Genomic DNA, 483,376 nt, shown 5'->3' with positions numbered 1-483,376 from the left:
TTCTAATCACCATTTATTTCGTTCATTCTACAAAATTACAGCTAAAATCTGATTGGTTGCTATAGGCAACACCTCCACTTTTTCAAACCCACAGTTTAGTAAATATACCCCCTGATGTTCATTAGCTTAGAAGATCAATATTTTGCTCAAGGTACCAAAGTACAAGACATGATATAACTCACCTATTCACAATTGGCTTATGTAAGGTTAATATGGCTTTTATCAATGTCTGCTAAGTATAGTGCCTGAAAAATCATAAATTTAAAATATATATCCTTGCCCTAATAGTTATGGTAATAATGAAGAATAATGGGCAATGGGAAGAAACTGTCTTCATCCAGAGGGCGTCTTTCAGCAAGGGATGACAAATGTACTTGATGTGTACGAACAAATTTTACTATGACAAGTTGAGTCTACTTATTTCTATCTCCCATAGCAAGCAGAGGCACACATCTTTTTTGTTATTGCACCAGCTTTTGATCAAAGATAAAACATACTAGGGGAAACAGTTTGTTACATTAGTCTGCTACAGCAGCTTCAAATGAAGAAGCATTAGAGATCATGCAGATTACCTTCTGGTAAAAATGTGTAAGTGGCTCCACAAGGAAAAATAATTGGCACAGAGTAGAATGTCCCTCCTGCTTTTTAGCAGTTGACCCTGCCAGTCGACTTGACTCCACTGCAGGAAGAGCACAGTTTGCAGACCTCAAAGGAGTCTTACCAGATGGCTGCTGGCAAACTAATCATAAGTTCACAAGTCTAAGTCAAAATACAAAGACCAAGGAAAGTCAAGCCGACAGCAGTGAAACAAAACAGAGGTCAGGGCAGGCAGATATCAAAGTCAGGAACCAAACAAGACAGTGTTAAACTTCTTACTTGCCAGTTAAGGGTTTAATCAGGCAGCCGATTACAGAGATTCTTCTAGAGCAGAGTTTCTTCTTTTTTTTTTTTTTATTTAGTTTATAAGAAAAGACAAAACATACAAAACAATATATACGGGATATAATCAATGATAGTAAAAAGTTGTATAATCAACATTGCTAACATATAGAAAAAAAATACTATAGAGAAACATAAGACAAAAAACAGAAACAGATGGGGTGGGTGGGTGGGGCAGTAAGGGATGGAAGGAGACATATTTAGAGACAAGTAGCATTGCAAAGTAGCACATTCAGGAACAATCATACAGTGAGGCTCACAGGGACTAGATTAGACACTAAGGTTCCTGGGGGGGCTGATGTTCCATGTAATATTCATATCATGGCAACCACTTGATGAACGTGGAGGACACGGCCGTGGAATATTTAAAGCCAATAGCTTCCAACTCATAACTACGTTGGCTTTTGCCAATAATTTTAGAAACGGATGGAGGTAGTGGAGTCTTCCAATGCTGGGATATTGTCGTCCTAGTGGTGATGAGTATGGACCCAGTGGCATAATGACTGTGATGCTGAAAATGAGGTGTATAGAGATGTAAAAGTACCACTGTGGGTTAAGGAAGGATACTGGATTTAGTAGCCTGAGATATCAGATGGAAAACCGCATCCCACAATGGCCTGATTCTGGAACACGTCCAAAAAAAATGTACGAGCATACCATTTTCACCATATTTTCTCTAACAGTATTTAGATACTGAGGGCCATATTCTGTGGATCTTATCTGGAGTGAAATACAGCCTGTGTACAACCTTAATCATCATGTCCAAGTGGTTGATACACTTAAGAGATTTTATAAATGTTCTGAAAGATTTTCTCCCAATCCTCTGCAGAGATAGTGATCCCCAAGTCAGATTCCCAGGTAGCCTGAACTTGCAAATCGCTAGCGTCAACAGGGGACAGTATGGTCCGATATCATATTGAGATGCCACCCGCTTAGGAAGAGGAGAATGATCAAACACAGGGGAGAGCAGGCTTCAATGCCGAGGGATGAGATGGGTAAGATTGTATCCAGTGTCTGATCTGAAGATACTTACAAAAATCTGGAGCTGAAATATCAATATGTAATTGGGAGAAGGGATCTACTTTCCAGAAGATCCTTCATTCACCCAGCTCCCTTTCTATGTCCAAAGTCAAGGCGGAGATCTGGGATCAGTTGTGACAAGGCAATGGTAAAGAAACTGGAGGAGGGGAGAGGAGAGTCGGGTGACGAGCATCATCTTATGACAAATAAGAGAGTCTTTGATACTATGGAGGGTAGTTATAGCAACTGGTCTACTAGGTTTATCCAGCCACAGGAGGTCTGCCAAGGGAATGGAGAGGAGTTGTTGAATTCAGTGGTAACCCAAGTGGGAAAGGGGCCTGCCAATTCCTGAGTTGAGCTTCTAATTTATGTGTGGCCAGACCGCCTCTCACTTTAGAACGAAACATTCACTCTCTGAAAAGTCTAGGGTGTTTATTACACCAGATAAAACAAAATGTGATAACATAATATTTATTGAGGAGAGGACCGGGACAAGGTAGGCGATAGAGTGGAATACAGGATCTTCTGAAGCAGCATCATTTTCAGGAAAGCCATTCAGCCCACCCAAGAGACCTCATAATTTCCCAAGATTTAGTGAGCATCTTAATCTGTCTCAGAAGCGGTTGATAATTACACTCAATAACTGATACAGGATGTGGAGGAATACGTATACCCTGGTATGTCATAGCTGTAGGACACCATTGGAATTTGAATAGTGATTTGAGGGACCGGAGGGAGTTCTGTGTAAGGGCCACCTCCAATTCCTTGGATTTGGAGGTGTCAAGTTTGTAATAAGAGCCCGCTGAATAATATTTCAGCATTTGGGATAATGTAGGCAAGGAGGACTCAGGTTCCACGATAAATAGAACATCATCCGCAAAGATGCTTTTTCTTTGGCGAGTGGTATCAATATGGATTCCTCTGATGTCATCAGCCATTCTAATCTTGGTGGCCAAGGGTTCCATTGTCAGTGCAAAAATTAATGGGGAGAGGGGACAGCCCTGTCTGGTGCCATTGGTGATCAGAAAGGGAGAGGAGAGAAACCCATTGCTGAAGACCCTGGCCGGAAGAGTAGTATACAAAGTGGAGATGGCTTGGAGAAAAAAATCTGACTATTCCAAACTTGGATAGAACTGCAGACATATATTCCCAGTTGATCCTATCAACTGCCTTTTCAGCGTCTAGTGATGGTAGCAGCAGAGGCACAGAGCTAGCGGTATGTGTCTCAATGATGTTTAATACCCTCCTTGTGTTATCTGGTGCCTGTCTTTCAGACGCACAACCCACCTAATCTAAATGAATCAGTTGTGACAGGATGGGGTTTAGCCGGTTGGCAATTAGCCTGGCAAAAATTTTGAGATCGACGTTAAGGAGTGCAATGAGATGGATCATTGCCTGGCTTAAGGATGGCAATTAATTGTGCTTCAAGCATTTCTGTGTGAAGAAACGTATCTTAGGTGTATGTTTCTTCCCAGTAGTGAGGACTGGGGTCAGCTCTGGTTGGAAGGACGAGTAGAAGCTATGTGGGCAGCAGTCAGGACCAGTGGCGTTGCTGCATTTCATGGCATTTATAGTGCATCTGACCTCATCCTCCATCCAGTCCGAGCATAGGACGAAGCCTCATCGAGAGACAGGGATGGGAGAAAGATTGAAGCGATGAACATGTTAATAGAATTGGTGGAGGGCTGGGTCAGTAATGAATCAGTCTTCAGATTATAAAGACACTCGTAATAGGAATCAAACTGGTTCGCTATACTTAAGAGGGTTGGAGATATCATACCTTGCGCATTACACAGAACCTCGATCCGGTTCATAGCGTACTTGTCACGCAGTTTACGGGACAACAATTTGCTGGAGAGCTTACCAAAGAAAAAAAATAAATAAATTAGTATGTAGTGCTTCACTCTGCCCACTGGGGGGCACACAACCTGTAGAGCATATTGCATGACTCAAATGGACTCAATGCTGTTGAACTGCTAAAATATTAATAGCACACAGGCACTAGATGTCAGGTAGGCTGTAACTGTTAGAGAGGAATGTGACGGACTCAACTCCTTTGTATATCGTTTTTTACAGGTCCCTTGCATAATGTGTGAATGTGCCATAGGTAAATATCATCCACAAATGCTTAGTCACACCATACAATATTACTATATGGCCGCAGGGTAGGCGCTTAAAGTGAACCACAGCTGAAGGAGACTCCTAATGTGGTGGAGCTGCAGGTGATACTACAGGCAAGGAGACCCTGTATATAGAGGGCAATGTGTGGTAATACCTCCTAGTGTTTTTGTCTGCCAACAGGGAGAGTGGTTGCAAGCAGCTGTAGTCTAAGGGTGATGTTTAATCACCCGGCCCAACAGTGCAGGATAGAGGAGCCAAATGAACTATTATGGCACAAAGCTGATTGCAGCAGTGCACCTTGGGTCCCGATACACGGCTTCAAGCTCCCTCCTTCAATATAGCCCCCAGCCGACGGCAGTAGATGGAGAGGGAGAATCTGGGCGCAGAACAGTTGGCTAGGTCATCGGGGGGAGGCTCGCAGATAAGTCCCAAGGGTCCAGTGCAAGGTGATAATGTCAGGCCCAGTTCACGCTGCTTGCTGTGAATCTGTGTCGACAGACAGAGGGCAGTATAGATGCGATCGCCAGCTGCCCGCAGGTTCTACAGTGCAAGTCCATACTGCCAATGACAGGTTTGGAGACACAGTAATCCCCAAAACAGGTCACTTTCAGCCGGCCATGGAGGAGTTCTTGTAAAGCATGTCCGCCATCGAAATTAGCCAGGCCATGCCCTAGAGCAGATTCTTAACTCCAGTACTCGCACACCCCCAACAGCTCAGGTCTTCAGGATTTCTTTAATCATGCACAGATGACTTGGTCTACTTGGCTAGGTCAATAATTATCCCACCTGTTCCAGACAGAAATCTTCAAAACATGACCTGTTGGTGAGTGTAAGGACTGGAGTTAACAAACACTGGTCTTTAAAGAGGGAGAGAGCACAGCACCTTTTCACTGACCTATCCACATTACGTTTATAAAAAAAATAGGGGTTTAGTGAAGGAAACAATCTACCCTCGGGAATGCATGCATGAATCTATTCTTTGCTTTATAACCATGTGTAGGGATATAGAACATCTAAAGAAATAAGGTGGGGACTTTAAGTGGCTTGAAAACTGTAGGTTGTCAATGCTAAAAATACATCCATAACTATTAGAAAAACCACTCATGAGAACCTGCCCTACAGAGTAAGACATCCAGCAGAAAGAAATTGTCAGTTACTGCCTGGTATAGAAGTGCTTTGTGACGATTCATAGCAATTCATGTGCTGGATTTTAATGACGAAGGTAAAGTGTAAGTGTAAGTGTGTGTGAATATATATATATATATATATATATATATATATATATGAAAATTCAAGAATTTTCAAAACTTTTGCAAGAATAGTTGAAGTTGCCAATGTGCAAGTAAATACAGTACTAGTCAATTAGAAAAACATGGACTCCACCCATCCATCATTCTAGGGATTAAAATTAAACATTTCATTTTTTGGCTTAACATTTTGAATGAAAGCTTTCCATGGTGTGTAAAATTAAAATATTTTGCACATTTAACTGATGTAACAGTCTGGGTATGTCCACACATTGATTAAATATCTTGATACTTTACATGTTAAAAGCAACAAAAAATAAAAAAAATAGGAAATAGTAAACATTCCAGGTGATCAGGGAATACATTTCCCACATTTTCACTAATAAAACTATAATGATTAAAACATATGATGGAGTCACAGAATGCATCACTTAATACAAACCATCTCTCTGAATAAAGTACACCATTACAGTTTAATTTAATCCAGTTCTAACCAAACACTACTTGCAGCAAGCACAAACTCGCTAGTTTGAATATACAATAAAGTGGGCATATTTGATCACTTTTGCTGATATGTTTAAAAAGTAATGCAACACACTAAACAGGGACTACATGCAGTAGCTACTTTTCCTCTGCCAAAAGAAAAAAGTTAACTTCTGTATGTAGTCACACACTAAAACAGAACGTGAACTAAAATTGTTCTATTTTAATAATCGATAATTATTGAACCATCAATGGAAAGTTGAATTCTATTGTATATTCTTATTTAAGAATAAACATTGTACCTGCCCAATTGTGTTGCCATTAATCCTCCCACTGGGAAGCCCAGGCTGTAGGTTTGAGTCAAAACAAATAACTACTCAGCTTTGTGGAAAGCTGGAACCCTTAGTTGTAAGCCTTGTATACATGTTTTATAGTGGTCCAATATTTGTGGGTGTGGGAACGGTAATTTTATATACTTCCTAGAGATCACGGAAGACGTCTTTAAGGTTCCCAGGTCTTTCTGCAAAATCCTGTACCTTCCTCACTTTTTGTGGGGGGCGGGGTAGGGGAGGGAAGAAAAAAAAAAAAAAAAAAAAAAAAAAACGACACTTACACCCACGCTCTTCTGCTCTTATTTTATGGATAACTTTTGTAGAAGTCCGTGAGCAACTAAAAACCCATGAAGCCCATAGTCAAACTTGTTTTGGCATATGCAAGTTTAGAAAACACCAGGTAGATACTAAACTAGTTGAACCCAAAGCAACACCGTAGAGAGCTTTGGATTCCTCGTTTAACAGGATAGATTTTCTAGCCTAAAACAAAGGGATTTGTAGAGGGATCTTTTCCCATTTAGCAAGCACTATATCATCTATGCACACCATCAGAAAAACTGTCAGGGAAACAATTTAATAACCCCAGGAAAGAGAAACTCTAGTACATACTTTCAGAAACCTTTTATTTGCGGGCATTTCCAAACTCTGTAGTCTTATCTCTAAATCCTATTGCATTTCATTCACTTGCTGTATATTACCCAAATCAGACTGTTACTGGCCATTCTGAAAAGTAGGTTAACACATTGCCTAATTTATTACAATTATAGACTACTGTATCCAGGGGTTTTTTTTTGGTCCCTTCATGACAAAGACCATTTTACATTTTTTTACGATGTGTCCATTGTGCCTGAAATGTTTTTTTGCATCACCAAGGCAAAAGTAGCGATATATATGTTGTTCTTGTCACCTCACTCTTCCAAAAATTGTGCTCCTTGTAATGTTTACATGACTGCTTCCCCATTACTTGCCTACAAACTTAATAGCCCTGTAGGGGGAATAGTTGGGGGTTTAAATATTTCATACATTACTTTGAAGAAATGTAAGCTATATTAACACATTCAAGCTTATACTATACTACTTTTTTTTAAAAAATATAAATCAGAACACACATTTTAACCAAAGAATTCACCTAAAATGATTGATCTTCTCTTTTGCCAGCAGTAATAGATTCAATGTAAACTGGACCTAAATATCTTAACAGAGGCTTTTATGGTGAGAATGGTAAAGAAAACAAATTAATTTCCACATTGTGTCCCAAAAGCACATTTAATACAGTGACTTTATTCCCCTCTGATATCACAAAATCATAGACAATAAAGTTCATATTGTAGTTTATGTTATTAAATGTAGACGTTATATTCTCTCCATCTCTACAGTGTGCTCTAGGTACTGGATATACTGGTGGGGCATGCACGACCCAGTGCATTATTACATGTATTGGATTACATTTTCAGGACTCCTATAAAAATGCCTAAGTGCTCCAATATTTAATATGTGCAGTTTGAATGCTGTGTGCCACAAAAGAGGTAACAGAAATCAAATTAAATTATTCCCAGCACCCTCTGTTTGATAGAACGGTGGGAACACTTACTGTCCCCATTTTCTGATAATAATAAATAAATAAGCATGGTGCCATAGTGGTTAGTATTACTGCCTCACAGTGCCGGGGCCATGGGTTCACTTCCAGGAACTTTATCTGTGATGAGTTTGTATGTTCTCATTTGTGTGGGTTTCTTCCTGGTGCTCTAGTTTACTCCCCCACACCAAAAACAAACTGTAAGGTTGAACTTCTGACAAATGAACCCTAGTGTAGGTGTACATAAGGATTATCCTTTTTAGGTCCTGGGTGCCCTTTCAGGTAGGAGTACCGCTTATGACGACGCTAGATTTATCACTGACTAATTATGATCAGGAAACAAACTAAATTGTTCCAGGCTCCCTTACTGTTCAGCCAGGATGTCAAACTACACAGGAAGGAAACAAAACAGCACTAAAATTAAAATGTCAAATTTACTTTACAATATAATTTAACCAATTATGTAAGGCCAAATAAACAATCATACTTAAGGATATTAAATTATATAGTACACAAGGCATTTCATTACCAGAGAGTATATAACCCGCCATTTGGCACCTGTGTCTGTGATTAATCTTGGGTTTATAGGTTAGAATATCCATATTTTAGCTGTTATTTATTTTCTACGGAATTGTGCAGAAAGATATAATTTTAAAATTAAAATATACAGTACAGGGCTAAGTTATGCAAGATAATGTTTAAATAACCAATTTAATTTGTTACATCATGAAGTGATCACTTATTGAAAAACACTTACAGTATAAAACCATAACAGAAAGGTCTCATTGTACGTCCACACAAACACTTTTCCACGCATCAGCTCTCCAACTGACATAGGGAAAACTCCAACAACTGTAAACTTCAGCGACTGTAAAGGAAAACCATACCAGTATCCCAAGAATCACTTTAGCAAGAAGAGGGCACCTTGCAGGAATAATTGTAGTAATGTTATATTTGCATAGTACACAGTTAATTGTCCTGGAGGAGTTCCTCAATCTCTTTGTCCCAGTTTTCATCCTTTATTTTGTCAGCGCCAGAGACCACTTCATATTCTTGGACCACCTCTTGCAATTCCTTTATCCAGTCTTCGGATTCCTCTGAAATGAAGAACAACGGAATCACGATGAAAGCATCTATTACCCTTACAACACAACTACCGCACAGAACAGGAAGGAGGTTTTGCTAAAGTCACTGGAGACAGATGGTCATGATTTGAAGCAGCCAATGTGCTTAAGACTTAGACAGTGACTCCACCTTCCATAATGCCTCCTTGTTCCAACGATACCACACCACTATACTGGCACAAACACATACCTCCAACATTTATAATCCTAAAACTGGGACAAAATGCCCCATCCCATTTCCACCCACAAATGGGCAAATTTGGGTACAACTCCACCCACTTTTCTGTTAAGCCCCATCTCTTTTGCAGACCATGAATCGGGATGTTCTGCCAAAATCGGGACAGTTAGAAGGTATGCAAAAATGCTAGTTACCAATGGATCTTTTAAAATGGGTGGCTGATAATGCTGCTGCACCAAACATCTTCCCCAGCCACCATTACAATTATTATTACACTACCTTATGTATTCATTGTTCCCTACTTGGAATGTAAGCTCATTTGGGCAGGGACATCTTTACCTTCTGTATCATGTAATTGTACATAATTTGTTTGTATTATGATCCCCTCAATGTGCAATGCGGAGTAATATGTTGGCAATTGAGAAAAAAACAAAACAAAAACAAAAACAAAACTGTACACTGAAAAAATATTTTAACAAAACAACACATAGCATGTTTATACAACTATCACATAGTAAAGCAGTTTATTCAATATGCACAAGAGTTATTACCTTCTGCAGTGTCAACTTCATCTTTTTTGTCAAGGACAAGCTGCTCCATTTCTTTCCTTAGGTCTTCTTGGTTCAGGTTGCAGGAGTCAAATGCTTCACTTACAAACTCAGATACTTCAGGACTGGTAGATATCTCCTCTTCCTCCTGTGTAATTAAGACATAGCACTCTAGTATTTATTTTAGAATATTGTTTTTCATTAATTTGCAATATTGTGCTACACAGAATTGTATACAACCATACAACATACATTTATGTAAGCAAAACAGTTTATGAATACACCATCATACACAAGATAGAGAGTTACAGAAAAATTGCACATTACAGATTAACCGGTTAGGCTTTCCCTCTGCTTGTTAGTGCACACTGGTGTCTGCATTTAATAAATTGCCTAATGTGACTCTGTATCCAAGGACCCCATATTTGTATACACTTTGCAGGACAGTCCCTGTGAAGATGAGAGACAAGATTTTTCAGTGGGCCGAGGTTCACATTCCGGCACTCATGGCCATCTTTATTCCCGGAATAGAAAATTGGGAAGCAGATTTCCTAAGCAGAAAGTGGGGTATAGAGGGGGAGGAGCTAGGACTTTGTTAACAGAAGTTAAAGTGCCAGATCGCCCTGTCCCTACTCTATACCCCAATGTCCTCCAAACAATGCAAGAGAAAGAAAAATTTTCCAAAACTGATGTTTTTACCCCTCAAGAGATTTAACGTGCACATCTTTTATATTGCACTAATTCCACAGCACTGTACAGATGATATTTGTTATTTACATCATACACACATAAGGGTTTATTTTGTCAGCAGTCCACTAACCTACTAGTATGTTTTTGGAGCATGGGAGGAATACGGAGCACCCGGAGGAAACCCACAGAACATACAAACTCCACACAGATAAGGCCCTGGTCAGGAACCAAACTCATGCCCCAGTGCTGTGAGGCAGAAATGCTATACAATCATCTATATATTAATAAACTTGAACCAGAGCAAGTAAGAGACTGCTGTGTGAAGTCCAAAAGGGAGCTACAACCAATCAAGAGCCAAGTCTATGTAGGGAATGACAATTGTATTAACATAAGGGTACAACTGCTTCAGTTTTTCCAGCCAATTAGTGTCTACGCTGCAAGGAAATTGCCTCCTATTCTTTAACAGATAACTGTACTTGTGATGCACCCATTCACCAACACATAATTACATACAGAAATACATACACAACATTCCCAATACAAAAATAATATATGACAATTTGTTATACACCGTAGGGCTCTCCAGTTTACACTTTCCTCTTTTGCACTCCTGTTTCCACCTTCTCCAATACTCAATGCAATCACAGTAAACAGTGTCACTCTCTCTCTTTCTCTCTACACTTACAAACATTACACTAAATCCCCCACTGTTTATTACACCTCAAACACTTTATTTCTTGCAAACCCCCCCTTTCCCTCCACTAAAGGGATACACATCTACAGCCATCTGACTGCCAAACAGTTATGCCTATGCCAATTTATATAATCTCCATGTATCAAATTGTCCTCAATTAATTATGCCAAGAACTGAAAATTAAAGTATATATTTTATCGTTACCTCCTGTGGTTTCAGTTGTGTCTTCATGGCTACTGGTGGAGTCTTTGGTCTTACCGTTTCTATAATAGATTGAAGAGCAATCATTGGAAATCCTCATAAGAAAAAGAATAGTGAATACAATATTTTTTAGACAAAGATATGCTTTCAAATATGGTACCAGTAATAAACGCAGTACAATGAAGCACCAGTCTCTTATCAACAGAGAGGCTTCCTGCTATGGCCTGCCTAACCTTGAAGGCAACCGATTTCTCTTGCTGCAAGCATGGTAAGAAAAGCTAGGTATTTACTTATTTGGAGCGATTAAATATAGTAGGTACTCGAAGCTAGGAAGTCCGTTCTTCATATGTGGGTTCAGAATTCTCCTCCGACACTCGATTTGTTTAAGGAGAAAATGAATTTGCTCCTACAGATGGATTGGCTGGAGGCATTCCTCCTTCAGAAGGGTACATTAACTTGTAAGTTTTTTTAAACCTGGGAAAAAGTTATATTAATATCCTACCCACCCTGCTGCGAGTACAGCTCCATGATTGTTTCCACCGGGTTTGAAACTAGAGTATTTCTCCAAGACCCTCCAATCTCCACATAGGAGATTAATGTCAGCCTATATGCCAGCCTAGTTATTTAATATGGGACGGAGAAAAATGGAGGGGTTTATGTCTGCCTTCGCTCCTGGGCGATACTACAATTACAATGTCCTGCAAGTTAATTTTGCTAAAAATTCATAATTTATTTATGCTGGGAAAATTTGTATTTGAGAAAGTTAAAATGTTATCTATGTAGACAAGAACAAGACCCAACATCGACGAGTCTCTCTGACCATACTCACAAAGTTATGTAATACTATATATGTACATGTCTGTTGATGTACCTGAAATGATTGTCAATACATAACATAACTATGCTTTATGTATCTGAACTTTATATTTATTTATTTTGTTAACATTTTTTTTATTATAGTAGGTACTAAAGCTATTAATTACTGTGGTCCAGCAAGCAAAAATATACATTATTGGACACTACTAGATATGAACCCATTAAGTGCAATATATCTTGAAGTGAAAATAGGTTATGGATTAAAGGTCACTTGTTTGTTTGAAAAATGGAACCAACTCTATTAAACAGCTGTCTCAGTCTTACTGCACAATCAACAGGCAACTTGCACCTTACTAGCTGCTGTGGAACCAAGTCACACCAAAGGCTGGCATGGCAAGGCATGCTAGGAATTATATATTCTGTGGCTCCCTGGCTGTTCCACAGTAAAAGCAACTACAGTTGGTCAATTTTTAATAGTGATGAAGCACTGTGGTAGAATACAGCTACAGGACACGTTCTTTACTTTTTTTTAAAAAAAAAAAAAAAATTGGAAAAAGCCAGCTAAAGATTGTATATTATAGTCACTTAGCTATGCTCTGTTAAGAACCAATGCAATATTTAGAAAGCAAAAAAAGCAGTAGTTACAAAAAATAAATAAAAAAATAAATATGTAGCACGTGTTTTAACAACAATATTAATAGTCTGGTTCAAATACGAACACATATCTGTGTACACATATTTTTTGATTTTACAACATGTACTGTTGCATCGCTTCATGGTTAAAGCATTTACCACCCAGGAAATAGTTTTTTGCTGTACCTTCTAAGTCGCCATCATCTTGCTTGCCATTTGTCTTATCAGATTTTGCAGTAGCCTGTTGGGCTGCCAGCGCAGTCAGCTGTGCAGACTGTTTTATCAGAGACACTCTATAGAAATAATTCCTCCAAAATACGTCTTCTTTCACACTGAGAAGAACAACATATATAGCATCTATTCAATATATTATTTTTTTTAAATAAGGCAATTTTTATGTGATGTAAGTTGTTTTAAAGCTATTCAAACACTCCAATAACACTTCTACAGTTACAGAATTGCATTGTCTAACAAATATTGATTAAAACGTAATCTCCCTTGGTGACAACCAGTCAGATCAGAATGTTCCACTCTAGGTGAGTAGACCTTATCTTGCCATAACTTAATATTCATCCAAGACAAAATATTACATTTTGGCTGGTGTTCTTTTTTAAGAAAGATCGTCTAGACCAGGCGTCGACAACCCCTGGCATGCGTGCCAGACGTGGCACGCCAACCACTTCTGTCTGGCACACCAGGGATGCAGCTGTCAGACTAAAGAAGCCGAAGATACCTAAAATGGAGCTGCTGCTTATGAGTAGCAGCTCTGTTTTTGTTATCTTCAGCTCCTTTAGTGAAGCATGTCCTGTGGATGGAGATGCGGACTCCAAAGCCAAGAATGAGGCACAGGAGGAACTTGGGACACTATTGTGTGGTATAACATGAATGTTTTTTTGTAGGTTCTATTACTACTAGTATTATAATTATATTAGCATGATAAAATAAGAAATAATTACACACACACACACTCATATATATATATATATATATATATATATATATATATATATATATAGAGCTCGCAGCGTGCTCGTGTGCGGTGGTATGGCCTATATCACTTCTTTTACTGTTTGGATCATAAAAAAGACTGAATTTTCTATTTGAGTATGTATGTATATATTATTTTATCCACACACACCAATGAAAACCTAGTATAAAAGAACGTTGTCTAGTACAGTCATGATTCATCTTGTGCGGTGGTAGTCAGTTTCACGGTACTGACTGCCCTGGCAGAAAACAATGACCTGAGGAGTCTGACTGAATAATACACAGACCTGCAACAGAAACTAGTTACCGGAGTACAGATTACTTCAGATCACGACTCGCTGTGTTGTCGGCTGCAGAAAATGACGTCATCACCAACTGCGACTTGGCTGAAAGCGGCGATGGACGGACACGCCTGTCATTTATGTCATGTAAGTACTATTTTAGGGGTGTGTACTATTCAGTCGGACTCCTCCTGTCATTGTCCTCTGTGTCAGGGTAGTCAGTACCGTTAATAGGTACTACACCCATCTTGTGTACCACCACCTTTTATATGTCAATAGGTGATTTCTCATAAATATATAGGTAAACCAAGTAAATGTGCCACAGAAAAATGCTTATGGGTCCTGCAGTTGAGACAGTAAACGTTTGGTTTGAACCATAAACTTGTCTGCGTCGTGGGACAATATTTGATGAAAACAATTATGGTGGTGGTCACACTGCAGTGGGTGAGTAATTAAAAAGTCTCAAAGTATTTTTTTTACTATTTGAAAAACAAAAATCAGGTCACTCACAGTTTTGGAACAAGGTCAAATCGCATACGATTAAGCAATTCATCTTCCTGAAGCATTACAAGAGCAACGGGGTACATCTGTTCAAAGTCAAAATGAAAATGGACACCAGCAGGAGGGTCTCTAAGGAAGTTTCTCCTGTCCTTAAAATTAAAACATAAAAATTCATAAAGAAATAACTTTCTACAAGGCATTTCCATAGAAAGTATAAAGAACGTCTTTTCTATTTTCACTATACCTCTTTCCAATTTAGTAATTATTAAAACTATAGTAGATATGTTATTTCATTTGTGTTAAAAGATATGGTAAAACTGTACATTAACCTTTATTAGGAATAAAAATAACATATGGGATAAAGCACTCTACTGTAAACTATATGTATATTAGAAGACAGAGGAGCTCCGAGACCATATGAAAGTACAAGTCTGTAGGCCAATTGATTTTGTTACAGACATTTGTGGAGAATTCTAATATCCGTAATTTGCGGATTAGTCTTAATACAAGTTGTTCTACTGAACACTGAAGTGAAGGAAGGCACGGTTCACATAAATATTATGTACGTAATACATATATTAAGATCACTTGTGTATTATAAACACACAATTCCCACAACATGCAAATCTTTTGTCATGCAAGACAGTTCTGATTTTTTTGCATGCAGCTTTACTTCCGAGGAAGAGACAAACGTTGGACATTTTGGGAGGCCTTGAACCTGAACAGGTGGAAGCAGTAAGTAGTTTTCTTTTGTTCCTCTATATCTACCATATGTCTACCTTTTCAAACACTCAGTTTACAGGTTTATAATACTGGTCTCTATAGGTGCAAACAACAAACGCAAAAACAATGAAACCTGGAAGCAAGTCAAATTTAACTGGATCTTATTTATTAGACTTTACTGCATCTGAAATTTGTTCTTACACAGATTTCATCATTAAAGGTAGATAATTTCTTCAGTTTGTTGTTAATCTGGAACTAGCACCTTGTAGTTGCTCTTTATATAATCTTCCTGCAGCTAAGAATTATACATTATGTTACAAAACGGACAATTCTTGATAGGTCTTTCCCCCTAACATTCTTTTTTCATATAGTTCAGTAACTATTATAGAAGATTGATGATTGGCTGGTTGGTTTTGACATGTGTATTTCCCACATCTTTTTAATACAGACAATAGAATTATATATTTTGGATTACTTTGTTTGTTTGTAGAAGTGTCTTTTGGGGAATTTTGTGATCCAAGTATTCCAGATGTTATTTACAATAAATCCTTTATTTGCATACAGCCCTTCATATTATGCCATGAGGTTTCAGCTCCCCCCCAACTCACGGTATAATTGAAACCAATATTTGGCTAACAAATGTATCTGTTTCCGTTTTATAATTGTGACCCCAGTAATAATAATTTTTAAAAGGAGCTTATGTGAATCAAATTAGCAGTTTCCTGGCTTTGTAAGTTTTTTTTTTGGTTTTTTTAAATGAAGTAGTTTTGTGGTGGGGTGGAGGGAGCAGGGCAGCATTCATTGACACAGCGTTATGTGCAATGATTGTAGCAGTTAAGGCTGAACATTATCACCTCTTCTCATTAAGACATTGTTGTAGTTTGTACCATGGTTGCATCAGCCAGTGTTCAAAAACATGAGAGCCAACAGCTGCAGAGAAGGTAATACAAAGTGTGAGGGGGTGGGCCATACAGTTCCAAAGCTACATAGCAGTATCTAATTAGCCAACTAAACAATGTTACACCACAAGAAGCCAGGCAACCCCAGTGTCCTAAAATGAAGCTCACAGGTACCATTGTTGTACCATGCTGTTTATGTCAAATATATTTAATGGAAGCCACTTATTTCAAAGTGGAATTAACCTTTAACCCATTCCCCACTGAGCCTACATTGGCACTTTTGGGTTGGTCGCATTTCATCACCAATAAGTTATTTGTTTGTGCAGAATCCTCACAAATTATACCTGTTTTTTCAGAAGACATTAAATTATCAGAAAATATCATTAGTTTGCTTATACCTCCTGTTACCACAAAGTGGCCAAAATAAGTATTTGGTCTTTTTTACTTTTTAAGTTGCAAGAAAGTAAATTAATAGCAAATTTATATATATTTTTCCTTCTAAATATCACCAAGAAATTACTTTGTAGTTCTTGCTTTGGCATCAATCTACCTTTCTAAAAATAGCAAAAGGCAGGATACAAACACCTAGTTTTTCATAATAAAATCTACACTTGAAATGGATCACACTTTTTTTTGTTGTTCGTTTGCACAGTCTTGAAGAAAAGCATAAAATATGTAGGAACAACATGGGTATCCCAACTAGGCATACCATTTTGAAAACTATCCAACCTACCACATCAAATGGAGGTAACTATAGTTTATTGAAGCCTGGATGGGGGAGATGTGAGCATTATAATGCCCCTTCTCCACACACACAATTCTGTAGTGTAGGGTATTTTTGTATGGTAATCACCAGACAATAAGTACTAAGGGGGCACCTTATTTGAAAGAGGGAACTATATTATTACAAACAAGGATGCCCCAGAGTTTCTAGGTGCTAGGATAGGGTAGATCTTTGCATTACAATCATTACCTCATCCTGGGCTCCTTGATGTTTTCTGTAGTTTATGGTGTTCTTGTTTGGTGATCACCAGACAATAACTACCAATTGGCCCTAACATTTGAAAGAGGAAACACCCTTCTTTCAAGTAAGGGTGCCCCTGATTTTATTGAAGCTAGGATGCGGGAGATATGCGCACTCCTCCCCCATCCTTGAACTTAATTATATCTGTAGTGTAGAATGTTATTGTCTGCCAATAATCAGATTATATATATTAAAAGGAACGCCCCTCTTTCAAATGAGGCTGCCCCTGAGATTCTAGGTTCCAGGTCGGGGGAGATATATCAACTCTAGTGCCCTCTCCTTTCCCTGGCTATTCATTATTTTCCTGTAGGCAGTGTGAGGAGGTTGTGCTTAGTGGCATCACAGTGATGATAAAATTAAACCTTCACCCCTCTCTCATCGACCACCAATAGGGAACTGCCCTGTGTTGGAGGGCTGGGGGGGGGAGCACTAGAAGATCCTTTTGTGGACACCTTTATGTAGCATTCATACCACTACTTTTCCAGTTTCTTCAGCTTCAAAGTCGGCATCATATTATTGGTGACGCTTAAATCGTTACTATGTGTGTTCTTTCCTTATCTACATTGGAATGACTCAAGAACTATGTACTTTAGGGCTAAATGTTATGTCAATTCAGCAAAGTCAAAAGACTATAAAAAACAAAAAAACAAACAAAAAAAAAAACCCAACAGACATCAAGAAAAACAGAAAGACCTTAAAACCAGTTCTCAGACACCGCATTGAAACACACATGTAAGCCTGAAGTACTGACAGTCTGATTCATTAACTACATTAGATTAGAATCAAGAGGAGATGTACTACAAGCTTAGCTCCAGCAGAAATGTAAGTGGAAGTAATTCTGTAGACTGTTTGCCTAAAGGGTCTTATTAAGCCTTGCATTTTTCTATGTAAACCTTAATTAAGAGTGAGACTGTATGTAATATTTGGAATTTATGTCTCCTGTCCTTTGCAAATTATTTGTATGAAGATTGTAGGGTTAAGCTATGCGACTGTAATTTTGAATATATATTAGGTTTAGAAGTGTGTTCTCCTTCCTGTTAACTGAATTTACTGAAACCACTTTTACTAGTATTTTCTTTCCTTTTAGATCTTTTATAAACTTTGCAGTAGTGCTATGTGTTTACTGTCAATGAATTTCACTTCTTCACTGGTTTTGACAGTCATCCATTTTTTAAATAATTTTTTTTTTTTTTTTAAATAATTTTCAGCCTATAATTTTTATATAGACATACATACACAAAGGATCCTGATGCCAATTAGACCAAGACAGTCCGTTGTAATATTTTCTCTTATTTATATTGATGCTCTGTTTCCCCCTTTCTCAGTGACCTATTTAGGGAAGTCTGAGGAAGTGTTGATACAGATGTATCAGGGATAAAAGTAATTGGATTTCCTTTATAATCTGTCTTATTGTGTATTATTTTTCCTTTAGGTTTTTGAATATTTGACTTTACATTTGGCATTTGTGTGTATAAATTGGAGACAAGATGTTTAAGATTATAAATTGTATTATCTTGCATTAATATAACCTTACACTATTATCTTGATTATTTTACACTATAATATTCATTATTTTCTCAGCATTAGGCCCTGCGACCATGTTATGAAATACATGTTTCTTAATTTATTGAGGTGGTTCACTGATTAATTATCTAAATTCACCACTTTTCTTTCACGATTATACTTTTTCTATATATTGTTTTTATTTATGACATGAATTTGTATTATCTCATCATGCACATTCGTAATAAAGAGCAATGCAATTATTGACTATATATGTAATGGATATTCTTCTTACAGAGCTGCTCCTAGTGAAAATTTGTGCCGATGAAGATGGTGTCATTGAAACAAAGTGAAAAATACATGATGAACATTAGACATTTGAGCTTTCTATTCATTAACAGAAAGCTCTAAAATGCCACATCAAATATTCTTACCGCTGACAGGGCTAGGATTTGTTGTTGAATGGTTTCCTCTTCATTATAGCCAACCCAAGGAGGAACTGCAGCTTCTGTTAAAAACAAATAAACAAATTCACAATGATGCTGTTACCAGTCCTAAAGCAAAGGAGGGACAAATTCACTAAAACTGTGTTTAATGAAAGGTGGTGTTAAAAAGACCAAGTTTCAATGGCAATCCCTTAAAACAGGGCAAGTGTTTAACAACCACAAGAACAGCATCCTGCACCAAAGTCTAAAGGAAAGGAAATTGCTTTTGTTAAAACTCTTATAATTGAAAACCCCTTCAAATTCCGTATTAAGTCATCTTTATCATAAATCAAAATTACAGTAATAGAGAGAGTGGCTAATAGTAAAGACCGATTTAATTAAGACTTGAAAACACTGTATAAAAAGTGTAAGAAATTCCATGTGATTTGTGCAGAATGTAAACAGGAACACTATTAGCACAAGCGGTACAAATATGAAGGCAATCAGTCAGAAACACAAACAATATTAAGGTACAGAGCCAACAGGATTAGAAGACCAAAAAAAAAAAAAAAAAGAGCCAATACAGGTAGAACACGCTAGACAGGGCAGCTGCTGGATATTACAAGACAGAATTGCATACAAGGTAAACAGTAGTGTTTATGTGTACCAAGTGTGCTTGTATGGCAGCTATCCTTTGTTTCTCACTTTCTCATTTCAGTTTTGTTTATGAACTCCACTAGGAAGTTTGGGAGTAAATTTCAGGTACATGAAATAAAAATTCTATTTTTGCCTACTTATTGTTTTCCCACATCTTCCATTACAGTTTTAATATAAATCCCATTGAGCATAAATCCCTGAATAAAGCACAGATAATGTGATCTTTCTATGAGGCGGTGTGTGTATTAACAGGATACTTGAGAGGTGTAAAATTTAGGTTATCTATAATCCAGCAAAATATTGCTTTAGCAGTAAATTAAAGAATGACAGTAAGTGAAAATTAAACATGCACGCAAGACGGATGTTAAAAATAAAGATTAATTTGCACAAACAATTGGAAGTCATTACTGCACTAATTGGGCAAAGGGTAAGCTACTTTAGCTCCCAAAGTCAAACATGAAGAATGCAGTTACATCAGCCATGAATGGAAACATGAATTATCACACGTGTCTTTACAAGTTAACTCTGAAGAATGCAGAAACTCAAATACAGGAGAGGCAGTATAGAGATGGCAGAATTGGAACATTTTTGGATAAAAACAGTGAGGTAACTGTTTTCTAACTTGTAAATAAAGTAATGCATTAGGATATGGTAATGCATACCTGTCTTTTTTACATTCTTTTCCTGTACAAACTTTTCCTGTTCCTTCTGGAAATCACCAATGATAGTCTGTAAAATGAGGTTTCAGAAATTGTAACAAGTGGGTCATGGATTCTTGATAAAAATCAGTTTTGAAGAAAAACAATAGGTAAATGTGGAGCCGTTTAGGTATTTGAAAGTTTGTTTTCACATAAAAAAAAATAGTAGCAGTCAATGCTCAAGGTGCATGGACATAAGTACATATGAGGAAATCAACTGTACAACAAAGACCAAGTAGAGGGAAGCAAATAGCAAACTTGTACAATCCCCATTTTTCTAATTGTCAGAGCCATAGAGGAGGTTTTTCAGCCAATCGGACCAATCCGCCAATATACGACAGTTTGGTCAGATATCGTGTTAGTGTGTATAATTACACAATGAATGACAATCGTCCCAAAGTACAGTTTGTCGGCATGTTTGATAATCTCATTCTAATCACCTTCCGATCCTACAGTGTGAATGCACTCACTATCTCCACAGAGTTTAGAGTCATGGTCTTTTCAGCCTATGTCGGTAACGAACATGTACCTTTGGCTAAATGTAGAGTGCTGAAGATGGAATAATTTGTTTGCTCAGACACTGAATATTTTGTTTCAGAGTCACAGGAGCTAACGAAATTCATTATGACATGTGGATAGCTATAACAATCAGTGTGACAAGAATGAATGCATACGGTGCTGTCATTCTCTAAACGAATATAGGACCAGATTAAGAGCACAGATCTGAATGTAAATCATGTGTAGAGTGTATGCATGAATTGCCCGATCGGTCGGACCTTCAGTCGTAGGTACAATTGTTGTAGATAACAGATTGGTCGGAAAATTCTCCAGTGTGTACCTAGCCTTACTGAGATGCTAGAGCCACTGAAACTAAATACCTCCCAGTGTTTCCACCACGCACTTGAATACCACTGGCAAAGGAGTTTTAAGACTATTTGATCGCGGTTTTAAATTTATTTTTATTTTTTTTATAACTGCCGACAGGATCTGTTGTCTCGGGAATAGAAATGGTTTCCCTAATGGTTATGCTACAGTGCAAAACCAACCCTCCAGGAGGAGAAAGAGCAATTAACAGTTATGTTTACAATTCTTGCTGTAGCTTATTTTATGGATATTATAAATAAACCTAACAACGTCTTTGCTAATCGTGTATTCCCTTGTCATTAGAAGAAAGCATTCGTTCCATCTACTCGCTGCATCATTTACTCTACACCACTGGATTTAAATCTAGAAGTACTAGTTTAACATCAGGTGATATTTAAAATATGCATTTTAGCAAATCTAACTGAAACAATCATACATTATCAACAATTTAATATATGTAAAAAAATATGATTTCCAGATTTTCAGCCACTGACTGTTCATATTAGATGTGCTAATTTTTCAAGAAATCTTTAGGTTTAGTGATGAAAATGGGGATTGTTGCGCAGACCATGAACAACACAAAACACTCTCCAGTAGACAGTCTTGTACATGCCAGATACAGGCCGATTTATGTGGTTGCAAGCAAGCATATGCACTACATATGGCATGTTCGACAAAAGCAACTCATTTGACACAGGTTATTTTTGTTTAAATAGGCTAATGTACCCAAAATCCAGAAACATCAACCACAAAATTACAATTATTTAACTTTGTTAAATATGCTGAAAATGCATGCAAACCTTATCAATGATACCATCAATTTTGCCTTCCTCGACCGACTTCTTGATGGTGTGGGCAGTTTCAGACACTGATTCAGATATCTTTTTTGTAGCAACTGATGCAAAGTTTAAGAGATAACCTGCAACACAGAAAAAATGAATAAATTACAAGACCAAGATGATACATTTTTCTCCATTAATAGCACTTTTATACAACTCCTACTTGCTAGTTAGGCCCACCTAGCCCTAAAACATGCTTCCTTTGGAGTGCAGTACACCGACGTCTGAACCCACCAATCGGCAGAAAAAGAAACGTGACAACCTTTAATTGCAGTGTATAATTTATTTGCAAACGTTTAAGACTGCTCGGGTTTTTTCTTTTCATCAAGTTCATTGTAATAAAAAAACTGAAATGTCTTACTTTTAAACACAGTAATTGCTTAATAGATAGTCACAGCGTTATACCACATCATTGATTAAGATAGACCCATCCTGGCTGCTAGGCCTTGCCTCCAAGCTGTTATACTGCGAGAGGATTAACACACTTGAACAAGATTAGAAGAGACTGCTTAAAGAGAAGATATTCAACATAGGATGTTTTGTCACAGGCAATTTACACCTGCGCACATTAAAATGGCAACACTCACTTGAAACAATACTCATTTTGAAAATGTTCTACAATGGAAATCCACAGTTTATTATATCACAAAATGCAGTGCTGTCTAACTAGCAGTCTGCAGCATGACTTATTACAATCGCCAGTCTCAACATCAAACTCAATATTGCATCTGAAAGACAACAAAAATAGGAGTTTTACTAAAAATATTCTGGCTTGATGCAATCACACCATGGCATAATTAGTTAAATGTGGCTCAATTACAAAAATTCTGAAGCGGAATGAAGTCACAGTGGTTTAATTGGCTGAAACCAGTTACATATTCATCAGACAGAAGCTCTGTGCTTTCATTGGATGAAATCCCAGTATTTTCTTTCTGCTGCCTCTGCAGACCAAAATGTCAGCAAAGGAGCAAGTTCGTTTTATTAAGGATATGGGGGGGGGGGGGGTATATAGTGGAACATGGTAGATAACTGTCTGAGGTTGTTGCAACTGGGAGAGTTACAATGACAAGAATCAGGAATGTGGACAGCACAATGGCAGGGACATAATACAGCAAATAAACCTCATTTAAAAAAGCATTAGGAAACATTACCGATTATAAGGACCACCCCTGGATTCTCATCCAAATGTCAGCATATGACATCAGCAATTGTACATGCTGTACTGGAGGAACTACGGATCGCAGCCCCTCTCCCTCTGAAGCCAACCCACTGTTAAAAACTGACAGCCACTATGGGCCTTTAAACTGGATTACCAAAAGATGGGTACAACACTGGAAACTTTTTTTGTGCACAACACACTATAAGACAGTATATTTTATAAAGGTTAATTTACAAAATTTCTTGATCACTGGGTCCAGAATTTCTTCCTCCAACTTCTTCACTTTCAACTGTTGGCAACACTTATGGATTTTACAATTTACATTGATGGTTCTTAGAAGCCAAAATAAAATACCAGTGTTATCCTATGCCTCATGTATGTCTCCCTCGTGCAAACTTATCAGTTCTTAACCTCTACTACCTCATGTTATTTTTGCTAGCTCATGACCATCTATTGAGGCTTTATTTTAAATGCATTCATATCACTTATTTTCTGTCAATATATTTATTTTTACATCTGTAAGATGATTGTCCAGCACTACAGAAACTCTGGTACCTCATAAATAATGATGAAAATATCAGAAATTCTAAATGCAGGACTGCTGATTGAATAAAGTATTCCCTGAAGAAAGGGGCTGGCTGGCAAATGTTAGCCTAGGGGAAAAGACTATGCTCAGCAGTCTATTACTAACATTTTAAAGGAGAAAAAAAATTGTAGGTATCCAATGTGACCCAGCCCAAATTAGCCCACTATGTGACCGGCACTGGGGAGCATGTGTCTGCCTAAAGATAAGAATATTTAAAATAAACATCTATTATTGTGAATCAGCTCAGGGACTGCTTGTCAGAAAGTTGCCAGCTCGTCCCAAAGAGGACATTATATAACTGTAAACAAGTGTTCCCAGCACAAGTTACTTACTGCCGAAGCCCTTGGCCTGTGCGAGCAATACATCCTCTGCCTCTTCCACCTCATCTGCATTCTCAGACTTCTCCACGGGCTCCGCAGGCCGCTTGCCTTCTCCCTGCTCCGCAGTCACGGCTTCATCTTGGACCGTGGCCTGCGTATGCCGCTCTTTATCCTCGGTAGCCTGTGTGTCTGACCCTGGGTCAAGTCCCAGCCAGCTGCCCAGACCACGAAACATGTCAGCTGCACACCCCGGTCACCGTCCCCGAGTGCGCCGGTTCTGTGCTCTTACTGAGGGCTGTGTTGTTGTCTTCTCGCTCGAACGGTCAAAACTTCCTCGTCTTCACTAGTTACGTCACTAAAAGACAGTCCAGCCAATGGCAGATGCCGCAGACGTCACGTGACACTGTCAGTACATTGGCAGACCAGCTCTTGTCTTCGAACCACCTGTCACAAACGTTAGCCACGCCCATTCTCTCGCTAGATGGCACGTGACTTGCGCGCATACCCTGCACAGGGTGCGCGCCTGCCAAGGAGTCATGTGATAAGCTGCGCTGTCATGTGATAGGATTAAAGTTGTCCCTATTTATATCATGGACTGACTGAGAATGCCGCTGTTTGTTATTTTCTAAAATGATAACCATGTTTTTTTTTTTTTTTTTTTTTTTTTTTTTTTTTTCTTCTCTCTCTCTCTCTCTCTCTCTCTCTCTCATAAACTCAGTAAAAAATAAACCTGCCGAGGAGACAGAAAGTGAGCAGCTGAAAACAAGTATGAAAATATGGAGAATGATGAGAGGAATTGGGAAGACAAAATGAGCAATTTATAAAGGGTATATTATAAAAATACAAATATTTTGGGAAAGCTGTTACAATGATAGTGAGGAACTGTTGGAGAAGCAGAAGCTAAGAAATCAACAAGGGAAGTGCTACTGTGCGGATATCGTATCATAGATTTGTAAGGCAGCACAATGCTCCACAGTACTGGGCAGTGGGGAAAAAAGGACATACAAGGGAGACGAATGCAGAGAGGAAAAGAAAAGGTCTGGAGAGCCCTGCACATGAGAAGTTGGAAGAGGGCACAGTTGAAACAAAGGCACAAGTGTGCCTCAAAGTGGAGATTGGGACAGTTGATTTTACTGTATTCAGAATGAACCAGCAATATTATACTTTTGTGCTCCACACATACAGAAAATTGACAAGTTGCATACAAAACAAGAGGTGATACTATTCCATATATACAGATAACACGATGCAATCTGCATCTAACATGTAAAACAAGAATCGGGGATAGTGTGCCATTATCCCGTAGATACACTAAAATAATGACAGAACAAAACAGAAGGGATTTGTGCATATATATATAGAAAACTAACATGTCTTAATAATGTCACTCACCACACAGAACTAGATAGTATGTATTTTATGATTGTCAATGCCTACATAGTAATTAAACATAATGAGAATTAAATTCAGCATACCAGAGTAGTAGTACAGTACTATGTGAAAAAGTTAACTGGATTCAGGTTGTTCAAACAAATATTGTTGACCTACAACTTTGGAAGTCACAATATGCTTTAGTGTTGTCAAGTTTCAGGGACATGGAAGAACTGCAACTATGATTTGTAACAATTATGTCCTGTTCTAAACAGTATCTGCAAGATATTTATAATGTTTTTGTTTAATATTTGCTGATGTCTACGTGATGTAAAACACTATATATAGATGTTGATTTGTTTTGCTAAATCAGAGCACACAGTACACCCCACCTGAGTGTGTTTATTTGTCTCTCCGGCCATTTGATACACCTTATCTGATCACTGACCACATAACAAATATCGCTCATATATGTAATCATCAATTCATGCAGAAAATGTGCACAATATAATTCTAATAAATTATAGCTTGATATGCACCAAAAAATCATATTAAAATATAGTACCTCTTAAAGTTAGAAAAAAAGCTTATGAACATACAAGCTACATAAATATAATCAATAACCTTTTATGTAAAATATCAAAGTACACTAAATTAACAACAACAAAAAAGCAGTCCAATAAGCGATAAACACTGGCTCTGAATTTGTTATGTAAACAATCATTCTATAAAACACTCTTATCAGTGTTTTGTTTCATGTAGCTGTGGAATGTATATCAATCATGTCACTACAAGAAAGGGGGCCAAATTTAAATAGGGAGTATGCCAACATATGTAATTATTATGCTAACATATAGACCACAAAGTCTCAATATGCATTAAAGTGCATTATTTATGTAATTTACAACTTCAGACAGGGAAAGTAATAGTACCTAGAAGACATTATTTCATAAACTGCAACTGTGACACCTGTATGGTATAAGAGCATACTATATAATATCCCTACAAAATTTATGTTGCCAATATTCTACAACATTCAGTTATGTGTATTCATACACGTTTTAAATGTTGAATTAATTCAGATTATATTCAATTATATACGTGTGTGTGTTATGATGTAACATGGTTATCATTTTAGAAAATACCTAAACAAAACTCTGTGCACTACTGTTTGGTGCACACAGCTCTGCCTTCACAAGCTGTACAGTGTGATGCAGGACCTACCTCATAGTTGGCACACTGTCCTGCTCTCTCCTACCTGTTTTTGTCACTTTCACTACATGTGGCCAGGGCTGCCAAGAGGAATTCAGGGCCCCGGTACAACAAATTCATGGGCCCCCCCCTTATAGTTGAGCATGCTCAAAAATTTTGCGCCGCCAAACGGTGCAAAATTGTTCGGAGGTGTGGTCATGCATTTGGGGGCGTGGAAAATGCACCATTGGGGCGTGGCTAACACATCAAAATCACTAGGCTCTCAATTCGCCCAAGCGTCACATATGTCCAAGCACTCCTGACTTTCAGGACATCTAGCACCACAGTGTAGTATAGAAAAAATACAGTGTGTACACAAAGAGTTCAGTCTTGGCCTGCACCTTACATTGGGCACAACACTCACCAAAAATTGACATTGTCCCTACTAGAATCACAACATTTCACATACTGTCCTGCTCTCTCCTACCTGTTCTTCTCACTTTCACCACCTGTGGCTGCATGTTTCTTTAGTTGCGGCTTGTCTGGATCCTGGAATGCTGGGGGCCCTATTTGGAAAAAAATAGCTACATTTAGATAATTCCAAACAAACCTGGCGTTAAATCAATACCATCCACGATTAATAATTAGGCCTTCCTCCAGCTCCAATACTACAATAATGTGCCCCTTCATCATCGCCATGCCTTATGATCACACTGCGCCCTCCATGCTGCTTTTGCCCCCTTCACCTGGCTCCCCTTCATCACACTATACTATGCTGCTCCCTCCCCCCTTTTTAACCCCTCTGTCATGCTGCCCCCACTAATTTTTTAACCCCTTGGTGCCCCCCCTCGTTTTCCTCCCTTCACTTACCTTTTCTCCTCTCTGCTTTCTTGGTCTTCTCTGTGCTCCATTGCTCCAGACTGACTGAATGCTGGGCATGACATGATGACGTCACACCCGGCTTTCAGACAGTCTGAATGGAGCACAGAGCAGCAGAGAGGAGGGATGCCGGCTCCGCGATCACGTATGTTTTGTTTTTTGTTTTTAACTACCCTGCCCCCCCCCCCACCAACGGCCATTGGGTTAACTTTAGACTCAAACAGAACACTAACCTTTTCCATATTCTATAGTACATTATGGAAGATTTTTTTATTTTTTTTTATTTCTGGCTTATACGTGTTTTGATCACATATTCTTAAACTCCTCTATCTAAGAGTAACTCCCTTTCAAATCTCCAAGCCATTAAAACTAGATTAGACATTTTAAATTTTGATGTAAAACTGGACCTTGCTATAGTAAATCCGCCTGAAGGAGTAGAGTCCATGAACTTTCCCTGAGCATTTCCCAGGCTACTGGGAACCAGGGACGTCTTGGATAAAGTGAGAAAAGCTATTACTTCTGCTTTCTCCATTATGATTTTCCTTAGAACATGAAGAATGAGTGGATATGGGGGGGGAAGACGTACCATTACTGGAACATCCATGTGACCACTAGAGCATATTATCCATCTGTTCCTGGAATTTTGTGCAGAGAAAGAAATCTGGGTACTTAGGCATTTGTTGCAATTATGTCTACGTGTGAAAGCCCAGAATTTGTCTGTTAGTAACTGAAATACTTCTTGGTTTAGACTCCACTCCCCTGGATGGATTTGTGTGCAACTGCCATAGTCGCTTAGTATGTTCTGCTTGCTTGCTACATGTAATGCTAACAGTACGTTTACATTGTTTTCTGCTCAAGACATCATTTTTATTAATTTTACCATCACTGTTCTACTTTTGGTTCCTCTCTGATTATTTATGAAGGCCTCCACCGTCCTGTTGTCTGGGTATATTCTTATTTCCCTGGAATTGATAATGGAAATGCTGAATTTCTTTCCAAACTGCTCTTATTTCCAAGCTGTTTACTGTTTACGTGAAACTTATTTTCTTTCTGTAATCATACACCTATATTTTCGTGGAGATGTGGTCCCCATCCTGCAACACTGGAGTCTGTTGTATTTAGCTCTGAAAGAAATATCCCTCTTGTCACTAATTTTGGGCTTCGCCAACACTTATTGGAGATTTATTGGTTGTTCCTTAAAGTTTTATGGTTTGACCCAATGAAAACTTTTTTGTAATTTTATTTCTTCAAGAGCTGCAGCTGGAGATAGCTTGTGTGCCAACTCGCTATGGGACTACTCCTATTGCCTAAGATAACTTAATATATAGGATTTTGGCACATCTTTATTCTGACAAAGATATTTTCATATGGTGTTTATTTAGACACTCAAACATTTTAGGTTGTGTTGGAACAAGATGGCTCTTTTTCTTGTTCATAACTTATCCATGTTGGTGTGGGGCATTTATAACTTGGACTGTTCAGTGGGTGACTATTCTGATTTGCTCATTACAAACATATTGCCCAGATATGGGCATATCTTGTTTCCCTAGCTCTGCTACCAATGTGACTAATACTTTGGTAAAAGTTATCAGGGATGTCGCCAGCCAGAAATGGCAGGCAGATAAACTAAAAACGTAATTAGAGATATTTCTTTTGCTGGATTGCTGTAAGAACAAGAAAATAGGCATCTATGGATGTCATAAAATCTCCTTCGCAGATGGCCATTACAATGTAATTCACAGTTTCCATTAAAACATGCTTGGCATGTACAAACATGTTAAGTCTTCTCAAATGCAAAACTATGCAAAAGGCCCTAGAATCTTTCCTGGCAAGGAACAGTCTTGGAATAAAAGTCATTGCCTTCTTGCTCTGGGAAAACTTGAGAAATTGCCTTGATTCCCATTAGACCTAGCAGACATGTAACATTTCTATCTCTATCTTGCTTAATGGCTTTTTGACTGGACAAAGGAAGTCCCTTTAGGATAATGTCGGAAATCTAGTCTGTATATCCTCTTTAAAATGTCCAACATCCACTGATCTGAAATAGAGTGGGTCCAAACTTCTGAAAAATGTGAGATTATGCCCCCTATAGATGTTATTGGGGACTGCTCCTGACACTAGCCATTGTTGTGAACTTTGCTTTGCCATTCTTTGGTCCGAATGGTTGAATGGACTGCCTTGATGCAGTATAGTCATTTTGTCTGGTATATTGCCTTCCTGGCCAATAGTTCCTTGCCCCCTTTAACTGATGAAATTTGTAGCTCACAGTTTTGTGGCAATCTGTTTGATTTTCCACCAGATAACTTGTGTATCATGGTGTCTAATGTTTCTCCAGCAAGAAGAACTCCTTCAAATGTAAGGTTATCCAGACTATTCTTTCAGTGGGTGTCCACTACTCAAGGGACTCTCCTTTCTACTGTTGTTGCTAAGGCTCTTGCAGAAAAAAAACAATAGTGTCCAATGGTGCCTCAGAGTATTTCTATACCTTTTTTCATATTGACATTTTTTACATTGTCTGTTCACCTTTACCTGAATGTCAGTATTGAGGTTTTCACCCAGTAAACTTAAAGCCCTGACTACCGATGCTATAGCCACTCCTCACTTTAATGTGGTCCCGGATGAAGGATTGATCTTTTTTTCAAAGAACTTTCTGCTTTCCTGTCCATGGGATCTCTTAAAGGACCATCATATTCCAGTGGAATGGCTGTTCTAGTAGCCATAATAGCTATAGCTGCATTTATCCTTGGAATTAAGCTCCACTTTGAAGCTTCCTCATTCACTAATGGATATGCCCGCTCTAGTCTATTAGAATTATACAGAGACATGGAGGAAGGAGAGGAGCTGGTTCATATACTCTCTGAGGGGGCATTTTTATTTGACCTGTCTCTAGTTAAACAAAACAGAAGCAAACCCATAGTAAATGCTGAAATGGAGGAATGAAGAGGGAACTCTCTCTCCCCCACTCTTTCCAAATTAAAATACTCACATTTAAATTAACTTGCCTCACAAACCTCATTTCATTTTCTGATGTACCTTTCACCTATCCTACTTTTGTTCTAAGTTTTAACATGAGATTAGTGGCAATAGAGGAACGAGATGAAAATGGATACACAGAGAACTGCCCCAAACCTCTCTGGTTGCCAGGCAGATGGTGTGTCATGTGGAACCCTCCTTTCCACCACCAGGATGGCTGCTTGTTGTTTAAAAGCTAGAGGTGAGGTCCACTGCGGTAGTGTATGTTACAGAGTACTACTATTTGTTTTTGTAAACATTTTTATTGAGGTCACAAGTGCAATACAACATATGAGATTAAGAAGTTTTTATACAAGGTGGACAACAATACTACATATATTAATAACTTATTACCTACCTAATGGGACATGCATAGTAAAATAAAAGTCACATGCCGTTGACGTTTCCCAGTTACAGGTGCAGATACACTGCTGGTAACCGCTGCCTCCCCTCATGTTGGCGCAGTTTCAATTTAATTTGTTTTCACTGCTCCACAGCATCGCTGGTTGATGAATCATTCCAGTACTCCATTAATAGGCCAAACATTGTCCCAATGGAACAATGTGCTGTGATTAATCTGATAATTTAGCAGGTTGCTCTATCCCCAGCTACATCAACACAGAGGATACATGGTTTCCTCCCACACGCCAAAATCATACTGGTAGGTAATTGGCTGTTAATAAATCGCCCTTAGTCTCTCTTGGTCTTTGTGTGTGTATGTTAGGTGATTTAGATTGTAAGCTCCAATGGGGCAGGGACTGATGTGAATGAGTTCTCTGTGCAGCTCTGCGGAATTAGTGGCGCTATATAAATAAAATAGATGATGATGATTAAGGGGTAAATTTACCAAGCTGCGGATTTGAAAAAGTGAAACTGTTGCCTATAGCAACCAGATTCTAGATATTTATTTAATACATTCTACAAAATTGCAGCCTGAATCTGATTGATTTCTTTATGCAACATAGATCAATTCTCGCTGTCTCAACTTCTTCAATGTATTCCTTCTCCTCCTATCATTAGGTTTTAATTGCTGTCATCTGTAATATAATATCTGTAATTTGTTTTATCACAGGCTTGACAGATCACGTTGTAAATATACTCCCTATATTACACCTATAATCAAGAAATCTAATGTACAGTGGTCTTTGTTTTTCCTATGTATTCTTTCCTACACAAGCAAGTAATACCACAAATTCAGGTCTACAGTTGATAAACTGCTCAATTGGTATGATCTCTTTATGGATAAGATGCATCAGTTTATCAACTTTACCTTCCATACATTTACAAGTTATACAGTGTGCCTTTTTACATTTATAGCATTCCTTTGCGTCAAGAGCCAACTAATCAGCCGTTAGTCCCTTTTTCTTTATGTGAAAGGTGGATGGTGGTGGTAAGTTCTTAAGATAATTTCCTATAAGTAGTGTGTGGTCTGTTAGATAAAGATTCAGGGCCAAGCCTTCCAAAATGTGTTTCTAATATTTATCCATGATAGAATTTGTTTTGGATGCTATGCTTGATCTTTAAAGCCTACCTCTCTTAAATGTGTTCTCCCAATACGTTTAAAGCTGTACAACCAGATAGAAAAATCATCATCATCAACATTTATTTATATAGCGCCAGCAAATTCCATAGCGCTTTACAATTGGGAACAAACACCGATAAGACAATACTGGGTAATACATACAGAGAGGTAAGAGAACCCTGCTCGCAAGCTTACAATCTATAGGACAATGGGAGTTAGAAACACAAGGGCATGTGCTACATCCTATTGCACAATGGACCAGCTAGAATGCAAAGGTAAAAGTATTGAGTGGGCTGTGTGTGTTGCAATGTTGGTCAGAGGGTTGTTGTCTTGTGATAGCAGTGTAGAGGATGGTAATAGGGTAATCTAGGGAAATTAAGATGGTGCTTGAGGAATATCATAACCTTGTCTGAAGAGGTGGGTTTTTAGTGAACGCTTGAAGGTTTGAAGATTAGAGGAAAGTCTTATTGTGCATGGGAGGGAATTCCACAAATTGGGTGCAGCCCGGAAAAAATCCTGTAACCAAGAATGGGAGAATGTGATGAGAGTGGAGGAGAGACGTAGATCTTGTGCAGGACGGAGATGTCGAGTAGGGAGATATTTTGAGACAAGTGAGGAGATGTATGTCGGTGCAATTTTGTTGATGGCCTTGAATGTTAGTAGAAGAATTTTATATTGGATTCGTTGATATACAGGCAGCCAATGTAGAGACTGACAGAGTGGCTCAACAGAGGAATAAAGAGTCTGTTTGGGGGAAGACCAGTAAGGAGGGAAATGCAATAGTCGATGCGGGAGATGAGTGTATGAATTAATGTTTTTGTGGTGTCGTGTCAGATATGTGCGTATTCTGGAAATGTTCTTTAGGTGTATGTAACATGATTTAGATAGAGTTGATGTGTGGAATAAATGACAGTTGTGAATCAAGGATTACACCTAGGCAACGAGCTTGCGGGGTGGGATTTATGGTCATGTTATCAACAGAAATAGAAATGTCAGACAGGAAGCTTCTGTTTTTGGGTGGGAATATTATCAATTCAGTTTTTGAAAGATTGAGTTTGAGTTGGCGGGAAGACATCCAAGATGAAATGGCAGAAAGACAGTCAGTAACGCGAGACAACACAGATGGTGAAAGATCAGGAGAGGATAGATAAATTTGTGTATCATTCGCATAGAGATGATACTGAAATCCAAAGGAGCTTATTAGTTTTCCAAGAGAAGTGGTGTAGATATAGAATAGCAGAGGACCTAGGACTGAGCCTTGTGGTACTCCAACTGATAAAGGAAGTGGAGCAGAGGTGGATCCAGAGAAATGAACACTGAAAGAGCGATTAGATAGGCAAGATGAGAACCAGGATAGGACAGTGCCTTCAAGACCTAGAGATTGTAGCATTTGTATGAGGAGAGAGTGGTCAACAGTGTCAAATGCAGCAGAGAGATCCAGGAGAATTAGAAGAGAGTAATGGTTGTTATTTTTTTCTGTGATCAAATCATTGACAACCTTGGTCAGCGCAGTCTCTGTGGAGTGTTGAGAGTGAAAGCCTGACTGAAGAGGATCCAATAGGTTGTTTGCTGTAAGAAAGTGTGTGAGGCGAGTGTAGGCAATTCTCTCAAGAAGCTTGGAGGGGCATGGGAGCTGGGAGATGGGGCGGTAATTTACGAGAGAGTTAGGGTCAGAATTCTGTTTTTTTAAAATGTAGTCACTGCATGCTTGAATAGTGATGGAAAAATACCAGTAGAAAGAGAGATTACAGATTTTAGTTAGAGGGGGAATGAGCACAGGAGACAGGGACATACCAATTTGTGAGGGAATGGGATCAAGAGGACAGGAGGTAGAGTAGGAAAATGAGAAGATAGTAGAAACTTCCTCTTCATTTGTGGGATCAAATGAAGAGAGAGTGTCAGAGGGTGCTACAAAGGAATTGAGCCAATTGCTTGTCAAGGGAGATGATACCATTTCAAGCCTGTTCTTATCAATTTCGTCCTTGAAATAGGAAGCAAGATCCTGTGCACTGATGTTAGTTGGAGGATTTGGGGCAGGAGGATTCAGAAGAGAGTTAAATGTGTTAAAGAGGCGTTTGTGGTCCTTACTCTAACTAGAGCTACAAGTCAAATTCATAAATAGTTTGTTTTTTTAAATTCCTGCAGTATCGCTGTCTCTCCATTCCCAAAAAATATTATGTTGAGGCAAAATGTGATATGTGCCGATAGTCATGCCAGGGATTTGTCTGGATATGGATTCCTACAATAGTTATGTCTTAACTTTAAATCTATATAAAATTTAGAATACATTCCCCTCTGATCACCAGGCACCTGGTCACGTCTATGAAGAAACTACTGCTTCCATCTCTGCTGGTATACCTGGAGTTGGCATCACTTGGCACCCACATGTACTGTGGCTGACAATCTATACCTTAATTGTAAGAAACTGTTTACTTCTCCAAGGTGGGAATATAATGTCCAAGCATGAGGGGAGGGTAAAGGCTTAGCGAGGTTATATGGTGACTGGAGGCAATGCAATTTATTTGGGTCAGGTCCAAATTATCTGTGTGGCATGCATTGGGGACATGCGTATGCTGCTGTGTATCAGTGGCGCACCAATAGTGTGAGCAGGGGTTAGTATATAAGGGAGTGGCTAGCTTTTTAGACAGCACTAGTTCAACCTCCAAGTCATCCCCCCTCCCTACACAGATAAACTTTGTTTCCCTTTCATGAGCAGAGCAAGGTGAACAGGGACATACCTTGAAATTATCCTTGCAGTTGGGACAAAGTCCTGACTGAGTTGGACAGTCCAACAAAATCAGTAGTGTCCAACTGGACTCTAGTCCTTTAAGCCCACACAGCTTACTGTGAATTATAGCATAATTATTTTATAGGGTTCAAGACCTATCACTAACAGACATTTTATATAGGTTTCATGTTAACAATGACCATGAAATAATGTATATACACATATTGGATATCACGATGGCTTAGTGATTAGCACTTCTGCCTCACAGCACTGGGGTCACGAGTTAGATTCCCTACTCAGTGTTTGCGTGGGTTTCTTCTGGGTGCTCCAGTTTCCTCCCATACTCCAAAATCATACTAAGTGGGTTGTGTGTGTGTGTGTGTGTTATAAATAGCTGATGATACAGACATACAGTTGTAAAAAATATCAAGTCGATAATAAATAAAGCAATGTAAAGAATTGAGATTAAAATTAATTTATTATGTTATAAAAACAAACAAAACACACCCAAACACAGGACAGTGACATATAATTCCCCACAGAAAAGGGAAATCTTACAACGGCAGTAATTACTGCCCATGAAAACTTCTGCATATACTTTTCATTCAATTCCTTCTTGTTTGTCTTTAATAGCAACCTACAATCAAAGAAAAAAAAAATACAAAAAATGCCTTTTACTTAGATGTTTTAATACACTGTATCCAGTCAAAAGTATAAATGTTCCAAATAATTCTAGTATCCACACCATCCTCCTCAGACATCCAGTAAAAGAGGGTTTTCACTTTATTTTAGTACTGTACTTAATCCCCTCCCTTCCCAATACGTGTGCCTCCTCTGGGATCTCTACTATTCACTGTATTTAGCCATGTCCAAGCCCTCCATATAGCTGAGCCCTTACCCACCTCTCTATAGCAGGAGAAATCGAATACACAGCCACTAAGATTTTCAATTCCAGTTGTTGTGTAGATTTTTCCAGCTAGAGAGACCTGAGCAGTGCCAAAAGGTGTTTGACAGATGTACCAGCTATGTGTGTGGCAGAACCCTACCAAATAGAATGAATCATGGGGAAAGAACTCTTGCTAAGTATTATAATTGGAAAGGGAGGGAATTCAGTAAAGTTGTTAAATATAAACCCATTTAAAAGGACGCGCTCACTTTTGGACAGGTTCTATCTTCTATTGAGCTTTATAGAAGCTGAACTGCGCCTCATGTATAGTATGGGAGCGGGAGCTAATGCTAGTAAGTGGGCAGAGCCAGGAGCCGTTCAGGTGCCCACACAGAAACAAGACAAGGAGGATATCAGATTCAATGTTATAGTTCCACCAAATATTGCAAGGACTATGTATTGGAATGTTATAATGTTCACAAATTTTACTACTAAACTATTGTACATGTTCTTAATTATGAGTGGAGCTGCCGTTTCATATCATGGAAGTCAGACAAAAGGAATTAAAATCAATTTTTTAATGAAGGATGAGACACTCATTCACCATACTCATTGATTTGAATTTTATTAACTGGAGGATCAAGATACTTCTATGGGTTAAGGAGGACATTAGGAATATAGTAATTTGTGATTTTTACTTGTATTACTATTTACCATTATCTTTCTAGATGTGTGCATTTAAACATTGGATTCTTTAATTCAAAGGGGGGGGGGGGGGGTGTATTCAATTGTCGGCGGAAACGCCGAAAATCTCGCGGTCCGCGCACTATTACGGTAATTTTCTCGCTGGATTTCAGCTCGCAGCTCCCTGAGCCGCGAGCTGAAATCCAGCTAATTACTACCGTAATAAACGGTAGTAGTTTTTACGCAGCGGGATTTCCGAAAAATTGAATACCCCCCCAAAGTGCTGCTATTCGGCTGCATCTATTTTTTTTTTAAATTCATGTTCTTACAACGAACCGATGTTGTCATAGTGATACAATAAGTATATAATCATTTCTTGGCTTGCATATTGATGAAGTATTCCTTTCACACTCACTGTTTTTTTATTTATTTATTTTTAAAAACGGCTTTAGGGATATTTAATGGAGATGATTTTTTGTGATGACTATAGACCAGACTTGGCTAACCTGTGGCACTTCAGGTGTTGTGAAACTAAAAGTCCCAGCATACCCTTCCAGCAATAAGCTGCTATATATTGGCAAGGCATGCTGGGGCTTGTAGTTTCACAACACCTGGAAATGCCACAGGTTAGCCAAGCCTGATATAGAATGAATTTCAATCCCTCAATTGGAGAATAATATGGAGGCAATTTTAGAATTATTGCATTGGCTGATATCAATTAAGCTTCTATTGTACTTTTTTACTATCCTTGTCCAGAGGTTTTTTGGTTTTTTTTAGTTTACCACTTGGATTATACTTTTGGTACATTTCATTTATATATCAGTTGAATAGATTTGTCATTGCAAACTTAAATACAACTCAACAAACAATATTTAGCTGAAATTAAAACAAAACAAATAATTATTACAAGCAATTCATGTGCTTACCCTAAATCTTTCCTCCAAAAGGGACAGTTCACTTATTAAGTCTGTGATAGCATTGGTGAACGCCTCTTGGGGACTGTATTCAGGTGTTGTCTGAACTCTTATTATAATTTTATGCTCTAAAGGATGTGGTACTTTGTATCCTGCAAACAGGACTTGAGGATCTTTCAACAATTGCCTGCAGGGAAAAAAACCCAAAAACAAAAAGACCAAAAAACTAAAATTATATACACTAGCAGGCAGTAATTTAATTCAATAGCTTTGTAAGAGTAAACACGAAAAATAAAAATAAACACATAAGAGGTGGGGAATTGTAAATTATTAACAAAGTACTTATTATGCAGCAGTACACATCACAAACTTTACTAAGTCAATATCCAAAAGTAAATAAAGAAGTAAGGAGGTAAAGGAAGCAACTAAAGAGGACCAGTTTTAGCCTGAAAAAATAAAAAATTAAAAAGGGATGATTTTCTTTTTAAATAATTTCCCCCTTCCTCAGTATTATGTAAAACTGGCAAGTACTCTGCCTCCAGAGTAGTATACCCTGAAAGTTACAGCTGGCATTCTGGAGCAGGAAAGAAAGCGGAGATCAGGAATAAAGGAGTGAGACAGCATTATAGGGATCACAGTTCTGCCCAGTAGTAACTTACTACTAATCATTTATAGTTGCTGCTGAGCAGAATTGCATCTGTCTAGTGATGCTTCTTTTCTGCATGTCATTACTCTCAGTGCTCCTTACTGGGGCATGGTCTCTTTACAATACTATTGGGTAGATTTAGCAAACCTTCTAAAAAGGCCAATGGCAAACAATCAGATTCTAGCATTTTTCTAGTATATGCTACCAAATAACAACTAGAATCGGACTGGTTGCTGTGGGCAAAACCTCCATGTTTTCCTTTTAGAAAGTTTAAAAAAAATCTACCCCTATGTCTTCACTTCAATATTGTCGGTGTTGATGTTTCTATGTTACATAATTAGGGAGGTTGGGTAATAAAAAACAAAAACAAAACATACGTGTTGTACTTCAAGGCCACATGTGCAGCCCTCCAACCTTCAATAGGGTCACACATTGCCCTTCATTTCAAAATTGAAACAAGAAAAAACAATAGAACAAACAACAAAAAAAAAAAAACAGTCCAAAAAAGTCCTTGGCATGGCCACATCACTCATTACAATGCCCTCACATGTTCCCATTGCAGGCGATATCAGCGGTGGACAGGGGTCAGCATGGGCACTCTAAATATAAAAACTTTCAGCAATGACACATTTGATCAAGTTATGAATCTTTTGAGAACGACATTTGTGGGAATTAAGAAGATTCATCTTTCAAGATATCCAGAAGGGATTGATTTCGCCAGATAAGCTGTTAATGTTTTATCGCTTGGTATGAGGCTACACTATTTGAGATAAAAAATTTGATGGTTTTATTTTTGGTACACTATGTGGCGCTTCTTTTCTCTGTATGTATGTATACACACACACACACCTCTGTACAGTGGCTATGAAAATAGTCACCTCTTTCACATTATATTTCCTAAAATCATGGAATCAAAATTGATTTATTTAGGAATTCTTGAGATCGATCACCACAAAATATTCTGTCCTGTGAAATTAAAAAAGCAAAAAAACAACTCAACTGCTTCATAGACTGCAAGAAAATAAAAGGCAAAATTATTGAAGATATAGATAAATCTTGGAGGAAACCCAGCTGCAGATTGCAAGAGACTTAGGAGAAGATTTATATTTTAGCAAGAAAATTACCCAAAGCACACAGAAAAAAAACAACTATACTGGATTGGCTTAAATATATTAATCTGTGTCTTGGAGTGTACAAAATCTCATCTAAAATCTATAGAATTGTTTGAAAACTGAACTTAATGGAACTTGAGCAATATTGCAAAGTATATAGATGTGCAAGGTTGGCAAAGACATGCCCAAATAGATTTGCAGCAGAAATTTCAGCTAAAGGTGCTTCTAACAAGTACTAAAACTAGGATGTGGATATGTATGTAATCCCCCCCCCCTTGAATGGTTTACAGCCACAGTACATACCACCAGTTTTACAAAATGTTAAGTGATATTGACAGACTCTGCTCTGATGGTACGTTATAACAGCAGTTATGGTGGCAGCCTCCAGCAAGTACATGTTAATATGATAGGTACTGCCAACAATTATTCTCTTTTTATCACTTGTAAATGATTTAATACAAGTCTGGAGTATTTTCATTTTGAAGCTATACATTTATACATAGTCAAACTGCATGAGCAAGATAAGAAATGTGGAGTCATAGTGAACATTGACCCCGATGGGAACTACTTCTGTTCATATCTCAACACATTGCAATCTGTAGAACACACCCAGATTTAGGAGTTATACTATGATTAGGAGTAGTATTTTTACTTACGATTTAATAATATTTCCAATTGTATGGTCTTCCTTGTTTATTGTAAACAAACAGGCATTGGGTACTTTTGTGTCCTTAGTGATTGTTATCCTAAGTAAAGAAAATAAATGTTACAGTTGAACAAGATTGTGCTGGGCCCTGGAAATTTAACATACAACATTTTTAACCCGTTTAATAAAATATACAAGAACTGGGACAGTTTGGGGTCAAAAATGTATTCCATATGGTAACTAGTACCATCTGCCTTCTCATGTTTCATCATTGTTTGTAGATAGACTAATATGACATATTGCTTAACTAGAGGGCAAAGTTGCAGAACAACAACAAAAACAAATTAGAAAATTAATAGGCAAGATTAATTTGGCAGACAAATGCAACATAATTTAAAAAGACATCTACACCTTTACCAATCTTCTCCAATATAAATTTAACATGAATTTAAATTTTCTGTTCAAGATCCTGCATCTCTCCATTAACTTTAATAACTCTGGTAGCTGGTACAGTACCTAAAATTACTTGGCATATCCTTTGCTATAAACAACCTTCGCCCTTAACTATGGAGCAAAAAGACCACCCGATCCCTCAACTGATGCTTACTTACAGGTTAAAAGGCCAAATATCAAAAAATATAAAAGTCTTTTACACAAAGGTGTTTGCCGTATATCTGATGTATGTTGTTTCTCCTGAGCTAGTATTTCCACAGCCTAAAGAACTATTAAAATAGCATTTGGTGAACTCTATAGTAAAACACACTATCGGTACATACTAACATTTTTTCTTGACGAATCATGGACTTTAGGACATGCTGTTATGGACGGATAAGTATCAATGTGTACCAACAATGTGTTCATTAAGAGGTATGATTAACCTTATTGTAACTCCTATATATTGGCCCATCTTGACCTTGTGTTTCATATATTTGTGCGTAATTTGTTTGTGTTATGATCCCCTCAATGTACACCTCTGCGTAATATATCAGTGCTCTATAAATAAAAGATAACAATAGCCTTTCAAGCAGCATAGTTGAAATGTAAATCAGTTTAATAGCAACTGTATGGTTGACCCATATAGAAATGGAAAATGCAAAAGAAATAGTCATGCAAAAGACATAAAAGAATACTACATTGCTACAGATGTGTCTTATTAGCGTTGGTCTTCATGTCAATGTCTTGTAACCTACAGTTATCAGACTTGGAGCCGCACACAAATTTTGCTGCGACACATGGGGGTCTACCTCTGAGCGACACATTGCTGAGTGGTACGGGATAAAGTCCTCTGTACACATTAACACAGATGTGGTCAAAAGGGCAACTGTGCTCTACAGACATATTGCATAACCCCAGATTTTTATATAATTATATATATATATATATATATATATATATATTACATTACACACACATACACACACAGTGCATGCTGAAAGTTTTCACGGCACTTCACTTTTGTCACATTTTGTTATGTTACAGCCTTATTCCAAAATGGAATAAATTCATTTTACCCCTCAAAATTCTACACACAATGCCCTATATTCCCCATATTCATAATAAAGCAGACTGCTCTGTTTTTTTTTTTTGGTGTTGCTTTTTTAAGGTTGACGTGGTTTGGCACACCTCACACTTCACCAAAATAAGGCTGGGTACACAATGGAGCATTTTCGTCCAATAATTGGGCAAATCAGCCGAGAATCGACCGTGTGGTCGGGAGTCGGGTTCGTGCGTATAGTGAAACGATGGTCGAAAGTTTTTCCAAAGTGTCGACTGTCGACTTATTTGGTTGATCGTACTGTTTAATATTTTCCGACCAATCACCTAAAGATCATGTAGTGTGTATGCACTCATGCTCACGATCTCCAGAGTTTACAGAGTCAGGCTCCTTTCAGCCGATGCTAGCAATGAATGTCCCAGTGAATAAATGTAGAAAGTGATGTAGAAGGAATAATTCATTTGTTCGTTCTGAGACAGAAGGTTTTGTTTCAGAGTCACAGAAGCTAACGAAATTCATTAGGACATGTGGGCGACAGGAATGAACGAATGACTATTGTGCTGTCATTCTCTGAAGACTAGAGTACAAGATGAGGACCAGATGAATAGCACAGATCTGAGGGTAAGTCAGAGTGTATGCATGAATTGCCAGACTGATCAGACCTTCAGTTGTAGGTACAATCATTTGCGATAACAGGACGGTCGGAAAATTATTCAGTGTGTACCTAGCCTAAGAGTGTCCTAAATCACAGTAAACAAGTAAAAGCACTAAAATGTGTCCACTCTTTCATTAGAGAATAAAGCCTCATATTTCTTGCCTGGAATATAAGATAGCAATTTACTGACCGATTTGATAAATTACCAAATCTATTAAAGAGAAATTGGCCTATAAATTGACAGATTTCAAAACGTCCCAAAAATATAAAATCAAGAAAATTTGCCTCACAGTGAATCTAGAACACGTGAATTTATGAAAGATTGATTAAACTAAGCTTGGAAATATGCAAATATGTAGTTTCTAGTTTCACCCTATATACATAAAAACAAAGAAAAAAAAACCCACAGAAAAACAGTTGGATAAAAAGAATACATCTGCAAGCACTAAACAAAAAAAATGCCTACTTTTTAATTTGATCATGTGTACTCCAACTCCAGGAGGGTGTACAAATGGTAAGACTATTCAATAACTTGGTTGACTAGTAATGCAAAACTCCATACACAGAGCTTTTCTCATTCATTTCATTGTTCCCTTTCATTTGAAGGTCTTAGATTATTAAACATTACAGGGAAATTTACCTTTGTTAATTAAACAAAAAGCACTAAAACCCACTGCTTCATATATTAGAGATGAGACCAGGGCCGGATTAAGGGAATGGAGGCCCCTGGGCACTTACCTCCTCCTTCCCCGGGGCGCTGTACGCTCTTTACTGAGGAGATCTCGTGAGAGTGAGACTCAAGAGATCTCCTCAGTAAGGAGACTACAGCGCGCCAGGGAAGGATCGCAGTGAAAGTGCTCAGCAGCACTGATCGCGCCGACCGATCAATACTGCTGCTGAGCACTTTCAAGGGCCCCCTGGATGCCCTAGGGCCCTGGGCTGTAGCCCAGTTAGCCCTAGGGTTAATCCAGCCCTGGATGAGACAAAGAAACCATGTTTTTTTGACAAGACTTAAGTTAGCTTCTTATTCGGCCTGCTTCTTATTCATGCTGCAGCTTCCTATTCAGAAAAGCTTATTTTTTAAAGGATTCAATCAAGTTGAATCCCTGATTTCACATCAGATTAACACTAAAGGGTGTCCCTTATTTAACTACAATAGTACTTAGCCTGACCCAACAAGGTTTTGGGCATGAATGCAGGGGGCAAAGTCGCCATTTATCATTTTGAATAATTAGCTGTAGTTTTGCAAGGGTTAAATGCCATTGGGCCAGTAATTTGATAGTGGGAATCAACACAGGGTGCTCAGTTACATATAAAACACCTGTCTTTTGCCTGGTCCAACACTGTTTTGGGCATGAAATCAGGTGAAAAAGTGGGCACAAATAGCATTTTGATCATTTTGAATAAGTAGCTGTGCAAGGTTTGATTTTTTAAATTAAAAATTTCAACAAAAATAAATCCCAAATTACTTTGTCCTAACAAAATAGACTATATTCAACATCAAGGGGTAAAATGGACCAATAGGAACGAAACTTGACATTATCAGAACAGCCAACTGTCCTACAATCCCTCCACAAAAACTACTGTATCACTCACAAATGAGAATTATATACATCAAAGAAACATGACTAACAAAACACTCTGCATTTCAACAACCCCGTCACCAATCTATAATACCCCCCACACACCCTTTATAGTCAGGAAATGAAAACAAACTTTAAATGTATGTAAACCTTTAAAAAAAAAAAAAAGGATTTCCACAAAATCTAATACTGAAAGATCAGGATACATAGCGAAGAATCGAGAGACTGACAGATGTTAGCTACCACCTGGGGATGTCTCACCCTCTGCCAGAGTCTACCCCAGCTCGCAGCATCCATCCAGCCCCTCTCCATTTCACTTATATTTTGGAACAAATAACAAAACCTCACACTCTTATACAACGGTTAGAGGTATTCTACTACAATTTTTTGCACATTTTCTGGTATTATAGATTGGTGAGGGGCTTGTTGAAATGCAGAGTATGTCATGTTTCTTTGATGTATATAATTATTCTCATTTGTGAAGTGATGCAGTTTTTGTGGATGGATTGTAGGAGAATTGGGTGTTATGATAATATGAAGTTTTGTTTCTATTGGTCAATCTTACCCCTTGATGTTGTATATTGTCTATTTTATTTTGGACAAAATCAGCCCTTGCAAAACTACAGCTACTTATTCAAAATGATCGAAATGCTATCTGTGCCCACTTTGCCACATGATTTCATGCCCAAAACAGTGTTAGGCCAGGCAAAAGTGTTTTATATGTAACTGACCACCCTGTGTTGATTCCCACTATCACATTGTTGGCCCAACACCATTTAACCCTTGCAAGACTACTGCTAATTATTCAAAACGTTAAACTAGGGTGACTTTGCCTCCTGATTTCATGACCAAAACCTTGGGTCAGGATAAATACTATTACAGCTTGAGTAAGGGACACTCTTTAGTGTTAATCTGATGTGAAAACAGTGATCCAACTTGATTTAATCCTTTGAAAATAAGCTTTTCTGAATGAGAAGCTGGAGCGTGAATAAGAAGCTGGCCGAATAAGAAGATAACTTCAGCCTCGTGTTTTTTTTGGAGTGATTTTAGAAGGTTCTACTGGATTACTACCTCTCCTATTTAAGTGTAATATTTGAGGCACTTTCTCTACTGAATATTGTAATAACCCACAGTCGTATTTTATTATGCACTATTTCCCAACCTAGAGGAGACATAAGGATAACTAATCTATTATGCTGATAATCTGTGTGCTGGTATGATGAAACTAACTGTTGTGATGAACGTAACTGTATAAATGAGATAATAAATGACACAAAACGGTGAGTGACAATCATGAGAAATCGTAAATCAATAAGTATTTCATCATTCAGTTTTGCAAAATATATGAAACTCGACATAGAAGGGAATATAATAAATGGATGCTGCATAAATAGCAAAGATGCGCTTACAATATATACGGGTTCTTTAGTTTTATGTGTCCCCGATCGCCCCTAATAACACTTACTTCTTCTCTCCCTCAAACAGTAAGAACGACTCAAAAGCCGGGGGCGCATTCATATTGCAGCCTAGTGTTTTCCCTCTTCTCCGGTCTATTCACCAGCAACTTACACAGCACTGTGGCTTCACTGTATATAGACGTCACATGTGCGCCGCAGCATCAATTCCTGCTCATTACACAAGCGATGTATCCAATACCTTCATTATTATAACCGTCTGTCCGCCATTTTTAAGAAGCATAAGCATTGTGGTGAAACATGAGAGCGACTCTAATAAAATGGATACTGTTACGGAGACGGAAATAATGCAGAACTTCTGTGTGTTTTATAAACTAGTTAATTTCGAAGCGCATGTTTTTACACTGTGAATGGCATGTTCAAATGCTTGATAGTTATGTGTCGGTATTGATGTCGTACCAGGACGAACGAATGAATTATAGTTAGTTTGTATTGAACGGGAAGAATTGTAAAAGCTGGGCAATTTATATTGACATATCGTGCTGTGCCCGTCTTAAAGATGGTAACACGGGCACTTCCGCCTCCCGCCACGGGTTGTCACGTGGTTGTAGGCTGGAGTTCTCTGTTGTGTTGCCCTTCGTCTGATTGGCTGACAGCCTGCTGGGTTCTTCTGTGTCTAAACGCTGCGTTAGGGACATCGCTGGTGCCGATAGCGCGGCACTTACAAGACTGCGTCACATTATGTCGTGTCAGGTGGAGGCTGAGGGCACCGAGGACTCGGGGAAGCTGGACGGCTCCAGACAGGTAATGACAGGAAGAGTCTGGAGTGATCAGTGCTGTGTGCTATCCCCACTCTTCCCCGGGGCTGCGGGCACACGAGGGAGAGCGCAGTCACACCTGTCACCTCTTACACACGCAGCGCTCAGATCTGCCCTTGCCCCACATGATCACCGGATACTTTGGGCTCCAGCTCAGTCTAATCCTAGAGAAGCCAAAATAAATATGTACTTTGTAACAAGATGAGTGCGTGTGAGGGAGAAGACATGGGGTTTACGATTTCTTATTTGCACTGATGTTGTGCTTATAGAAAGTAATGCATGCGGATCAGGCGATTTAGAGACTAGTGCTATTATATCATGTTCTAGATTTGCAATAATTCAGAATTGATTTCAAGGTTTTGGGTGGCAAACCATATGCTTAATACTCTGAATTATTCCAAAAAGTTACTCTATTCAGTTTGAGTATGTAACAATTATAGAGGAAAATGGTCTTCGTGAAATGAAGGTGTTCTTTGACTAATAGTAATGAAAACTAATTGTAAACCAATATTGCTTTTAGCAGGAATGTAAATTGACCATAGTGATTTTTTAATGTTAGTTTTAAATTAATGGAGATTTTAAACCCTGTAAAATGTTGCAATGACTGTTGGTGTAAGGTGGGGGAGAAAATGTTAGTCAAACTTTATCGGTGGTACTAAAGGAAAATCTGTTGGGATGCGTAGAATAACATAAATCATGGCATGTGGACAGATGGTGCAACTTTGGTGCTATTGGAGTCTGGGAATATCAATTCTCCAATGGTTGCAACTAATGCCACATCCAGGATCCATACCATCTTGAAGGGTGATAAGGGTAGATGTACATTGGGCAAGAAGTCCTCTGTCAGGTGTGCCTTAATTGAGAAGCGGGGGGGGGGGGATATTGTAACGCACTAAGGAGTATGCTGGTACTATATACATTTTATCTAAATTAACCTGTTTTATATACTCTTGTTTAGTTTGAATTTCACATTAATGGTTCTTTAACTAGTGACCTTGTATGCAAAAAATAAATAAAAATGTTTCCATGCTTTTATTTTTTTTACATAATCCTATTCAGTACTGAGTGCTTTGTAAGGTAGGCCTATGTTTGACTAGATTCTGAGCCCTTTGTATTAAGTCTCTATCTACTTTTTGTAAGTGTGTAACATGTTTATTAGCCAATCGGATCATCTGAATGTTCACAGCTGGAAGGAGTTTGTAATAGTGATATTAGGCTCCTGTCACTAATGCAGGAGGCTTGTGGTGTCACATGTACTTCCTATATGGAATGAGTTTCATACAGCCAACCTGTTTGTTTTGTTGTGGGGTTTTTTATTTCTCTTTAATTTTCTCTCCTGAATTGATTTATATGATCTAAAAAATGAATGCACTATTCTATCTAAGAATTGTGCACACAAACCATAGTCTGTAGCAAACTTTACTTTTTATTCTTTTCCCCAATTTGCATTATAAGACTGAAGAGATGACCTTTACGCACAGAGATCTGCAGTACTTGGATTAGCTCAAATAATCCTAATTTGTTGTGCCATCTGGCCCTTGCAGATTATACATATTCAATGGTCATTCAGATGTGTTGTTGCTTTAATGACAAAACCATGCTGTTTTGTAGCATTAACAAAAATGGTATGCCAACCCAACTGTAAATGTTCCTAAGAATGGTCAATTGTATACTACATGCACACTAGCCAGTTCACTGTGCATTACCTGTCATTATCAAGAGAGTAATGTAAAATATACCTCTGTCCATGTTAACAGAGAAACTTGCATGTAGATGTCCTATATACTTCCTTCTCTGTATGATGCTTGCGGTCACAGGTGGATAAGGGGGATGACATTCTCAATGTATTCTAGAAGAGAAAAGATTTAGGGGCACATTTATCAATCATCGGCAAAAATGAAAAATAGTTATCAATCCTTATCGCATGGATAAGGATTGAACTATTTCTCAAATTTATTAAAAACGGATCACAGAAACAACAGTTCCGATAAACTGCTGTTTCTGTGATAAAAAAAAATCACACTTACCCCCCTCTTCGGGATGCGCTGTCTCAGGATCTCCTCCAGGTGTTCTTCGTTCCTCTTCATCCTTCAATTGCGCATGTGCATTTCGGAGAACTGCACATGCGCACAAAGATCCCTGCTGTGTCTCTGCAGCTATCCTTGCAGAGAGAGAGCTGTGAGTGACAGGGAGGGATCATGTGATCCCTCCAGACATGCGCTGTCCAGCTCTGCTCTTCGGAGCATAGCTGACAGCATTAGATTTTTTCAATTATGATACATTAACATGACAAGTTTCCGAAAAAAATGTTTTTTCGGAACTTGATAGTGGCCGGGACCAGTCACCATACAGTTGAATGGTGACAGGTCCCGAAAACGAAGAGGAGTGCAAAGCAGCAGATATCTGCTGCGATGCACCTTTATTAAACATGTGGAGGACACATCAGCACCTGATTTCCACGGTAAGTGCACGATAGTGCACTATCATTACTTGTTAAATATGCCCCTTAACCATTGGTTTTATCATTTATTTAATGATAATGTGGACATTACTATAATCCAGCGCTTTCTGGTTAAGGCTGTCATCTGCATTTGTCTAAAGTACAGTCGATACTGACAGAGTGCACATAAACTGGAATAAATAGAAAATTCTATTTTTTTTTTTAAGTATGTAGAGTAGTCATAACAAACAATATTTACTGTGGCTTCTATTTTTATTATGTTGTTTCTTTGATCTTTATGGCACATCATAAATTTCCAGCTTTTTTGTTTAAAAAAAAAAAGTTATTGTTCATTACCTACCTGGCTTTTGCTGACAGCTCCTCCCTAACATTTTAGCTTTCCAAAAAGCTGTGTGTGTGTTTTTTTTTTGTTTGTTTGTTTTTGTGTCTTGTTGTGTTTTTGTTTTTTTTATATAAAGGTCAAACTTATTTTGTATATTCATATTTTTACACATCGTGTTCCAAGAGGTTAGAGCATTGTCACAAAATACTACTTGCCAAGCGTCTAATGTTCTGGTTCTGCATTTTGTCTGTTAGGAGCAGTAAACAAAGATTGTGGTTTTTCTTTCATATTATGTTGACCTAGTATAAAATATGATGTAGGTTGCTAATTCAATAAGTTATTTGAAAATATACATATTTGACCACATGGCTGTACATGTACTGTATGCCTCAATAGACTCTAGTAAAATGCATCCAAAGCATGCCTCATAAATTTCTATGGTATTTAAAATAAAAATTCACCAAAGCAGCCATGTATAACTATTTAAATGCAAGATCCTGATGTGGAAAATTGTGGGCATCTTTTTTATATTGCTTGATGCTGGGAGTACAAGAGGCTTCTCTACATGAGTTTTGGTCTCTGTACTGTTCTCACATACAACAATCATATACACGGTGGTTTCCACAAGAAAACCTTTTTCACAGTAACCACCAATACGCACCCATTACTATGTGTGTGGCAGCATACACTGCATTATAGTGAGATCAATAGATCTTTCCTGTTCTACTTCCCAATTTTTAATGGTGCACTCTATTTCATATGAGGACATTTGTGTGGTTGAACCTTTAAGCTGCCAGTTACACCGTGGCATTGACCTAATTTGGACCAGGCCAAATTATAGAATCTGTGTGTGGTTATTAGTAGTTTCCAAATTACTACTACTGTTGAACCTTGTATATTCCATGTATAAAAGGGCCAATAATAACATACTCTTGTATATGCCATGTTATCTGTTTCTTAGTGAAAACCCTTTTTGTTTTTTTTTATTTTACCATTCTCCATTGCAGCCATTACAATGGGTTGGTTACTTTCTAGCATTAGGTAGGGGCAGGAAAATCAAAACGCCCCCAGGTAGTGCTTATTGCAGCTCTTCCTCTTCCATTGTCTTTTCTTTCCTGTCTGTTGTTGAGGATAGAGAGAACAGGTAGTAGTTTATTTTCTGTGTGTGGCGGTTACCTGCTTCCATGGTCCCCATTCCCTTTTCCATAGAAAGCACCACTGAGTACAGCAAACGGAGCTCAGGAGTACAAGACATTGCCAGCAGGATGGAGCCTATCCAAAACAGCTGAATAGCACCTGCCCTAGGTAAGCCTCAAAGTTTGCGGTCCTTGTTTTCTCAATTTTAGTTGGCTGTTTAGTAATACTCTTCCATCTCTGTACTCTTGCAGAACCTGTAGAGGGGAAGAAAAACCCCAGCAAATTGGGATGTGTGAAGCATGTGACAAGCATGATTTACTGATTGTGAAGAAGTCTCTTCTGCAGTATGTAATTCCCAGCCCTAGTGGTGAATCTGAGGAAATTACAGAAAAACAGACTAAGTTGGATAATGTTTAGGTCTATATCTAGATCTATACATGATAGATCGATCCATAGAGATTAATTAAACATCAACCTGCACTGCAGTTAAGAAGTCCTTCTGAAGATCAGAGTCAAATAATTTTTCCCATGCACTAGGTCATAAATGATTTCATTTATAAAGAATGGGATCAAGTGGAAAAATGTCAGTCTAACCAGAAAAGTTTAGAACGCAAGTGTCCTTTCAGTGATGAAGAGAATGGCATTCAGTTCCAAAAGTCGATGCAGCAATAGTTCAGTGGTCAACCAGGACCACTATTCGTTCGTTTAGAAGACAAGGGAGTCTTCTAAAAAATTCCATCTATAGAAAGTTAAAAGTTCTTTTAAAAATCTTTATGGTTTTTCTGGAACTACTGTGAGATTAGGGATAGGCATGGCTTCAGTGCCCAGAGCAATCAGACCATGGGGTGAGACTCTTCATATAGATGTCCAGGAAAATATTAGTAGACAATATTAGCTGAAAATCATTAAATTTATGCTTTGCGGAATATAATGCCTTTGTGAGGTATAATCATTTCAGCTAAAGCCATTGCTTCAACAGCAGTAGCTAGAATGGCTCTATGTCTGCATCCATGGCCAGTAGACGCTCAATCTAGAAATTGTATAGTAATACTCCCCTTTGAAGGATATTTGTTTGTTGGTGATAAACTAGACACCATGATTTACAATTTTTCTGGGGGTAAATCTAACCAACTGCAGCACAATCGAAGATGTAAGAATTTAAAAGTCTGGGAGACAATACACCAGACCAGGTGTTACCACTGCATCCAAACAACCATTTTGGACGTTCAGGCTCAAAGAGGAGAGATCAGATCAAAAGAGCTTGTAAAAACTATTTATTTTTCCCACTAATACCTGTGGGTGGCAGGATCACAGTGCAATTCAAGATTAATGGCTTTGGGACATTGTCAGATTAAGTTACAAGATAGAATTGCATCATGTTTCTAAGAGAAACTTCTTTGCTGATGGGGTCTGAATTTGAGTTGGAGGTTTTACACATCAGACTGCAAACATTGAAAGAAGCTTATGTGATCTCTCTTGTTCCTCTAGCCCGGATGGGCACAGACTTTAATTTTAAACTTTCTGGCCACAAATTTCTTAGGGACTTTCTATACTGTTCTAGACTTAAGAAGGCTCCATCACTTCATCCATGCAAGTCATTTTTGTATAGAAACTGTAAACTCAGTTCTCAATGCTACTTACCTTCCAGCAAGGTATTACATTGGTGGTAGAGTTATGGAAATGAGATCATTCTCCGGCCTTATCTGGATGACATCCTAGTGACTGGGAAGTTAGAGCGCATTGTCCAAACCAGGTTAGCTCAAGTAATAGCTTTCTATTGGAACACAGTTTGATTGTAAACAAAGCCCTCTTGTGCCATCACAGCATATAAAATGTGTGGTTGTTCAAATTAGACATACACTATACAAAACAAAAGATCTCTGCCAAATGAGAGATGCATTAAAATGAAGTCTTTGGCTTCCCAACTACAAATTCAACAAAGATTATAATATGAGTTTTCCCCCTTCTAAGAATTCTTTTCTCCACTGGGCAAGGTGGTACAGGCAAATACTTCAGTTAGACTTACTCAATGGGATCACAGAAAAAGATTCTCTGGTTTACACTATTTGATTAACAAGAACCACCATGGAGTCTCTGGTGACAGAAACTAAGAAATTTGGGAGTGTCTTTCAGAACCAGAGTGGATGATGCTCATAACAGACTGCAGTACCAAAGGCTGGGAAGCTCATCTGTCAAAAATTAGACGTGTGTTTACAAAATGAAATGAAATTACACATAAATGTTCTGAAAATGTGGGCTGTCTGGAATGCAATTCAGTCCATTCATCACCTCTTACAGGGAAAGTGTGTAGCGGCAGATAAAATGTCATAGCCGATTATATCTGCCAAAAGCATCAGAAAATATTCTGGTTGCTAATAAGAAAGACCCGATGTCAACAAATCCAGGTTTTTTTGCTTGTTCTCTAAGAAGTTCAGGGAACAGAATTTAGATACTCTGGCACTCTGGCATTGTCATTGACCTTTCAATTGTGTATTACCTACGTTTCCTCTCATTGCTCGCACCACTAAGAAGGTCAGAAAAGAAAATTAAAGGCATTTCAGAGATGGTGAGGCAAGGGTGAAGAAAAATTCTGTGGTGGTCTGTTATAAAAATTGGAAGTTCATCATGTGGTCTGATTCAGGTATTGTGATATTCTTTATTTTATTCAGGATAGCCTTAGTAAAGTTCTGCTCAACTTTAAAGTTAAGGTATCTGCGGTGTCTAGCAAGACACCAAGTTAGCTTCAAAAGACCTTATTACCCAGTTTCTTCAAGCAGTGAAGAAAATGTATTCTCAAGTCCTTTGTGGCATCTCAATTTAGTTTTCAACACTGATGTCTGACCCCTCTAAACCTTCACAAGAGATTTTCCTAACTTGACTTGCGCTAAAGATGGTATTCTTAATGCCAATTATTTTTGCCTGTAGAATTGGAGAAATACAACATTTGTTGTACAAAGAATCGTTTCTGAATATCTACACAGATAAAACAGTACTAATGATTAATCCAGCTATCTTACCTCCACTTTTCATATTAATCAAGAAATCGTATTGCCATCCCTTTGTTTTCAATCAGCTGCTGAAAAACAAAGCTGCGCACGTTGGATTTAGTCAGGGCAGTCATCTATTCATACTGTCACCAGACAATATCTATTTGACATGATGTTGTGATCCGCATAGTTTTGGAGACATATGATCGAAGGCTGATCTGGTGCTTGTTGCCCTCTCTTCTATTATTGTTGGGGTTCATCCCATTGTAATGGCTGCCATGTAGGATGGAAGAGTAAAGAAACAAATTATACTTACTGATCATTCCTTTTCCTTGAGATACTACATGGCAGTTCAATATTCCCACACATGTTGTATATGTTATGCTTATTTTAGGAACTGCTTGGAAAATTTCTCAAGGACATGAGAAGAGGAGGAGCAGCACTCACATGTTTCTATTTCCTGTCTCTACCTAAGACTAAAAGGGCACTAACACATTCTGAGGGCTGACATGGAGTATATTGAGGAAAAGGAATTATTAGTAAGTATTATTTGCTGCTTTAGTGAGCAGAACACTGAAGCAATTTAAAATACAGTGAGGCAATTATAGAATGACTTGTATTGTGTTCAACTGAAGGTGGAAGTATTTCAAGTGGACCTCAAAATAGTTATGCACAGATTGCTAAGACTAAGGACACTATTTATCAAGCATTTTTTTTTTCTGAAGTTTTGCTTGCGGAATTATAACTGCAATTTTATTAAAGGCAAAACTGAATGTGGGTTTGGTAAATATATTTTTCATTTACCTACTTCATGGAAGCAGAGCAGTCACTAGAAATTGTAGCGCCTGGAGCAAGTCGGAAAAATCAGTGGTAGTCATATTTTCGATGGTAGAAATGCAGAATGAAATATGACCAACATCAAAATGCCAACATGTAAATTTCCCCGACACTGATAAAATACAGACACTGAGATTGCTGACAGTCACAATGCTGGCATTAAAACGGCCGCTGCACCCTCCAGCAGTAAACTGTGATAAAAATAAATGTGTTTAAACACAAACCCCCCCCCCCCCCCCCCACCCCCCAAAAAAAAAACCTAGTGCTGTTTTTAGAAAAATTGGGACCAACAATTTATGGCATACTGCTCTCATTGGAATAGTGAAGCTCCTTCTATGGTCCTGGTGCTACTTCTCATCGCTGTGGTGAAGGACCTTTATACCCTCTAGCGCTGCCTGTTCAGGCCGAAGTCATGCCGTTAAAAAGACTAGCCTGGCACTACAGTGTGTGTGCATGCACAATGCTCAACCTGAACTACTTCAGGTGCATATTCACAGAGCGCCTCCATGGTAGTATGGGTTTGTGATCTCTCCATTGCCTGTTCAAAATGGGAGTGTGACCAGTGAATCAAACGAGACTCACAGATATAACGTTACTGTCAATGCAGTGTTAATAGAAACTGGAACGCACAGAGGTTCATGCTCAAGCAAATCTACGTGGTTTTGAGCAACAAAACTCAGGCTACAAACTAACTACTACTGCTGCTCGCAGACGGACTTGCTGCACAGATGGACCAGGAACTTACCCCCGAAACGCTGAAGGACAACTCTAGGTAAGTGTCTTGTTGGTTTTTTTTAAATAAAGCTTTAGCTGTAGTGGCAAGAAGAGCTCTTTGACTATGTCACTTGGCTGCAGACCTGCAATCAATAAAACAGTCTAGCTATGCTTCCTTTTGAAGGTGCGTTTCATTTTAGTGAGAAACTGGATGCTATGGTGCACAAGTCGGCTCTAGGTAGGTTTTATAGTTTACCTCAAGATGGAAGAGGAAGGCATTTTCCATATTTTTCCTCTAAACAGCAGTTAAAAGAAGTGCATACCTAAATACCTGGAAATCAATATTTCAGGCAGTTTGACAACACACAGTCCTTTTAGACAGTCATTTACAGCCAAAAGAGGTAGACAATGACAACAAAGAACACAACTTTCTTCAAGTCCAACTTCTGTTTGTTCCTGTAGGGGGCAGAATTGCACATTTTGCAGAGTTTTGGAAACTTGCCACTCAGGATCAGTGGGTACAAGAAGTTGTCCGCAAAGGCTACAGTATAGAATTCCATCTTCTGCCCTAAGAGAACAATTTTGTCATGTCCCTAAAAGCCATCTTCCTTCCTGGAGCTACAAGTTTTAAAAGAGAGCCTTCAGAACCTGTTGAAAGTGAAAATCCATGTTCCAGTTCCTGCAAGTTCGGAAGGAATAGGGTTTTGTTCAGAACTATTCCTATTTCAAAAACCAACAGAAGGTTTCTGGACTAACAAATACTCAATATGTGCATCGTCATCATCATCACCATTTATTTATATAGCGTCACTGATTCCGCAGCGCTGTACAGAGAACTCACTCACATCAATCCCGGCCCCATTGGGGCTTACAGTCTAAATTCCCTAACACACACACACAGACTAGGGTCAATTTGTTAGCAGCCAATTAACCTACCAGTATATTTTTTGGAGTGTGGGAGGAAATTCACGCAAACACGGGGAGAACATACAAACTCCTCACAGATAAGGCCATGGTCAGGAATTGACTGTGCTGCCCCATGCATGGCATTTACAAATTAAGTTAATAAACTCCATTCTCAATGCACTAGGATGCATATTTCCACATTTCTATTGCAATTCAGCACCATCTGGGCATAATCGAAGAAGTCTTTTACCTGCTAGTGCAGAGATTCGGTCTCCACGATATAGATTTCATGGCAACAGAATGCAAAGGTGTTCCAGTTTTATTCCTATCACAGGGACAACAGGGTACTCGGAATAGATGTACTATCCGTACCATGGAACTTCAAATTGGGCTATGTGTTTCCTCTTTTTCCCATCATTGCTCGCGTTCTGAAGAAAATCAAGAAAGAGTCAATGGAGGTAGGAGCGATCCTCTCATTCTGGCTTGGTGTACTTGGTTTGCAGTGGCTTGGAGGATGCTTCAAGAACAATCTTGGCCTCAACCATGCAGACCAGATCTCTTCTACACCAGGGACTCACTCTCTTTGATGGCATGAAGATTTAGTGGTCCCTTTTAAAACAAAAAGGTGGTGTCTGATGAAGCTATTTTATATTGGTTCAAGCAAGGAGGAGTAATTAGTCTATTTTTTTGACAGTCTGGAAAAGACTAATCCTGTGGTCTAAAGCGGATAGAGAATGCCATGCCTGCCAATATCCTAGTTATTTTTTTTTTTTATTATTTTTTTTTAAGTGCCTGGTATTCTCTGCAATGAAGGTTCAGATACCTGCACTGAATATTCTTTTTGATACCAAGCTGGCGTGTCAAAACACTAACAATTTTTTTAAGAGAATAAGGCCTAGGGTCAAGCCTTTTTCTGGCACCTTGGAATCTCAAAATTGCTTTGGATGCCTTTATTTTAGATCCATTTGAAGCACTGTAAGATATTCCTCTAAAATGACTTGCCCTTAAAACAGGTGTCCAAATTCTGTCCTCAAGGGCTACCAACAGTTCATGTTTTCAGATTTTCTTTACTGATGCACAGGTGAGTTAATCTATTTGGGTCAGTAATTATCAAACCTGTTTCTACAGACAGAAATCCATAGTGATCTTGTGGAATTATGTAGTGTCTTAACCACACATGGCGTTATGTTGGAGAGGACAAGGGCTTCATGTGACGGGGGCATTGCCATGAAGAGTATGGGAAATAAAGCTTTGGAATGCCCGACTCCTGTCAAGCTGACAGTAAAACTATGCCCTCAATCCTTCTTCCCCACTTGCAGTTTTTACTAATTTAAAGGATCTATTTAGTACACAATGAGGGATGCATTTGTACCACTGACCATATTCATGCCAGTCGACTGATTCCATTCTATTACCTACACATGCAACACCATCTACATCAATACTGTTAATGCTCTGTCACAGAGGACACCTTTGTTTCATATTTGTAGAACCATAAGACACTTAAGATATAAACGTATGGGTGTGGCTGAAGGGTACAATGGTCAATACACAGTTACACACTGTAGCAGAAGTGTACAGTCATGGCCATAAACTTTGAGAATGACACAAATATTGGTTTTCACAAAGTTTGCTGCTTCAGTGTTTTTAGACCTTTTTGTCAGATGTTGCTATGGTATACTGAAGTAAAATTACAAGCATTTCATAAGTGTCAAAGGAGTTTATTGACAATCACATTAAGCTTATCAAAGAGTCAATATTTGCAGTGTAGACCCTTCTTTTTGAAGACCTCTGCAATTCGCCCTGGCATGCTGTCAATCAACTTCTGGGCCACATACTGACAGCCGCCCATTCTTGCCAAATTAATGCTGGGAAATTTGTCAGAATTTGGGTTTTTGTTTGTCCATCTGCCTCTTGAGGATTGACGACAAGTTCTCAATGGGATTAGGCAGTTTCCTGACTGTGGGCCCAAAATGTTGATGTTTTGATCTCTGAGCCACTTAGTTATCACTTTTGCCTTATGGCACGGTGCTCCATTATGCTGGAAAAAGGCATTGTTTGTCGCCAAACTGTTCTTGGATGGTTGGGAGAAGTTGCTCTTGAAGGATGTTTTGGTACTATTTATTTATGGCTGTGATCTTAGGCAAAATTGTGAGTGAGCCCACTCCCTTGGCTGAGAAGCAACCCCACACATGAATGGTCTTAGGATGCTTTACTGTTGGCATGACACAGGACTGATGGTAGCGCTCGCCTTTCCTTCTCCAGGCAAATGTTTTTTCAGATGCTTCAAACAATCTGAAAGGGGGATTCATCAGAGAAAATTACTTTACCCCAGTCCACAGCAGTCCAATCCCTGTACCTTTTGTAGAATATCAATCTGTCCCTGATTGTTTTACCCGGAGAGAAGTGGTTTCTTTGCTGGCCTTCTTGACACCAGGCCATCCTCCAAAAGTCTTCGCCTCAATGAGCGTATAGATGCACTCACACCTGCCTGCTGCCATTCCTGAGCAAGCTCTGCACTGGTGGTGCCCCAATCCTGTAGCTAAATCACTTTAGAAGACTGTCCTGGTGCTTGCTGTATGTTCTTTGGCGCTCTGAAACCTTCTTCAAAACTATTGAACTTCTCTTTAAAGTTCTTGATGATCCGATAAATGGTTGCTTTAGGTGCAATCTTACTAGCAGCAAATATCCTTGCCTGTGAAGTCCTTTTTGTGCAAAGCAATGATGACTGCACGTGTTTCCTTGCAGATAAAAATGATTAACAGAAGAATAATTATTTCAAACACCACCCTCCTTTTAAAGCTTCTAGTCTGTTCTAACTTATTCAGCATGACAGAGTGATCTCCAGTTTTGTCTTCATCAACTCTCACCTGAGTGAACGAGAAAATCACTGACCTGATGTCAGCTGGTCCTTTTGTGGCAGGGCTGAAATGCAGTGGAAATGTTTTTGTGATAAAGTTCATTGTCATGGCAAAGCGGGACTTTGAAATTAATTGCAATTCATCTGATCCCTCTTCATGACTTTCTGAAGTATATGCAAATTGCCATCATAAAAACTGAGGCAGCAAATTTTGAAAAATATTTGTCATTCTCAAAACTTTGGGCCATGACTGTAGCTTCCACAGCTCTTGTCTACTCACCAGCCTCTCGATTTGTGCTGTGCTGTAGTCAGAAAGCGTGATGGTAACTATGCAACATCCTGAGCTTACTCATGTTTATCTGCTGTTAATGCGCTTTTCAGGTGCTGACTAACACATGAAAAGCGTATTGAAAATATGAATGGTTTCTTATGGGCTCTTTCTGATCATCATGTTCTAAATTGTCAATAGCAAGTTTAAAATGTTAGCGTGCAGCCTGTTTTATTTCTCATGCTTTTGTGCATGTTACCATTTAATTGGATTGGTAGATTGCAACGCTTGGCAAATTAGTTAAAAACATATCGCTAAAATGAGTCTAAAACACGTTTGTTTTCATCCAGTCTCTTCTGCCTCCTGAATACCTAAAACTGGTGCCAAATTGAAGTAACTCTTAGGCTCATGCAGTTCCTTTATACTCTGTATAACCTGTGGTATTTTGTTTGGTATTTACGTGCTGTCTGTTAAAAACATGGTGTATGTGGAGGGTTTTTTGGAGGGGGTGGGGGATCCTTTTTGAGACTCTTCTATATTTAGTATTTTGATTAGAGGACTGAGTTAATTATAAATCTTGTGAGAATCCAGTTAAGGCCCTATCTGTGTGCAGTTTGTATGTTCTCCCCATATTGTATGGGATTCTTCCAGGTGCTCTAGTATCCTCCCAAAGTCCCAAAAAATTACGGGAAGGGTACTTGGCTGCTGACAAAAAGTGAACACTAGGGGGTAAATGTATTATGGGCCGTTTTTTTCAACTCTCCGGAAAACGGCGAGTTCACAGCTAAAATTTAAAGCGACGCTGGCTTGTAAAGGCAAATTTGCTTTTACAAGCCAGCGCCGCTTTAAATTTTAGCTGTGAACTCGACGATTTCTGGCGAGTTGAAAAAACCGGACCATAATCCATTTACCCCCTAGTGTTTGTATGTGATACGGAGTTATGCTATAAGCTCCACTAGGAAAGGGAGTGTGAATACTTAACTGTTGTCTGTACAACAACTGTAATATGATGGGGCTCTTTAAATTAACAATAATACTAGCAAAATATGACCCATCCTTTCCCATTGTGAAATTTTTAACGTATTTTGAACAATGTTTGTGTTCAGTCATTGCCGACCACATTGTGCTAACTTTTGAAAAATATATTTACACGTAGTTTTGTTTTTGTTTTGGTTTTTTTTTTTTCCCCCTCTTTTTCTAAAAATAACATTAGTTTGCTTATACCTCCTGACACTGCAAAGAAAATCTACCCAATATGGTGCAACATTTTTTTTTAGTTTTATTAATATTGCAAAAAAGTGAATTATAAAAGTTTTTATTTTTATTTAAATACTACAAAGATATACCTTTATGGCACTTGCTTTAACATCAGTCCACCATTCCAAAATGATAAAAAGTACTTAAATTAAAAAAAATATAAATAAATCTGTTTTGGGTGGAATTATTCTTTTAAATATGTGATAAATTAGAGCAAGACAAATCCCAGGAGCATCGTAGTTTTGGAAGGCATGTCTATGTATGTCAAGCACATCTTCACTTTATCTATGGATAATAACTGTGGATCCGCTTGCAATGTATATCTGTCTTAAAAACAAGTAAAACTATTATTCGCGGACACATGTTTAGTTTCGCAATAAAGTTAAAAATTATGCTTGCAACATTCTGACACCTGTTACTGCGAATTCTTATTAAAAACTCTGCCTCATTTAAAAAAACAAACAAACATATCCTGTTTAGGTGGGTGGGTGTATTTTCTAATGGGAAATATTTTTAACAAATTTGTACATGAGCACATGGTTTTTAGGTAAGTTGAATTTCGGTATAGTTTCTTTATTTTACCATCCCTTGTGTTCACAATTTTTATGTCCTATCTGTAAATGGAATAACTTTTAAATTTATTTAAGCTCTTTCTACATACAGTGTCAATATTTTGTAATGTTTGTTTTGTATCTGGGCTATAATTAAATTCCACAGATCTTCTTTTTACACTTTATTTTATTTGTATAAAATGGGAGAAGTGAAAATTAGTTAACCACATTTTTACTTGTCACTTAAAACTTGTTTCAGCTATTTTGTGTTTATATCTGTGTAGCAATCTCCTACATGTGCATGAAAGTTAAGAACTACATTGAATGTTGCAGTCCTTATTATTCTATTTAATGTTTCTTTTCTTTGTGCAACAAAACTGACCTAAATGAGTAGTCTGTAAAGGATTCACTCTAAATTACAGAAAGGGCAAAATGTAGAATTCAGGAGTCAACATTATCTTTAATGGAGTCAGAGAAGATGTACATTGGGATGTTATGTTATGGTGGTTTTCAGGAAAATTGAGAGAGAAAAATGCATTTTGGTGTTCAGTTGTGTGTAGATGACAGGAACACTTTACAGAGACATTATGTTCTTGGGAATTCCTTTCACATGTGGTAATATTTTGAGAACATAGATGTCTCGGTGATGGGAGTGGTTACAACAAACCTAGATGTGGACATTTCACTGCATTCGAGGATGACTTAAAAGAAAACACTACAACCCAATAATGTACTGCAGCGGTTCCCAAACTGTGCGCCACGGCTCCCAGGGGTGCCGTGGCGCTTTCACTGGGGTGCCGCGGGCCAGACATAAAAAAAACTAAAACACAGTAACTTACCAATCCGTCGGGCGCCGGGACCCAGCAGCCTCCTCTCTCCTGCAGCTGTCACTGAATATCGACGTCAGTAACAAGCTGCAGGAGAGAGGAGGCTGCTGGGTCCTGGCGCCCGACGGATTGGTAAGTTACTGTGTTTTTTTTGGTTTTTTTTTATGGCTGGCGCGGGGCAGAGTGAGAGGGATCGTGGCAGAGGAGGGGGACAGAGGATGGTGACAGCGGGACAGAGGAGGAGAGCAGAGGATGGTGACAGCGGGACAGAGGAGGAGAGCAGAGGATGGTGACAGCGGGACAGAGAATGGTGACAGCGGGACAGAGGAGGGGGACAGAGGATGGTGACAGCGGGACAGAGGATGGTGACAGCGGGACAGAGGATGGTGACAGCGGGACGGAGGAGAGCAGAGGAGGGGGACAGAGGATGGTGACAGCGGGACAGAGGATGGTGACAGCGGGACAGAGGAGGAGAGCAGAGGAGGGGGACAGAGGATGGTGACAGCGGGACAGAGGAGGAGAGCAGAGGAGGGGGACAGAGGATGGTGACAGCGGGACAGAGGAGGAGAGCAGAGGAGGGGGACAGAGGATGGTGACAGCGGGACAGAGGAGGAGAGCAGAGGATGGTGACAGCGGGACAGAGGAGGAGAGCAGAGGATGGTGACAGCGGGACAGAGGAGGAGAGCAGAGGATGGTGACAGCGGGACAGAGGAGGAGAGCAGTGGATGGTGACAGCGGGACAGCGGTGGAGAGCAGAGGATGGTGACAGAGGGGCAGAGGATGGTGACAGAGGGGCAGAGGATGGGGGCAGAGGATGGTGACAGCGGGGCAGAGGATGGTGACAGCGGGGCAGTGGAGGGGGGGACAGCGTGAGAGGGGCAGTGGAGGGCTGACAGCGTGGCAGAGGGGGCAGTGTGTCTGGATGCAGAGGGGGCATTTTTGCATACAACTAAATAAGTATTTCTGTCCTGACCTAAATACTTTTTACAATTTTTTGACCCAACTACTTCTAAAACAGGACTGCTCAATAATTATTTTGGAGGGGTGCCTTGAAAAAATTTGGAGACTCTAAGGGTGCAGCGAACTGCAAAAGTTTGGGAACCACTGATGTACTGAAATAATCCCAACATCTTGGGTTTCAATGCATAAATGTACATTACCATGTTTGAGAACCATCCCCTTCCTTAAAAAATACACTCATGGTTAGATCATCATCAGCTATTTATATAGCGCTACTAATTCTGCAGCATTGTAAAGAGAACTTGCTCACATCAGTCCTTCCCCATGGGAGCTTGCACTCTAAATTTCCTAACATACACATGGAGACAGAGAGATAGACTAGGGTTAATTTAACAGCAGCCAATTAACCTACTAGTATGTTTTACACTTCAAATACTAGTAGGTTAATTGGCTGCTATTAAGTTGGCCCTAGTCTCTCTCGGTCTGTGTGTGTGTTAGAAAATTTAGACTGTAAACTCTATTGGAGCAGGGACTGATGTGAGGAAGTTCTCTGTATAGCGCTGCGGCATTAGTGGCACTATATAAATAGTTGAATAATAAGATTATGGTTTTAGTTCTGTCTTCTAAAAATTATAACTTTATGGTTTGAAATTTCTACATGAATATTATCATAGATTTGTAAGGCGTCACAGTGCTCAGCAGCGCCGTACAGTGGGGAAAACAGTATATAAACCTACATAAAGCAGGCACATACAAGGTAAAATGCAGACATGAAAACAAAGGGTATGGAGGATCCTGCTCATTAGAGAGCTTACATTCTAAATGGAAGAGGGCACAGCTGAAATGAGGAGCTAGTGTGGCTTAGAGTGGAGGTTGGGATAGTTGTGAGGGTGCGTTAGTGTGAATAGTGTTATCGAGGATAAGGTCACCTCTAAAACACAGTAAGCTTTGAAGGCTGTGGGAAAATCTGAGCGTGGTAGGGAATTCCATAAGTGGGGAGCAGCACGGGAGAAATCTTGAAACTGGGAGTGAGAGATGGTTACCAGAGACAAGACAAGACGAAGGTCAGAGGTAGATCTAAAGGAGGGAGAGTATTTTGATATGAGATTGGAGATGTATGCAGGGGTAGGGTTGAGGGCTTTGCAGGTAAGGGTGAGTAATTTGATTCTACAAGACACAAGGTGCCAGTGTAGGGATTTGCAAAGTGATACAACAAATGTGGAGCGGTGAGAGGGGAAGATCAGTCTTGCAGCAGCATTTAGGATGGATTTTAGTGTGGATATATGGGTGTCGGGAATACTAGATAGCAGGAAGTTGCAATAGTCAAGATGGGAGATGATGAGAGAATGGATAAGAGTTTTGGCAAAATGTTGAGTAAGAAAAGGGCCTATTCTGCCAATGTTTTTAAGGTGGAGTTGACAGGACTGGGAGAGCGTCTGGATGTGAGAAATAAAGCAGAGGGTGGAGTCAAGTGTGACACCAAGGCAGCGGGCTTGGGAGACCCAGGAAATTGTGGTGTTCTTGACAGTGAGGGAGATCTGAGGACAGGTGGGAAAGATGAGCTCAGTTTTGGACATGTTGAGCTTTTAGGTAGTGTATTGACATCCATGTGGAGATAGTACAGAAGGAGAGAGGTCATGGGAAGAAATATATATTTGGGTGTCATCAGCGTAGAGGTGGTATTGGAGGGCAAATGAGCGAATTAGGGCCAATAACAGATACTTGTGGGACCCCAACAGATAGTGAGAGTGGAGGGGAGCATGTGTCAGAGGTACAAACACTAAAGTAGCGTTTTGACAGGTAGGAAGTGAACCAGGAAAGAACGGTCTCTGACGAAGGCCTATGGAGTGAAGGGTGTGCAGGAGAAGAGGGTGATCAACAGTATCAAAAGCAGCAGAGAGGTCCAGGAGAATGAGTATAGAGAAATTATCATTAGATTTTGCAGTAAGTAAATCATTGGTCACTTTTGCGAGAGCAGTTTCAGTGGAATGTTAGGGGCGGAAGACTGATTGCAGAGAGTCAAGAATGGAATGAGAGGAGAGAAAGTGAGACGGGCGTTTGCCTCCAAACTACTTGAGCGATTAGTGTACAAAGGGGAGGAGAGAAATAGGGCGGTAGCTTGAGAGAGAGGCTGGATTGAGAGCTGGTTTGTTTAGAATAGGTGAGATGAGAGCATGTTTAAAGGAGGATGGAAATGTGCTAGTGGAGAGAGACAGGTTAAAGAGGTGAATTGGAGGTGGGCATGCAGTGGAGGAGAGGGAGCGGAGAAGTTGGGAGGGAATAGGATCGAGTGGACAGGTTGTACGAGATGATAAAATGAGTGCGTGACTGCATCTACAGTTACTGGAGATAATGAATTAAGGGTGAATTGGGAAGTGTAGGTAAAGGTGGGTGGAGAGTGAACGGAGTGGAATTTGGCATGTGGAAATATCATGTTGAATGGTGTCAATTTTGTCTATCGAATAGGTGACAAAATAATGGGCAGTGTGGAAGGGGGAGGTGGTGCAAGTGGGCAGAGAAGTGAGTTGAAGGTGGCAGAGGCGATGTGGGTTAGACTGGGTGGATATTAGAGATTTGAAGAATGTTTGTTTGGCAATTGAAAGGGCAGTTCTGTATGATGAAAGGATGAATTTATAGTGAAGGAAATCGGGATAGGAACGAGATTTCCTTCAGTGACACTCTGCAGTGCAGGAGCACTTTTGCAGGTAGCGGGTCTGTTTGTAGTGCTTTGACTGGGGTTTGGATCGTCAGACTATATGTAGTAGCTGGAGCTGCATTGTCTAGTGCTGAAGTAAGTGTTTTGTTATAGAAAGAGGCAGCCTGATTAGGACAGGACAATGCAGTCATTGGAGAAAATAGTTGTTTTAGTGAAAATGAGAAGTGGATTAAGTTAAGAGTACTTAGGTTTCGTTGTGTATTATATGAAATACTAAAACATACTTTTGCACTGCCATGTAGTTCTGTATGTCTAGATAATGCAGAAACTAGTGTAGTAATGTATTGTCATGTACCTTTCTGACCTTACTGCAGATGCTTATTAGCAACCCATTTGTTAACCAAAATATCTTGTGTAGTTTCTACAGAGTCTATGAACAATAAATATAAAGTGAAAGTTCTGAGCATGACACCACAGCTCCTGGAAATGAATAGGCAACCTTTTCAAGTTTGTTTTGTATACTGAACTTGTGCATAATTGAATCGCCCTTGCATGCTTTCTGACATTCGCTTTTGTTTCGTTTGATAGATTGTGATGGGTGAAAGTGATTCAAAGAAGATTGACGAGAATAACTCTGACCTGACTACCAGGCTGTCTTTAACTGTGGCAAATGCCAAAGAGCTGCCCAATTTAGAGCGCCAGGAGGAAGTAAAAAGCACAAATATTGACGTCAATATGGTATCAAAATTCTTGGTGAAAGAGTCCCGTGAGGAAACCCCAGGAAGAGAAGACACCAGACTGGGCCCACCTGATGGTCAGCAAGACCCAGGAAGTGAGAATAATAAAGAGAAGACATTGGGTATAAAATACTACAGGTTTTGTAAAGCAATCTAACTTTGAATGCATTGTTATTCTTCAATATTTTTTCAATATTTTACTAATTATTACACTTTTTTTTTACATTTTTTTTTATTATTTATTATTTTAAATAGTCATTCTGACATAATTTCAGTACATTAGCTGACTCCAAATGGAAAAAAGTTAAATGAAATGCATTACTAGCATGACTATGTAATTAATAACCAATCCACCCAGAATTTAGAAACCCTTATCAAACTAAACTTGGTACAGAATAGTATATGGCAATACTGCAGTGATATGTGCGCAAGCATATAAATAAGTTATCTGTTACACAGACAGCTCGATGCCACCGCCTACTCAGCGTAACATCCCAGTCTACAAAGTGGGGGATATTCTGCTGCTTATGCGAGTGAAGAGTAGGCTTCATAACGGAGTCCTTTTCAACTTCAATATAAAAATTAGGGTTTAGATTCTGGTTGACATTTGGCAGAATCTTTTTGTATTTCATTGAGTACTGCTTTATCACTTAGTAAAACAGGCATGGACACATTTCCACTAAATTTGTCTCAAATGTTTATGGGTGTGGTAAATTGTTAGTGATTGTTATGTTGACAAGTCTTGAAGCTTTATTTATTTGATGTCTTTTACTTCCACTTCAAGTGTGGAGGGGGGAAGGGGCCTGCTCTGATCACCAAGGTGCGTTTTTAGTCATGTGACTTATTGTCCAGCCCATTGTCTTAAAATAGTGATCATTCTGGTCAAATCTTTTAAAAGTCATCTAGTAAATTCTAGAGCTTTATCTTTGGTTTGTAAAATAATTTTATCAGTGATTTATTTATCAATGCTTTTACAAGTGGTCCTGGACCTCCTATATACACTGATAATTAATAATATTAATATTGAAGAGTAACACACCTCTAGCAAGTGTGTTACCCATGGGTATGTATCCTTATACTCTTTACCGTTGGTTGCATATTTTACTTGGAGTAGCCTCTTGTCAGTTATTACAAGGATGTCTTGCTAATTTGCTATTACTGTATAATACTGGTTAATGTGTAACATTTACTTCAAAGTATATGGTCACTGGTTTAAAATTTGGTATACTAGGAGCATGTGGCAAGGATGCTCAAGTTAGCTTTTTATTCCCCCCACATACTGTTACAGAATTGACTTATTGCTGGTCATTTGACCCACAGGTAAAGAAGTACTCCTTTTGATGCAAGCTTTGAACACCCTGAGGACTCCAGAAGAGAAGCTGGCAGCACTTTGCAAAAAATATGCGGATCTTGTACGTATGCTATTTTATAGGTGTTTTATCTTTCATACTGAATAAATGCTACTGCTGTTCATACAATTAAAGTCCAAACTTGAAACCTGTTAGGAATGAAAGTGATGGAATCTTCCATTTAATCAGTTCTATAAATCTGGTGGTTGTTCACCTTGTCGTGTGGGAGTCATTGGCTAACCAAGCTAATGAAGGTTATATAATTTTATAAAAATCAAAGTTGCTCCTGTTATTTAAAAACCTGTATTTCGTTGGATTCATCATCGAACATTAACTTGGTGTTCTGGCTATCTTCCCCAAATTTGCTACTGGAATTAATGTACTAATGGACTAAGCCAGCTGCTTGGCCAATAACATCATGGAAGATGGACCATATCAGAATATGTAGTTTAGGTCATTGTCACAAGTATAATGTATGGAAACCATTGACAACTTTTCATTTGTCCTTTCTGGTGACTATGTAATAAAAAAAGGGGTCCAATAAATTGGACCACAACATAAGTGCTGTGATTGGGGGAAAAATATAATATATCATTATAAAATGAAACCAGATTAAGAGTTTGAGAACCAGTCTTATTATTGGTAATTAGTGGTTTATTGTGCCCAGTGTACTAAAAGTACAAACAAAACAATTTCTCTATTCTAACTTCGCTCTGGGGAGAGCATATAAAGAGTGTGCTCTGTATACAGATGCAAGCACTGATTGATTAAAAGTCATCCTACTTCCTACAGTATACTTTCTCCCAAGTGGCTGTCTTCCTATGTCACAGTCAAGCCTAACTAAAGCTCCAGGGAGTGAGTGATTTAATTATTAGTATTAGTAGTAGTAGTAGTATTAGTAGTAGTATTAGTATTATTTTATTATGTTTTATTATTATTGTTTTATTATGTTTTATTATTACTTTGTTTTTACCCATGCGAAAGTACTATGTACAGCATGTATTGCCTACAACAGGAAAGGTTTACTTTAAACCTTATTTATATTAGCCTCCCTTTTTCAAACCTTTGAAACTTCCTTGTTTGAGATATATGAATCTAATTCCACAATAAGATCTGACACTTAAACAGGAGTGAATAATAGTTTGTCAATCATTTTAACTTAAAATATATACAAAGGCCTGTGGTACTTAATTCCTCTGTGCTTTACTTATTATTTTAAACTTTCAAATTATTCTATATTACAAACAAGTACTTACACCCCCAGTCTCTAAAATATACTGTAGGATGGCAACATTGATTGTGTTTAGTCAGTACAGTGGTCACTTCAAAGCTCAGGTTTGAATAATGGCAAACTATCTGATAGGCACAATTCACCTTCTTAATTTGAAGGGACTTCATACAAAAAATAAACTGCATATTTTTACCAATGACATGTTATTGGAACATTTTTGTTACTAAAAAATGAGTTCTTTATGTTAGAATTCTTGGAGAAGACTAGATTGGGTATTGCTTTGATTAATTATCAACTATTCTTGGATCTCTATTCTTGCAGTCTTGTATATAATCTGTCGGTAAAAAGTTCTTAATCTTCCTCTTGTGATAACCTTTGATTTAGTTGGAAGAGAGCCGTAACTTCCAGAAACAGATGAAGGTTTTGCAGAAGAAGCAGACACAAGTGGTAAAAGAGAAGGTTCACTTACAGAGTGAGCACAGCAAAGCTATCCTAGCACGAAGCAAGCTTGAGTCGCTCTGCCGAGAGCTCCAGAGGCACAACAAAACATTAAAGGTCAGCTGCAACCTGAGTAACCTTTCATCATGTACACTGCACACTCCATCAGAAATGGTATCTGCTTTAAGTATTTTATGGACGTATACATTTTTATCCTATTGACTGTAAAAGCACTTTTATACACTCGCATTCAAAATGGTGGCTTTGGCTTTCTTTAAAAAAAAAAAAAAAGTGCTTGTACTAAATATATCCCCAAAGTTTCATTTTTGTATGGAAACAATACCCTGACAATTGTCATTGTAACACAGGAAGACAATCTGCACCAGGCACGTGAATATGAGGAAGAGCGTAAAGAAGCCACTGCACATTTCCAGATGACGCTGAATGAAATCCAAGCACAGATGGAGCAGCATGATGTCTACAATGCGAAGCTCCGTCAGGAAAACATAGAACTGGGGGACAAGTTAAAGAAACTTATTGAGCAGTATGCACTGCGAGAAGAGGTTAGCCATCTGTTGCTCTGTTTTTTGATTTCCAGCAGAAAAGATAGTGAGCAAGCAATGTTGTTAAACTCAAAGTATTAACAAAAGTACCTATATCATTAACATAATTTGCATAGGGCAAGATCGCTCCCTAATCTTCCAACAGTGTTATGAGAGAAACTTGTAATTCATTTCTGTGGGCATTTTTACATACTTGTATAGCTTTATGTTCATGCTAAATTGTGTGCGGTGCAGTATGTGGTAAGTAACATCATGAAGCTTGTCCACTTACAAACACAAGGTGCTGATATAAGGCGTGTGCTGCAAAAGAATGATTGGGTATTTTCAAATAATTTAATCAATTTGATCTAAGTACTTAACAGGCTCTAGATTTTTTTCTTTCTATTTCTGGCATCCCCTTTCCTCAGGCATGGGACTAAAGCCCCAAGCATAGTGCTACTAGCCACTGCATCAGCAATGCCAGATGTACTGCGTTCTGACTGCTGCAGCACTAGTACTCTCCAGCTTCTCTCTCCTCAGAAACCTACACAGGATGACCTCTTTGTACTTCCTAACGAAGATTGCTATACTGGGCCAGCCTTTTCTGAGGATCGGCCAGTAGGGAAACACTGTTCCTCTTCATTAGCTATAATCTATATTGGACTGCCAGAGACCCCGTTGAGCTCTACCTCTCAGTTGCCAACATAGACAGAAGATGTTTGCAAAAGTATAAATTTAGCTAGGCCTCTAACAGGCCCACCAAAAACATATTAAAACAAGCCAGCACACGTGCTCAGTCAGTTTTATCTTGTTTATTTAATATATTGTGCTTGTTTAATATTATGCTAAGGTAATGTTCCATTTTTTTTTTTATTTTTATTTTTTTAAAAAAATAAATTTCTAGCACATTGATAAAGTCTTCAAGCATAAGGAGCTACAACAGCAACTAATTGATGCAAAACTTCAGCAAACCACTGAGCTTATGAAGGAAGCTGAGGAACGACACCAGCGGGAAAGAGAGTTTGTAAGTATCGGAGGTTTTATTATTAGTTGGCTCCATTCTGCTCAGCCTGTGAGATTCACATTTCTTGTTTTAATTTTTATTTGTGGTACCACCTCACTACTCATATTGCATACAGAACACAGTGCTCTGTATGACCATAATCAGGTTAAATTGTGGTCTTAAAAGTGGTTTTAATTTTTTTTTTTTTTTTTTTTTACTAAATTAATGCTTGAGTTGACCACATAAGTGACATTAAAAATACTATTCTTGTCCTCTTAAAGTTGCCATTTGTCTTTCTTTAAAAATGTCTTGTGACATGTTATGGTCCTAAAAAATGTATAACTTTCTTTCATCATAATACCATAATCCATACCTGCACCTATTTGTGGTGTATGTAACATGACAATTTGTAGTTTATCAATAGCATCATGGTTTCTTTGAGCTGTAGCTACGTCTCCACTGGCTCCCGAATGCAAGCTTAGTAATTGCTATATCTGTGGATCCCATTTAGAACACCTGTCTACAATTCCTTTTATGCAAATACTTTCTGAGACAAGTTGTTTTTTCTATTATGTGCTGTATACATGTAGTACATAGTTTATTTATATGATGCCAGATAAGGTAGACAGAGCCTTATGGTGTATATATAACAGATAAATTGCAGGTTCTCAAACTACTACTATTTTTATTTGTTCTTGTTGTCCTCTATGTTCTGTTATCATTCATTTATTTATATAGCGCCACTAATTCTGCAGCGCTGTACAGAGACCTCTCTTACATCAATCTCGACCCCAATAGAGCTTACAGTCTAAATTCCGAAAACACAAACAGGGACAACATACAAACGCCACACAGATAAGGCCATGGATGGGCGTCGAACTGATGACCCCAGTGCTGTAAAGCATAAGTGCTACCCACTAAGCCACTGCTGCCACATTATAAGTTAGCATCACACATGCTTGTATGTAACTAGTTCTGATGCCATTGTCATTTGCTTTTAATTAAGTGTAATCCAATTTACAAAGTGATCCTATTGATGGCAAGCAGGTAGTAATATAAATGATTGTACTTGTTACAGAAAAGATTGAAATTAAACTCCCAAAATATTAAATACCTGTCAGTCAATGTGACCTGCAATTCAGTGCCATGGGAAACATATGAGATATAGGTTGTTTGATTTCTGTTCAGTTCACTGTTTTTATAAGCAAACTTTATTACCACCTTTTTGTTTTCACATTAGAATATAATTTGTTTACTGTACAAGCTATAACAATATAGTTGATGGAAAGCAGCGTTAATAGTCTTCGTTTTCTGGCCACTAGCTGCATTAAATAGCCTTGTATTACTTTTTAGTTGTTGAATGAAGCTACAGAAACCAGACAAAAATTTGAGGAACTAAAGCAACAAGAAAGTCAGCTGAAGCAGCAGGTGAGGAAACATACATGCTGTTATTTATTTTCATATCTGCAAAGTTAACTCTGTAGTAAGCAATGCTTGTGTTGGAAAATTAAAACATTTGTTGCATGGACCAGTCAGCACTTCTTAAATATGAAGCCAGCAGTTGCTCATATTAATCTTAGATGTTATTGTCCCACTTAGTTCTCAGCTTGATGGTGGCTCAAGTTTGCATAAAAAGCACATGATTGCTGTGAAAAGATGAAATGTAAAATGTCCAAATGATTAAAATGAGTTGAAATACAACCCTGGAGCTGTAGGTTACATGTGACTTGTGCTCCCTCTTGTCCTACAAGAAGAGTAAGGGTTGGCTAGAAGGAGGGCTATGATTATTACATGGTTATTGCCTTTTAAGAGTCATTTATACATGTCCTTAAATGTTAGGAAAGGTGTCAACCATGCTGTGCCTGGCTAGTTAAAACACAAATCGTGTTATAACTAACTCTGTGGCAAAGAACATGGCCCCTATAAGATACAACTGTTATTTTTTTTTGTATAAAATAGGATTGTTTTTATTTCAAGCATTTACTAAACCACTGTTACATTTCAGCTGTCTCTTTACATGGATAAGTTTGAGGAATTTCAGACCACAATGGCAAAAAGCAACGAACTTTTTACAACTTTTCGTCAAGAAATGGAAAAGGTTAGTGTGGTGTTAGTTTTTCTTTTGTTTTTTTTTAAACAAAAAATAAATAAATTTCATAGGTTCTATATTATTCCAGCATAGTAATTACCAGGGGTCCAGCCTTCCATCTGATTCAGTGGGACCATTGATATCTGCTGAGGTTTAGCAATGCTCTCCTTGCTTCTGCCAGCAGAGTCCTCTCAATCAGCAAGGTATTTCTTGTATGGAAAAGCCAGCCTTGGCAGGAGCAAGGAGCGCATAAAAAGACTTTGGAAGATTAAAGGGGTCCCCACTCTATCAGGAGGAACACCAGTCCCTCCAGGCAAGTAATATTTTGGGTTAATGTTTCATTTAATTTATGAATTTTTCAGTTTTGGGTGGAATTGGTTGTTAATAATGCAATAGGATAGGTAGTAAATATTGTACCAGAGCTCAGTTGTTATAAAGTTTAAAAAATAGTTCACTTACATATTGATCACATTGATTTATTCTTACTCTTGATATGAAAGTGCTACAGTGCACATGGAAGAGTGGTTAATGTCAGTAGAACTGCTTAGTCATTGAGTTATTTTTACCCTAGATGACAAAGAAAATAAAGAAGCTAGAAAAAGAAACGGTTGTCTGGCGCACTAAGTGGGAAAACAATAACAAAGCCCTTCTGCAGATGGCTGAAGAGGTGAGTTCATAAGAGTACAGAAAACCAAGGAGTGGCCTGGCAAGCATGCGTAATCTCATGAATGTGCAGCTCCATTTCAGTAAATTGTCCAAACGCCTTCATCTGGGCCCTATATAGCTATTCATTATTAATGGCAGCAGAACCAGAAAACATGGGAGTATACTATTTTCGGGGTTATAAGCAGACAGAGTTTTAAGTTCTCTTTATCATAACAAAGTACCAGATATCCGTTTCAGGGTCATGTCAGCACATTTATACGTGCTGAAATGTACAAGTAAGACTTAGTACAGCTTCACGAGGAAGCATTACTGTGGATTCAGCCTAACCTAGAGAGATGGACCCAGAGTCCACCCCAAAGATGCCAAAGAGCGTCAAATCTAGGTTAGCCCCTTACTTAGGGTTGTATTTTTATATCTGTTGTACAATAGTTTGGGGGGGGGGGGGGGGGGTTTAGGACCCTTGTAGAAGCAGAGAGTAAGGACACCAGCATAACCCACCACAGAGTCTGTTGAGCATGAGAACTGCCAGTAGAATATAAAGAGCCCTTATTTGTGGACTGTAGTCCCCGAGTAAGGAAGGAACCAAATCTGCCGCCTCAGTAATTTAAAGAATTATTTAACTTTTGTTACAAAAGATTTGTATTCTTGCCAAAGTGTTAAAAGAACCAGCTCATAGATGAGTTTGACATGAATGACCTACCAGGGCCCTCTGCATAAGGATCAGAAGAATCCTTTGAGGAGCAGGATTGGTCCTCTGATAGTGAAGAGGGAGAAATGAGAGAAGATCCCAGATCATTTAATACGAGGCAGTGGAGGTGCTTCGGTAGCTTATTGGTAAATCTTGCCTTTGAAGCTAATTAATGTAAATGCAGAGTTTTCTTTGTACATGTCATTGTTAAAGTTCTTAGCAGCATGTGAGCAATCAGAAAAATATCAATCCAATCCCAAGAGACGTGACTGCATGTTTTCCTGGCTGATTAAAGCAGTGAAGTGGGATGCAATCCTAAAAGTGTATGCATGAGTTGCCAATCTTTCACAGCTAAAACTTCCGTTCTTCTGGAAGGTTGGGGTCTGTTAAAGATCCAGTGGATAGAACGATGGAAAACTTTTAATAGGCTGCATGTTTTTGCAGGGACTGTAATCGAATCTGGCAATACCATCAATGTCTGTGGCACTTAAGATTTAGCTGGAGCATTTTACATGGATACATAAGAAAATTGTAATAATAAATAGGTAAGAGTACCTAAATAGTCAGAGAATAGCTTCAATAGCAGTGGCTAGAATAGCTTTTTGGCTGTGTCCTTGAGTGACAAATCCAGAGTCTAAGAAGTTTTCACACTTCCTTTTGAGGGTTCTTTACTCTTTCACAAGTTGTGACTTCAGAAAATCACAGGAGGTAAATTAAATTTTTTCCACAAGATCTTAAAGGTCCACCTTCTTGTTTATTAGTATTCTAAGCAGTTAAGGGTTAATACATCTAAACAGCCTTTTGCCGTAAGAAAGGAAAATGAAAGGACGACTTGGGCGCAAAGGAATTCTCAATTACTCTTGGTCAACACAATTCCCAGAGTCCACTATTTGTGGCAACATTACAAATTATTTAAAGATTTGGACAATAACTACCTGGGTTCATTGTGTTCTAGCCATTGTATACAAAGGTGTTACAAGATACCCAGGGTGGGACTCTCTTTTGGCTTTTACAACAAACATAAAAGTCCAGCCTACTCAGTGCAAATGGAAGCGTTACACAGGTGATTCCATTAGTTCCTGTTTGTACTCCAAACTTTCTGGTAGAGAAGCAATCGGGAGGCTTCCAAACAGTCCTGGCCTTGTGAAGACTCAATTAGTTTGGATAGACAAAGTATTTTCGGATGGAATCCATAAGTTCCATTATCAAAGCTATAGAGAAAGGGAACTTTCTGACGTCTGTGGACTTACAGGTCTATCTACTCATCCTAGTGGCAGCAAAATATCATCGTTTTATCAAGTTTTGAGTTCCTTATTGCCACTTCCAATTTACTTGCCTACCATTTGGCCTGTCCACTTCCCTGAGAATCTTTCATAAACGTACTTGTAGTTCCAGTGTTGGCTCTCATGTCGCCAGGTATCAAGGTTTGACTCTACCTGAACGATATCCTAGTGGTAGGAAAATCGGAAGAGCGAGCCCAAGCAAGGCGATTTTCTTTTCAGCAAAGATGGTGTTGAATTATAAACATGGGAAAAGAGTCATATTTTCGACGTCTGGTGTTCTTGGGAGTGCACAGACACAGAAGAAGATAAAGTGTCAGTTTCACAAAGATTTAAATTAAAAAGGCCCATAAGAAGAGAAATATTCAAGGTGATCTCCAGGAATCGCATTTATATAAGCGATTTACTGAATTATAGATATTCACAATTGTACTAATGAGTCTTAAATTAGCAGTAAGGACTATAAAGCTAGGTACACATCTATGTAATTATTGTGCACATCACATGATTTACAACCATTTGTTCAGATATTGCAAGAGTGTGTACGCTCCCACAATCTTGTTTTACCGTACCAAAAGACATCGCATCTGTCGATTGGGTTTTGTAAACCTCGAAATTACGATCAACGATGGAACAATGTCGGACAAATGTGTAAGTGTATGCGCCAACTACCAGCAGTGTAGGCAGAGTCACTATCTTTTCAGCAGATGGTTATGAGAGATGAAGATCACAGATCTAAAGGTAAATTGTGTAGGTGTGTACACATGAATTGGCATTCTCATCAGGACTTTCAATCGTTGATGAAAGCGTTATACAAATTGCATCTGAAGTAAGATTGCATAGGTGTGTACCAAGTTTAATACTGTGGGTTTTTTTTTTTTTATATATACATCTTTGGGCACACAGAAAAGCTTAAATCTAATCGCTTTAAATATTATTTACAAATACTGAAATCACTCAGTGTGAAATCCACTTTCCGATATTTTGAAACATGAATTTTACAGGCTACTGTGTCATTAAGTTACAATATCAAACGCCTAATACAAATTGGAATCTGATTTTGACACACACAGCAAGTGTATTATTGTAAACGGTATAAATAAATCAAATATAAGTTTTCTTAATGAACTGAATGTTCACCCTAATTACTGAATGATTTATAAATTCAGTAAAAAAAATGCACAATTGTGAGACCTATAAATGGTTCATATATACACCAGGTATAGAGATGCTAAGAATCATTTTATTGTATTTTCACAATTTTCAATTATTCAAGAACCCTTTCAGTGAGTCTAGCAACATTTAGTTCAGTGTGCCAACAGGTGAAAATATGTCACAATTATGAATCTACAATAGATAATGTTCATACAACTGAATACAAGTACCTACCCACTGAAAACTCAATTAATTGAGCTGTTTAACATATATTTAATGGGTATGTAGTAAAGGTTACATTTTAAATTTTGCCCATGGCCGTTGCATATATATTTTTCTAATCTTAACTAATTTGTGAATGCCCATTATGTACCTAATGGTACCGCTCCTAAACAGTAGTTTGTTTTTTATCTTTCCTACTGTATTCTGTCTATACTACTGAAGGAGCACAAAGGGTCTATAAGTACTAATGGTGTCTAGTGTGGAGGGTCTCTACCATACAAAGAGGAATAGGAGTACTACATGTATATGATTGTAAGGAACCATTCTTGAACATTTTTAAGGATAATGTAGTACTGCAGATGAATCTGGCTTTCTTACCTAAAGTAGTATCTACTTTTTCATATCAATAATGAGTTTATATTACAGTCTTCTGCTTTCAGCCAAGTAATGAGTACAAAACGTAATTACATACGCTATCTGGAGTGAACAAAACAAAAAGTTTAGGATGACCTATCTGCTCTTTGTCCTGCCTGGAACATGACTAGAGCATGCTCCATTTAAAGATACACTTGCAAAATGGATCTGTGAAGTCACTGCACAGTCCTATAAGGAGAAGAGTCTTAAGATGCCTGGGATTCTGAGGGCGCATTCAACCAGGGTGATGCTTCAACAAGCACAGTCTGCAAAGCAGCAGGGTGGTCATCGCTTCACACTTTTTCAAGGCCTTATACCGTTTGGATTTGATATCCACAAGGCAGCTCAATTAGGAGTAATCATTTTCACAATAGATCAATAAAATTCTTGCATTTAATTACTGGTGTTACTACTTTAGCTCAGCCAAGGAGTCAGAGGACGAAATAAACAAATTATAGTTACTACTAATTTCATTTCCTCATAGGACTCCATGGCAGGGTGATATTCTCCCCTTTAGGTCTATTTTACATTTTGCAGAAGCAGGTTGGAAAGTTACTCAGACACCTAGAGGTAGGAGGCACACTATATACTCTCAGAGGTGTTTCCTTTTCCTGTCTACTCTGCTGGCTAGGGAGTTAGCCCATTCATTAGACCTGCCGTGTAGTTTAGAGGAAACAAAATAATGGTAAATATTATTTTAGCAGTCTGCCTATGTATGTGTCTGGAAACAACTGTAGGGCTTTTCGGTCCAAAAAGTTACCTTGACTTAGTCTTTTGAGGAAAGAACTGCTTCTAACCTATTTTTTTTTACACTATTTAGATTTTTAACTTGCACATCTAATATGCATAAAAAATAAACCAAAGTAGTATTGGAAATGTTTAATAAATTGTATTGTTCTTGAAATGTAATATAAATTGTTTGCTTCATTGTGTGATGCTTATTATTCCTTCTCAGAAAACTGTGAGGGATAAGGAGCACAAAGGCATGCATGTCAAGCTGGAGCGCCTGGAGAAGCTTTGCAGGGCCCTCCAGAGTGAGCGGAATGAACTCAACAAAAAGGTTGAGGTTCTTCAAGATCAGGTTTCTGTTCTAGATGATGGTGATGCAGCAAATGGAGACTCTGTAGAGACAAATACTGTTGAATCTACGGAAGAGATGAATGTAATCAGAAATAGAAAAGAAGCTGGAATCCAACCCATTACTGAACCACCGTTATCAGAGGAACAGATTCATACGCAAAAGACTCTGTCAACAGGGCCACCTTCTAGCATCGACTCAGTTGACTAAAACAAGGCATTTAAAAAAATAGATACACAAACATATGTATATACAAAAATATACATATATATTTTGTGTATAATTTTGTTGGTGGTAATTTGTTTTGTGGTGAAAAATTTCTTACTTTTTCTACCATATCTGTATTTTCTTAGGACTACTGGAGTACATAAATCTTCCTAGCAACTTCACACAGTCTAATAGATATTGTCACATTCCAGTTTGGCAGCTGTCTCTGTTTCATTGTCTATGGTGTAATAAGAGGGGAAATGCATGTTCCAACTTTAAGAATAAAGTTTCTCTCTAGGTGACATCAATAAACACATTTTGAAGCAGGATGGCAGTGCCAGTGGGGCATGTTGCCTGGCTTTCCATTTATCTCTTGTAAAACACACACTGCACTCAACAAAAACATCACTAATGCTATTAGTGCAAAAACAGAGTATATTTCACAAATTGCAGTACATGTTAAGCTGACCCAGTCACGCCAAAGTTTTCTTCTGACCAATCTTACCATAGCTAAGGTAAGACTCAATCCAGTAAAAAAAGCATAGCAATGATCATGTTGAAATTCAGATTGAATTAATGTTTATATTTAGTGTAGGACAGGCCAGAAGGGAAAGACTTTGGCACGAGTTGGTCAGCTTCACATATGCTTTAGTATGTGGAAATAACATTCCCTGATTTTAATAGAGTACAGCTTGAACAATAGCATTAGCAATGTAAACCCCAGTTTTCAGTCCTTTGCATTTATGTATACATTAATGGAAATGGTAACAAAAATTATTTATTACAATTGAGTTAGAAACTCTTTGTAGTCTTGGGCACTTGACATTCTGAATTTGGAAAATACAACATTTACAAAATGGTTTTTTTCTGTGCAGCCTCAACAAATGTGATCAGGCCATTTTCTCTACTAGCATGTATGTATTGGAATCTGTCTGACTATCTCCAGTTAGTCTTGGAAATGATTATCTTGCGTACATTTAAGACTTGGTTTTTAGAGCACTACTGTGTAAATTTTCATAGATTGTGCCATGTTTTATTAATGTAGGAGTCAGACCAGTGGTCAAGGTGGAAGTTTAGCAGTTTAGTTATGGAAAATGTAAGTGGATATCATTTGATATGTTTAGAATTAGGGCAGTAGAAGAAGTGGACATACCACTGTATATTTGCCCACTTCCACCACAGAGTCAGACCCCATAAAAATATTCTACAATAGTCTGTAGAGTTGTTTTCCAGGGGAAATGTTGGTTCAAGGGCTGTGTTTGGAGCAGGGAGCTATAAATGCCAGGTCTGGGACAAGAGTTTTTGTTGAATGTGCAAGCATCCTCTTGCCATATAACTAAGAATAATGTCAACCATGGCTTTGTAATGTAACTTTTATTATTTCAGGGTCTTGTGCATATACAACTGCTCTTAGATGTATTTTATTTGGCCCTTTTTAGTGATTTTAAGTCCAAGTAACATCTAGTACTCTTGAAATATAAATTAATGAAATGCAGCCTTCCATGCAAATATAAAATGCAAAGCATTTAATACTCTCCATTCAATAACCATACAAATGTATTATTTCATGACATAGATTGGGTTTAATTTGTTTCAAATATTTAAGTTGATCTCATAAGATGCCACTAGTTTGTGATAACAATGTATAATCTGGCACAAAGACCTGCTTCTCTTATTGTTGGTAATTATGCAGCTTACAGTTCCAACAGCTACATTCTCATTGTCACTTTATTCTTCTTGAATTTATATGTGGATTCACAAGTTTTAAATAGTTCAATGAAGTTTAACAGGGTACAACGAAAACTTGTGTGAGGGGGGGGGGGGGGGGAAATCGATTACACACATGCACTCTTTCCTTATAAATGTTAAGGAAAAACAACACATGAAAAAGTATCTTCAAAAGAACTTATGGAATACTTTTATTGGCTTTATTTATTAGTATGATTTTGAATTAAACCTCGTCAGCAGCATTCAGAAAGGGGAGATATGATCAAAGCACAGTACAAGTTTCTGTGTACTGACAGGCTTATAAGAAAGAAGAAACTATGTGCAATGACCACACTTCTTTTCTACTGCAGCCTCCAGTAAATCAGTGCATTTAATTTTGGAAGGACTCAAGATGCCCACTGTAGTATTCCCATATAGCCAAGTAAAGTTCCACTATAGAAGATATTTTACAGGAATATTTCTATGTTTAACATCACTCTGTTATTGAACGCATTATAATATGCATGTTCCTAATTATCGATTAAGGACAGATGTAAAAACATGGCCCTGGAGTATCGCTAATGTGTTTCTGAATATCATTTGTTATATTCCTGAGGCCACCAGATCTGTTCTTTATCCTTTTGGTTGCTTTGGTTAACAGACACTGCTGTACACCCTTAAGACTCTGCCCTGTCCCCACTGCTTCAATTTGTGCAGGCTTCTAATACTAGTAGCAGAGGGTGGAGACAGATTGTGTTCAGTGCTGCTATTGACTGCACACATATTCGGTGATTAATGGAGTTTGTAGTTTACTGTCACAATCATTGTGCACACACTCGGTGCTGTAACATCAGGGCAAGCTGCTCTTCCCTGACAGACTTACATTTTAAAAATATAGAAAGCCAGATACTGGGGTTCACAGAAACTACTATAAAATGTATTTCTGGGGTCTTGATAAAATCAAAAAATGTACACATTTCTGGGAAAGATATCACCTGTATGTCAATATTATTTAAAGAAGAAATTATCATTTAAAGTTCAACACACACTCCACTTGTTCACCATGACTCCCAAATAACCAGATCAAATTGGCCATTACTGTTCATTTAGTGAGTAGGCTGAAACCAGATTACTCGGCTATTGATCAGCCAATGAATGCATACAGGCTAGTGTCAGAAGACCTTTTATCTTTCACAAAATCAAAATTGTCCAGATCGTTTACCAATTCAATCCACTTTTCTTTCATGGTATGGGAATTCTTATTTTTTGTCTAAATAAAAATACAAGTAAAAATATATGTATTAGTGGAAACAGTAATTATAAGCAATTGTTCCTCCAACTTGTCAACATGCTTTGAATGAGTTTTGTGTAAGGATATCGGGCATTTTTATTTTCATATTGAAGGAGATATTTTTGCTTTTCAAAAAAAAGAACTAAGATTTTTAAATTATACTTATGCCCTTGGGTACGAGCAATTTGTATTATTCTTCTGAAATTTGTGTGCTGTTTTATGCACTCCCAATAAATTAACTGTATTGTGCAGCTTCCATTTACAGTTCAATCATCAAAAGTTGCTGTTACTTAATATTAATTTGCATATTATCAGTCTCCTTTTTTCCAGATTTAAAAAAAATGAAAGAAAAACACATTTCACATCCCTTATGTATTTATCGTAAACGGATCTAAGTTTTAGGCTAAAGCTTAATTGGAAAAAAACACATAAATGTGTATATAATATATATACACCGTAATAATTAGATCGTATGTTGCTCTTTTAGTTTTTTTGGCGTGCGTGGAAGCAAAAAAAAAAGAGATGCCTAAAGTGTATCTGTGCTTGCTGCGCTTTGCTTACCACTCAAAACTTTCCTTGGGTCCAGCATTTTCTCCAATACAGTTGTTTTCACGTATCTGATGATAAAAATTTGTACTGTGGTCAGAGTTGTTTTTTCTATTTAGATCTTGTGCAAAACATCTAGAGAGAACCAAGATTTCACGTGCATCATGAGAAAAAAAACACATTGGGCCTGATTCATCAAGGCACATATTTGAGCATATTGTATGCAAAATGATTCTGCACATGCCCAGAACTGGGACATACACCGGTAAATAGCCCTGTCTGCTCCATCTTCGAAAGGACAATTATTACAGTCTACAATTTTGGGGATGGGGCGGGTAAGGGGCCTTTGGCCATAGTCAATGTACAGTAAGGGTGTGCCAAACTCAAGCGCACGCAGCCACTTCCGAATCGAGCTCTGCCCCTCGCAAATTTACTTGTTTTTCTGCTGTATATCTTGCCCCAGCTGCAGAGCTAGTCTAAGTCCTGATCACTAATGACGACTGTCTCATATGCATGTAACATGTGTTTGCCATCAGGATCAACTTTAAAAATGTATTTTATGTTCAGTAGACCTTAACAGCATCCTAATGTATTTCATAGCAAAAACATTTTTTTTTTTAAAGGTTTGATCATTAATGCCTTTATTAATGGATGGCATTATATATATATATATATATATATATATATATATATATATTATTTTTTTTTATTTCCTGCGCGATCTTCTGTGAATTTATAATCCAAATAGGTATTGGGACGTATCGTGCAGTGTCTTGTGTAATAGAGTACAGCAGAGCTACACCCGACTTCATAAAGCACGGATCTCAAGATACGAGCACTGTTGAATTCAAAGCAAAAATACGTGCGTTTTAAACCAAACACAGGTTACACCCCGTATACGTGCCTTGATGAATCGGGCCCTTTGTGTATAGGTATCTTAAGGATAGAATTGTGTAAAAGAATGCGTGCTTCAGTGTAAACCGAGTTGCAGAGGACAATAATTAATAAATCACAGGAGATCCATTTACTGAATTTGGGATCCTCATAATTCTTGTATTTAAACTTGGCATTTAATACCAAAATAATAGAAGTGACCTATTACTATGATGTAACCCATTTGAGTATACTTACTCGGCACCAGTGATGACACCACCTACCCTTACAGCCATGTTGTCAGTAAGCCCTCGGACACAGTGGTCTGAAAAGAAAACTAATTGATTTTGCATCACAGTGATCCTAGTGACATCATTAGAGAGGTTTTCTTGTTGGAGGAAGAGCGGTCTAATAAGACAAAGATCCGCTCTTGCTGTACAAAAATAAATTCTGGCTCCTCTAAGGTATTGTTCACATACAGACTTTTCATACCTTGTAACTTCGTGAAAATCAGAACCCAATATTCCATTAAGGCTCATTCTCACCAAAGTTTTCTGAAACACTGGCGCTAAAGCTTCGTGTTTTGGATTTTTTAGAAAAATGCACAATTTTGCTCTTTTTTGTTCCTACATTATTATTAACCTCAATAACACTAATTTCAAGTAATTTGCAGTAAATTTAGACCACCTCACAGGTCACGATATTATTTTCATACACTGTCGGACAAAGACTGCAGCTAGATGGTAAGCGACAGAGCAATGACACAAACACACGGCAGTTCCTAGCACATCTAGGACACATTGGCACACAGCAGTGGCAGATAAGAAAAATGGTGCAAGATGGAATTGTCCTTGGGCCCCTCCCTCCCACACACCGTTATGTTGGATCTTAAAAAGGAATCCAAAAATTGCGAGATCCAATGATGTAACAACGACATTTTGCCTTGTTTGATGTTTTTAAGATTTATTTTTTTTGGGGGATTTTTTTTTCCCATTTCCGGCACTTGTAAAGCACTGTTTGTAAATAAGGCTCACTATCAAATTATATTTGTTATTATTGGATTTTTAACTCCCAGTTAACTGTGGTATAAAACAGATGGCTTGTGCAGTATCTTTTATAGAGCCTCAACTCTTCATTCTTTACACCAGCTATTGTTGATACATTGCTCAAAATTTCATATTTGGAAAGGAAAATACATGTTATTCATTCTCATTACAGATACTCAGGGTAGTGAGTCTTCTAGAAAGAGGTTATAGAGCTATCCAAAATATGGTTCTGTAACATAAATAGGTAACCAGAACACTGCTACACTTTCATGTAGGTGATCAGACAGACAACCAAAGGTTGCCCAAAGCTGTTTAATAATAACAAAAATGGCAGCAAAATTTTCATTGTTTATGCCACTTTAAACTGCTTGCTTGGCAGTGTTTGTTCTGTAGAGAAGAATACATTTTTGTATGTAGTATTTTTTCCACTTTAACATATGTCAACTATTGGGAATTTCTACCATTAGTACTGAACAATTTAGTCATTATACAGCTGTGTATGGCTCTTCTGGAAAAGCTGGCAAAATGAAAATAACTTAAAAATCTCAAAAGCAAAAGGACTATCTAATCAGATCAGATCATTAAATTACAGCCGATGAATCCTGATGCGTCTTATTTAAAAAGAAAGTTTTGAATAAACAAGGGACATACTGAAGTTGTAAAATCTAGTGTCTATCATACATCTAATCATGCATTCTTAATATCCTTTTTTTTCTACAACACTTCCTCTGTCCTATTCCTTCCACGTGTTGCATCTGGTTGGTACATTCCATTTGCTCAGGTGTTCTTAAGAAAATCTACCTCTTCAGTCTGTGTTGCAAAATAACTGTGAAAAAAATGCAAAACTATTTTGTTTCTGAGAATGCACTGCTTTATTTTTATTTTTTTCAAACCATGTTCTGTTTCTTGGTTTTAAAAAGGAAAAAGGGCATTTGGTCAATTTTGCTTATTGAAAAATTAATTATTTTAGAAATTTCTCAAATGTAAATCTGGCATTTTTTCATTCATGTATAGATTAAGTAAATATGTATGCTAATTGAGTAGTCTGTGTCATCTTTCTTACAAAGCTCTCCATTACTATTTTAAAGTAGCTTATTGACAGTAATAAAAGGTCTTAAAGGACCACTAATCCTAGCAATGTGTTAAAGGTTTTGCCTTGCAGTTTTGTTTGGCCAACCGTGTCCCTGTAAATTAAATGGCTGTGGAGTTCTATTACAGACTAAACCCATTTAAAACCTAGACTTATTGCTATAATTTGAGGTTATTTTAAATTCAGTTCACTCATTTCTATGACTATCATTCTGAGGCTAACAGGGTGGGGAAACCATGACTCGTATTTGCAGCCCAAGGTGTAAGTGCTTCTCCCTTGATCTTGTCACGGGAGCTGGGTGTTCCCTGATTCTTTTGTCCTTGGTAAGGCTACCTACAAACCGGGGGTTGGTTTTCCTTTTCATTCAAACAGTCAGTGAAAATTTAGGTATTTTGTAGGCTTGTACTGTGTTCAGACACACCCTACTATGGTAAGCATAGCTGGCTACAGCAAACATCCATGGTCTCTGCTACTAACATATGCTATATGGAAGAAGCTCACCAAAACAAGGAGGCATTTGATTAAAATGATTTTTCTTTCTCGTGTGCATTTCAAAATGCCTGTCTGAAAGCTAATTTAAGTACACTGTATGAAGCTTAACTTATTGATACAGGGAAATATGTTGCCATGAAGTTGATCAGGTTATATTGCAGTATCTTTAAAACCATAATAGCTAGAATCCAATTGGTTGCTATGGGCAACGCCTCCACTTTTTAGAAGGTTTAATAAATCTACCCCTTTAGTCTCAATTCCTATATACATGGGGGTAATGTGACATAAGTTTTGTATAAATGTGACTATATGTTAAATGGAGAAAATAAGCAAGACACTTAGGACATATTCAATTAAGGCTGCATATCGCCACTACGCATTTTTTTTTGTTAATACGGTACAGCTACATTTTGTATTTTCCTTCACAACCCTATTGAGTGAAGGGTCGGCAAAGGGACATCCGCAATGTTACGGTAACACAAAGTGCCGTTCTGGAGGCACTTCACGCTTAATTGAATTTGTCCCTTAGAGCTAGTTATGTACTCTGATCATCAGGAGCAAAAGCACAAAGTGTATAGATACATTATAACAGCCTCCATTCTAAAATAAATATTAAATGTTAAAATATTTCTTATAAATGTGATCAATGTAAAGGTTTATAACACATTACTGGTAAATCTGTGCTGCAAGGAAGGAAATAAATTGGTAAGTGTCGAAGTCAGCAAATTGGATAAAGTCATTTCAATTAATATCGAGCAAACTTGATTGTCTTTGTCTGAAATTATGCGTAGAGCACGCTACGGCGTGGAAGGGCGTATCCAGCCGCAACACGTGGCAATAACAGTTTTTACACTTTTGTATACATTCGCACAAACATACATTTGTAAATAGTACACATTAATCGTAGTTGCAACACATAGTTATTTATGTCGAAACATAGTAGTGTATATGTGTAATATTATAAGTTATATGCATATTAGTGATACATATGGTTCAGGTTAAAGGAAATGTGTCATGTCTGATATCATATTAATCCTCTTTACATCAGCAGCTGTCCGGTGCATTCGGCGAAGAGATCGCACATTGCATACTCTAGTTATTGATGTTAGGGAATAAACCTTTAATATGATGTTGACTATAAAATGCTAATAAACTAGTTGTAATTGGAGTCTTGGCGGGAAGAAAGGAGCACATCCCCTGGAGAGATGACCCCCCCCCACCTGTGGATTCTTTAGTTTGAACTAGCCTATGATCTGCAACCCCCTGGACCTTCCTGAAGCCCGGACCAATAAAAGCAAGCCATACCATCTGCATTGTTTTACTGTATTTCTGTTTGCATACAAGCAGTAGCTTTCATCTAGTGTTCAGTCATCTTGACCACGGACTTTAGACCTGAATGACTGTTCACTGGATCCAGAGCGCCTGCAATAAGTAACGGCTGTACTTATTATTTCGCTTGAATTATTCTGCTACTATTTGAGAATAAATATTTGTGCGTTGGAAACACAAATCAAGATTCGACAATCGTTATTGGATAGCGACAAAACATGCATAACAATTTGGGGGCTCGTGGCGGAGGTTATGTTGCCGAACGATACGCACGACCAACGGATTTTGGTTCCGCAACAAAGGGTGGAGACGCGTCATATACGGGTAAGAACGCAATGTGTTCAAAACATGATTTTTACTCTGTGTTGTGAAACCGAATGTTTGTTTTGCATAATCTGAAGGTGCACTTACTGGAATCTAGGGACAAAAGAGAAAACTTTATTTTTATTGTCATATTGCGTTTTAATATATTGTATTGCTTAGCGTATGTGTACTTTCTCCCTAGCGTATGTGAACTTCCGGTAAATTTGCCACATGGGTAAACAATCGTTTTGATAGTTGTTATACATGCATAGTATAATCACTTGTTAAAACCTCTGGAACATTATTACTATTGTTGGGAACTTTTATTTTCTGCGCAGAAAAGGTGTATGTCGTGTGATTTGGTGACTTTAATATACACTGAGGTTGTGATCTATTGTTGAATAGAGTGTCAGTTGCTGTCTGACGAGGCAGGTGCCCAACTGGTCTACGGTATACAAGGCAGGTATACCGGTGGCGGAAACAAAGCAAGTTTTCGCGACGCGCGCCCAAGAGTAATCGCATTGTTTACTGATAACTAGTATCTTTAAGCGTTGCGATCGGACCGCGCAGCAAGGAAAGCCGTATTCGCGACTTGGGAGCACGGGGAGGAATTAAGTTGGTAAGGCTGGTAATTGACTTTACCATATGCTGCCAGTTGTAATAAACTCAGCAGATTTTGTTGGAGAGTCAGGGGTAATCGAGGAGCTGATAACCCTTTAGTCCGCATTGATATTTCTGTATTATGGGTCCTTGTTTAAGACGAGAGGAAGCGAGTGGAGGCGGCTTGTAGCAAATACGTCCACAGGCCGGTAAAATATCTCTAGCGGTAGATTGCGGGTGGCAGGGTGTTGAAAGTAGTGGCAGGATGTTGTGATATTTCTGGAACCCTATTGTTCAACATGGGTGCTAAGCAGATGCTAGAGATGGCCGAGGTACTGCCTAAGGAAGTGCCTATTGGTTCAGCGAGGTTTCTCATGTGTAAGAAGTATGGTGCATACGCAACTGCGTATTATGACATGTGGGTCAAGATGACCAAGGATTGTGTTAGGCCTTTCCCAACAATAGGGAGTTTTAATGCAGAGGTACTAAATAACGTAAAAGATAAAGTCTGGTTGATTAAGGCAACGAAAGTGAGAAATAAACATAATGATTGTTTGAAATTGTGGCAAATGGAAGGCAACACATGGCAGGGAAGCGAGTGCACAGCAGAAGTAGTCGTGGCGAAAAGCGCACGCACATTGGAAGTAGCCATTGAGAAGCATGGAGAACTCAGCACAAGCGCGCCCCCGCCACCCTATGTGGCGGGAGGTGTAAGTGTTTCTGAAGAAGAGGATGTAATTTCAGCCATTGCCCATGCTGTTAATATGCTAGAGGTTCAGCGTAAGTATGGAAAGGGGCAATGGCTGAGATAGGTGAGAGTAGTGTGACCACTAGGAGGGAAAACCTCCAAAATACTGAAGTAGTTAATCCTGAAGATAGTGAACCGGTGGGTGCGTATCCTGTCTGCACAATATCAGTTCCCAATGGGAAAGCGGATAAGGATGGTCTAGTTTCTTTAAGAAATGTTACAATGCATTGTCCTTGGACTAGATCAGAATTACGTTCCATTATGACTGAATTCCCAGATCCTAGAAAAGAGTTGGCTAAGTTTTAGAAGTTTGTTAAAGACTTAGGAAATGCACACGAACCAACCAATAAGGATTGGTGTGTGGTGTTGAGGGCATGTCTTCCTCCCAATACTAACATACAAAAATTTATTAAAGATTGTTTGTTGGAGGAAGACGACACCTTGACAGATGAGGTTAATCAAGAGAAAATAGAAAAAATTGTCTCACATTTAGCCATCTATTTTCCAGTAGTAGTAAATTGGAGTAAAATTTTCACCATTAAGCAGAAAGATAGTGAAACTGCAGCGGACTATTTCGCTAGAGCTCTTGCATCAATGGCTCAGTTTACTGGGATATCAGATATAAAGGAGAATTCACATCATAGGGAAGTAGCTGTAACGGTACTGATGGATGGTTTAAAGGAAAACCTAAAGACAAGGGTACAGACCTCAACACCTGGTTGGAGGGGTAGCGTGGTAGATTCTCTTAGAGGGATTGCCGTGGAACACGACAAAAATATTTTTAGGAAGAGAAGAGTGACAGGTTGATGACGGTGAGTATACAAGTGTTAGAGGGACTACATACACGACCACCAGCCTATAACCCACATGAAAGGAAACCTAGAATGTTGAGATGTTATAATTGCAAAGAAGGACATATGAGGAAAGATTGTAGAAAGGGAAGATACAATTCTAATGGAGGGTCACATAGATATCCTCCTTGGAGGATTTCACATAGACTAGAAGACTCACATCTACCCGCGCATATAATAGCAGCAAATGCTGCGCGGAAAAGACATAGCGCTAGGGGTCAGGTCATACCTGTAGTCTACAGTCAGTGAGGTTAACTGAGTCTGAGAGAAGAACCAACAATGATAGTTGACATAGCTGGTAGGAAACAAACTTTTATTGTAGATATAGGGGCGGCCAGATCTGTGATAACTTCTCCTTTCAATCTACAGATGACCAGTAAAACTATTCCAGCTATGGAGGTAACGGGAAGAGTGTTACATTATCCTTTAACTAAACCCACAGAAGTTACTATCGGGCCCCTGCATACCAAGTATTTGTTTCTCTTGGCTGCAGCAGCTCCTACTAACTTGCTGGGAAGAGACTTGTTATGTAAAATGGGATGTGTCATATACTGTACCCCAGATGGTGTATTCCTAGATATACCAGAGAAGGTCGTGCATGAGGTACAGGATATTTTGGACACCCCTCAAAGGTTAATGTTGCACTCTACTGTTATAGAACAAAGTACATCTCAAGTAAAGGGGATGTTGCTGGAAATACCGGGTTCCCTATGGACCAGTGATGGACAGGGCACTGGATTGATGGCAAATGTAGCTCCTGTAATGGGAAATCTAAAAAGTGGTAGGATAGCTCCAAAAATCCCACAGTATCCATTAAAACCGGAGGTGGAACTAGGGGTATATCCTGTCAGGGCCGGACTGGCCATCGGGCACTTCTGGCAAATGCCAGAAGGGCCGATGGCACCATGGGCCGGTCCGGCTACCTGCAATCACCATTGTGCTAATTAAATAAAAAAAAAAAAAAAACCTACTTGCGGTGGAGCCGTCATGACGTCACACGTCATGACAGCTCTGTGGGCGGGGCCGCGCTTCAGGTTTGCGGCCGCGCGATGTAACGTCAGAACGTTATGCGCGGCCGCGTAGGACTGTACCAGAGGGCGCACAGGTTCCCGGAGGCTGCAGAGGTGAGTACATTTTTTTTTTCCACAGCCAAAAGGGGGGGGAAAGAGGACCCGATAATCTCTGAAGGGGGGGGGGGGAAGAGGACCCGATAATCTCTGAAGGGGGGGGGAAGAGGACCCAATAATCTCTGAAGGGGGGGGGGGAAGAGGACCCAATAATCTCTGAAGGGGGGGGGAAGAGGACCCGATAATCTCTGAAGGGGGGGGGGAAAGAGAACCCGATAATCTCTGAAGGGGGGGGGAGGAAGAGGACCCGATAAACTCTGAAGGGGGGGGAGAGAGGACAGGGCCCAATAATACGTGAAGGGAGGGGGAAGAGGACCTGATAATGTTTGAAGGGGAGGGAGAGGACAGAATCCGATTATCTCTGCCAGGGGGGGGGGGGGTAGGACAGGACCCGATAATATGTGATGGGGGGGGAAGAGGACCCGATAATGTTTGAAGGGGGGGAGGAGTGGGGCTGAAAATGTCTACAGGGTTAATGAAATGTCTTGGGTTAGGGTGGGGCTGAAAATGTCTGAAGGGGGGGGGAGAGAGGGGCTGAAAATGTCTACAGGGTTAATGAAATGTCTGCAGGGGTGGGGCTGAAAATGCCTGGAGGGTTAATGAAATGTCTTGGGTTAGGGTGGGGCTGAAAATGTCTGAAGGGGGGAGAGAGGGGCTGAAAATGTCTACAGGGTTAATGAAATGTCTGCAGGGGTGGGGGGGGGAGAGGGGATGAAAATGTCTGCAGGGTTAATGCAATGTCTTGGGTGGTATTTAAAAAATATGGCAGTTTTGGGGGGACATGATATTTTTTTTTTTGTGGCAGTTACATGGCTGTTCAACTATCACTATTATATTAAATACCAGTGAGATGGGGCAGGTAGAGGTTAATATTTTATTGACCACAAATGTTCTGATATTGCTTGTATATGCCTGTACAATGGGGTAGTGTTTTTTTTAATTAAAGAACCTAATCATTCTGGATTTGTTAACATTTTGTAATTTAATACATTTTTTGCATTTTCAGTACAGGACTCCAAATTTCCAGAAGTCAGCGAGAAGACAACAAAGCAGCAAGAGAGAAGAGCAAGAACAGGTAAGAGACAACTGTCTAATCAATCTAAATTGAATGCTGGAGAATATTTTAGAATATTTATATTTAGGAATATTCCTATACATTGGGGGGGGGGGGGGGGTGCTGTTGGTGTATTTCCCTACGGTGACTAAAACCCTTAATCAGGCCCTGGGTTTACTGCAGTCATTTTATGTTGTCTCACGCAGTCAGAACAATACGCTTTTGTAAATGTAGCAAACTGCTTGGTACTTGTTAATCTGTGACTGTGCTCAAACATTTTCAGAATAGGTTTGGTTAGTTTGTGTCCAACTACATGTATCTGACAGTTCTTTCGATTGTTTTTCAAATGTGTTACCCATTTATGCTGAGGATGGTTGTTTTAATTTTTTTACTTTTCTTGTGTCCTATTGATATGTCCGTATTAATCTCTGCAATGAAATGTCTTTTTATTATCCGTTATTTTATGATTTTGTTGTGACTGTGTATTCATTTATAATATTAAATGAATTTAATGTTTTATACGTATCCCTGAATGTCTAATTGGCCATCTGTATGTATATGTTGGTTTTTTTTTATAATCTATTATATGTTTTTTATTAATCATCTTCAGCGCAGTTTGCTTAACCTTTTTTGTTCTATGTGTTGCAAATTCAGATGCTCTGGATTATTTGGATAAATATTATTTTAGCTATTGTCTTCACTTATCAGCCAGTTTTATTTGGTAAACTTGATTTCTAAATATTTTGTGTACATTTTTTTGGTTGAATCTGTTTCAATTCTGGTTTCTCTGGTGGATGGCTAAATTGAACAGATGCAATTTTTTAGTGGATGGGCTGACCGAATGGATTAGAGTGTTAAAATGTATTCTAAAAAAATAGTCAATTTAAATTACTAATATGTTGACAAATCTCATTTAGTCTTGTATTAGTAGTTAATTTATGTAATGTTTGTTACATTTTAGGCTTATTGGTCAGGACAAGTTAAAGTGGTGTATTCTCTTCTTTGTTGAGGTTTTGTAAGCTTTGATTGGATTTTTACTCTTTCTGGTATCTTTGGATAAGTTCAAGGAATTAGTGTTGCAAGGAAAGTCTCTTAGTATTTTATAATATTTTCTGCCATCTACTCACAGTTAAGGTCAGGGCCTTGGAATGAGCTGCAGCATTGTAAATCCTTAGTCTCAGCCCCATGAAAGCGGGGGACCCAGGGCACGTACCCTTGTGACCCCCCTTAATCTGACTCTGTATATCCCACACAAAGGAATAAAATTTTAGCATGTTGGTACAAAAGTAGACTCGCTGATGCACTTAACTTGTTTTCATGAAGGAATCTCCCATCAGTGAAGAGGAGGGACACCATTATCCCAGAGACAGACAGCAGTCAATATACCTTTCATAAGGCACAGCATAGCATTGAGTGGAGGCATTGGACTGAAAGTTGAGCAAAAATAGAAGAGCATCTAACAAAATTAGTGGCCTTTGCTCCTTTGTCAGGTGAGATATATATATATACTGAAATCTCACAATTTACACAATTCATTGGTTAATTTATCAACAATATTAAAAATAAACCCAAAATTGTCTCCCTTGAAGAGTTTTTGTACCCTGTTGGAAGAAAGTATGGACTCCAAACCAAAACGAAAAGGTGGAGCTGAAAAAATCAGGGAGAAGAAAAAGAAGACTCTTGAAGCTGATGCCGAAAAATGCGTTAAAATAACTGATATGTTCAGTCGTCATCAACAAGGTCACACTATTCCTGGGAAAACATCCACGGAAGAAAATGTTTCAGAAATGCAAATTGATCAAGAAAGTGAAACTCAGTTATGTATTCCAGAATCCCCAAGCACCAGTCAACAGAAGGAACAGTCAGTTATATCTGTGCATGAGCACCAAATTGCCGCACTAGCGTATGGTCTAGTACCCGAACAAGATGTCAGCATTGTCATGAAGGAATCCTTGCCAGAACAAGAGGGTGAAGAAAGGCAATTTTTTTTGGAAACCAGTAGCTTGCCATGTACACAAGTTTTAGAGTCACAGTCTCCATTCAATTACTTTTTTCAGCCGAAAACAAATCAGCTAGCTTTATTTTTTAGTTATCACCCAAAACAAAACATAAGTGATCATATCATAAAGAAAGCTGTCCTTCGCAAAGATGGATCAATCCGCAAGTGGCTGACATACTGTGAGGTCCAAAACGCTGTATTTTGCTCTGTCTGTCTGGCATTTTCAAAGACTTCTGTAACAAATCCATTCATTGAAGGAATGACAGACAGGAGACATATTCATCAAAGAATTGAAGAACACGAAAAAAGTGTACTGCACAGATCATGCGCTGAAGCTTACTTTTTGAATGCCAGCAGTGCAGATATCAATAACTTACTGCTTTGCAATCAAATGTCTGTACACAGAGAACAAGTCAAAAAAAGACGTCAGATATTGGAGCGTGTGATAGACATTATAAAAGTGATTGGTAAACGTGGACTTAGCTATAGGGGAAACAAATTTGAGGCTGCATACACTTTAGAGGACATTTCTGTCGATCACGGCAATTTTTTAGAGTTTGTTTTACTGCTCAGCAAGTACGATGCTTGTCTACGAGAACACATCAGCGATTGCATAGCAAAAAGCAAGAAGTTGCATTCAAGAGGAAAGGGCAGAGGGTCGTTTATAACTTTTCTCTCCAAAACAACTCTTAACAAAGTTATAGAAACGATACGACAGCTTATTCAAGAGACTGTGGCAAGTGATGTTAGAAAAGCTGGGATGTTCTCAGTACAAATTGACACCACTCAGGATATCACATCAAAAGAACAGTGTTCAGTAATTGTTCGTTATGTAACAGATCAAATTCATGAGAAGCTCCTTGCAGTGGTAGATTGTGAATCTTCAACTGGAGAATACTTTCTTAACTTGGTAAAGCAAGTTCTACAGAAATGCAAAATAAACATAAATAATTGCACTGGCAGTTCTACTGATGGCGCAGCAAACATGCAAGGACAATATAAAGGCTTCTCTACATGGTTGTCAACTGAATCACCACACCAAGTTCATGTCTGGTGTTATGCGCATGTACTGAATTTAGTACTGGCACATACCACAATAGGTGTTGTTGAAAGTGCCTCGTTATTTGCTTTAATTAATGATGTTGCAGTATTTATTCGGGACTCTTTTCAACGCATTAATACATGGCTAAGTGTCAGTCAGGACCCTCACCAACGAAGACTCTCTGTGATTGGTGAAACTCGCTGGTGGTCTAAAGATGCAGCACTTAGAAAAGTATTTGGCTCATTTTCACAACCTGATTCTGCTTTGTACATTGACCTTGTTGTCACATTGGCAAAGATTAAAGAGCACCCAAAATCTAAAGCTGAAGTGCGCCTAAAAGCAAGAACATTTGTGGAATCTCTTCTTAAATACGAGACCATTCTCACAGCTCAAATTTTTCTTCGTATATTTGAATTGACAACACCATTGTCAAAATATCTTCAAACAAGTGGTTTGGACATATTAAAAGCTCATCACATGGTGTCTGGGACACAGGAAAATCTTAGAAAACTTGTAAGAGATTTTGATGGGGTTAAGAACACTGCAGATAATTTTGTAATGTGGGCAAATCACAAGCTGCAAAATCTTGAAGACTGTGACCTTGAAGTACAGACCTCTCTACCTCAAAAAAGGTTAAGGAAGAAAAAAACCATGCCTGGTGAGTCTGCTCAAGACGAAGTTATATGTGATGCTATTACAGCATATAAAATCCAAGTACACAATGTGATCCTTGACATAATCACTGAGAGCATAAATCGACGTTTTCTCGCCAGTGGATCACTGTACGCTGATTATGCTTGTCTGGACCCTAGGAACTTTTTCATCATAAGAGAACAAGGACTTCAGAACACAGCAATGGAAGACTTAAGTAAAGTCTTGATCAAATTTGATGAAAACGCCACAGCAGAAAATTTGCGCTGTGAATTAACTAATCTAGCTTTGCACTGGGAAAAATTAAAGACATCAGCGCTAGAAGAATATACTGTTCGAGTGGCAACAGAAATCCCTGCAGAAGACCAGAGTGAAGAAGGTGGTGACATAGAAATGGAGCTGGTGAATAAGCCATGTGCGACATGTAAGAACTGTGCCATTTGTTGCTATCAAATTCTACGGCGATACAATTTATTAGCAGATGCCTATAATGTGATTGGCCTGGCCTACAAATACATACTGACTCTATCATTCACACAAGTTGCTTGTGAGAGAAGCTTCTCCACCTTGAGGTTTATCAAGAATAGACTGAGGAATACTGTATCCCAGGACCATTTGGATTCTTTCATGCTGATGGCTACAGAAAAAGACATTCTCATGAGTCTTGATGTGGAAGACATAATCGACAGAGTTGCAGAAAGGAGTGAAGTCCTGCGAAGTCAACTCATTCCTTAAAAGCTCGCCATGCAGTGAGTTTTTGCAGTGATTTTAGGGGTTAGCTTTTATATGGGGGGAAATCACAAGGTTAAAAATAAGCTTCAGTTATATGTAAAGGATACAACATTTATATCACTCTTTGCCCACACTGGAGAGATCAGAAGAAATAACTATACTGCTATATAATTCAATACAATGTTGTATCCTTTAGATATTGCATAAGCTTAGTCTTAACATGTGATTTCCCCAAAAAGCTCTTTGAAATTACCTTCAAGTCTTAAAATAATTCAGTCTGTTAAATATACCGAATAAAAGTTACAGAAAAGGTGACAGCAGCCATAAAGGATGTGGAAAGTTAAGTAGCAGAGCCTCTTGTACCTGGTGGAAGGGGTCATGATGGAGGATATGCTGACTTTTGGTTTGTTTACATTGTAGTAAATAGGTAGTTTCATGCAGTTCTGTGCAATATTTATGTTTTACATGTTTTACTTGTTATTTAAAATACTTATTTTATTTACAATTCTTACGTTATTTAAAATAGTTATGTTATTTAAAATTCTTATGTTATTTATAATTCTTACGTTATTTAAAATACTTATGTTATTTAAAAGACTTACGTTTTATGCTGTGGCTTATAGTATGTTATGATTCAATAAATTACTATTGCCATTACGTCTCAAAACAATTACTGTCTTATATGGTTCAGGGGGAAGTAGCATGGAAACATTATACATTGTATTTTAACTATATATTTTAAAAGATTAGGGTTTGGTGCATTTTCATGGTGCTCCAGGTGATTTGCACAACAAGGGAATTGATCAGGGTGGGCAGAAGACAAAGTGTGATACACAAGTTTGTGCTGATGCTTCATGTTGGACTGCATCAGCAACGCCACTTCAGTGTGCAACAATATTGTACATGGAGCCCACAGCAGGTGGGCCTGTGTGCTTTAAATGCCAGGGCTGATTTTTAGTCCCAGTCCGGCCCTGTATCCTGTTATTGAGAGGCTGTTACAACAAGGGATTTTAATTCGTACATCCAGCACAGCAAATAGTCCTATTTTCCCTGTGAAGAAGAGTGGGGGAAGGGGCTATAGACTAGTCCAGGACTTAAGGGGAATTAATAAAGTTGTTGAGAGCCAATTCCCCGTAGTGCCCAATCCAGCTGTCATCCTCATGCAGATTCCACCGTCTGCTAGTCATTTCACTGTCATTGATCTATGTTCTGCTTTCTTCTCAGTCCCTCTTCACCCTGACTGCCAATACCTTTTTGCATTCTCCTACCGGGGGGGTGCAATATACATGAACCAAACTGCCCCAGGGGTTCATTGACAGCCCCAGTATTTTCTCTCAAACCTTACATGACTGTTTACAAACTTTCCAGCCTAGCAATGGGTCTGTTCAAATTCAATATGTGGACGATTTGTTGTTGTGCTCTGATTCTTTTTTGTTGTTGCTCCATCTCTCGCAAACAGGGCCCAAAGTGGCAAAGGACAAGTTACAGCCATGTCAGACTAAGGTCAAATACTTAGGACACTACCTCAACCAGGGGCTAAGACACTTGACGACCGACAGAATTGAGGCCATACAACACATGACTCTGCCGCAGAGCCAGCAGCAAAGTCGTACCTTCTTTGGGAGGTGTGGATACTGTAGATCCTGGATCCCAGGTTTTTCTATTCTGGCATTACCATTGCAGGAGCTAGTCTCTTCCTCGAAACCGGAACGTGTCGTACACACAGAGGAGTCAGAGCAAGCGTTCTTTAATCTCAAAGATAGTCTGACTAGAGCACCTGCATTGGGAATACCTAATTATGAAAAGCCTTTTGAGCTATACTGTACGGAAGCTGATGGTTGTGCAGCAGGTGTCCTCACACAGAAACACGGTGACGCTAGCAGACCGGTAGCATACTACAGTGCACAATTGGACACTGTGGCAAGATCACTCCCAACATGTCTCAGAAGTGTAGCAGCAACTGCTCTTCTGGTAAGAGCGAGGACGTAGTATTAGGACATAATTAAACTGTCTATACACCCCATGCTGTATCAGCTCTGTTAAATTCAGCTCAAACCAGACATGTTTTTTCAGCTAGATTCACAAAGTGGGAACTAGCTCTGATGGCACCCTCAAACATCACCATCAAACGATGCAGCACCTTAAATCCAGCTACATACCTTCTATAAGTGTCTCTAGAGACACAAAGGGTGGGAGGTGAGGAGACACTGGGTGATGAGTTTGGCAAGAGTACTGATACGCATGACTGTATGGAACACCTGAATCAGACCTTTACTGCAAGGCCCGACATACGTGACACCCCCTTATAAAATGTAGATTTTATGTTTGTTTTATACAGACGGGAGTTGTCATAGACAGACGGGAGAACTATGTACTGGTTACGCTGTTGTAGACAATCAGGATGTTGTAGAAGCTGAACCCCTTGGCCCACCTCACTCAGGCCAGGTGGTGGAACTAGTAGCATTAAGGAGAGCTTGTGAGTTGGCAAAAGGTAAATCAGCTAATATATATACTGACTCTAAGTACGCCTTTGGGGTAGTGCACGATTTTGGGGCCCTTTGGCGTCTTAGAAACTTTACAACAGCAGCAGGCACGCCAGTGGCACACTCGCAACACATAAAAGGACTTTTGATAGCGATACAGTTACCCAGGACAGTAGCCTTCATAAAATGTAAAGCCCATACCTCTGAAGAAGACCCGGTGTCATTGGGCAACAACAGGGCAGACAAAGCTGCTAAATGGGCAGCAGGGCAACCTATGACTGTATCGACCGAGACTATGATGGTTTTTCAGACATTAGACATGCAGAGATTAATTGAAATGCAAGACTTGTGTTCCCTGCAGGAAAAGGCGGTCTGAAAGGAGAAGGGATGTGGCCAAGAGTCCTCAGGACTCTGGAGAGATGGACAAGGTAAGCCTGTAGCTCCCAGAACATAATATCCAAGCCTGGCTGAAGCAGCACACGGTCTGATTCACCTGGGTAAAGAAGGTATGTGCAAACTGGTGAGAGCATACTGGTGTGCTCCCGGATTTTCCTCTCAGGCTGGTAAGAAGGCAATGTCATGTCTTACTTGTTTCAGGAAAAATGTTGGAAAAACTATTCCAACTGAGCCATCCCATATCCCTACTACAGACGGACCTTTTCAGGTAATACAATTTGACTATATCCAACTACCACCGTGCAGGAATCTAAAGTATGTGTTAGTATGTATTGATGTGTTTTCCGGTTGGGTAGAAGCATCCACTAATACTGCTGTGTTCACTGCAAAGAAAATTGTACAAGAGTTTGTGTGTAGGTTCGGTATCCCTAGAATCATTGAAAGTGATAGGGGTACCCACTTTACTGGTGATATCTTCCAAAATATGTGTAAGCTCATGGGAATCAGTAGCAGACTTCACACCCCTTACTGACCACAAGCCAGTGCTAAGGTGCAAAGAGTAAATGGTACTATTAAGAACAAGCTTGGTAAGATAATGGCTGAAACTGGGTTGCTGTGGCCTGAAGCTTTGCCACTAGTCCTCCATAGCATCTGAACAACTCATAGACCTTCTCTTAATCTGTCCCCCTTTGAGATACTGTTCGGCTGACAACCACATTTGATTGTGAGTCCGCAAGATGACTTGAAGTGTAATAATGAAGTGACTGTACAATATCTTATAAAAATGAGCAGACAGCTAAAGCAACAACAAAAACTAAAAATGCTCCCCAAGAAAACAAGCAAATAGTTTTGTTAAATATTATAACTAAAAAAAGGATTGCAGAATATAAATTAAGGGGGGAGGGGGGAGGAGAAGGAATTATTTTGCGTTAGGGCCTAAGTTCATCGAATAATTGTTCACCGCAATATACTACGCTGTTTTATGCTCTTTCCCCTCTTGGATATCGTCGTTATATCTGCAATACTGTCATAAATAAAGAGTTTAAAAAAAAACTAAAGATGCTGTCACCTGGTATGTCAGAAACGAACTGTCATGATGTTGAACGTGGGGACTATGTTATGATCCGCAATTTCTTACGTTCAGGTTGTTTAACAGACCGTTGGGAAGGCCCGTACCAAGTGCTGCTGACCAGTACCACATCACTGAAGGTTGCAGAGAGAGACACTTGGGTCCATTCCACCCACTGCAGGAAAGTCAGTAACCCGGAGAAAGTGCGAGATAAAACTGAGACCGACGACGCCGATAAATCTGTTATCTCGTAAATCTGTTCCGGGAGACCTAAAGCCTGCAGTCAAGACACCTGAACCAGAGACGTTGCCTCAGAACTATCTTTCCAGCCATGGAGTGGCGGTTTTTGTTTTTCTTTTGTTCCAGGATTTTCCTTGTTTTAACTTTTTCTAGGACACTCTATTTTTGTGAAGGAGGATGGCGGACAGAGGCAGGTTCTGGTAGTGATACAGATGAGATGGAGTTATTAGAATACCCAGAGCAGCCCATTATCAAGCTTGGTCCAGGGGTTATGAAAAGGTCTGCTAGCTCGAGAACTCGGAGACAGTGTGAGGGGCTATTGTCTGATGAGTATTGCATCTGCAAGTTCTGTGACTCCCTAGTTGAAGAGAAGTGCATGCAGCGATGCCAGTCCACCAGTAACCTGGACATGGGTGGCCATCCTCTGGAGGATTATCACTCCTTAGTGGGTAAGGTTCTAAATCAAACCGAGTGCTGGGTGTGCTCACATGTGCCTCAGGGACAGCATAACATAGGACTAGTGCCATTCCCTCTAAACATCTCTGAGGTACTAGAATTGAGGGGAGAGGCCCATAGAAGGGAGGTACAATAACAGAGAATTGGGAAGCTGACCTATGAGATCAGACAATGGCTCGCCACACTCATTTCGGAGGGAGACTTGCAAGGTCATTAATAGGCAGGACTGTTGATGGACACCACAAATTAGGGCATGTAACAACCATAAGAAAGTATCCATTGGAAAAGTCTCTATAGGTAATTGTAAGAATGTCATCCATGCTGACACGTCTTGAACAAATGGAGGCACTAGGCATAGGTAGTTTTGTCAAAACCTTATGTGATATAATTAATGGGCATACTGTTCCTTATGTTCTCCCTGATGACGTGTACTTTGTTTGTGAGAGAAAAGCTTATTCCTGGGTGACGCCGAGTTCCAAGGGTTTGTGTTTCTTAGGTAAACTGGTTCCTGAAATCATGACTGTTACTCATGAAGAAATGGTTGGTATTCACAAGACTACATCACCACCATACATACACACACAATATGAACACCGTGGCAAGAGAAATATGATTCCTGGTGAGGAACCCATAGCTACAAAATTGATTAGTGAAACTGCTGGTTTTCAAGTTACGGTTTCTCTAGACCTCACCAGACCGCTCGGCGAACTTTAAATTTTAAATATATTCAAGACCTAGCTAAATTGATAGTGTCATCATACATCTTGGTGATATTGTCTTTCAGGTATACTGGAAGGGAGCTACAAGCGTACAAGGAGTTGGTGCAACATAGGTTGGTACTAAATTATCTCACCTCTATTACTGGTGGATACTGTGTGACTTTGGCCACCCAGTTTGGTGTCAAGTGTTGCACGTACCTCACCAATAATACAGATGACCCCAAAGAGGTTATGGCCTGGAAGATGGACAAAATTCTGCAACTAAAATGGGAATTTTGAAGGAACCATAATTCTTCGTTATACGAGGTCGGGGAAAAGGTGGCAGGTTGGCTCTCATGGTTGAACCCTGTGAAATGGTTCTCTGGTCTAGGGGAGTGGGTACAGGAAATGGTTGCTAGCGCTAGGTAAGCTCCTTCTCCTTATACTGGGTGTCATCTTAGCAATTGGTTTAAGTGTCAAATGTGTTCCTACTGTGTTGAAGTGTGGAAAACAGTCCTCTGGGAAAACCACTGAGAACAAGACTGAAAGGGTGGTGAGAGATACCGAGCTCATAGTCTGTGAAGAAGTGTTGTATAATCCTGAACTTGAGACAGTGATTATGTGATAGTTTAGAACACTATCAAAGGGTGGAGCTGTCGAAGTCCACAAATTGGATAAAGTCATTTAAATTAATATCGAGCAAACTTGATTGTCTATGTCTGAAATTATCCGTAGAGCACGCTACAGCGTGGAAGGGCATATCCAGCCACAACACGTGGCAATAAGTTTTTACACTTTTGTATACATTCGCACAAACACACACATTTGTAAATAGTACACATTAATCGCAGTTGCAACAGTTATTTATGTCAAAATATAGTAGTGTTTATGTGTAATATTATAAGTTATATGCATATTAGTGATACATATGGTTCAGGTTAAAGGAAATGTGTCATGTCTGATATATTAATGCGCTTTAAATCAGCAGCTGACTGGTGCATTCCGCGAAGAGCTCGCACATTGCTTACTCTAGTTATTGATGTTAGCATCATATTAAAGGTTTATTCCCTGACTGTAAAATGCTAATAAACTAGTTGTAATTGGAGTCTTGGTGGGAAGAAAGGAGCACATCCCCTGGAGAGATGACCCCCACCTTTGGATTCTTTAGTTTGCACTAGCCTATGATCTGCAACCCCCTGGACCTTCCTAAAGCCTGGACCAATAGAAGCAAGCCACACCATCTGCATTGTTTTACTGTATTTCTGTTTGCATACAAGCAGTAGCTTTCAGCTAGTGTTCTGTCACATTGACCACAGACTTCAGACATGAATGAGTGTTCATTGGAACCAGAGCGCCTGCAATAAGTAACGGCTGTACTTATTATTTCGCTTGAATTATTCTGCTACTTAATAAATATTTGTGTGTTGGAAACACAAATCGAGATTCGACAATAGTTATTGGATAGCGACAAAACGTGCATAACGGTAAGAATAGAGATGTGCATGTGGTGGTAATAGGATATACCAGTGGTTCTACATGTGGAATAAATATAGCTACTTGTAATGAAACACAGGGTGCTTACAACAACAAATTGGTTAGGTCAACTGTAGTACATAAAACAAATGTTTTAATAGTAACAGTATATGCTAAGCAGATGAGAGGGTGACTATATATAGCTAGCAGATGACGTGCAGTTGAAATAAAATTGATAGAGTAGTTTGCTTTGATGTTCCTAATTAAAGAATTTATAGAAAATACAGATGATCCAGACAACATACACTGAAAAGCTAAAAATATATAGTACATGTCAGCTGAAACATGTTACCTGGCCAGGTTGAACAAAACTACAAGCATTAATTGTGGTGCTGAAAACACACTTTCTTCAAACATATTGTATATGGTTGATTGGAAATCCTAATCCACCGCTTTTTCTAAATAAGAGGTACTTCTACAGTGTGGCCACAAACTGCTGTAACCAGATGACAGCTCCAAATTCCTAATATAACAATAACTGATGGGTTTCATGAGAACTTCCCTTTTTCAAAGCGGCAAAGGTGCTTGTAATGTGTCCAACATGTATTACCAGTAAGCGCATACAGTTTAACATTAGGCAACTCCACTACCATTGCATAATCCACCAGGCTAATCCAGAATTTCTAATTGAGGAAGAATCTGTTCTGCATGAGTCAAGACGTTATACTGCCATATTTCTGTCCATATCTAAAAGCCAAGAATGAAATAAAACTGCATTCATTAGATTAGCGAGTGTAATCTCCAAGCATCTGTCCAGGATCAAAGGACTCAAACACAGAGCAGTGCTTTGTGTTGCCTGTTGAGCCTAGAAGTTATGCTCCTTCTAATCAGACATATGACAGTAAAATGCATAAGTTTCCAGAGATCCTCAGTGTCAACATCTTAGGCTGTCCCTAGTGTATTTGCTTTGGTACATGCAATTGTAATGTCTGCCATCGAGTCCAAAGTAGAAAAGAATGTATTCTAGCAGCCCAGTTTCCCATCCGTTCTTATGTTATTGTTTATGTATTCTTCAGGGGGGGGGGGAAAAAAAACCAAAAAAAACTCAGACACACAGGAACAGGGGCTACCTTGTATACCATCTGGGGTATGGCTTTGCTAGGGGGATTTAAAAAAACAAACAAAAAAAAACAAACCTCAGCACAGTTGTGAACCAGTAAAAGAGCTGCTATTTATAAAATGCAGAAACCTCTGTTATGTACATTTGCAAATGTATAAGAAGCCACCTGCCCAGTCAAGCTGCTTCTGCTAGTAGGGTAGTCCTGACCTGAAACATTCACAGTCCCTATATTGGGTCATAAATTTGTGCGTTAATAATTTGAGAGCCAACTTACCAAGAGGTACCCCCAGAAGCCTCCAATTTGCAAGAGGCCCAGCATCAGCTACCGATACCAAACATGCCTCTCAAACAGAGGTGCCTTTTTGTAACTGATCTCTACTTAAGCTGGAAAGGGAAGTTACCCATTGCAATGGCAGCCATGGAGAAAATGAATTAACATTATAATACATTTGTTGTTTGTAGTGACTCTTCATACCAGCCCAGTGCTGATTTTGGTGTAGTGGAAACCAGAACCAATCCTCTCAAACTGGGTTTGCACTTTAAGACCACATCTGCTGCACTAGGTAATAATGAAGGTTAACTACCAGATGCTTACAGTCCTCTATTCACCCATGCACATTGTTTTCTGCAAGTGCCTGACAGTTACATGTGCTTGGACCACAGATTCAATAATTTAAGCCAGGCTGTGACCATAGCAAGTTGATTCATAACACATGTTAGAGATGCACTGCATACTTCGCATTTATCTGACATGTAGTATGATTTTGTTATTGAGCCACCAGGTGGCAGGTTACTGTCTTTCAAGGAAGACATCTCCTTGCCTGGTCCTCTGTTTTGATGCTGTGACCTATGACATGTTGCACAAGCACAGACCATCAATGTAAGAGACCTGGCACAAAATGTTAATTATACACCAGGGGGTAAATTTATCAAACTGCGGGTTTGAAAGAGTGGAGATGTCTATAGCTACCAATCAGATTCTAGTTATTTAATACATACTACAAAATGATATCTAGAATATGGTTGCTATAGGAAACATCTCCACCTTTTCAAACACACAGCTTGATAAATTTACCCCTAGATCTGCTCCTGGAGGTGAAAGACTTGTGTTCCCTGGGTAACCAGCCCAGTCCCTGGCTTACACCATAGATGGTGCATCACCAGGACCACAAAAGGTGGTAAGCAGTGCACTACAGAAAGTAAACAGTACCCGACCTACCTAACTAGAGACAGGAAATAACATAGGAAGACTAGCTGCATTGCCGTCTATTTAGAAACAGGTTTAGTAAAAACTCCCCTAAACTATAAGGGAATTTACCATTTGTAATGGCTGCTGTTGAAGATTAAAATTAGGCTTTGTTGAAACCAGGAGTTTTTAGTACTGTGTCCAAGTCTGGTCCTTAGGGACCATTTGGCAATGCATGTTCCTTATGTCCTTGCTGGAGCACAAGAGTACTTGTTATTGACTTGACACATTGTAAAGACCCATAGGTGGTACTAACCACCACAGTTTAGCTGCAGACTGCCCAACTAGTGACTATACATAGACAACTGGAAGATCAACACTCAAGGGCAGAACAACAACTTGCGGGTGAGATGCCCCCACAATCTATGGCATCAGCAAGGCTCAATAGTTATAACCACCATATTTAGATATCATTGATAGAGTCCCAGATACAAAGTTAACTGCACAAGGCCTAGAAGCTTACTAAATTACATCCCCCACCTAAAATGTAGAGCAAATACATCTTCAGGAAGAAAATCTCTAAAGCAAAGTCAAAGTCTGGTTGATTAAGGCAACGAAAGTGAGAAATAAACATAATGATTGTTTGAAATTGTGGCAAATGGAAGGCAACACATGGCAGGGATGCATTCTCCTGCATAGTCTATGGAAAGATAGAGCTCCAGAATTTTTTTATTTTACATTTTTGACCTGTATGGTACACCCTGCAGCACCATAAAAGCACTAGCCCTACTGCAGCTTTTCCACAGATGAGGCTTTCTATTAAGCCTTGACTCCAAGGATGTATGCACGGCAAGCCTTTTCTCCGGGAGAGCTTAAAGAATGTGGGCCAAATTCAATCTGGATCCTCTGCAATTACCCGACTGGTCCAAAGATCTTCAACTCAGGTCACTACATGACTGCAAGATGGCAGCAAATGCAGGGAAAGACAAGACTTAATGGAGGCCCTCAGCCCTCTCATTAAACCACACAACACAGAGGATATCTGAAAGTAACCCTGGCACTAACAATTCACTTGGGACTCCCTGTCATAGTATATGTTCCTATTCCCTGTACATAACTTTTAACCTAAAGAAAAAAACAACAACATTTTCAACACTATCTACTGAAGTTTAATTTAAGGGACAGTGGTGTCAGGCACATAGCCAGCGCAAAAAACAAAACAAAACAAGACATTCATGGCAACCATGGTGGCACATTAAAACAAAGGGTGAACATTTACCTTGGCACACAAGAATGATTAAAGATGCTGCAGTGTTCCCATTTATCAGTAATTTCAAGGTCACCCTGGTATCAATTAAGTACACCCATCTGACACCACCTATGTCCAAGATCTCTGGTGCAGAGAATCAATTGTTTGATTGGTTCTTCTTGTGAGAGTGCTTAGTGTTCACTTCAGTTAAAGACTAACATGTGGTGAATTCTTTTGCACATGCCTTTTTATGAGTGCATGGTCTGTCCCATGCTAATGCTGTAACCTTGAGCCTGTATTTAATATTCAATTGATTTGGAAGGACTTATCACAAAGTGTAATGCAGCTGTAAGACAGTTCGCCTTGTCAAAAAGTATGTCCATATTGATACACGCTCCACCTAGTGCAGGACACTAAAGAAATTGACTCTTGTGCATTTTTGGTTACCCTGTACACCTATTTCATATTGTGATTCCCTTCTTACCTTTATCCTCCCCCCTGCAAATTCCCTCCTATCCCCATTACTCCCTCTGTACACCCGCAGAGGGACATAGCCTCAACTTAAAATACTATATATAGCTCCATTTTCATAAAAAAATGGTGAAACTCCTCTATATTTCTATAAATGCAAAAGGCTTGAATGTATAAAAAACAGCTACATGTTACTTAAATATATAGGATTTTAGGACCATGGATTTTCATAAAGAAAAAAGTTGCTCATCTAAAACAGCCTAAGCTGAAAACACATTTTTTCCAACTGCTTACGGCAGGACCGTAGTAATATCAAAGTTGTAAAACGCGGCTTTGCTCTTCGCAAAAATGCTTTTATTTCTAGAAGCACCCACCACATTTGATCATGCCCATTTCCTTGATGTGTGTTTTAGAAAAGATGCCTGACCCATATGAACTAATTTGCAAGAATTCAAGAAATGTATTCTAATTGTAACTGGGAACTGTGATTTTGCTAAATGGACCATCTTCAAAACATCCCTTCAACCTGGTGATACCTAAAATAAGGGGCTTGCTCTACTCCCATAAAAATATATATATATATATATATATATATATATATATATATATACACACACACACATATATATATATATATATACATACATATACACATATACACACCTACACACACACTGTCCAGAAATGATTGTCTGTATTTGGGCAACTTGAATTTAAGTTATTGTAGCCCCTTTAACATTAACACAGTGTTTTCAGTTATTCCAGTTACAGAAAAAGCTGATTCTGCAGAACCGAAACGATTTTTTTGTATTTATTTTTTTCTAAATTCCACCAACCATTTCACAAGCCCTGTGTCAAGTACAAACATGATCAATACAATACAATACGATACGATATGGAAACTGTCAGTGTGTTGTATTCAATATAATCAAAAAAGATAATTTAAATGAATATCAACCAGCTCATAACATGTGGTAACATCTACCATTTTAAACAAAAAAAAATTAAAATAAAAAAACAAAAAAAAAAAAAGGAAAATCCCCAACCCACTAGATCTATGATCCTTGTGCTTCCAACTCAGATGGCTGTATGTCTGGCTCTTCGTCGTTGTAAATATTTTCAGCCTGAAATGCACAAGATAAGGAATTTTATATAACAAAGAACTATGATATGTCTTATGAAGCAGAGAAAATCCACACCATTATCAGCAGCACATAGTTGCTAAGGTGAAGTTAAAAATAATCATAATTTCAAAGAGCATGATCTAATATAGCCTTTAATAATTAAGTAGCCATGTACTGCCCATTTTAAAAATTCTCATTTATATATTCCGCAAGATACAGAAGTCTAAAAGTAGAGAACTTATATAGTTTGTAAAAGCATCTATGTTAGCACTAATTTTATTGAACTCACCATCTGCCAAATCTGCATAATGTTATCTTCAGACACTGAACAGATAACCCAAGGCTCATTTGGGTTCCAGCTGAAATCGGAGATCTTCGCAGTGTGCCCACCATGAATAAACTATGTACAGAAACTAAAAGTCAGGTCTTTCAATTTAACCTGCCACAAACGACAATATACAATGAAGGCAAAATAAACTAGTTTTATGGTGTATGGTAAAATAACTTCAGAGGTCAAGTTATCAACAAGATGAAATAATAAAGCAAAATATTTTCCAGGTAAGGAGAGGAGTACCAAGCGTTAATGTTTAACAGGTAACAATATGATGAGATCATACCAAAAGTTCAGGGGGTCCATCCTCAGCATCTTCTGCTGACTGTTCCTCACCAATTTTACTTTAAATAGAAAAAAAAACACCAAAATTAAAACAAAAAAAAACAACTCACATTTTCAGTTTGTCTAATTATTGATTAATATTTAGCAAGTGTTTCATACATTTAAAGTATATAAAATACATAGAGCGCACAGAATTGGGGATGGGAGGAGGCACATACTTAACACCTACCTCAAATCCCAAACATTAAGTCTGCGATCAGTACCACTGGAAGCAAGAATGGTTTCATTATGTGGAGACCAGTGAACCTTGCAAAAAATAAAATATAAAGTTAAAAGTCAGTCTTATGCAACACTTGCCTCCCTAGCACCAACTTGCAGGGCATATTTTTTTTTTTTTTTTTTTAAAAAAAGTCTGTCATACAGAGCTGAACTTAGCATCAGTAATGACCTTTTGTGTTTACTTGTTCAGATGTCCAGGCAAACAGAAGAGAGTTGATATTACTGCTACACTCACCTGAAAAATTTCATCTTTATGAGATTCAAAAGAATGGAGCTTAAGCTTTAGATTACGGAGGTCCCATAGAGCAACAGTCTGTAAAAAGGAACACATGATTAGCATTGATAAACAAGACATCCAGAATAGATCCTCGACAGTCTCCAAGTTTCATAAATAATCTAGTTTAATTGAATATAGTACTAACCATGTACTCTGCAAATGAGTACAACTTCAGAAACGTCATTACTGTGTTAACTGTTTAATCTTGAAATTAGGGCTTACCTTTGTGTGTGTCCCAAATTACTATAAGAGGGCTGAATTAAACAAAGACTGAACAGCTAGTGTTTTCTAACCATTTTGAAGCTTGGGCATTTAATGACAAACATGCCACACCAATGTTAAAGTGTGTAAAATACACTAAAAAGGGCTAATTTTGCAACTATAACACCCATCCACAACTGCTCACAATATACACTCTTAATATAATACTTGGCAGTTACCAGACTTTCCTTATTTTTGAAATGGGTCAACTTTGCAAATATTATTACATTCTTTAATATCGTTAATCTACACACACACACAGCTATATTATAGACGCTATTATATATCAAAACTGGTTAGGAATCCCAGCATTAATCTCTAATCCACTGAACCACACAAGAGTGAGAAGAAACCATAAAGAAAATTAAACACAAAATAAAGTTAGAGCTTTCTCACAACAAAAGGAGTGAAGGCTCACACTCCTTATGTATTATGAGAACACCAAAAGGTAATTGCAAGAAAACCCTGTACTCTTCATCCTGAAAGACATTACTAATATGTTCCAAAAATAGCCCTGAAAATAGGGCTATCCAGTCTAAGTTGGACAATAGTTTCATGAATCTTGTTAACTTTTGTAAAGACCATTAACTTTAAGGCTGTTGGGTCAGGAAGGGTCACTTTAATTGTGTCCATCCTTTTAACAAGAGGGGTTTACTCCTAGATTGCATGGGTCTCCCTAAAAAGGTAGGCAAGATAAAAAAGGTTGTTTCTGCAGAACAGAAAAAAGCATGCTCAATTTGGCACTGCCTGGTCTTGGAAAGTCTTCAGCTTTGCAACACATTTTAATCATGTTTTAATGGAGCAAAGTACACTGGCATGCAATGGCAATTCCAAGACAAATCCAGCTAAGCTTGCAGATTGGGAAAGCTAATCAAACAGATAGTCACTTAGATTTAGCTATCCAGAAAACTAAAGGAATCTGGCTTAAAAAAATATATGAAAAACTCAAACCTTATCAGCAGAACCAGTGGCCAGGATAAACTCGCTATATGGGTTAAAGGACAAGCAGTTAACCTCCGCTGTGTGCGCATCCACAGAATGACTTGGTTTAGATGTGGTATTAGACCGTGTGTCCCATCTGGCAAAGAGAATGCATTGCTGTTATTTAGCATGGAGATAATTAAGACGTAAAAACTGAGGTTATGCAATTTAGAACCACCGAGCAAATCTGTAGTTTGTACCATGTAGTCTGATAAATGATGGAAAGAGAAAAAAAAACAAACAAAAAAAACCCCAATGCAAAATATTTACATTTTAGAAGACCCAAAACAATACATGAACTACAACCAATATATATAAATTTATATACCAAATACACAATATAAAACATATCCTGACAAACACTATGTTAAGCATAAGTAGTAACTAGAGAGGGTATTTAAAAACATTACAAAGAAAATCTAGAACTTACATCATGAGCTTCTGATCATCTGCAACAGAGCCAAATAAAGATTCATGCAAAAGGTGCCATGCTACATCCTCGACCACTGCCGAGTGCCCAGTAAAGATGGCTTTAGCATCAACCACCTTGCCTTCTTTTGGTCCTGCACTTATATCCCATAAGCAGACAGTCTGCAAAAGGTAAAACAAAAAAATTATAGTACAAGAACTAAACACAAGAATGCATAAACAAATGCAAAAGAGGATTTTTACTTACCGTAAAATCTATTTCTCTTTCTCCACTGGGGGACACTGTCAGACATTGGGGTATAGTAGTGGGATTGGGAGTTTAGGCACTAAACACTGATTTTTTTTACTCCCCTCCTCTGCTATGCCCCTCCTCTCCTAGATACCTCAGTTTTGACTAACCAAGTGTACTATAAGGAGCTGCCCAAAGGGCAGAAGAATGTAAATCAAAAACATTCATAATCAGATCGTCTACATAGCAAGGGAGGGAGCGCAGTTTCCCCCAGTGGAGAAAGAGAAATAGATTTTACGGTAAGTAAAAATCCTCTTCTCTCTCCTACCACTGGGGGATACTGCCAGACATTGGGGACATACCAAAGCAGCCTCATGGGAGGGAATGCTCTGGAGCGGCTGCATGTAATACTTTCCTGCCAAAGCTCGCATCAGAAGATGCGAAAGCCTGCAATCTGTAAAACTTTACAAAAGTATGAACAGACGTCCAAGTGGCCGCTTTGCACAGTTCAGCCGAAGCCCCATGACGTGCCGCCCAGGATGCACCAACAGCCCTGGTCGAGTGAGCCCTAAGCGTCTGAGGAACTGGCCGAGAAGCTCGGACATAAGCCAGACTAATAGTGGAAGTAATCCACCGAGCAATAGTCTGTTTAGACGTCGGACAACCACGCTTCTTGACGTTGTATAATACAAACAGATCCTTTGTTTTACGAGTAGAGGCTGTGCGGTCCACATAGCACCGGAGAGCCCTAACCACATCCAGTAGATGAAGATCGTAATCAACAGAGTCAGTTGAAGACGACAAATCTGGACGAAATGCCGGAACCACAATCTCTTGGTTGAGATGGAACCTAGACACTACCTTTGGAACAAAGGAAGGTTTAGTATGTAACACCACTCTATCTTCATGAAACACCAAAAATGGAGAACTACAACTGAGTGCTGCCAATTCCGACACCCTCCTAGCTGAAGATATAGCTAGAAGAAAAACCGTCTTCCAAGACAGATGGTGCAATTCTGCGGTATGAAGGGGCTCGAATGGAGGAAGACAAAGAGCCCTCAACACTAAATTCAAGTCCCAAGGTTCTACCGGATGAGAAAATGGGGGTTGAATATGAAGGACTCCTTGTAAAAAGGTCTGAACCTCACTCAGAAGTGCCAATTTTCGCTGAAAATAAATTGACAGTGCAGACACCTGAACTTTAAGGGAACCTAGTCTGAGTCCCTTATCCAGGCCCTCCTGTAAAAAAGCCAACAGTCTAGACAGGCTAAACCTGGAAGTATGGAAACCCTTGGACTCACACCAAAGGATATAAACCTTCCAGATCCTATGATAAATAGCCGCAGAAGATGACTTTCTTGCCCTAATCATGGTGGCAATAACTCGTGACAAAAAACCCTTAGCCTTAACTAAGGATTCAGCAGCCACGCCGTCAAAGCCAGCCGATCTAAATCGAGATGATGAAGAGGGCTCTGAACTAGCAGGTCTGCGCGCATGGGCAGACGAAACGGCTGATCTGCTGACATTCCCAGAATGTCTGAGAACCACGCCCTGCGAGGCCAATGAGGGGCTACCAAGATTGCCTGAACGCGTTCTCTTTTTAGCTTTTTCAGAACACGAGACAGCATCGGAAAAGGTGGGAACAGATACACCAGCCTGAAGCGCCATGGCGTCTGCTCGAGGGTCCCAGGACTTTGCACAATACCGAGGGATCTGACAATTCAGTCTGGAAGCCATGAGGTCTATTTCTGGTAGACCCCATCTCTGAACTAGAAGAGCTTATACCTCTTTGCACAGGGACCACTCCCCTGGATGAACTTTCTCCCTGCTTAGGAAATCGGCTTCCCAGTTGTCCACTCCCGGGATATATACCGCCGATATCTGGGGAACGTGATGTTCCGCCCAGATTAGAATCTTGGCAGCCTCTTGCATGACTGCCTTGCTGCGAGTTCCTCCTTGATGATTCAAGTAAGCCACAGCCGTGGCATTGTCTGACTGTATCTGCAGGTGTTTCCCTTCCAGAAACCACTGAGCTTTTAACAGAGTCTTGAGCACAGCTCTCAACTCCAATATGTTTATGGGAAGAGCTGACTCCTGGGGAGACCAGAGTCCCTGAAACCTTAACGGTCCCGTGACTCCTCCCCAACCCGAAAGACTTGCGTCCGCGGTCACTAAGGTCCAGGGGCCCGATTTGAAGGTCTGACCTTTGCTTAGCTTGCTCGTGGAGAGCCACCATGTTAATGACAGTCGAGTTATAGGAGACAGTCGAATAACCTGTCTGTTCCTGTGACCCCGACCCTTTCCGGAGAATTTCCAACTGAAGAGACTGGGAATGAAATTGGGCAAACGGAACTGCCTCGTACACGGACACCATAGTTCCTAGAAGTTTCATGCAGGAGAGCATGGACACTCGAGGACGATCCAGTAATACTCTGGTTCTCCGCTGGAGGGCGATGATCTTTTCCTGAGGAAGGAACACCCTCTGAACCATTGTGTCGAACACCAATCCCAGAAAGCGCATGCGCTGAGCTAGGATGAGAGACTATTTTGGCACATTCAGAATCCACTCATGGTCCTCCAAGAACTCCATTGTGGTCTGAACCTGGCGAGATAAAATCTCTGCAGACCTCGCCTTTAAAAGAAGGTCGGTCTAGATATGGAATTATCGTGACTCCCCTTCGTCTCAGGGCACTTGCCATAACTGAGATTCAGTATAGGGCGAAATGTTCTGTCCGGCTTCGGAACAAAGAAGAGAGATTGGAGTAGAACCCCTGACCCCTTTCTGGCCCCGGCACCGGAACCACCACTACCGCACCCTGAAGTTCGCCACTGCCTCCAGCAGGGCCTGACTTCTGAGGGGACAAGCGGGCACCGGTGAGGAAAGGAACCTTATTGGTGGAAACTGGATTAAGTCTATAACATATCCTTTCGACACCACTCCTCGAATCCAAGCGTCCGACGTGACTGACCACCACTGGTGCTTGAAGAGAAGAAGCCGTGCCCCCACCACAGGTACCCCCGTGGGGGGCAAAGAGTCATGCCGCAGGTTTTTCACTGGGACGCGACGTTCCCCGTCTGGGCGCGCCCCTACCTCTGCCGCCGCCTCCTCTGGAAACCGCCGGCTGACCCCTTGGTGGGCCGCCACGGCCCTGCGAGAAGGAGCGAAAGGACCGAAACCGAGCTTGACGCGGTTTACGAGAGCCCATAGGAAGAATATTACTCTTCCCTCCTGTGGCTACCTCAATCACTTTCTCAAGCTCCGGCCCAAACACAGTGACTCCATCAAAAGGCAGGATTTCCAAGGAGCTCTTTGATTCAGCATCCGTCGTCCACGAACGTAACCACAGGGAACGTTGTGACGCCATAATAAGGCCGCCAATTCTGGCATTGACTGCTACTGCATCCATGGATGCCTGTCCCATATAATCCACCGTCTCCTGAATGTGCTCAGCGAGAACCAGGAGATAAGGTAGCGGAGCATTACTTTGGATGGCCGAGATCAACTGCTCTGCCCAAATCTGCACTGCCTTATTTGCCCATGCCATTGCCATAGTGGGCCTAAACAAGCTACCGGAAGCCACATATGCGGACCGGAGCGCATTGTCACACTTTTTGTCAGTGGAGTCTTTAAGAGATACTCTCTCCTGGGTAGGAATGGCAGAGGAAGTGGACAACCTGATAATGGGTCTGTCCACCTTAGGAGACGCCTCCCATTTAATACAATCCTCTGTTGAAAGAGGATAAAAACTCTTAAATCTACCCGGCATAACGAACTGTTTTCCTGGGTTTAACCAAGCATCCGTCACAATCTGTACCATCTCTGATGACGATGGGAAAGACATAACCTGAGATTTAGTCCTTTTGAAAATGGAGAAACCTGAGGGAGCGAGGGTGTAGGGTCAGCAAAACCAAGGCTATGCCTAATACCCAACACCAAGCTTTCAATATTACCCACCGAGGTGGTCATAATACTCAGTGAGTCTTCTTCCTGAGTATCCGAGACTATATTCCCATCCTCATCTGATGGGATATCTGAGCCCGGGCTACATCCCTGGTTTACATCCAGTGAGGCCCTTTTGGCTCTGTGGCAGACTGCAAGTGGGCGATCATCACTATGAGTCAGAGAACTCTGAGGATGTGCCTGCAAATTCTGTCTGGTCACTCGCCCCTGCTACATGTGAAGAGCGCTGCCCTGCAGTGAGAGATACCTGAGATTCTGTAACTACATTCTGACGTATCTCTGCAGCCTGTAACATCACCGTAGTAAACTTCTCCATGGTTGCAGCAAAGGATTTAACCCAAGGCGGCTCTACCATGGCTACCGGTGTTTAAGCTGGGGCGGGACGCTCCTGAGATCCGGTCTCACAAGCAGCGCAAAGGGCACCTTTGTCATGCTGTCCTTTTGAAAGTTTTACTTTACACATGGCACAAGTAAAATACAATGCAGACCCTCCAGAGGATCCCCTGTCAGAGGACTCCTTGTTAGACATGACTGGTTAAATACAGTATAAACTGATTATGACTAGACAGATAAATGATTATTGTCTAAACAGTTAATGTCAGAATACAGCAATACACAATTTGTAGCCAGATCTATATACCCGGGTACAAATTTGCCCCACAGTAACTTTTAACCTCTCCCGCTGGGTAGAACAATCAACCATGAATGTTTAAAATGTTTTTGTACACAAACAAACACAGGATTTAACGATACCAGTCACAGAAGAGGTAAATGAGAGAAGAGAAGCGACATGCAGCTGCTCGGTGTGAGCTAAAGATGGCTACTCCGCTGTGCAGAAGTGCGGGAAACGAAGGTCCTCCTCCAGCTCCGCCTTCATCAAAAAAAATGTCTGCTCCTCTCCAAGTTACCGAACAGCTCATCTATAATATGGCTGTCGGTAATCTCTCCACAACACACTTGTTACAGTGCCCAGGTAGCGTGTGCATCTCTGCCCTCCTCCTGCAGCGCCGCTCTCTATAATAGAGGGAGCGTTAACGGACCCCCGCTGCTCGTTGTCAGGGGAGGTGGGGGTATGGAGGAGGGGGCTTGCCGGCTAGTCCGTCGGCGGGGAGAGATGGATCCTGGATCTCCCCCGCGCGGCCTATCTCTGTGGCCCGCTGAAGAGGTCTACCTCCGTGGGCACCTAAAGCCCTAATGGCGCTATCAACAACAGCTCGTTTCTAGGGGATGAACTACCGGCAAGACTGGTGAAGGAAGACCTGGGCATCAGCCACTTCTTACCTTGCGCGGGGATCAGGGTGAAGGAAGCCCAGGACTATTCACCCTCTCTGGGACTTAGGATCGATCCCCGCGAAGCACCCTTAAGAAAAAAAATAAAATAAAAACGTGAAACACTATTACTAAATAAAATATAGGCAGGAGCCTATACTAAACTGGCCTAACTCCTAAGGCACTAAAAAAAACCTGAGGTATCTAAGAGAGGAGGGGAGTAAAAATCAAAGAGTTTTTAGTGCCTAAACTCCCAATCCCACTACTATACCCCAATGTCTGGCAGTGTCCCCCAGTGGTAGGAGAGAGAAAAACAGTAATTCTGTGCACTATAAGAAATTAGATAGAGAGTAACCTGCACATAATGTTAAAGCTATTACTTTATTAAGTTCCTTAGAAGTACCTGTCTTTGTCCACTGCATCAGAGTTTACCAGTGCACAATAAGGAATTAAAATATACAAACAAGAGCAGTTAAAGAATGACTATTCGCTGCATCACATTAGCTGCTAAAAAGTTATGAAAAGAGCTGCTTACTTACATGATCATCTGATGCACTTAGCAGGTGTCCACTCAAATTGGAATTCCAAGACAGGCCATAGCCCTCCTTCTGATGACCTCTCAACCTAAGATCAGGATTACACTCTCCACTGGGGTCTAAAACAAAGCCATGAATGAAAATCAATTCACTTTTACTTTTTAGAGACAGCCTCTTAATCTCAGGCACCCAATTTTGCTTTCAGTAAATTTACATAGCTCGAAAAAGCAGCAAATTTGTTACCCTCTTCAAATTATTCCTAAGTAAAATATAAAAAGTTCAGATAAAGGCATCCCAGATAATGCAGTTTTCAGATATAGCCAACACAGGAAATGTGGTATTGATCTTAAAATTAAAAAAAAGAAATACTATACAAAAGCCAAGGATTTGTGGGAGTATGGATAGTGTGGTCATTTTATTTTTTAATGTTTAGCTTTTTATGCAATAAAAAGATTTTTAAACAAACGAATATTGTTGTTTTAAAAGCTGCTATTTATAAGTGCTGCTGCTTTAAAAATATAGGGCTCAGGACATAATCCATTTATTTCTGGCCACCCGAACAAATAGGGGCCAAGCTATTTCATGCCAACACAGGCTGGTACCAGTTTCAGAATTATACTTTCCTGACTGGTCACCCAACTGAAGTCTACCTTGAGAAGCATTTGCATACTGTAGCATGATGTAAGTGTACAGTTGTCAGTCTGGTGAAGGTTAATAAAATCTCCCACACTGTATGTTGTATCATTAGAGACAGACATTGCTAAGGGTAGTATTTCTCCATATTTCATCATCCTAAGCATATGCAATTGGCTTTCTAATCTCATAGGTAAATAGATGGCTGAAAGATTTACCAATTCTGCAGACAGTAGTGTTGTAAATATAATAACCATAACGCACCAAAATATGTTACATGCGTAGGGCCTAGGGTTTAATCCCAGCCAGAGTGCTATATGCGTATGGTTAGCATATCCTATTCCCACTGTATCCTTAGTTTCCTGTTCTTAGCCAACAAGAGTGGAATGAGTGTGGTCTTCTGATGCTGTAAGCCCATCCACTTCAAGGTTTGAAGTGCTGGTGCATTCAGAGGTGCTCTTCTCCATGCCCTGGTTGTACCGTATTGTCACAAACACGCTCCTAGCTGCCGTGATTTTGGGGGTGTTTGCTATATGAAGTCACACGATTCCAGCCCAGTCTCTACCTATCACAGGTTATAGACTTACTGAATCGCCCCCAGACACTTCAGGTTTGCCACCACCTATTGAATACAGGCAATAGGACTCCAATATACTGTCCCACAAGGCTTCTAGCTATCAACAGAGGAGCAAGACCCACACCAGCAAGCACAGGGTTAACTCTTCAAACCTCCAGACTGTTACAAATGTAAATGCAAGTGCACACGGCTTATCAAATGTATCAACAAATCACACACTGGGTTAACTTGGTCAAGCTATTTCTTCTTAACAGGCTAATCATCATCATCATTTATTTGTATAGCGCCACCGATTCCGCAGCGCTGTACAGATAACTCATTCACATCAGTCCCTGCCCCATTGGAGCTTACAGTCTAAATTCCCAGACAGAGAGACAGAGAGACTAAGGTCAATTTTGATAGCAGCCAATTAACTTACTAGTATGTTTTTGGAGTGTGGGAGGAAACCGAAGCACCCGAAGGAAACCCACGCAAACACGGGGAGAACATACAAACTCCACACAGATAAGGCCATGGTTGGGAATTGAACTCATTACCCCAGTGCTGTGAGGCAGAAGTGCTAACCACTTAGCCACCATGCTGCCCATGCTAATGGATTCGTTATAATATGGACGCAACATATTAAATTATAGATTTAATATAGAAAAGTATAGGGCATACAGATATAAAAAATAATGAACAAACAATTAATAGTGACATACACAAGCAAAACAGTTTAAAATAAAAGGGGTTATCTTCAGAGTGTCACTTTCATGAATTGCATACTCTGTGCCATGGGAAATTGGCAAGGAAGATGGACAGCTTATCAATGTGAATTGATTTCCTAAAGTCTGACCCCTTGCTATACCTGGTCCCAGCCTTTTAAAGAATCTTCCACACCTATTTCTACCCCCTGGGGGTGGTGGCCTGTCACACTTTTTTCAATCACCATTTGCATGCTGCCTGATTTACTAACCAATTTGACTGTGATCTAACTTTTCAGTAGAGCGCCACATCAATCCAATTTTATCATTAATAAATCCCCTTGGACTGTCCATATTTTGAACCAAATATGATGAAGTTTTGTCAATGTGACATACCTTTTCCAGAGATATGAGGTTTTAGCTGTTCCCCGATACCACCCACAGCTGTCATTCACGACCCTGATGTGACTCCTGCTCCTCAGTATGGAGCAACACCCATATATTTCCATATACCTGTATAGGCCTGCAAAATGCTGCATTGGGCTGCAAGGATGTCCAGCCCCACAAAGTCTATTCAGGAGTCCAAAAAATAACTTGTGTCAGGACACATCTCACAGTAAGAGCTCTTTGAAGCTGCCACAGGTGACATGGTTATCTTCTCACACTGGGATGTGCAAAGCCATCAAATACATTTACATCAGACTTTCTGCTTTCACATTTTACACTTTCATAGCTGAACTTATCAATGGATTCATTTCACATAACATATTTACACTGCAGTTATGATTCATCCCTTATAAATAACCAAGTTCCCTATGTTTACGACACACATGGTTATTTGACTCATTGTCTTCTTGTCAGCATGAACTGGTATGTCCAATCTCCTCCGACATCTTACATTGACAATTCACCCACAGAACCAATGCTCACTGGATGGTTTTTGTTTTGTACACCCTTGTCTATAAACTCGGAGTTCATCGGTTTCTGAGATACTTTAACCAAGTGTTTCTTAAACCTGGTCCTCATGGAAAACATGCACTGTTAGGGGTCCAATCTCCTTGCTTTAGCACAGGTGTATTCATTTATAACACATTCTAACAGATCTACAGGTATTATAACCATTTGCCTTGTCATCTGGAAAATCTGCACTGTTAGGGGTCCCGAGGACTGGGTTTGAGAAACACTGATCTAACCACCCGGTCTTGCACCAACAATCACTTAGATCACATATCTTACCCATTCCTGTGTTTGGTCTGAACGACCACCAAATCACTTGGCCGTGTCTATTATACAATAAGCGGCTGCAACAACTGGCTGTTTAACTATTTGCATTAAGGAGCTGATGTATCTAATAAGGTGGACACTGTGTGTGTGTAGGAAACTTAGTCCTCCGTAGTGCTAAGCCACGCTAAAGTCAAACTATATTTTTTTGACATTTACAGTCAAATAACCATTAAATAGATAAGATGTTTTCATGAAGGTAACAGTTAGGGTTATTTGGTGACTTTAAAGAAGTGTCATACTCACCAGGTTTGGATGGGTGCTTTGTATAATCAAATACTAGCACATCAGAGGACGGCGTTTTGGTTGCAATGATACATGGGTTCTGAGGCATGTACCTGGCCCGATTCACTTCACCTTCGTGGTTGATTTTTATTTCAGTTTCAATTTTACCACTTACAGAACCAAAGCCACCAAACTCTGAAAACACAGAACAAATTAATGAGAAACGGAAGCTGTAATATGCCATTTCCCTTCTGCTTTTATCTCCCCAATCTTGATGTTCTATGTAAATCATGGGGAAGAAAAAGTTTGATTTGATTCTCTATGAACACTTTAAAAATAAATAACAAAAAATAAAATAAAAAAAGGTACAGAATTTAATTAGGGCTTACCTCCTTTCTCACTATCATAGTGAGAGGCATCGAACTGTGCATCATCATTGGGAATCTGTACTCGAGCCACCACTAGGTGATTCTGCTCATCTGACGTGTGAGTCCCAAGCACCAACCAATGCAAGGCATAATCTTTTCCTTCTGGTCTACACAGGAGACAGATGCAAATTTCTGTTTTTATTTATGCAAAAAAAAAAAAGTGCTCTAGAAAACTACCAATAGTGTGGAAATTTACCAAGGAGGCAAATTTTTCTATTCACAAACTCATTGTTTAAAAACAATATAAGAATTCAATTTCAGAGGCAAAAATACAGACTATTTTCAGTTTAGTAACAAACTGTCTTGCCCTATTAGATATTGATTAAAAACTATACAAATTAATGTATTAAAATGTTGAATGGATTCATAACTATTCGAACATAAAAAAACTTGCAAGATTAATAGGCGGTTTCAACTTTGACAATTTAAATTTATTGGGCTGTATTATCACATTTTAAATATTTACAAGAAAGGGTTGTTTCTCTTTTTGCTAAGCTTCTACTATCAATGCTCAACATCAAGAGTTGGCTAAATATAAACAGGTCTTTCTAAATGACAAAGCACTGGTACCCATTTCAATCTACCGCAGTGTCTCTTAACCTTTATCGTAATTTTTACCTAACTGTATATTATTTTTGCCACTGTCTGTTTTATTCCATTGTTCTACTCTGCGCCGCTGTTCTTATCTACCGATCTGCTGTTTTGACTTTCTACCTACTACTTATCTACCACTTCACCATTTACTGTTTTTCCTTATGCTATGCTTTACATATTTACTGTTTTACTTTTTTCATATTTACTGTTACATATTTCAGATCTACTATTTACATATTGACTGTTTTACACGGATTTACAGTTTTACATATTTACTATGCTGCCCCGCTCATTTCCCATACCTATCCTCACCACCTTCAAGGGCCCGCCTCCCACCGCCCTGCCTCTCTGTCCCATCTCTCACCATCCCCCTTGCTCCATCAACCCTGACAACCTCATCCACATCTCCCCACTTTCCTCCCTCCCCTTCTCGTGTGCCCTCTGGAACTCCAGGTCCGTCTGCAACAAACTCTCCTCAATCCATGACCTCTTTATCTCCAAGTCTCTTAACCATCTCGCTATCATTGAAACCTGGCTCACCTCTTCTGACACCGTCTCACCTGCAGCTCTCTCCTATGGGGGACTCTCCTTCACCCACTCCACCAGGCCAGATGGGCGCCAGGGTGGCGGAGTGGGCCTCCTCCTATCCCCTAACTGCACTTTCAAAGTCATTCCCACTGAACCTTCCCTCTCTTTCCCCTCCTTTGAAGTACACTCCATCCGTTTTTTTTCCCCCATCCACCTCCGCATCTGTCATCTACCGTCCCCCCGACCTCACCTCCCTTTTCCTGGACAATTCTCTGCCTGGCTCCCCCACTACCTTTCCTCCGACCTCCCCTCCATCATACTTGGCGACTTTAACATCCCTATTGACAACTGCTCTGACCCCTGCCACCATCAAACTTCTCGCCATTTCCAGCTCACTAGGCCTCACTCGGTGGACCTCCTCCCCCACCCACTGTCTTGGTCACTCCCTGGACCTTGTCTTCTCTCATCTCTGCGATCTCACTGACTTCTCCAACTCTCCCTTCCCACTCTCCGACCACCATCTCCTCTCCTTCACTCTGTCCTCCTCCCACCTCGCCTAAAGCTACCTTCACTAGGCGCAACCTTGAGGCTATCGACCCCATCTCCTTCTCCCTTGATACACTCCTATCACCTCCTCCCTCCCTGGTCTGCCCTGACCAGGCATCCTCGCTCTACCACCTCTCCCTCACTACTGCCCTAGACCCTGTCGTCCCGGCCTCTTCTATCCGCCAGCGCCGCCTCATTCCCCAACCCTGGCACTCCAAACTCACCCGGCTTCCTCCAAAGGTGCTCTCGCACAGCTGAACGCCTCTGGAGGAAATCTCGCTCCCTGGCCGACTTCCTTCACTTCAAATTTATACTTGCCTCATTCTGCTCTGCCATCTCCCTGGCTAAACAATCCTTCTTTAAGTCTCCGATTTCCTTTCAGTCCTCAAATCCCCGCAGCCTCTTTGCCACCTTCAACTCCCTCCTCTCTCCCCCGTCCCGCCTTCCCTCTCCGCCACTTTTTTCTCTTCTAAAATTGAGACCACCCGACTGAAGATTTCCTCATCTCATGCCTCTCCCGCCCCCCTCGTCCCTTCTCTCTCCAACAACCTACTCTGGTGCTCCTTCTGTCCCATTTTGGGTGATGAAGTTCGCTCCCTCATTCTTTCCTCTCTACCCAATCCTCTCTCACCTCCTTCGCGCTCTCTCTCCCACTGCCTGCTCTTACCTTGCACACCTTTTTAACCTATCACTCTCCTCTGGTGTAGTCCCCTCTTCATTTAAACACGCTCTTATCTCTCCCATCCTCAAAAAACCTTATCTTGAGCCCACCTCTCTTGCTAACTATCGCCCTATCTCACTTCTCCCCTTTGCCTCCAAATTACTCGAGAGGATTGTCTGTAGCCGCCTCACTAGACACCTCTCGGACAATTCCCTCTTCGACCCTCTCCAATCCGGTTACCGCCCCCACCACTCCACCGAAACGGCCCTGGCCAAAGTGACTAATGATCTACTTTTAGCCAAATCCAAGGGTCACTTCTCCCTGCTCATCCTCCTTGACCTCTCTGCGGCCTTCGACACCGTGGACCACCCCCTCCTGCTACAAACACTTCTCTCTCTTGGCCTCTCTGGGTCACCTCATACCTCGCTAACAGCTCCTTCTCAGTATCCACGTCTGGCTCTGCCTCCACCCCATTCCCTCTCCCTGTTGGTGTCCCTCAGGGCTCTGTTCTTGGCCCTCTACACATCCTCCCTGGGGGCTCTCATCTCCTCTTTCGGTCTTCAGTATCACCTTTACGCTGACGACATCCAACTCTACATCTCCTCGCTTGATCTCTCCTCCACCCTCCACTCTCGTGCATCTGACTGCCTCTCTGCCATTTCCTACTGGATGTCTTCGCGCTTTCTCAAAATTAACATCTCCAAAACTGAACTGATTGTCTTTCCTCCCCCCCCCCACCACATCCTCTCTATCACTGTTAACAATACCACCATCTCCTCTGTCACCCAACACCGCTGCCTGGGCATTACCCTCGACTCCTCTCTCTCCTTCGCTCCCCACATCCAATCCCTTGCCTGTCGCTTCCAGCTACGCAACATTGCCCGCATCCGGCCCTTCCTCTCCCAAGATGCCACCAAATCTATCATCCATGCACTCATCTCCCGCCTTGATTATTGTAACCTCCTTCTTACCGGCCTTCCCCATACCCATCTGGCCCCCCTCCGCTCTATACTTAATGCGGCTGCAAGACTCATCTTCCTTTCTCGCCACTCTTCGTCCGCCTCCCCATTCCTTATAGAATCCTTTTCAAACTCCTGACCGTCACTTACAAGGCTCTCTCCCAGTCTACTGCTCCCTATATCTCTAACCTCCTCTCCATTCACACCCCTGCCCGCTCCCTGCGCTCGACCAATGACCGTCGCCTCTCCTCCTCACTGATCACCTCTTCCCACTCCAGAATCCAAGACTTCTCCTGTGCTGCCCCCCTCCACTGGAACGACCTCCCTCGCTCCATCCATCTTTCTCCCAATCTGTCCCCCTTCAAGAGGGCACTCAAAACTTACCTGTTCCTAAAGGCTTACCAACCTTCCACCTAACCCCCTCATCTCCTCCGCCTGTTCTTCCCCTCTCTCCTCCCAGCCCCCCTGTTCTCTCCCCACTTTTTCTACTTGCTCCCTGTGTGCCTGTGTTCTGTCTACCCTCCCTTAGGATGTAAGTTCATTTGAGCAGGGCCCTCTTCCCTTTGTTCTTCTGCTCCGTCTTTACTGCATTAGCCTGCCTGGAGTATCTGAAGTTTTGGTATTTTTTGTTTACCGTTTGTAATGTTTTACCTTGTTTAGTCTACTGTTTGTGCTGTGTACGGCGCTGCGGAACTCTTGTGGCGCCTAATAAATAAAGGATAATAATAATACCCAACTTTCAGCAGTCCTAGGTGGCGAGAGGGGGAGGGGGCGTCTGGGCCAGCACTGTCCTATCTGCACTAGCGTCACATTACTTAACAACGTGATGCACTCAGGTGAAAAAAGGAGGGCCATGCTTTCACATTGACAGACAAGCGTCTGAAGAAGCAAGTGGTGGAAATAGTATTACTGTTGTACATGGCAATGGCCATTACTGAAGTTTGCATGTTCGGCATTTGTAATATTTGTGGCTTATCAAATTTTTAATTTTTTTTTTAAATAGAGAGCTACAAAAGGTCTGCAGCGCTGTATAGGGAGCGAAGTATGAAACAGTACACGGAATACAGGGCAAAACCAAAGTGCAAATAAATTATCGATCCATCTGAGAAGAGATGCACTGGGCAAAGAGGTATGAGTGAAGACCAGTATTCTTTAGAGACTAGAAAAGGGAAGGAGGGGCAGGAAGCACACCAAAGCAAGTCGATCCTGTGCATAGGAATGTGGGCTCTACTAACAGGATCAGAGCCCATCGTGGAAAGGCAGGGAGGGAAGAGAGAGGAGAAAAAAAAAAAAAAAAAAAGACCAATGGCAGGGACCTAGTGTCGAGGCACGAGAATGAGGCTGGGGCCCCAAAGACACAGGTGACATGAGAGCTCGCAGGGGCTTACAATCTTGTAAGTGGGCATTTTTGCTATTTGTGCCTTTTTACACTTATTAGGCACTACTACATCTACTAAATACTACTATTGTTCTCATAATACTTGTAGTTTATAAATGGACGGCATTTGTAATGCCGATATGTCATTAATATTGCTGGAAACAATCATCACTACTACTATTAATGCAAGCATGTTACTAGGATGCACTGTTTGCATATTACTGGGCATTACTACTACTGCTGGATGGCTTATTACTTTTGGGTGGTTTTTTTGTTTGTTTTTTTTTGCTACTTTCATTCAGACATGAAGAATATTTTATCTGCTATACTATAGAGCTTTTTTCATTTAAATCTAACAGCAAATGTGTTTCTCACTATTAAAACATATGTTAAACTACTTGTGCTAACGACATGGTTGTGTGTATAAGTGTATCTGGGTGTAAGTATGCCTGGCACATATGCTACTGATGCTGAGCTGGACAAATCTTATAACGTGTATGCTTAAGCTTATGGGTGTAAATATTTTTAAGTGCAATTTCGCATCAGCCCATGACTGCAAAGCTACCCAGTGCATGTGACCTGGATGAAGACATTTGAGCAAGTATTCTCAAACTTCAGGAGCCTGTACCTTGCATTCTTGGATAAAGCATCCATGACCATTCACAATTTTCCATAGCATCATAGATGTCAATGGCCGATTAACACTCATATTACTAACTTTTAGGATTCTTAGCATTAAGGTTATGGGGTGCTTAATTGGAATATAAATGCACTATTGTCACATTAACACCATACTTGTCTATGGTCTAATGTATTCTGCTGAATGTGGGTCAACCGATCCTTACACATATAGCAATTGTAAAGAATCTAGGTTTTAATTTTGAAAATTTAAGTCACTATCATCTCCAGTCAGTAATTGGCCACTTCAGTCATATAATCATAAATTTGTATAACAAGGATGAGCTATCCACAGCACCTATCCAGGAGGAGATGGTGTTAAAAGTGCTACTGTCCACCCACCAATTTTCTGTCAAGTGTCCAGAATAACCAAGTGTTGCCAAATGAAGGTAGGGTCTGTTGGCCATAAAATATCTTTATTGAAAGATCTTTCAGTGCTGAGCTAGACATATAGAAAACATGCAAGTCTTTAAAATAGATCTACAAAGTGCACAAGTAAAAAAAACAAAAAAACAAAGCAGTATCGCACACAGACACATGTTTATCAAATTGATATTTACCTAGTAACATCAGGGAGCCACTGCACAGTAAGACTTGGCCACTCCAAGGCATGTGTCATCACCAGGTCATAGAGGAATGGAGTATTCTTTTTCCAGATCTTATACTCCTCATTGATGACACGTTCCTCAACAGTATCTTCAAACACTAGAAACAGTGGTAATATTAGCAAAGCAACTTGACAATTAAACCATAAACATGCACATATAACAATGTTAAACATGTCATTTTAAAAAGCAAGATTGAGGAAGCACTGGTCCATTTAAATCACATATTTGCAGTTTCCCCATAAAAAAAAATGCCTACAGTGGAATCTTATCAAGATGCAAAAACGTTTTCCAACAAAATACACAAATTTGCACAGAAGGAATGTAACGTATACTAAAAGAACACAGGCACAATGCATACAAAGAACCCCAATCTGTAGATGTTGGTTTAAACACACAAAAAAAACCAAAACACAACACACCTTTTTCCTTATGGACATATTTGTTCATAACACAGCTTTTGAATGAAATGAAGCACACAAAGCAGTGCCGACATGCCCAAAGATAGAAGCATTAACAAAAATAACTCCATGCCCTACAAAACTCATGTTTATAAGATCATCAGTCAAATAAATGTACCCACACTCTTATAGTAAAGAATTAATATACATGTTAGAAAATCTGTCAACCTTTGCTACAAGTATAAACTCATTTGGGAGACACAAAGATCAACGATGGTTTAAGTTGTTGAATATCTGAAGTTAGTGATAAGCATATAGCTCAATTGGAAAGTCAGTTTTACAAAAACAAAAAACAAAAACAAGGCAAAAACAAAACCCTGAAGCAACTTTATTATGAAGATACAATGGCAAAGGAACCGTGTCAGAGAATTGCCCTAGTTGCAGCCTACATAAGACCATGACATTGATCCCAGAAACATAACATCTAGTATGTCTGTACACGCCGGCTGCATGCCAGGTACATGCCTTGCAGCCTGTATACAGGCGTTGGGCTGCAGACAGAATACCATAGTAGAGGGAATGCACTGGAAAGTAAAAGCACAATTTGCACACACTGCTAATGAAATGAATGGCGCCTGTTAACATAGGCTGGAGAACACAATAGACAGACAGAGGAGGATGGTGGGGAAGCATGCTGCACTGTGGTCTGCGCATAATGCATGGTCAGGTCTCTATAGGAGCTGCACCGTGCAGCTATACCGGCGGCGGCCCGGTCCCTGAGCTCCTAACGTCACATTACGGAAAGATTCCCTAGTAACAGTGGTCTCACAACCCGGCCAGGCCCCGCTTACTTTCTTTATTCGCCATTTTCCCGCCTCTTCCAAACGACCACCAACCGCAGGGACAAGGGCCGCTCGGACAGCTCCTCGCCGGTCACCGGAGCCGCTTCCCGCGCGAGGGAGAGGAGAGAGCCTGTGGTGACGCAGCCGGAGGATCCCCCGCCAAAGTTAGAGAGATACTTGTAACACTAGCACGCTGCCTCCTCCTCAGCCCCTGCCTCCGGCACGCAGCAGCGTGCAGCACGCGATCAGGCTGGCCAATCAGACAGCTTACAATGGGTTTCTCTAGTGAGATGGAGAACAGTCAGCGGCCATCTTTAAAACTGGCAAGAAAAAATAGATCAGTCACGAAAAGCCTACATTGTAAAAAAAAAAAAAAGTACTTTATACATCCATGTACAAATTAATACAGTATCATACTATATGTATTTAAAATAAAAATATTTTACATCTAGTAAATCAAATTATTATTAGACCATGAATGAAAAGATTGATTTGTTTTGCCAACTTTGTCACTGATATCCAAGGGAGTCCAGAATTTTGAAGACATAACTGGACATATTTTTTCTCAGACAATATCTCTGTATAATTATATTAAACACTCAATCATTTCTTCAAGGGCAAAAGCACACTAAGGGGGAGATTTAATTGCTGGAAATGTGGGGCACACACATTGAACCTTTATGGGGTGCGAGGAAAAATGAGCAGAGACTTCTGTCAAATCTCCACCACAAAGTGTCTCGCAGACATTCCGGAGACACTGGACACCAATAGAATTTCCCTCTAACTGTATAAGACGGGGATATTACACCGATAGCAAGTGGCTTCTGATTGCACAATTGCATACTCCTAATACTGCTCAGTCTGGTCATTTAGAGCATAATTTTGTACTCTTTCCTAAAATACCAGGCAAGGTACTTAATTTAAATAGTGTGCAAAAGATGTTGCTGAATTAATTGAAGCCAAAAGGAATCTGCTGCACTTGCACTTCAATATCGCTGTAATTCTGAACTGAATCTATAAGAAAAATAGATATATTTGTAGCTGTTGAAGGATTTTCTTCAACAATCATGTAGGATAATAAAACGTGAGTATGCAGGAATCTATGATCTGTAAACTGTATTTGCTCTAGGGAATAAAGGATTGCCACCTATGAACAGCTAGTGGGTAGTGATAGCCTCCCAAAAAACATGCTGACATGAAAAAATTATGTGAAACAATAGTTTTAAATGTCACATAGTTCTAAGTACAGGGTCATGTGATTAGCAGAACCAACTGACAAGATTCCTTGATAAGCCTGTCAGATTTTCTGGAAGACTTAAGTTGCCAATCGGCCATGAACAGAAATAAAATGCAGTCAGGAAACATGGAAATGTAAAAAAGGTGGTAACATACTAGCAACGTTAAGAGAACTTTCTGCAATGAGTGGTAACAGTGTAAAAGGGAACACTGTAAGGGTGTGTTAACTTTTAGAATTAGGAAGCAAACTGGTAACTGCATATAAGTTCAAAGGAGCACCTGGCAAGGGAAGTAATGAAATTACTGCAACTGGATAGAGCCAACACATTACCAGGAGCTTCAACCCGGTGTGCCATTACTAGATGAGTATAGCAGAAGGAATCATACTCATTTGTTATTCTTCTGTGAGGTCCCAATTTCCCTTTACTGATTGTTAGGTCTCTGTCCTTCATTCTGAATTAGGCCTGCAGTATCTATGTGCTAACAGAGGTGCTGCTGTTGTATCTGGACAGTTTCTCTTTGACTGCAAAGGGTTAAGCCATCATCATCTGCGCTGGATCATGGTCACCTGTGTCTGGCCTTTATTAGCCTGCCTTTTTCAACAGACTGGTGCCAGTTCATTTGTTTTTTTTTGTCTCTTCTGCTGGTCTCTGTGAAATGCCTGTTAGGATCCTGACTGCTCCCTGACTTTTGACTCCTCCTTTGTTCCATCACCCTGCACTGTTTCCAGTCACCCAGACCCTGGTTATGTTTGACCTTGCTCCTGCTTACTCCCTGGTATATTGTGGATCTTTCGGTTTCTTATCCTTGGGTTTCCTGACCTTCCTCTTGCCTGATTCTGCTGTGGATCATCTAGTACCCTGTGCCTTGTGCCTCCTGATTAATCCTGGTATCCTGCTTCATCTGTCAAGCCTGGGAATCCTGTTCATTGAGCTACCCTGTGCTGCAGTTAACCTGTTATGCTTGGTATCCAGTTCTCCTGTGCCTCTGCTAATTCTTGTACCCTGTTTCTGTTATTTCTATGGACATATGATAGCTGTTTATCCATGTAAATTGTGTTTTGGTTTAGCGATTGACTGCATCTAGTTATATCTGTGTGATCCTTGTTCAATAATAAAGCCAATATGTTTGCATTTACTATAAAATGCACAGTGTGGAAGTTCTTAGTGTTTAACAAAATACCTTAATAAACCAATAAAGACACGGACACCAGATTAACGTTGGAATAAAATATATTTATTAAATGGCTAATATTTAAACTAAAGGGCAGAAAGGCGGACGAGAGCAGGGCAGTCAGCAAAAACAAAACCAATAACGGTGGAAAGGTAAGACCATTGTACCACCAACCCAGGATCATGCCTTATCTATTGGCCGGTGCGAAATATCTGTCCAACGGCAAGACTACACCCCCTAAATCCACCAGTAAAATATCCAACATACTGGTACAGAGTCCCATTCACTGGACCCAACATACGTGATGACAACAAAATCCAAGAGGGGGAGTAGTGACCTATGACAAGATAACCCAAGCACCATATGCAAACTTACCGACTGCACTGCTCTCCCACCACGCCGCAGAACTACCTAAAACTGCGGCCCGCCACCAAAAGCCCTAAAAACAATCCTAAGCTTCCAAAATAACTGATCAATAAAAATTAAGATGCCGATATCGGACAAATGAACCCCATCTGATCTAAATAAATGTTCAAATTCCGCTTTAAGAAGTGCATGGGAAATAGAAAACCCCCCTTTTTCACGAAAAAACTTGCTGGCCACCTGATTAACCTTTCTAACCACTGATGCGATAGCCATAGGGGGCAAATCGGACCTCCAACTTCTTCGGGGAATAATATAAGACCAACAAAGTTTAATAGATGGCCATTGAACAGCAATAAAAGAAATGTCATCACGAATTTTTATAATCAACTCCAAAGATTTAACTTGACCGATGTCATTACCACCCAAGTGGACCACGAGGATATCAGGAACACCACGCACCGCAATCTCTCCAGATAAAACGGGAATGAACTCCCTCCATCTCATACCCCGCTTTCCGATCCAAATAACATCCGCGTTCAAAGGAAACCATGGACAGCTCCGAGAAAAAACGTGTCTACCAGCCCAAAAGACAAAGGAGGGACCCAAAAACCAAACCGAAATTTTTCTGGTATCCACCCCTAAAAGAAAGAACCAATAATAAATACTACCGCACACCAAAACAAAAACAAACGGTTTGAAAAGAACTCCAATCAAATGAATATGAATACTACCCAAACATATAAAACAAGAAGCAAATACTTAAAACCAAAAAGGAGAGGGGTGAATTTTGCTTCCAACATTAAAAAGACCGAGAAAAGGAAAGGTAGCGACCCAGGTGAAGGTGAAAACCCGGTGGGAAAAAGCCCTTCACACACCCGCAAATAGCGGCGAGCAGCTAACCCCTGGGTCTACGACCTGAGTAAAGAAAGATAAGAGAAGAAAGAGCTGCGTAAAAAGGAAGTAAGACAACAATGGTTAGACATCAGGCCTAATATAACGCTTATAGCTATTGGACTTCCATCTACCTAAGGCCTGTATAGCTGTACTTGATGCCCCATCTGCTGCTGCAACTGTCGCTGCGCCTATCCGAAATGAGTGAGTGCCAAATTCGTTCGAAGGTAAGCCCAAAAAATCCAAAGCTTTGCACATGATGGAATGGAACTGAAACCTAGTGTCACGGTCGTCTGAATTTCTTGATCCGATTCGGGACCCTTGGGACTAGCTGGAGCAGGAGTGAAACAGAACTTAGCAGCCTGGATGAACTTCTTGCTCATGTTCGTGCTGATTGTAGAATATAGCAGGGGAATTAGCAGTCTGGAAATGTAGACAGGAACACTGCACTTGTAATGCAGTCAGGAACACTGCACTTGTAATGCAGTCAGGCACACTGCACTTGTAATGCAGTCAGGAACACTGCACTTGTAATGCAGTCAGGAACACTGCACTTGTAATGCAGTCAGGAACACTGCACTTGTAATGCAGTCAGGAACACTGCACTTGTAATGCAGTCAGGAACACTGCACTTGTAATGCAGTCAGGAACACTGGAGCCAAGAACTATCCTCTGGAGAGAAGTGTGTTGTTCTGGCAATGAACAGATCACAGCAGCAGGTTTAAATAGGATGTCCCAAACAACTATTGGCTGATCAGTTCATGTGATCACAGCTTCTGAATCTGGTTGGTTTGGAATGATCACCTGACTGCATCCAAGATGGCCGCGCCCATGCATCAGGACAGACAGTATGTGTTTGTTTACAAATGAAGGTGTGGAGAACGGGAATGCTGCAGATGACCAGAAGGGACCCAGGTAGCCGTGATATGACAGCGGCGGATGAGGTAAGTGCGGCTAAGATCCCGATTTGTGACAGTACCCCCTCCCTTACGAGTGGCCACTGGACACTTAGATTGGGGCTTAGTTGGAAACTTGCGGTGAAATTTTTTGATGAGAGATGGAGCGTGAACATCAGAAGCTTTGATCCAGGCCCTCTCTTCTGGACCATAGCCTTTCCAGTCGACTAGATATTGTAAGGTTTTATGTCGAAACCGAGAGTCCAAGATCTCTTTAATTTCATATTCGTCACCATGTTCAGTCTGCACTTCAGGAGAAACCAGTTTGGGTGTATAAAACCGATTTAGCACCAGTGGTTTCAAGAGAGAGATATGGAAGGTGTTGGGTACCCTGAGGTAAGATGGTAGATGTAATTTGTAGGACACTGGATTGATGACTCGGGAGATGTTAAACGGTCCAATAAAGCGAGGAGCGAATTTCATAGATGGAACTCTGAGGCGTAGATTGCGAGTAGACAGCCAGACTCTGTCTCCGGGTTTCAAGCTTGGAATGGCTCGTCGCTTTTTGTCGGCCTGAATTTTGTAGCGTTGGGACGCTTTAAGTAGAGATTCCCGTACCTGGCGCCAGTGGCCTGAAAAATTCTTTAGGAAAACTTCAGAGGCAGGTACTGAGGCTGTAGGAAGTGGAGTAAACAAGGGTACCCTGGGGTGTAGGCCATAGACCGTATGAAATGGAGTGGAAGCAGAGAATTCGTGATAATGATTATTATGAGCAAATTCTGCCCAAGGAAGCAGATCTACCCAGTCGTCTTGAGAAGAGGATATGTACAAACGGAGAAATGTTTCTAGGTCTTGATTAACTCTTTCTGTTTGCCTGTTGGATTGGGGATGATAGGCCGAAGAGAAGTTTAGTTTGATCTGTAGTGCTTGGCACAAGGATCTCCAGAATTTCGCCACAAACTGAACTCCTCTATCTGAGACGATTTCTTCAGGACACCCATGCAAACGGAAGATCTCCTTTATAAATTGCTGAGCCAGGATAGGTGCTGATGGGAGTCCACGGAGAGGAACAAAATGCGCCATTTTAGAGAATCGGTCAACGATGACCCAGATGGTATTGAAATTATTAGAATTGGGCAAATCGGAAACAAAGTCCATAGAAATATGGGTCCAGGGTTTGGTGGGAATAGGCAGAGGCAAAAGTTGACCAGCTGAAGATTGTCTTGAACTTTTATGTTGGGCACAGCTGCCACATGCGGAAACAAATTGCTGAACATCCTGATGAAGCGTAGGCCACCAGTAGCTTCTCAATATGAAAGATTGAGTTTTGCGGATGCCAGCATGACCGGCAAATCTGGAACAATGTGCCCATTGGAGCAATTTTTTACGCAGATTCTCAGGAACAAAAGTTTTCCCCTGGGGAGGTGTATTGTCGGGTCTACTGACTGCGATGCTGAGTGGGCTGATAATAGGCCGTGGATCCACAATGATGGAATCTTCTTCTTTTACCATAGAACGTGACAGAGCATCGGCCTTGCGATTTTTGGAACCGGGACGGAAGGTGACATGGATATCAAATCGAGAAAAGAATAGTGCCCATCGGGCCTGACGTGGATTCATGCACTGTGCAGTTTTAAGGTAGAGCAGATTCTTGTGATCCGTGTATATTGTGACAGGATAACGAGCTCCCTCAAGTAAATGTCTCCACTCTTCAAGCGCCAATTTGATGGCAAGCAGCTCTTTGTCCCCTATGGCATAATTTCGTTCAGCAGGTAAAAATTTTCGGGAGAAGAACCCGCAGGGATGCCATTGCTCATCAGCTGGTTTTTGGGAGAGAACTGCCCCTACTCCGACAGATGAGGCATCAACTTCCAAGTAGAATGGACAGGTTAAATCTGGTTGCCTCAGTATGGGAGCAGAAATAAATGCTTGTTTCAGAAGTTGAAAAGCAGATTGGGCTTCTTCAGACCACTTGGCAGGATTAGCTCCTTTTTTGGTGAGGGCGGTGAGTGGTGCTACTACAGTAGAGTAGCCACGAATAAATTTTCGATAGTAGTTAGCAAATCACAGAAATCGCTGTACTGCCTTTAGTGTAGATGGTTGAGGCCAGTTAAGAATAGCTTGCACCTTCTCTGGGTCCATACGGAGACCGGTGCCCGAGATGATATACCCCAAGAATGGAATGGATTCAACTTCGAAGGTGCATTTTTCAAGCTTGCAATACAGTTTATTCCTTCTGAGACGGCTGAGGACCTCTTTAACATGTCTGCGATGGGACTGGATATCAGAGGAGAAAACGAGGATATCGTCCAAATATACCACAATAGTATGGTACAGTAAGTCCCGAAAGATTTCGTTTATGAAATTCTGAAAAACTGCTGGGGCATTGCTCAGACCGAATGGCATGACAAGATATTCGTAGTGCCCATCCCTGGTGTTAAAGGCGGTTTTCCATTCATCGCCACGCCTGATACGGATCAAATTGTAGGCCCCGCGGAGATCCAACTTCGTAAATATTTGCGCACCTTTGACTCTGTCAAATAACTCTGTGATGAGGGGCAGAGGATACCGGTTCTTGATGGTAATGTCGTTGAGACCTCGGTAATCGATGCAGGGACGTAATCCACCATCTTTTTTTTTTACAAAAAAGAACCCGGCTCCTGCCGGTGAAGAGGATGGGCGAATAAAGCCCCTTTCCAAGTTCTCTTTTACATATTCAGACATAGATTTTGTCTCAGGGATAGAAAGAGGGTAGACTCTGCCACGCGGTGGGGTTTTACCCGGAACAAGATCAATGGGACAGTCCCAATCCCGATGAGGTGGTAGAGTTTCAGCGGCCTGCTTACTGAAAACGTCTGTGAACTCTTGGTAGGCAGAAGGAACTGGCAAAACTTCCTTATCAGAGGTGGAGCAATGTGGAAGAACACGTTGTAAACAGGACCCGAAACAAGTTGGAGCCCACGCCAGGATTTGTGGAGTCGACCAGTCAATATGGGGGTTATGCGTTTGAAGCCATGGAAACCCGAGAACCACAGGGCTAGTGGCTTCTGGGATGACCAAAAAGGTAAGAGACTCGGAATGCAGAACTCCTATTTGGAGCGTCACTGGAGAAGTCTGATGCGTAATGGTACCCCCTGGAATACGGCTACCGTCAACCGCAGACAGAAAGATGGTCACTGGAATTTTCTCTAGTGGAATGGCTAGTTCAGCAGCTAATCTGGCAGACATGAAATTCCCAGCTGCTCCAGAATCCAGCAGGGCTGAAATGTATTGGGAGCCTTGAGCGTGTTTCAGAGTGACTGAGATAATACAGTCCTTGCCTTGTGGGGAGCGAAGAGCCACTCCTAGGCTCACTTCCTCATCGTCAGCTAGGAGGTTGTGTTTACCCGGCTTACGAGGACAATGATGTAACAGATGTCCGGAACTGGCACAGTATAAGCAAAGTTTCTCTCTAACTCGCCGTTCTCGCTCGGTGGGTAAAAGACGTGCTTTGCCTAATTGCATGGGTCCTTCAGGGAAAGGAGACGGTACACGGACCCGTTGAATAGGGTGGAACTTGGGGTGTTTCAGCTTCCTCTTTTCTAGAGCTCTTTCTCTGAACCGAAGATCAACCCGATTGCAGGTGGTAATCAATTGGTCTAGCGTTGTAGGTAAGTCCCGAGACGCTAATACATCCTTAATGTGGTCAGACAGGCCCTGCCAGAAAACCGCAACAAGAGCATCGTTATTCCAAGATAGTTCAGAGGAAAGTGTTTGAAATTGAACGGCATATTGGCCCACAGACTGCTGCCCTTGCCGAAGGCGCAGAATATCTAAAGCGGCTGACGTTGTTCTTCCAGGCTCGTCGAATATTCTGCGGAAGGTAGACAGGAAGCTATCAATGTCAAATAAAATTGGGTCAGATTTTTCCCAGAGCGGTGATGCCCATGCCAGAGCTTGCCCTGATAGTAGCGAAACAATATAAGCAGTTTTGGTACGTGCAGTGGGGAAATTTCCGGGTTGTAATTCAAAGTGTATACTACACTGGTTGAGAAACCCGCGGCAATTCTTCGGATCGCCATTGTATTTAGCTGGCGTGGGAAGATGGAGTCTGGATGAAGTAAGTAGTGAAGCAGGTATTACTGGCTCAGGCGGAGTATGGGATGGTTGACTGCGGAATAACTGCAAGGTATCCATACGTGTAGAAACATCCTGCAGCAATCTCAAAATTTGCCCCTGGTTAGTTTCTTGTCTCTCAATGCGTTCAGCTAATATTTGGACAGAGTCCTCCCTCGGGGTATGTTCCCCTAGCGGATCCATTAGGCCAGAACAAACTGTCACGGTCGTCTGAATTTCTTGATCCGATTCGGGACCCTTGGGACTAGCTGGAGCAGGAGTGAAACAGAACTTAGCAGCCTGGATGAACTTCTTGCTCATGTTCGTGCTGATTGTAGAATATAGCAGGGGAATTAGCAGTCTGGAAATGTAGACAGGAACACTGCACTTGTAATGCAGTCAGGAACACTGCACTTGTAATGCAGTCAGGCACACTGCACTTGTAATGCAGTCAGGAACACTGCACTTGTAATGCAGTCAGGAACACTGCACTTGTAATGCAGTCAGGAACACTGCACTTGTAATGCAGTCAGGAACACTGCACTTGTAATGCAGTCAGGAACACTGCACTTGTAATGCAGTCAGGAACACTGCACTTAGGAGTGCAGACAGGATTACTGCACTTGTAATGCAGTCAGGAACACTGGAGCCAAGAACTATCCTCTGGAGAGAAGTGTGTTGTTCTGGCAATGAACAGATCACAGCAGCAGGTTTAAATAGGATGTCCCAAACAACTATTGGCTGATCAGTTCATGTGATCACAGCTTCTGAATCTGGTTGGTTTGGAATGATCACCTGACTGCATCCAAGATGGCCGCGCCCATGCATCAGGACAGACAGTATGTGTTTGTTTACAAATGAAGGTGTGGAGAACGGGAATGCTGCAGATGACCAGAAGGGACCCAGGTAGCCGTGATATGACAGCGGCGGATGAGGTAAGTGCGGCTAAGATCCCGATTTGTGACACCTAGTCACCGGGGGACTGTCTTTATGAACTAACCAAGCTTCCACCTGCTGCGGGCGCCCTACCGCTAACTCATAACAAAGCCTTACTGGACAAATATTCCCATCCAACTGCCTTCCTAACGTTAACCAATGACCCACCCCCAACTGATCTGTTTTAGACCGAACAATCTTAATTTGAATAGAATCCGGATTTAAAATGATATTTTTTTCTAAAATGGCCGACCCTAACGTATTCCTGGGCTGAGCCACCAACTCCCCTATTCTCAAAGCCCCGTGAAACGCCATGGAGAATGCTGCGCTAAAAAGAGAAGCCTCAAAATCATCTACGGTTACCTCCGGCAAAACTCTAATCAACCGAGACAACAACACTTTATCTATTGGCCGTCTGTGATCTCTGGGTACCGGATGTAATCGGGACCAACCTTTCAGGGCTTTCTTAACAAGGAATGATTTTGTAGGATCCGCAAGCCCCCGGACCTTGGCCATAAACGATATACCTGCTACCGTAGATGACATGGATGCTTTACTTAATCCCTCCTGATAGCACCTTAATATAAAATCTTCCATGTCTGAGCCATCACCTTTTAATCGACTGACAGAAGCAAACAAATAATTCTCCCAGCGCTTCCACGCCAACCGGTAAGCCTTTAACGTAGAGGGAGCTAAGGCAGCTTCAGCCAAAAACATTAATCCGAACCGACCATCTGCCAAATATAAGATGGACAATCTAAACCTTCGGGATTTGCCCCAGGAGCCAAAGATCTGAACCGCCCCCAATCAAAGCGTGACAGCGAATCAGCAATGCAATTTTCTGTCCCCGGGACATGTTTGGCACGGAAATTTATGTCATAGTCCAAGCAACGAAGAACCAGAACGCACAGCAAATTCACCGCTGGTCTGGAGGACGCGCTCTGGCGATTAATTGCCTGAACTACTCCCAAATTATCGCACCAAAACAACACATTATGCCCCTTGAGCTGAGGAGCCCACAACTCCAAGGCCACAACAATGGGAAATAACTCTAAAACAAGTAAATTTCTTATAAGATCTCCTTCCACCCACTGCTGCGGCCATGGAGATGCACACCACTCACCTTGAAAGTATGCACCAAAACCTAAGGACCCTGTTGCATCAGTGAACAATTCTAAATCCCTCGTGGAAACAGGGGAGGAGGGCCAAATTCTAACACCATTAAATCTACTAAGGAACGACATCCATACCTTCAGGTCCTGTTTGATCTCCTCCTTTAATTTAATAAACACATGAGGCCTATTCCTACCCGCCGTAGCAAGCTGTAGCTTTCTACAAAAAATCCTCCCCATCGGAATAACCCTACATGCGAAATTAAAAAGCCCTAACAACGCTTGAACCTGATTCAATTTAAGGAATGGGGCAGACATAGCACTAGATATCATCCCTCCCAGCTTCACGATTTTATCTGCTGGCAATCGACAGCAGCCCGCCACCGTGTCTATCTCTATCCCTAGGAAGGATAAACATGTAGTCGGACCTTCTGTCTTGTCCCGAGCTACAGGTACCCCCATGATCGTAAATAAAGCCTGTGCAGAAAACAACGTATCCGCACATAAAGAGGATTCGGCCGGGCCCACAAACAAAAAATCGTCCAGGTAGTGAGCAATACCCTTGTGTCTTGTCCCTGTTTGAACCGCCCAGTGAAGGAAAGAACTAAATGCTTCAAAATAAGCACAGGACAGAGAACAGCCCATGGGCAGACATCTATCTATGTAATATTCTCCTTTAATTTTAAACCCCATGTATTTAAAAGAGTCAGGATGCAGGGGAAGCAATCTAAACGCCGATTCTATATCTAATTTAGCCATTAATGCGCCTGCGCCAAAATACCTAACCAACAACAGTGCCTCTTCAAATGACTGATATACTACCGAACTGATGTCTTGATCAATTGCGTCATTAACGGACCCGCCTTCTGGGTGGGAAAGGTGCTGTATTAGGCGAAATTTACCGGGGGCCTTTTTGGGAACTATACCCACTGGAGAAATAACCAAATCATTAATAGGGGGGGAGCTGAAAGGGCCAATCATGCGTCCCAGGCTAATCTCTCCCCGAATCTTTTCGTCAAGGACCTCCGGAAAAACGTAAGCCGATTTCAAATTTCTAGTAGCCCTAGCTTTAATCCTTGACCTAATCGGAAGCCGGAAGCCATTACGAAAACCCTCGCGGAGAAACGCTGCCTGTTCGGCATCTGGGTACAATTTAAGCCAACGTTCTAACACATCGTTGCAAACCGGGGAAGGGGCTTTAACCAACATTACCGTCGCTACCACGACCTCTGCCGAGACCGGGGGCACTCCTCGGACACTCTTTGGCAGAATGAGGTCCGCGGCAATATGTACAATTGTGCCTGTACCGGCACGCTTCTCCCCTCCCACACGAGGAATTGTTAAACGCGAAGCATCTGTTTTTTGTAAACTGGGGAGCTCCACGTCTCCCCCCTTGCTGAAACCGCGTCCCCTGGGCTCCTGAACCAAAAACTACGCTAGCCCGATTCAGTTGCATCCATATCTCCACGTCCTTGATTCCAAGCGGCATATCCACCTGACCTTCAACCTTTTCCCTAAATAATTCGTCATACTTAAGCCACGTACCTGGCCGATCATTCCGATACATCTCATTTATGAGATGCATGTATTTCCATACCTCCTCGCTCGCTTCCGGTCTTGTCTCGATATAGCAAGCAGCAAAAGCACAATAACCTTCAACCCAAGCTGTGAAAGTCTTATAGGCCTCTTCACCTATGCCCCCTTTTGCGCAAGCCGCTTCTAGCCCTTTCTTCCTTGCTTTCGTAATTTCGAACATATTCACTAACCACCCCTTCTTAATCCTGTCTTTAATGCAAGCGCGTACACCCGCTAAAAGGGCGGAGTATTCACACTGCACCATAGGGCCTCTAGCTGAAGCAGACTTTGCTGTAGAAGACTTCCTAACCCCTTTTGACCCAGACCTACTAAAATGAGAGTTGAGTATTTTTATCAACTTACGGGGACCCTCCCCCGATGAAGAGGGAGAATCCTCGTCGGTGGAAGACATGGGAGGACTATGTGTAAGTACGTGTGGAAGCTCAACATTCGACAACTCACCACTAGCGTTCGCCTCCGCTTGCTGTACGGCCCCTGTTGGTCCAGGAGGTCCTAGTGCTGACGTCTCCATGATGGCCGCCTGCTGTGATTCTGTACCCGACACATTGCCCTATGCCATAGCTGCCGGCAACCTCACGCTCTCCGCCACGACCAGAGCTCGCTCTTCAGCTCTATGCCTGTCACCGACCACCTGCAACTGCTGTGCGCTAGCCCCAACCATAACTTGTGAATCTGCAACAAGAGGCATGTTAGTATCTGACAAACATTTTTGGGTCCCTGATGGCAAAGTGACCACTGCCCCTGCTGTGCTGCCCCTAAAGATCCCCTGTTCTGAACCCACAAACCCAGGAGGAGGGTGTCTACTAAATGAAGCGCCTGGGCCACACCCAGGTCGCCCACCTTCCCCTCCGAAATGTCTCATGGGCACCGGGTAGTAATGGGTATATATACCAGAAGGAATGGGGTAGGGAGGGGCACCAGACACCACAGCGTTAAACAACGAAGGACCCCCCACTGGGGGGTATGGCAAATCCCACGAGACTTGGGCGGAGATAGCTGTGTCCACCGGACCCGGGGACGGGAGGGACCGGACACCGACTTGACCCGTAAGAGAGGAAACGACCCCTGTCCTGGACCCCCCCCCAAGCGGGGGCTGGTTGCCCGCACTAATAACCCCTGACCAGGGAAAGGACACCCCTTGCCCCGGGAGATAAGCCCCTAAACCTCCCCCCACAGGAGGAACAGTAACATCAGCCCTCCAAGGCTTACTGAAGGCAGCTCCTGTGCCCCCGACGCCCGGGACAGGATAGGGCAAAGAAATCTCGACCCCGCCCCCTCCCCCCCCCCCCCCCAACGGGAGAACTGCTAGCGGGCAAAGATGGAACCATCCCCGGGATCAGGGGATCCCAAATAACCGGGCCCAAACCCCTATAAGGAGAAGGGGGGCTCTGAACCCCCCACTGGCGACACCTCCCCGAGCGGAAGGTGCATGCATAGACTCCCACCCCCTGAATAAGGCCCCGGATGGGACATGTGTAGGGGACAGAAATAAAAGAAGGGAGCTGACCGGGGCCCCACCGAGACCACCCTCTTGCTGAAGCAGCACTGCTTCCCCCGATACTCTCCCCGCAGCAACAACCACGGAAGCCTCCGCTGCAGCCACGCTAACCTCTCTACCTCCCCGCGCCCGCCGCCCCCTCCCGACCCCCCCGCCCCTAGAACCAGAAGAAGGGGACAGGCTCCGTGAACCTCTAACGGGCACGCCGTTATCAACAGGGACTGGAGCTCCAGCCACACGAAGGGAAGGAGATGCAGGTAAGGACACTGACTCCAGCCCCGCCTCCTGATACCTAGCCGGTGCGCTGCGCACCCGACTAGGTCTACACATACTGAGCAAACCAAAATGCAGATAAGGGAAACAGGAAGCCACGCACGGAGCCCCGCGGCAGGCTGAAAAAACAGATAATGGCAAAGAAAGGGGTTGGGAAGAAGGGGGGGGAAGTAGAGGAGACGGAGGAGAGGGGGGGAGAGGGAGATGGAAAAAGAGAGGAAAAGTAGGGAGAAACAGGGACAGAAAAAAACAAGGGGACGAATAGAAAAAGTCAAAGAAAACAGAAAACACAATGTAATCAAGAAAAAACACAAAAGCACTGACATACGATACCAAACGGCACCAGCTCTCCCAAGCCTGACTCCTCAGCGTGAAATCCGGAAACAGAGAGGGGAAAATGGAGGAGAACCTTCACCTATATGAAATAAAACCACTCCCCTCCTCTGTCCCATTGGTTACAAAATAGCAGAAGCCCATTGGCTAAACACCTAATCACTCACCCACGTGATTTTAATTTCGTTTAGTCTAAAGGCCACACTTCCCTTGTCTGTGGTTTTCACACTGAATCCTAACACTGTTTCCTTGGAAAGCCTGAGCTTAATAGCAGAACTTTATAGGGAGGGTTGCTGTTAGGTGGAAATTCCTTGTTCCCAAGAACAAAGTTTGCAGATCAGATTCCCAAAAACTCCCGTTTTGTTATTTGAGGGCTTTCCACCTGGCAACAGCTAGTGGGTAGAATAGCCAGTACCTGTGAGTTACTCTGACCAACTCCAGCTAGTCAGTTGGTCTCTTGTATAGTCTAATGAACGTACACCAGGAAGACTAATGAGTCATTCCACATCAAATCAACGCAGGGTTTCAAACTGACCCTTTCAGATTGTAATGAAATTTGGTATAATAAATGCTGTCATGGGTGTAAAGAAAACCCCCAAATCTTAAGCTGATATGTGCGCTGGTTTTGAAATTGCACACCTTTAAAGTTGCACTTTTTAATGAGAAATTTGCTTTAAACGTTTTTTAAATTACATTTGTAGCTCACCTGTTTGAACTAGAGTTGGGCTAGGTCTCATTTTAAACATCTGTTTATGGGCTTTCATATGATATAAGAGTAGTATGTTTCAATAAAAACTAAAAATGTCAAATTTAAAAAAAAAATATTCTCAAAAAGCCATATTTTAAAATGTTTGAAAAACATCTCACAAATTCACACGGTTAATAAATCCCCAAAACTTTATTTTGGGATCATAAAAGGACCATTTGCTACAGGAGCTTTTACTTTAGATGGTTGGTTAAAATAATGAAAATGAGAACTATCTAGACCAGTGGTTCCCAAACTTTTGCAGTTCGCGGCACCCTTAGAGTCTCCAAATTTTTTCAAGGCACCCCTCCAAAATAATTATTGAGCAGTCCTGTTTTAGAAGTACAAAAGTGAAAGCTGCTCAAATCAATTTATAGGCGATAACAGGTGCTTGAAAGGGTGGGGTAATCCTGCAAGGAAATTACACACAACATTTTTTCCCCCAGCACACTGCAATAGCCAGCAACAGATCTGCCATTTCTACTGTAGATAAAAATGCAAAAGTCTTTGTTGCACACATTTGCAAATGTATGTTTAAGCCATTCGCCACGCCAAGGCGCTTTTACTAATAGGATGGTCCTACTCTAAACAATGAGAGTCCCATATATTTGGGCCATACATATGTGTTTTTAAATTGAGAGCCAACTTACCAAAGAGGTACCCCAGAAGCCTCCAAACAGCAATTCAGTGCCAGTACCCCCTCTCAGCTACTGACACCAACATGCCTCTCAGACAAATACAAAAGTGGAAGCTGCTAAAATCAATTTATAGGCCATAACAGGTGCTTGAAAGGGTGGGGTAATCCTGCAAGGAAATTACACACAACACTTTTTCCCCCAGCACACTGCAATAGCCAGCAACAGATCTGCCATTTCTACTGTAGATAAAAATGCAAAAGTCTTTGTTGCACACATTTGCAAATGTATGTTTAAGCCATCCGCCACGCCAAGGCGCTTTTGAAGTAGTTGGTTCAAAAAATTGTAATAAGTATTTAGGTCAGGACAGAAATACTTATTTAGATGTATGCAAAAATGTCCCATCTGCATCCAGACACTCTGCCCTCAGGCACTCTGCCCCCTCTGCCCACTGTCTCCCCTCCACTGCCCTCTCTCGCGCTGTGTCCCCCCCCTCCACTGCCCTCTCTCGCGCTGTGTCCCCCCCCTCCACTGCCCTCTCTCGCGCTGTGTCCCCCCCTCCACTGCCCTCTCTCGCGCTGTGTCCCCCCCTCCATTGCCCTCTCTCGCGCTGTGTCCCCCCCCTCCACTCCCCTTTCTCGCGCTGTGTCCCCCCCCTCCACTGCCCTCTCTCGCGCTGTGTCCCCCCCTCCACTGCCCTCTCTCGCGCTGTGTCCCCCCCTCCACTGCCCTCTCTCGCGCTGTGTCCCCCCCTCCACTGCCCTCTCTCGCGCTGTGTCCCCCCCTCCACTGCCCTCTCTCGCGCTGTGTCCCCCCCTCCACTGCCCTCTCTCGCGCTGTGTCCCCCCCCTCCACTGCCCTCTCTCGCGCTGTGTCCCCCCCTCCACTGCCCTCTCTCGCGCTGTGTCCCCCCTCCACTGCCCTCTCTCGCGCTGTGTCCCCCCTCCACTGCCCTCTCTCGCGCTGTGTCCCCCCCTCCACTGCCCCCTCTCGCGCTGTGTCCCCCCCTCCAATGCCCCCTCTCGCGCTGTGTCCCCCCCTCCACTGCCCCCTCTCGCGCTGTGGCACCCTCCATTGCAGTGGGAGTGACATTTGCCAAGTCGGTGTAACCAACCAAATGTGGGGGTGGGGCTAGCACTTTACTGAAAGAATTCTGTTACACATATTTGCAAATGCATGATATATATCTAATATATAAATGCTTAGTGGCGTCTGTCTGTCTGTGTGTGAAAAAAAAAAAACAAGTTGCAGCGCCACCTGCTGGGCGGAGTTATACACTGACCTACTAAATTCTTAGTGTGTGTGGGGGAAAAAAATCAGAAAGGGCTGAAATTTGGTAGGGCTCAAACTCATTTTCGTGAGGTAATTTTACCTCATGAACACACATGTGTAGAGGCGTGCATTAGTGTGTGTGTGTGTGTGTGTGTGTGTGTGTGTGTGTGTGTGTGTGGAAAAAACTATTTTCTCAGAAAGGGCTCATCCAATTGACCTGAAATTTAGTATACTGACATTATTTGACAAAAAAATTAGAATAGTCAAGTCAGTTAACTTCCATCATCCCCCCTTCCCCCCGTGGGAGGGGTAGTAAACGCTAAATCTACGAGTTGAGGTGTCAAACTCATTTTCGTGAGGTAATTTTACCTCATGAACACACATTAAAAAGGCCGCTTGCATCGGGAAGTAACGCTCTTCCACTGAGGAGGCCTGGGCTAGGCCCAAATGCATGACAAGAACCTTTTTAAGACCTTAAGTAGCTTGATTTGATTAGAATGCATGAGTATCATGCACGGGTTAACTTGTATATATACATATAGCTATCTCTCTCTCTCATATATTATATATATATATATATATATATATATATATAAATAAAAGGTTGAAAGAAACAAGATATGTCTCCGATTTCGCACACTTATATACCACATGACTTGGTCTAAACAATTCCACCAGTTCAATGACTCTTAAGAAATATTCCTTAACATCGGCTTACACCCGATTGCATGTGTTTCACCAACAGTCTTACAGCCCTATACATCAATTCCTAGCTAGTTTATAATTATGCTTGTACAACCTTGGCCTAGTGTTAGTGGCCTATACTCAAATCACCTCCCAATCCCAGTCGTGAGTTACCACATAACCCTATTCAAAGCTATATGGACAAGTCTGCAGCTGCCTCAGTAGATTATTTGGGCTTGCATATGAGGCTCCACGGTTTCAATATATGTGCCCCATTTAGCATAGAACCCCTCAACACCTTTTTCCAGGTCTGTAAATTTGGCCCGCCTGTCAAAGTATAGAGTCTCCAATAGTTCTGCCTTAACTTCCGCAACCTTTGGGGTCGTGCATTTAGCCCATTTACTTAATATCGTTTTTCTCGCTATAGTAACAATAACTGTAAGTAAGGGAATAATTCAAGGGCTTGGTAGCTGTTCCCTCCAAATATCAAAGTAAGCAAACAACAAAGCCTCAGTGTGCGGATGTAGGCATATATTGAAGGTAAAATTTAAGAAAAACACCAACTTATTCCAGAATCTCATAATTTTCTTACATTTCCAGAAAATATGTATCAAATTAGCTTCATGTATTTTACCTTTTGGGTATAGACCAGTATCCCTTTTTCTTTCCAGATTTTGTACATTTGCATATGGAGAGAAACTTTCCTCCTCCAACGTTTTATTCGTGAAGTGTTCCAGCCCTAACAGCCAGTTAGAAGTATATCTGAACATCGCTGTCCTATTAAACACCAGGATGTCCGGGAAGCTCAGTCCACCTTTTTACTTAGGTAGTATAAACCTGTGTCTCGCTATTCTGGGTTTTTTCTGTTGCCATATAAATTTGCAAAGATGCCTGTACATTTCAAAGCACCCACCCTGCTCATGGCAATAGGTAACATTTGCATGGAAGATTATGCTTTTAATGATTGCCACTCTTCCCATCAGTGATACTTTAAGATACCGCCAATTACTTAGCTGCATCTGTATCTTACCAATAACTGGCTCAAAATTACATTTATAAAGGTACTGTGGTAAAGAGATTATCTGGAGACCCAAATATTTAAGTGACAACTGCACTAGTCGAAAGGTTCATAGGACTTCTGGCACAAATTTATTTTTCCCCAATAAGAGTACCCCTGACTTTTGTAAATTAATTTTATACCCCGTAAACAAGCTAAAATTTGTTATTGTGTCAAGAATTATTGGGACAGAGATGGATGGTTTTAATATAAAAAGTATCATATCATCTGCAAATAGTGAAAGTTTTACTTCTTCTTTCCCTACCTTAATTCCTGTGAATTGATGGTTCTGTCTGAGTGCTACCGCTAAAGGTTCTAATGTTAGTGCAAATAATAAAGGTGACAGCGGACACACTTGTCAGGTCCCTCTACAGATGGAGATGGGCTACGACAGACGCCCATTTACATTGATATGGTTAGCGGGTTCAAATACACTGTTTGTATAATTTCAATAAACTGCATGGGGAAGGCAATCCTCTGAAGGGTTTCATACAGATGGTCCCATCCCACCATATCAAAAGTCTTCTCAGCATCTAGTGATAATAAAAGTGTTGGTTCTTCTTTATCAGTATTCCATTCCGACTGAAGTATATTAACCACCTTTCTAATCTTAGAAACTGCGCCATATAAATCCTGTCTGATCCCTATGAATAATATCAGGTAGAATCCCCTTTAAACTTTCGGCTAGAATTTTTATCAGTAGCTTATAGTCTGTATTTAGAAGGGATATTGGTCTGTAAGAACCAGGTACCTCTACATCCCTTCCAGGGTTGGGTAACACTTTTAGAGTTGCAGTATTGAAATGAGGGGGCAGGGTTTTATTAGAAATTATAGCATTGAAAAAATCTTGTAGGGATTTAGAAATTTGAGGAAGGAGAATCTTATAAAATCCCCCCGTCAGTCCATCGGGGCCCGGTGACTTGTTGGATTTTAAATGTTTAACAGCAGCCACAGAAATCACTATTTTTAAACTATTTACTACCTAGTTCTTGCTCTAACGCTCCTCTCCTATGTCAATTCTTCTCTGTCCCCTGTCAACGATATTGAAAAAGTGCCAAGTATTTACAGATGATCTTTAGACACAATTTTGCTTTTTAAATGAACCAATTGATATGTGCACATTAAACTAGCATGAAATTGTTGTACACTGAATCTTTATTACCTTCAGCAAATAGATTTAATTTGTCCTCCAGAGACAAGATAGAGCCAAGCGCTCTATTGCACTGAAGAGGAGGTGATGTTTATCATTCTACGATACAAGGAAGCATCTACAATACAAGGAAGCAATATTGGAACTATTGGAACGCATGTGCGTTCCACTGGCATGAAGTTCAGCATTTGGAACGCAAGTTTGCGTTCCAAATCCTGAACTTCCTGCCACTGGAACGCACATGCGTTCCAATGCTTCCGATGCCAGGAGCAAGTTGTTTCTGGTGGGGGAAGCTGGCTGAAGGTTGCCCTGAGCAATGGCACCACCCGCACCTGTTTAGTTACTGCTCTGGGAGGAAGATGCAGACAGTAAAGAGGATATTGAGCCTATAGCACTTTCTCCAGACATTTCTAATGGTGAGTGGGTAATTGTTTACTGCAGATTTCCTGACCAGTTAGTAGCCATGAAACTAAAGCCTGGACTACACTGCTCATGAATCACTCTTGACACAGGACACTGTCCCTAGCTTCTGTCTCTTTCTACTTTATCTGCCTGTCCCCTACAGAACTGACTGCATTAGCTGCTGATGTTGCTCTGTGTTTCGATATTTACAGACCTATATAGGTTCAGCATGATAGTAACATTAAGTCACAAGCAGTCAATCACATGGCATTATCACCAGTGTAGCCCATGTATCTGTAAAACTCGTATACAATATTTGCAAGCCTGCCCTGTGGGAGGTGGCTAATTTAGGGGAAGATTCAATTCAGTATGAGGTGTCTCTGGAACGTTCGTGGAGACACCTCACGCCGATGTTCTGGCTGGAATCTCCGCTCATTTTTTCTTGCGTCCCCTAGAGTTGCGAGGAAAAATGAGCAGAGATTCTTACCACTATTGCCGGCAATGTGCGCAGCGCGATATACACACACCACATCACCTGCAATTGAATCTCCCCCTTAGAGCATTCAATCATCAAGAATATGGAAAATATATCTGTCATTTTTGTTAAACAGTCTCCTAATACAAGGTGTGTAGTGTAAGGTGCAATGAACTGCATACCAATGACCTTAAGACACTTATTGTGACCCTGGTTCAAAACCTAGGAGTACATTTATCAAGCTACAGGTTTGAGAGTGGATATTTTGCTTATAGCAGCCAATCAGATTGTAGCTGTCATTTTGTAGAATTTACTAAAATAAATGATAACTAGAATCTGATTGGTTGCTATAGGCAACATCTACAATTTTTCAAATCTGCATCTTAATAAATTTACCCCCTAGAGTATGCTCTGTGAACTTGAATTAGTCACTTTGTCTCCCTTTTTGTGTAACGCCAAGAAATATATTCTAAGCTGGTCAGCTGTGTGAATGTAAAAATTGTATGTCCTACATTAACATTAGCATACATATTTTATATAAGGTATATTGTAATAATATATTTGGAATAATGTACTGCCCGCTGTAAAATCTAAGTATATTAGAACCCGCAGGGGAGTTCAGAGAAATATGGAAGATAGGGAACTTCAAAGGGATTTCTAATATCCTTTTTGGTTTACAGTAGAGGGTTTTATTCCTTACAATACACTAGTTTCATTTTGAAATAGAACAAGGTGTTTGGACAAGGTGATCCTTATATCCAGGTATGTTTTGCCTTCACTGACAGTTTTTCATCCTATTATGTAACATTTTCACAATGAATCATGTGACATCAGTGATGACCTTAGTACTTAACAACTTTAAGACTACATTATTATAGGGTATTTTACATATATTCATGTCATTTTGTGTAATATTTTTTTTATTATTTTATACTTCGAATTATCTACTGTGATGCTGAGTGTAAGAAGAGTGTACGTGCTTGGTATAAATATTACAATCTTACTGTTATTATTGTTGTTGATTTTAAAGGTGTCCAAGTGCTTGTCAAATCAAAGGCTGAGGAGTCTCCTGCTCATGAGACCTTACATTTTAGATTGAAGAAGGATAGAACCAGAGATGAGAGAGGAGATGTTAGGAAATGTGACATTGCAGAAGACTTTGTAGGTTAAAACCACAATCTAGAATTCTTATTTTAACTGGAGAACGTCTTTAGTAAGCTGACCAACTTTGCATGTATTGAGAAAGGGTCTTATTACAGTACTTTGCGGGTCGCTCACAGAGAGAGGACAAACACAGATGATATACCTGCCACTGATAACATGGTGGTAGAAATAGGAAGAGAAGAGAACAGGATAAGTTTGCAGTAGAGAGAGCCTTCCCAAAGTCTCGCTAGTCATGTTTGCAGTTGATAATATAGTGCTGCCATATTAGACAGTGCTGTACAGAGAATATTTAGGGTCCATTCTGTCAGACTCTAATAAACCTACCACTATGTTTTTTTGGAGAGTGGGAAGAAACCAAAGTACCCGGAACAAACCCATGCAAACATGTGGAAAACATACAAACTTCACACAGATATGGCCCTGGTAAGAAAATATATATATACATGCACACACGCTTTGGATCATTGTCGTGTAGAAATATTCATTTTGAACCCCATTTAAAGGTCTCTGCAGACTACAGCAAGGTTTTTGTTTTTTTTACCACTACTTCTATATCTTGCTCAATCCATTTTGCCTCCTGTATTGACAAGTTTTCCACTTCTTGAAGCAGAGAGGCATAACCATAGTATGATACTACCAGCACTATGGTTCACAGTAAGGATAGTGGTCTTGGGATGATGCTCTATGGTTTGCACAAACATGGCATATAGCCTTAAGGCCAAAAAGTGCAGTCTTGTTCTCATCGTACCATAGAATCTTCTTACATTTGGTGAGGGTCTTCCATTCTGGTAAGCTCTAGATGATCGTTCAAGTGAGTTTTCTTCAACAACAGTTTTCTCTTTGCCACCCTATCATGCAGAGCAGGTTTTTTTTTAAGTTCCTTGGCTTTATGTGACAGTTTCTCCCATTCCATCCATATAAACTTATAACTCTGTCAAAGTTGCCATAGACCTCTTAGGGCCTCTCCAACAAGTGTCCCTCTCGCAACGATGCTCAGTTTCTGAGGATGGCCTAATCTAGATAAATTCACTGTTATGCTATATTTTTTCTCTTTTTTTATGATGGATTTGGCAGTGCTCCAGTAATATATATATATATATATATATATATATATATATATATATATATATATCTATATCTTATATATTTTTTTAATTTGGTGCATTACAATAATCTTTCTGGGGTTTGCTTTGAATATTATTTGATCTTCATGATGAAGCTCTCATTTGGAAATGCACTAGCCAATTGTGGGACCTCTCACTGACAGGTGTATTTATTTTTAAATCAATTGAAACATTTTAATTCTACACATGTAGTACAATCAAGAGGTTAGGAGTTCAGTGAAAAGAAGTCTCCCATATTACCTGTACTATATCAGTGGAAAGGAACGGAAGGAGTCTGGCAGAGAACTGCTCCACCAATTGGAAGGTAGATCCAGGAGGTTGGTGTATTTCTGCAACCCGCATAGGAGAATGAATTTCAGACAAAGAAGATGAGAAGGAAGGGATCAGCAAGTTGGAAGGAACAGTGCTTGGCCACTAAGATGTCAATCTTCTATTATTTTTACCCTATTATTTAAGAGTGCAGGATAGATCAGATTTTCAATCTTAAAATGTGTTTGTTAGATTCCAAACATGTATAGAATATATACGTTATTTGGCATTGTCCATACATAAATACTATGTGAAATGTTGTGACCTACGTTTCCAGTGTATTACATTTTAAGCAGAGCACGTTCTTGTGATAACAGTGCTTTCAAATGTGTGCTCATAAATTTGAATTTTACTGTATAGGTGAGGTCAATGATAACATACTGACTGCTGACCTAGTGGAGGAGATTGATGAAGGAAGTAATTTGAAGGATGAGAAGGATGAAATCGAAGATGTCACAGGTGAGGACCTATCATGGGAACATTGCACGCTGGAGCTACTCGTGTCAGTCAAATCCTCTTAGCAATGCTCTTTGTCATGGTGTGTGTAGATATAAATTCACTGATCAAATTGTGCTACAGTAAATTTGACATGTGTATGCTTATATTCTGCAACAGATAACATACATCGCAATATTTTAAAATGGAAAATCAAAATAAGCCACAGCCCGATCCACCAAGTCAAACCCCCAGTTAGCAGTGGCCACACCACAAAGTGTACACTATTACCCCTCTTCACCTTGGACAGATGGGAGTTATTAAGGACAGTTATGGGGCATGATTCAAGCACAAACTCTGCTAATTTCGCTATGGGTATTGGCGGGCATTATAAAGTTAGACCTTGGTTCGCCTCCACTCCTGGTACTGCTGTTGACCATAGGTGGTAGTCTACATATAGACCCTGCAAAAATGTGGCAGTCCCAGGATTGATTCCTATTAGCTGCATTGAAGACTCATTGGATTCCTTTGTTAACCAGTACAAGATCCAGCCAGTACGGTTTTTGTTGAGTAGATAGGGCACAGGACAAAGATGAAAGATGTATGTGAATACTGAACATAAAAGTTTCACCCACTACTAAACAAATTAGCAATACTCTACAATTTATAGAGAAGATGGACTATTGCGCACTATAAAATGGCCTTTTACCTGCAGATTAGTTAGTGTTTCCACCAGAAGGTGATAGCACATTTTATCATAGCGCTCTTTATGATGAGCACATCCTCCATGGTCACTGAAGCACTGGAAACATCAAAAATTCTGTGTGTTTGAGCCTTTCAAATGGACATATCCAAAAAGCCACAAACCAATTTAACTGCATATTCTCCAAATTAATATAATCCTCTCCCACCCTAAAGGTAAACTCAGTCAATATTGGTTATTAAAAACATTTATATGTAGCTAAAAACTTAGACTTCACATCCCATGCTTGGTGGTGGAATGTCACTCTGCATCAAAAATCAACATTACTTACTCATTAACAGGATGAGAAGATATAATGACATAACTCTCCCTCTTTCCTCTGCTCTGCAGAATCCCCTGCTCTCTTAGCTGCAGTACAGTACCCAGAATTCCTGTAAAAATAAATATATGTGTGATGTCGGATTTGTTAGGCACTTTACGCATTTGAAAATTCATTGATGGGATGGATCTGCATGACCTGGGGGACCCTGCACAAATGCCCACCCTGGCTCCAGCAGCAGTGGATAGAATAGATAACCCTTCACTTTTACAGTATACAGGAAGGCTACTGATGAAATGAGGCTAATGTGGGAAAATTCCACAATTTCTATTGCCCCTAAAAACTCACTAATTGCATTGTTTGTGGCTTCACTCAATTTCAATGTTGCTTGCAGTTTTCTCTAGCTCATGTGCTCAGTACAATATAATTCAGGACTCTGATTTTTGTTTTTAAATAAAAAACAAGACAAAAACCCCACTAAGGTCTTTCCTTGTATAGTGAGCTAAACCGGAAATAAATGAAATCTGATTCCTCAGTGGAGCTTGAAAGTACTTGTGTGTTAAGCAGAAAAGGCCAAAAACTTCTCCCAGCTGTTACCTCCTCCAGCATAGCAGAGATTAATTTCAAGCACATTTTCAAGTGAAATCCCTCCCAGACTTTTCTGCCCCTTGTGAGCATGTACTTACACCCCGTGTAAAAAGTCACAAATCTGTGTTTTTTTACCATAACCCCAGTTGCTGATGAAGGTAATCAGATGCATTTCCCAACCTCCTCAGCTCTTTGTGGACCCTCCCAAGTTTCTAGAATTGTATCTTGATCAAGGTCTGTCTGTGTTCCCCACCAACAACTTGAAGCCCAAACAATTCAGATTAAGCAGGAAGCATTCATAAATGCAAACTCATACCGGCATTGAAATCTGGACATTTTAATGTTCCACAAACTTAACTTTTGGTAAACTATTCATGCACAACATGCAGTACCAGTCGAATCACACCATCAGCCACATCTGTAGCCTCACAAACACATCTGAAACACTCAAATGTGAACACCACCAACACAGCAATCGCAGTATTTAGTCTCCTATGTGCAACAATCACTAGGATGGACAAAAAAACTGTCTTACAGATCAATCCTCCACTTTGTCTACTTTATGTAATAGCTTAATGCAGGCCTGTCCAACCTGCGGCCCTCCAGGTGTTGTGAAACTACAAGCCCCAGCATGCTTTGCTGGTAGACAACCAGTTGATACCTGGAAGGGAATGCTGGGACTTGTAGTTTCACAACATCTGGAGGGCCGCAGGTTGGACAGGCCTGGCTTAATGTTTCTTTTTTGGATCTGCAACTCCCATGAACAACAAAGCATACAGTAATGCCGAAATCAATATACCCAAGAATCAGACTTTTCTCTTGTAAAAAGAGAATTAAATTCCATGAAGGAGAAGATGGGCAGGAATTTAGGAAAACTGTCACAAAAAACACAAGATAGATCATCAATTTTCTGAAATGTTTTCAGAAGGTGATAGAATAGCCTCAGACAGAGAATTTTCTTCTGGACCATAAGCAAACACATTTTTGTCTTTTTTGAAAAAACATTTTTTATTAGGAAAAACTTTTAAACAGCAGAAAGTGTTGATTCACAGCATAATTCAAGATATATGCAAATTATAATTTTAAAGTACATAACAAGAATCCATATCAGGGTAAAACAAGGGAACTCCAACATGTCTGCTGAGATTTTAAATAATGTAAAATAGGTAAGAAAGAAAGGCCCAAGGGGAAAGGTTGTAGGGTGAACTGGGTGCCAGAGAGCCCGTCAAGCCAGTAAATGCTGGTGGTAATAGAGGGAGGATCGCAAATGTCAATATGGGGATGGGGAACATCATGAATATCTGAAAATCAGCCGCTGAGAGTGTCCAGCCTTACTAATTACTTTCAATTAATATTGCACAATCTTGACAGATACCTTAGATCAGATAAACGTATAACCAACAATTTAAGGAACTGGCTCTGTTATAACTGATAGAGAATTTTCACATGTTAAGCGATTCATCTCTTTCTGATGAACGCTACATAAGTCTAGTATCAGATTTGTACAATTAAATATATCTATAATGATTGTATTTAATTTAATTCAATTGGCGATTTAGTACTCCCGGGGGGTAGATGTATGAAACTGTGCATTTTGCAATTCGCTGAATATCGGTGACTTTGTTGGGGGAATTTAAAGCAGCAATGGCTTTTAAAGGCAAGTTTTGCCTTTAAAAACATTGCTGCTTTGAATTTTCCCTGCAAAGTCGCCGATATTCGTCAACTTGCAAAATGTGCAGTTTCATACATTTACCCCCTGAAATCTTAATACGACTTATATATTAAGGGACTTGCATTAGAATGGAGAAAAAAGACAATTATTTTAGCTATCTCAGCACCTATGCATATAGTCTGCTTAATGAATGTGCATCAATCTATTTTACTTAGGCGATACATTTAAAGAGAAGTTACTCTGTAATACTGTATATCGATTAGAACATGCACAGAAGCACTATAAGATTTTAGTAATTGATTGCTTAATGATCTGTTTTAAAAAGAGTTACGAGCCGCGGCGGTGCCCAGCCGCCGCGACTCACTCACCTGCGTCCCGGCCGTCGCTATGGCGACCGGGACGTCACTTCCGGCCCTGACCCGGCCGTTGCCGGGGCAACGAGAAGACGCTTCAGCGCTGCGTCCCGGCAATGAGAGGAAGCCGGGCGCAGCGCTCACCATATGTCCTAGCCTGTGGGCTAATTAATGCAGCCTATTAATTATGATGGGGGCTGTGTCTAATTCAGAGCTAGGCTCTGATTGGTGGCCACTGGTATTTAAGGCAATGAGGTCTGCTGCCTCATTGCCGGTTATAGCTCCTGTGTTCCAGTCTGCTAACCTGCTAGTTCCTGTCCTGTATCCTGATATCTCTATTTGACTCCCCGTGTATGACCCTTGGCTTTGATTTGGACCTTGCTCGTGTTTCCTGTGACCCTGATCTTTGGCCTGTTTACCCGTTCTGCTATTTGCCTGTGACCCCTGACCTCAGCTTGTTCATCGATACTGTTGTCTGCTGCCGGCCCTTGACCTCTGCGTGGACCTGACTCCTCTTGCCTGGGTTCTCCCCAGCTGGTACGCACTTCACGACCCTCTGTCAGTCTGCGGCCCAGTCTGTCCCCACCATCAGGGGCTCCAGTGAACACCTGACTGGCAGAGTAGATTCCGGGTTGTGTTGTGCCGGCTGGAGGGGTTCCTAACATTATAACCGGCCCACTCACGGAGACGAGGTTGGAATGGATGCAAGGGGATCCTCACCGTCTCCGGCACAAGCCCTAGCAGCCCATGTTGAGTCCTTATATCAGATGATCCAGGGATTGGCTGAGCGTCTGTCTGTTCAAGAAGAAGCCGCAAAAGTGTCACAACCCACTCCAAGTTCCGTCTGTGAACCTAAGATGAACTTGCCGGATCGCTTCTCTGGAAATAGGTCCCTGTTTCGGAATTTCAGGGAGAGCTGCAAGCTCTATTTCCGATTGAGACCCCGCTCCTCCGGGTCAGAGCATCAAAGAGTCGGGATTATCATTTCCCTTCTACAGGGTGACCCCCAGTCCTGGGCGTTTTCCTTGCCGCAGACCAGTCCTGCCATGCAGTCAGTAGACGCTTTCTTCGAGGCGTTAGGTCTACTAAATGACGACCCGGACCGTACTGCCTCCGCTGAAACTCATCTACGGGCCTTGAAACAAGGCCGGCGCTCGGCAGAGGAATACTGCGCTGAATTCCGTAGATGGTCACCTGATAGTGGATGGAATGATCCTGCCTTGCGGAGTCAGTTCCGTCTTGGCCTGTCGGAACAGGTCAAAGACTCTTTGGTGCAGTACCCATCTCCTACCTCTCTGGAGGATCTGATGCACCTCTCCATTAAAATCGACAGAAGATTTAAAGAGCGGAAAATCGAAAAGGAGACATCATCACCTCTATCCGGCTTCATTCCTGTTCCCACGGATGGTGAGGAACCCATGCAATTGGGGGCGTATCGTCTCTCCCCTGAGGAAAGAGACAAGAGAAGATCACAGGGCCTATGTCTCTATTGCGGCACAAAAGGCCACTTCTCCCGTTCCTGCCCGAATAAGCCGGGAAAAGAGCATGCCTAGGGAACGAGGGGAAAGTTCACCTAGGTCTGCAGATTGTCTCCCCGAAAAACGCCGTATTGATCCCTGCACAGCTCATGTTTAGTGCTCGTTCAGTGGACCTGTCCGCCTCCGTTGATAGTGGAGCTGCAGGCAACTTCCTGGACATCGGGTTCGCCCACGCTGCTAAAATTCCGATGGTAAAACTCAAGTCCGCTATTACTGTCTGTGGATTAGATGGAGGTCCGTTGCCTGGTGGAAAGATTTCCTGGGAGACCTCGCCACTACAATTAAAAATCGGAGCTCTCCATTCAGAGTCAATAACCTTCCTTCTTATCGATTGTTCATCAGTTCCCTTGATCTTGGGCCACCCATGGCTTTCCCGTCATAACCCTGTCATGGACTGGGTAAAAGGAGAAATTGTCCAGTGGAGCTCTTACTGTACACAGTCCTGCTTGTCACTGCCCCTGCGGGTGATTCAGTCTATTCCGGAGCAGCTTCCCTCACAATATCATGAGTTCTGGGATGTGTTCTCCAAGAAAGCTGCTGACACCTTACCACCTCACCGTGACTTTGACTGTGCCATCGAGCTTATTCCTGGTTCCAAGTTGCCTAAGGGTCGCCTGTACTCTATCTCTGGTCCGGAGACCAAGTCCATGCAGGAATACATTGAAGAAAATCTGGAGAAGGGCTTCATCAGGCCATCTAAATCTCCCGTAGGAGCAGGATGCTTCTTTGTATCAAAAAAGGACGGAGGACTAAGACCCTGTATTGATTACCGGGGATTGAATCTTATTACAATCAAGAATACCTATCCCCTTCCGCTCATCTCCGTATTATTTGATCAGCTGAGAGGTGCTACTGTCTTCTCAAAAATCGATCTTTGTGGAGCGTATAACCTCATCCGTATCAAGGAGGGAGACGAGTGGAAGACGGCATTCAATACGCACTCTGGCCATTATGAATACTTGGTTATGCCGTTCGGTCTTAGCAATGCACCTGCAGTATTCCAGGACTTAATCAATGAGGTTCTTCAGGACTTTCTTGGTAGTTTCGTGGTCGTCTATTTAGATGATATCCTCATCTATTCCAGATCTCTGTCTGTACATCAGAATCACGTTAAACAAGTTCTACGAAGACTGCGAGAGAACCACCTTTACGCCAAACTAGAAAAGTGTGAGTTCGAGGTGCAGAAAGTATCCTTTTTAGGTTACATAATCTCTTCTGAGGGATTCTCCATGGATCCAACTAAGGTTCAGGCTATTCTAGATTGGGTGCAACCAAACAACCTTAAGGCGGTGCAGAGGTTTCTGGGCTTCTCCAATTATTATAGAAGGTTCATTCCAGGTTTTGCGGACATCGTGGCTCCCATTGTCGCCCTAACCCGTAAAGGAATGGGTCCAACTAATTGGTCGCCTCAAGCAGTAGCCTCATTCGAAAGCCTGAAAAAAGCCTTTGTCTCTGCTCAGGTCCTTAGACACCCGGATCCAGCTAAATCATTTGTTCTTGAGGTCGACGCCTCTGACGTCGGTGCTGGGGCTATACTATCACAGAAGGACCCTCATACTAATCGTCTACACCCGTGTGCCTATTTCTCCCGCCAGTTCTCTTCAGCAGAAGCCAACTATGATGTCGGGAATAGGGAACTGTTGGCAATCAAATGGGCCTTCGAGGAGTGGCGACATTGGCTGGAGGGTGCTTCACATCAGATCTCTGTCATTACCGACCACAAGAACTTGCAATATATACAATCGGCCAAACGTCTAAATCCCAGACAGGCCCGTTGGTCGTTATTCTTTACCCGGTTCAATTTCCTGATCACCTATCGACCGGTTCCAAAAATGTCCGGGCAGATGCTCTGTCCAGAAGTTTCTTGGCACACCACGTTCCAGTTTCGAACCCAGAGCCTATTATTCCTCCTTCCATAATCCATGTTGGATTAACCCAAGATCTGAGTATCACACTTCAGAGATTCCAGAAATTAGCCCCTGATACTACTCCGGAACAACGTCTTTTTGTTCCAGTCCATCTAAGGAAGGCGGTTCTTGCAGAGGCGCATAATAGTAGGTCTGCTGGACACCCTGGAGTTTATAAGACGCTGGAGATCCTTTCCCGTACGGTCTGGTGGCCATCCTTGTCCGCTGACGTCAAGAGTCATGTCCTCTCGTGTGAAATTTGTGCCAGGAACAAAGTCCCCAGGACTCGCCCGGTGGGTCAATTGCTTCCATTGCCCATTCCTGCAAAACCTTGGACACATTTGTCCATGGATTTTATTGTGGATTTTCCACCTTCTGCAGGACATAATACTATTTGGGTTGTGGTGGACCGTTTCAGTAAAATGGCACATTTCATCCCATTAACCAGGCTTCCTACAGCTCGAGATCTGGCCATTCTCTTCATACAACATGTTTTCCGGCTCCATGGACTTCCTTCCGATATTGTTTCTGATCGTGGTTCACAATTCATAGCACAATTCTGGAAATCCTTCTGCACCCTCCTCGGAATCCGGATCAGTCTGTCATCTGCATACCACCCTCAGTCTAACGGGCAAACTGAAAGGGTTAACCAAGCACTTGAACAGTTCCTCCGATGTTATTCCTCAGAATTCCATGACAACTGGTCATCTTTGCTGCCTTGGGCAGAGTTTGCCTACAATAACTCATCTCACTCATCTACTCAAACTTCCCCGTTCTACTTTAACTTCGGTTTTCATCCCAGGTCTAATTCTCTGTACTCTCTCAAATCTGCTGGTATTCCGGAGATTCATTCCACAGTTGCTGATCTGAAAGTAATTTGGGGGAAAGTTCAGTCCTCCTTGAAAAAATCCTCATTGTCGGCCAAAATTTTTTCGGATCGCCACCGTACCACCTGCCCATTCAAAGTGGGTCAGAAAGTATGGCTATCAACTAGAAATCTTAGGCTCAGACAGCCTTGTAAAAAACTAGGGCCTAAATTTATTGGGCCGTTCATGATTACCAAACAGATCAATCCGGTAGCTTTTAGATTGAAGATTTCTAGTTCACTAAAAATTCCGAACACATTTCATTGTTCATTGTTGAAGCCGGTATTGTATCCTAGCCAATCCTCAACTGTGCCTGGGGGAAGTTCGAGTAAGCCACTAAGATATGTGGTTCAAAGGATTTTAGATTCCAAAAAAGTGCAAGGACAGGTGCACTTCCTGGTGCAGTGGAGGAACCGCGGGTTAGAAGAGCGATCTTGGGTTCCGCGAAGACAACTCCATGCCCCTAAACAATTGAGGGAATTCTTCAGGAGGTTCCCAAGAAAACCTGGATGTCGGGGTCCCTCGACCCCTCCTCAAGGGGGGGGGTACTGTTACGAGCCGCGGCGGTGCCCAGCCGCCGCGACTCACTCACCTGCGTCCCGGCCGTCGCTATGGCGACCGGGACGTCACTTCCGGCCCTGACCCGGCCGTTGCCGGGGCAACGAGACGACGCTTCAGCGCTGCGTCCCGGCAATGAGAGGAAGCCGGGCGCAGCGCTCACCATATGTCCTAGCCTGTGGGCTAATTAATGCAGCCTATTAATTATGCTGGGGGCTGTGTCTAATTCAGAGCTAGGCTCTGATTGGTGGCCACTGGTATTTAAGGCAATGAGGTCTGCTGCCTCATTGCCGGTTATAGCTCCTGTGTTCCAGTCTGCTAACCTGCTAGTTCCTGTCCTGTATCCTGATATCTCTATTTGACTCCCCGTGTATGACCCTTGGCTTTGATTTGGACCTTGCTCGTGTTTCCTGTGACCCTGATCTTTGGCCTGTTTACCCGTTCTGCTATTTGCCTGTGACCCCTGACCTCAGCTTGTTCATCGATACTGTTGTCTGCTGCCGGCCCTTGACCTCTGCGTGGACCTGACTCCTCTTGCCTGGGTTCTCCCCAGCTGGTACGCACTTCACGACCCTCTGTCAGTCTGCGGCCCAGTCTGTCCCCACCATCAGGGGCTCCAGTGAACACCTGACTGGCAGAGTAGATTCCGGGTTGTGTTGTGCCGGCTGGAGGGGTTCCTAACAAAAAGTATAAACATTTTAATTGACTTTCTTATTTTAATATTGTTATGAATTGTATTTGACTTCAACATTTAAAAAGTGCAGTTCATATGAATCTGACTCAGTCATACTTTGAAAGTGCAATTACACTGGTCTACAAAATTTTACTTTTTGAATATTAAATTGATCTGTGGTTTCTTTTAGCATTTTTTGCGCCGATTTCAAATCTGTTTGCCAATTTATGGGTAGGGCTGGATTTTTGAGTAACGTACTTTTAAAAATAATCCAAATTCGAATTGTCCTATAATATTTACAATATAATACATATGCAGTTGTTAACTGAAATAAAATGAACTTTTAGTGTTTTTTTCTGCTGTATGTAGCTTGAAGAACAACCGTTTTTAGTGTCCAGTAGTAATCTACAAGCATATTTGGATTCCATTTTCCTTGGTAACGGGTTTCCATCGCTGATATATCCTCAAAGCAATTACCATGTTCATTACTTACATCTCCTGGATTTTCTGGGGAAAAGTCCAACTGCGAATCCAAAAAATGTATTTTTAAAGACATATTGTATTCCAGGGCTCTATAGTTTTTAAGAAGTTCACTAACCAGTTCTTTGTAGTTCTCAGCCTTCCTGTTTCACAGGGGTTTTTTGCAACTTTGTGGAATGATCCTCATGCAGCAGCCTGAGACTCATTCATGCTTCTCTCAAAATCTTCATCCTTCATGAGCTCTCGTGTTTGTGGTCCAACAAATATCTCCTCTTTGATTTTTACTTCACTTATTCTAGGAAACTCTGCATCACCAACATCTTCTGAATCTAAGCTTCATACTCCTGATGGCGCTGGAGTTGGTAGCTCTGCACTGTGAGGAACAGCCCTGAGGGCTGAAGGAATATCAGGATATGTAACTGAATTCTCAAACTTGCTTGTGATTCAACTGATTTTTGTGATAGAAAAATAACAGTCTGTGGAATGGTCCTTCGGTTTCTCCATACCATGGGAACTGCAAATGGCATGTGACAAGATTTACCATTCAACCAACTATTAAGCAAAGTTACACATGAAGCACAACAGATATGAGGGGCCCAACATTTCTTGTCCTGACCTCCAACTTTACACCCAAAGTAGAGCTGATACGACTTCCTTACCAAAGGAGTAATGTTTCTTATTTGTGACTTGAAAGTTAATTCACCACACACGTAACAAAAATTGTTTGGATGATTTATACAACTACAAGGCATTTTATAGAAGAATGCACACCGTATACTTATAAACTAAAACTGAAAATAGAGGAGTGACTCCTACAGTTTCATCATATTTGCCGCAGATTTATCTACTTTATTTTCTGATTATACATAACTAAATGATTCATAGGGAATGGCTAATGCATTTAACATGATTGTTTGCTCATGAAAGTAATGAAACAAATAAATCATTTAAAAAAATAAAAAGATACCTATATACCAGGTTGTTTTGAGCAAATTGTATAATTTGAAAAATAGAAATATGTTGGTTTTAATAAAAAATGGAGCCCTTAAGATAAATTCTGATCTCATTTTTGGAATTGGCACCAGAAAATACATAAAAGTCAGTCAAAATTATCGATTTAACAAAACCATTGTTGACCAGTGTTATTCACTAAGGCTGCCTAAGACTCCTTTTTAAGGAATATCCTAATTCAGGTAAAATAGGGATATATTTTGACCCCATTATTTAGGATATATATTATTCTGTTATCTATACTTACAACGAGTTGCCTTCATGCTATTTTGCATACATTAATTAACACACTTTGAGAAGATTTTTGAAATACCAATGAAATCTAACCTTAAACAATATATTTACTCCTACAACAAAGAAACACCACTTTCCCAAGAAAGTAGGCGACTTCGTCTTTCCATGGGGTCCATCTGCACCAGAGTGTTATTTTAGCAAGCTATTCTAAAAGTTTAAATGGCTTCCACCATATCCAGTCAGTGATTCATGGACATTACATTTTGTTTTTTTTTTCTGGAATATATGTATTTTGTTAGCTGCACTTTTAAATTAATGTTAAAGGTAGACTCGGACAAGGAAGGCTGAGATTAAAGCAGATGAATTATGTCCAAGTGAATATTATTCTCTCCCATGAGAGGCACAAGAAAGAGCCTGATCCGAGAGCAAGATCATTACGAAGGCCACTTTGGTATGTTCATAATACAAAGTATTCTGGTACAAGTAAATAGAACACTAATTGAAAAGCATCCTACAGGCCTGTGGATCTCCACTGTAGTGAGGAGACAGTGATTTTCAGGTTGACCGCAGTTGGCGCAGGGTTTGGTGAGATGGCAGGAAATAAATAATTTGGTCCTGGTTATTTTCCTGCATCTCCAGTTGGTCAGATCCTGCAACGTTCATGTCGGTAGTGGAATGTCAGTGTAGTCCATGACCCAAGCAACATCCAGTCCACATTTGGACCTACTATGCTTCTAGCAATTTGTGCTGGCTAATCTGGGGCAAAGAGTCTAATGTAACCCTGATATCCACATGATGTTCACCCCGCAAAGGAGTTATTGACTTTGCAGCAGGGAAACCATAGGGCTCGGCTCCCGGGCTAATGTTACTCTGTAGCTACTGACTAATAAGAGGATGGTTACAAATACGTAGAAGTCAGGGCTGATGCCACAGTGTCAAAGTCAGTAACTTAGATCAAAGTTACAGGAAGACAAACAAAATTAAAACAAGCTGGATAAGTGCCCAATAAGTCACATAAGATATACAGGAAAATGCACCAGCATCAAACAGTAATGAATGTTGTTTAGGCACTGAAGGACAGGCATAGCTGGACTAAATGAGTAACGTCATGGGCATGCCCCCAACATGTGCTCCCACATCCACAAGTGATGTGTCTAGGAAGAGGCACCTATAAATAATGTAACTATATATGTAAGTGTACCTAAGAGGTGCAAGTGGGGAGCTTGGCAAACGTGTGCTCTGCACCTTAATCGGTACAACAGAGATAGATTTGTTATAACTTGTTATATGTATCTATGTATTTTATGTATATATCTAGTATGTAGTGTATAAAGGTGTTTCTATCTTTAAAATATCTATATTGTATATGGCATTACAGAGGCTTTAATTAATCTGAAATAAGACACATTTAAAATATTTTCAGAATTCTTTCTACATGTCAATGTAAAGCAAAGACTTGATTTAACTTTTGCATATTACTACCAGAAGATTTAAGGTATTTTTTATGTTAATTGTAACAAAAGAAAATAGAATTATTGGTGTGTACTTAATTATCTAAAATAGAAGTTCAAAAACTTTATTATACATACATGCTCTTGTAGCCACACACATTTATTTGCATAGCCACAACCCCTTAACTTACCTTGGTCACTGCATGTTACAACATTCCTGTGTAAGCATTGCTTTGACTTCAGGTGTCCCTGTCATTTTTTCCAATGTTGGCAACTATGTTCTTCTACACATGCTGTAAGGAGAGTCTTAGAATCACCCAGTGGAGAACCAAACAGGAAATTATGGTGTGCAGCCTACAACAATGCATTAATTTTGCAGATAAATTCATGAAAGCCATTGATATGCAGCATATACAAAGGAGCAAAGCTTGTTCTATTAGTGACTTAGGAACTACTTAGTACCTCAACATGTACTGGCCAATAACTGTAGATTGTAGTGAAAGTTCCATTTTTCAAGTAAACCAGCAACCTACTGGACATTCCAAAAGAGTAAGCAGACATTTTCGAGCAACAACCTTGGAGGGTGGTGCTTCTCTATTCTGCCTTTCTCTGGGTCAGTGGAAGACCAAAGTTTACAGTCTCCTAGGCAGAAATGCCTGTACAGACTGTAGATTGGTAGATTAACTGACCTGTTATGGTTTGTTAGAGCTTTTTGTTCCTCAGCCTCAGCACTACTACAGACACAATCCAAGGGTTGTGGGGTGGGCCTCTACTAGTTTCTAATGGTGGAGGGAAGAAATATGTAATTACACTATGCTTTTAAACAAAGATGTAGCAGACAGTCAGTAAAACTTCCTGCAAGACAATCAAATCTGAATCATTATTCTTACATTTCTGAGCATTTTTACATGATGTAACTATGAAGAGACACTAATGCTTTGTGGCAGCCGCTTGATTTACAAACCATTGGGCCACTCTCAGCTTTTGCAACTTGTTGAACTGTCACACTTCTGGTATCACAAACGGAACCCAATAGCCAGGTAGTTCTGAATTCAACAGGATTTATTTTGGTATACAAATAAATCTCCAGTGTCCAACAAATAAAGTCCAAAGTCACAAGAGTATAAAGGTCTGGTGGAAGTATCAAGTACTTGTAGTCCAAATCACAAGGAGGCAAGGTTCTGTGGAAGCATCTGGTTCAGATACAAACACAATACTCGTGCAAAGGCTTCATAACAGGAAGTGCCTTTTCTAGGCCCAAACAGGAAATGGGATCCAAGATGGAATCTTCATGAGACAGTCCCGGCCATCTTGGATAAGGGCAAGTTCATAACAGAGATCCAAGATGAAAACTTCATGAGGCAATCACGGCCATCTTGAATTAGGGGAAAACTAAGGGCAAGTACATAACATGAACGATCGTTTCACTGACATTCAGTGTGTAGTATAGAAATGGTTTTCCTAAATAAAATATCAATACTGCTGTTATTCTCGTAATTCTGACTACTGCTACCAATAGCTTGCTGAAGCTTAAGCAGTTGTATATTATACATTTTATTGATTATAGGTTTGTTTTTCTTCCATTTTTCAAGTGTTATTAATTTACACTTGTGTTTATCGCTTTTTGTTTGACAATTCTCAACTTCAATTCCATTGTGGGCAAATTAAAGTATTAATTAATACCTGGTTTAATACATTATCCATTCCATTATAATTAATCTTAAAAAAGATTTTCAAATCTGGTCTATAGAGGTTTAACCTCCCGAGGAATAAGATCTTTTGTACTGTTTATAAATATTTCCATGATATCAGTGGTACTTTTCAAGATACTTTATGTGATATCACCTTTGGATTATATTGCTTATAATATTACCATTAGCCTCTAACATCACCTGTTACACAGCTAATAGTGGAGATTTCACCAAATGAAAAATCCTGACAACAAGATTATTTGCTTTATTTTAGATCAAAAAAACTATAATTGCTTCTCCACCAAAGTGCATATTTCTTAGAAATATCTGTATACAGAGTGCAAATTTGTCCTCCTATATCTCACGCATGCACCAGATTAGGTTACATTACATTAATTACAGGTAAGGAAAAGTGATTTTATCATGGCTTTGAAACTCTCCTTTGTGCATATAAAACTCCAACATTATTTATTTGTTTTGACCGGAAATGTGTGGCTTGTCTAGGATACGGGGTTAATGTTTTCAATACTATGCTATAAATAATTATATTAATAAAAAAATAGAACAATTTATATTTTAGAAGATATGTACAACAGCATATCATACAATGTATACTGAAGGGCAATTCTGGAATCTTTTAGTTAGAGTAGTTATTTAAAGCATAGGTGGGGTCCATGATAGAGTTCAATTTCCCATCCAGCATCAAATGTATCTGTATTAATAGATAGTTTTAAACATTTCCAGGTGTAGGCAAATATACATTGTTAAAAAAAATGGAACATTTATTAAGTATAAATTATAAGCTATATTAGTGTTCAAAATAGGGGATATTTGCTGGACTTCCTGACTACTCTTCATATCAAAAGAAAAAAAGATAAGGAAAAAATGTTTTAGTTACCCTTGCTTCTGCCTCTATAAATACAGTAGACCAAGGGATATATTTTCTAAATTGTGGCTTTGAAAAAGTGCAGATGTTGCCTATAGCATCCAATCAGATTCTAGCTGTCATTTTGTAGAATGTACTAAATAAATGGTAAACAGAATCTGATCGGTTGCTATAGGCAACATCTCCACTTTTCAGTTCCGCAGTTTAGTAAATATAACCCAAAGACCATGATATATATATATATATATATATATATATATATATATATATATATATATATATTAGAGATGAGCGCACTCGGATTTATGAAATCCGAGCCCACCCGAACGTTGCCGATCCGAGTCGGATCCGAGACAGATCCGGGTATTGGCGCCAAATTCAAATCTGAAACTGAGGCTCTGACTCATAATCCTGTTGTCGGATCTCGCGATACTCGGATCCTATAAATTCCCCGCTAGTCGCCGCCATCTTCACTCGGGCATTGATCAGGGTAGAGGGAGGGTGTGTTAAGTGGTCCTCTGTCCTGCTATATCTCGTGCTGTTCAGTTCAGTGCTGTGCTGTGCTGTGCTGTGCTCAGTCCAGTGGTGCTGTGTCCTGTGCTCTGTCCTTCTGAGGTCAGTGGTGCTGCTGGGTCCTGTGCTGTGTCCTGTTCAGTCCAGTGGTGCTGTGTCCTGTGCTCTGTGCTTCTAAGGGCATAGTTATTTCCCCAATATTCCCAAGTGTTTAAAAAAATAAAAAAAAGTTATTTAAAAAAAATACAAAAAACTAATTCAATTTTATTTTTATTACAACAAAACTTACACAACCAATCCTGCAGTATAAGTCCATTGGTACTGCAATATTACCAAGTTCACACATTCAGCAGTAAAAGTCCAGTGGTTCTGCAATATTACAAAGTTCACACATTCTGCAGTATCAGTCCAGTGGTGCTGTGTCCTGTGCTCTGTCCTGCTGAGTTCAGTAGTGCTGCTGGGTCCTGTGCTGTGTCCTGTTCAGTCCAGTGGTGCTGTGTCCTGTGCTCTGTGCTTCTAAGGGCATAGTTATTTCCCCATTATTCCAAAGTTTTTTAAAAAAAAGTTATACATTTTTTTAAAATAAAAAATAAATAAATAAATAATTATAACCAAATTTGCAAAACCAATCCAGCAGTATATAAGCCCATTGGTACTGCAATATTACCAAGTTCACACATTCAGCAGTAAAAGTCCAGTGGTACTGCTATTACAAAGTTCACTGATTCAGCAGTGTATAAGTCCAGTTGTACTGCTATTACAAAGTTCACTGATTCAGCAGTGTATAAGTCCAGTGGTACTGCTATTACAAAGTTCACTGATTCAGCAGTATAAGTCCAGTGGTACTGCTATTACAAAGTTCACTGATTCAGCAGTGTATAAGTCCAGTGGTACTGCTATTACAAAGTTCACTGATTCAGCAGTATAAGTCCAGTGGTACTGCTATTACAAAGTTCACTGATTCAGCAGTGTATAAGTCCAGTTGTACTGCTATTACAAAGTTCACTGATTCAGCAGTGTATAAGTCCAGTGGTACTGCTATTACAAAGTTCACTGATTCAGCAGTATAAGTCCAGTGCTACTCTCCTGTGCCGCATATAATTTTTAAAGGCTTTGCCGAGTGTGTGTGGCTTAGGGGTACGCTCTCTTGTGCTACATATAATGGAAAACCAAAATTTGGAGGATAAAGTAGGGAAAGATCAAGACCCACTTCCTCCTAATGCTGAAGCTGCTGCCACTAGTCATGACATAGACGATGAAATACCATCAACGTCGTCTGGCAAGCCCAAAGCCCAATCTCCTAGTACAGGGCATGTAAAATCCAAAAAGCCCAAGTTCTCCAAAAATAGCAAAAAGAGAAACTTAAAATCATCTGAGGAGAAACGTAAAGTTGGCAATATGCCATTTACGACACGTAGTGGCAAGGAACGGCTTAGGCCCTGGCCCGTGTTCAGGACTAGTGGTTCAGCTTCACCCAAGGATCTAAGCCCTCCTCCTCCCCTCCTCTCCAAAAAATTGAAGAGAGTTATGCTGTCAGCAACAACAACAAAACAGCAAACAACTCTGCCTTCTAAACAGATGACATCACAAATCCCCAAGGCGAGTCCAAGGGTGTTGGTGGTTGCGAAGCCTGACCTTCCCATCACTGTACGGGAAGAGGTGACTCCATCCACCATTTGCAGCACACCCTCTGCATATGCTGGAAGGATCACCCACAGTGTAGATCCAGATTTGGATAATCAAGGTGTCAATGTTGTACACCGGGAGGAGGCTATTGATGTAGCTGGCGCTGTGGAGGAACTTGATGATGAGGATGCTGATGTGTTATTTTAAATGAGGCACCAGGGGGGGAAACAGTCGATGTCCATTGGATGAAAAAGCCCATCATCATGCCTGGTCAGAAGACCAAAAAATGCACCTCTTCGGTCTGGAGTTATTTTTATTCCAATCCGCACAACAAATGTATGGCCATATGTAGCTTATGTAAAACTCAAATAAGCAGGGGTAAGGATCTTGGCCACCTAGGGACATCCTCCCTAATACGTCACCTGAATAACCTTCATAGTTCAGTGGTTAGTTCAGGAACTGGGGCTAGGACCGTCATCAGTCCAGGGACACCTAAATCCCTTGGTCCTGTTGGATACACACCACCAACACCCTCCTCGTCAACTTCCTCCCCGATCTCCATCAGATTTAGTCCTGCAGGCCATGTCACCAGCCAGACTGAGTCCTCTTCAATACGGGATTCATCCAAGGAATCCTGCAGCGGTACGCCTACTACTGCCACTGCTGCTGTTGCTGCTGGTAGTCGGTCATCTTCCCAGAGACGAAGTCGTAAGACCGCTTCGTCTTTCACCAAACAGTTGACCGTCCAACAGTCGTTTGCCCTGAGCACAAAGTACGACAGTAGTCACCCTATAGCAAAGAGTATAACTGTGGCTGTAACAGCTATGTTGGTGTTAGACGTGCGTCCGGTGTCGGCCATCAGTGGAGTGGGATTTAGACGGTTGATGGAGGTATTGTTTTCCTGGTACCAAATCCCGTCGAGATTCCACTTCACTAGGCAGGCGATACCAAAGATGTACAGAGAAGTACGAACAAGTGTCCTCAGTGCTCTGAAAAACGCGGTTGTACCCACTGTACACTTAACCACGGACATGTGGACAAGTGGTTCAGGGCAAACGAAGGACTATATGACTGTGACAGCCCACTGGGTAGATGCATCGCCTTCCGCAGCAACAGCAGCAGCTGCATTAGTAGCAGCATCTCCACAACGGCTGCTCGTGGCAAGGCAGGCAACGTTATGTATCACAGGTTTTAATAAGAGGCACAACGCTGACAACCTCTTAGAGAAAGTGAGGGAAATAATCTCGCAGTGGCTTACCCCACTTAGACTCTCCTGGGGATTTGTGGTGTCAGACAACGCCAGTAACATTGTGCGGGCATTACATATGGGCAATTTCCATCCAGCACTTCCCATGTTTTGCCCACACCATTAATTTGGTGGTGCAGCATTACCTCAAGAGTGACAGGGGTGTGCAGGAGATGCTTGCGGTGGCCCGCAAAATTGCTGGACACTTTCGGCATTCTGCCAGTGCCTACCGTAGACTCGAGCAACATCAAAAAAGCTTGAACCTGCCCTGCCATCACCTCAAACAAGAGGTTGTGACGCGCTGGAACTCCACCCTCTATATGCTGCAGAGGATGGAGGAGCAGCAAAAGGCCATTCAAGCCTACACAGCCAACTACGACATAGGAAAAGGAGTGGGGATGCGCCTGAGTCAAGCGCAGTGGAGACTGATTTCCGTGTTGTGCAAGGTTCTCCAGCCTTTTGAACTTGCCACACGAGAAGTCAGTTCCGACACTGCCAGCTTGAGTCAGGTGATTCCCCTGATCAGGCTGTTGCAGAAGCAGCTGGAGAAAGTGAGGGAGGAGCTGTTAAAGCATTGCGATCCAACAAAGCATGTAGCTCTTGTGGATGAAGCCCTTCGTACGCTTTGCCAGGATCGAGGGTGGTCACTCTTTTAAAGTCAGAGGACTACATTCAGGCCACCGTGCTTGATCCTCGGTTTAAAGCGTAAAGACCCGCTGGCGGGGATGCTGAGAACATCTGGTCCGGACTGAAGGACCTTCCAACCATTGCAGACATGTCTACTGTCGCTGCATTGGATGCTGTCACAATTGAAAAAATGGTGGAGGATTATTTTGCTGACACCATCCAAATAGACATGTCAGACAGTCCATATTGTTACTAGCAGGAAAAAAAGGCAGTTTAGAAGCCCCTGTACAAACTGGCTCTATTTTACCTGAGTTGTCCCTCGTCCAGTGTGTACTCCGAAAGAGTTTTTAGTGCACCGGGGAACCTGGTCAGTGAGCGGCGAAGGAGGTTGCTTCCTCAGAACGTTGAAAAAATGATGTTCATAAAAATGAATTATCAATTCCTCAATCAAGTACAGCACTGCCCTCCAGATAGTACAGAGGGACCTGTGGTTGTGGAGTCCAGCGGGGACGAATTGATAATGTGTGAGGATGAGGAAGTACACACTGAAGGGGGAGAGGAATCAGAGGATGAGGACGACATCTTGCCTCAGTAAAGCCTGTTTAGTTTGTACAGGGAGAGATAAATAGCTTTTTTGGTGTAGGGGCCCAAACAAACCAATCATTTCAGCCACAGTTGTTTGGTAGGCCCTTTCGCTGAAATGATTGGTTTGTTAAAGTGCGCATGTCCTATTTCAACAACATAAGGGTGGGTGGGAGGGCCCAAGGACAATTCCATCTTGCAACTCTTTTTTTGGCATTATGTGACCGTTCAACAGTCGTTTGCCATGAGCACAAAGTACGACAGTAGTCATCGTATGGCAAAGCGGATAACTGCGGCCTTAACAGCTATGTTGGTGTTAGACGTGCATCCGGTGTCCACCATCTGTGCAGTGGAATTCAGACCATTTTAAGGCGGAGGTATTGTGGCCCCGGTACCAAATTGGGTACCGGGGCCACTCCACTACGCAGTCAAGATAGATGCGTATTACATATTAAACTAAGTTCAATGTTGCTGCCAAATTAAAACAAAAGTAAAATGCTCTGTCATAATAGAAAAAAAGAGGTAGTGATGCGCTCGAACTACACCCTGTATATGCTGCAGAGGATGTAGGAGCAGCCATATGTGCAGTGGAATTTAGAACAGTTGAGGGAGGTATTGTGGCCCCGGTACCAAATTGGGTACCGGGGCCACTCCACTACGCAGTCCAGATAGATGTGTATCAGATATTAAAAAACGTTGACTGTTGCTGCCAAATCCAAAATTAATTAAAATGACCTGTCATCGTCAAAAACAAGAGGTATTGACGCGCTCGAACTACACCCTGTATATGCTGCAGAGGATGTAGGAGCAGCCATATGTGCAGTGGAATTGAGACCATTTGGAGGAGGTATTGTGGCCCCGTTACCAAATTGGGTACCGGGCCCACTCCACTACGCAGTCCAGAAAGCTACCTCGGTGCAACGTTTTGGACTAAAAACAATATTGTGAGGTGTGAGGTGTTCAGAATAGACTGGAAATTAGTGGAAATGATTGTTATTGAATGTTATTGAGGTTAATAATAGCGTAGGAGTGAAAAGAAACAAAAAAACAGGATTTTAGCACTTTTAATGCTTTTTCAAAAATAAATCAGAACCCAAAACCCTAAATCAGAACCAAAACCTTTTGTCAGGTGTTTTGGCAAAACAAATCAGATCCCAAAACCTCAAGCTAATCAGAACCCAAAACCCAAAACACTAAAAGTGGCCGGTGCACACCCCTAATTTTTATGCTGAACTATGGAGAACCAGTTCTCAGTGAATGATACAGATAGTCACAGATTCGGCAACAGAAAGCTGGCAGGACGCGCTGGGTCTAATAGTACCTTGTGTGGCCTATGCCTGGCCTAGAATGTGGTTTGGGTCCAAGAGGTCAACATGGAGGTGAATACTGCCTGGTGTACGAACAATTTGCAAATGATTTGGGATGGGGGCTAACAGTATCTAGATAACAAGAAAGTTTGGAGAACGACACAAAATACTTCATGATGTACAACAGTTATATCCCGTTCATTGTCCTCATTACATGTACTTTGTGCAACTTGACCTTCGTTGTTATCACACATGTTTGATAGTGCGCAGAATACCAATCTCAAACGTCCATTCTATCTTATCAGCTTCTCTACACCTTACAGCTTTAATAAAGGATGCAGATGAAGACTGTGATAGGTTTTTTTGTTTTTGTTTTTTTTTAAAGATGCTTTTCTCTAGGGTCAGATCATGATTTGTAGTCAATCTTCATCTCCTGCCTATCCAGTATATCCCCAGCTGATTAGGTATTCAGATAGCCAAAACGGTCACAGCATCAAAAAATATTCATCAAGACGAGTGTGCTGATCTTGTGGGAGACTGTATCCTGTCCATCTGTTTGTTAGTAAGGGCAGGGTTATATTTGACAGGGGCTTTGTCCTTATGTGAGAGGACAATATTTAGATAGTGGAAGGAGCAGGGTCCTCAATAGCACAAAGTAGTAATATGAGGCTCCTATCACACTGATGCGGGAAGATTGTAGTGTCAAATGCACCTCTGTGTGAACAAAGTTCATAATCCAACTTTATTTGTGTTGTCAAAGCCGTTGTTAACACAAAGTAACTATTAACACTTGGCTTCTGTTAGCAATCCTTCAACTCTGCCCCTTGCAGCCTTGCACAAAGTGGTGTGTTACTAGAACATGTTTCTTTTATCATTTATATTTTAAAATCAATGGGGTGGAATGTAGCTTTGATGTGCTTACCCAATCCAATACAACCAAAATTACACGGAATGATAAAAGTGAAGGAAAAGAGGAATACAAACACACTAGCCTTTACATTTAGTTGGTGGAGATGGTCAAGATGAAGGTTGATATAGTTTTATTCCTCTATATTTGACAAAAGAGGGGCTTCAGGAATAGCTCGATGACACAAGGACAACACGTGCCTTCTATTCACGATTATGAATAGTGTCTCTAAGGTAGACCTATCATAGTCACTCTCTTCCTGCACCATGCAGCCTTACTCCAGGTTGATTGTAAGTTGATTAAACAAGAATGATATAAGGGTTGCCTGTGCCAATGCTAGTACAAACTATGAACTGCTGGCACTGAAATTGATCCCAATAAAGGAAAACTTAGCCTAAACTATCATTAAATATTTGAAGTGTTTCCAAAAATTCAAATACTGACAAATTATTTTTGCTGATTATACGATGATTATGGAGCAATGAGTATCCCAGCTACAATGAGTATCCCACCTTTTAGAGAATACTGGTAGCAGTTGCTGGTTAATTATAGCAAATAAAATTGATAAATGAGATGATTGGCCAATAAAACCCACTTGTGGGTAAAAATCTTAAAACAATTGTTACATCTCACTGCAGACAACTACCAATCGGTATTGGCACTGGCCTTCCCAGGGCACGGAGTCTAACGGACCCCCCCGGTCTTCTCCAAGTACTGCCGCAAGGCGGGATGGTTTTAGCTGCCGGAGGCCCGAAGATCGCGGCCCCTAGGTTATCCCACCGGCGTGGTAGAGAGATAGTAGTAAGGTGAATGGTTCTGGGAACACAGTAAAAGGCCTCATCTAGCTGGATATTAAACAGCTTAATTGTAAGAAGTAGAAAGCCAGACGTACCTACTGTCTAGTTGAGAGGCACGAGGAGACAAACACGAGAGGAGTCAGGAACTGTAGCCAGTTCGGTACACAGAAGGTCAGCCAGTGCGTGTTGCCAGGGATTCAGCAGATGCAGGGTTAATCAGACAAGCCGGGTCGGCACACAGAAAGTCAGCCAGTGCATGTTGCCGGGGATTCAGCAAATGCAGGGTTAAATAGACAAGCCGGGTCGGTACACAGAAAGTCAGCCAGTGCGTGTTGCCAGGGATTCAGCAGATGCAGGGTTAATCAGACAAGCCTAGTCTGTACACAGAAAGTCAGCCAGTTTTCACAGGGAGAAGTGCACAGGGAAAGCACAGGAATCAGGAGCAGCCAGACACTAAGTACACTTGTTGCTCTGACACAGGAGAGTGTCAGAGTGAAGAATAAATAGTGGGGAAGTTTGAATTCCCCGCCTCTCAGGTCACGTGATCAGACAGACCTAACAAATAGTGGGGAAGTTTGAATTCCCTGCCTCTCAGGAAACGTGATCAGACAGACCTAACAACATTTGACTATACTTGCCGTTAAGTCGCACACATGCATTGGAATAAGCAATTTAATGAGTTTTATACTATTATTCTCTAATAAGGCATTAACCATTTTTTATTTTCCTAGATGATTATGTGGTGATGAGAATATTAGAGGAGTCGCACCAAGCAGTCATATCAGAAGAAGAAACATTGCAAAACATCTATGTGTCTCAAGATTTCCAGGGGGAGGACTTTGAAAATACCTTCCCTAATGATTCCTATGATGTTGCAGATCTCATTCTAGCTCAGTATGTAGTGAACATAAACCATTCTCTCTGGACGAGAGGTTCGTCCCTGAGAGCAATGCATCGTGGGAAAATATGCATGTTGTGAAAAGAAAAAGCCGAAAACAAGACCTGCATTCCAAAAAGGATTATATAGATTTGGAAACAATACATGAAGATGATCAACTTGATGAATTTGAGAACAACTTTACTTACAAATCCTGTCTTACTTTACACCAGGAATCGTCCACTCCTTATATATGTAGAGAATGTGGGAGATGTTTTATCTCCGAACCATCCGTGCTGAGCATATGAAGAAACATTCAGTCGAGAAGCCTCATAGATGCAACTAATGTGGGAGAGACTTTGAATACAGATCTCGTCTCATTGGGCACCAGAGAACATATAACAGGGACAAACCCCATAAATGTAATGAATGTGGGAAAGACTTTAATTACAGGTCTCGTCTTCTTGTGCATCAGAGAAAACACACAGGGGTGAAGCCCCATAAGTGTAATCAGTGTGGAAAACACTTTGACTATAAATCTCATCTACTTAGACATCAGAGAACACACACATGAATGAGAAGTGATTCCTTGCCCACCTGAAGTGTTACTGAGGGGAGGGTCTCCTCTTGTTCACATGTGGCAAACGGCTCTCTGTTGGAATATGACAAATATAAGGAGCTCAGTATGTGCTATTGCCATGCGTACCATAGCAAGTAATACCTTCTGGTGCTGTTTATGTATTTTGAATGGGATTTGAGAAGATTAGATATAGACATTTTGACAGTGGATGAAGTCCAGTAACCTTTGGTTATTCTTGTGAAAGGTCCTGTAGTGGGAACTATAACGACTGTGACGATCGTTTCAAAACCCAACAGAACAGCAAGAACGTAACCATAAAGTGGTCATAGAGATATCCATCTTATACCGCTGCCAATTCTTATTGTACTCACAGGTCCGACTTGAGAATTTGCAGTAAAAAGCAGCAATAATCAAATAACTGTGAAATCACCTTTTTTAGTAAATATGCAACAAAGCTAGTATTCCATAGACAGGAAGTAGCTGGTGTACGGCAGAGGGAGCCAAACATAGGACTCAATTCTGTCCGTTCAACTTAGAAGCCAAAAGAACAATCTTCGGAGCCAGGGATCATGTACACCTGTTGAGAGTTATAGGGATTACCCTCAAATGTTTGGTGCAGCTACATTGATCCAGGGTTTTGTCCAACCCTGACCTGTATGGTTTAATTAGACTTGTAAAGTGGAAGTTATTAATTTTTTTAAAGTATTTTAATGATTATCTATATTTACATCAGTTCTATTATCTCATCTTTGACTGACTTTGACAAGTTGAGATTGCCAAGAATCAGTAAATTTACTGACAACAGGAAAGAAGATAAAATTATCACCATTAAGAAAAAAATTGTTAAGAAAAGAATAAATCTTCCTGTTACTACAATAATACACACAGAAGTATATAGTTGTGAAGCACTTATTTGACATTTCTAAGTACCCCTGTGTTGTAAATGCTGTTACTTTTACTTTGTTTTAATGTAGTTTAGGTTTTTCAGTAAAAATGCTGAATTTCAGTAAATGTTTATAAAACTGTTATTTGGGATGAATTATAACAGAAATAGGGTAGCATTCATTAAGCATTGGTGTGTTGGTTTCATGGCTAACAGATCTGTTCTGATATTCATGACTGTTCACCCACATCGACAGCATATTAATATACAATTGGCTTTATTCCACTATACTGGGCTGATAACTGTGCCACATTTAAATATTACTTAGATTCACGCTGGTGGAAGGTGACTTCCTGGTTTACAGTGCAGCTATGTGTGATCACAGAAGCCTCTAGTACATATATCACCAAATGACTTGATCAAAAAACTATATTGAAAAAGACACCAATGTGATGTATATTTTTGCGGGATTTAACACTTAATGGTACATAATGTGCTTGCAACTGTCACTGTGGAGGATATTGCAGCACCTACAAGAAGATTAGCTAGATATTCAATGTGCAATTTATCGTTTTACCTTGTAAAATGCCGCAGTGAAAGGCTCTTGCGCATTAATCACAGTTACACCTCTCCACATTATATTTAAGAGCTCCCTTCACCACGGCTACTTTAAATTTGTGATAGACACTCTCCACTACCTGCTTTATCATCAGCTATTTATATAGTGCCACTAATTTCACAGCACTACAGAGAACTCACATCATTACCTGCCCCATTGAAGCTTACAGTCTAAATTCCCTAACACACACAGACAGAGAGAGATTAAGGTCAATTTAATAGCAGCAAATTAACCTAATACCACACAGATAAGGCCATGGTCAGAAATTCAAACTCATGACCGCTGTGATAACCACTAAGCCACCATCAGGGCCTGATTAAGGGTTCCAGCCGCCCCAGGCTAACACATCTGTTGCCGCCCCCCCCCCCCCCCCCCCGCGCGCGCGCGCGAGCGTCTCTCGCCCCAACCCATACCTATATGTCTATGTTTATACACAGTGTTCAAAGTGGAAACTTAGAATAGTTTTACAAGCAAGGCAGTAGAAGTGGATGTATGGAATACCACAGCCTATCAGCCCACTTCACCACTGTGTGTGTGCGTGTACATACATGTGTGTGTGTGTGTGTGTGTGTTTTTATATATATATATATATATATATATATATATATATATGCAAAAAATTGTAAAATATTAATTAATACATAAAAACACACAGGCCCTGATTCATTGAGGAAAGGAAATCCCCAAAAAATTGTAACTTTGCATGTCAGCAAAACCATGTTGCATTGGAGGAGGATGTAATTTAAACTGTGGGGACAGGTTTATAGTTAGGGTAGGGCATGTCCTAGATCAACTTTAAAGTGCTGTGTAAACATAAAGCTAACAAGTATCCGTGTGCTACATGAAAAAACAGCCAGTATTTAACTTATGTGCAAAATAATAAACTAATATGCATCCCTTGCATTGGAATATGGCTTTGCCCAGGAGAAAATTTACTAATTTTTTTGACTTACTTTCCTTAATGAATCTCTGCAAACACATTAAAATGTCACAACAGTAAAATTTAGGGATTTATGAAATCCGAGCCCACCCGAACGTTGCCGATCCGAGTCGGATCCGAGACAGATCCGGGTATTGGCGCCAAATTCAAATCTGAAACTGAGGCTCTGACTCATAATCCCGTTGTCGGATCTCGCGATACTCGGATCCTATAAATTCCCCGCTAGTCGCCGCCATCTTCACTCGGGCATTGATCAGGGTAGAGGGAGGGTGTGTTAGGTGGTCCTCTGTCCTGGTAGATCTCGTGCTGTGCTGTTTAGTTCTGTGCTGTGCTGTTTAGTTCTGTGCTGTGCTGTGCTGTGCTGTGCTGTGCTGTGCTGTGTTCTGCAGTATCAGTCCAGTGGTGCTGTGTCCTGTGCTCTGTGCTTCTAAGGGCATAGTTATTTCCCCAATATTCCCCTGTGTTTAAAAAAATAAAAAAAAGTTATTTAAAAAAATACCAAAAACTAATTTAATTTTTTTTAATTACCACAAAATTTGCACAACCAATCCTGCAGTATAAGCCCATTGGTACTGCAATATTACCAAGTTCACACATTCAGCAGTAAAAGTCCAGTGGTACTGCAATATTACAAAGTTTACACATTCTGCAGTATCAGTCCAGTGGTGCTGTGTCCTGTGCTCTGTCCTGCTGAGTTCCGTAGTGCTGCTGGGTCCTGTGCCGTGTCCTGTTCAGTCCAGTGGTGCTGTGTCCTGTGCTCTGTGCTTCTAAGGGCATAGTTATTTCCCCATTATTCCCAAGTTTTTAAAAAATAAAAAAAAAGTAAAAAAAAAATTACAATTAAAAATTAAAAAAAAAATATATATAATTATAACCAAATTTGCAAAACCAATCCAGCAGTATAAGTCCATTGGTACTGCAATATTACAAAGTTCACACATTCTGCAGTATCAGTCCAGTGGTGCTGTGTCCTGTGCTCTGTCCTGCTGAGTTCCGTAGTGCTGCTGGGTCCTGTGCCGTGTCCTGTTCAGTCCAGTGGTGCTGTGTCCTTTGCTCTGTGCTTCTAAGGGCATAGTTATTTCCCCACTATTCCCAAGTTTTTAAAAAATAAAAAAAAAGTAAAAAAAAAATTACAATTAAAAATTAAAAAAAAAATATATATAATTATAACCAAATTTGCAAAACCAATCCAGCAGTATAAGTCCATTGGTACTGCAATATTACAAAGTTCACACATTCTGCAGTATCAGTCCAGTGGTGCTGTGTCCTGTGCTCTGTCCTGCTGAGTTCCGTAGTGCTGCTGGGTCCTGTGCCGTGTCCTGTTCAGTCCAGTGGTGCTGTGTCCTGTGCTCTGTGCTTCTAAGGGCATAGTTATTTCCCCACTATTCCCAAGTTTTTAAAAAATAAAAAAAAAGTAAAAAAAAAATTACAATTAAAAATTAAAAAAAAAATATATATAATTATAACCAAATTTGCAAAACCAATCCAGCAGTATAAGTCCATTGGTACTGCAATATTACAAAGTTCACACATTCTGCAGTATCAGTCCAGTGGTGCTGTGTCCTGTGCTCTGTCCTGCTGAGTTCCGTAGTGCTGCTGGGTCCTGTGCCGTGTCCTGTTCAGTCCAGTGGTGCTGTGTCCTGTGCTCTGTGCTTCTAAGGGCATAGTTATTTCCCCATTATTCCCAATGTTTTTAAAAAATAAAAAAAAAGTAAAAAAAAATAAAAAATTTAAAAAAAAAAAATATATATAATAATTATAACCAAATTTGCAAAACCAATCCAGCAGTATAAGTCCATTGGTACTGCAATATTACAAAGTTCACACATTCTGCAGTATCAGTCCAGTGGTGCTGTGTCCTGTGCTCTGTCCTGCTGAGTTCCGTAGTGCTGCTGGGTCCTGTGCCGTGTCCTGTTCAGTCCAGTGGTGCTGTGTCCTGTGCTCTGTGCTTCTAAGGGCATAGTTATTTCCCCATTATTCCCAAGTTTTTAAAAAATAAAAAAAAAGTAAAAAAAAATAAAAAATTAAAAAAAAAAAAAATATATAATAATTATTATAACCAAATTTGCAAAACCAATACAGCAGTATAAGTCCATTGGTACTGCAATATTACCAAGTTCACACATTCTGCAGTATCTTGTGCTACATATAATGGAGACCAAAAATTTGGAGGATAAAGTAGGGAAAGATCAAGACCCACTTCCTCCTAATGCTGAAGCTGCTGCCACTAGTCATGACATAGACGATGAAATGCCATCAACGTCGTCTTCCAAGCCCGATGCCCAATCTCGTAGTACCGGGCATGTAAAATCCAAAAAGCCCAAGTTAAGAAAAAGTAGCAAAAAGAGAAACTTTAAATCATCTGAGGAGAAACGTAAAGTTGCCAATATGCCATTTACGACACGGAGTGGCAAGGAACGGCTTAGGCCCTGGCCCGTGTTCATGACTAGTGGTTCAGCTTCACCCACGGATCTTAGCCCTCCTCCTCCTCCCCCCCCCTACAAAAAATTGAAGAGAGTTATGCTGTCAGCAACAAAACAGCAAACAACTCTGCCTTCTAAAGAGAAATTATCACAAATCCACAAGGCGAGTCCAAGGATGTTGGTGGTTGTCAAGCCTGACCTTCCCATCACTGTACGGGAAGAGGTGGCTCGGGAGGAGGCTATTGATGATGTAGCTGGCGCTGTGGAGGAACTTGATGATGAGGATGGTGATGTGGTTATTGTAAATGAGGCACCAGGGGGGGAAACAGCTGATGTCCATGGGATGAAAAAGCCCATCGTCATGCCTGGTCAGAAGACCAAAAAATGCACCTCTTCGGTCTGGAGTTATTTTTATCCAAATCCAGACAACCAATGTATGGCCATATGTAGCTTATGTAAAGCTCAAATAAGCAGGGGTAAGGATCTTGCCCACCTAGGAACATCCTCCCTTATACGTCACCTGAATAACCTTCATAGTTCAGTGGTTAGTTCAGGAACTGGGGCTAGGACCCTCATCGGTACAGGGACACCTAAATCCCGTGGTCCAGTTGGATACACACCAGCAACACCCTCCTCGTCAACTTCCTCCACAATCTCCATCAGATTCAGTCCTGCAGCCCAAGTCAGCAGCCAGACTGAGTCCTCCTCAATACGGGATTCATCCGAGGAATCCTGCAGCGGTACGCCTACTACTGCCACTGCTGCTGTTGCTGCTGTTAGTCGGTCATCTTCCCAGAGGGGAAGTCGTAAGACCGCTAAGTCTTTCACAAAACAATTGACCGTCCAACAGTCGTTTGCCATGACCACAAAATACGATAGTAGTCACCCTATTGCAAAGCGTATAACTGCGGCTGTAACTGCAATGTTGGTGTTAGACGTGCGCCCGGTGTCCGCCATCAGTGGAGTGGGATTTAGAGGGTTGATGGAGGTATTGTGTCCCCGGTACCAAATCCCGTCGAGATTCCACTTCACTAGGCAGGCGATACCAAAAATGTACAGAGAAGTACGATCAAGTGTCCTCAGTGCTCTAAAAAATGCGGTTGTACCCACTGTCCACTTAACCACGGACATGTGGACAAGTGGTTCTGGGCAAACGAAGGACTATATGACTGTGACAGCCCACTGGGTAGATGCATCCCCTTCCGCAGCAACAGCTGCATCAGTAGCAGCAACTACAAAATGGCGGCTCGTGCAAAGGCAGGCAACATTGTGTATTACAGGCTTTAATAAGAGGCACAACGCTGACAACATATTAGAGAAAATGAGGGAAATTATCTCCCAGTGGCTTACCCCACTTAGACTCTCATGGGGATTTGTGGTGTCAGACAATGCCAGTAACATTGTGCGGGCATTAAATATGGGCAATTTCCAGCACGTCCCATGTTTTGCCCACACCATTAATTTGGTGGTGCAGCATTACCTCAAGAGTGACAGGGGTGTGCAGGAGATGCTTGCGGTGGCGCGCAAAATTGCTGGACACTTTCGGCATTCAGCCAGTGCCTACCGCAGACTAGAGGCACATCAAAAAAGCATGAACCTGCCCTGCCATCACCTCAAACAAGAGGTTGTGACGCGCTGGAACTCCACCCTCTATATGCTGCAGAGGATGGAGGAGCAGCAAAAGGCCATTCAGGCCTACACAGCCACCTACGACATAGGCAAAGGAGTGGGGATGCGCCTCAGTCAAGCGCAGTGGAGACTGATTTCCGTGTTGTGCAAGGTTCTGCAGCCATTTGAACTTGCCACACGAGAAGTCAGTTCCGACACTGCCAGCTTGAGTCAGGTCATTCCCCTGATCAGGCTGTTGCAGAAACAGCTAGAGAAAGTGAGGGAGGAGCTGGTAAGCCATTGCGATTACACCAAGCATGTAGCTCTTGTGGATGTAGCCCTTCGTACGCTTTGCCAGGATCCGAGGGTGGTCACTCTTTTAAAGTCAGAGGAATACATTCTGGCCACCGTGCTCGATCCTCGGTTTAAAGCGTATGTTGTGTCTCTGTTTCCGGCGGACACAAGTCTACAGCGGTGCAAAGACCTGCTGGTCAGGAGATTGTCCTCTGAAGAGGACCGTGACATGCCAACAGCTCCACCCTCATTTTCTTCCACATCTATGGCTGCGAGGAAAAAGCTCAGTTTTCCCAAAAGAGGCACTGGCGGGGATGCTGATAACATCTGGTCCGGACTGAAGGACCTGCCAACCATTGCAGACATGTCTACTCTCGCTGCATTGGATGCTGTCACAATAGAAAAAATTGTGGATGATTACTTTGCTGACACCATCCAAGTAGACATGTCAGACAGTCCATATTGTTACTGGCAGGAAAAAAAGGCAGTTTGGAAGCCCCTGTACAAACTGGCTCTATTTTACCTGAGTTGTCCCCCCCCCAGTGTGTACTCGGAAAGAGTTTTTAGTGCAGCGGGGAACCTGGTCAGTGAGCGGCGAAGTAGGTTGCTTCCTCACAACGTTGAAAAAATGATGTTTATAAAAATGAATAATCAATTCCTCAATGAAGTACAGCACTGCCCTCCAGATACTACAGAGGGACCTGTGGTTGTGGAGTCCAGCGGGGACGAATTGATAATGTGTGATGAGGAGGAAGTACACACTGTAGGGGGAGAGGAATCAGAGGTTGAGGATGAGGACGACATCTTGCCTCAGTAGAGCCTGTTTAGTCTGTACAGGGAGAGATGAATAGCTTTTTTGGTGTGGGGGCCCAAACAAACCAATCATTTCAGCCAAAGTTGTTTGGTAGGCCCTGTCGCTGAAATGATTGGTTTGTTAAAGTGTGCATGTCCACTCCTATTTCAACAACATAAGGGTGGGTGTGAGGGCCCAAGGACAATTCCATCTTGGACCTTTTTTTTTTGCATTATATGACCAATCAACAGTCGTTTGCCATGTTCAAAAAGTAAAACCAAATTTAAAAAAATTCAAGAAATTAAACCAAAAGTAAAATGCCGTGTCATAATTTAAAACAAGAGGTATTGACGTGCTCTAAAACTACTGTATTGTTGTTTATATTTTATAAACACTACACTTGAAAGCTTGAGTCTTTCAATAAAAAAGTAACTGTCCATTGCACGAATATTTGCAACAGGGACAATTTTAGGGTTAAGAAAGTCAACTAATAACACTTCGACGCTGTCTGTCTTTATAAACACTACACTTGGAAGTTGGAGGAGGTATTGTGGCCCCGGCACCAAATTTACTACCGGGGCCACTCCACTGTGCAGTCCATATTTAGGTGTATCAGATATTAAACAACGGTGACAGTTGATGCCCAATTTTTTAATTATATTGTGGCCTCGGTACCAAATTGTGTACCGGGGCCACCACACTACGCAGTCCATACCCTTTTTTGGTGGAATTCTGACACGTGGAGGGTTTTTTAATTATATTGTGGCCTCGGTACCAAATTGTGTACCGGGGCCACCACACTACGCAGTCCAGATACTTGTTTGGTGGAATTCAGACCAGTTGAGGGTTTTATTATTATATTGTGGGGACCACTCTATCTATACCACACTACAACTCTATACCACTCTATTTCATACTTTAATTCTATTTCATACTTTAATTCTATTTAATACTTTAATTCTATTACTAATTACCATAAAGAGGAACTGCCGCTTCTATTTAATACTTTAATTCTATTAGTAGTTACCATAAAGAGGAACAAAATAAACCAATTTTACCAAAAGTATAATATGACTTAGACTTACAAACACTACACTTGAAAGATGGTGCCTTTAAATGAAAAAGTCAGTCTTCATTGCACGACTATGTGCAACAGGGACAGTTTTTGGGTTTACAAAGTCAACCAATAACACTTCGACCCTGTCTGTCTTTAACATACTTGATGGGATCTCAATGACGAATTGTCTGTACCATGTTTGGAGGAGGTATTGTGGCCCCGGTACCAAATTGGGTACCGGGGCCACTCCACTATGCAGTCCAGATAGAGGTGTATCAGATATTAAACAACGTTGACTGTTGATGCCCAATTTTTTAATTATATTGTGGCCTCGGTACCAAATTGTGTACCGGGGCCACCACACTACGCAGTCCATACCCTTTTTTGGTGGAATTCTGACACGTGGAGGGTTTTTTAATTATATTGTGGCCTCGGTACCAAATTGTGTACCGGGGCCACCACACTACGCAGTCAAGATAGATAGATGCGTATCATAGATAAAGTACATTCAGTGGTGTGGGGCAAATTGAAAAATATTCAAAATGCACTGACATTATCAAAAACAAGAGGTTGTCACACGCTAAAACTCCAACATGTATATGATGGAGAGGATGGAGGAGCAGCCGTATGTGTAGTGTAATGCAGACCTGTTGAAGGTTTTTTATATATTTTATTGTGGTGCCCAGTGCCCACTCCTCTAGGCAGTCCAGGTACATTTATTGGTGCGAATCATAAAAGTTCAGGGTTTTTAATATATATTGTGGTGACCCACTCCTCTACGCAGTCCAGGTACATTTATTGGTGCGATTCATAAAAGTTCAGGGTTTTTAATATATATTGTTGTGACCCACTCCTCTACGCAGTCCAGGTACATTTATTGGTGCGAATCATAAAAGTTCAGGGTTTTTAATATATCTTGTGGTGACCCACTCCTCTACGCAGTCCAGGTACATTTATTGGTGCGATTCATAAAAGTACTGGGTTTTTAAGATATTGTGGTGACCCACTCCTCTACGCAGTCCAGGTACATTTATTGGTGCGAATCATAAAAGTTCAGGGTTTTTAATATATATTGTGGTGACCCACTCCTCTACGCAGTCCAGGTACATTTATTGGTGCGAATCATAAAAGTTCAGGGTTTTTAATATATATTGTGGTGACCCACTCCTCTACGCAGTCCAGGTACATTTATTGGTGCGATTCATAAAAGTTCAGGGTTTTTAAGATATTGTGGTGACCCACTCCTCTACGCAGTCCAGGTACATTTATTGGTGCGAATCATAAAAGTTCAGGGTTTTTAATATATCTTGTGGTGACCCACTCCTCTACGCAGTCCAGGTACATTTATTGGTGCGAATCATAAAAGTTCAGGGTTTTTAATATATCTTGTGGTGACCCACTCCTCTACGCAGTCCAGGTAAATTTATTGGTGCGATTCATAAAAGTTCAGGGTTTTTAAGATATTGTGGTGACCCACTCCTCTACGCAGTCCAGGTACATTTATTGGTGCGAATCATAAAAGTTCAGGGTTTTTAATATATATTGTGGTGACCCACTCCTCTACGCAGTCCAGGTACATTTATTGGTGCGATTCATAAAAGTTCAGGGTTTTTAAGATATTGTGGTGACCCACTCCTCTACGCAGTCCAGGTACATTTATTGGTGCGAATCATAAAAGTTCAGGGTTTTTAATATATCTTGTGGTGACCCACTCCTCTACGCAGTCCAGGTACATTTATTGGTGCGATTCATAAAAGTTCTGGGTTTTTAAGATATTGTGGTGACCCACTCCTCTACGCAGTCCAGGTACATTTATTGGTGCGAATCATAAAAGTTCAGGGTTTTTAATATATATTGTGGTGACCCACTCCTCTACGCAGTCCAGGTACATTTATTGGTGCGATTCATAAAAGTTCAGGGTTTTTAATATATATTGTGGTGACCCACTCCTCTACGCAGTCCAGGTACATTTATTGGTGCGATTCATAAAAGTTCAGGGTTTTTAAGATATTGTGGTGACCCACTCCTCTACGCAGTCCAGGTACATTTATTGGTGCGAATCATAAAAGTTCAGGGTTTTTAATATATCTTGTGGTGACCCACTCCTCTACGCAGTCCAGGTACATTTATTGGTGCGATTCATAAAAGTTCTGGGTTTTTAAGATATTGTGGTGACCCACTCCTCTACGCAGTCCAGGTACATTTATTGGTGCGAATCATAAAAGTTCAGGGTTTTTAATATATATTGTGGTGACCCACTCCTCTACGCAGTCCAGGTACATTTATTGGTGCGATTCATAAAAGTTCAGGGTTTTTAATATATATTGTGGTGACCCACTCCTCTACGCAGTCCAGGTACATTTATTGGTGCGATTCATAAAAGTTCAGGGTTTTTAAGATATTGTGGTGACCCACTCCTCTACGCAGTCCAGGTACATTTATTGGTGCGAATCATAAAAGTTCAGGGTTTTTAATATATATTGTGGTGACCCACTCCTCTACGCAGTCCAGGTACATTTATTGGTGCGATTCATAAAAGTTCAGGGTTTTTAATATATATTGTGGTGACCCACTCCTCTACGCAGTCCAGGTACATTTATTGGTGCGATTCATAAAAGTTCAGGGTTTTTAAGATATTGTGGTGACCCACTCCTCTACGCAGTCCAGGTACATTTATTGGTGCGAATCATAAAAGTTCAGGGTTTTTAATATATCTTGTGGTGACCCACTCCTCTACGCAGTCCAGGTACATTTATTGGTGCGATTCATAAAAGTTCTGGGTTTTTAAGATATTGTGGTGACCCACTCCTCTACGCAGTCCAGGTACATTTATTGGTGCGAATCATAAAAGTTCAGGGTTTTTAATATATATTGTGGTGACCCACTCCTCTACGCAGTCCAGGTACATTTATTGGTGCGATTCATAAAAGTTCAGGGTTTTTAATATATATTGTGGTGACCCACTCCTCTACGCAGTCCAGGTACATTTATTGGTGCGATTCATAAAAGTTCAGGGTTTTTAAGATATTGTGGTGACCCACTCCTCTACGCAGTCCAGGTACATTTATTGGTGCGAATCATAAAAGTTCAGGGTTTTTAATATATATTGTGGTGACCCACTCCTCTACGCAGTCCAGGTACATTTATTGGTGCGATTCATAAAAGTTCAGGGTTTTTAATATATATTGTGGTGACCCACTCCTCTACGCAGTCCAGGTACATTTATTGGTGCGATTCATAAAAGTTCAGGGTTTTTAATATATTGTGGTGACCCACTCCTCTACGCAGTCCAGGTACATTTATTGGTGCGAATCATAAAAGTTCAGGGTTTTTAATATATATTGTGGTGACCCACTCCTCTACGCAGTCCAGAAAGATACCTTGTTGCAACGTTTTGGACTAATAACTATATTGTGAGGTGTTCAGAATACACTGTAAATTAGTGGAAATGCTTGTTATTGAATGTTATTGAGGTTAATAATAGCCTAGGAGTGAAAATAAGCCCAAAAACTTGATTTTTAAACTTTTTATGTTTTTTTCAAAAAAAATCCGAATCCAAAACCTTAAATCCGAACCGAGACCTTTCGTCAAGTGTTTTGCGAGACAAATCCGAACCCCAAAAATAATGAAAATCCGGATCCAAAACACAAAACACGAGACCTCAAAAGTCGCCGTTGCACATCCCTAGTAAAATTACACATTCAAAGATAGACAAATTGTGCCGTTCTCTCTTACCTGATCTTGCAGAGTAGACTACCTGATGTTCGCTCTTGCTTGTTCTTGAAGCGTTGTTGTCAGTTGTCTTCTGGAACCTTGGGGTCCTGTATTGAAAATGTGCAAAAATTTTATTACAGGCACATATATGCAATAAAATATATGAAAATTATTTGCAGTCATATACTGATATCTACCAATCCCTGACAGTCAGCTAATTAATCCCCTTAGCCAATTAATAATTTTGATGTCCCCTGTAGCCTACCCCCCCCATCCCTGAGTCATGATCCCCCCACCCCTGAGTCATGATCCCCACCTCCTAGACAATTAATAATATTGTTGCCCATGTAGTCTATTTTCCACCCCAACATGAGTTATGATCTCCCCCCCTCATAGACATAAAATAATAATGATGCCCCCGTAACCTATTCCCCCTCCATGAGTCATGATTCCCCCCCTCACATAGACAATAATAATGATGCCCCTGCAGCCTATTCCCCCCTCCCTGAGTCATGATTCCCCCCCCCTCACATAGACAATAATAATAATGCCCCTGCAGCCTATTCACCCATCCCTGAGTCATGATTTCCCCCCCACATTGACAATAATAATGATGCCCCTGCAACCTATTCCCCCTCCCTGAGTCATGATCCCCCCCCCACATAGACAATAATAATGATGCCCTGCAGCCTGTCCCCCCTTCCTGAGTCATTAATCCCCCCCCATGGACAATAATAACGATGCCCTGCAGCCTATTCCCCCTCCCTGAGTCATTAATCCCCCCCCCCATGGACAATAATAACGATGACCTGCAGCCTATTCCCCCTCCCTGAGTCATTAATCCCCCCCATGGACAATAATAACAATGCCCCTGCAGCCTGCTTTTGACTTACCTTGAAGATTGCCGGACTGGTCCTCTTCTGTCCCGTGCGACGCTCCGATGCTCCTTCCTTCTAGCAGTGCGGGCGCGATCTGTCTGCTTAGTGTGATCACGTGAGATGTTAACATCTCACGTGATCACACTAATCAGTGCACCGCGGCCGCACTGACAGCTAAGCAGAAGCTGTCAGCTGCCGCCTGCTAACCTACACAGAAGCGGACATACACAGAAGCGGACCCCATAAGGTAGAAATTTCAGGGGGGGGGGGGGGCAGACGGGTTGAATCGGCCACAAAGGGGGGAAAAAAAAAGAAGGAAATTTTCTTTTACTTTTACCAGCGCTGCGCCCCCCCAGACCCAGCGTCCCAGGCTGCAGCCTGGTCAGCCTGTTGGCTAATCAGGCCCTGGCCACCATACTTTACTTCTATGAAGCTGCAACTTTGCCATGGTGACACAACTTTGCAGGAGTCTGTATTTGAAGTATGGCAAGTTTGGTGTCCTTGTTGTTATTATTATTATTTTTGCATCTGAGGCTGCTACCCATGAATTTCATGCTACTTTAAGCCCTGGACTATGCAGGCTTCATGCATTAGCTACCTGTCCCATCATGCCTTGCTCCAGAGAGAAACATTAATCAACCAAAGCAGATGGGCACAGTGATGATCTTTACTGTCTGAAGACAGGGAGACATTGTCTGAAATAAAATTCTTAGATCTTTTATAAGTCATTAATACCGCTTTCAGACTGCCGCCCCGGCAATATCCCGGGTTTTTCAAGCCGGGTTTTTGCCGGGGTTTGGAGCGTCCCAGCTCAGAAACACCATTCATACAGCACCTCGGACCCGGGAATTTCCCGGGTTGACCCCATTCATACTGCACAAATCTGTGCCCTGGCAATTTGTGGGAGTCATCACCAGAACAGTTTTCATTGGCTGAAAAATGGTGATGTCATAGAAAGGTGACTGGTTTTTTGACGCATAAAGATGATGCAAAAGTGGGTGGTGATTGTTTACCACATTACTTTTCATCATAGCCGACGACTCACTTTTGTGTAGCCCAGAGTTCATGTTTACTAGTGTGTTTTTGCTGTTTTATGCAGCAAATGAGAGTTTGCTGCAGCTGCTGACACTGTGCACTCTTGCACAGTCCCAGTTCAGGAGGAGGAAGGCGAAGTTTATGGCACAACAGAAGAAAACTCTGTGTCTGTATATGCGCAGGAGGAGAGCTTTTCTCAGGGCCAGCATTGCCTCAATTTTGAGATTCAGTGCTGCCAGTAACCGAACCATGCGTGCCAGAGAGCGTAGCCACGGAGAAACTTTCTGGTCTACTGTGGAAGCGTTTGAGGAACAGCAGTGGATGCAACACTTCAGAATGTGACGTGGGACATTTAACTATGTGCTGGACCTTATTACCCCAGCACTTTCCAGGAAGGCCACTAACTTTGGGAAACCTATTCCACCATGTAGGCGCCTTTCTATTGTGTTGTGGTGGTATGCTACCCCTGGAGAATACTGGACAATCTCCTGCTTGTTTGGAGTGGGGATATCCACGGTGTGCACTCTAGTGCATGAAGTCACCACGGCATTGCTGGAAGCCCTGTATCATCGCTTCATCTCCTTACCGCAAGGTCAGCGCCTGGATGATACAATTGCAGGATTCCTGAAGCGTGGGTTTCCACAGTGTGCTGGAGCCATAGACGGGACACACGTCCCCATCATTGCCCCCACAGACAACCATGCGGATTACTACAACCGCAAAGGCTGGCATTCCATCATTCTGCAGGCGGTGGTTGACCACAACTATTGGTAAGCATTTGTTATGGTTTTTTTTATGTTACTGTGCCATGTGTAATGCGTATTGTAAAACATTGCTATATGTATTTTTTTATGTCAGTTTCACAGATGTTTTCATCGGCTGGCCTGGACGTTCCCATGACGGCAGAGTTCTAGCAAATTCAGACCTTTACCAAATTGCTGAGGAAAGACAAGATGGCTGGCTGTTCCCTAGAGAGGTAAATATAGGTGTAATGTTGTATGATGTTTTTGTAATTGAAGCTTATATACTATTGTTTGCTATCAATATTGTATGTATTTACTGCCCCTTTTTATATATAGATGTACCACTTGCAAAATGCATAAATAGTTCACTGTGTATGCCCTCCGTTAAACACCAATACCTTAAGTAAACATAACCAAACTTATATAAAATAACGACACAGAGACTTGAGAAAAGTGGCACTAAAAAATTATTTTATTATATCCTAACTGTAACCTGGTGGCGGAGAAAGGGCACTGAGAATCAGCTCCAGCGATACCTAACCAAGCGTGGACATGGCAATATAGCATTAAGTCCACCCACTTCTCTCATAAACCCACTGCTTGGCCGGCCCAAACCTGGCGAAGAGTAAACTGCACTCACCTTACTACTCACTCCCCCTCCCTCACTGAGCCGGGCGAGGCTCCTCCCCACGGAAGGGACAAGAGTAACCGATTGCCTTGTAAGGGGACAGATACCTGCGACCAATCACGATAGAGCCGTATATATCAGCCGCTGATCGCAGTGCCTTCCTCCCCACTATTATTCCTACTTAAACTGGTTTAAAAACCCTAAAACCAAAAACTTACTAAGAAATGGGGTGGGTGGGCGGGATTTTCCAAGACGAGTGACTGATCAAAATTGAGTGCCTCCCCTCTACCAACCACAAAGGACCTCCCCTCATCCCCATTGGCCAGCAAAACCTCATGTTAACTCTTCAAGGTTAGTGCACACTACGAAGCAACCCTGTCACTATTTATTTTCGTTCGTCTAAAAGCGACTCTCTTGTACTAAATAGTTCACTGTGTATGCCCTCCGTTAAACACCAATACCTTGAGTAAACATAACCAAACTTATATAAAATAACGACACAGAGACTTGAGTAAAGTGGCACTAAAAAATTATTTTATTATATCCTAACTGTAACCTGGTGGCGGAGAAAGGGCACTGAGAATCAGCTCCAGCGATACCTAACCAAGCGTGGACATGGCAATATAGCCTTAAGTCCACCCACTTCTCTCATAAACCCACTGCTTGGCCGGCCCTAACCTGGCGAAGAGTAAACTGCACTCACCTTACTACTCACTCCCCCTCCCTCACTGAGCCGGACGAGGCCCCTCCCCACGGAAGGGACAAGAGTAACCGATTGCCTTGTAAGGGGACAGATACCTGCGACCAATCACGATAGAGCCGTATATATCAGCCGCTGATCGCAGTGCCTTCCTCCCACGCAGCTGACCCTAGGGGCCAAGCAGCCCGCCACCAACCAAACCGAGCACTCCCCTCACCTCCAAACAAATGCTCTCCATAAAAATACGCAACCCCTCCTCCGAGAGGTGCACCCCATCTCTCCTATAAAGATCCCCTTTATCTACTGTTATTTCAGGGTGATCTACCACAAAACCGCTGAGGGACTTGATAACCTTCCTAAGTGCACTATTTAGTTTCCGCACCATAACTAGTATCTTTTTTAATGGGATCTGTGATCGCCATGACAGCCTCGGGATCATAACTGACCAGCCCAAAACCATTGATGGCCACGTCTTATTAATGTAGTGCAGATCTTCTCTTATTTTAATAATCAGCTCCAGGGACTTACCCTTACCCAGGTCGTTACCCCCAAGGTGAATAACTAATATGTCGGGGACTCCCCATCGTTCTATCAGCTGTTTTAACCAGGGCAAAAAACTATCCCATAATAAGCCTAGCCTACCTAACCAATAAACTCGGCTATTTCCTATCCTGGAAAAACTCATCTGGACCTCTGTCTGCTTAGCTGCCCAGAAAATGTAGGAGTGCCCAATGATCCAGATATCTTTCGCATTAACCACAGCATCTAAAAAAGAGATAAGTGTTAGGTCCTGCAAACCTTACCGGATCATCACATACAGCACAAAGGTGCACATAGTAAATTGACACAGGCAGCCCGTCAGACAGGCATGGAGAATAGCTGCTAAAGGAAAGGAAACGGGGGTGGAATGGGTATGGGTAAGGGTAAGTTACTCACACGAAGGTGAAACCCGATCAAACCCCAGAGGCACACCACTGATCAGGCCTCTGGAGAAAAAAAACGGGAGAAAGCCCTTCGCACCCTCGCTCAACGCGACGAGCAGATAAGCCTTGAGTAACAGGATAGGGGATAGGGGACCAAACAAAAGGTAATGAAGAACCAGAACCGAACTATTTTGACACTGAACAAAACAACTATAAATGAGAGCCAGAAAGTGAAAAGTTAAGGTAAGCGAAAACAATCTTCACATTAACAAATATCAACTTTACACATTAGGCCTAATATAACTTTGGTAAGCCGCAGATTTCCATCTCCCTAGTGATTTTATAGCATCCACTGAAGCCCCTGACAAAGCCGCGGTGGTGGCTGCACCAATTCTAAATGAATGTGAGCTGAAGAGGGAAGGGTTAAAACCTAGCAACTTAATCGCTTGTTTCAAAACAGCATTGAATTGATATCTTGTCAGCTGTGATTTGTTCCTATGGATCAGGAAAATTGAATTACAGGGCCTGATTAAACTAAATTGGGTAGCTAACTCGACTGGACATAACTCTTTATCATTTTGGGCCTGCAAATTTACCCAGCAACCTCTTCCTTTTTGATCCGTTTTTGAGCTGGCAATCTTACAGCTCAGATGATCGCCACGTATGACCACGTTTTCCATAAGCAATCCTGTCAGACCCTGACCTGAAAACTGACCTACTAGCTCTGACACCCTTAAAAGCCCCAAAAAATGCTAAGCTGAATGCAGTCCGAAACAACAGGACCTCGTATTCGTCCCACGCCACCTCAACTAACCTCTGCAACAATTGTGATAAAATCTGTGTGGTAATGGGTTGACGTGTGTCAGATTTGAGAGGTCTCGCCTTTGCCCAACTTTTGAGGGCCTTAGATATTAAAAACCCCTTAGTTATGTCTACCGTGCCATTCAGCCGCAACATAAACGAAATACCCGCTAGTGAAGATGACATACTAGCCTTAGACGCTCCCTCACAATACTTCAACCACATGAACTCCATTACTGCCTCCCGCTGTGCAGACTCCGACTGGACCTTGGTGGCACTGAACTGGACCCACTGCTGCCATGCTGCCCGGTAAATTCGCAAAGTTGACTGTGCTAGACCACGTTCTGCTAGGCCTCTTATGCTGGCGTGATGATCTGCCAAACATAAGGGGGACAGGGAATGCCTATGCTATGAGCCTGAGGGGCCAGTTCCCAAAATCTCCTCCATTGAAAACGGGACAGGGCATCCGCTATTTCGTTGTTAACCCCAGGTACATGACGTGCATTAAACATAATCTAATGTTCCAGGCATCGAAGTATCAGATGGCGCAGCAAGGCTATCGCCTGCGGGGAGGATGCGCTCTGGTTATTGACACACTGTACTACCCCCAGATTATCACACCAAAAAACAACGTGCTTACCCCGAAGGGCAACAGCCCATAGCTCTATGGCCACCATAATCGGGAATAGTTCCGGCACAACCAAATTCTTAACCCATCCGCTTCTATGCCAAGACTCTGGCCAGGCCTCTGCACACCATTGACCACCCAGGTGCGCTCCAAAACCCTGTGCCCCCGAAGCATCCGTGAACAGCTCAAGGGTAGCGTTGTTTACCGGGGGGGGGGGGGGGCCAAATCCTTTTACCGTTAAAATTCCTAAGAAACATTCGCCAAACGTGGAGATCATCTTTGATTTCCTGTGACAGCCAGACTGCTGCATGGGGTTTACTCTTACCCGCTATGGCTCTTTGCAATTTACGACAAAAAACCCTACCCATTGGAATTACTCTGCAGGCAAAGTTAAAAAGACCTAGTAGTGACTGGACTTTCTTTAGTGACATAGAGGGTGATGTAAGTGTGACCCCAATTGCCTCCACCATTTTTTTTAACTTGTCCTCCGAGAGTCTACAACAACCCACTTCTGAGTCGATCTCAATGCCCAAAAAGGCTAAACAATGGGTAGGCCCTTCTGTCTTATCACTGGCGATGGGAACTCCCATCACCGTAAAAAATGCCTGTGCTTATTTAAGCACATCTAAACAACGGCTGGACTTGTCTGGGCCAATAATCAGGAAATCATCTAGGTAGTGAGCGATCCCCCTGTGACCGGTCCCAGCCTGAATGCACCAGGGAAGGAAGCTGCTAAACTTCTCAAAAAGGGCACATGAAATCGAGCAGCCCATGGGTAGGCAGCGGTCAACATAAAACCCGCCGCGGTGTCTAAAACCCATCAACTGAAACGATTCAGGATGGAGCGGCAACAGACGAAAAGCTGACTCAATGTCAATCTTGGCCATCAAGGCCCCTTCCCCATACTCCTGAACTAGGGCAAGGGCATCCTCAAATGACTGATATTGAACCGCGCTGACTGCTGGGTCTATGGCGTCATTTACTGATTCGCCTAATGGGTACGACAGGTGTTGAATGAGTCGAAACTTCCCTTCTGCTTTTTTGGGCACAACACCAACAGGGGACACAACAAATTGGGAATTGGTACGTTCAAAAAGGGGCCTAACATCCGGCCTAACCGGACTTCTTTGGCGATCTTCTCATCAAGGATTTCTGGGAATATCACAGCTGATTTCAGGTTATGGGGCCATGGTAAGTCTATTTTTTTTTGGATAGGAATACGGAAGCCAAAATGGAAACCTTCCTTAATTATGGCTGCAGCCTCCGCGTCGCTATACAGCGACAGCCACTTATCTAATTGTTCAAGCTTAATTGGGGATTTGGCCTTGAGCCTGAGCTGTTGAAGCAGCCCCTCATCCACGCCCACCCCCAGGTCTGGTTCTAATGCACTCTGATGCGGGATGGAAACCGCTACACACGGAACAGGAGTGGCAGAATCTGCACGCAGCACCCCTCTGGCACGTCCCTGAATTGAATGCAAAACACTTCCCTTTGCCAGGGAGGGTCGGTTGCGCCCTCCCCGCCCCAGGAAACGTCTTCCCTTGAGAGACCCCCTGCCGTTGACTGCTTGGCCTCATGAGGTCCATCCACGTGTCTATGTCCTTAAAGCCTAACGGCAACTTTTCTCTCCCTGTCATTTTCTTGCGGAACATTTCATCATAATTTCTCCAAATAACGGGCCCATCCTTTAAATACACATCCGTAATGAGGTGGAGGTATTTCCACACTTCTACTTGTTCCTCTGGCCTAAAGTCAGTGTACAGGGTTGCGAAAACACAAAAACCTTTCACCCATCTAGGGAAGGTTTTGTAACTCTCCTCCCCCTCGCCATTCCTGTCTAACGCCGCCTCAAGCCCTTTCTTCCCTTCGTCGGTAAGGGTAAACATGTCCACATAGTATCCTTTTTTAATTTTGTCTTTGATGCTCGGTCTAATACCGTATAGCAGCGCCTCATTCTCGACCCTTCCCGAATCCCCTGCTCGCGCAACTATGTCGGGGCCAAGAGCCTGCAATGGCTTGGAAGTTTTTTTACATCCCAATTGCGTCTGTAATAGCTTAATTAGTTTGCGGGGCTTGTGCCCAGAACCTGAGGACTCCTCTCTAGTAGTAGACTTCGGGGGGCTTACATCACGTGTTTTGTGTGTATTTGAAGAAAATTGCTCACCTTCTTCCAATGGAGCACCGACCTCCGTCCCGACTCCCGATGCCTGCTCGACCCCAGGCCTCTACCGTGTCTCTGCGGCTGCCGTTCTGCTCACCCCATCTGCCACGCCATGAGATGACATCCCTACCGCCGCTCCTGTCTCATCGTGTAGCTCTCTCTGCTCCTGCGGTGCCGGATCATGGCCCTGTGATGCTGCAGACAAAACAGTGTGAGTTGCTGACAAATTCAAATTGATGTTCCCATCAACCCCAGAGCCTGGAGGGGTCCTATGATCTGGTATAAATGTTGAGTAGGCGACAGGCCTACCCCGAGGGGCCTCACGAAACTCTGTTTCGCCGCTCCCAGACACATGATCGCACCCCCCTCCAACTAGCGGGGTATACACACCACGCGTAACGCCCTGGTGGCCACTGACATCACTATACCCAGGCCCCTGCTGAACTCTATCGGCGCCATGGTGATAGTCAAAAACCCTACCTCTTGGGTGGTCGGCTGTCGAGCCGTCCCGAAAACAATCCAAGCCATAGGTGCCTGAACTCTGGGCCAGGCTCTCCCCAGCGTACTCGCTATATGAAAGGGCAGGCAAATGGTGCCGTTGAAATCGTCCAACCCATGGCCCCCTCTGACCTCCACGTCTAAATTCCTCCTCCTCATTGACCCCTAAATCTTCACGTGCTCCCAGGTACCCCCTGGCCGGGTATGACCTCTCTGCTAAATAAGCCCTGTTCTGTTCAAAAAAGGCTCTCCTCTCTGCCATACTTTCGACCGTCACTGCCGCCCGAGGGTACAGTGACCTGCGTACCGATGCCGTCGGAGCCTGAGCACTGACACCCCCTGCTGGTCCCCTTGCGCTATTGTCCAGAAATGGGCTGGGTGGAAAATAAAGTTGGTGGGGCTGACTGACAACCTCCCTTTCCCTCCTATGTGAATGCAGCACAGGAGGGGTTAATGGCAGGACTAGCCCTGCGCTACTGAAAGAAACCTCACTGGCTCCCCCTGGTGGCCTACTCCTGTCACTTCTGTCCCTGTGTGAATTATAGAGATGGGGAGGGGTGGTTTGCGCCCCCCCCCTTCTGCTGCCTGACTTTCATTAACGCGCGCTTGCCGCTGCGCTAATGTGCTGGGTTCCCCCACAACTGAAAGGCTGACTCCAGCGCAGGGAGCACTCTCCCTTGCTGGAGCCCGGGCTCTGCGCCTGCGCAGGCTGGCCGGAGGTGCATTCTGAACCGCCGAGCCGCGCCCGTGTCCCCTCCTCACTCTGGAGGCTCTCAGGGGAGATAAATCGCCCCCCGCCCCCGACCTTAGCCCAGAACCTATGCGGGGGGGAGCACTGGAGATGCTTCCCCCGCCGCTGCCGTCCACACCAGGCCCCGCGCTCGTGTCTCCAAGATGGCGCCGGGACACGCCGGGAGATGGGGAGCGGAGGCGGGCTGGCCTGGACACTACCCTCCTTGGACGGGGCATGGTAGAGGGAAACTAGAAAATGAGAGGGGGGAAACAGAGAGGTAAAATGGATGGCTGGTGCGGAGGAGAGGAGAACACAAAGGGAGAAAAAGGGGGAATGGGAGTAGAAAAGAAAAAATGGCAAAAGAGAACAAAATAAAAACAAGAAAAAATATGGGGAAAAATGGAGAAATCAGGTATAAGAAACAAGAAAGAAATGACAGGAAAAAGTATACTGAAAATAAACTTATATTCCTATCTGGCTCGACGTGGCCTTCCCTCCAGGATTTTCCAAGACGAGTGACTGATCAAAATTGAGTGCCTCCCCTCTACCGACCACAAAGGACCTCCCCTCATCCCCATTGGCCAGCAAAACCTTAATGTTAACTCTTCAAGGTTAGTGCACACTACGAAGCAACCCTGTCACTATTTATTTTCGTTCGTCTAAAAGGGACTCTCTTGTACTTTTCACCATATAGTACCAAGTGTACTGCGTTATGTGACCAATATTTTTAACATGGTGACGTGAAACTGCATGTTTTTATTTACAGAAATCTACGTTTGTTGATGGTGTGGAGATACCGGTACACATCATTGGGGATGCTGCTTACCCTTTGAGGCGCTGGCTGATGAAGGGGTTCACTCAGCAACATCACCTGTCTCAGGAACAGATCCGGTTTACACATACCCTCAGCTCGGCTCGGATGGTGGTGGAAAATGCTTTTGGGCGCTTGAAAGGACGATGGCGCTGTCTATTGAAGCGCAATGACATTGACACCAAGCTTGTGCCCCACGTGGTTGCTGCTTGCTGTATTTTACAAAACATTTGCGAAATACAAAAAGAGCAATTTCTACCTGAGTGGAATGTGCAGGAATCTGAAATGCCAGTGCTGTCAGTGGACTCCAGTACTTTTGAAGGAGAGCGCACCAATACCTCTGCTGAACTTATTAGGACCACCCTCACTGCCAATTTGACCTCACTTGTTTGAATGTACCACACAAATGTAAAAGTAAAAAAAAAAATGTTTATTTCACATATTGTATTTTGTTTTGTACATATTTCCTCATATGTCTCTTCACAAAAATATAAAATGACACAATACAAAAGTGCTTACTTGCATGTAGAAAAAAAAATAAATATATACACAAGTAGTAAACAGAAGACACAAATGTGCCCAAACAGTAAGTGCAAATTTGCTTTTCACGTAATATGTGAAGCTAACGGCGTGTTTCCAGATCACACGTAACATACATGATAACAATTAACTGTTAAACATTTGTCCATAAAACATGATTATTACAATTGCCGATATTGTGGAGTGGTTTGGTTACCAGGTGGGTATTCTATGTTAGGGTTACCCATAGGTTGAGCATGTTGTGTATTCTGTACCGGGTTTGGAGGGTTATTGTTGCCTAACATGGGTTGCCCCCGCTGGTACATAGGATAATGTCCATCATAATAGTAAGGACTTGGAGGAGGTGCCTGCACCCGTGAGAGGAGTCTGTCCATCAATCCCATCATACAGTCACGATTTTCGCGTGACACGCGTTCCTGCATGTTCATGATTTGCATGAGGAAAGATTCCTGGAGATCCCGCTCATTGTCCATGAAACGCTGCAGTTGTGTATTCTCGTGTTCCTTCATGGTGCTGTCCATCTCCCGCAGTTGATCCATCATGACAGTTGTCATTGTTTTAGTTGCTTGCTCCATTTTGTTGGGCCTTTTGCGTTTTTTAGGAACGTTGTAAACTGTACGTAGAAAAAAACACAGTAAAACATACATTAGAATATATAATGTGGCAGAACAAAAAAGCAGTGTTGTAAGCTGATATGTGCTTGAGGCCTCCTCCCTCTTGCCCAGTAGTTTTGCACTGCAACATATGTGTGTTAATGTTTTAATACTTTGGAGTGTATTATATTTGTCTTTTGGGCTTTTTGTTGATATAGTTCTCTTTTTTAAGCTATGTAGATATATTGGTATTTGGTTTGCATTTATGTTGATATACTTCTCTTTTTTTGCCAGTTATGTTCAAACATTTTTTTTTTTCTTAAAGTTATGTAGATATATTTATTGGTATTTGGCTTGCATTTCTGTTGATATAGTTCTCTGTTTTTGGCAGTTATGTTTATACATTTATTTATTTTTTTCCAATTATGTAGATATATTGGTATGTATATATAGTTGGTTATTATGTGAGATTATTAAAGATACTTACTGTTGGAGCGTAAACTGGGACCTGGCGTAGACTCTGACACCGGCACTGGTTCTGGCTGCGTTTCTTGCGAAGTATCTGTAACGACTTACGCAGCAGGGAATGGCTGTGAATCGTTCAGTTCGTCCCAAGAAATGTTGGTGTCATCTGTTGTGGCAGAGCACTCCAGTTCTGGGGTGTCTTCTATAGAATCTTCTATTATTACCGTTGCGGCCTCGCTTGTCTGTGTGCTCTCTGGTGGTGTTGGTATAGCCGCATCCACATTGCTAGAAGGTGACAGTGCAATTGGATTTGTCAGAGGAGAATGTCCAAAGACCATAATGCACTGGTCATAAAAGGGCCAGTCCATTCTTGCAGCGCCACTTTTGCGCCTGTTGTGGTCATGGACTTTAGTGTACTGCCTCCTCAGGGACTTCAATTTGTTCAGGACTTGTTGCTGTGTCCTCTTTATGCCACGTTGTGTGAGTATTTTGGCGATGTCGTAGTACACTGTGGCATCCTTCACAGTCCCAGTCACTTGCCTTCGAATTTCTTCCTCCCCTCTGACATTCAGCAGCTCACGCACCTCTTCCTCCATCCAGTGTGTCATAATTGCTGTTAATACACACTTTTTCAGTGAAATAAAAGCAATTTTCTCCAACAACCTCCGATTCTGCTTCAGCTTGATCTGCACTCCACCATCCACCATTTCTCCTAAACTCCTTCTTGAATCTTCCACGGGCTCCCACCGATGACATCATCCTCCAGAGACAGGCAGACAGCCAATCAGCTTGTTTTCTGTGCAACCCGGGTTGAAAAACCCGGGTTGCACCATTCATAGTGCAGGCAACCCGGGGCTGACCCGGGAATTACCCCTCGATAAATCCCGGGTTGAAAACCCGGGTTTTTAGATCCGGGATTTTTGACTTGTACCATTCATACTGCACCAAGACCCAGGTCGTTTGAGCTCGCCCCGGCAAAAACCAGGGATTTTGGTGCAGTATGAATGGGGTATAACCGAGCTGCTCAGTCAAATGGAGAACTCATGTAGTCAGTGGAAAAAGGTGTGGAATGTGATCTAAAGTGATACAGTTGGAATTTCAAAAACAACAATGGTTGTGTGATAGGCATGTCTGGTTAAGCTGAAGCATTAAGATTGACCTTCACTGGAGATAAGGGGCTTAGTCCAAACCCTGTAAAACAGCCCCATACAATTATCCTTCCACCAACAAACTTCACAGTTGACATAATGCAGTCAGGCAGGTAAAGGTCTCCCGACATCTGCCATACCCAGACTTGCCCATCTGACTGCCAAACAGAGAAGCTTGATTCATTACTCCACAGAATATGTTTTCACTACTCCACAATCCAGTGTCAGTGTGCTTTACACCACTCCATCCGACAGTTGGCATTGGTCTTGGTGATGTGAGGCTTGCATGCAGCTGCTTGGCCATGGAAATCCATTCCATTAAGCTCCTGTTGCACAGTTTTTGTGCTTACAATAATGCCAGTGGTAGTTCTGAACGCTTCAGCTACGGAATCAGCAGAGCGTTGGCGACTTTTATGACCATGCGCCTTAGCAGTCAATGACCCCGCTCTTTGATTTTACGTTGTCTTCCGCTTCGTGGCTGAGTTACAGTTGACCGTGGAATATCCAGCAGGGATGAAATTTCCTGAACCATCTTATTGCAAAGGTGACTTCCTATCACAGTACCACTCGTGAAGTCACTGAGCTCTTCAGAACAACCCATTTTGTATCGCAAATGACTGCAAATGGAGACTCCATGGCTAGTTGCTTGATTTTATACACCTCTGGCAACGTGTCTGATTGAAACATCTCAATTCAATAATTAACAGGTGTGGTCACATACCTTTGTCCATATAGTGTATGTTATTCTTCATTTGTCTAAGCATTTTCTCAACTAAAAGGTGACTTTAAAGTTTGAGGCTTTACTTTAACCTACAGCATTTTCAAGTAAAATCCCTCCCAGACTTTTCTGCCCCTTGTGAGCATGTACTTACACCCCGTGTAAGTACAAATCAACACATCTTTGTTTTTTACCATAACCCCCAGTTGCTGATGAAGGTAATCAAATGCATTTCCCAACCTTCTCAGCTCTTTGTGGACCTTCCACAGTTTCTATAATTGTATCTTGATCAAGGTCTGTCTGTGTTCCCCACCAACAACTTGAAGCCCAACCAATTCAGGTTACGCAAGAAGCATTCATAAATGCAGACTCAGACCAGCATTGAAATCTGGAAATTTTAATGTTCCACAAACTTAACTTTTAGTAAACCATTCAATCACAACATGCAGTACCAGTCCAATAACATTTACCACAACATCAGCCACATCTGAAGCCTCCCAGACACATCTGAAACACTCAAATTTGAACACCATCAACACAGCAATCGCAGTATTTTGTCTCATATGTCCAACAATCACCAGGATGGACAAAAAAAACTCTTACAGGTCAATCCTCCACTTTGTCTACTTTATATAATAGCTTAATTTTCTTTTTTAAATCTACAACATGAACAACAAAGCATACATTAATGCCGAATTCAATATACCCAAGAATCAGACTTTTCTCTTGTCAAAAGAGAATAAATTCCATGAAGGAGAAGATGGGCAGAAATTTAGGAAAAACTGTCACAAAAAACACAAGACAGGTAATCAATTTTCTGAAAGGTTGCCTGAAGGTGAGAGAATAGCCTCAGACAGAGAATTTTCCTCTGACCCATAAGCAAACACATTTTTGTTCTTTTGAAAAAACATTTATTAGGACAACTTTTAAACAGCAGAAAGCATTGATTCACAACATAATTCAAGATATACGGAAATTATAATTTGAAAGTACAGAACAAGAATCCATATCAGGGTAAAACAAGTAGACTCCAACATGTCTGCTGAGATTTTAAATAATGTAAAAATAGGTAAGAAAGAAAGGCCCATGGGTTGTAGGGTGAACTGGGAGCCAGAGAGCCCGTCAAGCCAGTAAACGCTGGTGGTAATAGAGGGAGGATCGCAAATGTCAATATGGGGATGAGGAACAGCATGAATATCTGCAAATCAGCTGCTGAGAGTGCCCAGCTTTTCTAATTACTTTCAATTAATATTGCACAATCTTGACAGATACCTTAGATCAGATAAACGTATAACCAACAATTTAAGGAACTGGCTCTGTTATAACTGATAGAGAATTTTTTCATGTCAAGCGATTCATCTCTTTCTGATGAAAGCTACATAAGTCTACTATCAGATTTATGAAATTAAATATATCAATAAAGATTGTATTTAATTTAATTTGGTGATTTAGCACTCCTGGGGGTAAATATATGAAACTGCGCATTTTGCAATTCTCCGAATATCGGCGACTCTGTTGGGGTAATTTAAAGCAGCAATGGCTTCTAAAGGCAAGTTTTGCCTTTATTTGTGACTTGAATGTTAATTCATCACACACGTAACAAAAATTGTTTGGATGATTTATACACCTACGAGGCATTTTGTAGAAGTATGCACACAGTATACTTATAAACTAAAACTGAAAATGGAGGAGTGACTCGTACAGTTTCATCATATATGCAACAGATTTATCTACATTATAAAAAAAAGGCCTCAGCCGGCTCTCACACTTGAGACAAGTCATTCCACCAAATTTAGATAGCCATAGAGGAGTGAGATATACCCTATGGAGGATAAAGATCTGGATATGCCTAAATTTCAAAGATGCAGTCACCTTATAGGCACTCTTAAGTATTTTACCCCAGTCCTTATCAGTAACAGACCTAAATCAGACAATTTGCAATCTCAGGAGGCTACTGACACCAAAGCCATCTAAAAGAATCAGTATATGGATGAGGTAAGGTGTTGGGGACCAAGTCTCACCAACATTAGTCTCAGTTGGTTATCAAGGGGATGGGGAACAGTCCCATGAAACTGAATCAAGAGCATGCTTGATTTGTAAATATCTATAAAAATAACCCCTGGGAACACCATGAGACAATCTAACTTGGTCAATGGATCACAGAACACCTTCTTCATACAAATGCCCAAAGTAATGAACCCCAAAATTGTACCAGGCAGCTGCCCCATCCATATGCTGTTGCTCACCCAATCATTATTAAGCCATTATTGAGCTTCCGAATCATATCCAGAGTCAGTAATAAGCTTAACCAAAAGGTGTTAGATTTTAATTGCCTGAGATACCAGAGGCGGATCCAGCACAGTACGTCTACCAGCAATGAGAATATGTACCCGGGACTGTGGGGATTCTATGTCATTAAGAAAATATTCATAAAGATCAGTACGGTCTCTTGACATCAACCACTGCCACCATTTGTGAGGCACAGTAATACAAACGAAGGTTCAGTAGAGCAAGTCCTCTTGTTCTCATGGATCTACATTAAGTGGTAAACTTAATATGAGCCCGCTTGTCTGCCCATACAAGCAATGAAAAATAATGATCTATTTTTAAAGATTTTTTTTTTTTAAAGATATACCGTATATATACTGGTGCCTTCTGTAAAACATACAAGAACTTTGGCTGCAAGATCATTTTGACAAGATTGACTTGACCTATAACAATGAGTGGCAACAGTTTCCAAGCATGCATCCTACTTTTTAAATAGTAAATTTGAGGCTGAACATTATATTCATGTTGGTCTCACTGATTGGTGATTCTATGTGAAGGGCATTGGGTCCTCTATCCTCATGGTGTACCAGGGATTATTTAAAAGTATTACACTATTATTGCCTGTCTCTGCATTACTTCCATATATGTTTGGTGAGATCCAGAGGAACATCTTGACTAAGACGAGGACCTACCATCAAAAAAGGCAATTTGTCAAGTTATATATGGTACGCATATACTCCACCATTTGGGTTCAATATACCCAACATATTACACTATGTATAGGCGACCCATATCATTAGAGATCCAAATACCCAGGTGCTAAAATTTGGAGCTCCATTGCAGGGGTAGTTGGACAACAGGACCGATCAGGCAGGATCCCTTAAGTGGAGAGGTATTAGATTTATCCCAGTTGAGCTGTAACCCAGAATATGTCCCAAATTTGGTCACTACAGATAAAGGAATGGCAAAGAGTACTGCATGTCTGACAAAAATGTTAATAATGCAGGCGACAGAAGGCATATATTGTAATCTTTTCTATTTTTCAATACTTGTCAATTTTGCAAGGGTGATTCAGTGACATCTATATTTATAAAAGGGTGTTTGTGTGAGAGGAACAACGCAGCCACACACCACACAAAATGCTATACATTCTAGTCAAATCAAGCTACTTAAGGTGGTAAAAACTCCCCACTGTCACCCCAGGCAACCACCAACCACTCCCAGCTGTCACTTCTCCTTCAAGAAATATATAGGTCAGTGTATAACTCTGCCCAGCAGGTGGCGCTGCAGCTTGGTTTTATTTTTTCCACACACACACACACACAGACAGACAGACTAACACACGCCACTAGACATTTATATATTAGATAATAATAGTAATATATAGATTACCTATATCAAATTGTGAAAGCAATCCCTTTTCACTCTCTATTCTAATGTCTCCAGTGCAGCTTTGAAAATTGTGCATGGAGACCAGCGTAGTGTTTGATGGGGGAGAATGGTCGCAGATGAGATACAGCAACAGGGGACTTCTGGCAGAAGAGAGGATCAATGTGTTGGTGGGGCCAGTGGCAGCATGGGTTGTCTGGGAGATGGGAGGGGAGTGAAGAAGATGGGGTATCTGACAGCAGCAAGGAAGGGGGGGTTGGTACTGTCGCAAATTGGGTGCTTGGCAACAGGGACGTGGAATGTGGCTGATGAGATGTTTGACAGCAGTTGAGGGAGGAGTTGTGGTAGATGGGTTTTCTGACAGCAGGGTGTGGGGGGTGTGGCAGAGGGGGTATTTGGAAGTATGGACGGGGTGGAGGCAGTTGTGTCATATTGGGGTGTCTGGCATCAGTGAGGGGGAGTATGACAGAGAGGGTATTTGGCAACACAGCAGGGTGGGGGGGTGACAGATGGGGTGTAAGAACACATAAATATAAGAAGGAAAACCACAATGTACAGTCTGGTTGGGCGAGACATATACATATAAGGGGGAAGAACACTACAATGTAGAGCAGCCTGAGAGGGAGAACATATAGATATAAGGGAGAGCCTGTGGACTGTGTATTCCCCAAAAGTGATCACATGGGTACAGATCAGATGACCAAACTTACAACTCTATAGTACCTGTCAAACAAAGGTTAACTCTGACACAATCACTGTCTCACACACACTGACTGCTCAGCTGATGAAGAATTAAGTTAGGATGGGTGTGATGACATTTGGGGGCGACCTATACTTTGTTGCCAGTGAGTATAAGAGAACCAGCTGGGGTCCCATTGAGACAATAAATGCACCTATTGAAGAATGGAGTGTCATCTGTACCCAGTGAATAATCAATATAAAATAAAAAGGTACCCCACATGTCCCTAAAGAGATAAAGTATAATAAATCACTGCTGATTAGAAATCAATACAAGATAGTACAAAGATAAAAATCAGCTTTTGGCAAACATCAAGAATGGCAGCTAATATGTTACGAAATTAGAGCTAGGCCTATATGAATAGAGGGGGATGTGATTGCATAGACAAAGGTATGTGTGGTAGATGTTCAAGAATGCCTACAGTTTACCAAAGACATTCTGCTTGTATAAAGTATTGGCACTATGGTTTTGACACATTTACAGTAGACATTTCTCATACACCTGGGAACACAAGCACACTCCATCTCTCATATACATACACATACATTTTTCATACACTGACACATTTCTCATGCATACTGACTCACACTTTCTCTCAAACACACCGACACTCTAGCTCCCATACACTTACCTCTTCCTGCTGTGCTGCCTCCATCTTCCTCTGTTGCAGTGTAAGTAGGGGGCGTGTCTATACTCCGATTGGTTGAGTGATTGTGTGACATCAGCCAATTGCAGCACAGGAGAGGCAATAAGTAGTTTCTGCATGAGCAGCAAACGGTACTAAAGAGCAGCTCATACTTCTCCTTAAAATATTAATAGTCACATTCCCTATTTAATAAAACAATATACCAAATTTAATAACATATAAATATAATAGATTCATAAAAATAAGATTAAAAAATGAAAAATAGAAGCATAAACAAAAAAATTATCGAGAAATAATGGCAAGTGTATCTAATGATGACAGACAACTTATGCATCTATATGTTCATTAAAATATACACATAGTGATAGAAATGAACCAATCAGCTGTATATCACTTGCAATACATGACAATATTGTCAGTTTGTAAGAATAACTGTAGCTGGCTACTAGCAATAATAAAACAGTCACTGATAAATGAAACTGAAAAAGTGCTCTGTGCAACGAGTGTATTGACACTCAGTGAAGTTGTAAAGAAACAATGAGCCCATAGATGTTATAGTAGCATTCATAGGTCTCCAAATCCTGTATATCGATATGGAAAGACAAAACTTAATGAAGCACTGAGTCACCTAATGAGAATTGTAGCTGATACAGATGAGGTATTACCGATAATAACGGCCGTGTATATGACCCTTTATTAGCCTGTCATCTGAATATAAAAACCGCTGAGGGAATGGTATAGAGGAGGGGAGAGGTATAATTACCAATACCACGGATGTAGATGTAAACTCCTGATGTTGCAGATACTAATTTGCAGTGTTACATAGTCCACGATAGATGAAGCAGGAATAAAAGGAGAATATTGCCGGCTTTAAGGAAGTGCTCAGTAGCATTGAAACGCGTCAAGGATAATATCATTTAGAACTTGAACCACATCATATACAATATTTACAGCCGGCAATATTCTCCTTTCATTCCTGCTTTATCTATCGTAATCTGTAATACCTCGTCTGTATCAGCTACAATTCTCATCAGATTTCTGGGATCAATAGTATTACATCAAAACTCTCTGCGATTATCGATTATTATTTACAACCATTGGTGACTAAGAATCCGGCTACAGTTATTCATACAATCTGACATTATTGTCATGTATTGCAAGTGATAAACAGCTGATTGGTTCATTTCTATCACTATGTGTATATTTTTAATGAACATATAGATGCACATGTTTGCTGTCATTATGAGATAGACTTGGCATTATTTTTCGATAATCTTTTTGTTTATGTTTCTATTTTATATTTTTATGAATGTATTATATTTATATATCATTAAATTTGGTATATTGTTTTATTAAATAGGGAATGTGACTTTTAATATTTTACACTCTTACTGTTATTGTTTAGCGTAGACACCCCCTTCAATATCTCTTACAATGCGTCTCATGTTTACTGGGTACTGAAGTTTAAAATTTACACAGAAACAGAGGTGAAGGAAACTTAGTTTATCTTCCATGACACCAGATAAAGACCAACCAGACTAGTAATAGAAAGAGTTAAAAGTTAATTATTCTTGATTTATTCATCACCCATAATTCTTCCTTAACTCCATAACCCCTCTTAAAGTCTAAATTTGTTGCATATAATATTATAATCTAAACTGTGTCAAGGAAAACTAAAGGAATTGAAATCATGAGAACCCAGAGAAAAGGTCTACTACTGCTAGTAAATCTATACATGTTTTACCAAATTTGAATTATTCGCTAGTATAGACAAGTGAACACCCTATGGAAATAAACCAGTAACTGATGTACTGGTCCCGGCACATGCCAGTAGCTGAGGCTGTTTATTTTTGAATTGTGTTCTACAACATAATGCATCATCCCACCTGAGATATTCAAACTGCCTCATATCTGATGAGCATCGTGGAAGTGATCAGACACAGAGACACCAGCTCCTTGTCTATCATCAGATATACCATCCAAAGCTGAATCCTAGTGGCTTTAGTCACAGAATATATAACACCTGTAGCTATATATACTACTTCCTTTGTACCAGTGAAAATACAGGTAAGTCCTAATAAGAATTTTAAGATTTGTCAGTTTTAACAACCTGGTTATTATAGAAAAGTAAAGGTAGGATGCTGGATTGATTTAAAGAAATAACATGAGCGGAAATTGTATTGATAGATAGAGCATATATTGCTGGTACTATATATACAACTCTGAGTTACATACGCTATAGGGTGCTTGTTAAAGTGTTATGCAAATTATAATTAATTATTTATATTATTAATAATATTATATTTTATTATTTTTATAGTGTCCACTACCTTTTGCTCTACTGTTTCACCCATAAATAGAGTATTGGGATGTTTTTTGTTGATACCCCTTTCAGCACAATCATTCTTATTACAAGTTCTTATAAGACCAGTAAATGATGTTTAACCTTCTTTGGTTATAAATCTCACACTGCACTTGTGCTCCCCCATTGTGGCATTGCTGGTATTCACAAAGAATCCCTATACTATTTCCTTACAAATTGGCTTTCCACCTGATATTCACACTGGCTCATAGCTGTTGAGTTTTGTGGAAGTGACCAGACACAGACAGGGCCGCCAAGAGGAATTTGGGGCCCCGATACTGCAACTTTCTGGGCTCCCCTTCCCACACAGTGGAAAAAAAGCCTGGGGCCCCAAGGCAGGCCGGGCCCCATTAGTTTGTACCCACTACCCCCCCTCTCAGCGCCCCTGGACACAGACACTGTCTATATATCTAATCAGACATATGGTCCACAGCTCAATCCTACTGGGTTCATACATAAAATAGACAAGACCTATTGCACCAATGTAAACACAGATGAGTCTTAATAGGCATTTTATAATTTTTGTATTTAAACTATTGTTTCATATTATAAATACTGAAGTTCCCAAAAGCCTTTACCATAATTGAAACAAACACATTATTATTGCTTGATTTAAAGATAGAAAATGTACCACAACTTATATGAAAGATGGCGTATGTAATGATGATATTGTATGTACAATGTTTTATTCTGTTATAAGGAATATTTCTGTAAATAATAACTCACAATTATTGTTATTTTCAAGGTCACTATCAGTTAGTTTCCTCAATAAAAAGGAAATCAACTCACATCAATCCATAGTATTAAACGCCCTAATGTTACATCCACAATTATTTGGGGCAATGAGATACTAAGACCAGTGTGTGTTGTGACCTCTAATAGTGTGACTATTCTGCCAAATGACTCCAACAAGACTATCCTTGGTACTATAAATGATAGCCTGGGACGGAACAACCTCCTAACTGGTTGATATAAGAGGGTAAAAGCTTGTAGTGAGGTATTGGTTACATACAGGTGTCAGACAACTTAAACCTTGACATTAGATGGGAATGCTTTCATATACAATGGGAATGTTTTTATACACATTTGTGAAAGTTACAAATGTATTTCTATATTATGCAACTTGTATTCTATGATTATAAAGAAAAATACTGTCACTCCACGTTATTCTGCCACAAAGACATTTAAAATTACTTAAGTTCATTGTAACTAAATAGAATATTAATCTCTCAATTTATTAATGCATATTTGCTAGTATGACCTGTTCCATAAAGTATACATTTGTCTGGTACATTATATCCCTAATTAATTCATTTAAAATGTAATGTGCAAATTCTGGGCTTTAGGTAATTCGGAATTGTGCTTTGGGCATTTTTGGGAATGGTTTATTTTGTTCCTATTTTTATTTTCACAATATTGAGAGGTATGATATACAATGGATGCATCCATTGTGTGACCTGAGCTAACACTAATAAGAATACAAACTCCCTATTTACTGACTCCCAGCCATAAACTTTATCAAATTGCTTCTTCCACTGAGTGAAGGTGAGGGGCGAAGCTTTAACTTGGGCTCAGTTAGTAAGTTGATGGAACATGACAACTGATACCAGATTAATTCAGCCTAAAGTGGAGATACCAGCAAGTCACATATCTCCCAGATGTAAAGGTTATAAATAATAGGTTGTATCTATATTTTGAATATGGTGAAACATTTTCCCTTCCCGTTCATAGAATGCATATATCACTATATGTACATGTATTAATATACATCTATAAATTATCACAGAACTCATGTTATTGATCTATTATTTAGATTTAGATTTTTGATATGTATGTACCATACTGTATCTTCTATTTGACATTTGGATTTAGACCTAGAATTTATGTTATATTATTTATATCGATTTGTATTGGCATTCTATTACTTTATTAATACATTTTATTAAAGATTAATAAGTTTATTGCAATGAAAATTATGGTCATAGAGGGATAGAAAGTTGGACTTTGATGTAATGTTCACACATTTGTACAATCTTCACCTCCCTGCAAAACTAGGCACAGTGTAAAATTAGTTAGTCATTATCATTAAAGTGCACCTATTAGCTACACACAGATGAAGCTGCTATTTTGTGGCAGAACCATTATTCATGAGGCTTATCAACTAGATATGGATGAACTTACAGCTAAATTTTACACAAATTGAATTTCACATTTCAACAGGAGTTTCTGCAAAAGACCAAAGTAAAATCTGTGTGTTTTGCTTTTTTTCCCCTATTCATGGTTAAGTAATGTTACATTGTATTTACAAAGTAACATTTTGCCAAATTTATAGATAAATCAGAAAGACAGTTAATTCATTCTGCTGTTTGGTATGATTTGGGTAAAACAAAACATGCTCAAATGCATAGACAGATGTCGGAATGAGACAAATATTTCTTGAATATCAATTCAATTTAGTAGGAGCCAGTGACAGCACTCTGCACATTATCATAATGGCTGTCAAAGTCTGTAGATGATGGATGCACTTTAAAATGTTTAATTTGTGCGTGAACCTCTATACTGAGATGCTGTGTTCAAGAATACAACTGTAGACATAACAATCCATTCAAATTCAATAGGTCCAAAAACCATATGGGGCGCCAGCCTACAGGAAACATATATATATATATATATATATATATATATAAAGGTTTCCTTGATGTGGCTTCAATCAGAGGTGTATGAAACTCCAGATATTATATTTCATCAGTTCAGCAAATGGCTTGTACCTTTATGGGGAAGTTATAAAACACAGCATCCCTACCCTCCCAGAGGGTACCGGCCCCTGCTGAACAATGATGGCGCTCCTCCTGATCGCCCTAGGCTACGACCCGAAATGCCAACTATGACATCTCAGTGATCCAACAGAATGGACATGAGAGACTAAGACCCTTGTCCATTACACCAAAAAAGTTTTTAAAGAAGTAAAAAGCAGAAGTTTTTTTTTAGAGATTTTTATTGCATAAGTGTTTGTGGTCTCCCATTTATAGAGGAAATTAGCCCAAGCTGTCTAGCACAGGGGCTATTGCAAGATATTGAGAGGGTGCCTCCTTCTTTATTTTAAAGTGAATGGTCCTTTAAAGCCAGGACCAGCAATGATGCCTATTGGGGTGGGGATGGTCCCATTACCATTATCAGTATTACAGTATTATAGTTAAAAAATCTACATTTTTCAATAGAATTTAAATATTGGAAAAGTGAAATGTGCAGAGTACTGTCATTCCAAATCTCAATTATTGTACATGGATATTCACATCAGCTAGAATATGATCACCAGAATCACATACACCACATTATGTGTCAGTTAGATATTTTAAATATAATATCTACAGCCCCTATGTCCCTGCAATTACAAACTGCTAACAATAGTGAAGAACCAATGACAGTGAATCAAAAAACATTTAATTTTAAAGCCCCAAATGAAAATAGTGATGGGACAGTAAATAAATTGTTTTCTAATCATATCTCAATTCACATTACAGGTGATGTTTTTGTTCTAGTAACACATGTTTGGAAGGACAACAATGTTTGTATAAATAATATTAAACTAAACTGTAATCTAATTTTATTATTCACAGTCTTCGTCCCGATATGAAGCTAAAGGATTGTGTGCACTATACTGTAAGCGAATGGATAAAATTGAGTGAAGCTGATCGTAAGATCTACAAGATGGCTAAGAAGTAAGTTTCTCTCCCTAAACTAGCATAACAATAGGCTATCCGCTTTATTACCCCATTTCTAAACTGATTTTGTGTTGTTTAGGTTCATACAATTGGAGAAAGAGGAAGCAAAGCAGATGGAGGCATCTATCCAGCGGCAGGCAGAAGCAAGAAAACCATATGACGAGGATATGGAGACAGAAGCTGGCATACATGAAGAGATAACTGCAAGGACTGAAACTGCTGTACAAGGGGACATCTATGACGAGCAAGCTAAAAATAAAGCACAATTAGTGATGAAAATGAAGATCAATGCAAACTCTGAGAGTCCAGTACAGGCTAGTATCAACAAAAAGAGCACTGTGCACACTAATAGACGTGTGCGAGCAGGTATGTAGAAAGAAGAATTCTCTTATCAAGTGTTTGACCTGGGCCCTACGATGAGTTTATGTAGACGTAGCTTTTACATCCTGTGTACTGTGACTGTATAGAATTTTATTGACAGGTCTTCACTAATCTGTTTCTAGACTCTCTTCTTCTCCCAACAGATAACTGGAAAATAAAACATAAAAGACGTCATCTATGCTATGAAAGACAGAAGAAATTGCTGAAGAGACATCTCTATAGACAACACCGGAAGATTGCCCCAGGCTATATGGAGACACTAATTTGGCCACGTGGTGTAAAGCTCCCAAAGAGAGTAGAATTACGTCCATCGGAGGACTCACCTGAAACACCAATGGAGGTGAGTAACTGACACTTAAATGTTTTTAACTTTTAACAATTTATTCCCTAATGTGGGCTTGGGAAAGTCATGGTTATCTGATTGTTGTAGAACTATAAGTGCCAGCATTCAGATACATGAAATTCTCTATGACTTGTATCACATTTGTATATTTTCATTTTTATTAATCTTGTTATTTGTGGCTATAAAAATGCTCTGTTCTTCATAAAATATACCCAGTTTCACCAAAAGTCTTTTCATTGAAAGTACAGGCTGACATCTGTTCCCCACCTCTGCCTATATGTAAATATTATGTCATTTTGAGTGGGCAAAGGGACTCTTTAGCCATCTAATAAAAGTGAAATTTATACTATTAATCTATACTATCCAGTCTCTGATAGGCTGGTATGTTTCCAGCCTATCAGAGACTAGGATCTGTCGCAAAGCTGGGATATTTTTTTTATTTCTTTTAAAGTTTAATTCAAAGGGGTGGGCAGGCAGGTCACAGTGGGCTACCTTGGCAGTCTTGGCCCCTTGTCAGTGCCCCCCATCCATCAGATTCCCTGATGGTGACCCTGTCCTGACCAAACATACAATAAGCACAGTCGTAACATTGAATTTCTGGATCACTCCTGTATTTAATAACAACTTTTACAATGTTTATCTCCTTGAAAACTCATTTCCATCTTAGTAAGATGAGATAATAGTAAGAGGACATTGGCTCTTTATTACTACTCATTTAAATATAGTATTCTGTGATATATATCTGGTTTTACATGTGAGGAGATTGAAGTGCTGTTTTGTGCCCAGTCCATTTTGAAAATGGAACTTCCCAATCCCCCAGCTCCTGGTATCATAAGGAGCACAGTATTACACCCCTGTAGTCACCACCATCTAGTAGCACCAATTACTGGAAGAACCTGTATAAACAGGCGCAATCATAGGTGTATGACATCATAACGGTATTTTCTCTGCAGGGCCGCAGCTTTGCACATTTCCAAATAATCCTTAATTACTACGTCCAAGATACATTTATGTGTACTCGCACCAGTTAAATCCTGACATTTACACAGTGATTACAAATCTGTTCCTAGGTTGAAGAAATCATCCATCCGGCATTATTAGACACAGATCTGTCCACAGACATAAATATGGATTTCCAGACCCTCATTGATGAACTGGAGGAAGAAGAGGACGTGTTACCGATGGAGGTGAGGAAATGACACTTAAAATGTTTTTAACTTATAACAATTTATTCCCTAATGTGGGCTTGAGAAAGTCATGGTTATCTGATTGTTGTAGAACTATAAGTGCCAGCATTCAGATACATGTAATTCTCTATGACTTGTATCACATTTCTATATTTTCATTTTTATTAATCTTGTTATTTGTGGCTATAAAAATGTTCTATTCTTCATAAAATATACCCAGTTTCACCAAAAGTCTTTTCATTGAAAGTACAGGCTGACATCTGTTCCCCACCTCTGCCTATATGTAAATATAATGTCATTTTGAGTGGGCAAAGGGACTCTCCAGCCATCTACTAAAAGTGAAATATACTAGAAGCTCATTTATACTATTAATCTATACTACCCAGTCTCTGATAGGCTGGTATGTTTCCAGCCTATCAGAGACTGGGATCTATCGCAAAGCTGTAATATTTTTTAATTTTTTTTTAAGTTTAATTCAAAGGGGTGAGCAGGCAGGTCACAGTGGGCTCCCTTGGCAGTCTTGGCTCCTTGTCAGTGCCCCCATCTAAAGCACCCCCGGTTTTCACCAGGGACCCCCGCAAGGAGGTTTGGTCTTGGCTGCGTAAGGTGCGCAGGTCGCAGTTCTCTAAGTTAGTTATCAGAACAGCGGATAGAAAACAGGAATGGTCGTGCAATCTGGTTCAGATACCAAAGGATAGTGCAGTACACAGTGAAAATCCAAAGAGTAGGTCAGAGGAGAGCCAAAGGTCAAGATCCAGATAGCAGATAGTATCAAATCATAGGACAAGAGGGTAGTCAGGAACAAGCCAGGAGTCAGGACCAAAGTAGTAAACAACAGGAACAAGGAAACTGGAGTCAGGAGCGCTGGAGCTGTTGAAACCAATACTCTGGCACCAGAATGGTGAAAAGTGGTACCTTATATACTATTATGTGGCCCCTGATTAGAAGGACATGATTTCAGCAGATAGCAGATAGAAGGACCTACTGTGCATGCGCACACAGCGAAAGCCGGAAGTACGTCCCGTTGACTTACGCGGCTCGGCACAGGAGACATCCCGGGCATGTATGGACAGTGTGGGTACAGCGCCTGACACCTTCTTGACTATTTGACAGAAAGGTGGCTTAGTGGTTAGCACTTCTGTCTCACAGAACTGGGGTCATGAGTTTGATTCCCAGCCATGGCCTTATCTATGTGGAGTTTGTATGTTCTCCCTGTGTTTGCGTGGGTTTCCTCCAGGTGCTCCGGTTTCCTCCCACACTCCAAACAACATGCAGGTAGGTTAACTGGCTGCTAATAAATTTCCCTTAGTCTCTCTCGGTCTCTGTGTGTATGTTAGGGGATTTATATTGTAAGTTCCAATGGGGCAGGGACTGATGTGAGTGAGCTCTCTGTACAGCGCTGCGGAATTAGTGGTGCTATATAAATAAATTGATGATGATGATGATGACTATGTCCTAGATACATTCATATCTACCCGAACCAATCAAGTCTTGACATTTTCACAGTGATTATTAATCTGTTCCTAGGTTGAAGAAAACATCAAACCAGCATTCTTAGACAGAAATCTGTTCCTAGATAGATATGAAGATTTCCATACCCTTAATAATGAACCGAAGGGAGTAGACAAATTGTTACCATTGGAGGTGAGGAAAAGACACTTATATTCTTTTAACAGTTTATTCCTTAAAGCAGGCTTGGGTAACCTGCGATTCTCCAATTGTTGTAGAATTGTAAAAGTGCCAGCATTATGATACATGTAATTCTGCAACAGCTGGAGAACCACAGATTGCCTGTTTATGCCTTAAAAATGATTTACAACTTTGAGATGATCAACTTAATTCAATATCAATGATGGTTTTCTACTGTTTATATATCCGCAGTTCATGGAAATAAGAGAAAACCATTCTAAAGCAAACAAACCAATTGTGTTTCCAGAGGAGAAAGATGCACCTTCTTCAACGCTTACGTCTAATTCTCATAAGACCAAACAAACGATTCCTGACATGAAAATACTGGAGATGCCCAACTACACCGCTGGCACCAGGAAAACGAAGGAACTTCCTAAATCAACACAATCCAAAGGCTATACAATCATTAATGATGTCATAGTAATAGATGATGACTGACCAATATAAAAGATAATATAAAAGATATAAATATAATATAAAAGATATTACCAATCAGTCCTAATATAATATTATTTCATAAAACTACCAGTTAAAATATTTGAATAAATAACGTTTTCAGACTTTTACCGCAGCATTGATAGTAGTTTTTTTATTTGTATTTTTATTCCACAGAAAAAACATAAGCAATGAACAGAAATGGTAAAGATAGTTGCCATTGTAACAAGATAATCAACGTTATTCACTTCACTTACAAGTTATTTTAATGTTATGGCTGAATGGTGTATATATACATTCTATTAATTTGCAATAGTATTTAGTTCTTCAGTAAATATAACCAATTCCATAATAATGATCTCCATTAAATTTGGCCTGTATATAGATAGAAAATGAGCAGTTAGGAGCCAGCTGTTGATAATACCATGGTTTGTGTATTTAATGCACCAAGAAAACAGTGTGTTCTGGCAGTATGGAGGCAGTGTAGTACAATACCAGTGTCAGTGATGTCAGGCCGTTCTACACAAACAAGAGACTTCAGAACCATAAGTGGATCCAGATACTACCTGGCTATGTCCCTTTTTTTGCTCCTCATGTAAAGGAGTAGATACCCCTCAATTCACTTACCTTGATGTTTCTTTGCCTACACTCTTCCTCTACAGCTCTCTCCCTCTTTGATGTGATGCAGCAGCAACCATTCACTGATAGACTGGTAGCGCACCGCATGCTAATGAGGTCACTGAGCGGTATGTTTACAGCCTATAAGAGACTGGGATCTGTCGCTAAGTTGGGATTATTTTTTTTTTAAGTTTAATTCAAAGGGGTGGGCAGGCAAGTCAAAGTGGGCTCCCTTGGCAGTCTTGGCCCCTTGTCAGTGGCTCCCGCCCATCAGACTCCCTGATGGTGACCCTGCACTGACCAAACATACAAACACCACAGACATAACATTGAATACACACACATAAATCATATATGGCTCCCAGCTATTCTGTCCTACAAAGCTTGTCTTTTCCAAAGTGTCACAATGCTCTTGTCACCCCTGCCCCTTATATTACGAATGGCAATACTAAACCCATGTCATTAAAATCTGCTACTCCCTTGTCTTATGTTCACCCCCAACCTCCATTTATCTGTCCTTCCTTCATTATTTCCTCATGTCTTGTGTCTATCTAGTGCCCCTACCTCCTTACCACCTCCTGTCATCTGCTCTCCATGACCACCCATTATTTATTTATTTTACTTCAGTTAACATTATTTTGTGGAGTGTTAGAGGGGGGAGCACTCCCACGTCTACCCATATCTTATTCTCCCACCTCCTCTATTTGCCAAAGTGCCACCTCTATGCCTGGCCTGTTCACATTCCTGAGCTGTTGGGACTGTGGGAGATAGGTGATTGTCATTCTCCCACTTGTGCTGGCATCATTTTCATCACTATCTCTCACAAAGTCTTCATCCCAGGAAACAAACAGGCCAAGGATGGATAAGTGAGGCAAGTACTAGGCATCAGTACTAAAGCCTGAGGCTGGATCCCACTAAAACAGGGGGACAACCCACTTCACTAGGATGCACCTCTAAAGGGGGTATGCTTGACCTGCCTCTCCAGGTGCAAGGCACTGTAAGTGTAAATAAAGTGTAAATCTAATTTTGGTATGCCGGCGCACTCAAGTAAAGTCCATCTTTAATTAGAAGATATGGGAAAGCTATATATAAATAAGGTAAGGAGTAAGCAGTATGTAAGGAGTTCTGTACAAATATGGTGGCATTGTGTCATCACTGCTTACTCTCTACTCTCTAGTAATAGAGTTTTAATACTTGTGAAACCCATCTCATTATTTTATCTGACCATCCAGGAAGTATTTGTTACATTGTTCCTCTCCCCCTCCTAGTGGCGGAAATACCATTGGTGCGGCAGGTGCTGTGCATCGGGGCCCATAGAGATAATGGGGCCCGCTGCATGGGAGATGCAGATGGTCGGGTCCGCTGTTCCCTCTTCCCCGGCCATCTGCCCCCTGCACCAGGGCCCACAGCTCGCTAGTTCCGCCTCTACCCCATCCCCTAAGTATAAGTAGAGAGCTATCTGACATATTATAATACTGCAAAAGCAGAGATCCTAAAATACTGGAATTTTAAAACTAGTCCACCTATAACAGAGTGGATTTCCAAAATAAACTTTACTATGCAAATAGCAGAAATCACATATAGGGGGCAGAGATGTGTACATCAAATGCGTCTGGCTACCCTGGTGGGAGTTTAAATACTCTGAGGCAGACAAAGACCTCCTGGTACCCCCAATATACTGTGAATAGCTACACAAGTGAATAGCCAGAAAATGTTTGTATTAGAGAACAGTATTAGGAGGTCCTGATTGCTTGGAATGTTGGGAGTTTTGTCCCACTCAACAGCATAAAAATACCAAATGCATACATCAACATATAATCAATAAACTAAAAATCAATTATCAATTAAAAGACAGAGGATGTTACAGCAGATCTTGCTGGGCAGAAAAACAATATGGCAACTGAACCCTATATAACTTCCTGATTAGTACACAAGTTAAAGTAAGGTAGCTACTAAAGGACAATGTTATCATATAATGCTGGTTTATGGTGAATACCCAGCAGCAAGAGACAAAAATTAATCAATGCAAACAAAGCAATAGGAAATATTCACTAAAGTCATAACAGTTCTTTTCACGCATTTCCCTCTTTCTTATGTACTTTGTGCTATATGTTTATTACATAATGTGGGGCCAACGCACAATATTTTACAATCCTACTTATAGCTGTGATCTTCTGTCAGGGGTCTGGAACATAAAAACACTGAGGACTGTTATAGAAAGATGGCTGCATGCGCCTGCTAATGTGTTTTACACTGATCAGTTCCCATTACAAGTAATGGCCTTTTCATTTATTTTTACTTTAAACAATACTGGCTCTGTGATATTAGCTCTGTAGACGGAAAGGGAGGTATTTTGCTATAATTTTGAAATTCGACCAGCACCTCTATTTATCTAAGAGGTAATCCGACCTCTCCCTCTGGGAAGACAACCATCGAAGATTATCAGTTTTAAAAATGGGAGGTAATATATACTTCCTCCAAGTGTTGGTTCTCCCGTTCATATTCCTCACCTTTCAGTCTGGACCCTCATGTAGAGGAGTTGACACTAGAGATTAGGGATCCCCTCAGGAACACTTTAAAAGCATCCCAAAGAATAGGGGTATCCACTGTATCATAGCCGGATTAAGGGGGGGGGGCACAGGGGGCACGTGCCCCGGGCCCCCCTCTCTCCAAGGGCCCCCCGCTGCCGCATGAACTTTCCTGCTGTCAGTTTATAACTGACAGCAACCGCTCCGGGCCCCCCTCTCTCCGCGGCTTCCCCCCGTCGCCCGTATGACCTAACCTGCCCCTGCTGTCAGTTGCTGTCTGACAGCTCTGAGCATGATTTTTTTTTTTTTTGCGGCAGCGGCGGCGGCGGCGGGGGGGGTTTGGGGGTTTTGCGGTCAGGTTCTGGGCTTCTCATCGTTGGTGGGGGGAGCGGGGTAGCAAAAAAAAAAAAAGATTTACTCACCTGATCTCAGCGCCGGCGTCCCTCCTTCCTCTCTGCTCTGTTAATGCTGAATGACAGGCGTGACGTCATCAAGTCACGCCTGTCATTCAGTGAGGAGCAGCGCGGAGAGGAAGCAAGAAGAGAGAAGACAGAAGAGAGGAGAAGAAAAGAAAAGCTAATAGAAAGGTAAGTGAAGAAAGGGAATTAAGCAGAAAGGCACACTATGAGGAAAAAGGAGATGAGAGAGGCACTATGAGGAAAAAGGAGATGAGAGAGGCACTATGAGGAAAAAGGAGATGAGAGAGGCACTATGAGGAAAAAGGAGATGAGAGAGGCACTATGACGAAAAAGGAGATGAGAGAGGCACTATGAGGAAAAAGGAGATGAGAGAGGCACTATGAGGAAAAAGGAGATGAGAGAGGCACAGTAAGGAATAAGGGGAGAGAGGCACAGTAAGGGAAAAGGGGAGAGAGGCGCAGCAAGGAAAAAGGGGAGAGAGGCGCAGCAAGGAAAAAGGGGAGAGAGGCGCAGCAAGGAAAAAGGGGAGAGAGGCGCAGTAAGGAAAAAGGGGAGAGAGGCGCAGTAAGGAAAAAGGGGAGAGAGGCGCAGTAAGGAAAAGGGGAGAGAGGCACAGTAAGGAAAGGGGGAGAGAGGCACAGTAAGGAAAAGGGGGAGAGAGGCACAGTAAGGAAAAGGGGGAGAGAGGCACAGTAAGGAAAAGGGGGAGAGAGGCACAGTAAAGAAAAGAGGAGAGAGGCACATTAAGGAAAAGGGGGGGAGAGGCACATTAAGGAAAAGGGGGGAGGCACAGTAAGGAAAAAGGGGGGGCACAGCATGAGAAAAAAGGGGGGAGGGGCACAGATTGAGGAAAAATGGGGAAACAGGTACAGTATGAGGAAAAAGTGTGGGAGAGAGGCACAGTATATAGAAAAAGGGGGGAGAGAGTCACAATAGTGGGGACTATTAATTTAAGATGGGGTAGTTTGGGGGTGAGTTTGGGGAGAATGAGGTCTCTATTAAATGTGCCTATGAGTTATTTAATGGCAGTGACAGGTTCGAGAAATAGGTATATTTCTGAAATGCAAATACTATTAATTTATTGTTGGGGCTGTTTGTAGGGAGGGAAATAGGTTTATTTATTAAATATGAATACTATTATTTTAATGTTGGGGCTGGAGGAAGGCTTAATTATTAATCATGGGTGGTATTGATTTAACGCCAGGGCTGGCTGTAATTTTCTAAATGTCCCCATTTTTTTCCAAATAGGTCCTCCAACATTCCAGGATCCAGACAAGCCGCAACTAAGGAAACCTGCAGCACAGGTGGTGAAAGTGAGAAGAACAGGTAGGAGAGAGCAGCAGAGTCTGTGAAACGTTGTTATTCTAGTGGGACAATCCTAATTTTTGGTGACCGTTCAATGGTGTACACAACAATGCAGGTCTTTTTGTCTGTAGGAGGGTGCATCAACACATCCATTAGCAATTTTGAATAAATATTGAATAAAATTGTAGTACTATATATATATATATATATATATATATATATATATATATATATATATATAATTAGTCAAAATTGGCGTTATGTTATCAATGTTTATTTTTTGTGTTAGTTTTAATGTGCGGTATCATTGCTAGTTTTAATGTGCATTATCAACGGAATTTTTAATATGCGGTATCATTGCTAGTTTTATTGTGTGGTGTCAATAGCAATTTTAATGTGGTGTTTTGATGATTGTTTTAATGTACAGTATTTTAGTTTGTGGAAACAATGATTTTTCTTATGCAGACAACCTAGGCGAGCCCTCTGGGAGAGCTGTAAGTGTCATACTGTGGGCTGTAGGTGATGTAATGCAGGATGTGTCACTATGCCCTTAATTTTAGATCTTAGGGGCCCCCCTGTCTTAAGTGCCCCGGGCCCCCCAAAGCCTTAATCCAGCTCTGCACTGTATGTACATTAGTAGCAAAATATTCCTTCCAATGGGACACCAGATCAGATCCATGACCCAGCAGAGTTAGCCAGAAGGGATTACATTTCCAAAATGTCTGTCCCTTGGAGCTGTGGATATTAATAGTAAGGGCCAGTGGGGAGTGGTCAGGAATCCCCCGAGGTAAATAAATCACATCAATAACGGCCAGTACCAGCCTTGTGGACAAGAGGCCCTTATTAATGCTGGAGAAGGCATTGTCATGACTTGCACTCTGCAGCTGCTGTCTGCAGTGACTCTATTGGATTTGTTATGCTTCTACTTGTAGTACCACTGCCCACCAAAGGGGCCACTGTGCTACTTGATTATTCTCCTTGATCACTGGGAGTGGTTTCAGCTGCATGAGGCCTATTTATACCTGCCTGCTTTAAACAGTCTGGGCCAGATCAGCAGGTCATTCCTAGGAGCATTCCCTGTGCTCAGCTTCTGTCTGCTATCTGGACTCCTGCAAATTACTTCATAGTATACTCTACAGCTGTTATCTGCTATCTGGACTCCTGCATATTTCTTCATTGAATTCACTACTGCTGTTACCTGCTACTGGACTCCTGCATCTTCAACCATTATACCTGGTACTTGTAGTTCTACGCTGACTGTTGAAATCTACTATTGCTGTTACCTGTGTCCTGGACTCCTGCATCTTCAACCATTATACCTGGTACTTGTAGTTCTACGCTGCCTGTTGAAATCTACTATTTGTTGTTACCTGTGTCCTGGACTCCTGCATCTTTAACCATTATACCTGGTACTTGTAGTTCTACGCTGCCTGTTGAAATCTACTATTGCAGTTACCTGTTGTTTCTCGTCTGCACTTTGAACTGTCTCGTGAGTTACCTTGTCATCTGTGTTTGTTAATAAACTCATTATAACCACTTATCCCCTCTCCGTGGTCATACCTGGGATATCCTGACAGTATGATCTGGCCATAAAACCAAGCCTGCTGCTGCACGGCTTTCATCTCTTTTGAAAAGGATTTCCAGGGAAGTGACCTACTCCGTTTTCAACATTAAGACCATGGCTGCTATTTCCTCCGAAAATTCCCTGTTCCAGTTGCTCCAAGTGGACATTCTTCAACTTCTATCTCTAGCTCTGAGTTGTAAGCTTCTGTCTCCATTCCAGACACGTTATCTGCTCCCATGAGAACCCGGGTTCCCCAGTTCAACCCAGAGGGGGCGCTGCCCTTAAAGTTTGCTCCAGAGGGGGCGCTGCCCTTAAAGTTTGCTCCAAAGGGGGCGCTGCCCTTAAAGTCTACTTCAGAGGGGGCGCTGCCCTTAAAGACTCCTCCAGAGGGGGCGCTGCCCTTAAAGACTCCTCCAGAGGGGGCGCTGCCCTTACAGTCTTCTCCAGAGGGGGCGCTGCCCTTACAGTCTGCTCCAGAGGGGGCGCTGCCCTTACAGTCTGCTCCAGAGGGGGCGCTGCCCTTACAGTCCGCTCCAGAGGGGGCGCTGCCATTACAGTCCGCTCCAGAGGGGGCGTTACCCTTACATTCAGCTCCAGAGAGGGCGCTGCCCTTACAGTCCGCTCCAGAGGGGGCGCTGCCCTTACAGTCCGCTCCAGAGGGGGCGCTGCCCTTACAGTCCGCTCCAGAGCGGGCCCTGTCCCTCCAGCCTGCTCCAGAGGGGGTCCTGTCCCTCCAGCCCTCTCCAGATTTGCCACTCTATGCGGTTCAGCCCGAGTTGCCACTCTATGCAGTTCAGCCCGAGTTGCCACTCTATGCGGTTCAGCCCGAGTTGCCACTCTATGCGGTTCAGCCCGAGTTGCCACTCTATGCGGTTCAGCCCGAGTTGCCTGTCCATGCGGTTCAGCCTGAGTTGCCACTCTATGCGGTTCAGCCCGAGTTGCCACTCTATGCGGTGCAGCCCGAGTTGCCTGTCCATGCGGTTCAGCCCGAGTTGCCACTCTATGCGGTTCAGCCCGAGTTACCACTTGGTGCTGTCTGCTCTGAGGCTTCTCACAGCGCTGTCTGTTCTGAGGCTTCTCACAGCGCTGTCTGTTCTGAGGCTTCTCACAGCGCTGTCTGCTCTGAGGCTTCTCACAGCGCTGTCTGCTCTGAGGCTTCTCACAGCGCTGTCCCCTCCGAGGCTTCTCTCAGTACTGTCCCTGTCAAGTCTGCCACCCAATCCGGGCGCCCTGCCAAGTCATCTGCCCAGTATGGATTGTCTTCTGCCAAGGGGGTCCTACCCAAGTCCCCAGGGATGTATGTTCAACCCGAGCTGGCCGAGTCTCATGCTAATTCGAATTCATCTTCTGTTCAAGTCTTCCAACCACCTACCTTCAATGGGGATATTCAACAATTTCGTGCTCTTATTAAATTCTGTATATCTTATTTTCCCTCTGTATCCAACCTCCTTGATACTCAACGAAAGCAAGTGTTTTACATGTTGGCCAACTTTACAGGGGAAGCTCTGGAATGGGCAGAGCCCTTAATTGAAACCCAAGATCCCATTCTGTCTGATTTACAGCTTTTTACTGAGGCCGTGATCAAAGAATTTACACCAGCACCTGCTATTCTCACTCCCAGTGCTTCATCTATGCCACATGTTCTATCTCCAGCTACTCCCACTTTGAGATTATCGTTTTCTTCACTCCATTTCCAGCAACACTCTAAAAACCATAAAAAGAGAGTGAAGAAGAAGAAAGATTCTCCTGGATCTCAACTCCCTTGTGGCGTGGTTTCTATACCCTTTCCGTCCTTGCATGAAGACTTCTCAAATACATGCCCAATTCTGGGCTATGACTCTGACTTTTCTAAACATTCTAGTATTTGGGCGTCTGGAATCCGCCCTTTAAGGAGGGGGTACTGTCACGACTTGCACTCTGCAGCTGCTGTCTGCAGTGACTCTATTGGATTTGTTATGCTTCAACTTGTAGTACCACTGCCCACCAAAGGGGCCACTGTGCTACTTGATTATTCTCCTTGATCACTGGGAGTGGTTTCAGCTGCATGAGGCCTATTTATACCTGCCTGCTTCAAACAGTCTGGGCCAGATCAGCAGGTCATTCCTAGGAGCATTCCCTGTGCTCAGCTTCTGTCTGCTATCTGGATTCCTGCAAATTACTTCATAGTATACTCTACTACTGTTATCTGCTATCTGGACTCCTGCATATTTCTTCATTGAATTCACTACTGCTGTTACCTGCTACTGGACTCCTGCATCTTCAACCATTATACCCGGTACTTGTAGTTCTACGCTGCCTGTTGAAATCTACTATTGCTGTTACCTGTGTCCTGGACTCTTGCATCTTCAACCATTATACCTGGTACTTGTAGTTCTACGCTGCCTGTTGAAATCTACTATTGCAGTTACCTGTTGTTTCTCATCTGCACTTTGAACTGTCTCGTGAGTTACCTTGTCATCTGTGTTTGTTAATAAACTCATTATAACCACTTATCCCCTCTCCGTGGTCATACCTGGGAAATCCTGACAGGCATGATAGGAGGCTGTGAAACAGGAGAACTGGTCATCCCCCGGATGTCTTAGATGCCATACATCTTCCAACCCCATCTTACACACTAATTGGACATATTTTGTTTTCCCCCCGAGTGACAGACCACAGCCACTACTGCCATCTAATAGTAATGGTCATCAAAGCAGAGTAATGGAGTTTCAGGGCTTAAGGACATAAAGTCACTACGTTTGTAAAACAAATCACGATTGTAAGGAGGTGGAAAATATATCACCAGGAGAGGCAGCAGGGCAGAGTTAAACATACCCCTTATGTATACAAATTGGCCCAGTGGGTCTGATTGGACTGTATCAAGAATAAAATGCACTTGTTTCCAAATGAACAGTGACATTCCCCTAGAGCTAAAGGCATGGATTGCTTGATCTGACCACCCAAACCACTGCTTTTTAAGTGCGCACAATTTACCACCAAGCAATTAAGTTTCAGTAAGACAAATTACATCTGCATCATTCTTTTTTAGTTGAGTATAAGCAACAATCTCTTAACCTTGTAATTGAGATCCTGACATTCCAAGTTGAAAAGCGGATGGGCCTGCACCCAGGTGGCCTAACCGCCATAGTAGAAAATAAGATATGGGAACACATCAAAGGTCGTGCTACAAGCACTGCTAACCCAAGCCAAAACAGACAACTTGTCTTCTTGTGCATCAGAGAAAACACACAGGGGTGAAGCCCCATAAGTGTAATCAGTGTGGAAAACAATTTGACTATAAATCTCATCTACTTAGACATCAGAGAACACACACATGAATGAGAAGTGTTTCCTTGCCCACCTGAGGAGTTACTGAGGGGGGAGGGTCTCCTCTTGTTCACATGTGTAGCAAACGGCTCTCTGTTGGAATATGACAAATATAAGGAGCTCAGTATGTGCTATTGCCATGCGCAACAAAGCAACTAATACCTTCTGGTGCTGTTTATGTATTTTGAATGGGATTTGAGAAGAATAGACATAGACATTTTGACAGTGGATGAAGGCCTGTAACCTTTGGTTATTCTTGTGAAAGGTCCTACAGTGGTAACTATAACGACTGTGCCGATCGTTTCAAAATCCAACAGAACTACAAGAATGTAACCATAAAGCAGTCGTATAGATTTCCATCTTATACCGCTGCCGATTCTTAATGTACTCTCAGGTCGGACTTGAAAATTTGCAGTAAAAAGCAGCAATAATCAAATAAATGAGAACTCACTTTTTTTTAGTAAATATGCAACAAAGCTAGTATTCCATAGACGGGAAGTAGCTGGTGTATGGCAAAGGGAGCCAAACATATTGGACTCAATCCTGTCGGTTCAACTTAGAAGCCAAAGGAACAATCTTCGGAGCCAGGGATCATGTACACCTGTTGAGATTTATAGGGATTACCCTCAAATGTTCGGTGCAGCTACATCGATCCAGGGTTTTGTCCAACCCTGACCTGTATGGTTTAATTAGACTTGTAAAGTGAAAGTAATTACATTTCTTTAAGTATTTTAAGTTTGGGTGAGCAAAGAAAATTCTGCAAACACATGTGGATGATGTGTATCCAGGTAAAGACATGGAACAAGTTGAGATTGCCAAGAATCAGTAAATTTACTGACAACAAGAAAGAAGATAAAATTATCACCATTATGACAACAAGTGTTAAGAAAAGAATATATCTTCCTGTTACTACAATAATACACACAGAAGGATATAGCTGCAAACCACTTATTTGACATTCCTAAGTACCCCTGTGTTGTAAATGCTGTTTTTATGTTTACATTGTTTTAATATAGTATAAGTTTTTTCTATTCGGATTCCAAAACGAGATAAAAAGTCAGTGTGACGTTGTCGGATTTCGCGAGTTTTAGAATAAATAAATAGCCGCCTCCACAGCGATCTAGCGCTATTTGAGAGAGGGACAGAGAAGGGGTAAGTCGCAGGAAGAGAGGAGTATAGAGGAGATATTTTTACTAATTTACACTACAAAGTGTTTGGGGTGTCATATCCCCCCGTCTAATAAAAGTGCATTTGCTGACTGCTGAAATTCTAATATACCAGCACTAAATATTTCTGAAATTGCACTACAAAGTGTTTGGGGTGTCATTAAAATGGATTCACAGCAGTACACATATGAGCAGGAGCAACCAGCAGCTGCTGCCACCAGTCCTGATGGTAGTCTTCCCTGTACGTCATCTGGTAAAGTCTATGTAAAAGTACATAGTATTTTGAAGTCAGGGAAAAAATTCACACAAAAAAACACCTTTTACCGTATTGAAGAGAAAAAGAGCTGTAATAGAGGAAAAGTTAATTGCCGATAAAAAAAAATGCCAACATGCCATTCTACACACGCAGTGGCAAAGAAAGAATGAGGCCTTCGCCTTTATTAGTGCGAGATCTAAAAATGTAACTGAGGCTTCTTGTAAGGTCACCAAGTAATTCAGAATCCAAAAGTGGTGCACCGCTACTGTTACGCGTGAAAGCCGAGCTACAAGAAAACAGTAAGGCATTAGAGGAAAATGTATGCTCAGAATCAGAAATGACACCAATCCCTGAGGAGAGTCCATCCATGATTGGTATGTGTAACCGTGACCATTCTGATAGTGTACCCATAAAGAAGGGCCCTTTCAACATTCCTGCTGATGTGTGCCTGAACAGCCCGAGTGTAGTCGGTGATACACCAATTGAGGATGCCACTTTGGAATTGGAAGAGGATGAGGGAATATTTGTGTAGCCGACGAGGGCGCTAATGAGGATGTTGGTGAGGATGAGGTTGTTTGTGTAAGTCCTGCAGCAGTGGAAGCAGTTCTGGCACGTGACAAGAAGAAGGCCATTGTCATGCCCGGGCATAAGACCAAAAAAGCAACTTATGTGTGGAATTATTTCTACCCAACTCCTGACAACAGTTGAATAGCCACTTGTAGTGTATGTAAAGCCACAGTCAGTCAAGGGAGGGACCTTAACCATCTTGGAACCACATCCATGTAACGCCATTTGACGAGAGCTGAAAGTTATGGGAAAAAATAACAACAAGCACTCCATCATCAGCTAGGACCCTTCTCTTACCTACATCCCGACGCCTGCAATCTACACCCACAATCTACACCCACAACACCGTCCTCATCAATATCCTCAGTAGCGATTGGAGTTAGCCCTGCATCCAACTTGGAAAGGCTCGATGATTCCTGTACTATAATTGATTCCTCTGAAGAATGTTTGAGCGTTAGTCCCATTGTTGCTGTTGCTGGGGATGAATCTTCCTCCCATTAGAAGCCCAAGAAGAAGAGCACTAGTACTTTACAAAAATTAACTGTGAAACAATCTTTTGCTAGAGGAAGCAAATATGACAGCAGTCACCCTGTCGCAAAGCAGATCACAGACGCCATGGCGACTATGTTAGTGTTTGATCTGCGTCCAATTTCCACTATAAACGCAGATGGTTTTTTACAGTTAATTGATGTTTTGTGTCCCCGTTACAAAATTCCATCGCCACACTATTTTTAATGAAAAGCTATTCCGCAACTGTACCATAACGTTCGTAGAAATGTACTAATTGGACTCAAAAATGCCATTCCACCCACTGTACACTTAACCACAGATATTTGGACAAGTGGAAGTGGCCAAACCAAAGATTATATGACTGTGACAGCCCACTGGGTTGGTCATTCGCCATCACAAGCAGGAACAGATTGCAGCTGCTTCAAGAACAATTTAACTTGCCCTGTCACCACCTTAAGCAAAATATGTTAACAAGATGGAATTCCACCCTGTATATGGTTCAGATGATGGAGGAACAGCGCAAAACGATACAAGTGTATTGCACAAGCCATGACATTGGGAAAGGAGGGAGAATGTATTTCAGTCTTGCACAGTGGAGAATCCTTTCTGCTGTACTGAAACCCTTTGAAGTTGTGACATGTGGAGTTCAGACTCTGCCAAGTCATTCCATTACTTCAACTTTTGGAAAAGCAGTTTGAGAAACTGAAGGAGGAGATGAAAGAAAGCAATTCTGCAAAGTATGTTGGCCTTGTAGATGAAGTACTTAATTTGCTTCGCAATGATCCAAGAGTTATTAAAATCTTGAATTCGGATCACTATGTTTTGGCAACTGTGCTTGATCCAAGGTTTAAGACCTACATTGATTCTATGCTTTCAAATAACCGAGATCTGAACAGTTGCAAGGAGCTATTGGTCAGCAAGTTGTCCACTGAACTGGGCCTTGGCTTGACGACGTCTCCTTCAGTTTCTCAGGCAGCTGCTGCTCGGAAAAAATTGTACTTTCCAAAGACAAGCAGGGATGACGCAGGTGGCAGACCACAACAGTTTGACATCTGCCTTTTACCAAAAAAGTGTGACCTCTGCCATAACTCCATTCAATCTTACTATTAACATGCAAATGATGGTGGAGGATTATTTTTAAGAGTTAATTGATATGAAAATGTCAGACAGTCCCTTTCCATGCTGGGAGGAAAAACAAGCCATTTGGAAACCCATGTACAAACTTGCTTTGTGATACCTAAGCTGCCCACCCTCCAGTGTGTACTCAGAAAGAGTATTCAGCACATCCGGGAACCTTGTCAGTGATCGATGTAGGAGGTTACTTCCTAAAAATGTGGAAAAGATGATGTTCATCAAAATGAACAACATCTTCCATGAGGAAGGCCTTTACCGGCAAATACATCCAAGTACTGAAACTTCTCTAATGGCGGATTCCAGCGGATATGAATTAATAGTCTGTGATGAGGATGTACTCACTGAGGGTGAGGATGATGCTGAAGATGATGACGACATCATCTTGACAGTGTAGAATTCACTTCACATCACTGTTGGTCTAAGATGCCTTTAGGCCATTGATAGCTTGTTTAGGGAGGGCCTAGCAGGGATTAAACTGTATTTTTCAGAATTTGCACTAATAAGTGTAGGGTGTAATATACACCCAAATAGAAAAGGTGTTTTGGGCATTTTGATTTATCGTACAGTCTTTGCAGGCTGCTTTTTTGTAACTTACACTATAAGGGTAGGATTTAATATACACCAAAAGAGAAAATGTGCTTTGGTCATTTTGATTTATCGTACAGTCTTTGCAGGCTGCTTTTTTTTTAACTTTCACTAAAAGTGTAGGGTGTAATATACACCCAACTGGCTTTTTACTTTGGATTTCAATAGCTCTTTTTAGTGCATTGTCTGGCACCCTGGATTGGTGTGTGATAAAAGCACACATCCCGGGGGGTCAGCGCTCGTTGACATTCATTAGCTGTAGAATTACCTCACTTATCCAAGAAACAGGTGGAGTGATTAGTGTTAATGAGGTTAATAATGATGTAGGTACAAAATAATGCCTAAATTATGTTATTTTAGCCCAAAAAATGGAATTTTGAAAAAAATTGCAAAACAAAACCAAAACACGCAAGGGCAGTTTTGGCAAAACCAAAACAGGAAGGTAATCCAGATCCAAAACCAAAACACGGGGGTCAGTGAGCATCTCTAATATTAATATACTATTGGCTTTATTCCACTATACTGGGCTGATAACTGTGCCACATTTAAATATTACTTAGGTTCACGCTGGTGGAAGGTGACTTCCTGGTTTACAGTGCAGCTATGTGTGATCACAGAAGCCTCTAGTAAATATATCACCAAATGACTTGATCAAAAAACTATATTGAAAAAGACACCAATGTGATGTATATTTTTGCGGGATTTAACACTTAATGGTACATAATGTGCTTGCAACCGTCACTGTGGAGGATATTGCAGCACCTACAAGAAGATTAGCTAGATATTCAATGTGCAATTTATCATATATCTTGTAAAATGCCGCAGTGAAAGGCTCTTGCACATTAATTACAGTTACACCTCTCCACATTATATTTAAGAGCTCCCTTCACCACGCCTTTGTAATAGACACCCTCCACTATCTAGATAATATTAAAAAGTAGAGGAACAATTTAGCGCTTCCCTTTCAAAGCCATATAAATGTAAACCAATACATAGAATCTGAAAATCGGACTTATCTAATCCATATATAACGGAAGTCCTTTCCAAAGTCAAATTCCTACAGAAAGCAGTATTGGATCAGTCAGTTCCTCCGTTTCTTATATACACATCGCGATGTAACCCTCCCTCCTATCGCCTCTGTATATGGGGTCTATGAGAAATATTTTCAAAACATCTTCCATTGTGAAGCAGTTGAATAGAAAACTCTCATATACATCCAGGGCGATGATCATATTCAAAACAGGAAGAGAGGACAGACATAGTGTAATTCCGTATGAATGAATGGAACAACTTGTGAGTAAAAGGATATAAACTCACATTTAATATATAACATCATACTAATAAAAGCAACTTTAAATCCACACACTGTAAGAGTAAACTCGTTCAAGGGGGTAAATGTATGAACCTCCGGATTCTTCATCTCCGGCGAGTTCAGCGTCTTCAGCGCTTAAATTTAAAGTGGCGCCGCTTTAAAATTAAGCGCTGAAGACGCTGAACTCGCCGGAGATGAAGAATCCGGAGGTTCATACATTTACCCCCAGATCGAAAATGATAATAGACATCCAAACAAGAGGCTAACACACCCGGATTGCTGCTGTCCTGATGCGTTGTTCCTAGAGTAAAACTCCACAGGTGAGCCTGCTATACACCAACGCGTTTAAACTCTGGATAGTCTTTTTCAAGGTGGTTTAAGACCATTAAACAATAACAGTAAGAGTGTAAAATATTAAAAGTCACATTCCCTATTTAAGAAATTAATATACCAAATTTAATAATATATAAATATAATACATTCATAAAAATGAAAAATAGAAACATAAACAAAAAAATTATCGGTAAATAATGCCAAGTGTATCTAATAATGACAGAAAACTTATGCATCTATATGTTCATTAAAAATATACACATAGTGATATAAATGAACCAATCAGCTGTATATCACTTGCAATACATGACAATAATGTCAGTTTGTAAGAATAACTGTAGCCGGCTACTACCAATAAAAAAACAGTCACTGATGAATGAAATTGAAAAAGTACTCTGTGCAATGAGTGTATTGACACTCAGTGAAGTTGTAAAGAAATAATGAGCCCATAGATGTTATAGTAGCATTCGTAGGTCTCCAAATCCTGTATATCGATATGGAAAGACAAAACTTAATGAAGCACTGAGTCACCTGATGAGAATTGTAGCTGATAAAAACGAGGTATTACCGATAATAACGGCCGTGTGTATGACCCTTTATTAGCCTGTCATCTGAATATCCAAACCGCTGAGGGAATGGGATGGAGGAGGGGAGAGGTATAATTACCGATACCATGGATGTAGATATAAACTCCCGATGTTGCAGGTACTAATTTGCAGTGTTAAATAGTCCATGATAGATGAAGCAGGAATGAAAGAATATTGTCGGCTGTAAGAAAGTGCTCAGTAGCACTGAAACGCGTCAAGGATCATACCATTTAGAACTTGAACCACATCATATACAATATTTACAGCCGGCAATATTCTCCTTTCATTCCTGCTTCATCTATCGTAATTGGTAATACCTCGTCTGCATCAGCTACAATTCTCATCAGATTTCTGGGATCAATAGTATTACGTCAAATCTCTTTGCGATTATTGATTAATATTTACAACCATTGGTGACTAAGAATCCGGCTACAGTTATTCATACAAACTGACATTATTGTCATGTATTGCAAGTGATAAACAGCTGATTGGTTCATTTCTATCTCTATGTGTATATTTTTAATAAACATATAGATACACATGTTTTCTGTCATTATTAGATACACTTGGCATTATTTATCGATAATTGTTTTGTTTATGTTTCTATTGTTATTTGTTATTTTTTATTTTTATGATTGTATTATATTTATATATTATTAAATTTGGTATATTGTTTTATTGAATAGGGAATGTGACTTTTAATATTTTACACTCCTACTGTTATTGTTTAGCGCAGACACCCCCTCCAATATCTCTTACAATGCGTCTCATGTTTACTGGGTACTGAAGTTTACAATTTACACAGAAACAGAGGTGGAGGAAACTTAGTTTAGCTTCCATGACACCAGATAAAGACCAACCAGACTAGTAATAGAAAGAGTTAAAAGTTAATTATTCTTGATTTATTCATCACCCATAATTCTTCCTTAACTCCATAACACCTCTTATAGTCTAATATTGTTGCATATAATATTATAATCTAAACTGTGTCGTGGAAAACTAAAGGAATTGAAATCATGAGAACCCAGAGAAAAGGTCTACTACTACTGCTAGTAAATCTATACAAGTTTTACCAAATTTGAATTAATCACTAGTATAGTCAAGTGAACACCCTATGGAAATAAACCAGTAACTGATGTACTGGTCTCGGCACATGCCAGTAGCTGAGGCTGTTTATTTTTGAATTGTGTTCTACAACATAACGCATCATCCCACCTGAGATATTCAAACTGCCTCATATCTGATGAGCATCGTGGAAGTGATCAGACACAGAGACACCAGCTCCTTGTCTATCATCAGATATACCATCCAAAGCTGAATCCTAGTGGCTTTAGTCACAGAATATATAACACCTGTAGCTATATATACTACTTCCTTTGTACCAGTGATAATACAGGTAAGTCCTATCAAGCATTTTAAGATTTGTCAGTTTAAACATTATTATAGAAAAGTAAAGGTAGGATGCTGGATTGATTTAAAGAAATAACATGAGCGGAAATTGTATTGATAGATAGAGCATATATTGCTGGTACTATATATACAACTCTGAGTTACTTACGCTATAGGGTGCTTGTTAAAGTGTTATGCAAATTATAATTAATTATTAATATTATTAATAATATTATTTTTTATTATTTTTATAGTGTCCACTACCTTTTGCTCTACTGTTTCAACCATAAATAGAGTATTTAGATGTTTTTTGTTGATACCCCTTTCAGCACAATCATTCTTATTATAAGTTCTTATAAGACCAGTAAATGATGTTTAACCTTCTTTGGTTATAAATCTCCCTCTGCACTTGTGCTCCCCCATTGTGGCATTGCTGGTATTCACAAAGAATCCCTATACTATTTCCTTACAAATTGGCTTTCCACCTGATATTCACACTGGCTCATAGCTGTTGAGTTTTGTGGAAGTGACCAGACACAGACAGGGCCGCCAAGAGGAATTTGGGACCCCGATACTGCAACTTTCTGGGCTCCCCTCCACACACAGTGGGAGAAGAAAAAATACCGGACTGCGAGCCTGGGACCCCAAGGCAGGCCGGGCCCCTGTAATTTGTACCCGCTACCCCCCCTATCAGCGCCCCTGGACACAGACACTGTCTATATATCTAATCAGACACAGAGGAAGCTGCTATTTTGTGGCAGAACCATTAATCATGAGGCTTATCAATTAGATATGGATGAACTTACAGCTAAATTTTACACAAATTGAATTTCACGTTTCAACAGGAGTTTCTGCAAAAGACCAAATTAACAATGATAAAATCTGTGAGTTTTGCATTTTTCCCTATTCATGGTAAAGTAATGTTACATTGTATTTACAAAGTAACATTTTGCCAAATTTATAGATATATCAGAAAGACAGTTAATTCATTCTGCTGTTTGGTATGATAGGGGTAAAACAAAACATGCTCAAATGCATAGACAGATGTCGGAATGAGACAAATATTTCCTGAATATCAATTTAGTTTATAGGAGCCAGTGACAGCATTCTGCACATTATCATAATGGCCTTCAAAGTCTGTAGATGATGGATGCACTTTAAAATGTTTAAAATGTTTAATTTGTGCGTGAACCTCTATACTGAGATGCTGTGTTCAAGAATACAACTGTAGGCATAACAATCCATTCAAATTCAATAGGTCCAAAAACCATTTGGGGCGCCAGCTTACAGGAAATGTATATATAAAGGTTTCCTTGATGTGGCTTCAATCAGAGGTGTATGAAACTCCAGATATTATATTTCACCTGTTCAGCAAACGGCTTGTACCTTTATGGGGAAGTTATAAAACACAGCATCCCTACCCTCCCAGAGGGTACCAGCCCCCTGCTGAACAATGATGGCGCTCCTCCTGATCGCCCTAGGCTACGACCCAAAATGCCAACTATGACATCTCAGTGATCCAACAGAATGGACATGAGAGACTAAGACCCTTGTCCATTACAGCAAAAAAGTTTTAAAAGAAATAAAAAGCGGAAGTTTTTTTTAGAGGTTTTTATTTGCATAAGCGTTTGTGGTCTCCCATTTATAGAGGAAATTAGCCCAAGCTGTCTAGCACAGGGGCTAATCCAGTATATTGAGAGGATGCCCCCTACTTATTTTAAAGTAAATGGTCCTTTGAAGCCTGGACTAGCAATGATGACTACTGGGGTGGGGATGGTCCCATTACCATTATCAGTATTACAGTATTATAGTTAAAAAATCTACATTTTTCAATAGAATTTAAATATTGGAAAAGTAAAATGCGCATAGTACTGTCATTCCAAATCTCAATTATTGTACATGGATATTCACATCAGCTAGAATATGATTACCAGAATCACATGTACAACACTATGTGTCAGTTAGATATTTTAAATATAATATCTACAGCCTAGTGAAGAACCAATGACAGTGAATCAAAAAACATTTAATTTTAAAGCCCCAAGTGAAAACAGTGATGGGACAGTAAATAAATTGTTTTCTAATCAAATGTCAATTCACCTTACAGGTGATGTTTTTGTTCTAGTACTACTACAATGTTTGTATAAATAATATTAAACTAAACTGTAATCTAATTTTATTATTCACAGTCCAGTACTTCGTTCTCTAACGCATCTTCGGCCTGATATGAAGCTAAAGGATTGTGTGCGCTATACTGTAAGAGAATGGATAAAATCGAGTGAAGCTGATCGTAAGATCTACAAGATGGCTAAGAAGTAAGTTTTTCTCCCTAAACTAGCATAACAATAGGCTATCCACTTTATTACCCCATTTCTGAACTGATTTTGTGTGGTTTAGGTTCAAACAATTGGAGAAAGAGGAAGCAATGCAGATAGAGGCATCTATCCAGCGGCAGGCAGAAGCAAGAAATCCATATGACGAGGATATGGAGACAGAAGGGTCATCAGAAGCTGGCATACATGAAGAGATAACTGCAAGGACTAAAACTGCTGTACAAGGGGACATCTATGACGAGCAAACTAAAAATAAAGCACAATTAGTGATGAAAATGAAGATCAATGCAAACTCTGAGAGTCCAGTACAGGCTAGTATCAACAAAAAGAGCACTGTGCACACTAATACAAGTGTGCGAGCAGGTATGTAGAAAGAAGAATTCTCTCATCAAGTGTTTTACCTGGGCCCTACAATGAGTTTATATAGACGTAGCTTTTACATCCTGTGTACTGTGACTGTATAGAATTTTATTGACCGGCCTTCACTAATCTGTTTCTAGACCCTCTTCTTCTCCCAACAGGTAACTGGAAAATACAACATAAAAGACATCATCTATGCTATGAAAGACAGAAGAAATTGCTGAAGAGACATCTCTATAGACAACACCGGAAGATCGCCCCAGGCTACATGGAGACACTAATTTGGCCACGTGGTGTAAAGCTCCCAAAGAAAGTAGAAGGACGTCCATTGGAGGACTCACCTGAAACACCAATGGAGGTGAGTAACTGACACTTAAATGTTTTTAACTTATAACAATTTATTCCCTGATGTGGGCTTGGGTAAGTCATGGTTATCTGATTGTTGTGGAACTATAAGTGCCAGCATTCTGATACATGTAATTCTCTATGACTTGTATCACATTTGTATATTTTAATTTTTATTAATCTTGTTATTTTTGGCTATAAAAATGCTCTGTTCTTCATAAAATGTACCCAGTTTCACCAAAAGTCTTTTCGTTGAAAGTACAGGCTGACATCTGTTCCCCACCTCTGCCTATATGTAAATATAATGTCATTTTGAGTGGGCAAAGGGACTCTTCAGCCATCTACTAAAAGTGAAAAACCCCCAGAAGCTAATTTTTACTATTAATCTATACTATCCAGTCTGTTAGGCTGGTATGTTTCCAGCCTATCAGAGACTGGGATCTGTCGCAAAGCTGGGATATTTTTTTTTTTTTTTAAGTTTAATTCAAAGGGGTGGGCAGGCAGGTCACAGTGGGCTCCCTTGGCAGTCTTGGCCCCTTGTCAGTGCCCCCGTCCATCAGATCCCCTGATGGTGACCCTGTCCTGACCAAACATACAAAAAGCACAGACGTAACATTGAATTTCTTGATCACTCCCGTATTTAATAACAACTTTTACAATGTTTATCTCCTTGAAAACTCATTTCTATCTTAGTAAGATGAGATAATAGTAAGAGGACATTGGTTCTTTATTACTATCCATTTAAAGATAGTATTCTTTGATATATATCTGGTTTCACATGTGAGGAGATTGAAGTGCTGTTTTGTACTCAGTCCATGTTCAAAATGGAGCACCCCAATCCCCCAGCTCCTCGTATTAGAAGGAGCACAGTATTACACCCCTGCAGTCACCACCATCTAGTAGCACCAATCACTAGAAGAACCTGTATAAACAGGCGCAGTCATAGGTGTATGACATCATAACGGTATTTTCTCTGCAGGGCCGCAGCTTTGCACATACACAAATAATCCTTAATTACTATGTCCAAGATACATTTATGTGTACTCGCACCAGTTAAATCCTGACATTTACACAGTGATTATGAATCTGTTCCTAGGTTGAAGAAATCATCCACCCGGCATTATTAGATCTGTCCCCAGACATAGATATGGATTTCCAGACCCTCATTGATGAACTGCAACAAGAAGAGGACGTGTTACCGATGGAGGTGAGGAAATGACACTTAAATGATTTTAACTTATAATAATTTATTCCTTATAGTGGGCTTGGGTAAGTCATGGTTATCGGATTGTTGTAAAACTATAAGTGCCAGCATTCAGATACATGTAATTCTCAATGACTTGTATCACATTTGTATATTTTCATTTTTATTAATCTTGTTATTTGTGGCTATAAAAATGTTCTGTTCTTCATAAAATGTACCCAGTTTCACCAAAAGTCTTTTCACTGAAAGTACAGGCTGACATCTGTTCCCCACCTCTGCCTATATGTAAATATAATGTCATTTTGAGTGGGCAAAGGGACTCTTCAGCCATCTACTAAAAGTGAAATAACCTAGAAGCTCATTTATACTATTAATCTATACTACCAAGTCTCTGATAGGCTGGTATGTTTCCAGCCTATCAGAGACTGGGATCTATCGCAAAGCTGGGATATTTTTTTTAAAAAATTTTTTGTAAGTTTATTTCAATGGGGTGGGCAGGCAGGTCACAGTGGGCTCCCTTGGCAGTCTTGGCCCCTTGTCAGTGCCCCCATCTAAAGCACCCCCGGTTTTCACCAGGTACCCCCACAAGGAGGTTTGGTCTTTGCTGCGTGAGGTGCGCAGGTCACAGTTCTCCAAGCTAGTTATCAGAACAGCGGATAGAAAACAGGAATGGTCATGCAATCTGGTTCAGATACCAAAGGATAGCGTAGTACACAGGGAAAATCCAAAGAGTAGGTCAGAGACCAGCCAAAGGTCAAGATCCAGACAGCAGATAGTATCAAATCGTAGGACAAGAGGGTAGTCAGGAACAAGCCAGGAGTCAGAACCAAAGTAGCAAACAACAGGAACAAGGAAACTAGAGTCAGGAACGCTGGAGCTGGTGAAACCAATACTCTGGCACCAGAATGGTGAAAAGTGGTACCTTATATACCAATATGTGGCCCCTGATTGGAAGGACGTGGTTTCGGCGGTCAGATGCACCTGACCGCCAACATACAGGAGATAGAAGGACCTACTGCGCATGCGCACACAGCGAAAGCCGGAAGTACGTCCCGTTGACTTACGCGGCTCGGCACAGGAGACATTCCCGGCATGTATGGACAGTGTGGGGACAGTGCCTGACACCTTCTTGAACTGGCAGCACGGTGGCTTAGTGGTTAGCACTTCTGTCTCACAGAACTGGGGTCATGAGTTTGATTCCCGGCCATGGCCTTATCTATGTGGAGTTTGTATATTCTCCCCGTGTTTGCATGGGTTTCCTCCAGGTGCTGCGGTTTCCTCCCACACTCCAAAAAACATGCAGGTAGGTTAACTGGCTGCTATTAAATTGCCCATAGTCTCTCTCTGTCTCTGTGTGTATGTTAGGGGATTTATATTGTAAGTTCAATTGGGCAGGGACTAAAGTGAGTGAGCTCTTTGCACAGCGCTGCGGAATTAGTGGCGCTATATAAATAAATAGATGATGATGATGATGATGACTATGTCCTAGATACATTCATATCTACCCAAACCAATCAAGTCTTGACATTTACACAGTCATGATTAATCTGTTCCTAGGTTGAAGAAAACATCAAACCAGCATTCTTAGACAGAGATCTGTTCGTAGATACATATGAAGATTTCCATACCCTTAATAATGAACCGAAGCGAGTAGACAAATTGTTACCATTGGAGGTGAGGAAAAGACACTTATATTCTTTTAACAGTTTATTCCTTAAAGCAGGCTTGGGTAACCTGCGATTCTCCAATTGTTGTAGAATTGTAAAAGTGTCAGCATTATGATACATGTAATTCTGCAACAGCTGGAGAACCACAGATTGCCTGTTTATGCCTTAAAAATGATTTACAACTTTGAGATGATCAACTTAATTCAATATCAATGATGGTTTTCTACTGTTTATATATCCGCAGTTCATGGAAATAAGAGAAAACCATTCTAAAGCAAACAAACCAGTTGTGTTGCCAGAGGAGAAAGATGCACCTTCTTCAACGTTAGCGTCTAATTCTCATAAGACCAAACAAACGATTCCTGACATGAAAATACTGGAGATGCCCAACTACACCGCTGGCACCAGGAAAACGAAAGAACTTCCTAAATCAACACAATCCAAAGGCTATACAATCATTAATGATGTCATAGTAATAGATGATGACTGACCAATATAAAAGATAATATAAAAGATATAAATATAATATAAAAGATATTACCAATCAGTCCTAATATAATATTATTTCATAAAACTACCAGTTAAAATATTTGAATAAATAACGTTTTTAGACTTTTACCGCAGCATTGATAGTAGTTTTTTTATTTGTATTTTTATTCCACAGAAAAAACATAAGCAATGAACAGAAATGGTAAAGATAGTTGCCATTGTAACAAGATAATCAACGTTATTCACTTCACTTACAAGTTATTTTAATGTTATGGCTGAATGGTGTATATATACATTCTATTAATTTGCAATAGTATTTAGTTCTTCAGTAAATATAACCAATTCCATAATAATGATCTCCATTAAATTTGGCCTGTATATAGATAGAAAATGAGCAGTTAGGAGCCAGCTGTTGATAATACCATGGTTTGTGTATTTAATGCACCAAGAAAACAGTGTGTTCTGGCAGTATGGAGGCAGTGTAGTACAATACCAGTGTCAGTGATGTCAGGCCGTTCTACACAAACAAGAGACTTCAGAACCATAAGTGGATCCAGATACTACCTGGCTATGTCCCTTTTTTTGCTCCTCATGTAAAGGAGTAGATACCCCTCAATTCACTTACCTTGATGTTTCTTTGCCTACACTCTTCCTCTACAGCTCTCTCCCTCTTTGATGTGATGCAGCAGCAACCATTCACTGATAGACTGGTAGCGCACCGCATGCTAATGAGGTCACTGAGCGGTATGTTTACAGCCTATCAGAGACTGGGATCTGTCGCTAAGTTGGGATTATTTTTTTTTTAAGTTTAATTCAAAGGGGTGGGCAGGCAAGTCAAAGTGGGCTCCCTTGGCAGTCTTGGCCCCTTGTCAGTGGCTCCCGCCCATCAGACTCCCTGATGGTGACCCTGCCCTGACCAAACATACAAACACCACAGACATAACATTGAATACACACACATAAATCATATATGGCTCCCAGCTATTCTGTCCTACAAAGCTTGTCTTTTCCAAAGTGTCACAATGCTCTTGTCACCCCTGCCCCTTATATTACGAATGGCAATACTAAACCCATGTCATTAAAATCTGCTACTCCCTTGTCTTATGTTCACCCCCAACCTCCATTTATCTGTCCTTCCTTCATTATTTCCTCATGTCTTGTGTCTATCTAGTGCCCCTACCTCCTTACCACCTCCTGTCATCTGCTCTCCATGACCACCCATTATTTATTTATTTTACTTCAGTTAACATTATTTTGTGGAGTGTTAGAGGGGGGGAGCACTCCCACATCTACCCATATCTTATTCTCCCACCTCCTCTATTTGCCAAAGTGCCACCTCTATGCCTGGCCTGTTCACATTCCTAAGCTGTTGGGGCTGTGGGAGATAGGTGATTGTCATTCTCCCACTTGTGCTGGCATCATTTTCATCACTATCTCTCACACAGTCTTCATCCCAGGAAACAAACAGGCCAAGGATTGATAAGTGAGGCAAGTACTAGGCATCAGTACTAAAGCCTGAGGCTGGATCCCACTAAAACAGGGGGACAACCCACTTCACTAGGATGCATCTCTAAAGGGGGTATGCTTGACCTGCCTCTCCAGGTGCAAGGCACTGTAAGTGTAAATAAAGTGTAAATCTAATTTTGGTATGCCGGCGCACTCAAGTAAAGTCCATCTTTAATTAGAAGATATGGGAAAGCTATATATAAATAAGGTAAGGAGTAAGCAGTATGTAAGGAGTTCTGTACAAATATGGTGGCATTGTGTCATCACTGCTTACTCTCTACTCTCTAGTAATAGAGTTTTAATACTTGTGAAACCCATCTCATTATTTTATCTGACCATCCAGGAAGTATTTGTTACATTGTTCCTCTCCCCCTCCTAGTGGCGGAAATACCATTGGTGCGGCAGGTGCTGTGCATCGGGGCCCATAGAGATAATGGGGCCCGCTGCATGGGAGATGCAGATGGTCGGGTCCGCTGTTCCCTCTTCCCCGGCCATCTGCCCCCTGCACCAGGGCCCACAGCTCGCTAGTTCCGCCTCTACCCCATCCCCTAAGTATAAGTAGAGAGCTATCTGACATATTATAATACTGCAAAAGCAGAGATCCTAAAATACTGGAATTTTAAAACTAGTCCACCTATAACAGAGTGGATTTCCAAAATAAACTTTACTATGCAAATAGCAGAAATCACATATAGGGGGCAGAGATGTGTACATCAAATGCATCTGGCTACCCTGGTGGGAGTTTAAATACTCTGAGGCAGACAAAGACCTCCTGGTACCCCCAATATACTGTGAATAGCTACACAAGTGAATAGCCAGAAAATGTTTGTATTAGAGAACAGTATTAGGAGGTCCTGATTGCTTGGAATGTTGGGAGTTTTGTCCCACTCAACAGCATAAAAATACCAAATGCATACATCAACATATAATCAATAAACTAAAAATCAATTATCAATTAAAAGACAGAGGATGTTACAGCAGATCTTGCTGGGCAGAAAAACAATATGGTAACTGAACCCTATATAACTTCCTGATTAGTACACAAGTTAAAGTAAGGTAGCTACTAAAGGACAATGTTATCATGAAATGCTGGTTTATGGTGAATACCCAGCAGCAAGAGACAAAAATTAATCAATGCAAACAAAGCAATAGGAAATATTCACTAAAGTCATAACAGTTCTTTTCACGCATTTCCCTCTTTCTTATGTACTTTGTGCTATATGTTTATTACATAATGTGGGGCCAACGCACAATATTTTACAATCCTACTTATAGCTGTGATCTTCTGTCAGGGGTCTGGAACATAAAAACACTGAGAACTGTTATAGAAAGAGGGCTGCATGCGCCTGCTAATGTGTTTTACACTGATCAGTTCCCATTACAAGTAATGGCCTTTTCATTTATTTTTACTTTAAACAATACTGGCTCTGTGATATTAGCTCTGTAGACGGAAAGGGAGGTATTTTGCTATAATTTTGAAATTCGACCAGCACCTCTATTTATCTAAGAGGTAATCCGACCTCTCCCTCTGGGAAGACAACCATCGAAGATTATCAGTTTTAAAAATGGGATGTTATATATACTTCCTCCAAGTGTTGGTCCTCCCGTTCATATTCCTCACCTTTCAGTCTGGACCCTCATGTAGAGGAGTTGACACTAGAGATTAGGGATCCGCTCAGGAACACTTTAAAAGCATCCCAAAGAATAGGGGTATCCACTGTATGTACATTAGTAGCAAAATATTCCTTCCAATGGGACACCAGATCAGATCCATGACCCAGCAGAGTTAGCCAGAATGAATTACATTTCCAAAATGTCTGTCCCTTGTAGCTGTGGATATTAATAGTAAGGGCCAGTGGGGAGTGGTCAGGAATCCCCCGAGGTAAATAAATCACATCAATAACGGCCGGTACCAGCCTTGTGGACAAGAGGCCCTTATTAATGCTGGAGAAGGCATTGTCACGACTTGCACTCTGCAGCTGCTGTCTGCAGTGACTCTATTGGATTTGTTATGCTTCCACTTGTAGTACCACTGCCCACCAAAGGGGCCACTGTGCTACTTGATTATTCTACTTGATCACTGGGAGTGGTTTCAGCTGCATGAGGCCTATTTATACCTGCCTGCTTTAAACAGTCTGGGCCAGATCAGCAGGTCATTCCTAGGAGCATTCCCTGTGCTCAGCTTCTGTCTGCTATCTGGACTCCTGCAAATTACTTCATAGTATACTCTACAGCTGTTATCTGCTATCTGGACTCCTGCATATTTCTTCATTGAATTCACTACTGCTGTTACCTGCTACTGGACTCCTGCATCTTCAACCATTATACCTGGTACTTGTAGTTCTACGCTGCCTGTTGAAATCTACTATTGCTGTTACCTGTGTCCTGGACTCCTGCATCTTCAACCATTATACCTGGTACTTGTAGTTCTACGCTGCCTGTTGAAATCTACTATTGCAGTTACCTGTTGTTTCTCGTCTGCACTTTGAACTGTCTCGTGAGTTACCTTGTCATCTGTGTTTGTTAATAAACTCATTATAACCACTTATCCCCTCTCTGTGGTCATACCTGGGAAATCCTGACAGTATGATCTGGCCATAAAACCAAGCCTGCTGCTGCACGGCTTTCATCTCTTTTGAAAAGGATTTCCAGGGAAGTGACCTACTCCGTTTTCAACATTAAGACCATGGCTGCTATTTCCTCCGAAAATTCCCTGTTCCAGTTGCTCCAAGTGGACATTCTTCAACTTCTATCTCTAGCTCTGAGTTGCAAGCTTCTGTCTCCATTCCAGACACGTTATCTGCTCCCATGAGAACCCGGGTTCCCAAGTTCAACCCAGAGGGGGCGCTGCCCTTAAAGTTTGCTCCAGAGGGGGCGCTGCCCTTAAAGTTTGCTCCAGAGGGGGCGCTGCCCTTAAAGTTTGCTCCAGAGGGGGCACTGCCCTTAAAGTTTGCTCCAGAGGGGGCGCTGCCCTTAAAGTCTACTTCAGAGGGGGCGCTGCCCTTAAAGACTCCTCCAGAGGGGGCGCTGCCCTTACAGTCCTCTCCAGAGGGGGCGCTGCCCTTACAGTCTGCTCCAGAGGGGGCGCTGCCCTTACAGTCCGCTCCAGAGGGGGCGCTGCCCTTACATTCCGCTCCAGAGGGGGCGTTACCCTTACATTCCGCTCCAGAGGGGGCGCTGCCCTTACAGTCCGCTTCAGAGGGGGCGCTGCCCTTACAGTCCGCTTCAGAGGGGGCGCTGCCCTTACAGTCGGCTCCAGAGGGGGCGCTGCCCTTACAGTCGGCTCCAGAGGGGGCGCTGCCCTTACAGTCCGCTCCAGAGGGGGCGCTGCCCTTACAGTCCGCTCCAGAGGGGGCGCTGCCCTTACAGTCCGCTCCAGAGCGGGCCCTGTCCCTCCAGCCTGCTCCAGAGGGGGTCCTGTTCCTCCAGCCCTCTCCAGATTTGCCACTCTATGCGGTTCAGCCCGAGTTGCCACTCTATGCGGTTCAGCCCAAGTTGCCACTCTATGCGGTTCAGCCCGAGTTGCCACTCTATGCGGTTCAGCCCAAGTTGCCACTCTATGCGGTTCAGCCCGAGTTGCCACTCTATGCGGTTCAGCCCGAGTTGCCACTCTATGCGGTTCAGCCCGAGTTGCCTGTCCATGTGGTTCAGCCCGAGTTGCCACTCTATGCGGTTCAGCCCGAGTTGCCACTCTATGCGGTGCAGCCCGAGTTGCCTGTCCATGCGGTTCAGCCCGAGTTGCCACTCTATGCGGTTCAGCCCGAGTTACCACTTGGTGCTGTCTGCTCTGAGGCTTCTCACAGCGCTGTCTGTTCTGAGGCTTCTCACAGCGCTGTCTGCTCTGAGGCTTCTCACAGCGCTGTCTGCTCTGAGGCTTCTCACAGCGCTGTCTGCTCTGAGGCTTCTCACAGCGCTGTCTGCTCTGAGGCTTCTCACAGCGCTGTCTGCTCTGAGGCTTCTCACAGCGCTGTCCCCTCCGAGGCTTCTCTCAGTACTGTCCCTGTCAAGTCTGCTGCCCAATCCGGGCGCCCTGCCAAGTCATCTGCCCAGTATGGATTGTCTTCTGCCAAGGGGGTCCTACCCAAGTCCCCAGGGATGTATGTTCAACCCGAGCTGGCCGAGTCTCATGCTAATTCGAATTCATCTTCTGTTCAAGTCTTCCAACCACATACCTTCAATGGGGATATTCAGCAATTTCGTGCTCTTATTAAATTCTGTATATCCTATTTTCCCTCTGTATCCAACCTCCTTGATACTCAACGAAAGCAAGTGTTTTACATGTTGGCCAACTTTACAGGGGAAGCTCTGGAATGGGCAGAGCCCTTAATTGAAACCCAAGATCCCATTCTGTCTGATTTACAGCTTTTTACTGAGGCCGTGATCAAAGAATTTACACCAGCACCTGCTATTCTCACTCCCAGTGCTTCATCTATGCCACATGTTCTATCTCCAGCTACTCCCACTTTGAGATTATCGTTTTCTTCACTCCATTTCCAGCAACACTCTAAAAACCATAAAAAGAGAGTGAAGAAGAAGAAAGATTCTCCTGGATCTCAACTCCCTTGTGGCGTGGTTTCTATACCCTTTCCGTCCTTGCATGAAGACTTCTCAAATACATGCCCAATTCTGGGCTATGACTCTGACTTTTCTAAACATTCTAGTATTTGGGCGTCTGGAATCCGCCCTTTAAGGAGGGGGTACTGTCACGACTTGCACTCTGCAGCTGCTGTCTGCAGTGACTCTATTGGATTTGTTATGCTTCAACTTGTAGTACCACTGCCCACCAAAGGGGCCACTGTGCTACTTGATTATTCTCCTTGATCACTGGGAGTGGTTTCAGCTGCATGAGGCCTATTTATACCTGCCTGCTTCAAACAGTCTGGGCCAGATCAGCAGGTCATTCCTAGGAGCATTCCCTGTGCTCAGCTTCTGTCTGCTATCTGGATTCCTGCAAATTACTTCATAGTATACTCTACTGCTGTTATCTGCTATCTGGACTCCTGCATATTTTTTCATTGAATTCACTACTGCTGTTACCTGCTACTGGACTCCTGCATCTTCAACCATTATACCCGGTACTTGTAGTTCTATGCTGCCTGTTGAAATCTACTATTGCTGTTACCTGTGTCCTGGACTCTTGCATCTTCAACCATTATACATGGTACTTGTAGTTCTACGCTGCCTGTTGAAATCTACTATTGCAGTTACCTGTTGTTTCTCATCTGCACTTTGAACTGTCTCGTAAGTTACCTTGTCATCTGTGTTTGTTAATAAACTCATTATAACCACTTATCCCCTCTCCGTGGTCATACCTGGGAAATCCTGACAGGCATGATAGGAGGCTGTGAAACAGGAGAACTGGTCATCCCTCAGATGTCTTAGATGCCATACATCTTCCAACCCCATCTTACACACTAATTGGACATATTTTGTTTTCCCCCCGAGTGACAGACCACAGCCACTACTGCCATCTAATAGTAACGGTCATCAAAGCAGAGTAATGGAGTTTCAGGGCTTAAGGACATAAAGTCACTACGTTTGTAAAACAAATCACGATTGTAAGGAGGTGGAAAATATATCACCAGGAGAGGCAGCAGGGCAGCGTTAAACATACCCCTTATGTATACAAATTGGCCCAGTGGGTCTGATTGGACTGTATCAAGAATAAAATGCACTTGTTTCCAAATGAACAGTGACATTCCCCTAGAGCTAAAGGCATGGATTGCTTGATCTGACCACCCAAACCACTGCTTTTTAAGTGCGCACAATTTACCACCAAGCAATTGAGTTTCAGTAAGACAAATTACATCTGCATCATTCTTTTTTAGTTGAGTATAAGCAACAATCTCTTAACCTTGTAATTGAGATCCTGACATTCCAAGTTGAAAAGCGGATGGGCCTGCACCCAGGTGGCCTAACCGCCATAGTAGAAAATAAGATATGGGAACACATCAAAGGTCGTGCTACAAGCACTGCTAACCCAAGCCAAAACAGACAACTTGTCTTCTTGTGCATCAGAGAAAACACACAGGGGTGAAGCCCCATAAGTGTAATCAGTGTGGAAAACAATTTGACTATAAATCTCATCTACTTAGACATCAGAGAACACACACATGAATGAGAAGTGTTTCCTTGCCCACCTGAGGAGTTACTGAGGGGGGAGGGTCTCCTCTTGTTCACATGTGTAGCAAACGGCTCTCTGTTGGAATATGACAAATATAAGGAGCTCAGTATGTGCTATTGCCATGCGTACCAAAGCAACTAATACCTTCTGGTGCTGTTTATGTATTTTGAATGGGATTTGAGAAGAATAGACATAGACATTTTGACAGTGGATGAAGGCCTGTAACCTTTGGTTATTCTTGTGAAAGGTCCTACAGTGGTAACTATAACGACTGTGCCGATCGTTTCAAAATCCAACAGAACTACAAGAATGTAACCATAAAGTAGTCGTATAGATTTCCATCTTATACCGCTGCCGATTCTTAATGTACTCTCAGGTCGGACTTGAAAATTTGCAGTAAAAAGCCGCAATAATCAAATAAATGAGAACTCACTTTTTTTTAGTAAATATGCAACAAAGCTAGTATTCCATAGACGGGAAGTAGCTGGTGTATGGCAAAGGGAGCCAAACATATTGGACTCAATCCTGTCGGTTCAACTTAGAAGCCAAAGGAACAATCTTCGGAGCCAGGGATCATGTACACCTGTTGAGATTTATAGGGATTACCCTCAAATGTTTGGTGCAGCTACATCGATCCAGGGTTTTGTCCAACCCTGACCTGTATGGTTTAATTAGACTTGTAAAGTGAAAGTAATTACATTTCTTTAAGTATTTTAAGTTTGGGTGAGCAAAGAAAATTCTGCAAACACATGTGGATGATGTGTATCCAGGTAAAGACATGGAACAAGTTGAGATTGCCAAGAATCAGTAAATTTACTGACAACAAGAAAGAAGATAAAATTATCACCATTATGACAACAAGTGTTAAGAAAAGAATATATCTTCCTGTTACTACAATAATACACACAGAAGGATATAGCTGCAAACCACTTATTTGACATTCCTAAGTACCCCTGTGTTGTAAATGCTGTTTTTATGTTTACATTGTTTTAATATAGTATAAGTTTTTTCTATTCGGATTCCAAAACGAGATAAAAAAGTCAGTGTGACGTTGTCGGATTTCGCGAGTTTTAGAATAAATAAATAGCCGCCTCCACAGCGATCTAGCGCTATTTGAGAGAGGGACAGAGAAGGGGTAAGTCGCAGGAAGAGAGGGGTATAGAGGAGGCATTTTTACTAATTTACACTACAAAGTGTTTGGGGTGTCATATCCCCCCGTCTAATAAAAGTGCATTTGCTGACTGCTGAAATTCTAATATACCAGCACTAAATATTTCTGAAATTGCACTACAAAGTGTTTGGGGTGTCATTAAAATGGATTCACAGCAGTACACATATGAGCAGGAGCAACCAGCAGCTGCTGCCACCAGTCCTGATGGTAGTCTTCCCTGTACGTCATCTGGTAAAGTCTATGTAAAAGTACATAGTATTTTGAAGTCAGGGAAAAAATTCACACAAAAAAACACCTTTTACCGTATTGAAGAGAAAAAGAGCTGTAATAGAGGAAAAGTTAACTGCCGATAAAAAAAAAATGCCAACATGCCATTCTACACACGCAGTGGCAAAGAAAGAATGAGGCCTTCGCCTTTATTAGTGCGAGATCTAAAAATGTAACTGAGGCTTCTTGTAAGGTCACCAAGTAATTCAGAATCCAAAAGTGGTGCACTGCTACTGTTACGCGTGAAAGCCGAGCTACAAGAAAACAGTAAGGCATTAGAGGAAAATGTATGCTCAGAATCAGAAATGACACCAATCCCTGAGGAGAGTCCATCCATGATTGGTATGTGTAATCGTGACCATTCTGATAGTGTACCCATAAAGAAGGGCCCTTTCAACATTCCTGCTGATGTGTGCCTGAACAGCCCGAGTGTAGTCGGTGATACACCAATTGAGGATGCCACTTTGGAATTGGAAGAGGATGAGGGAATATTTGTGTAGCCGACGAGGGCGCTAATGAGGATGTTGGTGAGGATGAGGTTGTTTCTGTAAGTCCTGCAGCAGTGGAAGCAGTTCTGGCACGTGACAAGAAGAAGGCCATTGTCATGCCCGGGCATAAGACCAAAAAAGCAACTTATGTGTGGAATTATTTCTACCCAACTCCTGACAACAGTTGAATAGCCACTTGTAGTGTATGTAAAGCCACAGTCAGTCGAGGGAGGGACCTTAACCATCTTGGAACCACATCCATGTAACGCCATTTGACGAGAGCTGAAAGTTATGGGAAAAAATAACAACAAGCACTCCATCATCAGCTAGGACCCTTCTCTTACCTACATCCCGACGCCTGCAATCTACACCCACAATCTACACCCACAACACCGTCCTCATCAATATCCTCAGTAGCGATTGGAGTTAGCCCTGCATCCAACTTGGAAAGGCTCGATGATTCCTGTACTATAATTGATTCCTCTGAAGAATGTTTGAGCGTTAGTCCCATTGTTGCTGTTGCTGGGGATGAATCTTCCTCCCATTAGAAGCCCAAGAAGAAGAGCACTAGTACTTTACAAAAATTAACTGTGAAACAATCTTTTGCTAGAGGAAGCAAATATGACAGCAGTCACCCTGTCGCAAAGCAGATCACAGACGCCATGGCGACTATGTTAGTGTTTGATCTGCGTCCAATTTCCACTATAAACGCAGATGGTTCTTTACAGTTAATTGATGTTTTGTGTCCCCGTTACAAAATTCCATCACCACACTATTTTTAATGAAAAGCTATTCCGCAACTGTACCAAAACGTTCGTAGAAATGTACTAATTGGACTCAAAAATGCCATTCCACCCACTATACACTTAACCACATATATTTGGACAAGTGGAAGTGGCCAAACCAAAGATTATATGACTGTGACAGCCCACTGGGTTGGTCATTCGCCATCACAAGCAGGAACAGATTGCAGCTGCTTCAAGAACAATTTAACTTGCCCTGTCACCACTTTAAGCAAAATATGTTAACAAGATGGAATTCCACCCTGTATATGCTTCAGATGATGGAGGAACAGCGCAAAACGATACAAGTGTATTGCACAAGCCATGACATTGGGAAAGGAGGGAGAATGTATTTCAGTCTTGCACAGTGGAGAATCCTTTCTGCTGTACTGAAACCCTTTGAAGTTGTGACATGTGGAGTTCAGACTCTGCCAAGTCATTCCATTACTTCAACTTTTGGAAAAGCAGTTTGAGAAACTGAAGGAGGAGATGAAAGAAAGCAATTCTGCAAAGTATGTTGGCCTTGTAGATGAAGTACTTAATTTGATTCGCAATGATCCAAGAGTTATTAAAATCTTGAATTCGGATCACTATGTTTTGGCAACTGTGCTTGATCCAAGGTTTAAGACCTACATTGATTCTATGCTTTCAAATAACCGAGATCTGAACAGTTGCAAGGAGCTATTGGTCAGCAAGTTGTTCACTGAACTGGGCCTTGGCTTGACGACGTCTCCTTCAGTTTCTCAGGCAGCTGCTGCTCGGAAAAAATTGTACTTTCCAAAGACAAGCAGGGATGACGCAGGTGGCAGACCACAACAGTTTGACATCTGGGCTTTTACCAAAAAAGTGTGACCTCTGCCATAACTCCATTCAATCTTACTATTAACATGCAAATGATGGTGGAGGATTATTTTTAAGAGTTAATTGATATGAAAATGTCAGACAGTCCCTTTCCATGCTGGGCGGAAAAACAAGCCATTTGGAAACCCATGTACAAACTTGCTTTGTGATACCTAAGCTGCCCACCCTCCAGTGTGTACTCAGAAAGAGTATTCAGCACATCCGGGAACCTTGTCAGTGATCGATGTAGGAGGTTACTTCCTAAAAATGTGGAAAAGATGATGTTCATCAAAATGAACAACATCTTCCATGAGGAAGGCCTTTACCGGCAAATACATCCAAGTACTGAAACTTCTCTAATGGCGGATTCCAGCGGATATGAATTAATAGTCTGTGATGATTATGTACTCACTGAGGGTGAGGATGATGCTGAAGATGATGACGACATCATCTTGACAGTGTAGAATTCACTTCACATCACTGTTGGTCTAAAATAACAGGGACAGGGAGCGCAAATGACAGACATACACACAAATGTTTACACTCTTTTCCGCAGTGATAGTTTCAAGATTGCCTCACTTTCCCTGTGTCTTACCCTATTCCTTGGTAATCTCGTGGGTCCGGAGGTGAAGGAACCAGGTGAATCCTCCCGGGATACTGTCCACACACGTCCCCTGCTTGTTCAGTTACTTCATAGGTTCTTCAAAAACACAGGTTACAAACATCCAGGGCACTACAAAACCTCCCAGGTATAGGAGTTTACATCTAGTAAGGGCTTACCTCCGGACCCACGAGATTACCAAGGAATAGGGTAAGACACAGGGAAAGTGAGGCAATCTTGAAACTATCACTGCGGAAAAGAGTGTAAACATTTGTGTGTATGTCTGTCATTTGCGCTCCCTGTCCCTGTTATTTTACAATTCTAATATAGGAGCTGCAATACCCCACAAAAAGAGAGCGCTAACTTGTAATTTTTACTGTTGGTCTAAGATGCCTTTAGGCCATTGATAGCTTGTTTAGGGAGGGCCTAGCAGGGATTAAACTGTATTTTTCAGAATTTGCACTAATAAGTGTAGGGTGTAATATACACCCAAATAGAAAAGGTGTTTTGGGCATTTTGATTTATCGTACAGTCTTTGCAGGCTGCTTTTTTTGTAACTTACACTATAAGGGTAGGGTTTAATATACACCAAAATAGAAAATGTGCTTTGGTCATTTTGATTTATCGTACAGTCTTTGCAGGCTGCTTTTTTTTAACTTTCACTAAAAGTGTAGGGTGTAATATACACCCAACTGGCTTTTTACTTTGGATTTCAATAGCTCTTTTTAGTGCATTGTCTGGCACCCTGGATTGGTGTGTGATAAAAGCACACATCCCGGGGGGTCAGCGCTCGTTGACATTCATTAGCTGTAGAATTACCTCACTTATCCAAGAAACAGGTGGAGTGATTAGTGTTAATGAGGTTAATAATGATGTAGGTACAAAATAATGCCTAAATTATGTTATTTTAGCCCAAAAAATGGAATTTTGAAAAAAATTGCAAAACAAAACCAAAACACGCAAGGGCAGTTTTGGCAAAACCAAAACACGAAGGTAATCCAGATCCAAAACCAAAACACGGGGGTCAGTGAGCATCTCTAATATTAATATACTATTGGCTTTATTCCACTATACTGGGCTGATAACTGTGCCACATTTAAATATTACTTAGGTTCACGCTGGTGGAAGGTGACTTCCTGGTTTACAGTGCAGCTATGTGTGATCACAGAAGCCTCTAGTAAATATATCACCAAATGACTTGATCAAAAAACTATATTGAAAAAGACACCAATGTGATGTATATTTTTGCGGGATTTAACACTTAATGGTACATAATGTGCTTGCAACCGTCACTGTGGAGGATATTGCAGCGCCTACAAGAAGATTAGCTAGATATTCAATGTGCAATTTATCATATATCTTGTAAAATGCCGCAGTGAAAGGCTCTTGCACATTAATTACAGTTACACCTCTCCACATTATATTTAAGAGCTCCCTTCACCACGCCTTTGTATAATATTAAAAAGTAGAGGAACAATTTAGCGCTTCCCTTTCAAAGCCATATAAATGTAAACCAATACATAGAATCTGAAAATCGGACTTATCTAATCCATATATAACGGAAGTCCTTTCCAAAGTCAAATTCCTACAGAAAGCAGTATTGGATCAGTCAGTTCCTCCATTTCTTATATATACACATTGCGATGTAACCCTCCCTCCTATCGCCTCTGTATATGGGGTCTATGAGAAATATTTTCAAAACATCTTCCATTGTGAAGCAGTTGAATAGAAAACTCTCATATACATCCAGGGCGATGATCATATTCAAAACAGGAAGAGAGGACAGACATAGTGTAATTCCGTATGAATGAATGGAACAACTTGTGAGTAAAAGGATATAAACTCACATTTAATATATAACATCATACTAATAAAAGCAACTTTAAATCCACACACTGTAAGAGTAAACTCGTTCAAGGGGGTAAATGTATGAACCTCCGGATTCTTCATCTCCGGCGAGTTCAGCGTCTTCAGCGCTTAAATTTAAAGTGGCGCCGCTTTAAAATTAAGCGCTGAAGACGCTGAACTCGCCGGAGATGAAGAATCCGGAGGTTCATACATTTACCCCCAGATCGAAAATGATAATAGACATCCAAACAAGAGGCTAACACACCCGGATTGCTGCTGTCCTGATGCGTTGTTCCTAGAGTAAAACTCCACAGGTGAGCCTGCTATACACCAACGCGTTTAAACTCTGGATAGTCTTTTTCAAGGTGGTTTAAGACCATTAAACAATAACAGTAAGAGTGTAAAATATTAAAAGTCACATTCCCTATTTAAGAAATTAATATACCAAATTTAATAATATATAAATATAATACATTCATAAAAATGAAAAATAGAAACATAAACAAAAAAATTATCGGTAAATAATGCCAAGTGTATCTAATAATGACAGAAAACTTATGCATCTTTATGTTCATTAAAAATATACACATAGTGATATAAATGAACCAATCGGCTGTATATCACTTGCAATACATGACAATAATGTCAGTTTGTAAGAATAACTGTAGCCGGCTACTACCAATAAAAAAACAGTCACTGATGAATGAAATTGAAAAAGTACTCTGTGCAATGAGTGTATTGACACTCAGTGAAGTTGTAAAGAAATAATGAGCCCATAGATGTTATAGTAGCATTCGTAGGTCTCCAAATCCTGGATATCGATATGGAAAGACAAATCTTAATGAAGCACTGAGTCACCTGATGAGAATTGTAGCTGATAAAAACGAGGTATTACCGATAATAACGGCCGTGTGTATGACCCTTTATTAGCCTGTCATCTGAATATCCAAACCGCTGAGGGAATGGGATGGAGGAGGGGAGAGGTATAATTACCGATACCATGGATGTAGATATAAACTCCCGATGTTGCAGGTACTAATTTGCAGTGTTACATAGTCCACGATAGATGAAGCAGGAATGAAAGAATATTGTCGGCTGTAAGAAAGTGCTCAGTAGCACTGAAACGCGTCAAGGATTATACCATTTAGAACTTGAACCACATCATATACAATATTTACAGCCGGCAATATTCTCCTTTCATTCCTGCTTCATCTATCGTAATTGGTAATACCTCGTCTTTATCAGCTACAATTCTCATCAGATTTCTGGGATCAATAGTATTACGTCAAATCTCTCTGCGATTATTGATTAATATTTACAACCATTGGTGACTAAGAATCCGGCTACAGTTATTCATACAAACTGACATTATTGTCATGTATTGCAAGTGATATACAGCTGATTGGTTCATTTCTATCTCTATGTGTATATTTTTAATAAACATATAGATACACATGTTTTCTGTCATAATTAGATACACTTGGCATTATTTATCGATAATTGTTTTGTTTATGTTTCTATTGTCATTTGTTATTTTTTATTTTTATGATTGTATTATATTTATATATCATTAAATTTGGTATATTGTTTTATTAAATAAGGAATGTGACTTTTAATATTTTACACTCCTACTGTTATTGTTTAGCGCAGATACCCCCTCCAATATCTCTTACAATGCGTCTCATGTTTACTGGGTACTGAAGTTTACAATTTACACAGAAACAGAGGTGGAGGAAACTTGGTTTAGCTTCCATGACACCAGATAAAGACCAACCAGACTAGTAATAGAAAGAGTTAAAAGTTAATTATTCTTGATTTATTCATCACCCATAATTCTTCCTTAACTCCATAACACCTCCTATAGTCTAATATTGTTGCATATAATATTATAATCTAAACTGTGTCGTGGAAAACTAAAGAAACTGAAATCATGAGAACCCAGAGAAAAGGTTTACTATAGCTAGTAAATCTATACATGTTTTACCAAATTTAAATTAATCACTAGTATAGACAAGTGAACACCCTATGGAAATAAACCAGTAACTGATGTACCGGTCTCGGCACATGCCAGTAGCTGAGGCTGTTTATTTTTGAATTGTGTTCTAGAACATAACGCATCATCCCACCTGAGATATTCAAACTGCCTCATATCTGATGAGCATCGTGGAAGTGATCGGACACAGAGACACCAGCTCCTTGTCTATCATCAGATATACCATCCAAAGCTGAATCCTAGTGGCTTTAGTCACAGAATATACAACACCTGTAGCTATATATACTACTTCCTTTGTACCAGCGATAATACAGGTAAGTCCTAATAAGCATTTTAAGATTTGTCAGTTTTAACAACCTGGTTATTATAGAAAAGTAAAGGTAAGATGCAGGATTGATTTAAAGAAATAACATAAGCGGAAATTGTATTGATAGATAGAGCATATATTGCTGGTACTATATATACAATTCTGAGTTACTTACGCTATAGGGTGCTTGTTAAAGTGTTATGCAAATTATAATTAATTATTAATAATATTATTTTTTATTATTTTTATAGTGTCCACTACCTTTTGCTCTACTGTTTCAACCATAAATAGAGTATTTAGATGTTTTTTGTTGATACCCCTTTCAGCACAATCATTCTTATTATAAGTTCTTATAAGACCAGTAAATGATGTTTAACCTTCTTTGGTTATAAATCTCACTCTGCACTTGTGCTCCCCCATTGTGGCATTGCTGGTATTCACAAAGAATCCCTATACTATTTCCTTACAAATTGGCTTTCCACCTGATATTCACACTGGCTCATAGCTGTTGAGTTTTGTGGAAGTGACCAGACACAGACAGGGCCGCCAAGAGGAATTTGGGACCCCGATACTGCAACTTTCTGGGCTCCCCTTCCCACACAGTGGGAGAAGAAAAAATACCGGACTGCGAGCCTGGGACCCCAAGGCAGGCCAGGCCCCTGTTATTTGTACCCGCTACCCCCCCTATCAGCGCCCCTGGACACAGACACTGTCTATATATCTAATCAGACATATGGTCCACAGCTCAATCCTACTGGGTTCATACATAGAATAGACAAGACCTATTGTACCAATGTAAACACAGATGAGTCTTAATAGGCATTTTATAATTTTTGTATTTAAACTGTTGTTTTATATTATAAATACTGAAGTTCCTAAAAGCCTGTATGGTGAATGTACTGATGATATTGTATGAACGTTTTATTATGTTATAAGGAATATCTCTGTAAATAATAACTCACAATTATTGTTATTTTCAAGATCACTATGAGTTAGTTTCCTCACTAAACAGGAAATCAACTCACATCAATCCACAATATCGAGCCCTAATGTTCCACCCACAATTATTTGGGGCAATGAGATAGACCAGTGTGTGTTGTGACCTCTATTAGTGTGACTATTCTGCCAAATGACTCCAACAAGACTACCCTTGGTACTACAAGTGATAGCCTGGGACGAAACAACCTCCTAACTGGTTGATATAAGAGGGTAAAAGCTTGTAGTGAGGTATTGGTTACATACAGGTGTCAGACAACTTAAACCTTGACATTAAATGGGAATGTTTTCATACACAATGGGAATGTTTTCATACACATTTGTGAAAGTTACAAAATGTATTTCTATATTATGCAACTTGTATTCCTTGATTATAAACAAAAATACTGTCACTCCACGTTATTCTGCCACAAAGACATTTAAAATTACTTAAGTTCATCAAGAAATAGAATATTAATTTCTCAATTTATTAATGCATATTTGCTAATATGACCTGTTTCATAAAGTATACATTTGTCTGGTACATTATATCCCTAATTAATTAATTTAAAATGTAATGTGCAAATTCTGGGCTTTAGGTAACTCGGAATTGTGTTTGGGGCATTTTTGGGGAATGGTTTATTTTGTTCCTATTTTTATTTTCACAATAGTGAGAGGTATGATATACAATGGATGCATCCATTGTGTGACCTGAGCTAACACTAATAAGAATACAAACTCCCTATTTACTGACTCCCAGCCATAAACTTTATCATATGGCTTCTTCCACTGAGTGAAGGTGAGGGCTGAGGCTTTAACTTGGGCTCAGTTAGTTAGTTGATGGAACATGACAACTGATACCAGATTAATTCAGCCTAAAGTGGAGATACCAGCAAGTCACAAATCTCCCAGATGTAAAGGTTATAAATAATAGGTTGTATCTATATTTTGAATATGGTGAAACATTTTCCCTTCCCGTTCATAGAATGCATATATCACTATATGTACATGTATTAATATACATCTATAAATTATTGCAGATTTCATATTATTGATCTATTATTTAGATTTAGATTTTTGATATGCATGTACCATACTGTATCTTCTATTTGACAATTGGATTAAGACCTAGAATTTATGTTATATTATTTATATTGATTTGTATTGGCATTATATTACTTTATTAATACATTTTATTAAAGCTTAATAAGTTCATTGCAATGAAAATTATGGTCATAAAGGGATAGAAATTTGGACTTTGATGTAATGTTCACACTTTTGTACAATCTTCACCTCCCTGCAAAACTAGGCACAGTGTAAACGAGTTAGTCATTATCATTAAAGTGCATCTATTAGCTACACACAGAGGAAGCTGCTATTTTGTGGCAGAACCATTATTCATGAGGCTTATCAACTAGATATGGATGAACTTACAGCTAAATTTTACACAAATTAAATTTCACGTTTCAACAGAAGTTTCTGCAAAAGACCAAATTAACAATGATAAAATCTGTGAGTTTTGCTTTTTTCCCTATTCATGGTAAAGTAATGTTACATTGTATTTACAAAGTAACATTTTGCCAAATTTATAGATATATCAGAAAGACAGTTAATTCATTCTGCTGTTTGGTATGATTGGGGTAAAACAAAACATGCTCAAATGCATAAACAGATGTGGAATGAGACAAATATTTCCTGAATATCAATTGAGTTTATAAGAGCCAGTGACAGCACTCTGCACATTATCATAATGGCCTTCAAAGTCTGTAGATGATGGATGCACTTTAAAATGTTTAATTTGTGCGTGAACCTCTATACTGAGATGCTGTGTTCAAGAATACAACTGTAGGCATAACAATCCATTCAAATTCAATAGGTCCAAAAACCATATGGGGCGCCAGCTTACAGGAAACGGATATATAAAGGTTTCCTTGATGTGGCTTCAATCAGAGGTGTATGAAACTCCAGATATTATATTTCATCTGTTCAGCAAATGGCTTGTACCTTTATGGGGAAGTTATAAAACACAGCATCCCTACCCTCCCAGAGGGTACCAGCTCCCTGCTGAACAATGATGGCACTTCTCCTGATCGCCCTAGTTTATGACCCAAAATGCCAACTATGACATCTCAGTGATCCAACAGAATGGACATGAGAGACTAAGACCCTTGTCCATTACACCAAAAAAGTTTTAAAAGAAATAAAAAGCAGAAGTTTTTTTTAGAGATTTTTATTTGCATAAGTGTTTGTGGTCCCCCATTTATAGAGGAAATTAGCCCAAGCTGTCTAGCACAGGGGCTAATCCAGGATATTGAGAGGGTGCCCCCTTCTTTATTGTAAAGTGAATGGTCCTTTGAAGCCTGGATTAGCAATGATGACTACTGGGGTGGGGATGGTCCCATTACCATTATCAGTATTACAGTATTATAGTTAAAAAAATCTACATTTTTCAATAGAATTTAAATATTGGAAAAGTAAAATGCGCACAGTACTGTCATTCCAAATCTCAATTATTGTACATGGATAGTCACATCAGCTAGAATATGATAACCAGAATCACATGTACAACACTATGTGTCAGTTAGATATTTTAAATATAATATCTACAGCCTAGTGAAGAACCAATGACAGTGAATCAAAAAACATTTAATTTTAAAGCCCCAAGTGAAAACAGTGATGGGACAGTAAATAAATTGTTTTCTAATCAAATGTCAATTCACGTTACAGGTGATGTTTTTGTTCTAGTACTACTACAATGTTTGTATAAATAATATTAAACTAAACTGTAATCTAATTTTATTATTCACAGTCCAGTACTTCGTTCTCTAACGCATCTTCGGCCTGATATGAAGCTAAAGGATTGTGTGCGCTATACTGTAGGAGAATGGTTAAAAACGAGTGAAGCTGATCGTAAGATCTACAAGATGGCTAAGAGGTAAGTTTTTCTCCCTAAACTAGCATAACAATAGGCTATCCACTTTATTTCCCCATTTCTGAACTGATTTTGTGTGGTTTAGGTTCATACAATTGGAGAAAGAGGAAGCAATACAGATAGAGGCATCTATCCAGCGGCAGGCAGAAGCAAGAAATCCATATGACGAGGACATGGAGACAGAAGGGTCATCAGAAGCTGGCATACATGAAGAGAAAACTGCAAGGACTGAAACTGCAGTACAAGTGGACATCTATGACGAGCAAACTAAAAATAAAGCACAATTAGTGATGAAAATGAAGATCAATGCAAACTCTGAGAGTCCAGTACAGGCTAGTATCAACAAAAAGAGCACTGTGCACACTAATAGACGTGTGCGAGCAGGTATGTAGAAAGAAGAATTCTCTCATCAAGTGTTTTACCTGGGCCCTACAATGAGTTTATATAGACGTAGCTTTTACATCCTGTGAACTGTGACTGTATAGAATTTTATTGACCGGCCTTCACTAATCTGTTTCTAGACTCTCTTCTTCTCCCAACAGGTAACTGGAAAATACAACATAAAAGACATCATCTTAGCTATGAAAGACAGAAGAAATTGCTGAAGAGACATCTCTATAGACAACACCGGAAGATCGCCCCAGGCTACATGGAGACACTAATTTGGCCACGTGGTGTAAAGCTCCCAAAGAAAGTAGAAGGACGTCCATCGGAGGACTCACCTGAAACACCAATGGAGGTGAGTAACTGACACTTAAATGTTTTTAACTTATAACAATTTATTCCCTAATGTGGGCTTGGGTAAGTCATGGTTATCTGATTGTTGTGGAACTATAAGTGCCAGCATTCTGATACATGTAATTCTCTATGACTTGTATCACATTTGTATATTTTAATTTTTATTAATCTTGTTATTTGTGGCTATAAAAATGCTCTGTTCTTCATAAAATGTACCCAGTTTCACCAAAAGTCTTTTCGTTGAAAGTACAGGCTGACATCTGTTCCCCACCTCTGCCTCTATGTAAATATAATGTCATTTTGAATGGGCAAAGGGACTCTTCAGCCATCTACTAAAAGTGAAAAACCCCCAGAAGCTAATTTATACTATTAATCTATACTATCCAGTCTGTTAGGCTGGTATGTTTCCAGCCTATCAGAGACTGGGATCTGTCGCAAAGCTGGGATTTTTTTTTATTTTTTTTTAAATTTAATTCAAAGGGGTGGGCAGGCAGGTCACAGTGGGCTCCCTTGGCAGTCTTGGCCCCTTGTCAGTGCCCCCGTCCATCAGATCCCCTGATGGTGACCCTGTCCTGACCAAACATACAAAAAGCACAGACGTAACATTGAATTTCTGGATCACTCCCATATTTAATAACAACTTTTACAATGTTTATCTCCTTGAAAACTTCTTTCTATCTTAGTAAGATGAGATAATAGTAAGAGGACATTGGTTCTTTATTACTATCCATTTAAAGATAGTATTCTGTGATATATATCTGGTTTCACATGTGAGGAGATTGAAGTGCTGTTTTGTACGCAGTCCATGTTGAAAATGGAACACCCCAATCCCCCAGCTCCTGGTATCAGAAGGAGCACAGTATTACACCCCTGCAGTCACCACCATCTAGTAGCACCAATCACTAGGAGAACCTGTATAAACAGGCGCAGTCATAGGTGTATGACATCATAACGGTATTATCTCTGCAGGGCTGCACCTTCGCAAATAATCCTTAATTACTACGTCCAAGATACATTTATGTGTACTCGCACCAGTTAAATCCTGACATTTACACAGTGATTATGAATCTGTTCCTAGGTTGAAGAAATCATCCATCCGGCATTATTAGATCTGTCCCCAGACATAGATATGGATTTCCAGACCCTCATTGATGAACTGCAACAAGAAGAGGATGTGTTACCGATGGAGGTGAGGAAATGACACATAAATGATTTTAACTTATAACAATTTATTCCTTATAGTGGGCTTGGGTAAGTCATGGTTATCGGATTGTTGTAAAACTATAAGTGCCAGCATTCAGATACATGTAATTCTCAATGACTTGTATCACATTTGTATATTTTCATTTTTATTAATCTTGTTATTTGTGGCTATAAAAATGTTCTGTTCTTCATAAAATATACCCAGTTTCACCAAAAGTCTTTTCACTGAAAGTACAGGCTGACATCTGTTCCCCACCTCTGCCTATATGTAAATATAATGTCATTTTGAGTGGGCAAAGGGACTCTTCAGCCATCTACTAAAAGTGAAATAACCTAGAAGCTCATTTATACTATTAATCTATACTACCAAGTCTCTGATAGGCTGGTATGTTTCCAGCCTATCAGAGACTGGGATCTATTGCAAAGCTGGGATTTTTTTATTTTATTTTTTTTTAAGTTTATTTCAATGGGGTGGGCAGGCAGGTCACAGTGGGCTCCCTTGGCAGTCTTGGCCCCTTGTCAGTGCCCCCATCTAAAGCACCCCCGGTTTTCACCAGGGACCCCCGCAAGGAGGTTTGGTCTTTGCTGCGTGAGGTGCGCAGGTCACAGTTCTCCAAGCTAGTTATCAGAACAGCGGATAGAAAACAGGAATGGTCGTGCAATCTGGTTCAGATACCAAATGATAGCGTAGTACACAGGGAAAATCCAAAGAGTAGGTCAGAGACTAGCCAAAGGTCAAGATCCAGACAGCAGATAGTATCAAATCGTAGGACAAGAGGGTAGTCAGGAACAAGCCAGGAGTCAGGACCAAAGTAGCTAACAACAGGAACAAGGAAACTAGAGTCAGGAACGCTGGAGCTGGTGAAACCAATACTCTGGCACCAGAATGGTGAAAAGCAATACCTTATATACCAATATGTGGCCCCTGATTGGAAGGACGTGATTTCGGCGGTCAGATGCACCTGACCGCCGACATACAGGAGATAGAAGGACCTACTGCGCATGCGCACACAGCGAAAGCCGGAAATACGTCCCGTTGACTTACGCGGCTCGGCACAGGAGACATCCCCGGCATGTATGGACAGTGTGGGTACAGCGCCTGACACCTTCTTGACTATTGGGCAGCACGGTGGCTTAGTGGTTAGCACTTCTGTCTCACAGAACTGGGGTCATGAGTTTGATTCCCGGCCATGGCCTTATCTATGTGGAGTTTGTATATTCTCCCCGTGTTTGCGTGGGTTTCCTCCAGGTGCTGCCGTTTCCTCCCACACTCCAAAAAACATGCAGGTAGGTTAACTGGCTGCTATTAAATTGCCCATAGTCTCTCTCTGTCTCTGTGTGTATGTTAGGGGATTTATATTGTAAGTTCAATTGGGCAGGGACTGAAGTGAGTGAGCTCTCTGTACAGCGCTGTGGAATTAGTGGCGCTATATAAATAAATAGATGATGATGATGATGACGACTATGTCCTAGATACATTCATATCTACCCAAACCAATCAAGTCTTGACATTTACACAGTCATGATTAATCTGTTCCTAGGTTGAAGAAAACATCAAACCAGCATTCTCAGACAGAGATCTGTTTGTAGATACATATGAAGATTTCCATACCCTTAATAATGAACCAAAGCGAGTAGACAAATTGTTACCATTGGAGGTGAGAAAAAGACACTTATATTCTTTTAACAGTTTATTCCTTAAAGCAGGCTTGGGTAACCCGCGGTTTTCCAATTGTTGTAGAATTGTAAAAAGTGTCAGCATTATGATACATGTAATTCTGCAACAGATGGAGAACCACAGATTGCCTGTTTATGCCTTAAAAATGATTTACAACTTTGAGATGATCAACTTAATTCAATATCAATGATGGTTTTCTACTGTTTATATATCCGCAGTTCATGGAAATAAGAGAAAACCATTCTACAGCAAACAAACCAATTGTGTTGCCAGAGGAGAAAGATGCACATTCTTCAACGTTTGCGTCTAATTCTCATAAGACCAAACAAACGATTCCTGACATGAAAATACTGGAGATGCCCAACTACACCGCTGGCACCAGGAAAACGAAAGAACTTCCTAAATCAACACAATCCAAAGGCTATACAATCATTAATGATGTCATAGTAATAGATGATGACTGACCAATATAAAAGATAATATAAAAGATATAAATATAATATAAAAGATATTACCAATCAGTCCTAATATAATATTATTTCATAAAACTACCAGTTAAAATATTTGAATAAATAACGTTTTTAGACTTTTACCGCAGCATTGATAGTAGTTTTTTTATTTGTATTTTTATTCCACAGAAAAAACATAAGCAATGAACAGAAATGGTAAAGATAGTTGTTGTTGTAACAAGATAATCAACGTTATTCACTTCACTTACAAGTTATTTTAATGTTATGGCTGAATGGTGTATATATACATTCTATTAATTTGCAAAAGTATTTAGTTCTTCAGTAAATATAACCACATTCCATAATAATGATCTCCATTAAATTTGGGCTGTATATAGATAGAAAATGAGCAGTTAGGAGCCAGCTGTTGATAATACCATGGTTTGTGTATTTAATGCGCCAAGAAAACAGTGTGTTCTGGCAGTAAGGAGGCAGTGTAGTACAATACCAGTGTAAGTGATGTCAGGCCGTTCTACACAAACAAGAGACTTCAGAACTATGAGTGGATCCAGATACTACCTGGCTATGTCCTTTTTTTGCTCCTCATGTAAAAGAGCAGATACCCCTCAATTCACTTACCTTGATGTGTCTTTGCCTGCGCTCTTCCTCTACAGCTCTCTCCCTCTTTGATGTGATGCAGCAGCAACCATGCACTGATAGACTGGTAGCGCACCGCATGCCAATGAGGTCACTGAGCGGTATGTTTACAGCGTATCGGAGACTGGGATCTGTCGCAAACCTGGGATTATTTTTTTTTAAGCTTAATTCAAAGGGCTGGGCAGGCAAGTCAAAGTGGGCTCCCTTGGCAGTCTTGGCCCCTTGTCAGTGCCTCCCGCCCATCAGACTCCCCGATGGTGACCCTGCCCTGACCAAACATACAAACACCACAGACATAACATTGAATACACACACATAAATCATATATGGCTCCCAGCTATTCTGTCCTACAAAGCTTGTCTTTTCCATAGTGTCACTATCCTCTTGTCACCCCTGCCCCTTATATTACGAATGGCAACACTAAACCCATGTCATTAAAATCTGCTACTCCCTTGTCTTATGTTCACCCCCAACCTCCATTTATCTATCTTTCCATCATTATTTACTCATGTCTTGTATCTATCTAGTGCCCCTACCTCCTTACCACCCCCTGTTATCTGCCCTCCATGACCACCCATTATTTATTTATTTTACTTCAGTTAACATTATTTTGTGGAGTGTTAGAGGGGGGAGCACTCCCACGTCTACCCATATCTTATTCTCCCACCTCCTCTATTTGCCAAAGTTCCACCTCTATGCCTGGCCTGTTCACATTCCTGAGCTGTTGGGGCTGTGGGAGATAGGTGATTGTCATTCTCCCACTTGTGCTGGCATCATCTTCATCACTGTCTCCCATACAGTCTTCATCCCAGGAAACAAACAGGACAAGGATGGATAAGTGAGGCAAGTAGGAAAAAGTGGAGAGGAAGGGACAAGGGGCAGAGCAAGTAGTACTACTCCTTACAACTCTCTGCCCCAGACTCCTATCCGGACCATCTGCCCCTTGAAACAGTTCTGGAGGTGTGAACCTATAATGTAGCAATATAAGACAGCTGCCACTGGCAACCGATTTTGGAAGGGCATACAAAGCAAAGTTTCTTTGAATGTTTAAATAAATAAGTAAATAATTTAAGAAAGAATGAATGTGCCTCCTCCAATCAATGACCAGCATCAGTACTAAAGCCTGAGGCTGGTTCCCACTAAAACAGGGGGACAACCCACTTTACTAGGATGCATCTCTAAAGGGGATATGCTTGACCTGCCTTTTATGCCTCTACAGTACTGAATGTGCACATGAATGCTCTAATCCACCTCTCCAGGTGCAAGGCGCTGTAAGTGTAAATAAAGTGTAAATCTAATTTTGGTATACGTTTTGGCTCATGTGCAGTGCATTAAAGAATATTTTAGAAGACACAGACATATTTATGTCCACCTCTAAATCACGTCCATATTGTTCATTTTGAACACTATGGTTAGAGATCATAGGGACAGAAACTTGACAGCAGGAGTAGATGCCGGTGGACTCAAGTAAAGTGCATCTTTAATTAGAAGAAATGGGAAAGCTATATATAAATGGCCGTACAGTAAGGAGTTCTGTACAAATATGGTGGCATTGTGCCATCACTGCTTACTCTCTACTCTCTAGGAAAAGAGTTTTAATACTTGTGAAACACATCTCATTATTTCATCTGACCATCCAGGAAGTGTTTGTTACATTGTTCCTTTCCCCCTCCTAGTGGCGGAACTACCATTGGTGCGGCAGGTGCTGTGCATCGGGGCCCATAGAGATAATGGGGCCCGCTGCATGGCAGATGCAAAGGGTTGGGGCCGCTGTTCCCTCTTCCCCGGCCCTCTGCCCCCTGCACCAGGGCCCACAGCTCACTAGTTCCGCATCTGCCCCATCCCCTAAGTATAAGTAGAGAGCTATCTGACATATTATAATACTGCAGAAGCAGACATCCTAAAATACTGGAATTTTAAAACTAGTCCACCTATAACGGAGTGGATTTCCAAAATAAATGTTATTATGCAGATAGCAGAAATCACATATAGGGGGCAGAGATGTGTACATCAAATGCGCGGATAGTTTTTTTCACTTTGTTAGTTGATAGTGTACATCAAATGCGTCTGACTACCCTGGTGGGAGTTTAAAAACTCTGAGGCAGACAAGGACCTCCTGATACCCCCCCAATATACTGTGTAAGAAATAGCTACACAAGTGAATGGCCAGAAAATGTTTGTATTAGAGAACAGTATTAGGAGGTCCTGATTGCTTGGAATGTTGGAAGTTTTGTCCCACTCACCTGTAGCTGTACAAGGGTGTTATCATGTAAGAGAAGGGGGTTTAGGCAGCCTATAGCTTCAGAGTGATGTCTAAATATGTGACATGTAACAGCATAAAAATACCAAATGCATACATCAACATATAATCAATAAACTAAAAATCAATTATCAATTAAAAGACAGAGGATGTTACAGCAGATCTTGCTGGGCAGACAATCAATATGGTAACTGAACCCTATATAACTTCCTGATTAGTACACAAGTTAAAGTAAGGTAGCTACAAAAGGACAATGTTATCATGCAATGCTGGTTTATGGTGAATACCCAGCAGCAAGAGACAAAAATTAATCAATGCAAACAAAGCAATAGGAACTATTCACTAAAGTCATAACAGTTCTTTTCACGCATTTCCCTCTTTCTTATGTACTTTGTGCTATATGTTTATTACATAATGTGGGGCCAACACACAATATTTTACAATCCTACTTATAACTGTGATCTTCTGTCAGAGTCTGGAACACAAATACACTGAGAACTGTTATAGATAGATGGCTGCATGCGCCTGCTAATGTGTTTTCCACTGATCGGTTCCCATTACAAGTAATGGTGTTTTCATTTATTTTTACTTTAAACAATACTGGCTCTGTGATATTAGCTCTGAAGATAGTAAGGGAGGTATTTTGCTATAATTTATCCAAGAGGTAATCCGACCTCTCCATCTGGGCAGACAACCAATGAAGTGTATCAGTTTTAAAAATGGGAGGTTATATATACTTCCTCCAAGTGTTGGTCCTCCCGTTCCAATTCCTCACCTTTCAGTCTGGATCCTCATTTAGAGGAGTTGACACTAGAGATTAGGGATCCCCTCAGGAACACTTTAAAAGCATCCCAAAGAATGGGGGTACCCACTGTATGTACATTAGTAGCAAAATATTCCTCCCACTGGGACACCAGATCAGATCCATCACCCAGCAGAGTTAATCAGAAGGGATTACATTTCCAAAATGTTTGTCCCTTGGAGCTGTGGAGATTGATAGTAAGGGCCAGTGGGGAGTGGTCAGGAATCCCCTGAGGTAAATAAATCACATCAACAACGGCCGGTACCAGCCTTGTGGACAAGAGGCCCTTATTAATGCTGGAGAAGGCATGATAGGAGGCTGTGAAACAGGAGAACTGCTCATCCCTCAGATGTCTTAGATGCCATCTTACACACTAATTGGACATATTTTGTTTTCCCCCCCGAGTGACAGACCACAGCCACTCCTGTCATCTAATAGTAACGGTCATCAAAGCAGAGTAATGGAGTTTCAGGGCTTAAGGACATAAAGTCACTACGTTTTTAAAACCAATCATGATTGTAAGGAGGTGGAAAATATATCACCAGGAGAGGCAGCAGGGCAGAGTTAAACATACCCCTTATGTATACAAATTGGCCCAGTGGGTCTGATTGGACTGTATCCAGAATAAAATGAACTTGTTTCCAAATGAACAGTGACATTCCCCTAGAGCTAAAGGCATGAATTGCTTGATCTGACCACCCAAACCACTGCTTTTTAAGTGCGCACAATTTACCACCAAGCAATTGAGTTTCAGTAAGACAAATTACATCTGCATCATACTTTTTTAGTTGAGTTATAAGGAACGATCTCTTAACCTTGTCATTGAGATCCTGACATTCCAAGATAATAAACGGAGGGGCCTGCTCCCAGGTGGCCTAGCCGCCATAGTAGAAAATAACATATGGGGGAGACACATGAAAGGCCGTGCTACAAGCACTGCTAACCCAAGCTGACACAGAGAACTTGACACCCATTTACAGCAAAAGAAACAGCACATAAAATAAAAAATGCAGTAGATGACACATTACCTAATTCTATAAACAGACATAAAAAAATTAAACATCCAAACTGTTTCCCAATCCCACTCTGTATACCCAAAACCAACTAGGGCATACATGGATCCCATAGATTCCAACTAAATATCTTCCAACAAAAACTCTTCTGGGGGGCAGAGTCAAACAAAAAAGAAGAAACCTGAAATAAAGGGGACTAGAAATAGAAAAAGGGGGTGAAGGAAGGAGGTGGTAGGCCCTGACATCATGGTATTTCCAGTAAAATGGTCAAAGTGTAATAATAGAAAATGATTCAAAATGCTTTGCCAACAGCAAATAAAACACAACAACAGATGGACATAGAGAATATCAGGCGTATATAAAACACCATTAGAGTGAATCACAGAAATTTCAACATGAGGCAGTATTATACGATACCACTAACATCCACCAGTAAAAACATAGCAGAGTGGAAACATCCAGATAGGAATCAGCAATGAACATTGAGATCCAGCCAGTCAACAACAGCCTGTGGGTATTGGAAAAAGTGAGTGGTGCCATCTAAGACCACCCTCAGCTGGGCTGGAAAGAGCAACGTTCGTGGAGACACCTTACACCGATGTTCTGGCTGGGATCTCTGCTCATTTTTTCTCAGTCCCCTTTAGGTGCGAGAGGTGAGAGGGAGCAGATCACATGATTGCAGGGGCGGAGCTATTAGTCCCCTGCGATCCTGTTTGACAGCTGCCTGGCTGTCACAGAGACAGCCAGGCTCAGAAGCAAATGACAGAGAGAGGGGGCGGATCACATGATCGCAGGGGCGGAGCTTTTAGTACCCTGCAATCCTGTTTAACAGCTGCCTGGCTATGACAGCCAGGCTCACAGAAGCAGGCATGCAGCAGCAGGGACGCAGGGGAGGACAGCCACCATCAGGTACAGTGAGCCCCCATGGTAAGCCTGGGCCACACACGCCAGTACCCCCATGTACCCCCCTTATGGCGGCCCTGCCGGCAATTGAATCTCCTCCTTAGAGCATTCAATCGTCAAGAATATGGAATATATCTGCCATTTTTGTTAAACAGTATCCTAATTACAAGGTGTGTAGTGTAAGGTGCAATGAACTGCATACCAATGACCTTAAGACACTTATTGTGACCCTGGTTCAAAACCTAGGAGTAAATTTATCAAGCTGCAGGTTTGAAAGTGGAGATTTTGCTTATAGCAACCAATCAGTTTGAAGCTGTCATTTTGTAGAATGTACTAAACAAATGATAACTAGAATCTGATTGGTTGCTATAGGAAACAGCTTCACTTTTACAAATCTGCATCTTAATAAATTTACCCCCTAGAGTCCGCTCTGTGAACTTAAAATAGTCACTTTGTCTCCCTTTTTTGTGACGTCAGGAAATATATTCTAAGCTGGTCAGCTGTGTGAATGTAAAAATTGTATGTCCTACATTAACATTAGCATACATATTTTATTTAAGGTATATTGTAATAATATATTTGGAATAATGTACTGCCCGCTGTAAAATCTAAGTATATTAGAAGCCGCAGGGGAGTTCGGGGCCATATGGAAGTTAGGGAACTTCAAAGGGATTTCTAATATTCTTTTTCGTTTGCAGTAGAGGGTTTTATTCCTTATAATACACTAGTTTTATTTTGAAATAGAACAAGGTGTTTGGACAAGGTGATCCTTATATCCAGGTATGTTTTGCCTTCACTGACAATTCTGCATCCCATTATGTAACATTTTCACAATGAATCATATGACATCAGTGATGACCTTAGTACTCGAAACTTTAAGACTACATTATTATAGGGTATTTTACATATATTCATGTCATTTGTGTAATTTTTTTTATTATTTTATACTTCGAATGCATCTACTGTGATGTTGATTGTAAGAAGAGTGTACGTGCTTGGTATAAATATTACAATCTTACTGTTATTCTGTTATTATTGTTGTTGATTTGAAAGGTGTCCAAGTGCTTGTCAAATCAAAGGCTGAGGAGTCTCCTGCTCATGAGACCTTACATTTTAGTTTGAAAAAGGATAGAACCAGAGATGAGATAGGATATGTTAGGAAATGTGACATTGCAGAAGACTTTGTAGGTTAAAACCACAATATAGAATTGTTATTTTAACTGGAGAAGGTCTTTAATAAGCTGACCATGTATTTTGCATGTATTGAGAAAAGCTCTCATTACAGTACTTTGCGGGTCGCTCGCAGAGAGAGGACAAACACGAATAATAAACCTGCCACTGATAACATGGTGGTAGAAATAGGAAGAGAGGAGAACAGGATAAGTTCGCAGTAGAGAGAGCCTCCCAAAGTCTCACTAGTCATGTTTGTAGTTGATAATATAGCGCTACCATGTTACACCATGCTGTGCAGAGAATATTTAGGGTCCGTTTTGTCAGACTCTAATAAATCACCTACCATTATGTTTTTTTGGAGAGTGGGAAGAAACCAAAGTACCCGGAACAAACCCATGCAAACATGTGGAAAACATACAAACTTCACACAGATATGGCCCTGTTAAGAATATATATATATATATATATATATATATATATATACACGCACGCTTTGGATCATTGTCATGTAGAAATATTCATTTTTGGACCCCATTTAAAGGTCTCTTGCAGACTACAGCAAGGTTTTTTGTTTTTTTTAACACTATTTCTATATCTTGCTCAATCCATTTTGCCTCCTGTATTGACAAGTTTACCACTTCTTGAAGCAGAGAGGCATAACCATAGTATGATACTACCAGCACCATGGTTCACAGTAAGGATAGTGGTCTTGAGATGATGCTCTATGGTTTGCACAAGCATGGCACATAGCCTTAAGGCCAAAAAATTCAGTCTTGGTCTTATCGTACCATAGAATCTTCTTACATTTGGTGTGGGTCTTCTGTTCTGGTAAGCTCTAAGTGATCGTTCAAGTGAGTTTTCTTCAACAATAGTTTTCTCTTTGCCACCCTACCATGAAGAGCATGTTTTTTTAAGCTCCTTGGCTTTATGTGACCATTTCTCCCATCTCATCCATATAAACTTTTAACTCTGTCAAAGTTGCCATAGACCTCTCAGGGCCTCCCCAACAAGTGTCCCTCTTGCAACGATGCTCAGTTTCTGAGGATGGCCTAATCTAGATAAATTCACTGTTATGCTATATTTTTTCTCTTTTTTATGATGGACTTGGCAGTGCTCCAGTAATTATATATATATATATATATATATATATATATATATATATATATATATATATATATATATATATATATTTTCAATTTGGTGCATTTCAATAATCTTGCTGGGGTTTGCTTTGAATATTATTTGATCTTCATGATGAAGCTCTCATTTGGAAATGCACTAGCCAATTGTGGGACCTCTCACTGACAGGTGTATTTATTTTGAAATCAATTAAAACATTTTAAACATTTAATTAAAGTAGTTAAACATTTTAATTCTACACATGTAGTACAATCAATAAGTTAGGTGTTCCCTGAACACAGATCAGACAGTGGGAGAGGGAAATTTGAAATTTAAATAGAGAGCAGAATAGAGAGCAGTAAACACACGATCAACTGTGTGATTGGCTTGATGAGTTGGATTTGTTGTGCATTGTATCAGACAAAAGTAGGAGTTCAGTGAAAAGAAGTCTCCCATATTAGCTGTACTATATCAGTGGAAAGGAACGGAAGGAGCCTGGCAGAGAACTGTCCCATCAATTGGAAGGTAGATCCAGGAGGTTGGTGTATTTCTGCAACCCACAGAGGAGAATGAATTTCAGACAAGGAAGATGAGAAGGAAGGGATCAGCAAGTTGGAACGAACAGTGCATGGCCACTAAGATGGCAATCTTTCTATTCTTTTTACCCTATTATTTAAGAGTGCGGAATACATCAGATTTTCCATCTTAAAATGTGTTTGTTAGATTCCAAACATGTATAGAATATATTCCATAGACAAAAAACCTTACGGTTTAACATGTCCAATTAATGTTCCTTATACACAATCTACAATGTAAGGAAACAATTGAAACTCTTCAACTGAAACTGCAAAAAGCAATGAAATTACGACGATTAAGGCAGAAACCTTAATGGACGTGTTGCTTGCACAATACAGACATGGTATGTCATCACATCCTGTGGTTAGCTGCAGATACAGCACTATCATGGAGTGAGATTGCTGTCACTCACAAAATGGTGGAGCTGCTAATTTTAGGCAATTCTGATGGGAGTAAATCTGAGTAAAGGAATCTAATTCGAAACTTTCGATTCTTACAAAACTGCAGCAGGTCATCTAAAATACTAGATGTAGGGAGAGACAATTTGTTATCTGTGTGTGACATGATATAATGAAGCAACTGTAAATACATAAAAAGATGACTTTAAACTTTGAGGCTTTACTTAAACCTACAGCATTTTCAAGTAAAATCCCTTCCATACTTTTCTGCCCCTTGTGAGCATGTACTTACACCCAGTGGTAAATGTATCAAATAGCGATCTTTGCAAATCGACGATATCCGACGACTTTCCATGGTAAATTTAAAGCAGCAATGGCATAAAAGGCAAAACTTGCTGTTAATTGAGGTCTTCTAATACTCATTTTGACTTTTATATATGGATGAGTTGGTTACAGCCAATTTTAAAACTGCAGATTGAGGCAGATGGGGAAAAAAAGAATAAGAATTTGGCTAGCAATAGACAAGGTTAGTTTCTGCAAATCAACACATTTGTGTTTTTTACCATAACCCCCAGTTGCTGATGAAGGTAATCAAATGCATTTCCCAACCTCCACAGCTCTTTGTGGACCCTCCCAGGTTTCTAGAATTGTATCTTGATCAAGGTCTGTCTGTGTTCCCCACCAACAACTTGAAGCCCAACCAATTCAGTTTAAGCAGGAAGCATTCATAAATACTGACTCACTCATGCAGTACCAGTCCAATCACATTTACAACAACACCAGCCACATCTGAAGCCTCACAAACACATCTAAAACACTCAAATTTGAACACCATCAGCACAGCAATCTCAGTATTTTGTCTCCTATGTGTAACAATCACCAAGATGGACAAACAAAATATCTTACTGATCAATCCTCCACTTTGTCTACTTTATGTAATATCTAAATGTTTCTTTTTTGGATCTGAACATCCATGAACAACAAAGCATACATTAATGCTGAAATCAATATACCCAAGAATCTTTTCTCTTGTCAAAAGAGAATAAATTCCATGAAGGAGAAGAAGATGGGCAGGAATTTAGGAACAACTGTCACAAAAAACACAAGACAGATATATATCATTAATCAATTTTCTGAAATGTTGTCAGAAGGTGAGAGAATAGCCTCAGCCAGAGAATTTTCCTCTGACCCATAAGCAAACACAATTTTTTTCTTTTGAAAAAACATTTCTTATTAGGACAACTTTTAAACAGCAGAAAGCGTTGATTCACAGCATAATTCAAGATATACGGAAATTATAATTTGAAAGTACAGAACAAGAATCCATATCAGGATAAAACAAGTGGACTCCAACATGCCTGCTGAGATTTGAAATCATGTAAAAATAGGTAAGAAAAAAAGGCCCAAGGGGACAGGTTGTAGGGTGAACTGGGTGCCAGAGATCCTGTCAAACCAGTAAACGCTGGTGGTAATGGAGGGAGGATCGCAAATGTCAATATGGGGATGAGGAACAGCATGAATATCTGCAAATCAGCCGCTGAGAGTGCCTAGCTTTTCTAATTACTTTCAATTAATATTACACAATCTTGACAGATACCTTAGATCAGATAAACTTATAACCAACAGTTTAAGGAACTGACTCTGTTATAACTGATAGAGAATTTTCACATGTTAAGCGATTCACCTCTTTCTGATGAAAGCTACATAGGTCTAGTATCAGATTTATAAAATGAAATATATCTATAATGATTGTATTTAATTTAATACAATTGGCGATTTAGCACTCCTGGGGGTAAATGTATGAAACTGCGCATTTTGCAATTCGCCGAATATCGGTGACTTTGTTGGGTTAATGTAAAGCAGCAATGGCTTTAAAAAGGCAAGTTTTGCCTTTAGAAGCATTGCTGCTTTAAATTTCCCCTGCAAAGTTGCCGATATTCGTCAACTTGCCAAATGCTCAGTTTCATACATTTACTCCTTGAATTCTCAATACGACTTATATATTAAGGGACTTGCATTAGAATGGAGGAAAGAGACAAGTATTTTAGCTATCTCAGCACCTAGGCATATAGTTTACTTAATGAATAATGCTTCAATATATCAATCCATATTACTGAGGCGATACATTTAAAGAGAAATTACTCTGTAATACTGTATATCGATTAGAACATGCATAGAAGCGTTATAAGATTTTAGTCATTGATTTCTCTGCTCAATGATCGGTTTTAAAACGTATAAACATTTAAATTGACTTCATTTTATTATTGTTACGAAATGTTTTTGACTTAAACATTTAAAAAGTGCAGTTCATAGGCATCTGACTTTGAAAGTGCAATTACACTTATCTACAAAATTTTCTTTTTGAATATTAAACTGATCTGATAGGTTGTTTCTTATAGTATTTTTTGCGCTGATTTCAAATCTGTTTGCCAATTTATGTGTAGGGCTGGATTTTTGAGTAACATGCTTTTAAAAATAATCCAAATTTGAATTTTCCTTTAATAAATAAAATTAACTTTTAGTGTTTTTTTCTGCTGTATTTAGCTGGAAGAACAACCGTTTTTAGTATCCAGCTATAATCTACAAGCATATCTGGATTCCATTTACCTCGGTAACGAATTTCCATCGTTGATATATCCTCGTCGAAGCATTCACCATGTTCATTACTTACATCTCCAAGATTTTCTGGGGAAAAGTTCAAATGCGAATCCAAAAAATGTATTTTAAAAGACATATTGCATCCCAGGGCTCTGTAGTTTTTAAGAAGTTCACTAACCAGTTCTTTGTAATTCTCAGCCTTTCCTGTTTCCCAGGGGTTTTCAGAACTTTGTGGAATGATCCCCACGTAGCAGCCTTAGACTCATTCAAGCTGCTCTCAAAATCTTCATCCTTCATGAGCTCTCGTATTTGTGGTCCAACAAATATCTCCTCTTTGATTTTTACTTCACTTATTCTAGGAAACTCTGCATCACCAACATCTTCTGAATCTAAGCTTCATACTCCTGATGGTGCTGCAGTTGGTAGCTCTGCACTGTGAGGAACAGGCCTGAGGGCTGAAGGAATAAGAGGATATTTAACTGAATTCTTAAACTTGCTTGTGATTCCACTGATTTTTGCAAAACAAAAATAACAGTCTGTGGGATGTATCTTTGGTTCTCTCCTTACCATGGGAACTGCAAATGGCTTGTGACAAGATTTACTGTTCAGCCAGCTATTAAACAAAGTTACACCAAATGAGCTCTACCAATGTAGAGCTCATACAATCTGCTTAACAAAGGAGTACTGTTTCTTATTTGTGACTTGAAAGTTAATTCACCACAACACACGTAACAAAAATTGTTTGGATGATTTATACACCTACGAGGCATTTTGTAGAAGTATGCACACCTATACTTATAAACTAAAACTGAAAATGGAGGAGTGACTCCTACAGTTTCATCATATGTGCCTCAGATTTATCTACTTTATTTTCTGATTATACATAAATAAATTATTCATAGGGAATGGCTAATGCATTTAATATGATTGTTTGCTCATGAATGTCATGAAACAAAATCATTTAAAAAAAATAAATAAAAAGATACCTATATACCAGTTGTTTTGAACAAAATGTATAAATTGAAAAAAACTAAAATATGTTGGTTTTGAAAAAAATGGAACCCTTAAGATAAATTCTCACCTCATTTTTGGAATTGGCACCAGAAAATACATAAAGGTCGGTCAAAATTATCCATTTAACAAAGTCATTGTTGACCAGTGTTATTCACTAAGGCTGCCTAAGCCTCCTTTTTAAGGAATATCCTAATTCAGGTAAAATAGGGATATATTTTGACCCCATTATTTAGGATATATTATTCTGTTATCTATATTTACAACGAGTTGCCTTCATGCTATTTTGCATACAACATTAATTAACACACTTTGAGAAGATTTTTGAAATACCATTGAAATCTAACCTTAAAAAATATATGGACTCCTACAACAAAGAAACACCACTTTCCCAAGAAAGTAGGTGGCTTCTTCTTTCCATGGGGTCCATCTGCACCAGAGTGTTATTTTAGCAAGCTATTCTAAACATTTAAATGCCTTCCACCATATCCAGTCAGTGATTCATGGACATTACATTTTGTTTTTATTTTCTGGAATATATGTATTTTGTTAGTTGCACTTTTAAATTAATGTTAAAGGTAGACTCGGACAAGGAAGGCTGAGATTAAAGCAGATGAATTGTGTCCAAATGAATAATATTTTCTCCCATGAGAGGCACAAGAAAGATCCTTATCCGAGAGCAAGGACATTACTAAGGCCGCGTTGGTATGTTCATAATACAAAGTATTCTGGTACAAGTAAATAGAACACTAATTGAAAGCATCATACAGATCTGTGGATCTCCACTGTAGTGAGGAGACAGTGATTATCAGGTTGTCAGCAGTTGACGCAGGGTTTGGTGAGATAGCAGGAAATTAATAATTTGGTCCTGGTTATTTTCCTGCATCTCCAGTTGGTCAGATCCTGCAACCTTCATGTTGGTAGTCTAATGTCAGTGTAGTCCATGACCCAAGCAACATCCAGCCCACATTTGGACCTACTATGCTTCTAGCAATTTGTACTGGCTAATCTGGGGCAAAGAGTCTAATGTAACCCTGATATCCACATGATGTTCACCCCACAAAGGAGTTATTGACTTTGCAGCAGGGAAACGATAGGGCTCGGCAACCCCTTAACTTACCTTGGTCATTGCATGTTGCAACATTCCTGTGTGTAAGCATTGCTTTGACTTCAGGTGTCCCTGTCATTTTTTCCAATGTTGGCAACTATGTTCTTCTACACATGCAGTAAGGAGAGTCTTAAAATCACCTGAAAGAGAACCAAACAGGAAATTATGGTGTAAAACCTACAACAATTCATTAACTTTGCAGATAAATCCACAAAAGCCATAGATATGCAGCATATACAAAGGAACAAAGCTTGTTCCATTTGTCACTCAGGAACTACTTAGTAACTCAACGTGTACTGGCCAATAACTGTAGATTGTAGTGAAAGTTCCATTTTTCAAGTAAACCAGCAACCTTCTAGACATTCCAAAAGTGTAAGTAGACATTTTCGAAGAACAACCTTGGGCGATGTTGCTTCTCTATTCTGCCTTTCTCTGGGCCAGTGGAAAGCCAAAGATTACAGTCTCCTAGGCAGAAATGCCTGTACAAACTGTAGATTTAACTGACCTGTTATGGTTTGTTTGAGCTTTTTGTTCCTCAGCACTACTACAGACACAATCCAAGGGTTGTGGGGTGGGCCTCTACTAGTTTCTAATGGTGGAGGGAAGAAATATGTAATTACACTATGCTTTTAAACAAAGATGTAGCAGACAGTCAGTAAAACTTCCTGCAAGACAATCAAATCTGAATCATTATTCATTACATTTCTGAGCATTTTTACATGATGTAACTATGAAGCAACACTAATGCTTTGTGGCAGCCGCTTGATTTACAAACCATTGGGCCACTCTCAGCTTTTGCAACTTGTTGGACGATCGTTTCACTGACATTCAGTGTGTAGTATAGAAGTGGTTTTCCTAAATAAAATATCAGTACTGCTGTTATTCTCGTAATTCTGACTACTGCTACCAATAGCTTGTTTTTCTTCCATTTTTCAAGTGTTATTAATTTACACTTCTATTTTTCACTTGTTGTTTGACAAATCTCAACTTCAATTCCTTTGTGGGCAAATTAAAAAATGAATTAATACCTGATCTTATACATTATCCATTCCATTATAATTAATCTTAAAAAAGATTTTCAAATATGGTCTGTAGAGGTTTACCCTCCCGAGGAATAAGATCTTTTGTACTGTTTATAAATATTTCCTTGATGTCAGTGGTACTTTTCAAGATACTTTATATGATATCACCTTTGGATTATATTGCTTATAATATTACCATTAGCCTCTAACATCACCTATTACACAGCTAATAGTGGGGATTTCACCAAACGAAAAATCCTGACAAGATGATTATTTTCTTTATTTTAGACCCAAAAAACTATAATTGCTTCTCCACCAAAGTGCATATTTCTTAGAAATATCTGTATACAGAGAGCATCTCTTTGTCCTCCCATATCTCACGCATGCACCAGATTAGGTTACATTACATTAATTACAGGTAAGGAAAAGTGTTTTTATCATGGTTTTGAAACTCTCCTCCGTGCATATAAAACTCCAACATTATTTATTTGTTTTGACCGGAAAGGTGTAGCATGTCCAGGATGCGGGGTTAATGTTTTCAATACTATGCTATAAATAATTAAATTAATAAAAAATAGCACAATTCATATTTTAGAAGAAGATATGGACAACATCATATCATACAATGTATACTGAAGGGCAATTCTGGGATCGTTTAGCTAGAGCAGTTATTTAAAGCATAGGTATGGTCCATGATAGAGTTCAATTTCCCATCCAGCATCAAATGTATCTGTATTAATAGATAGTTTTAAACATTTCCAGGTGTAGGCAAATATACATTGTTAAAAAAATGGAACATTTATTAAGTATAAATTATAAGCTATATTAGTGATCAAAATAGGGGATATTTGCTGGACTTCCTGACACTCTTCATAACAAAAGAAAAACAAAAATTAGAAAAAAATGTTTTAGTTACCCTTGCCTCTGCCTCTATAAATACAGTAGACCAAGGGGCAGCACAGTGGCCTAGTGGTTAGCACGTCTGCCTCACAGCACTGGGGTCATGAGTTCAATTCCCAACCATGGCCTTATCTGTGTGGAGTTTGTATGTTCTCCCTGTGCTTGTGTGGGTTTCCTCCAGGTGCTCCAGTTTCCTCCCACACTCCAAAAATATACTGGTAGGTTAATTGGCTGCAATCAAAAATTTACCCTAGTCTCTCCCTCTCTATGAGTGTGTGTCTATAGTAGGGAATTAAGACTGTAAGCTCCAATGGGGCAGGGATTGATGTGAATGATTTCTCTGTACAGCACTGCAGAATTAGTGGCACTATATAAATAAATGATGATGAAGGGATATATTTACTAATTAAATTGTGGATTTGAAAAAGTGCAGATGTTGCCTATAGCATCCAATCAGATTCTAGCTGTCACTTAGTATAATGTACTAATAAAATGGTAAACAGAATCTGATTGGTTGCAACATCTCCACTTTTCAATCCCGCAGTTTAGTAAATACAACCCAAAGACCATGATATATATATATATATTTTTGAGGTAAGAAAATAAAACTAAGTATAGGAAAAATTAAGGCAGGTTGTATTTTTTGCAATTGCCTGTTTTATCCTAACACCTATAAAATTATAAAATTAGTTATCTATTTAAATATACAACTAAAAGAAAGCCCAGCAGCCCTGCCCCCAGAAAATGATTTGCTTGGTTAAGTTAAATAATTAAAAAGCTATCCAAGGTAAAGCCAAAACATTGTTCAATAAGTCTGATCACAATCTTCCGTCATGAAGGGGTTAAAAGTATATAGTATTGTCACCACATAGGATTATTACACATGTAAGTTATATGTTTTATAGTTCTCCCCTAATTATAAGTATTATGTTCTTCTTGTTTATACATCTTGTACTGTAGTTTTGTAGATGATATCCACTAAAAAATAATGCAATTATCACCTTCAATCCTATTTTGTTTATGTCGTATAGTAAGTTAAATCAGTAAGTATTTCTCTTTCAGATTTACTACTTAAACTGAATTGATGAATGTCACAAATCAGACTATGATGATCTACTTCATTATTAAGGGGATTTCTGACGCTCCGGAGCTCCAGGCTTTGATCTTCGTCCTGGTCCTTTTCATGTATCTCTTCATTCTTGGTGGGAATATGACTATTGTTCTATTAGTCTGTCTGGACCCTCAGCTCCACACTCCCATGTACTTCTTTCTGTGTAACCTGTCCATCTTGGACATGTCCTCAAGCACAGTCACACTGCATAAGATCCTTATTAGCTTCTTAACAGGGAATAACACAGTTTCTTTATATGCGTGTATGACTCAGATGTTCATCCTTATATCTCTAGTGTGCAATGAACTGATGCCTACGGCCATGAGTTATGATCGTTTTGTTGCTGTCTGTAACCCATTGCATTATGCCACAGTCATGAGCCCTTGCTTATGTGCTTCTCTGGCCAGTGTCTGTTGGGCTTCAGGTTTCGTAGAATCTTTACCTCTATTTGTTTTAATTTCCAGGTTCTCTTGTTATAAATCACAAGAAATAAACCACTTTTTCTGTGATATTATGCCCATCATAAAACTGTCTTGCAGTGACACTACGCTCTCCAACCTCTTGATTTTTATCTGTGGACTTTTTCTTTCCATTTTCCCCTTTCTCCTCACCTTCATTCCTTACATCTTCATTATCCAGACCATACTGAGCGTTCGTTCAAGTGCTGGAAAACATAAAGCTTTCTACACGTGTTCCTCACACCTCACAGTGGTCATTCTACTCTATGTGACTCTCATCTGTCAATACATGAGACCGACCTCGATGGACACTTTGGAATCTAGCAAGCTGTTCTCTTTGTTTAACACAGCTGCTGTCCCCATGCTTAACCCACTGATCTACAGCTTGAAAAATAAAGACATAAAATCTGCATTGAAACGTCGGTGGTTTTAGATAACCACGTAATTCGACACAGATGGAAACATTTGTTAGAGCAGTCATTTTTTGTAACCTAAACTGACCAGTTAGATATTAGCTTTGTTCAATCTAGGCTAAGTTAAATTCATTAAGGGTAATATCTGACTGCTAACAGTCACAGCCATTTGTTATTAAATCATACTTGCCAAATTTTTACCTCTGCCCTCTGGGGTTCACAGAGGGGAAGTGAAGTGTGAGTACAGAGGGGAACAGGGTAAAGGGAATCGTGTCATCACTAGGAAGTTGGAAGGATGCGGGAGAAAGGCCTGCTCTCCCAGGAGAGGTGTATTAACTCGTAAGATAAACATCCTCCCTTTAGATCAGTGGGACAATAACTCTCTGGTTGTAGTCTATGAAAGTAGATATATAGTTGTTCTTGGAGGTGGTACTGTCACAAGAGTAGGTATTAAGTTGGAGACTGGTGGACAATTAAGAAGAAGCTCAGTAATACACTTGGTGTCCAGTAAAATACTCATGTAGAGTTGGGTGTAAGACTGTTTTGTTTGTGTAAAATATGCATTTTGGTATTGTGCATGACCACCAAATAAACATACACATACATCCATATGCAGATTTTCTGGCATCTTACACTTACAACTCCTTAAGACTCAAGGGATAGAATGGGGTAGTAAGGGGCGGGCGGTGTAGGCAGAGTACAATAAGGGCATGTTTACATAATAGTGACTGTGGTAGACCTGAATGCAGACGCATACACACCTATCAGGAGCCAAATCAATTGGAAGGCTGGTGCAGCAACATGCAATGATGATGACAATGAGCAGAACTAGCTAGCTACTCCTGATTGGGGGATTGTGAATTGATCCCTGCAGCTGTTGATGCTATATTATTGTATAAAAACAAATAATAATCACCATTTATTTATATAGCACCACTGATTCCGCAGTGCTGTACTCATTCACATCAGTCCCTGCCCCATTGGAGCTTACAGTCTAAATTCCCTAACATACACACACACACACAGAGAAAGAGAGACTAGGGTCAATTTTAATAGCAGTCAATTAACCTACTAGTTTGTTTTATGGAGTGTGGGTGGAAACCTGAGCACCTGGAGGAAAGCCAAGCAAACACAGGGAGAACATACAAACTCCACTCAGATAAGGCCATGGTTGGGAATTGAACTCATGAGCCCAGTGCTGTGAGGCAGAAGTGCTAACCACTAAGCCACCGTGCTGCCAAACACAAAAACTAAACCCACACAGGGGCAATTAACAAGTGTCATATATACTAACATTGTATAAACATAAAGAACTGTAGATGTAATAACGTCTCCTACATAAGAAATGTACATGCACATCGTGAGAGCATCATGAAAAATAGATAATGCAGATTACATCATGCAGGCAAGGTAATATATCACAATGAAAAATGGAAACATTTGATATACACATAGGCAGGCAGAGTGACTGGGTGTCTGCCTGGCATGGATCACAGCAAGCAATCTAATTCTTGCAGCTCCTCCAGGACAAAGGGTGATATTCTCCATTTGTATCAAATCTTTTCATGCTTTTCTAACATATTTTGACTTGTATACAATAACCTTTCATGACCAACAGTGTCATTAACTAGGCTGACCCAGTCGCAGAGATTCGGCTGCTACTGTGCCATTCTCTTCCTAGTTATAATAACTGTGGCCAACATGAACAAAGTGGACAGTAGCTGTCTTATAATCTTATCCATTCTGCCCCCCAGAGCTAGGACAAAGAGGCATACTCTTGGACTAATTGGAGGTTCACCCACTTCAAGTTTCAATATGCAGTCGATGACATCACTTTAGAAGTCAGACACCATCAAGCAATCCCATATAAGATGCTAGAAGGTGCTCAGCTGGCTCTCACGCTTGAGACAAGTCATTCCACCAAATTTAGATAGCCATAGAGGAGTGAGATATACCCTATGGAGGATAAAGACCTGGATATGCCTAAAGTTCACAGATGCAGTCACCTTATAGGCACTCATAAGTATTTCACCCCAGTCCTTATCACTAACCAGACCTAAATCATGCAAATTGAAATCCCAGGAGCCTGCTGACACCAAAGCCATCTAAAAGAATCAAGTATATGGAAGAGGTAAGGTTTTTGGGACCAAGTCTCACCAACATTAGTCTCAGTGGGTTATCAAGAGGATGGGGAACAGTCCCACCAAACTGTGAATCAAGAGCATGCTTGATTTGTAAATATCTATAAAAATAACCCCTGGGAACACCATGAGACAATCTAACTTGGTCAATGGATCGCAGAACACCTTCTTCATACAAATACCCAAAGTAATGAACCCCAAAATTGTACCAGGCAGCTGACCCATCCATTTGCTGTAGCTCGCCCAGTCATTATTAAGCCAAAGGGGAGCTTCCAAATCATATCCAAAGTCAGAAGTAAGCTTAACCAAAAGGTGTTAGATTTTAATTGCCTGGGATACCAGAGGGGGATCCAGAACAGTGCGTCTACCTGCCATGAGAATATGTACCCGGGACTGTGGGGATCCTGTGTCATTAAGAAAATAGTCATAAAGATCAGTACGGTCTCTTGACATCAACCACTGCCTAATATGCGCCATTTGTGAGGCATAGTAATACAAACAAAGGTTCAGTAAAACAAGTCCTCTTGTTCTCCTGGATCTACATTAAGTGGTAAATTTAATAAGAGCTTGCTTGTCTGCCCATACAAGCAATGGAAAATAATGATCTATTTTTTAAAGATAAACTGTATATATCCTTGTGCTTGCTGTAAAACATACAAGAACTTTGGCTGCGACATAATTTTGACAAGATTGACTTGACCTGTAACAATGATTGGCAACAGTTTCTAAGCATGCATCCTACTTTTTAATGGTAAATTTGAGGCTGAACATTATATTCAATATAACGACCCATATCATTAGAGACCCAAATACCCAGGTACTCAAATTTGGAGTCAATTGCAGGGGTAGTTGGACATCAGGACCGATTGGGCAGGATCCCTTAAGTGGAGAGGTATTAGATTTATCCCAGTTGATCTGTAACCCAGAATATGTCGCAAACTTGGTCACTACAGATAAAGGAATGGCAAAGAGAACTGCATGTCTGACAAAAATGTAATAATGCAGGTGACAGAAGGAATACATTGTAATCTTTTCTATTTTTCAATACTTTTCAATTTTGAAAGGGTCTTTCAGTGTAAGGTGCAAGAGATAAAACTGTTGATACAATACGCGCACACTAAATTTCGAACGTTAGTCAGCATGCATCATGGTTAGTGAAGAGTCAGTAACAATCAGATGTCATTAGAGGGACAGAGGCATCAATAGATATTTAGACACGTAGATACCCAATTGTAAAGAGCTACCTAATTTGCTGTATATAAACAAATGGTGATGCTCATAGATGAAGGTGGCCTGCAACCATACTACAAAACTTCAAAGATTATGCACGCAATGCATTTTGAATATTACAGGGCATGCATCATAGATAGTGAAGCTATAGTAACAGGCAGAAGTCATTGGATGGACAGTGGTATGAATGAATAGAGTTTGACATTTATAAAAGTAAATCAATGAAGGTTGCCTGCACTCATACCAAAAGCTTCAAACAAAAATAGGTCATGATTTACTTTATATATTATCTATAATTGAAATATTTTGCACCTGAATCCTAAAAATTTAACACAATTATACACTTATAATAATAGTAATATATAGAAATACTATACATGCTTTTGAATGCAATCTCTTTTTTTCTCTCTCTCTCTATTCTAATGTCTCCAGTGCAGTTTTGAAAGTTGTGCATGGAGACCAGCGTATTGTCTGATAGGGGAGGATGGTTGCAGATGAGATACAGCAATATGGGGCTTCTGGCAGAAGAGAGGATCAATGTGTTGGTGGGGCCAGTGGCAGCATGGGTTGTCTGGCAGCTTGGAGTGGAATGCAAAAGATGGGGTGTCTGGCAGCTGGGAGGAGAGTGCAGAAGATGGGGTGTCTGACAGCAGTAAAGGGGGTTGGAGCTTTGGCAAATGGGGTGCCTGGCAACAGGGATGGGGAATGTGGCTGATGGGATGTTTGACAACAGTTGAGGGGGAAGTTGTGGTAGATGGGTTGTTTGACAGCAGGGTGTGGGGGGTGTGGCAGAGGGGGTATTTGGCAGTATGGACTGGGTGGAGGGAGATGTGTCATAATATTGGGGTGTCTGGCATCAGGGAGGGGGAGAATGACAAAGAGGGTATTTGGCAACATAGCAGGCTGGAGGGGGGGTGACAGATGGGGTGTAAGAACACATAAATATAAGAAGGAAAACCACAATGTACAGTCTGGGAGGGCAAGACATATACATATAAGGGGGAAGCACACTACAATGTAGAGCAGCCAGGGTGGGAGAACATATAGATATAAGGGAGAGCCTGTGGGCTGTGTATTCACCAAAAGTGATCTCATGGATACAGATGATCAAACTTACAACTCTATAGCATCTGTCAAACAAAGGTTAACTCTGACACACACACTCATTGTCTCACACACACTGACAAACAAACACAAACACACACACACACACACACACACACACACTGACTGCTGAGCTGATGAAGAATTAAGCTAGGATGGGTGTGGTGACATATGGGGTGACCTATACTTTGTTGCCAGTGAGTATAAGAGAACCAGCTGGGGTCCCATTAACAGAATAATAGCACCTATTGAAGAATGGAGTGTCATCTGTACCCAGTGGATAATCAATATAAAATAAAAATGTACCCCACATGGCCCTAAAGTGATGAATTATAATAAATCACTGCTGATTAGAAATCAATACAAGATAGTACAAAGATAAAAATCAGCTTTCGACAACATCAAGAATGACAGCTAATATGTTACGAAATTAGAGCTAGGCCTATATGAATAGAGGGGGATGTGATTGCATAGACACAGGAATGTGTGGTGGATGTTCAAGAATGTCTACAGTTTACCAAAGACATTCCGCTTGTATTAAGTATTGGCACTATGTTTTGGACACATTTAGAGTACACATTTCTCATGCACCTGGGAACACACACACATTCCATCTCTCATACACATACATTTTTCATATACTGACACATTTCTTATTCATACTGACTCACACTTGCTCTCAAACACACAGACACACCAGCTCCCATACACTTACCTCTTCCTGCTGTGCTGCCTCCATCTTCCTCTGTTGCAGTGTAAGTAGTGGGCGTGTCTATACTCCAATTGGTTGAGTGACTGTGCGACATCAGCCAATTGGAGCACAGGAGAGGCAATGATTAGTTCCTGCATGAGCAGCAAACTGTACTAAAGAGCAGCTCAGACTTCTGCTGAACTTCTTCCATTGTGCACAGCAACAAATGGAAGATCGTAGGGGCCCTGGTGATCGCATTCTGCTCCTCAGCAGTGGGGTCCACCAAGGATCTCCCTGGAGGGCCAGTCTGATGATGTGTCGGTTCCTCATCTGGTCTACACACAACAGACCAGAGTGCAAGACAGTGGGGAGTGAGACAGTGGTGCTACAGGACACCTCTGATGTAGTATAATGGACAGTGTGCACTACGCTTTAGCAGTCAATTTTAGGGGAAACTGTGAGGTTCACACATCAAGGCAAGTATGGGGGAAAGAGCATTGCATCTGCTCTATTTCTTCCATATTTGCCACCGGAGGGCTGCCTTACATAGCCGTCTATTGGGAAGGGGGTGGAGGATGTCCAGAACAAGAGTAAGGGAAATTATGGAGTGGACTCATGGTATGTGATTAATTATTGCCATGCACTAAATCCTTCATCACCTCTGCGGTGGCAGAGATCAGCTCTGCTCCACTTATGGGCAGAGCTGTTATATGTATTACCTAAGTATTATATATTTTGAAGCTCTTTTCCAAAAATGGAGCACCAGGGACCTATGTATGTTAGTGCATAGAGACCTATGTTTGTACACATAGCTTCTGAGTAGTTTAGGCCTGCACAGATGGGAGTAGGGGAGCAGGGGATGGGAAAGGTTTATCACTTGAAGGGTGGCTTGAAAAATAGATAAAATGTTTCTTGGTCTTTCAAGAAAATTTAAGAGAAGGAATCACTGAGCACTAATACACAGTTGTTATTTACAGATGTTACTACACATATTAAAGTCATTTCAGTATTCCAGATAATATCAGCGAGTTTTGTGTATATTCTCATAGAAAGAGAGGGTGTGGCTATCAGTACTGGCCTGAATAAGGATTGCCCCGTGAGTCACAGTACCCAAACTTAAACCCTAGTTGGCGCTATTGGCTGTAATGTATAAAGTAAAGCTGCAGTCACAATGGGTAGTGGGTATACCCGATTTAAATTACATATAAGAGAGATTGGAGGGGGTGTCTGCGCTAAACAATAACAGTAAGAGTGTAAAATATTAAAAGTCACGTTCCCTATTTATATAGTAATACCTCATCTGTATCAGCTACAATTCTCATCAGATTTCTGGGATCAATAGTATTACATCAAATCTCTCTGCGATTATCAATTATTATTTACAACCATTGGTGACTAAGAATCCGGCTACAGTTATTCATAAAAACTGACATTATAGTCATGTATTGCAAGTGATATACAGCTGATTGGATAATTTCTATCCCTATGTGTATATTTTTAATGAACATATAGATGCATATGTTTTCTGTCATAATTAGATACACTTGGCATTATTTATTGAATAATTTTTTTTTTATCTTTCTATTTTTCATTTTTTATTTTTATTTTTATGAATGTATTATATTTATATATTATTAAATTTGGTATATTGTTTTTTTAAATAGGGAATGTGACTTTTAATATTTTACACTCTTACTGTTATTGTTTAGCGCAGACACCCCCTCCAATATCTCTTACAATGCGTCTCTTGTTTACTGGGTACTGAAGTTTAAAATTTACACAGAAACAGAGGTGGAGGAAACTTAGTTTGGCTTCCATGACACCAGATAAAGACCAACCAGACTAGTATTAGAAAGAGTTAAAAGTAAATTATTCTTGATTTATTCATCACCCATAATTCTTCCTTAACTCCATAACACCTCTTATAGTCTAATATTGTTGCATATAATATTATAATCTAAACTGTGTCGTGGAAAACTAAAGGAATTGAAATCATGAGAACCCAGAGTAAAGGTCTACTACTGCTAGTAAATCTATACATGTTTTACCAAATTTGAATTATTCACTAGTATAGACAAGTGAACACCCTATGGAAATAAACCAGTAACTGATGTACTGGTCTCGGCACATGCCAGTAGCTGAGGCTGTTTATTTTTGAATTGTGTTCTAGAACATAACGCATATTCCCACCTGAGATATTCAAACTGCCTCATATCTGATGAGCATCGTGGAAGTGATCGGACACAGAGAAACCAGCTCCTTGTCTATCATCCAAATAGATATACCATCTATAGATATACCATCCAAAGCTGAATCCTAGTGGCTTTAGTCACAGAATATACAACACCTGTAGCTATATATACTACTTCCTTTGTACCAGTGAAAATACAGGTAAGTCCTAATAAGCATTTTAAGATTTGTCAGTTTAAGCAACCTGGTTATTATAGAAAAGTAAAGGTAGGATGCTGGATTGATTTAAAGAAATAACATGAGCGGAAATTGTATTGATAGATAGAGCATATATTGCTGGTATTATATATACAACTCTGAGTTACTTACACTATAGGGTGCTTGTTAAAGTGTTATGCAAATTATAATTAATTATTAATATTATTAATAATATTATTTTTTATTATTTTTATAGTGTCCACTACCTTTTGCTCTACTGTTTCACCCATAAATAGAGTATTTGGATGTTTTTTGTTGATACCACTTTCAGCACAATGATTCTTATTATAAGTTCTTATAAGACCAGTAAATGATGTTTAACCTTCTTTGGTTATAAATCTCACTCTGCACTTGTGCTCCCCCATTGTGGCATTGCTGGTATTCACAAAGAATCCCTATACTATTTCCTTACAAATTGGCTTTCCACCTGATATTAACACTGGCTCATAGCTGTTGAGTTTTGTGGAAGTGACCAGACACAGACAGGGCCGTCAAGAAGAATTTGGGGCCCCGATACTGCAACTTTCTGGGCTCCCCTTCCCACACAGTGGGAGAAGAAAAAATACTCAACTGCGAGCCTGGGACCCCAAGGCAGGCCGGGCCCCTGTAATTTGTACCCGCTACCCCCCCTATCAGCGCCCCTGGACACAGACACTGTCTATATATATAAGCAGACACATGGTCCACAGCTCAATCCTACTGGGTTCATACATAGAATAGACAAGACCTATTGTACCAATGTAAACACAGATGAGTCTTAATAGGCATTTTATAAATTTTGTATTTAAACTGTTGTTTTATATTATAAATACTGAAGTTCCCAAAAACCTGTATGGTGTATGTACTGATGATATTGTATGAAAAATGTTTTATTATGTTATAAGGAATATCTCTGTAAATAATAACTCACAATTATTGTTATTTTCAAGGTCACTATGAGTTAGTTTCCTCACTAAACAGGAAATCAACTCACATCAATCCACAATATCGAGCCCTAATGTTCCACCCACAATTATTTAGGGCAATGAGATAGACCAGTGTGTGTTGTGACCTCTATTAGTGTGACTATTCTGCCAAATGACTCCAACAAGACTATCCTTGGAACTACAAATGATAGACTGTGACGGAACAACCTCCTAACTGGTTAATATAAGAGGGTAAAAGCTTGTAGTGAGATATTGGTTACATACAGGTGTCAGACAACTTAAACCTTGACATTAGATGGGAATGTTTTCACACACAATGGGAATGTTTTCATACACATTTGTGAAAGTTACAAAATTTATTTCTATATTCTGCAACTTGTATTCCTTGATTATAAACAAAAATACTGTCACTCATTGTTATTCTGCCACAAAGACATTTAAAATTACTTAAGTTCATCAAGAAATAGAATATTAATTTCTCAATTTATTAATGCATATTTGCTAATATATATAATATATAATATAACCTGTTTCATAAAGTATACATTTGTCTGGTACATTATATCCCTAATTAATTAATTTAAAATGTAATGTGCAAATTCTGGGCTTTAGGTAACTCAGAATTGTGTTTGGGGCATTTTTGGGGAATGGTTTATTTTGTTCCTATTTTTATTTTCACAATAGTGAGAGGTATGATATACAATGGATGCATCCATTGTGTGACCTGAGCTAACACTAATAAGAATACAAACTCCCTATTTACTGACTCCCAGCCATAATCTTTATCATATGGCTTCTTCTAATAGGTTGTATCTATATTTTTGAATATGGTGAAAGCTATAGAATACATTTTCCCTTCCCGATCATAGAATGCATATATCACTATATGTACATGTATTAATATACATCTATAAATTATTGCAGAATTCATATTATTAATCTATTATTTAGATTTAGATTTTTGATATGCATGTACCATACTGTATCTTCTATTTGACAATTGGATTTAGACCTAGAATTTATGTTATATTATTTATATTGATTTGTATTGGCATTTTATTACTTTATTAATACATTTTATTAAAGCTTAATAAGTTCATTGCAATGAAAATTATGGTCATAAAGGGATAGAAATTTGGACTTTGATGTAATGTTCACACGTTTGTACAATCTTCACCTCCCTGCAAAACTAGGCACAGTGTAAAAGAGTTAGTCATTGTCATTAAAGTGCATCTATTAGCTACACACAGAGGTAGCTGCTATTTTGTGGCAGAACCAATAATCATGAGGCTTATCAACTAGATATGGATGAAATAACAGCTAAATTTTACACAAATTAAATTTTACGTTTCAACAGGAGTTTCTGCAAAAGACCAAATTAACAATGATAAAATCTGTGAGTTTTGCTTTTTTCCCTATTCATGGTAAAGTAATGTTACATTGTATTTACAAAGTAACATTTTGCCAAATGTATAGATATATCAGAAAGACAGTTAATTCATTCTGCTGTTTGGTATGATTGGGGTAAAACAAAACATGCTCAAATGCATAGACAGATGTCGGAATGAGACAAATATTTCCTGAATATCAATTCAGTTTATAGGAGCCAGTGACAGCACTCTGCACATTATCATAATGGCCTTCAAAGTCTGTAGATGATGGATGCACTTTAAAATGTTTGATTTGTGCGTGAACCTCTATACTGAGATGCTGTGTTCAAGAATACAACTGTAGGCATAACAATCCATTCAAATTCAATAGGTCCAAAAACCATTTGGGGCGCCAGCTTACAGGAAATGTATATATAAAGGTTTCCTTGATGTGGCTTCAATCAGAGGTGTATGAAACTCCAGATATTATATTTCACCTGTTCAGCAAATGGCTTGTACCTTTATGGGGAAGTTATAAAACACAGCATCCCTACCCTCCCAGAGGGTACCAGCCCCTGCTGAACAATGATGGCGCTCCTCCTGATCGCCCTAGGCTACGACCCAAAATGCCAACTATGACATCTCAGTGATCCAACAGAATGGACATGAGAGACTAAGGGCTAGATTTACTAAGCAGCGGGTTTGAAAAAGTAGGGATGTTGCCTATAGCAACCAATTAGATTCTAGCTTTCATTTATTTAGTACCTTCTACAAAATGACAGCTAGAATCTGATTTGTTGCTATAGTCAACATCCCCACTTTTTCAAACCCGCAGCTTAGTAAATCTAGCCATAAGACCCTTGTCCATTACACCAAAAAAGTTTTAAAAGAAATAAAAAGCAGAAGTTTTTTTTAGAGATTTTTATTTGCATAAGCGTTTGTGGTCTCCCATTTATAGAGGAAATTAGCCCAAGCTGTCTAGCACAGGGGCTAATCCAGGATATTGAGAGGGTGCCCCCTTTTTTATTTTAAAGTGAATGGTCCTTTGAAGCCTGGACTAGCAATGATGACTACTGGGGTGGGGATGGTCCCATTACCATTATCAGTATTACAGTATTATAGTTAAAAAATCTACATTTTTCAATAGAATTTAAATATTGGAAAAGTAAAATGCGCAGAGTACTGTCATTCCATTATTGTACATGGATATTCACATCAGCTAGAATATGATCACCAGAATCACATGTACAACACTATGTGTCAGTTAGATATTTTAAATATAATATCTACAGCCTAGTGAAGAACCAATGACAGTGAATCAAAAAACATTTAATTTTAAAGCCCCAAGTGAAAACAGTGATGGGACAGTAAATAAATTGTTTTTTAATCAAATGTCAATTCACATTACAGGTGATGTTTTTGTTCTAGTTCTACTACAATGTTTGTATAAATAATATTAAACTAAACTGTAATCTAATTTTATTATTCACAGTCCAGTACTTCGTTCTCTAACGCATCTTCGGCCTGATATGAAGCTAAAGGATTGTGTGCGCTATACTGTAGGAGAATGGATAAAAACGAGTAAAGCTGATCGTAAGATCTACAAGATGGCTAAGAAGTAAGTTTTTCTCCCTAAACTAGCATAACAATAGGCTATCCACTTTATTACCCCATTTCTGAACTGATTTTGTGTGGTTTAGGTTCATACAATTGGAGAAAGAGGAAGCAATGCAGATAGAGGCATCTATCCAGCGGCGGGCAGAAGCAAGAAAACCATATGACGAGGATATGGAGACAGAAGGGTCATCAGAAGCTGGCATACATGAAGAGATAACTGCAAGCACTGAAACTGCAGTACAAGTGGACATCTATGACGAGCAAACTAAAAACAAAGCACAATTAGTGATGAAAATGAAGATCAATGCAAACTCTGAGAGTCCAGTACAGGCTAGTATCAACAAAAAGAGCACTGTGCACACTAATAGACGTGTGCGAGCAGGTATGTAGAAAGAAGAATTCTCTTATCAAGTGTTTGACCTGGGCCCTACAATGAGTTTATATAGACGTGGCTTTTACATCCTGTGTACTGTGACTGTATAGCATTTTATTGACAGGCCTTCACTAATCTGTTTCTAGACCCTCTTCTCCTCCCAACAGGTAACTGGAAAATAAAACATAAAAGACATCACCTATGCTATGAAAGACAGAAGAAATTGCTGAAGAGACAACATCGGAAGATCGCTCCAGGCTACATGGAGACACTAATTTGGCCACGTGGTGTAAAGCTCCCAAAGAGAGTAGAAGGACGTCCATCGGAGGACTTACCTGAAACACCAATGGAGGTGAGTAACTGACACTTAAATGTTTTTAACTTATAACAATTTATTCCCTAATGTGTGCTTGGGAAAGCCGTGGTTATCTGATTGTTGTAGAACTATAAGTGCAAGCATTCTGATACATGAAATTCTCTATGACTTGTATCACATTTGTATATTTTCATTTTTATTAATCTTGTTATTTGTGGCTATAAAAATGCTCTCTTCTTCATATAATGTACCCAGTTTCACCAAAAGTCTTTTTGTTGAAAGTACAGGCTGACATCTGTTCTCCACCTCTGCTTATATGTAAATATAATGTCATTTTGAGTGGGCAAAGGGACTCTTCAGCCATCTACTAAAAGTGAAAAATCCCCAGAAGCTCATTTTTACTATTAATCTATACTATCCAGTCTGTTAGGCTGGTATGTTTCCAGCCTATCAGAGACTGGGATCTGTCGCAAAGCTGGGATATTTTTTTTTTTTTTTTTAAGTTTAATTCAAAGGGGTGGGCAGGCAGGTCACAGTGGGCTCCCTTGGCAGTCTTGGCCCCTTGTCAGTGCCCCCCGTCCATCAGTTCCCCTGATGGTGACCCTGTCCTGACCAAACATACAAAACGCACAGACGTAACATTGAATTTCTGGATCACTCCCGTATTTAATAACAACTTTTACAATGTTTATCTCCTTGAAAACTCATTTCTATCTTAGTAAGATGAGATAATAGTAAGAGGATATTGGTTCTTTATTACTATCCATTTAAAGATAGTATTCTGTGATATATATCTGGTTTTACATGTGAGGAGATTGAAGTGCTGTTTTGTACTCAGTCCATGTTGAAAATGGAACACCCCAATCCCCCAGTTCCTCGTATTAGAAGGAGCACAGTATTACACCCCTGCAGTCACCACCATCTAGTAGCCCCAATCCCTAGAATAACCTGTATAATCAGGCGCAATCATAGGTATAGGACATCATTACTGTATTTTCTCTGCAGGGCCGCAGCTTTGCACATACACAAATAATCCTTAATTACTATGTCCAAGATACATTTATGTGTACTCGCACCAGTTAAATCCTGACATTTACACAGTGATTATGAATCTGTTCCTAGGTTGAAGAAATCATCCATCCGGCATTATTAGACACAGATCTGTCCCCAGACATAGATATGGATTTCCAGACCCTCATTGATGAACTGCAACAAGAAGAGGACGTGTTACCGATGGAGGTGAGGAAATGACACTTAAATGATTTTAACTTATAACAATTTATTCCTTATAGTGGGCTTGGGCAAGTCATGGTTATCTGATTGTTGTAAAACTATAAGTGCCAACATTCAGATACATGTAATTCTCAATGACTTGTATCACATTTGTATATTTTCATTTTTATTAATCTTGTTATTTGTGGCTATAAAAATGTTTTGTTCTTCATAAAATGTACCCAGTTTCACCAAAAGTCTTTTTTACGTTTATTTCAAAGGGGTGGGCAGGCAGGTCACAGTGGGCTCCCTTGGCAGTCTTGGCCCCTTTTTCACCAGGGACCCCCGCAAGGAGGTTTGGTCTTGGCTGCGTGAGGTGCACAGGTCACAGTTCTCCAAGCTAGTTATCAGAACAGCGGATAGAAAACAGGAATGGTCGTGCAATCTGGTTCAGATACCAAAGGATAGCGTAGTACACAGGGAAAATCCAAAGAGTAGGTCAGAGACGAGCCAAAGGTCAGGATCCAGAAAGCAGATAGTATCAAATCGTAGGACAAGAGGGTAGTCAGGAACAAGCCAGGAGTCAGGACCAAAGTAGCAAACAACAGGAACAAGGAAACTAGAGTCAGGAACGCTGGAGCTGGTGAAACCAATACTCTGGCACCAGAATGGTGAAAAGTGGTACCTTATATACCAATATGTGGCCCCTGATTGGAAGGACGTGATTTCGGCGGTCAGATGCACCTGACTGCCGACATACAGGAGATAGAAGGACCTACTGCGCATGCGCACACAGCGAAAGCCGAAAGTACGTCCCGTTGACTTAGCGGGTCGGCACAGGAGACATCCCCGGCATGTATGGACAGTGTGGGGACAGTGCCTGACACCTTCTTGACTATTGGGCAGCACAGTGTCTTAGTGGTTAGCACTTCTGTCTCACAGAACTGGGGTCATGAGTTTGATTCCCGGCCATGGCCTTATCTATGTGGAGTTTGTATGTTCTCCCCGTGTTTGTGTGGGTTTCCTCCAGGTGCTGCGGTTTCCTCCCACACTCCAAAAAACATGCAGGTAGGTTAACTGGCTGCTATTAAATTGCCCTTAGTCTCTCTCGGTCTCTGTGTGTATGTTAGGGGATTTATATTGTAAGTTCCAATTGGGCAGGGAGTGAAGTGAGTGAGCTCTCTGTACAGCGCTGCGGAATTAGTGGCGCTATATAAAGAAATAGATGATGATGATGACTATGTCCTAGATACATTCATATCTACCCAAACCAATCAAGTCTTGACATTTACACAGTCATGATTAATCTGTTCCTAGGTTGAAGAAAACATCAAACCAGCATTCTTAGACAGAGATCTGTTCGTAGATACATATGAAGATTTCCATACCCTTAATAATGAACTGAAGCGAGTAGACAAATTGTTACCATTGGAGGTGAGGAAAAGACACTTATATTCTTTTAACAGTTTATTCCTTAAAGCAGGCTTGGGTAACCTGCGATTGTCCAATTGTTGTAGAAGTGTAAAAGTGTCAGCATTATAATACATGTAATTCTGCAACAGATGGAGAACCACAGATTGTCTGTTTATGCCTTAAAAATGATTTACAACTTTGAGATGATCAACTTAATTCAATATCAATGATGGTTTTCTACTGTTTATATATCCGCAGTTCATGGAAATAAAAGAAAACCATTCTAAAGCAAACAAACCAATTGTGTTGCCAGAGGAGAAAGATGCACCTTCTTCAACGTTTACGTCTAATTCTCATAAGACCAATCAAACGATTCCTGACTTGAAAATACTGGAGATGCCCAACTACACCGCTGGCACCAGGAAAACGAAGGAACTTCCTAAATCAACACAATCCAAAGGCTATACAATCATTAATGATGTCATAGTAATAGATGATGACTGACCAATATAAAAGATAATATAAAAGAAATAAATATAATATAAAAGATATTACCAATCAGTCCTAATATAATATTATTTCATAAAACTACCAGGTAAAATATTTGAATAAATAACGTTTTTAGACTTTTACTGCAGCATTGATAGTAGTTTTTTTATTTGTATTTTTATTCCACAGAAAAAACATAAGCAATGAACAGAAATGGTAAAGATAGTTGCAATTGTAAGAAGATAATCAACGTTATTCACTTCACTTACAAGTTATTTTAATGTTATGGCTGAATGGTGTATATATCCATTCTATTAATTTGCAAAAGTATTTAGTTCTTCAGTAAATATAACCACAGTCCATAATAATGATCTCCATTAAATTTGGGCTGTATATAGATAGAAAATGAGCAGTTAGGAGCCAGCTGTTGATAATACCATGGTTTGTGTATTTAATGCGCCAAGAAAACAGTGTGTTCTGGCAGTAAGGAGGCAGTGTAGTACAATACCAGTGTCAGTGATGTCAGGACGTTCTACACAAACAAGAGACTTCAGAACCATAAGTGGATCCAGATACTACCTGGCTATGTCCCTTTTTTTGCTCCTCATGTAAAGGAGTAGATAACCCTCAATTCACTTACCTTGATGTTTCTTTGCCTACGCTCTTCCTCTACAGCTCTCTCCCTCTTTGATGTGATGCAGCAGCAACCGTTCACTGATAGACTGGTAGCGCACCGCATGCTAATGAGGTCAATGAGCGGTATGTTTACAGCCTATCAGAGACTGGGATCTGTCGCTAAGTTGGGATTTTTTTTTTTTAAAGTTTAATTCAAAGGGGTGGGCCGGCAAGTCAAAGTGGGCTCCCTTGGCAGTCTTGGCCCCTTGTCAGTGGCTCCCGCCCATCAGACTCCCTGATGGTGACCCTGCCCTGACCAAACATACAAACACCACAGACATAACGTTGAATACACACACATAAATCATATATGGCTCCCAGCTATTTTGTCCTACAAAGCTTGTCTTTTCCAAAGTGTCACAATGCTCTTGTCACCCCTGCCCCTTATATTACGAATGGCAATACTAAACCCATGTCATTAAAATCTGCTACTCCCTTGTCTTATGTTCACCCTCAACCTCCATTTATCTGTCCTTCCTTCATTATTTCCTCATGTCTTGTGTCTATATAGTGCCCCTACCTCCTTACCACCTCCTGTCATCTGCTCTCCATGACCAACCTTTATTTATTTATTTTACTTCAGTTAACATTATTTTGTGGAGTGTTAGAGGGGGGAGCACTCCCACATCTACCCATATCTTATTCTCCCACCTCCTTTATTTGCCAAAGTGCCACCTCTATGCCTGGCCTGTTCACATTCCTGAGCTGTTGGGGCTGTGGGAGATAGGTGATTGTCATTCTCCCACTTGTGCTGGCATCATCTTCATCACTGTCTCCCATACAGTCTTCATCCCAGGAAACAAACAGGCCTAGGATGGATAAGTGAGGCAAGTACTAGGCATCAGTACTAAAGCCTGAGGCTGGATCCCACTAAAACAGGGGGACAACCCACTTCACTAGGATGCACCTCTAAAGGGGGTATGCTTGACCTGCCTCTCCAGGTGCAAGGCACTGTAAGTGTAAATAAAGTGTAAATCTAATTTTGGTATGCCGGCGCACTCAAGTAAAGTCCATCTTTAATTAGAAGATATGGGAAAGCTATATATAAATAAGGTAAGGAGTAAGCAGTATGTAAGGAGTTCTGTACAAATATGGTGGCATTGTGTCATCACTGCTTACTCTCTACTCTCTAGGAAAAGGGTTTTAATACTCGTTAAACACATCTCATTATTTTATCTGACCATCCAGGAAGTATTTGTTACATTGTTCCTCTCCCCCTCCTAGTGGCGGAAATACCATTGGTGCGGCAGGTGCTGTGCATCGGGGCCCATAGAGATAATGGGGCCCGCTGCATGGCAGATGCAGATGGTCGGGTCCCCTGTTCCCTCTTCCCCGGCCATCTGCCCCCTGCACCAGGGCCCACAGCTCGCTAGTTCCGCCTCTACCCCATCCCCTAAGTATAAGTAGAGAGCTATCTGACATATTATAATACTGCAAAAGCAGAGATCCTAAAATACTGGAATTTTAAAACTAGACCACCTATAACGGAGTGGATTTCCAAAATAAACTTTACTATGCAAATAGCAAAAATCACATATAGGGGGCAGAGATGTGTACATCAAATGCATCTGGTTACCCTGGTGGGAGTTTAAATACTCTGAGGCAGACAAAGACCTCCTGGTACCCCCAATATACTGTGTAAGAAATAGCTACACAAGTGAATGGCCAGAAAATGTTTGTATTAGAGAACAGTATTAGGAGGTCCTGATTGCTTGGAATGTTGGGAGTTTTGTCCCACTCACCTGTAGCTGTACAAGGGTGCTATCATGTAAGAGAAGGGGGTTTAGGCAGCCTATCGCTTCAGAGTGATGTCTAAATATGTGACATGTAACAGCATAAAAATACCAAATGCATACATCAACATATAATCAATAAACTAAAAATCAATTATCAATTAAAAGACAGAGGATGTTACAGCAGATCTTGCTGGGCAGAAAAACAATATGGCAACTGAACCCTATATAACTTCCTGATTAGTACACAAGTTAAAGTAAGGTAGCTACTAAAGGACAATGTTATCATGAAATGCTGGTTTATGGTGAATACCCAGCAACAAGAGACAAAAATTAATCAATGCAAACAAAGCAATAGGAAATATTCACTAAAGTCATAACAGTTCTTTTCACGCATTTGCCTCTTTCTTATGTACTTTGTGCTATATGTTTATTACATAATGTGGGGCCAACACACAATATTTTACAATCCTACTTATAGCTGTGATCTTCTGTCAGGGGTCTGGAACATAAAAACACTGAGGACTGTTATAGATAGATGGCTGCATGCGCTGCTAATGTGTTTTACACTGATCAGTTCCCATTACAAGTAATGGCCTTTTCATTTATTTTTACTTTAAACAATACTGGCTTTGTGATATTAGCTCTGTAGACGGAAAGGGAGGTATTTTGCTATAATTTTGAAATTCGACCAGCACCTCTATTTATCCAAGAGGTAATCCAACCTCTCCCTCTGGGCAGACAACCATCGAAGTTTATCAGTTTTAAAAATGGGATGTTATATATACTTCCTCCATGTGTTGGTCCTCCCGTTCATATTCCTCACCTTTCAGTCTGGACCCTCATGTAGAGGATTGACACTAGAGATTAGGGATCCCCTCAGGAACACTTTAAAAGCATCCGAAAGAATAGGGGTACTCACTGTATGTACATTAGTAGCAAAATATTCCTTCCACTGGGACACCAGATCAGATCCATGACCCAGCAGAGTTAGCCAGAAGGGATTACATTTCCAAAATGTCTGTCCCTTGGAGCTGTGGATATTGATAGTAAGGGCCAGTGGGGAGTGGTCAGAAATCCCCAGAGGTAAATAAATCACATAAACAACGGCCGGCACCAGTCTTGTGGACAAGAGGCCCTTATTAATGCTGGAGAAGGCATGATAGGAGGCTGTGAAACAGGAGAACTGGTCATCCCTCAGATGTCTTAGATACCATACATCTTCCAACCCCATCTTACACACTAATTGGACATATTTTGTTTTCCCTCCGAGTGACAGACCACCGCCACTACTGCCATCTAATAGTAACGGTCATCAAAGCAGAGTAATGGAGTTTCAGGGCTTAAGGACATAAAGTCACTACGTTTGTAAAACCAATCACGATTGTAAGGAGGTGGAAAATATATCACCAGGAGAGGCAGCAGGGCAGAGTTAAACATACCCCTTATGTATACAAATTGGCCCAGTGGGTCTGATTGGACTGTATCAAGAATAAAATGCACTTGTTTCCAAATGAACAGTGACATTCCCCTAGAGCTAAAGGCATGGATTGCTTGATCTGACCACCCAAACCACTGCTTTTTAAGTGCACACAATTTACCACCAAGCAATTGAGTTTCAGTTAGGGATGTGCACCGGCGACTTTTGAGGTCTCGTGTTTTGTGTTTTGGATCCGGATTTTCGTTATTTTTGGGGTTCGGATTTGTCTCGCAAAACACTTGACGAAAGGTCTCGGTTCGGATTTAAGGTTTTGGATTCGGATTTTTTTGGAAAAAAACATAAAAAGTTTAAAAATCAAGTTTTTGGGCTTATTTTCACTCCTAGGCTATTATTAACCTCAATAACATTCAATAACAAGCATTTCCACTAATTTACAGTGTATTCTGAACACCTCACAATATAGTTATTAGTCCAAAACGTTGCAACAAGGTATCTTTCTGGACTGCGTAGAGGAGTGGGTCACCACAATATATATTAAAAACCCTGAACTTTTATGATTCGCACCAATAAATGTACCTGGACTGCGTAGAGGAGTGGGTCACCACAAGATATATTAAAAACCCTGAACTTTTATGATTCGCACCAATAAATGTACCTGGACTGCGTAGAGGAGTGGGTCACCACAATATCTATTAAAAACCCTGAACTTTTATGAATCGCACCAATAAATGTACCTGGACTGCGTATAGGAGTGGGTCACCACAAGATATATTAAAAACCCTGAACTTTTATGATTCGCACCAATAAATGTACCTGGACTGCGTAGAGGAGTGGGTCACCACAATATCTATTAAAAACCCTGAACTTTTATGAATCGCACCAATAAATGTACCTGGACTGCGTAGAGGAGTGGGTCACCACAATATCTATTAAAAACCCTGAACTTTTATGAATCGCACCAATAAATGTACCTGGACTGCGTATAGGAGTGGGTCACCACAATATATATTAAAAACCCTGAACTTTTATGATTCGCACCAATAAATGTACCTGGACTGCGTAGAGGAGTGGGTCACCACAAGATATATTAAAAACCCTGAACTTTTATGAATCGCACCAATAAATGTACCTGGACTGCGTAGAGGAGTGGGTCACCACAATATATCTTAAAAACCCTGAACTTTTATGAATCGCACCAATAAATGTACCTGGACTGCGTAGAGGAGTGGGTCACCACAATATATCTTAAAAACCCTGAACTTTTATGATTCGCACCAATAAATGTACCTGGACTGCGTAGAGGAGTGGGTCACCACAAGATATATTAAAAACCCTGAACTTTTATGATTCGCACCAATAAATGTACCTGGACTGCGTAGAGGAGTGGGTCACCACAATATCTATTAAAAACCCTGAACTTTTATGAATCGCACCAATAAATGTACCTGGACTGCGTAGAGGAGTGGGTCACCACAAGATATATTAAAAACCCTGAACTTTTATGATTCGCACCAATAAATGTACCTGGACTGCGTAGAGGAGTGGGTCACCACAATATCTATTAAAAACCCTGAACTTTTATGAATCGCACCAATAAATGTACCTGGACTGCGTATAGGAGTGGGTCACCACAAGATATATTAAAAACCCTGAACTTTTATGATTCGCACCAATAAATGTACCTGGACTGCGTAGAGGAGTGGGTCACCACAATATCTATTAAAAACCCTGAACTTTTATGAATCGCACCAATAAATGTACCTGGACTGCGTATAGGAGTGGGTCACCACAATATATATTAAAAACCCTGAACTTTTATGAATCGCACCAATAAATGTACCTGGACTGCGTAGAGGAGTGGGTCACCACAATATATTAAAAACCCTGAACTTTTATGAATCGCACCAATAAATGTACCTGGACTGCGTAGAGGAGTGGGTCACCACAATATCTTAAAAACCCTGAACTTTTATGAATCGCACCAATAAATGTACCTGGACTGCGTAGAGGAGTGGGCACTGGGCACCACAATAAAATATATAAAAAACCTTCAACAGGTCTGCATTACACTACACATACGGCTGCTCCTCCATCCTCTCCATCATATACATGTTGGAGTTTTAGCGTGTGACAACCTCTTGTTTTTGATAATGTCAGTGCATTTTGAATATTTTTCAATTTGCCCCACACCACTGAATGTACTTTATCTATGATACGCATCTATCTATCTTGACTGCGTAGTGTGGTGGCCCCGGTACACAATTTGGTACTGAGGCCACAATATAATTAAAAAACCCTCCACGTGTCAGAATTCCACCAAACAAGTATCTGGACTGCATAGTGGGGTGGCCCCGGTACCCAATTTGATACCGGGGCCACAATACCTCCTCCAAACATGGTACAGACAATTCGTCATTGAGATCCCAGACAGACAGGGTCAAAGTGTTATTGTTTGACTTTGTAAACCCAAAAAACTGTCCCTGTTGCACATAGTCGTGCAATGAAGACTGACTTTTTCATTTAAAGGCACGATCTTTCAAGTGTAGTGTTTGTAAGTCTAAGTCATATTATACTTTTGGTAAAATTGGTTTATTTTGTTCCTCTTTATGGTAATTAGTAATAGAATTAAAGTATGAAATAGAATTAAAGTATGAAATAGAATTAAAGTATTAAATAGAATTAAAGTATGAAATAGAATTAAAGTATGAAATAGAGTGGTATATAGAGTTGTAGTGTGGTATAGATAGAGTGGTCCACACAATATAATAATAATAAAACCCTCAACTGGTCTGAATGCCACCAAACAAGTATCTGGACTGCGTAGTGTGGTGGCCCCGGTACACAATTTGGTACCGAGGCCACAATATAATTAAAAAATTGGGCATCAACTGTCACCGTTGTTTAATATCTGATACACCTAAATATGGACTGCACAGTGGAGTGGCCCCGGTAGTAAATTTGGTGCCTGGGCCACAATACCTCCTCCTACTTCCAAGTGTAGTGTTTATAAAGACAGACAGCGTCGAAGTGTTATTAGTTGACTTTCTTAACCCTAAAATTGTCCCTGTTGCAAATATTCGTGCAATGGACAGTTACTTTTTTATTGAAAGACTCAAGCTTTCAAGTGTAGTGTTTATAAAATATAAACAACAATACAGTAGTTTTAGAGCACGTCAATACCTCTTGTTTTAAATTATGACACGGCATTTTACTTTTGGTTTAATTTCTTGAATTTTTTTACATTTGGTTTTACTTTTTGAACATGGCAAACGACTGTTGCTTGGTCATATAATGCAAAAAAAAAAGTTCCAAGATGGAATTGTCCTTGGGCCCTCACACCCACCCTTATGTTGTTGAAATAGGACATGCACACTTTAACAAACCAATCATTTCAGCGACAGGGCCTACCAAACAACTTTGGCTGAAATGATTGGTTTGTTTGGGCCCCCACACCAAAAAAGCTATTCATCTCTCCCTGTACAGACTAAACAGGCTCTACTGAGGCAAGATGTCGTCCTCATCCTCAACCTCTGATTCCTCTCCCCCTACAGTGTGTACTTCCTCCTCATCACACATTATCAATTCGTCCCCGCTGGACTCCACAACCACAGGTCCCTCTGTACTGTCTGGAGGGCAGTGCTGTACTTCATTGAGGAATTGATTATTCATTTTTATAAACATCATTTTTTCAACGTTGTGAGGAAGCAACCTCCTTCGCCGCTCACTGACCAGGTTCCCCGCTGCACTAAAAACTCTTTCCGAGTACACACTGGAGGGGGGACAACTCAGGTAAAATAGAGCCAGTTTGTACAGGGGCTTCCAAACTGCCTTTTTTTCCTGCCAGTAACAATATGGACTGTCTGACATGTCTACTTGGATGGTGTCAGCAAAGTAATCATCCACAATTTTTTCTATTGTGACAGCATCCAATGCAGCGAGAGTAGACATGTCTGCAATGGTTGGCAGGTCCTTCAGTCCGGACCAGATGTTATCAGCATCCCCGCCAGTGCCTCTTTTGGGAAAACTGAGCTTTTTCCTCGCAGCCATAGATGTGGAAGAAAATGAGGGTGGAGCTGTTGGCATGTCACGGTCCTCTTCAGAGGACAATCTCCTGACCAGCAGGTCTTTGCACCGCTGTAGACTTGTGTCCGCCGGAAACAGAGACACAACATACGCTTTAAACCGAGGATCGAGCACGGTGGCCAGAATGTATTCCTCTGACTTTAAAAGAGTGACCACCCTCGGATCCTGGCAAAGCGTACGAAGGGCTACATCCACAAGAGCTACATGCTTGGTGTAATCGCAATGGCTTACCAGCTCCTCCCTCACTTTCTCCAGCTGCTTCTGCAACAGCCTGATCAGGGGAATGACCTGACTCAAGCTGGCAGTGTCGGAACTGACTTCTTGTGTGGCAAGTTCAAATGGCTGCAGAACCTTGCACAACACGGAAATCAGTCTCCACTGCGCTTGACTGAGGCGCATCCCCACTCCTTTGCCTATGTCGTAGGTGGCTGTGTAGGCCTGAATGGCCTTTTGCTGCTCCTCCATCCTCTGCAGCATATAGAGGGTGGAGTTCCAGCGCGTCACAACCTCTTGTTTGAGGTGATGGCAGGGCAGGTTCATGCTTTTTTGATGTGCCTCTAGTCTGCGATAGGCACTGGCTGAATGCCGAAAGTGTCCAGCAATTTTGCGCGCCACCGCAAGCATCTCCTGCACACCCCTGTCACTCTTGAGGTAATGCTGCACCACCAAATTAATGGTGTGGGCAAAACATGGGACGTGCTGGAAATTGCCCATATTTAATGCCCGCACAATGTTACTGGCATTGTCTGACACCACAAATCCCCATGAGAGTCTAAGTGGGGTAAGCCACTGGGAGATAATTTCCCTCATTTTCTCTAATATGTTGTCAGCATTGTGCCTCTTATTAAAGCCTGTAATGCACAATGTTGCCTGCCTTTGCACGAGCCGCCATTTTGTAGTTGCTGCTACTGATGCAGCTGTTGCTGTTGCTGCGGAAGGGGATGCATCTACCCAGTGGGCTGTCACAGTCATATAGTCCTTCGTTTGCCCAGAACCACTTGTCCACATGTCCGTGGTTAAGTGGACAGTGGGTACAACCGCATTTTTTAGAGCACTGAGGACACTTGATCGTACTTCTCTGTACATTTTTGGTATCGCCTGCCTAGTGAAGTGGAATCTCGACGGGATTTGGTACCGGGGACACAATACCTCCATCAACCCTCTAAATCCCACTCCACTGATGGCGGACACCGGGCGCACGTCTAACACCAACATTGCAGTTACAGCCGCAGTTATACGCTTTGCAATAGGGTGACTACTATCGTATTTTGTGGTCATGGCAAACGACTGTTGGACGGTCAATTGTTTTGTGAAAGACTTAGCGGTCTTACGACTTCCCCTCTGGGAAGATGACCGACTAACAGCAGCAACAGCAGCAGTGGCAGTAGTAGGCGTACCGCTGCAGGATTCCTCGGATGAATCCCGTATTGAGGAGGACTCAGTCTGGCTGCTGACTTGGGCTGCAGGACTGAATCTGATGGAGATTGTGGAGGAAGTTGACGAGGAGGGTGTTGCTGGTGTGTATCCAACTGGACCACGGGATTTAGGTGTCCCTGTACCGATGAGGGTCCTAGCCCCAGTTCCTGAACTAACCACTGAACTATGAAGGTTATTCAGGTGATGTATAAGGGAGGATGTTCCTAGGTGGGCAAGATCCTTACCCCTGCTTATTTGAGCTTTACATAAGCTACATATGGCCATACATTGGTTGTCTGGATTTGGATAAAAATAACTCCAGACCGAAGAGGTGCATTTTTTGGTCTTCTGACCAGGCATGACGATGGGCTTTTTCATCCCATGGACATCAGCTGTTTCCCCCCCTGGTGCCTCATTTACAATAACCACATCACCATCCTCATCATCAAGTTCCTCCACAGCGCCAGCTACATCATCAATAGGCTCCTCCCGAGCCACCTCTTCCCGTACAGTGATGGGAAGGTCAGGCTTGACAACCAGCAACACCATTGGACTCGTCTTGAGGATTTGTGATAATTTCTCTTTAGAAGGCAGAGTTGTTTGCTGTTTTGTTGCTGACAGCATAACTCTCTTCAATTTTTTGTAGGGGGGGGGAGGAGGAGGAGGGCTAAGATCCGTGGGTGAAGCTGAACCACTAGTCATGAACACGGGCCAGGGCCTAAGCCGTTCCTTGCCACTCCGTGTCGTAAATGGCATATTGGCAACTTTACGTTTCTCCTCAGATGATTTAAAGTTTCTCTTTTTGCTACTTTTTCTTAACTTGGGCTTTTTGGATTTTACATGCCCGGTACTACGAGATTGGGCATCGGGCTTGGAAGACGACGTTGATGGCATTTCATCGTCTATGTCATGACTAGTGGCAGCAGCTTCAGCATTAGGAGGAAGTGGGTCTTGATCTTTCCCTACTTTATCCTCCAAATTTTTGGTCTCCATTATATGTAGCACAAGATACTGCAGAATGTGTGAACTTGGTAATATTGCAGTACCAATGGACTTATACTGCTGGATTGGTTTTGCAAATTTGGTTATAATTATTATATATATTTTTTTTTTTAAATTTTTTATTTTTTTTTACTTTTTTTTTATTTTTAAAAAACTTGGGAATAGTGGGGAAATAACTATGCCCTTAGAAGCACAGAGCACAGGACACAGCACCACTGGACTGAACAGGACACGGCACAGGACCCAGCAGCACTACGGAACTCAGCAGGACAGAGCACAGGACACAGCACCACTGGACTGATACTGCAGAATGTGTGAACTTGGTAATATTGCAGTACCAATGGACTTATACTGCTGGATTGGTTTTGCAAATTTGGTTATAATTATTATATATTTTTTTTTTTTTTAAAATTTTTTATTTTTTTTTACTTTTTTTTTATTTTTAAAAAACTTGGGAATAGTGGGGAAATAACTATGCCCTTAGAAGCACAGAGCACAGGACACAGCACCACTGGACTGAACAGGACACGGCACAGGACCCAGCAGCACTACGGAACTCAGCAGGACAGAGCACAGGACACAGCACCACTGGACTGATACTGCAGAATGTGTAAACTTTGTAATATTGCAGTACCACTGGACTTTTACTGCTGAATGTGTGAACTTGGTAATATTGCAGTACCAATGGGCTTATACTGCAGGATTGGTTGTGCAAATTTTGTGGTAATTAAAAAAATTTAAAGTAGTTTTTGGTATTTTTTAAAAAAACGTTTTTTTATTTTTTTAAACACAGGCGAATATTGGGGAAATAACTATGCCCTTAGAAGCACAGAGCACAGGACACAGCACCACTGGACTGAACAGGACACAGCACAGGACCCAGCAGCACCACTGACCTCAGAAGGACAGAGCACAGCACACAGCACCACTGGACTGATACTGCAGAACACAGCACAGCACAGCACAGCACAGCACAGAACTAAACAGCACAGAGGACCACCTAACACACCCTCCCTCTACCCTGATCAATGCCCGAGTGAAGATGGCGGCGACTAGCGGGGAATTTATAGGATCCGAGTATCGCGAGATCCGACAACGGGATTATGAGTCAGAGCCTCAGTTTCACATTTGAATTTGGCGCCAATACCCGGATCTGTCTCGGATCCGACTCAGATCCGCAACGTTCGGGTGGGCTCGGATTTCATAAATCCGAGTGCGCTCATCCCTAGTTTCAGTAAGACAAATTACATCTGCATCATACTTTTTTAGTTGAGATATAAGCAACATTCTCTTAACCTTGTAATTGAGATCCTGACATTCCAAGTTAAAAAGCAGATGGGCCTGCACCCAGGTGGTCTAGCCGCCATAGTAGAAAATAAGATATGGGAACACATCAAAGGTCGTGCTACAAGCACTGCTAACCCAAGCCAACACAGACAACTTGTCTTCTTGTGCATCAGAGAAAACACACAGGGGTGAAGCCCCATAAGTGTAATCAGTGTGGAAAACAATTTGACTATAAATCTCATCTACTTAGACATCAGAGAACACACACATGAATCAGAAGTGTTTCCTTGCCCACCTGAAGAGTTACTAAGGGGAGAGGGTCTCCTCTTGTTCACATGTGGCAAACGGCTCTCTGTTGGAATATGACAAATATAAAGAGCTCAGTATGTGCTATTGCCATGCGTACCATAGCAAGTAATACCTTCTGGTGCTGTTTATGTATTTTGAATGGGATTTGAGAAGAATAGACATAGACATTTTGACAATGGATGAAGGCCTGTAACCTTTGGTTATTCTTGTGAAAGGTCCTGCAGTGGGAACTATAACGACTGTGCCGATCGTTTCAAAATACAACAGAACTGCAAGAACGTAACCATAAAGCGGTCGTACAGATTTCCATCTTATACCGCTGCCGATTCTTAATGTGCTCGCAGGTCGGACTTGAGAATTTGCAGTAATAGCAGCAATAATCAAATAACTGGGAACTCACTTTTTTTTTGTAAATATACAACAAAGCTAGTATTCCATAGACGGGAAGTAGCTGGTGTATGGCAGAGGGAGCCAAACATATTGAACTCAATCCTGTCGGTTCAACTTAGAAGCCAAAGGAACAATCTTCTTAGCCAGGGATCATGTAAACCTGTTGAGAGTTATAGGGATTACCCTCAAATGTTCGGTGCAGCTACATCGATCCAGGGTTTTGTCCAACCCTGACCTGTATGGTTTAATTAGACTTGTAAAGTGGAAGTAATTACATTTCTTTAAGTATTTTAAGTTTGGGTGAGCAAAGAAAATTCTGCAAACACATGCGGATGATGTGTATCCAGGTAAAGACATGGAACAAGTTGAGATTGCCAAGAATCAGTAAATTTACTGACAACAAGAAAGAAGATAAAATTATCACCATTATGACAACAAGTGTTAAGAAAAGAATATATCTTCCTGTTACTACAATAATATACACAGAAGGATATAGCTGCAAACCACTTATTTGACATTCCTAAGTACCCCTGTGTTGTAAATGCTGTTTTTACTTTTACATTGTTTTAATATAGTATAAGTTTTTTCAGTAAAAATGCTAAATATCAGTAAATATTTCTAAAACTGTTATTTGGGACGAATTGTCACAGGAACATGGTGGCATTCATTAAGCATTGGTGTGTTGGTTTCATGGTTAACAGATCTGTTCTGATATTCAAAACTTTTCACCCACATCGACAGCATATTAATTAGAGATGGGCGGGCTCTGCACCCCAAGAGCCGACTCGGCTCGGTACTCTCGCATCTATTCGGATTCCGAAACGAGGCAAAAAGTCAGTGTGACATTGTCGGATTTCGCGAGTTTTAGAATAAATAAATAGCCGCCTCCCCAGCGATCTAGCGCTATTTGAGAGAGGGACAGAGAAGGGGTAAGTCGCAGGAAGAGAGGAGTATAGAAGAGGCATTTTTACTAATTTACACTACAAAGTGTTTGGGGTGTCATATCCCCCCGTCTACTAAAAGTGCATTTGCTGACTGCTGAAATTCTAATATACCAGCACTATATATTTCTGAAATTGCACTACAAAGTGTTTGGGGTGTCATTAAAATGGATTCACAGCAGTACACATATGAGCAGGAGCAACCAGCAGCTGCTGCCACCAGTCCTGATGGTAGTCTTTCCTGTACGTCTGGTAAAGCCTATGTAAAAGCACATAGTATTTTGAAGTCAGGGAAAAACTTCACACAATAAAATACCTTTTACCGTATTGAAGAGAAAAAGAGCTGTAATAGAGGAAAAACTGCCGATAAAAAAAAATGCCAACATGCCATTCTACACACGCAGTGGCAAAGAAAGAATGAGGCCTTCGCCTTTATTAGTGCGAGATCTAAAAATGTAACTGAGGCTTCTTGTAAGGTCACCAAGTAATTCAGAATCCAAAAGTGGTGCACCGCTACTGTTACGCGTGAAAGCCGAGCTACAAGAAAACAGTAAGGCATTAGAGGAAAATGTATGCTCAGAATCAGAAATGACACCAATCCCTGAGGAGAGTCCATCCATGAGTGGTATGTGTAATCGTGACCATTCTGATAGTGTACCCATAAAGAAGGGCCCTTTCAACATTCCTGCTGATGTGTGCCTGAACAGCCCGAGTGTAGCCGGTGATACACCAATTGAGGATGCCACTTTGGAATTGGAAGAGGATGAGGGAATATTTGTGTAGCCGACGAGGGAGCTAAGGAGGATGTTGGTGAGGATGAGGTTGTTTGTGTAAGTACTGCACCAGTGGAAGCAGTTCTGGCACGTGACAAGAAGAAGGCCATTGTCATGCCTGGGCATAAGACCAAAAAAGCAACTTATGCGTGGAATTATTTCTACCCAACTCCTGACAACAGTTGAATAGCCATTTCTAGTGTATGTAAAGCCACAGTCAGTCGAGGGAGGGACCTTAACTTTCAGCTCTCGTCAAATGGCGTAACATGGATGAGGTTCCAAGATGGTTATGGGAAAAAAATTACAACAAGCACTCCATCATCAGCTAGGACCCTTCTCTTACCTACATCCCAACGCCTGCAATCTACACCCACAATCTACACCCACAACACCGTCCTCATCAATATCCTCAGTAGCGATTGGAGTTAGCCCTGCATCCAACTTGGAAAGGCTCGATGACTCCTGTACTATAATTGATTCCTCTGAAGAATGTTTGAGCGTTAGTCCCATTGTTGCTGTTGCTGGGGATGAATCTTCCTCCCATTAGAAGCCCAAGAAGAAGAGCACTAGTACTTTACAAAAATTAACTGTGAAACAATCTTTTGCTAGAGGAAGCAAATATGACAGCAGTAACCCAGTCGCAAAGCAGATCACAGACGCCATGGCGACTATGTTAGTGTTTGATCTGCGTCCAATGTCCACTATAAACGCAGATGGTTTTTCACAGTTAATTGATGTTTTGTGTCCCCGTTACAAAATTCCATCGCAACACCATTTTTCATGAAAAGCTATTCCGCAACTGTACCAAAACGTTCGTAGAAATGTACTAATTGGACTCAAAAATGCCATTCCACCCACTGTACACTTAACCACAGATATGTGGACAAGTGGAAGTGGTCAAACCAAATATTATATGACTGTGACAGCACACTGGGTTGGTCATTCGCCTTCACAAGCAGGAACAGATTGCAGCAGCTTCAAGAACAATTTAACTTGCCCTGTCACCAACTTAAGCAAAATATGTTAACAAGGTGGAATTCCACCCTGTATATGCTTCAGATGATGGAGGAACAGCGCAAAGCGATACAAGTGTATTGCACAAGCCATGACATTGGGAAAGGAGGGAGAATGTATTTCAGTCTTGCACAGTGGAGAATCCTTTCTGCTGTACTGAAACCCTTTGAAGTTGTGACATGTGGAGTTCAGACTCTGCCAAGTCATTCCTTTACTTCAACTTTTGGAAAAGCAGCTTGAGAAACTGAAGGAGGAGATGAAAGAAAGCAATTCTGCAAAGTATGTTGGCCTTGTAGATGAAGTACTTAATTCGCTTCGCAATGATCCAAGAGTTATTAAAATCTTGAATTCGGATCACTATGTTTTGGCAACTGTGCTTGATCCAAGGTTTAAGACCTACATTGATTCTATGCTTTCAAATAACCGAGATCTGAACAGTTGCAAGGAGCTATTGGTCAGCAAGTTGTCCACTGAACTGGGCCTTGGCTTGATGACGTCTCCTTCAGTTTCTCAGGCAGCTGCTGCTCGGAAAAAAATTGTACTTTCCAAAGACAAGCAGGGATGACGCAGGTGGCAGACCACAACAGTTTGACATCTGGGCTGGTTTAAAAGATTTTACCAAAAAAGTGTGACTTCTGCCATAACTCCATTCAATCTTATTATTAACATGCAAATGATGGTGGAGGATTATTTTCAAGAGTTAATTGATATGGAAATGTCAGACAGTCCCTTTCCATGCTGGGAGGAAAAACAAGCCATTTAGAATCCCATGTACAAACTTTCTTTGCGATATCTAAGCTGCCCACCCTCCAGTGTGTACTCAGAAAGAGTATTCAGCACAGCCGGGAACCTTGTCAGTGATCGACGTAGGAGGTTACTTTCTAAAAATGTGGAAAAGATGATGTTCATCAAAATGAACAACATCTTCCATGAGGAAGGCCTTTACCGGCAAATACATCCAAGTACTGAAACTTCTCTAATGGCGGATTCCAGCGGATATGAATTAATAGTCTGTGATGATGATGTACACACTGAGGGTGAGGATGATGCTGAAGATGATGACGACATCATCTTGACAGTGAAGAATTCACTTCACATCACTGTTGGTCTAAGATGCCTTTAGGCCATTGATAGCTTGTTTAGGGAGGGCCTAGCAGGGATTAAACTGTATTTTTCAGAATTTGCACTAATAAGTGTAGGGTGTAATATACACCCAAATAGAAAAGGTGTTTTGGGCATTTTGATTTATCGTACAGTCTTTGCAGGCTGCTTTTTTTGTAACTTACACTATAAGGGTAGGGTTTAATATACACCAAAAGAGAAAAGGTGCTTTGGTCATTTTGATTTATCGTACAGTCTTTGCAGGCTGCTTTTTTTTAACTTTCACTAAAAGTGTAGGGTGTAATATACACCCAACTGGCTTTTTACTTTGGATTTCAATAGCTCTGTTTAGTGCATTGTCTGGCACCCTGGATTGGTGTGTGATAAAAGCACACATCCAGGGGGGTCAGCGCTCGTTGACATTCATTAGCTGTAGAACTACCTCACTTATCCAAGAAACAGGTGGAGTGATTAGTGTTAATGAGGTTAATAATGATGTAGGTACAAAATAATGCCTAAATTATGTTATTTTAGCCCAAACAATGGAATTTTGTAAAAAATTGCAATACAAAACCAAAACACGCAAGGGCAGTTTTGGCAAAACCAAAACACGAAGGTAATCCAGATCCAAAACCAAAACACGGGGGTCAGTGAGCATCTCTAATATTAATATACTATTGGCTTTATTCCACTATACTGGGCTGATAACTGTGCCACATTTAAATATTACTTAGGTTCACGTTGGTGGAAGGTGACTTCCTGGTTTACAGTGCAGCTATGTGTGATCACAGAAGCCTCTAGTACATATGTCACCAAATGACTTGATCAAAACATTATATTACAAAAAGGCACCAATATGATGTATATTTTTGCGGGACTTAGTGGTGTATACATAATGTGCTTGCAACTGTCACTGTAGGGGATATTGCAGTGCCTACAAGAAGATTAACTAGATATTCAATGTGCAATTTATCATTTTATCTTTTTATCTTGTAAAATGCCGCAGTGAAAGGCTCTTGCACATTAATCACAGTTACACCTCTCCACATTATATTTAAGAGCTCCCTTCACCACGCCTTTGTATAATATTAAAAAGTAGAGGAACAATTTAGCGCTTCCCTTTCAAAGCCATATAAATGTAAACCAATACATAGAATCTGAAAACCGGACTTATCTAATCCATATAACGGAAGTCCTTTCCAAAGTCAAATTCCTACAGAAATCAGTATTGGATCAGTCAGTTCCTCCGTTTCTTATATACACATTGCGATGTAACCCTCCCTCCTATCGCCTCTGTATATGGGGTCTATGAGAAATGTTTTCAAAACATCTTCCATTGTGAAGCAGTTGAATAGAAAACTCTCATATACATCCAGGGCGATGATCATATTCAAAACAGAAAGAGAGGACAGACATAGTGTAATTCCGTATGAATGAATGGAACAACTTGTGAGTAAAAGGATATAAACTCACATTTAATATAGAACATCATACTAATAAAAGCAACTTATACCAGATCGAAAATGATATTAGACATCCAAACAAGAGGCTAACACACTCGGATTGCTGCTGTCCTGATGCGTTGTTCCTAGAGTAAAACTCCAGAGGTGAGCCTGCTATACACCAACGCGTTTAAACTCTGGATAGTCTTTTTCAAGGTGGTTCAAGACCATTAAAAATAACAGTAAGAGTGTAAAATATTAAAAGTCACATTCCCTATTTAATAAAATAAATATACCAAATTTAATAATATATAAATATAATACAAGCATAAAAATGAAAAATAGAAACATAAACAAAAAAATTATCGGTAAATAATGCCAAGTGTATCTAATAATGACAGAAAACTTATGCATCTATATGTTCATTAAAAATATACACATAGTGATAGAAATGAACTAATCAGCTGTATATCACTTGCAATACATGACAATAATGTCAGTTTGTAAGAATAACTGTAGCCGGCTACTAGCAATAAAAAAAACAGTCACTGATGAATGAAATTGAAAAAGTGCACTGTGCAATGAGTGTATTGACACTCAGGGAAGTTGTAAAGAAACAATGAGCCCATAGATGTTATAGTAGCATTTGTAGGTCTCCAAATCCTGTATATCGATATGGAAAGACAAATCTTAATGAAGCAGTGAGTCAGCTGATGAGAATTGTAGCCGATACAGACGAGGTATTACCTGATAGATGAAGCAGGAATAAAAGGAGAATATTGCCGGCTGTAAGAAAGTGCTCAGTAGCACTGAAACGCGTCAAGGATCATATCATTTAGAACTTGAACCACATCAAATACAATATTTACAGCCGGAAATATTCTCCTTTCATTCCTGCTTCATCTATCGTAATCTGTAATACCTCGTCTGTATCAGCTACAATTCTCATCAGATTTCTGGGATCAATAGTATTACATCAAATCTCTCTGCGATTATCTATTATTATTTACAACCATTGGTGACTAAGAATCCGGCTATAGTTATTCATACAATCTGACATTATTGTTATGTATTGCAAGTGATATACAGCTGATTGGTTCATTTCGATCACTATGTGTATATTTTTAATGAACATATAGATGCATAAGTTTTCTGTCATTATGAGATAGACTTGGCATTATTTATCGATAATTTTTTGTTTATGTTTCTATTTTTTATTTTTATGAATGTATTATATTTATATATTATTAAATTTGGTATATTGTTTTATTAAATAGGGAATGTGACTTTTAATATTTTACACTCTTACTGTTATTGTTTAGCGCAGACACCCCCTCCAATATCTCTTACAATGCGTCTCATGTTTACTGGGTACTGAAGTTTAAAATTTACACAGAAACAGAGGTGGGGGAAACTTAGTTTGGCTTCCATGACACCAGATAAAGACCAACCAGACTAGTAATAGAAAGAGTTAAAAGTTAATTATTATTGATTTATTCATCACCCATAATTCTTCCTTAACTCCATAACACCTCTTATTGACTAATATTCTTGTATACAATATTATAATCTAAACTGTGTCACGGAAAACTAAAGGAATTGAAATCATGAGAACCCAGAGTAAAGGTCTACTACTACTGCTAGTAAATCTATACATGTTTTACCAAATTTGAATTATTCACTAGTATAGTCAAGTGAACACCCTATGGAAATAAACCAGTAACTGATGTACTGGTCTCGGCACATGCCAGTAGCTGAGGCTGTTTATTTTTGAATTGTGTTCTAGAACATAACGCATCATCCCACCTGAGATATTCAAACTGCCTCATATCTGATGAGCATTGTGGAAGTGATCAGACACAGAGACACCAGCTCTTTGTCTATCATCAGATATACGGTATAAAGTGGAATCCTAGTGGCTTTAGTCACAGAATATACAACACCTGTAGCTATATATACGGCTTCCTTTGTACCAGTGAAAATACAGGTAAGTCCTAATAAGAATTTTAAGATTTGTCAGTTTAAACAACCTGGTTATTATAGAAAAGTAAAGGTAGGATGCTGGATTGATTTAAAGAAATAACATGAGCGGAAATTGTATTGATAGATAGAGCATATATTGCTGGTACTATATATATATACAACTCTGAGTTACTTATGCTATAGGGTGCTTGTTAAAGTGTTATGCAAATTATAATTCATTGTTAATATTATTAATAATATTATTTTTTATTATTTTTATAGTGTCCACTACCTTTTGCTCTACTGTTTCACCCATAAATAGAGTATTTGGATGTTTTTTGTTGATACCTCTTTCAGCACAATCATTCTTATTATAAGTTCTTATAAGACCAGGAAATGATGTTTAACCTTCTTTGGTTATAAATCTCACACTGCACTTGTGCTCCCCCATTGTGGCATTGCTGGTATTCACAAAGAATCCCTATACTATTTCCTTACAAATTGGCTTTCCACCTGATATTCACACTGGCTCACAGCTGTTGAGTTTTACATAAGTGACCAGACACAGACAGGGCCGCCAAGAGGAATTTGGGGCCCCGATACTGCAACTTTCTGGGCTATCCTTCCCACACAGTGGAAGAAGAAAAAATGACGGACTGCAATTCTGGGACCCCAAGGCAGGCCCCAGTAAATTGTACCAACTACCCACCCTCCCAGCACCCCTGGACACAGACACTGTCTATATATCTAATCAAACATATGGTTTACAGCTCAATCCTACTGGGTTCATACATAGAAAAGACAAGACCTATTGTACCAATGTAAACACAGATGAGTCTTAATAGGCATTTTATAATTTTTGTATTTAAACTGTTGTTTCATATTATAAATAGTGAAGTTCCCAAAAGCCTTTACCATAATTGAAACAAACACGTTATTATTGCTTGATTTAAAGATAGAAAATGTACCACAACTTATTTGAAAGATGGCGTATGTAATGATAATATTGTATGAACAATGTTTTATTATGTTATAAGGAATATCTCTGTAAATAATAACTCACAATTATTGTTATTTTCAAGGTCACTATGAGTTAGTTTCCTCAATAAACAGGAAATCAACTCACATCAATCCACAGTATCGAGCCCTAATGTTCCACACACAAATATTTGGGGCAATGAGATACTAAGATCAGTGTGTGTTGTGACCTCTATTAGTGTGACTATTCTGCCAAATGACTCCAACAAGACTATCCTTGGAACTATAAATGATAGCCTTGGATGGAACAAACTGCTAACTGGTTGATATAAGAGGGTAAAAGCTTGTAGTGAGGTATTGGTTACATACAGTTGTCAGACAACTTAAACCTTGACATTAGATGGGAATGCTTTCATACACAATGGGAATGTTTTCATACACAATGGGAATGTTTTCATACACATTTGTGAAAGTTGCAAAATGTATTTCTATATTATGCAACTTGTATTCTTTGATTATAAAGAAAAATACAGTCACTCCACGTTATTCTGCCACAAAGACTTTTAAAATTACTTAAGTGCATTGTAAAGAAATAGAATATTAATTTCTCAATTTATTAATGCATATTTGCTAATATGACCTGTTTCATAAAGTATACATTTGTCTGGTACATTATATCCCTAATTAATTCATTTAAAATGTGCAAATTCTGGGCTTTAGGTAACTCGGAATTGTGTTTGGGGCATTTTTGGGGAATGGTTTATTTTGTTCCTATTTTTATTTTCACAATAGTGAGAGGTATGATATACAATGGATGCATCCATTGTGTGACCTGAGCTAACACTAATAAGAATACAAACTCCCTATTTACTGACTCCCAGCCATAATCTATCCATTGTGTGACCTGAGCTAACACGAACAAGAATACAAACTCCCTATTTACTGACTCCCAGCCATAATCTTTATGAAATGGCTTCTTCCACTGAGTGAAGGTGAGGGGCGAAGCATTAACTTGGGCTCAGTTAGTTAGTTGATGGAACATGACAACTGATACCAGATTAATTCAGCCTAAAGTGTGGATACCAGCAAGTCACATATCTCCCAGATGTAAAGGTTATAAATAATAGGTTGTATCTATATTTTAGAATATGTTGAAAGCTATAGAATACACTTTACCTTCCCATTCATAGAATGCATATATCACTATATGTACATGTATTAATATACATCTATAAATTATCGCAAAATTCATGTTATTGATCTATTATTTAGATTTAGATTTTTGATATGCATGTACCATACTGTATCTTCTATTTGACATTTGGATTCAGACCTAGAATTTATGTTATATTATTTATATCCATTTGTATTGGCATTCTATTACTTTATTAATACATTTTATTAAAGCTTAATAAGTTTATTGCAATGAAAATTATGGTCACAAAGGGATAGAAAGTTGGACTTTGATGTAATGTTCACACGTTTGTACAATCTTCACCTCCCTGCAAAACTAGGCACAGTGTAAACGAGTTAGTCATTGTCATTAAAGTGCACCTATTAGCTACACACAGAGGTAGCTGTTATTTTGTGTCAGAACCATTAATCATGAGGCTTATCAACTAGATATGGATGAATTTACAGCTAAATTTTACACAAATTGAATTTCACGTTTCAACAGAAGTTTCTGCAAAACACCAAAGTAACAATGATAAAATCTGTGAGTTTTGCTTTTTTTTCCCTATTCATGGTAAAGTAATGTTACATTGTATTTACAAAGTAACATTTTGCCAAATGTATAGATATATCAGAAAGACAGTTAATTCATTCTGCTATTTGGTATGATTGGGGTAAAACAAAACATGCTCAAATGCATAGACAGATGTGGAATGAGACAAATATTTCCTGAATATCAATTCAATTTAATAGAAGCCAGTGACAGCACTCTGCACATTATCATAATGGCCTTCAAAGTCTGTAGATGATGGATGCACTTTAAAATGTTTAATTTGTGCATGAACCTCTATACTGAGATGCTGTGTTCAAGAATACAACTGTAGGCATAACAATCCATTCAAATTCAATGGGGCATATTCAATTGACGGCGGGATCGCCGAAAATCCCTTGCTCGAAAAATATTATCGTTAATACGGTAATGTCTTGCTGGATTTCAGCTCGCGGCTCCCTGAGTATAGTGAGAGATCGTTAGAGAGTACCACGCCTAAATATTTCAATTGGGTGGGATGCCAAATAAAAGGGAAGGCACATTTTAAACCCTCCACCACGGGGGTCGGGGTATTAATATTCAGAGCTACTGACTTGCCATAGTTAATTTTGAAGTTAGATAGTAAACCAAACCTTCGGAATTCTTTAACCAAGTTGGGTAGGGAAACAACCGGGTTGGTAATTACAGCCAAAAGGTCGTCTGCGAATAAAGCGAGTTTATGTTCTCTCTCACCCACCTGGACACCAGATATATTCGGATTGGCCCGTATTGCCCTTGCCAACGCCTCCATACACAGCACAAATATGAGCGGAGACAGCGGACACCCCTGCCTAGTGCCATCATTAATCATCACCGGTTCCGACAGATCGCCATTAATTTTAATTCTAGCCCTGGGTTGTCGATAAAGTGCTAAGATTCTATGAAGTCCCAATGGGCCTAATCCAAGATGCTCCAGGAGCCCTCTCATAAACGGCCAACTCACACGGTCAAAGGCCTTTTCTGCGTCTGTAGACAAGAACATTGAAGCCGTTGGTGAGCATGAAGCAGAGTAAATCAAATCTATCACCTTGGTGGTGTTGTCCCGTGCCTCGCGATCCGGGACAAAGCCCACCTGGTCTGAGTGAATCAGATCTGGGAGTAAGTATTTTAATCTATTTGCGATAAGTTTTGCAAACAACTTAACATCTACGTTCAGCAAGGAAATAGGCCTATAGTTTGCACATTGAGAGGGGTCCTTTCCTTCTTTGGGGATCACCGTTATGTGGGCTTCCAAACTCTGTGGGGAGAAAGCGGAGGCATTGGAGATCGCATTAAAGGCCGGCACCATCAGGGGTATCAACTTATCTTTAAAGGTCTTATAGTATGCAATGGAAAAGCCATCAGGGCCCGGACTTTTACCCGAAGGTGTTAATTTAATTGCCTCCCTCAACTCCCCTTCAGTGAAAGGTTGTTCCAGTTTATCACTATCTGATCTTGAGAGAGTGGGAAAACCGATCTCCTTTAAATATGCCGCAATCTGGGCTGAGCGTGTGGCATCTATAGGGGCAGGTTCTTGAGTTTCGAGATTATATAATTTGGTGTAGTATGTGTGGAATGCACCAGCTATGTCAGTAGTTAATTTGCACTCCCGGTCATTGTTATCCTTAATCATAGCAATGTAAGCCTTAGCTCGCTGTTTACGCAGAGCCCTAGCCAACATTGTTCCCGGCCTGTTTCCCCAGCGAAAGAAACGATGGCGACACCTCTGGAAGTCAAGTTTCACTTTATCATAAAGTAATTTGTTAAGTGCCGCCCTCGTCTCCTTGAGCTTGTTCAACAGGTCCCTAGACATGTTGGATTTATGTGTCGTCTCTAAGTCCCTAATCTGCTGAAGTAGGTGATCTCGATACGCGATGTTTTCTTTCTTCATACGGGAGCCTAACTCAATAAGTTTCCCTCTGATAACGCATTTATGCGCCTCCCAGATAGTAATACTCGAGACGTCTGGAGTAAGGTTGTCAGATATATAGTCATCTAATGCAGCAGTCAGTTGGTCCCTACAATATGTATTTTGGAGGAGAAGCTCGTTTAGGCGCCAAGTGCATTTTTTTGTCTTTGAATGAGAAAGTTGAAAAGTCAATGAAATAGGGGCGTGATCTGACCAAGTTATTTGACCAATAGATGTTATTAGGAGGTTGGGGAGAAACCGTTGTGGAAGGAGCAGATAGTCAATTCGTGAGTATACCTCATGGGGGTGGGAGAAAAAGGAATAGTCCCTCTCCCCTGGGTGTTGCAGGCGCCATGTGTCGACCAGTTGGTGTTCATGAAGTGTACGTCTAACCTTACAATGTTGCGATCTGCGTACCCCGTCCGGCCATTGGAGGTGTCAGTTTCTGGTTGAAGGGTCCAATTGAGATCGCCTCCCACAAGCAGAATTCCCTCCGCATATTCTGCGACCTTATCTAATACCTGTGAAATAAACAGTGGTTGACCTTGGTTAGGCAGATATAAGTTCACAAAAGTATATGTAACATCAAATAATCGACATTTTATCAAAAGTGCTCTTCCTTCCACTAGACAAATTTTCTGGAAATCTGAGAAGGGTAATCTCTTAGAGAACAGGGTAGCCACTCCCAGCGTCTTGCCCTCTCTATTGTTACTAAAATATGAGGAAGTGTAGAAGCCATCTGAGAGCCGTGGGGCAGATTCCTGCTTAACTGTAATCTAATTTTATTATTCACAGTCCAGTACTACGTTCTTTAACGCATCTTCGACCTGATATGAAGCTAAAGGATTGTGTGCGCTATACTGCAAGAGAATGGATAAAATCGAGTGAAGCTGATCGTAAGATCTACAAGATGGCTAAGAAGTAAGTTTTTCTCCCTAAACTAGCATAACAATAGGCTATCCGCTTTATTACCCCATTTCTAAACTGATTTTGTGTGGTTTAGGTTCATACAATTGGAGAAAGAGGAAGGAAAGGAGATAGAGGCATCTATCCAGCGGCGGGCAGAAGCAAGAAATCCATATGACGATGATATGGAGACAGAAGGGTCATCAGAAGCTGGCATACATGAAGAGATAACTGCAAGGAATGAAACTGCTGTACAAGGGGACATCTATGATGAGCAAACTAAAAACAAAGCACAATTAGTAATGAAAATGAAGATCAATGTAAACTCTGAGAGTTCAGTACAGGCTAGTATCAACAAAAAGAGCACTGTGCACACTAATAGACGTGTGCGAGCAGGTATGTAGAAAGAAGGATCCTCTTATCAAGTGTTTAACCTGGACCCTACGATGAGTTTATGTAGAAGTGGCTTTTACATCCTATGTACTGTGACTCTATAGAATTTTATTGACAGGTCTTCACTAATCTGTTTCTAGACTCTCTTCTTCTCCCAACAGGTAACTTGAAAATAAAACATAAAAGATGTCACCTATGCTATGAAAGACAGAAGAAATTGCTGAAGAGACATCTCTATAGACAACACCAGAAGATCGCCCCAGGCTACATGAAGACACTAATTTGGCCACGTGGTGTAAAGCTCCCAAAGAGAGTAGAAGGACGTCCATCGGAGGACTCACCTGAAACACCAATGGAGGTGAGTAGCTGACACTTAAATCTTTTTAACTTATAACAATTTATTCCCTGATGTGGGCTTGGGAAAGCCATGGTTATCTGATTGTTGTAGAACTATAAGTGCCAGCATTTTGATACATGAAATTCTCTGACTTGTATCACATTTGTATATTTTCATTTTTATTAATCTTGTTATTTGTGGCTATAAAAATGCTCTGTTCTTCATATAGTGTACCCAGTTTCACCAAGAGTCTTCTCCTTGAAAGTACAGGCTGACATCTGTTCCTCACCTCTGCCTATATGTAAATATACTGTCATTTTGAGTGGGCAAAGGGACTCTTCAGCCATCTACTAAAAGTGAAATACCCCCAGAAGCTCATTTTTACTATTAATCTATACTATCCAGTCTCTGATAGGCTGGTATGTTTCCAGCCTATCAGAGACTGGGATCTGTCGCAAAGCTGGGATATTTTTTTTTTTTTAAAGTTTAATTCAAAGGGGTGGGCAGGCAGGTCACAGTGGGCTCCCTTGGCAGTCTTGGCCCCTTGTCAGTGCCCCCCATACATCAGACCCCCTGATGGTGACCCTGCCCTGACCAAACATACAAAAAGCACAGACGTAACATTGAATTTCTGGATCACTCCCGTATTTAATAACAACTTTTACAATGTTTATCTCCTTGAAAACTCATTTCCATCTTACTAAGAGGAGATAATAGTAAGAGGACATTGGTTCTTTATTACTATTCATTTAAATATAGTATTCTGTGATATATATCTGGTTTTACATGTGAGGATATTGAAGTGCTGTTTTATACTCAGTCCATGTTGAAAATGGAACTTCCCAATCCCCCAGCTCCTCGTATCAGAAGGAGCACAGTATTACACACCTGCAGTCACCACCATCTAGTAGCACCAATCACTAGGAGAACCTGTATAAACAGGCGCAATCATAGGTGTATGACATCATAACGGTATTATCTCTGCAGGGCTGCACCTTTGCACATTCGCAAATAATCCTTAATTACTACGTCTAAGATACATTTATGTGTACTCGCACCAGTTAAATCCTGACATTTACACAGTGATTATGAATCTGTTCCAAGGTTGAAGAAATCATCCATCCGGCATTATTACACACAATTCTGTCTCCAGACATAGATATGGATTTCCTGACCCGAATTGATGAACTGGAAGAAGAAGAGGACGTGTTACCGATGGAGGTGAGGAAATGACACTTAAATGTTTTTAACTTGTAACAATTTATTCCTTATAGTGGGCTTGAGAAAGTCATGGTAATCATCATCATCATCATCATCATCATTTATTTATATAGCGCCAACATATTCCGTAGCGCTTTACAATTGGGGACAAACGTAATAAACTAATAAACAAACTGGGTAAAACAGACAAAGAGGTGAGAAGGCCCTGCTCGCAAGCTTACAATCTATGGGACAATGGGAGATTGACACATGAGGTTAAGTATACATTTTGCATCTTGGCCCAGCCAGACTGCAAAGGTAAGGTGACTCATAAGCTAAATGATCCTGTCACACAACAATGTTGGTCCGGGGGTAGTTGTCTTGTGTGAAATTGTGTAACAGGCTAAAGGTAGTGAGGTTAAGATGGTGGTTGAGGAATATTATAAGCTTGTCTGAATAGGTAGGTTTTCAGAGAACGCTTGAAAGTTTGTAGAACAGAGGAGAGTCTTATTGTGCGAGGGAGAGAGTTCCATAGAGTGGGTGCAGCCCGAAAAAAGTCCTGTAACCGGGAATGGGAGGATGTAATGAGGGTGGATGAGAGACGCAGATCTTTTGCAGAACGGAGTTGCCGAGTTGGGAGATATTTTGAGACAAGAGAGGAGATGTATGTTGGTGCAGCTTTGTTGATGGCCTTGTAGGTTAGTAAAAGTATTTTATATTGGATTCGGTAGAAGACAGGCAGCCAGTGTAGAGACATACAGAGTGATTCAACAGAGGAATAGCTATTTGCAAGGAAAATCAGTGTTGCCGAAGCATGCAAAATAGATTTTAGGGGTTTGAGTCTGTTTTTGGGAAGACCAGTAAGGAGGGAATTGCAATAGTCAATGCGGGAGATGATTAGTGCATGAATTAAGGTTTTAGCAGTGTCTTGTGTGAGATATGTGCGGATTCTGGAAATGTTCTTTAGATGTATGTAACATGATTTAGATATAGAGTCAATGTGGGGAACAAAGGATAGGCGCGAATCAAGGATTACACCTAGGCAGCGAGCTTGTGGGGTGGGATTTATGGTCATGTTATCAACAGAGATAGAAATGTCAGGTATGCTCTTGTTGGTGGGTGGGAATATTATTAACTCTGTTTTAGAAAGATTAAGTTTGAGTTGACGAGAGGACATCCAAGATGAAATGGCAGAAAGACAGTCAGTTACACGGGACAACACAGATGTCGAGATATCAGGAGAGGATAGATAGATTTGGGTATCATCCGCATAGAGATGATACTGAAAGCCAAAGGAACTAGCACCGAGCCTTGTGGTACTCCAACTGATAGGGGAAGCGGAGCAGAGGTGGCTCCAGAGAAATTAACAGTGAAAGAGCGATTAGAGAGGTAAGATGAGAACCAGGATAGAACTGTGTCTTGAAGACCTAGGGATTGCAGCGTTTGTATGAGAAGAGAGTGGTCAACGGTGTCAAATGCAGCCGAGAGATCAAGGAGAATTAGGAGAGAGTAATGGCGTTCAGTCTTAGCAGTGATCAGATCATTAACAACCTTGGTCAGCGCAGTCTCTGTGGAGTGTTGAGAACGAAAGCCAGACTGAAGAGGATCCAACAGGTTGTTTGCGGAAAGAAAGCGTGTGAAGCGAGTGTAGGCAAGTCTCTCTAGAAGCTTGGAGGGGCAAGGGAGCTGAGAGATGGGACGGTAATTTGAGAGAGAGTTTGGGTCGGAGTTTTGTTTTTTTAGAATAGGAGTAATCACTGCATGCTTGTATAGTGATGGGAAGATGCCAGTAGAAAGTGAGAGATTACAGATTTGAGTTAGAGGTGAAATGAGCACAGAAGACAGGGATCTACCAATTTGCGAGGGAATAGGATCAAGAGGACAGGAGGTAGAGTAGGTAGATAAGAAGAGCGTAGAAATTTCCTCTTCATTTGTGGGGTCAAATGAAGAAAGGGTGTCAGAGGGTAGTGGGAAGGAAATGAGCTGATGGCTTGTTGAGGAAGAGGATACCATTTCTAGTCTGATCTTGTCAATCTTGTCCTTGAAGTAGGAAGCAAGATCCTGAGCACTGATAGTAGATGGAGGGTTCGGGGTGGGAGGATTGAGAAGATGATTAAATGTATTGAAAAGGCGTTTGGGGTTAGAAGCCTGAGCATAGATAAGAGATTGAAAGTATGTTTGTTTTGCAGTGTCCAGAGCATTTCGATAGGAGTGGTAGACAGAAGTATATGTGAAGAAGTCATTAGAGGTGCGAGATTTACGCCAGTGACGTTCTGCTTTACCGGACAGTTTTTGAAGATTTCGTGTTGCTTTGGTGTGCCACGGTTGACATCGAAGTCGACGTGTAGTATGAAGTGTCGCTGGAGCCACTTGATCAAGGGCCGTTGCTAAGATTAGGTGAAAATGAGGTACTGCCATCTCAGGGGATGAGAATGTAGAGATAGGGGAGAGAAGGTGTTGGAGAGAGGTGGAAAATTATTGAAGATTAATAGAATTAAGATTTCTACGAGTATGAGGAGGCTTGGTTGAGTTAGACAGTAGAGAGGTTAGAGCAGTGGGGGTGAGAGTGTAGCTGATAAGGTGATGATCCGAGAGGGGGAAGGGTGTATTAATAAAATTAGAAACTGAGCATAGTCTAGAGAAAACAAGATCAAGGCAGTGGCCATCCTTATGAGTAGATGATTCAATCCACTGGGAGAGGTCAAGTGAGGATGTTAGAGAGAGTAGTTTGGAAGCAGCTTTGGAAGGTGGGTTATCAATGGGGATGTTGAAGTCACCCATGATGATGGTGGGGATGTCTGAAGATAAGAAGTGAGGGAGCCATGCAGAGAAATCCTCAATAAATTGTTGGTGTGCTCCAGGGGGACGATAGATCACCGCAACACGTAGGGAGAATGGATTAAAAATGCGAATAGCATGTACTTCAAAAGATGTGAACGTGAGTGATGGGACATTTGGAAGAACTGTGTATGTGCACTGTGGGGAGAGAAGTAGTCCAACCCCACCTCCTTGTCTGCCTTCAGGTCTGGAGGTGTGGGTGAGATGGAGGCCACCATGTGAAAGTGCTGCAGGTGAGGCAGTGTCTGATTGCATGAGCCATGTTTCTGTTATTGCCAGAAGGTTGAGGTTTTTTGAGAGGAAGAGATCATGAACGGAGGTAAGTTTGTTACAAACAGAGCGTGCATTCCAAAGGGCACATTTAAAGGACTTGGGAAGAGAGGGGAGACAGGTGATGTGTTTGAGGTTTGCTATAGAACGGTAGTGTTCTGATGTATGTGTGTGTGAGGAGTGTGGGGGACCTGGATTAGGTGATATATCACCAGCTAATAGAAGCAGAGTGAGCGAAAGATAGGCAAGGGGATTGTAAGATGTGTGGCCTTTTATTTTCTGGCGACAGGTGGAGGCTGTACTTGTTAGAGATAATAAATAGGATAACAGTTCATGGGTGTTAAATAGAGGTGAGTGGAGTAATGCAGGTGCAATATGAACAAATTTGTGTGTTGGTGGAGGGGTGAAAGATGACACAGTCCTAAAGGTCATTCCATGAAATGAGACTAAGAAAAGCAATTTGTGAAACATTGTGATAAAAGGGGTAAAAGCAAAAAGCAAGGGTATTTTAAGAATTACCTCTTAGCAGTCTTCCATATAAATAGACAAGTAGTGCAGAAATAGGCTGTGGCAGATGCAGCTTATTGCTGGAAGTAAAATAAAGTCAAATGTAGTCCAATGTTTGGCCAACTGTGTTGTCTAACTGTGCATTTTCGTCCACTTTGTGAGAAAATCCCACTTAGTGTAGAAATCACACACGTCTAACCCCACATACGTCTCCCCATAGAATGAAGCTAAGATGTAGTCAGTCTAATTTAGGAATACACTACAGATGTGCTAATTGGTCAGCTAATCATGGTAATCTGATTGTTGTAGAACTATAAGTGCCAGCATTCAGATACATGTAATTCTCTATGACTTGTATCACATTTGTATATTTTCATTTTTATTAATCTTGTTATTTGTGGCTATAGAAATGTTCTATTCTTTATAAAATGTACCCAGTTTCACCAAGAGTCTTTTCATTAAAAGTACAGGCTGACATCTGTTCCCCACCTCTGCCTATATGTAAATATAATGTCATTTTGAGTGGGCAAAGGGACTCTTCAGCCATCTACTAAAATTGAAATAACCTAGAAGCTCATTTATACTATTAATCTATACTACCCAGTCTCTGATAGGCTGGTATGTTTCCAGCCTATCAGAGACTGGGATCTATCGCAAAGCTTGGATATTTTGATTTTTTTTTTAAAAATTTAATTCAAAGGGGTGGGCAGGCAGGTCACAGTGGGCTCCCTTTGCAGTCTTGGCCCCTTGTCAGTGCCCCCATCTAAAGCACCCCCGGTTTTCACAAGGAACCCCCGCAAGGAGGTTTGGTTTTGGGTGAGACATACAGGAGATAGAAGGACCGACTGCGCATGCGCACACAGCGAAAGCCAGAAGTACGTCCCGTTGACTTACGCGGCTCGGCATAGGAGACATCCCCGGCATGTATGGACAGTGTGGGGACAGTGCCTGACACCTTCTTGACTATTGGGCAGCACGGTGGCTTAGTGATTAGCACTTCTGTCTCACAGAACTGGGGTCATGAGTTTGATTCCCGGCCATGGCCTTATCTATGTGGAGTTTGTGTGTTCTCCCCATGTTTGCGTGGGTTCCCTCCAGGTGCTCCGGTTTCCTCCCACACTCCAATAAAACATGCAGGTAGGTTAACTTGCTGCTATTAAATTGCCCTTCGTCTTTCTCGGTCTCTGTGTGTATGTTAGGGGATTTAGATTGTAAGTTACAATGGGGCAGAGACTGATGTGAGTGAACTCTCTGTACAGCGCTGCGGAATTAGTGGCGCTATATAAATAAATAGATGATGATGATGACTATGTCCTAGATACATTCATATCTACCCAAACCAATCAAGTCTTGACATTTACACAGTGATCATTAATCTGTTCCTAGGTTGAAGAAAACATCAAACCAGCATTCTTAGACAGAGATCTGTTCCTAGATACATATGAAGATCTCTATACTTTTAATAATGAACCAGAGCGAGTAGACAAATTGTTACCATTGGAGGTGAGGAAGAGACACTTATTATTCTTTTAACAGTTTATTCCTTAAAGCAGGCTTGGGTAACCCGCGGTTTTCCAATTGTTGTAGAATTGTAAAAGTGCCAGCATTATGATACATGTAATTCTGCAACAGCTGGAGAACCACAGATTGCCTGTTTATGCCTTAAAAATTATTTACAACTTTGAGATGATCAATTTAATTCAAAATCAATGATGGTTTTCTACTGTTTATATATCCGCAGTTCATGGAAATAACAGAAAACCAATCAAAAGCAAACAAACCAATTGTGTTGCCAGAGGAGAAAGATGCACCTTCTTCTAAGTTCACTTCTAATTCTCATAAGACCAATCAAACGAGTCCTGACATGAAAATACTGGAGATGCCCAACTACACCGCTGGCACCAGGAAAACAAAGGAATTTCCTCAATCAACACAATCTAAAGGCTATACAATCATTAATGATGTCATAGTAATAGATGATGACTGACCAATATAAAAGATAATATAAAAGATTTAAAAATAATATAAAAGATATTACCAATCAGTCCTAATATAATATTATTTCATAAAACTACCAGGTAAAATATTTGAATAAATAACGTTTTTAGACTTTTACCGCAGCATTGATAGTAGTTTTTTTATTTGTATTTTTATTCCACAAAAAAAACATAAGCAATGAACAGAAATGGTAAAGATAGTTGTAATTGTAACAAGATAATCAACGTTATCCACTTCACTTGCAAGTTATTTTAATGTTATGGCTGATTGCTGTATATATACATTCTATTAATTTGCAAAAGTATTTAATTCAGTAAATATAACCACAGTCCATAATAATGATCTCCATTAAATTTGGGCTGTATATAGATAGAAAATGAGCAGTTAGGAGCCAGCTGTTGATAATACCATGGTTTCTGTATTTAATGCGCCAAGAAAACAGTGTGTTCTGGCAGTAACGAGGCAGTGTAGTACAATACCAGTGGTGTCAGGTCGTTGTACACAAACAAGAGACTTCAGAACCATGAGTGGATCCAGATACTACCTGGCTTTGTCCCTTTTTTGCTCCTCTTGCAAAGCAGCAGATACCCCTCAATTCACTTACCTTGATGTTTCTTTGCCTACGCTCCTCCTCTACAGCTCTCTCCCTCTTTGATGTGATTCAGCAGCAACCACTCACTGATAGACTGGTAGCGCACCGCATGCTAATGAGGTCACTGAGCGGTATGTTTACAGCCTATCAGAGACTGGGATCTGTCGCAAAGCTGGGATTTTTTTTTTTTACATTTTAATTCAAAGGGGTGGGCAGGCAAGTCAAAGTGGTCTTCCTTGGCAGTCTTGGCCCCTTGTCAGTGCCTCCCGCCCATCAGTCCCCCTGATGGTGACCCTGCCCTGACCAAACATACAAACACCACAGACGTAACATTGAATACACACACATAAGTCATATATGGCTCCCAGGTATTTGGTCCTACAAAGCTTTTCCAAAGTGTCACAATGCTCTTGTCACCCCTGCCTCTTATATTACGAATGGCAACATTGAACCCATGTCTTTAAAATCTGCTACTCCCTTGTCTTATGTTCACCCCCAACCTCAATTTATCTGTCCTTCCTTCATTATTTCCTCATGTCTTGTGTCTATCTAGTGCCCCTACCTCCTTACCACCTCCTGTTATCTGCTCTCCATGACCACCCATTTTCTATTTATTTTACTTCAGTGTTAACATTATTTTGTGGAGTGTTGGGGGGAAGGGGAAGCACTCCCACGTCTACTATGACATGACATGAAAATAATTAATTAGCTTAATTTAGGATTTCCTTTCCTCCTTTCTTACAGAAACACATTTCCTCCACAATGGCTACAGTACATTCTCAATACACAAATATAACAGTACCTTTGCAATTATGTAAATTGGTGCCTGCGCCACTAATTGAAATATATTTCAACAAATAATTATTTCTACGTGATCCAGCCACAAATAAGTTATATATAAGAGTTTCAGCCATAGCATTCATAGTGGTTTTAAAGCAAACACTGTTACTGTCAGAACAATATTTACCAAAATGTGCAAATTATTTCCAGGGAGATTTTACTAGTTGGAAGATTCCTACACATATGTTATATGTGGTACAGCCTACGTCAGTGATGGACAACCAATTACACATCAAGGGCAGCATATGGATCCTCCAACCTTCAATAGGACTGCTCATTACCCTTAAATTAAGTAATAAAAACCAGCTCCAAATCTACCTTGCCACCCCAGGTGCCTTCAGATTACCACATACCATCAGATTCCACATGTACTCTAAAGTTCTTACACAATGTTCCACTCATACCTGCTCACCTGCTTCATTCACTGGGATGACCAGTGACCACCCAGATCTAATCATCTCCATGTGTTGTGTAGAGTAGGCCTTGTGATGCAGAAGCTGGCTACTCCTGTTCAGTCTTGACATAAAGCAGGAAATAGGTTATAGAGGGGCACAGAACAAGGAGACTTACTGGGTTGCAAGCAGCCTGCAGGCCTCCTGTTGCCCATCAAGTGGTCTTGGTGCATTACAACCAACACCATTTTTATATTTTAGATGCTTGTAAATTTAATTTTATAAACAGGATAAAATATTTTTTTGAACAGTTTGTCAGTTTGTAAAAATGTTTAAAATTTTACATACTATGTAAAATTCAGGTGTGCACACATATTCCTGCAACTCAGCAGAGTTTATTTAGAAACAAAGTACAAACATGTAGCAATCCATAGCAACTAATCAACTAATGCAAATTAGAAAATACTACAGGTTACTGAACTTTTGCACCATTGTTAAAAAAGTTTCTTACAGAAATAATGGGTCTCCTGCAGAGCTGAATATACACCCATCTGTATAACGTATATTACATGATTTTGCATTGCACATGCCCATAAAAAATGCAAAAGTACCTACACCTATGCAGAGTTGCATGCATCACTGCATCCACATCTCTGCACCTGAAAAGGGTGTGACCACAGAGGGGAGGGGCGTTCTATCTTAGGCTGGGTACAGTAATGGCGTGTTTCTAGAATTGCAAGCTTATGCCAACCTTACCACAGACTCATTTTCCTTTTACAGACATATTATTTGAACAGCCGAGGGGCTGCTGAAAATACACATTGACGATGATGATCGCCAGGACTAGCTAACCACTGTCTGATTTAGATTTCAGGCGAGAAGGAAGGTTATATCTACTGTATTATTTGAAGCCAAATAGCAAATGCGTTTTTCCCTATGAAAACAAATGTTTACAAAGTTTAATTGCACTTTTCATCTGGTTCTGTGTATGCGGCTGCATGTACACCTGCTGTAAACCTGGCACATGCTACTGATACATATCAGTCCTAATCTGTCCAGTTTCAAATGGGCTTTAAAACCCCACCTTTTTCTTAAAGCCTTTCAGTCTCCCACTTAACTTCCTACCTTTTCTTCTGCCTCTTCCCCCTCACTCCTCTTCCCTCATAGTTATCCTCCGTTCCTCCTTCTCTCCCCCTTTCTCCCCCATGTCTCTCTGTCTGTCTACTCCGCCCCTTAGATTGTACACTCCTTTGAGCAGGGTCATCTCTCCTCCTGTCTCCACCACTTTTAACTCTGCTCTCCAGCTATCAGCCCTCCTCCTCGAGGACCCTCTCCCCCCCCCCATCCCCTCTCGCTCCATCCTCTCCCTCTGGGAGTTTCCCTGTTACCCGTGCCCTCCCTTCTGGGCTCCGTTGTATGCGGACTCTCCCCTCCCCCTACCCTAGCGTTGAGTTACTGTGATTATTGTTTACTGTACTGTGCTGTCTCACCTTGTATTGTAATTTTGTTTGTCCCTGTACGGCGGCATGGACACCTAGTGGCGCCCTATAAATAAAAATTAATAATAATAATAATAATAATAATAAATACAGAGTTGGATGCATCTCTCCCTGTGTGCGACTCAGCATATGGGCTGAAATATATTATTTTTGTGTGCACATTTTTGGCCGCATATTACGCCCAATGTGCAGAAAAATGAGCTATTCCCACTTCCACTAGGTTCGCCCATGTTAGATATGCTTTGTTTAAGCCATGTTTGGAAAAAGCCAAGCAATCATACTACAATGATTCCAGAGGATTTAGCCACCATGGCAGGTCTGTACACATTTCTCAAAAAGGAAGGAAGTCAGTAATTTCATAAGAATCTATTTGTGAGTCACATAAACATTTGTAGGGGAGTTGTGATACTTGTTGATTTTGAAAGAAACACTTTTCAGGCGATTTTATGTCAAATCGCCGCTTAATACATCGGCGACTTTAAACTTGCCAGAGAAAATCACTGAAAATGTTTTTACCCCCAGGACTTTGTGTGGGACCAACTATGGATAAATATGTGGTGGAAGTGAATAAAGTATGGAAGGCTGAAAGACCGGCAAGGGAAGAAAACGCTATTTTATAATCAAAGGGGATCTACCATATAGGGTAGCAGTGGTGCAGAAGAAATTAGTTAATCAACTCTTTGTGCCCCAGGTACACATCGTTTTCGTATAAGCAACAGCTCATACACACCTATTGGGGGAACATTTGGTTGAGGAGAAGACTCAAAATCGAGTGCTCCTGAAGTTTTACTGGCTAGGAATACGCATGGCAGTCAAGGGATACTGTCAAGCTTGCCCAGTATGCCAGCGGAATGCCACTAAACCAGACTATCATGCTCCCCTGGTACCACCCTATAATTCAAGTTCCATTTGAACGAATTGTCATGGACCTAGTGGGTCCCTGGGAAAATTCTGCATGAGGACATCAATATGTATTGGTAGTTCTTAATTATGCTACACGATATCCTGAGGTAATCCCTCTACAGAATTTTAAATCAAGTACTAATGCAAAAGAGTTACTATTAATGTACACTCAACTTGGAATTCCAAAATAAATCTAATGAAGGAGTTGTGTAAATTGCTAGGGGTAGAAGGACTACAGACCTTGGTTTATCACCAGCAAACCGACGGGTTGGTTGAGTGTTTAATAGGATTCTTAAATAAATGATTAGATGAGCCATGGTTCAGGATAAAAGAGATTTGGATACCCTGTTACCCTATATCATATTTGCGATAAGGTAGGTGCCCAAGGCATCAAAGGGATTCCGTCTCCTTGAGCTTCTGTTTGGGAGACAACCCCCACGGAATTCTGGATATCTTCAAAGAAGGGTGAGCACTGCAGAGACCCAAGGAGCCAAAAACAATACAGTTTGTAGCCCAATTGTATGATCGACTATAACAGATCGATCCATTGGTAAAGCAATATCTAACAGAAGCACAGGGATGGCAAACAAAGGGTTATGACACTCAAGCCACCTTACGCACCTTCAACCCAAGTGACAAGGTGCTTGTTCTGGTACCAACTCAAAAGTGCAAATTGTACGCACATTGGCAAGGCCCTTATGAGTGAATAGAGGCCGTAGGACTAGTCAATTACCAGGTACAGCATCTCGGCAGATGGCGAAAACTGCAAGTCTATCACGTTATCTTGTTAAAGTCATGGGTGGAGGAAACCCATACATCCACAACCATAGGAGCAGTAAAAATCGAGGACTGTAATAATATAAACCTACATGATAATTATCAGGAACAAATATAATTATGTGATATTGCCCAATCCCGAATAAGAATCATTACAGGTAGTTAGTAATCAATTCCTGTCACCGAAATTCGATTGATCTTCCTTCAGAGGTAGAAATTATGATCATTTGTAGATGTGAGTCTGTGATTAGAGAGGTTGACAACCAGAAGTCTATCTTACCTACTATTTTCACTATATAGCTGGCTAAGGATACTTATAAACCTAACAGACAGAGTGAATTGCCTCTATTGTTATACCAAGAAAATCCTGCTAGTCTTCATTATTAATTAGGCTGAATTCACTTGGAGATTTTAGGAGTGATATGCAGGGGAGGCTAATGGTAGTTAATTTTGCTATGTAAATATAGCAGACAATGACGAATGTTTAATTAAAGGTCCGCAATCATATGAATTCTCTATTGTTCGAAATTGAGGCAGATGGTTTAACAACTTACATGATTTATCTCCACCTTTGATGGAAATAATATAAACCTATACGATGACAATTATCAGGAAGGAATGTACTAATTACACCATAAGGTGTTATTATTAAAAAAAAAAAAAAAAAAAAGCCGCTCTGCGCATGCGCAGTGACGTCATTTGACCAGCAATTTTAGCGCAAAATGGCACTACACACCCCTATATAAAGGGTATAGTTTTAAACATCACCTAATTCCTCCTGATGAAGTTCAAACTGAACGAAACGCATTGAGGCCCACAACTGTACTATCTGAGACCCTGTTTCACTGATTTACCCTGGGAGTAACAAATTAAGATATCACCCTTCCCTGAGCTTTTTTATGGAGCCTTTAGAGGGACATCTTTAACTACCTCCAGGGATATGACCACCAGTGATCTCGCCTGTATATTATACAGATAAGCTTATATTTATTATCTTCATTGTGAGTTTGCATTTTATAGTGTTAATCTGCTGAATAAATTGTATGCAAAAATACTACACCATATGGCTTTCTTATATCTTTCCTACTATTGAGCAGTGATGCAGCAGTTATTAATAGAACATACTATATTCGCATCTTGTTTCTGCGAGCAAAGGAAATCACCACCTGGGATGACTGAGTAGCCTATATACAGATAAGCTGTTATTTTACTTATTTCTGGTACGCATACTACTATACTATTAATCTGCACAATGTCTCATACTACAATATATGTAGACAATCTGATTTGCTGCTATATGCTGCTATATGCTGATATCCATCTGCATTACTACTTTTCTCGGGACTTTATGTTCTCTGGACTCTCTGAGCCTACTGACTATATATACACAATTATCTGTTCTTACACCTGAAGGCGCCGTCCTTCCATAACTTATCATTTTGATACCTTTTTCGGTCTAACCATCCGATATTGGAGACTTGGCTGCAACACATATTTGTGGAGGTGTTTTGTTTATGTTTATTTATATATTTGTTTATTATCACTTTTTGATTATCATATATATATATATATATATATAGTGATTTTTCCACCAAAATTTTTAATAATATTACTGAAACGTATAGGAAGATTTTCTAAACATATATTATATTATTAAAGATATATATTCAAGGTTGTCCTGATAATAAAACACTTACCACAACACAAAGCAGTGCACAATAGTACCTACAAATATACACATACTTAAACATACTTAAAGCTACTATTATTTTACACTGGGGACCCAGAGGCATTTGGTTATGTCATTGAGCCAGGGCATCAGTCAAAGAAGCTTAAAACTCTAGTTTAAAAAAATGCCTTTTTGATTAAATACAATTTAAAAAATAGTAGAATTTCAGGTTAGACGAACCCATGAGAACTTATGTTTATCACTTTTCATTAATAGCAGATTGTTTTAAGTTAAGATAAATGGTGAATAAACCTTAAAAAAATATTTTTAGTAGTGATATAGTAATAGTTAGCATGCATGCAACCAATGCAATATCTTACAAGAGCTGCTAATTTAGTAAGGACAAATAATGTAAAATTGTATCAGAAAAATGCACCATCTTATATATAAAAATCATTGGTCTGTTTGTTTGTCTGCCGGTTATGCATTCGGACACCCCTGTACTGAATGGGATGAAACCAAGGCGGGTGGTCCAGTAGGCTCCTGGCCAGGTTTTAGGGGGGTTAGGGTCCCAGTCGGACCTCACACTGGTGACCTCACACACTTACTCAATACAAAACAGTGCACAATAGTACATTCTAAATGTTTCAACAAAACAATAGTATCTACAAATGTACACATACTTAAACATACATAAAGCTGCTCTTATTTTACACAGGGGACCCAGAGGAATTTGGCTGTCACTGAGCCTGGGTCACAGTTCAAGAAGGTTAAAACTCTGGTTTAAAATATTATTCCTCTTTGATCAAATACAATTTAAAAACAGTAGAATTTCAGGTTGGATGAAGCCTTGAGAACTTATGTTTGTCATTTTACATTAATGGCAGATTGGTTTAAGTTAAGATAGATGGTGAATAACTACATATTTTAAATTTTGTTGATGACATGGAAATAGATGTTGCATGTGTATTATTGCATACAGAGAGGTGCAATAATAGTAGTCTTTGCCTTTAAGAAAACATAACTGAAAGGCCAGTAACCTTCTAGCAACTGAGGTCCTTTGTGATGTAATATGTATGTATGTATGATACTTACTGGGGTGTTCTAGAATTCCTCATTGATCTCCCAGCATCTTAATGCTATAGATGTATGAGAGCTATGTCTGATAACTGCACATGATCAGGGGTCTCCGTATTCAAGATTAGAGATGGATCCTTCTGCAGAAGAATCAGCATGTGCTGGAGATCAAATAATGATGACAAACTCAAAAGAGGTTTCTCAGCAATCCATAATGCCTTCAGCACCTCCAGTAGATGATCAGGCAGTTGATGAAATCCCAAATATCGAGCCTGAAATGGAAGAAAAGACATCACAAGTTCTGGCTGATGAGCCATTTGTGAAAAAGCCACGGTTCCTTTTAAATGAGGACTCAGTCCTGGGAGATATTTTATCCCTTAATTTTCCTAGTAAACTGTGGAAGATTGTAGAAAGTGATCATTTTAAATCTATTCGGTGGGATGACGATGGTATCTGTATTATGGTTAATAAGGAACTGTTTAAAACTGAAGTTCTAGAGAGAACAGGTCCTTTCAAAATTTTCGAAACCGATTGTATGAAAAGTTTTATACGGCAACTGAATATTTATGGATTCATCAAAGTTCGACGTGAATTTCAAAGATCCGCCTCACTCGCTGAATTCCTAGCTGAAGAGGAAGCTGCAGCAGAATTTAATAAGGTAAGCTGTTATATAATGCTTATTTATTTAATTTACTGCAATAATTTTATGTATTAAAAATATAGAATATCTGATATATCTGTAGTAAAAAGAGTCAGGGGATAAGTTTGCATTACTTGTACCTACTTTTCTACGAAAAAAAAGTTGAATATAACAACTATCCTTCAGATTCTCATTTATTTTGAAAGATCCAGTCATTCTACTGATTGAATGTAAAAGCTGGATATTTATTGTGTTTTATTTTATAGCAGTGCTACTTTATCTTTCAGGAGATATTTACAGCTAATAATAATGTGCTTCCTTTCATGTTCTACACCAGTGATGGCTAACCTGTGACACTCCAGGTGTTGCGAAACTACAAGTCCCAGCATGCTCTGCCAGCTATCGGCTAGTTATCTACTGGCAAAGCATGCTGGGGCTTGTAGTTTCGCAACACCTGGAGTGTCACAGGTTAGCCATCACTGTTCTATACTGTATATATGGTCTGTAGCAGAAATGTGTGACGGTGAACACTGGCTACTGTTTAATAAAATGGACAGTGTAATGTTGTATTCCTGAACCAATATCCTAAAAGGTTCTATAGTAAATGCTACCTATACCCAGGGGCCACCTGCATGGAACAGGAGGAGAATAACAAGGGGGTTCAGGATAGTAATGATTGTGGATTCTGGCTCCCATTGGGTTAGCATCATGGAGAAGGGCAGCACAATCAATCAGGAAGCTACTGGCACTTTCAGTCCCAGCCTGTAGGTTTTTGCACCAGTTTTTCTCTACAAAAGTGGGATGACACGATAGTGTAACAGCTCTTAAGTCAACAGTACAGAAAGAGTGATAGGGCAGCATCAGGGCAACACTGCAGGAGTCTACTGACATGGGATGTAATATAGCCCATTATTAAAAAATTATATATCTGCCCAAGTGTGAATTGATCCCCACATTACAGTATCTAGTGGAGGGTAATGGCTGACAATGTAGCCCCAAATAGATGCCTCATCAGAACAGAGTTGTCTCTGGTAGTCACTGGGGCACTCTTGATAGATCAGCACAGGGTAGAGTCAGATCCCAACTGAAATATTGTGACAGCTAGAGAAAAAAATGTCACAGGGTAATTCTCCTTTAATTATAAACTAGAGATGGGCGGGTCCGGTTCTCCGAGAACCGAACCCACCCGAACTTTGGGTATCCGAGTACCGAGCTGAGCAGCTCGGTACTCTCCCGCCCGTTCCGAATCCAAATCGAGGCCGAACGTCATTGTGACGTCGTCGGATCTCGGGGCTCGGTTCTCGCGATACTTCAACTTTATAAATACACGCCTCCACAGCAATCCATCACCATTTGACAGAGGGAGAGAGCAGGGTGTAGTCATAGGCTAATTAGAGCAGGGACAGAGAATACAATATTGTTCTTGCAATTGCTCTAACCAAAATCGCTAGTGCAGAGAGGAGGATAGAGGTTTATTATTTTTTCTTCATATTTGGCACTCCCCAGCGCTTTTGGGGTGTCCTCCCTAATTGTGCATTAATATTTCTGGCTGTCAAAAGTCATATCTGTCAGCAGTATCTACTAAATAATTTTTAGCACTCCTCAGTGCTTTTGGGGTGTCCTCCCTAATTGTGCATTAATATTTCTGGCTGTCAAAAGTCATATCTGTCAGCAGTATCTACTAAATAATTTTTAGCACTCCTCAGTGCTTTTGGGGTGTCCTCCCTAATTGTGCATAAATATTTCTGGCTGTCAAAAGTCATATCTGTCAGCAGTATCTACTAAATAATTTTTAGCACTCCTCAGTGCTTTTGGGGTGTCCTCCCTAATTGTGCATTAATATTTCTGGCTGTCAAAAGTCATATCTGTCAGCAGTATCTACTAAATAATTTTTAGCACTCCTCAGTGCTTTTGGGGTGTCCTCCCTAATTGTGCATTAATATTTCTGGCTGTCAAAAGTCATATCTGTCAGCAGTATCTACTAAATAATTTTTAGCACTCCTCAGTGCTTTTGGGGTGTCCTCCCTAATTGTGCATTAATATTTCTGGCTGTCAAAAGTCATATCTGTCAGCAGTATCTACTAAATAATTTTTAGCACTCCTCAGTGCTTTTGGGGTGTCCTCCCTAATTGTGCATTAATATTTCTGGCTGTCAAAAGTCATATCTGTCAGCAGTATCTACTAAATAATTTTTAGCACTCCTCAGTGCTTTTGGGGTGTCCTCCCTAATTGTGCATTAATATTTCTGGCTGTCAAAAGTCATATCTGTCAGCAGTATCTACTAAATAATTTTTAGCACTCCTCAGTGCTTTTGGGGTGTCCTCCCTAATTGTGCATTAATATTTCTGGCTGTCAAAAGTCATAACTGTCAGCAGTATCTACTAAATAATTTTTAGCACTCCCCAGTGGTTTGCGCTCAGAATGGATTCAAAGCAGTCCACATATGATCTGAATGAGCAACCAGGTTCTGTCACCAGTCCTGATGTTAGTGTTCCCAGTACGTCATCTGGCCAAGGCGATGTCAAACAACAGAGTGTTTTCAAATTAGTGCAAAAAACAAAAAACAAAAAAAAATTTACTGTATGGAAGCGAAAAACAAGTGTAACTGAGCAAAAGTTAAGTGACGATAAAAAAAAAATTGCAAGCATGCCATTCTACACACGCAGTGGCAAAGAGAGAATGAGGCCTTCACCTTTGGCTATTAGTGGCAGATCCCAAAAAGTTACCCAGCCTACAATTGGTGCACAACTACTGTTACGCGTCAAAGCCGAGCTGCAAGATAACAGTGAGGCATTACAGGAGAATATTTGCTCTGATTCACAAATGACAACAATCCCTGTGGAGAGTCCATCCAACAGTGGGATGTCTAATCGTGAGCATTCTGCTGATGTGTGCCTTAATAGCCCGAGTGTAGCCGGTGATACCCAAATTGAGGATGCCACTTTGGAATTAGAAGAGGATGAGGGGGAGATTTGTGTAGGCGACGAGGGCGCTAATGAGGATGTTGATGAGGATGAGGTTGTTTGTGTAAGTCCTGCACCAGTGGCAGCAGTTCTGGCACGTGACAAGAAAAAGGCCATTGTCATGCCTGGGCATAAAACAAAAAAATCCACTTCTTATGTGTGGAATTATTTCTACCCAAATCCAGACAACAATTGTATAGCCATTTGTAGTGTATGTGAAGCCACAGTCAGTCGAGGGAGGGACCTTAACCATCTTGGAACCTCGTCTATGTTACGCCATTTAACGAGAGTTCATGGCAAAGTGTTGGGAAAAGCTGAAAGTTCTTCCCAAAAGAATACAAGCACTCCCTCATCAGCTAAGACCCTCCGCTCACCGACATACCGACGGCTACAAAATACACCCACCACACCATCCTCATCAATATCCTCAGTAGCGCTCGGAGTTAGCCCGGCATCCCACTTAAGGCTGGATGACTCCGGCACTATTATTGATTCCTCTGAAGAAAGCGTTAGTCCTGCTGCTGCTGTTGCTGCTGCTGGGGGTGAATCGTCATCCCAGAGGCAGGTTAATAAAATGAGCAGTCCTACATTTCAGCAATTAACTGTGAAACAATCATTTGCGAGGGGAAGCAAATATGACAGCAGTCACCCAGTCGCCAAGCGAATCACAGACGCCATGGCTGCAATGTTAGTGTTAGATCTGCGTCCAATCTCCACAATAAACGCAGCTGGTTTTTCACAGTTAATTGAGGTTTTGTGTCCGCGTTACAGAATTCCATCGCGACACCATTTCTCCCGTAAAGCTATTCCACAACTATACCAAAAAGTGTGTAAAAATGTAGAGATTGCGCTGAAAAATGCCATTCTGCCCACTGTTCACTTAACCACAGATATGTGGACAAGTGGAAGTGGCCAAACCAAAGACTATATGACTGTGACAGCCCACTGGGTTGGTCATTCACCTTCACCAGCAGGAACAGCAGCAGCATGTACACCACTACGTAACATTTGTCACAGGCAGGCCACTCTTTGTATCACCGGCTTCACTAACAGGCATACGGCTGACAATTTGTTACGCAAACTGAGAGATGTGATTGATGCATGGCTTATACCACTCGGACTCTCCCCAGGGTATGTCATTTCAGATAACGCCAACAATATAGTGCGAGCATTACAGCTGGGTGATTTCCAACATATTCCCTGTTTTGTTCACACCATCAACTTGGTGGTGCAGAGCTTCCTACGAAATAACCGTGAGGTGCAGGAGATGCTTTCGGTGGCCCGTAAAATTTCAGGCCATTTCAGGCATTCAGCCACAGCATGTAGGAGATTACAGCAGCTCCAAGAGCAGTTTAACTTGCCCTGCCACCAACTTAAGCAAGAGGTGGTAACTCGGTGGAATTCCACCCTGTACATGCTTCAGAGGATGGAGGAACAGCGCAAAGCCATCCAAGCATATTGCACAAGTCATGACATTGGGAAAGGAGGGGGGATGTATTTCACTCTTGCACAGTGGGGAATCCTTTCAGTGCTGTGCAAGGTGCTGAAACCATTTGAAGTTGTGACATGTGAGGTCAGTGCAGACTCTGCTAGTTTGAGCCAAGTCATTCCTTTAATTAGACTATTGGAAAAGCAGCTTGAGAAAATGAAGGAGGAGCTGAAAGCAAGCAATTCAGCAAAGTATGTTGGCCTTGTCGATCAAGTACTTAATTCGCTTCACAATGATCCTCGAGTTATTAAGATCTTGAACTCGGATCAGTACGTTTTGGCCACTGTGCTTGATCCAAGGTTTAAAACCTACATTGAGTCTTTACTTGTAAATGAGCGAGATGTGAACTTTTGCAAGGAGCTATTGCTCAGCAAGTTGGCCGCTGAACTGGGCCTCGGCTTGACGACGTGTCCTCCTTCACTTTCTCAAGCTGTTGCTCGTAAAAAATTAAATTTCCAAAAAAGAAGCAGGGAAGACACAGGGGGCAGACCAGAACAATTTAACATCTGGGCTGGTTTGAAGGATTTTTCAAAAAAATGTGTCACTTTGCCCATAACTCCATCCAATATGAGTATAAACATGCAAAGGATGGTGGAGGATTACTTTCAAGAGGTAGTTGATATGGAAATGTCAGACAGTCCCTTTCCTTACTGGGAAGAAAAGCAGGCCATTTGGAAACCCATGTACAAACTTGCTTTGCAATACCTAAGCTGCCCACCCTCCAGTGTGTACTCTGAACGAGTGTTCAGCACAGCAGGGAACTTAGTCAGTGATCGCCGTAGAAGGTTACTTCCCAAAAATGTGGAGAAAATGATGTTTATAAAAATGAACTACATCTTCCACGAGGAAGGCCTTCACCATCCAAGACATCCAAGCACTGACTGTTCTCTAATGGCGGATTCAAGCGGCGATGAATTGATAGTCTGTGATGATGACGTACACACTGATGAGGGTGAGGATTAAGCTGAAGATGATGCCGATAACATCTTTTTAAAACTTTCTATGTAAGTGTAGGGTGCAATCTACCCCCAAAGAGGAAAGGGACTTGTGGCATTTCCATATCACATACCATCTTGAAAGGCTGCTGTTAGGGCAATTTATCCTTAAGGGTAGGGTGTCATAGACAGAGTGACCCTAAACTGGCTTTGTCCATTTTTCATAATATTGTACAGTCTATAATGGCTGAATTTTTGGGTATTTTATACAAGTGGAGGGGGGCCTAGAGAGACAGAAACCAAACTGTCTTTCTCCATGTCAATTAATATTGTACAGTCTATAATGGCTGAATTTTTTAGTATTTTATACAAGTGGAGGGGGGCCTAGAGAGACAGAAACCAAACTGGCTTTCTCCATGTCAATTAATATTGTACAGTCTATAATGGCTGAATTTTTTGGTATTTTATACAAGTGGAGGGGGGCCTTGAGAGACAGAAACCAAACTGGCTTTTTCCATTTCTTTACATATTTAACTATAAGTGTAGGGTGTAATATACATTCAAAGACGATGGCTGCATTGCCAATATGCATAGATGGAGAGGAAGACAATCTGTTTTGTGTGTAGAATAGGCCTACCAACGAAGAATTAAACTGTTTTTTTGGATGATTTATTACCTCAACAATTAGATTACTTGTCTCTAAAACAGTTGGAGCACTAAATTGGGTTAATTTAGGCCCAAAAACATGGATTTTCCAAAAAAAATAGCAAAACAAAACCAAACAAAACCAAAACCAAAACCAAAACACGCAATGGCGGTTTTGCAAAACCAAAACCAAAACCAAAACATGACGGTAATCCAGATCCAAAACCGAATCCAAAACCAAAACACGGGGGTCAGTGACCATCTCTATTATAAACATACCTAGGGGTATATTTATCAAGCGGCAGTTCTGAAAAACCATATCTTTTTCAAATGGCCATTTTAGTAAAGACAAAACCCAATGGGCTTTGTCTTTAATAAAATTGCTGTTTTAAAAAATAACGTCAAACTGCTAAGAATCAGTGGTTTTTCGGAACCGCCACTTGATAAATATACCCCCTATTCTATCTATATGTGGATTTTACTAACATGTTCTGATCATGGGCTAGTTACCATACTTAAAAGAAAAATATCATGTATATCAAAAGATATATTGTAGGGAAATCTCTGCAGGTTACAGTAAGGTCACTTACAATTCTGTAAATTGTAAACCTTCATGCTGCTACCATCCTATAACCAAAAGCAAATATAGAACATATTTAGTAATTATAGTAACCGGCATTGTCCATTATATTCTGATTTCACATTTACTATGAGATTGAAATATATTTGAAAAATCTATATTAAATTGTGTCCTTGTGTTCCAGTTACAGCTGTACCAAAACCCACATTTTCAGAGATGTTATCCTGACTTATTAAGACAAATAAAGAGAAGAGTGGGTATACGGAAAGCTTGCTCAGCTATGTCCTCATCAGAACATGACTTGAAAGAAGAGGATACAAATCTACAAAAGTGTCCTGTTGAGAATAGAGAAGAGATTGTGACCTCAGGAGGCAACGCACCAAAGTCTGTTCCTGAAAAGAGAAAAAGACCTCGATCCTTTAAGCCAAAACCACGCATCAGTGGTAGCTGCACTGCTTCATCATCAGAAACAACAACAACACCATCAGAATACTTTGCAAAGGGCCAGAATCCCAGTCACGGACTAGACTTTACCACTACCACTTCTTCTGCTTCTCCATCTCATATGATACCACCCACACCAGAATTTCCAAACATGAATTCAGAATTAGGAGACCTGCAGGCCAATTTGGCTAACTTGCTGTCAGTTTGTAACCCCTGGTTTACAACAAATATGATGGCTGCAGCATCTGTCATTTCGATGGCTCAGTCTTTCCATCAGCGTAGTCCTTTCTACCATGACTGCCCAAGCTGCAAGTGCTTTGAGAATGCAACATCTGCACCATCTTCATCAGCCACACCAACTAAGGGGCCAGAAATGGACCAAGCAAATATGGAATTAAATAAATGATCTAAAATGATCATGTTAAACATATGACATTTTATGAATAAAATGTGTTTCTCAGGTTTTAAGTGTTTCTTGCTCTTTATCACATATTAGTCACTGTATTGCTAATTTTTACTTAGACCACTATATATAATGTATAAACACGTTATCATTGCTAGTATAGGATCATCAAGCTTACATTAACATATGGCCCAGTAACAATAACAAATAAGCATATAATTCTCTCCTGTAATAACAGAATGTAAGATATTTGGTAATATGAATAGTCATTATAGTATGCCGAGTGCAGACAGTAGTTTTTTGTACTAAAATTAATGAGAGCATCTGTTTGACAAAGTTGTAGAGGGAAAAATTGTTTTTCTCCGCTGAACTGGGCATGTTCAGTTCTAGAAAATTCAAAGGACATGCAGAAAGAGAAAAATAGACACCAATAATTAAAATGATAAAATGTCATGTCATGTAATTAGATGATGTGCTGGCATAGATCATGTGAATTGAATATGTCATATGCCAGTGTTTCCCAAACTTTCTTAGTTCGAGGCACCCTTAGGGTCTTCATAATTTTTTCGAGGCACCCCTAAGCCAAAATAGTTACAGAGTAGTCCTGTTTTTTAGGTAGTTTAGTCAAAATAATGTAATACGTATTTAGGCCCCTTTACCATCACATTGTGCCCCTTCATCAGTTTCCCTTGTATTACACTGCCCCTTTCATCCACCGTTCAATTTCTTACCGGTTACTTGCCTTTCTTTCTTCTGTTTTCTTCTTCTCATATGCTGCTCCTCACTGAAAATGTTGGGTATAATGATGTCATGCATGGCAGTGCGAACGGAGCAGGTAAGAGGGTGTCTGGTGCTGTACTGGTAACTATTCTTCTTTTTGCCTGCCGGTGGATGAGTGAGGGATGGCCTGCAGAGAGGAGCGCTTACTGCCCCCCCCCTCCCTTCCACATTGCTTACCTCGCTTTTCGCTGGCCATGGCACTGCTGTGGGATCACCGTGGCACACCAGGGAGCTGCTGTGCACAGTTTGGGAACCGCTGTCATCAGGCCATAGATCTGGTCATTTGGCAATTGTGCCCAACTAAAGTCTAGTGTCTGATTAACTCTCCAGCTGTGTGTGTGGTTTTTCAGCTTCCTTTTGTGCAAGCCACAAGACATGCAAACTAAACTGTAGGCTCCTACCAGCATCCTCACTTTTTAAGCTAATTATAGAAAACTTATTTGGATTGTTACCTCACTTTACAAAGGCATGGCTGAGTGACTTGAATAGAGAAATTAGCATAGGGGAATGGTAGAAAGTTTTCCAAACTACACACACATGTTCAATAAGTGCTTCAGTGGTAGAGATCCAATACAAGTACACAGCCCACTGGTACAGACACCCAAGCTTACTAAATAAAATAGACTCCGGGACCTCTGGTAAATGTTGGATGTGCAGTAATGCATTAGGGAGGTACATACATATTTGGTGGGAGTACCAAAAAATAAAGTTGTTCTGGAAGGAGATGTCCAGAGTTACAAACCTTTTTGAATTGAGAGGTTCCAGTGGAACTGGGCTTTTGGCTTATAAACGTGTCCAAAGTACCCATTAGTAAATACGAGAAGTTCCTTTTGAGAGATCTTAGAAAAGCCACAAAGGCAGCGGTACCGGTTCACTGGAAATCCTCTACCCCTTCCATCTTTAAAAGACTGGTAACGATGAATCACCTACTATATGACCATGGGTGATATATCTACTTCTACGAATGATAACTCCTTAGATTTCAACACCACGTGGGTACAATGGTTGGATTTTATTGAAACGGACCGCTATAGGGGTTATATGTTTGAGATAGGCTCTCCGTAATAAGTTTTTGATTTACCCCAATGTCTGATTGTATTCTCAATTGATTAATAATAATAGATATAACCAAATACATAGATTACTCTTACCACAGATTACTTTCAGACACCCATACCTACAAAATATTAACCTGCAAACCCACTAACACTTTTATCTCAGAACTATAATATTAAATGAAGGTCGTACAGAAAAAATCCTGAACAGGAATATAAATTCCTATAAACAAAACTACCCTGAATCCTTACTTTCTGCTTATTACTAAAAATACACAAATCTATTATGAACCCCACCCCAACTTATCCCAATAAATAGATACTTTCATACAACCATACATCATTAAGATAACATAATTTCTCAGATACAACACATACTCAACACTATCCAAAACCACACATGGAAAGAAACATACATGAGGTACACAATAGATGTAAGCTCAAGCATCCCACATCACAAGGGCATACTAGCAATAATCAGAACACTAGAGAATGACGTGGACCTGGACAGAGACCAGATAGAGTTCATTGTATAAAACACAACATACATTCTAACACATAATTACTTCACACTGCAAGACACATAATACATACAAACACAAGGGACAGCTATGGGGACTAAATTCATCCCAAACAATGCTACATATCTATACATCAATTCACCGAAACAAGACTTTGGGCTAGATTTACTAAACTGCTTGTTTGAAAAAGTGGAGATGTTGCCTAAAGCAACCAATCAGATTCTAGCTGTCATTTATTTAGCACATTCTACAAAATGACAGCTAGAATCTGATTGGTTGCTATAGGCAACATCTTCACTTTTTTAAACTTGCAGTTTAGTAAATATATACCTTTATCTATAATAACAACCCATATTTGGAACATAGTTTTCTGGAACACTACATCGATGACATACTCCTCATATGGAAAGGAACAGAACCCCTACTTAACAATTTCATTAAACACATACACCAAATCAGACTTAGGGGTAAATGTATCAACCTCCGGTTTCTTCAACTCCCGCGAGTTCGGCGTCTTTGCAGCTTAAATTTAAAGCGGCGCTGCCTTGTAAAGGGAAACTTCCCTTTACACGGCAGCGCCACTTTACCCCTTAACCTCAATTTCACTGACACCACCAGCATTTATTTTCTAGACCTAAAACTACACATTGAAAACTCAAAGATCCATTCAATGGGTGTGGTATGAATTTTCAACACTCACAATGCCGACAGAGTTTAGAAGGACAAAAAAATACTGATTACTATAAAAGCGACAACCTGAAAAGATCTACTTACCATACAGCAGACACTCAGTATTTCCGGCAGGTTTAACTACACATTAAAAATGCATCTTTTACAAATAGCTACATTAAGTAATCACGTAGCTAAAGCGATCCACCTCAAATAACTTCTACCAGCATCCAATGCTACTTACAACAAACCATCCTAGTCCAGAACCACAATCCCCCCCCCCCTACTTTCCTGCACCAAGAAAGAAAAATCACAAACAAAATAATAAAATAAACAAAAACTATTGTGGCAAAGAGGCTTATTTGTAACACCTCTTCTATAGGCAAATGGGTAAAAACCCAGCTAGTCTGCAGGAGCAGGCTGCAGACGGTTACATATTCCCTGGACTGCTCTTTCAGCACATACACACACAGTGTCACGAAAGCCAGATAATGGGAATGGTCTTGATCTCTGCTAGAGTGACAGTTTACCCCTAGAGAAGTGCAGAGTCTAACGGAGGAGTGGTATACACCAGGGATTCCCGCAAGGGAATATGGTCTTAGCTGCTTTTAACCGTAGGTTGTTGTCCTCTAGGGGGTGCAGAGCAGATAATGCGCAGAACCACCAAGTAGTTGTTAGGCAGAATAGAAGTTGTAGTGAAGAGATGAACTGCAGAGAGCTGGAGCACTGAGGTCCACACAGGTGTATAACTCTGGAACAGGACCAATGATGAGCGATGCTCTGCGGCGATAATGCTGGGAAGCAATGATCTGCAAAGGTAAATGCTGAGAAGCGATGAGCTGCACAGGGAATTGCTGAGAAGCGGTGAGCAGCACAGGTAGCGGTGAGCTGCACAAGTAATGCTGAGTAGCGATGAGCTGCACAGGAAATTGCTAAGAAGCGGTGAGCAGCACAGGTATTGCTGATTAGCGATGAGCTGCACAGGTAATGCTGAGTAGCGATGAGCTGCACAGGTAACTGCTGGGAAGTAGTGAGCAGCACAGGTAATTGCTGGAAAGTAATGAGCAGCACAGGTAATGTAAAGATACAGATGGAGGTAATAACATTTTTTTGAAGATACAATTATTGGAGTCTGAGCATACATTTATATGTTCTATACGAACATTACACCAAAAGTTATATAGATTGATTATACTTATGGTTATTCATCCAGACACGATTCACGGCACCAAGATCATTGACATTTGTGGCACTAGCTAGCATTTTTCTCCATTGTGGAGCCATCTGATTGATTTTTCTATTGCCATCCTTTTCTTGCTACAGTATAGACAGCTGTCACATTTACTTATTTAGTAGCGTTTGAAGTTGGTTGGCTTATGTTTACATTTCCTATATGCTCCATCACTGTGCAGTGGGATTTGTTTCATGGGGGTAGTTCCATTTAATGCTTTTGTGTATTATCATTATTTTAAGCTGGTTAGTTGTGTTTTATCTTTTATATTTGTCACCAAGAAATTGTATATACATGATGATCCGTGACCTTAGGTTTTGTTTTATATTATATTATTTTTCATTTTAAGCAAGCTAGGTTTTTAGCGCTGCAGTTTTCTTTTTTAGTGTATTGGATGTCCCACAGGTGGTTTGCAGCCACCTTGGTTATTGCAGCTGCTTAACCTTTTGGCTAATTTTTGTTTGTTATATTATTATTTTTATATAGGCGCCATATCAAGGGTTGTTGTGTTTTATTGTGGGAGGAAAGCGGAGCACACGAAGGAAAAACACAGGGAGAACATACAAACTCTGCTGTGAGGCGGAAGTGCTACTCACTAAGCCACTGTTCTGCCCCACCAACAAATGTACACATACTTAAACTAAATTAGTGATGGATGCCATGGTCTTATTTTACAACTGCTGATCCAGAGGGTGGGGTACAAATTTTCTAAGCCGAAAATGCTGACACCAATAACACTGACAGTAAAATGCGACACATAAAATAGTGACAAGTAAGAAATAGCTAACGTTATAAACAGTGACAGGTACTAAATCCCAACACCATAAATACCTATATGTAAGAAATGCCAACACAATAAAAAACAAGCAGCGTGATTGCTGACACCGAAATTAAGGGGGCAATGCGAGCAGGTCTGGAAGCCGAATAGCTGGAATAATAGACAAGGTTAATGATCTGAGTGACTGCGACAGGGGCCAAAAAATGTGATGGTTACACGACTGGGTCAAAGCATCTCCAAAATAGCAGGTATTTTGGGGTGTGTCCGGTGTGAAGTAGTTAGTATCTACCAAAAGTAGTCCAAGGAAGGACAACCAGCGAACTTGCAACAGGGTCATGGGTGCCCAAGACTCTGATGCGTGTGGGAAGCGAAGACTGACCCGTCTGATCCAATCCCACAGAAGAGCTACTATAGCACAAACTACTGAAAAAAGCTAATGCTGGCTATGACAGAAAGGTGTCAGAACACACAGTGTATTGTAGCTTGATGCGTATGAGGCTGTACAGCCACAGACTAGGCAGAGTGCCCCTGACGACCCCCGTCCACCTCTGAAAGCGCCTACAAAATGTGTGTATGTGTAATGTGTGTATATATATATATATATATAGGGGGGGTATTCAATTGTTCGTCCGGACCGGCGAAAAACTTGCGCTCTAAAACTATTACCGTTAATACGGTAATTACTCGCTGAATTTCAGCTCGCAGTTCCCTGAGCTGCGAGCTGAAATTCAGCGAGTAAATTACCGTATGAACGGTTTTTACGCGCAATATTACCGTATTAACGGTAATAGTTTTAGAGCGCAAGTTTTTCAGCGGTTCGGACGAACAATTGATTACACCCCATAGTGTTCAGAGTGGAAATTTAAAAGTGTTGGTGTGGAAAATGTAAGTAAATGGAATTTGATAGTTTTACAATGAAGGCACTGTATATACAGTATATTCCCACTCTACCATGTGCAAATCCCTTAGACTATAAATAGAGCTTGCGACTCTGTTATAGTCAGTAGATTTGCGTTGCTTGTACAGTGTGTAGAGGGTTGTTTTTTTTACAAGCTTGTTCCGGTTTGGATTTATAAAATGTGAGTCCTTCTGACCTGAAGAAAGAAGACTTTTAATCATGATGGAATTAGAAATGGGCGGTCCTCCTGACCCAAAAATCAGAAGATTTTTATACATGGACATGTGGATTTACAAATATGGGGGTCTATGTGACCCGAAGAACAGAAGATTTTATGCAAGCATGGACTTTTGCAATTACAAATAATTTAGGGGCATCTTCATGGACCTTATTTTAGAATGCAAATATTTGTAGACATGGTTTACAAGCATTTTTGGATTCAAAGTTGCTGACAAAAGAAGACATCATATTGCTGAGTATATGGGGTTTAATTATTTTTAATAAATATTTGTGGTATTAAAGAGGGTGCTTTGTGTTTTCATTGGGATTTTATTTTTATTAAAATATAGTGGTTTTAATGAGGCTGTTGGGGCTTTAGCATTTTTGCTGTGGAACTACAGGTCGCAGGCAGGCATGGGTGTCAGGTTATGTTGGCACTTGTGGTTCTCTAAGTACCAGCATGCCCTGACTGCCATGGGTATGCTGGTGCTTGTAGTTCTAAAAGCATCAGCATGCCCAGACTGTTTAGAGCAGCCTGGCCTGTCTGGGACTTGTAGTTCTACAAACAAAAATGCCGTCTGCTTTTTCTTTTTTTTACACTTTATTTTACATGAACCGCCCAGGGGTGTAGGAAGAGTCCTTCTGCTTTCAGCCCTGGGCTGGTTGTTCCTGGATGGGGTGCCGGCACGTTTGTTTTTGCGGACCTCACTTCCTAGGGAATCTAGCCCAGAGCTTAACAGCCTGGGTTTGGTTTGTCATTATGGCAGTGGAACCCCTGCTGTGTGTCCCCTTTCTATAGTGCCAACCCCTCCGGCTGGTTTGCCTAGTGCTGGATGCGTAAAATCGGGGGGACCCCATGCAAATTTTTTCCCGATTTTCGCACAACCAGCAGTAGGCTGGCAGCGCTAGAGTTAATAGTGCTTAGAGGGGGGACCATAAGCATTTTTTTTTTTAACATTCATTAATTTTACAGAGGGCTAAGTCACGCAACTTTTCAATGTAAACATTCAACCAAACAGAAATGATTATTGACTTGTAAATGGTAATTTTCAGCTAAACATGGCTGAGTTTAATGCAGCGCAAATCGCGAGAGATGAACAGAGATTTTGAAGTTCAGACTAAAAATCGCTACTTAATACATATAGCGACTTTGGGACTCAAATCGCCGGTAATCTCCCACGATTTTAAATTGGACCTTGATACATTTACCCCCTAGTTTTAAAATGCCCTGTACACTCCCCCCCCCCCCCCCCCCCCCAAAAAGAGAAAAACTGACTTTTTGGAAACAGGAAGTGGAATAAACCGGGAGATTTTCAACATTAGATATCAATTTGTCATTTTTAATTCTTTTTTATTCATATGGATGGTTCTCCATTTGAATACCAAATTTCAGCTTACTAGCTAAATAGTTTTTAAAATGTAGCCCCTCAAACACCATGCCCCCCTCACAAAATTAACATAGTGGAATGCCGTTTTTTAGATTCAACCTTAATATAAGGCCACGACTGTGCCCTTATAATACATATATAAATAAATATCTCAAGATTATGGTTGGAATGTTGCTGTGTTTACTAATTGCACAATTTTTTGACCGATTGATACATATTTTAAGTTTTATTAATGTTATGGAAATTGATGTTGCCTGTTTATTAATGCATACAGAGAGGTGCAATAATAGTAGTCTTTGCCTTTAAGACAACTTACCTGAAAGAAGCCAATAACCTCCTAGCAACTGAAGTCCTTTGTGATGTAATATGTATGTATGATACTTACTGGGGTGCTCTAGAATTCCTCATTGATCTTCCAGTATCTTAATGCTATAGATGTATGAGAGCAATGTCTGATGACTGCGCATGAACAGGGTTCTCCGTATTCAAGATTAGAGATGGATCCTTCTGCAGAACAATCAGCATGTGCTGGAGATCAAATAATGAAGTCAAAAGAGGTTTCTCAGAGATCCATCATGCCTTCAGTATCTCCAGTAGTTGACCAGGCAGCTGATGAAATCTCAAATATGCTGTCTGAAATAGAAGAAAAGAAATCACAAGATCTGGCTGATGAGCCATTTGTGAATAGGCCACAGTTCCTTTTAAAAGAGGACACAGATCTGGAAGATTTTTTGTCCCTTAATTTTCCTAGAAAACTGTGGAAGATTGTTGAAAGTGACCACATTAATTCTATTCGGTGGGATGACGATGGCATCTGTGTGGTGATTAATAAGGAGTTGTTTAAAACTGAATTTTTAGAAACAAAAATTTTCAAAAATGATTCTATAAAAAATGTAATTCGGCAACTGAATCTTTATGGATTCAACAAAGTTCAACGTGAATTTGAAAGATCCGCCTCACTCACTGAATTCCTAGCCGAAGAGGAAACTGCTGCAGAATTTACTAAGGTAAGCGGTTTTACAATGCTTATTTAATGAATTTAATTGATTATTTTATATATTGAAAATATAGAATATCTGAAACATCTGTAGTCAAAAAGTGCAATGAAGTACTTTATTATGGAGCAATCGATAGGGGGAAAACATGTATTACTTGTTCAATTGATTTTCTTTTCATAGACAAGTAGCTAGAACTATCCATCAGACTCTCATGTATTTCAAAGATCCAGCCATCTTACTGATTGAATGTAAAATTGGATAATATCTGTGTTTTACCTTTCATGAGGTACTTACAGGTAATACTAATGTGCCTCCTTTCATATTCTACTGTATATATGGTATGTAACAGAAATATTTGGCAGTGAGCACAGGTTTCTGTTTCTATACTGGACAGTGTAATGTATTCATGAACCCGTTTCCAAAAAGGTGCTATAGTCACTGGTATTTTCCTGCTCAGTGGCTGATGGCTCAGGTAGAACAAGACAGAGACACGTTGGTTACTTTCTGGTGCCCAGACACTATATGACAGAGGTGCACTGTAAAGGGAATAACTGGTGGAGAAATTCAAGCAAGGGCCGTATGTGCCCATGTATTGTCTTCATTGTTCTAAGGTTTTGCTGCCTGGATCAGTGGAACCAAACTCAGCGGGTTACCCTGGGATAGGATAGGAGTTATATAAGAATCCAAGCACTGGGAGTGACAAGGAGGTTCATGATGGTAATGATTGGGGATTCTGGTTACCATCGATGAGAAGGGCTGCGCAATTAACCTGAAAAAGCGACTAGGACTTTTATGTACCATCCAGTATTTGCCCACAAAAAGTTGGATGATAGCTTCGCTTAATAGCTCTTAAGTCAACAGTAAGGCAAAAGTGACTGAGCAGCATTTGGGCAGCACTGTGGTATTCTTCTGCCATGGGAGGTAATATAATACTTTATTAGAAAAGCATTTATCAGCTAGGTGTGAATAGATCCCACATTACAGTATCTATTGGAGGGTAATGGCTGACAGTGTAGCCCCAAATAAATGCCACATCAGAACAGAGTTATCTCTGGTAGTCACTGGGGCACTCTTGACAGATCCACACAGGGTAGAATCAGATCCCACCTGAGCTATTGCTACAGCTTGGGAATAATGTCACAAGGTAATTCCACTTTAATTATAAACATACCTCAATCTACCTATATGTGGCCTTTACTAACATGTTCTGAGCAGGGGTAACTTACCATAGTTGCAAGGGTAATATCATGTATATGAAAACATCTATTGTAGGGAGATCTCTGCAGGTTACAGTCAGGTAGCTCCTATTTCTGTAACTTGTAAACCTTCAAGTGCTGTCATGCTGTTACCATCCTATAACCAAATGCAAATATAGGATGTATTTAGTGGCTATAGTATACTGTATTGTCCATTATCATCTGATTTCACATTTATTAAAAGATTATCAAAATCTGCATGTCTCCAATTTACCGAAATATATTTGAAAAATTGATGGTAAAATTGTGTCCTTGTGTTCCAGTTACAGCTGTACCAAAACCCAAACTTTCGTAGAGGTTATCCTGACTTATTAGGACAAATCAAGAGAAGAGTTGATATCAAGAAAACTCGTTCGGTTGTGTCCCCATTAGAACAGGATATGAAAGAACAGGTTACAAATATGCAGAAATGTCCTGATGAGACTGGGAACTCAAATGTCAAGCCAAAACGACGTCGAACAACTTCAACTCCATCAGAATGCTTTGCAATGGGTCAGAATGATAGTCACAAATTAGACCCGACTACCACTTCTTCTGCTTCTCCGAATCATATCAAGCCTCCCATTCCAGCATTTACTAGCATGAATCCAGATTTAAGCAACATGCAGGCCAATTTGGCTAACTTGCTGTCAGTTTCTAACCCCTGGTTTTCAGTGAATATGATGGCTGCAGCATCTGTCATTTCCATGGCCCAATCATTCCATCAGCGTAGTCCATTCTACCATAACTGCCCAAGCTGCAAGTGCTTTGAGAACGCAACATTTGCACCATCTTCATCAACCACACCGACTAAGGGGCCAGTAATGGACCATGATTATATGGGATCACATAAATAATCTAAAGTTATCATGTTGAAAATATGACATTTTATCAATAATAAAATGTACCTCTCAGGTTTTCAGTCTTCTTACTCTTTATCACATATCAGTCACTGTATTGCTAATTTATACTTACACTTGACTAATATATATATATATATATATATATCTATATATATATATATAGATATATATATATATATATATATATATATATATATATATATATATATATATACTTGCTTTCAGTGCTAGAAAAGGGTCAGCAATCTTGTAATGAAATGTGGATCAGTTTAAAGGCATCTTGCAACAATCACAAATAAGTATATAATTCTTCCATAACAGAATGGCCACGCTCCTAGATGGTGGCTGCATGTTCCTTACCTGCTCCTAACAATACCCCTGTCTTCTACCCCGTCCTGTGTCTGCTATGTACTGGTCAGCTGATACAGAGAATTAGGGAATACAGGGGAACTGCAGATAATGTCACAGATATATAACTGTGGACTGTGACTGTAAGTTCCACACAAGCTGGAGAGCCTTTTGTATAACAAGCCTGGTCCTTGTTTTTTCAGCATTAGACACATACATAACATTTGTAGATGCAGTCAAAACAGGGCCATCTTTTCCATTGGGCACGATGGGCAGGTGCCCGGGGGCCCCACAGGCAAGGGGGCCCCATAGACAGGGCTCTTAAGTAAAATAAGTAATCCTGCAAAAAAATAATAATAATCCTGCAAATATATCTATATCTATCTATCTATGTCTCTCTCTCTCTCTCTCTCTCTCTCTCTCTCTATATATATATATATATATATATGATACACATCTACAGAGGTAGGGGCCCCGCTGCACTGCTTTGCCCGGGGGCCCATAATGTTGTTAAGGTGGCCCTGGGTCAAAACAGGTTCCATAAGGCGTAACAGATCAATTGAGATGCTTTTTGGAGTTCCCGCAGCAGCACTTATTGGGCCGCTCACCAGTGATGTCATTGCCCATATATGGAGTGACATTCTCCGCAGCTCTTCACAGTATGTGGCCGGGCGTGTTATATGTTGCTGTGTACGCTGATGGCAGGTGTATGTGATGTGCTGTGTGTGTAAGTGAGCCTGTGCCACACTGTGTCATTGTGGTGCTCTGTCTTGCCTTTTTGTGCTGATTTCAGATGTTGTGTGCATGTGCCATTTATATTGTGTCAGCGCCGATGCCAGCCCTAATAACTGTATTTGTTGCAGTTGGCTAGGTATTGTGACACTGTTTTGGTACACTTAGCAACCTGCACCCATCACCCAATTCTACATTCTCCACCCATCGTCCATTACACATCCCCATATTCCCTGCACTGGTCACCACTCTGTATGATCAGTGCAGGATTTGAAGCACAGAGAATCTCCTGCCCCCAGCTCAGTTCAGTGAGTAAATTAACTGAGGTCACTAAGGGGTGGGAGGTTTAAAACGACTCTGTAACAGTCAAGTCTGGCTGGCACCGCACATGGACCCATTAAACTTTTCAATGAGAGCGGTACCAGGTCTAAAAATTTTTGTAGCCCCAAAACCCCAGCTAAATCCCAGTAACATCACTGTCTATAAATACATAGAGGACATGGATGGAAATGTTATTGAGCCCATTTGCCATTCTGCATTGTTACAGTTTCAATGTTTATCCAATGCAAAAATAAAGGTTAAAATAATTATAAAATGTGGGAATAGTCTTGTCACTTGTTTTATATGAATATTTGACTTGTCTATCAAAAAATAAACAATAAAATCAGCAAAATTATGTTGCATGGAACAGCCATTTCCCTTCACTTGCAGGTGTGAGGGGACTGCCTGAGGCTGAAGTAGCGGTGTACAGATTCACCAATCCTCGCTTATAACCTTTTTTTTTTTTTCTTTAAACCTAAGCTGAGGGCATGGCTTATGGGGGCAATGATGGATCTTTAAGTGTCTCTATTATGTTGAGTGGATAATTGAGGATGTTATACAAATACATGATGATTCTTCATCGTGTCAAGCAGTACTAATTCTCAAATTAAAAACACAATATTTGTTTCTGAATTCGTACAGCTTGACCTGAATGGACTGCTCAGAAGCTGTTTTGTCCAAATATAATGGAGCTATTAAATGGCTTGTGTTGCCCTCAATGGATTATTGTGGCTGCACAAATTTTAATGAACTAAACTAAAATGCTAACTTGATCCGAAATAGATGTATTTCCAGAATTCTCAGCTAAATATCTTCATCAACTGCTTGTTTTGTACAATTAATTGAGTGCTATTGATTCTTATTTTGTAATTTACTACAACAAAATGTTTTTGCCAATGCCTAATATTTTCTGTTTTGAAGAACATGCACAAATGTAACACCCCCTTTGGTGTTGTTGTTCACACCTCCCAGTGACTGAGAGTGTGACCTAGCACTAGGACCCAGAGGAGACACACTGGGAATGTTGCTTAGCAACATCAGGCTGGTATGAGCTGGGGGGATCAGAACCAGTGTGGAGACAGTGAGAGCCAGGGACCCAGGAGGACAGAGCGGAGGAGGTCCTGGGACCTCCCCTTATAATCTAGGGAGCTGGTCCATCACCTGCTTCCACTATAGGGGCCATAGTACAACAACATAGACAGAATACTAGTAACATGGGGCAGATTTCAGGGATAATTTTACCTCAGAAAGTGGCAGCAAGATAGAAAGGAGCAGCACACAGGGAGTGTCTGTCAGTGTCTATCTGAGAGATATTACTCCCCAGAGCATGGGAGAGAGATATTACCCCCCCACAGAGCACGGGAGAGAGATATTACCCCCCCCCCCACAGAGCACGGGAGAGAGATATTACCCCCCCCCCCCCCACAGAGCATGGGAGAGAGATATTACCCCCCCCACAGAGCACGGGAGAGAGATATTACCCCCCCCTCCCCCACAGAGCATGGGAGAGAGATATTACCCCCCCCACAGAGCACGGGAGAGAGATATTACCCCCCCCTCCCCCACAGAGCATGGGAGAGAGATATTACCCCCCCCCCACAGAGCATGTGAGAGAGATATTACCCCCCCACAGAGCATGGGAGAAAGATATTACCCCCCCCCCACAGAGCATGGGAGAGAGATATTACCCCCCCTCCCCCACAGAGCATGGGAGAGAGATATTACCCCCCCCACAGAGCATGTGAGAGAGATATTACCACCCCCCCACAGAGCATGTGAGAGAGATATTACCCCCCCACCACAGAGCATGGGAGAGAGATATTACCACCCCCCCACAGAGCATGTGAGAGAGATATTACCCCCCCACAGAGCATGGGAGGGAGATATTACCCCCCCCACAGAGCATGGGAGAGAGATATTACCCCCCCTCCCCCACAGAGCATGTGAGAGAGATATTACCCCCCCCCCCACAGAGCACGGGAGAGAGATATTACCCCCCCCCCACAGAGCACGGGAGAGAGATATTACCCCCCCACAGAGCATGGGAGAGAGATATTACCCCCCCCTCCCCAACAGAGCATGGGAGAGAGATATTACCCCCCCCCCCCCACAGAGCATGGGAGAGAGATATTACCCCCCCCCACAGAGCATGGGAGAGAGATATTACCCCCCCCCCCCACAGAGCATGTGAGAGAGATATTACCCCCCCCCCCACCACAGAGCACGGGAAATAAGCCATACTTATTTTCTCAAAAATAATTAATGGGCGATACTCTAGTGTAAATGACAGTTTTAATGGTCTCTCCTACTAATCTACAGAAATCCCAGAAGGGAAACTCCCTCACTGCAGTGTTTGTACTATAGCACAATGCTGCAAATAGATTGTTTTGTTGGACTAGCATAACTGGAAATTGAACAGTACCTGCTGGGTACACTGCTGCTCCAATTGTGCCACTCTGGCAGGGAGCGTTTCCTGTTTTTCCTTTAACTTGTTCTTCTCTGCTGCACGACACTTCACAGACAAAATAATACCTTTGGAATAGCAAATAAAGATATATAATTTATAACATTTCTAGATTTGAATGTGTTAGAAATATGCCAGGTTACTGGGAAGACACAGTCTAGGCTCCCACCTCAGCATAAAGAAGTTACCCAAGCCACATTTATGACAAACTGAGGTGCTGGTCACACTTGCCATCACCTCCACAGTCACAGTGCTACAGTACACCACTAGAATCTGCTTATAGTTCATTGGGTCAAGTGGTGATGTTGCTGATAGGAACAGGGCTTAGGTTTCAGAATAAGTGGTGTGCTGGTCTTTCTCCTGGAATGACATGTGCTGTGTAGAAATTCTGAGAACATGCAGTGGTAGGAGTGCCTATATTTTGTATATACTACTGCAGATAAGAGCTCATAGCAAGGAATGCACATGGCACCTCCAAAAAGCAAATGACCTAAAAGAAAAATCTCTACCTACACATGTACCAGTCGCTTATGACTTGATTCTAGAAACATTTGGGCTTTGATGACCTCTATAACCAAGTATGTTTTAATAAGACCGTACTGCAAATGAGAGGATTATAAGAAAGATGTTTTCACAGACAGACCTGTTATTGCTATTATAGTTGTATTTGTTGATTTTCTTACTATACCAAAAGGTTGGCCACAAATTGTATACACATATACAAACATTGACCACAGTCACTACATAAACCTGTGAGTACATGTATATTACAATTGAAACATTTACCATGCACAATTCTGGCGGCTCTCCAAAGTCGGAGTAAAATTAATAGCCCAACTGGGCTGAAAACATCTTCACGCGTTATGTAGACCATATCAATGATAAATGATATCACAACGATAACAGCATCAAACAGTTTACCCACAATTTCCAACAGGAAGAAGGACAAGACGGAAATACTCAAATAATGAAATACATAGAACAAAAAACAGCAATAGCATATTAGCTTATGCAAAGGTTCCCAGTGGGGAGCTCGAGAAAAAAAGAAAATACAATTCTAGAACATTGTAAAAGTGAAATTTAGAGAAAATGCTGTTATTGTTTATTGGCGATTCTCCTAAAAACAATACTACAGTTAAGCAGATTTAGAATTTGCTCCAGTGAACTGCTGTGTAACTTCTTATCTAGCAAGAAGGTGGCTTGTTTAAATCAGGTACTGGATTTAATTTACACAGTCCTGAGACCTATATTAGTTATCTTTCAGAAGACAGCACAAGTAACAGTAGAGTGACACTTCCATCCACTGTGGCCTAGCACCAAAAGTGGATATTTCCCTAAGTGTTATGGTATAACCTAATGTGGGCACTTTTATGCACAGACAGCCCAAAAAACGGTGGCTTGAGGCAGCTGCAGAAAGAGAAAATCTCCAGGCGGATATGTAGGATTGTTCAACAACTGCAAAAAATGTCCGAAATCTTTTTTTCCATCATTCTTGGGTCTTCTGAACACAGACAAATGATGACCATATTGTCTTTACATGCACATGTGTTCTTCAACCGAATGCAAAAATGTGAATTTTTTTGCCCCCCTCCACGCTTTGCCTGGCCAAGTGAAGCAATGAGCAACTGATGGCTCTCCAGTGGTTGGAGGAAATATAAGTCCCAGCATGCCTGGCAGGGCACGTTGGAATGTGTAATTCCTCAACTGCAGGAGAGCCAAAGTTTACCCAAGTTTGCTCTAGCACAAACTAAATAAATGCATTCAAATGTCTTATTACTTGCTATGGATTACCGGCTATCTGCATCTATATTAATAGATGGGTCTAATGCGTCTAAAGCATTTCTCACTTACCTCTGGTATCACATGGTCAACTTTATCCACTAACGGCTCCAAATCCAGAAGGACCTCAATGAGGACAAATAAAACATCGATAATAACCATGAACACAATAACAATCTGTAAAAAACAACAGTGAAAATTAAGTTGGGAATTTAGTCTATCATACAACTACATTAATATGATGGAAAAATAAATATATAATCTGTGAATATACTTTAAAGACCAGATAAATGTTCAGGTTTTCGTCCTGCATCGGTGGAAATCTGCACCCTGGACTGGTCTCCCTGCTTTGAGTGGTGGCTACAGCTTACAGGACCATCATGACCTGATCATCAAGTCCTGCAGCATACAACAGACAAGCACAAACTGTGGGCTCCCATACTGTCATTTTGAGGTCCCCCGACTGTCAGATATGCAATATATTCTACTTGGATTCACTGGCATCAGTGATACCAAAGTGAAATGTTTTATTTTGGTATAAAATTTCTATGGATAAGGTTCATGCGCACTTACATGATTTTCAAAACCCAACTTTTTAATGTGTGGACGTGCGTTTTTTTTTCTACATTAAATGTACTTGATTTCAGGAGAACACCAACCTAATAATGTGAATGAACTTCTACGAAACTTTAAATGGGGTTTTCAATCACATAAAAATGCACAGATACATCACAGCTGTGGTAGAGCAATATATATATATATATATATATATATATATATATATATATATATATATATACCAACATAAATAAATCTAAAAATGGAAATTAGTGATAATTCCAAATTATATAATCTCAGATGTCCCCTAGTGGTGTGCTCATATGTAAAGACAAAAATAGCTGAGGTGCACGAAACATGGTTTTCTGGGGGCCCTTTCTGGTTTATAAAGGACTCTGTAGATTTATTGAGATACCAAATATTCCATACAAATCAATATCCCAATGGTGACCTCAGACCATAACACATCATGGAAGTCAACCTGGAGTTTCACAGGCTGTTGGCAGGCAGTAAAGATTCTATATATGACTAAAAATTTAAAGAAAGTACCTGAAACTTGTGATGACTGTGAAGCCCTTTTAGGGCATCTCTGAAGGTGTATGAGGAAGTCAATGGATGGCGAGTCTTTTTCCTCCTCTTTTTTCTCCTCTTCCTCATCTTCAGGACTCCGTTGTCTTTCAACATTGGTGTCACCAACAGTGGTAAAATGCTTCAAATGTTTGGACATGTTGGAAGATGGTTAAATGTTCATCACTCCGTGCAACAGGGCTGAAGTGGTGTAATGCTACACCTATCTAGAAGATATGGGCAGAATAAGCACAGCATTTACAAACCAAGCAGACCAGTGACAAAGATGCTCAAGACAACATTGCAAGTTGATCTAACACATCCTGTAAGCACTTATTATATGTAAATATAAGTTTGGTTGTTGTGTTGTTCAAGGCTCTTGTTTGGTTGCATACAAAGATTGCTATACACAGTCTTCCTCATTGTTGCATATTGTTCCTTATTCTGGTTTATATGAACCTTTGGTGCAATCTATTATAAACCATGTAGTATTGGAATAATGATCTTTTCTTTGTCTTCTCTGTACAGCTAATGTTTTTTTACCCCTCTTTAAATTAATAACTTTTGTTTTAATAATAATAATAATAATAATAATTAGTGACAGACTAGAATATAGGGTAAGTCAGGTATTACAATATGCTAAACACCACAAAACACAGCCCAAAACTAAACACTTCAGTTATAGTGGCGAAAAACCTCTTTCCACTTATAAAACTATATATAAACAATATACTTTTAAGGAACATTTATTTTAAAAACGTTCCACATAGCGAAGGATGCCACCCTGACATGGTGATAGCGAAAGGAGGATAGTAGCGCTACTTGTACCGCCGCTGTCCTTGTTAAAACTGACTTAGCAGGGGAAAGGTTTTGCAACAGAGACCCAGCAAAAGCCATCACAGACAGGGAGGGTACTTGTGAACCTTAATTGCTGCTTTACCTACATCAAATAATTACATTTATATCAATGCATTCTTTAATTTGTCCACTGAGAATTATGACAAAGTGCATTACAACAGTGACATGAAGGATTAGGTGCATTACAACAGTGACATGAAGGGTAAGGTACATTACAACAGTGACATGAAGGGTAAGGTGCATTACAACAGTGACATGAAGGGTATTGTACATTACAACAGTGACATGAAGGGTAATGTACATTACAACAGTGACATGAAGGGTATTGTACATTACAACAGTGACATGAAGGGTATTGTACATTACAACAGTGACATGAAGGGTAAGGTACATTACAACTGTGACATGAAGGGTAAGGTACATTACAACTGTGACATGAAGGGTAAGGTACATTACAACAGTGACATGAAGGGTAAGGTGCATTACAACAGTGACATGAAGGGTAAGGTACATTACAACTGTGACATGAAGGGTAAGGTACATTACAACAGTGACATGAAGGGTAATGTACATTACAACTTTGAGATGAAGGGTAAGGTACATTACAACTGTGAGATGAAGGGTAAGGTGCATTACAACAGTGACATGAAGGGTAAGGTGCATTACAACAGTGACATGAAGGGTAAGGTACATTACAACTTTGAGATGAAGGGTAAGGTACATTACAACTGTGACATGAAGGGTAAGGTACATTACAACAGTGACATGAAGGGTAAGGTACATTACAACAGTGACATGAAGGGTAAGGTGCATTACAACTGTGACATGAAGGGTAAGGTACATTACAACAGTGACATGAAGGGTAATGTACATTACAACTTTGAGATGAAGGGTAAGGTACATTACAACTGTGAGATGAAGGGTAAGGTGCATTACAACAGTGACATGAAGGGTAAGGTACATTACAACAGTGACATGAAGGGTAAGGTGCATTACAACTGTGAGATGAAGGGTAAGGTACATTACAACTGTGAGATGAAGGGTAAGGTGCATTACAACAGTGACATGAAGGGTAAGGTACATTACAACAGTGACATGAAGGGTAAGGTGCATTACAACAGTGACATGAAGGGTAAGGTACATTACAACAGTGACATGAAGGGTAAGGTGCATTACAACTGTGAGATGAAGGGTAAGGTGCATTACAACAGTGACATGAAGGGTAAGGTACATTACAACTGTGAGATGAAGGGTAAGGTGCATTACAACAGTGACATGAAGGGTAAGGTACATTACAACAGTGACATGAAGGGTAAGGTACATTACAACAGTGACATGAAGGGTAAGGTACATTACAACAGTGACATGAAGGGTAAGGTGCATTACAACAGTGACATGAAGGGTAAGGTACATTACAACTGTGAGATGAAGGGTAAGGTACATTACAACAGTGACATGAAGGGTAAGGTACATTACAACAGTGACATGAAAGGTAAGGTACATTACAACAGTGACATGAAGGATAAGGTACATTACAACAGTGACATGAAGGGTAAGGTGCATTACAACAGTGACATGAAGGGTAAGGTACATTACAACAGTGACATGAAGGGTAAGGTGCATTACAACAGTGACATGAAGGGTAAGGTACATTACAACAGTGACATGAAGGGTAAGGTGCATTACAACTGTGAGATGAAGGGTAAGGTGCATTACAACAGTGACATGAAGGGTAAGGTACATTACAACAGTGACATGAAGGGAAAATCAGGTATTATTTGGAGTACTAACAGATTGGGCCAACTGACTCTGCTTAAAAGCTCAAGTGACCAAAACTGTTTAGCAGAAGAAGGAAATAAAGCTCCAGTGTTATTTGGCTATAACATGATGTCTGGCTGCAGACTGCGGAAAGTTCATATATCTATTTGTCACAGACAGGGCTTGTCATGGACATACCTTTATTTGTGTATAGTATCAATTATATGGAGGCTGCGTTTTGCCAGCTTGCTGCGGATACCACACTAAATGCACTAGGGGTTAGCAGTTTCCAGGTAATGTGGCTCAGTTTGGAAATTCTCAGCCAGAGAATGTATTGGACTGGGTGGCAATTAATACCATCAATGCAGAGACAGCCAGCATTCCAGCAGGGGTTGATCCAGGGGGGATTGGAGCAATTCTGCTGTTGCACAAGGAAATGGTTAGTGGCCAAGAGGCTGTGTGAAGTAGAACTAAAAACAACATTATTGCAGGATACGGGCAGAAAAAACATTATTGAATGAAAAGATTAGTTATTGAATCTATGTACAAGTTTTAAAAAAGACTAATGTATTTGAAAATAAAAGAGGAACAGCATCTTGGAAAGAAAATATTATGACATTTTAGATACTGAATGTATATTATGTAAGCCTCTGATTCAGATAGTCACAACGGTAAATTAATTAAGGAAGAGATTTTTCAGTTAACGCTGTGTAGTACTAGCAGATTATATGCAATATATGGAAAAACATTACAAAGTATTTGTTTAACAATGTGATTGATAATCTAATTGATGTGTGTTAGAGTATATATTAGATTTTAAGAGTTAGATTTACTAAGCTGCGGGTTTGAAAAAGTGGGGATATTGCCTATAGCAACCAATCAGATTCTAGCTGTCATTTTGCAGAAGGTACTAAATAAATGAAAGCTAGAATCTGATTGCTTGCTATAGGCAACATCCCCACTTTTTCAAACCCGCAGCTTAGTAAATCTAGCCCTAAGTGTGGTTTAAACCACCTACAGTAAATGAAACCAGCAGTGAATTAATTAATGAAGGAGAACACATGATACATTATATAAAGAGGCGCACACTACGATTGACATATTCACTTTGAAAAGTCACAGAGGTTTGCGAAACGCATCACAAGTCTGATAATACAATACTCGCAGGATGGATTTGTGTTCCTATGTTATCTGAGTAAATTGAACACCACACAGATCAGGAGGACTAAACGCAAAACCCTTATTAGGTGGCCACCAAGGGGTAATTATACTGCTTTATTTATCCTGTGTATAGTTACTCAGATTTGGATCATTCATTTAACATGGACATCAGTGATATTCCACAGCTTCAATCTGAAAGAAGCTGTTAAAACGATCTAGACACTAATGTATTATTGTAAAGGTTACAGTGTTAATTGGGATTTGGAACACTTGGGGATACAATTGAACATCTATAATGGACACTGAGAACTCCTAAGGAGACTGAGTATACAGTTCCATTCTGAACATATATCAAGGGTGTGCGCCTATTTGCAAGCCTGAAGGGAGAGTGTAATATTGTCAATATTTATTTTAGAATGTACATTTTTATTATTTTTTATTTATAAGCCCCCACAAAAGGTCTGCAGCATATATATAGCATAGTTTTTGGGCCATTAATTTGGGTACCAGATGACCCTGCATAACAGCTTGGTTCTTGCAGCACTTTCATGACAATAGTATTGTTTATCAAGGACCCAGTTATTTCTGTATATTTATATCAATTACCTCCTCTGATTAGAATACTCCTTATTATTTACTGGTACTGCAATTTTTATTTTCAGTTCATTGTAACGGACTGTAGTACCCCATAGATGTGTCTGATATACTACAATACCTGTACACATTTGAACACTCCAGAATTAATTATGAATTGATTGTAAAGAACAAAATATAGTCTATTGTAAATTATAAGCATTATGGTAGAATTAAAACACTGCATTATAATCAAGGTCAGCAAATATCACATGACATATCCTATGATGGGCTTCTAGTGTTCTACTGTCTACCTAGATCATATAGTGAGTAACAAGATAATATGCAGCAAAATGTCTCTGCAACTATTTTAAAATGTTGACAACTCTCCATTAACTCTGACACATGTGGCTCAGTGTGATGAAGGGGCAGCAGTGTGGTGAAGGGGTGCAGTGGTATGATGAGGCAGGCATATCTGTTATTAGTTACTGTTATTGTTGTGATTTTATAGCCATCTAGGGCCTGATTTATTAAGGAAAGTTAAGTAAAAAAATTGAGTAGTCTCCTGGACAAATCCATGTTACAATGCAAGGGGTGCAAATTAGTTTTCTATTTTGCACATAAGTTAAATACTGTATCGTTACGTCGTCGGATCTTGGATCTCGCGAGTATTGGTTTCTACAAGTACCGCCCTCCAAGGCTAATTGTCATTGCTGAAATACAAATACTAGCGCTGGCAGGCTTGGTGTAAATCTGCAGTCAAATTGTACGGTGTTATATAGGTTATTATTATTATTATTATTATTATTATTAATATTTATTTTTAAGGCGCCACAAGGCATCCGCAGCGCCGTACAGAGACAAACAAAATCACAATACAATGGGAGACAGCACAGTACAGTAAACACAGCAACTCAGTACGCTCAATGCACAGCTAGAGAGGGCGGGGAAGGGGGAGGGAGGATCCGCAAACGACGGGGCCCAAGAAGGAGGGCGCGGAAGACAGGGAGACCCCCAGGGGGGAGGAGGGAGCGAGAGTGGACGTGGGGTGGAGGACCCTCGAGGAGGAGGGCTAAGTAGCTGGAGAGCAGAGTTAGAAGTGGTGGAAACAGAAGGAGAGATGGCCCTGCTCAGAGGAGCGTATTATCTAAGGGGAGGGGTGGACAGACAGAGAGACGCAGGGGAGAGAGGCAGAAGATAAGGTAGGAAGTTAAGTGGGAGACAGAAAGGCTTTAAGAAAAAGGGGGGTTTTTAGAGCCCGTTTGAAGCTGGACAGATTAGGGGAAGTTCTGATGGAGGGAGGGAGCTTGTTCCAGTGGAGGGGGGCAGCGCGGGCGAAGTTTTGGATACGCGCGTGGGAGGAGGTTATAAGGGGGGAAGAGAGGCGACGGTCAGAGGCAGAACGGAGAGGGCGGGATGGAGCATGAATAGAGAGGAGGGTGGAGATGTAGGGCGCAGTGGAGTACACACAAAGAGGAGAGCTCCATTGCTCCATTGCTAATTGTCATTTCTGAAATACAAATACTAGGGCTGGCAGGCTTGGTCTACATCTGCAGTCAAATTGCACTGTGCTATATAGGTTACACACAAACAGGAGAGCTCCATTGCTAATTGTCATTGCTGAAATAGAAATAATAGAGCTGGCAGTCTTGGTCAAAATCGGCAGTCATGTACGGTGTTATCAAAATGGATTCACAGCAGTATACAGAAGACCGAAGCTTTATTAAGACATACACAAATATAGGGAAGGGTGCATAAATTAGGGCAAGACATTCAACAAAACTTCAAACAGTGATGGGGAATGGGTTGGAGGGGGTAAGGGAGCGGGAGACACAAGCCCAAGATTTTATTGAATAAACAAACACATAGGGGGAGAAGGAGAAGAGGGAGACAGAAAATGAATCATCTTCCTCCTCCTCAGGACTGTCAAGGGTGTTATAGTCTCTTAGTAGGTTGTGGATCAGCCTGCAACAGTCTTGGATGGTCATCTTCTCCCTTTTCAAGATGAGGTGATTCCTGGCTAGCTAGCGTCCTTAAAGCAGTTCATAAGGCACCAGGCCTACTGGATTGCCCCAATGATGTGGGTCCCAGGAAGTAATCCATAAAATACTGAATGGTATGAAAGGCAAGTTCTGAGCACACTGTCCTTAAGTTCATGTTCCAAGGCACCCGACAGTGCCTGTGCAGTAGGGCAGTCCTAAAAAATAAGCTGTGCTGTTTCCCTTCTGGTGATGCAGAAGGGGCAGTGGACATATCGGGACATAGGTTCTGGGAGTGCATGAATGTCCTGAGAGGCAAACCTCCTGGATAGCCATACATGCAATGTCTTTTTGTTTAATAGTCAGCCTCATAGAGGCCACATTCTCCCACACGTGTTTTGTTGTTGCAGCCGGGAGCATGGAACAGACTCCATAATGTCTTTAACTCTGATGAGCTTGTGGACAGTTTTTGGCTTCCACAAGTCTGGTTTGAGTCCCTCCAGATGGTGCTCCCTCACAAATTGTCCAACATCCAGTTAAAACCAAGGTGTAGTCCAGTTGTAAGGGAAGGAGCAGTCCCACTTGTCCCAACCAAGGGTCTTTCAAAGATGCAGAAGAAAAAAGTGAGACATGGACTTCCCAGCAGAGTAAATGTTCTTTTCAATAAGAGTTCTGCAGATGCAGTTGCAGATAAAGAAGGCTCGCAGCATGGTGGGGATATCCGGGATCCCTTTCTCACAATTGAGGGTTTCCTTGTACATGACCGCCCACTTCACTCTGTCCATGTATTAGCTGTAGAATTACCACAGTTATCCAAGGGAAGGGTGGAGCGATCAAATGAACCATAACTGATTTCATGATCCAAGGACAATTCCATCTTGCACCACTTTTCTTTACTGACACTGCTGTGAGGAAGTATTTCCTAGATGTGCTTGGAACTGCCATGTGTTTGAGTCATTGCTCTGTCGCTTAGCATACAGCCAGGGTGCTGCAGTCTTTGTTTGAAAGTGTATGAAAATAATATTGTGACCTGTGAGGTGGTCAAAATTTACTGCAAATGACCGGAAATTAGTGTTTTTGAAGTTAATAATAATGTAGGAACAAAAAAAAGAGCAAAATTATGTGATTTTAGCATATTTTAGCTATTTTTCTAAAAAAAACAGATCCAAAACCAAAACACATGAGGGCGGTTTTGCCAAAACCAAAACCAAAACCAAAACACAAAGTTAATCCTGATCCAAAACCAAAACCAGAACATGGGGGGTCAGTGAACATCTCTACTTAAAACGCCCTGTACACTAAGTTACGCTCTCCCCCAAAAAACTGAAAAACTGAGACTTTTTGCAAAACAGGAAGTGGAAAAAATCTGCAAGATTTTCAAAGTTAGATTATCCCTAACTTGTCATTTTTTATTCTTTTTTTCTGAAATTTGGCATGCAGCACCTATGGATGGTTCTCCATTGGCATGCCAAATTTTAGCTTAATAGCTATAATGCTTTTTAAAAATATAGCCCCTTGAATACCATGCTCCCCTCTCACAAAATTAAAATGGCGGAATGCCATTTATTAGATTCAAGCTTTATATAAGGGCACAACTGTGCCTTTATAATATATATAAAACTAAATACAAATATATTCCAGTGCACATAGACAGGCTAACATATTTCACTTCTAAAGTATATGACTAGTAAGAGCTTGCTCCCATATCTGGACTATCTCATACTTGCCAACTCTCCCGGAATGTCCGGGAGACTCCCGCATTTTGTGAGAGTCTCCCGGACTCCCGGGCGAGTGTGGCAATCTCCCGAATTCTGCCCACTTCACTAGGAAGTGCCCCACTTCCTAGTGAAGTGGGCAGAATTAGATCCCAAACGCCGCGATTCCCGGCGAATCGCGGCGTTTGGCCCCGCCCCCGCTGTCAAATGACGCAATTTGCGTCATGACGTCACAGGGGGCGGGGCCGAAATGACGCGATTTCGGCCACCCCGCCCCTTCACGCCCCCCTCCACTGGCTGGCTCCCGGAAGGGAGCTGAAGAAAGTAGGTAAGTATGGACTATCTTCCTAGTGAGGAATATATTTTAGACTAAAGGAAAGCACACAAAATAATTATCATCATAATAATTATATTTAGATTATGTCACACAATCCAGTTACTATTTCCAAAACACTTTGCTTAAGATGATCCAAGATGTCAAATAGATCAAATAGCACATTTTGTGTAAAAGCTATTTTAAACCAGTTCTTGCTGCATTTCCAACCTGTTCTTAATACTTAAGAGTGGTCTCTGGAAATAAATCAGTGCAAAATACTTTTAATATTGATGTTGGTACCCTAGAGTTACCACATTTCACACTACAGAACATGGACATTGTAATCTACCAAACCATTGCTAAAATAAATGCCAAATTTCATAACTACTGCTTAGAATCGAATTATTGTTCATGTCAAACTTTGTATTTATTCCATTACATAACGGAGTGCAAGCTGGGTACACTGCAAACAAAGTAATTTTGCCAACCTGACTAACCACTGGGGGGGCTCCAAAATATATTTAGCATATTTATAGTTCAGCCTTTACAACTTGTTGGGCTTTGGTTATTAAGTTAAACTGAAATTGTGTGTGCACTATAATTAGAATATGCTGGGACTTGTTGTACCACAATAGCCGGAGAGCCACGTGCAGTTAAGACATTAGCTGTAGTAGGCAATCTTCCCTTAGAGCATTTCCTATATAAAATAAATACAAACATAGTGCCATTGGGGAACAGACAATTTAGACATTACCAATTGACCAAAAGGCAATCTAAACCACTGGTGACTAAAAGAGCCAAGCAGTGATTAATAGGACCAGGGAATTTAAAGTGGCCTTGTGTGTGAGGGACCAAAACAACTGTAGGTGGGGCCAACACAAAAGTAGGCAGGATTTGGAACTACTGGAATGTGGTTGTAATAAAATTTAGGAAAACTCTGATGTGATGACTTAAGACACAGTGGGATATTACTAAAGCCAATGCAGGGAACAAGCTGCCAGTCATGTGTTATAAAAACACATGCATCGTTTTGCACTATCTGTGACTGGTTTATGCATTTGTGCTCAAACTTTCGTTGCCTAATAACACATCCTTCCAATATTCCCTGCACAGAAACATATCTGACTTTGTAACAGAGATGAGCGGGTCCGGAATTACTAAATCAGAACCCCCCCGAACAGTGCCGATCCGAGCCCGGATCCGAGCACTGTTCGGGGGTTCCCGTCGATAACGAACCTCAGAACGAGGCAAAACCTCGTCATCACGCCATCGGATCTCGCGAAGTTTTATTTATCCCGAGGTGAATCTCATAATGCTGGAATTATAGCAACGGGAGCAGGGCGTCCACATCTCTCAGGTGGCCGAGTCTGGTAAGTTGAATGTTTTCTATGATGAGATGGTTGAAGGGCTTAACTGACACAAGGGATAGTAACTGAATTCAGAGGAACCACCACAAGTGGTGCAAAAGGATGTCCTCACTGTGGGATGAGACATAACCGCATTAGTGAAGCCCAGGTGGAGTCCACAAAGAAGGGAAACCACCATAAGGAGAATGTTTGTCTCCAAGCTCAAGCTACATAATGTGGTCATCTAAACTGCTTCATGTGCTATTCCCAAAGCAAATCTCACAATACTTTTCTTCAAGTATCTGGACTTCTCCAAACCTTCCATTAATTCTCTATGCTTTCAGGATTCACTACAAAGTGCCTCTTTATGTATAAAGATGGGTTCTGTTATATCATGAGCTCACACAGCCCTTACTCCATTACTTAGACCTATGAATGTAATTATTAAAACTTTTGTGATGTAAATCCTAAGGTAAATTCATTTCTGTTACTGATTGTGGTATGTGTTCCATATTTTACTGGCCATGCCCCTGTGTGCATATTTGTACAGATTATTTGCGTTACCTAGGAGACTGCAAGCAAGGCACTGATCCTGCCGTATAAGTCCAGTGGTACTGCTGTTTAAGTCCACTGATCCTGCCACGTGTTGGGCCACGTGTTTGTGCCTCCCACTTGTGTCGCTTAGCTTAGTCATCCAGCTACCTCGGTGCAACCTTTCGGCCTAAAAACAATATTGTGAGGTGTGAGGTGTTCAGAATAGACTGGAAATGAGTGGAAATGAATGTTATTGAGGTTAATAATAGTGTAGGAGTGAAAAAAAAACAGCACTTTTAGCACTTTTTTAATGCTTTTTTTAAACAAAAATCAGAACCCAAAACCCTAAATCAGAACCAAAACCTTTCGTGGGGTGTTTTGGCAAAACAAATCAGAACCCAAAACCTCAAGCTAATCAGAACACAAAACACAAAACACCAAAAGTGGCCGGTGCACACCCCTACTTTGTAATAAGTTTAACTATTGCAAAACATAGAGCAGCATATGAGCAATTCACACAGGGGCTGTGCATCAACAATATTGACACATAAAAGATGCATCTTTTATGTATGTTTGCTATGCATTACATGCCTAACGGAGGAGATTTCACAGAAATTTTCTCCATTTAGGCAAATATAATGCAGCATCACAGTCTTCATAGATTACTATGAGGACTGCGATGTTCTGCAATGCATCAAGCTTTGAAAAGCTTTGCATTGCACGGATGGGAAACGCCATCTCAGGATGCCGTTACCTGTCATTTCCTATGGGAAATCTGATACAGAATCTGATACACTGTTAGTGCTGTGCGCATGGCTGTCAGTAAATAGGAAAAAAAAAGTTTGCAGAAGAGGGGTCACTTTGCCGGGCTCAAAGAGTACCCCTGGCGTGGTGCATCTTATCGGTGCATAAATAAGCATCACTGCAAACCGCAGCAATGCATATTTAGACCCCACAGTGTTGCATCTTCCGCTGACGTCAAGAGATGCAAACTACCACTCAAATCTCTCTCTTTAATATATAAAAATGTGTACTATGTGTTTCAAAAAATGAATTAAAAATAATTCTTAAAATAAATGGGTATCCAGTGGGGTCACCACAAAGGTGAAATGCGTCAAGCATCTGCAAGAAAAACACTTCTTTTCGTAACAATTGTGTATGCGGCCTAAATATGCCCAGTGATTGGTGGTGGTTTGAATTAATAACAGTGCAGGGAGGGTTGGCAGACAATGGCATAAGTGAAGAGGAGAGCTATTCCAAGGGTTTGCTGGTGATATGAAAAGTGCAAAAGAGGAAGGATTAATGATATTATTAGTGCAATGGGGGCTAGCCATATGTTCAGCAAAGTGATCTAAGAAAGGGACCAGTGCAAGTTAGAAGGCAGACAATTAAATCAATGCAAGAACCACTAAAGTATCACCAGAGCTAGAACGAGGCTTTGGGAGGCCCGGGGCATTGAAGACGGGGGGAAGGTTATCATTTTAGGTACATGTTAGACAAATACTATGTGCACTACTGTTAGGTACACACAGCTCTGCCTTCACGAGCAGTACAGTGTGAAGCAGGACATACCTCCCAACTGTCCTTGTTGTTGGCTCAATTCCTGACTAAGCAAGACAATCACCCAAATTCGGGACTGCCCCAAAAGATTCAGGACATTTGGCAGACTGTCCTGCTCTCTCCTACCTGTTCTTGTCACTTTCACAACCTGTTGCTGGGGTCTTTAGAACAGTTTCTGCTTTTCTGGACCCTGAAATTCCACTATTAAATTAATAGCCTACCTCCCACCCATGTACTATTAATACATCCCCCTTCCCTTCCCTTCCCTCATATCACACAATATATTAAGACCCCCCCCATTCCCTCACACATTATAGAAGCCCCCCTCGGCCCACCTTTACACATTATAGCAGCCACCCTCCTCTTCCCTCCTGCACACACAGCAGCCCTCCCTCTGCCCTCCTGAACACATATCAGCCCCTCTCTGCCCTCCTACACACATATCAGCTCCCTTCTCTGCCCTCCTTCACACATGTCAGCCCCCTCCTCTCACATATCATCCCCCTCCGCCACATATCAGCCCTCCTTCACACATAGCAGCCCCCCTTGCCCTCTTGTACACATAGCAGCCCCTGCCCTCCTTCACACTTACCTTGTTACAGCTGTTGTGGAGACTCCTCTCTGTTCACATAGGACGGCACCCGTCACATGGTGCACATCCCATGTGACCTCGGGCTCGACAGACACTACAGGCAGCCACAATAGAGGGAGGGAGGAATCAAAAGATCCGTGGCCAGGCTGATGGACATGGCAAGCATCAGGCGGCCCCTGAGTAACCTATATCCATATATATATATATATATATATATATATATATAGATATATAAAAATAAATGTAGGTAATTAGCTGATTGGCGCTTGTGAAAAGGGTGACTGATCCTAAATAAAACTGTATCCGACGGCTGATGGATGTGGTAAGCACCTGGGGGCCCCCTGTGAGATGGGCGCCCAGGGCACATGCCCCCAGTGCCCCCCCTTCTCCCTTAATCCAGCTATGCCTGCAGCCCCCAGGTCCTTCCTGGTTTATTGTCAGATTTCTTTGTTATATCTTGTAACAATTTTTTAGAGGTAATTGTCTCTTTCTTTTATTTAATGTATTGTATTAACTTATTATGTGCTTTAGAAACGTAATATTTGTTGTGTTATGCCTAAAATAACAGGTTTAGGCTATGTGCAATACACAGCAATTTAGAAATATGTTGATATATTAAATCATCATTGCTGTGACCTGTTTCCTTACAAACTGAGTTGCACACATTTAGCTACCCAGTCAAGGGTTAAACCCGCCGGAAACTCGCAGCTTGGTACATTTACACCCAGGAGTGCACATGCAGCCTTTTGTTTTTTTAATGAACTTTGACCTGCCACACCCATTTAAAATCTGTCTGCTGCATGAAGAGACTGATATAAGTTTATATATATCAAACACTTGTAGCCAGGGCTGGCGTCACCATTAGGCAGCTGTCTAGGGCACCAGCTCTGGGGGGGGAGGGGGTGTCACTGTGGCCGGCTAAAAACACTAATATTGTCTCATAATGAAACATTATTAGTTAACATAACGCGGGCGGTGCATGCAATTTTGCACATTGTGGTGTTGCACTGCTTTTCGGTGCATGTCCCCCACTGGCACCCAGTTCCTCTTACTAGCAGCGTCCTGACGTCACAACGCTTCCAGTGAGAGAAGCAGGAAGAAGTGAAAGAAGAAAAAAAAAGGAGGAAGTAGAGAAGCGACTAAAAAAGAAGAGAAGGTAAGTACAGGTTACAGAAAACGGAATGAAGGAAACTACAGAAAATGAGTGTGGGGGGAGCTACAGAAAACGAGGTGGGGAGAGAAAATGAGGGGGGTTGGGAAGCTAAAGAAAATGAGAGGAGAAGAAGGCTAAAGAAAATGAGGGAGGGGGGAGAGAAGACTACTGAAAATGAGGGGGGAGAAAGCTTCAGAAAATAGGGGGGGGGGGCAGAGGAATCTACAGAAAATGAAGGGGGCCGGGTGGCGGAGGAGGCTACAAAAAAATGTGGGGGGGTAGGTGACAGAGGAGTACAGAAAAATCGGGGGGGGGGGGGGGGGGTGGCAGAGGAGGCTACAGAAAACGAGGTGGGGAGAAGGCTGGAAATATTGGTGAGATGTCTCGGGGTATAAAATAGGAGGGAGGAGCAGTGCGCTCAGAGATCTCTGTGTGTTACATCCTATGGGGCCCTATTTATTAAGCTATAAGCCATACAAAAATGGCTTTTTCCACATAGTTTAGGCATTTTGAAGTAACCTAGTTAGCTAACAAAGGCCTAACACAGGAGTTATCATAGATATCTCCAGTATTAGGCTAAGTTTCTATTTAAACCGCAGTCCCCATTATTTCAAATTCAACAAGCTCCGAAAAGCCTAAAAAGCCTAGCTTTTCGGAGCTTGACCCCAATAGCATTAGCCGTTCTACCTTATAGGGAGAGCATTGTGGTAGAGGGATCTTCTAATCACTCACTGCAACCTTTTCTGCTCTCCTCTCCGATTACTATAGCAAAATGGCTTTGTGCATACTTCTACAGAATACATTAACACATGCAAATAAATAGAGAAAGGTCTAGATTATCTATGTAATTTAGATTACCTTTCTCTATTTATTTGTATGTATTAATGTATTATGTAGATGTAAAATTAATTATACTAAGCAGACAGCAACAGAGGAGAGCCAAGTAGTGGGTAAATACTAAAAAAAGAAATGGTTGCTTAAACATTAAGCTGTGGGCAAAAGGGACATGTTTGAAAAAAAGCTGGCCTAGATGACTAGGGCAGGGGTGTATGTGAGAGATAAGCCAGTGGGCAGGGGGGCATGTGAGTAAACCTGTTGTTATGTGGGTAGTAAAAAGCTGTTGGGCAAGGTGTGGCATATGTGAGAATAGCTAGTGGACAGATAGGCATGTGTGAGAAAAGTTGGTGGCAACGGGGAACATGTCAGTGTGTAAAAGGTGAGCGATGTCAAATTTATTTTTTGTTTTGTTCTGAAAATCTAACATTTGGAGCCTCCCCTCTAGATATCCTGCGATTGTTCCTGGGAAGCAGTGAAGCCTGGACAGCATTCTGCATCAGTCCTCAGTACGTCTGGACATTAGTGCATCTGAACTGCAGCCTTGTCAGAAAGCCAGGAGGAGGTAAGAGTTATTATTTTTATTTTACAAATTTCACGTGTGTGATGGGGATGGGAAGCCAGTATTGGGAAGATGAGGATCATTGGGTTAAAGCTTTGCCTTAACTATTGCAAAAAGGTCCACAAAATATAGTGTCTATTTATCAGTACTAGAAATTAGTGAAAGAGAAAAAGGCGCGCTTCTTTAAATTAATGAACAAGTGAATAAAATCATTTGAGACGGCAGCCAAGGACAAATGAGACCAATGTGCATGAGCAAACAAGAGAAAGTTGTTGTCTGGCGCTCACAAACAAACAATATATAAATCACTATGTGTCAGCATATACATAAACACAATACATATACATCCCAATATAGCCATTTTGTGCATAAAATTCTCCATTATGAATATGCTGACACATAGGGGGGTAATCAATTAAAATGTAATATGCCTTACCGCACACTTTTTTCGCGGTTTAGCGGATATGTTAAATTCGTGTTATTCTATTGCACTATTTTACCACATTAACAACCAAAACTGGATGACACCAAATCGCAGAACTCCCATAGAAATAATACAGCATGGCCTAAAAGAGCCATTCAATTGTTGAAAATTGCGTTTCCGCGTATAGTAATATTTCGCGAATTCGCACCTAAGAGGGTGGTTTTAAAGTGTTACGGTAGACATCAACTTTGAACAATCCTTTTTTTTTATGAAAAATTATAATATGAATATGATATAGTAATATGTCTGTAAAGTAAAGTGTATTAAAAGTATCTATAAAATTGTATTATATCATTTTTTTATAAGATTTTATTAATAAGCAATCCCTGTAGAAAAAAATAGTGGTATAGTCCAGACTATAAAAAAAGAACAATTTTTTTCAATACATCTCATTCAACTGTCACCTGAGAGAACAGTCACTGTTGGAAACTACAGCAACAGAGAAGAGGATTTGTATTTTCATTACTATTGAATTGAAATTGCTTAGTTATAGCTAGTTAAATTATAACTTACATTAATATTTTTCTATAAATTTTGTAATTGCATTGAAAATTATAGTGACAGAAAGGGTTTTTTATTTTTACTAATCTATTTAACTTGTCACCTAGTTTAAATTTTTAAACATTTTTTATAAAGTTGTAGTATTTGGGTAATTTACTAATGGGGCCATTCAGGGGCACAGTTTGGCTGTATATGTATGCAGCGTGAATGTAGGAGTGTATGCAGCATGGTTTGCTTGGTGAGGGAGTGGAAGATGTGGTACAGAATCAGGAGAATGTGGCGTTGCATGTAGGACTGACTGAGAGAGAGAATGCTGGTGGTCCTGCAATGGCTGCATTAGTTGAGCCCAGGCGTCGGATTCCCCAGCCCCTTTGGTACTGCACATGTCCGTTACTTGATGGCAGAGGCGGACTGGCCCGGGGGGCAGGGGGGCATCGCCCCCCCGGGCCGCTCGGTCAGGCCGCTATTAGGGCCGGGGGGTAGGCCGGCCGGCCGCCCACCGGCTGCAAAATACAATGCTTTCTCCCCGCGGCTGCATCTGATGACATCAGATGCGGCCGCGTCAGCGCACAGGCGGCCGCATCACATTACAGGGGATGCGGCCGCCTGTGTGCCCCCCGCCACGCCTCTCCCAGCCCGCGCCTGCTTGATGGAGTCCCTGAGGATGAGGTGATAAGACTATATCGCTTAGCCTCAGAAGCAATTTTTTCATTATATGACCTTCTAAAACATGACCTGGAACAAACAGTCCCCACTAACCGCGCTGTGCCAGGATTAGCAAGGCTGCTTGTACTTTCTAGCATCAGATACTTTTCAACCTACGCTTTCTATAATTGCGGGTTACTCGTAACCCACATTTTCAAGGTGCCTGTTCCAGGTCCTAAAAGTCATAAAAAAAACAAACTGCGAAATTTATAACATTTCCTCAGTCTGAAATACAGTCGAGGTCAAACCAGATTTTTTCAGTCGCACATATGCCCATTTGTCCTGGGTGCTATAGATTGCAGTCATGTGGCGCTCACACCTCCACATGGAATGGAAGAGAGCTTTCAAAACCAAAAGCACTTCCATTCTACGAATGTGCAGATGGTATGTGATGCCAAAAAAATATTTCTGAACGCATGTGTTGGTTTCCCAGGATCATTACATGATTCTTTCATTTTGCAGAACTCAGCGCTGTTCACAAAGTTTGAGAAAGGTCACGTTCCATATGGATGGCTGTTGGGTAAGTTATCAAAGTTATATCATGTTATCAGTAGTAAATAAAATGAGAATGAAATGAATTTAACATAATCATACACAAAAAAAGTAATGTAATTTTTTTGTTGCTTCCTTTTGTTGGTGATGCAGAATATGGGAGCCGACCCTGGTTGCTGACTCCAGTCTACAATCTTGTGTCTCCCGCTAAAAGAAGGTATCAAGCGGCACATATAGCCACCAGAGGGTAATTGAGAGAACCTTTGGGGTACTTAAGAGCCGATTTCACTGGTTAGACAGGTTCGTCGATGCGCTTTTATACTCACCATCCAAAGTTTGCCTTATAGTTATTGCTTGCAGCATTTTGCACAATATCTGTATTGAAAACAACTTGAAGGTAGAGACTGATCCTGACGTGTTGCAGGATCAAGACCTTTCTACAGCTGCAGCACAAGGTCCGGATACTGGCAGTCGAGAGCGCCAGTGTGTGATTTTTTTTCTCATGTAAGTAGCAATGTTTTATCCTGGAAAAATCTAATATAATGTTGTCTAAAAAATGAATGCAATCTGCAGTTTAGGACAACCAAGAAAACATTTTGACTGGTTTGGTTTACATAAATGCAGAAATATAGTTATTTTTGATTGCTAATAATGTTTTGCATTAAAAGATGGACCCAGCGGCTGGACAAGAGATGCACTTTGACTGGAGCATTTAGAACTCACCTGCATGGACAGGTAAGTTTAGGATTCAAAAATTGCTCTAATTTGGGTCTACTGCTCCATCTGACTATATCTATAAAAGTAATGATAGTAATAATTAAACTGTTGAGAAATTTATATTACCATCATTTGCATGACTGTAAAACACAAACATTTTTTTAGTGTAACCATTTCCATGTGCAGCATATAAATATTACACTTACCCTTGTTAAACCATATTGCTACCGCATTCTTCGTCTTCTGGTCTTCTTCTGCTTCTTCTTGATTATTACATGTGTGACAGGATGGACCGCCTATGCCACCCTGTCTGTTGCTGCTGGGAACTGGCTGGGTTTACTGTGCCACTGTTCCCTTGCTTTATCTCAAATGCGCCCTCTAACCACAGTAGGAGGGGCTTACATATGCTGCCACCACTGGACTCCTTACCGGCATCCAGAACTGGGTTCCTTCTGGGTAACTGTTACTGCTAGTGTACCCTGTTGCTGGCGTACCTGGGCTGATACCCTTGACCTCTTACTATGTATCATTGTTGTTGTGGATGGATCCCCCCTGGCCTATCACACTGGCCAGAGCTGCTGGGTAGCGGGCAGAGCGGTGGTACCGGAAAGCTGGGTCCAAACCTCAGAACAGCACAGAAAGGATTAGAGTTAGGTCTAATCTGTAGGTCACAGGAATTTCAGCATGGAGAAGTTTTCAAGCAGGTCTTTGAAGCAAAAGGTGGTTTATTAGCTCAAGTAGTCCTAACAAGGACATTTCACACACCAGTCTGTGGTACTAGCCATCTTTCCAGAAGTATAGATGGTACAAGAATGGTACATTACATACCCAAACAGCTCACTTTTTATACACTTCTGACATAACTCCTGGTAGGGGGTAAGCTAGCCCCCTTGATTCGTGATGGTTCCGCAACCTCCGATATATTTTTAGTATCAGGATATGATATGTTTCCAAACATGGATTTACATCCAATGCAAAGCTAACGATATTTACATTTATCTGTGATATCCTAAAACTTGCTGTGATTTCCTGCATCCTGTTTTAGACACAGAGGAAATCTAACAGCAAGTCTAATTAAACTTTCCTGTCTCTTCAGGTGTGTTGGACACTCACACATCAAAAGGTCTCATTAACATGAGATTAACATGGGTCCTTTCTTCAGACAGCTGCAGAATACACATATATATATATACAGTCCTTCACTCTATTGCTAACTTGAGAATTCCCAAAGAAAAGTTAAAAAACCCCAAACAAGTCATTTCCCTACATAACACATCCTAATGTAAGACAATAATTGCATTTGCAATTATACAATGGTGCCTGCACCTCTGATTGAAATACATTTCTACAATGAATTATTTCTGCATGATCCAGCCACAAACAAGTTATACACAACTTGATTCTCTGAAGATACTCTTATATGATTTGCTACATTTGATTCTAAAGTATAAACTAAGTTATAATATGTAAATCTAAAACACTTTTCTCCGGTAACACTTACATATTCATCATAGACATGAACTATAAATATTACACTTACCCTTGTAAAACCACATTGCTACGGTATTCTGCGTCCTGGAATGTCTGAAGACTATCTTACTTCCTTTTGTTGAAATTTCAATTACTAGATATATATGTATATATATATATATATATATATATATATATATATACAGAGAGAGAGAGAGAGAGAGAGAGAGAAGTCCAGAGAAAGAAGTATACGGTAGCAATGTGGTTTTACAAGGGTAAGTGTAATATTTGTATTTCATGTCTATGATGAATATGTAAATGTTACCAAAGAAAACGTCCTCTGTGTCCACAGTACCTTCAACACCTCTCACAAGTACAGGATCCAGGATCTTCCACAGCCTTAATTCCCATTCTTTCTGGGACGCAGCCATCTTCTTCTTTGCAATCCGCTTGCAGCCCCTGCAATGTTCAACAGACTTTGGGACTTGCTCACAAGAACTCACCTCTGCAGAGAGATATCATGCCAAATCTTGTTCCTTTGCTGGTGACAATGGTTCATAATGATCTTGCCCACCAGGATGTTCTGCTCCTCAGTGAATCAGGGTGCTATGGTGATGTTGCTGCCTCCCTCCTCAGGATCATCCTCATCAGCGTCTTCTTCAGGCCCTGATCTGAACAGTGACGCCGGGCAGAGCTGCTAAAGGTGAGTGGAGGGTTGGCTGCCTATATTAAATTATGGGGGTGGTTCGCTATACTAAACTATGTGGGGGCCTGCCTATACTAAATTATAGGGAGGTGGGCTGCCTATACTAAATTATGGGGGGGTGGCCTATACTAAATTATAGGTGGTGCTGCCTATACTAAACTACAGGGAGAAGGGGCTGCCTACACTAAACTATGTGGGGCTGCCTATACTAAATTATAGGAAGGGGGGCTGCCTATACTAAACTATGGGGGGGCTGCCTATACTAAACTTTGCTGGTGGCTCGCTATACTAAACTATGGGGGGCCTGCCTATACTAAATTATAGGGGGGGTCTGCCTATACTAAATTATGGGGGGCGGCCTATACTAAATTATAGGGGGGGCTGCCTATACTAAACTACAGGGAGAAGGGGCTGCCTATACTAAACTATGTGGGGGTGCCTATACTAAATTATAGGAAGGGGGGCTGCCTATACTAAACTATGGGGGGGCTGCCTATACTAAACTATAGGGAGGAGTGGCTGCCTATACTAAACTATGGGGGGGCTGCCTATACTAAACTATAGGGAGGAGTGGCTGCCTATACTAAACTATAGGGAGGAGTGGCTGCCTATACTAAACTGTGGGGTTCTGCCTTTACTAAACTATGGGGAGGGTGTCTTACTATACTAACTTATGGGGGGTTGCTGCCTATAGTAAATTATAGGGAGGGGGAATGCCTATGCTAAACTATAGGGAGGGGGGCTGCCTATACTAAATTATAGGGAGGAGGTGTGCCTATATTAAATTATGGGGGTGGTTCGCTATACTAAACTATGGGGGGGCCTGCCTATACTAAATTACGGGGGGGCGGCCTATACTAAATTATAGGTGGTGCTGCCTATACTAAACTACAGGGAGAAGGGGCTGCATATACTAAACTATGTGGGGCTGCCTATACTAAATTATAGGAAGGGGGGCTGCCTATACTAAACTATGGGGGGGCTGCCTATACTAAACTTTGCTGGTGGCTCGCTATACTAAACTATGGGGGGCCTGCCTATACTAAATTATAGGGGGGGTCTGCCTATACTAAATTATGGGGGGCGGCCTATACTAAATTATAGGGGGGGCTGCCTATACTAAACTACAGGGAGAAGGGGCTGCCTATACTAAACTATGTGGGGGTGCCTATACTAAATTATAGGAAGGGGGGCTGCCTATACTAAACTATGGGGGGGCTGCCTATACTAAACTATAGGGAGGAGTGGCTGCCTATACTAAACTATGGGGGTGGTTCGCTATACTAAACTATGTGGGGGCCTGCCTATACTAAATTATAGGGAGGTGGGCTGCCTATACTAAATTATGGGGGGGTGGCCTATACTAAATTATAGGTGGTGCTGCCTATACTAAACTACAGGGAGAAGGGGCTGCCTACACTAAACTATGTGGGGCTGCCTATACTAAATTATAGGAAGGGGGGCTGCCTATACTAAACTATGGGGGGGCTGCCTATACTAAACTTTGCTGGTGGCTCGCTATACTAAACTATGGGGGGCCTGCCTATACTAAATTATAGGGGGGGTCTGCCTATACTAAATTATAGGGGGGGCTGACTATACTAAACTACAGGGAGACTAAACTATGTGGGGGTGCCTATACTAAATTATAGGAAGGGGGGCTGCCTATACTAAACTATGGGGGGGCTGCCTATACTAAACTATAGGGAGGAGTGGCTGCCTATACTAAACTATGGGGTTCTGCCTTTACTAAATTATAGGGAAGGGGTCTTACTATACTAACTTATGGGGGGCTGCCTATATTAAATTATAGGGAGGGGGGCTGCCTATGCTAAACTATAGGGAGGGGGGCTGCCTATACTAAATTATAGGGAGGAGGTCTGCCTATACTAAGCTATGGGGGCTGCCTATACTAAACTATAAGGAGGGGGCTGCCTATACTAAACTATAAGGAGGGGGCTGCCTGTACCAAACTATAGGGAGGGGGTCCTGCTATAATGTGTAAGGGAAAAGGGGTGTATGTTGCTATAATCTGTGAGGGAATGGGGGGGTCTTATTATATTGTGTGATATGAGGGAAGGGAGGGGGGCTCTCTTAAATAGCACTTCGGTGGAAGGTAGACTATTAATATAATAGTGGAGTTTAGGTAGGGGCAAATTATTTAATGAGTGCTATTTTATTTTTGCGGTGATTGTGCGGCAATTTAATTGATTGGTGAGGCCTATTAAATTATGATGGGGTGACAGGACCTTTAATTTAATACTGGGGTGGTTTGGGGCTATTAATTGAATGTGAGGCTGAGTTTGGGGAGGAGGCTATTTTTTAAATGTGAATATTAATTATTTAATGCCTGGGATGGTTGTGGGAAATGGTTATTTTAAACGTAAATGCCATTAATTTATTGCTGGGGCTGTTTGGAGGGAGGGAAATAGGTTTATTTATTATATGGGAATACTATTGCTTTTATGTCAGGGCTGGTTGGAAGAAAGAAGATCTATTTATCAAATGTGAGTACTATTATTTTATTGTTGGCACTGGAGGGAGGCTTAATTTTTAAATATGGGTGCTATTGATTTAATGCCGCAGCTGGCTGGAGTTTCCTAAATTTAATTTCCCCATTTTTCCAAATAGGGCCTCCAACAATCCAGGATCCAGACAAGCATCAACTGATCTAAGGAAACCAGCAGTCACAGGTGGTGAAAGTGACAAAAACAGGTAGGAGAGAGCAGGATAGTCTGCCAACTGTCCTGAATCTGGTGGGGCAGTCCCGAATTTGAGTGACTCTCTTGTTTAGTCAGGATTTGGTCTGACTGCAAGGACATTTGGTAGTCTTGTCCTGCTTCCCACTGTACTGCTCGTGAAGGCAGAGCTGCATGCATGTAACAGTAGTGCACACAGTTTTGCCTGTGTATTTGTCTAAAATGTTTCTAAAATGAAAACCCCCTGTCTTAAGTGCTCCAAGCCCTCCAGAGGTTTATTTCAGCTCTGGTATTCACTCAGATCACTGTGTAAGAACATATGGCCAGGCCCCATTGCATTGACAATATTATTAATCCTTCCTCCTTTACTCACCAGCAAACCCTTGGAATAGCTCTCCCCTTCACTTATGCTATTGTCTGCCATCCCTTGGCTTATTCCCATGGTAAAGGATGGAGACAATGAGTCCTCTTTGGGCGGACACTTGAAAATAAGCAAAAAGGAGAGAGGAACGGTGACAGGCGCAGGAGTGACAGCACCCTCACATCTTCACTCTCAGTAGCTCTCGTCTATGTTTTCATTCTGCTATACAGTTCTGATTTTATAATGACAATGAAATCAGTGACAAACATTGCTGTGACCTAGTTAAAAAAGCCAAGTGTAGCGGAGTTTCATCTCTAGTTCTTTTACACGATACATGTGAAATTGGCCTTATTTGCAATGTCCACTTATTCTTTATGGACCACACTATGGTGCTATACGTTGTCCTCCATGGGTTGACCATACCCCCTTTAATGACTGACCACACCTCCTTACAGTTGGCCACACCCCAATGTAGTGGGCCCCTACCACTGCATTCCCCCGGTGGGCCCTTAATGTCCCAGTTCGACACTGGTTGTGGATACCTCTGTGCTATGGCATACTGCTCTCCCTTCCTGCACCTAGGGAGTAGCTGGTCACACCTTACTCACACACACTAAGGATTGAAGATGGATCCAAAGGGATGGTGGCAATTAGCATGGGTCAGCAGATTGGTGCCAGTGTGATGAAAAAGGACAATATGTTTATTATATTGTTGTTAAATCTTTTTCTGGTTTACAAGTATACTATTAGATTTGATCACTGAAAGAGAGAAAAAATATTAACATGTATTTATAAAATGGTGTTTTTTGTTATGAACTGTAGAATTTATAACTATAATCTACAAGTGTATGTTTATTAATTTACTATAGATTTTCTGAGATTATTATGATGCCTACAATAATGCTTGATTTTTGGACAGAAGTGGACATAAATTAAAAGTGTGATGGTTTCATCAGTAGGGCAATCATCTGTTCCTTATAAATTTATAAAAGTTTAGGTATGCTTGTGCTGAACACATTGCCTGTTCCTGAAGACTGTCATACCGCCAACAACAACCCAATAAACAAACAAGTAATAATGTTCAAAATAAATAAGTCAAAATAAACAGGTCTGAAAGAGCAACAACTGTAATACCCGGCATTACAGATACCTCAGGTGTTGTACGCACTTCAACTGTGGGAATTATCAATGTGCCTCTCGGGCTCAATAGACTACATCTGACTTAGACATGTATTTGGCAGCTGTTTCTGTACCTAAACTGAGTTTGGCTAGTACAGAATATTTGGACTCACCCTTAACAGTAGAAGAAATTGCTGCTGCTATCTCTTCCTTTCCTAATGGAAAGGCTCCGGGGGTGGACGGAACCCCCATTGAATTATATAAGAAGCATTGAAATCCTTTGCTCCACGTCTGAAATTTTTGCGAAAATGGGAGACTCAGGTTCAATATCTCTATCCATGTCTAAAGCTCTTATTATCTTGATCCCTAAATCAGGGAATGATCCCTTGCTGCCTGACTCCTACAGACCAATATCTTTATTGACAACAGACGTAAAAATTTTGGCAACAATTCTAGCGATGCATCTCAATCAAGTAATTGATGAAATTGTAACGCCTGATCAGACCGGTTTCATGCAGGAAAATCAACACCCACTAATTGACTTACATTTTTTTGTCAGTTACAGCCGCCCCACCTGGAGGATGAAGAGGCAATGGTAGTGTCATTAGATCCTGTCAGGGCCTTTGATTCCGTGGAATGGAGGTACTTGTGGCATATGGATCGCTAATGATATGAGCAGCTACATTCAATATAATCTCCTACCACAGATTGATTATCTCAAGAGCCGGATACATGTGTGGAAGCAGCTGTTGCTAACGGTTACAGGTTAGATTAATTTGATACAAATGATTCTTCAGACGAAGTTCTTGTATGTCTTACAGCAATCACAAATTTATTTTCGCCAATATATTTTACATAACATTAATCGTTTTATTTCATCTTTGATATGGGTGGACAAACAAGCTTGTTTCAAGCTCACTACTTTATGTTGGTCCCGGAGGTCTGCTGATGTTGCCCCGCTGCCTATGCAGCTCTATTACTTTTCCTCTCAACTGGTGCATATTAGTGTATGGTTGCAATCTAGGGAGGAATTGGACCTTTGTGACCTCTTAGTCTTAAAAACAGGCTCTAAACATTCCCAAATGCAGTTTCTCCTGGCGGTAGGGAGTTCAATTAGTGATCCACTTCTGGTAACACAGATTCTCAGGGTTTGGAGGGCATCAGTTAAAATTACTGAAGAACCCCGGATATGACCCAAACACCCCTCTTTGGTGCAAATCAAACTTTGGTGAGCTGGTATAAATAGAGGGAAGTGAGGCTTTGTGTCCATATGGTGTCTTACAGCTTGGACAATTGTATGTGGATGGAGTATTACAATCCTTTGAACAGCTAAAGGAGAGGTGTGGACTTCCTAAGAATCCTTTCTTTAGAAACCTACAACTTAGGCATGCCCTGAACTCGCAGTTTCAGTGACTGCCCCAAACCACCTTACAGACCCCTTCCAGATACGGTTGGAAATACTGGATACTAGAATCCATGTCTCATCTATATTCTCCATTTTGTTGGAAAGGATGAATACAGATTGCATTCAGAAACTGCAGTTTGCATTGGGAAGCTAATTTAGTTGAGATTAGGTGCGAGACGTGGAGTAATATACTGGGAAATTCATATAAAGTCACTGCATCTGCTAAATTTTTCCCAATTCAGATTTTCCTCCTACATAGAGCATATTTTACTCCTCTTAGGCTTTCCAGGTTTCGTGCTGGTCAAGTGATTCCTTGTCCTAAATGTGGAAGCACGGAGGGGACTTTTGGCATATGTAATGGAGTTGCCCAGTGGTGTCCTCTTTCTGGAAGGGGGTCGGTAAATGTGTGATGCACCTAGATGTGGGAATATCATCCATTAAGCCAAAAATATGTTTATTTGATCTAGGATTAACAGGGAAGGTGCATAAGTATATTAGGCTACTTATCACTACATTATTTATGTTAGCAAAGGTAATTCTTGCCAGAAAGAGGATGGCTTCAAAATGCCCTGTTCTGACTAAGTGGTTAGATCTTGTCAAGGAGCCAGTCGCACATGAAAGGTTTATGTACACCCATCCTAATTTAGTAGACAAACATGAGAAGTTGTGGTATAGATGGAGAATCTCTCCTTATGGTACAAAGAGAGTGAAAGAGGTAACCCTCTCTTAAATGCTACACCAGGGACAGGCACCCAGCCACTATCATTCTAATACACAGCCAATATAAGTCATATACTTCTTTTGCATAATTCAACTACAGAATTTTATTTTTTTGTATGTTTCATGGATAGATGGAGAACAAATAATGTCGAAAGAGGTTTCTCAGAAATCCATAATGCCTTCAGTATCTCCAGTAGACAACCAGGCAGTTGATGAATTCTCAAAAATCCTGTCTGAAATAGAAGATAAGGCATCACAAGTTTGGGCTAAAGAAACATTTGTGATGAAGTCAAGGTTAGTTTTAAATGAGGACTCAGTCCAGGAAGAATTTTTATGCCTTAATTTTCCTAGTAAATTATGGAAGATTGTAGAAAGCGACCATTTTAATTCTATTCGATGGCATCTGTGTCTTTATGGATTCATCAAAGTTCGCCGTAAATTTCAAAGATCCGCCTCACTCACTGAATTCCTAGCTGAAGAGGAAACTGCTGCAGAATTTAGAAAGGTAAGCTGCTTTACAATGGCTTTTTATTTAATTTAATTTAATTATTTTATGTATTGAAAATAGAAAATAGAAAGTTAAAGACGGGGTAAGTTTGCATTACTTGTTCAATTTCTTTTTCATAGAAAAGTAGATTCAACTGTCCATCAGTATCTCATTTACTTTGAAAGATCCAGCCATTCTAGTGACTGAATGTAAAAGCTCGATATTTGTTGTGTTTTATTTTATAGCAATGCTACTTTATCTTTCATGAGACACTTATATGTAATAATATTGTGCCTCCTTTTATATTCTGTACTGTATATATGGTGTGTAGCAGAAATAGTTGATGGTGAGTACTGGCTTCTGTTTGTAATCTGGACAGTGTAATGTATTCTTGAACCTGTGTCTCAAAAGGTTCTATACTTACTGGTATTTTCTTGCTCAGTGGCTAATGGCTTAGGTGTAACAAGACAGAGTCACTTTGGAGACTTTCTGTGTCCAGAGACTATATGACAGAGGTCCACTATAAAAGGGGTTAACTGGGGGAGTAATTGAAGCAGGGGTTGTTTATGCCCAGGTATTTTCATTATTGTTCTAAATTTGTGCTGCCTGAGTCAGTGAAGCCAAACACAGTGGGTTACCCAGGAATAGGATAGGGGGTACTGCTACCTGTGCCAACCCTCCAGAGAAACAGGACCAACAACCTTCTATCCTGGGGGCTAACTGCTACCTATATCCAGGGGCAACAACAATAAGTTACCAAGCCCAGGGTATTACATGGGGGTTCAGGATAGTAATGATTGGGGATTTTGTCTCCCATTCGGTTAGCATCGTTGAGAAGGGCAGCACAATCAGCCAGAAGTAGTGACTGGCACTTTGAGTCCCAGGCTGTAGGTTTTTGCACCAGTATTTGCCCACCAAAAGTGGAATTATACCTTGGCTTCACAGCTCTTAAATCAACAGTGATTAAGCAGCATCTGGGCAGCACTGTGGTTGTCTTCTGCCATGGGAGATAATATAGTTCTTTATTAGAAAAGCTTAAATCTGCCTGGGTGTGCATTGGTCCCCACATTACAGTATCTAGTGGAGGCTAATGGCGGACAGATGTCACCTCAGAGCAGAGTTGTCTCTGGTAGTCACTGGGGCACTTTTGACGGATCAGCACAGGGTAGAGTCAAATCTCACCTGAGATATTGTGACAGCTATGGAAATAATATCAAGGGGAAATTCTCCATAATTATAAACATTCCCAGTCTATCCATATGTGGCTTTTACCAACATGTTCTGGCCATGGGTAAGTTACCATACTTACATGGAAATACAGTGTCGTGTATATGAAAACATATATTGTAGGGAGATCTCTCCATTAAGGTCACTTCCATTTTTCTGTAACTTGTAAACTTTCAAGTGCTTTCATGCTGTTACCATCCTACAACTCAAAAAAAATATAGAACATATTTAGGGGTTATTGTAGCATGCATTGTCACCTGATTTCACATTTATTATAAGATTTTCATAACCTGCATGTCTCTAAATTTCCAAAATAAATTTAAAAAATCTATGGTAAAATTGTGTCCTTGTGTTCTAGTTACAGCTGTACCAAAACCCACATTTACGGAGAGGTTATCCTGACGCATTAGGATGAATGAAAAGAAGAGTTGACATTAAGAAAACCCATTCGGTTATGTCCTCACCAGAACAGGATCTGAAAGGAGAGGATACAGATATACAGAAATGTCCTGTTGAGACTAGAGAACAGATTGGGAACTCAAATGACAACATACAAATGTCTGCTCTTGAAAAGACATCGAACAACAGCAACAAAGCCATCAGAATGCATTGCAATGGACCAGAATGGCAGTCACGGATTAGATCCAACAGCCACCACTTCTTCTGTATCATATGATACCTCTCATGCCAGCATTCCCTACCATGAATGCAGACTTAAGCGACGTGCAGGCCAATTTGACTAGCTTGCTGCCATTTTGTAACCCCTGGATATCAATGGGTATGATGGCTGTAGCATCTGCCTTTTCTATGGCCCAATCTTTCCATCAGCAAAGTCCTTTCTACCATAACTGCCCAAGCTGCAAGTGCTTTGTAGAGAAAGGAACATCAGCATCTTCTTCCACATTCACCCACTAAAGGCCCAGAAAAGGACCAAGAATATGCGGAATTAAATAAATTATCTCAATTTATTTCGCTAAAAATATGACATTTTATGGATAATAAAATGTATTTCCCAGGTTTTCAGTCCTCTTGCTTTTTATCACGTGTCAGTCACAGTATTGCTAATTGTTACTTAGACTTGACAATGTATAATGTATAAATACTTGCTTTCAGGGAAAGTAAAGGATCATCAAGCTTATAATAAAATATGGCCCAGTTTAAAAGGCATCTTGTAACATTTACAAATAAGTATATAATTATCCCCTATGATATGAGTCTAAAGTCTACCGCTCTGATTAACTCTCCAGCACCGTGTATATGGTTTTTAAGCATCCTCAAAATAAACAGTGCACTCCTACCTGCAATCATCACACTTTTTAAAACAATTTGTAGAAAAGTTATTTGGTTCATTACCTCACTTTACAAAGACATGGCTGAGGGACTTGAATAGAGAAATTAGCAAAGAGGAATGGTGGAAAGTTTTCCAAACTGCACACACATGTTCAATAAAGTGCTAAAGTTGTAGAAATGAAATACAAAATGATAGCATGCTGGCACTGACACCCAAGCTTACTAAATAAAATGTTCCCTGGGACCCCTGGTGAATGTTGGAGGTGCACTAACATATTAGAGAGTTATATACATATTTGTTGGGAGTGCCCAAAAATAAAGTTCTTCTGGAAGGAGGTGTCCTGAATTATTAACATTATTTTGAATTGCGAGGTTACAGTGAAACCAGACTTTTGGCTTATAATTTTGCCCAAAGTAACCATCAGTAAATACAAGAAGTAGTACAGGAAGAAATCTTAGCAAAGCAGCGAAGGCTGTGTTCCCGATTCTCTGGAAATCCTCTACCCCCATCTCTAAAAGACTGGTAAGTACAAATTGACTACTATATGACCATGGGTGATATAACTACTTCTGCGAATGATAACTCCTCAGATTTTAAAGCCACCTGGTCACAATGGTTGGAGTTTAAAGAAACATACTTTTATAGTGGTTATATATTTGAGGTAGGTTCAAAATAATAAGTCTTTGATTTACCCCAATGTCTGATGGTATTCTCAGTTGATTCCCTTTTATTGGTAGTGGTGTACCCCATGGCTCTCTCTTAGCTCTCTGACCGTCCTCTCAAACCCTCATACCTCCCATACCCCCCTTTTGCCTTTCCTCCCACCCCTAGTTACCCCCTCTTCTATTCTTGTTTGTCCTGTATGTTTATTTTATTATTCCAAACTATTATATTTTAATATCTTAAAATGCACTCCTGTGTGTCAGGGGAAGAGTGTTTCCCATTCAGTTCAGTGTGTCAGCACAGAGCGATTTGAGCACTATGAATGCTAATGCTTTTTGCCTAGAAATGGGCTAGTGATCAAAGTGCAAAACCACCCTAAATCTTTTTATTTGTTGATGAGAATACTACAGAAGAGGAGAAATAGTAATAATGGGCACAACCAAATAAATACAAGAAGCCTACAGATTGCTCTCTAACACCTACAAAACATTATCCTACGAACCCACTATCAAATATATCTCACAACTAAAAATAATATTAAATCTAGGCTGTACAGAAAAATCCTGAATGAACAGGAATGTCAATTCTTATAAAGAAAACAACCCCAGGACTCTCTCCCAGTCCTGTTGACTCCACCTTAAAAACATAGCCAGAATACATCCTTTCATTACTCAACATGCTACCAAAAGTCGTATCCATTCTCTCATCATCTCTCGTCTTGACTATTGCAACCTTCTGCTATCCGGCATTCCTGACACCTATATATCCACACTTCAATCCATCCTAAATGCTGCTGCAAAACTGATCTTCCTCTCTCACCGCAGCACATCTGCTGCACCAATTTGCAAATCCCTACACTGCCTCCCTGTGTCCTTCAGAATCAAATTCAAAATACTCACCCTTCCCTATAAAGCACTCAACAACAACACCCCTGCATACATCTCAAATCTCATACCAAAATACTCTCCCTCCCGCCCTCTTAGATCTACTTCTGACCTGCGCCTTGTCTCGTGTCCGATAACCACATCTGACTTCCGCCTACAAGACTTCTCTCGTTCTGCTCCCCACTTATGGAATTCCCTACCATGCTCAATCAGACATTCCCACAGCTTTCAAATCTTTAGATGCTTTTTGAAAACCCATCTCTTTTTAGAGGTGACCTCGATAACACTATTCACACTAATGCACCTTCACAACTATCCCAATCCCTACTCTGAGCAACACTCACTCCTCTTGTTTCAACTGTGCCCTCTTCCCCTTAGAAGGTAAGCTCTCTAATGAGCAGGGTCCTTCATACCGTTTGTTTTTATGTCTCCATTAATTTTGTCTGCCTTGTCTGTTCGTGTTTTACGTATGTACTGTTATATGTATGTCCTTTTCTTCTCTACTGTATGGCGCTGTTGAGCACTGTGGTCGCCTTACAAATTTACAATAATAATAATAAAAATAATAATAATCCGCAAATCCCCACTTTCTACTTCTACCAAAAGTACATAAATCTATTATCAACTCAACCGATAGACCCAATGTATCAGGCATAGACTCCATAACATAAACTTTTCCCATTATATAGATACTTTCCTACAATAATATGTCAGTAAAACATCATCATTTCTCACAGATACAACACATGTACTCAACACTATCCAAAACCACACTTGAAAAGACATATACATGTTGCGCACAATAGATGTAAGCTCACTATACACAAGCATCCCACATCACAAGGGAATACCAGCAACAGGCAGAACACTAGATGAAGATGCAGACATACAGAGATCAGATAGAGTTCATCCTAAAAAGCATAAAATACATTCTTACACATAACTACTTCACATTCCAAGACACATACTTCCTACGCACACAAAGGACAGTTATGGAGACTAAATTCACCCCAAGCTATGCTAAGCTTTAGATGAATTCTTGTGAATAAGGCCTAATCTATAATAACAAGCTCGACTTGGAAGACCTAGTACTCTGGAAATGCTACATTGATGACAAGCAGCTCATATGGGAAGGTAAACAACCCCTACTCAAAAATTTCATAAAACACATAAACCAAAACAGAGTTAACCACAATTTCATTGAGGAACACAACACCACCAGCATTCATTGCCTAGACCTAGCACTATACATTGAAAACTCAGAGATCCATTTAAAAACATTCTACAAACACATAGACAACAATAATTATGTCCTCAGGAGTAGCTGTCACAAAAACTTTTGGCTCGGCAGCATTTCCTTCTACCAATACAGACAACTTAAAAGGAACTGCCAAACTACACCACCTATCTGAACCAAGCCCACGACATAACCCCTACATTTAAGAGAGGATATAGCTCTCCAACCTCAACAGAAGGCCAAGCCAGAGTTGAAAAAATATACATTTTGACCATGACACTTCCTTTACTCTAAAACAACCCAAAGAGGACACCAGCCAATTAATTACACAATGAAAAAAAGACAGCTTCAAAATGAAAAAATGCTGCAGAAACACTGGAAAATACTAAAAAGCAATGAACACATAGGTCCTTTACTACCAGACAGACCTCACGTGACACACTGAAAAGCCAGAGACCTACCCAGATACCTAAAACCCTACAAAAAAAAACACATAGTTAAAACATTCAATACTAGAGCTGTAAAGTTAGCAAAGATAACATAATTAAAAATGACACCTTCATCTCCATAATCACTGGGGAAACACTGCAAATCACAAAGATTATAAACTGTAAGTCCGCAAGTGTTGTTTACCTAATCACGTGCCCCTGTAACCTACAATATGTAGGATGCACACCGAGGCCTCTAAACATAAGAACGCGACAAATACATGAATAATATGCAAAGAAAAACTAAACAACACAAAATCTAGTTGAACATTTCCAGACAACACCCAATAGTAAAATTCACATATTCCAGTTCATAGGAATAGACACACTCACAACCCCTGAACGCAAGGGTGACATTCAAAAGGCACTATCAAGACTAATGACCAAATGGGTATATAAACTGAAAACACTAACAAATGGTCCAAGCACAGAGATAGACCTCTGAAGCTTCCAATAACCCAAAACAATCCACTTCAGATAACGTCTACCAGCATCCAATACTACTTTCAACAAACCATCCCAGCCCAGAATCACAATAACCATCCCGTTTCCTATAGCATAAAATAAACAAAACAGCATAAATATTAATTGGTCAGTCAGCTGTGCAAATTATTCAAATATTTCTCTAACTTCAATCTGTGCAGTGACATAAACAAAAATCACAGGACCCTTAGCCGAGCATGTGCACAAGCATGCCTGGAATTCACAGCACAGAAAATGCGTGTGCATCTCCCTCACTGGAGATGACACCCACATCTTAACTAATCCCCACACTCCATATAGACTATCCATATAGGAGATGCGTGCACGCTACGGCTCCAGGCGTGCATGCACTCTCCCCACTACACCACCAACGTCGCATACTACAAAGACCAATCAAAACCTCTATACTACCAATTATGACATTAAACTAGGGATGAGCGCGCTCGGATTTCTGAAATCCGAGCCCACCCGAACGTTGCGGATCCGAGTCGGATCCGAGACAGATCCGGGTATTGGCGCCAAATTCAAAAGTGAAACTGAGGCTCTGACTCATAATCCCGTTGTCGGATCTCGCGATACTCGGATCCTATAAATTCCCCGCTAGTCGCCGCCATCTTCACTCGGGCATTGATCAGGGTAGAGGGAGGGTGTGTTAGGTGGTCCTCTGTGCTGTTTAGTTCTGTGCTGTTTAGTTCTGTGCTGTTTAGTGCTGTGCTGTGCTGTGCTGTGCTGTGCTGTGCTGTGCTGTGTTCTGCAGTATCAGTCCAGTGGTGCTGTGTGCTGTGCTCTGTCCTTTTGAGGTCAGTGGTGCTGCTGGGTCCTGTGCTGTGTCCTGTTCAGTCCAGTGGTGCTGTGTCCTGTGCTCTGTGCTTCTAAGGGCATAGTTATTTCCCCAATATTCCCCTGTGTTTAAAAAAATAAAAAAAATTTTTTTTTTATAAAATACCAAAAACTACTTTAATATTTTTTAATTACCACAAAATTTTCACAACCAATCCTGCAGTATAAGCCCATTGGTACTGCAATATTACCAAGTTCACACATTCAGCAGTAAAAGTCCAGTGGTACTGCAATATTACAAAGTTTACACATTCTGCAGTATCAGTCCAGTGGTGCTGTGTCCTGTGCTCTGTCCTGCTGAGTTCCGTAGTGCTGCTGGGTCCTGTGCCGTGTCCTGTTCAGTCCAGTGGTGCTGTGTCCTGTGCTCTGTGCTTCTAAGGGCATAGTTATTTCCCCATTATTCCCAAGTTTGTAAAAAATAAAAAAAAAGTAAAAAAAAATAAAAAATTAAAAAAAAATAAATAAATATAATAATTATAACCAAATTTGCAAAACCAATCCAGCATTATAAGTCCATTGGTACTGCAATATTACCAAGTTCACACATTCAGCAGTAAAAGTCCAGTGGTACTGCAATATTACAAAGTTTACACATTCTGCAGTATCTTGTGCTACATATAATGGAGAGCAAAAATTTGGAGGATAAAGTAGGGAAAGATCAAGACCCACTTCCTCCTAATGCTGAAGCTGCTGCCACTAGTCATGACATAGACGATGAAATGCCATCAACGTCGTCTGGCAAGCACGATGCCCAATCTCCTAGTACAGGGCATGTAAAATCCAAAAAGCCCAAGTTCTCAAAAAACAGCAAAAAAAGAAACTTAAAATCATCTGAGGAGAAACGTAAAGTTGGCAATATGCCAATTACGACAAGTAGTGGCAAGGAACGGCTTAGGCCCTGTCCCGTGTTCATGACTAGTGGTCCAACTTCACCCAAGGATCAAAGCCCTCCTCCCCCCCCCTACAAAAAATTTAAGAGAGTTATGCTGTCAGCAACAACAACAAAACAGCAAAGAACTCTGCCTTCTAAACAGATGACATCACAAATCCCCAAGGCGAGTCCAAGGGTGTTGTTGGTTGTGAACCCTGACCTTCCCATCACTGTACGGGAAGAGGTGACTCCATCCAGCATTTGCAGCACGCCCTCTGCATATGCTGGAAGGATCACCCACAGTCCAGTTACAGATTTGGCTAATGAAGGTGTGAATGTTGTGCACTGGGAGGAGGATATTGATGTAGCTGGCGCTGAGGAGGATGTTGATGATTATGATGCAGACAGATACCAAATTGCATTTCTCAATTTCTATTTATATTCTAGATTATATAACGGCTGAAAAGTTTTCTGTTTTACTCCTAGTGGAGAGGGGATCTGATGCAGACAGATACCAAACTGCCTTTGTCCATTTCTTTGTATATTTGAATTGCTAGTTCTACAGTCTATGCAGGCTGCTTTATTTATATTCAACTACAAGTGTAGGGCGGGGGGGGGGGGGCATAGATAGCCACCAAAGTAACGTGGTCCATTTAATTTCACTTTCTAGCTCCACAGTCTGTGCAGCCTGCTTTTTTTTATCTTCAAAGTATTTATATTTACAAGCCTTGCAATCTAAATTAACTAGAGGTAGTGACGTGGTAGAACTCCAAAAGGCAGTTTGGAAGCCCCTGTACAAACTGGCTCTATTTTTTAACTGAGTTGTCCCCCCTCCAGTGTGTACTCGGAAAGAGTTTTTAGTGCAGCGGGGAACCTGGTCAGTGAGCGGCGAAGGAGGTTGCTTCCTCACAACGTTGAAAAAATGATGTTTATAAAAATGAATAATCAATTCCTCAATGAAGTACAGCACTGCCCTCCAGACAGTACAGAGGGACTGTGGTTGTGGAGTCCAGCGGGGACGAATTGATAATGTGTGAGGAGGAGGAAGTACACACTGTAGGGGGAGAGGAATCAGAGGTTGAGGATAAGGACGACATCTTTCCTCAGTAGAGCCTGTTTAGTTTGTACAGGGAGAGATGAATTGTTTTATTGGTGTGGGGGCCCAAACAAACCAATCATTTCAGCCACAGTTGTTTGGTAGGCCCTGTCGCTGAAATGATTGGTTTGTTAAAGTGTGCATGTCCTATTTCAACAACATAAGGGTGGGTGGGAGGGCCCAAGGACAATTCCATCTTGCACCTTTTTTTTTGGCATTATGTGACCATTCAACAGTCGTTTGCCATGTTCAAAAAGTAAAAGAAAATGCCAACAAATTCAATAAATTAAATCAAAAGTTAAATGCCCTGTCATTATTTAAAACAAGAGGTTTTGACGTGCTAGAATTAGTGTAGTGTTAAGATGTTATAAACACTACACTTGGAAATTGGAGGAGGTAATGTGGCCCCGGTATCAAATTGGGTACCGGGGCCACCCCACTATGCAGTCCAGATACTTGTTTGGTGGAATTCCGACACGTGGAGGGTTTTTAAATTATATTGTGGCCTCGGTACCAAATTGTGTACCGGGGCCACCACACTACGCAGTCAAGATACTTGTTTGGTGGAATTCAGACCAGTTGAGGGTTTTATTATTATATTGTGTGGACCACTCTATCTATACCACACTACAACTCTATACCACTCTATTTCCTACTTTAATTCTATTTAATTCTATTTCCTACTTTAATTCTATTACTAATTAATTACCATAAAGAGGAACAAAAAAAAACAATTTACCAAAAGTATAATATGACTTAGACTTACAAACACTACACTTGAAAGATCGTGCCTTTAAATGAAAAAGTCAGTCTTCATTGCACGACTATGTGCAAGTGCAACAGGGACATTTTTTTGGGTTTACAAAGTCAAACAATAACACTACGACCCTGTCTGTCTGGGGTCTGTCAATGACGAATTGTCTGTAGCATGTTTGGAGGAGGTATTGTGGCCCCGGTATCAAGTTGGGTACCGGGGCCACCCCACTACGCAGTCCAGATACTTGTTTGGTGGAATTCTGACACGTGGAGGGTGTATTTATTTTATTGTGGCCCCGGTATCAAGTTGGGTACCGGGGCCACCCCACTACGCAGTCCAGATACTTGTTTGGTGGAATTCTGACAAGTGGAGGGTGTATTTATTTTATTGTGGCCCCGGTACCAAATTTTGTACCGGGGCCACCACACTACGCAGTCAAGATAGATAGATGCGTATCATAGATAAAGTACATTCAGTGGTGTGGGGCAAATTGAAAAATATTCAAAATGCACTGACATTATCAAAAACAAGAGGTTGTCACACGCTAAAACTCCAACATGTATATGATGGAGAGGATGGAGGAGCAGCCGTATGTGTAGTGTAATGCAGACCTGTTGAAGGTTTTTTATATATTTTATTGTGGTGCCCAGTGCCCACTCCTCTACGCAGTCCAGGTACATTTATTGGTGCGATTCATAAAAGTTCAGGGTTTTTAATATATTGTGGTGACCCACTCCTCTACGCAGTCCAGGTACATTTATTGGTGCGAATCAAACAAGTTGATGGTTTTCTTATTATATATATTGTGGTGACCCACTCCTCTACGCAGTCCAGGTACATTTATTGGTGCGATTCATAAAAGTTCAGGGTTTTTAAGATATTGTGGTGACCCACTCCTCTACGCAGTCCAGGTACATTTATTGGTGCGATTCATAAAAGTTCAGGGTTTTTAATATATTGTGGTGACCCACTCCTCTACGCAGTCCAGGTACAATTATTGGTGCGAATCATAAAAGTTCAGGGTTTTTAATATATATTGTGGTGACCCACTCCTCTACGCAGTCCAGAAAGATACCTTGTTGCAACGTTTTGGACTAATAACTATATTGTGAGGTGTTCAGAATACACTGTAAATTAGTGGAAATGCTTGTTATTGAATGTTATTGAGGTTAATAATAGCCTAGGAGTGAAAATAAGCCCAAAAACTTGATTTTTAAACTTTTTATGTTTTTTTCAAAAAAAATCCGAATCCAATACCTTAAATCCGAACCGAGACCTTTCGTCAAGTGTTTTGCGAGACAAATCCGAACCTCAAAAATAACGAAAATCCGGATCCAAAACACAAAACACGAGACCTCAAAAGTCGCCGGTGCACATCCCTACATTAAACAATGAAAATATTTTAGTCTAGCACCAAAATAAGCCCGAGTTCTAAAAGAGGAGTCGTTCCAAAACAGTCGGCCATTCTGGATACATAACACACTGAATTAGCCACACACCCGGATGAAATCCATTTGGGCCCTATCTACACTAAAAAGCAGTTTGTAATTTTACAATCTACTAATTCATTTATCTTTCTATCCATCTATCTATTGACACACTAATTTCTTTAATATTTACTACCTTACCTATATATACATAACTACTATAACTAATTCCCACCTTATCTTATACTAAATCCATTCCACCTACTTCTAATAAATACACATGTTTGTTCAGAAGACAGGATGGAAAATGATTTTAATAAACCACATAAAGATAGTATTTGAAAAGAAAATTTTTTTGTCTGTAATAAAGAGTCCCCAAGTACAGAAACTTTTTTCTTAGCTTGACTGTGCTGATCAATGAATTCTGGGGAGCACCAACTAGTGAAAATAAATTTTAGAAAAATGATTAGCCAACACAAAAATCAAAATGTAGAGACAGTGGTCATGCAATACTTATAAAGCACACAGTATGCTTATCTATCTATATATTACAGAATTTATTTTTAGTGCAGATATATCATTCTTTGTAGACATACCGTATATACTCGAGTATAAGTCGACCCGAATATAAGCCAAGGCACCTAATTTTACCACATAAAACTGGGAAAACTTATTGACTCGAGTATAAGCCTAGGGTGGAAAAGAGCGCAAATTTAAAAGCCTCAATGGAACAGCAAAACATAGTAGGGTGAGAAATCTAACAATATGAAACCATAACATTAAAAGTAACAATATAAAAGTTATTAGCTTTACACCTTTTAGGACAGCTGTTCCATTACTACCAGTGAGGCTGTAGAGATACTTAAACAGATGTAAAAAAGTGGTGGGGGCTCTCGTTGGTGAGCTTACCTTGGACAATGGTTTGTTAGGGATTGGTGCTGCCGTTACGGATTCTTCGGATGTTCTGTTTGCCGATCTCGTTGTTTGTCTTTTTGATTTTGCCGTGGCGCAGCCTGTGGAGAGAGAAGAGGGAAGGGGAGAGAAAAGAAGAGAGAGAGGGGGGGGGAGAGAGAGAGGGGGGCAGATATTTTGCATGTGGAGAACACAGAATGGGCTGGTACCTTCAATATACTTTTGGGGCTTTGAGTGGTTTATAGCTCTTTTGCCGGTGTAAGTCTATAGCTCTTTGCCCTGTTTACAGCCCTATTTGCACTGTATATTGTGGGGGTTAGGTACCTCCTATGAGGGGTGTGGCTATAGTATGAATGGGGGGTTTAAAGAGCTCTTATATGGCTAGAGCTGAATATAGAGGCAGTATGTATTGTGATGGCCTCTAATTTATGTACTGTGATGCGTTTTTAGTGTTTGAATAGGGCGCTAAAATGGACTAAGTGTGGTGGTCAATGGGGGTAGGGGGTGGTAATGTGTATTGTGCGGGTGTTGAACTTTTGCTTAGAAAGCTCTTATAAGAGTATTTGTCAGGTGGTCTTTCTGTCCTGGAGTGTGGGTGCTGCAGTCAAAGGGTTTCTGTAGCGTGTCCCGAGCGGTGTTGTGGCTGTAGATTAAGCGGGGATGCTTTTTCGCCTGGCAGACGCTTGTACCGGACTTCCGGTTTTGGTGGAGCGCAATCTGCGTTCCACTGCGGGCTCAGGTTTCTTCCTAGTTTCCCTGCTTACCCCTTCAGTATTCGGGTAGTCGCTTTGTGGGGTGTGTAGGGAGTCCAACGCGTTTTGTCCTTAGCCACACCCCTCATAGGAGGTACCTAACCCCTACAATATACAGTGCAAATAGGGCTGTAAACAGGGCAAAGAGCTATAGACTTACACCGGCAAAAGAGCTATAAACCACTCAAAGCCCCAAAAGTATATTGAAGGTACCAGCCCATTCTGTGTTCTCCACATGCAAAATATCTGCCCCCCCCCCACACCCTCCCCCCTCTCTCTCTCCCCCCCCCCTCTCTCTCTTTTTTTCTCTCCCCTTCCCTCTTCTCTCTCCACAGGCTGCGCCACGGCAAAATCAAAAAGATATAAAAAAGTATTTTACTCGTTGTGTGCAGCATAGCTATTGTCACCGGAGGACTTGCCAGCCTGATCCACACGAATCTGACGTCCATCCACAGACTTTCCATTCATTGCCTGCAAGGCATCTTTGGCATCCTCTGGGTTCTCATACGTAACAAAGCCAAATCCCCTGGATCTCTTAGTTTCCCGATCCTTTACCACAACCACCTCTGTGATCAGACCATATTTGCAGAACACCTCTTCCAGATTCCCCTCGTTGGTGTCAAAGCTCAGACCGCCGATAAAAAGTTTGGATTGTCTGGACAGAACAAACGAAAGGCGAGGACGCAGAGAGAGAGAGAGAGAGAGAGATTTTTTACTTACCCCGCATGCGTTCCAACAACAGGAAGTTCGGCATTTGGAACGCAAGTATGCATTCCAAATGCCAAACTTCCTGTTGTTGGAACGCATATGCAGAAGTTAACAGCCGAGGGACCGGACACCAGGTAAGTTCACCCGTGTATAAGCCGAGTGGCCTTTTTCAGCATACAAAAATGTGCTGAAAAACTCGGCTTATACACGAGTATATACGGTATACCAGTAATCTGCCAAATATAATACAGTGCTATGTTACCCTCATTGGACCACTGTTTCTTATTTGCTCAAAACCTTCTACCTAAATAGCTTACAAATGAAAATTAGATGTTTATTGATTTCCTGCCTTCTCAAACTCTTACGGTGGATTTACGACTTTGTCCCAAGCCCCAATTCACAAACTTTTTTACTGGATATAATACACTGATATTGGCCGCAACTTGAACTTTGCCAAATCACTGATCTCATAGTTATCTTTAGTTCTAATAGTGACAAAATACACTCTGCTATTTCCCCGTCACACAAAAGCTTCAGAGCTTTAGCTGCATGAGCATTTATTTCCAAACAATAGATGCAACATAATAAAAAATTAGGAGTATAGTTTGTGGGTTGAACTAATTAACCAAAATCAACTAAGGGACCTTATTCCTCATTCGACATTTACTTAGGCCTCATATTTTGAGGAGCCTGTTCAGTCATTATATTTCCTAATGCAGACCTGTAATGAGCAATCCATTTGTATTGGTATGTAATATTTTATAAAATTGCTTTATTTGTCTACAAAAATATGTGCTGTGATGTCATGCCTGTATTTCACAGTAGCCATTATGTTGGCCACAAAGACTGATTTTAACAAGGAAAGAGTAACTTAATAGTTTTACATTATATTAAAAGCTGCCATTACCTGACAGATGTCAACACTGCTCAGCACTATTGTGGAACAGTAATACTCAAGGGGAAAATAGCTGGTTCTTAGCTTCATCTATGCACAAAAGGTATTTGTGGGATTGCATATACAAATTATGAAACATTTTTTATCTGTAAATGGATTCTAGATAATTATAAAGAGAACGGTTTCCTAAAAATGTCCTCACATTCTTATAGACATTAATTATCCTATTGTGCCAAAAATGCAGAGTATTTTGTTTCATTATAGAATAACTAGGATGTGTTGAAATGTATGTTAATGTACAGATTGTTAAACTCACTCCTAAGGAAGGAGTTAGTCTCATAATTCACTGCGAAACAATCATATTCACAGTAAGATAATTTGTACATGATTTTTTTGCACCAGACTGTCAAGTTAGTTTTATTTTATTTTTATTTTTTGTTATTAAATTGACACTTGAAGTAAATACATAAAACAGTCAAAATGTCCCCTTATTGCCATGAGCTACGTGTCTACATACATGGACAAATAAAAAGTGGAAACCAGTCAAATTTAAGCACATGTGTGCAAACTAGAGATGCTCACTGACCCCCGTGTTTTGGTTTTGTTTTTGATTTTCGATCTGGATTACCTTCGTGTTTTGGTTTTGGTTTTGCAAAACCGCCCTTGCGTGTTTTGGTTTTGTTTGGTTTTGTTTTGCTATTTTGATTAAAAATCAATGTTTTTGGGCATAAAATAACCTAATTTAGTGCTCCACCTGTTTCTTGGATAAGTAAGGTAATTCTAAAGCAAATAAATTAGGAAGAAAACAGTTTAATCCCTGGTAGGCCGTCCTTAATTCTCCAAACAAACCTGGTTGTCTTCCTCTTCATCTTTGCCTATTGGCAATGCAGCCAGCGTCTTTGGGTGTATATTACACCCTCTACTTGTAGTTGAATAGAAAAAAAGCAGCCTGCATAGACTCTAGAATTAGAAAGTAAAAATAAATGGACCACGGTAGTTTGGTGGTTATCTATGCCCCCACCCCCCCGCCCTCCACTTGTAGCTGAATAGAAAAAAAGCAGCCTGCATAGACTGTGGAATTAGAAAGTAAAAATAAATGGACCACGGTAGTTTGGTGGCTATCTATGCCCCCCCCCCCCGCCCTCCACTTGTAGTTGAATAGAAAAAAAGCAGCCTGCATAGACTGTGGAATTAGAAAATAAAAATAAATGGACCACTGTAGTTTAGTGGCTATCTATGCCCCCCCCCCCCCGCCCTCCACTTGTAGTTGAATAGAAAAAAAGCAGCCTGCATAGACTGTGGAATTAGAAAGTAAAAATAAATGGACCAAGGTAGTTTGGTATCTGTCTGCATCAGACCCCCTCTCCACTAGGAGTAAAATAGTAAACAATTCAGCCGTTATAGAGTCTAGAATATAGATAGAAATTGAGAAAGGCAATTTGGTATCTGTCTGCATCATAATCATCAACATCATCATTAGTGCCCTCGTCGCCTACACAAATCTCCCCCTCATCCTCTTCTAATTCAAAAGTGGCATCCTCAATTGGTGTATCACCTACTACACTCGGGCTGTTAAGGCACACATCAGCAGAACTGCTAAAAGGAACCTTCTTTATGGGTACACTGTCACTAACAGAATGCTCACAATTACACATACCACTGGTGGATTAACTCTCCCCAGGGATTGGTGTCATTTCTGATTCAGAGCATAAATTATCCTCTAATGCCTTACTGTTTTCTTGCAGCTCGGCTTTTACGCGTAACAGTACTTGTGCACCCCTTTTAGACTGCAAATGACTTGGTTTTGCTTTGTCACGAGTGTCCGTACAAGAAAAAGGCTCAGTAACATTTTTTGATCTGCCATTAATAGAGAAAGGCCAAGGCCTCATTCTTTCTTTGCCACTGTGTGTGTAGAATAGCATGTTGGCAATTTTTTTTTTTATCGGCACTTAACTTTACCTCAGTTACACTTCTTTTTTTTTTTTTTTAAACTCTTTATTTAAAGAGGAAACAACAGAAAAATATACAATCAACACCAATGACATGAAAGTATTAACATTCAAAATGTCTCCTCTATGTTTTATATTTTTATATGGGTGGGGAGGGGGATGGGGAGAGAGAAAGAAAGAGTGGGGGGTAGGAAGGCACAAATTATGTTAACAATATAGCTAATAAATAAATAAGCAAACAAACTTGGAACATTGCTAGAGAAAGCTAAACCACACATTTATATAGACTACCAAAAGGAAAACTGGTATACAAACATTTCTCACCAGCAGCGCATCATATACAGCCTGGGGGGTCCGGAGGCGGCCCAAGAGCTACATTCCGTCTGCAAGAGGGGGAGCCGTATTGGATAGGCAGCTACGGCTTTCTAGTAAATACCACGGGGCCCACACCCTATTGAAATTATGTGATTTATCATGAAGGTAGCACGTTATACTCTCCATGCTTGCGACATGTCTTATGTAAGACCGTAACTCCTGCATAGAGGGTGCCCTAGGGTCTTTCCAGTGCTTTGCTATTAAGGATTCAGCAGCTGCCAAGATATGGGATATAAGCTTATTTGAAGGCCCGCTCTCATCAGGTATAGGGCGAGAGAGAAGGAATGACCAGGGGTCCAAACTTATCTGTTGTTCTGACACAGAGTTTATGAGTGTGAGAACCATGTTCCAGAAAGGAGCTATGCGAGGGCAGGTCCACCATATATGTAGCATCGTACCCCTCTGACTGCATTCCCGCCAGCAGCTCGGAGTGGTCGTAGGAAACATTCCAGATAGCCTATCAGGAGTATAGTACCACCTATAGTACACTTTATAGGCTGTTTCCTTAATTAGTGTAGAGATCGAGCTCTTGACAATCCCCTCCCTGACCTCCTCCCAGCATAAGTCGTCTAGAGGAGGACCCAGGTCCCTCTCCCATTTCCACTCATGTCGGCCTGGAGCATCGAAAGTGTAGTCTATGAGCCACTTGTATATCTGGGAGATCATCCCTTTAGTGAGAGGTGAATGTAGACACATATATTCAAAGGAGGTCGGGGCCCGGAGAGCCTCCCGGTGGGGCAAAGACATAGCGAAGTGTCGGACCAGGAAGTACTAAAAAAAAAGCGGACGAAACGGTTCAAAACTATGGTGAAGTTCCGACATAGAAGCCCAAGTTTGATTGACCACCAGGTCCGAGACCGCCCGTATACCCGCCTTTATCCAATGTTTAAATTGCTGCGTGGAATTGCCAGGAGGAAAGTGTGGGTTGCCCCAGAGAGGAGTAGGAGGTGAGATAGGGGAGGACAATTTATATTTGACCCGACATGAGTCCCAAAGGGATAAGCAGAATTTAAGGGATTGAAGAGAGGAGGCCGCTGGTGGCCTATCTGTATTGGTCAAGCCCCAGAGTGGTGCCATGGAGGGGACCCCAACATAGTGGGTCTCCAGGTCCACCCACGCTATAGACTGGTAAGGGGCATAGCTTACCGTCACCTGGGACAGATGGGATGCCAAATAATAGAATTTAATATCTGGGAAGCCCCTGCCTCCCGAGCCCTAGGCTTTTTAAGCACTGCTATTGAGATTCTAGGGGGCTTGGCACGCCATATAAACTTTAAGAAGGAGGAATGCAAATCTTTGAACACGGATTCGGGAACCCTCACCGAGAGGGTTTGAAAAAGATATGGAAGTTTCGGGACCAAGTTCATCTTAATAGCGATAATCCTCCCCAGCCAAGATATAATATAGCTCTTCCAAGTCTCCAAGTCCTGTTTGATTTTTGACAGAGGGGGGGGAAAGTTTTCCCGATACAATCTATCATAGGTCGAGGTGATATAGACTCCAAGATATTTGATCTTACTCGCCTGCCAGCGTAGTGCAAAGTTAGTCTGTAAACTGTTCCTGAGGGATGGGGAAGCCTGAAGGAGCATGGCCTCTGACTTAACAAAATTAATTTTGTAGCCAGATAGGAGGCCATATTCATCTATAAGTTTATATAAGGCGGGTAAAGACTCCTGAGGATTTGTCAGAGAAGTATGTTATCCGCGAAGTGCAAAAATTAAGGGCGATAGGGGGCAGCCCTGTCTCGTCCCGTTGGAGAGCGAGAGAGGGTTAGATAAAGATCTGTTAACCAAGACCCTAGCTGAGGGGGAGTTATATAGGGCAGAGACCGTACGCCTTTAGAGCAAGGGTCATAAAATCCCAAGAAATTCGGTCAAACGCCTTCTCGGCATCCAGTGAGAGCATCATGGCCGGGAGACGTCTTTGGTTAATGATTTGAACCAGGTCTATCGCACGGCGAGTATTATCCCTAGCCTGGCGACCCGGGGGGTAACCCCACCTGATCATAATGGACCAGACCCGGAAGGACTTCGTTCAAGCGGGTGGCCAGGATCTTTGCATAAATCTTAATGTCAACATTAAGGAGGGAGATGGGACGATAGCTTGCGCAGTCGCTGTGGTCCTTCCCCTCTTTATGAATGACTACAATACGCGCCTCTAACATCGATTTAGGGAAGGGATCTCCATGTAAGATAGCATTGAACAAGGTGCGTAGATGGGGGACCAGAGTCTGGGAAAATCTTTTGTAATAAGCTGCGGAGAAGCCATCAGGTCCCGGAGCCTTAGAGGTTTTTTGGGCCTTGATGACTGCTAGTATCTCTTCCGACGTGATTTCCTCATTTAGTTGTTGAGATAGGTTACTAGAAAGGGTAGGGAGATTTGCTTGTCTCAGAAAGGCTGCTATAGTGTCCGCAGGGGGAGCACTCCCGGGATTTTGAGCATCCAAGTTATACAATGAGGAATAAAATTTTTGAAACTCACGTCCTATTTGGTCAGGACGGTATATGGGTGAGCCTGAAGGAAACTTTAGGGCCATGACATTGTTTTGAGATCTCTGAGCTCTCAGACGGGCAGCTAATATTCTATCGGCTTTGTCTCCCTTCTCGTAGAATGTCTGCCTCAGCCGTTTCAGGGCCGTAGCAGTGGATTCAGAGAGAAGGAGGTTCAAATCAGATCTCACCTTTAGAAGTTTGGTCAACACTTCTTCATCCGGGGATAGTTTATGCTGTCTCTCCAGAGTCTGAAGTTGAATGGTTCAGTTACACTTCTTTTGCACTTCAACACGGTAAAAAAAAAAATTGGTGTGTGTTTTTTTGACTGATTTAAAAAAACTGTGTAGTTTGACATTGCCTTTCCCAGATGATGTACTGGGAACAATACCATCAGGACTGGTGACAGAACCTGGTTGCTGATTCTGCTCATATGTGGACTGCTTAGAATCCATTATGAGCCCAACGCACTTGTAGTGCTACAAATTGTTTTAGATACTGCTGACAAATATGACTTTTGACAGCCAGAAATATTAATGCAAAAGAATGGGGGACACCCCAAAAGCATTTGGGAGTGCTAAATATTATATTTTAAGTCTGCTGACAAATAGGACTTTTGACAGCCAGAAATATTAATGCAAAAGAATGGGGGACACTCCAAAAGCACTTGGGAGTGCTAAATATTATATTTTAAGTCTGCTGACAAATAGGACTTTTGACAGCCAGAAATATTAATGCAAAAGAATGGGGGACACCCCAAAATCCCTTGGGAGTGCTAAAAATAATTTTTTAAATCTCCTGACAAAAGTGAGGTAGATAATGCAAACACAATGCTATATGTAAAGCTTATCAAAGAGCAAAATCAGTGCACAATATTAGGCAGAAGTGACACATGGTCCTGTGTGATAAAAAGTGTCAAAAGTTATTGATTGTAATGCAAGTTATTTGGAGAATTAAAAAAAAAAGTACATTGGCACTTCATTTTAAAGGAATACAATAGATGTCTTACTGAGGAACACATGTTAACCTTAGTTCAAAATAAGACCAGAAAAAAAATCCCAATACATTTAATCAAATTATGGAGACTTGCAACAGCTGTATGTATGCACAGTGAAGACGCTCTTCAAATTCAGAAAGAGAAAACAAACTTACTGGTTATTACATAGCATACATAAGATCATTTTTGCTTATTCTCCCGGAATTTCCGTGAGACACCTGAATTTCTGGGAGTACTCTCAGACTCCAGGAAGAGCAGGACAACCTCCCGGTACCTAAACACAGCTATATTAAAGTGCCGGGGGAAGGGCTTATGACGCGAATCATACATCATTTCGCGCCAAAATGACACAATCTGCCTGGCCCTGCCCCCAACACTCCCACCTCCCCCTGATCTCCTGGTTCACAGTTGGCAAGTATACATGAGATCAATAGATAAATCAGTATATAAAGCTTTATTGCAAAAACATATGAAGTCAAATATCGATTAAAAGTGAAAAGGAAACAGTTTCTAATGTTTAGATTTGCAGTGATGCTAGGAGATCACCACCTCTAGGAGCTATTGATAATTATTCTATGGTTTGGAACCGTAATTGAAAAGGATCACTTCCGTGTACATCTGTTAAATGTTTATATATACGTGTTGGACTATAGATTAATTAAGTGCTGATGCTCATAAATCCATTGTTTCGACTTTCTAATTGTACTACCGACAGAGCCGTAACTAGGCAGGTGCGGGAGGTGCCGTCGTCCAGGGCACAAGCCCAAGGGGGCGCAGCAGCCGCCCGCTACCTGCCTCTGTACCTTAACTTTCAGGCCTTGACAGGAAGTTCGGCACATGCGAAGGGAACAGCTGAAGCTAATTTGTCTTTAAATTTGTTACCTTTCATGTACGCAAAAATTAAATTACAGGAAGCAGGTTTGAGAGTGACTACTAGGTATTGTGTACAAGGCAAAAATATTAGGGACATTTAAAAAAACATCTATAAATTGATGCCTTGCACAGAAAGAAATGTCATTAACCTAGTTTATTGCATATTTCCATGGCTCAGTGCTTATGGACATGTGGGTGTTGCGTGCCCAATATCAACTCCTGTTCACCGTGACTCTCAGATTACTTTTAACAAATCCCTGATTGGCTCCTTATAGTAGTCCCAAAAAATATGGAATTAAAGATACGACTGGTGGGGAAAAACCTTTCTCATATAGCAGCTATTCTTAACCAGGGTTGAGAGACAACAGTTTTTGGGGTGAGAATCGTCATGATGAGGATAAACACTGTTCCAATAACAGTAACGTTTCTCTCTTCTTTGTTTTATCTGAACAGGAAATGGCATCATCTGTTTAACCTAGGTTATGTATAATACTCAACAATGATAGTTCACAATTAATTTTTGCAGAGCGGAAGTTATATGAGTAATTTTTTAGCGGAGATGTGAAGGGATCCCTGTAAATGAAAAGGAAAACTATGTGGGAATCTGAGTATTGTACATTTATAACATTCTTATATCACTAAATGTATATACTGTCAACGCTTTGGCATTTGTTCAGCTGTGGGTGTTTATTGTGTATGTGGTGTCTTTTATGTGGGAAAAAGTTAAAGACCATTAAGAAAAGGAATACATGCCTATCTCTTAGATATAACAGCTGGTAAATTGTGTAATTATTTTAATTTATACTGTAACTATAATCAAGAGCTACTTAATAGGATTGCATGAAGCCACGAAAATTCGAGTCACCTCTACACAGGCAAATTTCTTATATTCATTATTCTATTGAAAGAACTCCTCAATTACATTGCACTGTGTAACAAAAAACTAACAGAATAAAGCAAAATTCCCGCAAAAGCCTTAACCAGCCAGAGTGTCAAATAGTCCAGGCTGTTCACACTCTTTGTCTTCCCATTACAGTGCGGGAGTCCCCCTGCTGTATTGAAAGCTACACCTGGAGTGGGCGACCACAAGTCTGGTGCCTCTATAAGGGCAGCCTCAAAAACCAGTGTGGTCTCCCAGAGTCTACCAGTGCTGGTGTTCTTTAAGTCTCCACTGAGCCGTGAGGACTGGATAATTGCCAATACAAGACCCCCAACTGGCAACTTCTCACCACAGTGGTCTCAGTATAATGAACATAGATCCTTAAACCCTGCCAATGTAATATTATGGCATTTTATAATTTTAAAATAGTTTAGTTAAACAAAACACTTCTCAATCTCTAGCTCACCAGTTTATTAAAACTAAAATAAAATTTTCTTTTCTTCTTTTTGGTTCAGGATTTGGGGTGAAAGGCACATTCCCAGGTAGTGTATGAAAAACTGGGTTGATTTGTCTTTCGTGGGGACATAGCAGAAGCTATGTATTCACTGTAAATTGCCTGAATAACATCTAGCTTAATAATGTCATATACCTCCCTGTTTACTTCCCTCTACTGAGACCTGGTAAGTAGGCTGCCTAATTGGCCTATACTCATTGGTGAATATAAGGTAATATACCAAGAAAGTTCTTATGTTCTAATGAAGATCTCCTCAGAGGACCACAGCGCTGATTCTAAACCCTCCCTCTGCATGGTACCAACTGTCAAAAAACTGTAGATGCGCACTGCTCATACCAAGTCTTTTAGAAGATTAACCTGTCTATGCACCCTGAAAGCATCCAGTGTAGCCATTTGCCCTTCCCAAGCTCTTGGAACACTTCAAGAGGTCCCCATATTCTGTGACCATATAATAATTAAAAGAACAAAACACTGTTAGATTCCTACTGATAAGCACATAGCAAGTGTGGGATGTAGTGCACTCAAGTCTCCCACCTCCAAAATTAAAATGTACATTGCACTGCTAGAGTCCTGGTGAATTGGTTGTACAGTATGTAAGATTGTAGTTGGCTGTGGCAGTGGAATTGCCTCACTTTGCACTTTCCCCCAGAGATATTGGACCTGTTCACCCATTAACTGTTTTGCTTGAATGGGTAGGACATCAGCAAGGAATCCTACCTATCTACATACTCCAAATAGGATGGCTGCTAACTTTTCCTCGGTGATTGCAGACAGAGCTACAGCCTTAGAACACTGGGTGGAATAATTCACCACAGTGAGGATGTGGATCTTCTCCAATTTATTGGAAGCAGGCAATGGACCTATTGAATATTACCTCAACTACAGGCAAGAACCTAAGAGACATCAAAGCTACTGTGAAGTATCAAAGGATTTAGAAAAAGACTTGACATCATCTAACACTACAGGCCAGATGGCGTTCTGTGTCAGGCATTTCCTTTGTTGTTTTCTGCCGGAGTGATTTCTTGGGCAACAGCAAATAATTGCACAAGAAAGACCTGTGGAACCACTAGCTATATTGGTTGCTTGAATGACCCATCCCTTCTACCTTCTTTACCACTCTGTACATTAGTCCCTTTTGTCAAGTCTCACTCCTCACATCTATCCCTGAAAGACTGGAGCCTCCTGCATTCCAGAGATGGATCAGTGAACTTAGTTTGCTGGAGCTCCCAGCTGTTGTCCTAACTCTCTGCTTGGTCAGGACATTCTACATCATGTTAGGAATAATAGGGTGTGTCAAGGTGGGGTCAGTCACTGGCTGGTCATGGTGGTTAGACCTGTAGTTGTGAGCATCATTTGGCGATCTCACAGCATCAGGCTGGCTTGTAACAAAACACACTGCTTTGCTGGAACATAGTAAAAATTCCACTGCAGAATCTAGCTGGTCTATTAGCTTGCGGAATTCCATCTGGGTTTGGAAGATGCGGGTGTAGTCCTTAGTATTTGAATCTAAGTAATGGGGGTAGTAATTCTCGTCCACATATCTTGATCAAACTTTTTTTGCTAGAACTACATACATTGAAAGGTCATTCAAGACTATCATGTCCCTCTTCCTGAGAAATTTCCCAGCCATTGGCACTTTGCACAGTGCTCTGAGACCACTCAGCAAGAAGCATCTACTGCAAGTCAAGATCTTGTTCTACTGAAAAGTTAAACACCCTCAGACCAGTAGATAATGATTATTTTACCAAGATGCTATTACTAACCTATATCTTGGGATATTTAAATTTCCCTCTGGTGGGGATGGGAAAGACTTCTCTCCACAGAAAAACTCTATGCAATATTTATTTTTCAAAAGAGTACCTTACAAGCCACCTTATTCTTTCAAGCCAGTATGTATTAGAATCTCTGGGCCTGTCATCTAAATAGACTTCATAATAATCTTAAGAAAATAATATAGGTACCTATTTGTATCTCTTCTGAATGCTCCGTGTATATAAAGACTTCCCCTAAAATGCTCACTTTTGAAATGGCGAAGTCTGAGTCTGTCATTTAAGTTACTTCCCACCTGCCCTCTTTCTGTTAAATGTACCCTTATGCCAAAATGTACTGATGCTTCAACCCATACCAGGTTGGGTGTTCCTTGTAAAAAATTTATTTGGGTTCTCACACCTCTCAATTAAATTTCTGCACATCCTAGATTTCTGTCCAGTATATTATATTAGACAAGTGTGACTAGGAATCTGTTATGTCTGTCAAATTAACCTCTTATAAGGTGTGTTCTCAGCAATAGGTCTATTGTTATAAAAATCTAAAATTCTGCGTTAAAACTGCAAATTGACTTTGCATGCAAAATACATTTGACTTTTGTATAGGTAGTAAGGCTTTATACATTGTTGTCTATATAAATGTAGGTGAAGTTGTATCACCTTGATAGTTTACTGTGGCTTTGTTCCCTTTTTTTCTACGTTATTCAGTTGTTCGAAAGATGGAGCCTTCTTCAGAGAGGATGGAGAATGGAGGTAGCTGCTTTTTGTTGATCAGGAGTGATATTGACTATAAAAATAACTGGACTCACAGTGACATATCAAGGCCATAAGTGGATTGCTGCCACCTCATCTCCAGACTAAGATATTGTTTGGGTCTGGCCAGGGTAAGGCTTGCCAATATGTGAACTACATACTGTAGTGTTGGTTGTTAAATAAACAGATGTAAACAGCACATACATTTATGCAGTCACAGTTTAGTAAAGTGTCTAACATCCCCTTCAGAAAATCCTCCTCTTTCTACTTTAGTAAATTCTGTCTTTGGGCTGCAGTAGTTTTATCAAGCAGTCCTTTACATCTTACTTATCCAGAAATAATTAGATCTGCATAAATTGTGATGCATGCTATTCCTGTTACTGGCTCCACTTTCTATACAGCTTCATTGGACCCAGAAAAAACGTTATATGACACCACAATTAAGTACATAAAAACATATCCTTTTTAAGAGTTCACAAAAACAGGAATTAAAAACACAAGCATGCATTACCACCACGGATCAAAACCCAAACAAATGAAAACTAGAGATGCTCACTGACCTCCGTGAAGTGGTTTTGGATCTGGATTAGCTTCGTGTTTTGGTTTTGGATGTGTATTTTATTTAGAAAAATTGCTAAAATCACATAATTTTGCTCATTTTTTTGTTCCTACATTATTATTAACCTTAATAACACTAATTTCAAGTCATTTTCAGTCAATTTTGACCACCTCACAGGTCACATTATTATTTTCATACACTTTCAAACAAAGACTGCAGCAGTTCTTGCCAGTAATAAGAAGGCCATTGTCATGCCTGGGCATAAGACAAAAACATCCACCTCTTATGTGTGGAATTATTTTTACCCAAATCCTGACAACAGTTGTCTAGCCATTTCTAGTATTTTTAAAGCCACAGTCAGTAGAGGTAGAGACTTTAACCATCTAGGAACCTCATCCATGTTACGTCATGTGAAGCGAGTTCATGGCAAGCTGTTGGGAAACTTAGACCTCTTATGTGTGGAATTATTTTTACCCAAATTCTGATAACAGTTGTCTAGTCATTTGTAGCATTGTAAAGCCAGTCAGTAGAGGTAGTGACCTTAACCTCATCTATGTTACACCATTTGAAGCAAGTTCATGGAAAGCTCTTGGGAAAATCAGAAACTTATGCTAAAAAAAATAACAACAAGCAGTCCAGCATCAGCTACCTCCCTTCTCTCAGCTAGATCCCAGCACCTGCATTCTACACTCACAACACCTACATCATCAATATCCTCACAAGCGAACGGAGATAGTCCTGCATCCAAGTTGCTAATGCGAGATGACTCCTCCCCTATCCAGGACTCCTCAGAAGAATCCTTGAGAGTTAGGCCCATTGCTGCTGCTGGGGTGGATCTTCAACCCAGAAGCAGACCAAGAAGAAAACTTCCAGTAGTTTACAACAATTGACTGTTAAACAATCCTTAGCAAGTATGAAAGCTGTCACCCGGTCGCAAAACGGATCACAGAGGCCATGCGACTATGCTAGTATTAGATCTGCATCTAATATCTACTATTAATGCAGCTGGTTTTAAACAGTTAATTGAGGTCTTGTGTACCTGTTACCAAATTTCATCACTACACCATTTTACTAGAAAAGCAATTCCTCACCTGTACCAGGAGGTTACAAAAAGAAAATAATTGTGATACAAAATGCCATTCTACCCACTGTACACTTAACCACAGATATGGGAACAAACTGAGCTGAGAGAACTAAAGATTATATGACTGTGACAGCCCACTTGGTTGATAAATCTCCTTCAGCAGCAGGAACAGCAGCAGCATCTAACAATGCCAGATCTTTCAGAGGCAGGCTACTCTGTGTATCATCTGTTTTACTAAGAGGCATACCGCCGACAACCTGTTTGTGGGCAGCACGGTGACTTAGTGGTTAGCATTTCTGCCTCACAGCACTGGGATTATGAGTTGGATTCCTAACCATGGCCTTATCTGTGTGGGGTTTGTATGTTCCCCCTGTGTTTGTGTGGGTTTCCTCTGGGTGCTACGGTTTCCTCCCACACTCCAAAAACATACTGGTAGGTTAATTAGCTGCTATTAAATTTCCCATAGTCTCTCTCGATCTGTGTGTGTGTGTGTATGTTAAGGGATTTAGATTGTAAGCTCCAATGGGGCAGGGATTGATGTGAATGAGTTTTCTCTACAGCACTGCGGAATTAGTGGCGCTATATAAATAAATAGATGATGATGAAAAACTAAGGGATGTCATTGCAACATGGCTAATCCTGCTTGGACTCTCCTGAGGTTATATGATTTCTGATAACATCACCAATATTGTTAGCGCAATACAGCAGGGGGAATTCCATCCCATTCCCTGTTTTGCTCACACAATCAACTTGGTGGTAGAGAACTTTTTAGAAAATGACAGTGACATGCATTCTGCAAAAGCATGTAGGAGAATGCAGCACCTGCAAGAAGAATAGAATTTGAGGGGGAAAGTACTTTAATCCAGCGAAGTAGTCACCTGTGAAGAGAGTGCGGACAGTGTTAGCTTGAGTCAAGTGATTCCCCTAAGTAGACTTTTTGAGAAGCAGCTAGAGAAATTGAAGGAGGAAATTAAACAAAGCAAATCCTCTAACTATATTGGAATTGTAGATTAAGTACTTAATTTGCTTCACCAGAATCCAAAAGTTGAGTTATCAACATCTTGAAATTGGATCACTACATTTTGAGAACTGTGCTTGATCCTAGGTTTAAGAGCTATGTCTTCTCTTTCTTTCCTACTGACCCAGATCTCAAGAGATGGAATGAATTACTGGTCAGCAGGCTGACAGCTCAAGTGGTACATGACACAATGATGTCTCCTCCTTCAGTTTCTCTGGCAACTGCTTCTAAGAAAAACTAAGCTTTCCCAAGACACCCAGTGGTGATGTAGATGAGTCAGCACAACATTTTGACATTTGGTCTGGTCTAAAAGAATTGTCCAAAATTTGTGACAGCTCTGCCATAAAATGAACTACAAATTCCATGAGGAAAGCCATTACCGGCAATTATATGAAAGTACACAGACTTCTGTGATGGTCGATTCCAGCGGAGATGAATTAGCATGGTTTGAGAATTATGTACATACTGATGAGGGTGAATATTATGACAGTGTAGATTGCAGGTGCTGAAATCTAGCTGAGAGAAGGAAGCTATCTGATGCTGGTATGCTTGGTAATATTTTGGGTAGAATGGCATCTTGGCAATTTTATGTTTTTCTACAGTAAACTTTCACCTATAATGGAGAGGCTTTTATTTCTTTAAAAAGGTACAAGCTTTTTATTTACATTTTTGTATTCCTGACTTAAAACCACTATGCACTTGAACATAGGCTTTAGCAAATGAGGAAGAGGGATTAGTATCATGATGACTGGGACTGGAGAGTGACAAGAACAATGTCAACCCTCCTGTTTCTGTATGAGCTGTGGCACATTAGAATGTCACTGGAGACTTTTAAGTATACTGACAACCCTATTATTACAATTTCTGTTTCAGCACTGAACCCTGCCACTTCTCCTGTTTCTGAGTGAGCTATGGTACAGTAAAATGTAACTGCAGATTTAGACCAAGCCTGCCAGACCTATTATTTCTATTTCAGCAATGACAATTAGCAATGGAGCTCTCCTCTTTGGGTGTAACCTATATAAGACCGTACAATTTGCAGATTTTCACCAAGCCTGCCAGCCCTAGTATTTGTATTTAAGCAAAAGAGCTCTCATCTTTGTGTGTAACCTATATAACACTGTACAATTTGACTGCAGATTTATACCAAGCCTGCCAGCCCTAGTATTTGTATTTCAGCAATGACAATTAGCAATGGATCGTCGTGGAGGGCGGTACTTATATAATCCAATACTCGCGAGATCCGATACCTGACGACATAACAATGACGTTTTGCCTCGTTTTCAATTCTGAAAAAGAGCGAAAGTACTGAGTCGGCTCGGCTCAGTACTTGGATCTACTAAGTTCGGGTGTGTTCGGTTCTCGGAGAACCGAGTCTGAGCACCTCAACTAAAAAAAAAGTTGTTATTATTTTTGGGGCAACTAACACTGTTTGTAAATTTTTAAACATTACAGTTATGACTGAAATTACAGTTCCAGAAGAATAGTATTTTTTGTTATAGGGTCCAATGTCTAAATAAGAGGAATAACATATGTATTGTAATTTCTATTCTATACAGACAACTAATACAAAGACAACATGGGGTCTATCACTACAACCCATGACTATAACTAGCAGATCGTGGAGTGCCGGCATGGGCTTTGGACTATATTTGTCCACAAGGGCTGAAGAGTCAGGGGTAGATGGGTGGGCAGGTGTTAAATTAAAGTTGTGGAACTACAAGTCCCAGGATTAAGCAAGGCTACAAGCTGAGGATTTTACAGTTGTTGCTACAGGAAGGTTTGCATACTGTGACTGTTGTACCTTGCTGCAAGTGATTGAAAGACCCCTAAAAGCTGCAAACTGGACACATGCTGGACACATGCTGCATCCATGCCATGCTGGCACCCATACAGAAGGGCCCCAACTTGCAGTGCACTGCTCCATGTGTGTGGTGTGTTTGAGTGTTGCCAGTGTGTGTGTTCGGCAGTATATTGTATAGATATAAGTAAACATTCACCCCTTGAAATAATTCCTAGTACCAGGAGCCAGTAAGCGGCAATATGTGGACCCCGCAGGCTCAGTCATTAAACACTTTGCCTGCGGGGTCCAGACATTGCTGCTTTAAATTAACATTAATGTAGGGCGCACTGACGTGAAACTGAAGAGCCAGACAGCTTACTCTTCGGAATGACTGCCTGTCAGCATGCGCTGCCATCGGAAAGCTGGATCTTCGGTTTTCAGGTAAGTCTATTTATATTGGATTCATTTTTTGGCCAAATCGGAATTTTGGTGTAGTTGTCAAGCATGATGGGGTTCTCGTCACCGTTATGGTGATTACCATCAGTCTTATTATTGTATTGCTCACACTATTATTTCAAACTATGCCAAAGTATATATTTTTTATAAAATTACAAATGCTGCATTTAGTGGTTCCAGTTAACAAATGTGTCTGGCTGGCTTCTGCAGCACACAGTGTATCACAGCGTGTTAGTATTGGGCAGGAGATTTCCCAAATCTCCCCCTGGTGTATTTCTCCGAGGAGCAGGGGAGAAGAAGAGGACCTGAGATGGAAGTGGTGGCCACTATACTGCCTGCATGTACTATGTCACTGACAGTGCAGAGTGCACAGTATTGGGGGGAGAGGGCAGGTTTGGAGGCTTATCAGAAGAACCTTCCTGGCTGTCAGTTATCTGCAATTAGTGAAATAGAACTTGCAGGCAGTGTACATGCCACCCTTGGTTCTCCTCGGGTCCTCTCCTTGGTGTCCCATCCTGTCAATCACATAAGCTCCGCCCCCCAGACTAAACAATTATGTGTGTGTCACTGTACATGTATGAAATGTCTGCATGTGTGTGTGTGTGTGTCACTGTACATGTATGAAATGTCTGCATGTGTGTGTGTCACTGTACATGTATGAATTGTCTGCATGTGTGTGTGTGTGTCACTGTACATGTATGAAATGTCTGCATGTGTGTGTGTGTGTGTGTGTGTATATATATATATATATATAAACTTTCAACAACATAACCTTTTTTTTTTTTTAAACTCTTTATTTAAAGAGGAAACAACTGGAAAAATACAATCAACATATCGAACATAAGAGTATTAATATATAAGGTGTCTCCTCTATGTTTTATACATTATATCAATGGGGTAATATATACAAGGTGTCTCCTCTATGTTTTATACATTATATCAATGTGGAGTATGGGGGAAAGAGGGAGAATATATATATATATTGTGTATGTGTGTCTGTGTGTGTATACAGTATGTGTGTGTGTGGGGGCAATGAGTGTTGACAGGGTGAGTGAATGTGTTAATGGGTGCTGGGAAGGTGAAATGAATGGTTGCAGAGGGGGGGGGGGTTATTATGTGCTGAGTGGGAATGTTACTGGGTCTATAGGTTGGTGGGTGCTGTGTGGGGAGATCTTCAAACATGGGAGCTGATAGAATGGATGAAAATGTTATATGGTACTGGGAGGGTGAAATGATGATAGAATGGAGAGGTATAGGTTAATGGGGGATTGGTGGATTTTTGAGGGAATGGTTGCATAGAACGTTCATTGATTTGTGATCATGTATGTCTGTGTTTATGGAGGGGAGGGCGCCCTACGATCTGGTGACAATGAGACAGCTGCTAACGTTTTAAACCATCTGCAGTCATTCGCTCTCTCTGTTCCATTGTTGTACAACTTACAAGAACAGTCAATGGGAAGTGCAGCTTCCTGGGTTTCGTGTTTCTGCTAATGCTTACTGCAACTTGTGATAGCAAAATGAGTGGGGCTTCTAGGAAAGAAAATAAAAAAGGCATTTGCAAGAAGAAAATCTTTGCAGAACAAACATGAAGATAACTTTATTTTTGGTAAACAGAAGCGACAACAGTTGGCAAGTTTAAAAAACGCTATTATCGCTTCATTCCCATTTTCATGCCATTCACCCCCATTCACTTTTGTGTAGAAGTTTATGGGGGGGGGCAGAAAACAGACTTTGTCCCCTCAACAGAAATCATGGGAGAGGGGGAACTGCTGCCCCTCTCGGTTCCTACACCACTGCATATAGTAACACTTTTCTTTTTTGTATTCTCAATAAAGTTATAAAGAGAAATAGTAAAGAAGAGGTTTAACTTCCCAATCAATGGATTCGATGTTGACATGCATACATTGTACATTTAGTGAATTAAATCTAGCATTTTAATTAATGAAAATATTTGATATTAATAAATGCATACATATGCTATCAAATGTGTCTGTGTAATGTATGCATTATATATATTTTATATCATACTTTCTTTAAGTGCAAAATAGTGAAAAACTTAGAAAAATTTTAAAAATAGATTATAACAACAAGTATATAACACTACTGAACAATAAGGTAAAGAGAACATATTTTAAAGAATCAATAGACAGTTGTCCTTAACACTGCAAAATCAAAACATGAGGTATTAGTTCATATTTTGATCAAAACATTTAAGCTTGCATCCCAGCATCAAGGCATATCATTATATGCAAGTCCTACACTGACCTATATGCTTTAATCACCATTAAAAAGCAGTTAAAGTTAAAGATGTTCACTGACCACTATGTTCTGGTTTTGGTTTAGGTTTTGGATCTGGATTAACTTGTGGTTTGGTTGTGGCAAAACCGCCCTTGTATGTTTTGGTTTTGGATCCCTATTTTTTTTCTAAAATCCCTATTTTGTTGCTAAAATCAAATAATTTTGCTTTTTTTTCCCCCTACATTATTATTAACCTCAATAACACTAATTTCAAGTCATTTGCAGTCTATTTTGAGCATCTCACAGGTCACAATATTATTTTCATACACTCAAAGAAAGACTGCAGCGACCTGCCTGGATGCTAAGAGACAGAGCAATGACTCAAACACACAGCAGTTAATAACACATCTAGGAAACATTTTCACACAGCAGTGTCAGAAAAGAAAAGTGGTGCAAGATGGAATTGTTCTTGGATCATGAAATCAGTTATGGTTCATTTGATCGCTTCACCTGTTCCTTGGATAACTGTGGTAATTCTACAGCTAATACATGGCGACGAGCGCTGACCCCCCAATCCCCCCCCGGATGCGTGCTGCTATCTTTTATCAGACCCAGACCAATCCAGGGTGCCAGACAATGCACTAAAAAGAGCCATTGTAATTCACAGCAAAGAGCAAGTTCATCACTGAGCTTCGAATCAGCCCCAATTCCCAAAAAATTATAATATAGTTAGGTACTGTAAAAGCGTTTTTCCCCCCATTTTGGGTTACAATCTCCTTAATATACTGGCAAACGTATGCATGACCATTTAATAACGTTATATATATATATATATATATATATATATATATATATGACTATTACCGTCAACCAACTCCTCGCAAAAGGTATTTCTAAATTAACCCAAGAAATATCATTTTTATATTTCTTTATATCGACAAGTTTCAAGAATAATCACAACAAGATATAGATTCATTTAAAGTGTGTTGTATTATATTATAGAACAATAAACAGCGTAACAATATTGTACACACAATATAGATTTTAGTGCAATATATATCTTACTTATTGCCTGTAATATAGATATATATGTAATTGTGTGTGTGTTGACTAACTATTGTCTAAAGGTGTGTGTGTGTGTGTGTGTGTGTGTGTGTGCATGCAGTGTGTAGTGAAGGGGGAGGGGAATCCATATAGACCACATGCACACCTCACTCAAAGCCCATCGGCCATTTTCAAACACATCGTTACAACCAGTTCAATCTACTACACTTTCTATGCATAAACCCACTTTCTATGCATATCTAACAATCTGATCACTTCCTTAAACCAACACAAAACCACACAGGTCTATGTATAACACCAATACAAAATGTTATATTTAACGATCTGATCACTTGCTAATCCATCACTTTCTATGCAATGTAGTCACCATCCAAAATGGCTGACTTGCCATACTTGTAGGCCCACACAAGGCCTACTAAACAATTACAGTTACTAAACAATGTGAACTCAGTACAGACCCATTACAAGCAGTATTTAGCCAATCCACCACAAATAGCTCTCTATTTAGTGGTTAACGCACAATGTCCACTGGCCAATTTTAACACATGATATTTCACACATAGCACAAACGTCTCCATTACCAAAGCCTAACCAATCGATCCCAATTCAAACAGGAATTCAAACTATGTATAGTACAGCACTCCACAAATCACCGCATTAACTATGTATAAAACCAATCGATCCAAATTCAAACACAAATGCTTTCATTTATCCCAACTAGGCATGCATTTATGTCACTCTGTCCGTATCAATCCAATCAATTCAAACTTTCATTCTCACTTACTCATGCCCTCCATGCAACAACACATTACAACATGCTCATACTCACCATTCATGCCATGCACACTCCATACTAGTCAGGGCCTAAGGCCTGCTCACCTAGGAGCAGCAGGCAGCCTGCTCCCTCTGTCTGAGCACCAGGTATAAAGTGATATTATTTCTCTGTGTGCAGTGTAAACCTCTCTAGTGGGCAGAGTCTAGACGCTTGCTACAGGCATTCATATGCTAATTACAGACCAAATGTTCAAACCTGTTTATCAACTAGTTACCACCCATAGTCCCAGGTGGGGGGGGGAGGGGCAGGGTGGCTGATTTTGTGCAAAGCTAGTGTGCTAATTCAACTGTGACTGAATCTCTGTCATATGTTATAAAATGAAACATAAATAATAGATTATTTATGCACTCTTTATCAGGTACCTTTGACGTAAAGTGCAGATTACAAACACTTTGTGCAATGCTGTTAAACAGAAGCAAAGTGGAAGGTAATACATATACAAGTCTATTTAGACATCCTTGCTTACATTACTTCTGCAAGCAACGTTGTTCTTTGTTAAGAAAACTGTTGTCTTTATACCGTTCAAATAAAGTTAAAAATAATCCTCACCATTCTTTGGATGTTGATAGTTGATAGTAGGATCAGGTGGAGTTACAGCAGAGGTGTCACTAATCCTGGTCAATTCTTTTACAATAGACAAGACCAGGGGGTAAATGTATCAATCTCCGGTTTTGTCAATTCGCGGGAGTTCGGTGAGATGACAGCTTAAATTTAAAGCAGCGTTGCCTTGTAAAGGGAAGTTTCCCTTTACAAGGCAGCGCCGCTTTAAATTTAAGCTGTCATCTCGCCGAACTCCCGCTAGTTGACAAAAACCGGAGAAAAACTGGAGATTGATACATTTACCCCCTGGTCTTGTCGGTTACTGAAAGGAAAAGTGGTGCAAAATGGAATTGTCTTTGGGCCCTCACATCCAACCTTATGTTGGATCTTAAAAAGGACATGCAAACTTTAACAAACCAAGCACTTCAGCGACAAGGAGTGCCACTTTGGAGGCTGATGTGCTTGGTTTGTTTTGGCCCCCACAAACCAAGCTATCAATGGCCTTAAGGCAACTAAGGTAGTGCTGTTATTGAACTCTACTGTGGCAAGATGTTGTTATCATCATCCTCAGCCTCATCAGTTTGTACATCATCCTCACACATTATTAATTCATTACCACTGGAATCCACCATTACAGAAGTCTCAGTATTTTGATGTAATTGGCGGGAAAGGCCTTCCTCATGGAAATTGAAGTTCAATTTTATGAACATCATCTTTTCCACATTTTGAGGAAGTAGCCTCCTACACCGATCGCTGACAAGGTTTCCAGCTGTGCTGAAAACTCTTTCAGTGTACACACTGGAGGGTGGGCAGCTTAGGCAGCGCAAAGCGAGTTGGTACATGGGTCTCCAAATTCCCATTTTTTCCTCCCAGTATGTAAAGTGACTGTCTGATGTGTCTATTTCTATGCTGTCATTAAAAAAATCCTCCACCATCATTTGGATGTTGATAGTAGGATCAGGTGGCGTTACGGCAGAGGTGTCACATTTTTTGGTCAATTCTTTTACACCAGACCAGATGTCAAAATGTTGTGCTGAGTCATCTGCATCATCCCTGGGTCTCTTGGGAAAGCTAAGTTTTTTCCTAGCAGCAGTTGAGTGAGAAACTGAAGGAGGAGACGCCGTCCTGTAACGTAACACTTGAGCTGTCATCTTGCTCACCAGGAACTCCTTGCATCTCTTCAGATCTGGGTCATTTGGAAACAAAGAGGAGACATAGCTCTTAAACCTAGCATCAAGTGCAGTCGCCAAAATGTAGTGATCTGTATTCAAGATTTTGACAATTCTTGGATCCTGGCAAAGCGAATAAAGTACTTGATCTACAAGTCCAACATACTTAGCGTAATTGCTTTGTTTCATCTCCTCCTTCAGTTTCTCAAGCTGCTTATCCAAAAATCTAATTAAGGGAATCACTTGACTCAAGCTAGCAGTGTCTGAATTCACTTCACAGGTGACTACTTCGAATGGTTTCAGCACCTTGCACAACACGGAAAGTATTCTCCACTTAGCTTCAGTAAAATACATCCCTCCTCCTTTCCCAATGTCATGGTTTGTGGAGTAAGTGTGGATGGCTTTTCGCTGTTCCTTCATCTGTAGAAGCATATACAGGGTGGAATTCCACCTTGTCACCACCTCTTGCTTCAGTTGGTGGGAGGGCAAATTAAATAGCTCTTGTAGCTGTTGCAATCTTCTAAATGCTGTGGCAGAATGTCCAGATATTTTATGGGCCACAGGCAGCATCTCCTGCACGCCCCTATCATTTTTCAAAAAGCTCTGCACCACCAAGTTTATTGTGTGACAAAACATTGAATGTGATGGAATACATCCAGCTGTAATGCTGTCACACTCCGCTCTCCAGGTACCTCTACCCGAGCCTCTAAATACTCACTGTCCCTTTAAATTCTGTTTCTTGTGCAGACTTTTGGTCAATTGGTCATGGTCGGCATCTGTGATCATTACACCTGTGTGCTGGTCAGTCTTGCTATTGGGCAGCCTCCCTTTATTAGGGCCTTCCTTCCTTTCTTGCATTGCTGGTTCTTCAAGTCATATCTGTTACTCTGATGTCTCTGTTTGCATGCCTGTTCCACTGCTCATGGTAACGCTATGAGCTAGACCTGTTACATGTTCCACAATCCATGGTAAAGCTGTTGTATTCATCGCTGCTATGTGGTCGTTGCTGGTGTTTGCTGTATTCCTCAACTTTGTTACCTGTTCCACTATCTGTGGTAAAGCTGCTATTCATTGCTGCCGTGAGTTCGTTACTACTGGATGCTGGACTATTTTGGATCTCTGTATACCTGTTCAACGGCTTGTAGTATATGCTATGATTTATATCTAACTATCTATCTATAGCTCTACAATCCGTATCAAGCTGTGTCTATTGTGGCGGAATATGTTTGGACTTTGTTGATTCTTGTGTTTCAAGATTACTACTATGGAGAATCTGATTATTGCATGTGCAGCTTGTATTAATGAATGTTGCTGAAAGTCTCTATTCCTGCATGCCTTTGTGATCATCATTTGCAAAATACTCAAGTCTGCATTGAACTCTTGTACTAAAGTTTTATAATAAAATGGTAATCTTTGTTACTACCATTTGATGTCAGAATTGGATCATTCTCCTGCCATATAATTTGTTCTCAGCTGTCACATTGGGAGCTTTCCTGGAGAGCCGCGACCTGCAAGGTGAGAGCCGCAGAAGCCCATACTCCCTTGCGGGAATCACTCGGGAATACCTCTCATTTTGTTAGATTACACACCTCCAGGGAAGTTTTAGTCAATACTCATTGTGACAGCAGGATCTCACTCCATTATTCGTGACCTAACCTGACAAATGCTTTCACAATATTGGTGGCATTATCAGAAATGACATATCCTCAGGAGAGTCTAAGCGGGATAAGCCATGCTGCAATGACATCCCTTCGTTTTTGCAAGATTGTCAGCTGTATGCCTCTTAGTGAAGCCGGTGATACACAGAGTATCTTGCGTCTGAAAAATGTGATGTACTCGGGTAAATGCTTATGGTGTTCCTGCTGGTGAAGGCAAATCACCAACCCAGTGGGCTGTCACAGTCATATAATCTTTAGTTTGCACAGTTCCACTTGTCCACATATATGTGGTTAAATGTACAGTGGGTAGAATGGCATTTTGTAGCCCAATAATTAAATTTTTAGGACACCTTCTGGTAGAGGTGAGGAATAGCTTTTCTAGTAAAATTGTGTTGTGATGGAATTTGGTAATGGGGACACAAGATGTCAAGTAACTATCTAATACCAGCTGCATTAATAGTGGATAATGGACGCAGATCTAATACTAGCATAGTCGCTATGGCGTCTGTGATCCACTTTGCTACTGGGTAACAGCTTTCATACTTGCTTCCTCTTGCAAAGTATTGTTTAACAGTCAATTGTTGTAAGCTACTAGTAGTCTTCTTCTTGGTCTGCTTTTGGGATGAATATCCACGCCCAGCAGCAGCAGTAGCAGTAGTAACAGCAGTGGGACTAATGCTCAAGACTTCTTCTGAGGAATCCAGGATAGTGGAGGAGTCATCTAGCCTTACCAACTTGGAAGCAGGACTAACTCCAATCGCTACTAGGATATTGATGAGGACAGTGTTGTGGGTGTAGATTGCAGGTGCTGGGATCTAGCTGAGAGAAGGGAGGTAGCTGATGATGGACTGCTTGTTGTTATTTTTTTAGCATAAGTTTAAGTTTCCCAACAGCTCGCCATGAACTCGCTTCACATGATGTAACATGGATGAGGTTCCTAGATGGTTAAAGTCTCTACCTCTACTGACTGTGGCTTTAAAAATACTAGAAATGGCTAGACAACTGTTGTCAGGATTTGGGTAAAAATAATTCCACACATAAGAAGTGGATTTTTTGGTCTTATGCCCAGGCATGACTATGGCCTTCTTCTTGTCACGTGCAAGAACTGCTTCCACTGGTGCAGGACTTACACAAACAACGTCATCCTCATTAGCGCCGTCTTCAGCTACACAAATATCCCCCTCATCCTGTTGCAAATACAAAGTAGTAGTCTACATTAGTGTATCACCGGCTACACTAAAAGGCATACCGCTGACAACCTGTTTGATAGACTAAGGGATGTCATTGCAACATGGTTTATCCTGCTTGGACTCTACTGAGGATATGTCATTTGTGATAACGCCACCAATATTGTGAGAGCATTACAGCAGGGAGAATTCCATCACATTCCATGTTTTGTTCACACAATCAACTTGATGGTACCAAGCTTTTTAAAAAATGACAGTGACATGCAGGAGATGCTGTCTGTGTCCAGAAATAGTTCCGGTCATTTTCGGGCATTCTGCAACAGTATGTAGGAGACTGCAACTCCTGCGGGGTTTGAGGGGGAATGTACTTTAGTTCAGCGCATGGGAGAATAACTTCCGTGTTGTGCAAGGTGCTGAAACCACTCTAAGTAGTCATCTATGAAGTGAGTTCAGACACTGTTAGATTGAGTCAATTGATTTCCTAATTAGACTTTTGGAAAAGCAGCTAGATAAGTTGAAGGAGGAGATGAAACTAAGCAATTCTGCTAACTATGTCAGACTTGTAAATTAAGCACAATTTCCTCAGGTTGACAGGCTGCTTTCAAGATAACTAGTGGTGGTTTATAAATGACACCATAAAGTGATTTGCTACCAACATTTTGATATATATATATATATATATATATATATATATATATATATATATACATACATATATACACACACACACACACACATATATATATATATATATATATATATATATATATACACACACATATATATACACACACATACATACACACATATACATATGTATCTATATATGTGTGTACATATGTATGTTCTGGCTGGCAGTGATGGGATGAGGTATGTATGTTCTGGCAGCCATTGGTGCATATGTATGTTCTGGCAGAATTTGGTGCATATGTATGTTCTGGCAGACAGTGGTGGGGTGCAGTATGCATGTTCTGGCAGTCAGTGGCGACGTGCAGTATGTTTGCATGCATGTTCTGACAGTCAGTGGCGGCGTGCAGTATGTATGCATGCATGTTTTGGCAGTCGGTAATGTGGTGCAGTATGTACCACATTGTGCTTATGTGCTTCCCACCAGCACCTGCAGCACTGTAATCACCTCCCCAGTCCTTAAACTTGAGTCCTTGTTGATGCTGTCACCAGTGAAAGCAGACAGACTCTTACAGAGATTCTGACAGAAAAGTCCTCCAAGACAGGAAGTGATGAAACTGACTGTCAGATCAGCTGTGAGTTAACCCTCCATGGTTTAAACAGCAGAGTTCTCACACAGCAGTACAGTACAACACTGGGAAGGAGAAGTGTGTGTGAAAACACTACATTCTGCTGACGAACCAATGAGTAAAACACAGCACACAGCAAGCAATGAGAAGTGGGTGTGTATAGATTTAGCAGCTTCTCTCCAGTACATGTCAATTGTAAAGAGGGACATGTCAGATGCTAATGTCCAGATACCTCACATCTACTTCCCGCTGTGATCACCACTGAGTGTGATCAGTACAAGTACTACAGAGCACTTTTGAATTTCACGCTCCCAGCTCGGTACAGTGAATAAATTAACTGATATCACTGAGGGGCGGGAGGTTTACAATGGATTCACTATCAGCCATCTCTGGCACCACAGGGAGAGATTAAACTCTCAATTGAGAGCAGTGCCTGGGCCAATAGTACTACAGAGTGTCCCTCCCATATCCCCAAAACACTGACAAGCCCCCCTGTGGCTAGAGAATGTGGGTAATTTCTTCAGATCAGAGATGAAAATCTCTTAGCCAGAGACTCAGTCAGGTTTGTGCTCTCAAGTGAAGCCAGTCTGAGTACACCCAGCGCACACCTCTAACTGACATGTGTAACATTATGAAATCCCCTATCTTTAAAATGGAACATATTTTACCAAATTGTAAAAAAAACTATAACTTTCTCAAAATTTTCAACCCTCAAAGGCACTCCTCAGTCATAATAGCTTTCTTATAAAACAAACCCCAAGTCTTTAGACCTCCTGTACACGGAGTTACGCTCTCCCCACAAAAAACAAAAAAACTGTGACTTTTTAGCAAAACAGGAAGTGGAAAAATCGGCGAGATTTTGAATTTAAGATTATTCCTAATTTGTAATTTTTTATTCTTTTTTTCTGAAATTTGGCATGCGACACCTATGGACGGTTCTTCATTCACATTTTAGTTTAATAGCTTTAATACTTTTTAAAATGTAGCCCCTCAAACACCATGCCGCCCCTCTCACAGATTTATAATGGCAGAATGTCTTTTATTAGATGCAACCTTAATATAAGGGCACGACTGTGCCCCTATAATATATTTATATCTATCTATATATCCCTATATCTATATCTTTCTATCTCTATCTATCTATCTATCTATCTATCTATCTATCTATCTAACTATCTATCTATGTATCTATATATCAAGATTATTGATGGAGTTTTACTACATATGTTTAGTTTTATTAATGACATGGAAATAGATGTTGCAAGTGTATTATTGCATATAGAAAGGTGCAATAATAGTAGTCTTTGCCTTTAAGAAAACATAACTGAAAGGTCAGTGACCTCCTAGCAACTGAGGTCCTTTGTGATGTAATATTTATGTATGATAATTATTGGGGTGTTCTAGAATTCCTCATTGATCTCCCAGCATCTTAATACAATAGAGAGGCTATGTCTGATAACTGCAGGGTACTCCATATACAAGACTAGAGATGGAGCCATCTGCAGAAGAATCAGAATGCGTTGGAGATCAAATAATGATGACTAATTCAGCATATCCAGTAGCTGACCGGGCAGTAGATGAAATCCCAAATATCCTGTCTGAAATTGATGAAAAGTCACCGCAAGTTCTGCCTGATGAGCCATTTGTGAAAAAGCCACGGTTCCTTTTAAATGAGGACTCAGTCCTGGGAGATTTTAGATCCCTTAATTTTCCTAGCAAACTGTGGAAGATTGTAGAAAGTGACCATTTTAATTCTATTCGGTGGGACCACGATGGCATCTGTATCATGATTAATAAGGAGCTGTTTAAATCTGAAGTTCTAGAGAAAAGAGGTTCTTTCAGAATTTTTGAAACTGATTGTATGAAAAGTTTTATACGGCAACTGAATCTTTATGGGTTCATCAAAGTTCGACGTGAATTTCAAAGATCCGCCTCACTTGCTGAATTCCTAGCTGAAGAGGAAGCTGCTGCAGAATTTAATAAGGTAAGCTGTTATATAATGCTTATTTATTTAATTTACTGCAATATTTTATGTATTAAACATATAGAATATCTGATACATCTGTAGCAAAAAGAGTGAGGGTGTAAGTTTGCATTACTTGCACCTACTTTTCTAGGAAAAAAATAGTGGAATTTAACAACTATCCATCAGATTCTCATTATTTTGAAAGATCCAGTCATTCTACTGATTGAATGTAAAAGCTGGACATTTATTGTGTTTAATTTTATAGCAATGCTACCTTATCTTTTATGAGATACTTACAGCTAATAATAATGTGCTTCCTTTTATATGGGGTCGACAACCTTTTTCTATTAGTGCACCGGCAAAAATGTCTTTGTGTGTGTGTGTGTGTGTGTAATATATATATATATATATATATATATATATATATATATATATTTGTCAAAGTGTTCTGTATACGGTGGTAAGCCATAACGCCAATTCTTCTACTGCTTTGATTGTAAAACCATAAAATTCCATCCACTTACATTTTCCGTACTGCCACTACTAAATTTCCACTTTGACCACTGTGTGTGTGTGTAAAAATATATATATATATTTAATTATTTCTTATTTTATCACGCTAATATCATGATAATATTAATAGTAATGGGACCAACAAATAAACGTTCATGTTATGCCATACAATAGTGCCCCTAGTTCATATTATGCCCCAGTAATACCCTCAGTTCATATTATGCCACAATAGTACTCCCAATTAATTTTATGCCACACATAAATCACTACAATCCATGTTATGCCACATAGTTGTACCCCCATTTTAAGGTATGCCACACAGTTGCCTCCAAATCAAAGTGTGCCACATAGTTGTCCCCAATTCAAAATAGGCCACATAGTTGCCCCCAATTCAAAGTATGCCACACTGTTGCCTCCCAAATCAAAGTATGCCACACAGTTGCTTCAAATCAAAATATTCCACACAGTTGCCCCCAATTCATTTTATACCTCACATAAGTGCCCCAATGCAGTTTATGCCACAGTAATGCCCCCAATACATTTTATGCCACAATAATGCCACCAATTCACTTTATACCTCACAAAGTGCCTCAAAATATTTTTAAGACACACAAAAATGCCGCCAATGACTGTTATGCCTCACAAAGTGCCTTCAAATAATTTTAAACCACACATTTAATGCCCACAGTGAATATTCAGCAACACAAAAATGCCCCCAATGACTGTTATGCCTCACAAGTCAACCAAACCTGACATTGCATCACTGAACATTTCAGGAATTTATATGTTCTCGTCATTGTCACTAAACGCTGGCACAGTTCTGGTAAAGTTCTACTGGTGTTCAGAATCACTATTACCTACCAGCAGTATTTAGTTCTTTTATTTACACAATAAAAACTTATATAAAAGTATATTGATGCTCTCCAAGGGGTTAATGTATCAAGCTGCAATTTTTTTAGGCACACAGGATAGGAGGTTCTTCTACCTGTGCTAACCACTGCAGATAAACAGAAACAACAACCTTCTGTCCTGGGGGCTAATTGCTACCTATACCGAGGGGGCCACCTGCATGGAACTGAAGGAGAATAAGATGGTTTAGGATAGTAATGATTGGGGATTCTGATTCCCATTGGGTTAGCATCATGGAAAAGGGCAGCACAATCAATCAGGAAGCGACTGGCACTTTCAGTCCCAGCCTGTAGGTTTTTGCACCAGTATTTCTCTACGAAAGTGGGATGACACCATGACGTAACAGCTCTTAAGTATAGCAAGAGTGATAGGGCAGCATCAGACATCAGGGCAACATGGGAGGTTATATAATCCATTATTAAAAAAGCATATATCTGCCCAAGTGTGAATTAATGCCCACGTTACAGTATCTAGTGGAGAGTAATGGCTGACAATGTAGCCCCAAATAGATATCACATCAGAAGAGAGTTGTCTCTGGTAGTCACTGGGGCACTCTTGACAGATCAGCACAGGGTAGAGTCAGATCCCACCTGAAATATTGTGACGGCTAGAGAAAAAATGTCACAGGGTAATTCCCCTTATAAACATAGCTAGGGTTATATTATTTTAAGCGGTGGTTCCGAAAAACCATATCTTTTTAAAACGGCAATTTTAGTAAAGACAAAACCCAATGGGCTTTGTCTTTAATAAAATTGCTGTTTTAAAAAATAATGGCAAACTGCCAAGAAATAGTGGTTTTTCAGAACCACCACTTGATAAATATACCCCCTATTCAATCTATATGTGGATTTTAACAATATGATCTGATCAGGGGTTAGTTACCATACTTACGAGCAAAATATCATGTATATGAAAATATATATTGTAGAGAAATCTCTGCAGGTTACAGTAAGGTCACTTACATTTCTGTAAATTGTAAACCTTCAAGTGCATTCATGCTGCTACCATCCTATAACCAAAAGCAAATATAGAACATATTTAGTGATTATAGTAACCGGCATTGTCCATTATATTCTGATTTCACATTTATTATGAGATTGAAATGTATTTGAAAAATCTATATTAAAATTGTGTCCTTGTGTTCCAGTTCCAGCTGTACCAAAACCCACACTTTCAGAGAGGTTATCCTGACTTACTAAGACAAATAAAGAGAAGAGTGGGTATACGGAAAGCTCGTTCAGCTATGTCCCCACCAGAACATGACTTAAAAGGACAGGATACAAATCTACAAAAGTGTCCTGTTGAGAATAAAGAAGAGATTGTGACCTCAGGAGGCAACGCACCAAAGTCTGTTCCTGAAAAGCGAAAAAGACGTCGACCCTTTAAGCCAACACCACCCATCAGTGGTAGCTGCATTACATCATCAGCAACAACGCCATCAGAATACTTTGCAATGGGCCAGAATGCCAGTCACGGATTAGACTTTACCACTATCACTTCTTTTGCTTCTCCATCTCATATAATACCACCCATGCCAGAATTTCCAAACATGAATCCAGATTTAAGCGACGTGCAGGCCAATTTGGCTAACTTGCTGTCAGTTTGTAACCCCTGGTTTTCAATGAATATGATGGCTGCAGCATCTGTCATGTCTATGGCCCAATCTTTAGTTCAGCATAGTCCTTTCTACCATGACTGCCCAAGCTGCACGTGCTTTGAGAATGCAACATCTTCATCAACCACATCCACTAAGGGGCCAGAAATGGACCAAGAAAATATGGAATAAAATAAATAATCTAAAATGATCATGTTAAAAAAAAGACATTTTATGGATAGTAAAATGTGATTCTCAGGTTTCCAGTCTTCTTACTCTTTATCACATATCAGTCACTGTATTGGTAATTTTTACTTAGACTTGACTATATATAATGTATAAACACATGTTATCAATGCTAGTATATGATCATCAAGCTTACATTAACATGTGGCCCAGTAAACATCACAAATAAGTATATAATTCTCCCCTATGATAACAGAATGTAAGATATTTGGTAATATGAATAGTCATTTTAGTACGCCGAGTACAGACGGTAGTTTTATGTACTAAAATTAATGACAGGATCTGTTTGACAAAGTTATAGAGGCAAAAGTTGTTTTTCTCCGCTGAAGTAAACATCTTCAGTTCTAGAAAATTCAAAGGAAGTGCAAAAAGAGAAATATAGACACCAATAATTAAAATGTCATGTCATGTAATTAGATGATGTGCTGGCATAGATCATGTGACTGGAATATGCCATATGGCTATAGATCTGGTCATTTTGCAATACTGCCAAACTAACATCTACCACTCTAATTAACTCTCTAGCACTCTGTATATGGTTTTTAAACTTCCTCTTGCCTAAGCCACAAGACATGTAAAATAATCTGTATGCTCCTACCTGCACAATATCCTCACTTTTAATTGTAGAAAACTTATGTCGCTCATTACCTCTCTTTATAAAGACATGGGGCTTGGATAGAGAAATTTGCAAAGGGAATAGTGGAAAGTTTTTTAAACTACACACACATGCTCAATAAGTGCTTCAGTGGTAGAGATCCAATACATGTATACAGCACGCTGGTGCAGACACCCCATCTTACTAAATAAAATGTACTCCGGGACCTCTGGTGAATGTTGGCGGTGCATTAGGGAGTTATATACATATTTTGTGGGAGTGCCCAAAAAAGAAAGTTCTTCTGCAAGTTGTCCAGAATTACAAACATTATTTGAATTCCGAGGTTCCAGCTGAACAGGGCTTTTGGCTTATAAATTCGTACAAAATACCCATCACTAAATTCAAGAAGTTCCTTTTGAGACATTTTAGCAAGGCACAAATGCTGTAATCCAGGATCGCTGGAAAACATCTGCCCCCATCTCTAAAAGACTGGTATGTACAAATCGACAACTATATCATGGATGATATAACTACTTCTGTGAACGAAAAAGACTCCTCAGATTGCAATGCTACGTGGCTATAATGGTTGGAATTTAAAGAAACTGACTGTTATAGAATTTATAGGTTTGAGGTAGGATCCCAGCAATAAGTAAGTCTTTAATTCAAATCAATGTCTGAAAGTATTGTCAACTGATTCCCAATTGTTGTTAGTGGTGTACCCCATGGCTCTCTCTTAGCTCTCTGATGGATCTTCCAAACCCTCCCCTCCCTACCACTCTACCCACCTTATTGCCTTCCACCACTAGTTACCCTACTCTTCTATTCTGTTCTTGGTCCTATATGTCATTTTATTATTTCAAAATGTTATATTTTAATATATTAATAAGCACTCCTGTGTGTCAGGGAGCACCCTAAGGCTCTTTTTTGTTGATGAGAACACTAAGAAATAGGAGGAATAGTAATAATGAGCACAACCAAATACATAGAAGAAGCCCACAGATTGCTCTCCGACACCCACACATACAAAATATTAACCCTCGAACCCACTAACAAATTTATCTTACAATTAGAAATAATTTTAAATGAGAATCCTGAATAAACAGGAATTGAAATTCATACAAATAAAGCAACACAAATCCTCACTTTCTACTTCCTAGCAAAAATACACAAATCTAACATCAAACTCCACCACCCCCTTTCCCTCCGGTAGGCCTATTGTATCAGGCGTAGAGTCCATAGCGCAAAACTTATCCTAATATATACAGTATATACATTCCTACAACCATATGTTAGTAAGACAACATCATTTCTCAGAGATACAACACACGTACTTGACACTACCCAACACCACACATGGAAAGACACATACATGTGGTGCATATTAAATGTAAGCTCACTATACCCAAGAATCCCATATCACAAGGTAGTACCAGCAATAGGCAGAACACTAGATGAAGACGCAGATATAGGCAGAGACCACATAGATTTCATCCTAAAAAGCATAAAATACATTTTGTCACATCACTACTTCACATTCAAAGATACACACTACCAACAGACAGAAGGGACAGTATGTGGACTACATTTGCCCGGGGCTATGCTAATCTATACATGAATTCATGGGAACAAGACTTCATATATAATAACAAACCCTACTTAGAACACATAGTACTGTGGAAACGCTACATCGATGACATACTTTTCATATGGGAAGGCACAGAACCCCTATTCAACAACTTCATTAAACACAAACAAGACAAACTTAACCTCAATTCAATGAGGAACACAATGCCACCAGCATTAATTTCCTAGACCTAACACTATACACTGAAAACTTAGAGGTCCATTTTGAAAACATTCTAGGAACTGTAGACAATTATTAGGTTGTCAGAAACAGCTGGCACAAGAACATGGGTCAAAAACATTCCATTCAACCAATAGACAATTTAAAAGGAACAGCACAAACAACATCACCTATCAGAACCAAAGCCGCAACATGACCACTATATTTAAAGAGAGACTATATAGTTTCCCTACCCTAACAGAAGCCCAAGCTAGAGTTAGACAGTTCTGAATTAATATAATTTGACTATGACACTTCCTTTACTCTAAAACAACCCAAAAAGGACATTATCCAATTCATTATACAACAAAAACAGCTTCAAAATTAAAAAAATTAAATAAAATACAATACTACAGAAATACTGGAATATCATAAATATGAATGAGCAAACAGGACCTTAACTTCCAGACAGACCCCACATAACACATAGAAAAGCCAGAGACCTACAGGGACATCTAGTACGCAGCCTCCTAAAAATCAACAAAACCGCCAAAAACCTAGTTAAAACAATAAACCCTAGAGGGTTTAATAAGTGTGGGAACTGTAAAGCCTGCAAAAATAACTTAATTAAAAAATGACACCTTCACCTCAATAATTACTAGGAAAAGCTTCAAATCACAAAGATTATGTACTGTAAGTCCACAATCGTTGTATACCTAATCACGTGCCCCTGTAACTGTGCATCATATGTAATACATATGACGCACAGCAAGAACCCTAAACATAAGAATGCAAAAACACATGAATAATATACAAAAGAAATAATACAAAATGTAGTTGCACATTTATAGAGAGTACCTAATAGTAAAATAAAAAAATTCCACTTTGTAGCAATAGACACACCCACAAACCCTGAATGCAATTGGAACATACAAAAGGCACTATCAAAACTAGAGACTAAATGGATATATAATCTGAAAACACTAACACCAAACAGTCTAAGCACAGAGATAGACCTCTGCAGCTTCCAATAACCCAAAGCGATCCATTCTTGCCTAATCAATGCTTGGAGTTTGTCAGAATTTGTGGGTTTTTGTTTGTCCACCCATCTCTTGAGGATTGACCACAAGTTCTCATGGGATTAAGGTCTGGGGAGTTTCCTGGCCATGGACCCACAATTTCGATGTTTTGATCCAAGAGCCACTCAGTCATCACTTTTGCCTTATGGTAAGGTTCTCCATCATGCTGGAAAAGGCATTGTTTGTCACCAAACTGGATGGTTGGGAGAAGTTGCTCTTTAAGGATGTTTTGGTACCATTCTTTATGCATGGCTGTGTTCATTGGTGGGAGTGGGTGTGGTCATACAATTAGGGGCATGGCTGTGCATCATTGGGGCGTGTCTAGCAGGTGAAAAGCGCTAGACCACCCTCCTACAGAAAAAATCCCTGCATTGTTGTATACATCATTGGCAGAAGTGCGCAGTGCACGCTCGTCTGAGCGTGACATATGTCCTAGCAGTCCTGACGTTCAAGTCAGCGGGACAGTGATCTCATAGTGCCTCATAGTTGTGTCCGCAAAACATATCATGCCTCATAGTACAGGCCCAGTTAATACTATGGTAAATTGTCGTGCCCACAATTCATAACTGTCACACACCAGACTCTCAGTTTCTGTCACTTACCTCTTTGCTGCCTTTCCAAGTTGTCCCTGCGGTTTTCAGGCTCTGCTGGTTTCAGAGCTCTCTATAAGATGCTGTATTATCTGTCTCCACTCCAAAGATCACTCCAGAATTAGAGTATGAGCGTGGCCATCTTGGATTCAGTCACATGATTCCTCTCAGCCACTCGGTGATAACAGCTTCCATTTCAGAATCCCTCCAAAATCAGTTCATGGGAGCTGCCATCTTGGATATAGTCACCTGATCCATCTCTGCAACTCAGAGTGCTGCTTCTGCCCATCTGACTGCAGTCTCCAATCAGCAATCAACAACAACTATAAAAGGACTTCCTGGAACCTTTACCTGTTGCCAGTGCAACGTTGTAATCCAGACCCAAACCTGGTTCCCAGTCGTCTTGCTACAGTCATCTTGTTACAGTCGTCTTGCTACAGTCGTCTTGCTACAGCCCCAGCTCTGACAGTGCAGTCTGCACTCTGGCTCCAGTCCTATTCCAGGACTCTGATTTCTTCCAGCATTCCCGTTACATCAATCCTCTTCCAGCATTCTGGTTACAGCAATACTCTTTCAGCATTCCGGTTCAAGTCCGGTGCAGCAATTCAGTTCCTGTTTGCTCCCCCCTGCTAGCATAACCACCATCTGCACCAGTCCATTCACTACAGGCAGAGGGACATTATCAGGCCACCCAGCTTTGTCTATGTAGACACCAGTCCAGCTCCAGAGACACAACCCAGTCTTGGTACAGACAGATCTTCAGGCGTGACAATAACATACCACACAATATAGTCCCCAGTTCATATTATACCACAGTAATACCCCCAATTCATTTTATGCCACACATAAGTGCCCCAATTCATATTATGCCACACATAAGTGCACACAATCACATCATGCGTCACATTAGTGACCCCAATTCACATTCTGATACACAAAAGTGCATTGTTGGACTGGGGCATGAAGGGCCCACAGAGGGAGTACAGTGGTAGAGGCCCACCAGTGGGGGGAGAGAAGCGCAACCAAAACACCAGAGGGGGTGTGGTAAGCCCATGATGGACAGCTAGCACCATAGTGTAGCATATAATAAGTGCAATGTATATTTAAAGAGTACACAGTCTTTACCTGCTCCTTAGATTGGGCAGAACAGTCACCAAAAATCAGAACTGCCCCACTAGAATCAGAACATTTGACACTTTAACTGTACTGCTCTCTCCAAACTGTTCTTGTCACTTTCACCACCTGTGGCTGCTGGTGTCTTTAGTTGTGGCTTCTCTGGGTCCTGGAATGCTGGGGGCCCTATTTGAAAAACAAATGGGTACATTTAGAAAATTCCAACCAGCACCAGCGCTAATCAATATCACCAACGATTAATAATTAGGCCTTCCTCCAGCCCCAACATTAAAAAAATAGTATTCACATTTGATAAATAGATCTATATCCCTCCAACCAAACCCAATATTAAAGTAATAGCATTCCCATTTAATAAATAAACCTATATCCCCTTCCTCCAAACAACCCCAGCAATAAATTAATAGTATTTACATTTCATAAATATACCTATTTCCCGCAACCATCACTGCCATTAAATAATTCATATTCACATTTAAGAGCTCAATCTCCCCGAACTCACCCACACATTCAATTAATAGCCCCTAAACCACCCCATCTTAAATTAATAGTCCCCACTATTAAGTTGCCCCACCATCACCCCACAAATAAAATAGCACCCATTATTTAGCCACCACCTACCTCACACACAGTACATTGCCAAAAGCCCCCTGTGCCATCACATACACTACATTGCCACAAGCACCCTGTGCCATCATACACACACACACACACATTACCACAAGCCCCCTGTGACATCACACACACACTACCACATGCCCCCTGTGCCATCACACACACACACTACCACAAGGACACTGTCCCATCACACACACATTACCACAAGCCCCCTTTGCCATCACACACACATTACTGTGCCCCTTCGTCATCACCATGCTGTGCTTCCTTATGATCACACTGTACCCCTTCATCATAGCTACACTGTGCCCCTTTATGATCACACTGCGCCCTTCATGCTGCTTTCCCCCCCTTCACCTGGCCCCCTTTCATCACACTGTGCCATGCTGCTTCCCCAACCTTCATCACTAAGTGCCATGCTGCTTCCCCCCTTCATCTCTGTGTCATGCTGCGTCCCCCCTTTATCACTATGTGCCATGCTGCTTCCCCCTTCATCACTCTGTGCCATGCTGCTTCCCTCCTTCATCACTGTGCCATGTGCTTCACCCCCCTTCATTACTCTGTGCCATCCTGCCCCTTCTTCATAACTCTGTGCCATCCTGCCCCCTCCCCTTCTTCATAACTCTGTGCCATCCTGCCCCCTCATCCCCCTCATTCATCACTCCGTGCCTTTCTGCTTTCCTCCCCTTGTCTTTGTTTTTTTTTGCTTACCTTTATATTGGCTTCTTTCCTCTTTTCTTCTATTCTTCTCTTCTGTCTTCTTGCTGGCTCCTCACCGCATTGCTCCTCACTGAATGATGTGATGACATCACGCCCGACATTCAGAGATTCAAAGCTGATTCCAACCATTTAAGAAGCAAACATTCATTCAGATCAACTAGAAGACCACATGGAAAAGGTCACTGTAGCACAGAGATTAGTTGGATCACTAAACATGATAAAAATAAAAACTGCAAATATGAATATTTATGTAGTACAAATAGTACTTGCTGCCAGTTATCATCACCTATAACTTTTCCCTCACCAACAAACGGTCTGCCTGTCTGCCCGCTCATTCACTACCATCCAGCAAGTGTTAAAGCTTACATTCTGTCGATGATGCCATACTGCAGTCCCTTCTATATATTACCTTTAATGATGTTGTATATGTGTGGATCAGTTTATGACTATCCAAGAATTCTGCCATCCTCTCAACATGTCTGCTTAGCACATGGCAGAAAGTGCATGCCAACGAGAAATGATATTAAGAAAATATGAGTCTACAAAATAAGTTAAATTACATATATGGGAATTTATTGTAAAAAATTAAACATTGGTTACAGAATACGATACAGTAATACGATTTTTGGGTCATTATTCTGTTAGGCCAGACTGTGTAAATTAAAGTTTTATTATTATTATTCGCTATTATTATATAAGGTGTCAAAATATCCTGCAATTTTGAACAGAGTTTTGTACAGAGTTAACATAGAAGGCATTATAACAATTACACAATTTATTTGGAAACTATAACAACAATGAAACATTAATAACAGATTACAATGAAACAATACAATTTTAAATTTGTTTTAATTTAATAACACAAATGTAAAAATAAAATACACTTTGCAAGAAACCCTGATACACAAACACAGCATATCTGTGTGTAACATTATTACTAGACAGTTACTAATATTTGATTACATAAAATCTGAAACTAGCAGCTGTATAGTCAGAACTGTATAACCAGGTATGCTGTGCGTGCTGACCATAAAAGTTTATAGAAAAGTGTCATTTAGTTTTCCAATTCCGAATAGTTCCCCTTTACACTACATGGAGACACTATGGGCCTGATTCATTAAGGACCTTAAATGAAGAGGATTCTTATTTCAGTCTCCTGGACAAAACCATGTTACAATGCAAGGGGTGCAAATGAGTGTTCTGTTTTGCACATAAGTTAAATACTGCCTGTTCTTTCATGTAGCACACACATATCAACTTTAAATTTCAGTGTACAAATAAGCTATCAAGTATTTGTGTGCTACATGAAAAAACAGGCAGTATTTAACTTATGTGCAAAACAGAATTTGCACTCCTTGTGTTGTAACATGGTTTTGTCCAGGAGACTGAAATAAGAATCCTCTTCATTTAAGATCCTTAATGAATCAGGCCCTATATGAATAAAAACCCTCCCTAAAATAGCTTACAGTTTCGGGGCAGATTCAATTCCCTGCATTGTTCATGCGCATGATTACTGTTACTACAGTAATTTTAACATAGATTTTTGCTCGTGGCTCAGGCAGCTGCGAGCAGTAATCAGCATTGAAATTACTATAGTAATAGTACTTGAATCAACCCCTTAAAATGTAGGAAACTTGTATGTCTTGCTTAGGACTTAAATAGGTTTGAAAACCAGGACACTCTTGTAAAATGACGTTTGATTAGTCTAAGCACTTTCATACTCTTTGGTGCCAAATACTGTAACAATTGTATGATCCTAATCCAGTGATGGGCAACCCGAAATACTTCAAAGGCCACATATGTGGCTCTCCAGCCTCCAAAAGGGCCACACATTACACTTAGTTTCAAAATAAAATTCAGCACCCCCTCATCTCTCATCCAAAAACGTTCCACATGCACCAAAATATCACCACATGCCCTCAGCCCCCCTCTTGTCAACGTGAGAATGTTGTGGCCGGCAAGGTATGCTGGAATTTGTAGTTCTACAACAGCTTGTGGTCTAACGATTGCGCATTACTATGCTAAATGAAGCAGTGCGTTTGTTCTCTAAACAAAGTTGTACAATATTAATACTGGACAGAAGGACTTCTGGGAATTGTAGTGTTCTGTTATTGAATTATCTAGTGGTCCGGAAACATTTCCGCAGTTGATCTCTCTCTCTCTCTCTAAAACTGAATTATGGGGAATTGTACACTGCAATCAGCGGCAGCTTTTAATAAGTGAGGTATAACTTTTTTCAGCCAGACAAGATATAGTGAAGTGAGCTATAGATTGAGACATGCGTGTCGGATGCCTTTCTTTCCATCAGCACTATGCTCAGGGCCGCCAAGAAGAGTTTGGAGCTCTTTTACAGTAACTTTCTGCCCCTCTCCCTCCACACATATTAGGAGAAGAGATGTACGCTGCTGACACAGCGATGTGGACGTGGCCAACATGTACTGTGGCTGCTCCTCTTTAGATATGACATATTATATATTAAAATGGTGTTGCTCTCACTCACCGGTTATTGCAGCTGTCACAACCTGGTTCTGGATTATTGTATGGATCCTGGAATGCTGGGACCTGTTTGGAAAATATATAGGTACATGAAATGTGGAAAATAATTCCCATGGTCCCATATAATGTAGCATGTTCAAATAAAATATAATTTATTCACAAAATAAGAATCACACTCACAATAGAAATATAAAATCAAACTTATCTGTATCCCAAGTAGAATCCTTATCTCCCATTTCAATGGATCCAGGTGTCAAAGGATTCAAGTGGTGGTAAGCTCCCTGCAGCTCTTCAGCACTTTATTTGAACATACTACACTATATGGGACCTTTATTTATTTTTGGTTTGCCTGTCCTGAACCTGTGATGGAGTGAATTGAAGAAGGGAGAATTCCAGCTACATAAAGCAATCTTACAGATTAGCGTTCTATTATATATTTCTGGTACACACAATCTGGGTGGCTGGGTATATATTGGTCCCACTTGTTTGACGCTATTGCACTATTTGGTTTTCTCTTCTCTTCATATGAGTATACAAGACTGGAGTGGATCTATATGACCTCAGTGAAGTACCCAGGCTTCGTGTACTGATGAGCATGCTTCAAGTTAACATTTGTACGCATATGCACACACTTTGGATTTTGGGACTATATTCCCTAAAATACTACACCATAGGTGCCTTTCCCTTCTGCTTTGTTTATTTATATATATATACACACACACACACACACATATATATATTTCATACTTTATTATATTTCCGGGAGGCTCCCAAATTTCTGAGCTTAATCGCATCATTAAGCCCCGCCACCACTATTCAATGCTGTGAATATCACCACTTTATAGTGGGGGCGGATATGGTGGTGCCAAGACGACATCGCCACGCCCTTTCCTACCCCTGTCACATGACCTGTCCTCCAGGATCTCCCGAGGGACAGGTCACAAAGTTGGTAATTATGACATATTTCTCTTGCACTTGCAGTTGGGGGACACTGCTCACCTTGGGGTATAGAGGGCGCTGTGGGTGTAATAGCACTAGAAACTTGTCTAGCCTGTTCTCTTCCCCTCTATGCCCCCTCCAGCAGGAAGCTGTCAGTAGTTTAATAGTGCCTAACGAGTAAGGCAGCTTTTTTGTCTAGTCTTAATTTTTATTTAAAATAAGTTTATGTTTAGCCTCATCATTGAGGTTTTCATACTGTGAATGCCGCGGCAGTACTCAGTGAGAGCGCTGACAGCACTTAGGTGCCGCCCTCCCTGAGGTAGTGTGGACTCCAGGTAATAGGGTTACCTGACACTATAATAGTGTCCAGGAACCCACTCCAGTGTGAGTTCGGGCCGCGCCAGGAACAGCGGCTGCAGCACCAGTCTCCCCTTGCACAGCGGAGACGGTGCTGTCGGCGGTCTAAGCCCGCACCTGTTCCAGTGACACTGATGAGGACACAGACAGCGACTGGACATGCAGGTAGCAGCGGCAATTTTACTGGTAGGGAACTGTTGTTATTGCAGCTCCTACCAGTTGTGTATACAGGCACCATTTTGTGAAGCTGAGTAAGAGGAAGGAGGAGCGTCATTGTAGGTGTATTCCTCACTGTTTCCCAGGCTTTACTAACGGTTTCTTTAACTGACATTACAGCTCTCTGTCAGTCTTACAAAAAAAAAAAAAGCACAGATTACACTGGGGAGGAACCATTATATATATTTATGTATATCTAGTTTATATACATACACATTTGTTAGACAGTGCTTTCTGGTAGTGTGACTGGTACTGTCTCTGTTGCATATTTTATTCTTCTGTACTACTCTCTCTTGTCATAAGTGACGTACAGTGGGTTCCTGCATAGGTCACTACACACTAATCTATTCCAATAATTAGTGGTATTACCTCACAGAGGATACATAAATTGTGTTTCCTGTAGATCACTCTCTATGTTGGACTGTTTTCTGCAGGATGTGTGTTCTGCTGTTTTTTCTATCAGTTGCTATTTGTCCAGATCCTGGGCTCTGTATGAAAAAGGGATATATACTGGTTACATTTTGGAAAGCCAAGCAACTAATAATCACCATACATGCCAACTTTTAAAATTTCTCCCCCAGGAAGAAGTCATGTGACAGGGGGTAGGAGAGGGTGTGGTGACGTTGTCGAGTCACCATAGCCCCGCCCCCACTATAAAATGCTGAAATTCACGGCATTGAATAGCGGGGCGGGGCTTAAAGATGTGATAAAGCCCCGCCCCCACCATTCAATGCTGTGATTTTCGGCAAATGTGGGAGGTTTGCCTACTCTTCCGGGAGTCCGGGAGCCTCCCAGGAATTCCGGGAGAGTAGGCAAGTATAGTAAACACTCTAAGCTGCTAACATTAAATCAATAGCAAACAGGCCTATTTCCTTTAATGACCCGTACATTATTAGCACTCCCATTACATCAATAAAAAGCAAACAGCAATACCCTCATCATTAGATAAAGCAACAATGACCCCCATATTACAGCAATACACCCAACATACACCAATTCTCTTACCCCACATACACCAATACCCCCTCTCACAACACAGTTCATCACAGTTCTAAGCTGTGTCCGTGGTCACGGAACAGGAAGTGAAATCCTCTGCAGCTGGCACAACACAGGGAGTCACATTAGATTTGGTATACACCCGTGGCAGGGAATGGTGGTGGGGAGTAGATGAAATGAGGAGCAGGAAGAGGTAAAAAAAACCAATATAAGTATACAGTACATGCTTTATAATTAGATGTCAAAAGATATCAAAAGTATGTACCGTTTCAATAAAACATCATTAATTAGGGAATAATTCTTGGTTTTGGCTAATGGTAACACAATTTGATATATTCAACAAGAAATTAAGTAATTCAGACCCCAATCAACACATAAAAAAACAAGGTTTATTTAAAAGGGGATATGTCTGATAGTAATATCAGACTAAAACACATGAGAAGATGTATCAGTCAGCACTATAACTACTTTCCTGCTGTGAGAAACTGTCTGACAATGAATGACAGCACCTCGGGATTGCTACTTTCATAGCCCCAGCAGAAATTCCACAATCTTGTCAGGTTGAAAGCTTTGACCTCTGGCAGTAAATCCCTGGCATTTGTACTCTCTAGGCCAGCTGTTCCCAAACTGTGTGCCGCGGCTACCTGGGGTGCCTTGGCAATCTCACAGGGGTGCCGCGGCCAGGGCTGGTGGTTAGCTGGGTAAGCAAGGCGGGGGAGGGGGGAGGGGACTACTTGGTAATTATTTTGACTTAGGGGTGCCTTGAAAAAATTATGGAGACCCTATGGGTTGAGGGCAGCACGGTGGCTAAGTGGTTAGCACTTCTGCCTCACAGCGCTGGGGTCATGAGTTCAATTCCCGACCACGGCCTTATCTGTGTGGCATTTGTATGTTCTCCCCGTGTTTGTGTGGGTTTCCTCCGGGTGCTCCGGTTTCCTCCCACACTCCAAAAACATACTGGTAGGTTAATTGGCTTCTATCAAAATTGACCCTAGTCTATGTGTGTGTGTTAGGGAATTTAGACTGTAAGTCCCAATGGCGCAGGGACTGATGTGAATGAGTGCTTTGTACAGCGCTGCGGAATCAGTGGCGTTATATAAATAAATGGTGATGATGATGATGGGTGCCACGAACTGAGAAAGTTTGGGATCCACTTCTCTATACTCAGAACAGAATAGAAAATACCCGGTCACATAAACAATATGTAAGATGTAAATCATCTTCTGTTCAGGAGTCTGGTGTCTAGAAAATCCTCGTGATTTCTTAATCTGATTTACTATTTTCGTTGCGTTGATGATCACTAGTAGTGAGAAAGCTGTCCAGGAGCAGAGGTGCTGCAGCTTTATAACACTTTAAGCTGCGGTTAACTGGTAGGAGGGAAACAGGGGCAAACTCTGGATTTCTAGAGGGTGGTTTCCACAACATCCCTTCCCAGAGTGGACATAACTCGCATGCAAGGGGCAAGGCTATCATTTTAGACAGTTCTGGGTGCTCTCCATCCCTTCTAGTACACGGTCAATGCTGTGTGCACTATTGCTAGGTGCACACAGATTAGCTGGATTAATAATAGATGAGCAATAAATATAAATATATATAATATACACTGCTGCCGAGGAAACACAACCTATGCAAAACTAATACAAATATATTCCAGCGCACATAGTCAAGCTAACATATTTCACTTCTAAGGTATATGACTAGTAAGAGTTTGCTCCCATATATGGACTATCTTCCTAGTGAGGAATATATTTTAATCGATAAGCATTAGTGACAAAGACTGGTGCTGATGTTGGCAAAAAAACGCCCAAGGTACCACCACTTCCCAGACAAATGAACAATGAAGTGGATAATAGTGTACCTTTAAGCGCTAATTGTTCAAGAACATAGTATATAAGAGGTGTTTCTCACAATAGGTAAAGATAGTCCTCAACGTGATGGAACACTAGAAAAAACACCAAAACATATAGACATAGGGCTAGATTTACTAAACTGCGGGTTTGAAAAAAATGGAGATGTTGCCTATAGCAACCAATCAGATTCTAGCTGTCATTTTGTAGAATGAACTAAATAAATGGTAATTAGAATCTGAGGTATCATAGATATCTCCAGTATTAGGCTAAGTTTCTATTTAAACCGCATTCCCCATGATTTTCAATGGGGACTGTGGTCTGGAAAAATTTAACAAGCTCTAAAAAGCCTAGGATTTTAGAGTTTGACCCCAATGACGTCAGCTGTTCTACTATATGGTAGTATAGTAAAATGGCTTTGCGCATGTGCATACTTCTACAGAATACATTAACACATTATCTATGTCATTTAGATTACCTTTCTCTATTTATTTGCATGTGTTAATGTATTCTGTAGATGTAAAATTAATATTACTAAGCAGATAGCAATAGAGGAGAGCCAAGTAGTGGGCAAATAATAAAAAAATAAATGGTTGCTTAAACATTAAGCTGTGGGCAAGAGGGCCATTTGTGAATAAAAGCTGGCCAGGAAGCCTAGGGCAGGGGTGTATGTGAGAGATAAGCCAGTCGGCAGGGGAGCACGTGAGTAAACCTGGTGTTATGCAGGTAGTTGAAAGCTGTTGGGCAAGGTGTGGCATATGTGAGAATAGCTAATAGGCAGAAAAGTTGGTGGGCAGCTGGGACATGTCAGTGTGTAATAGGTTAACAATGTCAAGTTTTATTTTTTGTTGTGTTCTGAAATCTAACATTTGGAGCCTGGCCCTCTAGATATCCTGCGTTTGCTCCTGGGAAGCAGTGAAGCTTGGACAGCATTCTGCAGCAGACCTCAGTACGTCTGGACATCATCTGAATGGCAGCTTTGCCAGAGAGCCAGGAGGAGGTAAGAGTTATTATTTTTATGTGTGATGGGGCTGGGAAGGGAGTATTGGGGGGAGGAGAGGTGGTGGGCTGAATCTATGCAGAGGGCATTGAGCAACCTTGTACCAGCCCTGTATGTAGCCCTTAAATCCTGCAAAAAGGTCCACAAAATATAGTATCTTTTTTTCAGTACTAGAAATTAGTGAAAGAGAAAAAGTTGCGCTTCTTTAATTTAAAGAAATGTCTACAAGTGAATAAAATCATTTGAGATGGCAGCCAAAGTCCAATGTACACAATACATATACATCCCAATATCCATATTGTGCATAAACTTCTCCTTTATGTATATGCTGACACATAGGGGGTATTCGATTAGCTTATAATACGCCTTACTGCACACTTTTTACGCGTTTTAGCGGATGTGTTAATTTTGCACTATTCTGTACTATTGTACTGCGTTAACGACCAAAAAAATTGCCAAATCGTAGGAACCCCATAGAAATAATACATCATGGGCTAAAAAAAACATATTCAAATGTTGAAAATCGCGTTTCCGCGTATAGTAATATTTTGCGATTTCGCCTTTTTTCATTTGCCCCTAAGAGGGTGGTTTTAGAGTTTTAAGGTAGACATCAATTTTGAGCAATCCTTTTTTTTATGAAAAATTATAAATATGAAATGGTAGTATGTTTGTAAAGTAAAGTGTATTAAAAGTCTCTGTAAAAAATTATTATATTATTTTTTTCATAAGATTTTATTAATAAGCAGTCCCTGTAGAAAAAAATAGTGGTATAGTCCTGACTATATAAAATAAAAATTTTTTTCAATACATCTCATTCAACTGTCACCTGAGATATTAGAACAGTCACCGGAAACTTCAGCAACAGAGAAGAGGATTTGTATTTTTATTACTATTAAATTGAAATTGCTTAGTTATAGCTAGTTAAATTTTAACCTACTTTAATATTTTTCTATAAATTTAGTAATTGCATTGAAAATTATAGTGACAGAAAGGGTTTTTAGTTTTACTTATTTAAATTGTTACCTAGTTTAAATACATTTTTTATGTAGCTTTAGTATTTGGGTAATTTAGTAATGAAATATATGAATATATACACAGAAGCACAGCGGAGAGTACAAAAGAAAAATAAAATATATATATATATATATATATATATATATATTGTAATTATCACTCTACCAAAACTAGATAAAATAAGGGATTGGTTCTTCTGATAAAAATATATTTTATTACTTACAAATAGATGTTACATATAAAAGATATAAATATCTATACAAAACTAGAGATGGTCGGGCTCGGTTTTCTGAAACTGAGGGGATCTGAGTAGGCTCGCGAGCCGGCTTGGTACTTTCGCGTGTCCTCGAACCTGAATCGAGGCAAAACGTCATTGTTGTGTTATCGGATCTCTCGGGTTTTGGATTTCATAAGTACCTTCCTCCCCAGGAGAACCAGTGTCATTGCTCTCACAGAAACAGGGGTAGCAGTGTTCTTGTCACTCTCCAGTCTCCAGTGCCATTGCTCACACAGAAACAGGGGTAGCAGTGTTCTTGTCACTTGACTAAAATTGACTGGAAATGACTGGAAATTAATGTTATTGAGGTTAATAATAATGTAGGAACAAAAAAAGGAGACAAATTATGTGATTTTAGCAAAAAAAATATAGGGATTTTAGAAAAAAATAGGGATCCAAAACCAACACACGAGGGCGGTTTTGCCAAAACCAAAACACGAAGTTAATCCAGATCCAACACCAAAACCAAAACACGGGGGTCAGTGAGCATCTCTATACAAAACCACACCAATACAATAGAAAGAAAAGTTCCTGTGGTTAATGCAGCTGCTACGAATGGTGGATATTAATCAACATATAAGTCCCTGATTAAGTCCCTGATACACTTAAGATTTCAACACAATTCTCTTCTGGAATCCTCCATAGACAAATTAGAGAACAAATTATTCCCAAGATAGTAATAATGTATTGGAGTACCGATCTTGAGGTAGTCGCTAGGAGTAATCTGTTGATATTGCATGTAAGTGTTCCAGTGGACGTTTCAAATGTGTAATTTCCTGTCTCTCCTCTGTGGAGGCGCGCACAATAAAAAGCGATAGTCCATACCCAAGAAAAAAATCTTCTCTTACCGGTAATAAGCCGTTTCTCATGCCCTCCAGATGGTCTTAGGAACAGCTAAATTGAGCTAGACCTCGCCGCTGGTGTATAGTACAATTACTCACTGCGTTGATGGCACTGTGCGTGTCTACTATCGTCTTTTTACATGTAATATCTATCTGTAGGTAATAAAGTGTATTTTATCATAGGAACCAATCTGATATTTTATCTAGTTTTGGTAGAGTGATTAGATTATTTATATATATATATATATATATATATATATTATTTTTCCTACTCTCCACAGCGCTCTTCTTCTATGTATATATTCTGTTGTTTTGTTGTGGGGTTTGTAATAGGCCCTGAACTAGATGCAGTGGGGAGTGGATAAAATAATACTAATGGTACTATGTTATATTATGATATGATTGTACCAATAGAGTGTAGGTTTATTTAGACCTTTGCTATTGTTATACTATATTTCCCTCATTGTGAGCGCCGGTTTTTGCCCCTTGGTGGGAATTAGGTTCTTACTATATTACTAATGGAGCCATTCAGGGGCACAGTTTGGCTGTATATGTATGCAGCGGGTATGTAGGAGTGTGTGCAGGATGGTTTGCTTGGTGAGGGAGTGGAAGATGTGGTACAAAGTCAGGAGAATGTGGCGTTGCATGTAGGACTGACTGAGAGAGAGAATGCTGGTGGTCCTGCAATGGCTGCATTAGTTGAGCCCAGGCGTCGGATTCCCCGGCCCCGTCTGTACCGCACACGTCCGTTACTTGATGGGGTCCCCGAGGATGAGGTGATAAGACTATATAGCTTATACTCAGAATAAATTTTTTCATTATATGATCTTCTAAAACATGACCTGGAACCAACAGTCCCCAGTAACCGCGCTGTGCCAGGATTAGCAAAGCTGCTTGGGGCATTGCACTTTCCGGCGTCAGAAACTTTTCAACTTACGCTTTCTGTAATTGCGGGTTACTCGCAACCATGGGCGGACCTAGACTTTATGTTTAGGGGAGGTGATTTTGCATAATCACGCCCCTTCTTTACTCTGATTGGCTGGCCCGCATTTGGCCCCGCCCCCTCCTGGTTTGATCGCCGGCTGGGACCACTCTGATTGGCTGGCCCACATTTAGCCGCGCCCCACTCTCACGATTAGCCCCTCCCCCTCCCATTTTGATCGGCGGCTGGGACTTAGCTTTTTGGTGCTAGGGGGGGCGAATGCCCCGATCGCCCCCCCCCCCCCACACCTGGATCCGCCACTGCTCGCAACCCACATTTTCAAGGTGCCTGTTCCAGGTCCTAAAAGTCATAAAAAAACACACTGCAAAATTTATAAAATTTCCTCAGTCTGAAATACAGTGGAAGTCAAAGCAGATTTTTATTCGGTCACACATATGCCCATTTGTCCTGGGTGCTATAGATTGTACTCATGTGGCGCTCACACCTCCGCACGGAATGGAAGAGAGCTTTCAAAGCCAAAAGCACTTCCATTCTATGAATGTGCTGCTGGTATGTGATGCCAAAATAAAATTCTGAACATATGTGTTGGTATCCCAGGATAATCATATAATTCTTTCATTTTGCAGAACTCAGCACTGTTTTCAATGTTTGAGGAGGGTCACGTTCCACATGGATGGTTGCTGGGTAAGTTATCAAAGTTATATCATGTCATCAGTAGTAAATAAAATGAGAATGAAATGAATATAACATAATCATACACAAAAGTAATGTTATTTTTTTTGTTGCTTCCTTTTGTTGGTGGTGCAGAATATGGGAGCCGGCCCTGGTTGCTGACTCCAATCTCCAATCCTGTGTCTGCCGCTGAAAGAAGGTGTCATATATTCTACTATTATATTTCCTGGTGAACAGTAATTTTTAATTAGTGGCTGTGTAACTAAACATTTGTGTAATATATCTCTATAATATATATACATATATATATAGTGACACTATCAGGGGAATAGGTACCATCTCCATGGGAAGATGGTGAGGAACAGCAGCAGTAAACCACACAAGTCCAGAGGTTTCAGCCACAGCTAGTTTATTCACCAGCTTGCAAACAAAACAAATCATAAACAAAATCCTAGCCGTCTGGCAACTAGCTAATACATTTTAATAATGACAGAAAACTTATGCATCTATATGTTCATTAAAAATATACACATAATGATATAAATAAACCAATCAGCTGTATATCACTTGCAATACATGACAATAATGTCAGTTTGTATGAATAACTGTAGCCGGCTACTAGCAATAAAAAAACAGTCACTGATGAATGAAATTGAAAAAGTGCACTGTGCAACGAGTGTACTGACACTCAGTGAAGTTGTAAAGAAACAATGAGCCCATAGATGTTATAGTAGCATTTATAGGTCTCCAAATCCTGTATATCGATATGGAAAGACAAATCTTAATCAAGCTCTGACGATAGATGAGGCAGGAATGAGAGGAGAATACTGCCGGCTGTAAGAAAGTGCTCAGTAGCACTGAAACGCGTCAAGGATCATACCATTTAGAACTTGAAGCACATCATATACAATATTTACAGCCGGCAATATTCTCCTTTCATTCCTGCTTCATCTATCGTAATCTGTAATACCTCGTCTGTATCAGCTACAATTCTCATCAGATTTCTGGGATCAATAGTATTACATCAAATCTCTCTGTGATTATCAATTATTATTTACAACCATTGGTGACTAAGAATCCAGCTACAGTTATTCATACAAACTGACATTATTGTCATGTATTGCAAGTGATATACAGCTGATTTGTTCATTTCTATCACTATGTGTATATTTTTATGTTTTCTGTCTTTATTAGATACACTTGGCATTATTTATTGATAATTTTTTGTTTATGTTTCTATTTTTCATTTTTTATTTTTATTTTTATGAATGTATTATATTTATATATTATTAAATTTGGTATATTGTTTTATTAAATAGGGAATGTGACTATTAATATTTTACACTCTTACTGTTATTGTTTAGCGCAGACACCCCCTCCAATATCTCTTACAATGCGTCTCATGTTTACTGGGTACTGAGGTTTCAAATTTATGCAGAAACAGTGGTGGATGAAATTTAGTTTGGCTTCAATGACACCAGATAAAGACCAACCAGACTAGTATTAGAAAGAGTTAAAAGTTAATTGTTCTTGATTTATTCATCACCCTTAATTCTTCCTTAACTCCATAACACCTCTTATAGTCTAATATTGTTGCATATAATATTGTAATCTAAACTGTGTCGTGGAAAACTAAAGGAATTGAAATCATGAGAACCCAGAGAAAAGGTCTACTACAGCTAGTAAATCTATACATGTTTTACCAAATTTGAATTAATCACTAGTATAGACAAGTAAACACCCTATGGAAATAAACCAGTAACTGATGTACTGGTCTCGGCACATGCCAGTAGCTGAGGCTGTTTATTTTTGAATTGTGTTCTAGAACATAACGCATCATCCCACCTGAGATATTCAAACTGCCTCATATCTGATGAGCATCGTGGAAGTGATCGGACACAGAGACACCAGCTCCTTGTCTATCATCAGATATACCATCCAAAGCTGAATCCTAGTGGCTTTAGTCACAGAATATATAACACCTGTAGCTATATATACTAGTTCCTTTGTACCAGTGAAAATACAGGTAAGTCATAATAAGCATTTTAAGATTTGTCAGTTTAAACAACCTGGTCATTACAGAAAAGTAAAGGCAGGCTGCTCGATTGATTTAAAGAAATAACATGAGCGGAAATTGTATTGATAGATAGAGCATATATTGCTGGTACTATATATACAACTCTGAGTTACTTACACTATTGGGTGCTTGTTAAAGTGTTATGCAAATTATAATTAATTATTAATAATATTATTTTTTTTATTATTTTTATAGTGTCCACTACCTTTTGCTCTACTGTTTCACCCATAAATAGAGTATTTGGATGTTTTTTGTTGATTCCCCTTTCAGCACAATCGTTCTTATTATGTGTTCTAATAAGACCAGTAAATTATATTTAACCTTCTTTGGTTATAAATCTCACACTGTACTTGTGGTCCCCCATTGTGGCATTGCTGGTATTCACAAAGAATCCCTATACTATTTCCTTACAAATTTTCTTTCCACCTGATATTCACACTGGCTCATAGCTGTTCAGTTTTGTGGAAGTGACCAGACAGGGCCGCCAAGAGGAATTTGGGGCCCCGGTACTGCAACTTTGTGGGCTCCCCTCCACAGATAGAGGGAGAAAAAAAAATGCCGGACTGCGAGCTTGGGGCCCTAAGGCAGGCCGGGCCCCAGTAATTTGTATCCGCTACCCCTCCTCTGAACGCCCCTGGACACAGACAATGTCTATATATCTAATCAGACATATGGTCCACAGCTCAATCCTACTGGGCTCATGCAAAGAATAGACAAGACCCATTGTACCAATGTAAAAACAGATGAGTCTTAATAGGCATTTTATAATTTGTGTGTTTAAACTGTTGTTTCATATTATAAATACTGAAGTTCTCAAAAGCCTTTACCATAATTGAAATAAACACATTATTATGGCTTTATTTAAAGATAGAAAATGTACCACAACTAATTTTCAAGGTCACTATGCAGTTAATAAACAGGAAATCAACTCACAAAAATCCACAGTATCGAGCCCTAATGTTCGACCCACAATTATTTGGGGCAATGAGGTACTAAGACCAGTGTGTGTTGTGACCTCTAATAGTGTGAATATTCTGCCAAATGACTCCAACAAGACTATCCTTGGTACTACAAATGATAGCCTGGGACGGAACAACCTCCTAACTGGTTGATATAAGAGGGTAAAAGCTTGTAGTGAGGTATTGGTTACATACAGTTGTCAGACAACTTAAACCTTGACATTAGATGGGAATGTTTTCATACACAATGGGAATGTTTTCATACACATTTGTGAAAGTTACAAAATGTATTTCTATATTATGCAACTTGTATTCTATGATTATAAAGAAAAATACAGTCACTCCACGTTATTCTGCCACAAAGACATTTAAAATTACTTAAGTTCACTGTAACTAAATAGAATATTAATCTCTCAATTTATTAATGCATATTTGCTAATATGACCTGTTTCATAAAGTATACATTTGTCTGCTACATTATATCCCTAATTAATTCATTTAAAATGTAATGTGCAAATTCTGGGCTTTAGGTAACTCAAAATTGTGTTTTGGGCATTTTTGGGGAATGGTTTATTTTGTTCCTATTTTTATTTTCACAATAGTGAGAGGTATGATATACAATGGATGCATCCATTGTGTGACCTGAGCTAACACTAATAAGAATACAAACTCCCTATTTACTGACTCCCAGCCATAATCTTTATCAAATGGCTTCTTCCACTGAGTGAAGGTGAGGGGCGAAGCTTTAACTTGGGCTCAGTTAGTTGATGGAACATGACAGCTGATACCAGATTAATTCAGCCTAAAGTGTGGATACCAGCAAGTCACATATCTCCCAGACGTAAAGGTTATAAATAATAGGTTGTATCTATATTTTAGAATATGTTGAAAGCTATAGAATACATTTTCCCTTCCCGTTCATAGAATGCATATATCACTATTTGTACATGTATTAATATACATCTATAAATTATCGCAGAACTCATGTTATTGATCTATTATTTAGATTTAGATTTTTGATATGCATGTACCATACTGTATCTTCTATTTGACATTTGGATTTAGACCTAGAATTTATGTTATATTTATATCCATTTGTATTGGCATTATATTACTTTATTAATACATTTTATTAAAGCTTAATAAGTTTATTGCAATGAAAATTATGGTCATAAAGGGATAGAAAGTTGGACTTTGATGTAATGTTCACACGTTTGTACAATCTTCATCTCCCTGCAAAACTAGGCACAGTGTAAACGAGGAAACTGCTATTTTGTGGCAGAACCATTAATCATGAGGCTTATCAACTAGATATGGATGAACTTACAGCTAAATTTTACACAAATTGAATTTCACATTTCAACAGGAGTTTCTGCAAAAGACCAAAGTAACAATGATAAAATCTGTGTGTTTTGTTTTTTTTTCCCTATTCATGGTAAAGTAATGTTACATTGTATTTACAAAGTAACATTTTGCCAAATTTATAGATATATCAGAAAGACAGTTAATTCATTCTGCTGTTTGGTATGATTGGGGTAAAACAAAACATGCTCAAATGCATAGACAGATGTGGAATGAGACAAATATTTCTTGAATATAAACTCAATTTAGTAGGAGCCAGTGACAGCACTCTGCACGATATCATAAAGGCTGTCAAAGTCTGTAGATGATGGATGCACTTTAAAATGTTTAATTTGTGCAAGAACCTCTATACTGAGAGGCTGTGTTCAAGAATACAACTGTAGACATAACAATCCATTCAAATTCAATGGGTCCAAAAACCATATGGAGCGCCAGCCTACATGAACTGTATATATAAAGGTTTCCTTGATGTGGCTTCAATCAGAGGTGTATGAAACTCCAGATATTACATTTCATCAGTTCAGCAAATGGCTTGTACCTTTATGGGGAAGTTATAAAAAACAACATACCTACCCTCCCAGAGGGTACCAGCCCCCTGCTGAACAATGATGGCGCTCCTCCTGATCGTCCTAGGCTATGACTCAAAATGCCAACTATGACATCTCAGTGATCCAACAGAATGGACTTGAGAGACTAAGACCCTTGTCCATTACACCAAAAAAGTTTTAAAAGAAATAAAAAGCAGAAGTTTTTTTTAGAGATTTTTATTGCATAAGTGTTTGTGGTCTCCCATTTATAGAGGAAATTAGCCCAAGCTGTCTAGCACAGGGGCTATTGCAAGATATTGAGAGGGTGCCCCCTTCTTTATTTTAAAGTGAATGGTCCTTTGAAACCAGGACCAGCAATGATGCCTATTGGGGTGGGGATGGTCCCATTACCATTATCAGTATTACAGTATTATAGTTAAAAAAATCTACATTTTTCAATAGAATTTAAATATTGGAAAAGTGAAATGCGCAGAGTACTGTCATTCCAAATCTCAATTATTGTACATGGATATTCGTATCAGCTAGAATATGATTACCAGAATCACATGCACCACACTATGTGTCAGATATTTTAAATATAACATCTACAGCCCCTATGTCCCTGCAATTACAAACTGCTAACAATAGTGAAGAACCAATGACAGTGAATCAAAAAACATTTAATTTTAAAGCCCCAAGTGAAAACAGTGATGGGACAGTAAATAAATTGTTTTCTAATCAAATGTCAATTCACATTACAGGTGATGTTTTTGTTCTAGTATCAAAGGGAAAAAGGCAAGGGGAAAAATGTGCTTATAGAGGCACTCTGCGATCTTTATTATTGATAAAATATCCAATTCTTTATTAATATTGTTTAAAATAAAATCCCTCTAATTGTAAATAGCGAAATATAAAAACAACAAAGTGAAACAAATGTGAATTAAAATAGCAAAAATAATTTGCTATGCCCCGCTACTTTTTATATCAATTATAATGTATATCAAAAATTCATACTGTCCAATCTATAATATGATACTATACTCCTTTCCCATACTAACTTAATTAGTGATTTATTTACATAATTGATGGAATAATCCTGCTGTTAATAGTATCACTATGATTGATAGCTTCAGTTCATAGGTTACTCCAATTAGTAATTAGTAACCCTACATCTAGACTTAATGAGATTAATTGTTGGCAATAAATTAATAGTTGCTTGGATTAATTATACCTTAACCAAGCATTATTATATAATCACTTAATTTGCCAGTGGTAAAATACCTAATGTGATATTGTAACAGCTGTGTGTCTTAGTTCTGTCTTTAATAAGATCTCACACACACACACACGCTATTGTATCTCACTGTTGAAGATTAATCTAAATGTAGCTTATGATATACTGCTAGGCTGTCATGAGATTAATCCCCCGTAATAGTAGGTCACATATAAGGATTAAGTTAGTCAGCTACGTTGGAATTACTATTATTAAATGCTGAAGGCTGCTGCCAGACCCCGACCACACATTGTCACGATCTCACACGCACACCATGCATACAGCCTCTTAAAGTATGAACGCTATCTATAATCTCTTAATAATAGAGAGGAGTAAGGACATTCAGTAGCGAGGCGAACGCCAACGCGCGTTTCGCTACTCGCTTTCTCAAGGCAACCCGATGTGAGGAAAGATAGAAGTATATATGCAGTAAAACACGCCCCCTCATCTGACGTGTAACATTTCAATAGGTGGAACTTCTTGTCATACAATTCCTAGATTGATAGTATATCAGACCAATCCTATTAGGTAGAATAGTTTAGATCCACCCCCTCAAGCGCGTTATTGGTAGATCAAACCTCCAGCTTATAGCATGTAAACAAAGGGATATACAATACCTCATATGAAAGCCTTTTAATGGTATACTCTTTCCTAATATAACAAGGTAAGTATTATTGTGAATTTCTTAAAGGTGTTAATAAGTAATAATGAAAAATAATAAATATTTAACTTATGTGCCTATTTAATTAAAATTAATACCCATATGAACACAAATAAGAGGGTATAATATGTGACTTAAACTATTATGCCAATTTTATTAATACCTAAATATATATTCAAAGTGATGATACATATAAGGAGTGTATTACTTAATATAGCTGTTATATCAGTTTTATTTATATCTCAATTCTGATAAAAAGTGATGATATTTATAAGAAATATCATGCTAAATATAATGGTGAAGAATACCATATACAATAATCCTATACTGTTTTGGTACATAGTGAACAATTTAAAAGTGCACTAATTGTGAACACAATCTTATATTATAAAGAGTAAACATTAGATAATATATTTATCATCTTATAAATAAACCATAAGATTATTAAAATCATTAAGGCCATGTGGAATAAGACTATTCATCATAAATATTTGTCTAGCTTCTCGTTTAAGGAGTTCTTGATGGAAATCACCTCCACGAATCCCTAATGAAACCTTTTCCATAGCAAAAGCCTGTACGGACTTGGGATTGCCCTCATGATATAATAAAAAATGCTTGGCAACAGTTGTTAACGGTTTGAATTTATCTCTATCACGAGAGGCATTCCTAATGTTACTTACATGTTCTAAAAGGCGTTTTTTAAACGGTCTACTTGTCATACCAATGTACTTCAGACCGCATGGACAGGTCAGGCAGTAGATCACCCCAATGGAATTACAGTTCAGAAACTCTTTTATACGCCAGATTTTGGAATACCGATCCGTGTATTCTTTAGTCTGTATAGAATAATCACACGCCTTGCATGTGCCACATTTAAAAAATCCTATGGTTTTCTTGATGATCCTTTTTTTAGGAATAAAATGACTATGGACTAATTGATCCTTCAGATTCTTAGATCTTTTCCAAGTCATTGATACTTTATTATCCAATATTTGTTTAAGATCATCACCTAGTAACACCACATTCCAATGTCTCTGAAAGATCTCTGAAATTTCTTTCCACTCGTTACAGAATGATCCTATCATTCTTACTGCAGAATCTTGAGTTTTTACAACCGGAGGTGGATAAATTAACGAATCTCTATTTCTTTCTTGGACAGAATGTACTGCTTTTTTTATTATCTTGTTACTGTAACCACGCCGTTTGAATCTTCTCTGTAATTCCTGTGATCTAATCTGAAAAATCTTATCATCTGAACAATTGCGTTTGGTCCTGAGAAGCTCACCCTTAGGTAAACCTCTAAGGACGGGAGGAAAATGTGAACTCGTATAATGTAGTAAATTGTTGGTAGCTGTAGATTTCCTATAGATGTCAGTAGACAGTCTACCATCTCTATTTATTTGGATTTTTAAATCCAAGAAATTAATGGTATTTTCATGAATCTCTGAGGTTAATTTCAGATTTAAATTATTTCTATTTAATACTCCAGTAAATTCATGAAATAATTCTTCGTGACCATCCCACAAAATCAGAATGTCATCTATATAACGAAGCCATAACAAAATATGACTCGTATACATTTCATTAACATCGTTAAATACATATTGCTGTTCCCACCAGCCAAGAAAAATATTTGCGTACGTTGGTGCACAAGATGTGCCCATTGCAGTCCCTCTGATCTGCAGATCAGAGGGACTGCAATGGGCACATCTTGTGCACCAACGTACGCAAATATTTTTCTTGGCTGGTGGGAACAGCAATATGTATTTAACGATGTTAATGAAATGTATACGAGTCATATTTTGTTATGGCTTCGTTATATAGATGACATTCTGATTTTGTGGGATGGTCACGAAGAATTATTTCATGAATTTACTGGAGTATTAAATAGAAATAATTTAAATCTGAAATTAACCTCAGAGATTCATGAAAATACCATTAATTTCTTGGATTTAAAAATCCAAATAAATAGAGATGGTAGACTGTCTACTGACATCTATAGGAAATCTACAGCTACCAACAATTTACTACATTATACGAGTTCACATTTTCCTCCCGTCCTTAGAGGTTTACCTAAGGGTGAGCTTCTCAGGACCAAACGCAATTGTTCAGATGATAAGATTTTTCAGATTAGATCACAGGAATTACAGAGAAGATTCAAACGGCGTGGTTACAGTAACAAGATAATAAAAAAAGCAGTACATTCTGTCCAAGAAAGAAATAGAGATTCGTTAATTTATCCACCTCCGGTTGTAAAAACTCAAGATTCTGCAGTAAGAATGATAGGATCATTCTGTAACGAGTGGAAAGAAATTTCAGAGATCTTTCAGAGACATTGGAATGTGGTGTTACTAGATGATGATCTTAAACAAATATTGGATAATAAAGTATCAATGACTTGGAAAAGATCTAAGAATCTGAAGGATCAATTAGTCCATAGTCATTTTATTCCTAAAAAAAGGATCATCAAGAAAACCATAGGATTTTTTAAATGTGGCACATGCAAGGCGTGTGATTATTCTATACAGACTAAAGAATACACGGATCGGTATTCCAAAATCTGGCGTATAAAAGAGTTTCTGAACTGTAATTCCATTGGGGTGATCTACTGCCTGACCTGTCCATGCGGTCTGAAGTACATTGGTATGACAAGTAGACCGTTTAAAAAACGCCTTTTAGAACATGTAAGTAACATTAGGAATGCCTCTCGTGATAGAGATAAATTCAAACCGTTAACAACTGTTGCCAAGCATTTTTTATTATATCATGAGGGCAATCCCAAGTCCGTACAGGCTTTTGCTATGGAAAAGGTTTCATTAGGGATTCGTGGAGGTGATTTCCATCAAGAACTCCTTAAACGAGAAGCTAGACAAATATTTATGATGAATAGTCTTATTCCACATGGCCTTAATGATTTTAATAATCTTATGGTTTATTTATAAGATGATAAATATATTATCTAATGTTTACTCTTTATAATATAAGATTGTGTTCACAATTAGTGCACTTTTAAATTGTTCACTATGTACCAAAACAGTATAGGATTATTGTATATGGTATTCTTCACCATTATATTTAGCATGATATTTCTTATAAATATCATCACTTTTTATCAGAATTGAGATATAAATAAAACTGATATAACAGCTATATTAAGTAATACACTCCTTATATGTATCATCACTTTGAATATATATTTAGGTATTAATAAAATTGGCATAATAGTTTAAGTCACATATTATACCCTCTTATTTGTGTTCATATGGGTATTAATTTTAATTAAATAGGCACATAAGTTAAATATTTATTATTTTTCATTATTACTTATTAACACCTTTAAGAAATTCACAATAATACTTACCTTGTTATATTAGGAAAGAGTATACCATTAAAAGGCTTTCATATGAGGTATTGTATATCCCTTTGTTTACATGCTATAAGCTGGAGGTTTGATCTACCAATAACGCGCTTGAGGGGGTGGATCTAAACTATTCTACCTAATAGGATTGGTCTGATATACTATCAATCTAGGAATTGTATGACAAGAAGTTCCACCTATTGAAATGTTACACGTCAGATGAGGGGGCGTGTTTTACTGCATATATACTTCTATCTTTCCTCACATCGGGTTGCCTTGAGAAAGCGAGTAGCGAAACGCGCGTTGGCGTTCGCCTCGCTACTGAATGTCCTTACTCCTCTCTATTATTAAGAGATTATAGATAGCGTTCATACTTTAAGAGGCTGTATGCATGGTGTGCGTGTGAGATCGTGACAATGTGTGGTCGGGGTCTGGCAGCAGCCTTCAGCATTTAATAATAGTAATTCCAACGTAGCTGACTAACTTAATCCTTATATGTGACCTACTATTACGGGGGATTAATCTCATGACAGCCTAGCAGTATATCATAAGCTACATTTAGATTAATCTTCAACAGTGAGATACAATAGCGTGTGTGTGTGTGTGAGATCTTATTAAAGACAGAACTAAGACACACAGCTGTTACAATATCACATTAGGTATTTTACCACTGGCAAATTAAGTGATTATATAATAATGCTTGGTTAAGGTATAATTAATCCAAGCAACTATTAATTTATTGCCAACAATTAATCTCATTAAGTCTAGATGTAGGGTTACTAATTACTAATTGGAGTAACCTATGAACTGAAGCTATCAATCATAGTGATACTATTAACAGCAGGATTATTCCATCAATTATGTAAATAAATCACTAATTAAGTTAGTATGGGAAAGGAGTATAGTATCATATTATAGATTGGACAGTATGAATTTTTGATATACATTATAATTGATATAAAAAGTAGCGGGGCATAGCAAATTATTTTTGCTATTTTAATTCACATTTGTTTCACTTTGTTGTTTTTATATTTCGCTATTTACAATTAGAGGGATTTTATTTTAAACAATATTAATAAAGAATTGGATATTTTATCAATAATAAAGATCGCAGAGTGCCTCTATAAGCACATTTTTCCCCTTGCCTTTTTCCCTTTGATACCAGAATGTTTGTGTGTGAGTGCACCATCCAGTAGTAACACGATATCAGTAACTAATAACTGTTAAAATTATCTGGATTCTGCTACAGCGATCACCTGGTGCAGTGGTATTCTTTTTCATTCTAGATGTTTTTGTTCTAGTAACACATGTTTGGAAGGACTACAATGTTTGTATAAATAATATTAAACTAAACTGTAATCTAATTTTATTATTCACAGTCCAGTACTTACGCGTCTTCGTCCCGATATGAAGCTAAAGGATTGTGTGCGCTATACTGCAAGAGAATGGATAAAAACGAGTGAAGCTGATCGTAAGGTCTACAAGATGGCTAAGAAGTAGGTTTTTCTCCCTAAACTAGCATAACAATAGGCTATCCGCTTTATTACCCCATTTCTGAACTGATTTTGTGTGGTTTAGGTTCATACAATTGGAGAAAGAGGAAGCAAAGCAGATAGAGGCATCTATCCAGCGGCAGGCAGAAGCAAGAAAACCATATGACGATGATATGGAGACAGAAGGGTCATCAGAAGCTGGCATACATGAAGAGATAACTGCAAGGACTAAAACTGCTGTACAAGGGGACATTTATGAAGAGCAAACTAAAAACAAAGCACAATTAGTAATGAAAATGAAGATCAATGCAAACTCTGAGAGTCCAGTACAGGCTAGTATCAACAAAATGAGCACTGTGCACACTAATAGACGTGTGCGAGCAGGTATGTAGAAAGAAGACTTCTCTCATCAAGTGTTTGACCTGGGCCCTACGATGAGTTTATGTAGAAGTGGCTTTTACATCCTGTGTACTGTGACTGTATAGAATTTTATTGACAGGTCTTCACTAATCTGTTTCTAGACCCTCTTCTTCTCCCATCAGGTAACTGTAAAATAAAACATAAAAGACGTCACCTATGCTATGCAAGACAGAAGAAATTGCTGAAGAGACAACATCGGAAGATCTCCCCAGGCTACATGGAGACACTAATTTGGCCACGTGGTGTAAAGCTCCCAAAGAGAGTAGAAGGACGTCCATCGGAGGACTCACCTGAAACACCAATGGAGGTGAGTAACTGACACTTAAATGTTTTTAACTTTTAACAATTTATTCCCTAATATGGGCTTGGGAAAGCCATGGTTATCTGATTGTTGTAGAACTATAAGTGCCAGCATTCTGATACATGAAATTCTCTATGACTTGTATCACATTTGTATATTTTCATTTTTATTAATCTTGTTATTTGTGGCTATAAAAATGCTCTGTTCTTCATAAAATGTACTCAGTTTCACCAAAAGTCTTTTCATTGAAAGTACAGGCTGACATCTGTTCCCCAACTTCTGCCTATATGTAAATATAATGTCATTTTGAGTGGGCAAAGGGACTCTTCAGCCATCTACTAAAAGTGAAATTTATACTATTAATCTATACTACCCAGACTCTGATAGGCTGATATGTTTCCAGCCTATCAGAGACTGGGATCTGTCGCAAAGCTGGGATATTTTTTTATTTTTTTTTAAGTTTAATTCAAAGGGGTGGGCAGGCAGGTCACAGTGGGCTCCCTTGGCAGTCTTAGCCCCTTGTCAGTGCCCCCTGTTTATCAGATCCCCTGATGGTGACCCTGCCCTGACCAAACATACAATAAGCACAGACGTAACATTGAATTTCTGGATCACTCCCGTATTTAATAACAACTTTTACAATGTTTATCTCCTTGAAAACTTATTTCCATCTTAGTAAGATGAGATAATAGTAAGAGGAAATTGGTTCTTTATTACTATTCATTTAAATATAGTATTCTGTGATATATATCTGGTTTTACATGTGAGGATATTGAAGTGCTGTTTTGTGCCCAGTCCATTTTGAAAATGGAACTTCCCAATCCCCCAGCTCCTGGTATCAGAAGGAGCACAGTATTACACACCTGCAGTCACCACCATCTAGTAGCACCAATCACTAGGAGAACCTGTATAAACAGGCGCAATCATAGGTGTATGACATCATAACGGTATTATCTCTGCAGGGCCGCAGCTTTGCACATTCGCAAATAATCCTTAATTACTATGTCCAAGATACATTTATGTGTACTCGCACCAGTTAAATCCTGACATTTACACAGTGATTACAAATCTGTTCGTAGGTTGAAGAAATCATCCATCCGGCATTATCAGACACAATTCTGTCCACAGACATAGATATGGATTTCCAGACCCTCATTGATGAACTGGAGGAAGAACAGGACGTGTTACCGATGGAGGTGAGGAATTGACACTTAAATGTTTTTAACTTATAACAATTTATTCCCTAATGTGGGCTTGAGAAAGTCATGGTTATCTGATTGTTGTAGAACTATAAGTGCCAGCATTCAGATACATGTAATTCTCTATGACTTGTATCACATTTGTATATTTTAATTTTTATTAATCTTGTTATTTGTGGCTATAAAAATGTTCTGTTCTTTATAAAATATACCCAGTTTCACCAAAAGTCTTTTCATTGAAAGTACAGGCTGACCTCTGTTCCCCACCACTGCCTATATGTAAATATAATGTTATTTTGAGTGGGCAAAGGGACTCTCCAGCCATCTACTAAAAGTGAAATATACTAGAAGCTCATTTATACTATTAATCTATACTACCCAGTCTCTGATAGGCTGGTATGTTTCCAGCCTATCAGAGACTGGGATCTATCGCAAAGCTGGGATATTTTTTAATTTTTTTTTTTAAGTTTAATTCAAAGGGGTGGGCAGGCAGGTCACAGTGGGCTCCCTTGGCAGTCTTGGCCCCTTGTCAGTGCCCCCATCTAAAGCACCCCCGGTTTTCACTAGGGACCCCCACAAGGAGGTTTGGTCTTGGCTGCGTAAGCTGCGCAGGTTGCAGTTCTCTAAGTTAGTTATCAGAACAGCGGATAGAAAACAGGAATGGTTGTGCAATCTGGTTCTGATACCAAAGGATAGCGCAGTACACAGTGAAAATCCAAAAAGTAGGTCAGAGGCGAGCCAAAGGTCAAGACCTTGATAGCAGATAGTATCAAATCGTAGGACAAGAGGGTAGTCAGGAACAAGCCAGGAGTCAGGACCAAAGTCGCAAACAACAGGAACAAGGAATCTGGAGTCAGCAGTGCTGGAGCTTTTGAAACCAATACTCTGGCACCAGAATGGTGAAAAGTGGTACCTTATATACTAATATGTGGCCCCTGATTAGAAGGACATGATTTCGGTGGTCAGATGCACCTGACCGCCGACATACAGCAGATAGAAGGACCTACTGTGCATGCGCACACAGTGAAAGCCTGAAGTACGTCCCGTTGACTTACACGGCTCGGCACAGGAGACATCCCCGGCATGTATGGACAGTGTGGGGACAGCACCTGACACATTCTTGACTATTGGACAGAACGGTGGCTTAGTGGTTAGCACTTCTGTCTCACAGAACTGGGGTCATAAGTTTGATTCCCAGCCATGGCCTTATCTATGTGGAGTTTGTATGTTATTATTATTATTATTATTATCGTTTATTTGTTAGGCACACAAGGTTTCCGCAGCGCCGTACATGGTACAAACAGTAGACTATACAGGGTAAAACAGTACAGGACAATAAACCCAAAGTACCAGTACTTCAGAAACTCCAAGCAGGCAGATACAGTAGAGACGGAGCAGAAGAACAGGTATGGAGACAGGAGGGAAGAGGGCCCTGCTCATTCGAGCTTACATCCTAAGGGAGGGTAAACAAAGTCAGGCACAAAAGGGAGCCAGTGAAGCAACGGGGAGAGAGAAAGGGGGCAGGGGAGAACCAGAAGAGGTGAGAGGTTAAGTGGATGGTTGGTAGGCCTTAAGGAACAGTGTTCTCCCTGTGTTTGCGTGGGTTTCCTCCAGGTGCTCCGGTTTCCTCCCACACTCCAAAAAACATGCAGGTAGGTTAACTGGCTGCTAATAAATTTCCCTTAGTCTCTCTCGGTCTCTGTGTGTATGTTAGGGGATTTATATTGTAAGTTCCAATGGGGCAGGGACTGATGTGAGTGAGCTCTCTGTACAGCGCTGCGGAATTAGTGGTGCTATATAAATAAATAGATGATGATGATGATGACTATGTCCTAGATACATTCATATCTACCCGAACCAATCAAGTCTTGACATTTACACAGTGATTATTAATCTGTTCCTAGGTTGAAGAAAACATCAAACCAGCATTCTTAGACAGAGATCTGTTCCTAAATACATATGAAGATTTCCATACTCTTAATAATGAACCAAAGCGAGTAGACAAATTGTTACCATTGGAGGTGAGGAAAAGACACTTATATTCTTTTAACAGTTTATTCCTTAGAGCAGGCTTGGGTAACCCGCGGTTTTCCAATTGTTGTAGAATTGTAAAAGTGCCAGCATTATGATACATGTAATTGTGCAACAGCTGGAGAACCACATATTGCCTGTTTATGCCTTAAAAATTATTTACAACTTTGAGATGATCAACTTAATTCAAAATCAATGATGGTTTTCTACTGTTTATATATCCGCAGTTCATGGAAATAAGAGAAAACAAATCGAAAGCAAACAAACCAATTGTGTTGCCAGAGGAGAAAGATGCACCTTCTTCTAAGTTCCCTTCTAATTCTCATGAGACCAATCAAACGAGTCCTGACATGAAAATACTGGAGATGCCCAACTACACCGCTGGCACCAGGAAAACTAAGGAATGTCCTAAATCAACACAATCCAGAGGCTATACAATCATTAATGATGTCATAGTAATAGATGATGACTGACCAATATAAAAGATAATATAAAAGATATAAATATAATATAAAAGATATTACCAATCAGTCCTAATATAATATTATTTCATAAAACTACCAGTTAAAATAGTTAAATAAATATCGTTTTTAGACTTTTACCGCAGCATTGATAGTAGTTTTTTTATTTGTATTTTTATTCCACAGAAAAAACATAAGCAATGAACAGAAATGTTAAAGATAGTTGTCGTTGTAACAAGAAAATCAACGTTATTCACTTCACTTACAAGTTATTTTAATGTTATGGCTGAATGGTGTATATATACATTCTATTAATTTGCAAAAGTATTTAGTTCTTCAGTAAATATAACCACAGTCCATAATAATGATCTCCATTAAATTTGGGCTGTATATAGATAGAAAATGAGCAGTTAGGAGCCAGCTGTTGATAATACCATGGTTTGTGTATTTAATGCACCAAGAAAACAGTGTGTTCTGGCAGTAAGGAGGCAGTGTAGTACAATACCAGTGTCAGTGATGTCAGGACGTTCTACACAAACAAGAGACTTCAGAACCATGAGTGGATCCAGATACTACCTCGCTATGTGCTTTTTTTACTCCTCATGTAAAGGAGCAGATACCCCTCAATTCACTTACCTTGATGTTTCTTTGCCTGCGCTCTTCCTCTACAGCTCTCTCCCTCTTTGATGTGATGCAGCCGCAACCATTCACTGATAGACTGGTAGCGCACCGCATGCTAATGAGGTCACTAACCGGTATGTTTACAGCCTATCACTGGGATCTGTCGCAAAGCTGGGATTTTTTTTTTTTAAAGTTTAATTCAAAGTGGGCTCCCTTGGCAGTCTTGGCTCCTTGTCAGTGCCTCCCGCCCATCAGACCCCCTAATGGTGACCCTGCCCTGACCAAACATACAAACACCACAGACATAACATTGAATACACACACAAATCATATATGGCTCCCAACTATTTTGTCCTACAAAGTTTGTCTTTTCCAAAGTGTCACAATGCTCTTGTTACCCCTGCCCCTTATATTACGAATGGCAACACTAAACCCATGTCATTAAAATCTGCTACTCCCTTGTCTTATGTTCACCTCAAACCTCCATTTATCTGTCCTTCCTTCATTATTTCCTCATGTCTTGTATCTATCTAGTGCCCCTACCTCTTTACCACCTCCTGTTATCTGCCCTCCATGACCACCCATTATTTATTTATTTTACTTCAGTGTTAACATTATTTTGTGGAGTGTTAGAGGGGGGAGTACTCCCACGTCTACCCATATATTATTCTACCACCTCCTCTATTTGCCAATGTGCCACCTCTATGCCTGGGCTGTTCATATTCCTGAGCTGTTGGGGCTGTGGGAGATAGGTGATTGTCATTCTCCCAATTGTGCTGGCATCATGTTCATCACTGTCTCCCATACAGTCTTCAACCCAGGAAACAAACAGGACAAGGCTGGATAAGTGAGACAAGTAGGGAAAAGTGTAGAGGAAGGGACAAGGGGCAGAGCAAGTAGTACTACTCCTTACAACTCTCTGCCCCAGACTCCTATCCGGACCATCTGCCCCTTGAAACAGTTCTGGAGGTGTGAACCTTTAATGTAGTAATATAAGACAGCTGCCACTGGCAACCGATTTTGGAAGGGCATACAAAGCAAAGTTTCTTTAAATGTTTAAATAAAGAAGTAAATAATTTTAGAAAGAATGAATGTGCCTCCTCCAATCAATGACCTGCATCAGTACTAAAGCCTGGGGCTGGTTCCCACTAAAACAGGGGGACAACCCACTTTACTAGGATGCATCTCTAAAGGGGATATGCTTGACTTGCCTTTTATGCCTCTACAGTACTGAATGTACACATGAATGCTCTAATCCACCTCTCCAGCTGCAAGGCATTGTAAGTGTAAATAAAGTGTAAATGTAATTTTGGTATACGTTTTGGCTCATGTGCAGTGCATTAAAAAACATTTTAGAAGACACAGACATATTTATGTCCACCTCTAAATCACGTCCATATTGTTCATTTTGAACACTATGGTTAGAGATCATAGGGACAGAAACTTGACAGCAGGAGTAGATGCCGGCGCACTCAAGTAAAGTGCATCTTTAATTAGAAGATATGGGAAAGCTATATATAAATGGCCGTACAGTAAGGAGCACTGTACAAATATGGTGGCATTGTGCCATCACTGCTTACTCTCTACTCTATAGGAAAAGAGTTTTAATACTTGTGAAACACATCTCATTATTTTATCTGACCATCCAGGAAGTGTTTGTTACATTGTTCCTCTCCCCCTCCTAGTGGCGGAACTACCGTTGGTGTGGCAGATGCTTTGCACCAGGACCCATAGAGATAATGGGGCCTGCTGCATGGCAGATGCAGAGGGTCGGGCCCGCTGTTCCCTCTTACCCGGCCATCTGCCCCCTGCACCAGGGCCCACAGCTCGCTAGTTCCTCCTTTACCCCTTCCCCTAAGTATAAGTAGAGAGCTACCTGACATATTATAATACTGCAGAAGCAGAGATCCTAAAATACTGGAATTTTAAAACTAGTCCACCTGTAACGGAGTGGATTTCCAAAATAAACTTTACTATGCAGATAGCAGAAATCACATATAGGGGGCAGAAATGTGTACATCAAATGTGTCTGGCTACCCTGATGGGAGTTTAAATACTCTAAGGCAGACAAGGACCTCCTGATACCCCCCAATATACTGTGTAAGAAATAGCTACACAAGTGAATGACAAGAAAATGTTTGTATTAGAGAACAGTATTAGGAGGTCCTGATTGGTTGAAATGTTGTGAGTTTTGTCCCACTCACCTGTAGCTGTGCAAGGGTGTTATCATGTAAGAGAAGGGGGTTTAGGTAGCCTATCGCTTCAGAGCGATGTCTAAATATGTGACATGTAACAGCATAAAAATACCAAATGCATACATCAACATATAATCAATAAACTAAAAATCAATTATCAATTAAAAGACAGAGGATGTTACAGCAGATCTTGCTGGGCAGACAAACAATATGACAACTGAACCATATATAACTTCCTGATTAGTAAACAAGTTAAAGTAAGGTAGCTACTAAAGGACAATGTTATCATATAATGCTGGTTTATGGTGAATACCAAGCAGGAAGAGACAAAAATGAATCAATGCAAACAAAGCAATAGGAAATATTCACTAAAGTCATACCAGTTCTTTTCACACATTTCCCTCTTTCTTATTTACTTTGTGCTATATGTTTATTTGATAATGTGGGGCCAACACACAATATTTTACAATCTTACTTATAGCTGTGATCTTCTGTCAGGACTCTGGAACACAAAAATATTGAGGACTGTTATAGAAAGATGGCTGCATGCGCCTGCTATTGTGTTTTCCACTTATCGGTTCCCATTACAAGTAATGGCCTTTTCATTTATTTTGACTTTAAAAAATACTGGCTCTGTGATATTAGCTCTGAAGACGGAAAGGGAGGTATTTTGCTATAATTTATCCAAAAGGCAATCCGACCTCTCCCTCTGGGCAAACAACTATCGAAGTTTATCAGTTTTAAAATGGGAGGTTATACATACTTCCTCCAAGTGTTGGTCCTCCCGTTCCAATTCCTCACCTTTCAGTCTGGACCCTCGTGTAGAGGAGTTGACACTAGAGATAAGGGATCCCCTTAGGAATGCTTTAAAAGCATCCCAAAGAATGGGGGTACCCCCTGTATGTACATTAGTAGCAAAATATTCCTCCCACTGGGACACCAGATCACATCCATGACCCAGCAGAGTTAGCCAGAAGGGATTACATTTCCAAAATGTTTGTCCCTTGGAGCTGTGGATATTGATAGCAAGGGCCAGTGGGGAGTGGTCAGAAATCCCCCGAGGTAAATAAATCACATCAACATCGGCCGGCACCAGCCTTGTGGACAAGAGGCCCTTATTAATGTTGGAGAACGCATGATAGGAGGCTGTGAAATAAGAGAACTGGTCATCCCTCAGATGTCTTAGATGCCATACATCTTCCAACCCCATCTTACACACTAATTGGACATACTTTGTTTTCCCCCCGAGTGACAGACCACCGCCACTACTGCCATCTAATAGTAACGGTCATCAAAGCAGAGTAATGGAGTTTCAGGGCTTAAGGACATAAAGTCACTACGTTTTTAAAACATATCACGATTGTAAGGAGGTGGAAAATATATCACCAGGAGAGGCAGCAGGGCAGAGTTAAACATACCCCTTATGAATACAAATTGGCCCAGTGGGTCTGATTGGACTGTATCCAGAATAAAATGTACTTGTTTCCAAATGAACAGTGACATTCCCCTAGAGTTAAAGGCATGGATTGCTTGATCTGACCACCCAAACCACTGCTTTTTAAGTGCGCACAATTTACCACCAAGCAATTGAGTTTCAGTAAGACAAATTACATCTGCATCATTCTTTTTTAGTTGAGATATAAGCTACGACCTCTTAACCTTGTCATTGAGGTCCTGACATTCCAAGACAATAAACGGAGGGGCCTGCTCCCAGGTGGCCTAGCCGCCATAGTAGAAGATAATATATGGGGACACATCAAAGGTCGTGCTAGAAGCACTGCTAACCCAAGCCGACACAGACAACTTGACACCCATTTCCAGCAAAAGAAACAGCACAGAAAAATAAAAAATGTAGTACATGACACATTACCTAATTCTACAAACAGACATAAAAAATTAAACATCCAAACTGTTTCCCACTCCCACCCTGTATACCCGCAACCAACTATGGCATACTTGGATCCGCTGTTTCTCTTCCTCCCCTTCTTGCAGACATCAAAACCTACAGTTACATCTCTAGATATAAAATCAATCCACAAAAAACAGAAACTCTTGATTTCTATCTTACAGAAAGTATGAGATCTTCTCTCACTCAACAATTTCCCTTCAAATGGCACCAAAAAAAGATAAAATATTTAGGTATCTACATAACTAAACAATATAGTCAGCTTTTCCAAGCCAACTATCCTAAACTACTATCCCAAATTAAATCTGATTTAGAAACCGGGAGTAAAAACCTAATTTCCTGGATAGGGCGAATCAATTCAGTCAAAATGAACATTGTGCCCAGGTTATTATATCTTTTTCAAGCCCTTGCCATACGCATCCCCCCTTATGTTTTCAAATTTTTGCAACATTATACTTGACAATTCATATGTGATAGAAAACGTCCAAGAGTTCGGCTCCTTGTCCTACAAAGGTCGACACGGGAGGGTGGCTTGGGGGTCCCCAATTTTAAAAACTATTTCTTGGCAGCGCAACTTGCCCAATGTATTTTATGGAACTCCCCGGGCTCCTCCAGAGTTTGGGTCTCTATCTGGGACCGAGCTAACACAAAGTTTAATCTCGCCCCGGCTCCTAGTCCAATTGTTCCTCTTTTTGATAACCCGGATTTTCGCCAGGTCGTATAGTTTTGTCCTTTGAATTTTGGAAAAGGAAAGATGTTAACTATCTTAATGATATCACTACAGACACTTCTTTTCCCTCATTCGAAGACATAAAAACCAAATTCAATATTCCCAATACTTTTTTTTTCCAATACCTACAACTAAGCAATTTTCATTCCACCACTAAATTATCTTTAAGAGTCAGGCCGTTGACCTCATTCGAGTCACTTTTCCTCCGGCGATCTTCTACCAATGGCCTTATATCTCTGCTATACGGAGAGCTGAGAGTCCCTGACTCAGACACCCAAGATCCCCATGAGCGAGCTTGGGAGGAGGATCTGGGAGGCCCCTTGAATGGAGAGGATTGGGATGAAATAAAGTCCAACACGGCCTCTAGTTCAATCTGTGTGAAGCTGAAAGAAAACGCCTTTAAGCTTCTTCACCGATGGTACTTGGTCCCGACCAGATTACAAAAAAATCTTTCCGGACTCATCCAGCTCATGTTGGAGAGGATGTTCGTCGGAAGGGTCCTTCCTTCATATTTGGTGGCAATGCCCCAAGCTTGCCCCATTCTGGTTGGAACTACGGAACTTTGCGTCTCAGATCCTACAGATTGACATCTCAGCCTCTCCCAGATTTTTCCTTCTCCCACTTGGGATTCCCTATGCAACCAAACATCAAACAAAAATGTTCCGCCACATAGTTACTGCAGCATTGTGTCAAATTGCCACTAATTGGAAACAACCCACCGCGCCTACTATGCAGACAATTATTAATAGAGTTTGGGACTCGTATAAAATGGAGTTTATGACATGCATACTGCGTAACACCTCTAAGTCATTCAATAAATTCTGGGAGCCATGGATGTCATTTTTTCAAATCCAAACTCCTTTTGCCCTATGACTCCTCTAAAACATTCCACTTGATATCCCCCCCTTAACCTGTTACCATTCCGCCTCCCCCCCCACTTCTCTTCTATCTCTTGCTTTTCTTTCTTTTTCTTTCTCTTTTGGCGTCCTGCCACACCGCCTCCTATATCTTGCCCACTTTTCTCTGATTAGCCTCCCTTTTCTGTCTCTTCTTTCTTCTATTATTATAGTTAAAATTTGGTCAATATCAAGACTCTTCTCCTTATGATGTACAATGATTGTATTAGTCCCTGAATATGCACAACTTGATTGTAGCAGATTTTGTCTTTGACTGATGCACATTATTGACCTTCTCAAAATAAAACTTTAAAAAAAAATAAAAAAAAATATCTTCTAACAAAAACTCTCCTAGGGGGGCAGAGTCAAACAAAAAAGAAGAAACCCTAAAAAAGGGGACTAGAAATAGAAAAGGGGGTGAAGGAAGGAGGTGGAAGGCCCTGACATCATGGTATTCCCAGTAAACTGGTAAAAGTGAAATAATAGAAAATGATTCAAAATGCTTTGTCAACAGTAAATAAAACACAACAACAGATGGACATAGAGAATATCAGACATATATAAAACACCATTAGACTGAATCACAGAAATTTTAACATGAGGCAGTATTATACGATACCACTAACGTCCATCAGTAATAACATAGCAGAGTGGAAACATAAAGATAGGAATCAGCAATGAACATTGCGGTCCAGCCAGTCAACCACAGCCTGTGTGGATTTGAAAAAGTGAGTGGTGCCATCCAAGACCACCCTCAGCTGGGCTGGAAAGAGTATGGCAAAGAGTAACTGTAAATCCTGTAGTCGTCTTTTGACCTGTAAGATTTAAGCTCGATTCGTAAATAGAGAAATCTGGAAAAACAACCAGCCTTTGTTCCTGGCACATCAATGAACCCTTTGTCCAGGCAAGATGAAGAACAGTACCTCTGTCCTTGAAATTAAGAATTTTTGCAGTAAAGGTGCACGTGGGAGCACCAGGTGGCGGTCTCAGATTAGAAATACGGTGTGCCCGTTCAATGATCAATTGAGTAGTATCTCTTCCAAATAATTGAAGCAACCAATCCTCCAGGAAGGTCTCCGGGCAATGTCCTTCCACCTCTTCAGGAAGGCCCACAAGTCTAACATTGTTTTAATGGAAGCACCCTTTAATATCTGACATTTTCGTTTACAGGTAACCACTTGCAGCTCCAAGCTGGCAATTTGCCGCTTCATAGGTACAGTAGCATCTTCCAGGGTGGATATGCCAGATTCCACTTCACTGAGCTCAGGTCATCCATATTTAATAATCCGTTATTCAGTATCCCACACTGATGAGGTTGAGGATTAATGAATAAAACTTTTTTCATTTGAAAATGCTTCAATGTATTGGGCAGCTGATGGTGTTGTGGAGAACTTCAACAATGTGTTGCTTAATTGTGCCTAGTACAGGAGGATGCATATGTTAGACATTACCAGGAGCTGTTTGGGAGGGAATTAGGGATTTATGAAACAAATACTGTAAAGCAAAATAAATCTGCAATCATAATTAGTAAGAACTTTATAGAATCTAAGGAGAGACTGCAACATATATATTCTTATGCCTTTTCTACATTTCCCCATTAGACAACTACAAAGGGGAAACACAATATGGGTAAATGTATCTTTAAGAATACAATCAAATTCATTTGATAATTCTCAGCTTTCACTGGCCTAGAGAGCTACCAAGACATCATTGCAATCACAACCATATCCTGTATTATTATGAAGATATTTATACCTTCTGCTGAGCAGACGTCTTCTGTACTATTGCCAAATGAAACGCATGTCAAAACTTGACATATGGCTCAAAACATTAAGTGTAAAACATTTCTCAATAAACTCTCACAACTAGGGTCCTTCTACTTCTTTCGTTATGATTGAGTCATCCCATATAATCCCTTATTGTACAGCTCTATGGGTTACACTGCCACCATACAAATACAAGATCATTCTAAATGTGTTTATTAAGATTTTTGAAGCTATTTCCTAGTGTGTTTATGTTCTACAATGTTACCCTTTTTCTGATTGTCAAAAATTATTGTTTCTATTCTCTGCTGAAATGTGCAGACTTGCAGGAGGAAGATGTAGACTGCTTGTCAATAAAGGATGGAGAGGAAGCAATGCCGTAACTAGACATTTTAATGCCCTGGGCGAGACAGGGGTCCCCCCTCCACTGCCCTCTCTCACGCTGTGTCCCCCCCTCCACTGCCCTCTCTCACGCTGTGTCCCCCCCTCCACTGCCCTCTCTCACGCTGTATCCCCCCCTCCACTGCCCTCTTTCACGCTGTGTCCCCCCCTCCACTGCACTCTCTCACGCTGTGTCCCCCCTCCACTGCCCTCTCTCACGCTGTGTCCCCCCCTCCACTGCCCTCTCTCACGCTGTGTCCCCCCCTCCACTGCCCTCTCTCATGCTGTGTCCCCCCCTCCACTGCCCTCTCTCAAGCTGTGTCCCCCCCTCCACTGCCCTCTCTCACGCTGTGTCCCCCCCTCCACTGCCCTCTCTCACGCTGTGTCCCCCCCTCCACTGCCCTCTCTCACGCTGTGTCCCCCCCTCCACTGCCCTCTCTCACGCTGTGTCCCCCCCTCCACTGCCCTCTCTCACGCTGTGTCCCCCCCCTCCACTGCCCTCTCTCACGCTGTGTCCCCCCCTCCACTGCCCTCTCTCACGCTGTGTCCCCCCTCCACTGCCCTCTCTCACGCTATGTCCCCCCCCTCCACTGCCCTCTCTCACGCTGTCCCCCCCTCCACTGCCCTCTCATGCTGTGTCCCCCCCTCCACTGCCCTCTTTCACGCTGTGTCCCCCCCCTCCACTGCCCTCTCTCACGCTGTGTCCCCCCCTCCACTGCCCTCTCTCACGCTGTGTCCCCCCCTCCATTGCCCTCTCTCACGCTGTGTCCCCCCTCCACTGCCCTCTCTCACGCTGTGTCCCCCCCCTCCACTGCCCTCTCTCATGCTGTGTCCCCCCTCCACTGCCCTCTCTCACGCTGTGTCGTCCCCCCACTGCCCTCTCTCACGCTGTGTCGTCCCCCCACTGCCCTCTCTCACGCTGTGTCCCCCCCTCCACTGCCCTCTCTCACGCTGTGTCCCCCCCTCCACTGCCCTCTCTCACACTGTGTCCCCCCCTCCACTGCCCTCTCTCACGCTGTGTCCCCCCTCTACTGCTCTCTCTCACGCTGTGTCCCTCCCTCCACTGCCCTCTCTCACACTGTGTCCCCCCCTCCACTGCCCTCTCTCATGCTGTGTCGTCCCCCCACTGCCCTCTCTCACGCTGTGTCCCCCCCTCCACTGCCCTCTCTCACGCTGTGTCCCCCCCACTGCCCTCTCTCACGCTGTGTCCCCCCCTCCACTGCCCTCTCTCACGCTGTGTCCCCCCCCCCTCCACTGCCCTCTCTCGAGCTGTGTCCCCCCCTCCACTGCCCTCTCTCGCGCTGTGTCCCCCCCTCCACTGCCCTCTCTCACGCTGTGTCCCCCCCTCCACTGCCGTCTCTCACGCTGTGTCCCCCTCCACTGCCCTCTCTCACGCTGTCCCCCCCTCCACTGCCCTCTCTCACGCTGTGTCTGTCCCCCCCTCCACTGCCCTCTCTCACGCTGTGTCCGTCCCCCCCTCCACTGCCCTCTCTCACGCTGTGTCTGTCCCCCTCCACCGCCCTCTCTTACGCTGTGTCCCCCCCACCGCCCTCTCTCACGCTGTGTCCGTCCCCCCCCCTCCACCGCCCTCTCTCACGCTGTGTCCGTCCCCCCCCCTCCACCGCCCTCTCTCACGCTGTGTCCCCCCCCCCCTCCACTGCCCCGCGCCAGACGCCAGCATAAAAAAAAACAAAAAAAAACACAGACTTACCAATCCGTCGGGAGCTTGTTACTGACGTCGATATTCAGTGACAGCTGCGGGGGAGAGGAGGCTGCTGGGTCCCGGCGCCCGACGGATTGGTAAGTCTGTGTTCTTTTTTTTTTTTTTTTTTTTTTTTATGGCTGGCCCAGCCTGCGGCACCTCTGGGAACCGCGGCACACAGTTTGGGAACTGCTGATCTAGACAATCCCTTTGATGTAGATTATGTACAATGACACACTATGTTAATACTGAAATATTTAAAACATTTGTGATAATTTTGTCTTTCACATATAATAAGAATTACTACATAACACTACCATTTGCTGCTGCTCTTGGTGGATGGTGCTACTTGATGGTCTGTAATTGGTTGAAGGCCAATTACAGCACGTTTCATGTTCGGGTAACTAGCTGGTGTTAGCGCAGCTGAACAAGGAGACGCAGAGTCTAACGCACCCTCAGTATTCACCAGGGACCCCTACAAGGGAGTTTGGACTTCGCTGCAAGAGGGTGCGCAGGTCGTGGTTCTCCAAGTTGGCCTCCAGCGTAGCAATAGCGTAGTCAATCAAACCGGGTCAGAACCAGCGAGCTGCAAGGTACCAAAGAGAAATCCAGAGAATAGTTAGGCAGGCTAAATGTCAGGAAACTGGGGCTAGAGGCAAGGTACAAAGCGAAATCCAAATGGAAGGTCAGAGAGAAGTCGGGTCATGAACAGTATCAGAAATCATATGCAGACAAAACTGGAGAGGTGACACCAATACACTGGCACTCTAATGGTGCCAGAGACCTCCTTACCTCCTAATGGGAGGTCCCTGATTGGGGGGCAGATTATCGGCGGTCAAGGACGCTGACCACCGAGCGAAAGTGCAGACGTTTCGTTGCCTAGCAACGGGTCGATGTCGCGCATGCGCGCATGCGCTCAGCAACCCGGAAGTGGGAGACAGCAACAGGACGCGTTGATTGACAGAGACAGGCAACCGCCTCTCGCACCTAGAGACAGTGCGGAGGCAGCGCCTGACAATTTGTCTTTAGTATTTCGATTTTAGAAAGAGTGTACATTCTACCTGTTTGAGTTGACGGATTGACCTTACACAGAACATCTACCATAGTAATCCATAAAACATCCGGCTTCCTTGAGTATGATAAAGATGATGATGGACTTGCATGGATGGAGGGATGTCACTTTCAGTCATCTATGTTTTTATCTTTCTCTAGAATAAATGCGAGCCACCATTTCTTGTCATAAACAGCAGTTACATACCCTCTGTGTCAGCAAGTGGGAGCTGATACTACATTATCTTGTGGAACTGAACAATGACCCTATTGCTCTTTTCAAGGTGTCCCAAATTGCTTTCTGCAGCTGGCATAAACTTTTGAAACTTTTGGCATTTCAGAAAATAATTTACACATCCATTCTGAAACATTTATCAACCCCTTCTTATTAGAAGTATAATTAGCCTTTTTAAATGGGTTGAAACAATAAGGTATCTGTCACTTTCCTCCATCTTTATTCTTCTTTACTTCTCTAAACCAATTTAAACACCACAGCGGGCTCGGGTTGGGCTGCAGAAGAGTCGGGGAAATAATTCCCATTAAACTCTGCTGAGGGGTGAGAGGAGCATGTGCTGAGCTCTGATTGGAGGAGCCCATCACATGGGCCTCTGACCTGTGGAAATCAACAGTAGCCTCATGGGCTGTGCCTTTTCTTCTCTGCCTGGCCAGGTGATTGAGGCTTCTTCTTGAGAGTACAGTGTTGCCAGGGCCATCTTTTCCATTGGGCACGATGGGCAGCTGCCCGGGGACCCCACGGGCAAGGGGGCCCCATAGGCACGGCTCTTAATGAGAATAAATAATCCTGCAAAAGAAAAAACCCTGCAAAAAAATCTACAAGGGTCACTGAGCAAGTACATCTATCTATCTCTATATATCTATATCTGTATCTGTATACAGCTATATATCTATATCTATATCTAGGGGCCCCGGTACACTGCTTTGCCCGGGGGCCCATAATGTTGTTAAGATGGCCCTGAGTGTTGCTGTGTCTCTCCCTCCCAGCACCCCTTCTCCAAGTTGCTGTTCCTCCCTGCTCCCAGCACACATTCTCCCACTCTGATACTCCAATGTAATTAAACACTCCGCTTTTTCAAATGTGACACAAATGGTCTAGGGTCAGGTAAGGTTTGGTTCTGCTTAAATTAGTGACCAAGGGGCTTTTTTTCACTAAAGCCCACCCAAACCTAACCTGTCCCTGTAAAAGGCGGCTCTATTCAACACAATTGAAGTGTCGTTTCACATAGAGTATGTTTCCAATCAAGTTTACATGCCGCCTGTGCAGAAGAGGGAGTAGGCGCAGTCTGTAAAATCGCGCCCCCAAATACACCTGAAGAGGAACATACATTCCTCTAATGAAGTGAACTGGATAAAATATTATTTTGTTGATTTTCTCAGATGTGTAGTGCCTCGATAAATACAATTTTCATGAATCACTCAAATCTGAAAGTTCTTGTAGCAGATGATCCCATCATGATCCCAAAATAAAACTTTGGGGATTTATTCACAACACTATGAACAATTTTTGAGATATTTTTAAAAAATTAAAAAATATGGCTTTTTGAGAAAATCAAAATTTTGATTTTGAATATTTTACATTTTTAATTTTTATAGAAACATACTACTTTCTTATATATCTATTATATATATATATATATATATATATATATATATATATATATATATATATATATACGAAAGCCCATAAAAAGAGGTTTAAAATGAGATATTGCCCAACTCTCTAGCTCCATCAGGTGAGCTATAAATGCAATTTAAAAAAACTTTAAAAGCAAGTTTTTTGTTAAAAAATTGCAGCTTTAAAAGCATACAGCTTCAAAATCAGTCTACATATCAGCTTAAGATTTGGGCAGGGCTGGACTGGCCATCTGACACTTCTGGCATTTGCGAGAAGGGCCGATGGCTAGATGGGTCGGTCCGGGTCCTGGCACTCCCGGCTCCCCCTTGTTCTGGCTCCTGGCACTCCCGTTGTGATGTCACGCGCAGCCGCGTAGTAGCCACCGGAAGTGTGGTTTAGCTTCAGGGTGGCGGAGAATGAATAACAGCAGACTACAGAAATATCTGTAGGGCGGAGGGGGGTAATAAGAAAAAAATGACTGGCGGGAGGTAATGGCTGTAGAGGAAGGGTAAGTAAAAATAACTGCAGGGGGGTGGTAAGTAAATACCTGCGCAGGGGGAGTAAGTAAAAATGACTTCAAGGGACAGGGAAATGGCTGTAGGACGGGGTGATGAAAATACCTGCAGGGGGGCAATGACTGTAGGATGGGAAAATAAAAATGGCTGTAGGGGTCAGGCAATGGCTGTAGGAGGCGAAATAAAAATGGCCGAATATGGGTAATAAAATAAATTTTTCTATTATTAAGATTTGTTTTCATCTATACATATATTTTATAGACATATATATATATATATATATATATTTATTTTTTTTCAATTATATACATTTTTATTAGAGATGGGCGGGTCTGGTTCTCCGAGAACCGAACCCACCCGAACTTTGGGTATCCGAGTACCGAGCTGAGCAGCTCGGTACTCTCCCGCCCGTTCCGTATCCAAATCGAGGCCGAACGTCATTGTGACGTCGTCGGATCTCGGGGCTCGGTTCTCGCGATACTTCAACTTTATAAATACACGCCTCCACAGCAATTCATCGCCATTTGACAGAGGGAGAGAGCAGGGTGTAGTCATAGGCTGATTAGAGCAGGGACAGAGAATACAATATTGTTCTTGCAATTGCTCTAACCAAAATCGCTAGTGCAGAGAGGAGGATAGAGGTTTATTATTTTTTCTTAATATTTGGCACTCCCCAGCGCTTTTGGGGTGTCCCCCATAATTGTGCATAAATATTTCTGGCTGTCAAAAGTCATATCTGTCAGCAGTATCTACCAAATAATTTTTAGCACTCCTCAGTGCTTTTGTGGTGTCCTCCCTAATTGTGCATTAATATTTCTGGCTGTCAAAAGTCATATCTGTCAGCAGTATCTACTAAATAATTTTTAGCACTCCTCAGTGCTTTTGGGGTGTCCTCCCTAATTGTGCATTAATATTTCTGGCTGTCAAAAGTCATATCTGTCAGCAGTATCTACTAAATAATTTTTAGCACTCCTCAGTGCTTTTGGGGTGTCCT

General features: G+C 40.5%; 8 protein-coding genes and 3 long non-coding RNA genes across 19 annotated transcripts; 6 read left to right on the top strand and 5 right to left on the bottom strand.

The window, feature by feature from the left end:
• Window positions 1-7,389: 7,389 nt before the first annotated feature.
• On the bottom strand, window positions 7,390-24,446 carry SYAP1 (synapse associated protein 1). Its single transcript, XM_075195105.1, has 9 exons — window positions 24,081-24,446; window positions 21,965-22,083; window positions 20,265-20,331; window positions 18,955-19,028; window positions 14,381-14,520; window positions 12,789-12,934; window positions 11,157-11,215; window positions 9,572-9,716; window positions 7,390-8,815 (listed from the first exon to the last, which is right to left on the bottom strand). The coding sequence occupies exons 1-9, from the start codon at window positions 24,301-24,303 to the stop codon at window positions 8,688-8,690; spliced, it is 1,101 nt and encodes a 366-aa protein (XP_075051206.1). The 5' UTR covers window positions 24,304-24,446; the 3' UTR covers window positions 7,390-8,687.
• A 10,809-nt stretch (window positions 24,447-35,255) lies between these two features.
• On the bottom strand, window positions 35,256-45,039 carry LOC142138431 (DNA-directed RNA polymerase II subunit RPB11-a). Its single transcript, XM_075195104.1, has 4 exons — window positions 44,858-45,039; window positions 39,670-39,759; window positions 37,268-37,442; window positions 35,256-35,408 (listed from the first exon to the last, which is right to left on the bottom strand). Exons 1-4 carry the CDS (start codon window positions 44,908-44,910, stop codon window positions 35,373-35,375), a joined length of 354 nt encoding a protein of 117 aa, XP_075051205.1. The 5' UTR covers window positions 44,911-45,039; the 3' UTR covers window positions 35,256-35,372.
• A 385-nt stretch (window positions 45,040-45,424) lies between these two features.
• Window positions 45,425-80,721, top strand: TXLNG (taxilin gamma). Of its 3 annotated transcripts, XM_075195102.1 has the most exons (12): window positions 45,426-45,611; window positions 49,618-49,713; window positions 49,797-49,889; window positions 64,957-65,227; window positions 66,426-66,517; window positions 68,070-68,240; window positions 68,492-68,686; window positions 69,570-69,689; window positions 71,022-71,096; window positions 71,674-71,766; window positions 72,329-72,424; window positions 77,138-80,721. In XM_075195102.1, exons 4-12 carry the CDS (start codon window positions 64,963-64,965, stop codon window positions 77,468-77,470), a joined length of 1,440 nt encoding a protein of 479 aa, XP_075051203.1. In that variant the 5' UTR covers window positions 45,426-45,611; window positions 49,618-49,713; window positions 49,797-49,889; window positions 64,957-64,962; the 3' UTR covers window positions 77,471-80,721. The 3 variants fall into 3 exon arrangements, with proteins under 3 accessions (XP_075051202.1, XP_075051203.1, XP_075051201.1); XM_075195101.1 differs by lacking the exons at window positions 49,618-49,713; window positions 49,797-49,889 and having other exon boundaries at window positions 45,425-45,611; window positions 64,957-65,200; XM_075195100.1 differs by lacking the exons at window positions 49,618-49,713; window positions 49,797-49,889 and having other exon boundaries at window positions 45,427-45,611.
• A 25,863-nt stretch (window positions 80,722-106,584) lies between these two features.
• RBBP7 (RB binding protein 7, chromatin remodeling factor) lies at window positions 106,585-126,997 on the bottom strand. The gene is made up of 12 exons (XM_075195099.1): window positions 126,780-126,997; window positions 125,483-125,627; window positions 119,540-119,685; window positions 119,172-119,345; window positions 115,755-115,870; window positions 109,758-109,918; window positions 109,298-109,424; window positions 108,044-108,121; window positions 107,759-107,835; window positions 107,531-107,588; window positions 107,203-107,313; window positions 106,585-106,913 (listed from the first exon to the last, which is right to left on the bottom strand). Exons 1-12 carry the CDS (start codon window positions 126,793-126,795, stop codon window positions 106,845-106,847), a joined length of 1,278 nt encoding a protein of 425 aa, XP_075051200.1. The 5' UTR covers window positions 126,796-126,997; the 3' UTR covers window positions 106,585-106,844.
• An 80,837-nt stretch (window positions 126,998-207,834) lies between these two features.
• On the top strand, window positions 207,835-469,130 carry LOC142138425 (uncharacterized). Of its 5 annotated transcripts, XM_075195093.1 has the most exons (10): window positions 207,835-208,062; window positions 211,975-212,076; window positions 212,159-212,800; window positions 213,874-213,990; window positions 237,828-237,938; window positions 294,854-294,970; window positions 323,783-323,899; window positions 466,379-466,495; window positions 468,403-468,519; window positions 468,757-469,130. In XM_075195093.1, exons 3-10 carry the CDS (start codon window positions 212,711-212,713, stop codon window positions 469,000-469,002), a joined length of 1,032 nt encoding a protein of 343 aa, XP_075051194.1. In that variant the 5' UTR covers window positions 207,835-208,062; window positions 211,975-212,076; window positions 212,159-212,710; the 3' UTR covers window positions 469,003-469,130. The 5 variants fall into 5 exon arrangements, with proteins under 5 accessions (XP_075051194.1, XP_075051198.1, XP_075051195.1 ...); XM_075195097.1 differs by lacking the exon at window positions 213,874-213,990 and having other exon boundaries at window positions 207,836-208,062; XM_075195094.1 differs by lacking the exon at window positions 237,828-237,938 and having other exon boundaries at window positions 207,836-208,062.
• LOC142138428 (uncharacterized) lies at window positions 255,745-260,114 on the top strand. Its single transcript, XR_012688036.1, has 3 exons — window positions 255,745-256,025; window positions 259,803-259,928; window positions 260,011-260,114. It is a non-coding gene; the product is annotated as an uncharacterized LOC142138428 (long non-coding RNA).
• On the bottom strand, window positions 274,869-337,938 carry LOC142138426 (uncharacterized). Of its 3 annotated transcripts, none has more exons than XR_012688033.1 (3): window positions 337,259-337,938; window positions 277,624-277,751; window positions 274,869-276,067 (listed from the first exon to the last, which is right to left on the bottom strand). It is a non-coding gene; the product is annotated as an uncharacterized LOC142138426 (long non-coding RNA). The 3 variants fall into 3 exon arrangements; XR_012688032.1 differs by having other exon boundaries at window positions 274,869-275,947; window positions 337,259-337,934; XR_012688034.1 differs by lacking the exon at window positions 337,259-337,938 and adding an exon at window positions 278,117-278,526 and having other exon boundaries at window positions 274,869-275,947.
• Window positions 280,618-281,535, top strand: LOC142140590 (olfactory receptor 8D1-like). Its single transcript, XM_075198294.1, has one exon. The coding sequence runs from the start codon at window positions 280,618-280,620 to the stop codon at window positions 281,533-281,535; it is 918 nt and encodes a 305-aa protein (XP_075054395.1).
• LOC142138427 (uncharacterized) lies at window positions 316,323-322,302 on the top strand. The gene is made up of 3 exons (XR_012688035.1): window positions 316,323-316,439; window positions 321,838-321,963; window positions 322,046-322,302. It is a non-coding gene; the product is annotated as an uncharacterized LOC142138427 (long non-coding RNA).
• LOC142140267 (voltage-gated hydrogen channel 1-like) lies at window positions 359,803-362,969 on the bottom strand. The gene is made up of 3 exons (XM_075198086.1): window positions 362,726-362,969; window positions 361,691-361,795; window positions 359,803-359,907 (listed from the first exon to the last, which is right to left on the bottom strand). Exons 1-3 carry the CDS (start codon window positions 362,858-362,860, stop codon window positions 359,890-359,892), a joined length of 258 nt encoding a protein of 85 aa, XP_075054187.1. The 5' UTR covers window positions 362,861-362,969; the 3' UTR covers window positions 359,803-359,889.
• Window positions 431,015-434,760, top strand: LOC142140589 (heat shock transcription factor, Y-linked-like). The gene is made up of 2 exons (XM_075198293.1): window positions 431,015-431,509; window positions 434,061-434,760. The coding sequence occupies exons 1-2, from the start codon at window positions 431,015-431,017 to the stop codon at window positions 434,697-434,699; spliced, it is 1,134 nt and encodes a 377-aa protein (XP_075054394.1). The 3' UTR covers window positions 434,700-434,760.
• Window positions 469,131-483,376: the final 14,246 nt, after the last annotated feature.

Source organism: Mixophyes fleayi, chromosome 2, assembly GCF_038048845.1.
Source record: "Mixophyes fleayi isolate aMixFle1 chromosome 2, aMixFle1.hap1, whole genome shotgun sequence".
Classification (NCBI taxonomy): Eukaryota; Metazoa; Chordata; class Amphibia; order Anura; family Limnodynastidae; genus Mixophyes; species Mixophyes fleayi.
This window is presented reverse-complemented; position numbering and strand designations above follow the sequence as displayed.

Bases quoted from the DNA above. Each gene is read 5' to 3' on its own strand.
- SYAP1 (XM_075195105.1), bottom strand. From the start codon at position 24,303: ATGTTTCGTGGTCTGGGCAGCTGGCTGGGACTTGACCCAGGGTCAGAC. The intron at 22,084-24,080 runs GTAAGTAACTTG...TCTGTGTTGCAG, and splicing joins ACAGGCCAAGGGCTTCGGCA to GTTATCTCTTAAACTTTGCA. The intron at 14,521-18,954 runs GTAAGAATATTT...TTTAATTTTAAG, and splicing joins AAATCCTAGCCCTGTCAGCG to GACAGGAGAAACTTCCTTAG.
- LOC142138431 (XM_075195104.1), bottom strand. From the start codon at position 44,910: ATGAATGCGCCCCCGGCTTTTGAGTCGTTCTTACTGTTTGAGGGAGAG. The intron at 39,760-44,857 runs GTAAGTGTTATT...TTCTTTACTTAG, and splicing joins CTGTTTGAGGGAGAGAAGAA to GATAACAATCACTAAGGACA. The intron at 37,443-39,669 runs GTAAGTAAAAAT...TTTTCCCTGCAG, and splicing joins ATTGGAAATATTATTAAATC to GCAATTGTTGAAAGATCCTC.
- TXLNG (XM_075195100.1), top strand. From the start codon at position 45,549: ATGTCGTGTCAGGTGGAGGCTGAGGGCACCGAGGACTCGGGGAAGCTG. The intron at 68,687-69,569 runs GTTAGCCATCTG...ATAAATTTCTAG, and splicing joins AGTATGCACTGCGAGAAGAG to CACATTGATAAAGTCTTCAA. The intron at 71,767-72,328 runs GTTAGTGTGGTG...TTTTTACCCTAG, and splicing joins TTCGTCAAGAAATGGAAAAG to ATGACAAAGAAAATAAAGAA.
- RBBP7 (XM_075195099.1), bottom strand. The intron at 109,425-109,757 runs GTAAGTTCTAGA...TCTCTTTGCCAG, and splicing joins GATGATCAGAAGCTCATGAT to ATGGGACACACGGTCTAATA. The intron at 107,589-107,758 runs GTAGGTGTTAAG...TTCTATTTAAAG, and splicing joins CTTAATGTTTGGGATTTGAG to TAAAATTGGTGAGGAACAGT.
- LOC142138425 (XM_075195093.1), top strand. From the start codon at position 212,711: ATGGAGACACTAATTTGGCCACGTGGTGTAAAGCTCCCAAAGAGAGTA. The intron at 237,939-294,853 runs GTGAGGAAATGA...ATCTGTTCCTAG, and splicing joins AGGACGTGTTACCGATGGAG to GTTGAAGAAATCATCCATCC. The intron at 466,496-468,402 runs GTGAGGAATTGA...ATCTGTTCCTAG, and splicing joins AGGACGTGTTACCGATGGAG to GTTGAAGAAAACATCAAACC.
- LOC142140590 (XM_075198294.1), top strand. From the start codon at position 280,618: ATGAATGTCACAAATCAGACTATGATGATCTACTTCATTATTAAGGGG.
- LOC142140267 (XM_075198086.1), bottom strand. From the start codon at position 362,860: ATGTTGAAAGACAACGGAGTCCTGAAGATGAGGAAGAGGAGAAAAAAG. The intron at 361,796-362,725 runs GTACTTTCTTTA...TGTTTTTTACAG, and splicing joins ACAGTCATCACAAGTTTCAG to ATTGTTATTGTGTTCATGGT.
- LOC142140589 (XM_075198293.1), top strand. From the start codon at position 431,015: ATGGAGCCATCTGCAGAAGAATCAGAATGCGTTGGAGATCAAATAATG. The intron at 431,510-434,060 runs GTAAGCTGTTAT...CTTGTGTTCCAG, and splicing joins CTGCTGCAGAATTTAATAAG to TTCCAGCTGTACCAAAACCC.